Source organism: Panthera onca, chromosome A3, assembly GCF_046562875.1.
Source record: "Panthera onca isolate mPanOnc1 chromosome A3, mPanOnc1 haplotype 2, whole genome shotgun sequence".
Lineage (NCBI taxonomy): Eukaryota > Metazoa > Chordata > Mammalia > Carnivora > Felidae > Panthera > Panthera onca.
This window is the reverse complement of record NC_138341.1, coordinates 76,935,215-77,511,930: the sequence shown is the minus strand read 5'-3', so window position 1 is coordinate 77,511,930 and position 576,716 is coordinate 76,935,215. Positions and strand designations below refer to the sequence as shown.

The window sequence follows — 576,716 nt, the reverse complement described above, 5'->3', positions numbered from 1 at the left end:
TTGTTAGTCAGAGTTTCTGTTTCTTGCAGAAAAACACAAAGGCTCTTATAGGCCCTGTGAGGGTAAGGGCACAGGCATCATCCTTAGAGTACAGATGAGACCCTGAGAGGTTAGAGATTTGCTCGAGGCATCCTGATGTGGGAAGGTATGCTTTCTGGGGGTAGCTGAACATGGCTGTGGGTGAGACTGAGGGTGATGACCTGGGGTGGGGGCAGGGCACCTGGAACACCAGGATAGAAGCAGGAAGCTTGAGGGAGGGGGTAGGCAGAGGAGGCACAGGGCAGGTTGGGGGTGCTTTGGCCAGAAAGCACGCATGCAGACTCACAGGTGAAACAACAAAGGGGGCAGCTTGCCTTCCAGCAGGGCCTTCCTTGTGGTGTCTCCAGACGGCCTGCAGGAAGGAAGGAAAGGCAGTGGCTGGGATTCAACATAGACTAAAAGAACCTAAATTTAGATCAGACATGCAGGGGGATGCTAAGAAATCCACTCGAGATTCTCTCTCACTCTGCAACATGGCCCTACAGAGGTACCTCCAGTGACAGCTTCTTATTGACCCCCCAACAGTCCTTGGTGGTAGGCAGGGGTGAGAACACTTCATTTGCAGGTGAGGCAACCAGGGCGCAAAGTCATTTGTGGAGTAAAGTCTAGAACCCTAGTCTCAGAGGCCCTGGTCTCAGCCGTCTCTCTGGGAGGGGAAAGAACAGTAGCATTTGCTGGTTTCCAGGTGTGAATTCTTCCATTGTGGCTGATTTTGCCACAGCCCCCCACCCCTGCTCCCCATCAACCTACTTGGTTTAGGCCCTCAGGCCCCTCTTTCTGGTGGCAGACTGGTCCCTGTCCTGTCCTGACCCCAGCTCTTGACCCCCAACTTGATGCCACCCATGTGTGCATCCCTGACCTCACCTCTCGTTTTCCACCTCTACTTTCTTCTAATCCTGACCCCAAATTCCTGCCCCTGGCCCCCTTCGGTAACTTGCTGGGTGGCTTGCTGTGGGACCCATTCCCTCCTGCCTCAGCCATGGCTCCTCCTGTCATTGCTGGACTGCCTGGATTGGCCCTGTGGCCTCATACAGGGGATAATGATCGACCCCATGAGTTGGAAGTGGGCGTCTGGATGGTGGCTGATGAAAAGACCCTGGAAGCTCACTCAATTTCTTACATTTTCCAGATGTCATGCTTTTCCCTCACAGAGCTCAGAGACTCCCTCAAAGCCTGGATTCCCTCCTGTCCTTCTAAATGCAACCTGTTCCCCTACCTGCATTCATTTTCTCTCCTTCACGGAGCAAAACCACACGTCCCAAGGTCACCCACGACTCCTCCAGCTCTGTCCTTTGAACCATCCCCCTGGATCCTGAAGATCTGGCCATCTGGTGTCTGCTGATCTGTGCCTAAAACCTACTCCTCCATGCCCTCTCCCTCTGCCATTTATTAACATCTTATCACCATTCCACCATGCGACCCTCACCACCACTACCCAGTCTAGGCCAAGGCCCACCACCTATCCTCTCACCCCTGAAGTCTCACTGTACTTCCAGCTGAGCTCCTCAGCATGCTCGAGAATCACTTCCTCTAGGAAGCCTTCCCTGATCTTCTCTCCCCTTCTCTCAGAGCTGGCTGTCTATTGTTCGGCATCCCTACCAAACTTGGATTATAACTCTCCTCTCACTGTGATACAGTCCTTTACTTGCTGGTCAATTCCATTAGGCAGTGGTTTTGGGGGGAGAAGGAACTGTGTCAATCTGCCTTGGAGCCTCACACAGTGCCTGGCGTGTAGCAGGTACCCATAAAATGGGTTGTTTTGATGACTTCTGTGACCATTTCTCTGGTAGCGTTTTAAAAGCACTTCTGTTGGGGTGTCTCTCAGCTCCTCTACTAGACTGGAAATTTGTTAAGGCCAGAAACCTGTTCTGTTCCTTGGGGTCCCTCCCAACATGGAACTTTAGGCAGGTCTTGTGGCTGGGGCACAATGGATACTCAGAGGAGGATAGCGGGCAGAATGAGGTGTGTGCCTCATGTTTCTTCAGGCACACCCGGCTGTTGACTGATGTGTCTCCAGAGGCCATTAAGTTTAAGAGAAAGGTTTTTTACATGTTTGCGAGTCCTATCTGGTTACAAAGACCTTTGAAGGGTTAGGGGGCTGCGACTTATCTGTGGAGGCTGGCTGGCAGGAAAACCCCTGTGAACGAAGGCAGAGAGCTGGATGCTGGGCAGGTCAGTTTCCAAATGGCCCATCCCTGTCCTGGAAAGGCCAGAGGAGTGTCTAAATCCATTTGGGGGACTAGAGATGGTTCATGAGGGCGGGACAAGCCCTCTACTCCACCCCTTTACCCACTGCCAGCCTCCTGAGCAGAGAATATGGACTCTGGCTCCCAGCTGGAACCCCACAAGCAGAAATGTTCTTTTGGTTTTCCTGTTGGAATCCTTGGAGTGGGAATGTTCTCGTGGTTTTCCTGTTGGAATCCTTGGAGCAGGAATGTTCTCATGGGTTTCCTGTTGGAATTCCATGAAAAGCGCTTTCATTCTTCCAGCCTCGTGCCCTTCAAATTTCGGGGGCATGGGGTCCTGGGGGATTCCCAAGCCTGGCCCTTCGAAGGCTTTGCCCACAGGCTCTGGGCATCTAATTAGCATGGAAACCTTCTTCGCCAGCATACAATGCTGCTGCTGAGCTTTGTGAGCTAAACTATGGCCATTTTTGTTCTGCTAATGAACAGGATCCAGTGCTAGGTGGCCAGCCCTGACGTCAGGTGATAAGCTATGATGGAACTGTACTTGAAGCCACACTGCCTGGGTCTAGATCCTGGCCACTCAGCAGCTGGCCAGAGAATTATTCCAAACTCCCTGGGCCTCAGTTTCCTCATCTGGATGGTAATTGAATCTATGTCATGGAGTTACTGTCGGGGGAATAAATGAGATAACTCTCCCTCTTTCCTTTCACAGAGCCTGAGGCAAGGTCACATTTGCTATACCCTTGGCGTGGCCCAGCCACCCCCTACATTTGCAGGGCAGAATCTCTCCTTTTCCTCTGTCCCACCTCATCCATCTCACAGGTCTGTGTTCCCAGGGCCTCTTCTTGCTCCCAGTAGCTCTGGCCAGGTGTCAGGGGTCACACACAGGTCCCTGTGGGCTCCACCCATTTGTAGCCATCTCCCCTGGAATCCTTGGCAGGCTGAGGAGCCTCCTTTGCACCATGGGTGTGTGAGGAGAGACCCGGGCTGAGGTCAGAGCAAACTGTCCAGTTGGTGTGCTCGACTTTACTGAGGCTCAGCTCCTGGGACAATGGCTCTCCATTTCCCCACTGGGCACACCCCCATCCATCTCCCGCCTTTCCTCTGTTTCTTCTTCCTCCTCCTCATCCCATCCTCTTTCTGTCCCAAGACATTTGCACATTCAATTACTCTCTGAATCCCTACAAACCCCAGTTAGGCAGGTGGAACGTGGACCCCATTTCTCATTTAGGGAAGAAACTGAAGCTCAGACAGAATGATAATATTAGTAGCTCACATTTCTTATGTTAATTAATCATTTTTTGGAATAGATAGTTCACTCACATGGTTGATAAATCAAAATTGTAAGGAATGTGTACAGTCAAAAGCCCTGCCCCACCCTATCCCCTCTCACCTTCCCCCTACAAGGTAACCCCTTTTACCAGTTTCTTAGGTATCCTTCCAGAATATCTTTATGTCAATCCAAGCAAACAGGGCACCTAGTCTGACTTCTCCACTCCCTGCCCAGATGGTAGCATGCGACACATGTTGTTACACGCAACATGGATCTTGGCAATTTCTTCCCCTTGGTCCCGGGACGCTGGCCCCATTGCTCAGCACTCGCACCGAGCATTTGCTGTAGCCAGGTGTTGTGCTAAAGGATCAGCATGGATTACTTAATTTAATCCTCACACCAAACTAAATGCCTGGTGCACTTTTATCATCCCCTGTTACAGATGAGAAAATGAGGGTGTGGAGAGTTAACCTAGTCCATCTGGTTCTGGAAACAGCCCTCTCATTCACTGTGCTCACACTAGAAGGGCTTCTAGAAGCTTCTTGATTTTATCCACCACCCCCCACCCTCCCCACCCCTGGTGAGTAGTTTGAATGCAAACACTCACCAGTTCTGCTGAAAACCACAGGCTAGACTGCCAACAGACACACACTCAGTTGTGCTCTTTTCCCACCTACGAAGAGCATAGAGCTGAATGTCTTCTAAGCGGTCATATATGTACCATTGTCTTGCTGAACCCCCACAGGTACAAATTAGGTTTAACATCTTCTGGATGAGGAAAATGATGCCCTGAGTTTGAGGCTGACTTTTGTAAAGGGATCAAAACCAGGATTATGGCTCAGGTCTCTGGACTTCCTCCCAGCAGCCCATAAGGTCCAGGGTCCCTCTCTGGGAGGGAGGTGGGGGCTGCACCTAGTCCCCAAAATGGCAGCTGTGGAGAAAGAGCAGTAGGTCAGCCTAGAGGATGGGAAGGAGATGCTTCTTGAAGGCTGGTGAAAGGGATGAAACCCTGTCCCCTCTGTCCAACCTGAGACTCCAGGGACAGAAGGGCAAGCCCCGTCCAGCGGTGCTGGAGGCAGCTAACATGGCTGTGGAGAACAGTTCTCATGAGGAACTGGCTTCTCTGAGGCCCCCAGGATGACAGACTCTCCTTGGTTTCCTGCTTGCCCCATAAATGTGTTGGGGGTGGGTGCATGCTAAGTCCCGAGTCCCAGCTTGTTGGCCTATCTGGGTGCTTCTGCTCCACTGGGCCCTGGGCTTTCCAAAATGTCCCAGCCAAGGAAAGACATCCCAGAGCAGGGAGGTTAGGGTTTGGTGGGAGGCCAATCTCACAGGGGGAGCCCTGGAACCAGGGAAACATAGCCATCAGCAGCCCCCCTTGCAGGCCCTTCACGGTGTCCTTGGTCAGATTTATACCACGGGGTGCCACTGATGGGCCAGGGTCTCAAGGCCCAACACGCTGTGGGTCTATGGTTCTGTGAACTCTGCATTGCCTTCCTCTGGCTACTTCTTGCGAGTCTCTTCTGCCTCCCCCTCCTGACTGCCCCTCTGCTCTCCTTCCCAGCGTTCCCAATAGCACTTCACCCTGCAATATTAGCAACAACAGCCTCTGCTGCTTGACCACATGCCACATGCATTAGAGCTGCCATTTATCAAGCCCTCACCATGTGCACAGAATTTTACAACACAGTCAATGAATCCTCACAATACTCAAGCAAGGAAGGTATGATTATGACCATTTATTTATTTATTTATTTATTTATTTATTTATTTATTTATAAATATTTTATTTTTTTTAAGTAATCTCTATACCCAACATGGGGCTCAAACTCACGACCCCAAGATCAAGAGTCTCACACTCCACCAACTGAGCCAGCCAGGCACCCCTCCATTTTATTTAGATGAGACAACAGAGGAAGAGACCTGTCCAAAGTCACTGGGCCAGCCCAGCAAGTGCAGGCAAGGTCTGTGTGGCTCGAGGCCGGACCTCAGGGTGTGGACTGAGCTGGGAGCCTCAGGTGTGCAGAAAAGAGAGGGGTTGCTGGGGCTGGTGTCCGGGCAGCTGGATGACCTCCGTGCTCTCTCCCCTGCCTCCAGGCCCTGGGCCATGGGCTGATGGAGAAAGGGAACGGCCCGCTGTTGGTGTCCCTCCATTCTGGTCCTCTTGAGCAGTCACCCTTCCTTCTTCTATCCTGAGAGGTGTGGGCTGGGGTCGGATCAACACCTTCTCAGTCCTCTTCCTTTGCCTTTTCATTTTGTGTTTTCATCTTTCTGCATCTTTATGCTTTGTTTTCCTTCATCTCTGTCTCCCTCAGATCTATCTCTCCATCCATCCATCCATCTAGCCAGCCAGCCAGCCAGCCAGCCATCTTTCTCTATCTCTGTCCTGGCAGGAGGTGGGGGAGGCCTCTGAAGCCCAGGTGTAGCCATATCCTCACAGCCAAAAGCCCTCAGAAGCCCCAGGAACAGAAAAGCTCCTGTTTTTACAGTTAGATTCTTTCAACCCAGAGTCCAAAATCTGCCCCAGCCTGGGCAGACCCACCTGGGGGCTCCTCCTAGACCCTGGTCACATCCATTCATTGCACGCTTCCCAGCCCATGGATTTAGAGAGCCACATGGCTATTGGGAAGCCTGTTCTGTGTGTGACTTTTCACCCATTTGCATTAGGGACTGCCCAGGGCAGGGGCCCCATCGCCCCATCACACTGGCCCCCGAGGGCAGGCTTCGTGTCCCCCTCACCAATGAGGAACCCTACCGCCCCCTGACCCTACATCTCCCTTCTTGCCTCTCCCTCCCCTGCTCCTTTCTGTTTCAAAGGCTCTCCTTTGGGCTCTCTGGGCTTAATTCCACTCCTCTGGGCCCTGGACCCCGGGGGCATGTGCTTGCTCTTAACCAGCACAGAGCAGTGGGGGGCTGCTTTCCCAGACACACCTGAGAGAGCATTCCCCTTAGGGCAGAAGGGCAAGCCAAGCAAACCCTTGGAGAGTGTTGCTTTTTTGGTTTTTCTGAAAGTTTAAAATATGTGGCTTTGTCTGAGCAAGTTAAAAAAAAAAAAAAAAATCAATGCCACCTCCCACAAACGATACCATTTCTCAGGCTCATGGAGCTGCAGTTGGTAGACAAATAAGACATTAAAAATAGCCTTGTGTTTCCCAATCTTACGGCCTCTGGGGGCTGCGGGGAGAGGCCCATTGTCTGCCTGCCCTGGGTTAGGGGTGGGCGTGGGGGCTGTTTGTCCGGGAGGTAATTCCCGGTCAGAGAAGGGAGGAGAGGCAGTTCTTGGCGGGGATGAGCAAGATAACGCACACTTGAATGGAGTAGCTGTTTGGTGTTTATTTTTCCTTTCCCAGGCCAAGTAATAGAGCACACTCCATTTTGAACTTTGGTTTCCACCAATTTTTTTTTCCCCCTCCGCTTTTGCTTTTTTTCAGAAGTGTGCAGGGGAGACTGAGATACAAGGTCTTATTTCCATCTGGGCTCCGGCCCAAGAGCCTCGACCAAAAAGTTACTTAAGTCATATTTCCATCATCTGCAGATGGCTGTGTACTTATTTCTCACCAAAGTAAAATCCCAAATGGACTGCAGATATTTGCACGAGTCAAAACTGCTTCCTCCTGGCAGGGTTGGGATGGGGCTTTGATCCTTCTGAGAAAACAGAAATGTTGGCCCGGCCCAGCAACAAGGGTACTTTGGGATTTACCACAAGTACCCAGAGCTAGGCCTTGACGGGGTGGGATGGGGGCCTCAGGGGTCCGTCCCAAGGGGCCTTATCCCGGAGAGGGGTGCAGAGGTTTTGAGAAGCAAAGAGGGCAGAAGTCAAAGCAGGTAGGGTCACTGAGCAGGTGACTGGCCCAGAATAACCCTCTGGGGGACGGCAGCCACCATATGAACTCTGTGAGCACGACTGTGTGCAGAGGGAAAGGAAAACTGTGGAAAATTACACGGGGAGAAACTGCCACTCTTGGACACAGAGCTCTGCTGTTAGGCCTGTGTCTTCCAGCCCCCATCTCTTTCTTTGCTCTCTCACCCCCAGGGCGCTGAGCCTGGCCTGGAGAGCCAGCCCCTGGCCTGAGTGTCCTGCGGGTTCAGTCCTGGGTCAGGAGGGGCAGCTTGGGTTGCTGTGGAGACAGGGCCCCTCTCTGCCACCAGGGGGCGTGTTCATCTCCAGGTGGAAATGCACTTGGCGCCCCGCCCCCCCACCCTCTTGCTCCCCTGGGGACAGGGCCTGCATGAGGATGGTGGGGGGGCCTTTCAAGCTGAGTGCTGAGGGGTTGGCCATGAAGGAACCAGAGGAACAGGGAGAATGGTGAAAGGTTGAATGCCCAAAAGCTTGCTTTCTAATCTTTCCCCTCTCTCCCCTTTCTGTTCCGCATTTTCACTGAGGTCCAGTGCGTATCTACATTGCCCTCTCTGTTTCTTGGCTTTTGTTTTCCTCCTTTTTGGCTTCAGGTACCTTGCAACAGTGTTGGTTGCTGTGAAGTGACTCCTGGGCTGCCACTGTCATCCATTATAAAACTGCAGCTGTGTCCCCATGGCCAGGGGAAGGTGGGCTGCGAGCCCTGGATGGGAGGTGAAGGCTTTGTAGAGGAACAGAGCTTACCCTCGAAGGAGGCAGGCAGAAGACTGCCAGTGCCTTTGTACCATTTCCAGAACTTTCCCGGCTTCCTCAGGGCTGTCTTTCGCTCCACCCTTTGTCTAGCCCCACAACACCCGTCCTAGCCTCAGCCTTCTTGGCATCACATACTGCAGAGCCTGAGCGGGACCCTGGGCCTCAGGCTCTGACCTTCTGGGTACATTCGGCACCCCTGCTCAGGGAGCTGGGCCTCGGGTCTCTAGTTTGGTTCTTCCCAGTTTGTTTCTCTGGGTCTCCCGGGCTCCTCTCAATCCTGGTCAGTCAGCAGGCCCATCCCCCTCCCCAGCCCTCCTTTCTCCCCCCATCTTGGCTCAGCACTCTGTTTTCCTTTGAGACTTTCTTTCAACAGAGCGCAGAGTTGGCCACCAGTGTCTCTGGCCTGGCCCACCTCGAAGCCTGACCCTGACTCATAGTCCTGGGTCCCGACAGGACGTGGTTCACACTGGTTTAAAAAACTCTGGACGGCAAAGTCACAAACCATCTGCACCCTCTTCTTCCGCTGGAGACGTTATTTATGTGTGCGGCTTTGTACTTGTTGCTAAATGCAGCCTGTGTGAAGGCTGTTAATTAACCCTTCGAGAAATGGGTTTCCCATCAGGGCAGGGACAGGAACCAGGAACATGTTTGTAATCAGGTAGTTAAATGCCGAAGATTTATCCTGCTTCAGATTAATGAAACCAGAGGAAGGGGTAGAGGAGATGCCCTCCGAAGTGGTTTAAATAAAGCCCGTTTTGTGCACACAGATTGTCAGAAGGGCAGGAAATCCTAAATCAACTGTGCTCCTGGGCCTTGGTGAGGAGACAGGAGGTGTGTATGGGAAGGATTGTGGGTGGCAGTCTCCAGAACCCGCCCGTGTGAGGTGTGGTGGCAGAGGCTGGCCATCAGCAGACAGGGATGAGTTGTGTGGTCACTTCGTCTCTTTGGCCATCTGTGAAATGGGGGCAAGTCTTGCTTTGCTTTTCTTCACAAGGCACTTGCGGAAGAGGGGGTGGAGAAGAGTCTGAGATGCTACCCAAATATAAGCAGCCATCAAAAGGGCCATTATGTCGCGGAGGCTTACTCGGCTTACTCCCTTACTCGGGGAGTGGAGTCCTGGGTTGATAAAGTAGGAGGCGGGACTTTTGTTCCCAGCTGGGGGAGGGTGTGGGAAGAGGACTTTCGAAAATTTTCCACCGGGGGCCTCTATTCCCTCATCTGTGAAATGAGGGTCATTCTAGAATCTTCACAGCTGGCTATGTGATTATGGTTTCCCGATGCTGAAAACAGTCCTTCTCCTGAAAATAGGAGAGGCCAGGTTTTGGGTTTCACTGATCCTTAGTTTCCCAACTCAGGGTCCATATTTCCCCACCCTTCCCAGATGAGGGAGGATGGTACTGGCTGGGGGTGGGGGGAGATGGGAAGTCCCACGTTGTCCCGGCTGGGTGTGGGGCTCAGGGACTGAGAGGCCCACCAAGGCCTGCCAATATTTATAACTGCGACTCTTTACATTCCGCGTAAAGGCATGCCTAAAAAGCACCATTGAAAGCCAGAGCACAGCCTCCTGCGCTCAGCCAAGCTTCCTGTCAAAGCCAAGTGAGCCCAGAAAACAAAAAAATGTATTCACAGCTCTGAGCTTTCCCCACTTCCCAGGCTTATTTCATTTGAAAATATTCAGAGTTGGAGAGAAGGAAGGAAAGAGAAACGGAGTCCAGCCTGATTCTTTAGTGACCCTGTGTCTGCTGTGGGGTTGTGTAACCTCTTGGAGTCGCGCATTTACCAGGTTATAAGGGCGTTGTGAGGAGTAGATGAGATAATCATAGAAAGAACGATTTCAATAGTAGAAGCCCCAAAAAGTGCTCCCTTGGCCTCTCTCTCCTCCAATTCCCTCTCCTCCCTCCTTCCCCTCCCACTCCTTTCCCTCCTCTCCATCCCCCATCTACTCTTTCCTGAGGTTTGCCTTGTCTCCCTTCTGCTGTATCCCTTTCTCATGTGCCCATGTTAAATCAACCCAGTATCTGTCAATGATTTGACCCAGACAGACCCAAATGATGATGAACCCTAAGGTGAACAGAACCCAAATACCTATATTTCAACCTGACCTATAAACAAAGTGAACATGTGCATGTTTAGAGTTTTCACTTAGCTGTGCTTTAGCAAGCTTCCAGGTGATTCTGAGGCAGGCTAGTTTAAGAACCACTCTTCTAGAGCATACAAGTGCTCCCCAACCATGGATGTGAGGCAGGAGGGAGGTACGATATTTCCCATTTGGCTCCAGGAGCCCTTTGCTAGGAAGGGCACCCGTGTTGACCACTGCCTCCCTCTCTGGGGACCAGAGCCTGTGCTCCACTCCAGAAGGGTTCCTTGCTCAGTGGAGGTTAGTTCCTGACTCCCCTTTGTGGCAGGCCCACCTTACTCATGAGGTCTGAAGAGGACTGAGAGTGTTTCTTAAAAGTTCCTCGTTCATGACCCTCTCCCCCACCTCCCTACCTGGGGTCAATAAAGTTACCAGTGTTCCCAGAACTGTGGCTTTCCCAACTGGCAGGAACATCTCAACAGACCTTGCTATGTTGATGAAAATGTTCTATATTGGTGCCATCCAATATGGCAGCCACAAGGCACGTGTTGTTATTGAGCACGCGAGACGTGGCTAGAGCAGCTAAGGATCTAAAATTTTTATTTTCTTTCTTAAATTAATTTAGATTTAAAGAGCCACACATGGCTCATGGCTACTGTACTGGTCAATGAAATTCTAGAATCTCTTTCAATGATTTCGTCTCTGAGAGCTACCTCCCCTGCACCTTGTCATCTGTGCCAGCCCTACAGAATCCTGTCCCACTACACAGAGGGGAAACTGAGGCCCGAGAGAGCACGGGTACTCTGGGGTGCATAAGAAGCTAGGGGGGACTGGAATCCATCCCTAGTCTGCCTTCCAGCCCAAGCCTTTGGCCAGCGGCCCCATCGGACCCTGGCCTCTGGCCGAGGTGTGGGAGGTTGAATGTGATGAAGCCTAAGCCCCCTTGGCGGGCACCCAGCTGTGGTTTCACACTTGAGCTGCTCAGTTGGGCGGAGGCGGCTGGAGAGGATTGTCAGAGGATGGGAATTTGAGTGGCCCAGCCAGCAGGCCCTGTGAGCAGGAGTTGTCCCCAAGGGGGTTTCCAGGCCAAGCAGGCTTCCAGATTCTGTTGGTGCATCCTGGTGGTTGAGGGGGCTCTTTTGGACCCACACCATCCTGGATGTCCCATTATGGGCAGGGACCGAGAGGGAACAATGGAGGTAGTGAATAAGTGTGAAGTATGTATGACTGTGTGTAGTGAGTGGGGGTGGGGGTGGTGGTACCAACCTTTCTAGGGAGGAGCCCACTGCCTTCCCCATCATCACCCCTGGCTGTATAATTTGCAGGGCCCTGTGCCGAATGAAAATGCAGGGGGCCCTGTTCAAAAAGTATTAAGGACTGCAAGAGGTGACATCAGAGCATTAAACCAAGTAAAGGCCTTTCTGAGTACGGGGCCTTGAGTGACTGCGCAGGTTGCAAACTCATGAAGCTGGCCCTGCCACCAGTGCCTGGGACAGACCTGTAAAGTTCTCAAAAGAACAGGGGACCTATCTCTGGGCCAGGATTAGGGCAAAAGCTGACCCATTCCTCTGTCCCCGGCCTTGTCAGGGCTTCTGGAAGCAGACAGAGGATTTTGAGCCTCTTCCAGGACAGTGTCACATTTTCTGAAGTTTCCTCTTAGGCAGGCTGATGTCCTCAGGCTTCAGAGAGACCATCTCCTGACCAGCACTTGTCCTGATCCATCCTCAGCCCTCAAGAGGGGACAGGAAGGCAAGATGCTGCAGGAGGTCGTGAAAGCAACGCATTTTCTCCTCTTTATCAAGTGCTTACTTCTTGCCAGGTGCCTTGCTGAGTATCTTGCTGGTATTATCTCATTCAATTTTCCTAACACACCAGGAGGCAGGAATTCTTGTTTTCCTCTCTGCATAGGTGGTAAAACCAAGCACAGAACCAGGAACTTTCTGCGGTGAAGGAATGTTCTTTCATCTTGATTGTGTGCTTGCTACATGCATGTTCCCTTTTACCCAAATTCATCAGTTTAGCACTTCGCCTGTGCATTTATTGCATGTAAATTATCCCTCAGCAAAATTAAAAAAAAAAAACAACCTATTTTAAAAACTGAGGCGCAGAGTCTTTGAGAACTTGCCCAAGGTCACATTCCTAGTAAGTGACAGAACTAGAATTTTTTCACTGAGGGACTCAAGAGTAGTGCCACGCTGATGCAGGGGTCATGGCTCAGGAAGGTGAGGTTTCAGACCTATTTGGCTTATTCTTGAGCAAGACACAAAGCATGTGAGAGGTGAAGGTGGCAGGGAAGCACCAGGGGTTTGGGGTGGCATGGGAGGTGTAGACATGCCTCTGTGGAGTCACTGAAGAGCTCCCACAGGGGGAACTGGCTGGGGACTTAGAAATGTGGAAAATGGGAGAGAGTGTCTAGAGGGCGTGTGCTAAGGTCCTTTCCTGTGTTGGAAAGAAGATGGAGTTTGCTATAGATTTCGTTAGAAAATAAGTATCAAGAATGCCTAAAAAATCAAGGGTCTCTGCTAAAAGACTAGAAATAGAATGTGTTACTTCTAGCCTCTGGCTTCACTCTGTCTATACCCCCCTCCACTCTGCTGGACAGGACTGTATTTATTTATTTATCTGTGGGATAAGGAGTTTAAATCGTGTTCATCACTTTTGTCTCCTGCTGGGTCCTGACACACACTAGGTCCTTCATAAATGCTTGGAGATGAAGGACTGAGAACGGGGCTAAGACATACCAGCATGAGGTCTGAGGCCCAAATTCTACCAAACTAAAGAGAGGAGGGTTCCACCCATTGCTTGGGGAGAAAAGTGGCTCTGAGCTCCCACCAGCTTCCTGACATAGGCCAATTCCTTCTCAGTTCGGTTTTTAGGAAAATTCTGTTGTTTTTGTCCCCCAAAGCCACCTTAGTCCCCAAATCCTAACAATACCTCCATTAATAGAGTAATGTGTTACTCATGAGAAAGCTAAGGCAAAGAAAGAAAGAAAGAAAGAAAGAAAGAAAGAAAGAAAGAAAGAAAGAAAGAAAGCTGAGGCTCAGAGAGGTTAGGGACTCCCCCAAGGTCACACAGCAAGGTCTTGACCAGGGCCAGCCCAAGCACGCAGGCCTCCTGGCCCCCATCCAGCTCCACAACATACTCTGTCGCCTCTAATGCTCTCTCAGCCCCCACCGCCACCCCAGTCATGGAACCCGGCTGGGTGGGGCTGGCCACTGAGAGGCTCCAGGCTTGGCTTGGGCCAGCAGCTCATGGAAATTGGGCCATTTTCCTGGGCCGGAAATGAGAAGCAGATGTGGTTCGGGAGCTGGGGTGCAGACTCATGCAGTGTGAGGGGGCTCAGGTTACATGAAGGAACACGTGACTGTGGTTACAAAAACAGCCTGAAACCCCTAAGGCCTGCATCAGGAGTCCAGCCCAGGTCTGGGGAGCTAAGCTCCTCCCCACCCCTTACCTCCTTAGGAGGCCCCTGAGATTCTGGAAGGGACAGGGTGAGCGGGGAGGAGCTGGGGAAGAGCAGGTCCCTGGCTGCTGTGCCTTCCCTCTCGCACGAGAGGTGTGTGGAATTTAGTTTCTGCTCTCAGCTCAGAGCCCTGCCCTTAGGAGGACGCCCAGGCAGGGCAAGGTACCCTTTCTAGAGGCTGCGGCAGACTTTGGCCCAGGGCTGGCTTGATGCCTCTGTCCAGGCCCGCAAATACCTTTTTCAGCCTCACACCACACCTGATTTTCATCACTTTGCTTCAGTCCTTTTCGTTAGGGGATTGGCCCCTGGTCGCAAGGCACTTTTCTTGGAAAGCATCAGTTCTCATCCAGTATTCAGACAGCCTCACCTGAGTGGAGAGTCATTGATCAATTCCTTCCAAACAGACTGCCACTGGAGGGAGTGAGGTCCAGGCACAGACAAGGAGTCCAGGAACAATTTGAACGTGGTAGTGATTGTGTGTGGGGGTTTCTGATCTGTTCGGGTCCCTGATTTTTTACCTCAGCCAAAGGGGCAGGACCCCATTCATTCATTCATTCATTCATTCATTCATTTGTCAATGGTTCTTGCCCACCCACTGTCATCCCAGGGCAAGGTAGGGGGGCTTCCCTGAGGAGGTGAGACTGGAGGAGAGACTTGAAGGTGGTGAGGGAGATGAGAATGGGGTCTGGGGGGCATGAAGAGGCCCAGAGGTGGGGCGCAGCCAGGTTGTTCAAGTTCCTCAGCAAGGAGACCTATGGGGCTGGGGCAGAGTGGGAGTGGGGGGCCAAAGGTAAGGGGCCAGGCCGGGAAGGTTGCAGAGACCTCTGTAGGTGTGTAGCTTTTCCTGTGAGTGAGATGGAAGTGCTGGAGGGTTTTGAGCAGACAGATGTGTTATGACCAGCATTTTCAGATGACCACTGGGCCATTGTGTCCACAGTGGCCTGGAAGGGGCAAGGACAAGGGCGGGGGGACCATCAGGGGACACATACCTCTGTCTAGGTGAGGGGCCATGGTGCTGCAGCCAGGCAGTGGCGGTGGAAGATGGGAGAAACGCCCAGGAAGAAACCTGAATAAGGAACCATGGTGATGCGGAGAAGGGAGTGATTAACTCTGACTAAGGATGCCTTTTCCCAGGGGAGGTGACTCAAGCAGGATCTTGAACAAATGAGCAGTTCAGTAGGCACTGGAGAGTTGGAGTATTCCATCACTGTGTGTGACGGGGGCCAAGTGAGCGATCCAGGCTGTCTGGGGAGCTGTGAAGTAGCTGGTAACTGTGGAGCAGAAGGGCCAGGATGGCCAGGTGGGCCAGGCCAGATCAGGAAGGAGCTTGTCACTCTGCCAAAGGGTGTCACCCTGTGGGCACTGGGGGGCTCTGAAGGCTTTTCAGCCAGGGCTGGGAATTCATAAGGCCCAATTTCCAGTTAAGAGAGGTCCTATGGTGACCAAGAGGGGTTGGAGAGAGGTGGGGAGAGGAGGCCCAGGTGGGAAGTGAAGGCTGGTGCCCTGTTACCATGGGAGAGGTGGAGGGATGAGAAATGTTTAGGGAGATTGGATGACGGTGTTGGGAACGGGGAGCAGGCCTTTGGGAGGAGGAAGAGTCAGTCTGGGGCCGCCTGCACTGAGGTAGGGTGGGAAATCACATAGAGAAGCCCCAGAGCGGCTAATGGAGGGTTTGGAGGGAACTGCGTCCAGACACCCATCTGAGAGCCCTCAAGGGGCAGGAGGCAGTTTCAAGTGTGGAAATCCACCAACCAAGGCGCATCTCCAGATTTCTATCCTTGGGAAGACCTGAGGGGAGGCACAGCTCCCTGTGCTTTGCCTCCTTCCCAAGGCCTTTGAGGGACAGGGTTAGAAAAATAGCCTTGAGAGGGAAGCGGGAGGAACCAGCAGGGGTGGGTACCCCTGGCAAATGCTGGGAAATCACAGACCAGTGCTCCCTGAGCCTGTCTCGGTCCTCCCCCAGGGTGTCTGTGGTGAGTGCCTGGATATGCAGGGGTCTCGGTGTCAGACTGTGTGTTTTTGCACAAGGATGCCTGCTTCACGCAAGCACGTGTATAGTGAGGTATTTTCTTCTCCCAGTAAAGTCTGAGGTGCAGCTTATGGCCCAGTGAACTGGAGAGGAAGCAGGGCATCAAGTAGGGATGGAAGCAGGATGTGGTGCAGAGAACCTGCTGCTATTGCAGTAGGGCCAGAACGGGGGACTCAAGGAAGAGGCCGGAATGGGGGACTCGAGGAAGAGGGAAGACAAGAACCAAAAAGGCAGCGCCATCCTCTACTCAGAGGAGAGCCTGGGCTGGCCGTGTGTGGGAAGCCCCAGTCAGGTCTGAGGGAAAATCTCACAGCGATGGGGCAAGGGGGGCTTGACTCTCAGACTGCAGCTCTGGGAAATTTTAGCGAATCCCCACAGCAAAGCAGGGATTCAGGGCGGTCCCCATGCAATAAGGTGCCGGCCGGGAGTAGTTTGATATGACTGAAGAAGGGGGTCTGGAAGTGGCTTCATGGAACCCTGCCGCTGCTGGGGTGTCTGGGGAGAATGTGGCTGGGTGGTCCCAGGGCCCAGGGGACACAGGGGTTAAGATCTGTACCAGCAGCCTTGTGTGAGAACCACAAACTTCAGCGGCACCCACCACCCCCATTCCAGCAAGCCTCAGGGGCCAGGCCAGACCAGCCCTGTCCCAGCCACGTGTGTGGAAGAATGCAGGGACTTCCACACAAACCTTAGACCCCCTCTTCCCACTACCACCAGGTCACATGCATGTTTCTCCGCACCAGGAGATTATCTTGACTAGGAGGAGGGGCAGAGGGTGAGAAGACCCGGGAAAACTAAGCATTTTGCTCTAGGGAGACTAAGTTGAACATAAAGAAATGGAGATATCTCTAATGGGCAAGTTAAAGATTTCTGTTTGTCTTTTCTTTTTTCTTTCTCTCTTTTTTCTCTTTCTTTCTTTCTTTCTTTCTTTCTTTTTCTTTCTTTCTTTCTTTCTTTCTTTCTTTCTTTCTTTCTTTTTCTTTCTTTCTTTCTTTCTTTCTTTCTTTCTTTCTTTCTTTCTTTCTTTCTCCTTCCTTCCTTCCTTCCTTTTTCCTCCTTCCTTCCTTCCTCCTTCCCTCCATCCCTCTTTCCTTCCATCTTTCTTTTTCTTTCTTTCTTTCTTTCTTTCTTTCTTTCTTTCTTTCTTTCTTTCTCTCTTTTCTTTCTTTCTTTCTCTCTTTTCTTTCTTTCTCCCTCCTTCCTTCCTTCCTTTTTCCTCCTTCCTTCCTTCCTCCTTCCCTCCATCCCTTTCCTTCCATCTTTCTTTTTCTTTCTTTCTTTCTTTCTTTCTTTCTTTCTTTCTTTCTTCTTTCTTTTTCTTTCTCTCTGCTAACACTAGGAACAGTCTCATTGGATCCAGATGAGAACAATACAAAAACAATTCAGAAAGATGCCTGTCTCATCCATCTGAGTTGTAGGTGTGATTTTCAACCCCGGCACATTTGTGTCTGTACAGGTTTGCCTGGACAGCTGTGTACTTTCAATTCCAGCTATCAGACCTTTGCTTTGAGCCTCACTGTGTATTTCACTTTGGCTAGGAGTTGAGAATCAAAAAATCATCAAACCTGTATTAATTATCTATTGCTACATAATAAATTACTCCACAACTTAGCAGCTGAAAACACATATTATTTCATACTCTTTCTGAGGGTCAAAAATTTAGAAACAGCTTAGCAGTGTGTGTGTGTGGGGAGGGGGTTCTGGCTCTGGATGTCTCATAAGGTCAAGATGCCAGGCGGGGCTGCAGGCATCTGAAGGCTCGACTGGGGCTGGTGGCTCTGATCCCAAGACATGCCTGCCAGGTTGGTGCCGGCTATTGGCAGGAGGCCTCCCCGTTCATCACTTCATGGATCTCTCTACCACTTGCATGTCCTCATCACACCATGGGGGCTTCCTCCAGAGTAAGTCATCTGAAACAGCAATGTTTTTATGATGACCCAGTCTCAGAAATCACACTTTCCTGAGTGGTTCCTGCTCTCAAAAAGGGTATGGTATCACAGGGTAGACGAAATGTCCCTATCCCAAAACACAATGTTTAAGCAAAATGATACCAGCTTTCTGAGGACAGAGTAAGTGGCCTAGTCTGGCAGCAGGAGGATTCCTGTGAATGGGTGGAATAACCCCTGCCCCGAGTGGCTCCTTCCTGCGGACTGGTCAGATGGGGAAGTCTTCAGAGGCCCAGCCAAGTGAGGGGGCTGAGTCCTGCCCACTGCACAACCAGGGCTATGTGGATGGGGGGACTGAGACTGGGAAGAGGCTGCTAAGGAACTCCCGCAGGGCAGGCAGGCTAGGGCCCCTGAAGGACTTAAGAGGTGAGGCAAGGAAGGGGGTGGTCAAGTGAGGGGCAGAGGTGGGGGAGAGGGCAGGAGCCTCAGGGCCAGGCCACATGGTCCTCTTCCTGGCTGTCATCCCTGGCCACGGATTGGTTGATTGACTCATTCCTTCATTCATTCATTTCTGCTTGCAGGCCTTCCTGCTACAAAGGTCAGGTCCCTGTCCTCAGCGAGTTGGCAGTTTAGGGGCCATGTGTGCATGAGAAGCACGCCTTCCCAGGAGAGTGCTGGGGGATGGTCACAAAAGGCTTCTCACAGCAGGTGAGGTCTGAGCTGCTGCTTGAAGGGGAGGAAAAATAAGCCAAGCAAGGGGGGACGTTCTAGGCCGGGAAACCAGGGAATACACAGGCCCAGGTGTGGCAGAGCACGAGGTGTCCCTGGCTGTGGTGGGGACGTCTGGGAGAGTAGAGGGCCCAGGAGAGGTGTGGCCCTGCTGTCTGGTTGGGGTGGTTTGGGTTTCCTCTGGAACGAAACAGGGAGATTATGTGCAACTTAAGCAGAGGCATGGAGGGATAAGCTTCGCAATTGAGAAAGATCATCCAGGCTGTAGGGAGGATGCTGTAGACAGGGAGAGTCCGGGAGAAGAGGGCACTAACCCGGGCTATACATGCATGAGTGGAAGCAGGAATGGAAAGGAGAGAACCAGCCTGAGAAGTCTGTAGAAGGCCTAGCAGTCCCCACTTATGCCTGGAGACTCAGCGACAGCCCGGACCACAGGATGATTTGCCACAGCCCATCTCAGGCAAAGTGACGACTTCAGGCCTTGCTTTGAGCCCAGCCCCCTGCTTTGAAAGACCTCTTGGCCCCAACAGGCTGGCCCTGCACGGACCCAACCAACCCCTGCCCCAGTCTGCTGCCCTCATCCTAGAGGAATATTCAGTGTGATAAGAAGCCGGCCTTTACCTGAAGGTAGTGAGGACCCCATGTAGGCCTGTGAATTGGGAAGTGCTGGGCAAAACTGGCAGGCGGTGGGGAGGCCATCCAGGGGGCTATGACCACATGGCAGCCTGAGGAAAGGAGGCACAGGGATGGAGGTAGCGTTGGAGAGTTCCAGCCAAAGACCAGAGACGTGGCCAGGGTTCATGCCCCCTGTGGGTGGGCCTGCCTAGCAGTGTGGGCACCTGGGAAATGAGTAAAAAGAGAGAATCTGACCACCTGCAAGGTGCCTGGGAATGAGGGAGATAGCCCCATACTGAAGTCTACGTCCTAGGCCTCAAACATAGCCTGTGATCCTTGAGTGAGAGTTACCCCCACCCCCGCCTGCGCCCTCGAAATTCTCAAACCCCTCAGGGCAGCTAAGTGTGCTGCTCTCTCCCCACAGCAGGTGGCGCCATCGTGCTAGGATTGGTGACAGTCTCCAGAACCCCAGCCTGGGAATAGGAGAGGCCAGGAGCCTGCACCGGAAGCTGCTGGGGGTGGGGGCACCTCAGTTCTACATTCCAGAGGGCCCTGGGCCTCTCTCTCATGCCTACCTGTTCCATTCCCTCCTCCCCACTGGTCAGCCTCATCCCAGGCTCTTCTTGCCTCTCCCCTCTGTCCCTGCTCCCTCGGTGCCCCTCTCCCCTCCATTCCTGCTTTCAGCTCGGGTCCACTCTGAGGCATCATCACAGGATAAGGAAACTCCAGGCCCAGGCCAGGGAGGTGTGTTTGGCAATGGGACTGTCACTGTGGGGGGCCCAGCCTGAGTATCTCCCAAAGGCCTGCCCACCTCATAGACCCTCAGGAGGTGTTCCCTGCCCCTGCTAGGGGCAGGAGTTCTGTGTGGGCTCCCAGGAGCATTTGCTAGTGGCAGGAGGGGCAGAGCAGAGGGAGTATTTGCTCTGGATGAATGAATGACAACAGAAATTACAGCAGCTCCCAGGGTGGGAGCTCCTAATCTGAGGACTTTGGTCAACCAGAAAAAAACAGGAGCCTCTTCTCCCCTCACTTCTTCCTTTCCTGTCCTTGGGACAGGCAGCCCACTCATGGCAGGGTGGGTGTCAGTGGACCCTAACAATGGCAGAGCAGGCCCAGACGGTATACAGAGTCAGGTGGGCTCAGGAGGGCAGTGGGACCCAGGAGCAGGACTCCCTTCTGAAGAAGCGGGTGAGGGCAGGTGAGTCCCCCAGTGAAACTTCCAAAGGGACACAGAATCCCTAGGCTGAGGGCATAGGGGCACAAGGGCCTCTTGGGAAAAGAGCAGGAAGAAGGAGGCCCCCGGGGACCGGCTGCCCTGCACAGCCCCCAACCTGCCACTCCCTCAGCCTAGATTCCTATGGGAGACAACGGGGCAGGATATTTTAAGGAAGAGCTGCATGGTAGCAAGAGGTGCTTGCTCCACTCCCTGAGCTCAGCTAGGACACACCTATCCCCCCACCATCACCCATGTCCTTACTGCAGCTGGGGTTCCCTATGTCTGGTTCTATTTAAGCCTCAAAAAAACAAAAAGCCAGCTTGCCTTCTTCGGTCTTCCCAAGGATGGGGTGCCCTCTCTAATCACTTCTGGTTCATCTTGAACTTTTAGGCCGTTGGTGTAGCGTAGACAGTGGCGTGTCTGTGTGTTACGTGTGGACTCTAGTTTCCAAGCGCACCTGGACAGGGACAGGTGGGTCGGTGCCGAGGAGGCTGGGAGGGAGGAGGTGTGAATAGAGGGATGAGGGGGTATCAGAGAGGGGAGGACAAGAATGGCCAGGCAAGAGGAGGCCGCTGACAGCTGCACTGTCACTGCCTGGGAAAGGAGGCACACGGCACATGGCAGTGAGCATGGGGCTGCCGCAGGGAGGAAAGAGCCAGGAGGCAGTGGAGACTGCACTAGAGGCTGACATCAGGCGGGCAGCCACACGGGTCAGCCAGAAGTGTCCTCATCTGCTCCAGAACCAGGGTGCACACTTACTGGGCTGGAAACGGGGGAGGAAGGGGGTAATGACGGGCTTCTCAGACACTATGGGCAGCGGCTGGGGGAGGTCTGGGCTGGCAGGGCCAACTTTGGGAATTCAGCCATGTGTCTGGAACTTTCTGAGTGATGTAGAAGTTGTCTCCTGCCTTGTTGCTCTGCAAGAAAGTAACTTCTTACTCGAATTGTGGCTGAGGTTGGTATGGCTGATAATCCTACAAATTTTGCTCATTGCCCACAGTAGGAGCGGGGGCAAGTCCTGGCTCCCGGCCCCCAAGGAGCTTACAGCGCAGCTGGTGAGATAAGAAGGAACAGAGGAGTGTCAGTGTAGGAGGGACCGGGAGGTAGAGATCAGGGCGGGCTCAAGGAGGACTTCTTGGAGGAGGAAGGAGATTCAGATGGGGAGAGGGGAAGGGTTCCTGAGTATGTAACTATACAAACAAAGGCACTGAGAAGGCGTGGAAGTTTGGGAGGATGGGGAGAGATGAGGGGACACTGAAGAAGGATCTGGCATACAGTGACACTCAGCAGATTTTCTAAAGGAGGAATGGAAGGTAGGTTGCAGGGAAGGAGGGAGAATGGAGGGGCTGAGAGCTGCTCTCAGAGGCAGGTCACCCACCCCCATCAGCCCTGTGGCCGACGGCTGCAGAAGCCCCCTACTTGGAGAGTGCCCTACAGCAGACCCTCGTCTGGGCAGCAACGCTCCTGGGCTTGCTCAGAACATGAAGCTGAGGCTTAAGAACAGGCGTGTGGCCAAGCCGCACCCTGGGTCTCCTCCTCCTGGGCCAATCGCCACTTCATTTCTTGTTGAGTAGCAGCAACTCTAGTGTCCCGCTGGAGACGGAGGTGTTTGTCACCCCAGGGTGACTGACCTGCCAGTAACCCCCTACCAAGATGGCAGCTTAGCAAGACAGCAGGCCCTTTGTCTGGTCCTGACCCTGCTGAGAGGCCCGGCCAGCCCGAGTTTGCTCAGTGTTAATTATTGACCAGGTACCCAGGGACAGTGCCCCTCTGGCCAGCTGGATGGAGGGCACTCAGGCCTGGGGCCTTGGCCTCCCACAACATCAGGTGGGGCTCACCTGGGTCCAGGGGAGGAGAGGATCCCGGCCTTGGGTGAGGATCAAGGAAGGTGGAATGTTTCCCCCACTGCTCCCAAGCCCAGTATTAAGTGAGGTGCAGAAAGGGCCTGGTGCAGAGAGGCTGAAAATGCTGTTTTGGGGAACTTCCCTGTTTTGACCCTCCAGAAGAACAGAAAGGGGCAAGAGAAACACTTTTCCCCTAAAAGGAAGGAGATAGAGGATGGACAGAGGGTGAAGGTGTGAGGTTCTCTGAGGAGGACGTGGCTGGACTCCCAGTGGTCCCACCCGGAGCAGCACACGACCACAGAGCCTCTGATGGAAAACACCAGCCCGACAGAGTGGAGGCCGATTCATTCTGGGCTAAAGAGAAAAAGGACCCCAGCCCTGGCCCTACCACCCCTGGCTCCTAGTTCCGGAGTAATTCTGGCACGGAATACCCCAAAGCCACCTCAGGCGCCCTCACCAGGAGCAGGGAGGAAGGTGCATAAAGTGATGTGCACATCAAGACAGGAGGTAAAGGAGGAGAGGAGAGGGGAGAGCAAGAGCCATGCTGTTAATGGGACCGCCCACTCCTGGTGCTTCTTAGAGGTGTGAGTGACCCCAGTTGATCACTCTAAACAGCCCTGAGAGCTGGGCCCTATTACTATTCCCTCTTGATAGATGAGGAAACTGAGGCTCAAGGTGGTCACCTGCCCAAGTCCCAGAGTTGACGCAGAGCAGAGGCGGTCTGATTCCAGACCCATGACTGGTGCAGTCGCCTTATCTGCTTGGGGCAGGGAGGGGAGAGGCCCCCAGGAGGAGTGAGAGAGGAGAACAGCCTCCGGGGCCTGGGCCCCTGGCTCATCCAGCTTTTCTCCCCGGGAAGGAGGCCTGGTGCACTGGCCCCGGGGTGTCAGGCAAGTGTGCCTCAGGCCTTGAAAGGAAGGGGCTACCAGCCTTGCCCCCCCCACCCCCTGTCCTCAACCCCACCCCCCCTTCCCCTTTGGCTTCACCTGTGAGAAGTCAATATTGATGTTTTATGACCCAGGATAAACACACAGTTTTTCCTCCCATGTAGGGGTTATCTGGTCTGGAGGGTTAATCAGTGACCACTGGGGGTGGGGGAAGCACCTTTCCTCTCTGAGAAGAAAGCACCTATTCAATTCAATCCTTTCAGCCTGGCCCCTTCCCTCCTCCCCCTTCCTCTTCCCCCTTCACCATCTCCCGCCCATTCCCCAGCTGTGGGGACTGACCTGGCCCAGCCAGTGGGTGGGGACAGGGCTCTGGGGAATCTGAGGCTGGAGTCTGAGTTTGGGGGACACTGTTAAGTAGAAAGCATCCAAGGAGAGCATCCTTGAAGCAGTTTGACCTGTGGTTTTCATGACCATTTCAATCTGTAAGTGGGACGGGTGGCATCTGAACAGGGCTGCCATTGGGCCCTGACAGGTCTGGTCTTGTGAGAGGAAGCGAGCACTGTCCCTTGGGGGCTGTACACAGAGGATATAAGACTCATGTTGCAGAGCACATAGAGATGACCCGAGATGATGCCAGCTGCTCCCCAGCATGTAGGCCAACCCTGAGTCATCTGCTGTGTGGCCTTGGATGGTGGTGTAACACCTCTGTGCCTCAGGTGCCTCACCTCTCCTCCTCAAGGATCAGATGAGGTCTTGCACTTAGAGTGGAGAGAAAAATAAAGTGACTATTGATGATTCAAGTGGATTGTAGTCTTCTCTGTCTTTTATGTTTGCTCAAGGGAGTAAATCACCTCTGGGTGTGATGGCCCTTTTGCTTAAAGGGTCCCTCTTAATGGGCCTTTAGGGTCACTGGGTGCCCCTGAACATAGGCTGAAGGGCAAACTGAGAAGAATCAAGACTGAACTGGCCAGTGAAAAAGTGAGGGGAACAGGTTTCTGAGGCACAGGACATCTGAGTACCCCTGGGACCCAGGCAAGAACAGAGAGACAGCTGGCAGCTGACAGAAGGCCGAGAGGTGGAAAACACCATGTGGGGCAGATAGGAACGATAGAGGAACACACCTCTGAGGAGACATTCCTTGTGGTGGGGAATGGCAAACACATGCTGAGGAGGTACTGTGTGACCTTGAATTTGAAGCCATTTTCCACCCTGTGCTGTCATCACTGTCCATTACTCCTGAACTTGAATAACACCTGCCACACACCTGAGCCTTGGTTCTTGGTACACTGGGAGGGATGAAGGAGGAGACGCGCCGGCTCAGCAAGGGGCACTCCTGAGAGGGGACGATAGGCACAGGGCTGAGGGCCACCATGAGAGGCAAAAAGACCTTGGAGAAGCACACTCGGTCGGGAGCAACAAATTGCCCACTTGGAAATCCCTCAGGAATATCGGGCACAGGAGGTGATCCCACAAGGCTGGAGAAGTTGAAGACATGCACCTAGGCACACCTGGGTTATACCGGTGAAGGTGACTTTGAAACATGCCACAAATGTCCCTTAGGATGGCACAGGTTTATGGTCTGGGAGAGTCAAGCTGAACATATATAATCACTGATCTGGGGCTTGGCTGGGCCTGTGGATGATGAAGGTGGAAAGACAAGGTGCTTGCCTGTCAAAGAGTTCTCTCAAATGCAGACAGCCTGTGGTAGAGGTGACTAATTATCCCCCTCTATCACGTCCTCCTCTTGTCTCTCACTGTGCTAGAACTCCCAAGGTTTTAGTGGAGCACGTGGAAGCCCAGAATAAAGACGGCATTTCTCAGCCTCCTTGCAGCTAGGCATAGCCACGTGACGACAGAGAGGCAAACAGACTTCTAGATTGTACACTGCCCCAGACTGTTCCCTCTTCCTGGTCACTGGAATGATCCATGCTGGACCGTGCAGATGGGGACACCCTCCCAGGATGGTGAACAAGACAAAAGAAGGCCAGCGCCCCAATGACCTCACAGAGCAGAGCCATCATGCCCGTCTGGGCCTCTCTCGTGAGAGAAAAATGTACTTCCATCTTGGTGAAGCTGCTGTTATGTTTGGTCTCCCCAGTACAGCTGCAAAACATACTCCTTAATTAATTTAGACTACCAGGAAGTAGAGTACCGTGACAGAAAATATTACGTGTGTGGCGTCAGCTTCAGTCAGGTGGTGTGGACACAGATATGCAGACTGGAACACTGGTGCCCCTTGTTATGCTCTGGCAGAGGATCTGGTAAAACTGTCATCTATGAGTGACACCGTGATAGGAAGACCACATGCCCTCTGAGCTTCTAACTCTGAGAGGACTTAAAAATTGCCATGTACTGACTGCTTCTTGCTTCGTTCAGCAGATTCCCAGGAAAGAGAGATGAGCTCAGGCTGGCTTAGTCACTTTGCAAGTGGAGATGGAAGGCAATACTGTGCTGCTAAGGGGGCACCTCTGCCTGCTGCCTGCAACCTAGGTTGACCAGGAGTTTGGTAATTTGGAGCCTTGAAGAGTTCTGAAAGCCATTTGCTTCTTTACTCCAAAAGGAAGTGGTGACCTAAGTTGGCTTTGAAAAGACAGTCTTAGTAGGAGTTAAGACTATGGCCCTGAGCCTTTCCCAAGCTTTCACAGTTAAGAACTTGCCCTCTGCCAGGCATCGGGAGCCACCCCAGCAGCCAAAATCAGATTAAGGGTGTTCCCTTCCACCCAAGCCTATTGTCTCAGATGGCCTGAAGATAGCAACCATTAAGCTGAGAGAGGGGTCTGGGCAGAGCATAGAAGCCAGTTAAAATACAGCCAGAATTTTCAGCCTGACAAACTGTCGGGACAAGACCTTTGGCTGGAGTTACCTGTGCATGGAACCGAATAGAAGCAAATAGCCTGGAAGCCTGAGAGAGGCATATTCTTTAATGCCCAATTCAGATGTGGTTATGGGAGATAATGACACAAGTAAGAACCTCCCAGAGGGGCCAGGAGGACAGTGGCCAAAGGGGTCACTTCTAAAAAACAGAAGGGTGAGAAGTCTTTATAACTTCTAACTGGCATCATTTGGGAACTGCTCTGGACTGGGGCCATTTGCATACTTTCCATTGTTTTCTTTTCCGAGTTAAGAGTTGTTGTTTTTTCATTGTCGTATGTGGGTCTTGTGTCATCCTTGTGTATTGGAGGAGGTGGGAGGGCAGGGAACTTATCTTCTAGTGTATAGGTCTCCAGGCTGCAAGTAACCACATCTAGACCTGACTGAGGTGTTGGGTGCAGGACAGCATGGTACTTGGGCTCATTTGCCTTGAAAGGTGGGCTTTGAGTTTTATATGTGAAAGAGAGGGTGATCATAGATGGTTGGGTTGCTAAAGGGGTGGACTGTGGCAGGGGCTGCTAATTTAGCTCAAGACCTATTTTCCCCTTCCCTCTCACGATCATACAACACCAGACTTTCAGGGATGCACTTTGCCACCCAGGATAAAACAGTGTTTCCCAGTCTCATTTGAAGTTATATGTGACTGAGTAACTAAGTCTTGGCCAATGGGATGTGAATAAAGTGCTGGTACAAGTTCTGGATCATACAGTAAGAGGCAGAAGATACTCTCCCTTCCCTTTCATCTGTCCCAATGGCTGGAAAGCAGAGATGTTAGTCATGTTGGTCTGTGCACAGAGGACTAAACTTTAAGGAGGGTGGAACAAGACAGAAGAGGCTTGGATCCCAACACTACAGAGCTGAGCCAGCATGCCACTTAGGACTTTTATGTGAGAAAGAAATAAACTGACTCAAGCCACTGGTATTTGGGGTTTTTTGTTTTGTTTCTGTTTGTTTTTGTTAGAGCAGCAGAGCCTCTAAGCTACTATAGATGCATTCAATCACTGCAGTACAAAGGAATACGTGATCTAGTGGAGGGATGTGAAAGGTGCTATGGCAGTGCAGTGGAAACACTGGTTCATTCTGGGAAATCTGGGGAGACTCTCAAGAAGGGATTCTTGAAATGAGTCTTGAAGGATGACAGATTTTTCCAGATGCACAAGTAAGGTGAAGGGAAAGGACATACCTGATAGTTGGACAGTTTGAGCAAAGGCTCAAAGTAGTGAATGCATCTGACGAATGGTTTGGAAGGGAGGGGAGGCCCAGGGAGATGGGCCTAGTGAGGTAGATGGGCTAATGGTGAAGGACCTTGAATGTCCTGACATGGAGTTTAGACTTTGCCATTTGGAACCACTGAGGAGCTTAACGGGGAAGTAACATGATCTAATTTTTGTTTTGCTTTCAAAAAAGATAAATCGGGCAACAGTATGTAAGATGGATTTAAAAGAGAGAGCCTGGGGACAGAGGGAAGGAACTTTGTAAATATAATATAAGTCAACTCTGATTTTCCCACAGAAACGGTATTATAATAGGGGATTATGTTCCTGGCCAAGGGACTGATAATACAAATTTTTATAGAACTGACTACAAAAGCAAACTCAAGTAGCTATAGTGGTGTACCCATAATCTATACATTACAAAGTTTCTGAATAGCATATGAATAATTAAATAGGGCCACACAGTAACGGACCACATAGTTGTGTATGTATCATATAATACAACATCCTTAGTCTCATACTTCTGCCTTTTAAGAAATTTTTGTATTGCAGAAGCAATCTCTGTTTATATTTTAATAACTTTATTGAGGTGTAATTGACCTATAATAAACTGCACATTTTTAAAATGTACAATGCGATACATCTTGACATGTTTATACTTCCCTTGAAATCGTTGCCACAGTCAAGAAAACAAACATCTCCCTCACTCTAAAAGTTTCCTCCTATCTAATTCCTTCCTCCCCCCTTCCCTATCTCCTTCACCCCCAGGCAATCACCTATCTGCTTTCTGTCACTACTGATCAGTTTGAATTTTCTATAATTTTATATAAATGAAATCAAACAATATGTACTTTTTCTTTTTTTGTCTCTCTCCTTTCTCTGAGCATAATTATTTTTGAGACTCATCCATGTTACAGTATATATCAACAACTAATTCTTTCTTAATGCTGAGTCATATTCCATTGTATAGATATACCACAGTCTATCCATCACCTGGTGATGGACATTTGGGCTGTTTCCAGTATTTGACTATTACAAATAAAGCTGCTATGTGCATTCATGAATAAGTCTTTGTATGGACATATGCTTTCATTCCTCTGGGTAAATACCTATGGGCGGAACCGCTGAATCACACAATAGGTGTATGTTTAACTTCTTAAGAAACTGCCAACAAGTTTTCCTGGGTGGCTGTACCATTCTATATTCCCCACCGGCAACGTATGAAAGTTCCAGTGGCTTTCCATCTTCCTTAGCTCTTGGTGTTGACCTTTTTTTAAGTTGCAATCATCCTAGCTGGTACATAGTGGTGACTTTTTTGGGGTTTTCATTTGCATTTCCCTAGTAACTAATGAGGTTGAGCATCTTTTATGAGTTAACTTTTTATCCATGTATCCTCTTTGATGAAGTGTTCACATTTTTGACCCATTTTTAAATTGGGTTATTTATCTTCTTGCTATGGAGTTGTAAAAGTTCTCTATATACTTTACCACGTATTGTTTTAAGTACCGCTTTAATATTTGCTTTGCAAATGTTGACTAATTTAATCTTCTTAACACCCAGATGATGCTGGTACTATTCTTTTCCTTCACTTACAGTTGAGAAAACTGCCACAAGAAGGTTTAATAACGGGGGGCGCCTAGGTGGCTCAGCTGGTTAAGCAGCCGACTTTGGCTCAGGTCATGATCTCACTGTGGGTTTGAGCCCCACATCGGGCTCTGTGCTGACAGTTCAGAGCCTGGAGCCTGCTTCAGATTCTGTGTCTCCCTCTCTTTCTGCCCCCCTCCCTCACTTTCTGTTTCTCTCTCAAATAAATAAACATTAAAGAAGAAGACGGGGAGGGGAAGAGGGAGGGGGAGGGGGAGAGGGAGGGGAGGGAGAGGAAATTAGCCAGCCGGGATTGATCCTAGATATGGAGCTGCCTGTGCTTTCACATCTTTGCTTTTGCTGTGAGGTTATGCTGCCTCTCTATGCACACATCTTTTTCTTGCGTTGATCTTGCAATGATTCATAAGGTACAGGAGCACTCACACTGGAGTCAGGATGCCAGCTTCCAAGGTTGGGACTCTGTATTCAAATATGGGTGGATGATGTCATTACGGTTGTCACTGCCCAATGGAATGAATTCTGTGGGTTGCTATAAGTAGAGATGGATAACTGGAAATTTCTCTAAGCAGAGAATCACTGTAAATTCGAGATTGTCTCTCTATTATGAAGCACGAACACAGGGATCAGGGGCCAGGTGGCTAAGACTGAGGAGCACAAGAGTGAGGGCCCTGTGACAAGACTATCTGGGTCCAAAAGCCGGCTCTGATACTCACAAGCTCTCTAACTTTGGACAACTTCTCAATACCTCAGTGCTTTCACACGGAAACAGGGATAACAGCAGTTTATTAGAAGATTATCAGATTATGATAAGTGGAAATGACACATGCAAAGCATGCAGAACAGAGCCTAGCAAATAGTAAATGCTCAAGAAATACTAGCTACATTATGTTATTCTTCTTAGGTCACAAACTAGAGCAGTCTTAGAAGATATTCCTGTTTTCTCGCAGAGCTAGTGAAGAGGGTGACTCCAAACCACCTGAATGTTGCTAACACTACTGCTACCCAATCTCACAAACTGCCCTGGGAACCCCTCTTTGACCCCAACCCAGTGCCAGTGAAGCTCTTAGGCTGGAGACAATCCTAGTTCAGGAAGCCTTCGGCTGCTAGTGAGAGAAATTCTTACTCAAGCTGGCTCAAAGAGTAAGGATGCTTCTTATCTCATAGAACGGGGAGTCCAGGAACTAGGACAGACTCTTGCTGGGTTGGTCCGCAGGCTCAGGGATGCTAGCAAGGTTCTTTCCATTAAAATGCTCACTATTCTGTTCGATTGAATGCATTACATCTTAAATCTTTTTTAATACTTTGTGATACAGCAATTTGAATGTCTGATTAGATTCATTTTGAGTCTTGGTATTCATAATGGCCATAGCTAGAATAGAAACCTAACAAATGATGGGCAGACATCATTTGTCGTGCCCATTAAATCGTGACATTTATATTTCACTCCCATCCATTGTGCAATTTAATTGACATTTAGTTGGTAAATTTACACCTTTCCTGATATTAAACAGTTACTCCTGCCAAATAATTGGAAGGTTTGTGTTTTCATATTTTTTTATTGATTTTTTTGAGGGGGGAGGAGCAGAAGGAGAGGGAGAGAGAATCGCAAGCAGGCTCCACACCCGGTGCAGAGCTCTGTCTCACGAACGGTGAGAACCTGAGCCAAAATCGAGAGTTGGACACTTAACCAACTGAACCACCCAGGCACCCCTTTTTAAATTTTTATTTTATTTGTGTGTGTGTGTTTCCATTTTTAACAAACTGATTCAAAATTCTCTTGAACTCCTTATTTGAAAAATTTTCCAGGCTTCTTTCTTTAACTGTGTAGATAGACTTTTTAATAGGTGACATATTTACATAGTTTTCAGGAAAACTTACGATGGAAACCTTATGTTGGAAACATTTCCAAATCATTATTTTCAAAATGCTCTCTCCTTAGCATACATTTTATTTGAAAAGCTGTTCCTCTCTTACTTATTGTTTAAATGTTCCCTACAGCCTGATAGGATGGATTGATTTTGTCTGAAATATCCACTGGGGTCACACACTATGATAGCCACTTGTCATAGAAAAGGTCGGAGATGCTAGAACCTGCTCATATTTCTGTAAATGAAAAGTGCACAAATCATCCTTAAGTTTGATTCTCAGAAGATGTGTGGGCTAAGGAAGAGTTTCCTGATATACCCCTCTCATTTACAAAGTATGAGTATCTTCTTGTTTAAGCCATGGTTTTTATAAAACCAACCGTGGTAATAACACACGGGGGCACTTACACGGTAATAAATGAAACCATTCGCTGAACGTGGGCTAAAGTGGGAAGGTACCCCCAAACCACCGCACACAGAGGAGCTGGCCTTCCTCTTCAGGATTCCTAGAGAAACTTCTGGGACTTGGGGAAGGGCTGAGCGAGGGCATAGTGTCGATCTGTTTATTAAATATTTGATTGGTCTTAAATTTCTAGATTAAAAAAAAAAAAACTGGCTCAATATTTATATGCCTCACCCAAAGGATCATGTTGCACCTTTGCTTTGGAGACCGAGGTATAGGAAGGGAGTTTCTGCGGTATAAGCTGAAAGATGCCTGCCTAGGGGTTGGACGGGTTGGATGGTGAAGGCAGGAGGGCCCCCTTTGGGGGAGTAATAGCTTTTCTTTTGAATCAGAAGGAAAGCTTAGAAGCCCCCAAGGTTCTCAGCAACGGATACCATCTAATAGGAGCAGAGACCACCTTGTCCTCTGCTCCCTCCCCTTCTGGCTGCCCCTCAGAGGGGTCCTTTGAGCCTTGGAAGGTGAGGAGAGGGCACCGGAGGTGGGAAGGGGCTACCAGTGCGGTGGGGCATTTTCTCTGGGAGGCTCCCGGATGTACCCCTCATCAGGAGGGGCCTCCTTCAATGGCAGGTTGAGGAGTGGGGACTGAGCAGCCGGCAACAGCTCTGGGTGTCGGTTGGGAGCAAAGCCCTAATGTGGGGCCTCATCACACCGAACCTGGAGTCATCCCAGGAGGCGGGACTGGCAAAGGGCTTCTCTCCACCGCTGCTAGCTTTACAGAGCCTTGCACTTGGAAGATCCTCTGTAAATATTTATCCGATTTGCTTGAATGGAGTTGAAATCTCATTTCCTGATTCCAGCAAGGTTGGAAGTGCAAGCTGGGTGGGCTGGGCTCTGATTCATGGCGGGGGGGGTTGGGGTGGGATGGATGCAAGGCCCATTGGGCAGCTCAGCCCTGGGGGGCTGTCCTGCACCTGGGAGAGCTTCAGCCATTCCTGTCCTTTCACCTGCTGCTTCTTATCTGAGGGTCCCCAGCCCAGATGAGGGTCCCAGGTGATCTTGGATGCAGGGAACAGCAAGAGGTAGAGGCCAGGAGGGACAGAGAGGGGTCATGTAAAGGGGACAGCCATGCCCAGGCCCCAGGGAGTGTGTGTGCACATGTGCAGAGGCTGAGTTTCAACTGGACAGAGTCTTGGTCCCGATCTTCTAGTACTTTCCTCCCAAGGAAGCTTCACAGCCAGTTCTGCCCTGCTTGGCCTGGTGCCTGGGGAATGCGCCCTATTTTGGCAATGGAGAAGACCTAGGCACATGTGTTTCCACGTGCTCAGAAGCATTTCCGTCCTCAGTGCACTCACACACATGCCTGCATGTGCACGTACTTGCAGACTCACCCAGCCGGCCCCAGGCACACGTGTGCTGCCACGTGTAGACACACGAGCACACAAGCCTGTCTGCACTCCGTCAGACCCACTGGTGTGAACACACGTATGGGTACCTCCAGAAATAGCCAGTGACCCCCAGACACGTGCTGTCCCTCAGGCACAGAGAGCCAGCCCGCGGGTCCCACTTGGAGGGACGTGCAACAGACGGGGTCCCCCAGGCCGCGTGCTTCTCCAAGGCTGGTGTCCACCACAGTCAGAGCCACATACAGCTGCTGGCACGACACAGGCTCCCATTGTGCTGCCAGGCACAGGGGGACAATGAGGGCCTGTGTCCTCCAGCTCCCCACAACACCTCCTGGCAGACTGGGGCCTGGGAGCCCGGCCGCCTGTTCAGAGGGCTAGGGAAAGTCCCCAGAGGCCATGTTCTTCATGAGGAGTTCTTGGGGAACACCAGGCTGGGGGAAGAGATGTGACTCCTGCCCTCGGGGACCCAAAGAGCAGGGAAGGGAGATTCAGGGTTTGTACTCGTCTTGCCCCAGGTGGACACAGACCCTTGCAGTGTCTGGAGGAGAGTTTTATAGCTCATCAGATCGAGACATGGTCACTCTGTGAGTCTGAGTTTTGGGGTTGTGGAGGCTGCAGCCTGAAGGCCACTTGACCACCCCCCCCCCCCATGCCCCCATGACCAAAGCCACTGTCACACTGTCGTCACCACACTCTCTGTTTTTGTTTTGACATCTTCACTACTTTTTCTGGCATTTACTACCTCCCTCACCCCCAACCAACAGGTGTTCATTCATTCAGGCCCTCACTGCTGATGGAGTACTTACTAGGTGCAAGGCTCTGAGCCCTGGAGCATAGGGCTTCTCTTGTTTTATTCTCTGTGATGTATTTGCACAGGTCTTATGTTCCAGGAAAACTGATTTTTCTTGCTTTCTTCCAAATACAATGCCTTTTCCTTTCTCTGTGCTTTTTGCTCATTCACATATTATTGAATGCAACCAGTACTTCTTGAGCATAGGGTTACAGACTAAATAATGCAGGAGTTTTATTCATTATTATTAGTATTCATTGTTTATCTGAAATTCAAATCTAACTGGGCATTCTGAATTTTTATTTGCTAAATTTGGGACGCTAATGGAGCACCAACTGTGAGCAATGCTTGGGGGGTACAGTAATGACAGATCCGGTATCTGTCCTTGAGGAGCTCCCAGTCTAATAGGGAAGACCGGCAAGTAACACATTCCTACCACAAGGAAGGGTGGAGCTCTTCTAGGGAAATTTCAGGGTACCATGAGTGCTCAGGGAAGGGGATACCAACCCGGCCTTGGGAGGTCCAAGAAGGCTTCCTGGAGGAAGAGCACTTGAGTTAAGTCTGTCTTTGTCTGTTCAGGTGCTATAACAGGAGACTATAGACTGGGTAGCTTATACACAACGGAAATTTACTCCTCACAGTTCTGGAGGTGGGAAGTCCAAGGACAAAGCACCAGCAGATTCTGTGTCTGGTGAGAGCCCACCTCCTAGTTCGTAGATGGCCATCTTCTTGCTGTGCCCTCACATGGTGGCAGGGGTGAGGGAGCTCTCTGGAGTCTCTTTCATTGTAAATGGGTACTATCCCTTTGGTGAGGGCTCTACCACTATGACCTAGTCACCCTCAAAGTCCCCACCTCCTAATACCACCACATTGGCGGTTAGAATTCCAACATATGAATTTTGGAGGGACACAAACATTTAAGCCATGACAAGTCTTAAAAATTAACTGGGGAGGAAGCCACAGTGAGCACTGAAATGAGAAATGAGGTACAATTCTGTGCACTGGTGCAGGAAGCCCCACCTTTACATGGCTGCCTACTGGGTGTGGTCAACTAAGGAAGGACTGAAGGTGTTTGGAGGGGCCACAGTCAAGGCCAGCATGCAAGTGTGTGGAGGCTTTGCTTTCTATAAAAGGCTGAGGCAAAGGAAGACCCATGACTACAGATTGAGTGCTTGGTGCTCGGGAGAAAGGGTATGTGTCACTTTGACCTTATGTCAGGGACATCCTCCCTTCCACCAGATGGTCCCCCAGCTGGGACTGAGGTAGCCAACTGGTGGCTCGATGTGAGGAAATACGCTATAGTCAAGCACAGACCTGAGCGTACATACGTGTGAGCACGTATAGCTGCGAGAAGTGGGCAGGCGCCAGTGTGCATGACGCTTGTTATCGCGTCGGTCTCGTTTGGGTTTGCAGGACTAGGGCATCAGCTTTAGAAACACCTGAGTTTGAATCCTGACTCTTATCACTTACTTAGCTATATAATCTCCACTGAGTTCCTTAACCTCTCTGAGCCTCAGCTTCCTTCCTTATAAAATGGAGAAAATTCCATCTAATCTTACCTTAAAACAAAACAAGCCAATGAATTAATGGGACGAGGCTAATTTTGCAAGGTTCGTAGGAAGATTAAATGACATGATGTATATAAAATAACAGACACATAATAGGCTCCATAAAGGTTTAATTTTCCTCTGCTCCAAAGACCACACTTGCTGTTCACGTGGCAGTCACCACATGAATAACAACCACAACAACATTTATATAACGTAAACCAACCAGTGAAGATTTTCTTTTGTTCTGGGGCACCTGGGTGGCTCAGTCAGTTAAGCATCTGATCTCTCGTTTCGTGGGTTTGAACCCCACATTGGGCTCCGTGCTGACAGCTCAGAGCCTGGAGCCTGCTTCAGATTCTGTGTCTCCCTCTCTCTCTGCCCTTCCCCTGCTCACGCTCTGTCTCTCTGTCTCTCTCTCTCAAAAATAAATAAACGTTAAAAAAAAAGAGTTTCTTTTGTTTTTTCAGTGACGATTTCCTAAACTATTCCTAATTAAAAGATGGAACATAGCACTCTTTTTTTTCTATCCCCGTGAGTTTTTCCTGTAATTGCAATTTTTCCTAAACTAGGAAGCATTAAGGCTTGTTACTCATTACTGGTTAAGATTTAAAGAAATACAAATAAAATTAGATAATTAATTAACTGATTTGAAAAGTAAAGAAATACAAATATCTGGGCACAGTCAGGTGTTTCCAAAATTAAGGTCCTCCCCATAATCAATGGCCACAGAAGCTCCTTTCCTTATTGGGATTTAAGCATTTCTCTGGAAACTGTTGTCAGAACTCCCAGGAAGCGGTGAGCCGTCTGCATCTCTTCTTGTGCCAGCCACATCAGTTGCTCCAAAAGGAGAACTGAATCTGTGAGTCAGATCTGCCGATGCCAGGGAAAACCTTATTTCCCTGCACATTCCCTGCACCGCATTCTCTTGCCTCTTCTTCTCACGCTAAAGAAGGCCTCTGTTATGGACTGAAAGTTTGTGTGCCCCCCCCCCCCGACCACAGTTCATAAAACGAAGCCCTAACCGCCCAGTGTGGCTGTATTTGGAGATAGGCCCTCGAAGCAATTAGGGTTCAATGAGGTCATAAGGGTGGGACCCTCATCCAATAGGACTGATGTCCTTATAAGAAGAGGAAGAGACACGAAGGATCGGTTTCTCTCGTGCTGCACCTGCACGGAGGAAAGACCATGCGAGCGCATGGTAAGGAGGCAGTGGTCTACAGGCCATGAAGAAAGCCCTCATCAGGAACCAAATCAGCTGGCACCTTGATCTTGGACTTCCAGCTTCCAGAACTGGCAGAAATAAATGTCTGTTGTTTGAGCACCCCAGTCTGTTATGACAGTCCAAGGGGACTAATAGGCTGCTATGTTTCTCCCAGGCCTTGTCCGCCTGTGGCAGCTTTGTCTCAGGCCTGTGCCCGTGCTTGACACACGTGTGCACAGGACATGAGTTCACCCCACGGCCCTTTCTAATCAGTGGGTTTCCCTGGCAACCAGCCTCCCCCTGCCATCCTCTTAATCAACATCTGATCTTCATTGAATGGGCTTCTTTACTCACTACTTTGAGGGCAGCGGATTCTACAGACTGACATTTTCTAGGGACTTTTCATCCTCAAAGTGCTCTTTTCTTCCAAATCTATATTTTAAAGCGTGCGCAGACAGCCCCGCAGAATTTTAAATGGTGCTCGCTCTGTGTTCCCGGGGTTGGGTGGCGGTGGGAATGACCCCACCCTGGGCTGTGTCCTCTGGGCCACCGTTCCTTTGCTCGTGCTCTCCCTCTCAGAGCTGCCCTCCCCACCCTCTTCTCACCAGCTGACCCAGCCCTTGCCCCCCACCCCGGCTTGTGGCCAACGCGCCTTTCCCACACATCACCTCCCGTGTTAGTTAGACGGCCAGCAGCCTGCAGGTGGTAACTGCGCCTCACTCACCTTTGTGACATGGCTTTACGGGGGGCCAACACGCTGGGCACTGTGCTGGGTGCTTACCCTCCCTGCTCTCTTTCCATCCTCAATGTTAAGTTCTTTGGGTAGTTTCTCTCATCATCCCCAACTTACAGATGTGGAAACTGTGGCTCCCTGAGAAAAAGTTCCTCGCCTAGAATCAGACAGCAGGGGAGGGAGGTGGATTCACACCAGGCCTCCCAATAAGAATCTGCATCAGTCCTTCAACCCCTGCCGGCACCCAGCCCTCTGTGCCTCTCCTGGCCTGTCATCCCAGAGCCACTGCCCCCTTTGCTCTGGCTGGCCTATCCTTTCCTCCCCTGGCAGCTGGTCCTCTGGACTCTTTATTTTCATCCTGCATCATCCACTAGGACATCATCCCGGGGCATCCCCAGCACCTACAAACAGCCAGCACATGGTGGGCTCTCAAATATATTGGGTGAAGGAATGAAACTCTTTTTTCCCAACTAGGAAGCAGAATATTCATGCCTGGCTTCTGCCCCTACACCATAGCACCCAGCAGGGGGCTGGGCACGCCGTGGGACCTCCTCCCGACCCACCGGGACACTCCTGACTGCCCTACCCCTCGCTTCCAGCTCCTTGTTATAAAAAGCCCAGCTGAGCCACATCAGGACCCCTGACCCTCACCCCTGCTGCCCAAACTGACTTTTGCCGTGTTTGTTAACGTTCCTTTCCTTTTTTGCTCAGAACAACATTAGCTTTGCTAGCTCCCTTCCCTCTGCCTGATAAGGACGGGGTAACAGCATCTGGACGAACTCGGGGTGTGCTTCTCTTGCCTTGTCAGAACAGCAGCTCCTATCTGGCTGGCAATGGGCTGGGAGCCAGACCCCAACAATGGAGGCCTTGTAAGCTGGCCCCAGGGATATGCCGGGAGCTCACAGTTTAGCACACACACAACCCTTCCTGGTGCCATTTTCTTATCTCCTGCCACCGAGCCCTTGCCAATAATGAGGCTGCAACCCAACCCCTGTAATCGCGTGTCCTGATAGAGCATTCCTGGCTCCGGCCACTATTAAACGTTGACTTAGGATGTTGGGGCAGTCACCACAGACTGTGGGGGCTCCTGATTGGGGGGGGGTGGTGGTGCCTGGATGTCCACACTTCTCCTCCTAGTGGTCCTAGGCTGACTGAGAAAGCTACAGCACAAGGCGGGTGCTTCTCACACCTCTGAGGGAGTGCGTTGTGGGAGCCCCGGGTCCATTCAGAAAGGATGGTCTTCCCCCACTCCTTCTCTCTCAGGCTCCCTTCCTCCTTAGTCCAGCTTCTCTTCCCATCTTCCTCTCTCTCCCTGGGTCTTTTCCCATGTGGGAAACGCAGACGAAGGCTCTGCTGTCTTCTTTCCACCCCAGCACTTGACCTCTCTGGGAGATCTAGAATGCAGTAGGGGGAGCAGCCGGCTCCAAGCCCCCTCCCACCTGTCCCGAGAACACCCTCCTGGCTTCACCCCCCACCCCAAGGCTGTGTGCTCCAGACAGCGGCTAGGACATGCTGGGATATGCGACTGGCCTCCCAGGACTTCCAGGTTAGGGGCCAACACAGGTACTGAACGAGTCTTCAGGTGGCCAGTGCTGTGGCAGGTGGCAGGCGAGTTCTGATTTGAGACTTGCCCGGTGGAAGTGAGAATTGGATACAGTGCCCTGGGGCCCATTTGTTCCATGCTCACCTCCAGTCATTGTGTTATATGCTGCCTCATTTGCCTGGTGAGGGGATGCCTCTGGTGGCCGTGAGAAAAGCAGCAAGAGGAGGGAGTGTAAACGTGTGGAGCCAGGGGTTGAGGGTGGGGGCACCATCGGAACAGCATAGAAAGAGGTGATGGGGATGGGCGACATGCTGGCAGTGGAGAAGATGGAAAGGGACTGATTCAAGGCCATCTGGTTGGTAGACTCTGTAGGTGAGGGTAGGGAGGCTGGGGGGAGAGGGAGGAGGTGTAAGGATGACTCCCAGATTTCTGGACTGAGCAACTGGTAGATGGAGGTGCCATTCCCATATGGGAGGAGTGGAGACAGCAAATATTTCGGGCCAGGAAGGGAACCAAGAGTTCAGCTGAAGCATATTGAACTAGCAGTACCCAGGAGGTAACCCAGCATCTGTGCCCCTTCCCCATTTTAGTCACAAAACCGGACCCCCCGCTGCAAAGTGTCTCTGCTTGGGTTATCACTTACATGGCTCGACGCCCCCAGTGCCCAGCAGGGCATGACCTCAGGTGGGACAGTCAGGGCACCCAGCTCCTGGACACAGAGATTGGTCTTGGAGTTGGTAGACTCACAGCCACCTAAGGCCACTGAAGAAGAGACGGTTGCGCTTTTCTTGGAGTCTGGGAGCCATAAGGACATGGAAGCCTGGAGTGGTAGATGGATCTCTGCCACCACATGGAATGAGGCAGCTGGAGAATGAAACCAACACAGGACAACAGAGTCAAGAAGTGGACAGAGGCTGAGTTCTGATAACATCATTGGAACCTCTGCATCAATACATGTCTAAAGTTACACCAGCTTTTTTTTTATTTTCTAATTTTTAATGCTTATTTACTTTTGAGGGAGAGACAGAGCATGAGTAGGGGAGGGGCAGAAAGAGAGGGAGACACAGAATCTGAAGCAGGCTCCAGGCTCTGAGCTGTCAGCACAGAGCCCGACGCAGGGCTGGAACTCACAAGTGGTGAGATCATGATCTGAGCCAAAGTTGGACGCTTAACCGACTGAGCCACCCAGGCACCCCTAGATCTGCTTTTTGATCCATTATGTAAACTAATAAAATCTTTCTATTTCTCTGGAAGCTACTTTGAATACTTCTGCCTGCAACTAAAGGCAGTAAGACCCACACAGCCTCCAAGAGGAGATGTCAGTCTACAGGAGCTAAGATAGATGCAAAAGTGAAGGATGCCAGGTGCTAAGGAGGGACAGCCAAATGGGACAATGACTGGAGAGGGGCATGGAATCAAGGACAAGGGCAGGAAATCCCAAATGATCCAATCAGTCATTTTGCTTTCTTTCTTGAGTTTTTGGCTGAGCACATGGCCCTTCCAGGTAACTGTGACCATGAGGTCTGGCCGAAGAGATGAGTGTAAGTGCCATGGAGGCTTTTCCATTTCCCACTGGATGGGTAAACCCAGGAGCTCCAGTGCACACTGGGGCAGTGGATACTGGTGGATGCTGCCCAATACCCACTTCAAAACCAAGGCACTCCTTCCCCCAACCGCCAAGAGTACTGTCTGCTCGCACGCAGTTCTGCTCTTTCCCCAGAAACCACTTTGCCCGAAGTTATGCCTCTTCCCTGGGGGTATCGAATGGGGGTCTGCATCCAATGATGGGTGAGATAACCTCAGCCCCAGTGCTCCTGAGAGGCTGGCTCAGTCCTCTGCTGTGGCTACATCACCTTTGCCCACTCTTGCTTCCATTCTCCCTTCCACGAGGGTTTATCCCAAGTGCACCCCCAATAAAACACCTGTCTGCACATCTCTGCCTCAGAGTTTATGACAGAAGCCGTCTCACACCGTGATGCAAGCATCATACGGACGATAGTGAAGTTAAAAATACAAGAGGTCTGAGTCATCCAAATCCATTAAGCCCCTCTATTAGCCCCGGACCATCAACTTATGGGATAGGAAAACAAACTTCCAATGTAGTTTGAGGTCTCTTGGTTATAGCAGTCCAAACCCGTTCTGATTAACCTAGAATTTGATATCGAGAAGTAGAATGTTGATGCAGCAAAATTGTAAACGTGAGGCATTGTGCTCTTGTCAGACAGTGGGCAGATATTTCAGGTTGGAAAGCTGGGGACTCACGTCATGCGACACATTTGGTAACACTACCTCCTACGGTACTTTGGAAGACAGTTCATGAGCCTACTGAGCCTTTAGGTCTAGAGAAAGTGGTTTGAAAAGGTACAAATGTTGGTGGGTATAATCTTCTTCACCCATTTAGCAAGGTCCTGATGAGACACAGACTTGGGATAGAGACAGCAGTTTGCAAGCAGAGGTGAAGGCGAATGGAGCTCTGTTAGTGGAGACTCTTCCTGCCTGTGGCTGGTAATCTAAGTTGACTGAGAATCCAGTATTTGGAGCCTCCACACGCTGAGAAAGCCAACGGCTTTTGTACCCCAAACTGAAGCGGTGATGTGAAGGGGCCCTGAAGAGGCCGCTTTCCCAGGAGATAAGACTGTGGTCTGAACACTTCCCCAATTAGCCTCAGTTAAGAATGCCCGGCCAGACAACGAGAGTCAGTCCCGCAGTCCAGATCGTATGAAAGGTGTTGCTTTTCCACTCAGGCCAGTATACTACATTAAGTAACCTCATGAATGATCATTAATTTACGAGAGGGTAGGATGGACCTGGTATACAGGCTGGTAAGTAAATATGTATAAATGTGTCTTCAGGCTTAAGAACTGTATCTAGACCAGCTTTTTTGGTGGGGTTACATGCTCATGGAACAGACTACGAGTAAACTAATTTTTTTTTTTCTTTTTTAAGAAAGAGAACACAAGCAGGGGAGAGGGGCAGAGGGAGAGAGAAAGAATCTTTTTTTTTTTTTTACTTTTTTTTTTATTTGAGAGAGAGAGAGAGAGCAAGCATGCATACATGCAAGTCTGAGAGGGGCAGAGAGAGAGGGAGAGAGAGAGAATCCCAAGCAGGCTCTGCACTGTCAGCACAGAGCCAGATGTAGGGACTGATCTCACGACTCTGGGATCATGAGTTGAGCCAAAATCAAGAGTCGATGCACAACTGACTGAGCCACCCAGGCATCCCAAACTCATTTTCTTAAAACCATTTTATTGAGATACAATTCACATATGATAAATTTCACCTTTTTAAAGTGTACAATTCAGTGGTTTTTAGCATATTCACAGAATTGTGCAACCATCACCACTAGCCGGTTCTAGAACATTTCCATCACTCCCAAAAGAAACCCTGAACCACTGGCAGTCATTCCCCAATCCTCTCTTCCCCCCGAACACACCCCCTCCCCACCCCGGACAAACACTTTCTGTCTCCATGGATTTGACTATTCTGAACATTTCATGTAAATGGAAATCATACAAGATGTGGCCTTTTGTGTCTGACTTCTTTCGTTTAACATATTTTCTAGGTTCATCCATATAGTAGCATGCACCAGTGTTATATTCCTTTTTTATTCCATTGTATAGATATATCACATTTTGTTTAACCATTCATCAGCTGATAGACTTTCAGGTTGTTTCTTCTTTTGGGCTATTACAGATAATCTTGCTATAAACATCTGTGTACAAATTTTCATGTAGATGTATATTTTCTGTTCTCTTTGATACACACCTAGCAGTGAAATTGCAGGGTCATAGGTAATCCTGTATTTAACTTTCTGAGAAACTGCCAGACTGTTTTCCAACCACAGTATCTCACTGGTTTTTATTTGAATGTCCTCATCAGCTAATGATGTTGGGCTCTTTTTCATGTGTTTATTGGCCGTTTGTGTATCTTCTTTGAGGAAACATCTATTCAAATTCTTTGTCCACTTTTAAATTGGATTATTTGTTCTTCTTATTGTTGAATTATTAAGTGTTCTGAATTCAAGTCCCTTATCAAATTTAGTATTTGCCAATATTTTCTCCCATTCTGTGGGTTGTCTTGTCACTTGCTTGAGAGTGTTCTTTGAAACACAAAGGTTTTTGGGGCACCTGAGTGGCTCAGTTGGTTAAGCATCGACTTTGGTTCCAGCTCAGGTCATGATCTCACAGTTTATGAGTTCAAGCCCCACATCGGGACTTGAATCTTGCTTGGGATTCTCTCTCTCCTTATCTCTCTGCCCCTCCCCTTCTCACTCTCTCTGTCTCTGTCTCTCTCTCAAAAATAAATAAAGATTAAAAAAAAGAAACACAAAGGTTTTTAATTTTGATGAAAACTGACACCTTTCTCCTTCTTTCCTCCCTCCCTCCCTCCTTTCTTTCTTTCTCTCTCTCTCTTTCTTTCTTTCTTTCTTTCTTTCTTTCCTCTTGTGGTCTTGGTGTCATATCTAAAACAAACAAACAAAAAGGAAAAGAAAAAAAACAATGTTTAATCCAGGATCACTAAGTTTTACAGTTTCATTAAAAAAAAATTAAGTTTATATATTTTTGAGAGAGATAGGTGGGGGGAGAGCACAAGCTGGGGAGAGACGGAGAGAGAGGGACAGAGAATCCCAAGCAGGCTCCACACTGTCAGTGCAGAGTCTGATGCAGGGCTGGAACCCATGAACTGTGAGACCATGACCTGAGCCAAAGTCAGACACTTAACCGACTGAGCCACCCAGGTGTCCCAGAGTTTCATTTCTTACATTGAGGTCCATGACCCATTTTGAGTTAATTTTTATACATGATGTGAGGTAGGGACCCAACTACATTCATTCAAATATGGATATCCAGCTGCTCCTACACCATTTTTGAAAGGACTATTCTTCCGTCTTGTGGGTTTGTTTCTAGACTCTCAATTCTATTCCTATGTCAGTGCCACACTGTCTTGATTACTGTAGTTTTGCAGTAAGTTCTGAAATGGTAAAGTTGGTGTAAGTCTTTCAACTTTGTTCTTTTTCAAGATTGAATTGGCTGCTATGGATCCTTTGCAATTCTATGTGAATTTTAAGACCAGTTTGCAACTTCTGCAGAAAGGGCAGGTAGGGTTTTAATAGGGACTGCATTAAATCTGTAGATCATTCGAAGGAGTATTGCCATCTTAACAATATTAAGTCTTTCGATCCATGGACACAAGGTGACTTTCCATTTATTTAGGTCTTCTTTAATTTCTTTTAATGATGTTTTGTAGTTTTCAATGTACACGCCTGGGACTTCTTTTGTTAAACATACTCTTATTTTATACTCTTCTATATGATTGTAAACAAAATTATTTTCTTTTTTTTTTTTTAACGTTTATTTATTTTTGAGACAGAGAGAGACAGAGCATGAACGCGGGAGGGTCAGAGAGGGGGAGACACAGAATCCGAAACAGGCTCCAGGCTCTGAGCTGTCAGCACAGAGCCCGACGCGGGGCTCGAACTCACAGACCGCGAGATCATGACCTGAGCCGAAGTCGGCCGCTTAACCAACTGAGCCACCCAGGAGCCCCAACGAAATTATTTTCTATATTTAATTTTTGTAGTGTTACAATAAGTTTTTGAGGGAAATTAATTGACCAAAGCTTACAAGCCTGTCCTGTGCAACTGTGGGATTGCTCGACTCCTGAAGCAAACTATGAGCTCCCAAAGTTGCACCACCAGGAAACAGGCTGTGAAAGCTGTACCCTCACTTTCCCGGGAAGGACATATTCTCCAATGCCCTCTTCAGATGTGGCCCTAGAGGACAACAGACAAGGAAGGAACTCCCAGAAGGCAAAGCCAGGGGCCACAGGGAATAATAGATAAAGGAGATGTTTGTGGGTAATCAGTACCAAGGAACATACTCCTTTGAGAGGCAGGGAACCTTTGGAATTCTTGCTTAGGGGGATCTGCTAATTGCTATGTTCTTGCTATGTGTTTTCTAATTTTTCCTTTACAAATGGCAGTTAAAAAAATTTTTTTAAATTATGTTTCTTTATTTTTGAGAGGCAGAGAGAGACGGAGTGTGAGCGGGGGAAGGGCAGAGAGAGAGGGGGACACAGAATCAGAAGCAGCCTCCAGGCTCTGAGCTGTCAGCAGAAAGCCTGACACGGGGCTCGAACTCACAAACCAGGAGATATGTCCTGAGCCGAAGTCGGACGCTCAACCGACTGAGCCACCCAGGCACCCCTCCAAAGGCAGTTTTAATTGTTATCCTGTTCTTATCTCTTCTTGTATATGTGTATTGCTGGTGGAAGTGGCAAATAAATAACTTGCTTTTTAGTTTATATGTCACTGGACTGATATCTGAGCTTCATGCAAAGATCTGACAGTCACCAAGAGGGTCCAGGCTTTGAGCTGGTTGCAATAATGAATGAGACCTTGTGGATGTGGGTTGTGGGCAGCAGATTAACGTGTTCCATGTGTGGGAGAAGAGGGCATGTTTATTTGGGTGGCCAGAGGTGCAGGCCATGTCAAAAAACAATAGCTTTTCTTTGCTAACAACTCTCCTCTTCTTCAACAGTGGCAGAATGTTTAAGCGGACACAATGCTACCCACCAAAAGACTGTATTCCTTAATTTCCTTTGCAACTGGGTGTGTGTCTTGATCCGGTCTGAGGGCAATGCAGCGTGAATGGACATGATGCGTGCCACTTTCAGGCCATGTTCTTCAGTGGAAACAGGAATATCTTCTCCTTCCCCTTTTCTCTTTCCTTCTGGCTGGGAGGTTGGAGAGCTGGCAAGGGCAGGAGCAGCCAACTTGGAGGGGAACTGTGAATTAAGGATGGCAGGGCAACAGATGGAAGAGGTGACCACATCACCCCTGTACTGCCTTCCTAGCCTTCTCATGCAGGAGTTAAACTTCTGCTTAGCTGATACACAGTCTTTGGGGACTTCCACGCTATAGCAGCCTAACTCTTAACCTAACTAACACAAAAGTTTGTTGTTTTTTAAGATGGGAGAGACTAGAGCATGTTTGTACTCATGGAAAAAACCAATTAGAGACAGAGAGATTGATGTGTAGAGAGCGAGGGGATAACTAAAGAGCAAAGTCCTTGAGGATATGAGAAGGGATGGGATCCAGGGACCAGGGGATGGGATTCTTCTTGGGTGGAAGAAACTGGGAGTCTTCTCCCATTGTGATAGGAAAAATAAGAAAAATTGGTGCAGGTGCAGAGAGATTTGTGGATTCAGCGGTGGGAGGCTGAGAGAGGTTCAATATACGTGCAAGAAAGTCATGTCATGATAACCCATGCAATCTTGATTTTATTGGGTTCCTCCACACAGCACTGGTACCCTGACACATTCACCATTGATCCATGCATGGCTAATTTTTATTTAATTAGTTATTTGTAATGATGTCATAGGCATCTGCAAAATCACCACTCAAACAAAAGCCTTGACAATAACCCACATCTTACATATGGATCCTCCTCCCTATCCAAGCCCCCTGTCTCCCCTACCCACAGTGACTATCATTCTGAATCCTGTGTGTCACATTCCCTTTCTTTCCTTTTTATATAGTTTTATTGTGCCTTTGGGTATCTCCAAATATTATATATATACATTTTTATATTAACCATCTTTAACCTCATTAAAAGAGTATCATTCTCTATGTAATCTTTGGGAATTCATGTTTTTCACTTAATTATATATTGCTAAGATTTATACATTTGTTTTCTGTTGCTGTGTTTCTTTGTTTAACCTGCTGTATGATACTCCATTGTGTGAATACACCACAGTTTATTCACCCACAAACCGGAGAATCTGGGAAAGAAGAGAAGTGAAAGCAGGAGGGGGCTGGCAGATAGAGAGAAAGTGAAGGAATCATCAGGCTGGAGAGTTGTCTGAGACCAGAGAACTCTTTTGGGGCACTTGGGCTGAGGAGCACAAAGGCTCACAGGTGGTGGATGGGGAGTGGGAGATGGGACTTCTCATTTCAGAAGCAGTGAGGCTTTGGGTGACCATAAAGTCTTCAGGAATAAATGTGGTGATGGAGAGCTAAGGCTGGGATTATTGGAGATCAAGGTGAAGGAAGCGAGAGGTCAAGGCGTGGATATGTTTGTTTAGGATAGTGGCAGGTGGGGGTAGGGGGTAGAGGAAAAGATGAAGGCGCTGGAGCCGGGGTCTTGAGTTGGGGGGGGGTGGGGGAGCACACCTGGGAGGCTGAGAGAAGACAGAGACAAAGAGCCAGGAAGGTAGCGCAGGCAGCAGCAGTGTCAATGGTGTGGAGCTTTACAAGAGGATGGGAGTATGGGCTGGAAATGACAATAGGAATAATAAAGAAAAACCCCACCTTTTAGTCCCAAGGTGCAGAGTATGTGAGGATAAACAGCCTCCCTTGAGAGAGCTGTGGGGAGGTGGTGGCTCCGGACCAGCAGAGGAGGAGACATTCCAAGAAGAGGTTGAAGACATAGGGGAGTGTGCTGACTGTTGCAAGAGCTCCCAAGTGCATTGTGCAAGAGAAGAAGGGAGGGGCACAGCAGGTGAGGCAAGCAGGCAGGTCAGGACTCAGGTGAGGCAGGGAAGCTGTGAAGGGAAGGGAGACCCTAGCTTTCATGGAAGGCCAGCCTTGGCTATCCCTCACAAGCTAGGAGCAGGGTCATCGCTCGCATCTTGCCCTCCATGTCACTGTGTCACCAGTCCTGCTTGTCCCTCAGTTTTTTATTATTTTTTTTAATGTTTATTTATTTTTGAGAGAGACAGTACAAGCGGGGAGGGGCAGAGAGAGACAAAGAGACAGAGAACCCAAAGTCGGCTCTAGGCTCTGAGCTGTCAGTGCAGAGCCCGATATGGGGCTTGAACTCACAAACTGTGAGATCGTGGCCTGAGCCAAAGTCAGACGCTTAACTGACTGAGCCATCCAGGCGCCTCTGTCCCTCAGTCTTGATGTATCTCACGGGTAGTAAGACCAAAAGTCAATACTCTTTCCTTGGGTCCAATGCTAGTGCCAGAGGCAAACAGTGTGAAGAAGTGCCTGGGTTTGAGCTGGGACCATAGGTCTTGTCTCCATCTCTAAGGAGATCCAGAGATGCAGCCTAGAGACCCAATGTCACCTTCCTGCCAGTTCAGGTAGGGCCTGCTACTTCCCATGGCCCAAGGCTAGTCCAACTTGCCCTGTGAGCAGTTTTCTGACCCTACTATGAGGGTAGAGACTCCGTCTTGGCACTTAGGGAGGCCTTCTCTAGGGGAGGAAGTTTGGGGGGAAAGGAGTAAAGTCAGCAGCTTGGAATCAAGGACAGCTGTAAGAAAGACTTGGGCCTGCCTGCTGTTGTTCTTAAACACAATCAGTACTGAAGAAAGGAAAAGAGCCCAGCCCAGTCCCAGCCTGTGTTTTTACGGTCCAAAGCAATGTTTCCTTCTGGATTTCCCAAATGGGTTCACCTCAATTAACCTTCTTCGAGTATAAATGCTTGGCATGGGGGTGGGGGATCATCAGATACAAAGTCCTTCGATTAGTTTCTGTGCCTCATCTCCTACACTAACCTCAAATATGACCAGCCACTGGCTGATGCTTTCTTTTCCTGCCCTCAGGATCATGAGTCATGAAGATCCGAGTAGGAGCCCAGGGATGGAACACTCCCAGGTGGCAGGAGAAGAGGCAGTTATGGGCCTGTCCCTCCATAGTTCAGCTCTCAGTAACTCAGTGCACTCAGTTCCCTGCCTCGGGAGAAGATGGGCTGTCTGCTGTGTTTGCCCACCCAAATGGGAGGTGTGCAATTTGTATCATGGAGGCAGGAAGGGGCAATGACTTTATATTTATCCATGGCTCTAGCTCTCAGGAGCCCCCCAGTCTGATGAGAGAGCCATGGCCTCCGCTCTATAGGAGCCCCTGAGCCAACGAAGTCTGGTCTAACCGACATGCAAAACACTTTGGAACATGCCCATTGAGATGGAGTCAGGATGTCGGCAGAAAGATAAATAACTTTTCAGGAAGGGAGAGCAGATCTGGTGCTGTGGTGCGTCTTGTCATATTCTCAGCAAAGTGTGGGCTGGGCACAGACAGCATTTTTCTGGGTTTGGATGGAGGTGTCTGGGTCAGGGAACAAATTCAGTGCTGGATTACAAGAGATGGAGTTTTCAGCCTGCATCAGTGGGTACCAAGAAAAAGTCCTAAGATGCATTACTTAGAATATAGACTTGACAGATGTTAACAGGGATCCAAAACAAGACTGGCTCAAACAAGATAAATGTTCATTTCCTCTTGTGTAGCAGTCCAGGCAGAAACAATCTGGGGCCAAAATGGCACTAAAGACTCAGGTTTCTGTTAACTAACTTGCTACTATGCCATCTGTATGGTTCTGTTCTCACCCATAGGATCCAGGGTGGTTCACCAGCACAAGAGTTTCCAGTCTGCACGAAGTTGGGGTGAAGGGTTAAGAGGGGCTGCTCCCCTCCTTTTAAGGACAGCATTTGGAAGTGCACCCCTTGTTTTGCTCATACCCCATTGGTCAGAACTCTTAGATACTCAGCTATCCTTCACTGTAAGGGAGTCTGGGAAATGTAGTTTTTATTCCAGGTAGCCATGTATCCAGTAAACATCTTGTTTATTGGAGAAAAGGAAAAAATTGTTCTTGGGAGCCAACTAGTAGTTCTGCCACATGAAACTCCCAAGTGCATGTCAAGGAGGTTCTTATGTTTGTCTTCCCTGGACCTCATTCCTCCTGGCCACAGGGTTAGGCAAGTGACTCAGTCTGAGAAAATCACAGTAAGGCATCCCCCCAGCCACAGCCATTGGTCCAGGACTAGGCACATGACTCGAGCAAAGCCAATCAGAGTTCTTCCTCAGGACTTTTTCCTAACCAAATCTGGTAGCAGACGGTGGGATTTCCTTTCTGGTATGAGAATGCAAATTCATACTCTGAGAATGCAAATCTGAACGGCCCAAGGTCATTTTCCCTACCAGAGCAAGGCAAAGCCTATCTGCTGAAGAAATGGTGCCTCCAGCCTCTGAGAGACACAGGGAGGAGAGAATCCCACTGGGGTAAGTAGGCCTCATTCTAGACCTCCCTGGGGCCTGCTTCATCCTTGCCCTGACTGAGCCAGAGAGTCAATACCACCTTTTAGCCAAGCTGATTCAAAGGTGGGTTTGGCCATCTACAACCCAGTGTCCTGACTTATCACGGTACTGAAAGTGATGTATTCTCTCCCTAGGGGAATCAGTGGGGTGGGGGTGGAAGATAGACACAGCTGAGATTGAAAACCTGGAAGGAAAGAATGTGGGCCCCAGCCAAGCTGTATCTTTCTCCTGCACATTGGCCCTAAGGCATCTGAAAGTTCCCACACGGCATCTCACACTAAAGGCGCTCTGCCGGGTTTCTTTCCATATTCTAGTCCGTCCTGTTTCCTGAAAGGCAGCCCTCCGCCAAGGGGCCAGCCCAGCTGTGAGGAGGGGGCCTGATGAGGGGCAGCCCTCACAAAGGGCCCTTTCTCAGCTAGTCCAGGCTGTTATCAGCCAAACCTAAACTCTGACTCACCTGCATCTGTGGGCAGCCCCGTAGGTGGAGCTGCCTGATTCCCCGTCTGGGCCTTCCTGCCTCAGGACCTGTGAGTGGGGGCGGACTCCCAATAAAGGTTCATTGTCTTCTGTCCCCTCACGCTATCAGGGTTCTGTCCAAGACCTTCCTGAGCCCCCCTCTTCCTAGTCCCTTCTCTCACCCCCTGTCTCCGGCCCTGGTCCCTCGGGGCACCCTCCCATCCCCACCTCACCTTGTAGACCAGCATAAACCCTGCAGGGGAGACAGGGTGGAGGCTGGGGGAGGAAGGGAATGTGCAGGAGCCTACTTGCTCCAACTCAGTCGGAATGAGGGCTGAATCTGAGAATGTCCCGTACTTCCCAACCTATGAACCCCCACCCCTCCCCAGTTTCCTGGGGCCTCCTGAGTCCCCCACCCACCACAGACAGCAACCAAGCTGTCTTGGGCCTGTGGTGTCACCTGGTGGCCAGCCTCGGAACTGTCTGGCTCCCAACTTCTCCACTTCCTTTATTTTCTTTTCAGGTTTTGTGGGGATGGAGTCACATATGTGTCATAATCTCCATTTTCTCTCTGTATTTGTTCTTTGTTTCTTCGTTTTTTTTTTTTTTTCTTTTTTTTCCACATTTCAGTTCAGCTCATTCTTCCTCGGGCCATCTTGAAAACCCAAATCACACACCCTTGTATCTGCTTTTTTCATCTCCTCCCTAACAACTCTGCCCCAGTTACCCCAGGAGGACCTTTCCCCACCGTTTACTCTGTCTACCTAAACAATCCCAGTTGACTGAGTGTTAGGATGGAGCCAGGCCTTCCCTGTGTCAAGAAAAAAGCAGACTGAATGTCAGCAAGATTAATTAGAATGACGAAGAACAAAGGCTTTCAGCCTCTAAAGCCCTTGAAGAGCACCTCAGAATGTCCCACCCATCTCTTTATACTCCTGTTAAGAAACCTGCTTTCCCTCAAGCACCAGCTTTCACGAGAGAATAAACAGACTTTTCTAGATCAGCATTATTATTTTTCCATTTCTACCTACAGGTCTTGCAACAGTAGGGTTCTCTTTTTTTCCCCATGCAAGCGTGTGGCAACCCAGCTTTGTGATGGGCATTACCACCCGACCTGGAAAACGAAGCCCCCCTTCATGCCTCTGAGTCCTCGCTTTTCTATTGGCTCATTGTCTGGAATGTCATGTCATTTCACAGAAACAAAGTTTTGAAATATAACTCATTGGTAAGCTGGGACTGCCTGATGGTAGACCTTTAAGATAATGAGATACTTTCCAGGGCAGGCTGGTGGCTGGTTGGTGTTGTATTAGACAGGCTGATGCAGGGGAACTATCTGATTTCCCAAGAAATGGAAATCTGGACACCCCCCCACCCCACTAGAAGCCTTGTGGCTTCCAGAATGGGCTGGGCCAGTGGGCTAAGGTTATGGGGAGGGGGTATGGAGTGAAGAATTCAGTGGTGCTGTGGACACAAAGACCAGGTAGACAGAATGTGAGAAGGGCCAAGCTGAGCGTGGGGTGCTGGAGAGAAGTTTTAGGACTGAGATCTGGAGAGACAAACCCAACCACCATTTGTTAAGTACCTTCTACCTGTCAGGAAGGACCCAACAGGGAAACGTGTGGGTGCCCCAAGCACAGAATAATATAATCTTATGTCCCATCAAACTGATATTCTTTTACTATCAGTTCAACTTGAATGCAGTGGAATTGGGCCCTGCCTAGAAGAAGGGCGGGGGGGCATGGACAGAGAAGCGGATCCCTGTTGCCAACACTCCATCTTCTCTGAGTGGTTCAGCTCTCACCCCAAACCTGCATGCTGCAATTAGACAAACAAAATCTTTTTAGAGACCCCGCCCCCGAACTCCTTAGAAAACAGCTCAGAGACTGTTGTTATTTTACCCTTCTTTTTGGGGGGTCTACCCACCACCCCATTGCAGGTAGATCATTAGAGCAGAGTATACAACTGTCCCTTAGAGGAGTTCCAGCCATGATTTTCTTTATCTCCTTACATCTGCAGTGATGTTTGGGTGCCTTGTAAAGATGGCACCCTAGCCAGCTGCCTGGCTGTCTGACCCCTTAAACCAGCCCTGGTGCTGGGCACTGAGAATGCCGTCTCCCTGCCATATAAGTAGCATGATCTCCATTCTACCTGGGGAAACTGAGGCTGACGGAGGTTCGGTGACCTGCCCGAGAGGCCCACAGCTGTGAGCAAGCCCCACCTTGGAGCTAAGATCTGAATTCAGGCTCACCCATGTTATTCCAAAGCCCGACTCTTCTTCACTTCTCCCCCTCCCCCAGGAGCAAATGGAAAGAAAAAGCCACTGAGAGCTGAAGGATGGGCCCTCTGAGAGACAGGAGGTGGAGGTTTGAACGGGGAGTTGTAAGAAGCTGTCAGAGACCCAGTGGGTGCAAGGAAGCTGGGTGCCTAGCAGCACTGCAAGATGGTTCAGGGTGGGGTGAGCAGAGCCAGTGTGGGCTCCCAGTGTGTGGGAGGGTGAAGAAAGCTTGGTTGGGGGGAGCGTGCGATGCAGCCAAGCCAAGGCCCTTCCTTCGCACGCAGGCACGCTAGCAACAGCCACTGACAGGACAGGGTGAGCCTGGGTTTGGCAAAAAGAGCTAGAGCCCAAGGGGATCTTTGCAGGAGAAATCTCCCCTTCAGCCCTGGATTGGAGGCTGCAGAAAGTCATTCGGGCCCGGTGGAGGCAGGATACTGAGTGCCCTGAAGCTGGCCCCCCGTTCGTCCCCCATTCTTTCCTCCTTTCCCTTCCCTCCAACCCCCGCCCCAGTCCAGGCTGGCACAGCTCCAGGACCTGGCAGACTGTTCCTGGACTCCCCAGCAGAGGGCTCCAGAGCAGAGCTCAGGAGGGTTGGGTGGGGAAGGGAATCTGGCCTCCTTCCCTGAAAGGAGGCGCAGGAAGTCCTGGGCCCTCCACTCGGCTCACAGGTGTCCAGGTGTCCATATGTGTGGGTGGTCTTTACTCTGGCACGGCTGTATCTGCACAAGTGTGGGTGCACGTAAGTGTGTAAAGTGCATGTATCTGGGTTTGTGGGCCTGTAGATGTCTGCCAGTGCGTGTGCAGGACTGCTTGTTTATAAGTGGGTCAGGTGGTTGGCTTGTGCACGTCCGTTTGCTCATTTCTTCCTCGCACACGCTGGCGCTGCTCATGAGCCTATGTGTATGTGTATGCCCATGTGATTTGTGTATCGGTATTTACGCTTGGGCTTGTAGGGAGAAAAGAGGAAAATAAGTGATGGGGATGTGCTGTGTAACCTCAACATTTCTCAGGGACAGGGACGTCCTCTGTACCATCCCAGATGTCACGGTGTGTCCACAGCCCTCTGGCAGATGGTTCCCGGCCCTCCTCAGCTTTGCTCCCTGCCCTGTGAAAATCCATGTGTGTGCGTGTACATAACTGTGACTTTTTTTGATAGGGATTGAATTATTTTTTCCTGGAGAGAAAAATGTTGACGTGCCTTTGGAGGATCGTCTGCCCAGAAAATCCCTCGATGCATGAAGAAGGCATGTTCTTCTCTTCTTTCTAGCACACACACACACACACACACACATACCCCCTCAGACTCAGAGCCCTGGGATCTCACCAGGTGAGTGGTGTTTGGGGCTCCTTAGGGCCTCACCTGCACCACTCACCCAGTCGCATCCGGCACAGGACAAGCATTCCACAGAGCTGGGCCCGCAGGATCGGAGAACAGACTCAGCCATGTGTCTCCAGGCAAGTTGGGGCTTCCTGTTACTGCTGTAACAAATCTCCACACACTAAGTGGCTTAAAACAAAACAAATGTATTCTCTCACAATTCTATAGGTTAGATGTCCAAAATCAGTCTGACGGGGCTAAAGTTAAGCTGTTGGCAGGGCCGGTTCCTTCTGGAAGTTCCAGGAGACAACCCGTCTCCTTGCCATTCTCAGCTGCCAGTGGCTGCCTGCATTCTTTGGCTGTGGCCCCGTCCTCCATCTTCCAAGGGCCTCCTTCCAGTCTCTGCTCTGTCAACACGTTGCCTTCTCCTCTATTCGGACCCTCCTGCATCCTCCTGTGCTTGTGATTACTTTGGGCCCACCTGAAGGACCCCCATCTCCAGAGCCTTAATTTAACCACACCTGTAAAGCAACTTTTGCTGTGTAAGAACATTCTCAGGTTCCGGGGATTACCTGGCCATGTCTGGGAGCCGTTATTCAGCCTTCTATAGCACGTGACCTTCTCTGGACCTTACCTGTGGCTTCAGAGGGTCAGTCTCCACAGGCCACTTCTAGCGCTGATGCCAGGAGGCTGAGTCTCTGCCTTATTGGACCTCAGGTGAGATGGGTCCAGCCCACCTCTCTGCTCATCGTTGAGTCTCTGGGACTCACACTGTCTCCTCTGCCTCATCAGAAGGGAAGCCCTGTCTACTCTGCATCCTCAGTCTATACCTGAGAAGCATCTTCGACCTGTGAAGAATTCGTCCAACCCCAACTTAGTTTAAGATCTGAATTGTACCTGTCTCCAAAGCAGGCTCCTCGACTGCCTCATCTGTGGTGTGGGGACAAGAATCCTGGACCCAATTCAAGGATGCTGGGTAGGAATCCAAAATGTCTGAGTGGGAGAGGCAGAGAGATGTGGGAACTCACTCCTGCAGCCGCCCCCATTGGATCATCTTCCCAGAGGTCTCAGGCCACCCCAGTCACAATCAGTACTTAAAAGTCCCTCACGAGGGAGAGTGAGAGAGGGACAATGCTGAGCCAGCACAGGCAGTCCCGTGGGACCCAGTTTGTCAGGTTGGTGCCCTCAGAGGTCTCTTGAGTGAAGTGCCTCTTTGGGCCAGACCTTCCTTCCCTCCTTCCTTCCTTCCTTTCCCTGACATATGTCAGGCACAGGATCAGAGCTAGAGAGGGTCAGTCCTCCTGCCTGTGAAAAGTCAGTGGGAAGACAGCCATGCAAATACTCCCTCCCAAGCAGTGTGCTGGGTACTGGTCCCTGGAGTTCCCTAAAGCCCTGTAGAAGCCAAAGGAGGCTGTCTAAGGTGTCAGGAGGGCTTCTTGGGACCTCCAGGGACCAGTATCCAGCATATACCTGCATATACCATGTGGAGAGAGACAGCCATGGTTTATTTAGCTCATGTTGTTACCATTGCTCGATATTTCTCCACTCCTCTCCTGGATAGTTCTGACCCAGGTGCCACCTCCTCCAGGAAGTCTTCCTTGAAGTCTGGGGAGGCCAAATCCCCTCCTTGATGCACCCTGCAGAGAAGCTCATGGTATCTAGGTGAGGGGCTGATTTTATCCTGCAGGCAAGAGAAGACCACTGTCCTGGAGGGACTTAGAGTGGGAGAGGGACAGCATCTAGTGACATGGAGCTGGGGTCCTCAGCCTGCTTTTGAAGAGTAGATGCCCCTCCCACCCCCCAGTTCACCCAGTCCATACCCCTCTCTGCTGAGGGGGTGCCAAGGCTGCTTTCATTGCTTAGCAGTGGTGGGGCTGGGACCAGAAGTCAACTCTCCTGATTTTAGCCCAATGCCCTTTCCAGGAAACATCCTGTCCTGAGGGTGGCCATGTCCTGGCCTGAGGGTGGCCATGTCCTGTCCATAAGCACTTGGTGAATTGATGTGAGGGGAGCAATCATGGGGGACCTGAGCCCACCAGAGAGGAGACCCCAGAAAGCACATTGCATTCATGTCAGTTTGGTCACACACCGCCCTAACTCCCAAAGGGGTGCCCAGGTCTCCCATGATTCCTTCCATGGCAGAGACATGCAGAGAAAGATCTGGATCCAAGTCCTGGCTCTGCCTCTGAATGACGTGTGTGACTTTTGGAGCTCCTATTTCCTCGTCGGCAAAATGGGGGCAATAACTGGGCATCCTCCTTGAACGTGTTTGGACCACTAAGTAAGATAACGTGTGAGAAGTCTTCAGTGCACTGGCTGGCATGCCTGGTGACTCTGAGTATGATTCTCTGTCACCTGAGCCCCCACCGTTCCTTCTCCATGCTCCCATTCTGTGGGCTCAGGCTTTTGGAACAGAGGACATGGTCTCATGAAACTGATTCATGCTGATTGTAGCCCTAGTCCTCCCCAAAGAGATTCTGATTCACTCGGTCTGGGATGGGTCCCCACACTTACTATTTTTATTGATCTTTACTTTTTAATGAACATCCCAGGTGATCCTGACATTTAACTGGGTTTAGGAGCCTCTAGAATGAATAGTAGTGATGGAATTAATAAAGACCAAACTGTGCCCTCGAAAATGGGGGTTCAGCTTAGAGACACCTTCCATGGCCCCTGGAACCACAGCAAGTAAGACCTTCTTCCTCTCCATGGTGGGGGTGGCGTTCCTCCAGAGAGGCTCTGCTGGAAGGGGGTGGGGGCAGCACCAGCTGTGTCCTCTCCTGCAGCTGTTCCAGTGCCATGGCCCAGTGGAAATGACTGTGAAATTCATTCTCCACGTCTCCGAGAGCTGAGCCAGGTGGTTACTGGTCAGAGGGGCCAATCCCACCAGACAGGAGAAATATGCCCACCCACCTCCACTTAGCACAGGATTCCCCCAAACCCTGCCTCCCTGGGCCCACAAGTGCCTTTTGTCCCCGGTCAATTCATGCCTTCCCATGGGGAGACTCTCTTTACTCGGTGTCCAGAAACGCCCCGCTCTTGCATTTCTGCAGGTTCACTAGGAACCATTTGGCTTCGGAAAGGGGTCGGGTCCCTCAGCCCGAGGACATCCTGAGGCCCAGGACAGAGCTGGTTGCTCTGGGAACACGGGAGGCCAGCAAAGCTGCCTATTGGGATGACCGTGGGCCCGGCAGATTTCACTCATCCCTGCGAGGGAGAGCGGGTGGGGGCCTTCCCTGCATCAGGGAACTCAGCCTTTTTATTAGCTGCAGGGAGGTGCAGGAGCAGGGCTTTGGCTGAGGAAGAAGGGAAAGGCCCAGAATGAGAGCACTGTCCTCTGCCAAGGACACAGACTGTTGACGTGGGAGAGATGGGTGCAGCCTCTGGATGGAGTCCATGGTGAGGAGGAAATGGTTTTCACTGAAAAACAAAGTTGAAAAACAGTTTACTGAAGGGAAGAGAAAGAGGAAAAAAAAACCCTCAAACTGTCTGATCATCAAAATCACCTGGGTAGTTGGTTAAAAATACAAATTCCAAAACTGGTTCCAAGTCAATAAAATATTATTCTTGGTAGCTCTGGGTTTCTTTTCCTTGTGGTTTAAAAATGTAGATCCCTTGTCAATTATCTCTCCCTAAAGCTGGGGAAAAAATTAAGTTACACGTAAAAACAGTAGAAGAACTAAAATCCGTTGTACAACAAGAAAACTTTTCAGAAGGGGAAGAGGGGGCCGGGAATGAAATCTTTACCTTTCTAAACGGGACATCGCTATTTGAACTTGAACAATTAATCATATAATAATCTTTGTTTTGTAAATTAAAGGAGGACCTGCCATAGGACCTACAATGAGAACCACTCTTAAAAATGTGGATTTCCACTCACATAGCTTGGAAGGTGCCCAGACAGGTGGGTGTCAGGGGTGAAAGAAGCGATGCTTTATGAAATTGACAACAACGTGGATTGTTTCTCATCTCCCCGTTGGGCTTGGGGGAGAACAGAGGGAAGGAGACACAACAGGATGGGACGAAAATAAAATCCTAAAAGCAACTTGTCTCCGGCCAGGGTGGGTCTTCCTCAAGATGCATCTGTCCTCTCCTTCCTTCTAGTTCAGGTTTCTTGAGTGAGTTGTTTCCTGTCACCCTCTCTTTTTCCTCCCCTCTTTCCTTTCTCCATCGGCCCCTGGCCACCCAAACAGTGGAAGGCTGAATAAGCCACCTCCCCCCACCTGCAAGTTGTTCATGTCCTAATCCCCGGAACCCGTCAGTGTCACCTTGTATGGAACTTTGCCCATGTGATTAAGTTAAGGATCTTAAGACAGAGAGGTTATGTTGGGTTGTCCAGGTCTGTCTTCTGCAATCAGGGGTCCTCTAAGAGGAAGCAGAGGTCAAAGAGGAGAAGGTGAGGTGTTGTCAGAGGGATTGCATGATGCTCTTTGAAGACGGAGGGAAGGGCCACAAGCCAAGGAATACAGACGGCCACTGGAGCTAAAAAAACAAAACAAAACAAAAAAAAACCCTGGAGCCTCCAGAAGGAACCAGTCCTGGCAAAGCCTTGACTGTAGCTCAGTGAGACTAATTTTAGACTTCGGACCTACAGAACCGTGAGGGAGTAAATCCATATTGTTTGAGTCGCCCAGCTTGTGGTGATTCGTTACACAGCAATAGAAAAGTCATACACCCCTTCCCCCCCTTCCCTGTCCACCTCCCAACTGGCCCTCGCCCAGGTCTCCAGAGACTCAACTCTTGCCAATCCATGGCTTTATCAGCACTTCTCTCTCTTGACTGAACTCTTGGCTATGTTTGATGTTTTCCTCATTGCTCTTTCTTAAATCCTGTGACAGTCCACTCCCATGGTCTTCTCTTGCCTCTTGGACCCTCCTCTGCAGCCCCTCCCCAGCACCCTCCTACCCCACCTTCAATGTGGCTGTGTGCCCCAGCATTCTCTTCTCAACTCTCTTCTCTTCTCACTGTCTACTTTTGTCCCAGTGATAATCCCAAATGGAGGCCATGGGCTCTACACCCCAATATCCCGCCAGAGGGTCCCCCTGCTCCCTTGTCAGCAAACCAGTATTTCTCTCTGAAGTGCATTTCTCACTTTCCTTGCCTGTCGAAATTTGGCTCACTTGTTTATTTTTCAAGGCCTGGTTCAAACGGCACCTCCTCCAGGAAGTCTTCCGAGTCTGCCATGCCATATGCTTGGTTTTTACAGTTTTATTTTGTTTTCAATGAATGGACTTTACTTTTTAGAGCAGTTTTAGGTTCACAGCAAAATTAGGCTTAAAGCACAGCAAGTTCCTGTGCAGCACTGATTTTTCATAAGATATTGTATGACCAGCTTTTATTGACATCTTATTTATTCTTCTCAACAACTCTGTGAGGCAAGGATGTGTTTTCTTGTCTTCCTTCCTTTCTTTCTCTCTCTCTCTCTCTCTCCCTCCCTTCCTCCTTTCTTCCTTCCTCCCTCCCTTCCCCCTCTCCTTCCTTCCTCCCTTTCTTTCTTCCTTCTTCCTTCCTTCCTTCCTTCCTTCCTTCCTTCCTTCCTTCCTTCCTTTCTCTCTCTCTCTCTCTCTCTCTCTCTCTCTCTCTCTCTCTCCAGCTTTACTGAGATATAATTGAACAAATAAAAGTTGCATGTATTTACGGGGCGCCAGGGCAGCTCAGCGGGTTAAGCCTCCGACTCTTGATTTCGGTTCAGGTCACGATCTCACAGTTCGTGAGTTCCAGCCCTGCATTGGGCTGTAAGCTGACAGTGCAGAGTCTGCTTGGGATTCTCTCTCTCCCTTGCTCTGCCCGTCCCCTGCTCTCTCTCTCTCTCAAAAAAAAAAACTAAAAACAATTATTTAAAAAGTTGCATATATTTAGGGTGTGCCATGTCACGTGTATACATTGTGAAATGATTACCACAACAAAGGTAGTTAACATATCCATCACTTCACACAGTCACCTTCTTGTGTGTGTGTGTGTGTGTGTGTGTGTGTGTGTGTGAAAACAATTGAGAATTGAGATCTCTCTTAGCAAATTTCAAGTACACAATATAGACTTATTCACTATAATCACCATGTTGTATGTTAGATCTCCAGAACCTTCTCATCTTATAGCTAAGAGTCTGTACCCATTGACCAACATCTCCCCATCTCCCCCGTACCGCAGCCCTTGGCTACCTCCGTTCCACTCTCTGCTTCTATGAGTTGGACTTGTTTAGATTCCGCATCTAAGTGAGGTCATGCAATGCTTGTCTTCCTCTGCTTCGCTTATTTGACTCGGCACACTGTCCTCCATATCAAGCCTTGTCACAAACGACAAGATTTCCTTGCCAGCTCATTGGCTCTGCCCATCTGTTGACCCCGTGGGATTGTGAGCCTTTTAGGAGCAGCCTTGTGGCCTGGTCAGCCTTGGGCACTTGGCACCCAGCACAGTGGGATGGAGCTCTAGAACATACCCTCCTTCCTCGCGACCTTGATATGAACACCTGATCAGGTAGTAGAACCTCTGCTATTATTCTCTTGCCTTCTGCCACTGGAGGGTCCCCTAACCTTCAAGGTTCATGACAAGAGATGACAAGTGTGCCACATGATGCCAGTGGCCCAGTGGGAGCTCCCTCATATAATGGGGATGCTGCTAGCTCTGTGACCTCATTCCCTACGCTGTCCCCTGTTCACCCTGTTCCAGCCATACTGGCTCCTGATGTCTACTCAAACATACCAATCTCGCTCCTGCCTCAGGATCTGCTCCCTCTGCCTTGAAGAGCTTCCTCCAGAAACCCACAGGGCCTGTTCCCTCTATGCATTCGAGCTTTTGCTCAAATATCAACCCAGAGAGACCTTTGTGGATCAGCCCATCTAAAAGTTACCCACCCCTCTGCGTCACTGTCTGTCCACCTCACCTTGCTTTGGTTTCTTCTCAGCTCTTGACTGCATCAGCCATGATTTTGGGGGGTTTATTATCTGTTTCCCCCACCGGCATGCTGTTTCTTCTGGGCAGGGGCTTTGCCTCTTGGGTTATCGCTAGTTTCTCAATGATTGGTACATGGTAGATGCTCAATAAGTATTCGTTGAAAATGACTGTGGCACGAGCCCAGGCTCCTCACAGGGCCTCTGCCTCTGGTTGTGCTGGGTCACTTTCCCACGGGACGCACCCTGCTGTGGTTTGGCAACGCTGGCTGGTGGAGAGAGACCTAGAGCTGTGTCTCCGAATCCCTGGTCCTGTCCTAACTCTCACATCCTGCTGGCCTCTGTGCCCTGGACACCCCATCTGAAGAGGGGGTGGGTGACGCTTACCGTATACTCCCCAGGGGACCGACCACCACAATGGGCTGGAAGGAAATCCTCACAGAAGGGCTTCTGAGTGGGCTTGATGCTCTCACACCAAACATGGGGAACCCCCAGTAGGGCCGGCACGAGTTTTGAGCTGACCACCACGCCCAGGATAGCAGCGGCCCCTCCCTGAGCTCCCCCTGCTTGGCTTACCACTGCTCTTCCAGGACTCGGGGCGTTTCTGAGAAGCTGAGGGAAGCAACTATGTGGCAGCAGCAGGGGCTGGACCCAGCCAGGGAGCACCGAGGACTGCTGACTTCAGCCTCTGCCTGGGCTCCAAGGGGCAGTTCCACAGGGTGGGTGGAGGGAGAGCACCTGGACCCCTGGAACCTTCTCTGGGTCTCAGAGCATGCAGTGAACATGGTAAAGCACCGCTCTGGAGGTTTTTACTTCTTTGGTTCAAATCAATACAATTTAACAAGCATGCATTGGTTGGAGACACCAAGAACTTTGTAGACTTGGTAATTCTATTTCTAGAAGTTTATCCTAAAGAAATTACCAGAGATATATGCAAAGATGTATGTGCAATGTTTATTAAATTATTCTGTATAATAGCAAACAGTTTGGAAATAGCTTAAATAACGATTGGACATTTGTTTAATAATCATTGTGTCGTGCAATGGGATACCATGCAATTACATTTTCAAAGACTATTTTAATGATCCAGGAAAATTCTGTTAATGAAATTTATACGGAAAAAATCAGACTTTTATGTTTATGTGTGTGTAAATGACTTTAAATTCATGTATAAAATCAAAATTTTATGTGTGTATGTGTATATTTCCCCAATTTTATTGAAATGGGTATCAGTAATGTTTACTTCCATTTAGTGTGATGATTATGAGATGTTTTCTTTTTTTTTTAGGTTTTTAAGTAGTTTTTATGATGAACCTGTATTCATATTACAATTTCAAATGTTATTGGTTTTTAGAGGGATAAAATTATTCACTGATTTCCCATCAGGCCTTTATTTGGGGCAGAAGTATGTGGAGTAATGTTAAGAAAAGCTTCGGGAGGGGCGACTGGGTGACTCAGTCAGTTAAGTGTCCGACTCTTGATTTTGGCTCAGGTCATGATCTCACAGTTTGTGGGACCAAGCCCCACGTAGGGCTCTGCACTGACACTGAGGAGCCTGCTTGGGATTCTCTCTCCCTCTTTCTCTGTCCCTCCTCCACTTGTGTGTGCATCCGAGGGTGTTTTCTCTCTCTCTCTCTCAAAGTAGATAAATAAACATTAAAAAGTAAAGAAAAGCTTGAGGATGCCAAGTAAATGCGTTTACTCTTCAAGTCTGGAAGCTTGTTAGCTCCTGGGGGACCTCTTATATGTGTAAGGTGTAAGTCCTCTGAGACAAGTGCTGTGTAAGTCCTCTGAGACGAGTGCTGTGGGGTATTTTTATCAGGAGTCTGGCCACAAGAATAGTGTTCTCTCCCTCTGTGTCATGGTGGGTCCTACCTGAGAGGGAGGTCATTCTCAAGATCAGGTGCCTGAGGGAAAGTGGGTCTTTCAAAGTAGAAAGTGGACCTGGGAAGAAGGTGCTAAGAGTAAGATGGGATAGAGGACTCTGGGTATGGGGCCTCCGTCCCCTCTGAGACTTCCCCAGAGGATGGGCAAGACCTGGGAGCCTTTGCAGGGGTCCTGGCCGAGGTGGGACAGGACACCCTTGCCTGAGGAAGCCTGGTGGTTGTATAGTTCTTCCGGGTACTGTGTCTCTATTCTTGTTGTCTTCCCTCAGGGTTTAGTAATGCCGTCTGGTACATTAGCTGTGCTTTGCTAAAAGAAGCCAAAGCCTGGGTTTCTGGCTGTGCTTGGTCCAAAGAAATGAAAGCACAGTGGCATCCCAGGGGACCAGCCATGGGGAGACGGTGAGAATGAAGACATCGGCCCAAGGAAGGGGGGTGGGCAGGTGACAAGCCTATTTGATCCAGCTGTCCTTCCCGCCTGGAAATCCTCCTTCTTGAACTATATCTTGGGGGCTCTGGTTTATAAAATAATAACAACAATACTAACTTTCAACATTTTTATCATTTGTGTACACATAAGCGCATGACTATTCTGGAAAAAGTTAAAAATTCAGATAAGCAAGACCAAAAGAAAAGCAAAGGGAAAATAAAAACTCTAAAATTGCCTTTTATCTCACAACCAGTCAGTGTTTTGGTGTATAATCTTCCAACATTTTTACTGAATCAACGTATTTTCAAAGTTGGGTTATTTTATGTCTTTATTAGCTTTTTATTTTTCTGCCTTCTATGCTATAAACTTCTTTCTATGTCATTAAGTGTTCTACAAACTCATCTTTGAAAGACTGCATTGTATGTTACTTTCTGGTTCAGAATTTATTTAACCAATCCCCTCTTGTTGAACATTTAGGTTGCTTCCAGTTTTTTAGGCTCATAGATAACACGGCAAAGTACAGCCCTGTAGCTAAATCTTTATACATCTTTGTGCGTTCCCCTAGAATAAGTCTCAGAAACAGACTCCCTGAATTAAAGGATGTTAGGTTTTGTTTCCATCCCTTGCAAGCCCGGAAAGGCAGAATTATTCTGAAGGTCTCACAGCCGAGCCCTACACACAGAACTCCAGGGCCTGCTGGCCCCCAAGTCTGCATGTTCCAGATATGCCAAAACATCCGTCGCTCCTCCCCCCCCCCCCGCCACTCCCAGGCTTGGGGCTCACCCCGGAGAATGAATTATACCTCCCTGCTGGACATGAGGCCATTTGTCTTGTGCTCTGGAATCCTGATGAGATAAAATCTGGGCCGAACACATTTCTTTATTTAATGTATTTCTGGGCAGGTGAGCCCTACCCTTGGGAATCACCTCCAGATCGGGGTTAAGAGTTTACAGGGAGAAGGAGCAGATCACGAGGTATAGAGCAGCTCCGGGGCTCACCCCCTGCGGGTCAGAGGAGGCCCCATTTCCCACTTCAGGCTCACCCTGGCCCCAGCTCCAAACTCCCAAATCCTGCCTCTCAACCAGAGGGCACGGGAAGTTTTAGGTGTCTACTTCCCATTATACAGCTAAGGCTGGTGGCAAGGATTTCACTCTTCAGAGAAGGAACTGGGTGCCTAGTGATGTACCCAAATCTCTCCTTCCGTGAGAGGTAGAATCTCCCTGCCTCACATTTCAGGGCTCTAGATACCTCTGAAAGGCCTGTCTGGTGCTGACGCCTAGACCTCAGGCCTCTGGTTTGTCTGAGCACATACAGCTCTCTCCATCTTGGGGGCTTTATCCTTGCTTTAGGCTCAAACTCTGCAAATGCTCCCCCTTGAGACTCCTCAAAGATCCAGGCTTCTCTTGTGCTCAGACAACCAATACGTCCTAACCCCACCCACCCCCTGTCCTGTGTGGCACATTTTTGACCCTCTTCAAGTATGGTGTCTCTCCAGAGATCGTGCAGAGCATGCGTCCTTTATGCCAGGGCTCCCGATCCCTGACCCCCATCAGATCGCCAGGGGAGCTCTGTAAATATTCAGGTCTGTAAATATTCAGAGTCTCTCCTCAGAGACACAGATTCTGCAGGTCTGGAGAGATGCCCAGGAATCAATGTTCTCACAAAGGATGGTCCTCCTGACTCTTCCCACAGAGCTGTCTTCCTATCCCTCATCTCTGCTGATGCGGGAGACAGAGCAGGGGCCTCTGGGTCAAGCAGGCCCATGGCAAGCAAAGCAACGAGAAACAGATGGTTTCAAGTCTGCTTCCTCAGGTAACTTAAGTTCAGGAGTCTCGGCAGCCAAACTGGCCTCTCCTGGCAGGGGGATTTGGCCAGGCCAACCTGAGCAGCCGCACAAAGCCATCCTCACAGGCTCTCGGGCCGTGCGTCCCCAGGCGCTTGCTCGCTGGGATGCATAGGCACGCCTCTGGCCAGTCGGCCTGCAGGGGTTTGTGACCAGAGAATTATAGTCCTCGGCTCCTGTGGACACTTCTTCTAGAAGGCGCTGGCGGCAACAGCAGAGCAGGTCTGAGGAGAAAAGGGCCTCTGTGGGCCAGAGGTGGGTCTGTGCAGACAGGACCACACATGCTGGGTGCGGGTCTCCTGTGCCAGCCCAAGGAACTCAGGAGGGTCAAACCCCTTCCCACTGCTGGCTCTCCCTCGTACTGGAGGCAAGAAGGTAAGTCTCCTTGTTTCTGCACTAGGGCCGCTGGGGAGCCCCTAGGACTACGGTGGGTAGTGTCATGACTCAGAGGTCCCTGTGGACAGTGACCTCACAGATGCCCTGCTCAGTTCTGGCCATTCCTAGTTTATGGACTTTTCACAATAAAAGCAATTTGTTCAATGTACAACAAAATTCATTCTCTATCTCAGTCTGTGGTAACTTCATCCCTTCAGTTGCTCAGACCAACGCCTTGGAGTTGTCCTTGAGTCCTTTCTCTTAGACCCTGTGTCCCATCCATCAGAGAATCCTGTCAGCTGGATTTCAACTTATTCCAGAACCCAACCACCTGTCACCACTTCTGTTCCATCATCTCTGGCCTTCTACGGGTCTCTGCTCCACGGAACAGCCAAGGGAGCCTGACAGGACTGATGCAGGAGGGGCTGCTCCAGGGTCAAGCTACGCCACGGACCCTATTTGTGTCCAGGGCCCTCCTGTCCAGATTTGATTTCATCATGGCTATTCTTACCAAGGAAAGCAGTTCATCTGTCACACACAAAATGAAATTCTTTTTTGCATATCATTAACACAGCATCATAAATGCCCCACCCCCAATTCCTCTTCAGATCCTGTGTCTTCATTTGGGGTCTGTGACATCTACTGTCCTCATAGGGGCTCCTCTTAGGCACTGGGACTTGGAGCTGTGAGCCAGGGCAAAACACTCAGCAATCTGGGGGCCCCTCCAAGACGCTGTGACCGGGGCCAGCAGAGCCCTAACACTGTAGTGCCCTGCTTGGAATCCGCTGTGGCATGATGCCACCACAGGTGTGATGATGTACCAGATGTGCATGAATGATGTGGGGAAGCTGAGTCCCGTCCCCCGGGGGCGGGGGGTGGGGAACACTTCCGTCTCTCTCTGTCAGCACGAGAGGGCTCCTCCTTGGAGCTTGGGTCAGGACTCATCTTTCTGTGGGGCCCCAGGCTCAGTCCTGGCTGAGACAGACAGAATAGGGTCTGTGGGATGTGTGCAGCATACATGTGTGATTTCACCCCTCGCCCCGCCTCCCCCACGGCTCCTCCAGCCTGGAGCTGACAGCAATCAGGTGCAGACTCCACCCGTCCACTCTCCTACCCCAGCCCCAACTCCATTCAAGGCCAAGGCCTGCAGTGGCCCTCAAGGGGCAGCTCTCCCAGACCTGCTTTTGCTTAGTCTTGTTTTCTAGGCCACCGCCGTTGGACCGGACTCCCTGGTTGCAGCCGAGCAGCCCACGTCAGGGCTTGGAGGAGCCAGGCCATCTTATCCAAGCGAGGACTTGAGCCTCAGAAAGGAGGAGGCAAACCCATGTCACCCAGCAGATCCGTGGCAGAAGGAGATGGACGCCAGATAAGTTTTTTAGCTGAGAAAGGGAGCAGGGCCAGGAAGGAAGGAGGAGCAGGGAGCTCCCAGCCAGAGCCAGTAGCTCTCCTCACCCCCAGCTCAGCCCTGAGGCTGGCCCAAGCCCACTCGCTTCCAGCCAGGCCTCCTCTGTCTTCCTGAGCCCTCAGAGCCTGCCAGAAGCTTCTCCCCTTCTGCTGCCTTGTGTCCATCCTCCAGGTCCTCCCTCTTGCTGCTTTTGCAGACTCCAGGCAAGGGAGCAAAGGCTGGTGGGGAGAGAGGGGTCTCTGCCGGACTCAGGCAGACTCCCTTCCAGCCAGTGGGTCTGCTCTCCCCTTGACAGATTGCCTTAGAGGCATTTCCCCCCATCCTTCCCCAGCTCTGTGGCCCCCAGCCCTGACTCAGCCCATAAATTACCTGGGGATGGTCGCTGACTCAGCCAGGAAGCCCAGAGCCCTGCTCCTCACCCCCAGGCCTCAACTCCACAGCTGGCTCTCATTCCGGAATACTTGGTCCCCTCCCCTCAGGAAATTCCTGGAAAATATCAGGCTTCTTCGAGGGGAGATCTCCTAACCACAGCCGCAGCAGGGAAGGGAGCCACCACAGCCCCATCCATCATCCTGCCGCCCTGGCCCTCCTCCCCCAGCTGCTGGGCCTGTGTGGGGCTGAGCGTGGAGGTGTCCGTCCCCATGAAGTGATAGGCACATGGCCGTGGAGGGATGGCGGGGCAGGGAAGAGGGAGGAGAGACCAGCCGGAGGTGAGGCAGTCAGGGCAGGCTGCTGGGAGGTGGGAGCAGTCCTAGGCCAGGAAGGATGGGGAGAACGGTTCAGTGGAGAGATGGAAAGAGTGCCCTTTCCACAGCCATTCAGGGAACGGCCCGAGCAAAGGTGAGGCAGTGGCAAGGAGACCGGTATGGATGCAGGGTTGGAGGAAGTCGGAGAATAACAGGGTGGAAGAGATTGCCAGCAAGCCCTGAGGAACGACGGTCCCTACAACATCCTGGGCGGTTCCTACAACATTCCTTGGGCTCCTAGGGTCTGCTCAAGACCTCTGCACCATCATACTCCAGTCGGGCGGTAGAGGCAGGGCTGTTGCTCTCAAGGAGCCCAGGCTGAGGCACATGGCTTTGGCACCAGGGAACTCTGCGTCTAAGGTAAAGACAGACATCCAGGCCCTTCCTGCCTCCTCTGGATCCCCCCCCTTGAATACTTTCCTTGGAAAAGCCCATTAGTTAATGAGGGAAAGCCAAGTCCAGTCCACAGATAACACGTCTCTTTTTTTGGCTACTTCCCCTCAGACAATAACAACTTTTTAAAGTACAAAAATTCCTGCCCAACTTCCCCCAAGGAAGGATGGCTGAATGATGTGGCTGTGGCCATAGTAACAAAGGCACTAAGGAGAGAAACAAAGTAAGCTAGCTGACCTCAGGGGTGGGTAGTTGGCAGAGGTGTCCTGAGGTCGCTGGGCCCCCAGGGGTGGGAGGCCAGGCCAGGGTGCCGTGAGGAGGGGTCAGCTGAGTCTCCGGCCTTTATTCACTTTCCCTCGGAATGGCGGTTCTACAGAGCAAGGCAGGGAGTCAGGGAGAGCTGGGGCTGAAGACAGAAAGGTGGAGGTGGTGCCAGCCAGGCAAAGAAGGCACAGAGGGAAAGACCAGAGAAGCAGAGTGACATGGAGAGGAAAGTCCTCGAAGGCAAGGACTGGGTCTCAGCTCCTCGTGTATGCTCAGCTCTGAAGCTGGGAAAGCGGCTTAATAAATGGTGTCCCCTGGGGAAGGCGTTTGTGTCTGTCAAAGCCCTAAAACGCTTTATTGACATTCTTGAGTTGCATGTTGGACCACCTGACCCCACTCTAGACCCCCAGAGACAGATCTGCCTTGTTCACTGTTGCATCTGGGCACCTAGTGGGGTGGCCCTCCCCTCGCTGTCTGTTCAAGGTGTGAAAAGAAGAGGGAAAAGCTGTGGGCAAGAGACCAAACAGACCCACCCTGGGATGTGGCCTCTGGAGAGAAGCTCCAGGGCACCCGCCCCTGCTTTCTAGCCCCGTGCAGGGGCCTGTCCTGTTCCTGGAGCCTGAGGTGGGGAAGGGCAGCCTGGGAGGGTTACCTCCGTGAGCCCCAGCCCTGGGACGCTGGGAGGGCTCTGCCCGCAAGGCCAGCCTGGTAAGGGGGACGGGCATCCTGCCTCATTGTCACTGGCCCAGCCGCACTTCCAGAAATTCTTCCTGCCAGCAAGAAGAGGAAAGAAAAGCCCGGGCAGCCTCTTGGGCTGCCAGGAAGGGGGTGGGCAAGTGGGAACCAGGTTTCCCAGAGCTCTCACGGGCCAAGCTGGAGCTCTGGGGCCTTCTGCCTGGGCCAAAGGGCCTGCTCGGCTCTGGGACAAAAGTGGGTCCGAGTGTGAGGTGTCAGAAGAACTGACCAATGGAACTGAAGCTCACCACGTCTGTGCCCAGCCAGGCTGTTTGTGGCTGCAGAACAGAGACGGGAAGAAGGAAGGCCTGGGAACCGCTAGGCTTCCCACAGGCCATTTTTAAATGTGGGGGTCACAATAGACTAAAGCTCATTTTCAATCCAGAGTAATTATTGCCTCTCCTCCTCGTTTCGTGTCTAGCCCTATAGCTCTTGAGGGGGACAGAGAGGAAAAAATATTTATTATTATTATTATTATTATTCTCCCATCTAGCATTTTCTTAGTGTGTTCTGTGCAGCACCAGCCTACAGGCGAAATCCTTGATAAAACAGGAAGGTTTGCGGAACTCAGCACATCAGCTACCCTCTTTGAGATTCCTGGCACACAATGTAAATATTAAATTCTCACAGAAATCCTGAAGACACTCATTTCACTTAGGTTAATCCAGCATTTCTCAAATGTATCCAACCACAGAACCCCTTTCTCATGGGACGCCAGAAACACATTTGGGGGAAGGCTGTGTTAAAGCTTTTGAGGGGTGGCTTTCTGACGTTGTTCCAGCCATGGTGCCACAAGGGTGGTGTGAGAGGGACTGGGGAAATGAGTCAGCTGGACTCTGGGTCTCCATCCCACCCCACCCACCCCAATTCAACCAGCAGTTCCTTTATTCTGCCGGGATCGGGTTTCCAACAATATATTTTTATTTGATGAAGGGCCTCTGCTGCTAAAACTAAGTTTTAGAGCCAATACTTTGTGGCTCTTCATGAATAGATGAAGAAAAAGAAAAACAGAGGCCAATTGGGGTTGGGGGTGTCTAGAAACAAAAATAGTGACATTAAAATGCAATCGATTTGGGGTGCCCGGGTGGCTCAGTAGGTTAAGCCTCCAACTTCGGCTCCGGTCATGAGTTTAAGCCCTCCCACCGCCTCCCCTTGCCCCTGTCAGGCTCTGTACTGACAGCTCAAAGCCTGAAGCCTGCTTCAGATTCTGTGTCTCCCTCTCTCTCTGCCCTTCCCCTGCTTGCACTCTGTCTCTCTCTCTCTCTCTCTCTCAAAAATAAATAAACATTAAAAAAAAACTTTTTAATACAATAGATTAAACAGAACAGGAACACAGTGTGGGAGGAAATTTCCTCATGTGTAAATCTCAGGATGTGCTGTCCAGGTATTTTAATTCCATTTTACAGATGAAGAAACTGAGACAGGAGGAGTTGAGCTATGGGCGCAGGACTCTAACTAGATCTCTGACCAGGTGTCTTGCCACCCTTCCACAGTACTGGGGTTAGGAGAAGGGCTCCTACCCTCAGAAAACTCCCACTTTAATGGAAGAGGCAAAATCCACCCACCAAAGGATGGCAAATGGAGGCAGTACCAATGCAGAAGCAAAGGTACTGTGGTTGGGGCTGTCAGAGGGTAGAAGAGAAGGATTGGGGGAGCACGGAGCTCAGAAAGCCTTCTCTTTGAGAGCTGAAATTGCCCCCATGATATGTCCCAGAGCCTGGCGTGATTCTGCTATATGAAAACTCATTTCTGTCTTCAGTTCTAGAGATTTCTTAGCCATTGTCTCTCTGCATATTGCCCCTCATTCTTCCCAATCTCTCTTCCTGCGATTCTCCTTGGCATAGGCTGGACCTTCTCATTCTGTCCTCCACACCTCTCCCTCGTCCCTGTTTTCCACTTATTTACATCTTTGTGCTGCATTCTTGGTAAACTCTCAGATCGCCTTTTCCAGCCCTTTCTATCCCACTGAGTTTTAAATTTCAACGATACTTTTTTTTATTGTGGAAGTTCTACAGTCTGGCTTTTGACACTCAAAATCCAAGAATTCTAGACTATTCCCTGAGGCAACCAATGCTGCTTGGTCAAGCCCGGGCTGGAGTCCTGAGGCTGAAGCCTCACTAGGTCCCCTCGGTAACCCCAGGGGCCATGCAAATACGCTCTCCGTGGGTCCTTCAGAGCAAACTAGCTACAGAAAGTGAGCAGAGCTAAGGAATGCAAGAAGATATTAGGGGAAAGTCTAGTTAATAGTTCACAAGATATTATCCCACATCCCCCCATATATGGTAGATACTACTATTACCGTGATTACAATGACCATTATTATTGTATCACCATCAGTGTAAACTTGGGAATGTCCTCGTCTCTTCCTAAACCTTGGCTTCTCACCTGAGCCTGCACCAGATCAGCCCATTAGAAACAGGAGTCTTTTCCTCCTCGGTCCCTGAAGCTTTTCCTCCCTGCTCTGCCTTCTCCTTCCCCTTTTCCTGGTCCAATGAAAGGTCTAGTCTGGCAGAGGCTGGGCCCTGATAACAGCTGAACAATGACAGCAGCAGCCCCTGAGTGAGGGCGTGGGAACCAGCTGAGATTATGGGAGAGGGACCGGAAAAGAGGAGGGGGGAGACCCAACAGCTGGACAGGCCGACACGTCCGCCCCCAACCCTGCCCTGGAAGCCCTGCTTGGCGGTAGGTGGAAACCAGTCTGTTTCTCTTGGATGGTCACCTTCTGGGCCACTCATTCATTCAACAGCTATTTACTGGACACCTACTAGGTAGCAGGCCCTGTGCCAGGAACGACCTTGTCCCTCGGGACTATCCCTTCAACTCTGCAAAAACATTCACAACTATTGCTTCGGAGTTCACACCACAGGCCTATGTAACAGGAAGGACTCCGATCCATAACCCTTCTTGATAAGAGGGTGCCGTGAGTTTTACAAGGACACAGGGCAAAGTGGTCTTCACTCCCCAGTCTACCCTCTGGCCTGGGGGAATGAAATCCTCTGGGCAGTTTGCCTGAAGGTAGTCAAAAGAAATTCATTTGCCCCCTTTTGTGGCCTCCAGTGTGCTGGGGGACACAACCCTTACTATCAATAGTTGTGCAGAATGCTCTAGATGTCTGTCAACCCTCCCTTTGCTACCACAGTTCAACTTTTTTGAAGGGGGGAAGACTGTCCCAAATCCATCATGGAAATTACTCCATTTCTCAGTTAAAGGCCATTGGGAACTTTTTCTCATCTTTGCTAAAGGGGTGAAAAAAGTCTGAAAAGTTTGGTGAGCAATTTTTCTTGGAAACTGCACATTGTAAGCTTTCTAATCCCGCCTTCACGAGCCGGCATCTGGGTTTCCCCTAGACTCCAGTCATTTTTCTGTTTATCCGGATTTCAGAGTAGGTAAGACAGGCCTCAGAAATTCCTGATTTCCTCTCGGAAGAGCAGGCACCAAAAAAGACTCAAGGTTCTTGGCTCTCAGGTTTGGTTGTGGCTCCACAGGGAGCGATTTCAAACTCTCAGGTTACTTCACATCGTCACCAGGCCCCACTCAAGGCCAGTGCGTCATTGGGCAAGAATGCCATGTGCTTATCCAGAATGCACATGTCACAGGTCACGCACACATATATGATGTACACACACCCTATCCCACATATACACTTCTTCTTATTTTTACCATATTCATATGCACACCGCATATATCCCCATATACCATGGACACAGAATACAAAAATACACTTCTATGCTCTACAGACATACCTAGTGCACACACACACACACACACACACACGCAATACACAAATATATTCATGCCTCGTTTATACGACATGAACATAACACACACCTTGTGCATCAACATGCACCATCTACATACACCACATTCACAAACACACAAACAGTAACCTACACACATATTTGACCAACATAGTCTACTTTCTGATTAAAGTTCTCAAGATTTTAGTTTCTTTTTTTATTAAAAAAAATTTTTTTTAATGTTTATTTTTGAGAGACAAAGAGACAGAACACGAGCAGGGGAGGGGCAGAGAGAGAGGGAGACACAGAATCCGAAGCAGGCTCCAGGCTCTAAGCTGTCAGCACAGAACCCGATGCAGGGCTTGAACTCACAGCCTGAGAGATCATGAACTGAGCCGAAGTTGGACACTTAAACGACTGAGCCACCCAGGCACCCCTCAAGATTTTAGTTTCTATTTAAACCCAATTATATAACTCACCAACTTCTCCTGGTCTGTTCTTTTCTTTTTTGACAATAATCGTGGATTTTTTTTTTCTGTTTCAGCAAAAACAAAGAAACAACAGCTATGAAAATTTGCTTCTTATTTGCTATAAATAAATGCAGCTGGGTGCAAATTTATCAAAATGCCAGAAAAATGGGGCACCTGGGTGGCTCAGTCAGTTAAGCGTCCAACTCTTGATTTTGGCTCAGGTCATGATCTCACGGTTTGTGAGTTTGAGCCCCACATCGAGCTCTGTGCTGACAGCACAGAGCCTGCTTAGAATTCTCTCTCTCTCAAAATAAATAAATAAACTTAAAAAAAATGCCAGAAAAACAAATGGACCAAGAACTCAGATTTGGGGGTGTTTATCCTCTCTCTTCTTTCTCATGAAACTGTGTCTCTGCCTTTGTCTATACACAGACAAGTGGTAGATGCTTGGATGCTTGGAGACGTCTTCCATCTAGATGTTTGCCCTGGGGGAACGCACACAAGATTTGTCACAAATACTGAGAGAACCACTTCTCATGGGAGGCTGGTTCTGCCCCTCAGCCCTCTACCCCCGTTAGAACATGGTATGTCCCGAGAGCAAAGACAAGAGTGAAGATCACCACCGGCTTCAGGATGCCACAGCAGACATTACTAATGGATCTAGGCATCTGTCCCTCCCAGCCTGGACTTGGTGTCACAATAGCCTTCCTTGCCGGTTAATTAATCAAGGCTAGCGAGTAAAGTGGGAGCTATTTGAGATCCCATAGAGCCCAAGCCCCTCAGTGTATAGATGAGGAAATGGAGTCCCAAAGAGGAAGAGTGACTCATGTGAGGTCACACAGCCCTACTCATAGCAAAATGAGCTCTCTGCTCAGCTCTGTGCTCCACAGATGTGGCTGGTACAGGGGCAAGGGACTCCCTGGGGACTGAAGAAGAGGGGCTAGAGGGAGGTTGGGACAGGTGTGGGTTTCCCTACATGCATCCAGCCTGTTTCTCTAAGCCCAAGCCCTGTCTACCCTCACCGGGACAGGCTGAGGGTCTCTGCTCTCTCCGTTACAGCACCCCTGGGCCTCTGGCCTTCAGGATCAAGGCAGGGAGTGGAGGGCCTTCCAGGGTTCAGAGATGTTGTCTTCTCTTCTCTCCCCCATCTCAGTTCTCCCCTCCTCCCTGAAGCCTTCTGTCCCACTAGGTCTCTCCGAGGGTCTCTCCCCAGAATCACCGCACTGCACAAACAGATGTCCGTGCACATGCTGGCACGTACTGGCCTCTCACGGGGTCCCACAACCAGGCCAGAAGTGCTCCCTTCTGATGGCCACACCTTTACCATTGTTGTGCTTCTGCCAGACTGCCCTTTCCACCCTACCCCCACCTGGCCTCCTGCCCATCCTTGAACCCCCGTCACTGGTGTCACCCTGCCTTCCCCAAAGCACACAGGTACCTTGCTCTGTATCACCAAAACTGTGTTTCTGGGCTTTTCTCACAACCCTGATGGGGCCCTGTTTGCTGTTGTAGAAGGTGTCTGGGTTTTATCCCCTTAGTGCAGAAGAGTTTGGACTTCTCACACCCACAGCACTCTCCTCCAGGAGAAACCCCCCGCCCCCCTCCCCCCACTCCCAGACAACGCAGGTTTCCAACGCAGTGGAAACTTCCACTTGGCAGCACTAAAGCTCCTTGGCCAGGCCCCAGCTCCAGGCACATTGTGGGTGCTGAGGACATATCTGTTGAGGGGGCACAAGGGATGCATAGGTAATAGAGCCCTGCCCTCCAGGGGTTCCTGGCCAACCCACTCCCCTGGACGGGGCCTGGCCAGACACGGGAGGGCTCCCGTGGACTGGTTCCCTATTCTCCAGGCACGTCCTCTCAGGGCATTCCTGTCCCTCAGGGCGACAGCTGCTGCAGGCAGTACTAATGGGGGGCACTGGAGGGGAGGCCCTCCTGGGAGGCCCTGTCACAGGGCCAGTTGGACACAGTGCCCCCACCTGTGCTGCTGCTTCCAGACTGGGGTGGGCATGGCGGCTGCCAGGGACATTCTTTCCCTGGGGGCGGGATACAGCTGCTGGGAGATGGGGAGGGAGAGGGAGGGCATGTGAGCCTCAGCATTTGAGTCACATCACACCCAGACAGACAGATGCCTGCACAGACGGATGTGCCACCACACATTCTCATCACACACTCATGCGGGCCCTCCCACCCAGTCACAAAGCACACAATGGCACTCCTGGCCACCTCACCAGGAGTTTGGGCAAATCCAACAGTGGGAGAGGCTGGAATGATTGTAGACAACGAAGGAAGAAAAAAGAACAACCAAAAGCAGAATAGGAAAAATCGTGCCTTTACTGGTGGGAAAAGCCTCAGGTCCCTGTTGCTTCCATCCTGGCTCAGCCTGGGGACTGGAAGGACCCTGGAGCCCACAGCCCAGAGCTCAGCCCGGTCAGCCTCACGGGCAGCCCCAGAAGACATGTGGTGGGGAAAACGTGGGATTGGGACCCAAGAAGTCTGGGTCTCCTGGTTCAGCCAGGACCAGCTGGGTGACCTTGGACCAGTCCCTTGACTTTTCAGCTTTCTAGTCTATGCGCAAAAGGCAGTTCCAAGGTCCTTTCAGCTTTGGAGGTATGTAAAAGGGGGTGAGGGATGGGAACTTAGGGAGGGGAACCCTCCGACTGTTGAGTCTGGGAATCACAGAGCCTGGCACAGACAGCCCCTTGAAGATTTCCCAGACAGAGGGGAGGACGGGCAGCATGGAGCCAGGGTAAGGGGGTGGGGGTGGCAATGTAGCTGTGGAGAGCAAGCTTCGAAGGGAGCCCAGGAGGCCCTGCCTCTACTGGCTAAGAGGCCACTCCCTGTGGCAAGCCTCCCCTCTCTCCCCTCACAGCCCAGCCTGGTTGAGCTGCCCCATCCATGCTTCCAGCGGGCATGCCCCTGTCTGAGAACCAGGCTCCGAGGCTTGTGACAATGATTCAGAGAGACAGCATGTGCAAAGGGCATGCTAATGTTGGCAGTCGTCATTGTTGTCCTTAACACCTGTCATCGTACGTCTCTCTGTCTGTCCTCGTCCAAGGCTGAGATTTTCCTGAGGTGAGATCCGGTCATTTTGTCCAGTCCTCTACCCTAAATACCACTGTGCTGGGTATGCAGTAGGTGGCTGAGTGAACTTCCTTCTGGGGACTGATCTGGAGATGCTTTCTGCTTGGGGGACCTCCATCTCACCACTCCCTGTTGCACTCCCCTGGGGCAAGTCGGGGATGGTGGGCCCACTCCAGAGCCCCTCTCTTGGACCAGTCCCCCCTCAGAGCCCCAAACCCTGGTTCAGACTCTCCAGCCTTGGGTTCCAGAGACTCTCTGGGCATTCCTGGCCCTTTAGGAGCCTTGACCCTAATGAAGTAGTTGATGGGTCCTGTCCTCTCTGTCGGGACCCAGCCTCACTAGGATGAGGCTTGGCAACTCAGGAGGACTCATTGCAGATCCAGGACTATGTGGCGGCAAAAGCAGAGTGGCAAGAATGGGCTCCTCCGTTCCCACCCCAGAGGGGAGACGTGAGCTCCTGTCCTCAGAGAGGGTCCAACCTGCTCCAAGTTTCTACCCTGGGGGACTCAATGCTGTTGTGTGGGGAATGATAACATGATAAGAAGGATCTAGGAGTAGGTCTGTGGGTTTCTATTTGCTGCTGCTTTGTTTTCTGAGCACTTTTCCTCCCTCCAGGCACCTGCTATACTACTTTCTTCATAAACATGATCTCTTTTTATCTTCACAGCCACCTTATGTCCTACACCATCTCCACTACTGTTTTAAAGACAAACTCACCAGGGCCCAGAAAGGTTAAACCCCTCGTCCGGGGCCACACAGTAAGGGTGGGAGTTGGGACTCGAATCCAGGGCCATGTGACATGAAAGGGTGTTCTGTGTCTCCACCACAGCAAGGGCAGTCCTGCTTTAGAGGTGTCGGGGTTCTTTGGCAGTTTATCAACTCGTTTCCAATCCTTTGCTTCGTTGATTTGGCCAGCAACCTAGCATGGCAGGTGCCATCGTCCCCATTTTGCAGTTGATGAAACTGTGACTCAGAGAGGACGAGTGACTGTCCCAAGGTCACCCTTCCAAGAAGTGGCAGCATCAGGACCAGGACCCCAGCCTGAGTTTAAATTATATCCTTCTTCCTCCAGCCAAGAGTCTCATCTCCAGAAAAGTAAGCAAGAAACAAGTTTCCCTGCTGGAGCTGCCTAGGGGGTGAGGAAGAGGAGGAAGAGGAGGAAGAGAAAGAGGAGAAAGAAGGAAGGGAGGGAAGGAGGGAGGAAGGAAGGAAGGGAGGGAGAAAGGGAGGAAGGAAGGGAGGAAGGGAGGGAGGAAGGAAGGAAGGAAGGAAGGGAGGAAGAGAGGAAGGGAGGGAAAGAAATACCCCAGATTTCTTTAACCGTTTCCATTTCATATAATTTACAGATCTTTTCTGCCTTATCATGGCCCTCTGGACACAGGGCATTTCTTCAGCCCTTCAAAATATGGTGCTGAAAATTGTATTTGGTTTCCTCGTCAATGTACTATTATTTCTTATCTCTATACAGTGGTTCCTATGTGCTTTGAATCCTTTTCAAAGACTATTATTCTGTATGACCGCCCCCCCCCCCGACATTTTATGTTAGCTTAAACTGAGATTCACTAGACTCTCCAAGGAAAAGTTGATAAGGGAAGCCCTAAAGGCCCATAGAAAAAGCAACCTGCTTTTTACACTTAATATATTTTGAATGTCATTCCAGGTTAATCAATACAGTTTCTTTCTTTCTTTTTTTTTTTTCCCCAGTAAATATTTTGCTTTAATTTTCAATATAAGTATATGTTAGATACAAAAAAATGCAAAGATATTAAGCTTGGTAAAATTTTACCTACATATACACTTATTTAACCACTACCTAAGGTATTGGCTAAGGTATTGAACATTTCCAGCACTCCAGAAGGTTCCCTCATCTCCATCCTAGTCAATATCCCCTGCCTCCATAGGCCACTGTTTTGGAATTTCATCTGAATGGAATCATACAGTAGGTACTCTTTTGTATTTGGCTTCTTTCACTCGACATAATGTTTTTTGAGCTTTACCCATGTGGTTGCAGGAGTCAGTAGTTCATTCTTTTTAACTGCTGTGTATATTTCTACCTTATAAATATACCACAATTTGTTATCCCCTTTCTGTTGACATATATTTAGAAATGTAGATTAAAATCTCGATGCAACAGCTTTACATATTCATTAGAAAAACCAACATGAAACACGCTGACGGTACTAAGTGTTGGTGAAGATGGTGAGCGGGACAAGTGGGGTACCCAGGAACCAGTGGGGGAACTGGTGGAACATGTAGGGATGACCCCTGTTTAGCAATATCTACTCAGGTTGTACATACACATATCCTTTGACCCAGCATCCCATCTTGAGTATGTACAGCCAAGAGAAAGGCGTGCTTATGTCTGCCAAAAGACATGTACCAGAATGTTCATGGCAGCCTTACCGACCATTCCATCACTGTGTAAACAGCTGCCAGGTTCTCCATTGTGTGAACATACCAATCTCCCACTGGCTGGTATCAGTTCTAAGCAAGTCTGAGATAAGCGTCCTTATGCACAGGCCTCGTGTGAACTTTCCATTATTTCCTTAGGACGGATTCCCAGAAGTAGATTGCTGAGTCAGAAGCACGCACATCTTCAGGGCTTGAGACCCACATCACCAAGCTGTCCCCAGAAGAGTGGCACCAGCTTCCCCTCCCACTGACCACATGTGCCCGTGGCTTCGAGGCTTCCACAAACCTAGAAGTCACTCCTGGTTTAAATGCACCTGCCCCCTCCCTGGAGCCCAGAGACCCATGCTTTCCGGACTCCTGGTAGTGAGAGGAAGGAAGGTTTGGGGTAAACACGCTGAAAACACAATGGCCAACAGCTCTCAGGGCCAGGCCGCCAGGCGCACAGGGCCACCACCCTCCTTCCGCTAGCTGAACCCAGGCTTATCAGAGCACCCGTCGGGGCCAGCGTGTCCGCTGGTGCTGGTGGCCTCCCGCAGTCTGAGCGCAGGAAGCAGTGGCTGCGGCACGTAAGCGACCGCTTACGCTGGCCTAGGAGTGCCAGTGCAGCCCCGTCCAACGTGGGGGCTTCAGTGGGTGAGTGCAGCACCCAGCCTGTCCTCTTCCTCCTCAGCCCTTCAGCCGGGCGCTGACTTCTGTCTGAGCCTTTCCCTTCCCCCAAACGCCTAGGGGGTGTCTCGATGTTCAGGCAGGCAGCAGAGTGTGCAGGGCTTGGGGGAGGAGGCCTTCCCTCCTCTTGGAGATCAGGCAGGGTTTACCTGATATGATGGGAAGAGCCCCAAGAAGTCCCCAGCTTGGCCAACCTGGAGGCCAAGTACCTGAAATGCCCCCACTGTCCTGTCTTCGTGTTCAACGCTGCCCCACCTGCCCATCCACCCAGGGAGTGGCAGCACAAGGGAGGGAAGTTCTGATCCCCCTCCCCCCCTTCCTCCCAGCAGGAAAAGGGAAGGAAGGTTGCAGGAAGCCCACTTCCCCAGCTTCACAATTCAGCTGCCAGCTGCATGGGTCAGGCCAGCTGTTCCGGCCGTTCCAACACAGTCAGGCCCTTTCTCCACACCAGGGGGAGACCCAGTGCTCAATTTCCCCCAAGTTCTTTCCTGCCAAGGGTCCAGCTTCTGCCAGCCCCCGCCCCCCCTGCCAATACCACCACCCAAGGAAGAGACTGGGCATCTGCAGAGGACAGTGAGCTGGACATAGTTTCTGGAGCCTGGCAGAGGCCCTTGGTTCCCTGGAGACTAAGGCTTAGAGAAGAGGTGACTATCTGGTCTCTGTTGCCACATCTGTAAGACAGGACTAACGTTATGTGGCTCTTAGAGGCCAGGCTCAGGGAAGAGAGAAGGCAGGCTGAGAAGCGCCGATTGTGGCCTGCCTCCCTACCCAGACTGGGGCCCCCAGCTCGGGCTCTAGAGCTTCCCACCCTTCCGGCTCTCTGCTCTAAGCTCCTGCCGTCAAGGACAGCTCATGCCTGACCAGCTGCATTCCTGCCCCATAGCCACATGCTTCTGGAACCAGGGGCCCTCGGAGTTGTTGTAAGCCAGGCCTGTGTCCCCTGTTCAGTTTCTGGAAGTAGAGCCGGAAGTGGGGACCCCTGTCCCCATTTCCAGGACAACCTGGAAAGGGTTGAAAGGGAGTGTTCTCAGGAGCAGGGCACTGAGGGAAGCAGGATGGGGCAGGGGAGAAACCGAAGCAAGGATGTGGCCTCTAGTTCCTTCCAGATCTCACAGATCCCACAGGAGCTCTGGAGCAGGACATGCATGGAGACATTGGCCTGGCCCGTCCCATCCTGGGTCAGTCACTGGCTACAGGCCAGATCTGGGGGCTGAGTGCCAGGAAGGAGAACCCCGGGTGGTCGGGCCAGCACAATTCTCCAGAGAAGCTGGCAGCACAAGTCTCACCTCCCCTGGGGAAAGGGATCTGGGCAGGACATCCACAACAGCCACCACACCCACCCACCCCATTCAGGTGGGAAGCCCCCAGGCCACCAGCTCGGTGCCCGCCGCAGACTCACCACAGCCAATTTTCCTCCAGTCCTGTCTGTGTAGTGCAAGATCCTGGTCTCCACATGAGCCCATGGAGGCCCAGGGAAGGGGTCTTGAAAGAGCAGCAGAGCCAGGGCCAGACCCCAGGCCAAACGTCCTTACTTCTGGAGCCAGAGCCTCTAACGGAGGGTGGTCACAGACTTGCACCTCCCCCTGAACTTCATGCTGGTTGTGGTACGTGCGTAAATGGGTATTTCAGGAAAGACAGTATCATGGCGTCTCAAAGGCAAGGAAACTAAGCATGGTTGCTGACCCTCACCCGGTTATTCCCACAGATGCATCACTAACAGGGGGCTGTGACAGAGATCCTGGGCTCGGGAAATGCCTGGGGAGGCTGAGAGATGTTCCACACGTCCATCCACCCTGTCCTCCCCTCCTAGGCTTGGCGAGGGGCACTGGGCTGTCCCAGAATCTGAGAGGAGAAGCCGCTTCCTCTCCTCATCCTGGGGTGGGCCCGGGCCAGGGTCCTGGGGCCGAACCCCACAAGCTGCCGGATGATGGTACGCAGACCAGGCCACCACTTACACATCTGACATTTGTGTGCACGTGTATAAAAAGCGCCCTCGCCAGGAGACACATACCACTCAAAAATACCCCTTCTAAGGCAGTACATTTCAGGAACGGCCCCTTCTTCAGGGTGGGCCTGCCTGGCCCCCCACCCCTCACACCTTGGTTCTACAGGACTTCTCCCCCCCTCAACCGACCAGCACCAAGAGGCAAGCCCCCAGGGGACAAGCCCACCATCATCCCGGGCCCCTAGAGAAAGAGACTTGTTTCCAGGGTGAGAGAGAAAGCAGGAAAAGGCCAGAGCGTGTGCCTTAAGGCTCTGAAATTCTGAACTAGGGCAGAGCTGGGATGGCATCTCAATGAAGCCGCTGACAGATTCTGGGCCTCCGGCCAGCTTCACACCAGACCTGTGAGGGGGACCCGGGCTGTGCCAGGCTGGCAGGGCTGCAGGAGTCAGGGCTGGGGAGCACACAGCGGTTGCCTGGCCACCATGGCCATGGAGGTGCCCCGAAGGCAGCAGAGGCTGAGGGACACGAGGTCCTGGGACACAGAGGCCTGAGCCTCCATTCAATGCCGAGCCTTGCTGGGGAGCATTCTATCTTGCTACCAGCTAGGGTCAAGAACTACTGAGTTGATCCTTAGTTCCTCTCTCCAGAAAGGGCTCTGAGATCAATTGGGTGTGGGGAACATCTCCTATACTGGCTTCTCTGGGTGACTCACAGAACATATTAACACAGCAAAGAATTTTCCAAGCAAAAAAGCAAAACAAAACAAAACAACTTTGCTCTGGAAACTGATGGTGGTGATGGCGGTATGTGTATGCACCGGTGTGTGATATTGTCCCTGTTTTATAAATGGGACCCTGGGTGCACCTGGGTGGCTCAGTCGGTTAAGCGGCCGACTTCGGCTCAGGTCATGATCTCACAGCCCATGAGTTCGAGCCCCGCGTCGGGCTCTGTGCTGACAGCTCAGAGCCTGGAGCCTGCTTTGAATCCTGTGTCTCCATCTCTCTCTGCCCCTCCCCTGCTCATGCTTTCTCTCTCTCTCAAAAATAAATAAACACATTAAAAATTAAAAAAAAAATAAAAATAAAAATAAATGGGACTCTGAGAGGCTAAAGAATGTGCCTGATGTCATCACCATGGTCAGTGGCAGAGTGCCAACTCAGACTCAGGGCTCTCCCATACATACCCCTGACTCCACACACCCTGGTCACCTCCAGAAATGGGACTCTTCTCCTGGGGGACAGGTAGCCCCAGGTAGGGCTCTGACAGGTGGCTTTACACAGCTACCTCTCCCAGTTGGGCTTTTTCTCTCCCTGCAGTCAGTCAGACCCTTATCAAGGTCTGCTGGAGGCCCAGAGCCTTTGACTTCCTGTCCAGCCACTCGCAGAGCCAAACTGGCAGAGCCCATCCTCCCTGCGGGGGTGCTCGGTGCCCCATCATGTGCCCAGATCCTCTCAATCTGGTGCAGGCTCTCAATCTTCCCTGCTCTCTGTCTCCCGCGAGGGCGTGGAGGGAGGTTTGTGGCTTCCAAATTCTATTCTTGCAGGTCGACCCCATCAACATGACGCTCCCAGCATGAAGAAGTGGACCATTCTTCCAGGCACACTGGTGGGATTGAAGGCACTGGGGAAGCCTCCGTGGGGAGGTGCTAGAGGTTGCATGATCATCCTTAAGTGGGGCTTGAGGACCAGCAAACTCTAAAATTCAGGTTGCTGAATCCCTGCTCCCTGTACCCCAGGCAAACTTCAATCCTTCCCTCAGTGCCCACCTTGGTTTGAAAAGCTCTAATGAAGAGGTTACTGCATTCCTGTAGCAAAGGGGGCTCCAGGAGCTGGTGTAACGTGAGCCCGGGGAGGGGGGGCACCTGGGTGCGAAGCATTTCTGAGTTCTCAGAACCTGCACGAAGACTTATGTGGGAAAGTCTCTTAGAACACGCTCACGTCTCTCTGGCTAAATCTAATTAAGACGAAACCTTAGCTTCCTCTGGAGTCTGCTGCGTGCCGTCAAGCAGTTCCTGAGAAAGACTTTGTGAAAACTGGCTTGGCCAAGGTAAGACTCACTCACACTGTGTCCCATTCTCTCTGGACTCTTGTTTCAGCACCAAATCAATGTCTTCCTATGAGATGCGTGGATGATAAGCTTCTGTTTCCCAGTGAAGTTTACAAGCTAAAGACTCTCCCCATCAGTACACCACCTGCCGTTGGCCAGGACCCTACAACCATCTGACAACTCTTTCTTATTCCCTAAACAACCCAGCCAAAAGGAAGTATCAGAAAGGTATAGGAAGAACCAGGGAACCAGGAGAGCCGTTAGAGTGAGCAAGGCACAGACAAAGCAATAATACAGCAATAATTCACAGTCCAGAGGGGCAGGCTGGTGGCACCTGGGAAGTCTGACTGCGGACCCAAGTGGCCAGACAAGAGTGACCTTAGACAACAGACCTCTAAAGTGGGAGGAAGTCTGGCACCTTGGGTTGGCAGAATTGTGCCAGGTGTTTCTCTTTGTGCTTTATGCTTATTTAATCTTTCTGACAACTACTGTTATTAGCCCCATTTTACAGATGAAATAACTGAGGCACAGAGAGTAGGTAATTTGCCTAGAGGCATACAATTGACACGCGGTAGTCAGGATTTGAACCCAGGCAGTTTGGTTCCAGAGTCCATGTACTAGATCACCACACCACAACTCACTCTCAGGGAGGAGGGTCCAGTTATTGGATGTTGAGGTTACTATGGTCGTGTAACGCCAAAACTTAGTGGCTTAAAACATCCCTAGTCATCTATTCAGCTCATGAATCTAGGGTCTGGGCAGGGCATGGTGGGAAAGGATTAGGTGCTGCTCTACAAGATGGACGTGGGGGAACCACGTCTGAGGACAGAAGGATCCCCTGCCTGGCACAATGACTCACAGGGTTAACAAGCAAGAGCTGGCGGCTGGCTGGGAGCTCAGCCAGACTGAGAGTGGGGGGATGTGTTCCTCTCCACATGGGCCCCTCCATGGCTGCTCAGGCTTCCTCACGGCATGGTGGCCGGATTCCAAGAGTGAGAGTCACAAGAGACCGGAAGTGGAAACTGACAGTTTCTTAAAGCCCAGGTCCAGAAACGGGCATGGCCTCGTTTTCACAATGGTCTATTGGCCGAAGCAGCCAAACATCCCAGGTTCAAGAGGGTAGGATATAAATCCCACCTCCAAGTGAAAAGAGTGTCAGAATTTGGGGATTATGCTTTAAAACTGCCACTTTGGACCTGGCATCCAGAGGAAGGACTGGATCCCAGGAATGAAAGAGAAGCTGTTGACTGTTAGCTCTTGCTCAGGGCAGATCAGAGGGAAGGCACGTGGACTGTAGCACATGGACCAATAAAGTCTCCAGTATGTGCCAGGTCTTGGCCCTCCTGGGCATTATCTCAGTTTACCTTTACAACAACCCTTGAACATAAATTTTCTCACCAGTTATTATAGATGAGGACTCTCAAACGCAGAGAGGGTGTTAGCTTATCCAAGGTCACACAGCTGCTAAGTGTCAGAGTTCTTCTGATTCCAGAGCTGAACTCTTAACTCCCACAATGAAGAGCAGGGCTGGCCTCAGAGGTATGACAAGGTCAGCTGGGAAGTGGTAGGAGGGCAAGGAGCCAGGCTATCACTCCTCACCCACTCACCTCCTCCAGAAGCCCTCCTGGGAAGCCTCCTGCCCTCTGGGCAGGGCTCCAAGACACCCCATCCCAAGGCATCCTTTCCTTCTCGTGCCTCCTCTCAGGCTGGGGCACGTATGGACCTTCCTTCTGGCCTTGCCTCCCAAGCTGTTTCTCAACCCTGACCGGTTCCCAAAGTCCTCTCTGTACTTCCTGGAAACCTTCCCAGAGGCACTCTCCCCGCTCCTCCCATCTCGGCTATAAGCACAAGGTCTTTAATTTTTAAAACAAAATTTTCATTTTAGAATGCAGGAACAGTGTGAAGATAGTACCAAGTTCCCATATTCTCCACACCCAAGCTCCCCTATTACTATCATCTTATGTTGGGATGGGACATTTGTCGCGATGAATAAACCAATATTGATACATTATTATTAATCAGCCTTACAATATTGCCGACATTATCATTAAAGTATAATCCATACTTTCTTCAGATTTCCTTAGGGTTTTTTTGTTGGTTGGTTGGTTGGTTGGTTGGTTTTACCTAATGTCCTTTTCCTTTTTCTTTTCCAGGACACCATATTACATTTGGTTGTTGTGTCTCCCTAGGCTCCTCCTGGCTGTGACGGTTTCTCAGACTTCCCTTGCTTTTGATCATCTTGACAGTTTTGAGGAGTACTTATCAGGTACTTTGTAGAATGCCCCTCAGCTGGGACTCGTCTGGTCCCAGGTGAGACTGGGGTTATGAGTTTGGGGGAGGACACCATTTTCTTTTTCTTTTTTTTTTTTTTTATTAAATTTTTTTTTTTAACGTTTATTTATTTTTGACACAGGAGAGACAGAGCATGAATGGGGGAGGGTCAGAGAGAGAGGGAGACACAGAATCCGAAACAGGCTCCAGGCTCTGAGCAGTCAGCACAGAGCCCGACGCGGGGCTCGAACTCACGGACCGTGAGATCGTGACCTGAGCCGAAGTCGGACGCTTAACCGACTGAGCCACCCAGGCGCCCCGAGGACACCATTTTGATCACATTGTATCCAGGGTATGTTCTATCAATATTACTTATCACCGTCCGTACTAATCTGGATCGCCTGACTGAGGGAGTGTTTCCAGACTGCACTGTTTGGAAGGAAGTCACTCTGCCCAGCCCATGTTTAAGGAGTGGGCAGCTACGTTCTTCCTTGAAGACAAAGTGTCCACATATATCACTTGGAATGCCTCTGCACCAGAGTTTTGTCTCGTCTCCCCCATTTATTATTCAGTTCATCATTTGCTCATGAATACTTACTTTATACTTTGGGTAATAATTAAACACTACTGTATTTCATTGTTCAAAATTGTTCCAGCTATGGCCACTGGAGCTCTTACAGTTGGCCCCTGCACCCCTTTGAACTTAATCCCATCTCTCTCTCTCTCTCTCTCTCTCTCTCTCTCTTTCTAGCACTTCATTACTTTCTGGCACTACAAGATGCTTCAGGTTCATCTTGCGTTATGTCCTGCCCCCAACCTAGAATCAGCCATTTCTCCAAGGAGCTCTGGTTCCTTTTATTGGAGAATGGTATTAGAAACCAAGATCTGAGCACTAAGTGTGCCCATGGCTACCGGGGTATCATTGCTTCCAGGCCCTCTCCGCTGATAGAACAAGGAAATATATGTGTGTTCACTAACCAGTGTGTCTATACACACATCTATAAATATTTCTATATGTAACCATCTGTGTCTCTATTAAGGTAAACCTGAGTTCATACTAATGTCTATAACTCCAACCCATGATCATGAGCATCAATCACTCTAGCCTTCTCTCTCTGCTTGCCTGTCATTTCTCGCTTCCCACTCCTTCAGTGAGAGACGCGGCTCCTGTCACCCACCATCCATTTACTGCTTGTCCTGTTCCAATATACGTGCATGGTGGTTTCAGAATTGTTAGCCCACGCTGCATGGGAAATGACTTTATCAACTAGAGTGCAGTGCTTAGAGGTTCTTCTGCTTTTAGTCTTACAGACTTTACTCATTTCCAGAGTTACTTAAATCAGAACCTTCTCCCCCCACCCACTTCAGTGAGGCTGTTTCATATATTTACAATACAGATGGGTTTGTCATAGTCTGCATTCCATCCTGGGATCTCCCACCCTCTTAAATGCTTTTTTATACTTGCACACATTAAGATGGACTCTGCTGTGAAGTTCTATGAGTTTGACAAACTCAGGGTCAAGTATCTAACATTGAAATATCATAAAGAATAATTTTGCCCTCCAAAAAACCAAACAAACAAGTGCCCCACCTATTCAGTCATTCCTTTACCCTCAAGAAGATTTCACTTTTAAAGTCTATTTAGATGTTTTTCCAAGCTTCCTCATACACATATCTCATTTAATCTGCAAAGCAAACCTGGGGATTGGGAAGAGTAAAAGCCTCATTCCCACTTCCTGGAGAAGACTGAGGCTCAGAAGCATTAAAGCCCTTGGCCACATGGCTAACGTGTATAGATTCAAGACTGATCCTCCTGCTTTATTCCTACTCTCCTCAGGCAGGGGCCATTCCCAAACCGCAGAGGTGGAGACAGGTGGCTGGGTTTCAGTCAGGCAGAAGACTGGGTCATGAGGGAAAACAAACCACGGGCCGACAGCAGGACACCTGAGTTCTGCTGATTCTGCCACGTACTCACTGGGTGGCTTTGACAAAATCGCTTTCCTTGTCTGGGCCTCAGTTTCCTCTTCTGTAAGGTAGTGAATGGGACCCCAGGTCCCATTCAAAGTCTAAGCAGACTGTGTCTGGCCTGTGGCATAAGGCTGACTGCAGCTGGCAGGGAGATTTTGGGGGTGCTCAGAGGACATGGCTGAGGAGTAAAACTCAAGTCATCTACAGAGAAGCAGTGGTGTGCCGCCCTGGGATCAGGGTGGGTGACAGATCCCAAGGCCACTCTGCTCTCCCCACTGCCAGCTCTCCAGGTGCTGAAACCACCAATGCTTTGGTATCCCGTTCCATGGTTTATGGCAGTGTTTTTCAAACTGTAGTTTGAGACCCAATGAGTCATGATTTCCAACCTTTTAAAAACTTCCAACCTCTTGATCTGCATAGAATAGATCAATGCATTCAACATAATAAGGGAAGTATAAACATTTGTTTCAATTAGATGTGTGGGGGGCGCCTGGGTGGCTCAGTCGGTTAAGCGTCCGACTTCAGCTCAGGTCATGATCTCACAGTCCGTGGGTTCGAGCCCCACGTCGGGCTCTGTGCTGACAGCTCGGAGCCTGGAGCCTATTTCAGTTTCTGTGTCTCCCTCTCTCTGACCCTCCCCCGTTCATGCTCTGTCTCTCTCTGTCTCAAAAATAAATAAACATTTAAAAAAAATTAAAAAAAAAAAACCAATTAGATATGTGGGTAATGGATCAAAATGGAAAATATATTGGTCCCAAAAGACCGGAAGTCACTAGCTGACACAGCACATTTACATCCTTACCTCATTTTATCTTTACTGTAACCCTACAAGGAGGGGTTATTATTACTATCCCTACTTTCCAAGGGAAGAAACTGAGGCCCAGAGAGGTCCAATGGTGCACTCACAGTCTCCCAGTTAGTGAGGGGCAGGTTACGCTCCTAGACTCAGCTGGGGTTTCTCGCAGTTGATCCTAAACGGGATTATGGACACTCGTTTCCTTCACAAAGCCCAGAGCGACACGGCCCATGGGAAGGAGATTCAGGGTGGACGGTGTCTGTGCCCCTAAACCTGGCCAGCCCCACTTCAGCTTGGCAGAATGAGGGGCTGTTCACCATCTACCCACCATGGCTCCCTACCCCCAGAAACCGACTTGGTGGGAGTTCAGCCAGGCCCAGGCCCTGTCAGGGTGGGCAGTGTGGGTGGGAGAGTAAGCAGGTGGGAGAGGCTGAGAAAGGTCCCCCGGGCCTCCTCCCTCCAGGCAGACACCACACTCACCACACTTTGCAAACACACTAACAAAAGCACGCTCTAGCTAGGGCCCCAGACTCCCCCGGGGCCCTAATTCTCAGCTGTGAGCAACTGCAGGCCCTACAGTTTATCTGTCGGTCCTGCCTCTATTCCCCAGGTTTTCCTGCTTTGGCTGAGGCCAATATGAGCCCACGGAGGGTACTTTCCCACCTTTTCTTTCTTGGGTCATCTTGTGATTTATGAGCTCACAAAACTCGCTAATCCTTTCTCCTCAGTTACCTAGATGTAAAGAAGGCTTCGGTCACTTTGCAGACGGGAGGACCCTAATTTTCCCTTGAACACAGACCACCAGGCCCTGACCAGGATCCTTCCCACAGGGCTGTAGGGTTTATTTGTGATCTGTTCATTCAAAGGTTACCATTGTCGGGAAATCCCTAACAGTGGTGAGGAAAAGGCAAGAAAAATGAAGGGCAGTAATAATTTTTCTGTAGCATGCATCTTCCAGCCAGCCCCTTCCTGGCCACTGCCCCTTAATGAGACGATGTGGGTCTCAGTATCTCCCAGTGATGGGGGCCTGAAGGTACCAGGGAGAGTCCCCTGGCATCTGTGGTAGGAACTTAACAGTAGGCCCAGTCACGCCCCTGAGTGGAGGCACTTTGACCTCACTTCAAGTCTCTGTTCCAGTGTTACCAACTCAGGGAGACATCCTCTGATCCCTTCCTCACCTAGCTCCCAACACACCTTCCTGGTTTAGCATTTTTCCATAGCCCTTCCTACCATCTGACAGCTGTTTTCCTTATTTATTTACCCAGATTTCCTCCCCGCCCTCCCACCCCCCATAGAATGTAGAACAAGATCTTTATTTTACTCATTGGTTTCTCCCCTGTGGCCTAGAATGATTTCTGGCGCATAGTAACCACTGGATAAATACTTGTTGAATGAATAAATGAGTGAATGAATGAATTCCTTAGGCCTTAAAGTGGCCAAAAAGACTCATTTGGTGGCCTGCCCAGAACCTTTTGGGCATGTACTCCCGATAAATTCTAGAAGAGCAGTTGTCCAGACTGACTGGCCTAGGCCCATGCCCAGGACAACCTAGACCCTCTCCTTGGCCAACCCCTTTGGGGTTGGTGGCTGCCCCCAAGGCTGGGACTGCTTCAGAGTTTGCTCCTCTTTGTAGCCTGTGGCCACAGGACACCATGAGCTAAGCGTCCTGGGTCCACCCGCAGCTCCCCCCTCATACACTGCTGTGGGAGCCCCACCATACCTTCCCTGGCCCAGCACTGGACATCTCGCATGCTCCTCACTGTCTTGGAGCCGCCTCCCACCAGAAAGAGCCCGAACATCCTCCCAAACCATGCGAAAGTCATGGCATGGGCCCAGCGCATCCTTGGTCTCCTCACACTTAGAAGGGACTAGGACCCTGGGGTCCCCAGAAAGGAGAGAAGGGAGGGCCTGAGGCACACTGCGACCCCAGATGGACCCAAGGTGAGCAGGCACGTTGAACCGTGGCCTGGGGGAGAGATCCAGGGAGCGGAGAGACAGACGGAAGGCCTCAGAGGGGACAGGCAGAGAAGGGCAGAAGGAGAGAGACAGAGAGAAGACGGAGGGGGACAGAAAGGATCAGAGGGACACAGTGCGGGGACAGCCCAGAGCGACAGGCAGAGAGAGCCAGAGGACAAGAGCGAAGACGACGCAGCGAGGGGGCGGCGGAGGGGCGCGGGGCCGGCGGCTGAATCGCTCTCTGTTCTGGCGCCGCACTGAGGGGCTTTCTTCGCGGCCGTGGGAAAGCGGTGGGCGAGCGCGCGCCGCCGCCATGTGGACGGTAATTAGCCGGATTAGGGCGGGAGCCGCGCGCCCGGGCGGGCGGCCCCGGAACAAAAGGCCCCTCTTTGCCCGCGCAAACGGCGGGGTCGCCGGGTCAGCGGGCAGGGTGCCCCCGAGGGGCGAGGGGCGAGGGGCCGCGTGCGCGTACGGAGAATGGGGCCTCTGTGCACCTGGCGGGCCGGCTTTGGGGTCCAGACTCGGGTGCGGGAGGAGAGCGGGGAGGCCAGAGGCGGCAAGACGCCACAGAGGTCAGAGCTGAGCAGCCTTAGTAAGGTCGTAGTACTGGGGACACGGATACCTTTTATTGAGCGCCTACTGCGTACAGCTCCATGCCGAGACAGCATCGTGTCATTTGATCTTCCTAAGAACCCTCAGAGGCGGATGCTACGATGCCCTGATTTTACAGATGAGAGAGGTGGGTGCAGAGATTGTGACTTGCCCAAGGTCACTCAGGAGGAAGTGGTGCCTCTGGCATTTGCTGGTTCTGAGTAGGCGCTCTACAAGTATGAACTGAATGAATGAGCGAATGAATGAATGAATGGCAAAGAGGGGCCCTGACCTCACTGCTGTGGTCACCCCCCATCTGAGAGGTTTGGGAAGTGGGGACTCCCAGCCTGACATGGAGGCCCACTCCCTTCAGGGAAGCTGTTCTGGGGGATCCATGCAGGGCTGTGTCAGCACTGACACCTCCACCTACCTACCCCAGACAGTGTAGGAGACTGGTCACTAGAGTCAGGAATCCAAATAATGGATAATGTGACCATTTGGTTTCTTTTCCAGTAGCCCCTGCAGAACTGTATTCCCTCGGGGATCTATGCCTACAGCCCCCAGGCCCCTTCAATGCACAGGGCAGCATGTGGGGCCGATGGTGACCCACGGAGGCAGGAAGAGGAGGACCTGGAACCTTCCACCCCGCTTGGCTTCCCTGACCTTCCCTGCCACCTGACTCTCACTAGCCACTCCAGAGCATCAGAAATGTTCCAGTTTTAAATGAAGAGCATGTTCTGGGCTACGGGTGTCATGCTCCAGCTGACCAAACATCTCTCCTCACAGGAGATGCAGAGAACACCCTCTCCTGCCCACAGTTGCTGACAGCTGTTGGGAATGGAAGAACCGGCCAGGTAGGCCCAGGGTGGGGGGAGGGGGGAGGCATTAGGGAGTGGTAGGGACTGTGGCAAAGTCTGCTGTGAACATAGCAGTGACTGCTTACTCTGGCCCATTAGTGTCTTATGGGCCAAACTGGTCAGGCCTAAGCTCTAAATAAATGAGAAATAAATTCAGCTTTTTAGGTGGGTTTTCCAAGTTTTAAAGTATGCTGTGGGCCACACTAACATACATAGGGTCCAGATTCAGCCCACAGCTTGGCAGTTCACAACCTCCTTCCTAGGTATAGCACTGGAAATGCTTCTGGTACTCTGAGCCTCAGGAAGAAGGAATACCCCATCCCTTCCTCCAAGCCCCCTCTCCCTCCAGCTTCTCCAGACTCAGTGACTGAGGAAGGGGTATTGGGACAGAGGAAGGGATGGGTATTGGGGGATGTCCAACCCTTCCCAGATCCCTGTGCCCTGCATCAGACTGTCCCCATCATGGAGAGGACTTAAGCAGGAAGTCTCCAGGCCATTGACAACTGGGTGACCAGGCACATGGCCAGGAGACAGAGATTGTCACACCCAGCTCAGCTGGGGGAAGCCCAGTGAACCATTAAATGAGAGTTTTCTCCTGGGACAGCAGCACTTAGAGCCCTGAAAGCAGCCGGGACAGAGGAGGAAATGCCTGCTTCTGTCCAGCCTTTCCTCACACCCCACCTCCATTTACCCTCACAGACTCCTTGTTAAGTGTAGGAGTACTGTTATCCCACTACTCAGATGAAGAAACTGAGGTACAGAGGGCTTGAGTATTTGTCTGAAAGCAGTAAAGAATGAGCCTCTGGGGACCATAGCTTGAAAGGGCTCCAAGTTTGAGATTTGTTTGAAATGTTGTATTTTCTTAAAAATTGGTGTGAATGATGCTTTCAATTTCATAACATATACATGGCTGTTTCCGTATAAGAATGATGATAGGGGGCGCTTGGGTGGCTCAGTTGGTTTAGCATCTGACTCTTGATTTCAACCCAGGTCAAGATCTCACGGATCGTGGGTTCGATCCCTGTGTTGGGCTCTGAGCCTACTTGGGATTCTCTCTCCCTCTCTCTCTTCCCATCCCCCGCTCGCACACTCTGTCTCTCTCTTGAAGTAAATAAACTTAAAAAATTTTTTTCTTTAATTGATGATAGTTTTTCCTCCCATAATCTGGCAAACCTGACCTTGGGAGGATGAACCCCATTTATGCTGTGGCATCTCAGACCCCTGGCACTTCACCGTGAAGTCACAGCAGCCCACATCCACAAGATAGAGAAGCCCCCAAAGACAGCTTATGACAAAGTAGACCTGAACCCAGGGCCCTGACTTTCCCGGGGAGCATGCTAGGCATAAAGGAGGTTTGGTTGCTGTTCATGTCTGTCCTCAGTTCCCCATTTCTACCTCGTGGAAAACTGAGGTGAGAGGCCTCTCCCACCTCCTTGGGGCAGGCACAGCTGTGGCTCAGAGCTGAGTCCCTGAGGGCCACTTGCTTGTGCGGCTACAGATCCTGACCCCCGAAAAGCCAGGATGCAGTCTCCTCTTTTCTCCGCCCTCATCTACCTCCATGTTCTCTCCTTTTTACACACCAAAACTTCTGCCACAGCTGCTGCTGCCTTTAGCTCCTGTCGGGCAGGCCCGGGTGGCAAAGTGCTCCCGACCACTGGGCACCAGCTGAGGCGTGGGGAGGGCCAGTGCCCCCCAGTAATGGCTGAGAGGTGGCCACTCTCACTCCTGTGCCTAAAAGACCTTGAGTCAGGGAGCCAGAGGCCACAGGGGTGGCAGGCAGAGAAAGAGGGGTTAGTTCCAGAACAGCTGCCCTCAGGGAGCATGAGACAGTTCCACGGGGGCTAAGGACAACTTGAACCCAGAAAGGGGAAACTTCCTCCTTTCCCAGGGATACCCAGCACTGGACCTCGCCAGCCCAGTGGAGTGCTCTGAGGGTGCTGGGGGGGCTCTTCCCCAACATCCACCCCCTTTTCCCTTCCAGCAGCTGATGCTGGTTTCAGAGACCACTAGGCAGAATAACTAAGGCATGGGGGGGCTTGCTTCCTGACCCCACCCCCACGATTAGAGTGGGGGACACGCTTAGGGGGAAGGATACTCCAAAGAAACCCGAGTCCTGGTGAGAAAGCCCTCAGAGAAATGTGGGAAGCGTCTGGCACTCCTCAGTCCCTGATCAAATTTCCGGGCTCTGTATTCCCAGACAGGCCCAGAACATTGAAGTCACCAGAGCCCCTCTCTTCCCCTCTTTCCCGACTTCACACCCGCATGCATGCACGCACGCATGCAGTAACCAGCTCAGGGGCTCGAGTTCCTCCTCAGGAAGCCTGAGGCAGCGGTTCAGCCCCCTCCACCAGCAGGAAAGGAGGAATTGCATTCCAAGGCTTCCAGCTAATTCCGACGTCAGCCTCTTATCCGTGAGGAAAACCGAATTCTCACAAGTGTCTGCCTTCCCCTCCTGCCCCCCACTCTCCGCCCATCCCAACTCCTCTCATGGGTCACAAACATGGACATAGGTCTCTTGGCCTAGCCACTCAAGATGGCCAACTGCGGCACAGATGCCGAGGCAGGCCCTGGCCTCAGAAGGGACTGCAGAGAGAAACCTGTTCTACCCTTTGGTGAATTTGACATCATGGTTCTGGATACACCGTGGAAAGATGGGCTTGTGCATCCAAAATGCAGTAAGCAGTGAGCTTAGGGCCTGATCCAGGTGGCCTTTGTGTCCTGATGGGATGGTGGGGGACACCCTATGTGCGCAGCCTCTGTGGCTGCAGCCTTTGTGATGGAGACCTGCAGGGTGGAGCCGGCCATGTGTCCTTGGACATGTCCAAGGACATGGGGGTCCTCAGGGCACGGGCCTGGAAGCCTGTGAGAGCATGGAGAGAGCTTCCCATCCAGCCTGGGCCTGGGCCCCTTCAACGTGTTTGTCAGAGATGAAGATGTGGATGGTAGAATTCTCAAATTTGCAGACCATCAAAGCTGAGCGGGGTAGGAAATACACTGAATAATAAAATCCGAAAGGCTTGGTCAGACTAGGTGGAAAGGACACATTTAAGAAGTGAGTCTGAAGAGAGTTTAACGTCAGGATGTGCTTTTGCGGTCCAAGAAAACACCTGCCTTGGCACATATAAAAAAGTGAAGGATTTCAAGTATTCAGCTCAGTACCAGTCAGCTTGTGATGAATCTAAACAAGTGTGATCTTCAGGTGCATTAAGGAAAGTCTTGTTGTACAGGATTTCCTTGTCCTGTAAAACCCATTTAGGGATTTTTTTGTTGGTCTGCTACCACTCACATCAAAAACCTTTAGGGCTTGTTTAAAAATTCAGATTTCCAGGCACACCCCAGATTGCTCAATCAAACTCTACAGGGATGGAGACCGGAATCTGCATTGGTAACCGCCTCCCAGGTGATTTTTTAGGACATTTTAATCTCTACCTCCCTCTTCAGCCCAACATGGGCTCTTGTCAGCACAGTCCTCCCTCTTAGCAAGTCAGAGGACCCTCCCCAGCAAAACTTCCCCCTACACTAGAAATTCCACTGGCAGAGCTTTGCTCCTTTGGGTTAGGACCCTGCCCCTACAAATGGCCTTGTCACTGAAGATTTTAAAAGATAAAGACAGCTGGTTTATAGCAAAATTCTGGTGGGGGCACAGGGTGGGGCCACAGGCTGAACTTCCAGACAAAGAACAAGGCTTAATCACACTGCCGGAGGGTCACGATCCAGCTCAGCCTGGAGCTGTAGAGAGACTGAGAAATAATCCATTTGTTCCTCGCTAGCGCTGGCTGGCGTGGGAAGCGCCCAGGCTTCGGAGAAGCAGCCTGACCTGAGTGTAAATCCCGCTCAGGCCTTTAGCAGCTGTGTGACCCTGAACATTGACTTCAACTTCTCTGAGGCTCAGATTCCCCCTCTGAGATAACGATACATCCCCCGCCCCTCCCCAGCTCTTCGGACGGAGGAGTAGTTGAATAAAGTATGTTATTGTATGCATGTAAAGGTGCTCCCTGTTGCTTGTTGAATGCATGAATGGGTCAATGGGTGGAAGGATGGACAAACAGACAGAAGTCCTCTGAATTTTTCTTGCTTAATTGCCAACAATTAGCCTCTGCCTCTGAATCGATTATCGGTAGTTTCCGCACCCCAGCATAATTCCCTGATGTCTCACAGATGTCTTGATTTGGGGTTCAAGTCATGCCTCCTAGGGAAGGCCCCTCTCCTTTCCCAGCCCCTCCCCCCTGGATGCCTTTCTCTCAACCCCTGTCCAACTGCCAAGGCATTCCTAGTGCCAGTGGGTCTCCGATTCCGTGCTGGGGCAGATCTCAGGGCACAACCTTTCACAGGCTCCCCTGACAGAGCATGCTGCTGAATCTGGCTCAGTTCACCTTTCCGGCCAGCCTCCAGGGACAGCCCACCTTCAGGCCGGCTGGGACTTGCAGGGGCAAATCAGCTGTATGCAGCACAAAGCCCGCCCTCCTGGCACTTGGACCCGGGGAAGAAAAATAGGAGACGGTTGGAAGGCAGTAACTACCGAGGGGGGAAAAGTGCTTCCGGCCCACAGAGTTAAGGAAGACTTCATGGAGGCGCATGTTTGGATCTTAACCGATGCATCAATCTGGACCTGTCGAGTTGGAAGAGCATTCCAAGGAGAGGGACCAGCCTACATGAAGGCCAGAGAGGGCAGAGTAGAGGAGGTGTACTCAACTCCCGCCGTGGGAATCCAGACTGAAGCAGGGGCTGTGGTGTGGGTGTGGCCCCTCGCCTTCTCTCCAGGCTCCGTGCACAACCTCCTTCTGCACTCTGCTCTGTGCTCTCGCAGCAGGCCTCTCTGGGCTCTGGCCTGGGTGCCTTCCGTAATTCACGGCGGCCAGCTGGGCCACCCCTTCTGAGGCCATCGCCATTTATAAAGCTGCACTGACTCTACTGCCCATCCTTACTCCCAAAGGAGTGAACGGAGGAGTTCGGGCCTCGTGCAGGCTGTCGGGGGTCTTCCGATGCCCGGGTAAGGGTGAGGAGTTTCTCAGCCCCAGGCCCATGCAGCTGCTCCTTTGGTTGTAGATCACCCCCACTCCTCCCACCCCCTGCAGCCCGCAAGTGGCAGGTCTCACCCCTGTACTTTCCCCCAGCTAATCCGAGCCACACAGAGAGCAGCAGCCTGCCAGCACGTCTTGTTTCACTGGAATGTTGGCATCAAACTCGAAATCGGAAATGAACTCATTATCTGATTGTTTGTATTTATGAAAATGTAACTGCTCTGGGAGAGGTCTTTCTTGAACAGTCTTCTGAGTGGATGAGTAATTCTTTCCCCTTCATAGACACATGCTCAGACACATATGTTCAAGTACACACAGACACACACACGCACACACACACAGACTCGGATATTCAGGAACCCGCCCCCCCACCACCACACACACACAGAGGCAGTCACATGTTCCAGCAAAGACATACTTCAGGTACACACAGAATCACTTGGAGACATATGTTCTGGGTCCACAAAGCTCCTCTGAGGAGGGGACCTTGTCCCTTTTATTTACTGCAGAATCCCTGGTGGCGTGTAATAAGCAATCAGCAACTATTTGCAGAATGAATGGTGAAGTAGTAATTGGACACTCACAGACATACATGCACGCGCGCACGCCTAGCCTCTCTTCTTGGAGAACAGCAAAGTCAGTCACCGTGAACCAACCTGGTATTGGTTGAGAGCACACCATCCAGAAGCTGACAGTGAAGGTGTCCATTGTCAGTTCCCCAGGGGGCCACGGTGGCCCTTCTTCTGACCCGCTAAGGCCTCAGCAGATGCTGAAAAACATCCCACCAGCCTTGCTAACCTGCCCCCTAATCCGATGTTCTGGCCAAGAAAAAAAGCCTGAGGTGGTCACGCAGGGCGAACGGTTTTCCAGGAATGTTCTCTGGGGGTTGCCTCCACTCACCCACAGATAGACCAACAGGTCCTGGCACAGAGTCTTGGGCAATGCCAGCCCCCAGGCTCTGTCTGTCTCTCCTTCAACCCATGGCTCTGACTCAGGCTATGCAAGGCCTGTGAATGTCTCCCTGGGAAGAGACCGGGCCAGAGGCAGGGAGGCTTAGCAGGCAGGGGTGGAAAGCCCAAGAAAGGGTTGCCCGAGTCTGGTCTCAGGGTGGAGCATTCAGCAGCATCATGACCCTGACCCCTAACTGTCCCGAAATGCCTCCCCCATAGAGAAGGCAGCTTACTCTGGGCTGGAAAGAAGCCCGCCTGAGGTGACAAGGGTCCTAGCCATGTACTGGCCATGTGACTTTGGACAGGTCGCTAACCCTGGAGCTTCATTTCTGCCAGCTTCTTGGGTAATGCAATCGCATCCTTCCTGCCTGGATGCCCTAGCCCCAACCCGCTCCTGACCTCCTTCCCAACCCCAAGGGAGGGCCCCCAACACCCTCTGCAGCACTGCAGACCTCTTCATGGGACTCTTTAAAGGTGCAGAGCACTCCAGGGCGGTTCGTCCAGTTCCTCACATCTGGCAGTGTGTGAGACCTTCCCAAGAAACTTCACTGGGAGGTGGGAAGACACTGGGGAGGATGGACAGCTTATTTTGCTAAAACTGCTGTGTCCCAAGGCCTAGCCACTGAGAAGGAAGGACTGTGATCTCTCCAACCTCCAAACTACCCAGCGAGTCCTCTCCTGGCTACATACCCAGGAGAGTCAAGGGCACGTGTCTATGAATATATATGCCACATGAGTGCTTTATTCATGGCATCTCAAACTGGACAAACCAAATATCCATCAATAGGGCAATCGTCAGACAGACTGTGGTGCACTCACGTGATGGAACACTTACACAGTGATAAAGCTTCTGCAGCGTACAACAGTGTGGACAAATCTCCCGGGGATGGAGTAAAATAAGCCAGACGCAAAGCGATTCTACGTGGTACCATTTGAAGAAGGTTAAGAACAGACGAACTGAGTCGATGGTGGCAGAAGGTAGACTACCGGTCACCTCTAGGGGTGGTATTTCCTGAGGAGGGTCATGAGAGGCCTTCCGTGGAGCTAAAATGTTCGATATCTTGATCTGGTGGTTTTGTGGGCATAGACACACAGGTGGCAATCCATCCAGCTGTACATTTAAGCTCTGTTGACTCTACTGTATGTCAGTTACACTAGGGGAGTGACCCAAGTCATAAAGGGTCTAACTCACACTGGAGGGAGGAGTTCTAAAAGAGGCTCACAGGGGGGGCGCCTGGGTGGCGCAGTCGGTTAAGCGTCCGACTTCAGCCAGGTCACGATCTCGCGGTCTGTGAGTTCGAGCCCCGCGTCAGGCTCTGGGCTGATGGCTCGGAGCCTGGAGCCTGTTTCAGATTCTGTGTCTCCCTCTCTCTCTGCCCCTCCCCCGTTCATGCTCTGTCTCTCTCTGTCCCAAAAATAAATAAAAAACGTTGAAAAAAAAAAAAATTTTAAAAGAGGCTCACAGGATTTGCAGGAGGAAGGCCAGGAACCAGGAAGAGCGTGAAGCCAATAGTGGAAAAGAAAAGGCCTGGAGCATTCTCCCCAGGGAAGCCGATTGACTTGACCAAGGACAGGTTGCCATCAAGGACTGGGTAGGGACCTGACCCTCCAGCTGACCCTGCATGTGCCAGACCAGGTCAGGCCACCTTTCCATGGGTCTCTGCACCGGGCTAATGCCAACGCACTTGGCTTGGGACCCGAGGTGGAGGCCGATCTCGGATCATCTATCTTCCCCATGTTTCTTCCCGTCCCACAGCTTTGGGACAAAGAAGGGACAGAGCACCAAGCCTATATTTTAGCCCCAGTTAACAGTATGAGTGAATCTCCCAAATGTGCCTAAATAAAAGGTGTAAGGAGAGAGTTAACTCATTCTGCCTTGCTTTATCATAGACTAAACTCCTAGACAGACTCTCTCTTCAAAAAGTATTCCAGAAAACTGTATGCCAGCCTGCCACCCCTTAAGCCTCTTGAGGATGGTCTGTGGGCCTATAAGTGGGCAGGAATGTATGCCTAGGTGTGTGTCTGCTTCTGCACATTGTAGTTCCCTATAATGGAGTCCTCTGGTTTTATCTTCATGTATCCCAGCCCCTCCTCATTCTGTTCTCTTGCTCCTGTCCAGCAAACCCTTCCCCTCCTTATGGATACCTGCCCTTCCTGCCCTGACTGACAATGGGAAGCTGGTTATCTTTTCACAATGATATGGAGAGACTAAGTCCTCATCCTTCTTGGGATAAAAAAAAATCCCTCATTTTTGTAAGGAACCCAGAGAAAGCAAGACTTAACCTTAAAGCATTGTTGTCAAGTCCCATATCAGGCAATTCAAAGTCTTGTCACACTATGGGACTCGAAGGCTGACCATTGGCAGTCGGCGGCATTTTCAGGACCTGAGAGTCAAAGGGTATGGCACCCTCCTAGCCCTGGAGACCCGGCATCCACATAAGTGGCCGGGTAAGGTCAGTAAAGAGAGACTGCCAAACCTTGGGCAGCTCTGGACACATCTACCACATCTTCCTCTCTGGAATGACGGCAGAGCCCAGGGACCAATGTCCCCAAGCACTGGGGCTCCCTTCCCCCAGACCCAGCCTTGTTCCCTTCTCCTTCCCTGGGCAGTACCTGCTCCAGTCAGGCCGATCTCCTCACATAGACCACAGCTGGCCATCCCCGTTCCTCCTCCCTCAATCCCCACCCAACGGCAGACATGCAGCACACACTTACTTCGGAACTCTCTTGGGCCGTGTGCAAAGTGAGTCAAGTGCCCATGAGGGAAGAGGTGTCTCTAGGCTTCACTCCACAGATGAGAAAAGCTCAGGTGAAGAATGGAGTGGCTTCCCCGAAGTGGAGCCAGTATTTGAACCCAGGCAGTCAGACCCCAGCGCCCGGACCTACTAACCCCTGTCTGTTAGCTCCTCCCCGGGGTCCAGTCCAGCTCATCCCTTCATGAGAGACTATAGAGGGTGGGGGTCGAGGGCACAGGCCAAGGAACCTGGCTGCCAGGTTTATGTCCGGCTCCTCTTTGTGCGGGGGGCCTCCGAAGCATGTCACCTCTCCCCTCTGTACCTCAGTTCCCTCACCCCTCTCCTCTGAATGGGGATCAGATTGGGTGGGGCAGTTGCTCCTGCCCACGCAGAGCTCTCATGTCAGCCTCTGAAAGCTGTCTTTGGCCCTGGCCCCACACTCGGTCCAATCTGTCCAGGCCAAGAGCAGGTCATGGTACAATTCAAGGCGACCATTTGTGGAGCCTGCTCCAAAGTCAGCCTTGGGATCCAGTTTCTTACTCAGCCCCGGATGAGCTGATGAGCTGGATGCGTTTCTTACTCAGCCCTGGATATCGGGGACCACTCTCCAACACAGTGGCCAGCATGTACGAAGCTCCTCCAGCCCTGGTCCCAGCACTGCCCCCCGCCACCTGCATCAACTGCACACTCGGGTGTACCCTCTCTACCACTTTTCCCGCATCCCACCCAGGAATTCTGTCTCCCCGGCCAGTCTGTGAACACCCCAAGAGTAGGGATTCTATTTCCCCTCCACTTCCGTCCCCTGACAGCCCAAATACAGGCCTATGCAGACACTAGCTCCTCAAATCACACTTGAAGTGGATGGGGTTGGGTTGAGGGTTTAGACACTACAACTTTAGAGGTGCTGGTTAAATATTCAGTCCAAGTAGAGGTGGAAGAAGAAGCGGTGTGGGGTGGGATGGGTGTGGACTTGGATGCAAATGAATGCAAATCACTGTGCAATGATATGCAGGTGTGCATCCTGGATTTGCAGGGAGGAGTCCCATGACTTCGGAATCTGGCTTCTGGTGGGTTCTGCCATCTGAGGGGCTCCGTGCCCGTGGAGATCTTGCATGGCAGGGCCAGCAGCAGACCCCTGTGCGGCTCTCCAACATCAGTGGGAACCATCTGGGGAGCTGCAGTCACCCACTGGGGCAACCTGGCTGGTGAAGGATGTGTAATGACAGAGGCCTGCCCTGGGGAAAGGCTGGAAGTGTGGCCAGAGCTGAGGACCTCTGGGACCTGGGGACACAGCTCTGGGAGAGCACAGAGGGCTGGACAGGAAGGAAAGACTAACTTGGTGTCATTTCCAGGTTTTCAGACTCTGTCTCAGCTCTCTGCTGTGACCACGACTGGGGAGCCCCTGGCTGCCTGCCACCTGCTACTGACACTCCCAGCCCTAGGCTGGACTGCCCATACCCCAAGTGGGTTGGCGGGCCAGGGCAACTGGGGCATCTAGGGGCTTCCCAACACTGATGGGTGCCCTCCTCGGCCAGGCACTGTGACTGTGACTGTGACTATCACAGTCAAGGGAGCTGAGACCTAAAGAGGCTGTGAGTTACACACAGTGGGTCAGAGAAGAACCGGGTCAGAACCCATGTTTCCAGCGTGGGGCCGGATGGGGTCCCACACGGCAACAGAACCCCAGAGGGCCACCTCCTTCAGGTGAGTCATGGCAAGGAGGCTGAAGGAGATGAGGACAGGGCCAGAGAGAGCTAAGCTGAGCCAGCATCTGAGAATCTTCGGGGAGTTTGCAAGGCAGCCCCAAGCCGGGGTTCCCACAGCGGCAGGTGGGCATCCGGCGGGCCAGGCCGAATGGGGCTGGCACCAACTCTAGCGGGCTTGGAGATGCCAGCTCCCATCCGCCAGCAGGCCTGCCAGCTGGGGAAGCTTAATTAGAATTCCTCGGCCCTCCAACCCATTTCCTTCCTGGTGAACAGGACAGCTAATGGCCCCCGTCGCCTGCTGCCAGGGTGAGGTGGGCCAGGCTGGCAGCTTCAAGCCGGGCTGGGGGCAGGGATGACCTAACACGCTCAGGAAGCAAGCCTCTCCCCTGCCTGGCGTACGGAGCTGTGACCCTAAATTTCCCCAAGTCAGAGACCATCTGCCTGTCTGTCTATCCGTCCCCTCAGGGCCCAGGGGGCTGGTGAGTGTGGACAGACAGACACAGGCTGTGGGAAGCTTCAGTGATTAATGGGTGATGAAAACCAGACTCTGTCAGGATGGGGGTGGGAACAGAAAGGCGGAGAGAGGCTGTCTGTTTTATGCTTGGCTCAGCTCTGAGCCCACAGCTCAGGGGAGGAGGGCGGAGGCAGCTGAGGGCAGTCCCCGGCCCCAGCCTCGGCATCCCAGCCTGGGCAGCGGGCCCCACTTCACCGAGGCCCACCTGGCACCTCCTGCAGCCTCTGCCCCGGAAGGCAGCCCTGTGAGGAGCCAGCTTTGCCCCTAACCCCCAGGGATGTGCACGGCAGGGGATCGGGGGGCCCGAATCACCCTACCTCCCAGAGCGTCCCAAGGTCTCCACCTCCTCAGTAGGAGAGAACGAAGGTCACCCCACTCCTCCATCCTTTCTCTTCTTCCCTGCCGTGGGGCTGAGGGTCCTGGGCCCAGACCCTGAAGTCCCTCTCACCCCCTAAACACATGACAACCTTATGCCCCGTTCTCAGGACCTGCTCAGCTCAGCTCTCACTATGGAAACTTTGAAAAATTTAAATCGAGCAGATTTCTCTCCCTCCCCACCCCCCACCCCCGAGATTCCTTGACAGCAAAACCTACATCTAAGAGGATTTGGATCAAATCTCCAAACTCCAAACACGCAGTTGAGACAAACCAAGCTGGAGGAAGCCTTGTATACAGCCACTTCTCATGGTCCCCACCGCCCCCCCCCCCAGACATCTGCAGGGACCTGGCAACACCTCCCACTCCACCCCCAAAATACCCCTCTTCTGCCTGTCTGCCCCATGAACTGGGATTCAACCATGAGATCCGTCCCCAGGATGAGGGATTACCCTCCCTCCCGAATACTGAACTCTGAGAGTTTTTCAAAGGCTTCCCAGCGTGTCCACCCCCAGGGCCCTGGGATCTGGCCAGGCAGAGCCCGAAAGAAGGAAACGGGATACAGATCGAGGAAGTGGCTTTAAGAAGGTGGAGCACACAGGCAAACTTTGCTGACGGAAGAGTTTTGCCGCTGGTCGACCAGGCCCGCCTGTCATCAGGATAAAAATTATTTTCTAGTTGTCAAAAATATATTTCCAAGGGGGCTGTTGTGTTGCAGTAAGGCAGGCAGGCAGAGAAGGAAAGCAATGTTTACTCCTCCCTTGTTGCCTGTCGGGCACCTTGTATGTATACTTGCTGGCCCACTGTGTCTCAGAAACTGTCTTTCCGAAGAAACCGACGCCTGGGAGGTTGCCCTGCCCGCCCCCCACCCACCCCCACTCTCAGTGGGTAAGTGACAGAGCTAAGATCCCAGGTCTGCCAGACACAAAACCCCTACTTTCAAGGCCCCACCCTGCCAGCGGCTGTGGGGAAAGAGCCGGACACCATCTGGGAAGAATCGGAGAAGATTTCTAGAAAAGGCCTCATGTGGAAATGAAAAAAAAAGCTTCATTAGCGCTTTTTAATCAATAAAGCAAAAACGTAACCTTCCTCCTTGCAAATATTTCTGGACTCCCAGGGGTACCCGACCAACAAATGATTCCGAAAGCAAGTGTAAAGTTTAAAAATCCCCACACCCACCAGTCAGAGAATGCTTTTTTATGGGGGTGCGGAAGGACGTGGCCAAACTTTCCTGTTCCTTGCCTCCCAGCCCCTGGCTCTTGCCTTGACAGAGCCCAGACTTGTTATCTGAGAAGAAGGGGGAGGGGGAGGTCACTGCCCTTGTCTTGTTTCTGCCCAGAGCTCTGCTCTTCTGCAGGGGATGCAAGGCCGGGACAACTTTGCAGCCCGCAGCCTGTCATGGAAGGAGCTGCTGGGCTATTCTCATAAAGGGGTGTGTAAGATACAGCCCTCCCCTTCCGCCCTAAGTGGGAAGACGAGACACCAAGTCGGCCAAGGCCAAGGCGGAGCGCCTGAGGTTCAGCTGGGCTCAGACCTGAGCTCTGGTCTGGACACGTGCAAACAGATCGGCTCACCCAGCCTGCCCCGTCTGCAGTGGGGGAGTCATCGTACCCCCCTCACACACCTTCTTGGAGGAAATGAGAAAGTGGGGGTGTTATTAACTGTCTATTGCTTCATAACAAATTATCACAAAGTTAGCAGCTAAAAACAACACCCGTTTATTATCTCCCAGTTCCGAAGTTCAGATGTCTAGGTGGGCTCAACTGGATTCTCTGCTCAGGGTCTCACAAGGCCAAAACCAAGGCTTGTGTCTAGAAGGTCTGGGAAAGCATCTGCTCTCAAGTTCCTTCAGGTTCTAACAGGACTCTGCTCCTGTGGTTGTAGGACTGAGGTACTGAGGAGGCACTGCCTCCTCGCTGGTCATCCCCTGAGTCCCTCTCAGCTCCTAGGGACGTTCTCCAGGTCCCTTTCCTTCCACATGGTCCCCTGCATCTTCCCGTCATCAACGGTACATGAAATCCCCTTTTATGCTTAAAATCCCTGACCTCCTCTCCTGCCACCAGCCAGAGAAAGCTCTCTGCTTCTAAATGGCTCACGTGATTAGATTAAGCACACCCCTCAGATAATCTCCCTTTTGATTAACCCAAAGTCAAGTGATTCAGAACCTTAATTAGTTTTTAAATCCCTTTGTTATATAATGTTACAGAATCAGACCCTTGATAGTTCATCATATTCAGGGATTAAGGTGGGAGACCAGGATGGGGGGCCCATTTGTAGTTCTCTCTGCCAAAGGGAGCAAAGGCACTTTGGTGTTTTTGTCTAAGCGCTGGATTAGACTGTTATCACAGGGTTTCCTTCCTTCTGCCCCAGCTACTCGGAGGAAAGAGTGGCACCCGGCTGGGTGGCCCTTCCCTCTGGGGTTTTTCAAGATCTGAGGGGGGATTCAGGCTTCAGGACCCCTGGGACTTTGCCGGCATCCACCACCTTCTCCCTTCTGGAGTTTCAGCCACCCATGCTACTAAGTACCCTGCCTGGGCTCCGCCCTTTCCTTCATGCTGTCTCAGCTCTGCACCATCTGAGTGATCTATGGTGGTGTCTACACTTGCCTCGTCTCTGTCTACCAGAATCTTCTGTCTACCACTCCTCACTCCCTTAATCTGCTCCTCTGTCTCCTTTACCCCAGTGGCTACCTTCCAGGCCGTATTTCCCAGGCCTTACTACAAGGACAGGATGGAATCTGTTTTATCCCCTCTGTATTCCCAACACCCAGTCCAGAGCCAGGAGTGTAGCAGACATGCAGCAAACATTTGTTGTGGTTTCTCTGGGTTCAAGTATTTGTGGGGTCTATTTTCTAAACCCAACACTCACCAAACCCGACACTCACCCCTGCAGCAAATGAGCCACATGTCACACTCTCCCTCAGCCCGACCAAAGTGAGGGGACGAGCATGTGGGACCCTTGGAATGAAAAGCCACCACCGACTCTGTTCTCTCTCTCTCTCTCTCACACACACACACACACACACACACACACCAGAAACTCTACATCCCCCTTGGCCCATGGCTGGCAGGTCAAGAGTCACCACCCACAGGCCTCCAACCCTCGCCAAACCTGGGCCTCAGCTTCGTGATCTCTCTAGGAGTTTACTTGTGCTGGCCTTAATCTTTTTTCATTCCGCCCCTGAATTTGGGCCTGTGTTCTCATCCCCTAGGGACCCACCCACTTCCTCTTGGGATTCCAGCCGAGGACAGTGTGGTTTGAAGGACGTTCTAATCCCAGCCCCAAAGCTCTGAGAGAAAAAATGACTAAAAGCCCTGGAATGTGGAGCCTGCTGCTTCCTGCAAAGCATGTTGAATGAAACACGTAACCAACAGCTGCAGCGCAGAGAATGGAAACTCTGAGGGACGTCATGGCCCCAGGTCCTCAAATAGCAGGGTTGTGAGGAGAACAAGCCCTTTATTTCGGCCCAGCTCGGATGCCCTCGGCACCAGCCCCTTCCCCCTCTCCTTCCAGGAACCAGGCCCATCGTGCCAAGGACATGCCCCTGTGGCTCACTGTTTCTGAATACCCTGTGGCCCACCAAAAGTCCTGGATCCTTTGTTGGGGCTGCAAAGACCCCCTTCCCACTCACCAGCCCCCAGTGGCATCTAGGACCCCACCGTTCAGCCACTGTGCACCCTCCGGAACAGGAGGCTAGCAGGTTCTCCAGCCCAGTTCCATCCTGGAACCTGCCCCAGGCCCAATATGGCAGTGCCCGCCAGCTCATGCAAAGTGCTAGGAGAACGCCACCCAAGGTTTCTGTCAGGGTGGACTTGGGGTGAAGAGTGAAGGACAGACAGTTCCAAGGGGAATAAAAGTCCTGGCAGTTAGTTCCTTCCTACAGATCACTCTTGCATGAAAGGAAGCGACACCAACATTTTCTCAACTTCTTTATTGAGATGTAGCACACACACAGCAAAACACGATAATTTTAGCAGTACAGTTCGATGAATTCTTTTATGTATGTATATACCACCTGAATCAAAATACAGAACATTCGGAATACCCCAGAAGGTTCCCTCAGGCCCCTGCCCAGTCAATATCCATCCCTCTCAAAGATAATGACTCAGAAATTTCTCCCACCACATCTATGAGATCTACCCATGGTGTGGAGACGTTAACAACCCCAAGGCACCTACCATGCTCCAGGTGCTGTTATGACTAGATGGAATGTTGACTTTTTGCACTGAAGCCTTGATCTTGAGACCATTTTGCAGATAAGAAAGTCAGTTAAATCAGCTCGTTTCCAAAGTCAGGACATAGAGGAGCTGGAACTCAGACCCAGAGCCCTGTCTCCCCTCTCTTTCCTCTTTATACGTGTAAGGAGACCTGCTCCCATTACACCAAGAAGTGGGAACACATTGCCTTAGAAGCCCATAGCCTGGAATGTCCTCACAAAGGAAACTCACTTCAGGCTTCTGTGCACTCAGGAACCCGACAGGAGCCCCATTTTACTTCAGTTCCCTAGCGCATGGGGATCTAGACAAGGCAGAGACAGAGGGTGAACAGTGGGAAGAAAGGGCATTCAGAGCACCAGGCCCAAGAGGAGAAGGTTTGGGAGGAAAAGAATGAAGTGGTTCATTTATTTAGCCAGCCCAAGCTTGGGGTTGTAGTCAGACTGTGACTGAGTCTTCATCACTCACATATCTGGCACCTGGGCCAGGAGGACTCAAACAAGCAGGGCTGGACCAGCTGGGGTTCCTCAGGTATCTCTCCCTCTATATGGCCTCTCCACATGAGCTCTGCAACATGGCAGCTTCAGAGTAGCTGGACTTCTTCCCTGGGCAACTCAGGGATCTAAAGGCATATGTCCTGAGAGAGAGGAAGATAGAAGTGTGTCACTGTCTCTAACCCAGCCTTCGAAGTCATGCAATGTCATTCCTACCATACTCTATTTGTTAAGGCAGTTACCAAAGTTTACCCAGGTACAGACGAGGGGGCGTTAGTTCTATTTCTTTCTTTTTTTTTTTTTAAGATTTATTTATTTTTAGATAGAGAGTGTGTGTGCACCAGCAGAGGAGGGGCAGGGAGAGAGAGAGAGAGAGAGAGAGAGGATCCCAAGCAGGCTCCATGCTCATTGCAGACCCTACACGGAGCTGGATCCCAAAAGCCTGGGATCATGACTGACTCCAGCTCAACTGACTGAACCACCCAGGCACCCGATTCCATTTCTTGATAGGAAATGTGTCAACAAATTTGATCCATGTTTAAAACCAGCACAGTCTATCCTCTGGACATAAACTATTTTCATCCCTCTCACATGCAAACTACACATACTCCCTTCCAACAGTGCCCAAAAGTCTCATCTATTATGGCATCAGGTTTCAGCTTAGAGGACTGGGATCTCATCATCTAAACCCATCATGGAAGAGGTTCCTCAGAGGCAATATCTCAGGCACAGCTGCTTGAGCACTAATGACTGTGAACTAAGAAAAAGTTATCTGCTCCATGCAACCCCAACACACATTGATGGGACAGGCCTAGGATAATCACTGTAAACATTCCCATTCAAAAGTCATGGGGGAAGCACCGAGCAGTCCCTGGTCCATAGACATTGTGAATTCCAGACAGGCACAGATTGCCAGTTTCTTGATTAGGCCTCAGTCCTTCTACCTGGGAATGTTTCCCAATGACTCTTGTCTCTGTCCTCTGGGCTCTGGGTTCCACCTTCTGAATCACCCTTCCTTCACTAAAAAATGGCTGCTGTTTACAACTGAGTAGCTTTCTCAGCTTGCTTCCTTCTTGGGGGCCCAAAGTCTGAAAAAATTGTGCAGCCTTTTTTCATTTTGTTCTATTCTGTAGCTTTCCATCTGAGATGATGGTGCATCTGACAATACAATTCTATTTAAGACTTTGTAGGTTTCCTACAGATCCTATTAAGCATCACTCCATTAGCCAAAAGCTATACTACAAATCTCCTCAAGATCAGCTCTTCTCTACCTTGAGCTTCTGGTGAGACTGTTGAGGCACAATCCTCTAAGATTCTTAGAAGCCTTCTTATTTAATAATCTGTGAGGCATGCTCTCGAATACTCAGGGGGCCTTTATCTGAAAGATTTTATGAAGCATTTGCTCTTTCTGAGGTTTTAACAAAAGGTTCTTACAGTCCCACCCTGGATTTTATCTTTGTCCTGAGGCCCTTTCAGACTTTGAGAATCTTTTGCTATCTAGAGGAGGCTGAGAAAGAGAAATAAAATTTACTTTCAAACCCAGCAAATCCCTGGCTTTTAAATATTTTCTCTACAAGATTGCTTGAAAATTAAACTTTCCTTTTAAACTCATCTTTCTCTATATCATATGTAACTAAAATAATCCAATTGGCATTTTCAACATTCTGCTTCAAAGTCTCCTTAGCCCAAACCATTGAGTTACTAGGTACATTCTCTGTCGTCCACATCACTTCAAAGGACAATGTTGCTTAATTTCCTCCCACTGCGTGATAAGGGTCCCCTTTGCTCCTGCTTCCAACAACATCTTCCTCATGTTTCTTTCAGGCCTGACCTGCAGCCTTCTTGGGGCCATCAGGCTTCCCCTTCCAATATCCTCAAAACCCTTACAATTTCTGTCCACCTCCCAGTCCTAAGCCACAGAGTTAGGTTTTCTTATGGCAGCTGTCCATTTTCAGGTAACAAAAAGCCTGGGTCAGCTGTCTATTGCATTATAACAAACCATCCCCAATGACCTCAAAGTAATAACAGGCATTTATTTTGCTCACAAGTTTGGGGGTTGGCTGAAAATAAGCCAGGCGGTTCTCTCTCGGGACCTCTCCATGAATTCTCAGTCACTTGGTGATGGGGGCTCCTCAGGCATCTCTCTCTGTGAATGAACTTCCCCAAGCAGCTTCAGGGTGGCTGAATTTCTTTTCTTGTCACTGAAGTCTCCCCATGTGAGTGTCCCAAAAGGAGCCATCAAAAGCTTCATGCTCTTTTCTAACCTAGCCCTGGAAATTACATTTTTGCTGCAGTCTGTTCGTCTAGCCACACCCAAATCTCTACCCAGGTTCAAGGGGCAGGGATGTAGACTCCAGTGACAGGAGCGATGGGAGGAGAATCAGAGGATTGTGGGCATGTTTTGAAACCATCACTAGAGGTTGAGTAACATGTCTAAGGTCTCACAGCTGGAAAGTGACAGAGTGGAGGTTTGAACCCAGGCATTCTGATTCCAGACTCCCATCCTAAACTGCTAGTCTACACTGCCTGCTATACTTGTAGACACAGCGGCTTATGGCACAGGCTCCAGGAGGAGGTCCTCTGTCCTGGGAAACCTCCTGACTTGCTTCTCTGTACTCAGCTTGCTCCCATATTAGATGCAGAGGCTGCCAGATGTAAAATGAATGAACAAATCAGAAGAGCCGAAGCAGCCTCTTCTCAAGGCATTTTCTCCTCCCTGAGATCCTTTACTTCCCTGTGGCCACCGGTGTCTTGGTGTGGTTTCCGTGTCACTCTCACCGTGGCCCAGGACACCTCTTTGTCCACTCACTCCTGTGCACTTGATCTTGCTAGATGTGTTCCCATGGGGGCAGGAGGAGTGTCCCTGGACATTTCAAGAATGTCTGCCAGGCTTTTTGGTGGAAAGCCTGCAGATTACTCATCAAAGAAGACGAGGCTTCTGTTGACTTTACCAGGCCATGGGGTTTTTCTAAATTTTCTTTAAGGCTTAACTTTCTATGGCTTTCAACACACAAAGATTTAAAATTACATTGTTGGTCACGAGCACTTAAAGTTCTAAAAAGAGCTTGCATGATAGACCAACATTTCCAATATAAATCTTGTCTGATGTAATGCTTCATTTTCTGGATGACACCTTTGTGTGGAGGACAAATCAGCCAGGATACAAAGCGTGGGCAGATAGGACCGCCATGAATGGTTATGTAGTCTGTGCACTGCACCAAGGGGCCTGGCCAAGGAAATGAGTGGAATGGGGCCTGAAATCCAGCCCCACATTCCACTGACCAAACCTTTCACCCTGGTGAGGAACTATATCTGCCTGGAGGAAAGAACAGCTTTTTCTAATTTGTCCAGAGGGGCACCTTTTTCTTTTTTCTCTCTCTCTCTTTTTAATGTTTGTTTATTTTTGAGAGAGAGAGAGAGAGAGAGAGACAGAGTGCGAGCTGGGGAGGGGCAGAGAGGGGCAGAGAGAGAGGGATGCACGGAATCTGAAGCGGGCCCCAGGCTCTGAGCTGTCAGTACAGAGACCGACGCAGGCTTCAAAAACACAAACTGTGAGATCCTGACTCGAGCCAAAGTCAGACACTTAACCAACTGAGCTACCCAGGTGCCTCCTCCTTTTTTTTTTTTTTTTTTTTTAATGTTTCATTTACTTTTGAAAGAGTGCAAGTGGGAGAGGGGAAGAGAGTGGGGACAGAGGTTCTGAAGCAGATTGTGCACTGACAGCAGCAAGCCTGATGTGGGGCTCGAACCCACAAACCAGGAGATCGTGACCTGAGCCGAAGTTGGACGCTCAACTGACTGAGCCACCAAGGAGCCCCAGAGGGGCACCTTTTTCAAACTCAACTAAGATGCCATATGTATTAGAAGCAGCACTAGGGGACCACTGGAAGAGATAATAAAATATTCTATTAACCTACTCCTTAGGACAAGTAATAGCAATCAACCCTGACAAATAATGATAATAAATTTATTAAGTTTCAAGAAAGGATTGAACAACTTAAGCCTCAGGAAAGACCAGAAGCAGGACAGTTCCAAGGACCTAAGCATCTAGAGTCAATGAACCTCCTCCATAGAACACTTCCATCAAAATAGTGCCATCCCCACAGCTGCCAGTCTCCACCTCTCGGTTCAAAATCCCAGAATTTGACAGAAAGAATCTGATTGACCCAGCTGGATTCAGCTATTCTCTCTGTACCCATCAGCTGTGGCCAGGTGTGGGAAGAGTCATCCTGTATAGTCTATACCATAGATTCTGTTGCTGGGCTCCTCACCATATTAGGGGGTTCCCAGAGCCCAGGCCTTAACTTTGGGCTGTGCAGCCCTCCAAAAGTTGCCCATGGCAGTTCTGTACAATGTCTAGCTAGGATTGGCCATCCCTACACGGTCAATAGCTGACCGATCCAACCATTCAGAAAAAATACTCCTGTGGCTGTTTACTCCATATGTAGCAGGCAATGACAGTCTCCATTTACTACAGACCTTGTTTACGAGTGCTTTTAGCTTCTAAAGTCAATTCCTCATGTCCTTATTGGGACTTGGGTCACTGACAGACCAGAACACCTATTCAGCTTTGCAAAACTATTCAGAGACCAGCCTATGCAATAGTCGCAAAATCATCTTGCAGTCTTCATCAACAACCTCTTAACATTTTTTAAAATTATTACATATTGAAAAAGAATAAAATGAAAATAAGTAAGTAAATAAATAAATAATTGCACAGGATGGCACCTGGCTGGCTCACTATGTACAGCATGTGCCTCTTGTTCTCAGGGTCGTGAGTTCAAGCCCCACCTTGGGCATAGAATTTACTTAAAATAATAATAATAATAAAACAGAAACACATGGCCCACTCCCCAGATTCAACAGATGTTAATGGTTTGCCATTTTGCTTCAGATTTCCTTATCTTTTTTAAAGAAATAAAATGTTACAGCTACGGCTAAGTCCTTGCCCACATTCCTACTCCCTCCTGCCCACGCAGATGTGAGCGCTGGCCTCAGGTTGGGAGTGATTTCCACAAGTGACTCTGGCTTTGACTTTTCTTTGCCTGGACCTCAGGTGCACGAGTTGAGCCACTCTCTCAATGGCATGCTCTCATGTCTGCTCCTTCTGCACAAAGGCCCTCTCCTTCCATTTTATCCCTTTGATCCTCGTTCGCTACCCCTGTGCCCCGCACCCACAAAGGCAACCACATTAATGTGTTTGTACGTAGCCCTCTAAAGCATACGTTGCCGTTCTGTGTACATGTATTTTTAGTTTAGGGTGGGTTTTTTTTTTTGTTTTTGTTTTTTTGTTTTGTTTTTGTTTGTTTTTGTTTTGTTTTTGCTTTGAGGCACTTTAGTAAAAGGCTGGTACTCATATAAATAAATGAATGAGAACTTAAAATTCATCATACATTTTCTTCATTTTTTAGCTTGGCCTTCTAGTAAATCTTTAGCTTTATTGATTTTGGCTGCTATCTAAAGAGATTCTCCCCTGTCTGGGTGATTCACCAGCATCATTTGTCAACAAGCATCTCATTTCCCCCTTATTGGCAGTAGGGCTAATGCTTAGTATTAATGCTGCTTCCCCATTTGGTGATTTGGGGTTCAAACCCCGAATCTGTGATAGCCACCACTGAAGGCAGATCTTGATATATTTTGAAAAATGTGTTTTACTTGGGGCTCCACATGCTCTGTGGCTTGAGAAACAGAACAGCCTGCAAACCCTACAACTGCAGTAGCCAGTCCACGGTCCTGGCCGTGGATCCAGTTCGGCTCCCTCACCTCCAAGATCATCCCAGCCCAGAGGCCGTAGCCACCAGCTCCATGCCTCTACCAGAAAGTGACACAGCCACCACCAGCATGTACTGTGTATTTTTAGTTTATATATATGACATGCTGCTGTAGATTTCATTCTGTTTCTTGCCCTCTCAGTCAGCACTATGGTTTTTTTTTAAGTTTGTTTATTTATTTATTTACTTACTTACTTACTCGGAGAGAGAGAGTGTGTGCACATGCATGCACACGCACACGTGCAAGTTGGGGAGGGGCAGAGAGAGAAAGAATCCCAAGCAGACTCCACGCTGTCAGCACATAACCCAGCGAGGGGCTTGAACTCATGAACCGTGAGATCATGACCTGAGCTGAAGTCCGACCCTTAACCAACTGAGCCACGCAGGCGCCCCAGCACTACGTTTTTAAGTTCCACCCATATTGCCGGGTATACATCTAGTTGCCTGTACACCCACTCAATTTAACCTATCCCCTTCCTCCGGTGAGGTGGAGGAGGGAGGAGGAAACTCAGGAGGTGGTTAGGCTCAGGCTCGTCCCCTAGACACTATCCCAAGAGAGAGATGTGTCAATGCCCCTCCATAGCCATACACGTGTGCACACCCACCACATTTCAGATGGAGCCCCAGCAAGTGGAGGTGGAGGAAAGCAAGCTGGGAATTCTATCAAAGGACTTGTTTCAGAGCTCTGCTTTTATGTCCAAGTCCTTGCCTCCCCCAGGAAGCCTGCCCTGACCACCCCATTCCATGCAGTTTTCTCCCCATTCTGGGGACTGTGAATCTCATTTAATCAGACACTAGTCAATTCTAGTCTTTCTGTTACTACCTCCCCAATTCGTGTGAAATCCTCTTGAAGGAAAGGACCATCTCTTGTCCATTTTGCCTCTCTTGCTCAAGGCCTGACCCTGAAGAAATGAGGGCAGGGAGTGGGAAGCTGACCAGTGATTTCCTTAATTCAGGTCCCACTCCCTCTGTTTTAGGGACATACCATCTTTCAACAAACACTTATGTGCCAGGCTCTTAGAAGTCCAGAGAGGGAACATACACTGTTCCAGCTCTCCAGGAGCCCTTTAATGGGGGATGCAAATAACCAAACATTAAGTCATGAGACACCGTGGGGAATGCAAAGACGGGCAGCTACTTGGGGTGCCAAAGAGGAAATTGCAGCTCAGCGCAGAGGGAGGCCAGGGGCTCCCAGAGGAGGCGACATCCAAGCTGCCCCTGGAAGAGAAGAGGTAAATTTAGAATTGGGAGCAGGGCAAGGGGATTATGAAGTAAGACTGAGAGGATACAAGAAATACCAGTATTGCGTGCATTCCAGTTATTATGGCTGCACATCAAACAACCACTTATTACGTTTGCAGATTCTCTGGGTCAGGGATCTGGACAGGGCACAGCAGGAAGGGCTTGTGTCTGCTCTGTGTTGTCTGGGGCCTCGGCTGGGAGCATCCATGGCTGGACTTTGGAATCATTGAGGGCTCATTCACTCACAGATCTGGTGGTTGGTGCTGATGTAGGTTGGGTCCTCAGTTCCTCTCCACATGGTTTTTCTGTTGGTCTCTCCAGGCGGGCTAGTTTGGGCTTCGTATAGCAAAGTGGCTGGGTTCCTAGGGTGAGCATCCCCCAAAAGAGAGAGGGCCAGGTGGAAGGTATATGACTTGGCATCCCAAATCATCACTTCTGCCGTACTCTATTGGCCAGGGCAGTCACAACCCCCCAGCCCAGATTCAATGAGAGAAAACAGACCCCACAGCTCAGTAGGAAGAATGTCAGTCACATTGCCAGAAGAGCATGTGGGAGGGGGTATATAGTTTGGTGCAGCCATCTTTGGAGAACACAATCACCATGGTATGTATTGATAAGGTGGAGGGACAACAATGGATGGATAGGCATCCAATACTGCTCAGGTACAATATGTCAAATGGAGGCAGCCAGATACAAGGCTACCAGGATAGGTCGGGTCAGGTTCTGGAGGGTCTTCAAAACCACACTTAGGAGAATGCTTATAGGCAAAGGAGGACTTTGGAAGCCTAGGACTCCTGCCCCCCTCATTCCCAGACGGAACCCAGAACCTCCTCTGTGCTTGATCAGAAAATATCTAAGGCTCTCTGTGGGTGGCTGAAGCAAAGGGACTCTCAGAGTTGGTCTGCACCCTTGGAATAAGTGTCAAGGATAGCCAGACACCAACCCCTATCCTTGTCCCTGTGTGTGTTTGTGTCCACGCCTACCTGACTGAGCCCATCTCTTGGCTATAGAGTCTCATGGACGCTGCTGCTTGGGTTGCAGGCAGAGACTCTTCAGAAATGCCCTTCCCAATTCATTCTGAATAGTCCTGGGCAGAGCAAGACCCACACTTCTCTCTCTCTCTCTCTCTCTCTCTCTCGCACGCACACACACACACACACACACACAGGCACACACAGGCAGGCCCACTAGGCATAAGCCAATGAGACAGCATCATATCAAGGAGAGAGTCTTGCATAATCATCTGGTCTCTGCCCAATGAGCAAGGGGTCTTGAAGAAATCATATTTACCCCACTGGAACTTGGAGGCAAGTCCAAGAATTGCACTAGACAGGAGTTTTCCCCAACCATGGTCATTGGAGATCAGCAATTAAATTCACCTGGCTTGAAAACTACAATGAGATACCACCTCACGCTCACTAGAATGGCTAAAATGAAAAAGATAAGGCAATACCAAGTGCTGACAAGGATACAGAGCAGCTGGAACTCTTATACTTTGTTGGTGGGGATGCAAAATTGTATGCCCACCTTAGAAAACAGTTTGGTTAGTATCCACTAAAGCTAAACACCTTCCCTATGACCCAGCAATTCCACTCCTAGATATTTACCCCAAAGACATAAAACATATGTCCACAAAAGGCACTTGACTTGTACAAAATGATCATAGCAGCCTTATTTATAACAACCCCAAATTGGAAGGAGTCCAGGTGTCCATCAACAGGTGAACAGATAAATGAAAAGAAACAGACTACTGATACACACAACATGGGTGGACCTCAGAAACATTTATGCTGAGTGAGAGAAGTCAGAAACAAGAGTCAATACCATATCATATGACTCGACTTATCACAAAGTCTCATAAAATGATGATAGAAGGGGCACCTGGGTGGCTCAGTCGGTTAAGCTTCTGACTTCGGCTCAGGTCATGATCTTGCAGTTCGTGGGTTCAAGCCCTGCGTCGGGCTCTGTGCTGACAGTTCAGAGCCTGGAGCTTGCTTCAGATTCTGTGTCTCCCTCTCTCTCTGCCCTTCCCCTGCTTGCACTCTGTCTCTGTCTCTGTCTCTCTCTCAAAAATAAATAAACATTTTTTAAAAAATGATGATAGAAGTCAGAGCAGTTGTTGCTTTGGGTGTGTGGGGAGACCGGAAAGAGGATCCATGGAACTTTCTCGAATGATTGCAGGCTCTATATCTTCATGGGATGTAGGTTACACAGATGTATACATTTGTCAAAATGCATGAAACTGCGCATGTAATACCTGTGCCTTTCACTGTTATACTTTAATTTAAAAAATAAATAATAAAATAACACAAAACAAAATAAAATGAAATAAAATAAAATCATCTAGACGGCCTGTGACAATGCAGCCTGAGCACCACAGACCAACAGAGTCAGGGAGTCCTCCCGAGCGGAGCCCAGGTATCGGCATTCACAGCTTCCACCTTTGGCGTGAACATTAGACTTGAGACCCATGTCCCCAGGGGCGTCTTCCCCTCAAGTTCCCCTAGCCGCCCACTATCCCACCCCAAGTCTCCCGCTCTCTCCAAACCCCCAGCCCTCTCTGCCCAGTCGCCCCTGGTAACCAAGAAAGGGCTTGAAAACCCTCAAAGTGCAGCCGCCCGGGGAGGGCCGTCCACAGTGTCAGCGAGACAAGGGCAAATACAAAATGCGGGGTAATTGGCGGTTTTCTAATTCTCGGCCCTTTGTGCGGCAGCGCGGAGCCGGGGCCGCGCTCCCAAGCCCGGGCCTTTCAGCCGCCGGGGGCCCGGCCTCCGCGCTCCCCGCGCTCCACAGCGCATAATTAATCGGGCTTCACAGGGCCCCGGACAAAGGCGCCCATTCACCCCGCCGCTCCTCCCCCCGGGGATATTGTTATTTCTAAAAACTGCAGCCAGCTGGGCCGCAGAGAAACGTCAGCTCTGTGGGAGAGTGAGCGGCCAGGCCGGGAGGAGAGAGGGAGCTCTGTCTCAGCGCCCCGAGCCGGATTAGAGCCGGCCAGCGAGCCCGGGGTGGGCAGGGGGCCCGGGGTCTTTTCTGAAGTCTGCACAAGTCCTCAGAAAGCCTCGCGATTTCCATGGGGCCCTGGAGGAGAGCGCCATGGAAATGGTAATGGGTGCATTGAGGCTCGTTCTTAGGAAGGAGAAGGGGTGCATTCAGGCCACCCTGACCATGGCACCTCTCCAGGGTGGGAGGGGCGCATGGACAGCCCACGGGTGGGAAGCCAGGGCGCCCCGACCTGTACCAGGCCTTCCGGGACAGCAGGCAGAATGAGTCAAGGAATAAAGGCCTGGGTCTGGGTCTGTGGAACCTGGGGTTAAGTCAGGGACTGGGCATGTGAAGACCTTGCAGTCACCTGGCTTCTGCTCCAAGGACCACCAGGGAAGCTCATTCAAAACAATCCCTGTGTAGAATCAGACTCTCAAAGTCTGGGCTGGGGCTGATTTTCCCAAGTCTCCAAGCACCTCCGAAGCTTACCCGCATCGGGGTCACCTCTCAGCCCTGCCCCGGGGGGGATGGTGGTGCAGGTGCCCTGCTTCCTGTTTCACGGAGGAGGAAGCAGGCCCCAGGACGTAAACTGAGCTGCCCCCAGCAACAGAACAGAGCTGGGACTGGCTGTGCTGGTGGGGTGCAAAAGCACAACAGAAGGGAGAGGCAGCTGGAAGGGGGGACTTCGCCTCTTTGCCAGAGCATTTCTTGACCGTGCAGGCCCGCTCTGTTCTCTCCTTTCCCTGGCCCCTCCTTGCGTGGGACTGATCTGCCTAGTGAAATGCCTCTAGCATGTTCTGTTTCATGGGTTCACTGGGGTTTCTCCAAGCCGCTCCAGCAGAGGCACGCTTGAGTGCAGGTCCAGAGATCACATTGCTTTGTGTCCAGGCCAGAGCCGGTGGAGCTCCAGCCAAGGCTCACTGGATGTGAACAGCATCTCATGACTCCAGGGTCCAGTCCTTTAGGCTGTGTTCCCCTTCAAAGCCCAGTGCCCTCCTGGGGAGGGCCCAGAAGAGGGCCCGGTCCCAGGTCAGCAGTGCTGGGCTTCAGCCTTGTTGCTGCACCCAAAGAAATGGGCACCCGTTCATTCTTCCTCCCAAAGCTGGGAGCAGTCATGAACAGCCACCATGGATTTCCAAAACCTCAGCATCCTGAACACCTCCCAGAACAAGCAGGGGCCTTTCCAAAACCCTGCCCATCCCAGCCCGTATCATGGAGACATTCTGTCCCTCAGCGGTACTCTGGAAAATGTTCCCTCAGCCTAACACTGCCGGTCCTGAGCGAGACCACAGGCCTCAGAGCCAGGCCAGACCGTAGCGCCTCCTCCCACGAATAAGGGAAAGGAAGCCTCCTGTGTTTTCAGAGGAGCCCAGGCTGGCATCCGAGGCCCCGAGAGGGTGCCCAACCAAGTTTACTCCGCTTCCACCAGGCCATGCTGGACATTAGAAAGCCAGTATCATGCAACATTCACGTCTGTGGGTGGGAGAATGTACCGAAAACTCAAGAACAAAGTGAAGGGAACGAGAGCAGTTCAGCCAAGGCAGATCAGCTGTCTGGTGGCAGGCCAACTCAGGCATGGCCACGTGAAGCCAGCAGACTTCTCCCCTGTGACCTAGGCAGCCCCCAACTGCCAGACCAACAGCACGGCACCCAGCAGTGAAACAGGCTTGCTGGCTGCCATTAAATAAACTTTATTTAGGGTCTGGAGTGATCTGATGGTGTTTAGAAATGAGACGAAGGTTCGGCTATAAGGAAACCAACTATGTCAAATAACGTCCTTGAAAAAATAAGAAAAAAACAGAGAGGGAGGCAAACCATAAGAAATTCTTCAGTATAGGGGACAAACTGAGGGTTGCTGGAGGGGTGGTGGGTGGGTGGGGACATGAGCTAAATGGGGGATGGGCATTAAGGAGGGCACTTGTCGGGATGAGCACTGGGTGTTATATGTAAGTGAGGAATCACTGGATTCTACTCCTAAAGCCAATACTACACTGTATGTTAACTAACTTGAATTTGAAAACAAAACACAACAATGTCCTTGAAATACACACTGAAATATTTAAGGGTAAAGGAGCAAAACTGGCTCTAACTTGTTCTTAAACGATTCCACAAGATGTAAATAATCGGTGAATCTTAGAAAAGGCTTACAGACATTACTTGTAATAGTCTTATAATTTCTCTGAAGTTTGAGATTAAAAACAAACAACCGGAAGTGTGAACACGTACATGTCCACAACACAGCATCGATACTCCAAATCCTATACCCAGGGGTGGGACGCAACTCTCCTGTTGTCCCCTACTCCTACTCATGCACATTACAAGCAGCTTTCAGTATCTTCTCTAATAGCAGTTTGTGGACCCAAGTTGGTTTGAAAGTCATCAAGGGTAAGGCCTGTGTTGTCAGCACTGTGCTTTGTAAACAGTAAGCATTCAAACAAACCTGGCGTACTCCCATTGGCCATGGAAGGTTTCCAGCTCTGAGTGAAATGGAAGAAGGAGAAAGAGAGGGGCTGGCCAATGGGGAGAAGGAACCAAGAAAGACGGTCGAGTCCATACAGACTTGCCAGTCCAGTGCACTCATGTCAGAACTGATGATTTTTTTCAAGTCAGACGCCCCCCTATATCAGATTCTTCCATCCTTTCTTCCACAAAGCTTGGAAAGTAACCCAGCCCCAGTGGGGCTGCCCCACAGGACCCACCCAGAGCACCTACAGACATACACAGCCTGAACCTGACCATGTCCACTTCAACGTGTGGTTACCAGAGACAATAATATATTTATTCAAACTCTGTCTGGTTCATTTGTGTGTATGAATCTTATCTCTTCTCTCCAATGAGACCACAGAGGTAAGGTCCTTGCCTCCTCCCACTGCCCCCCACGGGTACATTCATGGAACCCACACGAGCCCTCAAGTAGCCTCCACCAGGGACTATGTCTGTCTGCACTCTTCCTCATCCCCAGCTCGCAGCACGGTGGTTGGCACATGTCTGGTGCTCAGTAAAGACTCATTGAACACTCATCAAACACAGAGTCCTGTTGAGCTGAGTTGAGTTGCCTCATGTGACAAGGGCACACTGAGTAGGCTCTGAGGGTTGGACTTCTGGCCTCAGATGCTCACCAGGAAGGCAGAACCAGCGTAGGCCTCCCCTCCTCCCTCAGAGCAGATCCCTCTGGTTGCTGGTTCTACCATGTTCCTGAGAAGGGCGGTGACACCATCTCTGTGGCCAGTGTGACACAGTCAGTGTTAGGGCAGATCATCTCTGCCGCTGAATCGTCTCCTCATGGTCTTGTTGGGGGCAGGGGGACACTTGGGACAAGAAGGTTTGCTCAGCACACTTCCAGCGGGGGCAGGATCTTCTGTCAAGAACTCCGGGTCAAAGTTGCAGTCCGCCCCACGCCCTCGCCGTCACTCCATCCTCACGTACACACTATGACAAGGCTCAGCATGGGGGCAGCAGAATGTAGCACCCTGCAGGTGCCAGAGACTGAGGGAGAACTGTGGGCTTGGTGGCGGCAGGAAGAGTGCGACCAGAGTGGTCATCAGGAGCTCCATTTTTCTCCCTGGTTCCTGGGGCCAGGGCACTTGGTACGAGGCAGTGGGATTGCTAGCAGGAACAGAAAACTGTGGTGTGAACATCTTCAGTCATGTCTCCAGTATTCTTCCTGCCGCTACCGTGGGGCCCGAGCCCCAGGTCAGTCCAGGGATGGGGTAGATGCATCCCCAGCCTTAGGGACGGAACAGCTCAAGCTGCCCACCTTGGGGGAGGGGGCAGTTCTTCCTTTAACATGCCCCACTGTAGGGCTGGGTCATCTTGACAAAGCTTCTCCTTCTGTCTCAGCACCTCTCACCATCTCCCCGCACCCCTTTGGAGGAAACCACTGGCTGGGCCTTTGGGGAGGACTGGCCGTGCTCCCAGCACACTCAGTGTTTGCTTCCAATCCAAGAAAAAGCTGGGCTCCCTGGCTGGGAACTCATTCTCCCCCACCCCCTCCTTTTCTTTTCTTTCTTTTTCTGTCCCCTTTGCTTTTCCCCAGCACCCCACCCCCACCCCACCCAACCCCAAGAGCTCCCAAAGTGACAACATGTGGGCCCAAATCAAACCCTTGTCCTCGGGCCCCTGCTGGCATCTCTCCCAGATCACCCACCTTCCTCCCCCACTCTGCAACCCAGCCACCCTCCTCACCCCCACCCCCGCCATTCCTCTTTGTGGACAACTTTCTAAATGCAGCCAAACTTCCCCTTTCGGTCCACAGGACCCGTAAAACAGCTGCAAGAAGTCAGCAGCTCTGCAAAAAGTTCTCTTGCAAAGTGAGGCCGGGAGCAGTCCCTCTGGCTCCAGCCATTGCTTCCTGCCTCCCAGGATCTAGAAGGTCAGTCTCCCCCATCCCAATAAACGGCGAGAGACCCCTCGGTACTCACTCCCAGAGACACAGTCTCCCCAATGGTCTAATCTAGAGAGAACTCCCTGAGGGGCCCAGCAGAGTGTAGTCAGTGGGAGGAGACAGCCCAAAGCCTGGCCTGCATGCCTGACCCTGCGAGGCCCTGTGGGACCCTGGGCAATCCGCTTCTACACCCCACACGTGTACACATGAGCAGTGCTTGTGTTCATAGAACGAAAGGATGGATTGGCTGGTTTTCTGGGCCCCTTCCACGTCTAAAATTCCACAAATCTGTCATCTCTTTGTGGGGTGCTCCTGCCCAAGAGAGAAGGAGCTTTGCCCAGGGACACATGGCGAGCCGAGGGTTATCTGACCAGACCCAGTTCTCCTAAATTGCATTCCGTGTTCTCTCTGTGACCCTTGGCCCTCAGGAAAACAGTGGGCCGCACATAATCACTCCTGCCCACACATCACAATCATCTGAGATGTTATATCATATCCATCCCTGGGCCACACTCCAGAGCAACAAAATCAACGTTGGGGCCTGGTTATCAATCTGTTTGGAAAGTTACCCCGGTAGTTCTGACTGAACAGTCAGAGTTTAGAACCAGTGTGGACAAGGCTCCTAGAAAGTGAAGCTGAAGCTCTAAGCCAGAAGTGCCTGTCTGCTCCCAACCAGGCCCCGGAGGCCTCCCCAGGCTCTTCCTGGGCAGACGGCCCCAGGACCGCAGTCCAGGAACTAGAAACCAACCTCAGCAAGAGGCAGGAGGCCTGGGGGTCACCCCAGCCCTCCGAGGGCTTTGTGTGTATTGAGAAAAGAAAAACGGAGAAGGAAAACCATAGCAGAGCCGAATGCAGTGAAGGAGAAAAAGACAAGAGAAAGGGGAAGAGCCCTGAGGTCAGAGAGTCATGTGAATGGCATTTAGGGAACAAAGCCCCTCCATTGTGCCCTCTGTTCCCCCTCATCAATCATCCACAGGGCCTGGTAAGAAGCACTCTTCCACCAGCGCCCAGGGCACAGAGGGCATCGCTGCCCATAGAGGCCTGGGACAGAAAGCCCACGTCCAGAAATTTGCCCATTCTGAGTCTGTGAGCCCCGCACATCCTCCGCCCGGGCAGAGCTAGCAAAGAGCCCTTCCCGCACCTCCTCCGCTCACCAGAGCCCGGCGCTCCTATCAGAGTTTAAGCAAAATCACTCGGCCATTCCTAGACCAGAACAAAGGCTGAATCCAACTCCCCGGACACTTGGCGTCACATCAAAGTCATCCAGGTGGTGCTGCGTGACCTCCAGCGAGCTGCCTCCCTCCCCTCCCACAGCCTCACTGCCTGATCTTGTCTGCCTTCCTGCAGAGGCCTATTTGGAAGGCAGGGGTATCGCTGGAGGCCAGTGGTCGAGAGCCTGGGCTCTGGGGACAGAGGCCTGGGCTTGTGTCCTGGCTCTAGCACACTAGCGTTGTGAGCTCTGTGCCTGTGAGTCCTCACCTGTGAGGCGACAACTGACAGAGGGGAGAGGGCCCTACAAGCCCAAAGCAACCAGGGGCCGATATCTAGAATGCACGAGGACTGCCCTCTGCCACAGTCGGAAGAGGACGGTAACCCCAAGAGAAAACCGGGCACAGTATACAAGCAGGCAGTGAACAGGGCTGCCAAAAGAAACACAAACTGGATACCCGTGAATACGCCAGAGAGGTTTCGGTCAGGGAGCGATACCAGTGAGGAACGGGGGGGAAGGGACAGTGGTTCCCAACCTGGGGACAGTCCACCCCGGACCCCTGCCTCCACCTCCACCTCCACCAGAGGACATTTGGCAATGTCTGGAGACCTTTTTGATTGCCACGGGGTGGGAGGGGCTCCTGGCCAAAGATGCTGCAAAACACCCTACAATGCACAGAACAGGCCCCACAGTGAAGAAGTGCCTGAGCCCCAATCTCAATAGTGCTGGGACTGAGAAGCCCTGGACTAGACAGATGGACAAACAGGTAGATGAAGGGGCCTCGCCAGGACAGTGAGGCAAGCGCGCGTGGGACGCAGAAACATAAACCAGATAAATGGCGGTCACGTAGGTGCCTACATGTGTGGAGCAGAGTAGAGGGCACCATGATTGTTCTCTGCTCTGTCGTTCTTTCCTCCCAGGATCTGAAGTCTTCACCCTTCCCTGTTTGCTGCAGCAGCACGGCTGGTGGCCTCGGGCTCAGCAGCCACCCTGGGCCCCACAGAGGAAGGGAGGGCAGCGGTCGCTGGAGGGGGCAAGGGAAGGAAAGGGAAAAGGGGGGCAGGAGAGCCCAGGGTGGGGAGCGAAGAGGAAGAGAAAGGAGACGCTGCAAGTTTCGGTGTTTCACAACATCACAGAAATACCCAGAAAGCCAGAGGGGGCCACAGGGAGAAGTTCAAGTTGAGCAATGGCTGCAGTTCTCTTCCTAAATTCATGGAAAATGTCTCTTCACACCCTCTGGTTTAGTGAAGCCAGACCTCTCCCGCCCCCATCTCCACGGGGGCCTAGACAGGGACTTGTCCCCCAGCCGCCACGCTGTGTGCCCTTTCCTCCCCTTCATGTCCTGCCAGCTTCTTCTCCTACCCACCCTGGCAAATTCTCCATCCCTTGCTTTCCAGGATAGAAACTCCCACTCCGGTCCCGCCAGAGCCCTGACGCAGGTGACAAGATACATACAAAATAATAATAACAATAATAATAATTAATAATAATAAGAATCCCATCTGCTAGAAATCAGCATCTGGAAAGAAATCATCTCTCTTGTGTAACAGGTCAAGGGATCTTCAAGAGTTCTTAAAACTGATCCCCAAATCTGAGCTTCCTGGCAGCCCCAGTAAAATGAGAATGGGGGTCAGTTTCGTGAGTCACACTGCCCATAGGTCAGAAGCCCACTGATTCCTCCGAGGACACAGAGCTTTGCCAGGAACTGGAGCCTAAAATATATTTCCCCCCCGTCGGTCTTATAGAGAGCGCTGACTGAGGCAGCAAACTCTAGCAATAGCAGCATCCCCAAATAAAGGCGACAACCGGACTCCTCCAGCCCTTTTCTGTAAAGCCCCATCATAAGGGAGGGACATAATAAAGATTTTGTGGTGGCTAAATCATGTGGTCCAAGAGCAACTCAGCTTCATGAGAGCCCGACTCGCTTCAGGGATAAGTCTCATCTGGAAGAATGGATGGAATGCATGGCCTTTAAATAACCCCCATGAACTTCATTTCTCTCAACTGAGCTTTTGATAAAACTCGGGCAGCGGGAGGCAGTTGCTGGTTGTAACCGCTGACAAGGGTCTGGCAGGCAGCACTCTGGCACTGGGCGAGGGTGGGGCTGTCGGGCCCTGGCACCTGCAGAGGCATCATTCATGGATTCAGCTATTCACAGACTCCCCCAAAGGCCCGGAACGTGCAAGGCTTTCTCATTTTCCTCTGGCCTGATGTGGAACTGGACCAAGAGGCTGGCGGAAAGAGGAGCAAGATGAGGAGCCGGCGGGCATGCTGGCCAGCCCGGAGCCCCACCTCACTTCGAGTCATCGTTCAGGGTAATAGCTCGCATTTAGCATTTATTGTGGGCCTAGGCATTATGGCACGACCTCAACTAATCTTCACAACCAAGCCCCAGGGTGGATACTCTGTGCTCATTTTACAGAAGAATAAACTGAGGCTCAGAGGTCTGGTGAGAGCAGAAGCTGTGACGCCCCCTCACATCTGTCCTATTCCAGTGTTCGTACGTTTGTAACCGCTACACCGCGATACCCTGCCACGTAGGATGAGAGGCAAAACCTGTGGGAAAAGTGAAAAGGCAGTTAATTTGTGGCACGAGAGCACAGGAAACACATGACTCCCCGAATGCGATTCTGGAGAAAGCCGGAAGCCTGCAGCATCATTTTGAATTTAAGACCTCAGGGCTTCTCGAAGCCCTCTCAAATCCAGGGCCTGCCGGGCTGTAAACGTCAGTTGTATCCAAGTTCCTGTACAAGTCGGGGTGGGGGGGGGGGGCAGGGGTGTTGCAGGGAAGGGCCTCGCTTAAAGAAAGGCTGCAGGGCAGTGAGGAAAAGGCACCCCACGACCAAGCTCATGACGCCCCTCAAAAACCACTGGGGATCCCGCCCACAAGTCAGTGAGTGAGCTGTGCGGCGCCCAGCACTGTGGGAGCACAGGGCCAGACTGCGTGGGGTCAGGGATCCCTGCTGGGCACAGCCATTTGTGCATCCTGTCACTTCCTGGGAAACCAGCAGCTGGGAACATCCAGGATAAAATAGAACCAGTGATGTTGTCTTCCCAGCAGTTATCGCCATGAGCTCAGGACATAGAGGCATCTCCTTCCTTTGGATGCACTGACCTTCTTTAGAAGGTCTCTTTAGACTGGAGTCAGGAGTGTCTGGACCACAGGAAAGCTTTCCACATCAGTGAGCAATATGCTGACAAGCAGGGCCTGGGCTCAGCCCCATGAAATCTGATGACTCGGGAGGACGTGCAGTCTCTCCATAGACATGTTTGCCAGGCACTGGCGATGGGCCCTCCCCGTGCCAGGTGTGAGGGTAAGGAGAGAAGTCAGGCCCAGGCCTTGCCCTCATGGGGTTTACAGTCTAAAAGGGCACCTACAGTCTAGATGAGGAAACACCTCAGGGTGTCTTCGTGCATCCCTTCTAGAAAACCGAAAAAGGAAGGAAGTGAGGTAAGGAGGGATAAACATACAAAAGAGATAAAAAATCTAACCACTTCTCCCCTTGCCCCCACTCACTCTTATCACCATCATCTCAGTGATTATTGCAGTGGGGCCCTGAACACAGCAGGCCTGCTCCTACCACAGGGCCTTTGCACTTGCTACTCTTTTTGCGCTTCTACAGATATCCTTATGATTCGGCGTCTTCGTGTCTTTGCTCAAATGTCCCTTCCCCTTATTGAGGCCGCCCAGTTAAAGTTCACCACGCCCCTCTCTCTACCAGCCCACAATTGTTTTGGTAGGGGTTTGTTTTGGTAGGGGTTTGGTAGGGGTAGTTCTCAAAAGGAACTCAGGACAGGTTTCCCATTGGCCTTGGCTGGAGGCTATTTCTGTAGCCCTTGAACGTACACCCATCAAGGGCCCTCCCTGTCAACCATCAGCCAGTGTACTGGGATCAAGCCTGGCCCCTTCAACCTACTTACCCTAGGGCCAGTCCTCTCCTGTGTGGGGAAATTCCAATAGAGCCAGAGTGTACCGCACCCCTTGGCCAAGCTGTAGCAGACCTACTGCAGCGGGGCTGGGCAGCTGGTCACCAAACTCATGTCATCCTCTTCCTGGGCACCCCTCTGGACTACATTTCCACCTCCTGTGCCATCAAAGGTGGCCAATGGAGTGCGAGCAGACGCAACGTGTCTCTCTTCCGGGTTGAGGGTGTTAAGAAGCTGATGCACCTCCTCCACCCTTCTTTCCCCTTCTGCTGTGACCACATGGCCTAAGAGACGGCAGAACCCCGAGACAGAAGGAGCCGAGGTGCCTGAATCTCCGCCTGGGGGAAGGCTGCCTGCCACTCAGAGCACCATCTTGGAATTTATGTGAGTAAAAACTAAACTCTGTGAACACCCTGCGTGGTAGAAGTTGGCTACTGGATGAATTTGGTGTTCAGCTGCCTGCCCCTCTATGGACGGTGGGCCCGCCCCTCACTCCAGCACTCTCTTATCCCCTCCCCACCATTGCGTGTCCCACCTGAATTTTGCCCTCTCTTCCCACCCCATCCCAGGCCTCCAGTGGTGACTGTGCAACTGATGAGTGAACACTTTCTGCCCTGGGGACCTGCGTGCTGATGCTAAAGGCAGGCCGGCAAAGAGGGAAGGCTCTTCCCATGACCCCCCTGTAAGCCTGCTTCTAAAGGTGTGCAACTCTGGGCGAGACTCCAGCCTTACAGAGATTCAGCTTCCTCACCCTTGAAATGGGAATAATCACTTCTGGCCAGGCCGCCTCACAGAGGAAAAGACCGGAAGCACTGATGTGCAGAAGCAGCTACCCCGAGCTGGGCTCTACATACATCCCATCACATAGAGTACTTATCCCAGATAGGGAAACTGAGGCATGCAGAGGTTTCTGAGTGACCTGCCTAAGTTCACCCCGTTAGTAGGTAGTTGCCCCCGCCCCTGACTTGGTCCTCCCTGTCTTTCCTCCCCATCTTCTCTCCCACGTGAGCAGCACCACTACCCACCCAGGAGCTTGACTCCAAGAACTCAGGTCGTGCCTGACTCCTCCCACACCTGCATCTCCCAAAGCCCAGTTATTTTATCCTCATAGATAGCTCCCCAATCCAGCCCTTCCCTCCGTCTCTGTAGCTGCCAGTCTGGTCCAAGCCCTCTGCATGCCTCTCCTGGACTCCTGCATCGACCCCCTCCATGGTCTCCACACAGCAGCCACAGGCATCTTTTGGAAATGCAAATCTGACCACGCCAGACTCCTGGTGGCTTCCTACCACTCTTATGACAAAGTCTTGCCATGGTCCACCCAGCTCGAGAGATCCAGCCTCATCTTGAACTCTGTCCTCCTGCCCCTCTCCTCTCTGTGCCGGACAGGATGCACTTCTAGTCCCCTGAACACTCACCAACTCCCTCTTTGGTGGGTGCATCCTTCGCACATGCTGTTCCTTCTGCATGTTCCTTCCCCTTTCCACCCGGTTTACTCCTAATCACCCTTCGTGTCTCAGGTCTGGTGTCACTTCTTCAAGAACTTGCCCCTGACCTCCTTGATGAGGTGACATCCCCCTACAGCACTCACCCCCGTTGTTATTTTGTCTATTTGAGTAGTTATTTGGTGAAGCTATAGCTCCCTTACGTGACTCTAAGCTCCATGAGGACAGGCACTGTGACCATTGAAACCCGGTGCCTGTACAGTGCCTGACACATACTAGAACTTCAGTAGCGGCCAAGTGAGTCAGTTAGTGAAAGCTGAAGTTAAAATCCAAGTGTGCATGACTCCTCCCTCACCAACGGCATGAGGACCTGTGTTTGTCTGCCATAGCAGAAGACCTCATACTAGGTGGTTTAAACAACAGAAATTTATTTTCTCATAGATCTAGAGGCTGGAAGTCCAAAGTCAAGGTGCCGGTCAATGTGGTTTCTGGTGAGACCTATATCCTTGGCTTGCAGTTGTACCTTCTTGCTGTGTCCTTACATGGACTTTTCTCTGTGCACACGAGGCTAAAGGGAGAGCTCATTAGAGAAGGCCCACCCTTTTGACCCCATTTCCCCTTAATTACCTCCTTAAAGTCCCCTTCTCAAACAGAGTCGCATGTCAGATTAGGTCTTCAACATCTGGGGGGAGACACAGTTCAGTCCATAACATTCTGCCATCTAGCCCCCACAAATTCACATCGTTCTCACATGTTAAATACATTCACCCCATTCCAACGGCCCCAAAGTTGTAACCCATCCATCAATTCCAGCTCCAAAGTTTCGTTAAATGTCACCGAAATCAGGTATGGGTGAGACTCAAAGTATGAGTCATCCTGAGGCAAAATTCCTCTCCAGCTGCAAACCTGTGAGACCAGACCAGTTATGTGCTTCCAGGTCACAATGGTGGGACTGGCATAAGACAGACATTCCCATCCAAAAGGGAGAAATTGGGAAGGACAGGGTCAAGAGTCCCCAAGCAAGTCCAAAACAACAAGGCAAATTCCATTTGATCTTAAGGCTCCAGGTCAATCTTCTTTAGCTCAATGTTCTGCCCTCCGTGCCCACCCCATGACCCTCAGCAGTGGTCCTGCCCCTTCAGCTCTGGGCTGGCATCCTGGCCCCCTGGCCCTGAGGAGATGGCCCCACCCCCTGAAGCCAGGAGGAAACAGTCTTGTTCCCTGGGCTGGAGATGGGCGTGACAGCTCTGATAATCTCTGAACCACCATCATGGTCACTTCTCCCTCCTCTAGAAGGACAACCATGTTTGAGGCTGGATCCTCTATTGCCCTGACCTGTAGATCCCAGAAATCGGACAGCCTAACTTCATTCCATTTTCTCCGTCCCCTTTGGTCCCCACTGCCAATGCCTCTGCTGGTATAATCCCAACTCTATTCCTGGCTTCAGCTGAGATGGCTGACTAATTTGTGGATAATCTTTACAGAATGATCATCCAACCACATCCTAGGTGTTTTCTCCAGAACACGCTTTCTCATGTTTTGCAATATGGATAGGCAGAGGATTTTCTAAATTTTCAAGTTCTGGTTCCCTTTTGCTGAAAAATTCTTTTAATTTCTCTCTCTCTCCTCTCACATTTTATTATAAGCAGTAAGGAGGGACCAGGCCACCCCTCCAACACTTTGCTTAGAAAAAATCCTCTGCTATGGCACACCTGGTTGGTTCAGTCAGTTAAGCTTCCAACTTCGGCTCAGGTCATCTCACTGTAAGTTCGAGCCCTGCATTGGGCTTTTTGCTGTCAGCACAGAGGCCACTTCAGATCCCCTGCCCCATTCTTTCTGCCCCTCCCTTACTTGCACTCTCTCTTTCTCAAAAGTAAAAATAGGGGTGCCTGGGTGGCTCAGTCAGCTAAGCATCCGACTCTTGATTTTGGCTCAGGTCATGATCTCACGGTTCGTGAGTTCAAGCCCCACATCGGGCTCTGTGCTGGCAGTGCAGAGCCTGCTTGGGGCTCTCTCTCTCTCTCTCTCTCTCTCTCCCTCTCCCTCTCTGCCCCACCCCCTCTCACACTGTCTCTCTCTGAAAATAAATAAATACACTTAAAAAATGGTTTTAAAAAGTAAAAATAAAACATTAAAAAAAAGAAAGAATAAAATCTTCTGCTAAATATCCAAGGCTGTCGCTCATAAGATCTGCCTGCCATAAAACACTAGGAACACAAAGCAGCCAAATTCTTTGCTACTTTATAACAGGGATTGCCTTTCCTTTTGGCACTTTGGTCATTTCTTCTGGAGATTCTACCAGAAGCACCTTTGGTGTCCATATTCCTACCAAAAGTCCCTTCAAGGCAATCAGGATTTTTCCAGCATGTACCTCGATACTCTTCCAACCTTTCCTTAGTACCCAGGTCCAAAGCCACATCCACATTTTTTAGGTATTTGTTATAGCAGCACCCATTCTTGGTACCATAATCTATACTTTTCATGATTCTCCAACAAAATAGAACCAGTACGTTATATCTGTATATCTATACCTATATCTACAGGTAAAGAAATTTACTATAAGAAATGGCTTATGCGATTACAGGGGCCCGCAAGTCCAGAATTTGTGGAAGGCTGGCCGGTTAACCTAGAAGCAAGAAAAGCTGATGCCTGATAGTACAGGTTTTGTTCTATGCAGGTCTTCCACTGATTGGACGAGGCCCACCCACAGTATGGAGGGCAATTTACTTTACTGGTCTAGCAATTTAAATGTTAATTTTATTCAAAAGTACTTTCCAGGAATAATGTTTGTCCACTTATCTGGGTACTTCATGACCTGGTCAAGTTGACACATAAAATTAACCATCACAAGAATCACACCAGAAAGTACATGTGATCAACTTAATGAGTATGCAGGACCAGTGTAAGGGATTAGCAGTGTGATTTGCCAATCACTCATTCCATACACATTTGTTACACACCTCGTATAAGCATCTCCATTAACCATTGCTAGGTAACAAACTACCCCAAAGCTTAGTGACTTAACACAGCAATAACTGTATGGGTCAGGAATTTGGGCAGGGCTCAGCTAGGTGGTTCTTCTCCAGCACACTCATTCAGCTGGGCTAAGCTGGAAAGTTCAGGAAGACCCACCAAAACACCTGGTGCCTCAGCTCCTCCACAAGGTGGCTCTCTCTCCAGGTGCTATCCCATCATTCCCTAGTCTACCTGTGCTTCTTTACAGGTTGGTGGCTTGCTTCCCCAAGAGTGTTCCAAGAGACCAAGCCCCAAGAGGGGAAGCAAGCACTTGTCAGATCTACACTTCCATCATGCTTCTAATGTCACATGGGCCCACGTGTGGGGGCCCCCAGTGTAACACTCCTCCAATATATGAGAGGACACTGGTCCCAACTCTGGTCGGATCTCACCATCTATCACAGCATATTGTGAGGAGCACACCCCAGCATGAATTCCTGGCATCTTTCACTAGTGCATCCCATTTTGTAAAGGTGGATTCTCACATGATGATAAGCGTATTCATATTTATATCACTTTTCGTACACATTTTTTTTTTTCAAAATAAATTGTAAGGGAAAATATTGCTAGTTTTGTGTGTTTGTGGGAGAATGCTTTTTCACATTCCTTGACACACTGATGTGGCTCAGAAGACAGCTTCGAAAGTGCTGGCCTGGTGACTCCTAGCAGGGAGGCCCACAGACACAGGTGGCCCATGGTGGATTACAGATGGCTTGTCCCAGAGGGCTGGGAGGCCCAGGTGTTCCGTGGGACCATCTGTTTCGCATCCATGGCCATGAGTGATGGGAGGTCAGGGAGCATCATTCCTACACCATTCAAGTGCAGGCTGGCACAACACATGTCAGGTGACCCCAGCACATCATACTGTGTCACCCTGTGCCCTCACTACACCTGGCACCAGAGGGGTCACATGTTTCACACACTGAACAGCACCCACCCCATCACATGTGACTTCACTTCAGAATGACTGAAGCATCGGGAGGCAATTCTCAGGAGCTTGAAAGTTCCCTTGCAAACCCAGTCTGTGAAGCAGTGTGTAAGAGAGGCCCCCAGCACCCACCACGGCAAACAGGGCCACTGGCTAGTGGACCAAGGTTGCTCAGAGAGGCCTTGCTAAGGTTGTCTGCAGCAGGATCCCCAGGGGCTTCTAGGAAATTCCAATATATTCATCTGGAAGGAGGCCCAGGAATCTGCCTTCTTAGTCTCCACCGTGGGCCACAGGGTGCTGGCCCCTTGCCAGATTTAGAGTTGCCATGTGGTTATTTCTGAAAAGGCCCCATGGGGTGGGGGCAGGGAGAGATTCACCAACTACAAGACAGGGCCCTCACTGATGACTACTGCAGGCAGGACATAGGGGGCCCGGAGCCAGAGAGTCAAGTGGCTTTACATGCCAAATGGACTTTTTATTTTCAGACTCCTGAGATATATAAATAAATATATATATATATATATATACACACACATATATATTTATTTATTTATATATTATATATATTTATTTATATATATATTTATATTTATTTATATATATTATATATATTTATTTATTTATTTATATCTTACAAGTTCAGAGACAACTTGCCTCTACAGGTTTCCTTCACAGAACAATCCCCAGAGATTAAATCTGTTTTGAGTTGTATTTTGAAAAAAAGAGGAAATTGGATCCTGGTTCTGGGTGGGAGGAGGGATGGGGGGGGGAGAAGGGAAGTTCAGAAAGAAGGCAAAAGGCACAGATTTCCAGAAAGTTCCTTATGCTTCCCCCTCCCCCCCCCCTCTGCATTTTTTCCTATGTACTCCTACCCTATGGAGACAAAACCCAGCTCTAGCTTAGACACACCTTCCTTCTTCCTGGCCTCTCTCCCAAGGTGTCCACAGCCCCTCTTAGAACTAGGGCCCCGTGAAGTAAGTCACACAGAGAAAGACAAATACTGTATGGTCTCAGTTACAGATGGAATATGAAAAGAACAGAACTCATAGAAACATGGGATATTATGGTTACCAGAGGCAGAGGGTGAGGTTGGGGGGACAATTGGGCAAAGGTGGTCAAAAGGTGTAAACTTTCAATTATGAAAAAAATAGGTCTTATGGATACAAAGCACAGCATGGTAACTGCAGTTTACCAAAACCCTATTGTATATTTGAAAGTTACTAAGAGAGTTAATCTGGAAAGTTCTCACCACAAGAAAAGAAAATGTGTAGCTATGTAAGGCTGATGGAGGTTAACTAAATGTATTGTAGTAATCATTTTGCAATATATACATATATCACATCATTGTTGTGCACCTTGAACTTCTACAGGGTGAAACTAATACAATTATCTCTCAATAAAACTAGAATAAATAAAAATTAAAAAATAAAAGCGTTGATTCACAGGGAGTTCAGGATTGATGCTAGTGTCAAATATTTGGAATGCACATAGTCTAGATCAGCTCAGACTTATGCTTTAACAATCAGTCAAACTGGGGACAGAGTTGATATCTCATAAGAAGGCGTGTTATGAATTCCGAAATGTTCTCATTATAATGTCTTAATTCCTGTGACAATACCCTTATCAGGTTGCGTATGGACTTTCATACCCGTATTTGTGTTTGTATTGTGTGAATCCTTCCCACGCTTAAAAAAAAGAAAAAAAAAGAAAAAAAAAGAACCAGGGCCTCCAGCTCACCAGGTTACCAGCTCTGCCTGAGCACCACCTCCCAACTCCAGACTTTCTCTCCAGAAGCCAGACCCCCAGGCCCCAGAACCTCCTGGTCTGACCACACACTCCACACTGGTGGGGAAGAATGTCAGGGGATCGTGCTTAACCCCAGAGCTACAAGGCAGCTCGGGCAGTGTGGGTGGGAGCATATTCGGGGGTCTTCCCGAAAGGGGGTCCTGTGGCAGACACAGACCACATACACACTGACCCACACCCTCGGGTTGCCCACCACGTGTCCACCTGATCTCTCCCCGGTTCTGATGCTGGCGTCTCTACAGACACTTCTTTAACTTCCCTGAGCCTCAGTTGCCTCACCTGTAAATGGGCATGCTAACGGTTCCAACCTCACGGGCTGCTGCAAGGGTTGGATGAAGGATGTAAGTAAAGCGCAGAGCGTACTTCCCAGGGGACAGTTAGTGCTCGAGAAATGCTGACAGTTGTGGCTGCAATTTACCACCACCATCATTAGCATCACCATTTAGGGTGACATCTTTTGAGAATCCAGCTCTCAGGTAATCTATTGCTTTAGCCTGATGTGAAAAACAAAGGTCTTCGGGGAACATGTTCAGGGTTTTTTTTATTTTTGGTTTTGTTTTGTTTTGTTTTGTTTTCAGCAGCTTGAGGAGGCAGGGTTGGGAGAAGCTTTAGCTGAATGGCCTTGGACGTTTGGGGTTCAGGATGAGCACCCAGGCGTAGGACGGCTGGGGATGCAGCTGAGATTGGCTATGTCCCCGCTGTCCCCAGCGAGTGTTGCACTCAGCTGGGAGTGTGTGGGGGGCGCTGGGTGTACGTTGGATGGGGGTGCCAGGTGGGTGTTAAGTGTAAAGTCAAAATGACTGCGGAAAATACTGAAGGGGTGCTGTCTGGCGGAGAGGTTTCAAGGTAGCTTGGGTTCCTGTTTGTTCTCCTCAAAGACCAAGCCTTTCCTTGACAGCTCTGGATCCCTGTGAGGCAGGTCTGTGCGCTCTGGGGAGAGACTTGCCCAAGGTGCCCTCTCTCCCCACTTACCAGAGACCCAGAGACTCTATGGAGTTAAGGGGGCAGGGAGGGCTGGCCTCGCCCCACCCCCGTGTGGACCCCTGCCCTAGGGATTAGGAGCCAGACGCCCAGCTCCAGTGAAAGAGCTGCCTCTGTTCAGTTGCCAAGGGCCCTGGGTCACCCAAGCCCACCCAAGGAGGGTGCGGAGAACCCCGAGAAGCCTCTAGAGAGGGCTGTCTCAGGGTAACCAGTCTTTGGAACATTCTTAGCCCCACCCAAAGTGGGGGGCACCTTTCACCTCCTCCACCTCTGCATGGGGGCCTGGCTAACAGCTGTTTCCAGCTGAAGGCTCCCCCCTCACCACCCAGTCAGCTTTGATGAAGCCTATCAAAGCATTCTTGTTCTTACAGCTGCTCCTGGGAGGGCAATTAAAGCCACAATAACCCCCCACATCTGTTTAAGGGGCTGATGGCTGGTACTCCACCCTTAGCCCTGAGGGAGGGCTCCTGCCCCTCAGTATGGGGGTGTGGGGTGGGGGGCGGGGGAGGATTTGTCCATACCCAAAAGGCGCGGTTTAGGACCTTCAACCATTAGAACTGGAAGGGAACACCCATCCCCATTTTACAGATGACTAAGCTGAGGCCAGGCTACTCCCTGCTCCCAAAGGGTTCTCCCACGCAACACCCACTTCCCTGTGGGTCCTCTAGACAGGCCCCGCTTCCTCCTCCACTGGCTAAGGTCAGCCTCCACTTACGCAAGACACAACCGAACAGTGTGGGATTGAAAAGGCCATGTGGGGAGACGCTGTTCTGAAATGCCTGCTCTCTGCCCCCTTCTTTTGAGTGAGCCATTACCCCTTCTTGGCCACTATTTTAATACTCAATCTGTGAATTCATTTAAATCAGTCCTCCTTAACCTCGACACTGTTGACATTCTGGGCTGGATATTTCTTTGTCATGGGGCTGCCTGGTGCCCTGTAGGATGGTTCACGGCATCCCAGGTCTCTGCCCACCAGACGCCAGTGGCACACTTCTGCTAGTCATGACAACTAGAATTCTCTCCAGACGTTGCCAAACTTCCCTGGGGGCGAAACCATGCCCAGTTGAAAAACACTGAGCTATGTGGACTGAAAGGAGCATGCATGGTCTTGCCAGGGGTATAGGGAAAGAGGACATAGCTATTTCCCCCTGAGGCCTGGAGCTCCTATGGGGCAGATAGAATAATAAATGTACCCAGAACAATGCAGTGTGTGCCAGCAGATCATGAAAAAGGTTGAAGTAGGGAAAAATCATTGAGGCTAGGATTCATCCAGGAAGGCTTCCTGGAGGAGGAAGAATGCAAACTCCGCTTTATATCGGCAGTCTGGGAAGGTCACAGTTTGAGGGAAAAGTCTCAAAAACAGCAAACAAAACCCAGGGTGGGGAATGGTGGAGACTTTCTGGGGAGAGGTGGCCACAGCTGGCTGGATCTTAATCTGGGGAGTGTTACATATGGCTGCCTTCCTCCAGAACAGGGAAGATGCTGCGGATGAATGAGCAGGGGAAGATGGGAGAAACAGTGCCATGCCTGAGCTCCTGGGGGACCGGTTAGGGCCTTGCTTGTCCCTGAATAGCCAGCACCCAACACAGAATCAGGCTATGGAAATGCTGAGATAATGAGGCTGCGGAGATGGGGAGGAAAGGTCTGGAGAGGAGTGGGGGAGGGTGGTCTGGGATCTGCTGTGCTGGGAGGATGTGTCTGGATGGTAAGGGCACTGATGAGGGGGTCCAGCCCAAGCTCAAGCAGGGGCCTAACCAGCCCCTCCCCTCCATTCCCCAGGGTCTGCCCTCATCTAATGACTCCCCAGATGGTCCATGGGGGATGGGGGTACTGGTGGTCCTAATCAAGGGGTAGCTGCTGGGCTTGGAACCGACCATTTCTTTGGGTTTCTGCCCAGCTGCAGACCTTTCTCGGGAAGAGATTTCAGTGGATTTATGGCAGACAATGGGGAACCATTGGCCTAGGAAGCTCCCATCTCACACTGGTTCGCCACCCCCAGTCTGGGCTTCTTGGGCCATGGGTGCCTGTCTACCCTCAGATTGGGCACCCTGAGGGCAGGAGCGACAGCTTCCCTGGGGTCGCCTTAGGGAAAAGCAAAGTGTAGGGCTGGTGCTGCCCACAGGGAGCTTCTGGGGTGACTCGCCAGAAGGGGGCGCTGTGGATTCAGGCACAGGGCTCGGACTGCTGGAAAGGAGCAGGCAGAACTAGCTTCCCAAACTTGTTCTGTCCTGTTATATGCACCCCCCCCCCCTCCGCCACCACCACACACACACACACACACACACACACACACACACACTCATCCAGGCTCGACTGCCTTGTACACAGCAGGGTCTCCAGCTCGTTACAACTTCCTAGATTAACTCCATTCTCCCTTCCTCCAGATGAGGAAGAAGAAGAAGAAGAAGAAGAAGAAGAAGAAGAAGAAGAAGAAGGAATTCTTGTGCCCATTTTGCAGATGAGGAGACTGAGTCGCATAGATGCAAAAAAGACTGAAAGGGATGGCTCCAGGGCAGACTGGATAGAGTCTTGGCTTTGGAGCCAGAAGACCTGGGTTTACTAGCTGGCCAATTCAGCAACGCACTCCCAGTGTGGCTGGGGGCAAACTTCGGGGCCTTGTTGAGCACACCGCGGCAACTGCAATGTGTGAGGTGAGCACAGCAGCCACACTGACCCCAGGCTGAGAACAGTTCTGACATCGAGCATGGCCGCCCCCGTGGACAGCAGTTGGAGAGGCGGAGGGGGGTGGTGGTATGGGGAGGAAGAGCTCCCCATGGGGAGGAAGGTATGGCAAAAGGGGACCAGGCAGCATTGCCCAAGACCTTGTCCAGGTGCAGAGAGCAGACAGCCAGAAAGGAGATGAACAGAGGGGTCTGAACAAGGGCAGAGGGGACGAAGGGCCTGAGCTGAAGGAGAGCTCTAGGGAAGGGACAGGAGGGCTGAGGTGTCAGCACTGTTTCCTACGTCTTTGTAAGGGGTGGCAACACTGGAAACCGTGGGTGCCATTTGCTACCTTCCCATGGTGTTCCAGGCTCTGTGCCAAGCACTTGACTGGCTCAATTACCCATCCTGAGAAGCAGGTAGAGGTATTAACCCATTTTGATAGACAAGGGAAGGAAAGCTCGGAGACAGATAACTTGTCCCGTGTCCCCAGTGGGAAACGGGCAAAACTGAACGCCACCCAGGTCTGCCTGGCACTATCCACTGCTCTCTTGGTGGAATCAGGGTCTGGGTGGAGAGGATGAAGACGAGGCTACAGCCGTGGAGGCGCCACAAGGCAGGGCACGCCTAGCCCGCAATGAGCAGAGGAGAGCGGGGCACCGAGGAAGGAGCAACATGCACAGACGCAGCCAGTCTGAGAGGCCTCCTGGAGGAGGAGGACACTCTCCAGGCTGACAGGGAGGAGAAAGGCATTCTCAGCAGCCTGAGTAACCCTAATGAGCAGTTTCAGCCCAGCCGTTTCCAGCGTGTACATGGTCTGTCCCTGTCCCGCAGAGCTGGGCCATGAGGCTGGCAAGGCTGGCAGGAGCCTCCAGGAGGGGAGGGTTCCGTCAGCAGTCGGTCCCCTGGCAGCTGTGTGGAGCTTGGTCCAGGAGGTCTACTGGGTTCTACGAGCTGTTCTTAAGGAAAGAGATGGGTATCTCAACTCTTACAGAATGGGGGCAGGGGAGAGGGGAAGGATGAAAACTCAAGATACCGAAGTGTTAGAATCCACTAGATGAGACGGCTAATCAGATGTGATGGACAGAAGGTGGTGGTCAAGGATGACTCAGCCTCTGGCTTGCATGATGGGGAGTCTTACCATGAACTAAGATCTAGCAGCGGAAGAGGCCACTGCAAGGAAGACAAGTTCAGTCTGGGGTAAATGAGTTTGATGTGTGTGTGGGCTTTGTAAGTGGAGGTGAGCTTTGGGCTCAGGATTAAAGAGGGATAAGTGCTCAAACTACAGCCAGAATCAGGCTCTACTCTCCAACTAAGGAAAGCAGTCAGGGTTGACTAGAATTTGAGCTTGGTTTGTGGCCTAGGAGGAAAGTACTACAACAGAACACCCACCCACTAGACTAAACTGAGGACGCTGCGTCCTCGAACTTGAAAAGGGATCCAGGGGTCTGAGCAGACCACAGGCTAAGTTCAACACTGGTGCCCGTCATCTCAAGGTGTACACCCCCCCGAGAGCGAATAAGAACACAAGTCAGGGCTGAAAGGGGACCGAAAAGAGTCGAGAGCAGGAGTCACCTGATTTAACGTTCTTAAATCACCGAGGTGTGTCCTTTTCTCTGAAGCTCTTCCTGACTCCCTGTTCCCTTCTCTGCAGGACCCCGGCCTCTTCACTGGCTAATGAACACCGCTCAGCACTTTCACAGTTATTATCTCATTGACTCCTCAGTGGTTTCCTCCATCTGACAGGTGGGGAAACAGAGGCCCAAAGAGATTAGGGTGTGTGGGGCTGAGCCCAGGCTTGCTCCTCCAGGCCTCTCTCTAGGCTCACCCCCTTCTTACTTGGAACAGCATTCTACGACATTCCAGGATGCCGAGGCAGCCAGGGTTTGGGTGCAGAGTGGCCAGGCTGACTGATGGCTCTTTCTGGCCACAGGGTGAGTGGGGGAGAGCTAGCCCTGGCCCAGGTATGCTATCTGTTCTCAGGATCTGCTCATTGGCTGCTGGGGGTAATAGGAATGACCTCAGTGGTGGGTTTTGAGGTTTTTTTGTTTGTTTTTTCTTTTTCCTTCTAAGAACAATTCATTTGGTCACATAATTAGTATAAAAGTGGCTGGTGTTGAGCAACCTCCCCCTCCCCCTTCCCTGGCCTCTGGCAGTGACATTTGAGGCTCTGTCTCCTGGGGCCACAGAGGATGCTGCCTGGGCAGTTCAAAGGGTTGGCTCTGCTCCCTGCCCAGCCCCACCCACTTCCCCTCACTGCCTCCCTCACTTGCCAAGCTTGGCCAGCCTCCCATCGAGGACTGAGGTCCCGCCCCAGTGGCCTGAGTGGAGCCCCTTCTGCACCTCTCCACCTCACCCCTCTGCTGTCCAGCTCAGATGGCAGGGAGGGGCCAGAGTAGGACGGTGTGGGAAGAGGACTGAACCCTTCCCTTCTCATCCCACCTGGCCACGTGTGTGTGGCCACCCCTGCCACTGCTCTGCCGACTCCATGGCACCTTCCATGTGCCACTGACCACGGGGCAGCACTGAGAAGGGTGACAAGGTCAGGGGAGGCCAGAGGGAATGCTAGGCTGTGGCAGAGGAGGACAGGCTTAGGCTCCCAGGAGGCTGCTCAGGAGTGGGGGCAGGAGACCAGCAAGGAAGGAGCCGGGGCCTCTGAGGGAGCTGGGTCTTGGGCACAGTGGCTGGACAGAAAGGCGGGCAGAAGGCCAGCAGGCAGCCCAGTCTGGGCCTGGGAAATCCTGGGCCCATCACAGATAGGCCTGCAAGAGAGAGAACTTGGAAGCAGATGCCTGAGGCAGCAGAGGGCTGGCCTTGGGGACCACGCCCCAAAGACACAGGCTCCAGATAGCATTTCCCGGGAAGTAAACCAAGACCTCTGTCCAGCAAAGCAAGAAACTAGGCCAAGCACCTTGGTGCTAATGGCCAAGTGACTGAGGGTCCCAATTTACTTGCCCTGGTAGCTTCTTGGCAAATGACCTCTACCGCCTTCTCTTCCAGGATATGCCAGCCTTCAGGCTTGCAGTGCCGAGAAGGGGAAGACCAGGCAACGGTGATGTCAACCAGGGAATTAAGCAAGCAGAGGAGCCGATAACATCACCCCGCAAGGCTCGCCGTGGGCAAGGTGACTCATCGAAGATGGGCCCCACAAGCACAGGGTGATTGTTGTTGTGCCCAGCCTGTAGGACTAAGGAGGAAGAAGGGGGCCGGGACGGGTTCCTCACCGAGTCCTCCGCTCAGTGGAGAGGTCTCAGAACACAGTGTCCTCCGCCTTCAGAGCTCCCTGCTGGCTCAGGAAACAGCCATCCCTCCTGCTGTGGTGATAATCTCTGTCCACAGCGTTTGGTGTGTGTTTGTGGGGTATGTCTGGGTGATTTCCCCACCCGCATCCCACAGGGGTGCTCCAGGTACTAGAGATTGCTAACAGCAGAACGCTTGCTCCCCCCTGGTTGGACGACCGTCTGTGGAGACCATGCCACCGGATGGCAAACTGCTAACCGCGACCACGTGGCGTCCTCATGGTGGGTACAGCCTGTTCCTCCTGCTGCAGGCACCTGTCGAGCTGCCTCGACTCCTCGCTCCCTCACCCCCTCCGGTCTGCTGAAGGGGCCAAAACTGTTGTGTTCTTCCCATCCCCAGAGTCACCTTGTATTGTCGTCCAAGTTGAGAGCTGAACAACTGGAGGGGACACCATTTACTTTACAGTCTATGTGCCAGACCTCATGTCTGCGCATGCTGGCCCTGCCCCTTCTCTTTCCTAAGTTACTTCTCACTCCCCTCCCCCACCTAGAATTATCTATTTGGTTTGCCCTTAGTAAGTTCATCTTTACACTAAACTGTCCCCCATAAAGCATTAAGACTCTTCCTTTACCATCTGACTTCATTCATTCTTTCATTCATTCCACACAAAAAATGTTGAATTTGTGCCAGGCACTGTTCTATCCAAGGAAACAAGGTAGATGCTCCCTGAGCTCATGGAGCTCACATTCTAATTGGGGTGGGGTGGGGGGTAATAAATAAATAATGTGATGCATAGAACTGCAGATGACTGTAGGTGCTGCAAAGAATAAAGCCAGGCTAAGAGGTGGAGGATGATAAGGCCCTCCTTCAGCTAGGACTGTCCAGACTTTTCTCTAAGGTGGTGGCCTCTAAGTGGAGACCTGAAGGCAGTGAAGGAAGAAGGCTTCATGGCAGAGCCCCTCCTGCCAGGCATCTAATGCCAAAAGAAAGTTTGCTAATCCTATCTGGTTCTGCCAGGAGCCCGGGGCACAGCCTAGGGCACTGGCTTCTCAGCACTGGGTATCCATTTCCTCCTTGGCAAACCAGAGGCCTAGTTGTACTGGCTCTCCAAGGGCTCCTCCAGCACGAATTCACTCACCTATAGGAGCCTGAGTTGGGAGGCCAGCTCTGTCACCTACAAGCTGTGTGACCTCAGGCAGGTTACTTAGCCTCTCTGAGCTATTTTCCTTACCCATAGAATATTCACCTCAGGGTATTGTGAAGGATTAAATGAACTCATGGAGGTGAAACCACCTTGTATACAATAGATGCTTAATAGATATCTTCTAGGGCACACCTGGGGGATGTGAGGTGGTGCGGGTGAGTGAAGAGGTGCTGTTAACTGGTTGCCTTTTACTAAAGGAGCCTGGACAGGGCAAAGTCGACCTGAAGACGCAATGCTCTGCTGGGTGCCCGGTTGTGCAGAGTTTAGCTGTGGGAGCCCCCAGGCTGGGACCCCCACCTCAAAGATCTGGGGCCTGGGGGAGGAGGCAGGCAGGGTCATGCACTCCCCACTGACGTCAGCAGGCGAGGTGGGGTGAGGAGCTGTGGTGCACAGGCCCTTGAACTGTCACACCGCGGCCCAGCGTTCAACTTCCTCTGGGGCCCAGGGTGTGCTCAGCCCGTCCTCTCTTCCTTCCTCCTTCATTCAAGCTCTGTTTGGGGTGAGCACTGTTCACCCACAGGCTTCGGTCATCACGCCCCCTTCTCAGCTCCCGGGGCTCCCCGGTTCATTCCAGCCCACCCTGGGCAACAGCTCCTTCCTGACGCCTGCCGTGAGCCTGGGCTCCTGGACACTGCGGGGAGCCCGGGCGCGGCAAGCAGGACCTGCCAGCCTTGGGGTGCAGGCAGTAACAAGAGTTGGCCCTGACTGGCTGCCAAGGCCACGCAGTCTCCATCCATGACCTCCCCTGACGTTAATCCCGTGGTGTGGGAGTTTTTATGCCCTCTCATACTTGAGGAGCCTGAGGCCCTGAGGAGTAGGAACTCTGGGTGCTCTGGCAGCAAGATTGACGGGCATTCTTACTGCAGAAGATGGCCTGAGGGGCACCTTGTGAGGCCAGGGGGCTTGGAGAACCAGAAGGCCACAGGGGGACCAACCCGTGGCTGGGAGACTGGGGGACTCCTGTGCCACAGATGGCTGCAGGCTGAGGTGTGAGCCCCCTCCCTTGGCCCACCTTCTGCGTTAGGATTCCCCAGTATGGCCTGGCACTCTGAGTCTCCAATGAGCTGCTGCTGGGCCTGGAAGCTGCTGGCTCAGTCTGGGAGGCCAGAGCTGGGCCGCGAGCCCTGACCCAAGCCATTCCTCAGCCCCTCGTGGCTCTGAGGCAGGAAACCATCATAGTGACTGCTAACATTCACTGACAACTTCCACAGCAGGTGCTGGGCTAAGCACTTTGCATACATGAACCAATTTCGTCTTTACAACAGCTCTACCAGGGGAGAAACTGGGGCACAGAGAGGTGAAGTGACTCGCCTAAGGTCATGCAGAGCTGACATTCTCAGAGGAGGCCTGCTTCCAGAGGCCACACTCATCTCCCCTCAAATCGGGGACTCCTGGAGCAGGGAAGGCACTGGCCCAGGGGGTTGGCCTGGACCCCACAGGCCCAGGGGGAAGCCGTGGCGGTCCGGCCAGCTGCTGAGTGCACCATGGAGCACAGGAGTGACAGAGGCAGACCTGCTCCTCCCCACCGAGGGCTGAATGCTGGCCCCCTCCTATGGGGATGTGGTTTTGACAGAAGGTAAAAGAGGACAATGCTTCCCCCAAAGGAAAGACCTGACACGTGAGGCTAGGTGGCCATGCTGGGTGGGCATGAAGCCCTGAGGCGGCAGCTCAGGCGCTGGGAAGGGAACTTGCAGCCTCTTCCTCTGTCCCCTCTCCCCACCTGCAGCAGGGCCCGGTACAGACAGAGGCATGGCTCCCGTACTGACACCGAACAGCAGCCAGTCTGGGCCACCTGGCTGTCCATCTGTGTGTGTGTGTGCATGTGTGTGCATGTGTGTGCAAGAAGGGGAGGAGAAGGGACCTCTGCATGTGCTTGTTTGCAGGCGAGCCTGTCCCCCGCCCCCACCTGCTGCTTCAGCGGCAGAAAACAGGACACTCTGTCTCTAATCTGCACCTCTGGGGCCTCGAAACCACAGCCACGTCAGCGGGTGGTGGGTGGTGGGGCTGCAGATGCCGGGTGCACAGGTGTGTGCCAGCATGCACGCATGGGGCCAGTATTGTCGGGGGGGGGGGGGGGGTGGCTCCCTGGCCCAGTGCCCCCGGCAGGGCAGATGGGGTAGAGGGAGCTGGACAGCCCCCCCTCCCCAGCCCTTACTGGGACCATAGGCCTGGGGGAAAAGCAGCCATTTCTCCCACAGATTCTCTCTTCTCTCAGCAGCCGTCCCAGCAACCAAAACAAATGTCTGTGGAGCGGCTAAATGGCTCCACACAGTTTCGGGCACTGGGAAATAAAAGGGAATACCACAAAGATCCCTGCCTTCATGGGGCCAGCATTCTTGTAGGGGAGACACGATAGACAGACTAGATGAATTCTGTTGTATGTAAGGAGGTGACGGGTGTAGTGAGAAAACGGGGAGGCAGAGCAGGGCCAGGAGATAATACGTGCTGGGAGGGCCAGAGGGCATGAGGGTGTGCATGTGTGTGTGCGTGCGTGCACACAGGCCACGGTATTAAATTGGGTGGACCAGGTAGGCCCCATTGAGAAGACATGTTGACAAATGTTTGGAGAGGGAGGAGCCAAGCAGGGTCTGGGGAAGAACATTCCAGACAGAAAAAGACTAGAACAAAGACCCTGAGGCTAGAGTGTGCCTGGCCAGGACTGAGGGAAGGGCAGGCTGGCCTGGGGATGGACTGAAGTGACCCCATGCCTCCAGGCACCTGCTCACCTTGCTTGTAGCAAGGGTCCATTTCTAGTGAGTTAAAGAAAAAGGATCCTCTGGTAACTATAGGAGAGGCTGAAGGGCTTTCTGGGGAACCAATGTCTCAGAAAGAAGGAGACAGAGAAGGAAAAGGGCTTAGACCAGAAGAAGCCTGTGAATACTCTGGGGCCAGAGCTTGGGAGGAGGCCCAAGGCTTGGGGGCTCCTAAAGGGAGAGTGCAGGAAGGAAGCAAAGAGTGGGGCCAAGCTGCCCTGGGACCCACAGGGGTCCCCAAGTGGGGACAAGGCTCTGGGGTCCCAAGGCCCCAGCAATGGGCTCCTGGGAACTCACTGAGACAATGCAGTGTGGACTCCCATCCTCGTCAGCTGGCCACTGTCACGGAGGAAGGAAGCCTGAGGGTGCAACTACCTTCTGCCCCACCTGCCTTGGGCTGTTGGAGGCCACCAGACCCGCCGGCCAGACCCTTCTGAAGTCAGGGCCCCTCCCTCCATTAAAGAAACCTGCAGGGGAGGCAGAAGGAGGGGCCGTTGACCTCAGGAGACATGATAGACCTAGGGTGGGGTGTGCACGCAGGCCCGCCCTGCCCTGCAGACTAGGAAATGGAATCCCCTCTAAACCAGCCAGACCACCAGCCAAGGATGGGATGCTGGCCCTTGTGTGGTTTTGACAGATGGGGCACTGGGAGGTCAGGAATCAGAAAAGAGGTGGGTGTGGCCTGGGGTTTTTAGGATAGGAGCAAATCTGAATGGGCAGAGGGGAGAGAGAACACTTCCATGCGCTCACGTGTTTGCACACACATGCACACATCACGCGCTCACACACGCTTAGACCGTTAAGCTCCCACACGTGTGGATTCTCACAGTCGGGAGCATGCACACACACCCTCACACAGCCAAAGTGACACTCAGACACTAGGGGCGTGCCCTGGGGACATTCACGCTCATCTAAGGCACACCAACCTGACAAGCATCACACACACATTTACACACTCTCCTAGACGTAGATTGGCTCCCCTGGCCGCCAGAATTACCTAGGCCCTTTGGAAACAGGCCTGGGAGGAGGATGAAGATGGGTCTGGATGGGTCTGTAAGACATAAGCAGGGCCGCCTGGGTGGCTTGGTCAGCGAAGTGTCCGACTCTTGGCTTCCACTCAGACCATGATTTCACGGTGGTGAGATCCAACCCCAGGTCGGAGCTCAGCACAGGGCCTGCTTGGGATTCTCTATTTCCCTCCCTCCCTCCCTCGCTGCCCTCCCCTGCTTGTGCACCCGTGCATTCTCTCTCTCTTCCGATAAGCGTTTTATAAAAAGATATAGGGTGGGGCACCTGGGTGGCTCAGTCGGTTGAGCGTCCGACTTTGGCTCAGGTCATGATCTCGTGGTTCAAGAGTTCGAGCCCCGCATCAGGCTCTGTGCTGACAGCTCGGAACCTGGAACCTGCTTCGGATTCTGTGTCTCCCTCTCTCTCCGACCCTTCCCTGCTCATGCTCTGTCTCTATCTCTGAAAAATAAATAAATATTAAAAAAAATTAAAGATATAGGGAGAACAGAGGATGGAAGGTGGCAGTGGGTCACAGATGGAGATGAGGGGACAAATAAGACACCCAGCAAAGGCACGTTGTAGACACACCCACGTGTAGACCACACACAGCCCATTATAGTCAGCCTCAGACGGATCCCACAGCCTTCCTGCCTGCCCCTGACACTGTGCTAGTCACTCAGAAGATTTTCTTCTCTATAAAATGAGAATTTGAGGATGTCTGCTTTCTATACCAGATTGATTTGTTGAGAGTTGACAGTGAATCATATGCTGACCTCCAAGAAACTATTCAGAATCTGGTCATTTCTCCCACCTCCCCCATGACCACCCTGGCCAAGCCACCATCCTGCTGGCCTCCCTCCCCCTTCCTCGATCCCCACTGCAACCTCCTCCAAACCTGCCCCTACATTTTTATCTCCTCCACAGTAAGGCAACACCCTCACAACGGCCCATGAGGAGCTGCCCTCTGTCTCCTGTGGCTCTCCGCTCCTGCCACCTTAGGCCCCTGACTGTTCTGCAAACACCCCAGCCATCCCCTCTCAGAGCCCCTCCCTCTCCCTGGAATATCCTCATGGTTCCGCCTTCAGGATTTACCTGGATGATCTGGCTTCAGGGTGCAGCCCCCTCCCCCTCAGTACTGTCTATCCCCCCTAGTACTGTCTATCCCCCCCAGTACTGTCTATCCCCCCAGTACTGTCTACCCCCCTCAGTACTCTCTATCCCCCCCAGTACTCTCTATCCCCCCCAGTACTCTCTATCCCCCCAGTACTGTCTATCCCCCCCAGTACTATCTATCCCCCCCAGTACTCTTTATCCCCCCAGTACTGTCTATCCCCCCTCAGTACTATCTATCCCCCCCAGTACTCTCTATCTCCCCTCAGTACTCTCTACCCCCCTCAGTACTGTCTACCCCCCTCAGTACTCTCTATCCCCCCCAGTACTGTCTATCCCCCTCAGTACTCTCTACCCCCCTCAGTAATCTCTATCCCCCCCAGTACTGTCTATTCCCCCAGTACTGTCTATTCCCCCAGTACTCTCTACCCCCCTCAGTACTGTCTATCCCCCCCTCAGTATTATCTATCCCCCTCAGTACTCCTTATCTCCCCTCAGTACTCTCTACCCCCCTCAGTACTGTCTATCCCCCCTCAGTACTATCTATCCCCCTCAGTACTCTCTATCTCCCCTCAGTACTCTCTACCCCCCTCAGTACTGTCTATCCCCCCCAGTACTGTCTATCCCCCCCAGTACTGTCTATCCCCCTCAGTACTTTCTACCCCCCTGAGTACTCTCTATCCCCCCCAGTACTGTCTATCCCCCTCAGTACTCTCTACCCCCCGTCAGTACTCTCTATCCCCCCAGTACTGTCTATCCCCCCAGTACTCTCTACCCCCCTCAGTACTCTCTACCCCCGTCAGTACTCTCTATCCCCCCCAGTACTGTCTATCTCCCCAGTACTGTCTATCCCCCCAGTACTCTCTACCCCCCTCAGTACTGTCTATCCCCCTTCAGTACTATCTATCTCCCCCAGTACTCTCTATCTCCCCTCAGTACTCTCTACCCCCCCAGTACTGTCTATCCCCCCAGTACTGTCTATCCCCCTCAGCACTCTCTACCCCCTCAGTACTCTCTACCCCCTCAGTACTCTCTATCCCCCCAGTACTCTCTACCCCCCTCAGTACTCTCTATCCCCCCTCAGTACTCTCTATCCCCCCCCAGTACTGTCTATCCCCCTCAGTACTCTCTATCCCCCTCTCCTGCTTTTTCTTAACATCTATCACCACCCAAAATGCCATGTATTTGAGCATATCTTTTGTCTGTCTCTCTTATCAAAACGTAAACTCCATGGGGACAGGGACTTTTGTCTGCTTTATTCTCTGTACCTACGGCAACACCTGGGTTGTAGGACTCAAGAGACACTAAATGCATGAATGGAAAGAATGAGATAGCAAGGAGGTAAGCATTTATAAAGCAAGATTAAAGGCAAGCAACCAATCCTGAATGAGCTAGTGGCCATGTTCTGAGGACTGGCAACCACAATATTCCTTTATTCTCTAATGACCCTGGGAAGGAAATGGAAATATTCCCATATTACAGATGAGAAGCCTGAGGAGGAAAAAGATTTTGGCCAGTGGTTGTTGAATATTGCCCTTAAAGATGGCCACTGACAATTCCTCTCATCTCTGTATCAAATACTCCCTTCAAGACTTGGAATCTAGGAGTGCCTGAGTGGCTTAGTCTGTTAAGCATTTGACTGTTGATCTAGGCTCAGGTCATGATCTCTCAGTTTGTGAGATCCAGACCTGCGTCGAACTCTACGCCAACAGCAAGGAGACTGCTTGTGATTCTCTTTCTCCCTCTCTCTCTCTGCCCTTCCCCTGCTAGCACTCGCTCCTGCTATCTCTCTCAAAATAAATAAAAACTTAAAAAAAAAAAAAGACTTAGAATCTAGGGACACCTAGGGTGCCTCAGTTGGTAGAACATGCGACTCAGGGTTGTGCGTTCAAGCCCCGTGCTGGGAGATTACTTAAATTAAACGAACGAACGAACAAACAAACAAAAAACTTGGACTCTATTTCCCTCCACCACCCACCCCTTTGACTCTGCACTGGCCTTGTGACTGGCTTTGGCCAATCCATTCTGTGACCAGAGTGATGCTGTGTGAGTTTTGACCTGTGCCTTAAGAGACCTGGTCCCTGGGCCAGCTACATTGGCAGAATCCAGACAAAATGAAAGTGTGGGCCTCCTTGTTGAAAAAGTTTTTTAAAAATGCCATTAAAGATACTAAAGTATAAAGCTCTCCTCTCTTCCATAATCTCTCTTTAAGTCATCATGGGGTTTTTTTATTTGTTACTCAATGTTGTTCTAAGAAAAAATTAAAAATTTTAAATATCAGTATGAATTTTACTATTCAACCTTACATTATTAAATGTCAGTTTTAAATGAGAATGTAAGAGTATTTAACTCAAATGCAGAATCACCAAAATTATGCGATTCATATTCTACAGCTCATGTATGCATATGTATTTCATTGTTACCAGAACAGTGGAAACACTGAACAAAATACTGCACAAAACTAACTCAGCTTTATTTTTTTAAGTGTCATTACTTTTATTTGCATTTATTTTATGCTGAATTTATTTGCAGCCATTATTGTCACTTCTTCAGTTTCTTCTAGGATAGTTTTTTCTTCTGTGCAACCTCCTCTTCTGGTTTGGGAATAATCTGCTCATTTTCAGTAAGCATCATGTCAATGTGGCAAGGAGAACTCATGTAGGGGTTTACCTGGCCATGAGCTCTGCAAGTTCGGTAGCTGTCTTCACCCAGATATGCTAAATGACCAGAAAATCTACATCTAAGCCCTTAAAGTCAGTATTACACTTGGCATTAAAAAAAAAAATTTTGGGGGGGGCGCCTGGGTAGCTCAGTCGGTTAAGCGTCCGACTTCGACTCAGGTCATGATCTTGCAGTCTGTGAGTTCGAGCCCCGCGTCAGGCTCCGTGCTGACAGCTCAGAGCCTGGAGACTGTTTCAGATTCTGTGTCTCCCTCTCTCTGGCCCTCCCCCATTCATGCTCTGTCTCTCTCTGTCTCAAAAATAAATAAATGTTAAAAAAAAATGTTTTTTTTAAATTTTTTTACTGTTTATTTATTTTTGAGAGAGAGAGGGAGACACAGAATCCGAAGCAGGCTCCAGGCTCCGAGCTGTCAGCACAGAGCCCGACATGGGGCTCGAGCCCACGAACTGTGAGGTCGTGACCTAAGCCAAAGTCGAACACCCAACTGACTGAGTCACCCAGAGCCCCCTGCACTTTGCATTTTTAAGCACGTGCAGCAAAAATCTAGTACTCTTTTTGGGGCCACTGACCCCACATCCAGCCCCACTGTTTGGCGTGAGCATGCCTGCCGGCCCCACCACCATAACCACAGAACAGCACACACTGCTTCTGCAAAGTGACATCTTTCATATCATTGATGGCTTTCCACATATGCATATCCAGGATGGCCTGGGAAGTTTCTCGGGTGTCCTTAAAGGGAACACGAAGATTTGACTCTGTTGACGTATGTGATTTTCATGGGGTTTTCTGGGTCAAGCAAACAGCTAACCATTTTCAGCAATCACGGATTTTCGGCGGTCAGGCTGCTCATGGGAAGAGCTTCTCTTCTGGGCACACATTCTGCCAACATTATCTACCTTCAGCTTGCTGATGAGTAAGGAAGGACTAAAATAAAAAGGATCTATAGGGGGACAGGGAAGCAAAGAACAGGGTGGAAACGCATACTCTATGGGTCTCCACCACCCACGTTCCACTGTCCCATCAACCTCAACCTCACTTCCAAAATACAACACTATATAGAGAACAAATGAGCTGTCCCGCCAAGCCCTGCTCAAATTTTAGAATGTGAGCAAATAAAGTTACTGGCTTAAAAAAACTGTTTTTAATATGTATTTAGTTTTGAGAGAGAACGTGAGTGGGGGGGCAGAGAGAGAGAGATGGAGACACAGAATCTGAAGCAGGCTGCAGGCTCTGAGCTGTCATCACAGAGCCTGATGCGGGCCTCGAACTCACAAACCGCGAGATCATGACCTGAGCCAAAGTCGGATGCTTAACCAACTGAGCCATCCAGGCAGCCCTAAATAGTTACTGTTTTAAGACACTGAGTTTTGTGGTGGCTTGTTTCACAGCAGCTGTTGACTGATACAATGGTTGAGACCACTCTGTTAGTGTGAGACCAGGCTGTGGTTGAACCCACACTGGTCTGCTACTCAAGTGCACATTCCTCTGTGCCCTGCCCAGGCTTCCTCACAAATGTTTCATAGTATAACTCCCATTTTTCTCCTTGGAGAGTTTCGGGTTGAGCTGGGGGCAAAGGTTACTTAGCTGCAACAAATCAAAATTATTATTAGAGCTTGGAAGAAGCCACATCTGGACTCGATCTGGGGAACAGGAGGTTGGTGGGTAGGTCAGGACGGAGAACAGGCCCAGCCTCTGTCCGGGGTGAGCCTGGGCCCAGTGGGGTGCTTGGACATCTGTTTTCCATCCTGATTCAGTAAATAAAACTGCTTTCCTCTGCTGACCCTACAGGAAATGGGAGTCAGAAGTTCAGCTGGAAAGTAGACCTCTCCTCTGATAGAAGTCCTTCCACATGCCTGGACAAGATGCAGAGTGCAGGGCCTCAGAACCAGCAGAGAAATAAAAATTTAGGGCCTCCCTTGGTCAAGGAATCAGATTTTCCTCATTTAACCCATGGCTGCTGTCCCTGTTGTCAGCTATCAGTATATCAGATTATCATGTCAGGTGTTTATTCTTTTGATCCCGTGGTTCATGCACCAGTAAAGATGTTTCCAGTGGCCAGAAACGGAGAATTTCTAGTCAGTTGGCTTAGACAATAAGTGTATTATCTCACAGAACAAAAAGTCCAGAGGAAGGATAGCTTCAGCAGAGATTAATCCTGCAGCTCAACATCATCATCAAGGACTCAGGCTATTTCCTCTTTTCCTTCCCCTCTGTCATTCTCATCATATTGCCTTGTCCTTGGCTAGCTCTCCTCATGGTCACAAGATGGCTGCCACCACCCCAGTCATCAATTGTCACACAATGATGTCCATAACAGCAAAAGAAAAACAAAAAGAAAAAAGAAAAAACAAGACCAAACAAAAACAAAAACAAAAACCAGGAAACACCTCATCCTGTGTCCCATTTTAAGATCAAGGAAAATTTTTCCCTGAAGCTCCTAGGAGACTGTCCCTTACTGCTCATTGGTCAGAATTGAGCCACATCCCATCCCTGAATATCCCCCATATCCCCAAGCAACGGGGATATTTCCATGAATACTGCCACAGCACTAACCCAGAGTCCAGAAGAAGGACAAACACTTGGGACAAACCCGGGCTCAGTGGGTGCTGCGGGAAGGGGTAGTGAGAGAAGGGCGAATGGATAGGCAATCAACCAAGCACGAGTGCTGAAGCCCATTTGTTTGGACCTGAACTTTTTCCTGGTGGGGGAAGAGGAGGGGAGGATTGGTATTTATAAAGTGAGCCAGGCCCCCGGATTCTATGACTCAGCCAGAGTGCTTACGGGGAGTACATTTTACTTAAAGTACTCATGCGAAGTACATAAAAACTCAGGGATTGAGGCAGAGACACTAGTCTCTCATCTGAGTGTCTGTTTGGGTTCTTGAGAGCATCACTGCTGGAGTTAGGCCCAGATTTAAATTCTGGCCCTGTCCCTTTCTGATTTCCTGATCTTGTACAAATTGCTTCATCCTTCTGAATACGTTCCCTTTCTCTGTATGTAAAATAAGACAACAATACCCATGCCCAGACTGTTTTATTAACCAATACACTGTGTGGCATATACAAAAAGGTCAAAAAATATTTTGGGTGGATGGAACCATGTGATCCGGCTTGTCTGCCTTCTCCTACAAAGGCACCCCCACCTTCTCTGAGCTCATCTCCCTCCTCCCCGCCCCTTCCTCAGTCTCCAGGCTCTCTGCTCTTACATCCCTACTGCCCCTCACCCACAGGACTGCCTGCCTGGGCTGCCCCACTTAACACCTGGACAGGGTGTCCCATCCACATTCCAGATAAGGAAACTAGATTCTTCCGTGGCTGCCCACCAAGTCCCAGTGTGTCCACACTCTAGGCCCCAGCGCCTCTCGATTCCCATAGTACTGACTTCTCTGTATTTACTGGTCAGGGCTCCTGATTGCAAGCCACAGAAAGCTCGCAGACGCCTTGAGCTGGCTGCAGAGCCAGGTGCAGGATCCAGGGAGGCCCAGGTTGCAGAAGCCAGAACCTCAGCCTGAAGAATCACATCTCCGGGCCAGACCAGGGAGAACCATAAGGTAGCGGGCTTTGAGGTTCCACTGCCCCCAAAACTCTTCCTGCTGCCGCTGCTGTCCCCAATTCTGTCAGATACATCCCATCTCTGCTTGCTCTGTGTCACCTGCTTGAGACTCAGAGTTCATGCGAAGGTGTATCTGATTGTCTGAGCCAGTTCACATGCCTGCAGTGCAGCTGCAAAGGACGCTGGGAGAGTGAGGTCTGGTTTCTGGGGTGGGAGGAGGGCTCAGCCTCCACGTGAGACTCGCAAGGTAGGGGATGCCCCAAACAGATGCTGGAGAGCCACAGAAAGGGTAAAGATGCACTCCGCTGGGTGAAAGACCCTGTGGTCCTGGAGGGACAGGGCCTGTGGCTGCCTAGCCCAGCCCTGCTCCCAGCGTTGGAAGTAGCTGTGTGCTCTCAACTGGGCTTCAGGAAAGTCTCTGGTGATCTGACTCACCTGAAACCAGGGACCATTAACCCTGGGGGAGCCACACCTTGGGATCCCTGCAAAAGAAGTTGAAGGAGTAGCATAGGATCGCCCACTTCTTATTTTGCCAAGTAAGAATCTCAAAAGCAAATAACACATAACCCACTCTCCGCTGTCACCATCATTAAGAGGGTGCCTAACAAAGCCTAAACAAAGTAAAACAATAAAAGCAATACGACAGGGCGGAGCACAGTTTTGGAGTTAAGCACAATCCTTAAAGGTAAATACATGTTAGCTTTCAGAAAAACTTGTCCGGATTTTTCTGCTTTGGCTGGAAACGTATGAAAAGGTCCGACGCAATGCCTTTGAACATGGGCTGTGTGGACTAGATAACAGTATTGTATCAATGCTAGGTTTCCGGATTTTGTTAACTGCAGGAGTTATGTAAGTCCTGCACTGTAAGAGAGTGTCCTTGTTCTTGGGAAATACACCCTTGAAGCTTTCGGAGGTAAAAGGGCAGGGGCACCTGGGTGGCTGAGTCGGTTAAGTGTTTGACTCTTGATTTTGGCTCAAGTTATGATCTCCCAGTTCAGGTTCCAGCCCCACATCAGGCTCTGGCGGCCAGTGCAGAGCCTGCTTGGGATTCTCTCTCCTTCTCTCTCTGCCTGTCTCCTGCTCACGTTCTCTCTCTCTCTCTCTCTCTCTCTCTCACACACACACACACGCACACTCAAAATAAACAAAGTTTAAAAGGGGGGGGTGCATAAGGCCTACAATTTGTTGTCACACAGTTTGGGAAGATATTGTTTACACACATGCACATGTACACAGGTATACAGAGAGAGAGCAAAAAAGGCATTAAATGTAAACAAGTGATAAATCTGAGTAAAAGGTCTACCAGAGTCTTGGTACTATTCTTGTGACTTTTTTTATACATTTGAAATTATATCCGAATTAAAAATTACCAAAAAAAAAAAAAAGTTAACAGTGATTCTCCATAAGAGTTGCTTTCACTTGGTACATTACTTATCTCAGTACTGTTTGAACTTCATGAACATATGTGATGTTTGCATCAGAAAGAATGAAACGCATATGATAGAAATTAAAGAGAAAAAGGAAAAGCCATGGCAGACTCAGTCCAGCATTTTGACACTCTCTGATCTGTCCTAAACACCCATTCTACAGAGGAGGAAATCGAGTCCCAGGTAGGAGCTGTGGCTTGCTTAGTAGCACACCGTGGGTATCAGCAGAGCCAGAAGTTGATGAAGGTTCCTGCTCCCCACAGGATCCTTCTATTCCAGGATACCGCCTCCTAAATTAAATGAAAGCCCTGAAGTTATGGAGGGCAGGGTAGGACCGGGCAGGATGCGGGGATTTGACCCCTCTGAGAATGCCACATCCCAGAAGGATGCATTCCTTCAAAGTTTTATCCCCATAAGCTTCCTTTAAGCCAAGGAGGGTCATCAAGAATTGCTCCCTACACATTTACTCATTTCTCAGGTGGGGAAATGGAGACCCAGAGAGGTTCTGGAACTTGCCCAGGATCATACAACAAGTTCCAAACTCTGTAGTCAAGAGACAGAATAATTGGCCGATTTGGCTAAATCACCTTAAACTCAAATTAGAGAGGAATAAAGGAAGGGAGGGGCCTTAGGAATTGGAAAAGGGCAAGGGAGGTGTCTGGAGTAGAGATTCCTGGTTCCTTTCCTTTCCTACTCTTAATGTAATATTGGTTCTAGTGAGCCTGAAAGAATAAGAAACAGTGTTTTGCAGGTACACCATGTGCTACAACTTCAAGAGGCATTACTGTGAAAATGGCTCCTCCTGGAGTTGTGCAGTAGACAGCCTGCACAGCTGTACACAGCAGCCCTGAGAGAGTCATTTGCTGTTGTTGTTGTTGGGTGGCAGGGAGCTGTTTGGGGAAGGGACAGGAGTGACTAACACTGTGGTCTGGATTAACCAGTGACTGATTCCATCCATTTAGTCAACCACTATTTATTGCCACAGATTATATGCCAGGCATCATGCTAAGGGCTGGGACTTTCCAGGCTTGAAATAGATGTACTCTCTAGGGAGGAGCTGGGGGAAGCAACACGGATGAAGAGGCAGCCCTCCCAGGACAAAAGCGTACAAACCTACCCCCACCTCCTCCCCATCTGCCCAACCTTGTCCACCCTTCACCCCTCCTAGAGCAAGTCTCCAGACCCCTCTCCTCCCCCACCTCCCTCAACAGAATAGACTGGGGCTTTCTGCCTTTTCCATGGGTCTCCTCCACGGGGTGGCCAAAGCCTGTTGGGCTCCAGGCTGCAGTGAAATTCCTTCCTCCACGTGACCTAGAATTCATTCATTCATGTATTGGTTTGTTTTACTTCATTTATTCCACAGGCGTTTGTCTTTTAACTAGATTTTTTTTTAAAATGAAAAAAGAGACATGTACTGATTGTTAAAAAAAAAAAAAAATTAAATATAGGGGCACCTGGCTGGCTTAGTCAATGGAGCATGCAACTCTTGATCTCGTGCTCATGAGTTTGAGCCCCACGCTGGGTGTAGAGATTACTTAAAAATAAAATTTTAGGGGTGCCTCGGTGGCTCAGTCGGTTAAGCATCCGACTTCCGGCTCAGGTCATGATCTCACGGTTGATAGGTTTGAGCCCCGCGTCAGGCTCTGCGCTGACAGCTCAGAGCCTGGAACCTGCTTCTCATTCTGTGTCTCCCTCTCTCTCTGCTCCTCCCCGACTCGCACTCTGTCTCTCTCAAAAATAAATGAACATCAAAAAATTTTTTAATGAATAAAATAATAAACATAAAATCTTAAAACAAGTTTTGAAAAAAAAACTTTTGAGGGCACCTGGGTGGCTCAGTCAGTTAAGAGCCTGACTGGCTCAGTCAGGTGGTTAAGTGTCTGACTCTTTGTTTCTGCTCAGGTCATGTCTCACAGTTTGTGGGTTCAAGCCCCAAATCAGTCTGCTTGAGATTCTCTCCCTCTCTCTCTCTCTCTTCTCTACCCCTGCCCTGCTCCTGCTCTCCCTCTCTCTCAAAATAAATAAACTTAAAAAAAAAAAAAAAAAAACACTTTTTGGTTTTTGCCAATCTAAAAGATGAAAATAGTATCTCGTCTTAGGTAATAATATCTCTCCTGGGTAGCTCAGTCAGTTAAGCATCTGACTTCAACTCCAGTCATGATCTCATGGTCTGTGAGTTTGAGCCCCGCGTCGGGCTCTGTGCTGACAGCTCAGAGCCTGGAACCTGCTTTGGATTCTGTGTTTCCCTCTCCCTCTGCCCCTCCCCCACTCACATTCTGTCTCTCTCTGTCTCTCAAAAATGAATAAATGTTAAAAAAAATAAAAAGATAAGAAAAGAAAATAGTATCTTGTTTTAATTTGCGGTCTTCATTGTATTTCCAAACCATTGTATTCCCTTCTCTTACCTCCCTCCCACAGTATTTAAGGAGACACTGTGTGCAAGGCTGCTCATCCTTCCAATCACATAGGCATAGTGTCTGGGACCTGTGAAATGTTTAAGGACCTACAAAAAGGTTTGAGATTCAGGGAAGGGAGGCAGGGATGCATTGCCTTCAAAATCGTTTTTAAAGGTCAGCTGGAGAACCTGGAACTCAGGAACATTTCATTACATTTGAAAGCAATTTGTTGGTTTAGATGTTCCCATTGCAAAGAACTTCCAAGTGCATATGATGCTTTTCCAAAAATTTTTCAATGTTTATTTATTTATTTTGAGAGACAGAGAGAAAGAGAAAATGAGTGGAGGAGAGGCAGAGAGAGAGGGAGAGAGAGAAGCCCTCCACGCTGCCAATGCAGAGCCTGATGTAGGGCTCAAACCCACGAACCATGAGATCATGACCTGAGCTGCAATCAGGAGTCAAACACTTAACTGACTGAGCCACCCAGGCAGCCCAAGAAATTAGAGTCTATTTTAAATTAAATGCATTAGCTGTAGTTGGATAATTTCACAATCATTAATTATTTGAAAATCCTTTTTTAAAACATGCCCATACAACACCATTCAGTGTGCAATCAGAGTGTGTTTGAGTGTGTTTCATGTGAAGTGGGTGGGGCTTCCAAAAGTGATGGTATTTTTCTTTTTAAGCCTGTGAGCCAGACAGACAAGGTCTCCATCCTCGTGACACCTCGTGGAACCTCATGGTGCCAGCACAAGCTGAACTTCTCAGCAAAAGTCAGAGACAGTGAAGGGGGTTGGATCTGAGTCTTGGGCTAGCCAAGGACCCCGGCCTCTCTCCCAAACCCCTGACTGTCATGGAGAAGGAACTGTCTCCTCTCATCCCCACCCCCAGTGTAAGCTCTCAGCACTAGACACAGGACTTTGGAAAGCCTAGGGTGTAATGGACCCATGTGGGGAAGGATAGGGGTGGAAGTGATGCTTATCTGTGGTCTCAGAACCAGACCAGGCCTCAGGGGAGGGGGGAGGAGGAATGGGGGGACAGAGATAGGGAGAAAAGGGACAAATTGTCCCCAAATGACATCTTGAGACATCAGAACAAAATGTGGCTTTTTCTTTCCTACTCTTGCCCCCTTTTAAAGGGAAATAGAGCTCATTCCTTGAAAGGGACCAACTGGGGGTCTAAGTCACAAGTGTGAAGGTTTTAAGACTGGGAGGTGAGCAATTCAGCACCTCTCCCCTCCTCCCTGTCTGCACCCTGTGCGTGCGTGCGTGGGTCTGTGTTTGTGTGCGTCCCCTCCCAGAATACTATCTCCAGTTGCTGGCACAGGGTTTGGTGCTGTTACACGCAGTGAGGATCCAGTTGAACCGAATGGCCCGGTGGAGACCGATGAGCAGTTTTGAATCCCACTTGTGCTCTTTGCCTGCTCTGCGGCCTTAAGCAAACTGCTGTTGTACAAAGAGCACCAGAAAAACCTAGCTCATAGGGACCTTAGGCAGGTGAAATGAAATGAAGTCAATAAGGCACTTAGCTCGAAGCGTGGCCTTCTTATCCTCACCCTTTAGCTGTACTGCAGGGAGGCAGGTGGCAGAGCAGGGGCAAGTATCTGCCTGGGTGAGAGGGTGTTGCTGCAGAGGAGGAGATGGTGGCAGTGGGAGGAAGGACGCACACCAGCCTGCAAGGCCTTTGAGCTTGCCCTGGTAACTAACTGCCTGTAGGGGAGCCACTGAAGGTTCTACAGCAGGAGAGGGCCCAGAGCATGCATGGGAGGTGGCTGGGACCCCCCCCCCGCGCACCGTCTCGCACCGCTTGGACCCCAAATGTGTCTGTCATTCTTTCCTCCTTCTGCATACCCCTCCCATGGCCCAGGGAAGGGCACCTGGGCTACAGCTCCGTGCCCACCAAGACCACGTGTGGAAACAGGCAGTGAGTGAGGCCAAGGAAAAAGTAAAGCTAAGACCGAGCCCGAACAACTCGGCGCCCTCCTGGCTGGGTGATTTGGATCCCTCTGAGCCTCAGCTTTCTCCCCGTAAAGTGGGATGACAGCATTGACCTCACAGGGTTATTGCAATGGCCAAATGAGCTAATCCACGTAAAGATGAGCACTGTGCCTGCCATATGGCTGGAGCTCAGTGCACATTGTTATTAACTCTTAGAAAACTCTTAGATGGCAAAGGAGAGAGGGGAGACACGTGAGACACAAAGGAGAGAATGAGGAGGAGGCAGAGGCAGAGGGAGGGGCACACAGGCAGCCCAGCCTTTCCACCTGCAGCCAGGAAAGGAGACCCTGGGAAGGAGGAGGTGATAGAGGGGCCCAGCCCACTTCCTTCCTCTCTCCCAACTTCCAGTTCAGCCTGGCCCACTCTCAGATTGACTGGCTCGGGCGTGAGCAGCCAGCAGGGTCCTGGAGGGTTCCAGAGCGGGGCCTCCTGCAAAGAGGGGTGGGGGTGGAGCATTCCTGGGAGATGAGAGGTCGGTCCCAGGTGTAGGGTTTGGGAGCTGCGATTCCCCATCGATTGTCAGGGCCCCAGGCACAGCCCACTGTGTTGAACTAGAGGCCAGAGGCTGCTCAGTTGGGAGAGTGGGCGTGCATGGCAGGGAACCAGTGGTGCTGGCTGAGATAGGTTCACTCCCCAGCAGGCCAGCTGGGCCCTCCCCCAGGGGCTGGGCACCTGAGCAGGTGTGCGGAGGGATCTACAGCCTGTCACTTCTAAAATTAGAGCCCCGCAGCCTGGGAGTCAGCCAGGTGTGGCTGCCACACAGCCTCCCAAACTGGCTGATGTGCATGTGCACGCCAGCTCTGGGCCTGCACAGACACATGCCAGCTGCCAAGCCCAGACCCCAGGAGACCCATGGATACTCCAAAGGCACACACTCAAGTTCACACGCACACGTACTTGCTTGGGCCTGACCCTGTTCACGTATAGGCCCCTTATCCGCAGGTGCCCTCCCACCACACTCACACCCCCACACTCATACCACCACTCATACGCGCTGACACCCACCCAGCATCTCCTGGGTCTCCCCCTCTAGACCACCAGCCTTCTGGGGGCAGTTGCCCCTGGTGGTCTTTTCCACTGCTCTCTCTTCAGTGCCTGTAGTAGTGCCCGGCACATACCAGCAGCCCAGGAAATGTTTGCTCTCCATGAATGCACACACACACACACACACACACACACGCACGCATATTTCTGTAATGAATTAGCCCCACCTTCACCCCATTGCCCTGCAGTGTTCTGGTTCTACTAGGCCCTGGAGAGAGCAGCACCGAGAGGCCCATCCGTCTCTGGCCTGGACAGTGCCCCACATCCAGAGTCCAGGCTAAGGGGAGAACCTGGGGGTGAGGGGGGCGGTGGAACCAAGGAAGCAGCAGGCTAAAGCCCCTGTTTGGGAGGGTGTGAGGATCCCCATCTTCTACAGGAGAAACCTCCCTGGGGGCACTGTGCTGGGGTTCTGGGTGGGGTCGGAGGGACAAGTGACCTGCCCCACAGCCCTCCCCTAGCCCCCTGCTCCAAGGGAGCTCCCCATTATGGGTGGCCCCATCCTACCTAGGAGCACTCGGCTCTGCTCCCATGGGCCTCCAGCCAGGCTTCCCCAGCTTGCATACTGTGTGGCAGAGTGAGGCTTGAGGAAACAGGAGCAGAGCAGGGTGTTCAGGGAAGACTTCCTGGAGGAGAGGAGCCTTGTATGGGCCAGAGACGGGAGAACCTTCTGGAAAGAGGGCTGGAAGGAGCGGGTGTGCATCTTTGATTCCAGGACTGGCGAGGGAGTGCCATGTCTGTGCTAGGCCTCATGACACCCACGGGGTAGAGTGGAAGCCAACTGTGTGAGGCTGAGCATCAGGGATGAGGTGGGTGTGCTGTGACCCCAAGAGCTATCAAAGGTCAAGGCAAGGCCTGTGATTACAGTCTGCATCAGAAGTTTTGAGAACGAAGTGCCTGAGGGAGGCAGGCTAATTTGAGGGGGGAACCAAGAACCAAGGGCCAATGGATGGACAAAAAGATTAGCAGATAGGTTGAAAGACACAGGAGGAAGGATGGAATATTGGAAAGACAGAAGTGGGTGGGTGGTCATTGGACATCTCCCACTCAGTTTCTCTCTGGAGCCCCCAAAGAGCTTGAAGATCAAGCTACTCCCACCCCAGTCCCCCCACCCCACTGCCCCCATTCTCCATCTCTTCCCCAGGCCAGGCTTCCAGGGAGGCCAACACCTGCTTGGCCTGATGCCCAGAGACACACCTTTCAGCCAGATACAAGGCCAGATGTGGAATCACTTCCAGGTGTTCTCACCTGAGCAGGTGTGCATAGGATAAGGTGGGGGTGGAGGCCATATCTACTGGCTAACACCTCCAAAAATAGCCCCCCAGCTCCTGGGTAGTGCCGCAATCACAGCAGACACACACACACACACACACACACACACACACTCACACAGACTCCCAGCCATTGGCTGAATCACACCCCACAGGCACCCGCTGATACAGGTACAGGTGAGCACCCATTCACTGATACCCAAACACCAGGCCCCCAAATGTCACAGGACCACTGCATTGCACAACTCCAGTATGAGCCACTCATGCAGTCTACAAAGTATGGGGCAACCTTGACCTTCAGTCACACCCGGATGCTACACAGTCATTAACCTGCAAAGGTTCACTGAGTAGCTCCCAGACCCAACCTTGGGGGGATATCAGGAACACCTCTCCACCTTTCTGGATATTTGAAGTCTCTCCCTCAACAACTCTTTCCAGAGAAAGCAGGGCCCACAGGCCCCTTCCTGTTCTCTCCTTCCAACCCTGCCTCCCGACCGGCCTCCTCAGATTTGCCCTCCCTCCAGCCACATTTCACACCTCAGATGGGCTCTCTGCTTCCCATATACCTTGGCCCACACTATTCCCACAACCAGGAACTCTTTTCTCGTCTCAATCCTGAACTGAGTCCCAGCATCCAAGACAGAAGTCTCTGTATACCTGATGTGACACACAACAGGGCCTTGATAAGTGTTGTTGACTGACTGCCCAAGTGTGTAGCTGGGTGAAATCGTTGGGAATATAAGGCAGCTAAGAATTATTGCCAGATGGGCTGGTGGGGACTTGCGGGCATGGAATTCCAGTCAGAGTAGGGGAGAACCCATGGGCTGGAGGGCAAAGCCCCCATGAGCACACATTTGTCACTACAGCCCCCATGGAGCGAGTCCTGAACGCGTGCACCTTCCCCTTTCCATAGACAAGAAGCACAACTGACCAGTCAGCAGGGCCCAGCCCTACAGCGAGGGCAGGACAGGTCAGCAAGCCATGGAAGGAGTCTTCAGCCAAGGCCAGGGTCTCTCGTACTCTGTTCCCTCCGCCCCTGACACTTTGGGAAGCCCGGCGCTTTTCTAGGTCTTTCTTCAGGGCTGGGGAGTGCCAGAGCAGGCTCTCTGCCAGCTCAGCAGGTCTGGGGACTTTGGATGTGCTGATGCAGGCACACTGCCACACCCCATAGGGGCCCAGCTGGTCAGAGCTCAGCACTGGCCTGGGTCTGGGCCTGGCATTGATGGATTGACATGGAGTTTCATCCGTTGGGCAAGGACCAAACCTGTGTAAGTGTTCACTCTGCGTGAGGCCCATTTCTAAGCACTTTATTTATATTTGCTCACTTAATCTTTGCGATGACTTTCTGAGGTCGGACACAATTCTGATGGGCATTTTACAGTTTCGGAAACTGAGACATAGAGACGGACGAACCAACCTACCCGAAGTTGTGGCCCTGAGGGGTGGGTAGAGGGGTCCAAGTTCAAACACAGCTGTCTGGTCCAGGCCACACTCTTCACCACTACGTTATTCTATGTCACCTTTTAAACTTACTTTTAAAAAAGAAAAGATAATGGAGCACCTGGCTGGCTCGGTCAGTAGAGCATGTGACTCTTGATCTCACGGTTGTGAGTTCAAGCCCCACATTGTGGGTAGAGTTTACTTAAGAAAAATAAATAAAATAGAATTTTTGAGAAAAGAAAAAAAGAAACGAGATTACTTGGTCCAGGCTGCCTTTGGCACTGGGGGCCTGAACATGTGACATCAGGTCATTCCCAGCCCTGTCTCTCTCTCTCTCCCTCTCTCTCTCTCTCTCACGCACACATGCACACACACACACATACACACACACACACAGCCTGCCTTGTCCTGGTACCACCAGGCACATCCCTGTAACCTCCTGGTTCCTCCACAGCCAGGCATCAGGCCCGTGGGAACACTGTGCTCTTGGCTTTGGGTCCAAGTCTATTCTGGAACATACCACCTCACGCCCCCCTCTCTCCGCCACCCCAGTTCCACCCCAGGGCCAGCATTCCTGGAAAGCTTCAAGACAGCCTCTTTCAAGGGGAATTTCTTCTGTGGCTGGAATTGGGATAAGCTGAGAAGGGTCCCGCCCACAGCCCACAGAAGCTGCATCTTGGGGCCAGAAAGCTTGGAGTGGCCCTGGGGCATCACGGTTGCTCGCGGTCCCATCTCCACGGCTGGGCTTCGGCAGGCAGGAGATACACAGGGTGCCCTTACCTAGCCTTGCTTGTCTACTGCGGCTACTTCTGGGCTCTCCGAGGAGCTCTGGTCTCCAGCACTTTGTTTTCACCAGCTTTCCTCATCCCATCCCATTACCAGAGAGTGTGCTACTGTAGGCCCAGGCCAGGGCTGGGTGCCATGGAGCCTGCCCTGCTGGGCGGACACAGCCTTCCCACAGTCAGCTACACGGCTGCAGCAAACCCCCAAGGTCGGCCATCAGCCTCCGATTCACTTCCAGGACGTCCTCCCGCCATTCAGGGGCCCCAGGATCACGTCCTAGCCTGTGCCCTGACCTCTCACCCCAGCCCTGGCTATTGTTTCAGTGGCAGGAGAGCCAGACAACGCTGCCCCCAGCCCGGGGCTGTATGGGTTGACTACATGGGCAGATGACTACATGGGCTCCTCCTTGACCCGGCCTGAGTCAGAGGCCCGTGAGCTCCTGCTGCCTCCAGAGCCCAGAGAATTTGGGTGGGAAAGAGCTGTCTCCGTGCCAAGGTCTGAGGAGATGGGCCAGGCTCTCACTCCTCACTGACCTGGCCTTCATCAGGACCTTCTAAGCATTCTTGGATCTAGAAATGCCACATGTACACACACGCGCACACACACACACACACACACACACTCAGCCACACTGCGACTGGAGATGAAACAGTGTGGGTATGAGGTGGGTATGAGGCTGAGGCAGGCCAGTGAAAAGTACTGGGCTGGGCCAGCATAACAGAGGCCTGAGCACCTCCTGGTACTGGAGAACACAGCAGCCCAGCATGGGAAACAGGCCCATGCTTCTAGATCCCTCCCCAGGATGGGCACAGGTTCTTATTGCCTGGGGGCCTTGCTCCATAGCATATGCCCTCAACCTTACAGTTCTCTCTCTTCCTTTCTCTCTCTCTCTCTCTCTCACACACACACACACTCCTCCTCTGCAGCACCCCTTCCCCTAACACTAGCCTCATAGAAAGAGCATCCAAGCCCCACAAAGCCATAGGCCCTTGACTCAACCCTTGGAAGCTGAGCGCAGGCCTGGTGGGCCAGTGTCAGGGGATTTCCCCTCCTGGGTTGGCCCCATTGAGCCCCACTGTCCCTTGGCTGGACTAAGCAATTGCTGCAGAGGCCAGCCTCCACCTCCACTGTGCCCACTGTGCCCATTCCACTGGGCCCCAGCACACAGAGGTCCATGCCAGAGCTCCATACAGCTTCCCAGGACTGCCAGATTGCTTAGGCTCAGGGCCTTTTGTTTTCTCTTGCTTGCGCCCCCATGCGCATGCTCAAATGCCCTCCCTGTTTATCTTCCTGACCATAAAGTCATCAGTCAACACTTAAGTACTAGCCAGGCCCTGTTGTAAGAGCCTTCCGTCTATTCTTGCATTTGACGCTCACAAGAAAGTGCCATTAGTTACACGCATGGTTCAGATGAGGAAACTGAGGCCGAGACAGGTTGAGGAATAATGCATTCCTACCCATCTTTCAAGATTCACCTTGGGTACTCTCCCTTCTCCTCTGCACCGCACCCCTGCCCGCTGCCCCAGGCAGGAGAAGCTGACCCCTGCTTCGAGCCACTGCCCCTGTAGTGACTCCTGTTGGGGCCATTATCTCAGCCCCCAGCCATTGATGTTTGCCCTTCTCCATTGTCCTGGCCCCTGTGAGGGTCTCAACCAACCCTCTGTCTCGCTCCCCACCGAGTCTGACGAGTGGGCAGCAGGCAACTCTTCACTGCCTGGAGAAGTGGGCCAGAGGAAGGATGGTCAGGACCCACCTCCCTTCTCCTCTTCCTCTGACTTACCCATTCTCCAGCCTCTTTCCTTCCCCTCTCCTCGCCCCTGCATCTGTCCCTGTGCAGCCCTGTCCACACCTCTCCTACCAGTTCCTAGGGGAAAATGATGGGCCCCTGCCCTGCTCTCAGGCTGGGTCTTGCAAGTGGGAAGCAGAATCTGTGCTGGGCTGAGCCTGGGAGAGCAGTGAGACCCCAGCAACTCCCCCAGCACAAAGAGGGCCTGGCCGGGACCTGAACACTGGGAACTCCACACCCTGTGTGGTGTCACCTCTGGGTGGCCACTTTGGTGTGTATGTATCTGTCTTTCTGTGTATCTGTGCGTGTGTGCTCACGCGCACTGGGGAGGAAGGGGAGAGAGTGCAGGGGAGGGAGACAAATGAACCATTGGGCCCAAGGCCACATGTATTTAAGGGGCACCGAGTTAAAAATAGACCCCAAGTGCCCGGAGAGCAGGCAGCAGGCACGCTGACCTCTGGCTCAGATAGGGAGAGGGATTCCAGGAACTCTGAGAACTGTCCACAACTTGTTGCCTTCCTCACAACTCCCTCTCCTGAAGACGGATTTGCGATTCTGTCGAGTGTCACAGACACCCCAGCGTGGCTGGGTGGCACCCTCGATGTTTTGTGCGCTTTGTAGATTACATTGTTTTGTAACAGAAGAGAATGAACTTTAGACCGAGATGGGACTCCAGCAGGGGATTACTGGGTAGCTGTCCCCTTCCTATCCCCCATTTGCAGAGGGGACTGAAGTTCCAAGAGAAATGACACTCAAGCTTATGCAGAGCAAGGCTCGAATAAGGGCCCCTAGCTCCCAATTCAAGACTCTTTCCACTGTTACATCATGTTGATCATGTTATATTGCACAACATTCCTATAGATTTTTTTTTTATTAGAGGGTGAATCTTTTTTTTTTCTTTAATTGAGAGACAGGGATAGAGAATGAGCAGGGGTGGGCAGAGGGAGAGAGGAGACAGAGAATCCCAATCAGGCTCTGTGCTGCTAGTGCAGGGCCCAACAAGGATCTCGAATTCACAAACCATGAGATCGTGACAAGAATCTCGAACTCACGAACCATGAGATCATGACAAGGCTCTCGAACTCACGAACCATGAGATCATGTCCTGGGCCAATATCTAGAGTCAGATGCTTAACTGACCGAGCCACCCAGGCACCCCTAGATTTTGTTCTTTTGTGTTATCTTATGTAATGCATGTAGGCAGGAGTGGGGGTGGGGTGCACAGTCGTTAGAAGGAGGAGGTGACAACAAAGGCGTTTAGGCTGGTGTACAGGCAGTGAGTCCATATCCTCCCAGATCAGCCCAGCTCCCCCACCTGAGATCTCTCCCCACGTCAGGTGTAGTGGGTGTGACTCAGCTCCCAGTGCCCTAATTAGCACCTGTTGACAGTTTTTGATTTGTGTGTTATCACCTTGGGTCCGCTTATCTTTATCAGAGCCAAAGGTTGATTGGAGCATTCTGGCTCGGGCTCAAAGCAACTCCACTCTGATTCCACGGAGCATTCATGAGCACTGTTACGAACAACAGCCCTTTTTCTTCAAGACAGCAGCCCAAACATCGACTTGTCCCAGAGCCGCACTCTGGAGTCTTCGGTTTGACCTCCGTCATGCCCACCAGTAAGACCGTGCACAGTCCTCCTCTCAGCCAGGGGAGGAGAGTGCTGCCAGGGTGAGGAAGGCCGTGTGAACTCAGGCCTCCTGATCTCCAGCCTCAGGTACCCACAGCGATACCCCCAGACACCTGACCCTGCCAGAAAGTCCCTACTGGAGGCCGAAACCCCTTCCTCTCCAGCCTCTCTTGCTGGGACAAAGTTCCTGAGCCTTATCAGTCCAAGAGGCAGAATGTTAATCTGGCCACCTACTCTCCAGCCCTGCCCCCTCACAGCTGGCCTCCGCACTCCAGGTGGGTGAGGGGGTGTCCATCAGGACAGCAGGCCTTGCATGTAGCCTGTATGGCCACCCGAGGGGTTCATCCTCGGTCTCTTCCCAACAGTAGCCTCAGGGCCAGGCCCGCAGGTGCTTCCCAGCTCCCCTCTGAGCCTTGGGGGAGGTATCTTCTCTGAGAAGTGACCCATTCCTTTCCTGACACCTGACATTCCTACCTGGACCCCCTTGGTGTGGTGATGTCAGAGAGGACCTGGGTCCTACTCCTGGCTCCGCTGCTGTCCCCTTCCTCTGGATCCGGGGCAAGTCACCGAGCACCCAGACTTCAACTGCATCACCTGTGAAGTGGGAATGGACTTTAATCCACCCTAGAATACCTTCCTTTCCACTGAGCCATGGTGCCTAAGTCTGACCAAGCCGTCCCCTCTGCACACACCACCTGGAACAGGCTCCAGAGCCCTGAAGGTAGTTCACCATTTCCCACTGACAGCCACCTAAACCCCCTTCGCTCCTGGGCCAAGTCCCCAGAGACCACCCAGGGAAGATGGCAATGCCTTGGGTGGGCGTCCTCAGAGATCTCAGGTGGGGACAAGTCCCTGTCCAGCTGGGGCGGGCATGTGTGTGTGTGTGTGTGTGTGTGTCCAAGCACACTCCCGGGGCATTGTCCGGAGGGCTGGGCGGTTGCCTTTATGGCTAGGCATAAAAGGTAATCATTGACCACATCAATGCCGCCTTGCGCATCAGCGCCCGCCCAGGCTCGACCCTGCCAGGTCCTGGATTACTTTACAGTCACATAAAAGGAGCCTCCAGACTGGCCTCTGGGGACTTTGGCCCTCAAGCAAGGAACGGGAGGGAGCCCTTCCCTGGAGATGGCCTTTTCTTATAACATTTACTTGGTCACTGAAGAGCCCCAGCCTTTTATCAAACACTGCTACGATTGTCTTGGCACAGCCTGCCTACACCACAGAGTCCCCATCAACAGGGGTCACCGCTCTTCCCTCTCTCCTCCACCTCTCCTGTCAGGACCCACCAACAGCCTGGATGCACTCAACAGCAGCCTGGGTGCACCCAGCAAGGCCCCTCAGCAAGCTGAGAATTCAGGACACATCTGGGAGACCTGGTTCCTTTACAAGTTTTATTTCATCGAGTCCTCATTAACCCTATAGGGTAGGAACCAAGATAATTCCCATTTTATTTTATTTTTTATGTTTGTTTATTTATTTATTTATTTATTTATTTTATTTAAAAAAAATTTTTTTAACATTTATTTATTTTTGAGACAGAGAGAGACAGAGCATGAACGGGGGAGGGTCAGAGAGAGAGGGAGACACAGAATCCGAAACAGGCTCCAGGCTCCGAGTAGCCAGCACAGAGCCCGACGCGGGGCTCGAACCCATGGACAGTGAGATCGTGACCTGAGCCGAAGTCGGACGCCCAACCGACTGAGCCACCCAGGCGCCCCTATGTTTATTTATTTTTGAGAGAGAGTAAGTGAGCGAGAGTGGGGTGGGGGGGGTTGCTGACAGAGGAAGACAGAGGATCCCAAGCAGGCTCCACGCTGACAGCAGAGAGCCTGATATGGAGATTGAATCCTCAAACTGTGAGATCATGACCTGAGCCGAAGTCAGACACTTAACTGACTGAGCCACCCGGGTGCCCTGATAATTCCCATTTTATAGACAAGATAACTTGTGCTCAGAGAAGTCAAATAACTTTCCTAAGTCACACAGCTGGTAAATGGCAAACTGCAACAATTTTTCACAGCCTATATGGCAGTGGTCTCCAGGCTCGTGTTTTTTTGGTTTTTGGTTTTTTTTAAATGTTTATTTATTTTTGAGAGAGACAAAGAATGTGAGTGGGTTAGGGGCAGAGGGAGAGGGAGACCCAGAAGCAGAAGCAGGCTCCAGGCTCTGAGCTGTCAGCACAGAGCCCGATGTGGGGCTCGAACTCATGACCTGTGAGATCGTGACCTGAGCTGAAGTCGGACGCTCAACCGACTGACCACCCAGGCGCCCCTCCAGGCTCGTTTGATAGCATACTGCTATTGTGAAAAACAACTCTTGGCACACACCTTTGATATATTTATACACATTCATAAATTGTACACATGTCCTACTAAATATCTATATGTTAAACAGTAGCAAATACCTGCACCCCAAACAAACGTTTCTCATCCTATCATTCAAACCAGATCAAATCAACTTCAGAGATGCTCCCCAAGGCTCGATTCTAGCAGCAACACCTGGGACAGAGAGAGAAGGTGGGAAGTGGGCTGAACTGTGAAGAAAAGGTGGGCGAACATATTGGTGAACATATTGGGGAAGGGCACTCCAGACAAATGCTTGAGCAAAATCCAAGAGGCCGAAAATGTCAGGAAATGTTCAGGCACAGACAAGAACCCCGGGAACATGAATGGGAATAGCTAGGGACAAAGCAGGAAAGGTCAGGAGGGGCAGGAAGCGACTGGCCAGACTGCCAGACCTTGTCTAAAATGCAGTAGGGAGCCACAGTGGGTTCATGAGCAGCCGTGTGACTTTGCCAGAGCCGTGTTTTGGAAATGTCTCCCAGTGCAGTATGGATTACACTCTCAGAACGCTGTCCTTGGAGTTGGAGAATGTGGCCCTTGGAGAGGCACCAGACTGAAGGCCAGTTAAGAGTTGCCACACCTCTTTACCTTTGCCCACTGCCCAACTTGGGGTGACTTGGGCACCCTTGCTGGCCTTGATTTTCTTTCTTTCTTTTTTTTAATATTTATTTATTTGAGAGAGAGAGAAAGAGGGAGAGGGGAGGAGGGGCAGAGAGAGAGAGAGAGAGAGAGAATCCGAAGCAGGCTCTGCACTGTCAGCACAGAGCCCAATGTGGGCCTAATCCCGTGACCCGTGAGATCATGACCTGAGTGGAAATCAAGAGTCAGATGTTTAACCGACTGGGCCACCCATGTGTCCCTGGCCTTGATTTTCTGACCTGTAAAATGGACATAATAAGAGCACACATATTGTGGATATTACTGTTGCTCTGACAGTAGGGCTGATGTGCCTGATTCAGCCTCTGGCACATAACAGATGCTCAAGAAATAATGAGCTGGTCTCATTATTAGAATACGCCATCCTCTTTCCCCTGCCTGAAGAAATCAAACCAACCCCCCTCCATAATCTAGATCGGACTTCACTTTTGAGAACCCCAGTGAACTTGTTACTCCTTTCCCTGGGCTTACCTAGCTCTGGACTCATACAGGCAGTGCGTCATTCGCACATCAGACGACAGTTACCTGCATACATATCTGTCACCCTCACCTCCGGGCTCCTGTACAAGACATTTAGTGGGCCTAGTTAAATTTTTGTGACTTGGTTCAAAGCATAAAAAGGGAAATAACAGCAGAAGAGGAAGAGGAGGAGGAGGAAGAGGAAGAGGAAGTAGCATGTTTGGGGGCACTTTGCTAAGCTTTTTGTTCGCGTTTTCTGAATCCCCTCCTCGACCCCACAAGGCGGGTATGTCAGGCGGGATAGGCTCGTGTGTGCCACAGTAACAAACATCCCAACCTTTCAGTGTTTTAAAACAGTAAAGGGGCGCCTGGGTGGCTCAGTCGGGTAAGCATCCGACTTCGGCTCAGGTCACAATCTCACAGTTTGCAGGTTTAAGCCCCGTGTCAGGCTCTGTGCTGACACTTAGAGCCTGAAGCCTGCCTCGGATTCTGTGTCTCCCCCTGTCTCTCCCCCTCCCCCACTCACGCTCTGTCTCTCTCTCTCTCTTTCAAAAACAAATGAAACATTTTTAAAAATTTAAAACAGTGAAGATTTCTTTCTCTCCCCTGCCAAATGAGCAGCGCTGGTCACTTAAAGTATGCTGTCCTCACTCAGGGACCCAGGCTGAAGGAAGCCCCCCCTAGCAACACCTTTCTTCAGCATTAACCGTGGCAGCGAGAAGGGGACCAGAGAGTTCACACATTAGCTTTTTTGTTGCTACCTGGGAGTGGCTTGTGTCAATTCTACTCACATTTTATCAGCCAAAGCAAGTTCACTCAGCCACACTCACTTCAAGGGGCTAGTGAAGTGCAGTCTTGCCAGGCCTGTTCCCAACTCTGTGTCACGAAGGCCACACGGGCAGGGCAGGTCCATCCCTAGCTGTGCCAACGGCCACTCCCAACAGGGTGACTCAAAGCCCCTTTGTGGCAGAGTTGACCTTGCGTCCAAACAGTACTCACCTCCCCTCTGCTCTGGAACCCCCCCCTCCACCCTCCCCCTGCCCCATAACATCAACACACAAGAATCTGGGTCAGTCTTTATCTTCCAGCTAAAGTGAACTCATTGAGGAATCAGCCTTGACTTTGGTTAGGCATGAAAATCACAACCATATTTCATGTCTGACACTGAGGCATTGTGGGTCTGGCAAGGAGCGCAGGAGAGAGGGGGAAAAACAGGACAGCTGGCTTGGGGTTGGAATTCAATTTCTTACCAAATAATTACATGCTATCTGTGGGCTGGGATCACACACTTGAATCTGTGCCACAAGGAGCCTGCCCCGTGCGTTTCTCAGAGCCCATTACCTGTTTTTTCCATCATCATTTGCAACGGGGATTGTGTAGCTCTGGGGAGGCAAGTCTGCTATGGGGTGTGTGTGTGTGTGTGTGCGTGTCTGTGTCTGTGTGTGTGTCTGTGTGTGTGAGTGTGCAAGACGGCAAGCCAGAAAGGAAGCTACAAGCAGACAAGGAGCGTCTCTTGTGAGCACAGTCCCTGCTGGTGCCGAGAAGGAAGAAGGACAGGTCTCTAACTTCTGACCCAGACTTAGGAAAAGCCTTCCACATTGAAAAATGTGGCTCCCTCTGAGAAATCATAAAGAAACACCCTCAACTGAGGGCAGATTTCATCCCACTCCAGGGGCAAGTTAAAGGAGATGCAAAGTGGTGTAGGCTCAGGGGAAAGACAAGTGCTACAGGCAGAATTTCAGGCAGACAAAGCAGAGCAAAAGGTCAAGGTCAGAAACCAGTGACATTTAGAGGGCAAACTGGAAACAGAGGAGGGGCTGCTGAGGGGCAGGATGCTACCATGGTGGGGAGCACAGGCTCTAGGGCTCTGCTCCTTATCAGCTGGGTGGTCTGGAAAACTCCCCAGCCCCTAGAAGCCTCAATTAACAGAGGCTAATGAGAGCCCCCATGTCATAGGGCACTAAACAGGTATGCAGCCGACGAGGCCCTGCCCTGCTCTCTGGGCCTGTGGCTGCTGTGTCCCTGCCCTGGTCTGGGGGAGAGGGGTGCCTGGTGAGAAATCCTCCCTCCCTCATTGTCCCAGCAGAATGGAGCCCTGGCCACGAGAATCAAGTCCAGGGGGACACGGGTTACCTCAAAGGCAGAGTTCCTTGTCTTTCAATCCTTCTTCCATCCCTTACTGTCCATCCCTCAAGACCTTGCAGGGCACCTGCTGCTGTCCAGGACCCTGATGGTGGGGGTGGGGATGGGGTTCTGGAGGTGGAAGAAAAAATTCCAGAGCCTGATCTTTAACAATTCATAGTCTACCTGGGAGGAGGGGGTGGCTCACTATCCAGAAAACAAGGAACAGAAACCACGGTTTGGGGCAGGAGCTGGTCAGGGCCAGGAGGCAGCATCAGGGAAGGAGCTGGAGCCTCAGGGATGGAGAGGATGAGTATGAGGGCATGGAGGGCACTGCGAGCAGCAGGCACACCTGGAAGAAAGGGCTGGAGGGGCTCGTGGGGTGCAGTTGGGTGGTGAAGGCAGGATCCTAGGGGCAGGGCAGTAGGCCAGGCTGTTGAGCGGTGGTTTGTCCAACCTCAGGAACTACGGTGTAGAAACACAGAAGGTTCTGGGGTTTTGTTTGCTCAGAGATGGGGAGTGCAGCCGAAGCGTCTAGAGATGGGTACCCAGGAGACAAAACAGGTGCTGGGGATATGGGATGCTGAGTTCATGCCCCCCACCCAGGTGCAGACAGAGGAAGAACAAGTCTCTCTGGATGGGGTCCCCACCTCCTCTGTCCAGTAGGTCTGGGGACAGGATCTCACTTTACCACCCCACCCCCAGGCCAAGCCTGGGTTGACAAACGGGCCCTGCCCCCTGCCCGGAGGAGCTGAGCTTGTTACGCTGGAAGTGAGTCACAGAGCTTTTCCTTCCTTCTCTTTCTCTTCACTTGGCTTGTCTGACACCTTGCGCATCCTCATTCCCTCCCTGTCTCCCCCACCCCACACACCGTTCAAAGTCCATAAACTATAAATAAGTGGTCTATCAGCACAAACTCCTCGACCCAGCGCTGGGGAAGGTGAGGGGCTTGGCTCAGGGTTCTGGTCCGTGCGTGTGTGTATCGGCAGAATGTGTGCCTGTGTGTGTGCATGTGCACACAGGTGTTGCTGAGACTCTGACATGCTGGGTGTCTGTATTTGTGAGCTGTCTGTGTGGTTGTGGGGAATCTGTGAGGGAGCACAGCATACATGTGTCTTGAGGTTGTGGTTGGAGGAAATTTCCACGGGGACGGGCCTAGGGGTTTATCGGCTACGGGATGGGCACAGGTGTATGCGTCGTAGGTCGCCACCACTGAGGGGGAGGGTGTGGGCTGCAAGAGCGCATTTGTGCCTGAGGCGTGTCCGCATGGACATCCGTGTTGTGGAGGAGGTGGGTGCTGGGTGTGGAGGAAGTGCTTCTGTCTGTGTTTGTGTAGGTGTTGAGGGTGTCTGTGCCTGGACCGCCTGCCTTGCCTCTGGCTCTGCAGGATGTGAAAGGACTTAGGACTTGGGTTTGTGACTGAGGCTGGTGTCACACCCTTCAGTTCTTTCCCTCAGCCTGGGCCAGGAGGCTGGAGATAAACCCAAGCCAGCACTGATGGCTATGGGGGCGGTGATGTCACATTCACAGGGGGTGTTTGGGGGAGGGGGGGCGGGTAGCTCATCCGAGGGAAGCTCGGAAGGGAGCTCCTCAGACTGAGAACTTGGCCTAGGAAAAGAGTGAAGGTAGGCTCTTGGTCTCTCACTCCCTCCTGCTGTCCCTCACCTGAGTCTACCCACATGCAGAGCCCAGCCAGAGAGGGCCCACTGGCCACCAGCGGGCGGGACTCAGCCTGGGCGCCCCAGAGTGAGTGCCCTTCCACCAGCATGCGGGTCTGTCCCCCATGTAGGAGCCCCTCCCGTCCAACCCTGCTCCCAGCTAGATGAAAAGCCCCACAAGGGAGGACCTCTGTCTCCCCAGCATCCCCAGGCATAAAAGAGGGACAATGATATCTACAGAAAGGGGTTATCTGCACCCCAGATGAGCCTGGAGTTGTGGCCACAGGGAATAGAGCTAATCACTCATGCTTCCTTCTCACCTCTCCTACCTTCATAGAAATTGTTCAATTGGATCCTCCCCGGGGGTTGGGGGCCGGTGGCGGTGAAGGTCCTTGGGCCGTCTCTAGGGGGCGCTGACAGGCAACCAGCACGTGCCCGCACCTGCCAATGGATTAAACGGGCAAAAGACATGGCAGGCCGAGGAGGGGGCCAGAGGAGCTGTGTGAATGGGGACAGTCTAGCGGGGCCTGACGGAAGGGCTTGTCTGTGGGATGTGTGACTTCTCTCACCCACCAGCAGTAGGAAGAGCACCAGGGCGCCTCTGAGAATTCAATCCCAGGCTCACACGGACTGGGCTCCTGGGAGGGGCCAGCCAGGTTGTCCCTGGATGCTGGCTTAAGTCCCCACTCCTGCTGGGATGGAGGAGGGAGGGTGATGAGGGATTACTGGGATGTGCCTGCTTTCCCTCTCTTCTGCAGGCCAAGGCACATTCTCCCTCTAGCGCCCCTCGAGGAGATGAAAATCCATTCATTCAGCCCCAAGAGGTGGCAGCAGGCAGGCTGAGGGGATCATTCCCCAGCATGGGCCCTGGAGGGAAGGGTCGTTGGGGGCTCTGCCCTTCTAAACCTGGTTCCTTTCTCTTGGGACCAGACTCCCTGCACGCCCACATTACCAGGAGGAAGGCCGCTCCAGGGTCAATTCTGAATTCTGGGGGGTGGTCCTGGTCCAAGGAGGTGGTGTCTTCCTCCACAACCCATCCATAAAGGGCATTTGTGCCCAGGCTACACCGCCCACCTGGGGCTGGGGGCAGGGGCTGCTTCTAACACAGCACCACAGTGAAAGCGGGACAAACGCGCCTGTGTGCGCCCTGGCCGAGGTGCCGGAGGAAGCGCGGTCGGGCCGAAGTGTTAATGGGCCTCCTTCCTGCCCTGCCCATGCCAGCTCCTCGGTGCTCATCCCTCTCCCCTGAAACGCCCGCTTCCGCTCCGTCCCTGGCCACAGACCTGTCCTGCTTTAACAAACATCCCTCTCAGGCTTCGGGTTTATGGCTTTTCCATGTGCCCCCTTCATGTGGTTGGGAACCAACACTCTGGTCCCCAGAGCAGAGGGGTGGGGTGGAGGGGGCTGGGGCTGGCCTTGGGGGCTGGGCCTGGCCAAGCGACCTAAGGGGAGGCTAGGATCTTTGCATCAGGAGGACAAGGCCCAGCCAAGGAGCAACACAGGAGGGATGAGCTCTGTCCTGAAGAAGGGCAGGTAAGGGAAGGCCAAGTCAGCTGCAGGGGCCAGGAGGGGTCCCCAGAGAGGACAAGGAGACCACCCCCAAAGGGGACAGCACCAGCCCAAGCAATGGTACTTGTGACTTTGTTTTGTTGTTGTTGTTGTTGTTTGTTTTTTACTTTTTTAAAGTTTATTTACTTATTTTGAGAGGGAGAGCAGGAGAGGGGAGAGAGAATCCCAATCATGTTCTGCACTGTCAGCATAGAGCCCAACATGGGGCTCGAACCCACAAACCATGAGATCATGACCTGAGCCGAAACCAAGAGTCGGTGCTTAACCAACTGAGCTATCCAAGCACCCCACTTGTGGCTTTGTTTTAAATGGAATGTTTCTTTCTTTTCTTTTTCTTTTTTTTTTTTTTTTTTACTGTTTCTTTCTTTCTTTATTTGAGAAAGAGGTAACATAGGCTGAGTGGGGAAGGGCAGAGAGAGAGGGAGACACAGAATCCAAAGCAGGCTCCAGGTTCTGAGCTGTCAGCACAGAGCCCGAGGCGGGGCTCGAACTCACGAGCTGTGAGATCATGACCTGAGCCGAAGTCAGACGCTCAACCAGGGAGCCACCCAGGCATCCCTTAAAGAGAATGTTTCTTAAGCACCAAATGTGCCGTATGCAAAGTAAGTCCTGTGATTTTCTTGTCTCATTTCACTCTCACAAAAACTCACTGGTACCATCACCCCCCATTTTACAGATGACAAACCGGGGCCCAGAGAGGTTAAGTAGCACGTGCCCAGATCACAGAGCTGGCTAGTGACAGTGCAATGACTCAAGCCCGGGGAGCGTCCACATGTTGAGGAAGAGCCACTACTCTATGCATTTTTATCAGTCACTGTAGGGCTTTTGTATCTGGGCCTGGGACCGCCCGTTAGGTGTCCCTGAGTCCCTGGGTCAGCCCCAGAAGGGCCAAGGAGGAAGTATTCGATCCCAGGACTGTCTCTGCCTTGAGACCAGAGCCTCAAGCCCCCTTGGGTGTCAGCACCACGTATAAGCTGACGTCTCCCATATAAAGGGGCGCACTGTTGAATGTATGTAGAAGCTGCTGAATAAAACACACCTTCATTTAAAAGCGTGACTGAATATACACTCGCTGCGGGTCATGTATATGTTTTTTCTCAAAAGATTTTAAAAGAACAACTGCTATCATGGGGAGCAGGGGCTGCAAAGCGTTTCGATTCTGTGAGAGAACGTTTGTGTTCAAAAAGTTCAGAAACCACTTTACAAACTAAAACACGGATGCCCTGAGAGGTAGCACATCCTGGGGAACTTTCAGAGCAAGCTGGGGCCCAGGGACCTACTCACTGGGCTGAGGCTCCCTTTTTGTCTGGTCAGGACACCCACCCCCATCTCATCAGAGAAGGGGGCCTATCCCAGGGGCACCTGGGTGGTCCCGTCGATTAAGCGTCTGACTTTGACTCAGATCATGATCTCATGGTTTGTGAGTTCGAGCCCTGCATCGGGCTCTGTGCTGACAGTGTGGAGCCTGCTTGGGATTCTCTCTCTCTCCCTCTCTCTCTGACCCTCCCCTGTGTGTGCTCTCTCTCTCTCCCTCTCTGCTCCTACCCCACTTGTAATCTCTCCCCACCCCCCAAAAAAAATAAATAAAATAAGTACACCTTAAAAAAAAGGAAGGGCTGCAGGAGTAGGCCCCAGGAGATCCAACATAGTAGGGCATGGGACTTGAGGGACTAAGATGCTAGGAGAAACTCAGGGGGCTCCCATCTCCCAGCAATGCAGGGGGAGAGCCCCGGCCTTACTTATCATTTGCTCCTCAGAGTTTTTCCTAACGTGGGCATTTGCAGGTCCTGCTGGGGAAGAAGCCAGCTGTGTATGGACAAGCAGGAAGATGGGGGGCCTTTTTCAGTGGGGAAGGTCCCCATACTCCACACAACTGGGCCAAAGGGAAAGACCCCTCCAACCCCCACTGTGGAAGGAAGCAAAGGAACGACATTTCTGGGGCATTTACCGTGTGCCTGGCACTGTGTTTTCACAAGTTAGTATTTTTCCTTTGACTTTCATCTCAACAATCCTGCAAAGCAGATCTGACAACTCCCGTTTTTACAGACGAGCCTCAGAGAGGTTAAAGGCTATTAAAAAGCAGAGCCAGCACCTAAACGTGACCCTATGCGGTGGCCAATCTGTGTTCTGGGGGCTCAGAGCGGCTGCAAAGAGGGCTGAGGGGGAGGCGGGGGAGGCCCAGCCCCCACAGTCCCGGCCCCAGTGAACATCCTCTCTGCCTGCCTTTGTTCACAAAACCGAAAAAGTGATGATGGTTTTCCTTCCTCTCTTTAAGAAAACAACAGAATCAAAACAAACAGAGAAGGGGAACTCCCCTCCCGTAGCTTTTGCCAGAAAGAAAAGGAAGAAACAGTCCCAGTCATGCTCTGGGCGGCCCTGTTGCTAGGACAGGGCCTGGAAGAGGAAGAGAGAGGGCCCCTCATGAAAGCTGAAAGCTTCAGTGTCCCCACCGCATGGTCCCGCTCCGAGCTCCTTGGCCTCACCCCAGCAAACCTGCCCCGCTCGTGGCCTGACCCTCTGAGTTCGGACACACACAGCTGAGGCAGCTGAAACTTTCCAGAGGGCTTCAGTAAATCCCAAGGAAGGACAAAGAGGAAATTAAAACACACAAGTCCAAGAAAAAAAAAAAAAACAAAAAACAGCTACCAGAATGCACACTGGCACTGTTGACCTCCCATGGCCTGTTCCCACTTAGGGCTCCCAGGCCCTTCCCCATCTCCCCCTCCTGAGCTACCTTCACTGTGGTCCCCACTGAGGCTGTGAGAGCCTCACAGGGTCCCTTCTTTCCTAGAGTCAGGCTTGTCTGTACCTTAGTAGCCACAACAGTCAAAATCTGGACTGGCCCTAGGTTGGAGATATTGTAGGATGCCCACCCTGACCCTGGCCAGGGCCCTCCCATACCACCTAGCTCAGAGAACAGTTCTGGATGTCTTGTGTTGATTGGCTCGCTTGGGGAGACTGGCAGCTTCAGAGATCTGCACCGTGCCCCCCCTCCCCCCCCCCCCCCCCCCCACGTAGGATGGCGGCCTTAAAGGCTCAGCAATGTCATCAGCAACGGGTCCTCCTCTCACAAAAACAGCCCATCAGCCAGCCTCACACGTTGACAGGGAGGGACTCTGGGGCCAACGGGACCTTTTGAACACTGCCTGGGTAGATTAAAGAATTCGTGGTCTGGGTTCAAGGTCCAATTGTAGCTGGAGAATAGTTTTTCCCCATTGAGACCAGTCTCAGCAAATACTAAGTGAGCAATTAGTCATGTACTCAGTACTGCATCTGGTCCTGTGGGGAATGTATGAAGACAGATGAGGCTCAGAGTCTCCCAGGGACATGACAGAGATGGTGGCAGGAGAGGATTATTCTAAACAGAGGAGAATCTTGGGGCGCCTGGGTGGCTCAGTCGGTTAAGCAGCCGACTTCGGCTCAGGTCATGATCTCTCGGTCCGTGAGTTCGAGCCCCACGTCAGGCTCTGTGCTGACAGCTAAGAGCCTGGAGCCTGTTTCAGATTCTGTGTCTCCCTCTCTCTGAACCTCCCCTGTTCATGCTCTGTCTCTCCCTGTCTCAAAAATAATAAAATAAAATAAAATAAAATAAACAGAGGAGAATCTGAACAATGGAAACTCTTCCCCTCTTGGAGCTGTGGGAGGTCCGAGGGAGACAGTGCATGAGTAATGTTGCTGTCTGTTGGTTCCTGCACCTCTGGGCTCCAATCTCCCTCTTACATCCCAGGGCTGACCGTTCCCTACACTAGGTGCTCAGTTCTTGGCTGCTGGACAAACAGTCACTGTCTGGGTTTGGTGTGGGCTAAATGAGATGCATCCTGGGGCGCCAGGGTGGTTCAGTTTGTTAGGTGTCCGACTTCTGCTCAGGTCATGATCTCACAGTTCATGAGTTCAGGCCCCACATCGGGCTCTGTGCTGACAGCTCAGAGCCTGGAGCCTGCTTCAGAGCCTGTCTCCGTCTCTCTCTTTGCCCCTCCCCAACTGGTGCGTGTGCACGCGTGCTCTCTCTCTCTCTCTCTTTCTCAAAATAAAAAAGCATTACATTTTGTTTTAAATAAAAAGCAAAAAAATAAATGAAGTGCATCTTGCATAGGGATACATAACACTTGCTGGCTTTCCTCAGCATTATGAAGATGACAGTTTGCTGTCCCACCGGCCCAGGAAGCTTCTCCGGGGCAGGAACCGTATGATGGCTGCCCTATATCCTCTCCCCGGTCCCAGCTCAGCATTGTGCCGCTGGAGGAGCTCAGTAATGCTCACAGACCAGGGGATAGAGCTTGGAAAGAGGGTCTGGAAGAGTGGGTTCAGTTTCTCCCCAGCACAGAACACCCTCCTCTGCCAGCCCCAGCCCCAGCACACTGTTACTGTCTTTAGGACCTGTTCTATCTGCCTCCTCCAGGAAGCCTTCCCTGTCACTCAGCTGGGATCAGATCCCTCCGTGTCCTCGCTGCTTGTATGGTATGTAAGTCTGGATCAGTGCACTGTTATCCAGCCGTTTTCCAGTCGAGGCAGCTGGCTCCCAAGAGAGTGTAGCCCTCTCTCCCATCCCCCACCCCCGCCCCCATCCCCGTTGCTTTGGAGTGTGGCTCAGCAGCAGCCCAGCAAGATTCTGATGAATGAATTAATGAATTTGCTCTGTGACCTTGAGAAAATTCCCTCTGTCCCGTTCTAACAAGGGGAAAACACTGTCTTTCTTGGGTAAGTGGGAGGAAGGGGCCGGGAGGTGGAGAAGGCAGGGCCAGGAGAAGAATGGAGTGGTTTGTGACACTCACCATGGCCAGATGGGATCTGAAAGGGGCTCATCCATTGACAGCCAGGGTGGAGACCGGTCAACACCCCGTGTGCTCCCGGTGGGGGGTTTTCCCAAAGGGGGATGGAAGGGCATGGTCCCCTGGCGGAGCCAGTTTCAAAAAGGTGGTCTATGTTTCCAGGCTCTTCCCATCAAGGTAACCTGGGCCTGGAAACCATCCCACAGGATCTGCCCTGCCCTCCTGCCATCAGCACCAGCTGTGACCTTGAGTCGGTTACCACTCATCCAAGTTCTACTGACCAGGGCTTAAGGTGCCACCATGAGCAGGTGCCTGGGAAGGAGCCCAGGGATGGAATCCTGGCTGGCTGACCACCCCCCACTGGGGTGTTGGCCCAGGACAGCAGGTTTCAGGTTTCAGCTTTCAGAATGTTTTCCTGTCTAGGGCACTTTCTATTTTTCAATACTTTTCCTATCACAGCCAAACAACAAAAGAGTAAATAGGTGAGCCTTCTCAGAGCTGGGAGGGTGGGGGTGGGCAGAACCCACCCTGGGAAAGGCCGGAGGCCGGCCTGGAGGGGGAGAGGCCCCTCTACCCCCATCCCCACCCCCCCACCCTTCTCCTCGCAGGGCTGACTCATTGTTTTGCAACAAACAGCAGGCGGCCAGGCCCTGGCAGTTTCTCGAAGTCCAGGCTGGGTTCAATCCCAGGCCTCCCAACGGCCCAGCCGGGCCCGGAACGATTGGGTTATCTCTGCCCTCATCCCCTTTGTTTGGGGCGGCCACTAGCTCACCCGAGGTAAACAGACTCTGGCCGAGTGAGAAAAGGAGGTACCCGTTATCTCCTGAGGCCACAGAAGCCAGGCAGGCCGCGGAGCAGGAATCTCGCAGATCCATTTCCCCTACAGAAGCTCCCCTGTGGAGGGGAGAGGTCTCAGCACAACATCCAGAGCCTGGTGCCTGGGTTCAAATCCCAGCTCTGCCACTTACTGCTGGTGACCTTGGGCAAGTCATTGACCCTGTCTGCTTCCACCTCTCTGTCTGCAAAATGTCGGGATAACAGCACCTACCTCATAGAGTTGTTGCGTTCCTATTTATAAAGGGTTGTATAAATAATGTTAGTTTTTGAAGAGTTATATATAAGCGGTGTTAAATGGGGGGTTGGGAGGGTCTATAAGTAATGTTAAATAAAATAAGCCCAACGCCCAAGGCCAGGCTCTGAGAGGATTTCCCACCCCCTGCCCCACTTCTCCCAGCAGGCCAGCTCCTTCACTCTGCATCCCTGAGCTGAGGGCATTGACGGGCCACAGCAGGACAGGCGCTGAGGCTCCAAGCTCCTTTTCAAATGGAAGTTGTGCGGGGAAATCCTCGAGGGAGGTAGGCGCCAGCCTGGGAGGGTCTGACCACCTGAGGGGTTGCACAGAGAGGCTTTTTGGATTCCTGCAAGAGGTTTTGGAATTTCACAAAGATACCCGCAGGGATGGAGAGCCTGCAGAGGTGAAGTGATGGAGGAGAGGGGGCAGGGCTACAAGCTCTCCCTGAAGTCCAGTGTGGGGCCTGTCTGGCCATTGTCTTTTCTGGGCTGATTTTCCCAAAGAGCTGATTTCTTAGGCTTCAGTGCAAGATTCAGGTCTTGATTCTGACACTTACTAGCTGGGAGACTCTGGGCAAGTTACTTCCTCTCTCTAAAGCTCCATTTCCTTGTCTATAACAGGAGATAATAATCTCACCTTGCAGGGGATTGAAAGAGGCAACACAGGCAAAGCTTCTAGTGCGGTGCAGACAGAGCCAGGGCTCCATTAGCGGTGGCCTGTAACCCACCCCCACCGCTGTCTCATCTGGGACCTAGGAATCTCCTTACCTCCTCCTAAACTCCGTTTAGAGTGGATGCCCACCTCCACCTTCAACCCCACCCTGATTCCTACATCCTTTCCCATGAGTCTAAGGGCCTGAGGCTGGCTTCTCAGCCTCTTCCTTCCTGGTTCCCTAGTGGCCCCAATATCACGCACCGTTATCAGTGTCCAAGAGATTGGGGTCTCCTCCCTCACCAGCACTGGGACCCTAGGTTACAAGTCATGGGTCTTCTCCAAGCCTCTGTCATTCAATCATTCATTCAGCAAACATTTCTGAGCACCTGCTCTGTGCCTGACACTGTACAGGGTGCTGCAGGAACAATGGTTAATGAAATAGAGTCAAAGTCTAGCAAGGGAGACAACTATTAAATATATGTCCAACACACACTTACTGAATGCTACAGAGAGTGGAGGGTGCTATGAACTAATATTTCCTGGAGGGTTCAAGAGACGGTACTCCTGAGGTTTAAGTCAGGACGTGAAGGATATCTAAGAATGAAAAGAGCTGGAGAAGTAGAAAGAGAGAACAGTGTATAGAGAGCAGAAATAGCATGTACAAAGGCCCTGAGGTCACAAGACTTTGGTACCTGTACTGAAAAGAGTCCATATTGAGTGAGCAAAAGAGAGACTCAAGCTGAGGTTGGAGGATAGAAAGAATCAGATCTGGTGGGACCACATAGACCTTGGGAAAGGTTTTGGACTAGAACCACTAAGTAGTTTTAAGGAATGGGGGGATGTGGTCAGAGCTCTTTCAACAATGTCTCCAGCAACTGAATGGTAATAACTTGTGGTGGATTCATGGAGACCAAGGAGGAGACTATCTTTCAAGGGAGAGTGGAGGTAGCTGGATGAGGGACAGCAGAGCTGGAAAGGGGGCACAGCCAATGTTTAAGAAGTAGGTATACTAGGACTCGGTGATAGGGGAGGTGTGGAGGTTGAAGGAGGATGTGTCAAATATGACCCTCAAGTTTCTGACATGTGAAGCTGGGTGGAGGAGAGGAGAGGCAGATTTGATGGAAGGAGGGAATAGCAGGAGTTTAATTTTAGAAAATCTATATTTGAAATATCTGAAAAAAAAAAAACACTTAAAAATAAAAAAAAAAATTTTTAAAGGCGCCTGACTGGGTCAGTCAGTAGAACAAGTGACTCTTGATCTTGGGGTCATGAGTTCAAGTCCCATGATGGGTGTAGAGATTACTTTAAAAAAAAGAAAGAAAGAAAGAAATAGAAATATCTATATCAAGTAGGTAGCTAGATACATCAGTCTTTTTTTTTTTTTTTAAAGTGAGAGAGAGGGTGCAAGTGAGCGAGGGTCAGAGAGAGAGAGAGACAGAGAGAGAGACAGAGTTCCAGGTGGGGCAGAGGAAGAAAGAGAGGGAAAGAGAGAGAGAAACGGGGCTCATCTGAAGTGGGGCTCATGTTTTTACCCGAAGCAGGGCTCGAGCTCACCGGATATGGGGCTTGAACTAGCAAACCGTGAGATCATGACCTGAGCCAATATCAGATGTTTAACGACTGAGCCACCCAGGTGGCCTGGCTGGATACCTCAGTCTTAAGCTCCAAAAAGAGGTCTAGGAGCTCCTGGCTGGCTCAGTCGGCAGAATGTGCGACTCTTGATCTTGGGGTTATGAGTTTGAGTCCCACGTTGGGTGGAGAGATTACATAAAAAAGTAATAAAAATCTGGGGCACCTGGGTGGCTCAGCCGGTGAAGCGTCTGACTTCAGCCCAGGTCCTGATCTTGCGGTTTGTGAGTCCAAACCCCACATTGGGCTCGCTGCTGTCAGCCTGTCAGTGCAGAGCCCGCTGCTTCAGATCCTCTGCCCCCCTCTCTCTGCCCCTCCCCCGCTTGCGCTCTCCGAAAAATAAACACTGCAAAAGTAATAATAAAAATCTTTAAAACAAAACCAGAAGGTCTAGATTGAGAGTTGGAAATTGTGGACACGGCATCATTCTGACATGGGAATGGACAGGATTGCCTAGGAGAGAGTAAACTATCGGAGCGAGTCCGAGAAGATCAAGCTCAAGGCCTCGGGAACACCCCACTTAAGTGTCAGGTGAAACCGGATCCTCAGTTTTTATCACCTCCAAAACGGAGATAACAGTAGCCCCTGCTCACAGCATGACCCAGGAGTATAGCAAGTAATGGATGTGAAGCACCAGCGCTCAGCACACAGTAAACGCACAGTAAACCATGGGTGGGAAAGCTGTGAGGACACAGTTAGTTGGCAATTTTCTTCATTTGCAAGTGTCAGGAACTCAGCCGAGGCTTAGAAAAAGAAGGGTCTCTTCAAAGGATTCAGGACGACTCCTACAACCAGAGGAAGAACGAATCTCCAAGCCCCGCACAAAGGGCAAGGAGGCAGTCCTCCACTCACTCAGCCTCTCTTCTCTGCTTCCTGTTAAGATAACTTCTTTTTTCATGAATTCTCTGACTTCCCTTCCGTGACAGGGGACACAGCTGCAGGCCCAGTCTGCGTCTGCCCCAGGGGTCTTACTCGCATTCTCTCTGATCCCAAGTTAACAAAATCTCAAGGGAGAAGGCTGAACAGCTCAGCTTGGTTTGGGAACCTACCCCCGCACCACTCAGTACAAGGGAGCAAAGAGACCGGCAGCGGCAGTCACATTGCTGTATCGGGGGTGGGTGGGTGGGAAAGGAGGCCTGCTACCAGCAGATCGCTAGGTGACCCCCTCCAATTAACCCGGAAATGTGCTTGCAGTCAAAAAGGGGGCTAATTTTGTCTCTACCAGGTGATTAAAAACGAAACACAACACCTGGCTACGTTGCCACCCATTGATCCGACACTCCCTTGATAATGACCCCTCTCTCTGCCCTCACCCCAATCACCTGGACTCACCAGCAACCTCATCACTTGCCTCCCGGGCCCATGGTGTTTCCTCACAGGTCCCCCAGTCAGGCAGACCTTGCAGACGGACCACCCCTCAGCCCCACTTTGAAGGGTCCCCTCTTCAGGGCCTTCAATGGCCATCCTGGACCCTACAATTGAAGCCAGTTTCCTAGGCCTGACCTCTCAACTTTGACCACGCTTCTCATATCAGTCAAGGCCCAGCTTACCCCGGACCTCCTCCAGCAAGGCCCCTGACCTCTACAGCCTCGTGCCCCCTCCCACTGACCTCCAACGGCCTGCTGCAATGTTCACTGCTTACATTTCAAGACTGCCTGCTGTATGCGGGTCACTGAGATTAGTAAGTGCCTTTAGCTGCTTCATCTTGCTTACTCCCTGAGTGACCGGCACCACCACCCCTATTAGGCTCAGTGAGATTTAGTAACTTGCCCCGAATTACGTCATTGGTTAGAGCGATAACCAGGGCTTGAATCCGACGGATGGCCGCCCTCCAAACCTTTGCTCTAAACCGGGGGCCAGCAAACTTGTGACCCCACTGGTTAAATTCTGCCAACTGTCTGCTTCTGCGCCGCCCGAGCTAGAATGGTTTTTACATGGCTGAAAAAAAAGAATCGAGAAAAAATGTAAAATTTTGGCGCATGGGAAAATCACATGAAATTACAATGCCCTTGTCCATTAATAAAGTTATATTGGAACACGGTCCCGCCTGTTTGTTTCGATATTGTCTATGGCTGTTTTCTCACTACGGTGGCAGAGCTGAGTAGTTGTGAAGGAGACCAGCCTAAAATATTTACTGTTTGGCCCTTCCAGAAGAAGTGTGCCAACGTTTGCCCTAAAAGACACCACCAGACTGCCTCACCTCGTTGTTGTTACCTTACCTTACAGCTCTGTGAGTTCTAAACACCCCACCTGCCTCCAGGGGTTGCTGTCTTTCTGTAAGGCTGAGCCTGCTATGGAAACTTGGAGGGAAAGCAAGGTCGGTTTTAGCACTGTCTGTACCCCCAGGCACCCGAGACTTGACCCAGATGGGACTGAAGTTTCAAGACCTGAGAATGTACAGAAAATCCCTCTCAGCCAACCCCTACCAGCGTCCCCCTGGCTGAGCCAGCCTGTCCATCCCTGGGTGGGCCGCGGGAGACCTTTGTTCTGACAGGATCTGACTCATCTGGAGTACACTCTGGTCTTGTTTAATTTTCAAGGATCTAGCTTCAAGGAAAGAAGCAGAAGGAATGGGTCTTATCCAGAAATGTGAGTCCAAGAGTTGTCCTGCAGACTAAGTGGGATCATGAAAGAAAGCACTAAACCAGAAGACTGGCATGTGCTTGATGATGTGCAGCTCTTGTTTGGGGGGTGGGGGGGGGGCATGGGGAATTCTGGAAGCTCCTGGCTTTTGCTGGCCTGTGTGGGGCTTTCACGTGTATTAGGTAAAGGCTCCCCTTCCTCCAGCATATGGGGCTCTGCCCACACAAGGACACCCTTGGTGAGTGGAGTAGGAGCTACACTTCAGCTCCCACTCCCACCTCAAGCCAGGTACCTTTGTGCAGTGCACACACTTTGCAACTGTCTGTGGCAGCCCTGCTGGACCTAGAGTAGGGAGGCCCTGAATGGAGTTTCCTGATTCCTTCTCCTCCCTGCCTACCTTGGGCCAGTCCACACACCCTCCTGGGCTTCAATTTCCTCTCCTGTATAATGACGATGCTTATCCTGTCTTCTTCAGGCAATTCTGAGGATAAAATGAGGGAGCAGATGTGGAAATCAAGGGTGGAGGGTTTTGATGTCAACCAAACGACCAAATGGAAACCTGCCATTTGGGGTCCTCTAGAAGCTATTTACAGAAAGGGCTTTGTTGTTGACGTTTTTAGAAATGATTATGTTATATAAAGTTTGGAAAGCAGAGGGCCTATTACCCATAATCTACCATGGTTAATATAATTTCTACACGTTATCTTGCTTTTTGGGGGGAGGATGGGGGAGGAGAGGTCCAACGAGGGGAAGATGCTAGAGCAGTACTTGTTGAACTTCACCTGGGAGGTTTGTTAGAAAGCAGGTTCCGATCCAGTAGGTCTGGGATGGGGCCCAAGAGTCTGCATTTCTACTGGGCTCCCAGATAAAGCCCATCCTGGGACTACACTCTGTCACTAGGGTCTAGAAGACCCTAGAGCATCCCAAAAAGGTGGAGCTGGGGTTTCTTTGCTCCAAGGGCGCAGTGGGAGCAGTGAAAATTTCTACCATCCCAGCAGACCTGCCTCTGGAAATGAGGGGCAGGGGCAGTTTCCCAAGACCCAGAGATCAGCTTGGCCAACTGCAGATCTGGAAACTGGGACTGAAGGCTTCCCTGGCCCCACACCCTTGGCGGCGGGGAGACTGAAGCTGGGGAGGCCGGGAAGGGCCGGGTTTCCCCAGATCAAAGCAGGTTCTCCAGCCTTTGATTCACAAACAAGCAGCCTCTTTGGAGGCTGACTGGAGTTTGGGGCTGGCTGGCCTTGGGGCCTGGGGTGAGTGGTCAGAGGCCCCAGCCCCCTTTCTTTTTGCATAACAGCTTGGCTGCCTAACAAAAGGGCGGTCCTTGAAAGGCTGTGAGGGGCTGTTAAAAGCTTCCGGCAATGGTTTAATTGGGGGCGATTAAAGTGTCCTCCCCAGGAAGACCTGCCCTTCAAAGGCCAACCAGGCCTTGCTCCCCTGCCCTCAGCACCTTTCCCCTTGGCCACGCCCGCCATGGTAGCCCTGCCCCAGCCTCTCCCCTCCCCCCTCCTCGCTCCCCTCCACTTCCCTGTGGCTCCCTGCAGACCTGACAGGTTGGCGACTGGCCCCTTTGGTCAGCCTGTCTGGGAGGATTCCGTCCCAGACCATGGACCATCAGCACCATTTGCTCACACAGTTTGGTCTCGTGGTTGAGTCTGATGTAGGAGGGCGGGGAAGGCTGAGTTAGGGATACAAACGACCCCCAAACTGGCCCACCCTGAGCACTCTTGCTGTCTCTCCCCTAGGACACCTAGACTGTCCTCTGGGTCCCTCCTCGAGCTCCCTCACCAGGCCCTCTCCCCAAGGCCCTGGCCTGTCTGGAACTTCACGGTCACTGTTGGGTGTCCCCTGGCCTACCACACATTAATCTCCCAGACATCTGCTGAGGACACTACCTGCTACCTGCGGGGCGTTGGTGGTTCAGAGGTGACCAGACAGGGAGGTCGGGGTGGGGTACTGTGTAAGTGGACACGCCAAAGTGATCTGGTGTGATACAAGGTAAAATGAGGCAGGGAAGGCTCCAGAAGCAACAGAGCCTAGAGTTAGAACATGGTCAGCTGATTTGGCCGATTTACCCTGATGTTAATCTCAAGACCACAGCTGGCTCCACTAACAGACTGCCTCACAACCAACCTGGGGACCCTTAAAAGGGGAAGTAAGTAGACTTTCCTTCAAGTCTAGAAATAGGCATCTGGTACATTTTCCTGGAGCCCAGGAGAGTCTCTCAAACACCTTCTTTGGCTGAGCCACCCTATACGGAGCTCTTAAGGGATGATTTGGATGCTATTTGCCTCTCTTATCCCTTTAGCCCCACCCCCCAAGGTCCAAGGCCTTTCCCTGCAGGGTGCTCTGTTTCTTCCCCCAGGCCCTGTTCTCATCTCCCCCATTAGGCTTTGGACCTATTTTGACTGGCCAGGAATACTGGGCCCAAGGGTCTCTGGGATTTCCATATCCCCGGTAAGGAAAGTTCATCCTTTTTCCAGGGTGAGTGTGGAAAAAAAACCAAGCCCCAAGGCTGGGAGGAGGCAGAGAGGCCTAGGACTGAACTGCCAGCTACAGAAAGCCTCCATTCTGATACCTCTGTCCTGCTTTGAGCCCTCTCTACAAGGGTGTCCCTGATTATTCCTCCACGCTCTTGACAGCTTTCCTGCCCTGTCCCCAGAATGTCCTCTGGTCGTCAGAAGCCCTTGCAGGGCAGGCCAACTTAGCAGGGGCACTGAGAGGGGGAGGGGGCTGGACCCCCAAACCAGGCAGGTGCCCTGACTTCGATTTTCAGCAATTTCTGATCTCAGAGATCCGGCGCCTGGTTATATCTATAGTGTTGTACCGGCTCAGCACGTCCACCTCTGAGGCTCCTGGCAGAGCAGCAGACATCGAAGATTGTCGCATGAGCTCTTCACCCATCTCACCCTCAGCCTGGCAAAGAAGCCCGCTGGTGAAGCAGCTCTGAGCTTCCGGATTCTTGGAGGCTGAACCTGAGCGGTTCCTGCACAGGGGTGTGTGCTGAGGATGAGTCATGCTTAAGAAACAGGGCTATGGAAACCCAGAAAAGCGTTATCTGCTCTCTATCCTAGCCGCGTACCGGATTCATTCCTTCACTACTAGGATGGCCAACTAGCCCGATGATTTCCCTGGGACTGAGGGGATTCCCGGAATAAGGAATTTCAGTTTTAAAGCCTCCACAGTCCCAGGCAAACCATCCTGATTTGCTCGGGTCTGAGGAATTTCCCAGGACAGGCTTCCAGTGTTAAAAGCGGAACAGCTCTGGGCAAAACTGAACCTTCCCGTCCTCCCCCCCCCACCCCCCTACCCCCGCCCGCCCCAGTCTGGCCTCTGTCCCCATCAGTCCCATGAAACACGTACAAAGGCCACCACCAACCTTCAAACGCCAGTTCCGTTGGCCTCTTCTCCCTCCTCCTGCCCCACTGGGGTGGTGGTACGGATGGCGGAAGGCCTGGGCTGTGCCCAGCTGGACTGGAGGGTGAGTTGGGGGTGGGGCAAGGGGGCAGGGGAGCAACAGCCTTGCTTGTCCCACCCTCTCTAAGCCAGTTGCTAGGCTTTATCACTCCTTCACACTAGCTGGCCATTGAAGGAGTATCTCCTCCTAGCCCACCCCAGCCATGCCCTGACTCAGATAAGCTGAGAGGCCACCCGGGAAGACAGAGGTGAAGTTGGGACCTGGGCCCTCCCCTGCCCTGAACCTCTCTGCCTGACGCTTGGCCCAACCTTGGCCAGAAAAGAAGCAGACATCCCCTTGGGGCTCATACCCACGTTTTCATGGGCAATAGTTCCTGTGCTCACTCACAGATGAAAAAAATGGAGGCAAGAGAAATCAAGTGACCTCCCCAAGGTCGCTGGGCCAGACCCATAAAATGTAGGAGCTGGAAGAGGCCTTGCGGCGAGCAGGCCCAAGGCCCTTGTGACACAACTCCATGGAGGCTGTGTTTAGAGTGTCCCCAGGGAGAAAGACTCGTAGATGAAGATCCAGCACTTCTACGTCCCTGCTGCCGTCAGGCCAGCTTCCCAAACCCCCCTAGTCCCAGGGCTTGGGGCTCTGTCTCCCACAGGGCTCTTGTCCCTCAGAAGGCCCTCTGCCTGGACTTCCCCCACCACTGAGGCCGGCTCTTTGCTGCCAAAACTCAGCCTTAGTGTTGTGGTTCCCATTATTCCAGGGTAGCCTGACTTTCCAAACCTTCCCTGACTACTCCTGGGCCCCTGCCGACCACCACCCCCACCTCCATCCTTCAGGCCGTGTCTGTAGCCACATGGAATTCCTCGTGGTCTCCAAACATGTTTGCCTCTGCAGGGAAAGTACGCCTTTCCTTCACCTGGATCTGGGGAACCTAGTCCTGCAAGGGTCTGCTTACACGTGTCCTCCTTGAAGCTTCCGCCAACATGTGAGTCAAAAGCACATTCTCCTTCTTCAGGTGCTTTAGAATTTGCCATGTGCCAGGCACTGTCCTGAGTCCTGTCTCATTTAACTTTCACAGCAACTGCAAGCAGCAAGTACTTTACTATTATTATCCCCCTACTCTAGATGAGAAACTGAGGCACAGAGAGGTCAGGTAACAGGCCACGGCTGGAAGAGGACTGAGGCAGGATGCGGCAGTTTGGATACACAGCCTGAGCTCTAGACCACCAATAGCCTGCCCCTAGTAGTGTTTGTACCTCCATTAGGGCCCCCGAGTACATTGGGTGGTATGGAGCCTTTTATGTCCTGTTCCAGCTACACTGGACTAGAAATCCCTCAGGGCAGAGCCGTGGATTGGGATTGGCTTCCTTTGGAAGTCTTAGTATTTGCTTAGAGAGCACAGAGGAGGACCCTTATCTCAGACCCTTACACAGCCCTAGAGGCCCCAGTAGGAGGGAGCACAGGGAAGGACAGAATTCTGTTTCTATTAACTCTCAGCCCAATTTCTCAGGAGTCTTACCTGGTTTCTTTTTGGCTCCAGGGGCCTGGGCCCAGCCAGAGCATGGGATGTGGGTGGGGCAGCCAGAGGGGGTGCTTGGGAGCTCCAATAACCCCCAGAACCTCTCTCTACCCCTCTAGTCCCTCCCTCCTAAAGGCCAACTCCATGCACACCCCCTCTAAGAAGCTGTGTCTTTTCTGTTCCCGGGCCTGCCTCAGCCCCGTCCTTCCCTTCCCTTCCTGCCTATTTCCTGTCCCCTCTGGGGGATGTGTCTGGATCCCAGTGTGAACCGTCACACACACACAGGGCTCTTCGGTGGGTGTCAGCTGGGCTCAGGGAGCTGGGAGAGCGGGGCTCTCCTAGGGGAGCGGGGCTGGGAGAGGACGCACACACATGCCCGAGAGTGCACGTATGTATGCGACCACGTGCCTGTGGGCGGCTCTGTGCATGCACGTGTGAGCGTGTGTGTGTAAGTGTGATTCAGGTACACCATCACACAGTCCGCTTATGTGTTGAGTGCTCCTGGGTACGTGCAAGCACCCACGATAAGGGAGTGCCCCTGCCCCCAGCGCATCTGACTCCTATGCATCTCTCAGAGCACTCTGCAGCTCTGCCTCATCCCTCCAGCCCACTCTGACCCTCCAGCTCACAGTGTCCTCCCCCTACCCACAACCTGCAGGCCCTGTAGCCCTGACCTGCTGACCTACATCGCAAACACTACCCATTTTGTTCTGGTTCAGGCCTAGAGTTTGGTCACTCTTGCTCCCTCAGGGCAAGGCTAACTCCTTTTCAAATTACCCCCAAAGTCCAGTTTAGGACTGGGGACACAGGCTTGCCAATGCACACTCACTGACCCGGATTAAAACCGCTGCGTTGAAAGGAGCTACATTTCAGTGCATGGGCACACCAGCTTTCCTCTTTCATCTTTAAATTCTTTTCCTCTGTATCTTTCCGCCTGTACTTTCCCAATTTGTTTGCTGTCCCAATCTTCATCTTACAAAGTACTTCCTTGTATACCCATATCTCATTCGAATCTCTTGACAATTCTTCAAGATAAGAACACTTATCCTCATTGCACAGATGAGGAAACTGAGGCTCAGGGAGGTTACATGATTCACTCAAGGTCACACAACCTGGAAGCAGGGCCTGGAATCCTCATGCATGAATGGACACCACTCCCTGCCAGTAAGAGGCTCTAGGGCAGGAGGGCCATCTGGACCTGGAGGGGGTTCTCCCTGACCTTCTTATACCCTCTCCATGTCCTGAGGTCACCGTGGGAAGGAGATGAACCAGGGCCCCCAGGGCTAGGGGTGACCCCACCCGGCCAGCGCTCCCAGCAGCGGAGAGGCAGTGAGATCTGTGGACATTGTCCCCGGCCCATGGTTACTGATTTGACAACAGTCTCGTTCCTCCTCAGCCAGCCGCACAGTTAATGATTAAGGAAGGGATTAAATATTAACCACCTGTCGGGCCATGGCGTAATGTCTCCGTCTGTACCTGAGCCTACCTAAAAATACCTCCCACCTGCTGTGGGCCATGTGGGCCTCTAAGCCCCTTGCTTCTGACCTCCACCTCCCTGTGCACCCTCCCCAGCCCGGGCCCCTCCTTTTTCCCACTCTCAGCTACCCAATTACACTTCCCATACCCACAGCACAGACCTTAGAAGTTTTTCTGGAGCTTGGCGTCTGCAAACTAAATCACTGGAAGCACTCCTGGTGGGCTTTCTGGAGGAGGAGGATTTACCTGTCACTAAATGCCATGTGCTCCTGGGGCTTGGAGGGTGGCCTGGGTCAGTAGGTTACATTCCTACCTGTAGCCTAGTTTATCAGTGTTCTTATCTCCTCTCCCAACTCCTTCCTGCACCTAAAGATCTCTCTGAATCTACCCGCACCAGGCCCCAACACCCTGGGCTACAGGGATTTATTTCCTGGAAGAATCACAAAGGAGTAGCACCCTCCGCAGCCAAGCTATTCTTTTCTCTTAGCGGTCAGGTTCTGGGGGCCACCTCCAGGAAGCCTCTCAGACTACCCTGGCCCTCAGCACGGCCCAGCCCTCGCTGCCCCAGCTTCACTCAGCCCTGGGTGATTCAGACTGGTGTAGGCTGTCCCACAGCTGCAGGAAACTGGCTGCATCTGTTAAAATGGCCCTTTGAAGTTCAACGTGTAGCCCATGTGGCCCTCCAAGGGCTGGGGGCAGGGAGAGCTCTATCACACCCAGGCCTGAGGCCTGCCCTCTGGTGAGCAAGCCCGTGGTCGGCTTCCCCACTGCAAGAACCACAGACCGTATGAGCTCACTCAGTCTTTTTCTAGAAAAACTGAATTCTTTGTTTAAGTAACAACTCTCCTGAAAAGCTCTCGGTTTCTGCTCACGGGGAAGCCCCGAGTTTGCCTGCCAAGCACACTCATGGGCTTGAACTACCTTCCCCACGTTTCCTGCGGAACTGCATCCCGGCTGGAAGCCCAGGGCCAGGCATTATCATCCCCATTTTACAGACAGGGAAACTGAGGCTGGGTAAGGTTAAAGGACTTAGCCAGGTTCAAACTGCCAGAAAATGGCAGAGGCTGGCCTATGTGACCCTAAAGCCATATAAAATGTAAAAGAACCCGACACTGCTCCTCTAACAGCTGCCTGAACCCCATATTCAGCTCTTCAAACCACTTACTGATGGGGTGTGTATTTCCTTTCTCCTTTTTACTTTCTCTCACTTACATTGATACTTGTACTCTTAATCCCATAGGGACGTGTCTGTGTTGGACTCTCCCAAGCCAATGTGCTCCCTGTCACCTAGGCATTGAGGATGTGACCCAAGGAGACTCCACAGGGAGACCTAGGAGCTCTGGATGGGGATTTCCAAGTCCCTTCGACAACAGGGCTCACCCCTTTAAGATGTTTTATTATGCTTCTTACAGAGACTTCTAGAAGGACCCACAGCCTTCCTTCTTTCTGCAGGTTGTAAATCATCTTACCAGACCCGGACTGCTTAGAATCAGCATTGCACAATGGTTTCCTCACACAATCGCTTGTGTTTGCAGATGAGGAAACCGAGGCCCCCGGAGGTCAAGTGCCCGGTTGGCTGAGTGGCTCCCACATGAGTTCCTCAGGACAACGGTGGCGCTGAGTGCTGGGCTGGGCCTCTGGTTTGCACCGATGGGGACTTCCAGGCCAACATCTGGGAGGTTTCCTTTGGGGCAGCAGCCTCTGTCTGACTCAGAGCAGAGCCACCCCACCTCACCCTGGCAGCTGTATCCTGCTCCCCTTTGCCATGGTACCTCTCCCGAGACTACTGCTCCTCAGAGTCTGCCTTCTCCCATTTTGACAGTGACCCTGAGGTTTCCCCTGAGTGCTCAGAAGCCCAGGGAGCAGGCACTTCTCACCCATAAACAACATCCTTTGATTCAGGCCTCCCTGGGAGAGGGAAGGGTAGCTCCCCACCTTCATTCAGGCTCAGACACACAGATCTCCACCCCACGGCCCCAAGGCTGGGCCCTCTGCACTTTTTGTTCTGCGTTCTGAGTTTTTCTCTCACATACACAGCACGATGACAGACACACACTCACAAATTTAAAATTCTGTGATGTTTATTTTATTTTTGAGAGAGAGAGAGCACGCACGAGCAGGGGAGGGGCAGAGAGAGAGGGAGACACAGAATCCGAAGCAGGCTCCAGGCTCTGAGCTGGCAGCACAGAGGCCCGATGCAGGGCTCGAACTCACGAACTGTGAGATCATGACCTGAGCTGAAGTTAGACACTTAACGGACAGAGCCACCCAGGCACAACCCCCTTCTTCTTTTTTTTTTTTTTTTTTTTTAATGTTTTAAATTTAGATGAATGAGGCAGAGCCGGGAGGAAGACAGGAACACCCAGTGCCCAGACTTGTTTTAAAGGTGGGGGGGAGGGGCGCTCCTTTTTTATTTGCATCTCTTTTGCACATATTTGCATGGGCTGCTTTGGAAGCTCTCCACTTTCCCAGAGAACACAGAGAAGTAACGGATTTGTGGGCCCAGGGAGCGCCAAGGCCTCAGTGAGGTTCCCAAGTGCCTTGGGTAGGTCTCCAGCAGAGAGGGGACAGAGCACTGAGTTGAAGGCAGTGCAGAGGGAGCAGGGGAAAAGCAGCAGCTCTGGGGATGGGGCCTGGAAGACCTCGTGGGCCTTGGCTGCCTTCCTGTGGCAGGGATCCCTGCCCTATGCACTCTTCTACCAGCAGGCCACTGCCTGGCCAGGCCAGGGGGAGGGCATGGGGTTTTCCAAAAGTTCAGGTGCATGGAGAGGCATATTCCTGGGGGCAAAATATCGTACGTAGTGGAGAAACAAGAGGATGGACCCTGAGAGAGGGGCATTTATAAGAGACCCTGAGGCAGGACCAGAGGAAAGGAGTACCCAGGAGGGGCTGGCCCCAGGACTAAGTGTGTCAGGGAAGGTGGGTCCTGCCTTTTAGGTGAACCATTGGTGGCCCGACACTATCTGTCCTTCCACCCTACACATCAGATTTATTCCCCACAGAACCTGAGACAAGGTTCTAGGCAGCCGGAGTTCTGGCCTGACTCTGCAATGCTGGCTGGGTGACCTTGGGTGAGTCTCTATCCCTCTCTGGGCTTTAGTTTCCTCTTCAGTAAATCATCTATGAGCAGATGATTGTCATGGTCCCACCCAGGTCTGACCTTCTCTTCTGCCCCGGTTCCCTGTAGTCCAGGAAACATCTATCTCTAGGACCAAGTTCAAATCTGAGTGTTCAAGATCCTTCTGGATCTGGTACCATCCCATCTAATCAGCCTCATCTCTCCCTGTTTTTCCACAGATCAGCAGGGGTAGTGCCCCCCTGCCCCTGCCTCGGCTCTTGCTGCAGCCTCCTTTCCTTTCCCCACAAAGTGCCCCCTCCTAGAACATCTGTCCCTCCCACAGGCCGGCTCCGTGGACACGTGGCCTGTGCTGGGCAAGACCCTGCATGTAGAAAGTCCCTGTGCTTGTTTTAATGCTCTGTCAATGCCATCCTGAAATTTAAAAATTTAAACAAGGAGCCCTGAAATTTCATTTTATGCTGAGCTTCCCAGTTATGCACCTGGTCCTGCCGTCCTGTCCCCACCAGCCCCTCCTTAGTCCCACCTTTCTTGAGAGCCCGCTCTGACCCAGGGAGAAGGTCTGGCCTGGGATGGCTGGAACTACTGGCCCATGAGGAAGCAGAGGAGGCCCTTTGCACATCACAGGCCCAGGCCTCACGTCACCTGGGAGAATGGTTCAGGAACTGCCTGGGAGCATGGAGAACAAAAAGAGGCAGAGACTCTGGCTCAGAAGGAAACCTGGCTTCTATTCCAGAAGGCCCTAAGATGATGGGTGGGGCCCAGCCTCTGGCCCAGGGAGGTGGTTGGGCACAGTGGGGGTGGGGGCAAGCCCACATTTTGAATCTCACTTTTGTCCTCCCTTCCATCCTTGCTGGGAACAAGAGAGCACCCTTGTGGGGTGCTTCAGGAGCCAGAGGAGAAAACGCTGGGTACTCCTCTGCCCCCAACCTCTGCCCTGCAGAACTCTCTCCCCAAAGCTGTCTCTCCTTGCACCTCCAAAGAGAAGCCTCTACCTATATACTCCGCTGAAAGGACCCGGGGCAATGCCTTTCCTGTGTGCAAACAGCTTCACTGATGGGGTGGGTACCACCCTTTGGCTGAAGGGGCCTGGAAGGGCAGTCCTCCCTGCTCCCTCTCTCTGGCCTGAGGACCTGTGGTCTGGCCTCCCCAGGGCCTTCTGAGTCAAGCCCCACCCCCACCCCCACCCCCACCCTGGAGCCAGAGCTGCTGCTCACCTGGAGGAGGCTGACTGTTATGTATGTAAAGCTGGGGCCACCAGGCCTGCAGGGGCCGGGGTCCCACTGAACCCCAGGCCAGTCCTAGGCCCCAGAGACTAGAGGAGGGCAGGTGGCATGAGTGGGCTAGACAGCCCCAGCCGGCTGTTCTCCTCCCAGCACCTTCTTTAACCATAGCCCCACCCACATCAGGTAGCTGCCTGTCTCTGGGCCTCTGCTTTGCCTGCCTAACTCCACTCATCCTCCAACTTCTGACTGGAGAGTTTCTTTCCCCAGGAAGCCTTCCCTAAACTGCAGGATCCCCCCGTCTTTCCCACGCTGTTTCCTCAGGAAGCACTTGCCTTTGTATACCTCTAGCCTGATCAGCTCAGGGCTCCCTGAGGACAGGGCTGTGGCATCTCCTCTCCACGACCTCTGGCAGGTCTGCAGCTGGGATCAAGCTCACGGGTGTGTGTCAGGGGAGCCAGCCTGGGGCAGAAGGTGAGGGGCAGGTGGGAGTGGGGTCAAGGCAGGATTTCTTCCCTTCCAACACGGGCACTGCAACCTCTGAATGTATGTACCTGTAGAGTAGGCCATTCACAGGTGATAAAGCTGGGGCTCATCTAGGGAAAGTGGCCTGCTTGAGTCACATAGTGAGAAGGTCTGCCTGCATGGACTAAACTGGGGCCCAATGATGCTGGAGACCTCAGCTGCCTGGCCCACATATGTCCTGCAACCAAGGCAGGGGGCTGAACTAACTGACCTCTCAGGGGCCTCCAGGTCAGAATTTGAGTATCCAAGTGACCACAGGCTGAGGCTCCAATTGACTTGCAGCACCCCCACCCCAAGCCTGCAGCCCTCTGACCCCCTCCCTGGCAAGACAAGTGTCCTCCCTCCCACCGGCCCGACCAGCTCCCGGTTCAGCTGCAGAAACGGCCCCAACGTCTCTCTGGAACCCAAACAGGAAGCTGGGGAGAAGAGGGCCAACGGCCAGGGGATCTCTGAGGCTCCTCCAGGAAACATGTGGGGGGAGGGAAACATGTGGGGGGAGGGTGGGGCAAAGACAGGCCTGGGCACCCCACACACTGAGCATCCCTGACCCACCTGCCTCAGGGTCCACTCATGGAAGACACTGTGGAGAGGGTCTTTTGGAACTCTCCCTCCTGGGTCACAATTTTTTTCCTTTTTATAGACTTTATTTTTTACTTTTAAATTTATTATTATTTTTTAATGCTTATTTATTTATTACTGAGAGAGACTGAGAGAGCAGGGAGGGGCAGAGAGAGAGAGGGAGAGAGAGAGAATCCCAAACAGGCTCCGCGCTTGTCAGCACAGAGCCCGAGGTGGTGCTTGAACTCTCGAACTGTGAGATCATGACCTGAGCTGAAATCAAGAGCCAGACGCTTAACCTGCTGAGCCACCCAGGTGCCCCTAGACTTTATTTTTTAGAGCAGTTTTAGGTTCACAGCAAAACTGAGTGGAAAGTACAGAGGTTTCCCATATACCCCCTGCCGCCCCCACTATCAACATCCCCTGCCAGAGTGGTACATTTGTTACATAGTGATGAACCTACATTGACACATTGTTGTCACCTGGAGTCCCCAGTTACATTAGTGTTCACTCTTGGTGTTGCACGTTCTGTTTGGACAAATGTATAATGACACCTATCCACTACTGTCCTATCAGACGGAGTAGTTTTACCACCCCCACCCATCCTCTGTACTCTGCCTATTCACCCTTCTGTCTTCCCTAGTCCCTGGCAACCAGTGCTCTTTTTATTGCCTTCATAATTTTGCCTTTTTCAGAATGTCATATAGTTGGGATCAAATGGTATGTGGGCTTTTCAGATTGGCTTCTGTCACTTAGTGATATACATTGAAGATTCCTGCGTGTCTTCTCATGACTTGATAGCTTTTTTTTTTTAAGGGCTAAATATTTCCTTATCTAGATGTACCACAGTTTATTTACCCATTCGCCTACTGAAGGACATCTTGGGTGCTTCCAAGTTGTGGCAATTATGAATAAAGCCACTATAAACAGCCATGTGCAGGTTTTTGTGTGGACATAAGTTTTCAACTCCTTTGGATAAATACCAAGGAATGCAATTGCTAGATCATAAACAGTATGTTTGTTTAGTTTGGTAAAAAGCTGCCAAACTGCGTTCCAAAGTGGCCGTGCCATTTCGCATTCCCACCAGCAATGAATGAGAGTTATTGTTTCTCTATATCCTCGCCAGCATTTGGTGTTGTCAGTATTTTGGATTTTCGCCATTCTGACAGGTGTGCAGTGGTATCTCGTTGTTTTAATTCACAATTCTCTAATTGCATATGATGTTGAGATGGGTTTTTCTTTAAATAATCCTGAACTTCATTTTTTTTTTTTTTTTTTTATCAGCCCACCCTAAAGTGTCAAGCACCCAGGGATGGAGATACGCCTGAATCTCAGGCTCTGTTATGTCACTGGCTCGCCATTGGCCTTGGCAAGTCACTTACCAACCTGGACCTGTTTCTCAGGCTATGAAACAGAACTCACGGCACTCTTCCCACCTGAGAGAGGTATGGGGGTCTCTATCCATAGGGTGTGGGTGAAGGCTTGGTATGGTGGTCAGTGGGGAATGAGGCCAGGTGCCAAACCAGCTGTGACTGCACAGGGAGCCCCACAGGCCAGGACTGAGGAGAGAGTCGGGGCAGCTGCTGCAGGGATGTAGGAAGCTCCCTGAGAGAGGACCAGAGGGCGGGGCTTGTCAGAGAGCACCTGGCCAAAGAGCATATGCTCCACCAGCTACGTGCACCAACCCCTCCTCCCCACCCCGGGGAAAACGGGACCAGAGGTTCCGAACGAACGCAGGACAGGCAGTGAGTGGTGGGTGATGCAAATTGCAGGCAAAACTCAGGCAAACTGACACAGCTCCTGGTTCTTGTCCCTGGAGGAATGGAGCCTGAGCTCCGCGATGGGAAGCTCAAACAGCGTGAGAGAGGGCTCCAAAGCCTCAACGCCTGGCCCCCTCAAAGCCCTCCTGACCCAGGTGGGGGTGGGGAGGAAGAATCAGCAAGCAGGGCCCCTCCCCCCTTCCTCTTTTTGGGGTCTATGGGCCCTTCAGCCTCTTGCTCCCAGTCAGGCCCTGCCCTCAACAGCAAGACCCAAACAAACCGCACCCCTCTCCCAACTTCCAGAACACGTTTCTTTCTTACCCTACAGAAAAAGAGCAGAATGGCTCATATCCCAAGTGCTCTGATAACGTCTGTTGAATTAAAAAACTAATAATATATGCACATGGTAGGAAAGTCAAACAAAAGAGAAATATTTAAAATAAAACACGCCCTCCCTTCATCCTTTTCCCAGCCTCTGTCTGACAGCAACCAGGTAACAGACGAAAATGTTAGGTCCACACTAGCCCATATAAGCATGCGTATCCGTTAAAGAGAATGTAGAGGAAAGAAGGTTGACATGTCCCACGGGTCTTCTCTTGCTTTTTTTTTTTTTTTTTTTTTAATTTTTTAAAATGTTTATTTTTGAGAGAGAGAGGAGGGGCGAGGGGCAGAGAGAAGGGGACAGAGGATCTGAAGCAGGCTCTGCACTGACAGCAGAGAGCCCGATTCAGGGCTCAAACTCACGAACTGTGGGATCATGACCTGGGCTGAGGTCAGATGCTTAACCGACTGAGCCACGCAGGTGCCCCAGGCACCCCTTCCCTCACTTTTTTTTTTAATTTAATTTTTTACTGTTTATTTATTTTTGAGAGAGACAGACAGAAAGAGTGTGAGCAGGGGAGGGACAGAGAGAGAGGGAGACACAGAATCTGAAGCAGGCTCCAGGCTCTGAGCTGTCAGCACAGAGCTTGACATGGGGCTCGAACTCATGAACTATGAGCTGAAGTCAGACACTTAACCAACTGCGCCACCCAGGCACCCCTTCCCTTGCTTTTTTAACTTCACAGCTCGACATCTCTCTGATCAGAACACACAGACCCACCCCATTCTTGGGCCACATGGAAATACCATGCCACAGAAGTGCTGTTAGGGGGCCAGTGCTCTGTAAACAGGCCTCTACACAGTGTCTAGTCTCTTGTTAGAGCGTTTGAAATGTTTGTTCACCTCTTTCCTAATCACCCCTGGTCACCCCTGGTCACCCCCAGAACCTCTGTGGCCCACCTCTGAGTCAAGAAATCAGAGTTGCAATTAACCCAATGCAGGCAGAGAAATTCCTGGAGGCAGGGAGGCCTGGTGGCTTGGGCAAGGCATGCACTTTCTCTGAACCTCAATTTTTTTCTCTATAACATGGGGTGACCCTCTCTTAAAGTGGAGGTGGAGTTTTTTTTTAAGTTTATTTATTTTGAGAGAAAGAGAGAGAACACGCATGCATGCACACAGATCGGGGAGGGGCAGACAGAGAGGGAGAGAGAAACCCAAGCAGGGCTCCACACTGTCATCACAGAGCCCAACGAGGGGTTCGATCCCACAACCCGTGAGATCATGATGTGAGCCAAAATCAAGAGTCCGATGCTTAACTGACAGAGCCACCCAGGTGCCCCGAGGTGGAGATTTTTAAAAGGTGGTATGGTCTGAAGCATGGGCTTCCAATATACCTTTCTAGAACATGGAGGCTATTTGGTGAGACGAAATTTCCCCTGGAGTCTCCCAGGAACAGGAAAATAATAGACAAGGAAACAGAGGCCCAGAGGGGTTGAGGAACTTGCCCAAGGTGACAGGGCTGGTGTGGGCAGACTGGTAAGTGGACTGACTGCTTTGTGAAGGCACGACCATGCTGGCATGTCCATCTGGGACTGGACGGCAGGAAGAAGCTGGGCAGAGAAGGCGCAGGAGGCGAACAGGAGCCATGGGAGACATAGGAAGCTTCCACACCGGACAAGGTGGCGAACTCACCCACCTCCATCCCAGGGCAGGGTGAGGGGGTCTCAAGCCCCTCTGCATCCCTCCTCCTCCAGGAGGCTTTGTGAACTGACTTGCTAGAGGGAGTGACCACAGGAAGGTTTGTAGATGGTGCCCAAGGAGGGCTGGGAGGAGGGCTTGACATTATTTAGTGTTATTGTGTGCCACATGTGGTATATTTGATGCCATTTAATTCTTGTATAAAAGACAATTTTTTTTAAGTTGGCTCCATGCTGGGCATGGGGCTTAACGTGGGGCTTAAGCTCACGACCCTGAGATCAGGACCTGAGCTGAGATCAATAGTTGTACCGTGACCAACTGAGTCACCCAGGCACCTACAACAGATGATTTTACTGCTGGGCCATGGACATCCCTTCCTCCCGAGGGTGGGTGACTGTATGGGCCCAGCATGGTAGGGGAACAGAGGCAAGAGGTGATGGATCCTTGGCTCTTGGGACCTTGAGGGCCAGGGTGATTGGGCAGGATGCTTCCTCTGTGTGTGTGTGTCGGGGGGTGGGGGGGGGGGGTGACCAGAGAGCCAGGCGTTGGCCACCTCTTCCTCTCGCCTCAGCTCCCCCTTTCGTCTGGCTGCCCTGCCCTTTCACTTTGGCCAGGATCAAAGCTGTGTCCTGAGTCATCTTTGCTTTCTAGCTTTCTGGTTTTTACTCACCTGTCCCCCTGGTGTATGTTTTCTACCTTAGTGAAGAGAATTTTCTCTCTCCCCTCATTCCTATGCATTCACAGGGACACACAGCCTCCTTGGTGACAACTTCTCCAAAGGGTTCTCAGGGGAAGACCCCAAGGTCAAGAGGACCCTGAACCTCCCAAGCCACTGGAAGCCCAGAGGGCAAGCCTTGGCTGGAGGGTCTCTGAGTCAGCTGAGTCAGAGGCTGGCTTTCTTGGAACCAACCATCCCACGCATGTTACAAGAAACCTGTGTCAACCGTGTGCTCCCCTGCCACAGACCTGGCTGGGTTGAACTTGAAGCAAAAGGCCCTGATGGTCAAAAGACAAAGATATAGGCCTTATCTCCTGTCCTTGGGCCGAACTTATAGTTATTGGGAGCCCTGGCCTCCCAAGACTTGGATAATCCATACCTGCTCCCGCCATGACTCCTTCCCCATCCTTCTCTGAAACTAACCTGAGCTTAGAGAAAGGGAGAACAACTTGGCTGGGCACCATGTGCACTGTCATGAGGTCAGTGAGGGGAGGCTGTGCCATCGGCAGGTGCAATCCTGGAAATCTTCCTGCAAGGGGTGGCGTGATACAGTCAGACAAGGGCATTGGGAAGGCATTGCTGGAGGGACATGATAGGGCAGGAGTAAAGTTACATGGCACGAGTGTGCAATGGGCAGGAGGGTGGAGGTAATGCAATCATTCCTTCAAATTTTTGTTAAACACCTACTGTATGCCAGGCTCTGTTCTAAGCCCTGGGGCCACAGTAAAACGGATCAAAAAAAAAAAAAAAAAAAAAAAATTCCTGGAGTTAACAGGAAGGAAACCCTGAGGGGGTAAGACTGAACATTTCCTAAAGGGTCTGAAGCTCAGCTGAGTCAGGGTGGGAGGAAGGACCCATTCTAGTGGCCCCTCACCCAGTAAGATCCAGGCCTGTGGCTCCATCTCTGCCACTAGAGCAAAACTCAGTACAGATGGGGCATGTGGGGGCCCAGGCCAACATTACTTCCAAGCAGTTGCAGCCTGTGCCACGGTGTCTTCCTTCTTCTTCTTGTTCTTCTTCTTGTTCTTCTTTTTTACTTAATTTTATCTTTTTAATTTACATCCAAGTTAGTTAGCATATGGTGCAACAATGATTTCAGGAATAGATTCCTTAGTGCCCCTTACCCATTTAGCCCATCCCCCCTCCCACAACCCCCCCAGTAACCCTCAGTTTGTTCTCCATATTTATGAGTCTCTTATGCTTTGTCCCCCTCCCTGTTTTTATATTATTTTTGTTTCCCTTCCCTTCATCTGTTTTGTCTCTTAAAGTCCTCATATGAGTGAAGTCATATGGTTTTTGTCTTCCTCTGACTGACTAATTTCACTTAGCATAATCCCCTCCAGTTCCATCCACGTAGTTGCAAATGGCAAGATTTCATTCTTTTTGATTGCCGAATAATACTCCATGGTATATATATACCACATCTTCTTTATCCACTCATCCATCGATGGACATTTGGGCTCTTTCCATACTTTGGCTATTGTTGATAGTGCTGCTATAAACATTAGGGTGCATGTGTCCCTTTGAAACAGCACACCTGTATCCCTTGGATAAATGCCTAGTAGTGCAATTGCTGAGTCGTAGGGTAGTTCTATTTTTAATTTTTTGAGGAGCCTCCATACTGTTTTCCAGAGTGGCTGCACCAGCTTGCATTCCCAACAGTGTCTTTCTCCTTTAAGGGTTAGAGTTGTTCTGATGTCCACCTTCTTCCCGGAAGCCCTCCTTGGTTGACCTCTCCCCTCACTGGGGTGGAAAAACGGGAGAGCCCATTTTTCTTAGAGGACACTGCCCTCAAGTTTATCAGAAACTTCTTTAAAGTCTAGAAAGATAGCCTTCTTCAGTTGACCTCACCACCTCTACCTACAAGGACCTGGATGAAAAATGCTGGTCTGTCTTTTAAGAGTTTCGGCTAGGAATCAGAGGCACCTGGTTAAGCATCTGACTCCTGATTTTGGCTCAGGCATGATCTCACGGTTTGTGAGATTGGGCCCTGAGTCGGGCTCTGTGCTGACAGCAAGGAGCCTGTGTGGGATTCTCTCTCTCTCTCAATCTCTCTGCCCCTTCCCTTCTCTCTCTCTCTCTCTCTCTCTCTCTCTCTCTCTCAAAATAAATAAACAAACATAAAAAAAGAAAAAGGATCTGGGATAGGAATCAGTTATTTGCAGTTGCAAATCCAGACGCTGCAAGATCTCGGGGAAGCTGTTTCTCTGGGACTCAGTTTCCTCACCTGTAAAATGGAGGAAGAGGCTTACCCCTCTGGAAGGGGGTACCACTGGAAGGGGGAACAGTGGTAGCAGCTGGCATTGACTGACCACTAAATGCACGCTGGGCACCAAGCCATGCCTGTCACACGTACAGGCTTGCACATTATCTATCCTCTCAGTAACCTTGAGAGGACAGCACGGGGGCCACGCCCATTTTTCAGATGAGAACGTTGAGGCTCAGAGGGGTTCGTGCATTGTCTGAAGTCATATGGGTGGGTAATTCCAGAAACCCCTGCTTTGAACATATCACTCTCTATAGCTCTGGATAAAGATCCTATTGCATTCTGTTCAATCAGTTATTCATTCAACTGGCAGTTAAGCGGCACCAAGTATTTGGCAGCTGTTGAGTAAAAGCCACAGCCCTTATTTGAGCATCTGGTGGGTGCCCAGCTGGTTCTCTGTTGGGGGGTGGGGTGGGGGGCAGAACAGGTTCCTACCCTCTAAAAGCCTGGTGGTGTGCGGAGATGGGACTTAGCCACCGGATTCTGTGAACATCGGCCACCAGACACCTCTAGGTGTAGATAGAAGCCTGGATAATTCGCGGAACCTCTCTCTGCTTGGGCTCCAGCCATGTACTGGTGGTAAGAATGCCACCTTCTAGGGCCGGTGTGAGGATGCCCATCGTGATAACAAGGACATCTTAAGGGACCGGGTTTGGCAGAGAGTGTGTTGAACAAATCGTGGCCATTATTATTAAAGCGAACCACTGGAGAACAAGAGGCGACTGTGCATGGCCAGATGTCAGGTTGTGTGTCCAGAGGCGCCTCAGGAGCTCAGAGTGAGAAGAAAGGACCATGGCCACGAGCAGGCAGGGGAGGCTTCCTGGAAGAGCCAGCCTCCGCGGGGTGGGGAAGGGCCAAGCACCCGGGAGCTGGCTGGAAGGCAGGCGTCTGGCCCGCGATGAGGTGTGGGGGGCAGGGAGAGAGGTGCACCTGTTTGTGTGTGTGTGTGTGTGTGTGTGTGAGAGAGAGAGAGAGAGAGAGAGGCAGACAGCTGGCTCTGAGGCCATCCTGAGAGTGTGAGCTCACACGTGAGCCGTGAGTCTGAACTGGCTCACTGCAGGGCGAGGGGCTCCAATGCCAGGGAGAGGCGTCTGGGACCCAGGGGGCCTCCAAAGGCGTTGACGAGAAAGCAGCTCTGGGGGTGAGGAAGGCAGCCTGCCTCATTTGTGGGGGATGCATGGCTTGTGGCAGAGTCAGGAGAAGCCTAGGCAGACCCCGACGGGCCCACCTCTCCATTCTGCCCCCTGGGCTGGGATCAAGAGCTGTGGATGTTGGCTCCCGGAGAGGTCTTCTGACCCCTGGCCTCGGCTCCTTGGCCTCCATTATCACCCCCTCCCAGGCCAGCCTACGGGGCTAAGGCAGCAGGAATGGAGAACGGGAAGAGCTGCTCTGTGCAGGGCCTGCTCGTGGCAGGCAAGGGAAAGGCCCAGAATGGTGTTTACATTTTCCCTCCTTTCCTTCTGGTGGCCTGGCTGGCCGGCAGTTACACCACTGTGGTTTGCTGGCCCCGGGGAGTGCCTCCATTACATAACGCCTCACACAACCGCCCCTAAAGCACACACGCACACTCACTGGCACATGGTCAGACATACACACACACACACACACTCACACACACACGCTCTCGAAGAAACACACCTGCACAGTGTCAACACCCTCAGTTGGCAAGGCTGTTGTGTTGGGATACTTTCTGCCATCCCTACTGACAGTTACCCAGGTAGGGGCTCCCCACCCCACCCTCCATATCGCCCTGGTTTCAGTGGGAGAGTCTTCCCAGCTCCTGGCCCTCAAGTCCCAGGTGCTTCGAGCCCAGGAGGCCTGCCCGGGGCTCCCAGGTGATAGCCTCGGTCTCTGGCACCAGCCCAAGAGGTGGACAGCCACGGGCTGCCCTCTAAGAGCCTGGAGATGTGGGGGGATGGGGCTTAGCCGCAGGAGGATCCGAGAACAGGACAGGGAGACAGAAAGACCAGACCCTGGGGCAGGGGGGAGGGGGGAGGGCAGAGTTTCTGTCAGGCAAACTCCAGAAGCTCAGAAAGGGGCATACAGGGAGCAAATGGGTAGATACGGCCTCTAGGGCACAGTGGGGTGAGAGGTACTTCGGGTAACAGTTTCGGAGGGCTACTCTGAGCTGTCCCGCAACTTAGCCGTGCCGCCTTTCGGGGTTCACCTGATGGAAATACTCACACCAGGTCTGAGTGTAAGGATGTTTGTGCTGCCCTGTCCACAGAACTGGACTCGTGTGGAACCTTGGCGGCCATCACCAGGGCCCTCAGGCTACAGAGGACCATGAAAGAAGGTGCCAGCTCCCCGAGTGTGGAGGGGGGCCGACGAGCAGGAGGTACAGTATGACTTGGTTCTGTCCACTGCAACAATACATGAGCATGTGTGTAAATATTTATAGGTATAGCTACACTGTCAAATCTCAGGAATCCCTCACACAAAGAGATTACAAGGTAGTCAGCTTGGCTGAGTAGGACTGAGGAGACAGGTGAGGAGGGACTTTTCCCTTTGTAGCATTGGGCTTCTGCGTCTGTTGTTCGGAGATTCAGAACCAGCAGGCATGAGTTCGGAATTAGAGGAACTCAGAAGGAGGGCGTGTCTAGCAAGGAGCAGATCCTCCCTCCCCCTTCCGAATGGCCCAGCGTGCCCGTAGGGCAGGGCTGGGGTGGCAGGCCTTGAGCACGTGTCTTCATTTCCCCCAGCTGCATTTTCTCATCTGTCAAGTATAAGAGAACAGTGCCATCTCACAGGGGGCTCTGGTTTCGCTGCAGTCCTTCTAGAAGCCCTTCCAGGAGCCAGGCTGGACCGTGCAAGGAGGCACACGACGACATTCTTGTTCTGAAGGAACTTCCAGGCTAGAGAGTCCACAGAGCCGTAACTAGCTGGTGTAGGACAACGTGCTCTGTGCTCCTACGCAGGGCCCTGGAGGCTGGGGTGGGGGGTGGTGGAAGGACCGTATCTGAGATGCAGATTCAGCTGAAGCAGAGGAAGCAGGGGGACACGGCAGGTGTGTTCCAGGCAGGGACCCGGGGCCCAGGGGTGTGAAGAGCATTAGGAATCAGCAGCCCTCAGCACTCCAGGGCAGGTGAGAAGCAGCAGGTTTCTAGGCAGGGCCTCATCCAGCATGTGTGGAAGCTTGGATTTGAACTGGGTGGTGGGGTGGAGGGCAGGGAGGGCATCCCTCAGGAGGGGCGTGATCGCCTAAGTGTTTTAGAAGCTTGCTCTGGGGAATGGTGGCTGAGAGGAGGAACAGCTGGGGGCTCCTGCTTTATTGCTGTCCAGGCAAAAGGGGGGGCCCGAGTTGCTGAGGCAGTAAAGGCAGAGAGAGGGGACAGGACAGTGTCTGGGCATGATTAGAAAGCAGAGTCATGAGGTTCAGGAAGCCTAGGAGGGAAGGGGTGGAGGGAACACCAGGTTCTGGTATCAGTGACTGGATGGATGTGGTATCACAGCTGTGGAGACAGGGGGAGCAGGCCGGTCCACGTGTCTGGGGCATTTGGGAGGAGGTGGGTCCCAGGCTGCCAGGCAGGGCTGTGAGGGTCCACCATGCAGTGGGTGGTCCCTTCATTTCTCCTCCACTGGCACTGGCAGTCCACTGGACAGAGAGGTGGTCTGGGGATATTTTGGACCCTCTTGGCTGAGGGATGGAGGGGAAGCCATCAAGGGCGTCATGGATATGTCCCAGGACTGGCTTTGGAAAAGGACAACCCTTCAAGGGTTAGATGCTAGAGGTTACCTTCCTTATAGTTATTTGCATTTTACAGAACACTCTAGAATAGTAGTGCTGTTCAGTGCATGTGGCTGTCGAGAACTTGAAATGTGGCTAGTCGACTGAGGAAGTGAGTTTTAAATTGTGTTTAATAGGTACTAAATTTAAGTGGTCACTTGTGGCTAGTGTCTACCATATTGGACAGCACAGATGTATCTAGAATTTCTGTAGAAAAGCAGTTGCCACTCTTACCGTAAGCCTTGTGTGGTTGGGGGAGTTTGGTAGAGGCGGGCTAGGGGCCTTCCTGACCCCCCTCAGATTGCATGTCTATTGGTTAAGTGTGGAAAAAAACCAAGAGATTCAATAACAAATTGTTATATTGCATTTATGCATGCATGTATGTATGTATATATTCATTCATTCATTCATTCATTCATTCTAGCTGACACACAATGCTACATTAGTTTCAGGTACACAGTGCAGTGATCTGACAGGTCGATATTGTTACGCTATGCTCACAAGTGCAACTGCCATATGTCACCACAAAACACTGTCACAATACTGTTGACTATATTCCCAATGCTGTGCCTTTTATACCGCGACTTAATCATTCCATAACTGGAAGCCTGTATCTCCCACTCCCCTTCACCCATTGTGCCCGTTCCCGCCACACCCCCACCACGTCCATTTTCTGTGTGCCAGGTTCTATCCTCACTACATGAGTTAATTCACTTAAGCTTCATGAGAGCCCTAGGAAATAGGCCGGGTATTTTATAGATGAGGACATCGAGGCACAGAGAGCATCGGCAGCTGGCTCGTGGTCTCACCGCTGGCAGTAGCAAAGCTCAGCTTTGAACCAGCCATTTCAGTTTGCTAACTGCTCTGCTAGTCTGCACAGTTTCATCTGTGGGACCCCGAACCAGGGAGGGCCTCTCCTAGACACTTCACACGTGGCATCATATTTCACCCTCATGGGCGCTTTGTATAGCAGGAACAGCATTGTCCTCCCATTTCCTATATGAGGAGACCGAGGCTCAGAGATTTGCTCAGGATTACACAGGCAGGGAGTGGCAGTGGAATGAGATTTGAATGGAGGTCTGTTGTAGTCCCTGTGTGACTAGGCCTCTCGCAGAGCAGTGGTGACACCGGCCTGGCGCCCTCCCGTGCCCCTGCTCCTGCAGCAGCTCTGGGCTCAAAGGGCTGTGCTTTGTAAGCTCCTGGCCATGTCCATCCAATGACCCTCCAGGCCCTCCCTGAGAGGCTGGATGGACAGAACATCCAGAAACCAGCCCCTCTGAGCCTCTCAGCCCAGAGGGATTTAGGTCTGCCTTGGTGAGAGTTGATATTTACATTTTTACCAACAGCCCTGCGGCACAGATCGTACCTGGGAAGAGTGTCCTGAGGCGGGGTGGGTGATCTCATTTTCCAGAAATTGGAAAATCTCCAGAGGGGTTCCCCCACATTCTCTAAGCCTTAGTTTTCTCATCTGTGGGATGAAAGGGATACACTAGGTCATGATTTTTTTAAACATTTTTTATTTTTAAAAATTTATTTACTTCTTTATTACTATTTTTTAATGTTTATTTATTTTTGAGAGAGAGCAGGTGAGGGGCAGAGAGAGAGGAGGGCAGAGGATCTGAAGCGGGCACTGCCCTGACGACAGAGAGCCTGATGTGGGGCTTGAACTCATGAACTGTGATCTGAGCTGAAGTCGGACACTTAACTGACAGAGCCACCCAGGTGCCCCTACTTATTTACTTTTTAAAGATTTTATTTTCAAGTAATCTCCACACCCAGTGTGGAGCTTGAACTCACAACCCCGGGATCAAGACTTGCATGCTCTACCGGCTGAGTCAGCCAGCCAGGTGCCCCTAAACCTTTTTTTAGCATTAACATGTTGTGTTTTTTGTTTTGTTTTGTTTTTTTTAATGTTCATTTATTTTTCAGAGAGAGAGAGAGAGAGAGAGAGAGACAGAGACAGAGACAGTGTGAGCGGGTGAGGAGCAGAGAGAGAGGAAGACAGAGAATCTGAAGCAGGATCCAGGCTCTGAGCTGTCAGCACAGAGACCGATGTGGGGCTCGAACTCACGAACTGTGAGATCATGACCTGAGCTGAAGTTGGACGCTTAACTAACTGAGCCACCTGGGTGCCCCAAACTAGTAGGATTTTAAAAGCATAGATGAAGCAGGAAATAGACTGCCCTGGAATGGACCCCTGGAAGGCTTCTTGGAAATATGGGTTTATAGACAGTGTGGGAAAAGCCAGGTAGAGAGGAGTGAGAGAAGTAGCCCCAGGAGATTTGAAGGAGCAACAGTTTAGATTCCTTTGAATTTTGCTCCAGCCTTTCTGGTTTCAGGCATATGACAACTACACTGAGCTCAGTTTCCTCATCTTTGAAATGGGGATAGCAAAAGTACCTCAGTCTTGGGAGATATAAAGGACTATCCTTAACATATGTAAAACTTTAGTTCATAAGAGAAGCTCCAAGAGGCACCTAGGTGGCTCAGTTGGTTAAGCGTCAGACTTAGGTTCAGGTCATGATCTCACAGTTTGTGGGTTCGAGTCCTGCATCCAGCTCTGTGCTGACAGCTCAGAGCCTGGATCCTGCTTCAGATTCTGTGTGTGTGTGTGTGTGTGTGTGTGTCTCTCTCTCCGCCCCTCCCCTGCTCACGCTCTGTCTCTTTCAAAAATAAATAAACATTAAAAACAATTAGAAAAAAAAGAGAAGCTCTATAAATAGTAGCTATTAGAATCTTTAAGGCATTTCCACCAGGAGACCTGTGGGCATGAGCTGGAGGAGGAGGGAAAGCCAAAGGTGATGAAGCAGAACGATAATAGAGTGGTCCCCTCTTATGGAAGGGGATACGTTCCAAGACCCACAGTGGATGCCTGAAACCGTAAGTAGTACCCTACATATACTATGTTTTTTCCTACGCATACATGCCTATGAGAAAGTTTCACCTATGAATTAGGCACAGTAAGAGATGTACAACAATAATAATAAAACAGAACTACAGCCATATACACATAAAAGTTATGTGAATGTGGTTTCTCTCAGAATTTCTTACTGTACTGTACTCACTCTTCTTGCGATGATGTGGTATGATAAAATGCCCACGTGATGAGCTGAAGTGAGGTGAATGACACTGTGATGGAGCATGAGGATAATGTTGAAAAAACAACAGTGGAGAGAAATCATTGAACCCAAAATCTGATGTTCTAATGGAGGAATTGGTGGGAAGAAGGCAGGTGAGAGATCTTTTGAGGCCTGAGCTCACTGCCCCAGCCCCATCCTGTGCCGCCTTGCTCTGTTCTCCACCCTTTGGCACCATATCCTTCTTTCCTTCCCTCTCTGGAACCATGCATCCTCTAACCACAGGGCCTTTGCACAGCTGCTCCCTTTACTTGGAAACTCTTTCATTGGCCCTTTGCCTTACCGTTACTTACACTTTGCCTTTCTTACTTTTGTAGGGGCTTTCTGGATCCTAAGTGAGGTCAGTTTCCCTGACAGAGGCTCCCTCAGTATCCTCTCCTTCCCTTTTGCAGCCTGGATTTCAGCCTGTGAGTATACATTTTCTAAAAATAAAGATATAACTCGCATACAATAAAGCTCATCAGGTTAAAGTATATGAATCTACAAATTTTAGTATGTTCACAGGTTGTGGAACAATCACCATTATCTAGTTCCAGAATATTTTCATCAACCCCAAAAGAAACCCCATCTATCAGCAGTCAGTCCCCATTGATCTGCTAGCTCCTGGCCACCACCAATCTACTTTTGGTCTTACGGGTATGCCCACGCTAGACATTTCATAGAAGTGGAATCATACAATATGTGGTCTTTTGTGTCCAGCTTCTTTCACTTAAGTGTTTTTACAGTTCCTCCATGTATCAGTGCTTCATTCCTTTCTATGACTAAATACTAGCCCATTGAAAGGACATACCACATTTTGTTTATTTATTCATCTGTTGATGGACATTTGGGTCGTTTCCACTTTTTGGCTATTGTGAACAAGTGTAGAAGTTTCTTATGTGGCCATCATGGAGCATGCACGAGGTCGAGAGGGGGAAACTAATATTATTATAATAGTTATGAAAACCGAAGTATCACTTTGGAAAATAGTAAGACAGTTCCTCAAAAAGTTAAACACAGAGTTACCATATGACCCAGCAATTCTACGTCAAGGTATATAGCCCAAAGAATTGAACACATGAACACACAGGGGTGCCTGGGTGGCTCAGTCAGTTGAGCGTCCGACTTCAGCTCAGGTCATGATCTCACACTCCCTGAGTTCAAGCCCCGCGTCGGGCTCTGTGCTGACAGCTCAGAGCCTGGAGCCCGCTTCAGATTCTGTGTCTCCCCCTCTCTCTGCCCCTCCCCTGCTCATGCTCTGTCTCTCTCTGTCTCAAAAGTAAAAATAGAAACATTAAAAAAAAAATTAAAAAAAAAAAGAAAACATGAACACACAAAAACTTGTACACGGATGATTATAGCCGTATTGTTCAACAAGAGCCAAAAAGCAGAAACAACTCCAATGTCTATCAACTGATGAGTGAATAAACAAAATGTGGTGTCCGTATAATGGAATATTATCCTGCTCCACCAAGGAATGAAGGCTGGTTCATGCCACATCATGAACGAACCCTGATGACAACTGATGACAGTGCACTCCATGAAGGCAGGGGATGACAGCTGTCAGCTCACCTGTTTACCCAGTGCAGACATTTACTAGACAACCAAGAACGGTCTGTGGGATTGTTGAAGGGTCCCAGCCAACAGCCCCAGCACCCCATCCCTTAGATGTCTGGACTGGATCTCAGGGCAGCAAGTCTGCCTGAATCACACCAGGTCTGGCCCTTGATGACATAAGCCTCCTACCCTGCATTGTTTCTGATTTCTGCTTCACCACATGGTGAAGCCATGGGAGCCCTTGGGAGCCTGGACGTCCTGCAGTCCTGGAGTCCTGGCACACTGGCCTGACTGGACCTGAAGCTTCTTTGTTAGCAGCCAGGCCAGGAAGGGGCAACCAGGTAGCACAGGATCACCTGTCGCTTACCTCGGTGGAGTTCTCCCCAAAGTGTGCCCCTCCTATGCTCAGTGGTGTGGGTTGACAAACAGCAGGTTCCCAATGACCCCACAGTCCCTTCTCAAGTGGTGCGGGGCTCAGAGACTGCCTTGCAAGCAGCCTCTCACCTGTCACCAGGAGGGTGCTGGGATTTGGTGACACAGGCCCTGGACCTGCATTTCAAAGGGCCCCCCTTCTTCCTATAAAACTGGCACAGGGCCCAGAGGAGGGGTCACAGGCCACCCCTCGGCCCAGCTCAGCCTCCTGCAGAGGGGTCGCTGGGAATTCTGTGTTTCATCAAATATTGCTAGGCTAAGGAGTTTTATTTGAAAATAATTTTAATTAGCTGGAAACTAGGAGTTTAATAAATGGAAAACAGAGAACTTTCCAAGGCCACGGCTGGGAAACACTTGCTTTTTTAAAAATTCCGCCTGGCTTTGCAGGCCAGCTAAGCACCCTGACACAAGGGCCCGATTGCCAGAGGAATCCACAAGGAAAACAAAGCTTATTTTTAGAGAAATATTTTAAACTCGGTTTCAGCGAGCTCAGGAGTTTTCTTGTCTGTCTAAAATCCTTAATATCTTTCCTTCTATTTCAGAACTGCTTCTCACCCCAGAGGGTATAAGAACTCCTATCTGATGAGAGCTATTTCTGTACAGATGAAAATAAAGGGGTCCCCTCCCCCTCCAACCAGAGAATTGTTTCTAAATATGTCCCTGTAGTCAGGCTCAAGCAGCCTGTCCTTGACAGGTGTGCCCAGCAGTAAGGTGGGTCTGGGGTCCCTGCAGGTCTGGAGGCCTGTCTGCCACCTTCCCACTCTCAGCCCTGTTCTGCCCACCCCCCTGCAGGAAGCAGATGACAGCCTGGCCACCATTTCCGGGTTTTGAAAGCAGTTTTTAACTTGAAAGAGGCCTGCTAAAAAGGGCTGCTTTTCCTCTGTAGGTGTTGTTAACACTCTCACCCCCATGCAGACACATCTAGACCCAAACATACAGCAACACCCACAGGTCCTTCCTCACACCCCACAGACCCACACACCTACCCACACAGCAACAGTTACAGATACACCCACACATAGATCCACATATACCTACACACGAGCGCGCGCACACACACACACACACACACATAGCAACAGACACAGCCACAAACCCTGACCCCCGACTCACACACAGACCCCTGAACACACCCATACCCACCCACGCACGCACACACACACACACACACACACACACACACACAGCAGCAGCAGCAGCAGATGCACCCAAATCCAGACCCCCACTCACATGCAGACCTCTGAACATACCTACGCACACATACAATCACAGACACGCCCAAGCCCATACCCACACTCACACCCACGGACTCTCAAGCTCTACAGACATACATACCCCACACACATATCTACAGCCTCACATACCAGCGCTCCCCTATAGCATACGGACACAGAACTTTGAACACCTGCATAGAGAATGATACCCTCGAACAGGTGCACTCCCAGCTAGACACACAAGGACACAGATACACGCCCTGACAAACCTCTCTCCACACACACAGACACACCCTTAGACACAGACACACTCATATGCTTTCCAGGTTTAGCAAAAACTGTCAGGAGAGGTTGGAGAACCCACTGAAGCAGGCGTGGGCCCTGGAGGGGCAGTGGCTTCCTGCTGCCCAGCCCCTCACCCACCTCCTGCCTGCAGGGTTCCTCCTGGGCAGGCCTCTGGGCCCTGGCCCTGCCTCTTTTCCTCCCTTCCTCCTTGGCCTTGCCAGCAGCACGAAACTGGAACTGCCCTGGATGGCTACGGGTCTGCACATTCCCCAGAGTGTGGACAACAAAAAAATAAACACAATTAAATCAGGTAATGACAACTGGAGAGTAGCTACGGTCGTCCGATGGAAGGGGAGGCTGGCTGTGGCTCGACCTCTAGGGGCCCCATGGGCTCCCCTAACTCCCCTAACTCAGGTCAAGGAAGGTGCAGAGACCCAACTTGTGCTTTCAAGAGGACTTGGCCAGAGTCATCTCTCCTTTGCTCTTGTCATCATGAGCTAAAGTGGGGGGCAGTGAGTGTCTGGGGATGGTTCCCTCCCAGTTCAAATGCTCTCTAGGGTTTCTTCCTTGCACACATCCAGCCTGGAAGGTTTTCTCAGACCTCCAGGCAGATTTTAAGACCCAGTTTCCTCTGCTGGGCCAGACCTGTGGCCAAGAGCTGTGCCTGTCTGTCCTTCCTTCTCTGGGCCCTCCCAGGCCTGGACCTTTTATCTGGACTCCTGAACCTCTGCAGGGCTTGAAATCCCCATCTATTCCCATCGCTGGGTGGCAGGGGCTTTGGCCTCCTCAATCATTTGTGTTGTGGCTTTTTTTTCCCTTTTACATACTCAGAAGTCGATTCAGACAGAGTGAGGAGTGGCAAATATGTCCATGCATGCATCCCTTCTCTAAAATAATCTAGAAGGTGGCACGTACTAATTGAGCTGCTTAAAAAAGTACCTTATTTTTTTAAGTTTATTTATTTTAGAGAGAGAGAGAGAGAGAGAGAGAGAGAGCAAGCGGGGGAGGGGCAGAGAGCCAGGGAGACACAGAATCCGAAGCAGGCTCCAGGCTCCGAGCTGTCAGCACAGAGCCCGATGCGGGGCTCGAACTCACAGGCCGTGAGATCATGACCTGAGCCAAAGTCAGATGCTTAACTGACTGAGCCACCCAGTCGCCTAGGCGTCCCCCCAAATACCTTATTTTCAAACAGCCCAGGGCAATGCCACTATGAAGACATTCTAAACACCCTCGCATCCTGGGCTCACTTTCACAACTGGCTGCAAAAGAATTTTATCTGGAGTGTAACACAGTCTTGGAGCCAGTCAACTTCAGTTCCGCTCTCCAGCCCGTGACAGGAATCCTGGCTTGTCCTTACTTGCAATTTTTACTTCTAGTCCCCTTAATTTACAAGAAAACTTTCCTAAGAGCGATCGAGCAATAGCAGAGAGTTTTGTTTGCTGTTAATTCCAGCCGCTGCAGAAAGACAATGACCTATATACCCTCCATTGATCTGCGGCAAGAGGAAATTTCTGAATGATTCCCCCCAGCTTTCCATGCTCCACTGAGTCGCAAATACAAAACATCAGATCCTAGTCGGGCTCTCAAACAAACCAATTTTTAAAAATGAATGTGGCTTATCCCAACAAGTCTGACATTCCAGCCCATCAAAAGTACTTGTTTAGAAAAATAAGTTTTGGAATGAAGTGGCAACAAGGCCTTTGAAAGCAGCTTGGCCTAAATAGCACCGCATTTTAGACCTTTCCTTCCCATTGCACATTCTTTATGGTGAAGAGGCCAGGGAGCCCGCAGGGTCTTGCCGCCTGAGCCCTTCTCGGCCCCAGGCTTCCCCTCCCCCCACGGCTGAGGCCCTTAGCCAGGGGCCGGGCATCTGGGAGAACTTTGAAACTGTTCCCCATCCCCTTTGGCAGCCAAGCACCAAAACGCTCCAGTTAACACCAGCGCAATCACCGCTAACGTGAAACAGCTGCCCGAGGCCTGGCGGGCTCCAGACCGCCCCTCCCCCACCCGCCCGCTCAGCTGGGAGACACGGGAGACCCCGCACAGGGGTGCAAGCAGTGGTTGATAGGGCCCAGCTGTTGCAGATAAGAAAACAAACTATCGCTAAATCTTTTACCTACTTTGGAAGAAGTGTCTGAACTGGGAGGTGGGAGGGGTGGGAGGAGGGAAGGGAAAATTGGGAGTTAATTTATGAACCTGATTTTGAAGTTTCGAAAGGGATTGTAGGGGAAAAAAAGTTACCAAGGTTTTGTTCAATTGTGTGCGAATCAGCAGACAAATTGGTGCCCTTTCTTTTTTCTTCCTTTTTCTAGAGGCCTGGGTTGAATTTGCTTTCTGGCCACTTAGAGTCGCCTAAAGCAGACACAAATCCTTTTGCATAAATAACGTGTGTGCTCACTCCCAGAGGAAGCTGTCTGCATAAACAAACATTACCCAGATATAAGTTTGACCTGTTTAATCTTCCTCCCCTTTCCTTCCTCTCCGGACAAGGACACAGCCAGGCTTCCCAAAGTAGAGGCAAAACCCTGGTTCTCCAGCCCAGGAAAGTTTCTAACCCAACCCCCTCCTCTTCTCCAGCTCAGCGTTCTAGTGGCCCTCCATACCCTCCTCCCTTCCCCACCCTAGCTGTTCTGGTCCCTGGGTGTCCCAGCAAAAAAATCGGACCTTCAGCTGCCACTGCAGACACGTGATCCACTTGGTGACTCACAGGCGGGCCACACCCCCTCAGGCCTTCAGCCAGGGCCTGCCACCAGCCAGTCAGCCAACACTGGGATGCATCTTATTACCAAGGGGAACAGCTAATGCCCTTGACAGTCCAAATAATTACTTTCTTTCAGCTAAAAGAGCTTGCTATAAAATACATAGGGGCAGGCTTTTCTGAATTCTCACCTTGCCAGCTCCCGTGGAAACCTTAACTCCCAACCCCTGCAAGGCCTGGGCAATGCCCGGAAAAGTGGTGGTAATTAAGGTAAGAGGCTCCATGTTCTGGTTTAAAAAAAAAAAAAAAAAAAAAAAAGCTGGCTGACACATGGATACCTTTTTTCCCAAAAATTTTATTGGGGGAAAACTACAAAACATTTACAGTACAATGTTTACAGCCACAATCTGTAGTGAACTGATTTCCCCAAAATATATTACAACTCAAGTTGACTTATCTTGTTACATTCAAAAACCTACTTCTGTCAAAGTAGTCCAGAGTACATACATACATAGTGCTCCAACTGTACCTACGTACAAACAAACTAAAGCTACTGCTCATTCATCCGCTGTCCAGGAAAGCATTCCTGCCTTTCTACGCGCACACACAAAAAAAATAGTACAAGTTTTGGAATCTTCTGTAATGAAACAAGGCATATTCATGTACTACATACCATTTTAGCACTAAGAGGTGGCCTCTTCACTTTATATCTATATAAAAAAAAAGTGGTAAATATCTTTTCCTTTTGTGCAGTTGAACCCATCCTACATTCAAATTCTCTCAAGCACTAATAGAAAAATACTTATTTGGTTGAGGAAGATTTAAGGCAAGTTCTGGCCCTTCCAAAGGCACTGTGAGACTACCCCCACCCCATTATTGCTACATGTCTTTATACGCAGAGTATGTCACAGTAGAATTGGTGGAACGAACAAACAAACATGGGTTTTTTTTGTTTTTTGGGTTTTTTTTGCTCATGTCAAAAGCTGGAATGAGAAAAGCATGCCACATTTAAACCTGATTGCAAAGTATGTGGTCACCTTTTTTTTTTCTTTAAAGTTGGATGGGCTACAACCATTATACATTCTAAGAAAACTCATAAGATATTCCTCAAACTACTTCCACAGCATCAGGATAGATTTCTGTGAAGAAATCATGCAATCTTTCAAAATTTACGTAAACAAGGAAAGAAATTAATGAAATAAATATTACATACAATCTCTTAAATTAAGATTTTTTTTACTCATTTACAATAAAATAACCAAGTGAAGTTACAAAAGGCATATATTACTGTGAAAAGAACATACACTCCACATTTTGCCGATTAATAATGGCAATCATAATTTAACATAATAAAAGAATATATATCTATTGCTTTTCATCATACTTGATAAATACAGTATGAACAAAATTTTCAATGTATACTTTTCACAAGATAATAAATAAGTTAAATAGTTTTTTCATATTGAGTTGTGGTGCAGTGGTGCGAATCAACTCAAAACAGCTAAAAATTCAGCAGTTATTCCCCCAACGATTACAAACTAAGCTCTGCCCAAGGCTTCCAGAAAGAGCAGACAAAATGGTTCTAAAATTAAACATCCACTAAGTGGTGGCAACAAAACCAGTAACCGGTATGAAACTTTGGAATGCAAGGGTTTTTTTTTTTTTTTCCAGACGTATAGAACGTTGTGTCAAACAAAAACCTGTCACACTGAAGACTACAATCAAGGCATATTCTTGGTAGAATACTGGATTCCAGAAGCTTATAAGTTTAGCAAGGTGGTGGCTGGCTGGTTTGTTTACACTGGTCTGAGACAAATGACAATTAGGAACTTCTCTCAAGATAAGAGTTCCCACATCTGGACTGTAACTAATGCTTTCAAGTGAAGATATGGAATGGTGGTTGGTAGCTGCTGGTGCTGGGTTGATTTTTTTTTTTCCTAAAGTCCCAAACTCATAGGAGACCTAAAAGTTTAAGTGTTTGGTTCTTTGTTCTGTTCGCATCACAACTGCCCTGTTGTGAATATTTTGTTCATCAATACAAAAGTTCGTTGGCTTTTTTGCTCAACAAGAACGAAACTTCGTAATAATAAAAATTAAAAAAAAAAAAAAAAAAAAAAGAGGAAACCGAAAGGGGAGGGGTGGAGGCCCCTCCCGGCACACAAGTTCGAGTCCAAGTGCTCGGTGCGGCCCGCAGTGCGGCCTATCACCAACCCCACTCCCGTGCCTCCCCCACCCCGCCCTTAACGGGGGTCGAGACGGCAGGGGCGCCCTCCAACATCCCCAGAACAGCCTTCCCTTCCTCCTCCTCGCTGGCGCCCTCTTGCCTCAGTCGTCGGAGATGGACAGGCGGCTGAAGATAGGCAGGCGGCGGCCGGGGTCGAGGCTGGGGGATTCGGAGCCGCTGAGGCTGCCGGAGCTCAGGGAGCCGCTCAAGTAGCTGTCGCGGTCAGACAGCGAGTCCGGGGGGCTAGGGGGCGCGTCGAACACGGGAGACTCGGACAGGCGGCGCGGCAGCTGGAAGCTGAAGGGCGGTGAGGGCGGCGCGGCAGAACTGGCAGGGAGGGGCGCGCTGGGCGGCGCCGGAGGCTGCGCGGGGGGCACCAGGCCCTGCTGTTGCTGCTGCTGCTGCTGGCTGCGATAGTACGCCGCGGCTACCGCGGCAAAGTTGTGCGTCTGGATGGCGAGGGGCGCGATGAGGCTGCTCAGCTCTGGGCCGAATGCAAAGGCGTTGTTGGCGCACGAGGCCGACGAGCAGGCCGCGCACTGGGCGCCCGGCGCCAGCAGGTCCTCGGCGCCCCCGGTGCCGTACAGAAGCGCTGCCGCGGCCGCAGCTGCCGCCGAGGCACAGCACGTCGGGGCGCCTGATGGCGTGGAGGCCGCTGAGGCCGAGGAGCAGGACGAAGCGGACGAGGAGCAGGAGGAGGCCGAGGAACAAGAGGGCGGTGGCGGCGGCGTGCGCGACGTGGGGCTGTCGAGCAGCAGTGGCGACTCGAGGCCCCCGGGGGGCTGGTGGTGGCCAGACGGGAAGCCCGAGAAACTGAGGCTGTGATGCAGCTTGGGCCGCGGCTCCCGGGGGAAGCCCAGGTGCAGCGCGTCACGCGCGCTGAAAGCGCGCAGGTCCCCGGAGGCGCCCCCCGACGGCGCCGGCCGCCGCTCGTCGGCGTTGTGGATGAAGTGGCAGCGCGGGCCGTAGGGGCAGAAGCCGATGGTGTGGAAGGTACGGCACAGCTCCGTCTTGTACTTCGGGTGCCGGGTCAGGCTGCGCAGCTCGTGGAAGCCGTGAGCGAACTGGCACTTCTCGCCGTACTTGCACGTGCCGCTCTCCTCGAAGGGCCGGCACAGCTCAGTTTTGTAGCGCGTGGAGTTGATCTGGGAGCCGCCGCCGCCCCCCTTCTGCTGCTGCTGCTGCTGCTGCTGCAGGTGCAAGAGGTGCTGGCTGCGCTCTCCGTTCTCGCTGAATGAGCGGTCCCGGAATTTGTTCTCCTTGTTCAGCAGGGCCGTGCCGCCGCCCCCTGACTGCTCCTTGAGAGTGCCGTAGGAGGCCGGGCCGCCCGCCGCCCCGCTGCCGCAGCTGCTGCCGTTAGCCGCGCCCGGGAACTTGGGCGAACAGCTGCCGGGGCTAGGCGCGGTGTGGGCGAGTGCGTGCAGGTTGCTGGCCGAGTGCCGTCGGAGAAAGCCCGGTGTGAAGCCCGAGCTAGGGGCGGCGGCCACGGGCGTCCCCACCGCCTTCTTGTCCAGCATGTTCAGATTGAGGTTGGCCAGGGATTTCTCCGTCTGCCAAAAGGAGGGGGGCGAGGACGGGATGAAATATGGAAAGGGAGGGAAGAGTTGGGGCGAGTTGCAGAGGAACTTCCAAGCCTTCTGATTCTTCTTCCTTTTTGCAGATTTCGATTCGGCCCCCACCCTCCGCCCCTACACGCGCAAAAGAATCATGTTCGCGTTGGGAGGAGCCGACTCCCACCCCAGGCCGCGCTCGGTTTCGACATGTGATCCTCAGCCCGTGGGCCGCCAGTCTGGGCGGCGCAAACCCCGTCCGGGAAGCCCCAGGCAGCGTGGCCGCGGTCGGCGCCGGAGGAACTAAACAGCGACAGCGGCTCCCCCCTGCCCTTCCTCCCAGCTCCTTCTCCCCGCCCACAAGGCACGAGCACACACTACAGCAAACTCCAGGATTTTTCCCGACCCCGAAGTCAAGGTGGGGTTGGGTGCCCCAAAAGCCGAGGGCAGAGGCAAAGTCTGAAAACTCGAGGGGCTTCCTGCCTGCCCGCTTTACTCCCTCCTTGCTCCCTCGCGTACCTTGCACAAGAAGTCGATATCGTAGAAGGCGGACAGAAGTGTGGTCGACATGTTTCTGGATCCTGTAATGGTCGGCGCTGCAGGCAGGGAGGTCCGGAGGAGCCCTCGGGGCGGCGCGGCCGGGCTCGAGCCACGACGAATAACGGGTGAGGGGCGGGGGAGGAACCGAAAGTTTGCCGGGGGACGAGACTAGAGAGAGGGAAGCAGCGTGGACTGGCTTGAGGGTGCCCGGGAGTGCGGAGTGGGGGGAAAGGAGAAGCAAACAGCGCTCCTCCGCGCCCCGGGGTGCCCGGCCCGCCCCCCCCCCGCGCGGAGCCGACGACAGCTCGCGGACTGCTGGAACTCCGCGGCCCGCGAGCGCGCGCCCTATATAGAGCCCGGGAGCGCGGCAGCGGCTAGGCGGGCGTGCCGGAGGAGGGGACAGAACGCTGACCCCGCCGGGGTCTCCAGGCAACGCCGCTCGCCGGCTCGCGGACGTCATGCGCCTTCGTGGCCTCCCATTGGCCGCCGCCAATTTTTTTTTCTCCGGGGGAGGGGGCGGGAGGCCGTGGGGCGGGGCAGGCTGCCGGGGTGCCCGGGGCGGCGTGGAGAGCTCGGCCCTGTTGGGTGCTGCTGGGTGGCGGCGGGAAGATAAGGCTCCTCTTCTCTGGGGCTGCCCTGTTGGAAATCCACTGCACATTTAAAGTGACCAGAGTTCTGCAGCCCTGGACGTGTCTCCTCGCGCCGGATCCTGCTAGGCGAAATTGCGAAGCTTTTATCTCCCACTCTCGGTTTTATACTGGGCGCGGGAATTGCAAAATGCAAGAATATTGCAACCGTCCGCGCGGCCCGGCTGGCTTGCAAAGGGTGCTTGGGCCGGGAGGCGGGGGCTCTGGGCCTGCGTCCGGTGGGTGGTGGCTCCATCCCGATTGCACGTGGAGGCGCGGTGGGGGTGGGGGCGGGAGCGGCCACGCGGGCGGCTGCCGCGGCAGTCTCGCCCGGAGGAGCCTGGGCCCGTTTCTCCGCCCCCGTCCCCGCCCAGGCTGCAGTAAACAGGGCTTGAGCGCCGGGGCCTGCAGGGCAGGGCTGAGTGTCTGAGGACAAGGCGCTGGCTTTGCTAATCACATCACAAGACCTTGAGCTAGGGCCAAAGGCGCGGAGTGGCGCGGGGCGTCCCGGGCGGGGGAGCCGGCTGGGAGGACGGGAGGAAAGGCCAGGAGAGCTGCGCAGGCCTGGAGGCGACTTCCCGCCACCCCGTCCGTCCGCCGGTCAGCCCGGCCTTCCCCAGCCCTCCCAGGGGATGGGGTGCAGCTGCGGGCTGAGGCTCCCCGGCCGCCGCGGCCGTGGCCGGGCGTGCCCTCCAGGTCCCTTTCCTCCCTGGCCGTTGGGGGCGCCGCGCCCTGCCTTAGCTCGTCGTGGGCCGCAGGCTCGGACTGAGGCCGACCAACTGCCGTCGAGGACGCTCAAGGTGGTCTTGCCCTCTTCCCCCCCCCCCCCCCCCCACCAGTCCCACTCCCCAAAGCCCTGCTCTGGGTAATGCCTTTGCCAACGGGCCCCCTCAAGGGTACGGGGCAGACAGCACCCCCTAGCGCCCAGTTAGGCAAAAGCCGCTGACAGCCCGGTCGGGCAGATGTGGGGTCTGGGCCAGGACACTTATCACTCGTCTAAACATATGCTGCCAAAAACTGGAGCGGGCCCATGATCTCGCACACCTGGCAGCTTAGGCTGCATTTGGGCCTAAGTTGGAAGGCCCAGTTCCCTCTAGGGAAGGAAGCAACCCACGCCCCCTTTCCCAAATTGAGGTTATTTCTTGTTTCCTCTTGGTCATTTCCATTCGTTAACCTGGAAGTGGGGGAATAAGCCATCGGGCCTGTCACTCATGGAATTGACGCCTCAGAGTTCAGTTTGCATGCAGTTCCCCCTGCTGTCACTCCCTAAGCACCCACCCAGAGAGCTAGAGTCTGCAGTGGGCTGCAAGCACTTTAGGACCAGAAACCCAGGGCTGGCGTTCAGGCGCTGCCCTTTCCAAGTCATGTGGTCTCAAGCAAATCACATAATCCCTTTGGTACTTGGGTTTCCTCGTAAAACTAAGATAATTCCTGCTTTACTCATCTCTCACCCTTGTCAAGGTGCAAATGCGTTATCTGTTAAGGTGTGTAAAAGATGTACAGGTATAAATCCATATCATTTATTAAAATAAATTGACAAAGCATAAAAATGGAGACAGCCGGGTCTCTGGACTGTGGCCAGATGGGTAGAGGTCCACAGGATCATGCACGCAGACCTGAGGGGCACCAAATCTTGGACCGTCTAGCTTGGAGCCAAGAGCAATGACCCCGAAGGGGGGATTGCTTCAATCTGGGTGATTGCACCACCCAGCCTGCACTGGCCCCCAGGCAGCTGTGGCTGACACAGCCCAGAGCACTCAAGAACCCCAACTGTTCGGTTTTGTTCTTTGTTGAAATGACCCCAAACATGGAGTCTGAGGTTAGCCCTGATAGTAGTATTCTGAGATTCCCCTGGGAATGCATCAGGCAAGTGTGTAACAGCCATTTCACTGCTATTGTAGGTCAGTATTAAGATTTCAGATATAAAACCAGTAGAAACTTCTGTCTCTCCTGTCCTCCCAGGCTGGCCACAGCCAGCCATCATCAAAATCTGGGGTAATTCCCAGTCCGCAGCCATGAGAACACCCACTTTGCAGGCTTGGTAGAAGGATCCTGGAGATAACATGTACATATGCTATGGTACATGTTTTGGTAAAGAGCACCTGCTGGTATAAGGTGCTTTTATTATTATGTATCTGCTTTTATTTCATTTTAAATGGAGAGAAAAGGAACGCTGGCCGTTTCCAATGAGTTGGGCTTTACTGGGGCCAGTTTCATAGTTATTGAACCATGGTCATCACTGCATTATGCCAACAATTTCCTGACTTCTGACCCAGTCAGTCTTTCTCAGAACAAAAAGAAATGTTAGACTGGCAACTTTCCATCAAGTGTGGGCCACACAGGATCCTAATTAATTCAGGATCACAAAAAAACACATTTTGAGCCGAATAGTCCAACACCACCTAGGGAATTTCCTGTTCTCTTTAGGACAAAACTTTGGATTCTAAGTTTACTCCTTTCCTTGCCTTTTCCTACAGAGCTATTTTTCTGTACTTCCAGTATGGCTGTGTTTTTAGTGTTAGGTGGTTTTTTTAAAGAGAAACACATTTGAAATACGAGCTTTTCTGCAGTAGGAAATGATATCAAACTTTCTCTCTTTTAAACTGCCCCTTCAGACCGTCAAACGTCAATAACATAGTTCCAAGTGATTGCTCACCTGGGAAGTATTTAAAAATATTTACAGTCCCTAAAAGCTGGTATCATTCTGATAACCAGGAAGAAAAATGAATATGGATGAGGCTCTGACCAATCCAAGCTATGAATTTCAAGATAGCTGTCTGTGGATAACACTCTTTCTGAAATGAGAAGGAAAAAATGGCAAGCCAATGAAGCAAAAATGTATGCAAGAGCGACACCTGCTGGGTGTCTGAGGCAGAGGGCTGGGTTGGGCTTGGAAAAGGCAGAAAAACCTTAAGGTTGCTAGGTTCAAACACTGAAATGGATAATTGTGTTTTCTGACATCTTAAATGAGAATCTTTTATTGCCACCAAGAAAATGACAGTAAACAGCGTAGGAATAAAACAAGTCATTTATTCTGGCTTTTCTTTCCCTGGATTTCCTTCTCACAGCCAAGGGTCTATGCTTTCACTGGGTGGCAAAATCGAAGTTTCCTGGCATTGCCAGAAACACTTTTGGTGGGTAGGAGCTCTTTTAATAAATCAGACGTCATGTGCAGGTCGCTGCAGGACTTGAACATGTAGATGGTAAAAACAAAACCATCTCTATGAAGTAGATCTATAATTTTCCCAGGATCCAACATTTGGAACATACTTCTGCTGTAGCTAAAATGGAATAAAATTTAGAGTTCTGACCCAGTGGGCTGTTTGCCAACTAATCCAGCTCTTCTATTCAGTGGGAAAGAGGAGAGAAAGTCACGAGCTAAAACCTAGTTCTGTACAGTCAATTCACAGAAAATGTGGGCTGACTATGCCTGGACGTTAGAGGCTGTGGGGGAAGAAAAAGGCGAATTCAGGTCCGCAGGTGGCCTGCACCTGGGAACAGAGTAAATATTCAACGTGGTAGCCGCACTTCCTACAGTAGCTGCAATAAACCAGGCTCCCCTGAATGAGTGAGCTGAAGAAAAATTCCTTTGTAGGAAGGGACAGAAGACTAGACTCATGAAGGGGAGAAAATATTTGAATTTATGTTCAACACGTTTCCTGCAGATTTAGTGGGGGAATAATCCACACCCCCCCCCACCCCCAAAAGTCTTCTTTCTTCAACAAGCTGCTTCTGTTCTTGCAAGAGTGAACGGATTCGTTTCTGCAACAGAGTCCGAAGCACTGAGAACAAGGGTGTCTTCCCTTTCCTTTCCTTCCAGAAAGGCCAGCAGCCTCAGGCAAGCCAAAGTCCTTTCTTCCTGAATGCGCAGTCTTGTGAATTCCACCGTCTTCAAAAACTCAGCAGTTGGTGGCAGTTCTCTGAAGAGCTGGGAAAGGAGGTGGCACTGCTCTGATGCTGTCCTGTGAAGATGACGGAGGCTTTCAGGGCTGAGGGGACACCAGCTGGACTTGGAGAGGAGATGGGAGAGGTGCTTGTAGAGGTACTTCACGAAGGTCAGGGTCTCGGCCCAAAAGTTGATTTCTGCTTTTTCAAACAGGTAGTCTTCCACCTAGATTGAATGACAAAGCCCAAAGTCAACATTACAGGGGATGTCGACAGGCTCCAATCCAGACCAGAGTCTGGCCAGACTCAGAGGAGGTATGTCCCCTCCCCCTCCTGAGGGAAGGCCCACTCTTGCCTGTCAGCACCCACATATACATGCCACTCGCAGCTGAGAAGGTCACTTTCTATTTTCATTTCGCTGTACTTCTCCACCAGGGAGGAATTTTCTTCCCCAGACTTAACATGACCTTTGATAAAGATGTGTTTGTGGTTTCAAGTCAAGATATTTTGGGGGCCTGCTGTTGAAAAGGGAACCTCGACATGGGAGTGGGCCCTAGAACCAAAGGTGCCTCTAGAAATTGGAGAGAGGGGGAGGAGGAGAAATCTCAGCAGAAGAAACAGCAAAGGATTACCAAATATGAGGCACTACTCTGAATATGGAACCAAATTTCTATAAGGCTGGGGACTTTCAAGGTTATTTTCTTACAGACACTTAATCTTGTCTCCACATTTCCCATAAACAGGCTGCTTTTTGAGCTCTTGGCCTGTTGGGTATGTCAAGAGGGCCAGCTGAGTCAGACACTGGTGGACGGATACAAATTTCAGTTGACAAGATGCTTTTGCTGCTTCTCTTGGTCCTCAGTTTCCCTATCTGTTGACTCACCTGGAGGAGGCTAATAGTTTTCTCTAAGCAGCAAATACCCGGAAGGGCCCTGACTCTCTGCAAATGTTTCACCTTCAGACCTAACCGTGGGGAGCCCTTAGCTATTCCAGTGCTGACTAATAAACATTCTCCATAATTAAACACTCAACTTCCAAGGGGCCTCTTCCTTTCTTTTTTTCCCCCTTCTATTGAGGTATAACTGACATAGAAAATTACACTAGTCTCAGGTGTACAACATAATGACATTTGTATACATGGTGAGATGATCACCACAGTAAGTCTAGTTACCATCTGTCACCCTACAGAATTAATATCTTACTGATTATGTTCTACATGCTATACAGGAATCCCCATGACTTATTTATCTTATAATTGGGAGTCTGTACTTTTTTTTGTTTAATGCTTGTTTATTTTGGGAGAGATACCATGCATGCGTGCGCAGGGAGGATGGGCAGAGAGAGAGAAGAAGAGACAGAATCGCAAGCAGGTTCCATGCTGTCAGTGTGGAGCCCGACATGGGGCTCAATCCCACGAATTATGAGATCGTGATCTGAGGCGAAATCAAGGGTTGAATGCTTAACCAACTGAACCACCCAGGCACCCCAATATTTTCTTTGTTAATTTATTTTTAAATGTTTATTAATTTTTGAGAGAGAGAGAAAGAGTGCAAGTGGGGAGGGGCAGAAAGAGAAGAGGACAGAGGATCCAAAGTGGGCTCTAAGCTGACAGCAGAGAGCCCTATGCAGGGCTCGAACTCACAAAACATGAGACCGTGACCCAAGTGGAAGTCGGACGCTCAACCGACTGAGCCACCTAGGCAGCCCTATTTTTTAAGAGTAGGGTCATCGTGGGTCTCAAACTCTCAACTCCAAGACCAAGAGTTGCACGCTCTACCATTTGAGCCAGCCAGGTGCCCATGTTTTCATTTTCTCTGCATAGATACTCAGCAGTGGAATTGCTAAATCACGTGGTAGTTCTATTTTTAATTTTATGAGGAACCTCCATACATTTTCTTAGTGGCTCACCAATTTACATTCCCACAAACAGGGTATGAGAGTTCTCTTTTTTCCACATCGTCGCCAACACTAACTTCTTGTCTTTAGATAACAGCCATTCTGACAGGTGTGAAGTGGTATCTCACTGTAGTTTTGATTTGCAATCCCCTGATGATAGTGATGTTGAATATCTTTTCAGGTATCTGTTGCCCACCTGTATGTCTCTTTTGGAAAAATGTCTAGATCCTCTGCCCATTTTTTTAATCAGAGTTTTCAGATTTTTAAAAGTCAGCATAGAGCCAGTGTGGGGCCCACACCCATGACCCTGAGATCAAGACCTGAGCTGAGGTCAAGAGTCAGATGCTTAACTGACTGAGCCACCCAAGTGCCCCTTAATCAGATTTGTTGTTATTATTGAGTTGTATGAGTTCTTTATTATTATTTTTTGGATATTAACTCCTTATTGGATGTATCATTTGCAAATATCTTCTCCCATTCAGTAAGTTCTGTTAACATTTTGTTGATGGTTTCCTTTGTTGTGCAGAAGCTTTTTAGTTTGATGTAGTCCTACTTGTTTGTATTTGCTTTTGTTTCTCTTGCCTTTAGTCAGTCCCAAAAATATCACTAAAACTGATGTCAAGGAGTTTACCACCTGTGTTTTCTTCTAGAAGTTTATAATTTCGGGTCTTTTTATTTTTTATTATTTTTTTTAATGTTTATTTATTTTTGAAGGAGAGAGAGAGAGACAGAGTGTGAGTGGGGGAGGGGCAGAGAGAGAGGGAGACACAGAATCTGAATCAGGCTGCAGGCTCCGAGCTGTCAGCACAGAGCCCGACGCGGGACTCGAACCCACAAACCGCGAGATCATGACCTGAGCCGAAGTTGCACGCTCAACTGACTGAGCCACCCAGGTGCCCCATATAGTTTCAGGTCTTATATTCAAGTCTCTAATCCACTTTGAGTTAATTTTTGTGTATGGAGTAAGAAAGTGGTCCAGTTTCATTCTACTGCAGGTAGCTGTCCAGTTCTCCCAACACCTTTTATTGAAGAGATTATCCAGTCCTCATTGTATATTCTTGCCTCCTTTGTCAAAAAATACACATACATGGGTTTATTTCTGGGCTTTCCATTCTGTTCCACTGATCTATGTGTCTCTTTTTGTGCCAATGCCATTCTGTTTTGATTACTATAGTTTTGTAGTATAGTTTGAAATCAAAGCACATAATATCTCTGGCTTTGTTCTTCTTTCTCAAGATTGCTTTGGCTATTTGGGGTCTTTGGTGGTTCCCTATAAATTTTAAAATATATGTTCAAGTTCTGTGAAAAATACCATTGGAATTTTGATAGGGTTTCCACTGAATCTGTAGACTGCTTTGGGCAGATGGATATTTTTACAATATTAATTCTTCCAATCCAAGAGCATGGAATATCTTTCCATTTATTTGTGTCTTCTTTAATTTCTTTCATCACTATCTTACAGTTTTTAGTCTTACAGTGTATAGGTCTTTTATTTCCTTGGTTAAATTTATTCCCAGGGAAATATAAATTATTCCTATGTATTTTATTCTTTTTTATGCAAGTGTAAATGGGATTTTCTTGATATTTCTTTCTGGTAGTTTGTTATTAGCATATAGAAATGCAACATATTTTTGTATTTTGTATCCTGCAACTTTACCAAATTCACATGTATTTGTTCTAAAAGGGTTTTTTTTTTTTTTTTTTTTTGGTGGAGTCTTTAGGATTTTCTATATATAGTGTCATGTCATCTGCAAATAGTGACAGTTTTACTTCTTCCTTTCCAATCTATATGCCTTTTATTTCTTTTTCTTGCATAATTGCTGTGGCTAGCATTTCCAAGACTATGTTGCATAACAGTGGTGAGAGTGGGTATCTTTGTCTTGTTTCTGATCTTAAAGTGTTCAGCTTTTTTCCACTGACCATTAGCTATTTATCTTTTGTGGCTTTCATTATGTTAAGATATGTGCCCTCTGTATCCACTTCATTATTATTATTTTCTACCATAAATGGATATTGAATTTTGTCAAATGCTTTTCTGCATCTATTGAGATGATCATAATTGTTATATTTCATTTTGTTAATACTGTGGTATCACATTGACTAATTTGTGGATGTTGAACCACACTTGTATCCCTGGAATAAAGCCCACTTGATTATGGTATATGATCCTTTCAATGTATTGTTGAACTCAGTTTGCTAATATTTTGTTGAATATTTTTACATCTATGTTCATCAGGGATATTGGCCTGTAATTTTCTTTCACTCATTCTTTCTTTCTTTTTTGTGGTGTCCTTATCTGGTTTTGGTATCAGGGTAATGCTGGCCTTGTAAAATGAGTTTGGAAGCGTTCCGTCCTCTTCAGTTTTTTGGAAGAGTTTGAAAGGCTAGGTATTAAAGCTTTGAATGTTTGGTAAAATTTACCAGTGAAGCCGTCTGGTCTTGGACTTTTGTTTCTTGGGAGGTTTTTAATTGCTGATTCAATCTCTTTACTAGTAATTGGTCTATTCAGATTTTCTACTTCTTCATGATTCAGTTTTGGAAGATTGCAAGTTTTTAAGAACTTATCCATTCTTTTTCAGTTGTCCAGTTTGTTGGCAGAGTAGTCTCTTACGATCCTTTGTATTTCTGTGGTATCAGTTGTAACTTCTTCTCTTTCATTTCTGATTTTATTTATTTGAACCCTCTCTTTTTCTTCGTGAGTCAGCTAAAGATTTTTCTACTTTATCTTTTGAAAGAACCAGCTTTTAGTTTCATTGATGTTTTCCATTGTCTTTTTAGTCTCTACTTAATTTTTTTCCACTCTGATCTTTATTATTTCCTTTCTCCTCCTAATTTTGGTTTTGTTTGTTCTTCTTTTTCTGGTTCCTCGAGGTATAAAGTTAGGTTGTTTATTTGAGATTTTTCTTGTTTCTTGATAATAGGTATTTATCACTTGAACTTCCCTCTTAGAACCACTTTTTCTGCATCCCACAGATTTTGGTATGTCCTATTTCTGTTTTCATTTGTTTCTAGGTGTTTTAATTTCTCCTTTGATTTCTTCTATGACCCAATAGTTGTTAGTAACATGTTTTTAATTGCCACGTATCTGTAGTTTTTCCAGTTTTCTTCTTCTTTTTTTAAAGTTTATTTACTTATTTTTGAGAGAGAGAGTGAGAGAGTGTGCATGCGAGCAAGGGAGGGGCACAGAGAGAGAGGGAGAGAGAGAATCCCAAGCTAGCTCCACACTCAGTGCAGAGCCCGACATGGGGCTCTTTCTCATGAATGGTGAAATCATGATCTGAGCCGAAATTAAGAGTGAGACAGGATGCTTAACCAACTGAGCCACCCAGGCTCCTCTATGACTAATACATTGAATTCTTTATCAGGTAGATGACTTATCTCCATATCATTAAGGTCTTTTTCTGAGGTTTTGTCTTATTCTTCCATTTGGAACATATTTCTCTGTTTCTTCATTTTGCTTGACTCTGTCTTTGCTTCTATGTATTAGGCAAAGCAGCGACCTTTCTCAGTCTTGAAGGAGTGGTCTCACTGAACCTTGCCCTAGTTCTTGGTTGTCTCTTCAACCTTTCTGATTGTCTAAACCACCTGATTTATTCTTAATATTCCCCTGTTGCTGACAAAATGCCAAGACCTGTTCCAAGGGGAGGAATATCATTCAGTACCTATTTTCAGGCTGATTGGAAGCCAGATCCTTTGGTGGCAGCTTTTAAAGTCAACAAATATTGGGGCACCTGGGTGGCTCAGTTGGTTAAGTGTCTGACTTTGGCTCAGGTCATGATCTCATGGTTGGTGGGTTCGAGCCCCACATCAGGCTCTGTGCTGAACGCTCAGAGCTTGGAGTCTGCTTCAGATTCTGTGTCTCCCTCTCTCTGTCCCTCCCCTGCTCATGCTCTGTCTCTATCTCTCAAAAATAAATCAAAATGTTAAAAGAAAATAAAATAAAGTATGCAAATATATACAGTCCTGTGCGGTGGCAACTGTAATCCCTGCTGGCCTCCAGACCAGGAGATCTAGAGGTGTCCCCTGGGCAACCGTTGTAAAAACTGGGGCTCCAAGCTCCTTTCTGGGAGGTCTCATGGAGCTGTAGCAAGGCCAAGGGGGAATGCAAGGGTGTCACCTCCTGCTTATATTCCCTGGGAGCACCTCCTTAGTCTCTAGATGAGTGGGAAACCTGGAGCCTGTCCCTTCGGCTAAAGCTCCAGGCTAAGTAAACAGCCCTTTTCCCCATGAAGACTCGGGTTGCATTTCAGTCTGCTGTCTGTGCACTGCCCTGGCGTGGTGGACTGCCAAGAACTGTCTTTCCAACTGTTACCTTCCTGTGGAGCTCAGGAATGCCAGTCCCGTCGGCCACCGGGGTCAGGCGATCAAGGGGTGTCCTGGGTGTGGAGCAGATATGGGTACTGGCTTTAGTTAGACAGCTGGAGAGTGCGGGAGCACACTCACTGGCTTCGGAAACCAAGGAGTCTCTTTCAAAGTCCTCTCCCCTGGTGATCTGAAGACTTACCATTGGAACCCAAAAGGCCAGCATGAGAGCTGCCCCAGCATCTCCAGGGCCCCCAGCGGATCTAGCAGGCTGCCATGTCATTCAGACAGTTTCCTAAGCCATAACTGATCCGTACCTAAGCATCCAGAAGCACACGTTCAGCAGGCACCTGATGCCCAAGTAAGCCTAATGTGCTGCATTCAGCGGGTTTGACACTCTGACCATCCCCCCCACCAACTGCCCTGAGACCCTAGGATTACCTGATGTGTGCTTTCTACATGGACCACGAAGTCCTCCCCCTCTCCCAACAGCCATCCCAGCAAGACTGGGAGTCCGGGGGCCAGCTTGTCCCACTGCTGGAGCAGGTCACACAGCACAGCCAGGGCCAGAGTCAGTGCAATTGAGGCATCCACCTGGCAGAAGGCAAATTCTGTGGAAGCAAGAGAGAAGCAAACGATGAATGTGCTGCTCAGGGCCACCCCACGGAGGCTCTGAAGGACTCTAAACACGAAGGGCCTCGTGTTAATCACTACCACCAGCCTATGGGGAGGATGGTGGGATAGGCTCCTCGCAGATTACCAACCCATTTCTGAGTCCTGCTGTCTAGACAGCTAGAGTGAGCCACAGGCCCGAACCCCACCATTTCCATGCCCCCTAGCCCAGTGCGGTCAGTAGCATGTCCGCCTGCAGGATTAGACATTTACCTCCTGTTAGCCCCTCCAGTGTAACTGGGAGGAAATCAGGAAAGCTCCCCACTCAGTGTCTCCTCTGCAGGCCTGCCACAGCGCCTGGATTCTGTTGGTTTGCCTGTCCCTCTGAAAGCAAATCTTGCTGACCACATAACACATAAATCTCTTAACATTTTAGAGCGGGGCATCAGCAAACGTTTTCTTTTTTTCTTTTTAGCTTTTTTTTTTTTTTTTTTTTTTTGAGACAGAGAGAGACAGAGCATGAGCAGGGGAGGGGCAGAGAGAGGGGGAGACACAGAATCCGAAGCAGGCTCCAGGCTCTGAGCTGTCAGCACAGAGCCCGACGTGGGGCTCAAACCCACAAACTGTGAGATCATGACTTGAGCTGAAGTCGGACGCTTAACCGAATGAGCCACCCAGGCTCCCCAACAAACCTTTCCTTAAAAGGCCAGATAATAAATATTTCAGACATTGGGGGTCTTCAGGTCTCTGTCACAACTACTCAACTCTGCTGGAAGCAGCCATGGACAATATGTAAACTTTTAATGTTCCAGTAAAATTTGAATGTCATGTAGTTTTCCACATGTCATAAAATATTCTTCTTTTGGTTTTTTTCCCCCAACCATTTAAAAACATAAAAACCATTTGTAGTTTACGAGCTGTACAACAAAAGGTGGTGAGCCTGATTTGGCTCACATTTTGCTGCCCTCTTTGAATTCATTTTCAGACACTCATCTTCCTAGTTGGCCGGGAAAGGGCGCTGAAAGAGTAGATTAGGGTGCAGAAAGAGGAAGCAGGTGCCTTGGGGGAACCATTGCTTACTTCATCATTTTGCCTTAGACAGTCCTAAATATGGATTTGAAGGGAGGCTCTGGGTTGTTGGCACTTCCGCTAACGACCCCAGCCCTCCCGCCCCCAACCTGGAGGAGGTCTGAAACATGGGATTGAAATCCCACCACAAAATGAACCTCTTTGGATCCATCCATGCACCAGTGCTGGTCTTCCGAGGACCCACTTCTGTTGAGGCCTCATCTTTTCCCAAATCCACATTTCCAACTCCAGCACATAGACCTGGCCCTGACCACTGGCTCCCAAAGAGACATGCTCAGCACACGGGGAGAAGCCTCCAAGTCTCGACTGAAAGCTTTGAGTTCTCAGGGTACTGAACCAGACATAGCAGGATGGCCCCCCAAGGGCCTATTATGTGCCAGGCCCTAACCAAGTACCTTCTGTCCATTCCTTCAACATCCTATCGGTTGGATATTGCCATCCCTACTTCACAGGTGAGGGATCCTGGGCTCAGAATGACCCACTTTTGTATAGTCACAGAGCTGTAAGTGGCTATGAAGAATAGGAATGGGCAAAATGTTTCATGGTGCCTGTGGAACACAGATTTGGAAACAGCACCAACATTCTAGACATGCAAGTCTTCACAGTGAGATAAGCAGGGTTGGTGACCCTGCAGCGGGGCCAGTACTACCTGGAACACACCCAGAAGAGCCTACACTCATGGAAGCAGCTAAAAGACTGATGTCACTATCCCAAATCAATCCCCCGGGACAACTGCTCCTTAGTGCCCCTGCTCCCTAGGCTGCTGCCTGTGCAGCCTGGAACCAGGATTTAACTTGGGCAACAGAAAAAGAGGAGGGGGATGGGAGGGAAGTGGGGAGCAAAGGTGCATTTTGGCTGTAGGTCTGGGCCTTGTGTTGGTCTAACCTTTACTTACAATACAATCTCTATTTTTTATTTTTATTATTAAAAAATTTTTTTTAATGTTTATTTATTTTTGAGAAAGAGAGACAGAGTGTGAGCTGGGGAGGGGCAGAGAGAGAGGGAGACACAGAATCCGACAAAAGCTCCAGGCTCTGAGCTTCAGCACAGAGCCCGATGCGGGGCTCGAACCCACAAACCGCGAGATCATGATCTGAGCTGAAATGGGACGCTTAACCGACTGAGCCGTCCAGGCGTCCCTACAATATCTGTTTTTATCTCTACCTGACCCCTCTGTGTAGTATCTGTATGGGGAGATGGTACAATTAATTGGCATCCTTCAAACCTCAAAGAACTGAAAATACGCACGAAGACCGGCATGGGATTAAACATAGAGCAGAGGTTCAGAACATTCCAGTGTGTGGCCCTGGAGATCATGAAATCTTTTCCTTTACTGCCGCTTGATTTAATAACACAGGGACTGCCACAAAGCAATCATTCACTAGATGGTTAACTAGGGTTACCGTTGATAATAATGAATACTGGCCTATCAGATCCTTACCGCTCCCACCACTAGGAGGGAGGCATCCTTATTTAACAAATGAGGAAGTTATGCTCATGGAAGCGGGGTAACGGATCCGAGTTTGCACAGTTAGCTGTGGTGGCAGTGAGCTAAGTGGGCCTCAGTGCAGAAGCTGTCCCTACCCCACAGGGAGGCGATGGAGAAACACCCCCGGCACCCCACGGAGATGAAGTCAGACTTGGCTTTATCACTCTGATTCACAAAGAAAAGCTCCCAGCTGGGGGCCATATTTCAAAAGACAATCAAAGCAGCAGGTATTGTGCAGCAGGTGGGCTTATGTGAAACCTTTCACAAAAATCTACCTTCTGATTTACGGCCTGCTCCCCTTTCGGTCTCCTCAAGGCAAGGACTGGAAATGCCACAGTCCACCAGCAAAATCTGTGCCTGCAGCTCAGCAACACTCCGGTTGGCTCCATAAAGAACACACGAGAGTGACCAGAGATGCCGCCAGGAAGGCCAGACTGCTGCACCTGCCCTACCCAACAGGACAGATATCCCCCATCCTGCACCATTTCGTCATGAATCGTGCTGAGGAAGTGGCAGGAGAGTGGCAGGCATGACAGAGGTATAAAGGAGTGCTGGTGCGATGTGGCTAGAGGTGAATCCAGAGAGAATTATAACCGCCCAAATACTGACTCTGCAAGATGAAGAAGGAAGGGAGAAAAAGCTGGGTGGGGGCAGGAGGAGAATTGGTTGGATTTAAATCTCTTTGAGGGGCCAGATGCATCCACCAAGTTTCCTCTTTTATTACCTTGCCCTGGACTAGGACACCTCAGCCAGAACAACCCAGATCTCTACTGGCCAAATGCCTTGTGAAGAGAGGCAGGAGAGTGGGGAGAGGAACTTTTTAGCTGACCATGCAGGCCAGCCAGGCTTAGAGCCTGCTTGGGCTTCTCTCTCTCTCTCTCTCTCTCTCTCTCTCTCTTTGGCCCTCCCCAGCTTGTGTGTGTGTGTGTGTGTGTGTGTGTGTGTGTGTGTGCGTGTGTGTGTGCATGCACGTGCCCCCCCAAATAAATAGACATTAAAAACCTGAAATAATAAAATACAAATAACCCAATGAAAACACATACAAAGGATCTGAATAGACATTTCTCCAGAGAAGACACACAAATGACCAATAAGTTACGGGAAGAGATGCTTAACATCGTCGACCATCAGAAAAATGCAAATCAAAACCATGGTGAGATACCACTTCACAACCACTTGGAGAACTATAATAAAAAAGACAGATAATAAGTAATAAGTTTTGGTGAGGCTATGGAGAAGATGGAACTCTCAGACATTGCTGGTGGGGATGTAAAATGGTGCAGCCACTTTGGAAAACAGTCTCAAAGTTTTGCTCACTCCTAGGCATATACCTAAGAGAGATAAAACACATATGTCCACACAACTACTTGTACATGAATGTTCCTAATAGTCAATACACAGAAGCAGTCAAAATGTCCATCAACCAATGAATGGATAAATAAAATGTGGTATATCCATACAATGGAAGATTATTCAGCCTTAAAAAGGAATGAAGTAGTGACGCACGCTACAACACGGAGGAACTTTGAAAACACGCTAAGTGAAAGAAGCCAGACACAAAAGCCTGTGTATTATATAATTCCACTTATGTGAAATATCCAGAACAGGCAAATCATAGAGACAAAAGGTGGATTGGTGGTTGCCAGAAGTTGGAGACTAGGGAGATTGAGGAATGATTGCTGATAGAAATAATGTTTCTTTTTTGGGCTGATGAAAGTGTTCTGGAATTTAATAGTGGTGATGGTTGCACAGTCTTGTGAATATACTAAAATGTGTACACCTGTGCAGTTATTTAAAAACATTTTTTTAAGTTTCTTTATTTTGAGAGAGACAGAGACGGTGCAACAGGGGAGGGGCAGAGAGAGAGGGAGAGAGACAGAATCCCAAGCAGGCTCCATGCTGTCAGCACAGAGCCTGATGCGGGGTTTGAACCCACAAAATCACAAGATCATGACCTGAGTCGAAACCAGGAGTCAGATGCTTAACTGACTGAGCCACCCAGGCACCCCTGTACACTTTAATTTGGCAAATTTTGTGGGATGTGAATTATTTTGGGCCAGGGGGCATGGGCAGTGTGGTAGGCCAAAAACTGGCTTCCCAAAAGATATTCATGTCCAGTCCCTGGAACCCATGAATGTTACCTTACTTGGAAAAAGGGTCTTTGCAAATGTGATTAAGTTAATGGTGTTGAGATGAAGGAAATAATCTTTGATGATCTGGGTGGACCCTAAATGCCATCACAAATGTCCTAACAAGAGAGAGCAGAAAGACAGCAGACACACAGAGGAGGTGGTGATGTGAAGCTAGAAGACTGGAGTGATGCAGCCAAGGTATGCTGACAGCCTCCGGAAGCTGGAAGAGGCAAGGAATTCCCTAGAGCAAGATTCTTCCCCAGAGCCTCCAGTGTGGCCCTGTCGACACCTTAATGTTGGACTTCTGGCCTTGTGAAACCAGAAACTGCTGTTGTTTTAGGTCACCAAGTTTATGGTAATTTGTTACAACAGCCCCCGGAAACTGCTACAGGGAGAATGAAGGGGGACTGCTAAGGGCACGGGTTTCTTTTGGAGTGATGAAAATGGCTGAACTCGACTGTGGTGATGGCTGCACAACTCCATGAATATGCTAAAACCGGTGCATGGTACCCTCTCTGCAGTTGACTCATGTGGCACGTGTATGGCGTATCTCAGTGAAATTGTTGTCTTAAAAAATCTGTGTGCACAGTTGGTCCCAACTGCTGAGCACAGTGCATGCCTTGAAAGAGCTCACAGAATATTTGAGCCTGGACAAATACTTCAAGCCCTCATGCTTGCCTGTAGGGCCCGGGCCTCGGGCGCTAGAGGACTCTGCAGAGGTGAGTGGTTGCTCAGCGGGTGGGGAGGGCACCTGAGAAGGCTTCCTGGAGCAGCTGGCCCTTCACCAGACAGTCAGGGCGTAGGTGCTGAGGGTGTGCTATGTGGCCAGCACCGTGCTGAGCACTGTGGGAAAAGCAAGGCAAGTAGCTGACAAGTCCTGTCCTCAAGAAGGTAGTGGTCTGAGAGGGAAGGGAAGGCTTAAACTCAAGCAACAATGAGACATCAGGTGCTCAATGGACTGGTCTGGACCTCATGAGCTGCAGGAATCAGAGGAGGGAAGAAGTCAGTGTGGGAGAAGTATTCATTGGCTCCCAATGGCTACACAGCTAAGGCTAGCGTGAAATAAGCCTCTTCAAATGGCTGAGGTGTACCGATACACATTCATGTCTGTGGTAGGCCTACACAAGGGGGATAAGCATTCAGTCATTTGGAAGTGAGTTGGAAACCCAACGAATCAGCATTTAGAACTAGTTAATCCTTGCCTTCCACCCTTGTGAATGGGTAACTTGGTTGTAGGGGAGGGGAGCAAACACAGGACTTCAGGGCTACTGCAGTGGGGACTTCCTCTTGTTACTGCCCCAGCCGCATCAGGGCTCTCCTGCCAAGGCAGGCACCTGGCTAACGGGAGACCTTACTTGCTGACGCTCTTGAGGTGAGCATGGGGAGCCCCACAGCCCCGCCGCCCATCTTGTTTCCCACCTCTGTGACGAGGCCCATCTCGGGGCTAGCAGCTAAAGACACAGGCTTCACACAGTGGACTGGATCCACATTAAGTCCCAGGCTTCGAGGACTTCTTCAACTGTACTGATTAAAATGAAAATGCCAACATTGACTTGTTCCAGACGCCAACCTTGAAAACTGCTTCAGACCATGGATTAGACAGTCTGATTCTAAACTGTCATGGGGAAGATGCCCTCTAGACTAAGGCCACTGGTCAGGTCTCCTTCCTGAGAGAGCCCAAGTCAGCACAGTAAATGCTGAGTAAATGGAGATGGGTTGGATGTTCCCTGCCCCTAGCTCTGGAGAACCCAGTTTTGGGCATTTGTCAAACTCCCTCAACCTTGCCATTCAACCATCTCTCTGTCCATCCACCCACCCATTCACCCATCAATTCAAGCTTCTCTCTGCCCATAGTACTTAATGTCACCTGCTGTGTGGGGGGCACTGTGAGAAACACAAGGAAAACCCCAGTCCCTTCTCTCAGAGACAGAAGAGTTTAGTCAGAGATGAGCGGACACATACGAAGGGTCATGAAACAGTCTAAGATGGCATATCATGATGGGATTGACGATATCATTAGTAGCAGGAATGAAAGACTAGAAAAGGGGAAAAAAAGGTGGAGAGTGGGAGGAGGGAGCTTCATGGAGGGGAAACTTGGGCAGGCCAAGCGTAAGGGGCCATGCACGGCTGGGACGAAAGGGAGGAGCAGGGAGATTAGGCCTACCCCTGAGGAGGGGTGTCCACCAGGGGAGGTGGAGGTGAAGCCGGAGGGCCAGACAGGCTGGAGCAGATGCCGGGAGGCAAAGGCAGTGTTTGAGTGAGGGAGTATTACTGTGCCTTCTTTTTTCTGAGCGAAAATATTTTAAGGTTGCATGAGGCTGTTTCCAGACCACTTCATTATTTTTGGTCTTCTCCATATACTTCTTTACTTCCCCTCAGCAGAGCAAGAGCCTGGATTTTAATTAGTCATGAGAAACAAGTGTGGAACTGAAGCTTGGTTCAACTGCTGACTCTGCCATTCAGTTCTTCCTGAGGCTGCCAGAGCCCCTCTGTCCCTTGCCTCTCCTGACCCTTGGCCCTAGAGCCCATGGCTCTCTGCTCTTCAGGGCCAGCAGAGCCAGCACTCAGAGGTGGTTTCCTGGCGTGGCAGTCAGTGACAGGACTTCATGGCTATACCAAAGGTCATTTTCTCAGCCTTTACCACCAAACAGAGCTCCCCAGTGACCCTTACCCGAGACAAATGGCCCAGAGGAAGGTCCGTGTCCTAAGGAAAGAAAAGGGGTGACATCTCCAGTTCTGAAGAACACAGCAGGAAGTCTGGGTGGGGGAACATGGGTATTTGTGATATTAGCCTCTGTTCTTTATCTGAATATTTAAAAAATTTCATCAAAGAAGAACCAAATGTGCTGGTTAGTGCTCTCAAGGGAAGCCCCAGCCCCAGCCCCAGCATGCACTGGGGCAAGTGCAAGGAGCGCATACAGCACAGACTACTGCGCACACACTCACTGTTCCAAGTCTGTGTGCCTAGGCTACAGCCAGCCCTTCCCTTACACTCCCAACCTGGCCATGCTATTAAGTCTGGAGGGGAACTCTTCCTCCTACTTCTTTTTCTGCTTTTTTTTTTGTTGTTGTTCATTTATTTTCGAGAGAGAGAGAGACACAGAGTGTGAGTGGGGGAGGGGCAGAGAGAGAGGGAGACACAGAATCCGAAGCAGGTTACAGGCTCTGAGCTGTCAGCACAGAGCCTGATGAGACGCTCAAACCCATGAACTGTGAGATCATGACCTGAGCTGGTGGGACGCTTAACTGACTGAGCCACCCAAGCACCCGTTTTTGGTTTTTCGTTTTTGTTTGTTTGTTTGTTTGTTTGTTTAAGCCCTGAGAGCTATTGTTTAGAAGACAGTACACAAGGAGGCAGAACCCAACCAAACAGAGCTCAAGGGTTCTAGCGCCCCAAAGGGCCCCTCAGAAGCTTCTAGACAGGGGTGCAAATAAACCGTTTGGTGTCCACACAAGTCTGGTATGGCTTATATGGTTTTTTAAAAGTCAGGAGATTTCTCATAAAAAATCTGAGTTGCTAGCATCATTTGAAAATCCAGAAAATTAGAACCTGGTGTCCTAGGCCTGCACTTTAATGTGGTAATAGAGGCCTGGAGCACAGCAATGGCTCTGCTCTACAGGAGGCATCAGTGCATCCAGTCTGGGACGACCCTGCTGCCTCCCACCTCACTCCTGTAGGCATGTGAGTTTCTGACTCCTACACCTGAGTACTGAGGAAGGCAGCTAGCCCAGATCCAGCCCCTCATCTTCATAGACCAAGACCATCTACCAAAGCTGTCTGCTCACCAGTCTGCCCCTGAGGCTCTCTGGGCCTTCCCCCCTTCCTTCAACTCTCATGGCTTCGGTTTCCTCATCATCCCCCGTCTAATAGATCTGCTTTCTCATCCTGACTTAGCCAGACCTACTCGTCCCTTGGGACCTGACTCAGGTCCTGTGGTCTGGATTTTTCTAGCCCTCTGTGACCTTTCTCTGCTCATATCTGCACAGCACTCAGTATGCTGACAGATGGTGAAAGAGGGCATTCTGTAGCTGAGCCCCATGTCTTTGCTTTTCCCACGATCATCCATAAAGCAGCACTGGGCACACAGCAGATACCATCCACTTGGCACTTGGTTAGAGTCATGTACTAAGCAATTTACTTAGGACTTGTGTTTCCCCGGGAAATCTCCAACACTGCAAGGCTCAGGCACATATAGACAGAATTACTGTTGTCATTCTACATTTGAGGTTATTGAGCGTTAAGGAAGTCACTCATTCAAGATCACACAGGTTCACGGTAGGGCCAGATACAAACCCAGGCTTGTCTGACTCCAGAGCTTATATTCTTGACCATTTTGCTAAGCCAACTATAAATGTTGAATGAACACATGGAGGGATGAGTAGACTGATTAATTTCATATAATCATATTTTTGCTCCCACCATCCATTCTTTGTCTTTCAGCCTCCCGCTCAGTGCCCCAGGAGGCTGACTTTATGGACTGTACTACCCACCTGGCTTCTGGCAGGATTTATACCATGGGGAGGGAACACAGAATTTGGAGGGGAGAAAGAGAGAGAAGTCGGGTTTTTCTTTCCCACACTCTCCCCTGTGAGTCGCCAAGGTTCTGGCACGGCTGCACCCCTCCCAGTTTAGCTCTTCTTGGGTTCAGGAACCCCCATTCCGTCTGCTTTCAGGGTGGTGGGGGCAGTAATACTAGTCTCTGGGTGCCTCAACATCACTTGCTGCTTCCCTCCACCTAGTGGTTCTCAACCACAAGCAGAGATGATATTGCCCTGTAGGGGACATCTGTCAATGTCTGACACATTTTTGGTTGTCAAGTCAGAGGAGGTGGTGGCTGGAGGCCAGGGATGCTGCTAGCTACCCTGTGATGCACATGATACCTCCTGCCTCCCCCAAATGTCAGTAGTACTGAGGTTGAGAAGCCCTGCCTTAGCTCTGCCCACAACCCTGCACAACTGTAAATAGTCCCTTTGATGAAGTCTCTCCACGTAAACAGTCTGGTAGGTGGATGGATGGAACTTTCCAATGTTCATCAGGAAAACAGGGGCCTGGGTCTCTATTTGGGGCACATGAGAAGGAGCTCATCTCCTCTCATTTCCCCCGCCCCCCCTGCAAGGCAATCCCTAGCTCCCCCCACTCCTCATCAGCTCTCTGGGCAGAAAGGTGGTAACAGGTGAAAAGTAGCCACTTGAGATGAATAGCTTATTACAGAGCCCTTTCTGTCTGGAGGTGGAAACATTTTCCAAGTCTGAAGGGAAAGGATAAAAACACCACTGGAAATTCTAAAAATAGTTGGGGGGGGAACCTTTCAAATATTAGTAATTTGCTTTTTCTTAATTTTCTAGCCATTTTCATACAGAACAAATGGCCTGGGTTCCCCCAAAGTTCCTGCAGACCTAGCTCCCAAAGGCTGACACCCCCACAGACGCAGTCATAACCCTGGTGCAAACATTTTCCTGGTTGACCCATCATGAAACCAAATCCTTGGTTTTCATTTGAAAGAAAAGATACATATTTTTAAAAACCTGTATTTTTAAAGTTAAAAAAGCTATAATTTAAAAAATGGGGGCCCACCTCAAATCACTGGGTAAATATATATATATTTTCCCCTAATTTTAAAAATGGATCCAGCCAACATGAATAAAAACAAACAAGCATTTCATATGAATTACAAGTGTGCATTTCTTCCTTAGGAGGGCCATACTTCACTGAAAAGGGTTTGATAAATTAAATTACAGCTGGTTAATAGTACACTCAGCTCAAAGCTTATAAAAATGCTTACAATTGTTCACTTCCAACCACACCAAAGAATGAGGAGTGGATTGAAACGAACGTCACTCTCAGGCAACAATGCCTGTGACAAAAGCTGGGTTCTCCTGGGGGCATTCAGTCTGGGGAGAAGGGGAGCACCATCCCCCCGTCTAAACCTTTCAGGGTACCCAGTTATACCCAATTTTGTGCGCAGCTCACTGTCCTGTTTCTTGCGGCTACCTCCTAAGTCAGTGGGAAAGAGTAAGGTGCATGTGAGCTTTGTCCATGGCCGCTCCAGAGCAGGCTAATGAAGGCCTATCCCTGGAGCCCTGGTGTGTGACAGGGTCACAGGGCGAGGAGTGAGTTAGGTCCATCCCAGAGATGCTCTGGACAACAGCATCCGGCCCATGCTTGATGCCCTTGCGCAAGGTGCGACCCTTGCCAGCAGCACTTCCCCTGTGCTCTGCCTGTTCCTCGGTGATTTTACTCTGCTGGGCCTCCCAAAGTGTTCAATCACCTCCGCCTCTTCGTGAAAGGTAAGCACCTTGCACTTAGGTCACTCATCCCAAAGCACTCCTGGAAGCGCAATCTGAGTCCTTCTCCCCATCTCCCTGACACTGCTGGATGAGCCAGTGAGGAGGTCGAGTACAATGAGGATGCCTACAGAATGAGACGCTGTCCTGGGGAGGGAGGTGGCACTGGGCAACTTGAGCTCTCCTTCTGCAATTAGCCTCCTCTTCCTCTGGGCAGAGTTCAAGGGCTCTGCAGACACATTCCATATTCCTAAGGGACCAGCCTGGATCCTACTATTTCTCTTCTCCCTTTCCTTGAAGTCATTCCAGTTTTCTTTAGTTTATTTCACGACTGGAACTTGTTAAAGGAAATTTCTTCTCAGCCTGAGCTCTGAAGACTGACTAGCTCCTTCTGAGTTCTTCCTAAGCTTCTCTGACCCTCAGAGCCACTCTCCACCCACCATATTGCCTATCTTGGTCCCCTACTCCCTATCTTCAACCCTTTCAGCTTATTCAAATAGGGCTTGAGGTGGGAGAGAAAAAGAAACCAAATGGCTGATTTATTTCAGAAAAGCTGTCATGAGCACAAGGCGCTGTGCCAGCCAGAGGCCAGAGCTCCCCAGAACACATGTCCAATCTAGGCATGGCGCATGCAGTACCGAGCACAAGATGGGGGTCTGCCCAGCTCCCCCAACACACCCGTGGGCTATGGAAGGTAATGGCTACAGATGGTTCTGAAGTGTAACTGAAGACTAGAAATTTGAACTCAGAAAAATTCAGGAAGATAATTTTTGTCTCTTGAGGGCATTACCACTACCATCTCCCAGCCTTATTCAGAATCCAGAAAGGTCTCTCACTCTCAGGCTTTTACAGCTCTAAACAGAACAAAAACAGTCATTGGTAATATAGCATGTTCATCAAGGTATAAATGGTTCCTAAAGTCACAAAGTGATTTTAAGATTCATAAACAGTGCTCAAAATGTTAAGCACTGGTGATTTCAAAGTTTTTGGAAATATTAATTTATCTTTGATGTTTATTTTTGAGAGAGAGAGACAGAGAGACCATGAGCAGGGGAGGGGCAGAGAGAGAGGGAGACACAGAATCTGAAGCAGGCTCCAGGCTCTGAGCTGTCATCACAGAGCCCAATGCAGGGCTCGAACTCACAAGCCTTTGAGCTGTGAGATCATGACCTGAGCCGAAGTTGGCCACTTAACTGACTGAACCCTCAAGGTTTCTGGAAATTTTAGATCTTGAAACTAAGTTCACTCCCAGACCCCTGTGGCCAGGACTCCCCACCAGCCTCCCTTGAATTACTGCCCATCTCTAGAGGCATCGGAAAGCACCTGTTGCCATGGCCCTGGGCTGATGGAAGCGGGGTGGCTGAGGCTGGAGAAGGCTGGGGTGAGGGAAGGGAAGGGAGAGACCACAGAAAAACCTCTCTTCAAGAACAAGCCAAGGAAGAGATAACAATTCAGAGAATACGGGGCAGTGAGTTACTTGTGTTTTTAGCCAACTAAAAAAAGGAGAACAGATCAAACTGTTACAGGTTGGATTTAAACTAGCTGCTAGGGAGGTGCCTGGGTGGCTCGGTTGAGGATCTGACTTTTGATCTCAGCTCAGGTCTGGATCTCAGGGTTGTGAGTTCAAGCCCCACATTGGGCTCCATGCTGGGCTTGGAGTCTACTTAAAAAAATAATTAAAAGCTGCTAGGAAGGGTGGCTGGGTGCTCTGAGGCTTCAGAGCCCATTGCCCAGAAGGGTCCACTATTTCTTTCCTTTCAGAACCAGTCTTTGATGGGAAGGGTGGGAGGGAGGATTAGAAGGAAGAGGAATTCTGGGAAGAAGCAGATTGGTTTTGACCTTGAGGATGTTTTGATCTGGCCATGAATGTTACTGCTAAAAATAATCAACACTCAACTAAGCCAACAATGGTTAAATAGCACACGATAAATTCCACAACAACTGACCAAAGAAATCATTTTGTTAGTAACACTGAAAACTGCAAATAATAGCAATAGCAATGACAATGGGGAAAATGCAAGTTGATGGAAACACACATTAGAAAATATAGAACTGATGAGATTTAAACCCGGGTGTGGTAAAACTCTTACTGACTAAAATTTGACCAAAAAAAAAAAATCAAGTCTTTATTGTTAAATTTACACTTAAATTTAACAGAGCTGACACTTAAGAAAATAAGGGAGAACATCAGAAATGGTTTAACGGCTCCATGTAGAAAACTGATCAAGGAATGAAACTAACTTGATGGGAGTTACACCAGAAAAGAATTTCTTGATGAAAATTAACCAATGTTGGCATAATTCAGATGAAAAAATGCATATTTAGCTAGAATTTCTGACTGTAGTCCTCCATCAAGAAGGAGCAGTCTGGCATGCGTCTACAACCTGTCCCTGAACTCACCTCTCACCTCTTAACCCGACGGTAATCTCCGGCAGTGTGTGCGGTGCTCTGGAGCCCCGGGGCCTTCTGAAGCCCTCTCCTCTGCGTGCAGGTAGTGGACCTGACGACGGCAGTCAGTCTCCCATCCTCACTGCCTCTCCTAGGACCACCCTTACCCATCGTGTTTTAAGAGCATTGGTAACCTTCTGACCAGCCCCCTTGCTTCCAGTTTTGTCTTCCTCTCCTCCAAGCCATCCTCTTCCACCCTGTAGTCAAGACGATCCCTCTAAAGCCTCCTTTTATAAAAGCCCTCAGTGGCTCCACAAGGCCTGAGTTTCCCAATTCCTCAGCCTGAAGGACTCTTTCTGCCTGGATCCCCTGCCCCATCGTTAGAGGGACAAATGAGTCTATAGCTTTCCTATATCACTCCTCCATCATCAGTAGAGCGGCCATAACAGCTTTGGGGGTTTTAGGTTTACACATTCCTTCATTCTGGACAACTGAGTTCCTTTCTCGATAAATTCTTCCCCTGCTTGGGGCGCCTGGGTGGCGCAGTCGGTTAAGCGTCCGACTTCAGCCAGGTCACGATCTCGCGGTCCGTGAGTTCGAGCCCTGCGTCAGGCTCTGGGCTGATGGCTCGGAGCCTGGAGCCTGTTTCCGATTCTGTGTCTCCCTCTCTCTCTGCCCCTCCCCCGTTCATGCTCTGTCTCTCTCTGTCCCAAAAATATATTAAAAAAAAAAAAAAAAAAAAAAAAAAAAAAAACAACGTTGAAAAAAAGAAATTCTTCCCCTGCCTTGGTCCAGTCTTCTTGTGGCCCCAGATCCCTTTAGCATCCTATCTCTTCCCAGATTGTCTTTCTTCTGATTTCCAGCATCTCTTTGGTGACCTTACTCACTTCCAGAGAGATCCTGGCTTCTCAGCCTTACTCTTTCACTTTCTTTCCAGATCTAGCAGGATGAGGTCAATGTGTCTTGGGGGCTGGGGCTGGGGTGGTAGATGCCTACTATTCCTTGACAGAACAGACCCAGGAGAATGCCCATCAAGAAGGGACTTCCAGGGGCTCCTGGCTAGCTTAGTCGGTGGAGCATGTGACTCTTGGTCTTAGGGTTGTGAGTTCAAGCCCCACGTTGAACATAAAGCTTACTTAAAAAAAAAAAAAAAAAAGAAGGGACCTCCAGTTCCTCACAAAGTTAAACACAGAATTACTATATTATGCAGCAATTCCACTCCTAGGTATATACCCAGAAGAACTGAAACCACGTACTCAAATAAAAACTTTATATCTATGTTCATAGCGGCATTCCTCACGGTAGCCAAAAGGTGGAAACAACTCAAATGTCCATCAATGGGTGACTAGATGCACAAATGTGGGACATCCATGCAAGAGACTAGCACTCAGGCATAAAAAAAAATGAAGTACTGATATATGCTACAATATGGATGAACCCTTAAACATGAAATACCCAGAACAGGAAGAGTCAGAGACAGGAAGCAGACTGGTGGTTGCCAGGGGCTGGGAGGAAAGGGGAGGACAGGGAGTGATTGCTTAAGGGACATGGGCGTTTTTGGGAGGCGAGGGAGCATGATGAAAATGCTCTGGGACTAGATAGTGGTGATGGTTGCACAATATTATGAATGTACGAAATCCCACTGCATTTACACTTTAAGATGGTTAATTTTATGTTAGGTGTTTCACCTCTATAAAAAAGAAAAATACAAAAAATAAAGGAGCTCCTTGGGGATGCAGCCAGAGAATGTGCCAAAAACAGAGGATGGCAGGTGATTCAGTTCTGTGCCTCTATGAGTTTAAGAAAAGGGGGTGGGTAAGAAAGACCCTCTTCAATGAGTCGTGCTCCCCAGGACACACTTCCCCAAGACTAAACCTGAGCAGGGGTGTGAGGGGTGGATAAAGGTACACATGGGGGTTAAACGAGGCGCACATGGGACTAGCCCTCCCTCCTGCTGCTGGGCTGGGATCATACAAGGATGAGAGGTTTAAGACTTGTGAGGACTGGAGAAAGGTGGCAAGCCTAGGAGGGTGGTCTGAATAGCCGCTGATGAGGGAACCCGTGCTTTCCTGCACGCTTGGTAATAAAGCAAGACATGTTATGTCTAAAAGCACCTGCAAGGTAAAGCTCATATGTAAGTGGATCTCGTGAAATAGAGTTTTATTCAGAGAGCAGAGATCGGATCACAAAGCTGCAAGGAGAAATCTCTTTACCCGAATTACACAGACTCACTTGTCTGGTTTCCATTTCATTGCCTGAGTCTGTTTTATAGTTGTGCTTTTTCACGAGAGCTTTTAAGGGAGGCTATTCCCTGACGTCATGAAAAAAAAATGTCCGAATACAATCACATTACTGAGCGGTGCTTTTGGAAAAGAACACAGTCACGAAGCTCGCTGGTGTCCTGTTTCTCTCCCTTTAAACCCATCCATCTGCTCTCTGAAAGCAAAAGCTGCAATCCCAGCTCTCCCGGTCCCTCTATCCACCATTGTGCCCAGTGGCACCAACCCTGGAAACGCACACGTCACAGTGTGCTCCCCGAGCAGAAGGGGTGGGTGGGCCGGCAGGGGGGGTGTCCGGTTGGGGCATGCCTGGCACCAGCACCCAGTCCTGAGCCAGCGTGTCTAATGCTGCATATCCTACAATCAAGGTGAGGGAACAGAGCCCCCATCTACTGGCTTTTCCAGGAATCTACTCAAACCTCCTTCCCACTTCCTCCCTTACGCGAAAGCCTTCTTCAGACTTGCCCCAGGCTTGGGAATGAGTTTTCTTAAAAGCTATTATGAAAAACATCTCTTCTCAATCAAAATCTGTTCTACCATGAACAACTACTCCACTTTTTTCAACCTTGGCCCGTTTCTTCCTCCTCCTGGAAGAATACTCCTCACTTTCCAGTAGAAGCTGTTTCTTCTTTCCCTCAGTCTCTGACTCAGACAGATGAGCCCCTCCTTCTGCCACTTGTAGACAGCCCTCGCTCCTTCTCTCTCAACAATGTGTCTTCCCTTGAAGCCCATTATAGCCGCATCCCCGTTTTTGTTAACTTCAGCTAGAGACCTGGCCTGTCTCAGTGACGCGGAGTCATTGCCAGCCCACTGGTGACTTCCACACCTGTAAAGATGTCTCTGCCAGTATTCGGGTGCACCATTCTGCAACCTCCTCGATTCCAATGCTTTCCACCTCCAATTTCCCTCTGCTCACAACAGGCCTGACAGCATCTGAGTGCTTGTTATTCCTTAGAATGGTTTCAATCTCAAGACCTCAAGTTCTAAGTCTTTTCATCACTTTTAAATGAACATCACCATCACCAACATTCAGTGAGCACTTACTACGTGTGAGCACTGTCATAAGTACCTCATATGTATTAATTACAACGAACTTCTGAAGGTTTTATGAGCCTCATTTTATAAACAAGGTAAGCGGAGAAACAGGTTAGGATATGGGATTTAAACCACGTATCACACACCACGTGGCCTTTCTAATATCCCCAACACAACTGTTTAACCTTCTATTTCTTCCACTGAGACAACCCCCTCACACATCTCTGACCACATCTTGGACTGTCTCCTCTCTGAGGCTGTCACTTGCCTTTCTTTATATATTCTGGGCTCCCTTGGTCTGCGATGCTCTTCTAGCCCCCAAACCCCACGTCAAGTTGACCTTCGGCCAGTCTCAACGGTGCTCCATAACCATCTCTGCTCAAACCAGGTCACTACTCTACTCTGCGCCAATTCTAGCCGAAGAGACGCGGCACACTGATTAGGCTCTCCATAATTCAAGCTATTTAATCTCAGCTGGCCTCCCACTGGCCCCTGGCAATTCTTTCATTCATTTTTTTTAATGTGTTTTTTTTTTTTTTTTTTTTTTTAGAGAGAGAGAGAGAGAGAAATAGAGACAGGGAGGGGCAGAGAGAGAGAATTCCAAGCAGGCTCTGCACTGTTAGTGTGGAGTCCTATGTGGGACTCGAACTCATGAACCATGAGATCATGACCTGAGCTGAAATCGAGTCGGATGCTTAACCACCTGAACCACCCAGATGCCCCTCACTCATTTGACTCCTAACTGAACCTCTAAATGAACTGTTTCAACCTTCTCCCTGTCCCTGTATCCCACTCCCTAACCGCTCATTCTTACAGATAATCTTGTCTTCCGCAAAGGATATTGAACCTAAGCTCAAACTTCTGTCCTCCCTAACTTCAAGATTCCTCTAATGATTCTTTTTGAAACATTAACTTAAGGCAGAACAGGGTCTAAGAAATGTTGTCTTAGGACAAGATAGTAATGTTAATATTTATATGAGAGATAGCCCTGGAGAGGGAGGAGAGCCTAAAGACACACGGGAGAAATGGACATCATGGCTGGATAAAGGTCATGGGGAGGGCATCGGGTGCTTCGTGAAGAATGTGTGGAAGTGAAGGGTTTTTTTTGTTTTTTGTTTTTTGTTCTTTTTTTTCTCTGAGTTTGAAGCAGGGAGGAAGAGAAGATGGATGTTATTACAGGGTGGCCTCCTACTTCTGAACTCCTTGAAGTTGGCTTCTGACCATCCTATTACTGGACCTTCTTTTTCAACTCTCCATTCTGACATTTTCTCAGTCCTTTTCCTCCTTGATCTGGTCTTTTGACAGTGTTTGGCATGGCTCACCAACCCTGTCCTCTTGATAGGTTTTCCTTATGTGCGTTTCATGACAGTGGAACCTCTTGATTTTCTTGATGAGTTTTCGTTACTTCCTTTGCCAGGTACCCTCCAAAACTACTACAATGGTCTCCTAAGAATGCGTTTCTCTCTCTCCCTACCCCCAATCCACCCATTTACCTCCCTCATTCATTACGTATTTATTGAGCCCCTACCATGTGCCAAGCACATGGCAATTATTAAACCGTAGCTGAATTAATCTCAATGCATAGTTCTGATCACTATTCGTTCAGAAATTTTTACTGGTTCTCTGCCGCAAATGATATCCAGATTCTTTGGCCTGGTACTCCAGGTTTTAGTGGACATCTGTTGTTTCTGTGGCCTAGCTTCCATTTACCTTCTCTGGATAACGGTACCCCACTCTCCCCCTAGAGCCAGCCCCTCCATGTCTTTTAGTCTATGCGGTTTTGGTGGGGCTAGCCTTACTTTACACTCAAGGCATGGGCTCTTGCCCTAGGTCTAAGCCAATCAGGGCATCATGGCCCCTGACTCAGAGATTGATTCTGGGATGGGCCTGGAACCCAATGGCAGTCATTAAAAGAGCATTTAAGGGGAGCCTGGGTGGCTCAGTTGGTTAAGCATCTGACTTCGGCTCAGGTCATGATCTCACGGCATGTGGGTTCAAGCCCCACGTTGGGCTCTGTGCTGATGTCTCAGAGCCTGGGGCCTGCTTCAGATTCTGTGTCTCCCTTTCTCTCTGCCCCTTCCCCATTCACGTTCTCTCTCTCTCAAAAATCAACAAACATTAAAAATAAATAAACAAATAAATAAATAAATATTTAAGAGTAAAGCAACTTTATTGACACAGGCCTCAAAATAAATGATGATGTAAAGGCCAAAGCTGCTGCAGCCATCTTGTAACTCCAAGGGCAGTGAGAGCCTACCTTAAAACAGAACGAACTGAAGAACACAGGGGAGAGAAACCAGGTCCTTGGGATACTGTTTGAGCCCTTGAATTGTGGCACATGTGAAGCCAGCACTAGCTTCAGAATTCTCATTTACGTGACCCAATATGCCCCTCTGTGCCGAAGTGGGTTGGGTCAGACAGACTCTGTGACCTTTGTGCGTGTGTCAGTCCTGCTTGATCCAGAGGTCCTCCACTGCATCCTGGCCCCATCTTACCTCACCCTACTTGTTCACTTCACACTTGTACTATACTAATTTATTCCTCTTCTGAACAGGCCTCATACTTGGCCACCCCTGTCTTTCTGGAATATCCCCCATCTTTCCTCATTGGAATCATACCTACCCTTTAAGGTCCAGTTCTAATGAACTTTCCTCCAAGTGGCCATTTTTCTACAATTTCCCCCAATCACAAATGTTAAAATATACAACCAAACAAACAAAAAATGACACAGAGAGGGGTGCCTGGGTGGCTCAGTCAGTTAAGAGTCCAACTTCGGCTCAGGTCATGATGTTGTGGTTCGCGAGTTCGAGCCCCCTATCGGGCTCTGTGCTGACAGCTCAGAGCCTGGAGCCTGCTTCAGATTCTGTGTCTCCCTCTCTCTCTCTCAAAAATAATAAACATTAAAAAAAAATGACACAGAGAAACAGGGCCCAAGGTGGGTAGGGTGCTCCAAACTGATATGCAGAGCTGGGTTCCAACAATCATACCCATCATCCCTCAGGGCTGGGGACTTGTTTTCCTCATCTTCCCACTGGTCTAAAATCTCTGCTTCCGACCCTCCTTGGCCCATCATTTTCCAAAAAGTTTTCCTTGGGGCACGGAAATGTGAATAGATATTTAAAATAGATATTTTTAGATATCTTTTTAGAATGTGAATAGATATTTAAAACAAAACAAAACAAAACAAAACAAAAGGAAAAACCTCCAAACTCCAAAACCAACCAGAGGTTAAAACAAAAGATTTGGCTATTAAATAAGTTTGGAAAATTCTGGGTTAAACAAAGGTTTTTTGTTTGTTTGTTTGTTTGTTTGTTTGTTTTAAATGCAGGCAGTGTAGGTGGGGGCAGGGTATGTAGCCTTTCTCCCACTTACCCATAAAACAGGTACCAGTGCAGAAGGAAGTGCCACATTCTTCCCTGCAGACATGCTTCAGGGTTTAAGGGAGTGCGGGTTATTTTATATACACATATAAATACCCTATCCTTTGTTCAAGGTGCCTATTTGCTCTGCACAGTGACTATTATGAACACAGAAAACTGTTCATTGTTAAATATGGCATGCTAAGTGGTTTTGCTTTCTGGCAAATCTCCAAACCATAATTATTAAGGGACTCAAACTGCTGAGGAATTCTTGGGTTACAAGTGGCTTTGATCCTGCTTCTGCCTACTTTCCCTGACCCGAATTTCCACGGGCGTGGCAGATTCTCGTTGTTTCTCACTGCTGAGGGGCAGCGAGCTTCGAAGGTGAGGAGTGAACAGAACTCCCAGGTGACCGGGGCTTGGGCCCCACGACAATGGAGATGAGGCCCTGGCTAAATCTCTGTGCCTTTCGGAGCCCCAGATGGCTGTAACCAAGGGAATGCGCGGGATCTGTCCAAGATCGGAGTCGGAATGCTGTGGCCTCTACGATTCAGTTTCCCACACACTCCGGGAACCCAGATTCTTCAGCCTCACTCATTACCGGGTTTCCAGCTGGGATAAAGCCTCCCGTACTAGACGGCTGACAGGACTTTGCTCAGCAAAAGGCCATGGGCTTCGGGCGGGTGAGGCTTTGTTATTTTATTCCCATCAAAGTCGAGAGATCTGATCCAAAATTCTTTGTGCCGCCACTTGGCAAGGGTTGACCTCCAACTCACATAGCTGTCTCCTCCGCAGAGTGAAGGAGACACCTCCACTCAGTCACTCAGTCTTAAACCGTTAGGTCAAACTTTTCAAAGAGCCAAACTCCTTTCTACTGAAATATATGATGAAATGTCAAGGGGGACATATCTATTCCTTTAGCTTCTTTTAAATTTTCCCCTGCCTGGAAGGAGAGATAGGAAAGAACACCCAGATGTTTAGGAGTCCATGACAGAAGGAATAAAAGACACCTTCAAAATAAAGTGGCAAGGTTTTCTAATCAGGTGAAGGAGAAGGATTCTATCACCGACAGCAAGTTTCTGGCTTTCCAACATTAAAAAATATCATTTAGGGGCACCTGGGAGGCTCAGTCGGTTAAGTGTCTGACTCTTGATTTCTTCTCAGGTCATGATCTCACAGTTCATGAGTTCAAGCCCATGTCAGGCTCTGCACTGAAAGCATGGAGCCTGCTTGGGATTCTCTCTCTCCTTTTTTCTGACCCTCCCCTGTTCACTCTCTCTCTCTAAAAAACAAAACAAACAAACAAACAAACAAACAAACAAAACCCTCGGAAAACAAAAAACCAAAAAATATCGTTTAGCATTTGGATTGGGGATGGAACTATGTTCACTTTTTGACTCTTGTTTTTATTCATATTTTCATACAGCTTTTCTGTAAGACATACGGGCACTCCCATTTTACAGATGACAAAACTGAGGCCAAGAGAGTAGAAGCAACTAGTTCAGGATAGAGGCGACTCCCTGACTCCCAGATCACTATTCTCTCTCCAAGATGGCACTGCCATTCAAAGCTCTGCTTCCCAGATTGGAAGGCACCTTCTGGGTCATGGTCCCTCCACTGGTGGGGGCAGAGCAGGGATGGAGAAACAAGGGCAGACAGGGAGAGGATAAGAGAAACATAGGCATTGGAGTCCCTCAGGGCAGCGACTAGAAAACATAGGTTCTGATTCAGGGGGAGCTCAGAGAATTGCCCGACCCCCATTCATTTGTGGGAGGAAACCAGAATAAAGTTGCCTTGGAGAGGCAGAGAATGGAAGCAGAAGGACACTGGGGCCCTAGTTATTAGCCGCAAACCATGCTCTTCACTGTCTTTTAGAGGCGGCTTCCTGTTGGGAAGGAGTCAGGTGATCAATCACAAAGGGGAGAGAGCTGCACTCTGCTCTGGGCAGCTGGGCCCAGTGCCAAAGGCAAGGCTTTACCAGTACAAGAGGCTTCTGAGCCCCTTCTCCCCTGAATGTGTCAACTTAGCAGGCCCCCCTCTGTCCCCCATTCCAATCTCTCCCACTGTCACTGTGCCCTGCTGGCACCCATCTTAGGAAGATGCATATGAATTCACTCTGGAAATGGGGGGGACCTTTTTTCTAGCTCAAGGTGAACGAAGGTCAATGATTCACACAGCTAAAAATGAACTTAAGGCCACCTATCAATAAAGGGAAAATGAAACACACACAAAAAGTTAAATTCCTCTGCTGTTTAAATTACAGCAAGGAACATAAAACCTTATTTAGTAATTATAACCAACACTCAAATATGTAAACTTTAATTACATGTTACGGGCCAGCGAGAGCAAAACGAGGAAAAAGGAGAAGTGAGGGTAGGGGAAAGCCACAGACTAAAAGAGAGGAAGCCAAGAGGCAGGAAGTGAGGCAAAACTCAGAAGTAGGGAAGCACGTGAGTGGTGGGAGGGGGAAACGGAGGGGGGGGGGTAGGCACAAACAGGGTGATGGGCGGGGCGGTTCGGGAGGCTCTGGGTGTGAGGGGCTTGTGGGTAACTAGCACTTCAAGTCCTACCGATCTTCACCCTTCAACTTTCAGATGTCCCCTCTTGGAATGGGGGAGCCACAGGAGCCCACTGGACTAGAAGTGCTGGATTAAACGGAGGACACCCAGTTAAATTTGAACTTTGGATAAACAATGAATAACTTTTTAGCATAAGTGTGTCCCAAATATTGCATACTTACACAGAAAATATTATTTGTGGTTCATGTGAGATTCAAATTTATATATTTGAATATTTATTTGCTAAATCTGGCAACACTACACTGAAGGTCAAACCATTCTTTGGACCAAAGCCCCATTGGCCAGTATTTACACTGATGGGGGCAGAAATCAAGCTGAAGGTCACTTTTAGAAATGAGAAGCAGCACAGAGGTTTTGCTAGCAGGATAGGAAGCAGCGACTGGAAGATCTCAATCCTTGAGCTCTATATCCTCCTCAAGCTGTTTATTTCCTGCTATCCTTCTCCACTACCGCTAAGGCTGTTGGCTCCTCTCCCTTCCAAAGGGTTACAGAGACTAAAAAGAGTAACTCTACACATGCTTATGTTGGGACTGTGGGTAACTTGGCTGGTGTGCGGCCTCCTGAAGATTCTGGAGGCTCTGAGGTGGAGTGAGTTTGCAGAACACTAAGGAACAAGTAAAGCCAAAACAAAACCTAAGTTCTAGGGTGCTAAAAAAAAATCTTCAGGATGCCTGGGTGGCTCAGTAGGTTAAGCATCCAACTCTTGGTTTGAGCTCAGGTCATGATCTCATATTTGAGTTCGAGCCCTGCATCAGGCTCTGCACTGACAGCATGGAGCCTGCTTGAGATACCCTCTCTCTGCCCCTCCCCTACTCTTTCTGTCTCTCTCTCAAAATAAATAAACTTAAAAAAAAATCTTAAACTCAATTTTAGTCACTATAACGTTCCGAGTGACAGGACTGAGCCCATGCCACCATGCTCGTGGGAGAGGGGCAATGAGATGTCGACAGGCGCCCTCCCTGCTGCCCTTGCAAAGGGGCCAAGAGGTCATCTTGGGGCTGAAGCAGAAAGAGCTGCCAGTCCTGAGTCCTGATCCGTGGACTCCGGGCTGGATCTGGCAAGGTTACAAATTGAGACAACGGAGAAGGCACCTGCTCTTCTGCTCACCACTGTCCCTGCTCTTTACTGTGACCGCGCATCTAGCTGGCTCTCATGCTCCATGCCAGGTCCCCGTGGGCACCAGAGACTGCCATTTGTAACATATGGCCTTCTAGACTTTAAAAAAACTGTATATTTACCTCTAATAATAACTTAGTTTTTCAGACAACTACATGTCATGGGCACCGTTGCCCGTCAGTTCATACAGATCTACTTCATTGTTTTTAACTGCCTCATGCTATGCGCATGTAATGTAAGTTTATTTAATTCTCTGAGTTGTCATGTATCTTTGTGCATGTGCACATATTTCTGTAAGATCAATTCCTCTGGGATTACCTGAATCAATTGGTAAAAATATTAAAAATTTCTGAAGATACCATTAAACTCCCTTTAAAAATGTGCTGATTTAGGGCCACAGGGTGGCTCAGTTGGTTGAGCCTTGGACTTCAGCTCAGGTCATGATCTCGCAGTCTGTGAGTTCGAGCCCCGCATCGGGCTTCATGCTGACAGCTTGGAGCCTGGAGCTTGCTTCAGATTCTGTCTCCTTCTCTCTCTGTCCCTCCCCTGCTCATGCTCTGTCTCTCTCTGTCTCAAAAATAAATAAACGTTAAAAAAAATAATAATGTACTGATTTATAGCCACTCCAGCTGCTATGATCACATCTTAGCAATCCTGGTGAGAATGGTCTTTTTATTCTTTGCCTGTAAGATGTGGGGAGAATGACAGGGCCCTGTTGTGTGGTAGACATTTATTACTATTCAGGGTGAGTGTGTTTTGTCTTATGTGTACCATTCTTGGCTGTTTTTTCTTCCACAAAGTGCTCGCTTTTTATCTTTTATTTCTATTATCTTCACTATTGATTTTGAAAGAATTCTTTGTATATTTTGGAGAAAAATGTAATTGTCTATAACATTTCAAGTATTTCCTCTGAGGACAGGTTCATCTGCTTAAACACTGATAGTGATTTCATCTGTTTAGGCCTAAAAGGAGTCTTTTAATTTTTGTTTTGTCGTTGGCATAACTTATTTAGAAGACTGTGTATAAATATCCAAGTGGCATTTTTTGTTATATTTTTATTTTAAATGTCAAGTTTGCTTATGATTTGGTTAGAATGTGGCCTAGAAAGATTCTTACCTTATGGAATTGAGATTTTCTTAGGGGCTCAAAATATAACCAATTTTTGCACATGTTTTGTAGCTCTTTGAAATGGACGCTTATTTTTGTCTGCAGAGTACATATCCAAGCTTTTATTAAAAACATTTTTTTTTTAATGTTGATTTATTTTTGAGAGAGAGAGTGAGACAGCATGAGCAGGGCAAGGGCAGAGAGAGAGGGAGACACAGAATCCGAAGCAGGTTCAAGGCTTGAGGCGGGGCTTGAACTCATGAACCCCGAGATCATGACCTGAGTTGAAGTCAGACACCTAACCGACTGAGCCACCCAGGTGCCCCCATATCAAAGCTTTTAAATACAACATTTATAACCTTATTTATGTTTGGTCTGCCTGACCTCATAAATTCTGAGAAAGACAGGTTAAAGTATCCTACTATGTTTGTGATATTAACAGGTTTCCCTAATATTTTTTACAGTGGTTTTTGGAGGGGATTATACTTTGATGCTATTTTACTTGATGTATAAAGGTTCGTGCTTGTGACGTGTTCTTTGTGGATCATACCCTTTTACCATTATCATCATCCAGTGTTCCCATTCCTGTATATCTTTCTACTTTTCATCTGAAATTTTAGTTTGCCTACTATTACTATTCCCATTCCTTTCGTTTGGTTGTCATTCGCCTGGAGTCGTCTTGTTCGTCCCTTTATTTTCAACCATTCCACGTCGTTTTCAGTATAACTCTTGTATCAACGTGGCATGTGGCCAGATGTGCTCCTTTCTTCCTGAGTAAGAGAACCCTAGGTGATGTGCCCAGGCCAAAAGAATGTATTTCTTTGCACATCTTGCAGCTAAAGAGGACCATATTACTAAGTGAGAGATCCACAGAAATGCCTTGTGGGGCCTTGGGAGGGCCCCTTCAAATGGAGAGGGCTGGAGCCCTCCACTCCTCTCCCTTCCTCCCCTTCTTCCCATCTGCAATGAGCATGAGATCGTTAATTCTTCTTGCAGCCATTTGGGACCAAGAGGTGCCCCTGACAATAGAGGCCACATGCCAAGACAGTGAAGCAGAAAAACACAGGAAGCCTGGGCCTGGGGCCTCATGACTGAGAGCCGCTGATCACCCTGGACTCCTCCTTATGGACACCGTAAACTTGAGAGAGAGAAACTTCCACTGCTTTGGCTTTTCTGTTATGTGTAGACATCAGGACTCCTGAAAGATACATCAGATTTTGACCCCCCGCTCCCCCATTTTGGGGAAAAACTCAATTTAAGAGTTATTGTCATTTTTCCTTTAATATTTGAGTCTCAATTTCTATTACAGTGATATTAGTAGTTACATTAAAATGCTTAACCAACACATTTGGGCATTTATGTTTGAGGAGACTTACTTTAGGGTCTTGCTGCTCTGGGTCTGGTCCCTTGACCCGGTGCATCAACATCACCTGGGGGAGTTGGTAAGAAATGTGAAATCTCGTGCCCTCCCTGAACCTACTGAGTCTGAAGCTCGTGTCACAAGATCCTCGGATGACCTGTGTGTACACGGGGGTGTGGAACCACTGCTTTAGGGGGCACTGGCATCCCCTCTCCTCTTCTGGGTAATGTGTAGTGATTTCCTGGGTTCCCAAAGACAGCCAAGTCCTTGGCAGGGCATTCTTGGCCCCCGAGGTGGCCCTCTCTGGTTTAGCTCTTGTCCTTCCTCTGTCCCACCATCGTCCACTCCTTCCGAGGGCTACTTCTACAGTTGCTTAGGCATGTCACAGCACTCCCTGGGCACATACTCAGCCTTCTCCTAGTAGCCCACCAGTAGCTACCCCCTCTTCCTTGCACACACAAGTCCAATTTTGTTCTGGGAGGCAATGTGTGCACCTGCAGGTGATATGCCTAGTCCCTTCTGGTACCTTTGTAGCTAAGATGGCCACGTACCTGGTCCTGGCCAAGGAGACATAACAGAGATGGGCTTTGGGGGACACATTCTCTTCCTGGATGAAAGGAACCTTGGGATAAGAAAATTTTATGTTCTTCCCCCTTCTTTCCTACCTAGAATGTTGGGGAGATGGCTGAAGGTACAGCTGCAGTCTTGTAACCATGAGAACAAGCATGAGGCCAAAAGCCAACATGCTGAAGATGACAAAGCAGAAAGACAGAAAGAGCCAGGCCTTTGACTGGGAATCTGTTTCTCTATACCCCCACCTCCTTTCTCTTCTCATCTGCTCCAAACTGATGGCTTCATCTTCAACTCTCCTCGAGCTGGTATAACATGGAATTGAAGTATATTCTAGCCCACTAGCTACATTATACTATATTCCTTATTTTCAATTTATAGTAACAGTTGCATTAAGCCTTTCCTTATAAATATTCACACCCATCTCCCCAAATCTCCCTGCCCACCAAATCCACCACTCGAGAATGAGAACAGTGGGCTTTTAGTTCTCTGAGACTTGGAAATTATTGTCCCCCCTGGGTTAGAGCCAGCCAGCTCCATCTAGGCCAACCTCCCCACCCTCTCCCATCCCCAGGTGGCCGGCCCTGGTTCTCACAGGCTATGTCAGGGGGCACCTCGCCTATTGGGACTGGTATTTTTAAATTTCTGTGGTTTCTGGGGAGTGGATGTTGTAAAATGGAGTGAAAAGAAATTGAAGTTTGAAATTTGGTGAACTTTCCCCTGCCCCTTACATGTGAATAATGACTTGCTGATAGAAGCGGCCTTTTCAAAGATGAAAAACAATCTAAGATTTATGGACAAGTCTGTTAAAAAAGACCCCGCACTGCTGGTAGCCAAGGTGGGAATGTCAGGAGATTCCCAGATGCATTCTGGTTGGAGGGAGGGATGGACAGGGAGGAGCCTGGGGGAGAAGAAGGAAAAAAGACGACGGGAGGGGTTGGAACTGGCCAGAGAAGAACTAGGGAAGGTCAGCACTTGGGAAGATTTCTTATGCCCGTTTTCTAAGCTCTAGAGTAGCATGAACGTGACAACCATTTCCAGCAAACGGTGGTGAATGAAACAAATGAGACTGCTTCACTGCCATTGTTTTTACGAAGTGCCACTTGCACACACCTTCTGCATGGATGGTGAGGGAAGACGGGGGCCAGGACAACTGTACGTATGTGGATGAATGAACCCTTTACAGCGAACTGGCAATTCTGCTTCTAAGAGTTCTGACCCCCTCACTGTGTGCTTGGGAAGCCACCAGAAAAGTATTCCTGACAGTTTCTCAGGGTCAAGTCTACATTACTTGGTCAGCATTCTGCTCCTTGTTGGACCAGTCTTTCACAGAAACTGCTGTCCCCTGGTCCCTCCTGTCCCTCCCCCAATGGCCAGGGGTGCAGGCAGGACACTCGCGGGAGCAGTCCCCACACTGTGCATCTGGACAGCCTCCTGCGTCTTGTGGGGGCAGAGCCAACATTTTTGAGTGTATATTTTACAACCGCAGCTTCAAAGTATAAAAATAGAGTGTGAAAAATAAAAACAGGACCCACAAGCAGAGCCTCAGTCGCCCTGCTGGTTAGAGAGGTTAGAGAAATAATAAAATGAGAGTAAACAAACTGAAAGCTTGAAGAGGGCTCACTTGCCTCGGCAAGGAAATTCCAGGGCCGGACCTGTGCACGCTCTCCTCAGTGCTGAAGGCAGCTCGGCTCCCACTTAAAACGTCTGTTAGCACTCCTGTCTCCCCTGGGGAGTTATGTACGAAGGAAGGTTTTCTGGCCAGACTGCCAAGCCAGGAGTCTTTCACAGGGACCGACCCAGGCAGGAGGCGCGGAAGGAAAAGCCCACAGAGGCTGTGGGTCGAGGTGCCGCCCGCTTCTGCTTCTTCAAACACACCCAAGCTGGAACTCAAAACCTGAGAACAACCCGCATCCTTTTCCAAACAAAAAATCCAATCTTCTATGTCAGGTTCCATATATTTTCCTACCTCCGTGCCCCATCCCAGCCCCTCTCCACAGCAGAAATGAATTTGCTTAACGGAGTAGGTTGGGGGGGGGGGATCTTCCTCCTCAAAGCTCTCATTGGGAACAAATTAAGGAGGAGGGGGCAAGAATAGGATTTTTCTTTTACTTTTGAAACAAATTAGCACACTTGCAACTTTGAGGCAGAACTACTCTGCTCCATGACTGGCTTTTATTTATTTATTATTTATTTATATTTTATTTCTTTAAAAAATATTTATTTATTCATTTTTAATTTACATTCAGGTTAGTTAGCATATAGTACAATAATGTTTTCAGGAGCAGAACCCGGTGATTCACCCCCTACGTAAAACACCCAGTGCTCATCCCAACAAGTAGTCTATGACTGGCTTTTAAAAGAAGAGGGGAATTTCATTTTCTGGTATAATGGGACTGCATTGCTTGGGGAGCCCTTGTCAACCCATCCCAATTTAGCCTGACCCTCAAGGCCCAGTGCTGGATCATGAGGCGCCCTGGGGTCTGCCATGAGGCTGGGGAGGGGCCTTCCACTCAAAGGTAGCTGCTCACCTCAACCGCCATGTGCACATTAAACTGTGCTTCGGGGGCAACAGCTTAGCCTGACGTGAAAATTTAACACGCCCATCCTCACTGGGATGGAGACCCAGTCCTTAAAAAGCTTACAGTGTGGGTGGGCTCATAACCAAGAAACAATATAAGAGCTAAACAGTGTGGGTCTGAGAGAGAGAGAGAGAGAGAGAGAGAGAGAGAGAGAGAACAAAGGCCTGGAGGCTTTGTGGGAAAGGAGGGCCTTGGGGGCTGGGCCTTGTGGAACCAGCAACATTTATGTAGGTTGATGACACACCACAAGGCCAATATGGACAAATCCACAGAGGGGGTACTCGCAGGGTGTGTGCAGAGAGATGACCTCGGGGCTCTCTCCTCTAAGTTCCCATTCTTGGGTCTTTTCTAAGGGTGGCCCCCCCCATGGCCGCTTTAAAGAGGTAACTTTCTCTATGGGTAATGCAATTACAAAATTGCCATCTTGTTTTCTAATAAAGTTTTGTGTTTTTTTTCTGTTTGTTTTTGGGGTTTTTTTTGCACGATGTGTGTGGTCGTAAGAAATGTAACGGGGATAAGCAATTAAATTCGTCAAGTTATTAAAAAAATTGTGACGAGAATCCTTCTTACTGCCTTTTCTTATAAAAACGGTCATGTGAGTTATTAAAAAAAATGTGGATGCCAATAAAGGGAAGCTTGTTGACTTTTAGGAATGACACCTGAGAGGGAAGAGTCCCAACAGTTAAGGCCAGAGGCTCTATAGTATTTATCTCTGTGCCCCCAGCTGTTAGCAAGCAGCCAGGACTTTCTAGGAACTCAGTTAATTAGTACCTGTGTGAAAAGAAGAAGATGGGAAATAGCAAGAAGTGAAGGTCCTATGTCTCCAAATCCATTCTTCCTTCCTTACATAGAAATAGACTTTGTAGCTGTACACACGTCCACTTAGTTCAAAACCATCTTTGCGAGCCTCCCTTGCTGAGCCATGTGGCACATGACCGAGTCCTGGCTGATGAGGCACTGCTGGACGTGGTGTATATCACGCCCAGGTGGGCCTTCCCTTCCCTCCTCCTCCCTGCTCGCTAGGCTGTGGCCGTGGCAGTGCGAACTGTAACTGCCGTCTGGATCATGAGCAGGACGGTGCCTACTGGAAACGGCAGAGCACCAAGCAAGAAGCGGGGGGCCCCTGGTGACCTGTGGACCTTTTATGTGAGGAGGGAGAAATAAGCCACTAACTTGTCCAAGCTACTTTTAACTTGGGTCTCTGTCACAGGTGCCAGATCTATACCCCAATCAAAACACCAGCTGCTTCATGCTTGAAATGCCGAGAAAATACTTCAGAAAGTCTGTCTCGAGATATGCCCAAGTAAGATCCTTGGTTGTACTCTACTAACTTGAGTACTTTGGCTGGAAGTAGGGGTGGGGTGAGGGGAGAGGGAAATGTGGTGGTGGGGGTGGTGGGGGGCGGGCAAGCTGCAGTCAAGGCCAGCCTTTGTCTCTGATTCTCTCTTGACGCTCTCCGCCTTTGCTCCTGTAGACCAGCTCACAAGAAACCACCCTGGAAAACCCGGATCACCGAACTACGGGAGGATTTCCTGCTCATTTAGATGACGCGGGAGTGAACTGGCCAAAGTGTATCTCCTCCAATCCCGTTCTCCTCCTAACGCCCATGGACACGTTCACGTCCAAACGGCTTCTGTGTCCTCTTTACAGAGAGCCACTCTGAAAGGCGTCCAGATGCACAACACACCAGCCTACACGTGCATCTAAATGCACACGCACGCTCTATGAGTACAGGTACAGGTACTCCCCGTGAAGGGCTGTCACCACCAGAGCCACCTCCCATCCTGTTCTCCTGCCTACGAGAGCTTCTGCCATGTGGATTCTTACAGTCAAAGGAGAGCTGTTGGAGCAAGGAAGCCGAGGTGATCATGCTCGGAGACTTGAGGATAGAACGTGGGGTTCTGTGGGCAGGACAAGGGCTTTACAGGCTCTGGTTACCTTTCACACCTCTTGGGATAACAGCAGGATGCTGAAGAACGAGGGGCTACTATAGTGCCCAGATAGACTTTCTTGGGCAGGTATGTTGTGACAGTCCCGGTCTGACACTCATTTGGTTTGGGGGCCTGGAGGAAGAAGGTCATCCTCTGGTCAGTCTACAGGTGGACAGAATAGGGCTGGTACAGTGGTTGCATGCTGCTCTATGTGGATGAAAGGCGTGGAGGGAGTGCTGGGGAAGGGCTGACTCCCTGAAGAGTTGGCCTGAAGCTGGAGTGGGAGGGGTGCGGCTGGCCACCCTGGGGGTGAATGAAGATGGGTCACCCTGACACCCTGGTCACCCTGACAGAGAAGTGACCCTAATTCCTGAAACGGGCTTAGAAGGAGGAAGGAAGACTGTTTGCAATAGTTACAATTTTTTTTTTAATGTTTATTTATTTTTGACAGAGAGAGAGAGAGATAGAGCATGAACGTGGGAGGGGCAGAGAGAGAGGGAGCCACAGAATTGGAAGCAGGCTCCAGGCTCTGAGCTGTCAGCACAGAGCCCGATGTGGGGCTCGAACTCACAAACCGTGAGTTCATGACCTGAGCCGAAGTCGGATGCTCAACCGACTGGGCCATCCAGGCGCCCCGACTGTTCGCAATAGTTAGAAGAGGAATCCTGCATCCTGGTGTGGCCTAGCCGAGGAAAGTGAGGGGGCCTGAGGTCAGAAGGGGAAAACAAAGAGACTGGAGCTGAGGCCAGAGCGGGAGAATGAGGATCACCGGGCACCGGGCTTGTCCTGACTAAGCACGTCAGTGCCAGAGAGCCTGAGCCCCAGACCGTGGGCTTATCGTCACCCTCAGGGGTCAGTCACCTTGGGCCCAGGGAGCTTGGCTTTCAGGAGCAGCAACAGTGGAGGCAAGATGATGCAAAACTAACCCTTATTTCCTCGAGAGGAGCCTGTTGTTGTCTTTCTGGGGCTTAGTCACCGGGAGGCCATGGAAACAATCCTATCACCCCAGCAACCAGGCTCAGCCAGGGCACTCAGTGGCAGCGGCAGCCTGCTGCCAGAATGAAGATGGGAGCATTAGTTCGCATCTACTTTTGCACATGGGGTGGGGGGACAGCTGCCAGTGACGCACTCGCTGAGACTCAGGTGAACGTCACGGCCAGGCTTCCGGGGACACGGTGATGGGGCAGGCAGTTTGGTGCACGGTAAGTGGAGCCGTACTGGGAGAAGAGAGGACCAGCTCCTGACAGCCACCCTCCTTCAACAGCGGTTTCCCTTCACTCTCTTCATGTGGTGCCAGGGGCCCGCTGGGAGTCAGAATCGAGATTCCCAGCTTGCTGGGTTTCCTCCCCTGAAACCCTACTGCCGATACAGATGAACACCCAGAGACCCTGAGAGAGAGGCCCGGGAGAGAGCAAGGCCGAGGAGCGCCAGGGCTCACTGCAGGGTGTGGTTTTATTGCTGGGAGATGCCTGGTTTGGTAGAACATGCTGTTCTTCCCACCCCTGTGAGGTTGGAGCTCCTCCAGGCCCTCTCTCCAAGGCGGTGTTCCCTCTCCTCTGCCCTTACCCCACAGCACCTACCTCACGCCTTGACCCCATCCCAGGAGTCCAGATTATTCTCAGGGGCACCCCTACGTTTCTGTCATTTCTTTTCTTTTTTATAGGATTTTTTTTTTTTCAACGTTTTTTATTTATTTTTGGGACAGAGAGAGACAGAGCATGAACGGGGGAGGGGCAGAGAGAGAGGGAGACACAGAATCGGAAACAGGCTCCAGGCTCCGAGCCATCAGCCCAGAGCCTGACGCGGGGCTCGAACTCACGGACCGCGAGATCGTGACCTGGCTGAAGTCGGACGCTTAACCGACTGCGCCACCCAGGCGCCCCTATAGGATTTTTTTTAATGTTTACTTATTTTTGAGAGAGAGACGGAGTGCGAGTGGGGGAGGGGCAGAGAGAGACGGAGACATAGAATCTGAAACGGGCTCCAGGCTCTGAGCTGTCAGCACAGGGCCCGACGTGGGGCTTGAACTCGCATACCACGAGATCATGACCTGAGCTGAAGTTGGACGCTTAGCCGACCGAGCCACCCAGGTGCCCCTCTGTCATTTCTTTTTTGTAGGGCAAGGCCTGGGGAGCAGTAGAGAGAAGTGCCATTCTGTGTCTCAGTGGGTTTGGGTTATAGACCTTTTCCCCACTAATTATGTGACCCTGGGGGCAATCATTTACCTTCCCTTGGCTTCAGTTTCCACAGCTAAAACCCTCAAGCCCTGTGATCCCCTTTAAGAAGGGGATTGGGAAATGGGGACAAATCAGCCTTGATGTAGGACCTCCTGCCCCCCCAACCCCTGCCCCTCTGCTGCAGACAACTCCCACTGCCTTCCCCAGGACAAGCTCTGTGTAGCTGAGCTCCTGGGTCCCTAAGCCCGTTTTCCTGGGTTGATTCTAGTGTCTTCCTTTCAAAGACAACAACAGTAAATTAATTTAGAAGACTTTTAACACCCCTCCTCTGTTAACTCCTAGGCTCCAAACCTAGAGGGCTGGGCCTAGAGCCCCCTGTCTGTCTCAGAGGAAGTGCCGAATGCGAGGCCTTTGTCACTATGGAATCTGAGCTCCAACGCTGGCTCGATACTTCTCTTGCACGGGACCCTGGGTCCATTGCTTCAACTCTCTGACCTTCAGGTGATTCATATTTAAAATGGAGCCAAAAGTAAAATATCTCACGGTGGCTGGGAGAATTAAAAGAAGGAAGAGTGCCTGGCGGGTGATGTTCTGTGTCCCCCTACCCCTGCCACTGGCCTACTCAGAGTGGGGAAGAGGCCACAAGAGGCCCCAGGAGGAAGGCGCCCCTATTCTCAGAGCTACTGCCCCCAACTCAAGGCCTTCCAGATGGATCCATCTGGCACTGGCCCCAGTCCCCTGACCAGGGCCTGAGGATCTACTGGAACTCCCCCCTGGCTGGTCACCTCCCCGTGCCAGGCCCATGGGCCGCTATGGGTGAAACTCTTGCTCAAGGAATTCCATCTGGTGCGAGGCAGAATGAAACGATGAGAGAGAGGTGCAGCTAGTACCTGGCTCTGCCACAGTGGCCTTGCCTCAGCACGTGCTCAGTTCCTTGTTGAATTAACATCTCTGGGAAGACAGGGGGCCCACCTCAGGACACCACCTCAGGACAACTTCACAAAGATAATCCAAAGAGCTCTGCGTCCCTTGCCTTAGGTTGACTCTGAAAACACTCATCTCTTCACTGTGTTTAGCTGCTGCAGTTGACAATTCCTCCACTCCTTCATCCAACTGACCGTCCAGCAGTGAGTTTTTGTGGAGCGTCTACTATGTGCCAGGTGCTGGGAATACAGCAGCCAGCAGAAGAGACAAAAATCTTACCCTCTTGGAACTTTCATTCTGGTGGAGGGAGACATAGAACAAAGCAAAGAAACAGTAAAAGAAGACAGTGAAAGGACTAGGTGGAGAATTCAATCATCAGGGTGAAATCACAGCAAATGATTAGGTGGCTGCTCTAAACTGGGTGGTCGAGGCAGACTCTCTGTGGAGGTGACACGGAAGCAGAGATAGCAGAGACTGAAACAAGGAGGTTAGCTGTGTGGAACCAGGAAAGACCCGGTTCTTCCTCAAGCAGAGGAAGTGGCTAGTGCCAAGAGCCTGAGGCTGGAAGGAGCCCGGTGAGTTAAAGAACCCCGAGGAAGGCTGGAGTGGCTGGAGTAGAGAAAGAGAGGGAGAGAGCATAGTTGGAGATGAGGCTGCAGAGAGGCAGGGGTGAGGTCGGGTACGGCTTTCTATGGTACTTTAGGAATTGGCTTTTATTCTGAGAGAGAAGGAAAGCCAAGGGACAGCTTGCAGCAGGACAGCACCATCATCCGACTTACTTCCTAAGAAGAGCCCATTAACAGCCTCGCGGACAAGGGACTGCAGGTAGGTAGGAGCAAAGGCAGGAAGACCAGGCTGGAGGTTTCTAGAGAAGCCCAGGAGAGAGGTGATGGTGGCTTGGACCAGCAAATGAAACAAGTCTGAGGGGCAGGCACTTTGTAACTATTTCTTGAATGAATATGCCTGATGTCACCATTTTTTGCTTCATACTTAAAACAGTAAGAGAAAAAAACCTGCGGACCATCTAGGCAGGCATGAAAGGGGGACTGAGAAAACAATTCAGAATTTAAAAAACAGGCAAAAAGAAATGACAGAGGCAGGCCAGGCCTGGAGACACGTGTGAAGGTTCATTCTGGTGCAGTGGTTATCTGATTTGGGTCATTCTTCTCTAGAAGAATGTACTTGGTATAGACAAATCAGGTTACACTCAGGGAGCAGAAAGCCCTCTAATTCTGAGCCTGGGGCCGGCTCTGGCACCCCAGCACAGAAGAGACACTGTGGACAGTGTACGTGAGCAACTTAGGGAAGAAGCTACAGGGAGGCAGAGGGAGGAGGTGGGCCATACTGTGAGGGCTCTTCTCCCAGGACCACCAGGGAACTGAAAACAGCAGGGGGCCTCCCCCTACCCGCCCCCCCCCCCCCTCCTGCCCAGGCTCATAGCTGGGTGGGCAGGAGGCCTTGGCGGACAGTCCTAGAGGTTCCGGGGGTGGAGCTGCCCATGACTCAGGCCCACAGCCCTGGGGCTTTGCTGACCGGGTGTCACTGCGGGGCCGCTGTGTAATGTCACAGTGACCTGGCCTCCCAACGTGCTTTCTCAAGGGTTGGAGCCTATGAGATGTGTTAGTGCTGTCATGCTGTCGGGCTCTGTGTGGGTGGCAACTGTGCATGTACGCACGTGTGTGAGGGGGTGGGGCGTGGGTGTTGGGGGAGGAACACAGTTTTGGGGAAATTGGGCAGGCATCGGGTCTTTTCTTCTTCACCTTGCCCTAGTCTAGCTGACTGTTCCAATTTTGCCCACAAAGCCACCTGCCTACGGCCCCCTCCTCCAACCTCTAGGTCTCAATTTTTCTACCTTCTGCTCCTGTTCTGCCCTTTTGCCTCCCTGCTAAGCTCCTTTGTTATTCTGGAGTCTCCAGGGGTCCTCAGGCCAAGCCCGGACTTCCTGCCATGTCTCCTGGGTAACTGGGGGCTGCGGTCCCTGCAGCCCTGGGCTGGTTCCCTGGCCCCACAGTCAGGAGACCCAGACCTGAGAGGTAGGAGTGAGGAAGAACTGAGCACTACAAGGGCTGCAAACTGTTAGCCTGCAAGACCCAGACAGTGGTCACTCAGGACAGCTGTTCCAGTTGTTGCTGGAGCGGATTCCCACACAGAGCGTCAGGCTGCCTGTTCTGGAGCACTTGCTTAGCTCAGAGGGCGCTCCAGTCTCCTTAGGAACTGGGGACTGACCAGTTACTGACTGTTAGGTGGCCTACTGTGGTCAAAGAGAAGTCCATCAATACAAACTGAGCACCCACAGTGTACCTAATAGGAGACAGTCTCTAACTCACGGGCAAGTTAGGAAGATAAAGCTTAAAAAAAAAAAAAGCACACGAAAGAGAAAGTGATTGGAGAGCAGACAAATGAATGGCAATGTGGGGTGATTCAGTAACCAAATAGAGCAGGGGTTTGAAGAAGGGGAGATCCTGGGAAGCTGGGGTGTTATAGGTGGGACTGAATGTGTCACTGCAAAAGATTTCTATTTGGCAGGAGGAGCAGAAGTTTTACATGATTTTTGTGGGTAAGAGACCTGGTGGGAGAGCAGGATCAGAATTACTCAGGGCATCAAGACTCCAAGGAGAAGAACTACCAGTTAGCTATGCTTGAGCAGGTGGCTTGCTTCTCTCTCCCTTCCTTTCTCCCTCCCTGTGTGTGCATGCCTGTTTGTCTTTCTTAAAAGTCCTTTCCATTTTTTACAGGAGAAGTTTCTCCCAAGAAGTCATCCTTCTTGAACCTAAACACTGACGATAGGTATGAGGTCTGGAGCTCTTTCAATTCCTCCCCTGCTGCTTTTACCCAGAACTCTGCCTAACTGGAGAATCACACACATTTAGTGAGTTAAATGTAAATACTGTCCAGGTTGGTCCCTCACCCCTACCCAGTGGAAGCCCTTGTTCGAATGGAATCCAACATGATATGCTGATGTGCACAGAACGGATGGGAGTGAGCTGCTCAGGTGAGAGTGGGGGGCCCAGGAAAGCAGGAGCCACAGAGCTGATGGCCTTGGGTGATTCCTACTCTGAAAACTACAGCTCTTTCCACAGCCACTCAAGGCTGGAAGTGAGGTCAGTGCAGGGAAAGAAGGTGGAGCCTCACCTGGAGCCCTGCCCATACCCTTTCTTGTCCTGGTTGCAAATTTCAATCCCCTACTGCTGAGTCCTAGAAACACCATCTCTGCTGTCCCTCTCGGGGTGCTCTGTGGTTGATCTAGAGTAGGGAGGTGGAGAGGGTCGTGCTGCTGGGGCTTCCTGAGGTAGAGCTGGTGAAGCTGAGAGAGCCCCCGGGGTGCTCGGAGAGTTGATGGGCTGTGAGTCTCATCTTCCAGGTGGCCGTGTGGGATGAAGCACGTGCAGGAGGTCAGCAGGCGTAAATGTGAACAATACACACACACACCTTCCCGAGGACTATTTAGGCACGAGGTTATTTTCTCCAGGCGTCTCAGAATCATCAACTAATGATTCCACAAATCTACACCTGAAGCCAGACGTGTGCAAAGCGACATGCTAGGGATGCAGTGTGAAACCACTGATTTAATGCTTGCGTCTTCTTCTGTATTTTCCAGCCCCTGCCCTGCTAAGGAGTGCCAGGGTTCCCAGGATAACTATGCAGTGTGCTGCACAGGGCAGGACAGAGCCAGACAGTTCGTTCTGTTCCTATAGCAGATAAAGGCCCGCTTTTGCCCTCGCAATTTCTGTCACCCCTCTCCCCGGCGCTGAAAGACTATTCTGTCCTGGATCACAGTGCCTTGTGGCCTCTATGGGCCCTTCCCAATTCCTGGTAGTTTCATTTCCTGGGAGGCTGCAGCTCAGAGCCAGAGGCTCACAGGTTTGAGGCCTAGAAGTCCTCTCTGCTTTCCCTTCTCTCCCACCTCCCACTAGCACCAGCAGCAGTCTGCAAACCGGTGAGTCTACCTGCCATGTTCTCCTATCCAGTCCCCAGGGACAGCGGCTCGTGAGGACCCTCGCCACCCACTCCCAGCTGGTCTCCCTGCCAGGGGTCTCCCTCCCTCACGCCAGCCAGAGCCATCTCGCATACTGCTGCCGGAAACAGCTCCTCAGATACACGCTGCTGACAGCGCTGCTCCCGTTTAAAGCCCTTTCCAGCCTCCCGTCACTGACAGAAGGAGGTCCTTAACTTGGTGTTCACAGTCACCCCAACTGTGCATGCCCTGTCTTCCTGCTTCATCCCCCACTCCACTCCCCTGGCCACACGAGGCCACTCTGCTCCCCAGTCAGCTCCCAAGGTCCCCCTGACTCCAAGTTCTGGCTCTGGCTTCTTCTTTGTTGAAATGCTCCCAGGTGTGTCCCATTTATCCTGTCTTTTGGGCCAGCCCCACTCTCAGGGACCTGAGGCCGCACAATCCCTAGACCGCACAATCAATATGCACCTTGCATGTCCCTGTGCCCCTGGCATGCTACTACACAGTGTATTCGCAAAGTTCTCTGTCCACATCCAGCCCTCATTGTAGGATGGGATCTGAGGCAGGGAGTCCTTGTGTTTTATTTTATTCTTAAGAGGAAAAGTGAGAATTCTTATTATTTTTAACAATATTTAGCTTCCTCATCGAAGACATTAAATACTACCGTGATTTAGTAATAACACTGTACTGTGGCATTCATTAAACCATTGACTTGAGGACAAGATGAATGACATGTATTTGCAAGCTATTCACGATTCAGGAGTGACAATTAACTTTGAACACCACAGAGCAAACCATTAGTGGTGTATTCTACAAAATCCCTGCTGCTGAAGGAATGTGAAAGGTTCCCATCAGCTGCTTGATATCCTTGAGAGATGTCAAAACAAGACAATACTGTTCTCACGAATCAGCTGGCTGAACTTCCGACTTAAGCGAAAAATCAGGGTGATCCTCAGGCTTTGGCTACTTTTCAGTCCCAAGCAGAAATAGATGTATATTTTTTGCTCGAGAAAATCAAAGCTGTATTATGGAGGTTCTACGCATTGCTACCAGGCTGAATAAAGACTACATGGGGAAGTGCTGAGAGCAAATGTCCCCACATGGTGACATTATATGTTGCTGGGACCTTTGAAGAACCTGGCTTGGGTCTGATTTTCTGGAAGCAAAAATTCACTAAAAATGAGTAAAAAAGGGAAGGGGTGGGCAGGATGTTTTTATATAATTCAGGGGAAAGGAGTCACAGCGGGGGAGTCATGACACAGTGGACTGCTGATAAGCCAGTCGGATGGTCTAGCGATATATGCTGTGTTGGGTGTTTTCAAGTTGTGGAATTGGATTTTTAAAAGACATTTTTATTTTGAAATAATTTCAAACATACAGAAAAGATGCAGGTATGGCAACTCCACATCCGTGTCTACTATTTATACGCACACACAGTTTTTTTTCTGAACCATTTGAGAGTACTAGCAGGCACTGTGTTCTTTTACCCCTAAACATTTCAGTTATATATTTCCTAAGAACAAAAATATTCTCTTACAAAACCACAGTACGGTTGTCAAATTCAGGAAATTTAACATTGATCTTAATCTACAGACAGTATTTCAACATTATCAGTTGTTCTAGAAACTTCCTGTACTGCTTTTCACCCCTCTAGTACCGGATCTGGTCCAGGGTAACATACTACATTTATTTATTTATTTATTTTTATTATTTTTTTAAAGTGTTTTTTTAATTTATTTTTGAGAGAGAGAGAGAGAGAGAGAGAGAGAGAGAGAGACCGAGTATGAGGGGGGGAGGGGCAGAGAGAGAGGAAGACACAGAATCCAAAGAAGGCTCCAGGCTCTGAGCTGTCAGCACAGAGCCTGATGCGGGGCTTGAACTTGTGAACCACGATATCATGACCTGAGCCGAAGTCAGATGCTTAACCAACTGAGCCACCCAGGCGCCCCATGGTAATATACTACATTTAACTGTTACAGACTGCTTGTCTTTTTCACACCTCAGATCCTCTTTTTATAGGTCACGGTGAGGAATACAAAAATAGACAGGTAGCCTTTTACATTTATTATTCTCTCAGAGGCTTTTTTATACATGGATTTTTCCATGTGAAAGGCACTCAATATATAATTATTAATTTGAATTTCTTGAGGAAAACTTCAAACTAGAAGGGGGGGGAACACGGTAATACTCTTTTACTACAGGTGAACTTGAAGAAATTCAGAGAGAAATAAAAGTAGTCGGGCAATAACTATAAAGATGAGGAGGGACTAAGTCAACTAATGAATTTCAATATGCAATAACCTACCCTGTTTTTGGTGGAGAGGGTCTTAGAGAAATCTAGTGAGTGTTATATTCCACCAAATATTTACGGAGCAATTGCTGGGTGCTCTGTGTGTCCTTCTAAGGAAAACACACAACTGGAAAGCGGAATGAATCACTAACGGCAGAATTACACATCCAAGAACTCTGACGGGGTGGGAAGCGGGTGGGGAGACGGCCGCTTGCGCATCACTACCGCGCACCAAACTGCACGTCTTCCCACTGAGAGGCGAAGCCGGTCCTGACCAAACCTGCTCTGGAGCAGCACCAAGAGATGATTAAAAAGTCAGCTTCTCCCATATATGCCATTACAACACAGGACTCTGGTAGGAGGATGTTCACATACTCCAAGGGAAGCTTCCAAGATCGTCAGCCACTGGGACGAGGAACCCTGAGTTGGTCACAAACCCTGAATTGGTCACAGACCCTGCATGGCTATTCCCCCTCCCATTCTGCTGTCTATTGAGGTAAACTTCTTTGCTCAGCCTGTGACCTCTTGCCTCCAAATGGTGTTCTTGCTTCTCCTTGGGATGGCTGACCCAGAGATCTTTCCTGACACCCCAAGTGCAGGGAGCCCAAGTCCACCAGAGCGGTCACCCTCCCAGAGGGCCACTCGTCCAGAGGTGTGACCTTGCTTCTGCTCCAAGTTAACTTGACTCACACTCAGCTGTTTCTGCCACATGTAAAAACTCACAGAAGGACAAAATGATGGATCTACGATTCCTGGGTTATGCAACCACACAGATAATCAAGACTTGGCCTTATTTAAAAAGGATGACCACGTAACTAGCAAAAGGCACTGTTTATTAGATTTCTATCTTCGAAGACAATTTTTGTCTATGATGTCCTAGAGCAGGGGTCAGCAAACTACGGCTAACAGATCAAATCTGGGCAGCCACCTATTTTTGTAAATAAGGTTTTATTGGAACACAGTCACACCCCATGTTTACCTATTGTTCAGGGCTGCTTTCCCACTAGAACAGCGAAGTCGAGACAGAAACCAAATGGCCAACGAAGCCTAAAATATTCACTCTCTGGCTATTTATAGAAAAAGTGTGCCAACTTCTGTCTAAGAGCAATAAGGCACTGCAAAAAAGGGTAAGAACGAGGTACCTGTTGACTGGCAGGTGTTTTCTTGTGACATGGCGGTTGCCACAGTCTCCGTGGCAGCATCTCTGACGGCCTGCTCCTCACTCTGCAGGAGGGTGAGGACACATCTCCAGAGAGCAAGTGTATCCTGCAGTTCTAAGAAGACCAAAAGGAATTCAAATGACTTAGGGTTCAATTTACAAGAAGGTACCAATACTGCTTCAAATCTAGGGTGGAAGAGGACAGTATTTAATGAGCAACAGCCATTCCTTTCTTCCTGGATAGTGCAAGAACGGAAGACTTGGCAGTCAGATAAACACTGGAAGAGAGAGGGCCCTAAGGGGAAAGGTTTGGAAAGGTCTGTTTTTTGAGGGGAAGGCTTCTGGAGGCAACCAGCCCCAGGCAAGGCTCCCCACAAGGTGCGGCCCGGCTGACTAAGGCCCCGGGCCCAGCTGTCCACAATGACTCACGATTCTCAGGAATGAAACTTTATGCATAAAGAGTGCTTTAGGGAAACTAGCCCAGTGTTGATTTGAGTGACTGCTTGAGCTTATAAATTCTGAAAGCAAAGTTTCAATCAAGATTATACTTTGGGGAGCAAGAACTTTTGAAAAGGGCAGAGAACCACGCACGATAAAGATAAAGACACCAGCCTGTGCCACCTCTACGTGGAGCCCACTATCTGACCACCACTGCCCCTGGGCAGGAACTCTAGCTGGTCCCCGTGCTAGGTGCTGCTGCAGACAACGGGGTAGGGAAAGACAGTATATGCCCCTGAGCCCCTGGGTGGCTCAGTCGGTTGAACATCTGACTTCAGGTCATGATCTCACAGCTTGTGAGTTCGAGCCCCACGTCGGGCTCTGTGCTGACAGCTCGGAGCCTGGAGCCTGTGTCTGATTCTGTGTCTCCCTCTCTCTCTGCCTGTCCCCCACTCACACCTGTCTCTCTCCCCCTCAAAAATAAATAAAAATGAAAAAAATTAAAAAGAAATCACAGATGGAAATGTATGGCTGTGCCTCACAGCAGAGAAAGATCACAGTGGACTGGTGTGCCCTAGGCAGCTTTGATGAGGGAGGTGAGAGGTGGACAGGGCCTCACAGAAAGGATATATGGTGTATAGGGGGTGGGCCCAGGCTTGGGCAGAGTCACAATGGGAGGGCCACAGGAGACCATACTCATCATCCCTAGCCTTTCAATGGGGGCCTATCCTGTTGAACTCTCCTTCGGTCTAAGGACCTCATCTGCCCACGGAGAACTTGATATCAGAGTCACTAGTGCTTTAGTCAAACCAAGAACACCAACGTTCCCTCTGGGGTTTTGTTCTCTCTTTTCTGTTATAAATCTGGCTTTAAATTTTACACAGTCTTTCAGAATCTATGCACTCTAATTGTTCTCTCAGGTTTAATATTTTCCTTTCTTAATATTTTCCTCTTTAACGTGGTCATTTATACTCTCAGAGATCTTCAGTCTTCCCTTTTTAGTCCATTTTGATTTTTCTTTTTCCTTAAATGACTTTGTTCTGTCCTTGACTGGTCCCCATGCACTTTTATGTCCTTTGTCTTTCAGTTCTGTACCTATTTTTCATGCTCTTACAGGCCCTCAGCCACCACTGACCTCCTTCCTTACTGCCTATAATGCTATAACCAGCTCCAGGAACTGATGATGAACCAATGGCTCTTAACCAGTACTCAATTTCGCTCAGAATTCCAAGTTATTTCACACACATTTTGCCTCATCCGAGCTAGGGTTACAGTGGCCAAAGTTACCCAGAAAATGCTACAATTGCTATCCCCACTGGAGAGGATTCACCAAAGTTTTTGGTAAAGCTTTGCTCTTATTCCTCTGGGTCTGATGATTAAATCCCAATCACTGAAGGCCCCTTCCAGCTCTCCTTTGGGTGTAAGAAAAATATGTGGAAGTCATTTAGAGGAAAGAATTAAAAAGATATCAAAGACAACTTTGTTTCCCAGAGATATCCAGACACATGAGACATTTCAATGGTCTGAACTGTGCTAACACCGAAAATTTGAGTCTCACCGTCTAAAAGAACAATTCTTTCCTTGAGTCTGTAAATCCTTTCTCCACAACTCCACTGAGAGCTCTCTGCATGCAGGGACCATGGCTTATTCTTATTCTTTGAATCTGCTTTTCACATTAACCTCAACACCAAGTCCTATTGATTTGCTTCCCAAATGCCTTTTGAGCCTGTCCTTTCTTCTTCTTTAATGCCCCGGCTTCACCCTGACCCATTCCTTTCTCACCAAGATCACTGCATCAGGCTTCCTGGAAGAGGTGACGGTTAGGGTGAGTCTTGAAAGACAAACAGAAGTCATTTAAGCAGCAGTCTGTTTAAAGAACTGTTCCCTACCGATGATGCACGCAGCCTATGTTTGGGAGTGGTGGCCGATGAGCAGGGAGGGCTGGGCAGGGCACCAAGCCATGTGAAAGGGTGTTTAGATTTTATGCTGAAGGCAATGGGAACCCACTCAAAGGCTTTAAGCAGTGGAGTGAAACGATCAGATCTGTATTTCAGAAAGACCGCAGAGGCTTTTGGAAGCATTAAGGAGAATGGCTTTGAGGGCAAGATTGAAAGAGGCTGTTGGTGAAAAATGAGGAACTGGCAAGGGTTGGTAGGGGCAGGGGCAGGGGTGGCATTTGAAAGAGACGAAGGTATGGTGCACATGGGTGAATTTTCACGTTCCCTTCTTCTTAACCCTGGAGTATCTATTCACACTTTTAGCACATTTGGCACAATGGGCCTCCCTGTGCCCAGGACACTTACCAAGAACGGGATCCGGGCTGGTGAGCAAGAATGGTGTAGTGCTGGTGAGGGCTTCGGCAGCGGCCAGCCTGGACTCTGTGGGAAGGTGTTCTCCACAGGATGAGGCGACCAACCGAACCCACTGCTTCAGTGTGGGGACCATGGAGTCCCTGGTCTGAAAGCACAAAGCATATGGCAGTTCAGCAGATGTGGTCAGGGGCTGACATGGTGTTAGGGACGAGCTACATACACCCCATTGGATCTGCAAATTAGCTCTTATTGCAGGGGGAAAATGGTATTTTAGTTGCTTTTCCAACCCAACTAGGGAGAAATAAACAAGCCCAGGGGAGAAAATCTGACTTTCTTTCAGTAATACTGAGTCAGTAGAACTAGCGAACAAGTTTCTGGAGTCTTTCTGATGCAAATCAGGGTATCAGAACATCAGTGTATTTGATGTGTATCAGGGTATCAGAACATCAGTGTATTTGGCAGCAGTTGTCCCCAGGAATGAGATGCTCCTGTCTTTAGTAACAGAACCTCAGATTTTTGGCTGGGCATGTGGGTACCCAGCTGAAGACTACATTTCCCAGACGCCCCTGCACTTGGGAGTAATATGTGATTAAGTTCTGACTAACGGTACACTTTTAGTCATGCCTTAGGAAACAGCTATGACCTTCCCTTCCTAGGTTTCTCTTTCCTGCTAGCTGAACAAGGACAAGATGGTGGAAGTTGAAGCAACCGTCTGGGACCATGAGACGGAAGTCATGTTGAGAACAGCAGAAAAAGCAACAAGGGCCTGGCGGCCCAATGCAGTCCAGCCACCATAACTGCTTTGACTGCTGTGATCTAGTTTAAGCCATGGTATTTGTGAGTTTCTGCTACAACACTTACAGCAGCTTCCTCACTAACACTGTTGTTTAAACAAAGCTCTATTTTTTTTTAAATACTAATAGCTTTCTTTATTGAGATACAATTCACCATATAATTTACCTATTTAAAGTATATAATTGAGTTTTTAGTATATTCACTGGTTTATACAACCCATTTGCCACAGTAAATTTCAGAACATCACCAAAAAGAGAAATCCCACACCATCCTCCATCCTGTCAGCTCCCCAATGACCCAGCCCTAAACCACTAATCTACTTTCTGTCTCTATGGATTTGTTTATTCTGGACATTCCATATAAACTGACCAATACAATATGTGATCTTTTGTGACTGGCTTCTTTCATTTAGCATGTTTTCAAGGTTCATCTGTGCTACAGATGTATCAGCACTTCATTACTTTTTATGACTGAATAATATTCCATTGAATGGACATACCACATTTTGTGTACCCATTCATCAGTTGATGGACATTTGGATTATTTCTATCTTTTAAACCCTGGTTTTCTACTTATTCTACAAAGGGGATTATTGTTCCAAATGTACTTTATTTCCCCTATCAATTTAAATGTTCAAAATAACCATCTATGGGGCTCTGTGGAACTAAACCAATGAGCAACTTAGACCTTGAGGAACAGGCCGGCTCCCAATGTACAAAGAAACTCAGGTCTTCCTGGGAACTTCTTTTATGTGTTTCTCTATGGTTTTGTTAATTTTTCTCTCCCTGGAAAACTCCCAATTTTCATCAAATATCGTTTCATTCAAGTACCACAAAGTGCCTTTGAGATGCACATGACAACTGGTTAAAAGCAGCTGTAGATGAGAACACTGTCTTCTGGCAGATGTGATAGGCTGCCCTGTGACTACTTTCTTAGAACTTGTTTTTTATTCCCCTCGGGGATGTAGCTTTGTTTTTTTCCAGTAAATCCTCTCCCTTCCTACAAACCTCTCCCACTCAAGCCCCCAACACACACCACTAACTTTTTTTGGCTCTTTTCTCCTAGTGACCAGCCAGCTTTAGCCTCCTGGCACACTTAGCTCTCACCCTCTGTTCCTTCTGAACTCAGTGACCTCCTCTGTGAAGTCTTCTCTTTAGCATCCCTACACTCCCTTCCTCCTCTGAAATCCTCCAGCCTCCTCTCTAACAGGGCATTTAATATCACAATCTAACCCTCCTTCTCACTCATGCCACTGTCCCTCCATCCTTGTTCATCTTCTGATCTCCAAGTACCTCTGGCAGTGCTCCTGTAAGGGACTGGAACCTGTGAAACTGTGCTGCCACTATCACGGTGTGGTCATGTGTAACCAGGAGCTTCAGGTACTTTTACTACAGTATCTACTGCCTTCTACTTATAATAATTCTCTGATGGAGGGGTGCCCTGGGTGGCTCAGTCAGTTAAGCATCTGACTCTTGATTTCAGCTCAGGTCATGATCTCACGGTTCGTGAGAGCTCCGTGTCAGGCTCTGTGCTGACAGTGTGGAAGCTGCTTGGGATTCTCTTTCTCTCTGCCCCTCCCCTGCATGCATTCTCTCTCTCTCTCTCTCTCTCTCTCTCTCTCTCTCTCTCAAAAGTAAACATTAAAAAAAATAATAATTCTCTGACGGTGGTAGCTTTCTTGTACACCCCTAAGTACACATGTATTTGTCTTAAGGCATCTTCCCAGGAAGTTGTTTCAGTTACTTTGGTTCTGCCTCTCCCCCAAAGGACATGGGAGACAGATGAGGCACATCTGGCCCTCTATACAAAGCCAGCTAGGCCATGTTTTGGGGGAATATTTAAGCCTTAGCAATGTATTGTCATGCTCGGTTGGCCAGGATGCAATCCTAGTGACTTGCTCACTCATTTTTTAAAATAAAGAGTCTAGCTAGAAAAATAGGGGGAAAAAAAAGGGTTTGAGCATGTGTGTGTGTGAGTGTGTGTGTGTGTGTGTGTGTGTGTGTGTGTGTGTGTTCCATGGGAGAAGGCTGTGTTATCCTCAGGGACTCTAATCAAACGTGCCCAGAACAAGAGAAAAGACATGCCAATGGTGGAAAATTCTTCACGAGTTATACCCAAAGTGAAAAATCCACCTGAATAACATTTGGTAGAGGCCACATGTGCATACAGCAGTGGTTCTGCTTGCTGAGACATCTCACTTTAATTGACACCTTCCCCGCAAATGTGAGCACAAAAACCTAGGTCCTAGGCCAGAGGCAGAATCAGCCTTACCTCCTCACACGTCTGCATGCAGTGGGCAATCACTTTGGAGGCAAGTCTCAGAGCCACACTTTGAATTTCAGACCTAGAAAAAGCCAAAACACACACAAAATAAAACCAAACCTACTTTATATACAGATGGGTTTTTGCATCAGTCTGTAATCGATGCCACTGTGAATGCTAGAAATGCTCAGCTCATCACCATACAAATGCCTCCAGAAGTAATTACCTTTTGATTATTAATGTGAAACTCTAACATCATCCTATGACTTGAGCTTAGAACATGCTCCTAGGTAGAGTTTTAGAAAGAAACACAGGACCTGAGCCTTTAGGCCAGGACTGTGCGCAAGTTCATTATATAACTGACTGCTGGGACCACGTGTGATGCCGAGGTTGCACAGGGGTATCAGGCGCAAACCTTTCATTGGAAGCAATATCCATCGTCCAGATCAGGAACTCCTTTGGGGTTAAATGGATACAATGCTCCGTCTCAGGAAGCCACTCACTGGGGTCCATGCGATGAAGAATTTTCAGTATCTGTGTGTGTCAGATCCATGGGGGGAAAAAAGCTCAGGAGAAAGTCTTCAGAAGCCCAATAATCATCACTTGTACCGTTAATAGGAATCTATCTTTCAAATAGGTCCACTGACTTATTTCTCCCTTAATACTTTTGGGAGACCAAGACAGGGTGGAGTAGTGACATACCCAAGGGACCTTAGTGACCTGGGATCAGAGTCTAGATGCTCCAATTCCTAATCAGTGCCCTTTCCCCTTTGATGATGCTTTCTCGGTGGCCGTGAATAAAGCCATGTCAATAAAGACCACCCTTTGCCACATTCTACAGCCAATTTTCAATGCTGTCTTTCTTAGAGCACAGAGTGGCTCACTCCCATTCTCTATCTTGGCTTATTGCCATCATCATTACCACTGTCATGAAGCCATGACAAGTACTATACGAAGAGTTCTTGCCCACTAGACACTGCATCTCCTTCCTGCGGCTGCGGGAGAAGCCAAACCCAATCGTGCCTACACAGTCTTGTTACGGTGAGCTTGCCAAAGAACGTGGGGAGCGGAGGGGATGGTGAATACAACAGAGACTTTACCTTGCAGAAGCATTCTGGGTGATTTTCCTTCATGGCCAACATCAAGAATGTCCCTCTCATATTCCACAGCAAGGGTGGCAGTCCCTTCTCTCCTAATCCAGAGGCTGCTGTTGAAAACCTTTCCAACAGGGCTTCTAATGTCAGCAGGCGCACTTCAGGGAAAGAAGACTCCAACAGCTGAGAGAAGGATATGGGAATGTCCCTTGCCTGCTCTCCAGCCTGGGCCTCCACTGCCCACACTGCAGCGACGGCTAGTTTGGTGAGGCTCTGGAGGTACTGGGGCAGGCCTGGCACTGTGAAGGTATAGGGGAATCCTGTTATCAGCTCTGATCTTGAGATGATCCTTCTGATGTCTCCCCAGAAGCCAAGATGCTCCAGAGCTGAAAGAGCAAAAAAGCAAAGGGAAAGAGGTTATCACTTTATTCAAAGTTCCACAAAAGGACAGTGGACACTGCAAAGCTCTGGGTACATGGGGGTGGCACTACCAGATGCCTTTCTTGAACAGATTTCACATGAATGATGTAATAAGTGACTAGCCCACGTAGGCTCAGAAGTCTGAACTTACTACATTTGCCCAGAAGCAATTTCTGTTTAGGTAATTCACAATGTTGCTATCAGAAGATGTGGTCCTGGCACCCCTCCCCAACATTCAATAGGTATGGACTCAGGAACCTCTTGAGTCACTAGGCCTCAGAGTTGAGCAGGATAAAAGGCCAGCTAGTCCAAACTTCCTTTAGGGGCTCAGTTCCCTCTCCAGCACCTTTCCTTGGAGGCTCCTGATGGACCTCTACAGTGACTCGGAGCTCACAAGACAGGCTATTCCATTGTTAGCAGATCAAAGTGTCACCAAGTTCTTTTGGGAGTTCCTACTCACTGGCCTAATTTTGCATTTTGTGGTTCCCAATGAGCCCTTCAGGCATTACAGCCCCAGTCTTCTCTGCACAAAACACCCTTGCTTCCTTTAGCTACTCCCCACACGGTGGGGCTTGCCTTCTCTCGCTATTCTAGCTGCCCTCCTTCGGTCATGCTTCACCCCTCTTGAGGTCTGGCCCCGTAGAATGGAACATGATTTTCTCACATGATATGACCCACAGGACGATGGCTTTCCCTGTTCTGACACTAGGTTACTGGAGGCACATCACACTTGTTGACTCATGTGGATCTTAAAGTCAACTGAAACCACAGCCTTTCTTTTTTTACATGGTCTACTGAGGGTGGTGAGTCATCTTTCTCCCACCTTGTACTCAGTACTTAGATCAGGACTTGTTTTCTTTGTTTGTTTGTTTTAAACCCAAGTAGAATCCCTGTTAAATTTTATCTCCCTGTTAAGTTTTATGGCCTGCCTTTTAGAGTGCCAAGATCTCTTTGTACTCTCACTTCTGATCAAAAAACACTTATTGCCTGCTTACTATGCACTGGGTGCTAAGTAAAATAAGAACACTGCCCATAAGGAGATTATAGTTCAGTTTGAGAGTGAGAAATGAATGACTAGGTGATTCCAATACAGTGGTGTAAATGATAATGAGTCTTTAAGGGGAAGGGAGGGGAGAATGTGTTGGAGCCACCAAAGCAGAGCAAAGGTTCAAAAACATGAACCAGAATGGACCACGTGGGGAACCACAGTCTGCTATCACTACAGCACAGAATTCGAGATGGTGCTAGAGAAGTACTGTGGCCAGGACCTGCAGAACCTCCTGGGCCACATGAAGGAGCCTGGACATTCTTCTGGAGGCAAGGGAATGCCACTGGGGCGTTACTTCAAGTGACAAGGTCAGGCAGTAATCTAGGAGAGAAGGGATGAGGGCCTAAAGTGAGGAAGGAAGGGCTAGGGGAAGATGGATTTGAGAAGCAGTGAGGGAATCAAATTGGCAGCACTGGGCACTGAATGGGGGAGGAGTCTTGGGTACCTCCCAGAACCCAGATGCTTCACACAACACATTCATCATCCAACAGAAGTTATGTAAACCTCAGTTTGACAAGCATGCCATAAATGGCCGCAAAGAATTAGTGAAACTGTGGACTGGGCCGGTGTGGAGGGCAGAGGGTATCAGTGAGTGTTACAGGCAGCTCCTAGCCCCGTCCCCTACCTACTCTAAACTCTCCCCAATTCATTAACTAGCCACTTATAAATCCTCCTAACTTTACCATTTACCTAACTGTGCGTGGGATTTTACCTACAAGAACATCAGGACAGACTTCATCAAAGGCCTTGCTGAATTTAGGTATCTCATAACTCAGTCAACACTACTGACTTCTAGAAAACTATCATAAACATAATAGAAATATAAAAGATTATGATAACAGAAAAAACTTACTTGAAATTGCAAAACCTTACAGGCTTGCGATAATCCAGGGATTAAGAATACAGAATATTCATGTTACACATCAAATTGCTGCAAAAAGAAGTTTGCCCCAAAAGGCAAAGTGGGGGCTCAGGCTCCCATATGACTGTGCCCCACGGAAAACACCACCGCCAACTGCTGCCTGTGGTTGCAGACACACCTTTGCTCTTAACTCAGAGTCTGCAGAAGTCCAAGTTCAAGTGGGAGGGCAGCCATCTTTACAAAGCAGCAGGGAAGCCCCAGACAGTTGGGATCCTCAACCTCTGTATCACTATCTCTATTTTCTTCTTTTTTTTTTTTAATTTTTCAATGCTTATTCATTTTTGAGAGAGAGAGAGAGAGAGCGCACGAGCTTAGCGCACAAGCCACGAGCAGGGGAGGGGCAGAGAGAGAGGGAGACACAGAATCTGAAGCAGGCTCCAGGCTCTGAGTTGTCAGCACAGAGCCCAATGCAGGGCTCGAACCCACAAACCGTGAGATCATGATCTGAGCTGAAGTTGGATGCTCAACCAATTGAACCACCCAGGTGCCCCACCATCTCTATTCAGTGCCTAAAAACCTATCCCACTACAATTTAGTGATGAGACCACACCATGTGGTCTTCAGGTGCCACTTCCTCACTCTTCCCACCCACTGCTGCCTCAGGATAACACTGCCTTAAAAAGGAATTTCATTTGTTGGCAAGGAGTCAGAAACATGGCTCAGAGATCTGCTCTTTAGAACATAATAAGAAACAGGAAGAACTGTCTAGGCCATTCTGGACAATTTTCAGACGAACCTGTTATCTGAAAGGGAGATACTCCAAGCAGAGTGCATCATTCACTAGACTCAAGAGCCAGGCACCCAGCCCCACTTGCTTCCTCTAGGGCCTTGACAAAGGATGACATCATCAAGAACCCAAGGACTGAAGGCACTGCCCTAAAGAAATGGAAGATGGGGGACAGGCTTAGGAAGGTCTCCTTTGGGACTTCTTGGCCTACGTTGCCAGTGCGGTTCAGTACAATTCCATAAGCATTTACTGAGCATAAGCATTTACTACGTACTTTGGGAGAGAGAGATTCAGAATTGAGAAAGAAAAATTACTTGCTATTAAAAAGCTTTATAACTAATGGGAAGATAAAGACAACTACAAAAATTGCAAAATGCTTAGAGCTCTACAATTGTTAGCAAGAAAAGCTACATTTATGTGGCATGCACTATAGAATGTTATATACCCATTATTTAATGCTAGGAATAATAATTACTTTTAGAATTGACACTTGAGTACTATTCTAATTCCACAAGTATTAACTCATTTGAAGAAGTAGGTGCTATTATTATTCCCATTTTACAGATGATGAAACAGAGAGGTTAAGTTACTTGCCCAAGGTTGCAAAAAGAGTACATGAGTCAATGAAGGACCAGAACGAATGTGATGGGCACTTGCTTTCTACGGGGGTGGGGGGGAGACAAAATAAAAACTTTCACGAGGAAACATTTAAGATGGGTCCTGAAGGCTGCCCAGAGGTGCCTGACTGGAGGTGGAAATGGCAAATGCTCCAGGGGAGGTTGAGAGACAAAGAGAGACCAAGAATAGGTTCGCTGAGTTAGTGTGTCAGCCGAGGAGGAGTCAGGTCAGAACCACAAGCTACGAGTTATCAAATGACATTCATTTAGATACTTTCTCCTAACTACTTCATTGTGCACCAAGACCCAAAGAGATGACCTAGAGCACAGTTTCTCAAACTGGAGTGAGCATCAGAATCACCTGGAGGGCTTGCTAACCCACAGACTGCCGCCTGCGCCTCATCCCCAAAAGTCTGATTCAGGAACTCTGGGGAAGAAGCTGAGAGTTTGCATTTCTTTTCTTTATTTTTTTTAACTTTATTTATTAATTATTATTATTATTGTTCACTTTTTGAGAGAGAGAGAGAGAGAGAGAGAGTGGAGGAAGCATAGAGAGAGAGGGACACACAGAATCCAAAGTGGGCTCCAGGGTCTGAGCTGTCAGCACAGAGACCGACAACAGGGCTCGAATCCACGAACCACAAGACCATGACCTGAGCCAGTCTTATGCTTAACCGACTGAGTGAGCCACATAGTCACCCCTATTTTTTTAATTCTTTAAAAATTTTAGTGAGAGAGAGAGCATGTGCACGAGTGGAAGAGAGCACACTCAGTGCAGAGCCTGATGTGATGAGGGGCTCGACCCACGACTCTGGAATCACTGAAATCAAGTGTCCCAAATCAAGTGTCGGAAGCGCCACTGAATGAGCCACCCAGGTGCAGTTTGCCTTTCTAATAAACTCCCAGGTGATGCTGATGCTGCCCAGCCAGGTGCTTTGAAAACCACTGCCCTCAAGTGATAGTTCTTAACCAGAGGTTATTAAAACCACACACACCTGAATCCCACTCTGGCCTATTCTAATCCAGTGGGCTTCAGTTGGGTGCAGACACCTACAGTCTTAAGAAGCCAACAGCTAATTCTGCTGTGTAGCCCAGCTGAGAATCATGTTCCTGAGACACGACTTTCATAGGGGGTCTGTAGGGTTTATGCATGTGTGGGTAGGCAGGGGTTTGCAGTCCCAAGCAGAGTACAACTGATTCCAGCCCAGTACTTCTTTATAGGGTAGAGAATTCACCACACCCCTTTTCTCTTACAAATAAAAACATCAAAGGAGGGAAACCACTAGGAATTCAAAAGAATGAACAAGTGCTGGAATGAAGGCCCCTGGCAGGCCTCAGTGCTGGCTCCCGGGGTACAGGTTGTTTTAGGTGCAGGATGTAGCGGTGAAGTAGAAAGACCAGGCTCCGGTCTCATGGGGTTCCCACTTACATGGGGACCACAGTCCACCTCTCCCCCTGGGCCTACATTGAGGGCGTCGCGAGCTGCAACAGGAGGCTGGAGTTAGAGATGACCAATACTTTAACATAAGCAGCTGCAGTGACTAAAGAAGAGGTACGTATTGCTTTCCTCTCTGACCCAGTGGCTTCTGGGCCCAGGAAGTGCATTCAATTCACCTGGAGAGCTTTAGAAAAACACCTATGTCAGGGGGCACTTAACTACATGGCCGGGGCAAGCCTGGTTTTAAAGGGACCTGGGTGACTCTAGTGTAATTCTTCCAGGCTTGCCACCTCCTGCTTTACCAGCTCTGCACCCACAGCAGGTAAGACAGAGTCCACCAAATGTTTTTCACAACTGGGACCTCTCCCTGGCCAAGCACGGTTTCGTGTCCTGTGCTACCAAGTGCGTTTGAGAGCCTAGGTCAACACAGGGTACTTATTTCCATTTCTGTCCGTGACTATTGTCCACAGCCTGCAAAAAACTGAGGTTAGTTCTTCGGTGGGGTGCCTCAGTCTGAGGTTTAGCACCTCTCTCCTCTGGAAGATAACATTTCTGTTTGCAATTTCAATTTTGATTGCTTTGGGTTTCTTCCTTCCGATCTTTCTTGGAAAGCCAAGTGTTCCAATGAAAGAGTCCAGTCCCTCCTTTAATGGCCCCATCTTATTTTTCATAAATTAGATGATTTTTTCAAACTTATTAATTGGGAGTTTTTTCCAGCCCTCCTTATTTGGAAAGTCTTTGGATTTTCTCAACAGTGCAGTCACCCAAGTATGTGTGACTGATTTTAAACATCCAATTTGATTTCGTTTTTGAAATTAACTTTTTGTTTCTTTAGAGCAAGTGTATTTCTAGCCTTCAAAGGCACGGCTTAATGCTGGATTCACTTGGAAGGGTAATACCTCCGGCTGTGCTAAGTCCTGGTTCAATGGGGAAATAATTCCCCACCAAGGACCGAGAAAATGTCAAAAACAATGTGACAGACTGGTATATGTTGCCAGCTTTTTATCTTGTCAAGGAAGGATGTTATTTATTTTTAAAAAAAAATTTTTTTTTTAACGTTTATTTATTTTTGAGACAGAGAGAGACAGAGCATGAATGCGGGAGGGTCAGAGAGAGAGGGAGACACCGAATCCGAAACAGGCTCCAGGCTCTGGGCGGTCAGCACAGAGCCCGACGCAGGGCTTGAACTCATGGACCACGAGATCATGACCTGAGCTGAAGTTGGAGGCTTAACCGACTGAGCCACCCAGGCATCCCCCCAAGGGCAATTCTTTAAAGACATTTGGCTTTAAGAAAAATTTGCCATAATATCATTTGGTTATAGTTTTATTATGAAAGCGTCACCAGGGTGCAGCACAAGGGAACTGTAGTTTTGGAGAAGCTGGTAACAGTTTCCTGAGTTTGATCTGTTTGGACAGCATGACAACCCTAACAGAGGTCTCCTCTGGGGGAACCGCAGGGACTTTGCCGCGTCCCTTGGGACAGCGAGCAAAGTGTCTGTGTGAAGGAACGCAGTGGTCCATTCACACAATTCCCTCTGGTAATCTCTGATGTGTTATCTTAGCAGTTCTTGGTTCTTTGGCAAGCTGCAGATTTCAGTGTTATGTCTGCAACCTGAATAGAGATTGCTAAATTAACTGCATTTCAAAGGTGCCACTCCCTAACTAACCAAGGTAGGGTGCTAACATCAACCTGGTGCCGAAAGAGGATTTAAAAGCAGCACATATATATATATATATATATATATATATATATATTTTTTTTTTTTTTTTTTTTTTAGTTTATTTTTGAGAGAGAGAGGGAGACAGAGCGAGTGAGCGAGCGCAGAGGCTGGGCAGAGAGAGAAGGGGACAGAGGAACCAAAGCCACCTCTACACTGACAGCAGAGAGCCCGATGTGGGGCTCAAACTCACAAACCATGAGATCATGACCTGAGCCGAAGTTGGACCTTTGAGCCACCCAGGCGCCCTGCAGCACATACTCTGAGCAGGGAAAGTCAGTGTCCTATGTCACAAATCCTGTCTTATTATTTAGGGAAGTCTGTCTTCTCCCCAGAGGAGGAGCCTAGCCCCAAAGGGCAGGCCTGTGGGTCATTCATCTTTGATTTTCAGCTACTCATATGGATCTGTTAAAATTTCTTAAAAAAAAAAAAAATCAACATAATCTTAAAAAGATGCATGTTAATCTAAATAGCTTTAATAAGGACCTTCTGGGAAAAAAAACATGGGATGATATCATTGCTACATAATTATGGATACAGTGGAGTTTCACCATAGGAGCATTTAATTTAGGCGAATTTAACTCTAAGCACTCAGCAGACAGATCGGAAAATAACAATTAAAATAGAAGGCAGTTTCACCTGGCACCCCAGTCACTAAACACATTCCCAGAAGGGTGGTTGTGCTGCTCCCACAGACCAGAGGTTCTCAGACTTTAGTGTGCTCTCTTGCTGAGCTCCTGACTCAGTTGGCCTGGGGCAGGGCCCCCCAGATCACAGTTCTAACAAATTCCCAGGTGATACTGATGCCGCTATGCAGGAACCACATTTTAAGAACCACTGTCTCCACCCATCTGAGATCATCTGTGCTTCCTGCGGTGTAAACACCTTGCCGCCATGCTGAATTCGTGTGTGACTAGTGTTTACTGGTGTTTGTTTTTGAACACCACGGCCCCTAATCATAAGTCAACCCCTTCATCTAGTGTTTGGCCAAAAGCTCCTGGCCTTCACTGTGAAGTCATGAATCCAGATAGCCTGATTTTGTGTTGAACTGGCCCAAGTAAAATAGAAAAGAAAGAGTAAGTGTGCTGGCCCCAAGACAGCACTTCCTTGGCCCAGCAGAGATGGTTATAGGGGACGCCAAACTCCCGGTAATCACATTAAACCTGTTCTACTTCTAAGTAGCTAGCTTTCGGTACCCATGAAGGGGGGAAGGATCCCCAGGATTGAAAAGGCCAACCAAACAGAAAAAAATGGTTTCACTGCTATGGAATAAGTCACTTACCGCGATATTGTGTAAATGACAATGATACTGATTATGTCACTGTGGTAGTCACTTGCCACTAAGAATCAGAAGTTTTTTTTCTTTTGCCTGACCTTGCACATGCTGTTGCCTCTGCCTCAAATGAATGAATGAATGAATGAACAAATGAATAGATTTCTCTTTCACATACTGAAAAGGCTCTGAATTCTCTGATACCAGTAGGTCAAGAAAAGTTTGCAGATGGAACTGTTCTAAAGTTTCTTGGATCCTCCCCCTTTCTCCCAGAATCTCCAGCTTCCTTAGAAAAGTTGGGCGTGAGCAAATACAAAGCAGACTTCATTTTTAATTCACAGCAACATGGACAGTGTTTTCTATTTCAAAGGATTGTAGCTCTGGTCAGAGAGATCTGCAGTCAGATCCAACAAAAGTTCCTACCTCAAACAGTTGACAAACTAGTTCTAAAAATAATCACAGATGACAATTTGTACACTCTGTGAATGTTAATGTCCCCTTGCGCAATTTGTCAGTAAAAACTATATATATATTTGGGGAGAAAAGGAAACCATAGGAACTGCAACAACAACAACAAATCAACTGATTTAATAAATCTTGGCTTCTCCTTATCGAAGGGAAATTCCATTCCTGGATTTAATCCTCTGCGCCTCCCAATGCACTGTAATCCTGACCCCGGGGGCCCCTCCACTAACCAACATGTAGAATGACCTGGTGGAAGGATCTGGAGACTAACTTTGTCTTGAGAAACACCATGAACTGGTGCTGGCTGCTTATTTCTTGCCTACTTCTGTTTCCAGGTCTCTGAACCCCTTTATGCCCTGTTTACCCGTCCCTTTGAAAATATTCCCTCCTTCCCTTGCCCCCAGCATATTCTCAAAGGCATGTATTTTTTTTTTTAAGCACAGAATTCCTTATCTGCTGCTGTGGAAGGAGGATGAGCTTCTGAGAATACCATCTGAAGACTATCTTGTCAACCCATGGAAATAAAAACCTAGTCCCTGTGCTTAGGGTGCTTGGGAGACTGCTCTGGGAGTGATCTCTAAAAGGATTTGGGCTAAAAATGAGCTCATCAGGCATTGGGTGGGACCAAGGTTTACTTCTGGACTCCACCCACCATCCCATCGGCCCCTGTCCAACACAAGGGGGAAGTCAGGAAATACTTGTGGATAAACACATGACAACCCAAAGACACAAACATAAAATTACTTCTGAGCAAACAGCGCTTCTGGTTCTTTGTCAGTGACTGGCTACTAAGGACAAGATTAGGAAATCAGGAATTTCCCTAGCATCACACTCTAGACATCCTTGTTTAGATCTGCCTTTTCCCCACAAAAGACCTGGGGCTTCTGTTCCACCCTTAGGCAATGAGATACAGTGTGAAATCAATTTGAAAGGAGGTAGCTAGCTGGGAAGATTCCTTTAAGTAACTGGGGCTTACCTCTGTCTTGTCTCCCGGGATAAGAGAGAAGCCAGAACCACCTATCTCAGTCCCTTGCAGGTGCCACAGTTCACAGTTCTGGGAAAAACTGACTCTAAGACTCAAGAAGTTTCTGGCACTACTGGGCTGCGGACTAACACCCACACGAATGATGCTGTGAGGTACAGCAGAGCTGGCAGATCCAACAGAGTCTATGCTATTTAGCGTGAAATCCAGCCCCATCACGGAGGGAGAAGTTAAGTACATTCTGCCAGATGAGCAACGGAGGTAAGCCTGGGAGTAAGTGTACCCGGCCATGGGACCAACAGAAGCTTTGTCTCCTGCTCTGGATGAGATGATGCATTTCTTTGTTTTTGCTATGTTTAACTGCTGATAGCTGCTTTTCTTTTCTTTCTTTTTTTTTACCCCCTCCCTGATAGCTGCTTTTCTTCCAACACTGGATTTTTTCCTTTCTTGGGACATAACTTTTCAAGTTTTCATATATATTTTTTTAATGTGACCTTCATCACCCCGGTCTTCAGAGCATATTAGCCCCATTGTACAGTTGAGGCATCAAGAGGTTTCAAAACAAAGTGATGCAAGTGGTTTTTGCTTCAGGCCACCAAGGTTTCACTGTTACAGGAATTGCCCTTGTGCCATAAACAACTAGAAAACTGGACAAAATGTGACAAATTACTGTTTATAAACATTAGATATGGGCAGTGTGATCCTTCAGAGACCAAACAAACAAGGTAAGCCTCACCACTGCCCCAGACTACTACCTAGAGGCAATTTCCATAGAAGGGGAGCCCCAGAGCCCAGAGATCTTGCTGAGTGGAGAAGATGAAAGCTCTGAGTTTGGGGAGGCGGCTGGAATTTGTGGGTCAGAATAGTGAAGACGAGGTATCTGTACAAAAACAAAGATCTGCAGAGGCAACCTACTGAGTCTCTGCTGAACACCGATGTGCTCGTACAAGGGGTGAAACTCCATGAGGCTGCGGAAAGAACCGTGAGAGCCATGGGCCCAACAATTCTGGAAGCTCAGCTCGGCTCCTGGTAGTTCATGCTCTCACCAGTTAGAGTAGAAAAACCTTGTAGTACATGGGGCATCAGGTAGAGACCGAGAAAGCTCTTGTTAGTGGAGCTACATTTGCATTAAACTAAAGGCTCCTCTTCAGATTGGACCGGCCAAAACAGAGCTTATTAAAAGCAAGCCCTGGGGGACCTGGGGGCTCCATGGTTAAGCATCTGACTTCGGCTCGGGTCACGTTCTCACAGTTTGTGAGCTCATGCACCACTCTGGGTGAGCTCCACGCCCGCTTTGGGTAAAAACACGAGTCCCATGTCTCTCTCTCTTTCTCCTTCTCTCCCTCTCTCCCTCCCCTTTGCTCACTTATGCCCTCTCTCTCTAGGAAAAAAAAAAAAAAAAAAGCAGGAATGGATCCAAAAGCAACCTAATGGATCCTAAGTAACAACCATATGTCAGAACAAAGTCCAACACTTTTTTTAATTTTAATTTTTTTAACTAAGTTTTATGGCCAAGTGGGGCTTGAACCCACAATCCTGAGATCAAGAGTCATAGGCATCCCTAAAATCCAACACTTTAAAGGAATAAAATAAATCCAACACTCAACAACATAAAATTAATATTGTCTGGCACCAGTAAAAAATTATATGCATGCAAAAAAATGGGAAAATATGACCCATAACTGGGAGAAATATTAATAAAAACAGACCCCAAAGTAACAATAATAATAATGGAAGTAGAAACAAGGATATGATAACAGCTACTATAAACATGCTACATATGGGCAAGAATCTAGAGAAACATGGAAAACGAAGAGAAATATGAAAGATATTAAAAGGACACAAATCAAACTTATAGAGCTGAACAAGATAATATATGAAATAAAAAAAATACACTAGATGGAGTTAGCAGCAGATTAAAAACTGCAAAAGAAAAGACTAGTGAATTTAGAGACATGAATTAGAAGCTATCAAAAACGAAACACCGACAGAAAAAACTGCCAGGGCATCAGTGATGTGTGGGACAACTTCCAGTGACCTAATACACATCTGAGTGGAGTCCCAGAAAGAGAAGGAAAAGGGAAAGGGCTGGAAAAAATATTTGAAGAAATAATGGTGTTGGAACAATTGGCCTTTTGTATGCTAGAAATGAAAAAGAGAACTTCAACCTTATCTCATGAGATACGTGAAAATCTGGTTGATGTCAATCAAAGAGCTAAATGTAAAACCTTATATATAAAATTGTAGAAGAAAACATGAGCAAACATCTTGGTGGCTTTGGGATAGATAAAGACTTCTTTACTAGGGCACAAAAAGCATAAAACAAAGAAAAAATTGATAAATTGGACTTCATCAAGATTCAAAATGTTTGCTCTTCAAAAGACATTGTTAATGAAAAGACAAACAACAGACAGGTAGAAAATATCTATTTGTATAAAGGACTTATATTCAGAATAAAGAACTCTAAGACTCAATAAGAGAACTCAACTTAAAAAAGAAACATGCAAGAGTTTCGAATAGACATTTTACCAAAAATATACATGTATAGAAGAACGACTAGAGGGACAATAATACCAAGTCTAGGTAAGGATATTGAACAACTAGACCTCTCATATAGTGCTGGTGGGAATGCAAAGTGGTAAGCCCCTTTGGAAGACAAGTTTGGCAGTTTCTTGTAATTCTTATCATAACCCAGTGATCACCTTCCTAGGTTTTACTTAACAGGAATAAAAACATGACCCACAGAAACACTTCTACATGAAGGCTCAGAGCCACATTCTTCACAATCTCCAAAAAGTAGAAATGCCCACATGTATTTCAACTGGTGATTTAATAAAAAAAACCATACATATAATGGAATACTACTCAGCAATAAAAAGTCATGAGTCACACCATACTAATAAAAGTAAAAAACAAAACACATGATCCATCTCAATAGATACAGAAAAAGAATTTGACAAAATCCAACACCCTTTCACAGTAAAAAGACGCAACAAACTACAAATAAAGGAAACTTCTTCAACCTGTTAAAGGATTATCTATGAAAAACCCACAGCTGACAACATACTGACTGGTGAAGAAAGCTCTCTCCTTAAGGTCCCAAAAAGACAAGAATGTCTGTTCTTGCCATTTCCATTTAACACTGTATGGGAGGTTCTAGCCAGGGCAATTAGGCAAGAAAAATAAATAAAAGGCATCCAGATTGGAAAGGAAGAAGTAAAAACTATGTTGCACATGACATGATCTCATATATAGAAAATCCTAAGGAGCCCCCAAAAATTCTAATAAATGAGCTCAGTAAGGTTGCAGGATAAAAGATTAATATACAAATATCAACTATAGTTCCATATGGTAGCAACAAATAACCTAAAATTGAAATTATGAAAATAATTCCACCTACAACAGCATCAAAAAGAATAGCATAGGAATAAATTATTTAACAAAAGGCGTTCATGAAAGAAACGTCACTGAAAGAAATTGCTGAATATCTAAACAAATGGAAGGACACCCTGTATTCTGATCTGAATACCTGAAGACATAATATTGTTGTAATGACAACTGACCTACAGATTTAACACAATACCTATGAAAACCCTAGCTAGTCTTTCTTTCCTTTTTGCAGAAGCAGACAAACTTCCTAAAATTTTATGACAATATAAGGGACCCAGCCAAAAAACTCTCGAAACAGAAGAATAAAGTTGGAGGACTTATATTCTGATTTCAAAAGTTACCAGAAAGCAATGAAAATCAAGACAGTATAGTTCTGCCATAAGGACAGACATGTAGAACAATAGCATAGAATTGAGAGTCCAGAAATAAATTCATATATTTATGGTCAATTGATTATTTGACCAGGGTACCAGACAATTCAATGGGGGAAAGGATAATGAAAGTCTTCCAACAAATAGTGCTGGGATAAATGGATAGCCACACGCAATCCTGAGGTACGCTGGACCTGTACCTCACACCAAATACAAAAATTCACTCAAAATGTATCAGAAACCTAAATGTTAAGAGATAAAACTATATAGTCTTTAGAAGAAAGAAGAAAACATGGGTACAAATCTCTGTGACTTTGGATTTGGCAATGGTTTCTTAGATTTGATGTCAAAAGCACAAGCAACAAAAGAAAAAATAAACTAGATGTCATCAAAACTAAAAATTATACATCAAAGGACATTATCAAGAAGGTGAAAAGACAACCCACAGAACGAGAGAAAATATTTGTAAATCATATAACTGATAAGGGATTAATATCCATATATATAAAGAAGTCTTACAACTCAAGAATAAAAAGACAAATATCCCAATTTAAAAATGGGCAAATGGATGGAACTAGAGGGTATTAAGCTAAGCAAAATTAGTCAGAGAAAGACAAATATCCTATGACTTCACTCATACGAGGACTTTAAGATACAAAACAGGTGAACATAAGGGAAGGGAAGCAAAAATAATATAAAAACAGGGAGGGAGACAAAACAGAAGAGATTCATAAATATGGAGAACAAACTGAGGGTTACTGGAGGGGTTGTGGGAGGGGGGGATGGGCTAAATGGGGAAGGGGCACTAAGGAATCTACTGAAATCATTGTTGCACTATATGCTAACTAACTTGGATGTAAATTAAAAAAATAAATTAAATTTTAAAAAATGGGCAAAGAATCTGAATAGACATTTCCCTAAAGATGATAAACAAATGGCCAGTTAGCAGTAGAGAGTATGTTCAACATCACTAGCCTTTGATAAAGGAAATGCAAATCAAAAGCACAATGCAATATTGCTTCATGCCCACTGGGATGGCTATAATAAAAAAGATGGACGATAACAAGTGCCATCAAGGATGTGGAGAAATTGAAACCCTCATACGTTGCTGGTAGGAGGAATGTAAACTGATGCAATCTCTTTGGAAACAGTTTGCCAATTCCTCAAAAAGTTCAACTTAGAGCTGGCATACGGCCCAGCAATTCTACTCCTACATCAATACCTAAGAGAACTGAAACCATACGTCCCCACAAACACTTGTCCATGAATCATAACAGTATTGTTTATAACAGCCCAAAAATCCATCAACTAATGAATACATAAAACATGGTATACTGATCCAATGGAATACTATTCTGCCATAAAAAAGAACAGTGTTGATTTATGATCCAACATGGATGAACCTTGAAAACATTAAGAATCCAGACACAAAAGGCCACATGCTGTATGATTCCATTTATATGAAGTGTCCAGAATAAGTTTTCAAAAACAATTTGCTTAACTAATTTAATGGACACAGATTATCTGTGATGAGGGCTGTTGGAGTGGGGCAATATAGGAACACAGAGAAAAACTGAAATCACAGATGATCTGAGACCCCAGTTGCTCATTTGAACAGTATTTTACTCTTGGGGTGGAAATGTGGGTAAGAAGGTTTCATGACATAGCTCCGTTACAGGTCTAGACACTCGGCCCAACTCACGCTACTACGAGGCTCTTAATTTTGGTCATGGAAATGGGCACTGCACCAGGAACCAGGGAAGCTTGACTATTTCACTAACTAGCCGTGTGACCTTGGGCAAGTCACTTAATTGCTATAGTTTCCGTTCCACCTACTGATTAAATGGTCTCGAAACTCTAAAATTCTAAGAACCGTGGGCCTATGTACTCAGCACCAAGGCTTGGAATTAACGAGGGGTAAACACCACATGAACCTAGCAATCTAATAACACATCCTGTATTATTCTGACTTCCGAAAGGCAGCTAGAATCATCTGCTTATTTTAGGAGCTCGCTGTTCCCTGGGAAAGATACTTTTGGCAAAAGCAACCATTCAGATGACAGTTTAGTGTTTTGGAGAAAAGCAACTAATTTATTGACAACAAAGCCTGTTTTTTTTCCTTGAAATTTCATAGCTGTAGGCCCAGAAATAAAAAGTCCCCAGAAGACTTTAAAAATATGTTCTCAATTCCCTTTTATCTCCCACCCAGAGCTGAGAGAACAGCACCAACTGTGTCATATTAAACACATCTGCATCCAACACCGATAAAAGTGCATGACCAAGGGAACAGATAAGAATTGTTTTCAATTTGTTCAGATGGGATTGGTTAAATTTAACCTAATTAGACCAAATAATCAAAGCAGGTGTTTGTAAGTTGCCAATGTTTTTATACTCTGTAATTGTTTGGCTATATTTCCCAGGAACTTAAGTAAAGGAAGTTAGTATGTCATAAAAATCATTGACCTTATACTTATTCATGTCACACATATATTATTCATGTTCCAGGTGGTACAAATACAAGGCATTGTTGAATACTTGTCACAGATTTTAGCATTTGACCATCATCAACATCTAAGCTGGCCTTTGGGAGTGCTTACATTACCTAACTTCCATTATATAAATACAAGCAGTAATAAATGAGAGCCTGTCTTCTAATCTTACATTGATCTACAAAGCACATTGACTTGGCATTTAGACTACTTAGGGATTCTGACTTCACTCTCATAAGCTGGTCACTTTTAAGGCATTTAGAGGAAAAATAATAACAATAAAAGTTACATTCTAGTAACACAAAATGTTTATTGCATTTGGCGGAATGATGAGATCTGAACTATAAATCTCAACTAACAAAGGAAACACAGAACGCAGTCACCAGCAGCCTGGAATTGGGAAGTGCTTCATGTAGTGGCCGTAGGTCCACTTGTGAAGGGAAAAAGGGCAGGTGGCTGCCTGGGAGAGGTCAAGCTTTCTCTTTCTAGTAACTGCTTGTGTCCCCGGTACACTCTCATGTTATTGCATATACTGCTGGCACAGGAGAGACAGAAATGAGGCAAGAAAATCCCCATGAAAGCCTATGATCTGGAAACTCCTATAGAGGGGATCCCTCTCTAAGGCCTGGGGGTTCTACAAGAGAGGAAGAGGAATGGGAAGACAAAACAACCAACAGGGTTCTAGGGCACTCCTCCCCAAGGTAGAGATTTTCCTAATTCTGGCCCCGATTGGGCTGCGGGGCCACAGTGTCGATGCCTGGAGAGCCAGGCTCTTCTGTCTCACTACACATGAGACACTTGGCCGGCTTTCTCTGTGCCTTAGGTTTCCTCACGTCTAACACGAAGGACCACTAGTACCTCCCTTACTAATGCACACAAAATGCTTGGCACAGTGCTTGGCATGGCAGTAGGCACTCAATAGCTGTTGGTCAAAAATTATGATGATCCCGGGGCACCTGGGTGGCTCAGTCGGTTGAGCGTCTGACTTCGGCTCAAGTCATGATCTCACGGTTGAACCCGCGTCAAGCTCTGTGCTGACAGCTCGGAGCCTGGAGCCTGCTTCGGATTCTGTGTCTCCCCCTCTCTCTACCCCTCCCCCGCTCACGCTCTGTGTCTCTCTGTCTCTCAATAATAAATACATGTTAAAAAAATTTTTTTTTAAAAATTACGATGATCCCTATAAGGAAGAGGGTATTGAAAATGCTTCCTGAGGACAAGAGTATGCCGGATATCTTATATACATTTCAGGGGAAGGGAAACAGCCTTTTGAGATCACTTATACTCTGTGGAAGGAGGATGGAAAATGTCCAACCTGAGAAGGAAAAACTGAAGGTGGGTTTCCAGTGAGAATGAAAGCTCTGTCTCCCATCCCTGCCCAGGCCTGCAAGGCAACCCCGAAGTGCTTGTGGCAGTTAGTCCTCTTCTTCCTCACCCCCCAGCTCCAACTGGAGACTATAATTTTCTTTCTAGCAGGAAACTGATGCATACGAATGATGACAGATGGATTCAGAAGAGGAAAAAGAATACAGGGGACAGAGCGTCCTTGTGGGTTTAAATCACGTTAGAACTCAAAACAAAACCCCCAGATCTGGAATTTTTAAAACCTAGTTAATGGCTGAGGAAACCTCAAAGGCTGGGGAAGCATGAAGATAAAAGTCTGAATCACACAAAACACATCATTATCTTAAGCTTTTCTAATCGTCTTCTCTGCCTTTCCCCCTCACTGTTTTTCTCATTGTTTATGCCCCAGCCCCTCAATGTGGTTCTGAGACACTTTAGAGATAGAAATAGCTTTCCAAGGTCACGTACAGAATAGTGTTTGAGAGGAGATGGACAGACCCTCCTCCAACCAAAAAAAGTTTCCCTGAAACTGATACTACTTCATTTCTTTCGGAATAATTAAGCACTTTCAAGATTCAGTTAGATTCATTTACTGCTGAAATGCAAGTACATACACCCATATGAATAAAACAGAATCATGGTGTATAAGATTCATAAAATGGAAAATAAGAGAAAGAAACTCCCATGATGGCGCCATTCTAAGACAAGTGTTTTGAAGCACTGTACTGCCTTTAACTTCAGTCTGGTTCTCTGCTCCCCACTCCCACCTCCTAGACCCCCAGTGCCGATGATCACAAGGTCTGGACAAATCCCCCTGACATTCCATTAATGGATTTTCAGTTACATTCTTTTTCAGCGACAATAGGAACTTGGTTCATAAGGGTCCTAAGAATTCTATGAGGACGAGGGCAAAGAAGGAAATGTCTCCTTGTCTTAAAAAACCACACAATGCCACTCTCTGTCTTACGTCCTTCAATAATCTCCTTTTGTCTACAGGGTCAAGTCCAAGCTCCTCAGACTGGCCTACGAGGTCCTTCGTGATTGAGTTCCTGCCTCTGCAGCCTCCCTTCCAGTCACACCTGCCTGGTCTTGAACTGATACTCTGGTCATTGTCCTAGCTCTTGGAAGGCTGTGCTGACTCGTGTCTCTGTGGCTTTGGCCATGGTCTTCCTTCTGTCTATAATGCCCACCTTTACCTTGACCATGCGGTTAATCTCTACTCACCCTCAAAATTCAGCTCAACTGAAGTCTCCCCGCCTTCCCAAGAAAAAAATGACCTTCCAGGGGCGCCTGGGTAGCTCAGCTGGTTGAGTGTCCGATTCTTGATTTAGGTCATGATCTCACAGTTCGTGGGATCGAGTCCCATGTCAGGCTCTGTGCTGCCAGCATGGAGCCTGCTTGGGATTCTCTCTCTCCCTCTCTCTCTCTCTCTTTCTCTCTCTCTCTCTCAAGCCCCACTTGTGTGTGCGTGCTCTCTCTCTCAAAATAAATTTAAAAGCTTAAAAAAAAAAAAGACTTTCCATTCTTTGGTGCTTCCAATGTATCCCACACACACTTCCTTTGTAATACCTGCAAACCCTACTGTGCCTACTTACAAGCCCAAATCATATGCATATGTATCTCCAGTTACAGGTGCTCAATGAGTCTGATGCCAACATGTCATTTCTGATGAATAAAGAAGTAAATTAACAACAACAAAAAACGACCCTTTTTTTGAATCAGTCAGAGGGGCAGGAGCATCCTTAATCAAGTGGATTTCCTGACATTCTGTCCCAGGTATGCCATGCTTCAGTATTTTTCTAGGAAAGCAGGCGTTTCTTCTTTCCCAAAGATGTTTAAAATAAGAGGAGAGCTGTGAATGTGAGGGGCTGCAGGGTACTGGATTAGATGCATGTTTCTAGCTAGTGATAATGATGATAATAATATTAACAGTAGCTAATATTTATTGAGCACTTATTCTGTGTGATGCAAAGCACATTCTATACATAGGAATTTACATATATTAGTTGAAAACCAGTCTAAGATATAGATCCTGTTATCACCCCCAATTACAATTGAGAAAAACTGTCTCAGAGAGGTTCATTGACTTGCCTAAGGTCACAAAACTAGTAAATGGCAGACCTGGGATTCAAATCCAGGGATATGGCTTCAGAGCCTAAATGATATACTCCCTTACTCTCAGCTTCGTGAGCTAATAATGGGGGTAGATATGCACACATTTACAAACATACACATGATATAAACATAACATTTGAATCAGAAAATAAATTTACATCTGACTGATGCATGAATTTAAATAAGACTTTGTATCTTGATGACAATTGTTACTATTCTAAAAACTGAGGAAAACTCTGCATTTCTATCAGTTAATAACAAACCCTCATAGTTAGGGCCTGCTATGTACTTAGCTGGGGGACAAGGAATCTAGAGCACGATCCATTCTTTCAAGTTACTTGCAAGGTAACACTATAATGTCATGACATTATTTCAAAATCATATTGTAGTCTATCCAAATAAGTGATCATCTTGTTTGGTGATATATTTAGCTGTTGCTCAAACTGCCTTTGGAAACAATTTATGAAACACATAAGAATAGATTTCATTACTTTAAGCTCATAGTTTGTTTTTATCCTGAACAGTGCCATCCACTTTAATTGCCATCACATTTGACATTTGGTTAGTTCTAAAAATCTAGTTCCATCCTCAAAGAAGGAAAATTTGTTAGTACTATTTGTGTGAATGTACTATAAGATTACATACATTCATACAGATAGACACAGACATGCACACGCATCTGTGGCTTATGTGGGCAAACACCAAAGGACTGGATAAAATCCTTACTTGTCTGTTAGGAATATAACATGAGCCATATATATAATTTTTTATGTTCCAGCAGCTACATTTTTTAAAGTAAAAGGAAACAGGTGAAATTAATTTTAACAATACATTTTATTTAGCCCAATATATCAAAAATATTATCATTCCAACATGTAACCAATATAAAAAAATTAACGAGAAATTTTACATTCTTTTTTTCATACTAACTCTTTGAAATGTGGTGTGTATTTTATTCTTACAAAACATTCCAATTTGGATGGACCACATCTCAAGTGCTCAGGAGTCCTGCCATATTGGGCAGTGCAGGATAAAACAGTTAGGGCTATGGCTTTCAGAACAGAATAAGGGCAAGAGTACCCACCCCCACGCATCTTACTCTGCAAAGTACCTGAAGAGGGATGATGCATCGATCCAAGTGCAATACTGTTGAGTAATAAACCACAGCTTGTGACCACATTTAACTGGGGTACAAATTCCAAATACTGCAAGACTTTGGAGGGAAGGATGGCTCAAAAGAGGCCAATGTCATCTTCCTGAAGGAGACCAGCCATCAATAAAGGGTGGGTGGTTGGAGAACAGAGTAGGGAATTCCAAAACATTCAAGGAATGTCCCTCCGGACAAGGAATAAAGGTACTAATACATCAAGAAAAACTTAGTCCAAATAAACTGATGATTACAGTCAACCACTCTAACGACTGGACTTGTTAGTCGTGAGCAACTCTTTCACCGCCAAAGTCCTTTAGCTACTAAGCAGAGAAGTATTATAAAGCTATATGGAATTTGGAACTGAAATATAAAACTAGAGGAAACCCAAAAACAACTTATTTGGTAACACCCAATTTATAATCTCTGCGCCCTAGTTCAAGTGTAAAATATGGTGGCGCAACCCTGGGATTTCCTACAGCGAAGGTGATCTATAACTTATTGTGCAAACCGGGACACTTGTAAGAGTAAAGGGGGGCACCATTAATAATTATGCTGGGACAAGAGGCATAAAGTAGGCCCGTTTTACAACTATAAAACTATATGATCCTATTCTACCAAACGGATACAACAGCTCCCCCTGTGCAGGGATGTGGAGCTGATGAAAGCCCAGGCAGGTTCTTCTTACCTCTGCATGGCCACAGGGGCTTTGTGGGCTAATATACATTGATCTGGGTGAGATGGTTTCGCACCTCCCCCTCAAAGCAATTTAAATTGGTTTGAATTTGGGAACAGGCTTCCATATGGACAGAGCCGGACTCTGACAGCCTGAATATATTTACTGAAGACAAGAAAACATTGACAGACTAAATGTAACAGAGGAAAAGCCTGGCCTGCTTGTACTCAGAATGTGACTTTGTAATTGTAGCCTCTTTTAGACAGGCCTAATCAATTAGAAGAGGCTGATTTTAACCAGTTGCAGGCTCATTACCCTGCATTCCAGTTTGTGTTGATGAAAATCAGTTTCAGTCTGTGGCCTGGAACTCATGTACAGCACTTCCTGCAGCCTCTTATATAAACACATCAAAAAAAAAATTTTTTTTTTAATTTGGAGTTGCCCTTCTCCATTTTAAGAAAACCACTCTGTGAATCATGATTAAAATAGAACAATTGTAATGTGGATCTGGGGCCCCATACCAGGAAACATACTTGACCAAGGAACATACCTCAAGGCAGAGCTTAAAGCAGTGAAGGGCAAATTTGAGACAGAGTCTCAGGTATGCAGGCTCCAGGATCAAATGAGCCCAGCTCAGTAAGGTCCACGGAATGGAGCAGAATGGACTCTCAGTTACTGAAAATGACAAACTACCAAAGAAAATGCATGGAAGAGGAAAAAAAGCCAAGGTGTCTGAAATACAGAGGGCATCTGAGTAGAGTCCAAGCTCTTTCCTGAATGATCAAATTGAAAATAAATAGCAAACTTCCAACTAAACAAGGACAGGTTTCCTTGAGAAGCTTCTATGAGGTAGCCATATGACGCTATGCTTAATTTTGATGTGTGGTTAGTTTTACAAAAGTAGAAGCTGGGGGAGTGTGTGGTACAACCACTCGAAACCCCACCTGTATTTCAAAGATCCGTAATTGTTCCAAAATATGATGTAACTATGAATCATACCTGGCTGGTTGCCTTTTGTGGGTTTGTCAAGGCAGCGAGTCAACAGGAAGAGAATATCAATATATACAGCTCTGGTCACCAAACATGGATTTTGCCTAGAAAGGTAAAGAACAGCAGATAAATTGATATTTTCTCTCCCTGAGGCTTGGGTCACAGAAGAGAAAAAGGTATTTTGTAACAGGCATATCATGAGGCTTACGGAGTTACGGTGAATGCTAAAAAAGACAGATAATCACCAACGGTGAAGAGACGTCAGTAAGTCAAGTGAGGAAATGAAATCCTAGAGCATATGGTGGAGGTTGGGGATACACAAGTAAAGAACAGATAAAACTCTATGCTCTGGTTCCAAATAAAACAAACTGAAAACAAACAAAAACCAATATCCTATCCTAGTTATTTGAAAACAAGGAGATTGGCAGAGGGAATTATATTCTATTATTTTCCTCTTAAGTGGACAGATCTGGGGGAAAATCATTGGTTACGAGTATCACTGACTTAGCATTTTGGAGAAGGAGAACTGCAATCACATAGGACAAACCATACCTATGGACTTAAAATAACCGGCTGAAAAACAAACACACAGAAGGGCTAACAAACACTGCGACAGACATTCCTTTCCCAATAAATGGAATTTTTTCTTCTTTCAATATGTGGAGTTCACTTTACTCTTTGAATCACATGCTGGAAAAAAGTGGGCCTGGATTTAGGGGTCTGGATTAAAAAAAAAAAAAGGAAAAATGAAGACTTTCTTTTGAGAACAGTGCTGAAGGTCCCCTGGCTCTGAGCCTCAGTTCAGACTGACCATGAAAAGGGCCCCAACCTCCTTGGTGTACTAATAATTCAGCCTAAGTACTAAAAACAGTAGGGACAGGGGCGCCTGGGTGGCTCAGTTGGTTGAGCATCCGACTTCAGCTCAGGTCACGATCTTGTGGTCTATGAGTTCGAGCCCCGCGTTGGGCTCTGGGCTGATGGCTCAGAGCCTGGAGCCTACTTCCGATTCTGTGTCTCCCTCTCTCTCTGCCCCTCCCCTGTTGATGCTCTGTCTCTCTCTGTCTCAAAAATAAATAAATGTTAAAAAAAAAAAAAACAGTAGGGACAGATCTGGGTTTGAATCCTGGCTTTGCTGCTTACTCCTGTGACCTGAATCACATTCCTGACCTGTACAATGGGAACCCTAATCACCACAAAGTGAGTCACTGTGAGCTTCCGAGGTGGCACAGCGACCAGAACACTGCCTCGCAGCCTGGTCATGGCACATGCTCCATCGGCGCTTGTTCCCGCCTGGTTCTGCTCCCAACCTAAGATCATGGGATGGCACAGGGATGCTGCCAGTGAGATTCCATACACTTGGCCCCTAAACCCATCCGTGTCATTCCCTGCATTTTAACAGTTTTACCATTTCCCTACTCTGTCCCAAAATGCCCGTATTCTAGGCTGGCAGATGGAAAGCAAGTCAGATACTTATGATTTAAAACAAAACTATCTTGTGTCAAGGTCTCTCTGTTGCTGACCTGCCTCATTTCTGTCCTACTGACTTGCTTCCTCTATAGTAACTGCTCGCTCTGACTCTTACCCTACCATGACCCGTGGCTTATATGTATACCCTACATTTGGCCTAATTTCATACCTGCACCTAGCTACTTTTTTTAATGAGCTTTAAAAAATAGGTAACATGTGCACGTGGCATAAAAATAATTCAGCATAAAAGGGCATGTGGTGAAAATTAAGTTCTTTTCCAACCACTGCCCTCTACTCATATTTTGCTCCTTGGAGTCAACCACTATTACTAATTTTCAGTATGTCCTTGCAGGGACATTCTGTTCATTTATAAGCATCTATCTATAGTTACCCACTTGTTTATTTTTTACAGAAATAGTGGTTTACTATATGCTAAGTTCTAGGCATTACTTTTTTTCACTTCTATATTTTGGATATCATTCCATTAAAAACAGAGATTTGCCTCATTTTTTAAATGGTTGTAGACTGCTCCCTGTCAGAGGTACCAATCCCCTTTTGGAATAACGCAGATTGTTGAAGATACTTGGCTAAAAACAAGGAAGAATATATACGTACATCAATTTTGTAAATATAAATCAGTACTCAGGGGAGAAATTCCTAGAAGCTGAATAGATCAATCAAGGTATTTGCACATTTAAAATTTTGATGGATTTTGACAAGATGCTCTCCAAAAAAATTATACCAATTTACACTTTCACCAACAGCATGTAAGAATTCTAGTCTCCCACAACCTGACCAACACAGTGCACTATTAAACTTTTTGACTTTTGCCAGGGTGAAAAACAAGATCTCATCATTTGAAGTTGCAATTATTTTCTTATAAGTGAGATTGATCATAATTTCATATGCTTTTCAAAAAAGATACCTGAATTGCCTTTTCTATGCAATGTTTTCAACTCCCCTGTCCGTTATGTTGTGGGTCTTTTCCTTATTGGTTCATAGGAGCTCTTTGTATATTAAGGAAATCTACTTTTTGTCACATGTGTTACAAATGTTTTTGCAGTTTATCATTTGTCTTTTAACTTTATATTTTTTTTGCAATTTAATGTTCAATTCTATGCAGCCAAATATATTAGTATTTTTATTTATGCCTCCTGGGTTTTATACTTTTATATAAATTTTATATAAAATTTTTTAATTTTCCCACATTTTCTTATAGTACTTTACGGTTCCATTTTTTGTTGTCGTTGCTTAAAACTTTTATCTTTTTGGAATTTTTCTCCCTAATCCTCCCCCTATCTTTTTTGTTTCTATCTCATTTTCCCCAGTTCTCTTAATTCTAATTTCCTGTCTTTATTCTTCTACTTCCTGTGAAAGGCCCAGCTTATGAAAACTTCTTTGATGGTATAATTTGCAATTCTAGTGTTGCCACTGTTTAACAGGTAGGACTTCCCTCTGCCACAAAAAGGGGCACTGAAGAAAGAAAGTGAGAAGAGCCAATGCTGGGGTTAATGAATCATTAGATAGGTAGCACAGGGCTGAGTAAGTGGCCTGCAGGTAGCAGATGGAATCCCCTCAAAGCACTAGCTTTGAGCTAAGTCCTGGGAAGTGAGGTACATGAGATGATTTCTGACCTCAGAGAATTCTGTCCAGTTATGGAGGCAAAAATAACGGCAAACTTTGGGACAGGATGTAAGGAGTTAAGAGAAAGAACATCAAGGTGGACTGGAGAAATGAAAAAGGTTTATGAAGATGTAATTCCAACCGGGCTGTGAAAGATGGGAAGAATTTAACTAGACAAAGTTGACAGGGAAGGGCATTCTAAGAGGCGGCAACAGACGTGGGAAGGAATTAGTCTGGCTTGTCCACAGACCTGGGAAGATCAGGGTGGGAAGATTAGAGAATGTGCTGAAAAGTAGGAACAAGAATAAGGCAGGCTGGGCTTTCAGGACACAGGATACTTCATTCCAACTGAGTGCTTCTTAGTATAAAAATGCACTGCCTGTTCCCATATGGCCTTAGAGTCATAGCTTTTCATCCTGGATGTTTTCCTGTTGGTGGAGCCATACAGAACCATAAAGGGAAATTTCTGGAAAGCTGGTTTGATTTTCAACTCTGATGAGGAGCCTAGTTTCCATGATATTTTTAGCTAAGTTAATGTATTTTTTTAAAATTTCTAAATGAATAGAGGAAAGGTAGGCAGTCTTTAGGGCTCCATGCCTGGTTGAAGTGCTCTGTATCTTTTTTGGACCTGGCACCGGTTGTCGACCTTGCTGGACTCTTGGGACACTTCCGGGACCACTCTGCCCCCATAACAGAGAGGCTCTGGGCCAGGTCTGACACAGTCAATGAGACTGTGGGGGACTCCCTCAAATGCTGCTGCTTTGGATTCCAGGAAACAGAGGGTCGGGGCCACAAAGGAGTCCATCCTTGGCTTTTCCTCTGAGACAGAATCAGAGAAAAATTCTGGCTTAGAGTCCACTGTTCTTGGCTCTACCCTCAAGGATAGCCATGGCCACAGCCTCAGCCACAATCACAGCCACATAATATCCCTGTCTGGAGTTAGAGTTGGGCCTCACTCTGAACTGGCTTCTAGGTCAGGAAAATAATTGTGTTGTCTTTCTCTTTCTCTCACTATTACTTGGTATTTATTCGGACTTGGGAATGGTACACTGTGAGTTCAGGGTGAGCCAGAGGTTTGTTCTCGGTCTGTGAAGCCACTTTGATGATGGGAATAAAATCCCAGGGAACAGCAAGCCAGCTGGACAGGAAACCAACCCACAGGGTTTTGGTGGGCTTGGGGATTTTTTTCTACTCCCAAATGGAAAAATCCTGGCATGGGGTATGGTATAATAGAGATTTAGAGTGTTCAAAAAAAAAAAAAAATCAGAAATGGTCAGGGTCTAACAGATGGGCTGAAAGACGGCAGAACGGAGGCTGTGGAAGGAGCAGCAGGACCCGGGTACTAGGAGGACCAAGTTTACATATATAAAATCGAACAAAGGGCTTGTTAAGAATCTCACTTTCTTCTATTTTTTTAAACATTTGTTCCTTGACAAATAACCACCTGAGAACCTGATTAATCCGTTTCTGCCTTGGGAAATCTCTGCACTTCATTAAACCTCCTGCCCTCTCTCCTGGAAATTGGGGGGAGGCAGAACGCAGGGCGGAGAGAGTAGGGCTCCCCAGACACGTCCACAATGGCCCCAGTGTCTAGAGGACAGCAGGAGTTCCTGGGAAGTCTGAGATAAATTATTCACTTCTCCTGTCCCTTCCGGAATCCCGGTGGCTACAGAGGTTCTTAACTGAGGCCCATTCATTCGGAAAACATTAACTGAGAGGCTACTGAGAGCTCTCAGTAGTGCCAGGGTTTGGAAATATGAAGATAAAATGATTGAGTGACATAGTCACTGCCCTCAAGGAACTTAGAGTCCTGAATAGTGTTCTAAATTGTAGGTTATGACCCATTTTGTTGATTATGAAATCAACATTCATATGAGTGGTGACCAGCATAACAGAGAGAAAAGAAGGGAGGGGAAGGAGAAGAGGAAGGAGGGAAGGGAAACAGAGAGGATTTGGGGCAACAGAGGCAGGGAGAGGAGGAGGATAAGAGGGACAGAGAGGGAGGAAAAGAAGAAGGGAAGGAGGGAGGGAGGGAAAGGGAGGAGGAAAATATAATCAGAGTTCATCAAGGTGTACTATTTCCTTCACTTGTTTCCATAAAGTCCTTGCCTGGGATCAGTTTTTAATAAATTACCTTTGGTGTTAGAAGTCAATAATTTATGAAATGCAATTATTTTAAATAAAAACATTGATTGATTTGTTCTCCTTTTTTCCCTTCCAGGTAATAAACCACCCCACATTATACTGAATGGATTCAAAAGGGTTATGCTTGGTATCCAAAGTGATGGTGGATATGTTGAAAGCAAACATTCCTGAGACTAAATATGCTACAACTTGAATAAATTTCCTCTCTGTTGCATTTTTTTTTTAACAGACTGTTCATGTCTTATATAAATATTATCATAATCTCAAACTATGCAAGAATTCATGTGTGTATACATGTATACACACATAGACACAGCACACATACACATTAGGTCATATGTAAAATTATCTGTTTCAAGTGATTGTCAAAAAATCTTGAAAGCCACTAGTTTAATGAAAGCAACCAATCATATTAGAGTATGAGGGGTGGCCCAAAAGAAGGGTTTGACAGAGTAAAAATTAAGGATGGTTGAAGAGGGACCTGCCTAGTCCTCCTGGGTGAGTCAGGAAGTGACTTGGTAAAAAGCTGGAGAATGAGAAGTCTGGGATACAGAACATGGGCAGAGTGACCCCAGCAGAAGAAGCAGCATGTCCAAAGACACATGACATGTTTGGAGAATAATGAGAAATGCAAAGGAGACATGGGAGGGGAAGACAACAGGAAATCATAGAGGATGAGTGAAACACCCAATGGGAGAGCTTAGGAGTGACCTTTCAGAACTCAAAAGCCCCAAAGGGTTGAAGCTGCCAGTGGGACCCCACCAGCCCAATCCATGCTGGAAAGCTGAGATCCCCACTCACTAGTGTGAAGCTTTGGTGGGCCCCCTAGAAGGGACAGACAGTTCACTTTGGGCATACTACGCTCTCCCAGAAGCATTCACTGTCATCTTCAGAGGGCTGGAAATAGCTGTTATGGCTGTAGACTGCTAGTGTCTGTTAAGGTCTCTAAGTCAAATGACTGTATCTGGACTTCAACAGAGTCAGGGTCTGAGATCCCTCTAATATCCAGAACTATCTAATATCTAACTATCTAACTATCTAAGATCTTGCAGAGCTTATGGTATAAAAAAACAATCAGAGGGAATGTCATGGAGGAGGGGGTCTGGAGACACGGAAGGATTTGGCTCGGGAAGGGGAAGAAGGAATCCAGGCAGGAGAGCTCACTGGAGCAGATACGATGGTGAGAACATGCCTGCCACATGCAGGGACCAAATGAAGGCCAGAAAGTCAGACAGATGCAGGTGACAAGCATGATGGCTTAAAATGACTCTGGAGCTCGAGTCCTAGTAGGGGCTCATCACAACCCATTGCGGGCTCTAATGCTGGCCCCTATACAGCCTCACTCCTACTCAGACGGCTTCTGCTCTCAACCACAATGCGCAAAAAGCACTAGCAGCCTCTTACCATGGAGCCAGCCAGGGTGTTAATGAAGTAATATCCCAGGGACCACCATCAGGCCCAAAATAGGATGGAAAGAAGAAAACCAGAAAAAGTAGGTAGGGAGCAAGGGGAGAGAAGGCAGGTGAGAAGTGGGGGAAGGGGCAAGAGAAGAATAATGAGGGAGAGGAGGTGGTAGGAGAAGGAGAGGGGGAAAAGAGTCTAGAACATCCTCCCATATCCTGCTACAATCTCCCCAGTGACATATGTCCAGCCACACCATGTCCTTTATTGAAAGTTCACTTCAAAGCCTGTCCTCCAAGAAAACCTTCCCTAATTAACCATCAGAAAACAGTCTCCAAGGACAATCCGAATGGGCGACCTGACACAGTATTTTGCTGACCATCCTTTGGTCTCCCAGAGATCCCGCTGGCCATCTTTGCAAAACTAGGCAGTTCATGTCTCTGCATTGGTAGCTGCCCACAGACCAGAGTTGCCTCTCCTTACATTTGGATATAAAAGGAAGAGCTGTTATGGGTTAGGAGCCAGGAGGTACTTCTTTGATGCAGGCCACATTAAGTCATATAAATGTGGAAGTGTAAATTAAATAAAAAAGAACCCCTCTCTCCCTGCTGATTTCCATTTTTACCACAGCCCCCAGCCAAGCAACCATCACATGGCATTCTTGGAGGAACAATAGGGGATTTGTTTAAACCAAGATGCCAAATGGTCATGAATTGCAGAATGTATATTTTTAAACAAGTTATTTTCCCCCACTGTAACATCCAGAATTTAGATCTGTATGCAGGGCCAGCTGGCAGCAGCACGCAGGATCTGGCTGGCTACCCAGGGCTGCTCGTTTACCTTGCCCTCCCCTGAGGGGGTGTGACGGCTGAGCTGCATTTTTATGGTACACTCCAGCTTCCATCCAGCCTTCCTTGGTCGGAGCTTTGCAAGTGTTTATACTCACACCCACACATAGAGGCTGCCCTGTAGCCCTCCTACTTGAATTTTCCTTTTAAAGTGAAGCCATCTTCATGCCCTGCTCTGGTGGTTGACCAACTTATAGGGAATTGACTGAGTTGCCATGCCCAAAGCAAGAGACCAGGAGCTGTGAGCCCCAGCTTCCAGCATTGCGCTGCACAGCACATGGGGCTTCCCCTGGAAAAGCAGCTTTTGTTCCGGGGAATGGAATCTGTGAAAACAGGGCCCCAACCACTTTACCAGGGTTCTGGGTAGGCACTCCACAAGGCACAGGCAATCTGTCGAAGGCACCAGGGCACTGAGTAGGTCAGGGCCCAGGCCACAGCTGCCTCTGCTTCCCTGGCAAAACTGCTGCTCAAGAGGAAGCCTGCAATCTCAAGGCCAAGGCTTTGCCTTTTCCCTCCATTAAGGCTCACCTGCCTTTTCAGAGGACCCCCAGGGAGCCTCCCACACCCCCCCAGAGGCCCTCATATTTTTCCATCTTTCTATTAGGCATCTTTTTCTCATTAATGTACTAACACTCAAGTTATGTGCAGAGAATGAGGAAAAAGAGACCTTGTGTGGGGCTTGGGATTTGTTCAAAGCCTGGGGAAATCGTTTTAGAGGGTGTATGTTTTTTATTCCTTTTATGAGAGATGCATGTTTCCCCCCCTCTGTGACTTGTTTAAAAGTAAAGTTTAATATGCTGCCAGAGAAATTGCTGGTTAATAACTTAATAAGCTATGTGCTAGGAATTATGGGAAAAAAGTAGTATCCAAGAAAACTTTTATTGTACAGTTTGGGGCTTGGAGGATATATAGCTTCAGTTATTATATAAAATGTTAACAGAAGTCCCTTTTCTTTTCAAACCCTGCCTTCTCCCCAGGATTATTAAAAAGGATAAATAAGTAAGGTGAATAAAAACTTCGAGAAGCTGCATGAGAAGTCTGTATGTAGATCACAAGGTGAGAATTTCCAACAGCACAGTCAACAGAACTATGTTAACGTGCACTTGGCAAAGCACACACTTGGAAATGATCCCTGGTAATAATAGTAATGATGATAATCATAATATCAACTACCTTTTATTAAAAGTTTTGTCTTCAAAAAATACTTCTACTTTATAAGATTCTTAAGAGGGAAGAAAAAAATAGGCATTATTATTCCCATTTTTTACAGATCAACAAAGTAGCTCATATAGCTCAAGTGACCTGCCCAAGATTAGGGCAAAAACTAAGAATAGAATCAAGGTTTTTTAGACAAATTATATCTATGTGTCCCAAACACAATCAGATGAAAAGTGAGACACCATGCCAAACAAGGAGAGTATTTTGGTTTGCAGCCACAGGCTGTGGTGTTGTGCCCTGTATCCAGTCTGGTGAAAAGCCAGGCTCCAGGCACAGCCGTTCCTGTAAGGGCCAACAGAAAGGCCCATTTTCAACCTGGCTGATTATGTTGATAAAGACTTAATTATCTGACAATAGATGTTTCCTCTATTTGCTCAGCTCTTCTGTACGTTCATGCCCATTACTCACCACATCCTTCCTTGCCCTCATCGGTTTCCCACCATCATGTTACAGCTTCCCCCTTTACAGATAAAAATGGAGTCCCAAACAAAATGGCTAGCCCCACGTGGTTGGTTTAGAATTGAACAGGGACCAGAACCCAGACCTGCTAACCTCGAGTATACTCTGCCTCTACTCAACTTCACAAAGTGCATACGCAGGTTAGAGACTTTTCCGTTCCCCAAGTCCCTCTCAACGTGACCCTCCCTGTGGTCACCCAGAAACACAGAGGCTTTGGGTTCAGGCAGGGAGCCCTGGAATAAGTACCCCAAACTGCTTGGGAAAATGTTATTTCTAGGGGTGTGCGGGCCAATCCTATCACTAAGGAAGCCTGGGTATCATGCGCAGGGGATAGGAAGGATAGTGAGACTCTGAAGGGTTTCTCTTGAAGCTGCTCCTTTGGTCTATTCATGTACGACCAGTCCCCATGCCCCAAAAGCCCTCCTGGAGGCAGCTGAAGCCTGGCCACGCAGGACACAAGTGCCAGGGCTGAGTCAGCTCAGTATGAGGGCAGAGAACCAGGAGGCCAAGCAAGGCCTAAAGAAGCGTCCTGCCAGGTCAGTGTGTTGCCTGAAGACCTGCCTTCAGCTAAGGGTACTGTCTCCAAAGACTGCTGCTGAAAAATAGCAGTATGATCCGGGAGAATGAACTTACATACATATTAGAACTTAGTAACATGCTAGCATGATTTGTTGGCCGGCTCAAGGGGCAGTGGCAGTCAGCTAGCTGAAAGTAGATTTCTAAAGGAAGAGGGTCTTCGATAGCTAACTTTTGATGGCAAAAGGTCTAGAGCATGGGTCCCTGTCCAAGGAGGGCAGTTCCTGGAAAAGGGTGTCGGGCAGCCCAAGGGCACGGGGTTGCAGAATATGCTATGAGGATGATCAGGCCACAGTAGAAGAAGGAAATGGATCATGAGGCAGAAAACAAATTTGCTATTTATAGCCCAACATGGGCCACCTCCAGAGCCAGCCACATCTATCAAGTAGGAAGCTGGCTGGCTCATCCAAAGAAGGAAGTAGGAAGTAGGAAGTCAAGTAGGAAGAAGTCACCTGCCCTCTTGTGCCTAATTTCTCATCTACAAATACTGGTTTGGATTAGATTCCTATTTTGAAATAGGAAGTCAGGATGCTCCTCTTAGTCCCTTTTGGGGCCCCCAATGGGTGAGGGGCCATGCGGGTGGGCCTCCAGGCCCCCACCCCTGCTTGTACCACATATGTTCTCTCTACTATCTTCAACATTTTGAACTCCCACTTAAGCTTCTACTTAACGAAAGGATTCCACTGGACTAGATGATCTCTAAATTCCCTTCCTGCTATACATTCTGTGGCTTGATGGTCCTCTTGACAATGCTGAGAAGACAACAGCCATGCAGTCTACGAAGCACTCAGGAAGCATTTCTCTTCCCATTACCAGCTGCCAGGCAGGCAACAGGGGCTTCCAGGTGACAGAGAGCTGGTAGATGGCTACCAGGGAGCTTTTGCTAACCACCAGGAGGGGCTGGAAATTTTATTGATCACTGGGAGAGGCTGGAAAGATTTAACACACTCCTCAGTGTATCTCTTGTGCATGGAGACAGCAGCCTATTTACCAGTGTAAGCCTAAGCTCACTGACTTCCTCTTAACTCTTGGATCAAATCCAAATTCCTCTGGCTGACATTTAAGGCCTGCTACAACTGGTCTCTTATCAAATCTTGTACTGCTCTCCAAAACACACCAGGTCTTCTTCAGCTCTATCCCTCACTGGCACACAATATACCACACGTGTTCTCTACAGTGTGCCCTCACCCATGCCGTCCACAATCTGGACATGCTCTTTTCCTACCACCTTTAGTGTTTCCAAATCACACCAATGCTCCAGGACCCATCTCAAATACCTAACTCCCCTATAAAGCAAAGCCTCCCCTGACTGTCCACATTCTTTTCTGAATCCTTGTACTTATTATATGCACTATAGAATTAGAACTTTTTTATGCACGTCACTGTTGGTTGTTTCACATGGATAAGCTCTCTTTTCAACCAGACTGAACTATCACTAAACTCTGACAACAGAGACTCCATTATATATGCCTAAAGTAGTTCCCACAATGCTGAGCACTGTGCTAAGATTCCTTCCTTTGTACTTGGGCAATGAGACCTTCACAATTTATTTAGCAACACAGACTCTCTATCAGTCTAACCTCACTCAATTCTCCAATCGAAGAAAATTAACCTTATCTAACAATTAAATCTCAGCCAGCCTTTAAAGACTTTTCCCTCCCCCTAGAAGACTTCCTTGGCACCCCAACCCCACAAACTGGCTCCTGTCACACCCTCTGACCTCATTCCGGAATCCACCAGATTCTTATTTATTTACAGTTGATGAAATCCATACCTGTTTTATTTACGTGGTTTCTGAAATAGGGATGACATCGTTCATCTCTATGTTCCCCACTGTGCCTACTACATGGCTTTGTACTGTTTGTGAATCTGAATTGGCTGGAGTTCATTGGGAATGGTTCCATGTGTTGATTTATCCAAAAGATGGAACATGTTACATGCTACAGGGAAAAAAATAACCCACTATATTAGTGTTTTACATAACATTAGGAAAATGTGTTGAGGACACTTAAAGGCTGTACTCCTTTGCAAGCTGGGCAATGACAACATTGCCCAAATCTTCCAACAGCAATACGTCTATAAGCCAACAGCTACAGGTGGAGCAAGACAGATATTTCAGAGTCCTTTATCGAACTAAGTGCCATTTCCAGGTTAGGGTTGCAGATTTCTATATTTGAAAAGTAGAAAGCATCAGCAATTGGCAGCGGGATTCTTGATATGTCATTGCCTGGAAGACCTATTTTTATTTCTCACTGCAATATGAAGAAGCTTTGATCTTGGGCAACTTGCTCAAAGGCTCAGTTTAATATATTGATCTCTTGTGACTACTTTTACCTGACAAGTTTCCATAAGCTCAGACTGTCAACAAGAAATACCTCATATATTCTCAAGCTTCACTTCTTCTCAAACACCTTATTCCTTCAAAATGTGACCTATTTTTAAAAGGAATATAGAATGAGGAAAATGTTTTGTATCTCGTCCACTGGTCTGGGTTGAAACATGTTAACTCAATGGTTCTCTCTGTTTTTAAAAAATACAAACAGGATCTCATCCCGAGGTATCTTGCTTGACCTTAAACATTTCTGAGAAGTTTGAGAGAGAAGCAAACAAATCTCAACAAGCTTGGGTCTGAGATACACCAACTTCATCTCTCTCATCTTTCAAATACATGTGAGGCTCAAGTAGGTTGAGCGGGAGGGCTCAGAGTAGTCCTAATGGCAATCTCCGTCCCCTGTAAAATCTGGGGGTTGAAAGAAAAACAGTTTTAAAAAAGAAGGGGCGACAGGAGTATTGGGAATACATCTTTTTTGGAAAAAAAAAAAAAAAAAAGAGCAAAGAAGAAACAGACCGAAAAAGCAAAACCCAACCCCCCAGCAATGCCTGGAAACTTGCTATGTAACCAACCCATCCATCCCTGTTAGGACTTGCTTCCCTTAAAGTTTTGGCAGGGACCACAAATGATAGCCTTAAAATGCCACATGAGCATCAGAATATTTTAACAATCCTTCTTGACTGGATTCATTTCAGCAGCATGGGAGCGAAGCAGCAACCTGCAGCTGTGGCATAGGGCTGAGGCCTCTCTATTTCAAGCAGTTGCAAACGAAGGACCTCTTCCTTGGGGGGTGGGGGAGGTGGTCCAGGAGGCACGAGGGATTTGAGAAAGGCTAAGGAACAGTGGGAAAACCAAATCGGACCTAAACCCCTGTATTCCTGCCTAGGAAGTATACTCTCTTGTGTGAATAAATTTGGTGGCTAGAAAGTAAAGGCCATCTTCAGCTGTCAAGCAAAACAGAATCCCAAACCAGAACTTCTGCAGCTGGCCACAGACACCCCCTGGGGCAGAAGTGGGATTGCCTCACAAAAAAACCATCCTAGCTTCATCTTCTGTGAGCAGATTTTCCTTGCACATTTAAATCCAAGGCCATCAAAGAGCTCACCACTCTGCTTAGTTGGGCCCAATAACCAAGAAAGAAAATGGGGAGAACAGATGAGAGTGGACAAGGGGGTGGACAGGGAAGGAGATGTGGAAGTGGCTGGCAGTGAGCACTGGGGACAAGGAGGAGCACATGAGGAGCACACGCAGGAGTGAACAGGGGGTGTCAGGAGCACTGATGGGGAAGCCGTATGGGGAGGTGGAGGGATCATATAGCCAATACTTTTTGCAAAAAAGAACTAACTTGCCGTAGCAAATCATTAAGTCTAGCACGAAGAGTGGTCTTCAGCAAACATTAGTGCCCTCCACCATCTCTTCTCCCCATCAGGACTGTTTTACTCAAAACTGTATTGCCCAAGGTTGTTTTCCTAGTAACCTTGGGACCTCTTCTTGTCTTCCTGAGAGGCTGTTTTTCTCACCAGATTATCAGACTGTTATTTTCATAATGATAATGCTCCCTGCATGCCAACAAGCACTGGTCCTACCCTAGGCACTGAGGCCACTGGGATGGCTGCCCAGACAAGGGAGTGTGCATTCCTCATAGGAAGTGCTGGAGCCATGCAGCCCCTCCGGGAAGGTCATCCCAGGTGGACGGGGAAAGAATTCTGGGCTGACACCTTCAGTAGTCTTAGCCTTCTCCTGTGTCCTTGAGCTCCAGCTCTTAAGAATGAGGGTGTGAAGGTGGGAGTATTTCAAAGAGGCATGGATTGGATGACCACAGTGACCCTTGGCCCTCAAAATATGTACTGTGTTCCAGAACCAACAGCATCAGAATTGCAAGAGAGCTTGTCAGAAATGCAAGATCTCAGGCACCATCCCAGACCTACTGAATGAGAGTCTTCATTTTTAAGGAGATCCCCAGGTGATTCACGTGTACATTAAGGTCTGAGAAACACTGTTCTAGACAATATGTAAGGTGACACCATTTAAAGCCTGACATAAAGAAACCGAACAGCTATAGAGAATGGGGTCCAGTATAAAGAGCCTCACAAGGAAGAGGGACCTAATGTTAATTGTTATCAGATAGAATCTCACCCCTGCCCTGGTCAGCTGTGAGAAAACAAACAGATCTCCTAACCTCTCTGAGCTATATACTCTCCCATATGCATGGGGATGGGAGTGGACTGCAATGAACTTCATGATTCTTTCCAGTTGAGAGTTTTTAGGTCTAGGATTCTATTGAATAAGACTCTGTTCTGTTGACTACTCTACAGTGAAGTTTGGTTTGAATAGATAGTTGCAGTATTTAATACAGTCTGGCATACAGCAGGGCTCAATAAATATTTGTTGAAGAAAGTGATACAGGTATATAGCCTATTCTATTCAAGCCTTACCTCAAAAACCAAAAATGAGCCATAAGCTTCTAGGACAGTAGACCACACCAGAGCATCAGGTTTAAATGGCACTTCTGATGGCAACTGACATAACTTAATATATCTTTGCTGAGGCATCTTTCAAGTAATCTATCCCAGAAATTCACTCGTATATGAAAGTGCACAACGGTGTGGCCCCTCACACTGGCACATCTGTGGCACTAAAGAGGTAATTGACTGTATCTTCTGGGTAGCAGGCTACAGGAATGGTCGTTCCAACTTTCTTAAATGATCTGTGGCCTTAGAAGAAAACACAAGTGCCCTCTAACATAACTGCTACTTTGCTCGATGTTCATCCTTCATCTTCTTTCTCAAGGAGATGTGAGACACAATAGGGCACAAGAACACATCAGTAGCTCTCAATCTGACTGAATTTTACTATCTCCTGGAGAGTTTTAAAACTACCAGTTCTTGGGCCACACCCTCAACCAAAAAAAAATCAGAAATTTTGGAGGGGGAACCTGGCATCAGGTTTTAAAACCTCTCCAGATGATTCTAATATGCAGCCATCAGCATTAAGAACTACTGCCTAAAGTAAAAACTCACCATCAGCCAATCTGGGTACTTAATAAATGCCAATACCAAGAGTCACAAACTCCAGAAATCTTTCCATCTTGTAAAACTACAACTCTATACCCTTTAAATGCTGCTTCCTCATTCCCCCTCCCCCGCCCCTGGCAACCACCACTCTACTCTGTCTCCATGAATGTAACTACTCTAGGTATTTCATGTAAGTGGAATCAGAACCACATTTGTCTTTTTGTGACAGGCTTATTTCACTTGGCATTATATCCCCAAGGTTCATCCATGTTGTAGCACTTGTCAGGATTTCCTTCCTTTTTAAGGCTGAATAATATCATGTTGTCCATATATATCACATTGTTTACCCATTCATCCATCAACGGACACTTACATTACTTCCACCTTTTGGCTATTGTGAATAATGCAGCGGTGAACATGAATGTACAAATATCTCTTCAAGACCCTGTTTTCAATTCATTTGGGTGGAACTGCTAGATCATATGGTAATGCTATTTTTAATTTTTTGAGGAAACATCCTACTATTTTCCTTCTTGGCCATCATCAAGAGTTTTTAATAATAATAGCCAATACTTTCATGAAACTGTTAAGTGAAAAAAGTAAGCTCTAACTTATAGCTACAGCACAACCTCAACTCTGTTAAAAAAAAAAAAGGCACAGGAGAAAAGATGAAGTAAGTACATACATAAAACTGTGAACTAGAAATGGTGGTTTCCACCCAAATGTTGGTAAAAGCAGACTTAAATTCTCTTCGCTTTCAAATTTCGCACTTGCCTACTTTTCTAGGATAAGCATACACTACACTGACAACCAAGAAAAAAAAAAGGTGAAAAAAATTTAGTGGGGCACATTTTTCTTCCTGGTCATCCCATCATCCATTGTACTTATTTAGTCTGATGGTTCATTCAGTTCACCACATTTATCTAAACACACACACACACACACACGCACACACACACACACACGCATGCGGGCACAGACACACACACACACACACACACACACACACACACACACACACACTTCTTCCTTTTATAACCAAATTGATTTCCGAAAAATTTTAAGCCCCAAATAATAATTCCAATTCTTAATCAAAAGAGTAAGTCTTTTCACCTCTTAGTCCTATTTGACAGGGCTTTCGAAAAGTCCTTCCTATTTAGGTGGGGCCTACAATCCAGTTGGGGCAGCAGGGCTAGAATCTGTCATTTGCAAGGGTGGCAGACGGGGCCACACGGGGAGGGGGGGCTTGGGGAGGGGCAGTGGCGGCAGGAGACTGCTGATAGCCCTCGCAGAGCACCTGCAGCCAGCCTCTCCAGGCCTGCCACGGACCCCATTGCACACCCCACTTCTGGCCTGGGTCGGCTTCATTTTCCTTCAGTAGCCGGTAAACTGCCTTCTCGCCATGAGAGAGACACTGACCTGGACTGAGGAGGGAGGGATGGAGGAAAAAGGGGAAGGAAGGAACTTGAAGGATTAATGAGCTGATTTCCATAAAGGCTTTGACATCTTGGAATGAAAAGCGGCCTGTAAGAGCAGAAGCCCAGGCCTCTCCTCAGGCCATGTTGCCAGCTGGCCGTTCATCACCAAAAATTCCCCAACAACTCCATGGCTATTGCTTAACCACCTCATATAAATCCCAATTAATCTTGCAAAGTCAAAACATAAATATATGACAAAAGTCTTTATTTTATGTGCTCTCAGTTTCAGGGTCAAAATTTTAAAAACCGAATTGGTTGGTTATCCAATGGCTCCAAAGAATTTTTTTTTTTTAAAAAAAACCTTCTTCGGGAATAAAAGGACAAATAAATGACACCCTCACTAATGTTTATGTACTTATTGGACTGAATGAACTCAAGTCAATAATCAAATAAATTGTAGAATAAAAAATTTAAACTTTCTTTTTTTCAATAACATTAATGTTTCATAGCTTATACTCAAAAGATACAGAAAATCCTGAGTAGGCACAAAGGAACATTTATTCTTCTTTCATATGTAAATTGCTAGAGACATAAAGAGTCTCTTCAGCATTAGAACTGAAGGTTACCATCCCATTAGAACTGGGAATACTCCACATTGCCACGTCTTTCAGGGGAAAGGCAGGTGATAACGTGAACACAGGGGTTGGCTTCAAGAATGGCCCATTAGGACCCAGAATGGGCTCACGTGAGCATGGAGGTATTAGACACACAGCTTCCCACAGCAACACTCTCAAAGGACCTCAGGGACAAGGCAGGTGTGTCTCACGGGGCAGGCTGAAGCTTCATCACTAACATTCAATTCTACACTTTTCTATTTGGGGACCTCAAGGTTATCATGTCAATGGGGTGGATAATACAGAAAAACTGATACACAGCTCTGGAATGAATTGTGCTCTGGCAGTGTGCTTTCCTCCCAAATTTTATTTCAGGCTCTGAACACATCCTGATTAATACGGTAAAAGTGTGTTGGGAGCAAGAGGAAGCCTGGTGTTAGGAACCACCTACAGACCACCCACAAAGTATAAAGTTCACACTTGGATAATAAAGAGTTGACTGTACTGGAAACATAAAAGCGGCTTTCCTAGACCCTCAGCAAGGAAGGTGGAAACGCAGTGAACTGCGGTGATTCATGCTTTTGTTTTTTAGGGCTGGAATGTCATGGAGAAAAATCAGAGAAAGTGCATGTGTGGGGGGGGGGGGTTGGGGGGGGGGAGTGATGATGCTGAAAAACCTAAATAGAAAACTGCAATAGGGACCAGAGGGAAAGTTAAAGAGGCCACAGTGTCCTCTCCAGATGAAGAGGAGGCTGAAGGCAGCTTGGTCACCCATCTTTAGGCACTGACTGCACAGCACGAAGGTCCATTCAAATGCTGGCCTGTTACACCATCTGCTCCTTCCCACCCAACAAGAAGGAATGGGCTCAGGAAGCCAGCAGATGATGATTTTTTATGACAGCCATGAAAGGGTAGCAGGCTAAGGGGGCAGAAACTCTTTTATAGCACTTGAAGAATAGGAGATTCAGGTTCTCTCTTGGGGCGTTCCTGGATGGAAACAGAGATTTCCATAGGATGGTTCCTGGAGAGCCCTGACTTCTGGATCCCCAGAAACAACAGCTAGGAGGACCTGGCCTGCTAACTGATAAATAGATGAGAGCACAAATGTGATTATAATTCCCTATTCTCCCAAAAAAGGCAGCTTAGGGGAGTTACCTAAAAGCCACATGAAAAGCAAACGATACTAGGCTCAGAGGCAGTTTATGGTCAATCAACTCGCTCTCACTACATAAAAGAGAGAAAACAAAAACTGGTCTAAAAATAAGAGGTAACCATCACTTTACTGGCATTTCAGACATGAGAGAATTTCCCCATCAATATCCCCATCCAAAGCTATAGGTATTTAGACAGACATGGAGACTCACACATCTACACACTGAGAAATTCTTCAGGGGCTCCCTTTTGCCTAAAGGTTTCCTTTAGGAGCTTTCGCCGAGTGGCCTCCACGTATTTCCGCAGTCTCGTGTACCTTCTACTAGGTTCCAGAAGAGCTACCTTTATAGTTCTCCATCGTCGCCTTGCCATTTCACACAGTCATGTTCTTGACTCTGATATTACTCGAGCCCAGAATGCCCTCCCTGCCCCGGCCACTTGGTAAAATTCTACTCATCTGTTGAAGGCCCTTCCCCGTCCCTCCTCTGGGCTACTCCTGTGCTTATTACATACATTTCTTATTACCCTTGTCATATGGATGCAAATTATTACCTTACCTCCTGGATGTGAGTTCCTTGAAGTCAGAGCTAGTTCTTCTATATCTGCGTCCCTTCCATCTCCTAACACAAAGGCCACAGGCTACAGCCTGTGTTCAATAGACTTTGTTGGATTACACTGACTTTTGGGCGTCATACTATACCCGTTTCCTGCCTCCAAAAGGTAGGGAGCCAACAAAAGGGAACAAAAGTTCGTTTTTGAAAAACAAAAAAGGTTTCTATGTTAGACAACCAATGCACTGATTCCTAACCAAATGCAAGACACTCCAGCATGGAATGTGGTAGCATGTGGGCCTCTGCTGGACCCAGTGTGTTGGAGCTTACAGAGGACACAGTTGGGGGGGGGGGGGCGGTCCTTGCAGTAACACTCTCCTACCAACATCAGAGTCTTACAGACACAGATTTGAACACAATGTTATAGAGAGGACTCCCTGCGTATTAAATGAGAAATTCTTTTTGTTCCATCTTTCACATAGTAAATGTTCTAAGTTCCACAATAAATTGACAATGGCCAGAGTGAAAAAATAAATGTATCCACACTCCTTTGCCTTGATTATTCAAAATTCAAGCTATTCTACTACCTACCTTACAAGGGGCAACTTCCACGTCTTTTTCTTATTCACACCCTAATGGTCTCCCCGTACCTATTCAAGTCTTACCCCAATCTTTAATCTATGAATTGCCATGGCGCCTAAGAGTTTGTACCACATGATTTAGTCAGTTACTGCCTTTCATTGCCATAACATCTGACACAGGCTTGGGCACATGGCAGGTATTAATAGAAACAAGCTGATTGGTGGACAGATAAAAAGCCATATTACATGCCCCCCAGCCATAGAGCAGTTTCAGAAAAATTGTCAGGAAAATATTTTTCTTTCTTTACCACAACCCAAAGTTCTAAAAAGATAAATACTCCAATAAGTTTATAAAACTCATGCCAACGACTTTTAAAACTCCCACAACTAGAAACAGCAATTCTCCAATGTATTCCTAACCCCTGATAACTCCTCGCTCATGTGGGGTTTTAACATACCTCTCGGCCAGCCAGAGTTTGGCTCTGGTACAAACAGCAACGTCAGCCAGCTCCTGCTGAAAGTATGTATTCAGTCTGTATTTGGAGTCTGAGGAGGCTTGTAACAAATGGAAAACCTAAACCAAAAAAGAGAAAAAGCAATATCCTGCTGTGAAAATATATTTTTCCTAAATGCTCAGTTCCTCCCTGTTAGGTTTCCTCAAAATATTCCCCTCAAAGAAAACAGACACCTGCAGAACACAGCTCTGGTTTCTTTGCAGAAAACCACGTTGGTGTGGGAAGACACAGCAACTGGTAAGAACCCTATGTCCTCGATCCCGGCCTATGCCCTGGGTTCCCTGCACAATTCCAAGCAAAGGGGACTATTCAGGGACCAGCTATTTGATCGAAGAGCTTACTAGCTACAGAAAACCTATACATTGATTTTAGCAAAGAAAGGCAAACGACTTGCTCTATGTTAGTGGTCTCATATGAAAAAAATGTACCTTTTCAAAATCAAAGTCTTGCTGAAGAGGGAAAAATCAACGGTCTCACAGTCCAAACTGGCTCATGTGCTGGGTTTATCAGAACAGTCTTGGCCAAAGAAGCAGGCCACAATGATGCCTGCCTTTGCAAGCACAGGGTAGTGATGTTTGTAAACTGTTTAGATTTTATTTTTAGCAGTTCTCCACGGAGATGTCCAGAATGGAGGCACCAAGGCAGACGCATTCTATTCTCACTCTATGTGACATTACATATTAGAATTGAGCAGAGAAAGACAAGTCCTGTTGTATCTCTAGGTGGCTTCTATTTAGAATGAAGGCCACAAATCCAGCAGACCCATGACTGTGTGCATGTGCACGCAGCTTACGTAAGCATGTTGTGGATTCATGCTCAGTGATGACATCAACGACACTGCGAGGAGCACAAACCTGCACCTGCAGCAGAGAGAGAGATCCTCTGACCTCAGCCAGTGCCAAGGAGAACGACGCATGTCACAGAAACCCTTCAGCCCCATTACCGAAATCAAAGGGGGGGGGGAGGTGGGCGGAGCAACACAAGTATGGATAAACACACTGAGAACTTTGAAAGTCTATTTTAATAATTAGTCTGTTTTCTTTCCCTATTGTGTCCTTCACCAGAGCTACAGATGACTTCCTAAGCAACAAGATTTAACTTTTTCTCTCCTGCCAACGAGGAGCATTAAGTGAAAGTTAAATATGGAAGGGAATAATGAGAAAAAGGAAGAGGCCAAGATAAAAGAGATCCAGAATCATCAGACCCCTAAATGGGAGTGAGCTGGCAGTTTTCCTGGGTCAGACGTCTGCAATTACCAACAACAAACACATGCAGAGCACCTTTGGTTAAAGAATCAAAATAACTGTGATTACTTTACTATATGTAACTACTATTTTTTTTTTCTTTTTGTCGTCTAAACACAAGTAATCGTATAGGAGAAGGCACACAATCCCGATGTGGAGACTTGAAAATGCTTCCTCTAATAATGGATCTGTTATTCAGAGGCAACAGATCAAGTATCACTACTTCACCACACCCCCGCAGGGACACAAACCGCCCGTCGAGAAGTCTGGAGAAATGGGTCTGGCTGGGGCTTCTGTTCTTCTGTGGTGACTGCCAGAAAAAAAAACACCTCCCTCTGCCTGAATCCGCACTATCCTGAAGGAGTTGGCAAACTCACTGGGCCTTGCTTTACTTTTCTCCACAGCTGCACACAACCAACCACCAGGGTTTTTCATGGTGTCACAGGATCGTAATTAATCAGCAGACACCAGCAAAATACATGACTGTGGAATTTACTTGTAAAGAAAGCTGTGAGATTTTCGAATGCCTCTCATTTAGAAGCAATCACCTCAAAAATAACTCCTGATGGATGTTTAAACTTAGTCCTATATTTGCTCACCTTACTTGGCAAAAACAAGGCTGTTTTTGAAACGCTTCATAGCTCTGGTTTATGAAAATCAGCCTCCAGGTCCATCAATTCTGTCACCTTGGGCACAACCCAGACAACAATTGTGATCCTGGTTATTCACCAGGAACGGAGAGCGATCTATTTACATGGGACAACTGCAGAGGGAGGTACACTTAAAAGAACCGCGGTGGAAAGAAGCATGTAGGAGAGACAGGGCCAGAGAAGTGAAAGACAGGGTCACAGAAGTCAAGGGAAAACCGGGCAGGGAAGGAGAGGGAGAGCAGAAGACGGGGAGAGGGGAGAAAAGTTTTGTAAACAAATGTCTGAAACAAGTTACTGTATTTGAGATCATTTTTTTTTTTCTTTAAGAAAATTAATGACTATATTTGAACACACGGCTACCTTCACATGACATTTAGAGGGTTTGTTTTAATTTGTTCAAGCAAAATGAGGCCATCGTTTGGGGTGAAGTCCAGAGGTGAGGCTGGGCCTCTGGAACTACGGTCCAAGGTCAGGTCCAGGAGCACCAGGCAGCTCCCAGGATCTGAAAAGACAGTGGGGGCAAAGTGATTCCTCCTCCTTCCTCCTTCTCTGAAAGTTCTGGTTCAGGAGAACTTCCAGGCCAGGAGTACAGTCTGGCCCAGGCCTGGGACAATTTGAAAACAGCCTATGATATAGGACTGCACTGAACCCAAAGAGAAAGCGAAGCTGTGTGACCCACTGAATGCACATGAGCAGTCTAAGAAGTGTAGTGTCACTTCAGGTGGCCCAAACTTGTCACAAATATTTAAACAACAATTACTACTAGGCACTATCCTAGGAGCCTCTGCACAGAACAAATGAATGCCTGCTCCCCGCAGCTTACATCCTAGTCACAGATAAACGGAAAGTCCATAGCTTCCCTGACTGCCTGGTCGCAATTTTATGACCTGCACACAGCATCGCCATCACCTTCCTCTTATGCTTGGCCTCACCCTCCACCAAATCCGGTGCAGAGCAGGAACTGAACAAACGTCTGCTGAACTGACGCCGGTATGTGGTGCCTCTTCCCATACGGACTCTGCCTTTGGGACACATGCCCTTGGGTTTGGTGAGTTGCTGCAAACACGTGTGAGGAGAAGACAGAGCTGAACAACTCTGCACCCCTCACTGCAGTAGGGAGAGCAGGGAGGCCAGATCAGGGCGGGGAAATGCAGCCCTGTGGGAGGAGTACAGGCTCTGGAGCCAGGTGGACATGGGTGTCCACCGTTACTAGCCGTGGGGCTTTGGGCAACTTACCTAACCTCTGCTTCCTCAGTGAAACACTGTATAATAGTATCTGCAGAAAGACTCAAAGGAATATATACTACTACTTGACACATTAGGCACATGATAAAAATGTTAGTTCTCTCCCTTTTCCTGTTTGCTCCCTCCCTTCCAGCCCCCATTCCAAAAATAGTCAGAGAAGGCTTTGCAAAACAAGTGATATTCCTATTTGGCCTTAAAGCAAATCTTGCCAGAATCTGGGGAAGACCGTGCAAGCAGAGGAAACTCAATTATAAAAAAAAATCTGAAAGGGCATTAAAATATCAGTATCGCCAACAAAAAGAATAAACTTTAACGTGAATTATGGACTTCAGTTAAAAATAATGTGTCACTAATGGTAACACACATACCACTCCAACGTTAAATATTAATAACAGGAGAAAACTGGAGAGGAAAGGAAGATATGGGAACTCTCTGTACTACCTGATCAGTTTTTCTGGAAATCTATAATTGTTCTCTTTCTTTCTTTCTTTCTTTCTTTCTTTCTTTCTTTTTTAACGTTTATTTATTTTTGAGACAGAGAGAGACAGAGCATGAACAGGGGAGGGGCAGAGAGAGACGGAGACACAGAATCGGAAGCAGGCTCCAGGCTCTGAGCCATCAGCCCAGAGCCTGACGCGGGGCTCGAACTCACAGACCGCGAGATCGTGACCTGAGCTGAAGTCGGACGCTTAACCGACTGAGCCACCCAGGCGCCCCTATAATTGTTCTTTAAAAAACCTATGAATGGAAGGAAAGCATCAGGACTGCTCAGGGAACAGCAAGTAATTGTGTGTGACAAGGGCACAGTCAGCGGTGTGTGGGGTGATAGAAGACACAGCTGGAAAGAGGAGTCAGGTCAGAATGAGGAGGATCTTAAATGCACCAGCAAGGGACGCGTCCTCTGTTCTGTAGGTGGCAAAGGCCGCTTTAGAAACAGTGCTCAAATAATTAGATGTGTCATTTGGAAAGGAAAGACCAGGGCAGTGTGGAGGCTGGCACTGGAAGGGGCAGGATGACCAAGATTACTATTAGTCTAGGCTAGAGGTGGTGAGGGTCAAAACCAGATACTGAGAGCCAAGGATGGTGGGTGGGCTCAAAGCAGCTGCAGGTGTTTTCTTTGACCTACACGGTAGTTTTAGCCCGTCATTTACGAACTGGGAGATTTCACATCAGAATCATTCTGATTTCCAACTTCTTTTGAAAAATCAGAAGACCTGGGGGTCAATAGTCACCTGTGGGGGTCCAGTTCACTGTCACACCCACGACTGCCTATTATTCGTGGGCCTAAGGTGGAGTGTCAGTGTCATTTATCACTGCTTATGTGCCTTTTTCTTTCTTTCTTCCTTTCTTTCTTTCTTCCTTTCTTTCTTTCTTTCTTTCTTTCTTTCTTTCTTTCTTTCTTTCTTTCTTTTAACTTTTGGAGAAACAAGAGGAAAAATATTTACTGAGCTCAGACTTCTTTCAAAAGTTTCAAAACAAAGGATTGGACTCGGAGGGCCGTGTGTTTATCCTCGTCTCCCTTCATTCACTTATCTGCCTGGTGCTGATAGGACTCTGATTTTGTGAGAGCCCCGGTCCGGATGGTAAAAGGAGTGGAAAGGAGAGGAAAGGATACATTTGAGAGACATTTTGGAAGCTGAAGAAGCAGTACTTGGCAACTTGGTGTTAGACATGGAGTTGCAGGTCAGAAAAGAGCCTCTTAACTCAGGCAGCCGGTGATGGAGAGCCATCCTCCACTACGGGGCTCACAAGGGAATAATATCCTGTGGCAGGTCTGGGAATGAGGAAAAGGGATCTCATGAGTTGGGTTAGGAATATCCACTTGATGATTGCTCTAGTCAGGGTAATTTATCTTGGAAAGCACGAATTCTTTTGAGAGTGAAAAGGAGCTCTATTAATGACCACCCTGGGACAAAGGCCAGTGGGTTGCCTCTAGCTTCTGCAGGCCCTTAGAAAAAAAAGACTAGAGTGGAGGAAGAGGTGTCTTTGGCAAAAGAAGCAGGAGGAAGCTTTGCCGACTTGAGATGGTTGTAACCCAGTCAGAAAGACAGAAAGCACACGCAAACAACCAAGGGCAAACCAGTAGCACCACCCAGGACTATCGCAGGCAGTGGGACTGGCCAGAAGATGCCCTCAGGACGGGAGGCCAGGAAGCAGCTGGCAGCAGGCTAGTGTCCTTGCCCTTGAGATGCAAGCCCTGAGAAACTCCGGGAGAACCAAAGAGGAATCTGGAGAACCTGGAAGCAGTTACTCCTTGCCGACCCCCATGCCTACTCTAAACACAGAGAGACTCGGGGGAGCCCCCAAGCATCTGTATGAAGCACTGGGTCCATTTGGGCAGCTTTGAATCTTAAAAGTGACTCCACAGGAGCGAATGTAATACTCTTTGAATAAGTGCCACAGGCCTAAAAAGAGTCATGAGGCAGATCTCTGAAAAAACTTGCACTGCACCAGTAAAGTATGTCTGGTTTATGCTGCTAGACTAAAATAGTGACTTGTGTTAGACAAGATCAAGATGATATATGGCTGTTTGGGAATGCAACGCCGAGATGGGTTTTCCTCTTCACCAAGCATGGCTTCCAGGCAATTTTCCCCCTTATAAAATCAACAGCAGCTGAGCTCCAGAAACAGCAGGATCCAGCAATAACAGGACCAGGTTAGGCAGGCTGTGAAAAAGGACAACTCCAAAGAGAAAAGAGATGTTCATTTCAGAGGTCAGATATAAATGAGCTGAATGTATCGTAATCATTCACTATCCCAGACTTGGAAGATCAGCACCTGTATCCACTTTTGCAACTATATTTTCTTAACCACAAATCCTATTCTTCTTTTGCAGCATGCAGACTTTGGGAGAACACTTTTGCCCCTATCACATTCAGCCAAGTATAAAATTTCTGTATCTGCCATTTTGCCTTGCCTTCTCTCTGCATTGCCCCAACCCCCACGGCTAAGTCAGAGCCACATTTTTCCAAGCTCAGTGTTTACACAGGATTTTATTTCGGCTGGTAAAACATCTGTATTTTTTCAGGGACTTGAATAAATGATCTATGCCGGGAATGTACAGTATAGGGTGATGTCAGGCCCCCTTTTTCTCTCTCGACTCACTGGGCAGAACAGGCAAACATTGTTGCAGCCTGTAGTTGGGAATGTGAATATTTATCCTGTCGACTTAATTCATACAAACAGAAGGAAAGGCAGGCAGGCAGGAGTATTTTATGGCTTTGAGTCAGACTGAAAGGGGGAGGGTGTGAGAAGGGGGGATGGCTGAGAAAGGAATCTAAACTTTCTAATTCACAGAAACATGCTTAATCATACAAATGTGGAGAAAGAGATACAGCAAAAATTATTTAAAAGGTAGACTGCATTTGTATGTGGGTGTGGGGTGTGTGTGTGGGCGGGTAGGAGATGGGAAAGCAAGAGACAGTTCTCCAACTTCTGTATCTTTTCTAATCACTACAATAAGGTTTAGGATTTAATTGTTTTCTGCTTCAGGTCTATTAAATCATATCCATAACCAGACCACAGGCTTCTTAGGAACACCTTCTTATCTTCTGATTTCCACAGTGCAGGGCACGGTGCTTACTGGGAATATGGACCCACCCATGGCATCTGTACAGGGCTCAGCGTATTGTCCTTTTTACTGACAGCCCAATCGACGGGAGGCATGACCATGGGACACTTCAGCTACTCAGCCTGGTCACCCCTACAAGAAAGGGCTTGGTGGGCAAGTGCCACCCATAGTTACCCACCAATCGTAGAGGGCAGGCCAGGAAGCATTTCAAGTGGTTACTCCTCCAAACCTCAACCTATTTATCAGATGAGGACAAATCCTTAGGAAGGTCTCGGGAAGTTCCCAAAAGGTGACACTTGGCTGTTGCTGCTGTCAGAAAAAGGGTGCTAATTGTGATGTGTAATTACTTCCTAGCTGACACTGGCTTGGGGAAGAGAATCACAGGAAACAGGCCATGAATATCTTTAAGGACTAATATGTACACACACACAAAGTCTGTAGGGGTCTGAAAGTCACTTCCTGTGTCAATTCATTCCCTCCTTTCTGTGAACACTCCCCTTGTTCTAGTTCAGGAACCAAAGATCTTACACCTGGAAGATGAAAACAACTCACTGGTCTCTGCCTCCAAAACTTATTTTACACTTGACTACAGAGAAACTTCTTAAAGCCCTGACTGTATCACTCCCAAGTTCAAAATCTCTCAATGACTTCCAATTGCCTGAAGAATTTGCTGGGCACTGAAGTCTCGACTTACTTTTCTGTTTTTACCTCCTATTTCCTCCACTTCGTCTATCTATTTTGTAGCTGAATGGGACAATTTCCCATTCCTGACAACTTACAAATGCTTTTCTGTCCAGGATGTTCCTTCTATTTCTCCCCCCACCACCCTCTCCAACTCTGCCTACTGAAATTCCATTCAAACTGTAAGGCCCAGCTAACATCACCTCCTCCATAAAACCTTCCTCAGGTTTCATCAACCACCACCCCCCTCTCTGACCCAAGACATATTCTTTTCCTACTCAGTGCCCAACGGCTTATTTAATTTGATTTTTTTAAAAAATTTTAATCCTGTCATCATAGTTATCAATCCACAATTTCCTTTCCTGGAGTATAGCTCTTTGAAGGCAAGGACTGTGCCCTGTTCTTCATAGTCCCTGGGCCCCAAGGATATGGAGCTTTGTCTGGTGTAGAGAGGGGTTCCATGAATGGAGCATTTAGTGAGTTGGAACTGTAGCATGCCTCCCTTCCAGGGGTGGCAGGAGCACAGCCTATGCTCAGAGCAGCAGCTGGAGTGCTAAAAATGACTTTCTAAACTCTCCCCACACAAAGGGGTGGGAGAAATACACAGTATTAATGAGAGAGTGAGTATTCATTTGTCTTAGATCATCTTTGGCCTGGTGCTCCAAATTTTACAATGCAAATAAGGGTCCCCTCACCCAGAAGAAGTGTCAGGGGCCCTGAGCTACTGGGTAAGAGTGAGGTTGAGAAAGTGATGTCAGGGGCACTTGAGTGGCTCAGTCAGTTATACATCTGACTCTTGATCTCAGCTCAGGTCATGATTTCACGATTCGTGAGTTCGAACCCACATCAGCCTCTGTGCTGATAGCACGGAGCCTGCTTGGGATTCTTTTTCTCCCTCTTTTTCTGCCCCTCCCCTGCTTGTGCTTGCTCTCTCTTTGTCTCTCTCTCAAAAACAAATAAATAAACATTAAAAAAAAAAAAAAAGAAAGTGATATCAAAGGTATTCAGTCTTAACCTCACTTACAAAAGTTTACATGTAAAGTATTAACAATTTCCACTGATATAATAATATCTGTTCTAACCAAAGAGTTCCTAACTTTGGAACATAAGATACATTTCTGTAAAGGTATGGATAAAATGTTTTAATTATTTGTTTGTTTGTTGTTTAATGTTTATTTATTTTTAAATTTTTTATTTATTTAAAAAATTTTTTTACTGTTTATTTTATTTTTTTTTTTTAATTTTTTTTTGACGTTTTTATTTATTTTTGAGACAGAGAGAGACAGAGCATGAAGGGGGGAGGGGCAGAGAGAGAAGGAGACACAGAATTGGAAGCAGGCTCCAGGCTCTGAGCCATCAGCCCAGAGCCTGACGCGGGGCTCGAACTCACGGACGGCGAGATCGTGACCTGAGCTGAAGTCGGACACTTAACCGACTGCGCCACCCAGGCGCCCCTACTGTTTATTTTTGAGAGAGAAAGAGAGAGACAGAGTACAAGTTGGAAAGGAGTGGAGAGAGAGGGAGATACAGAATCTGAAGCAGGCTCCAGGCTCTGAGCTGTCAGCACAGAGCCCAATGCAGGACTCAAACTCACGAACAGTGAGATCATGACCTGAGCTGAAGTAGGATGCTCGACCGACTGAGCCAGCCAGGTACCCCGATGTTTATTTATTTTTGAGAGAGAAAGAGAGACAGAGCGTGAGTGGGGGAGGGGCAGAGAGAGAGAGGGAGACACAGAATCTGAAGCAGGCTCCGGGCTCTGAGCTGTCAGCACAGAACCCGATGCAGGGCTTGAACCCACAAACTGTGAGATCATGACCTGAGCCGAAGTCAGATGCCTAACCGACTGAGTCAGCCAGGTACCTTGGATAAAATGTTTTAAATTACAAATTTTTTTTTGTAAAAGATATCCCAGTTTAACTTATTTAGGAGAAGCTTTATTATGCTTGCTGATTTATCTCTTCTATCTATCTGGATCTTCAACTCTTGAGTTTCCTTAACAACAATACTGAGATAAATAAGGATCTCTTTGATGTACCAAAGCTTGTTGATGAAAAATAATAAGGATAATTTGTTCAGTCAAGACAGTTTACTTCAGCAATACAGGAAGGAGGAAGGAAGAAAGGAGAAAGGAGGAAGGAAGGAGGTGGTGGAATAAATGAAAAAAAATTAGTCATAAATCAATAAATGTTGAAGTTGAGTGACGGGTACATGAGGTTCATTATATTATCCTAACTACATTTGTGTATATTTAAATATAAGTTTTAGAAAAAGGCTTTAGGAGAGAAGAAGGTAAAGAGAAATTAGCTATAGGTCACAGAGATGAAATAAGTATAAAAAGCTTATGATGTAGTACAAGAAGTTATGTATATTAACAAATAAAATGCATAAATTCTAAGACAGAACACTAAGCACTGGAAGGGAGAGAAGGGAGTCCAGAAGATGGTAAAAGTGACATCTAAACAGTAGTGAAGAGGGGTGCCTGGGTGGCTCAATTGTTTGGGCATCCAACTCTTGATTTCGGCTCAGGTCATGATCTCACGGTTTGTGAGTTTGAGCCCCGAGTTGGGCTCTGTGCTGACAGGGGAGGCTGTTTGGGACTCTCTCTCTCTCTCTCTCTCTCTCTCTCTCTCTCTGCCCCTCCCCCATTTATGTGTACACGCTTGAGCGCACACACACTTTCTCAAAATAAATAAATAAACATTAAAAAACCACTATAAACAGTAGTGAAGAGACTAATGTATTCAACAAAGGGTATTAAGACAACCAACTAGATCTTAGGGAAATAATACAGTTGGGTCCCTACCTTGCACTGAAATAAATTCTAGATGGAGAAACTAATCAAATGTAAAAAAAGAAACTACAAAAGTGCTAGAAGAAAACAGGAAAATATTTTATAATCTTCTGGTAAAAAATGGGCTTTCTAAGAACGAACACAAAGCCACAAACTAAAAAAAAAAAAAAAAAAATAGATGTATAAATATGTCAATGTAACAACCGAAATCTCTGGGACAGCAAAAATTAATAGGAATATTCAAAACCAAAAAAATAAGGGGCAAAACATTTGCTAATTCCTTCAAGGAACAAACCTCTTGCAAACCAGTAACAGAAATGAAAGTCATGGAATGAAATATGGCTGGGAATTACAAGCTTTCTCCATTCATAGCACCCTTACACCTCAATAATTTTTTCATGGTGCCTCCAGGCCAAAAGAAATATCGAACAGTTCCATTTATTAAGTAGTTAGGTCCAAACAACCTAGGAAGTATTTATGCCCTAACAACTGCGAAACTGTTTGAAAAAATAATACACATAAGTTGAAAGAAAAAATATTTTGATTTCATTCTTTAATAACCACAATTACTTACTAATGAGATGTGTGTGCCTGTTGGATACTTCCTAACTTCCCAAGCCTTGGAGTCACTGGACTCCGTCACCCTCATTCCTATTCCACACCGACCTTCCCATGGTACTTGTTTTTACCACAGCAACTATCAAATACTCAACTTTGCAAAGATATATGGCATCATCAAAAGGAGCACAACGTGAGCTAAGGTTGATAACTGTATGTTAATTCAAGCTACTGGCTCCTATAGTATCTCACAGATGGCAAGTATCATTGGGCTTCTCACAAAAATTTAAAATATCCCACAGCACTTTGGCACACTCTTTGGGAACTGCAAATATTTAGCAAGGAATATAAACAAGCAATTCACAGACGAAATACAAATAGCCAATAAACACATGAAGAAATGTTTCATTTCATTAATGTTTAAGGAAGTGCAACTAAAACAATACTTAAAAAAAAAAACTGATTTGCACAGAAAATTTTGTTAAGTGGGTAGGACCCACTTAGTAACTGGGTAAGGAAATGGCCACTCTCATTCATCACTGCAGGGAGTATAAATTGGTCACAGACATGTTGGGGGTAGCCAGCAGGGCCATTTTGTTGCACATATGATATATTCCATACAAATGGTAACCCTCGGAGATGGACAAAGCGGCAACTTGGAAGTCTGGCCGTTGCTATCAAAATGTAAAACATGCTGCTTTCTCAGTCTTGCAATACCCACTTCTAGGAATTTATTTCACAAGAACACTTAGAGGTATGGGCAAAGATAAAGACGCCCAAGGATGATCTTCGGCAGCACTGACTGCAACGGGAAAATTCAGAAACAACCAATACAAGACCAGTTGAAAAAATTACGGAATACTACTACAGGTATCTCATCATATAGAGTCAAGGTATACAAACATTTTTTTAAGCATTTATTTATTTATTTATTTATAGACAGAGACAGCATGGGTGGGGGAGGGGCAGAGACAGAGGGAGAGAGAGAGAGAATCCCGAGCAGGCTCTGTGCTGTCAGTGCAGAGCCCGATGCAGGGCTCAAACCTACGAGTTCATGACCTGAGCCAAAACCGAGAGTCGGACGCTGAACCGACTGAGCCACTCAGATGCCCTACGGGCATTTTTTTTTTTTTTAAGCTATAAATTTATATGGACAGACATGAAATTATCTCCAAGACATACTGGTAAATGAGAAAGTAAGCTGGAAAAAATAGCATGGTCCTATTTTTACTGATGCCAAATTATTAACGGCGAGGGTGGGATTGTTTACAATCAATGTTGCGTGTTTCTGGAATTTAGAATGTTTTACAATAAGAATGCATTACTTTTTTAAACAATTCATTTTGAAATAATTACAGTTTCATAACAAGTTGCCAAAAGAGTAGAGTTGGTGTACCTTCACTTAGCTTCCCCCAACTGTGACATCTCACCTGTCTGTAGTACTGCATCAAAACCAGAATACTGACAGTGGCACATTGCTGTTAACTAGACTACACACCTTACTCAGCTTTTGCCATATTTTACATGTATTCATGTGTGTGCATGTGTGGGGGGCGGTTTCATCCCATGCACGGATTTGGGTAACTACCACCACCACTAAGACACGGGACTGTCCTAGTACCACAAAGGAAGAATGCATTATTTCTGGAGTCAGGAACAATAAAAGCTAAATAATACTCTTTTTATCATGTATCCCCTAACTCCATACTCAATGTGAAAATTCACACGCTACGTCAACTGGGACAGGTGGCTGTGTGCTATTTCTCACCAAGAGATAGAAATCAAAGAAAAGGAACTTTTCAAGGCATGAAAGACAAGACGTTAGGACTTTTCCAAGGCTCCTCCTGCTCTTCTTGGACTTTTCAGATCTGTGCCCAGTGTGGGTGGAAGAGCAGCTCAGAGGAAAGAGCCACGGAAGGTAGAGAAGGCTGGCCATGGCGAGGTGCCACCAGGGGTGGGGGAACATTCCTGAGAGATGCAGTCCTATCTCCAATACTGTCTCTCAGGCAAACAAGAGCAAAGGAAATACAAAGTTATTATATCAATTTGCATGTCCCAGATTTTAGAGCAGCTGTAAAATTTGCCTTATAAAAAGAACTGACCCACAGAAAACTGGCTTTTAGCATGCTCTCAGGCTGGTAACGCACATTACTCCGAGCTGCCCAGTGAGGGGGTTTGGGGCAAAAGGCCCTGCAAGCCTGGACCCAAGTGACAGCCAGCCTCAGGAGCCTGCTGGCTTCCAGCAAGCTGTGGTAACAGAGACTCCTCTTTATGAAAAATGAAGATGGAAAAAAAATTTTTTGCGTCTTTGGGTTGCAGCTTATTTCAGAGGTCATCAAAGTAAACAAAAGGGAAAGCCTGTGAATCTTTATAAGTCAAAAAGTGACAACTGTTTATAAAGCAACTGTTTATATTTTCACATGGAGGAAGGAAAAAAATGATTCTTCTAAGCCCCTAGGAATGGAGGTTTGGGTGGCTCCCCCTCCACCTCGTTTGTTTGCTCATTTGCCATTCAACACCTCCCGCAGTGAGTACAGTTGCATCCATTTTATGCAGAATTGTAAATGTCTACTGGATGGCTGGGATTTGTGGAATAAACCAGGCAGTGTCTTGAGAAGCCAAAGCCTCTGTCGCCCTTGTTGATAACTGCCTCCCACCATCATGCTGAGTACTGTGTAATGCCCAAAGCCATACAGACAGGCTGCAGTAAGGTCTCTCCAAATCTTGAGCCCAGTTTCCAGTGAGGGCACCTTTGTTCAGAGAGGGATGATTCTCTGAATCTAATGAGGGCAAAGGGGTCAGTGAAACCAGTCCTTACAAACCTCCTCTAATACCTCAGAGTGAGCAAAAAAACCTTTTTGCTTATGGGTTTTTCTGACAATGAACTGTGGACAATTATCATGGACGAGCCTCTACGTGAATTTCCTATTAGACATATTCTAAAATAATGGGACTAGATGGCATTAAAATAATCATCAACAGGTACTTTTTTACATGGGGAGCTGTGTGATCCCCAGTCCACTATACAGATTTTGTATTATTTCCATTTATCCATTAAGCCTCAGCTAGTCAGCCCCTTTTGTGAAGTTCTCCCTCAGAATTGTGGGTAGAGCAATTTCTCCATCCTCTCATTCCATAGTATGTATTATCTGAACCACTCATTTGGCACCTAAGATATGTTGCCTTGATTGCTATTTATCTTTTTGTGTAAACCATGTCGTTTTATCTCCTACAGAGCCTTACTGGAATGCAAAAGTTTGTTGATTTGATTTTAAATTTAAGGCAATTACCATGTGGGCTGAGATAAACAGTACTTTCAAGGCAACAGTTAACTCAATAGTGAAAGTAAACACCAAGACTGCTTGCAAATGGGGTGGCTTGCAAAGTAGAATGACCAATGAATGCAAGTCCTCCAGATGGGAATATGTTTGTGGCCTGGGCCTTCAGCCCACTACTCCTAGCCTACCAGCGCGTCTTGTTATCTACATGAATTTATCATCCCCCAAGCTCATCTCCAGGAAACTCATGATCTTTCCTCTCAACCTGCTTCAGCTCAACCGCTGGTGTCTCAATGAAACCATTCTCCCAGGCACTGGTAAGTTTATTTGTTGAGTAACTGGATGAACAAGACAGCCACTCTCTCTAAGTAACCATCCACAATCCACTCTGGCCTGCCCCTTTTCCCTATATTGCTGGAAGGCAATGAGAATCAAGTTTAGAAGTTGTCATGCGTCTCTCCCCATCCCCCCCAAACAAGCCTCCTTGGCCGGTTAAGAGACTGACTGCAATCGGGCGACAGGACATTCCTCTTGATGTCCTTTCTGCTGAGAAACTTGAGACTTTGGACCAGTGGTCCTAAATGTGGAGTGGTTTTACCCCTGTGGGCCATTTGGCAATGTCTAGAAACATTTTTTGGTTGCCACGACTGGAACGGGGTGCCATCAGCACCTCGTGGGTGGAGGTGAGAGATGCTGTGAAACATCCAGCAGATCAAAGGGCAGTCCCCCAAGACAAAGAATCATCCAGCCCCAGATGTCGGTAGTGCTGGGGCTGGATGAGGTGGAGAAACCCTGGCCTGCTGTAACAGCACAGGATTTGCAGTCTAGTTGGTGACTTCGGGAAAATTATTTACACTCTCTGAGCCTCTGTTTCCCATTCTATAAAATGGAGCTGATAATACAACTCATCTCATGAGGCTATCATGAAGTCTAAAAGATAATTAATGTGAAAAGTACTTTGTAATTACGCCTTTAAAAACTAGTCATTCTTATTAATGGTTAGCAGCATGCCCATGTGTGATTTTAATTTTGCGGTGCACTTCAGGCACCGCTAGGTGTGGGCGTAGAAAGGAAGCTCACCTCACCTCTCTCCATCTATCTGGGGTATCCATGTTCTCCCAGTTCTGCATTATTAAGCAGCTTTCTTAACTCCTTTGTGGAACCTGCTTATATTCTTTTTATTTGGCAGTTGTTTTTGCTTGGCCACTGGACTTCTGCCTCGTGCAGTATTATTCCTCAGCAATACTTTTCTTAGTGGTCTCTGATGATTTTCCCAGAAACCGTGCTTTCTGACTAATCATCTTACTACAGCTCATAATAATGACCAAGTGTATGGCAAGGATGAATTAATGATTATCCCTCAGGGTAATCATTTGAGAAGTATAAGTAGAGTACTTATTACCAAGTTTGCCCTTTTTGTCATAAGCTACATTTTCCACCTTTGTGATTTATATCTAAGAATAAGCTGTGCCATTCAGTGTCTCAGAAGAATCATTTGGTGACCCTTGAAGATATTAGTTCTATTAGTTATGAGTCTCAAGAGGCTTATCCTTGATACTTTTTCCAACTGAGCACGCTCCATAAATTCACATATCCAGAGGAACAATTCCCAGCTCATTTGTCCTGCCTAGGAGAAGCAAACACTTTAAAACAAGCTAAGTAAGCACATTCTTATTTTCCTATTTCCTGAATGACCCAAATCAGGTAACACTTTAACGAATACTTTAGCTTCTACCCATTTCATTTCTTGGGTAAATCTGGAAAGTCTGCTTTCATTTTATTCAAAGGAAGCGAAGCAAAGCATCTTTCCTGGGGCTTTTTGTCTCACAAAATGGATATCTGGATATTTATATAGCAAAGCCTTATGGTCTTAAATTGTAGTCTTTTTTTCCTTCCTATTTCAAATTTTTATTTAAATTCTAGTTAATTGACATACAGTGCAATACTGGTTTCAGGAGCAGAATTCAGTGATTCATCACTTACATACAACACCCAGTGCTCATCCCAACAAGTGCCCTCCTTAGTGTCCATCACCCATCTAGCCCATCCCCCACCCACCTCCCTCCATCAACCATCAGTTTGTTCTCTATGATTAAGAGTCTTTTATGGTTTGTTTCCCTCTCTTTCTTTTCCTCCCCTTCCCATATGTTCATCTGTTTTGTTTTTTAAATTCCACATATGAGTGATATCATACTGCATTTGTCTTTCTCTAACTTATTTCGCTTAGTATAATACTCTCTAGCTCCAACCACATCGTTGCAAATGGCAAAAATTCATTCTTTGTGATGGCTGAGTTATATTCCAGTGTGTGTGTGTGTGTGTGTGTGTGTGTGTGTGTGTGTGTGTGTGGTGTGTGTGTGTGTCTGTATACATACCACTTCTCTCTTTTTTTTTTAATGTTTATTTATTTCTGAGACAGAGAGAGACAGAGCATGAATGGGGGAGGGGCAGAGAGAGAGGGAGACACAGAATCTGAAGCAGGTTCCAGGCTCTGAGCTGTCAGCACAGAGTCTGATGTGGGGCTCGAACTCACAAACCGCAAGATCATGACCTGAGCCGAAATCGGTAGCTCAACCAACTGAGCCACCCAGGCACCCCATCACACCACTTCTCCTTTATCCATTCATCAGTCAGTGGGCATTTGGGCTCTCTCCCTTGTTTGGCTATTGTTAATAATGTTACATTAGAGTTTTATTTGTGTATGCATATGTCTGCATGTATTTAAAATTCTGTAGATTCTTGATTTTTTTTAAAAAAGATAATACAGTGGTTAGTTCCAATCTTCTTGAAATTAATGGTGGACTATTAGTAGAGTAAATCATGTCTCCATAATGGGCAGAATCTTAGCTACCATGAAAAAGAAGTTTACTCCGAAATCTTTGAAGTGGCAGAGGAGGAGGAGGATTTCTCGCTTGATCCAGAGGGAAGGCCTTCAACTTTGGAGATTAGCGGTCATTTTATCATTAGAAGAACAAATGGAAAGGCTGAGCTCATGCTAGCATTATGAGGAAGTTGAGCAAGATGTTCACCAACAGGGGAATCTCAGTTTGTACGTTTGTGGACTAAGAGCATTGCTCTTACAGATATAACATACAGTCCCTGAGGATGGGAAAGTGGTCTTTAATCAAGGAGATTAAGTTTCCTGGTATTATTCAAATAGGCTGTTTATGTAATGTGATGAACTTAAAGGCCCAACAGAGGTACTAAAACTGACTTCTCCTAACTCAAATATATTAGCCTAAAGTAAGGTTTTCCAATCTCAGCACTATTGACACTTGGAGACAGGTCATTCTTTGTTGTGGGTCCTGTCCTGTGCATTACAGGATGTTTACCGGTATCTCTGGCCTCTACCCACTAGAGGCTGATAACATACTGCCAGTTATGAAAACCAACAGTATCTTCAGACATTGCCAAATGTCCCCTGTGGAGGAAAACAGCCCCCAGTTGAGAACCACTGCACTAGGCATTTTAATCTATATACTTATACCCTGTATCTTCTCTATTTTTGAGAGGTGGCATTTAGTATAGTCTTTGTCCTTAAGAAGAACCTGACTCTTTCATTCATTCTGCAAATACAATGTTTCTTGAAAACCTGCTTATGTCCCTTCTAGGCAGAGTGACGAGAATGCACCAAGGCCCTGGGGCAGGACCAGGCTGGGGTATTGAGGAAGGTTCATGAGATTAGCATCAAATGAAAGGAGGAAAGCAACATGAGATGAGATTTAATAAGCAGGGTGGTCAGGTCATTTTGGTGCTTATAAATTATTGTAAGAAGTCTGGGTTTATTTAAAGTGTGATGGAAAATGACTAAAGGGTTTTAAACAGGGGATTAAGTTAATCTCATCTGTGTTTTACAAAAGTCCTTCTGCCCTAGATAGAGAGTGGATAGAGGGGGCAAGAATATAAGCAGAGAGGCAAATGCAATTGTCCAAGCGAAAGATGAGGGTGGCTTGGACAAGGATAGTGGTGTAGAATGAAGAGTAGAGAAGTAAATGATACTGGGGATTAGGTGCCAAGCCAAAGAAAAGGAAAGAATCAAAACTCGATCCCCAGATTCCATCTTGAAAAACTGAGTGAAATAGTGGCTCCATTTACTGAGAATGTGGAGATCAGCAGAGGCTCAGGTCTGTGGCTTGGTCAGGGGGTGGAACAGAATTTACATTTGCTCAGATGAAAAGGCATCATCTTCTGGCCCAGTGAAAGTGCAAGTTAAGGTAATTTCTACTCCCTAGGAGTTTACGAGTTATTTGAGGAGACAACATACAAGTACAATACAGTCACACCCTCTGTGGGAACAGGGTCTAAAGCCAGTGGCTAAGGTGAATGCTGTGTATAGTAAGAATTGCCTTGAATTGTATTCAGCACAGCCAGAGACACTGAAGGGACCATATATTTACAAGTCACATCTCACTGTTCACTCCAGGATACATACTCACTGAGAGAAAAGTCAGTATTTGACAGGCAATTTGTGAACAGTCTTTTCTTAGTTTGGCACAGATTTAGCAAGTTAAATGGGTTGTATGCAATTTTATTAAATAAAAAGTAAATCAATTTCACTTTAAAAAGTAAAATACAAACAAATGAAAACTACTGTCTAGTAAACTATAATACCTAGGGATTCAGTTAATAAAAGATCTAAGTAAGGTGGGGTGAAGGAAAGGCTCATTTACTGAAGAATGTGAAGTGTTCCAATAAGGAGAAAGCCATAGATAAAGAGATTTGGAATTGGATCCGTATAATTGGTAGTTACCTTCCATGACCATCTGGGTCTTCCTCTTTCTCAGGTTTCCAAAAAATTTCAGTGAAAAACATAGACAATTTAATTGTTTCAAGAGAACCGGGGTGCACAGGTGGGTAGAGAGGGAAGGTACCCATGACATAGTGGAGGAATACCAATAAGAAAGTATAAGTTTATGTACAGTAGTTCTTAATCTTAGAGGAAAATGAGACCCAGAAACAAACCAACCATCAAGGTTCCCAATGAAGTTACTATCTAACTAAAACCAGAAATTAAGATTCTGTACATTTCTGTGGGAAAAAAGGTACTGCAGTTCCTCAAAAAATTAAAAATTAAAAATTGACCCAGCAATTCTACTTCTAGGTATATATTTAAAAGAACTGAAAGGAGGGTCTCAAAGAGATATTCCTACACCCATGTTCATAGCAACACTATTCATAACAAAAGGTGGAAGCAACCCAAGTGCTCAATGACTAATAAAGGAATGTGGTACATCCATACAATGGAATACTATTCAGCCATAAAAAGGAAGGGAATTCTGACACAGGCTACAACATGGATGAATATTGAGGACACTATGCAAAGAGAAATAAGCCAGTCACAAGGAAGAAGAAGAAGAAGAAGAAGAAGAAGAAGAAGAAGAAGAAGACGACGAGGACAACGACGACGACAGAGGAGAACAAACAGCATATGATATCACTTATAGGAGGTATCATGAATGGTGAAATTCATAGAAACGAAGTAGAATGATAGTTGTCAGGGGTTGGGGGAAGGGAGAAATAGGGAGTTGTTTAGCTGGTATGAAGTTTCAATTTGCAAGATGAAAAAGTTCTGGAGGTTATTTGCACAACAATGTGAATACACTCAATATCATTGAACTGAAAACTTAAAGATGGTTAGGTAAACTATATGTGTATTTTATTACAAAAATTTAAGAAACAAACTTTTAAAAGCTTCCTTACATTCAAGTCACCGATCTTCAATAGTGTAACATTGCATTCATATTATTTCTGGGATATGTTTTAAATTCTCTGATTAGAGAGTTCCTCATCTACTAAAAAGCCTCTGGGGGGGGTGGTAAACGTACCGACTGGCATTGTGAGCTTGTATTAATTAGATGCTCATAGAACCACATTTTGATTTCTTTTAATCCTTAAAAAAATTAGCATCAGGTGCTAATTAAAAATAGTCAAATCTATCCTTCGAGGCAAGCTATAAGGTTATAATACTAACTGTAGGGAAAGGAATAATTCTCAAGGGACACATATGAGCAGACAGTAAAGATCTGTTTTACTGCTTTTCTAGTGTCTGCTACTTTTCCAGTCTCTCTGCTACTATGGAGAAGGAAAATGACAACCATCAGACTAAATTCAGAGACAATATCAATTTTTAATTTTTATTTTTTAATTAATTAATTAAAGTAGGCTCCACGCCCAACATGGGGCTTGAACTCACGACCCTGAGATCAAGAGTTCCATGCTCAGGGCACTTGGGTGGCTTAGTCGGTTAAGCGTCCAACTTCAGCTCAGGTCATGATCTCACATTTCGTGAGTTTGGGCCCCATTTAGGGTCCTGCACTGACAGTTCAGAGCTAGGAGCCTGGAGCCTGCTTCAGATTCTGTTCCTCCCTTTCTCTCTCTGCCCCTCCTCCGCTTGCTCTCTCTTTCAATAATAAATAAACATTAAAAAAAAAAGAAAAAAGAATCCCATGCTCTACCGACTGAGCCAGCCAGGCACCCCCAAAGTCTAATTTTTAAAAACCTTCTCCACTGCAGACTATTTTTAAAGTATTATGCTTACCAAGGAAAATGTGGTTGAGGCTATTATGCTGATCAGTATATGTCATATATAAGTCATCAGGAGGCACAAAAGTTTGTTTTATATTCACATACTTGTGAACCATCAACTCTACTTCCTATTCAATAGTTACTCTGTCTGCTCACAGTTAAAAACCTAAACATTTTCAGCCCCTTTCATTATCCCCACTGCACACCACTTTTTGTTTAATCTGTTGATAACTTTTTTGCCCCATTCACCTATGCTGAAATCTGTTCACAATCGCACAAACTCACCAACTCAACTTAACATCCAGATTGTCTTTTACTGCTTTTTTCCATCGCCCCAACTCTTACCCAACCTAACACCAGAGGTCAAAGAACCTATTGGCTCTAGTTCTTAACTTTCCTCTCTAGGCTCACAGTCTGTGACAAAGACACCTCTTTCAATACCACCAGGTCTCCAGCTGTAAAACTGGAACAATATAACTGACCACCCTCTACTGCTCTGGATGAGGACTCAGGATGTGCACTGCTGACCTCCTTGATCCTCAGGAGATGTGTCATGCACAATTATTTGTGTTATCTCTGCCCTGGTTTCCCATAACCCTTACTTCATGCCCCTTGATCCTGACCAGACAACACTGTGTTACTAAACAGCTCACTCAGTCTCCTGCTTCCTCCATTCCTGCCTTTGGGCAAGTCTTGCCAGCTGCCCTTTAAACTTGGAAGAGTCTCTCTTCGCATCTGCCAAGCTACTAGTTCAAATGCTTCCTCCTTACTCATGTCTGTCTGTCTGCTCTCCACATGAATGACCAGGAGGAGCACCCTTCTTAGAGCAGACAGGTTTGGGGTAGAAAGTAAGTGACGCAATGAAATCCAGAACTTTTTTGCCCATTCAATATTTGAGCTTAGAAATTTCAAGATTTTCTTATTGCTCTTCATGGTCCTTCAACCTCGGTGGCAAACTACGCTGGGACATAATAGCTATTATTAGGGGATAAATCTCTGTTATCTTCTGGACCTGACATAAGAATCTGGACCTGTCTCTTAGATGAATTCAGTCTTGTACACTGAATCCTTCTTCCACTCTTAACCCAATGCCTTCCAAACTTCCCTGATCATAAGAATCACCTGCCTTTCTTGCACATTAGAGTTGTTTTTTTTTTTAATGTTTATTTATTTTTGAGAGAGAGACAGAGTGTAAGCAGGGGAGGAGCAGAGAGAGAGGGAGACACAGAATCCAAAGCAGGCTCCAGGCTCCAAGCTGTGAGCATGGAGCCTGATGCGGGGCTCGAACTCTTGAGCCGCGAGATCATGACCTGAGCCAAAGTCGGACACTTAACCGACTGAGCCACCCAGGCACCTCCCTTGCTTGCACATTAAAATGGCAGATTCTGGGGTCCTATCTCAGACCTATACACTCAAGATTTTCATGAAAGGAGCCTGGGAATCTGTATTGTAAACACTGTCCCAGTAACTCTTGTGTCTAGTGAGTTTGGGAAACATTTGACAGTCTATCAGATCTTCCTGTTTTCGTCAGTGTCTTACCAACCAGAGGTCTGAAGACATATCAGCCAGAGGACCTAAATTATTAGGGATTAGTTATGAAGATTGTACCTACACCAGCCATGCCGATAATTTGACTTAAAATTAATACTATGTGATTTTCAGTTTCAGATTTGCTGGTTGTATCTCATCAATCATACTGCAAGATTCTGGGGATAAAGTTATACTGTTTTATATTCACTCAATGCTTAACTAGCACAGCATGCAGCGTTTAATTGGAACTCAATTAAAAGCTTACTGATTGATCAGTAAAGTACCGCCCAACTCAAAACAAAACAAAACAAAAACAAAACAAACCACCTAAAAACTCCATGTCTTAAAGCCTACTTGAGTAGCACTGATTCCTTCCCTCACCATCAGGTTAAATGAGAATGAGAATGCAAACTTAGGGTTTGCCTCTTGGCTTGAAAGAGTAAGGCAATTATTCAGCGATTTGGCCAGATTTCTAGAAACTATTGTTATGCCTTGTCTGACTGCCTAGATTTTTCATAGTAGAGTCAACTTCCTTTCATCCCTCAAGGATTACTGCTTTGACCCTGTGTTCTTTCCACCGTCATGCTGGGGAGATCTCAGAGTTAATGATTTGCATCTGATGGTGCATCATAAAAATCTGAGTAGCAAGCCTACTTTCAGGCAAGGACACACAGGAACACTTCTCAGAAACTAACAGAAGTTTCATGCTGATCACTGCAAATGTTCAAGGATGCTTCCTTCAAAACATACTTATTCAAAACATGAAGCCCATTCTAGAGTAAAATCTAAATGAATTATATCACATAGAAAGGAATGTAGGGCCCTTGCTAAAAAGTGAAAGATTACCATTTATATACTATTCAGGAAAATAAAGCTGAGCGAACAATATGAAGCCAATTTATTCAAGAAGTTAATACTAAAAACAAAAATTTCAGTGGAGGTATTATCACAGCTATGTTCAGTATTACACTTTTCAAAAGGATGAATCCATTCTCTGTTAAATAAAAAGCTTCAAATGTAAACAATGAATAGTCTGTATGATGAGATCCATCCCTAAAACTGAGCAGATTTCTAAATCAGTGCATAGACCAGGCTATTTATAAACTCTACTTCCCATCAACCTCAGCACGATGTCAACTAACAATAACAAGTTAATGTTTTCCAGTAATCTTCACTGTGCCATTTAATTGCCAGCACTCAGGCCAAGGTAAACTCAACGGCAACAAAAGAGCTAACATCACAATCAAAGAATAAGATTAATGAATACTGCATTTCTGCTTTGAAGTGAACACTGAAAACCATGCCCATAACATACTCTTTTCAGCCGTTGGACTTCAATTGTGCCTACTGGTCTATACAGAGATTTGAAGGTAGAATTTAAAAATATTCTCCCTGTTTTTAATTAACTACAAGCTTTAGTCTTTGAGGAACTTTTTAAAATGAAGAACATCCTCTCTATAAAATTATAAAGTGTGTAACTCCCCAAGTTATCACACACCATTCCTAAACCTTGACCACCATTCCTAAAGGTTTTTTTTTTTTAACTGAAATACAACCAGAAAGTGCCAAGTCTGAAGTGTAAAGCTTACTGAATTTTTATATCTGCTTAATTATAGTTTTTACTTATAATAACATAACTCAACAAATGATTCATTATATAAGATTATTATAAATTATCACATTTGTTCGAAAAAGTACATTATAACATTCCTTTGCATTGGTGGTTAAACGATAGAATTCCCACCTCCCACGTGGACTTAAATATTAAAAGCGGATACTGACTGTTCATAATACAATCAATAGCAGCACTCACTCTTTGTGGGGGTGGGGAGATGAATCTTTAGAAGTAAATAATTTGCCGTTTTATATTAAAAATATACAGTAAAAAAATGGTCTTACAAAAATGTAGACAAAAAAAGAAAATCCAAAATATGCCATCTTTTGCTACAGAGAAGTATCATTGACTCTGATTTTCCAACTCTTTGATTCCTTTTTTTTGCCTTTGATTCTTTTTTATAACTCAACCCTGAACACATCAACTCTTCAGTAAACAAAATGAATTTAACCTTTACGTTTTTCCAACTAAAACCGTTTTACTGACTGTGGACCGAATCACTTCAGTCTGTTTTTCAAAACCTCCACAATTTGTTTGTCACTTAATTGCTAAAAAGGTCCACTATCATTTCTCTTTTCTGGTGCCCTAAGAAATCACTTGTCCTTTTAGGAGCTATGTTTATATGCTAACTTTCCTCATTGTTTAAATATCTCCCACCCAAGCCAGTGATGGATTATAAAACCCAGGTCCAGGCCTATACAGCTCATCCTGGTTTCTGATGGTTGAGATAACTCATCCCTAGGTGTTAGGTTTTTGTCATCACTCACCCAAACACACTCTCACATCTTTTAACTGCCTGTTGTCACCTCTTCATGATAGAAACTTCTTTCTTGGTAGGCTACAACAGTGATGTGTTCAGCTAAACAAAAGTACACATATCAGTGGCAAATATCTAAGAAACAGAAACACTCACAGGATACAAAATAATTGGGAAAAAACCAGTCTGAATGCACAAGAAATTTTTTTAAACAAAAACAGTTAAAAAAAATTTTTTTTAAACATTTGTTCATTTTTGAGAGACAGAGAGAGACAGGGTGTGAGTGGGGCAAGGGCAGAAAGAGAGGGAGACACAGAATCCAAAGCAGGCTCCAGGCTCTGAGCTATCAGCATAGACCCTGATGCAGGGCCTGAACCCATGAACCGCGAGATTGTGACCTGAGCCAAAGTTGAATGCTTAACCAACTGAGCCACCCAGGCGCCCCAAACAAAAACAGTTTTTAAAGACCTGCTGGTCTATTATTCAAATATGGTCAGTAATGCGAACTACACTAAAATAAACAAATGGCTGTCAAATAGTATATCTGTTAAGCTGAACCCAAATAACTTCAGATTAATTTGTAATGACCATTCATGGAGAAAAGTAAATTTGTGTGCAGTCTTAATGTCAGAATCACAAAAACAAAACTAAAACAGTAAAATCCAAATTAATGAGATTTCCTCTTTAATTGAGAAAAATCTTACTTTTTTTGATGAATACAGTGAGAGTGAATGTGGCTGTTAAACTAGAGTTCCAAGGTCAGGAGTTTCTAATCTCTCTGAGAACTTTGCATTGTAGGTGTAAAGGTCCTCAATCTTCAACCGAATCAATACAGCTGACAGAGGGGAGCTTCCTTGATCTACTGCACAGCATTTCTATGTTCCATGTCACATGCATGCCTATGTACATACATACATAAATGGGCCATTCAAACTATATCTCAAAGTCATAGAAAGCTCAGCCTCCAAAGTGACAAAAGTAAAGCATTAGTCTAGTAAGTATTTAAAAGCTTTAGATTATCCCAGAAACACTTATTTCTAACACTACCAGTAGGAAAACATAGATGAAAAGAAGAAACACCACCATACCTTTTGGATTACTGAAAAACAACATTAATCTAGCCCATTTATTCAATAGCCTCTACTGAGGGTTTAATGTCAAATGCTATGGAAGTGTATGACATAATCATGACATGTTCCCATGGTTATTTAAGGTACACTATACAATGTATAGTTTAAATCACAAATGGTGACTCAAAATTAAAACACAAAGCCCAACATTTTCAGTATCCCTATGAAAACTGGGCTTTACAGTACTAACAGAACCTCCAATATAACTTTCATATATACGAGGGTCTGTTTCTCCATTTTGGCCTCTGATATTTCTTTCTAATGATGAGTTAGTATCATACTTTTTATTATGGAGAATGATTATAAATATTAATGTATCTTTATATTCTGTTTTAGGATTTGATGTGGCCAGTTCTATAATCCGTGAGCTTCTTTAAAAAAAATTTTTTTTCTAGACACAAAAGGCCTCAATGAAATGTTAGCAAATCAAATCCAATAATTAACAAAAAGGATAATACATCAAGAAGAAATGGGTTTATCTCAGCATGGCAAGGTTGGTTCAACATTTAAAAATCAATGTAATTTGCCATATTAACCCATTAAAAAAAAAATCTAATTCTCTCAGTAGAGGCAGTAAAAGCATTTACAAAATTCACCATCTGTTCCTGATAAAGATTCTCAGTAAAGCAGAAATAGAAGGAAATTCCTTAACTTGATAAAGCACCATCTAGGAAAAACCTAGAGCTAATACCCTATGCAATGATGATAGGATGCATGCTTTCCCCCTTTGCCTGGGAAAAAGTAAGAATGTCTACGCACACGACTTCTACTCAACATTATACTGGAGGTCCTATCCAGTTTAATAAGGGGAAAGAATGTATATATATGGCATCCAACTGAAAGAAAGAAATAACATTGTCTTCTTCATAGATAACATGATTCATCTATCTATGCAGTAAAACCCTAAAGAATCTATTTTTAAAAGATATAAAACTAGTAAGTTCAGCAAGATCTCAGAATATGAGGTCAATATATGAAAATTAACTATGTTCTCTAGAGATTGGCAATGAACATTTAGAATTTGAAATTTTAAAAAGTTATCATTCTTGATAGTATCAAAAACATGAAATATCTTGGGATAAATCTAACAAAATATGGGTAAGATGCATCATCCAAATATTGTGTATTTATAAAAATTTCTATTAGGGGCCAGAGAGTAAATATACTAGGCTTTCTGGGTTATATGATCTCTGTTGTAACTACTCAATTCTGGCATTATACTGTAAAGGCGACCATAGAAAATATGTAACAAATGGGCATGGCTTTATTTGTAAAATAGGGAGGTAGGATGGATTTCTCCTTGTTTGCTACTGATTAAAGGTCCCAGGCTTAGTGAAGTTACTTGTGAAGGGGTAGTCTTTTGTGGAGTGGAGACAAAAATAATTTCTCTCTAGTGGAACAGATGACCACAGAGATTTATGATCTGCTGGACATTAAACTGTCTTATATCTAATTCAGCAATCTTATTCTAACATTCTGTTAAATTGCCTCAGATACTCTTTGAACTGATCAGCTATCTGTCTGGTCCCTCATTAATTAGCAAATTAGATAATATATTTTACATGTTTATTTTATATTTGCCTGAATGTAATGATTTTACCTTCATGAAAATTTACTTTCACAATGTCAATTCTCCCCTAAATTGCTCTAAAGATTCAATGTAATCCCAATCAAAAAAACATTTTGTCTATTCTCTTACTATTTCATCTTTCATATAAATTTAATTGTGAAAATTTTACTATAAATGCATTAAACCCATGTTAAAATTTGGAGAAAATGGACATTCTCTGTGATATTCAGTCCTATCAAATACACATAACATCCTCAGAGAAAACTCAAGAGAATCAACAGAAAACATATTACAAAGGGTCTTTACAAACAATACTACAATTTTAGTATATGTGCTGCCGAAGCGAGCACTACAAATGATATTCCAAATGAGAGTTACGTGACTGAGTACAGCACAGTGCAGAATTTACGACTATCGGCTCTAAAAAACCCTGGATCTGCCACTTTCTAGCAGTGTAACCCTGAGCACAGTGTGACCCTTAACTTCTCTGAGCTTCAGTTTCCTCACTGTAAAACAGTACTCACTTTCTAGGACTGTTAGGAGAGCTCAACACGTAAATATATATTAAGTGCAGAGAATAGCGTTTGACACAGATGAAGTATAAGTGATGATGAACACTATTATTACAAAGCACGTAGGTGGAAATCAATCCTTTCAAAAGTAAAAACAGCACAATTCAGAAGATAAAACATGGAAAAGTACTGATAGTAACAATAAATATAAAAACAGAACATATCATCTACATGAAAAAAGCTTTAAGATAGGATGCTATTGAGGAACATAAAAGACAAATGAATGGAAAGGTATACCATATTGTGAAATAGGACAGCCGCATAATAAAGGTGTATGTATATTCCATAATGTAATACACAAGTCTAATGCGGTCCCAATAAAAAAGAAAAATATCAACATAATGAAGGATGAGGAACTAGATGAGCTGATTTAAAGTTCATAGCGTACTGAAAAAGTAGTGAACGAGAATTAGTCTCCAACAAATTGTAAGACATTACAGAGCTACTATGGGCAACTGGTGCAGAAGGGGACAAACTGTTCAATGGAACAGACTAAAAATCTAGCAAATAAAAGCGGCTGCATACTGAAATTCAGCATATGACAAAGATAGCCTTTCCGTCAGGGGAGATAAGATATGCTTTTCAACGAATAAATTTGGGACAAAAAAAAAACCCCACAAACAAAAAAAACCCATACAATAGCTATTTTTTTATTTTCCTCAATGATCTTAAGTATTTTTGCATAACAGTATTTTTTAAATTATCATAATTATAAGTGATAATTACCATTTATTAAGAAACGATATCATGAAGGCCACTACACTGGGAATTTGTACATATAACATCTCGACTCTGTATATGGACCTTGCAAATTATGTGTTATCATTATTTTAACAAATGGTTAAGCTGCAGTTTAGAATTGAAGTGATTTGGGACGCCTGGGTGGCTCAGATGGTTAAGCGTCTGACTTCGGCTCAGGTCATGATCTCATGGTTCATGAGTTCAAGCCCCGCATCCTACTCTATGCTGACAGCCTGAACCCTGCTTTGGATTCTGCGTCTCTCTTTCTCTTTGCCCCTCCCCCACTTGTGTTCTGTCTCTCTGTCTCAAAATAAATAAACATTAAAAAAAAAGAATCACAAACTTAAAAAAATAATAATAATTGAAGTGATTTGCCCTAGGCCAAATATCTAGAAAATGGGGAGAGAGTATGTCAAGTCCAGGTGTGCCTCAGTCCAAAACCTCCTTCTATATATCATTCTCTCTTCACAAAATAATCCAGTCTGTCAATGAGACTCTCAAGAAAGGGGCAATAAAAACAGCCTGAGATTACAGTTGTACCTACCGACTAGGAATGAGGTAACTATAAGAAAACAAAGTATCTTCTCTTTGTGCTTTTTAGTTAAAAAAAAAAAATTTTTTTTTTTATTTGAGAGAGAGAGAGAGAGCACACACAAGGCAGAGGAGAGGGACAGAAGAAGAGAGAGAATCTTAAGCAGACTCCATGCTCAGTGAGAAGCCTGATGAGGGGCTCAATCCCACGATCCTGGGATCGTGACCTGAGCCAAAATCAAGAGTCGGATGCTCACCCAAATGAGCCACCCAGGCGCTCCGCTTTTTAGTTTTAAAATGGTAAACACACTGGCGGCCATGTCTCATTTATACTCTATCATGGTTGCCTGGCATTTCAGTCACTGGATGACATCCAAGGTGAATCCACGGTACAGCTCATTCTTTCCGATAAAGAAGATAAAGTGAAGCTAGAGTGAGCGTCAACATATTCTACACTGAGGAAATTCTGTAACTGTTTTCATTTTCTATGTACAAGGTCCCAATGTGGGAAACTGGAAATCTGTATGCCAAAAGAATATAACGCTGGCTATTTTGACTTCCCTCTGCTGGGCAGTAAACCTCTTGAACTTCTATTTTTGGGAATTGAGGTATCCCTTTAATCCTGTTACAGAACTGCTGACGGCAGTAGGACACCAAAGGAAAATCGGCACAGGGCCTGAGCGAGGAAGGTCTCCAAGAACAGGGATAAAACAAAGCATAAGCAAGCAAAAGCATTTTGCAAGAGTTTTGTGAAATCGGTGTCAGTGTTCACAACCCAACACAAGAAACACCACCCAACTGCAAGCCATTTCAGACTAAAAAGAGCCCCTGACGCTGGACCAACGTTGTGAAACTCCCAGAGCCAATATTTACAGCATGGTTAAAGTTGTACTTGCAGAAAACAGAACAGCCCTTCTCTAGGTCTGTCCCTTGCGTGCTACAATATAACCAGCAGTGTTCTCTCCTGCTTTTCTTGGTATGTGTAAAGACACAGTTCAGAGAGCACAGGCCTTCTTCCGTATAGACTATCAGGGACGCAGACACGGCTGCCTACACTCCTGAAGTAGGCCCCCCACCCCCTTTCTAAAAGACCCTCCTGATGATGATTTGTTTTCTACATGCAGCTGAGACAGTTGAGCCCACTTCCTTTTTTTTTTTTTTTTTAATGAAAACAGCCTCATCTTCAAAATTGGTCTCCAGTTAACTCAATTCATTTTCAAAGTTTTCTATGATTCTAAAGCTGAAAAAGACACAGAACTAATCATGTCCCTTTCCCAAAATAAAGCTGATGTTAGGGGTTTACTAGGATGCCCCAGTCAATGACAAAGATCCATATTCTAAACATTCAGTCTCAGTTACTGAAGGCCACATGTTACATGAATGAGGCCTAATTCTATCCCACTTTGAATCAGAATAATCAACACCTGCTTGGCGTCAACAGCGAGGACTCCGACCGAGGCCCAAATACCACACTCGAATCAAGTCCGATGTCAATAGTTATTGACATCCGGAGAAGCCCTTTCAGAGGCTGTGGCGATCCGGGTGCATGCAGCTTGGCTTACCTCTACCCATCACTATACTCTATGGGAAAGCTGTCCTTCCAAGTGAGGGGACTCGAGAGTGGGGTGTACTACAGTGAGTTATAGATGTGACAAAATTCCTCTACATCCCTCACCCAATTCCCTCACCTTCACCATCTTACATTACCATGGTACATTTGTCACAACTAAGGGAGTAATTGGTATCTTACTGTTAACTAAACTCCACACGCTTTACTCATATTTCACTCGTTTTCAGTTAATGTCCTCCTTCTGTTCCGGGATCCCATCCAGGCTACCACATTACATTTAGTTATCGCATCTCCTTAGACACTTCTGGTCTGTAGCAGCTTCTCAGGCTTTTTCCCTGTTTCCCTGTTTTTGATGATCTTAACAGTTTTGAGGAGTTCTGATCAGATGTGCTGTAAAAAGTCCCTCAATTTGGGTTTGTTTTTCGATGTGTTTTGGATTAGACTAGGCTTCCAGGTTTTGGGGAGCAAGACCACAGAGGTGACATGCCATTCTCATCCCATCCTCACAAGGGTACATGCTCGTACGTGCAACCATCGTGACCAATCACTGTTGGTGTTAGCCTTGATTACACAGATTAAAGGTAGTGTTTGCCAGCTTTCTCCACTGTGGGGTTATTTTCCTTGCCTCCCTCTTTCCATAGTCTGTGGAAGCAAGTCCCCACATGCAGCCCACACTCAAGGAATGAGGGAAGGGAAGCTGAGCCTCACCTCCTAGAGGAGGAGCTGGGGGGAGAGTAGCTACATAAATTATTTGGAATTCTTCTGCATGGGAGATTTGTCTCTTCTCCCACATTTATTTATTTGTATCGATTATGGATACTTATTTTACACTTTGGGATACAGGCCCACTACAAAATCCTGCAAAACGCTTATTTGAACTGGTACTTCTTAAACTTTAATGAGCATGTGAGTTTAAGCGGGCACCTCCTGAAAATTCAGATTCTGATTCAGTAGGTCTGGGGTGGCCCTGGATTCTGTGTTTACAGCAAGATCCAGGCAATGCCAATGCTGCTGGTCTGGCACTCCACTCAAATGACAAGGCTCTCTAGCCTGGGCTTGACTTCCTCGGGGAATGAGCGCTCACTACACTCCACAGCAACCTATTCCACCTTTGAAAGTTCAGCCAGGGATGAAAAATAAAATGAAAGTGTTTTCAGTCTTCAAATCTATACCAAAATAATGAAAACTATTAATGTGAATACAAACTCTGAGATGGACTCTTCGGTATCCTTTCTGGTTTTGTTTTAAACTAACCTGTAGATGTTTTTAGGCCTCTACCACCACTACACACGTGCGCGCGCACACACACACACACACACACACAGAGATCATCTGTACCTTCTTTACAGGAATTCAAAAATGACTACACTCCTTGTGATTGATGAGGTGATACCTGAGATTTAACTTCTGAAATGGACAGACAGCTGGGGACTGTGCATCTCTACACACTCTGTGCTCTCCTTCAGGAGGGAAAAAGAGTAAACATTAGAGAAATGACAAAGGAAAAGCTATGACAAAGGAAGATTAACAAAGTAAATCATACATTCATATCAAACAGATGACGTGAGTCTTAAGGACACTTTTGCAAAACAATATGGCCCTAATGAGGCCATGGAGTCTGGAGGAGGAGTGAGATACCCGAGCCAGAGCCTCACCACTGCTTAGAGAGGAGACAGTGAAGGGCACTCGTACTGATTTTCTTCAAAAATCTATCTACCTCCTGTACTGGCACAAAAACAGACACTCAGATCAATGGGACAGAATGGAGAACCCAGAAATGGACCCACCAACGTATGGCCAACTAATCTTTGACAAAGCAGGAAAGAATACCCAATGTAATAAAGACAGTCTCTTCAGCAAGTGGTGCTGGGAGATCTGGACAGCGACATGCAGAAGAGTGAACCTGGACCACTTTCTTACACCATACACAAAAACACCCTCAAAATGGATGAAAGACCTAAATGTAAAACAGGAAGCCATCAAAACCCTCGAGGAGAAAGCAGGCAAAAACCTCTTTGATCTTGGCCACAGCAACTTCTTACTCAGCACGTCTTTACAGGCAAGGGAAACAAAAGCAAAAATGAACTACTGGGACCTCATCAAAATAAAAAGCTTCTGCACAACGAAGGAAACAATCAACAAAACTAAAAGGCCACCGACGGAATGGGAGAAGATATTTGCAAAAGACATATCAGATAAAGGGTTAGTATCCAGAATCTATAAAGAACTTATCAAACTTAACATCCAAAAAACAAATAATCCAATGAAGAAATGGGCAAAAGACATGAATAGACACTTCTCCAAAGAAGACATCCAGATGGCCAACTGACACATGAAAAACTGCTCAACATCATTCATCATCAGGGAAATACAAATCAAAACCACAATGAGACACCACCTCACACCTGTCAGAATGGCTAACATTAACAACTCAGGCAACAACAGGTGCTGGCAAGGATGTGGAGAAAGAGGATCTCTTTTGCACTGCTGGTGGGAATGCAAACTGGTGTAGCCACTCTGGAAAACAGTATGGAGGTTCCTCAAAAAATTAAAAATAGAACTACCGTATGACCCAGCAATCGCACTACTAGGTATTTATCCAAGGGATACGAGTATGCTGTTTTGAAGGGGCACATGCACCCCAATGTTTATAGCAGCACTATCAACAATAGCCAAAGTATGGAAAGAGCCCAAATGTCCATTGATGCACGAAAGGATAAAGAAGATGTGGCGTGTGTGTGTACATATATATATATATACACACACACAATGGAGTATTACTTGGCAACCAAAAAAAATGAAATCTTGCCATTTGCAACTACATGGATGGAACTAGAAGGTATCATGCTAAACGAAATTAGAGAAAGACAAATACCATATGACTTCACTCATATGAGGACTTTAAGACACAGAACAGATGAACACAAGGGAAGGGAAGCAAAAATAATGTAAAAACAGGGAGGGGGGACAAAACATAAGAGACTCTTAAATATGGAGAACAAACAGAGGGTTAGTAAGGGTTGTGGGAGGGGGAATGGGCTAAATGGGTAAGGGGCACTAAGGAATCTACTCCTGAAATCATTGTTGCACTATATGCTAACTAACTTGGATGTAAATTAAAAAACAAAATAAAATTTAAAAAAAGAAAAGAAACCCACCTCCTGAAGGTGCCTGGGTGGCTCAGTTGGTTGAGCATCTGACTCGATTTTGGCTCATGATCTCACGGTTGAGCCCCATGTTGGACTCTGCAGTGACAACACGGAGCCTGCTTGGTGTTCTCTCTCCCTCTCTCTCTGCCCCTCCCCTGCTCATGCTCGCATGCTCTCTCTCTCAAAGTAAATAAATAAACTTAAAAAAAAAAAAGAAATCTACCACCTGGTACCTTTTGATTTGGTGGCCCTGGATTATATGACATCTATAATACACCATCAGAGCTTCCTTTGAAGAACATGGGACTTGAATTTCTAGCACCTTAATTCTGAACGCACATACCCACACACATAGGAGCATATGCTCCATCGTAAATTTTAAAACAAATTACTGCCTTGTATCTCTGGTCTCTAAATACACATTTGAAAATCAAACTTGATGACTAAGTTTTTTCTCAAACAGATTGATCAAGGAAAACTGCTTTTCAGTAGGAAAAGAATAGTTTGCGAACTGGACTAGTAAGTGTCTCACATACTTGAAAAAATCAATTACAAAACAGAAAACCGAAACTACATTTCAGAAACAATGTGTTAGATATAAAAATTACTATATATCCTATAATAGAAGAAAGGAAAGGCATAAAGTCTATTTGCTATAAACTGACTTAAACTTACAAGTAAAACCTGTCTTACCATCTACATGAAATAAAGACACTTTTAAAAGGCTCAAGTAGTGCATAAGGAAAAAAATATCAAACAGCACATTTAAGATGTTAATTATACTGATTTCTTTGAAGATTAACAAAGGTGATAGAATTTTCTGGCACTTACAAACTCTTCAAAGTCACAATTAAGAAAACACACTAAATCCATTTGATATAAAAAATAACCAAACAACTTTAGATCTTTTTTTGGAAATATAATTCTCAGAAAGTTAATGAAAGATATCCCCCTCACCAGAAAGTTTACTTTATGAAGATTAAAAAGACATCTCAAATAGGAGACTGACCAAGAGCCTAGAGAAAATAGAGGATTACCTATTCAGTTATGAACATGGGTCCAATATTAAAATCTGATACCTGTATATACCTAACAACTGCTCCAGAGTGCTATTAATTCAAGTATATAACACACATTCCTTTCATTAATAAGGAAAAAAAGTGGAAGATGAAGCAGGAAGATAAGTCTACCTCATTTAGCAAAAAAAGAAAGAAAGAAAGAAAGAAAGAAAGAAAGAAAGAAAGAAAAGAAAAGGAAAAGAAAAAGAAAAAGAAAAAGCAAAAAGGAAAAAAGAACACATAGGAGATTTAGACTTGCTAGGAATCCCCAGCAGCATACTCCACTCAAGAAAGATCCCAAAACCCACCCGTGCACAGAGAGACCCCAAAACTCACCTGCACACAGAGGTCATGACCAAGGAGGCTTTAAAATAGTTTCAGAAGACCCACCTCCCCCTCCCCTTCTTGCCCTAAAAATCATTCTTCCCTGCTCTCTCCTGGAGACAGAAGATCTGGCTATTAGAGACACTCCATTTTATTTTAATCTGTGTTGATTTTCACAAGTAGCCCCAGAAAATGATTTCTTTCTCGATTTTATGGAGGAGAAAACAAAGGCTAATAACTCTAAGCTATCAGTGGAACTGGGATTTGAATCCAGATAGTCTTAACTCCAGAGCCTTCTCTTTCATCCACTGTTACATTAAGCAGAACTATTAATTGGGAAAAGACAAATGAAATACAAGAGCAAAGATTAAACCTAATAATCTAAGAGCAAAGGTTCAAGTGTGGAACATGGTGGAGGGGGCCCAGGGTAGCCAGGAAGTCAGAATGGTCAGCACTGTGCTAAGAACTGGATGCATCCATGATTTTGTTGAAGAAATGCATTATACTATCTGAGGGTCCAGTGGAGTACAGGAATAAACAGAGCAAAGAAATAAGAAAGGCATGAACAACTATATGGCAACAAAATGGACAAGCTAGAAGAAATGGATAAATCCCTAGAAATATGCCTAGAAACCCACCAACACTGAATCAGGAAGAAACAGAAAATCTGAACAAATAATGAGTACGGAGATTGAATCAATAACCAAAAACCTCCCAACAAAGAAAAGCCCAGGACAGAAAGATTCACTGGTGAATTCCACCAAACATTTAAAAAAGAATTAATGACAATCCTTCCCAAACTCTTTCTAAAAACTGCAGAGGAGGAAACACTCCCAAACTCATTTTACAAGGCCAGCATTATGCTGATACCAAAGCCAGGTAAGGACATTACAAGAAAACTACAGGCCAACATCCCTGATATAGATGTCAAACTACTCAGCAAAATCTAGTAAGCCAAATTCCACAGCACATTAAAAAGATTACACTATAATCAAGTGGGATTCATCCCTGAGAGGCAAGGATGGCTCAACATAGGCAAATCATCAATATGATACATCACCTTAATAGAATGAAAGATAAAAATCATAGGATCATCTTGATAGACACAGAAAAAACATCTGACAAAATTCAACGTCCATTCATGATAAAAACTCTCAACAAATTGGGTAGAGAATGAATGTATCGCAATATCATAAAGCCATATATGATAAGTCACAGCTAACATCATACTTAAAGTGAAAGGCTGAAAGTTTTTCCTCTAAGATTAGAAATAAGACAAGAGTGCCAACTCACTACTCTTATTTAACATAGTAATAGAAGTACTAGTCAGAGCAATCAGCAAGAAAAAGAAATAAAAGGCATCTGAGTTGGGAAAGAAGTAAAAGTGTCTCTGTTTGCAGAAGACATTATCTCACATAGAGATAATCCTAAAGACTTTGCCGAAAATTGTTAGAACTTAAATGAATTCAGTAAAGTTTCAAGATACAAAATCAACATACAAAAATTGGTTGCATTTCTATCCGCTAACAATGAATTACCTGAAAAAGAAATAAAGAAAACAATCCTATTTGTGAAAGCATCAAAAACAGTAGAATACTTAAGAATAAGCTTAACCAAGGAGATTGAAGGTCTGTACACTGAAGACTGTAAGGCAGATGAAAGAAACTGAAGATGACACACAGATAGGGAAAGATATCCTGTGTTCATAGATTGGAAGATGTATTATTGTTAAAAGTCATTAATTAATTAATCAATTAATATTGTTAAAAGTCCAAAGCTATCTACAGATTCAACACAATCCCTCAAGATTCTAATGGTAGTTTTTTGCAGAAATTGAAAAAATAATCCTAAAATTTGTATAGAGCCAAAAAAACCCCAAATAGCCAAAGCAATTCTGAGAAAGAGCAAAGCTGTAGGTATCACACTTCCTGACTTCAAACTGTATTACAAAACTGTAGTAATCAAAACAGTATGGTACTGACATAAAAACAGACACAAAGACCAAGAGAACAGACTCAAGAGCACAGAAATAAACCCAAGCATATGGGTCGACTATTATTTGAGAAGGAAGCCAAGAGTACAATGGAGAAAAGATATTCTATTCAATAAATGATGTTGTGAAAACTGAATATTCACATGCAAAGGAATGAAAATGGACCCCTATCTTACCCCACTCACAAAAAACGTATTAATGGCTTAAACATAAGACCTGAAACCACAAAACCTGTAGCAGAAAACACAGGGAAAAAAGCTCTTTGACACTGATCTTGACAATGCTTTATGGATATGACACCGAAAGTGCAAACAACCAGAGCAAAAATAAACCAGTGTGCCTACATCAAACCAAAAAGCTCTGCAGAGTGAAAGAAGCAATCAACAAAATGGAAAGGGAGAAAATATTTGCAAACCACGTATCTGAGTAGGGGTTAATATCCAAAATATATAAGGAACTCGTACAATTCAAAAGCAAAAAAACCCAAATAATCCAATTGAATAATAAACAAAGGACCTCAGTGGACATTTTCTCCAAAAAAGGCATTCAAGGGGTGCCTGGGTGGGTCAGTCGGTTAAGTGTCCGACTTTGGCTCAGGTCATGATCTCGTGGTTTGTGGGTTTGAGCCCCGCATCGGGCTCTGTGCTGAATGCTTGCTCAGAGTCTGGAGGCTGCTTTGGATTCTGTGTCTCCTTCTCTCTCTGCCCCTCCCTGGCTCATGCTCTGTCTCACTCTGTCTCTCAAAAATAAATAAATGTAATCAAAAAAAATTTTTAAAGACATTCAAATGGCCAATAGGTACATGAAAAGGTGATCAGCATCACTATCATCAAGGAAATGCAAATCAAAACAACGAGATATCTTCATACCTGTTAGAATGGCTAGTATCAAAAAGACAAGAGTTAACACAATGCTGATGAGGAAAACCCTTGTGCACTGTTGGTGGGGATGTAAACTGGTACAGCCACTATGGAAAACACTATGGAGGTTCTTCAGAAAATTAAAAATCGAGGAGCACCAGTCAGTAGAGTGTGCATACTACTCTTGATCTCAGGGTTGTGAGTGTGAGCCCCACTCCAGGTATAAAGCTTACTTTAAAAAATACGATAAAAAAAATTAAACATAGGGATACCTGGGTGGCTCAGTCAGTTAAGTGTCCCACTTCAGCTCAGATCATGATCTGACAGTCATGGTTTCAAGCTCTACATTGGGCTCCATGCTGACAGCTCAGAGCCTAGAGCCTGCTTCAGATTCTCTCTCTCCTTCTTTCTGTCTCTCCCCCGCTTGTGCTTTTTCTCTCTCAAAATAAATAAACTTAAAAAAATTAAAAATAGAACTATCATATGATCTAGAAATTTCACTTCTGGGAATATATGTGAAGGAAATCACTATCTCAAAGACATATCTGCACCCTCATGTTCACTGCAGCATTATTTACATTAGCCAAGACATGGAAATAACTTAAGTGTCCATTTTTTTTTAAGTTTATTTATTTATTTTTGAGAAGGGGGTAGAGGCAGTGAAAGAGGGAGGAAGAGAGAAGATCTCAAGCAGGCTCCACACTGACAGCATGGAGGTTGACGTCGGGCTCAAGCTCAGGAAATGTGAGATCATGGTCTGAGCCAAAATCAAGAGTCAGACACTCAACCGAATGAACCACCTACATGCCCCTCTAAGCATCTACTGATGGATGAACGGATAAAGAAAATGTGCCATACATACACACACACTCACATACACACTTACACACGCATGAATATTATTCAGCCACAAAAAAGAAGGAAACCTTGCCATTTGCAACAACATGGATGCACGTTAAGGGCATTAAGCTAAGTAAGATGACTCAAACAGGGCAAGCAAATACTGTATTATCTCACTAGATACGTGGAGTCTAAAAAAAAACTCAAACTCTTAGAAATAGCAGAGTAGTGGTTGTGGGGTGGAGGGTAATAGATAAAGGTGGTCAAAAGGTACAAACTTCCAGTTATAATATGAATATGGCCTGGGGATGTAATGTAAGAGCATGGTGACTATAGTTAACAATATTGTATTGTATATTTGAAAATTGTTAAGAGAGTACATCTTAAAAGTTCTCACCACAAAAACAAAATTGTAATTATATGAGGTGATGGATGTGCTAAACTAACCTTAATGTGGAAATTATTTTGCAATATATACATATATCAAATTATTACATTGTACACAAACTTATACAACGTTATATATTAGCTGTATGCAAATAAGGCTGAAAAAAAAACCCACATGTATATAAGAGAAGGACTTTTTCTTCTTACCAATTTAGACAGGAAAAACTCTGTGGATGACTTTGGTGGACTTCCTCATCCAACGGTAGTTTTGCAAAGTAACAAGACATTTGGAAAAGGGATGTCAATGAATGTATATTTCAAAAGAAATAGGAACTCAACAGTGGTCAACTTGAATGGACTTCTTACTAAAATGGGGAAAAGCATGCCATTGTCCGTATGTTTGTTCTAAGGACTTTCATGACCCTGGATCTGTATTCTTACTAACTCTTTATATTTTGATGTCAAAATCTGTAATTAACCTAACAGGGTGACTGATAAATTAACTATGCATAAGTTTGAAGAAAAAAAAAAATTACCAAACATTCACAGGTGCAAACCATTATCCCAATTATCAACCGTTCATATCTCTGGATGTGAAGAGAAGGCACAGAAAGTTCTTGTTATTGACAGCAACAAGAGAAATTCAATTAAGATTTAATTTGCTTATTTTTTCAACCATTGCCTTTAATTAAAAACAGAAAGTAAGACTCCACTTGAATATCTGTAGTTAAATCCTTTTAAACAAAGAAGCACACACAAGAATTATTTGATAATTTTGAAAAGAGGTGTTAAGGATATGCTTTGAAAACTTATTTTTTATATATTGTCACATTTTTGAGAGTCAAGGTACAGATTTACTATTGGCTTTCTAGACGTTGACATATCTGAGACACATACAATTTTTAAGAGCTTTTTGAAAATACAGTTAATATAATTATTGTCTTCACTATGTACTTCTAGCACCTTCATCTAGATTTATCCTCCAGTTTCCTTTTTGAGGTCTGAATCTGGTGGTCTGGAGAAAGCTTTGTGTTTAACTCAAAATTAAAATTTTGATGTCCTAGGTTAAGTTTTCAACAGAACCTCTGTTCCTAGAGAAGATCATTCCACACACCCTGTTGCCTCCAGCCCAAGACAGGCTCAATGAAAGAGACAGCAATTGTACCCAGTAATAAAAATACACTAACATTTCAAAAAACAGAAGTGAGGAAATTCTAATTATGTGTTATTTTCCAAAGCTCCCTTAGGTAAATAGAACCTAGAATTTTATCATGCTCCCTGAGTCTGGGGAAGGCAGAAATGTTTCAACTATACGTTATGCAAGGGGATCAGGGGCAGGTTGGGACAGGGACACAAAGCCAACTATAAAAAGCTAGGATTTTGAAAGTGTGTTGGCTTACACGTCCACAGCATTTTTCCAGCAGAGAGAGAGACCGGGAGGAGAAAGGTGCTCCCTTTGAGATTTCCAGCCTGTTTTGGGTTGCTCCTCCCCTTCTCTTATTCCTGTGTCCAGCTCATTGTCGTCTGTTGGGCCAACAATCTGTTCATGGGTCAGGAATGGTTTCTTCTTTGACCATCAGTATTTAAAAGAGCAGCAGCACACCTTGTCCACACAGGATGGTGGAGAAAATCTACAGGTACTGTGCAACAAAGGCTCTCAACCTTGGGCAATTTTGCTTCCATTCACGGAACAGGTGGAAATGTCTGCAGACATTTTTGCTGTCACAGCTGGGAGGGTGGGTACTACAGGCATCTGTCGGGAAGATGCTACCAAACATACTACAACACACAGCACAGTCCCCACAACAAAGAATTACCAGGCCCAGAATGTTAGCAGTGCCAACGCTGAGAAATCCTGCCATGGAAGGACAGGGTTAGAGAGGAGGGAGGTACATAGTACAGGGAAACAGAAGAATGTCATGAACGACAATATGGCTTAAAATAGAAAGAGTTTTATTACTTATTTATACTTTCCTTTAGGCCCATGAGCTGATTTTACTTCAGGCCTCGGGAGTGGATGCCAAATTGTCTGGCTATACTCAACCACAGTGCTTTTGAACAGCCAACTTAGTCCTCAGTAACAGAAATATGCTGGGTGCTCTAAATAAATCCCAGGGCAATGGAACAAGTACATATGCTCTGCAAGCTCAAAAATGCTTCCACAATAAAAACGGTAAGGTATTACTGTTTGACTGACATAGCTGAGAGCAAACAACAAATAATGCTATTTTCATGGGATGGAGACTGACCCAATAAATCGCACCACATAACAGGACGATATACCATCAGATATTTTATAGAAATTCTGGGAAATGACAGGAGCCTGCTAGCGTGCCCGTAATGATGTTTTGTTGCTTTGTAGTTTTTAAAGTACGTTCAGAATTATCTTTAGTCACAAAAAGTCCCAAACAATAAGGCTGGGAGAGGATGGAAAGTTTGTCTTCCAAGATGAAAAATGAACTTGGAGAAGTGCTAGATTAATCTATCTAGGAGGATCCCATAACCCCCTTTCACTTTATGAACTTCAAATTTCCCCCTCTGAATGATGAAAGCCTCCTTTGTCTGGGACAATGTGACGGTGTTCCTTTCCTGACTCATCAGGTTTGTGATGGAGTCTGAGGGAGGGGCTGTAATTCAAAACAGAACAGGTGCAAGGAGTAACGGCCCGCTAGGCAGGAACTCGACCCTCAAAAATCAGAACTACTCTTGGTTTTATAATCTTTAATATGATCTACAGGAAGGTAGAGAACACTGACCAAAGGAACCTCTTTGTGAAGCATGCTAACACATTAAGTCAAAACTGCCGAAAATCGACTTACTTCTCTCTTACACACACACCTATCGACAGGAATCCTCATGTTGTGAACAGCATTACTTCAATGCACAACGTTCGTTTTTCTACAACACGGCTTTTCTTAGTGCAAAATCTTTCACTCACCATCAGTACCAGTGGTCTCGGCACTCTTGGATCGTAAACCCCTCTCGGGGGTGGCTGTGACAGCGGTGGTTGCAGCAGCACAGGTCGGAACAGAACTGACTAACACTTCCTGGGCACCTGACTCTGCCAGAGACGATGCCGAGCACCACTCCTATACGAATTCGTTTAATCCCCACGACCAACCTATGAGGCTGTGGTACCTTCCCATTTACCGAGGAAGACGGACGGGGGAGGTGCAGATTTCAACTCACCCAGAATAACACGGCTGGGACGCAGCAGAGAAAGGATGTGCACGGACACAAGCTGGCTCCAGAGTCCGAGCTCCTACTTATGTGGAGTCACTTCTTCGAGCACATGTTCCCAGCTTTTATATACTTATTTAGAAATTATATGCCAGTCTGTTGATATGTACATTATTACACGTCTGCTCTAAAATAGTAGTCAAAGGGATAAGGGAGAAAAATAACGTGCCAACCTATTCTTCCACACTTCACTTTGAAGGCCATGGCTCACACGCTGTGAATGCCCGGGCCTGGCGTTTGTCGTCTCTCTGATGCTGCTGACCCGTGCCCACCTTACCATCACACAGCCCACCTCCCCAGTGCACTCCGGGACCCGGGAGGCTAACCCACTGTCACAAACACCTTCTGCATGCCCCACTCCGTGCCTCGGCTCACATCAAGTCCCTGTCAACAACAGGAAATTGTTGAAAGGTTTATCCTAAGACGCGGTGTCCTCACAAAGCCTTCTCTGAGCTCTTCTCTCAGATGCGTGTCCTCAGCCACCTGCCTGGCACACGCCGCAGCCATGTATTTCTGTGTAATTGTGTGCGGTATCGATGGCTTGTTTTCCAAGGCAGCTCATAAGCCTCTTGAGAACAGAGAACATGTTACATATTAACTTTTCTTTGTACCTTCCATGGCACCTGGCATAGTACTATGCACTTAATTACCACTCAGTAAGCATGTGCTAAATAAAAGAGTAAGTAAACATTCTCTCTATTTACTCCACGTCTCTAGGGCCTAAGGACAGAGAGTCAAAGGGAAGATCATCCTGGGAAACAGGAGATTATGGGAGATACTTTCCTCTTTACCTATGCTCACGAGAATGGAGACAGACTGCCTTGCTTGTACAGGGAAATGCCTTCACACAGTCCCCAGTAATCTGCACGTATAGCACGGGGATTTTACACAGCATTCCAGTTTCTAAAATAATAGTGTCCTTCCACACCTTGTTTATCTACTGCTTGCTGCCTACTCTGTTAGCACTTTTTATAGTTAAAGGTAATCTTGAACATACAGATATGTGTAACAAACCCAATTTCAGGAGAAAAGGGGTTTACCCTTTATTTAAAAAAAAAAAGTTTCCCCTTGTCTATTAATGGGATTTGCTCAAATGCTACTTCTCAACAACTATTCTGACACCTCCTTTGATACTGTCATCTGGCCTCTCTTACCAGCCCCTGATTCCCTTTATCCCACTTTGCTTGTTCTTTTTGTCCACAAAAGTATTATCTTCCGGTAAATGATACAATTTATTTATTATAATAAATTATATGATACTATCATTTGCTCTGGTTTGTCTCCCTGCCTCTAGACTGCAAGGTCGGTGAGACCAGCGATATTTGCGAGCAAGGATCTGTCTCCTTGGTTCTCTGATGTATTCCAAGTATCTAGAACAGGGTTTGGCATGTAGTTGGTACTCAACCAACAGAAGGCACAAATCAGTAGACGATGTCAACTTCCATTTCACTCCACACCTTGAAGGCCTCAGAGAGAGTCACTCTAGCCTGAGAATGTTCTTTCCCTCATCCTGAGAAGTGGTACAGCATGGCAATTAACCACCGAAGCTTGAAAGCTCTGAATCCCGGCTCTGCTTTTTCTAATTGATCCCTGCATAACTTTAGTCAAATCTCATAACCCCTCTCGCCCTCAGTCTTCTCATTAGTACAATGGGAGTAATATCCATCACTCAGAAGAGCCTCCAAAGGCACTCAACATCCACACACCCCGGTATATAAGATTCAGTAACTGGCGTGTGTATATAATATATATATTCTTTACACTATTACTTCCCTCACTCTATCCCAAACGGTAGCACATCTTCTGATAAATCTATAAATTCCACAGACTATGAGTTCAGAGCACTACAAAATAGCAGTAGCACTTTGGCTGGTGACAATGACCGTGTACTATCATCAACGCTCCAGACCTGGCAGCGAAGGGCTGTCTCCTACACCCAGAGAAAGCTCCCTAAGTAACACATACCAAATAAAAGCCTTTCGATATTTATAAGGAAAGGATTAATTCATCTTCCAAAGTAGCATTTTAATTAAAAATGACTTTTCTGGGCTTACATCCAGAAAGGAATATATTGCCAAAAGGTAAGATTTAACAAGGTTTAGTTTAGTTTTGTTTTTTTAAATTAAAGTGCTTCCCAATCCTTTTCACGTCAAGGCACACACATAGAAAATAATCTTTCTTTGGCACTCTGGGACAAACAGATGCGACTGCTCCCAGCTGCAGGTGACGGCCTAGAGCCCCCAGCCCTGCCAGGCCCTACTCAGACTCGCTGGGAGCTGAAGGAATCAGTCAATACTTGAAGCATGTACAAGCACAGCATTGGAGAAGCTCGGCCTTCTTGGACTGGAGACCTTCCTAGCAACTTAGATTTTCCTCCTTTCGGACAAACACCAGTCCTCAGAGAGAATGAATCTGGCCACCAGTGACCAAAGTGAGCACTTTCTTTATGACTCATTCCAGAAAAAAAGCACACTGACCAGCAATCCATTTATAACTTACAACATCAGCATAATTTCATGCTTTTGTTTTTACTTTCCATTCTGAAATTTTATTTTCCGTGCATAAAGTAAACAATGGAGACAGGCCAACCTTAAGTCACCAAATGGAATCTATCAAGTAATGTTCTATTTCTAGGCAGCTTGAGGACTCTGCTTTATGTTTCACAATTTTGTACTTTTAAGAAATACAAAAAAGATACAATTTTTCAAGCATAAGGTGCTATCTTATGGTCACAATTTGAAAAGATGGAGTGGATCATTCTTTTAAATTTGATTGTAAGTTTTAGTACAACACTTAGTAAAAAATACACTTTTTTCTAAAACACTCATTTCCTTATATTTAGAAAACACTGACAGAATTCATACTTAAGACTACCTCTATCACTGGTTTTCTTTTTGTTTCCACTACTTCTCTGCATGGCACAGAGTCAAGGACGGTCGGTATTATCCCTGTTTCCTGAACAGTGATTCCTTCAGAGAAGCGGCTGGCTGAATTGACCTACCTTTATATCTTTCCAGGTTTTCTGCTTTTCTGTTTCACAAAGGTAATGCCAAGATCCACCTCTACTTTTGTTCTCCTGCTGTCCTGCCCATCCCTGCACAGCTGTTCTCACACCCATAAAGATCCCAACTCTAGGCCTAAAACAGAGTGTTCTAGATTCAAGCAGAATGTTATCTTAGTCTCAGTCTCCCTCATGCCTGATTCCATATCTGGCAGCTTTCTCTCTTGCCTCATCTTCATTTCTGTTATTCATATGCTCCCTGGTGCGAGGGTTTGGCTGGCTCGCTTGGCTTCTAACCCACAGCTCCCTCCCTGGGAGGTTAGAAAGGCAAACTTATGTCTTCACCTGTACCTAGAACTGGGTATGCAAACCACTGAGTGTGCTGAATTGAATTCAATCTTGACCTCTTTTTCATGTGCCCTGCAGCTCCTAGGCTTAGAACCCACAATTTCTGTGGGTGTCCATGTCTGAGTGTTTTGTCTCACACTCTTAAGGATGACAGAAGGTATGGCAACTTCATGCTTGCCTATAACCGAGGTACCAATGGAGGATTCTGTACTTTTAGACGATTTAATGTATTTAAGACTATTAAATGAGACACCAAAGAGAAATCATGAGAAAAAGATGAGTGGAGGGAGGGAAGGTGCAAAACTGCTATGATTTCACTCTCAAGTGTAATCTAAAAAACGAACAAAACCACAATGGATAAACAAACAAAAAGCAGCATCAGACTTGTAAATAAATATTTACAGACTTGTAAATATAGAGAGCAAACTGGTGGTGGCCAAAGAGGAGGAGGGTAGGGGATGGGCATAATGGATGAAGGGGAGTGGGAGATACAGGCTTCCAGTTATGGAATGATTAAGTCACAGGAATAAAAGGCAGAGCATAAGGAATATAGTCAATGATATTGTAACAGTGATGTAATGGGACAGATGGTAGCTACATTTGTGGTGACCACAGCATCATGTATAGAGTTGTTGAATCACTACGTTGAAAACCTGAGAATAATGTAACATTGCGTGTCAACTATACGAAAAAAAATGTCTTGCTAGTTGGTTGTAGCCTCTCAGGGTGTCAGTGACTTCCTCTGTCCCTCTTTTTTTTTTTTTTTTTTTTTTTTTTTGAGAGAGAGAGAGAGAGAGAGAGACTCCACACTCAGCGCTCAGTGCAAAGCCCAACCCAGGGCTCTATCTCCTAACCCTGGGATCATGATTGGAGCCGAAATCAAGAGTCAGACACTTAACTAACTGAGCCATCCAGGTGTCTTCTAATACCTCCTCTGTCTTTCTAATACCAATGGACTTACTTTGTTTCTAGCATCAAATCAGATTTCAGGACTCAGGGACAAGGGATTAAAGACAAAGCAAAGCTGGATTCTTTGCTTGGTTTCCCTAAGACATAAAAAGTTGTTATTCACATCAATTAGCAGGAGGTACCATTTTCTAAACACCTTGCAGGACTGCTGAGAGTATTAATGAAATCACACATTCATTTTATGCAGCATACAGGTGGTGCTCAAAACGTTCATTTTACTTCTCTTATGGCAAACTCACCAAATGTGTGGGCTTAGGCTGTCTGAAGTCCATCTCCGGTTAATATTTCATGTCAACCCAAAAGTCCAATACTGCCGCTCAGCTCCACAGCCAGAAAAGTGGCTCAGGATTCCCAAAGTGCAAACATCAAAGCTCCCAATTTGGGTAGGGGGAGGGGACGGAGGAGTAAGAGAATTAAACACGGTGTTCAACAGATTCTTCTGGTAAAGACTGAGAAAATTTAATCCCAGCAAAGGGGTGTTTAGAACTATGGAGATTGTCTGGATTAACTGAAGAAAAAAGAATACCTTTGCCTAGAATGTTCATTCAGAGAAATGCAAAAGTGGTTCTTCTGCTTCAACAGAGGCTGAATTACCTCAACTGTCTTTTCACCTTACTCATATAAGAGAGCTTAGGTAAAGAAAGAGTAGGGACCACCGCTTGTGTGTTTATATCATGAGAAAAAGAACCAAAATAGAAAATGAAAAAAATCCCAGGGCACCTGGGTGGCTCAGTTGGTTAAGTGCCCAACTCTTGATTTTGACTCAGGTCATGATCTCACAGTTTGTGGGATCAAGCTCCGAGTTGGGCTCTGTGCTGTCTCACAGCCTGTTTGGGATTCTCTCTCTCCCCCTCTCTCTCTGCCCCTCCCCAGCTCGCACGTGCATATGAGCATGCTCTCTCTCAAAATAAATAAATAAGCTTAAAAAAGAAAAAGAAAATGAAAATAACTCAAAATTCAAACTTGTATTTCAAATGGTATATATTTCCTTACGAGACACCAAAATGTGACTTAAGTGCCCCCAAATCAGAATACATCCTACCTCATAATCATTGGCCAAAACTCTTCTTCAACACAAGAGAACTTTTTTAATGCCAATATGATTTCTCGGGAGTGATAAGTAACCTAGTAATAATGTTAAGGCCCCAACATGAAGAATTTTGGCAAGAAAAACAGACGGTTAATTCTACTTAAAAGACAGGGTAGCCCTGCCAGCCAGTGTTGTTCCCAAATGAGGTAATGTCCATGGCTCTTATCTAGCCTTTATGGAGATTTAATGTCATTTACCATTGGCTCTTATGAACCGGCTGCATAATCTCACCTTTTCTCATGTGTGTTACTTCCATCCATGTCAACACTGCAATTAGGAACCTCTGGTTTTTAAAATGATTAAGAAACGATTTTCATATGTTTTCTTTTTATGCACGTCCTATAATTTGAGTCTTTCTTCCATCGCCTCGGAAAATTCAGAGATCAGCATATTTCTCATTTTCAAGGTATTCTATAGAAATACTCTGAGGTTTGATATTTTTATGTAAACATTTTTCAAAGAAGCCAAAATGTATAATTCAAGAAAATGTTCTGTGGAAGAATTTGTTTTCTGATTACAAAATGATTTCCTCCCTCTGAAAAAAAATAACAATTTTATATTTATTTAGCTGGCTCTGAAAGTCCCATGGAGATTCTCATGCCTTTCAATCCCTAACACCTCTTTTCCCGGCCTTTTACTGATTTCAAAGATAACTCCATGTGGAGAAGGAATCCATAAACCGTAGAAAGGAAAGAGAAAAAGAACCCTTTCCGTCTTAACCCCTTGCGTTTTCCCCATAAAGAACAACAGAGTGAAACACAGCTATTACAATACAGATGAGACACCCAAGTGGACATGACAGAAAAGATTTTCACATGCCTTTGAATTCCTTTTTTCAACCAGGGTATAAACCAATCTGGGTAAAGACAGGAATCTGTTTGACAAACATGAACATGATACCCAACACCCATACTATTTTGTTTTGTTTTCAACAAAACATCTCCCTTTACCTCCCAACACTCAGGAACAAAAGCAACGGCCACAACCAACCTGGAGTCACAAGGCTTTTACTTTTCCATGGTGTTTCACCCTTCAGGTCACAGAAAAAGTAAATTGGAGATATCAAAGGCAGCCCAGAGACAGAGCAGAAGACCATGCTCTGTTGCTGGGCAGACTGGTGAGACACAAGCCAGACCTGTTAGTGTTGTGTGTGGGAAACGAGGTTGGGAGGCCCATTTGTACAAGTGGCGAGCCAGCCAAAGAAGCAATCCCAACCTCTTCTGACAAGATTGAGCCAAGAATGGATCTGCAATAAAGAAGATCTGATGGCTGATCCCCACTACCTGCCTCCTGCTTGACAATCTGACCCCCGCCTCTAACTCAGATGCAGAATCGAGGCATCTTTGAAAAGCATGTCCTTCGTTACTCACTATTGCCAGCTCCTTCCCTTCAGAGTAGTGTCCGACAGAGAATCGAGACATCTAACTTGTATGGGCCTCAGGGTCCCACGTTTAAAACCAAGATAATACCCTCCAGCCCTCTCGTCATCACTGAGATATAGTGAGGACCAAGGGAGATGAGTGCTTGAGAGACTGCACTGAAGAGACCACCAAAGACCCCCAATATATACCACATAGACCAGAGGATCTGCTCTGGTCGCTTGGGGGCCGCAGTCTTTTCAGGAGGTCTGCAAGATCAAACTATCTTCAATGCCACTAAGACATTCCTTTCCCCTTTATTCTCCTTCTCACACAGACGGCACATGGTGGGGTTTGCCAGGGGCTACAAGGTGTGTGATGATGTCAGCATTCTAATAATGACTAATGGAATGTGTGCTTGTGAGTTCTTGTGTTTTAAGATTTCCTGTTTCAGTTTCTAATTAAATATTGATAGACAAAAGTGTTTTTGGAATCCACAATAGCTTTTCAGAGGGTAAAGAGGTCCTGAGACCAGTTTGTGACCTGCCAACCTAGAACTTCATCCCACCCAAGCCTGCAGTTCCCAGATGGGCTGACTTGTCACCCATCCTGAGCCCTGCTATATGCCATTCTCTCTGCGTGGGGGGCTCTCCCTCCACCTTTTGCTTGGCTTTTTCTGCCTTTACTTCGAGGTCACTTTTTATGGGAAGCTTTCCTTTGACTCCCTCAACACCAGTCAGGTGGCCCTGCTAGGTGTTCCTCTAGCACTTAGCACACTACATGGTGATTGCTCGTTCTCAGAGGGCTGTTTTTGTCCTGGATTCCTTCAGTGCAAGAACCGACTTAGTCACTGTTCTGATGGACACAGTGGTACGTAGGAGGCATTTAATAAATTTAACAAATACTTGCTGAATATATGTAACAACCAAGAAAGGAAGGCATGAAGACAGGCCTATCTTGCATTCGTTGTCACCTAGAGGGAATTAGTTATTAAAAATCTTACTTTTCATTATAGTACAGGCTCATTAAAACTATAACAATAGTAACTATATATCATATTATGTACCAGGTACTATTCTAAGCACTTTACATGCTTTAATTCGTTTAATCTTCACAAAATCCCTAGCAGGTATATATCACTGTTGTCCTTGTTTCAAAAATGAAGACACAACACTGTATGTTCACTATCTTGTAATTAAAATAAAAAACTTAATAATAATAGTAATAACATAAAAAACAATTGCAGATGTGCAGGCAGTGAGTAGTGAGACTGACCCTGAGACAGTCTGGCTCCAGAGTCCCAGGCCATTAACCATTCTATACGGTGCCTCTCGTGTCGGCAGCAGAGACCTCAACCTTATGGCACATACTGGGATCTCAAGGCCACTCCTCAACTCTGCTCACAAACCACAAACATGTCTTGATACTTGAATCTCACCCCCAATCCCGCCCCAACATGAGTGACCCCAGCAGCCACATGAACAGATGTGTCGAGTACCACCCGTTTCCAAGTTTATCGTTAGGGTTTAAAAAAGACAGTTCCGGTAAGAAGTTTCTTTCTCATTCATTTGTTGTGCTTTGGTCCTTTGTGGGGGAAATGTTAAGTTAAAAGCAGTAAGTGTATTTGTATATTTATTAAAAATAAAAAGTCTCTTTTGTAGCACTGAGAAAACAGGAGAGTAGGGCTTCGCATTTCTATGTGTGATGCCACAGCACAAACTCTCCCTGATGTGTCTAATTCTCCTTCCTCTCTTTCAAGGAATGCTCACAACTTCACCTTGAGCAGGGAGTGGCCCAGAATAGTTGGTAGGCACTTGATGGAAGAGACAGAACTTTATCTGGTTCAGAGAGCTATGTACAAATGGGAAAGAAAGCATGAAGTAAAAAATACGGGATTTAATGCAAAAGACGATCTGACTGAATCAATGTGATGCTGTACTCATTTTTGTAATGAAAAAAGCACACCTAGGAAATACCAGTCCTTTTCAGCAATAGAAAAGAGTTCTATGGATAAAGTTAAAAGCTTGTGTATCAAATCTTCACCTGCAAACAGTAGGTGAGAAACCAAAGTTTATCCTGTGCGGTTTGACACAAAGTAACTTTATTTACCTGGAGAAGCGTCCCATGAATATGGTTTTGCCGGAAACACTGATCGGTGGAGTTGGGGAGTTTGGCCAACAGAGTTCGGATGGTATTGGGGATTTCATCCACCATAACAAATGGAACCAAGGCACGAGCTGCCATCTCACGGGAGCGGTAGACAGGGGAGTGACCACATCTGGGGAGACATAAAAACACAAGACCATTCAATACTCATTTCTACATCCATGCCTTTGTACGTGCTAATGTTCTTTTTTGTTTGTTTTGAATTTTTTTTGGATATATGTCATTCTGTACATGCTGATGTTCTATCTAGCTCCAGCTGGGACATCCAAGCTGAGGGGGAGTGGGGTAGGGGATGGGAGTTCCTCCTTACTCCAAATGTTGGTTTGTTTTTTTTTTAATACTTCCCTTATTCCAATGATGGTGTGTATGTGTTAGTGTTGGTTCTACAGGTGATTTTCTTTTTCATATAAATATCATTAATATCTATGATTCGATCACAGAAATAAATGCGGACAGGCTTTGGGAATGATTCAATAAATAGTAGCAAAAAATAGCTTCCTCCTGAACAATCAAACAACTATTCACTGAGCACTCAAAATGAACAAATAGTAGGTGCCATGAGAAATAAAAGTCATTGTGGTCTCTGGGGTGCCTATACTCTGGATGGCAAGAGGGGCAGTACATTTGAAAAGATGCCCCAAAAGCACAAGACAGTCCTGGAAGAACGATATGCAAGTGATCTTCATATTATGGCTACATGAGGATAAGACTGTAGATTCTGGTATTGAGAAGGATTGAAAGAAAGCAAGCATGGTTCCCAGAAGGCCGAAACCAGGAAATTGTTTCAACCAGAAACAGTGGTATAAAGCAAGGAAAAAATGCTCAAGGTATAGGTAGATGTATCTGACTGAAGTAGAGGCTCAGAAATAACAGTGGAACTTCAGGCTGAGAAGTGGGTCTGGCCAGACCCGGGAGTGCCACAAACGGCAGACTACAAGATCTTGAACTATTGTCAAGAGAACAAGAGCTGGACCCTCAAGTCACTGAATCCTTGCCTCTGGGCTGACTCACACCCAAAGAGCTTGAAGAAAAGCCAGTTCTTAAAGTGAAAGTCACGGACAAGTGGGATTTTGAGATTCTACAAAGGTCATTGGAAAGGCAGGTCATCTAAGAGCCTCTTGACTTTGTAAACACTCAGAACCTGAGAGCCCACAACCATTTTGTTGAAATTGTGCACTTGAAAGCCTTCACAGAGATAGTATTATTTGAGAGGAAAGCCCAATATGGCAAGTCTGGGCTCAAGTAAGTTCTTAACTAGAGAACTCTTAAGAGTCCATGATTTTTTACCCAATTTAGAAAGTAACTCAACTTAGAGAAATATCTTAGACGTCAAGACAAGGATGGGGAAGATCAGAACATGGTAGACTCTGTGGAAGAAAGAGAGAGAGGTCTCTCGTTCTGTTTTCAAAATTAATTAGCATTCCAAGAAGGTATTACTGCTAATATCTGGGTCATTAGGGCCATGTGGCCACGTAGACTTAGCATGCAGACGCACAAAGTCCTACCACTGTAACGTTTCTAATACCCCAGAGGTAACACTGACATTTACCTTAATATGACAATAAAAGAACAGATTAATTAATGTACAAATGGAATGGTCCAAAGAGAATTTCATCATGGGGAGTGGGATAGGAAGAGTGGAGAAAGAGGCACAGGGGAAGTCAAACCTTGGGTCATTTTTTCCCCCTACAAGTGTACATCTGTGAGACAGGTCAATCAGCACACACTTTATGGATGGAGAACTCACCTTACATCATACTATGGGAAGACACTGGGAGCTAACGTTACAGCAGGTAGCTAGAGACTTCCCAACGGTTTTTGACGAGGTTCTGCCAAATCACGCATTTTTATTTTTCCTTTAATATGATTAAATGTTTAATCTTTAATGGGCAAACGCAATAAAATGTTTGCTTTGGCCCATGATGGGGGTGGGGGGGAGTGAGAAAACTTCACTTGACAGAGAAAAGAAAATACTCTGAAAACGCTTTGAGATTTAATTAGCAAATGACCTCACTCAAGCCGGGTCATTTGTAGGAAGCTTCCCCATCTGTCTGTTCCCCACCCTTCCAACACACACACTTTGGGTTAGAGTGTGTTTTATGTTGCCGAACTAGGCTCTTGTATATAAATGTTTCTTTTCAAACACAAATAACTCTGACATGGTTACAGATGTTTAGTTTCTAATTAGCAGTAACTGAACACTAAGAACGCCCCTCCTTTTGCTGCTGACCTTTAGCAAATGATGGTTTCCCAAAGGAATCTGGCATCCATACAGGAGAAGGAATGGAAAGTGGGAAAAATGTCAGAATTTTCTGCGTTCAGATACCCTGTGCCAGGGTACTTTCCAAATGCACACAATCAGGTTAAAGAGCAAAACAACCCCCCCCCCCAAAAAAAAGTAATGCAATTATAGAAAAAGAAAAGCCTATTTTTTCTTTTTTACGTTTATTTATTTTTGAGACAGAGAGAGACAGAGCATGAACGGGGGAGGGGCAGAGAGAGAGGGAGACACAGAATCGGAAGCAGGCTCCAGGCTCTGAGCCATCAGCCCAGAGCCGGACGCGGGGCTCGAACTCACGGACCGCGATCGTGACCTGAGCCGAAGTCGGACGCTCAACTGACTGAGCCACCCAGGCGCCCCAAGCCTATTTTAAAAGTAATATTTAATTATCATTCATTATAAAACAATGATTAAATGTAATTTCAAACTCCTCCACTGCACGTTGTTAAAATGGATGCATAGATTATAGTCAATACACACACACACACACACACACACACACACACGCACACGCACACGCACACACGCACACACCCATTAAGCAAAAAAACATTTCCAGGTTACTGTTTTGTCAGTTCCTGGGGGGCAGGGAGGGGTCTGATGAGGGGGTCTGATGAGGTATATGTGACCTGGAGTGTGAGAGGATATAAACACAGTCTTTTTAGCCCTAAGCAGAATATATTTGCACCTAAAATCTCTCTCTCCCTTGGCTAGAGTCTCCTAGTTTGATTCAGTAAATGTGCCAAAATCAAGTAGAGATGCTCTGTGGGGACACAGAGTCTAGCAGCTATAAAGGATGGAAAATCAGAGCATCTGAATTTCCATTTTGCTTTGTATACTGTGTTTTATGGCTTGGACAAATCACAGTAACCTCTGGGTCTCAGTTGAGCTGACAGTGGTAGCAATAATCTATACCAGTGTTCTCATGTGATGTCTATGAGAACATTCCAAGAGGCAAGGCGCTTTGGAGATACAAAGTTTCCATAGTGAAATGTGCCTGTGTCCAGTACAGGATCTGCGTGTTCTAAGAATTGCAGGCCTCTAAATGGCCTCAATGAGAGAAAGAAGACTGTGGTGTGAAGGCTGTACCATTTATAAGAAGATAAAACAACAAACTGATTATATGAAGGCAATGAGATTTGGTGGGGGGGGGGGGCGCTCCATCAAAAGTGATGAGGAGAGGGGGGCGCCTGGGTGACTCAGTCGATTAAGTATCTGACTTTGGCTTAGGCCATGATCTTGCAGTTCATGGGTTCAAGCCCCACATCAGGCTCTGTGCTCCAGCTAAGAGCCTGGAGCCTGCTTTGGATTCTGTGTCTCCCTCTCTCTCTGTCCCTCCTCTTCTCTCTCTCTCTCTCAAAAATAAATAAAACATTTTTTTAAAATGGTAAGGAGGAATCTCAAGCCCTTCTGAAAATAAGTAGGTCTGCTTCTGTCTCTCTAAGCCTCAATTTCTTCAGGAAAATACACCAAATGGATCTGGGATCTGAAAGGTCATGTCCCCTTTTACTACTATTTGAAAACCATGTCCTCAGTAGCCCTAGCTGTGTTCTAGGCCTGAGCACTAGATCCTTGCACAGGGTGTGCGGGACATGCAGACACCTGAACCTCTAGAACTTTCACTCCAATAAACCCTTCCCATGTTAATTTTAATCTCCTATTTACTGAGTGCCTACTGTGCTCTCAGCACTGTGTAACATGAAAAATGACACATCTGTCACCATAACACTTGCATCCCGCAATTACTGAGCCCTTGGCAATTTATAAAATATATGAACACCCCTATTTCTTTACTATGCAACATTCCTGCAGGACACGAGGGCATTACAAACCTAAATGAACAGACGAAACATAAAACGAAGCTCAGAAAGCCTAAGTGGACCCTCCAGGATATGTCAGCAGCAGCACCCAAGCCAGAACCACCATGCACGGCTCCAAGATGGAATCTGTGGGTTATTCCGAGGAGCAGCTCACACCTGGAAATCGAGGGAGCATAAAAATATCTCCCAGCTAATAAAAACACAGGCTTTACTAGTATGTAGGAAATCTCTAAATGTGTGTGTTGAGTTTCTTGTTTTTGTTTTTAGTATTTGTAGGATCCCCAAAATAAATATTCCAGAATCTAATACAAACTGTGGGCTTTCTCCAAAGAGAAATAGATCTATGAACATACACATGCAATTTCCCATATAATTTCAGGAGGTTCATGACACACACCCAAAACCCTTGGGGCAGTATCTCCCAGACCCAGGGCAAGAATCTCCAGTTGCTCCTTTGCACGCAGTGTGACTGTCAGGTATGTGCTCTGCTTCCCAGAGAGCGAGACAGAGAACAGGACTCTGCTCACAGAATACCACCAGTCTAGAGGGGAGTGAGGCAGATAACCCCATGATCCCAAATCAGTAGTACCCACGGAGACCCACACAGCTAGGAGCGGCATAGAGAAGCCAAGCGGCAGAAGGAGTTGGAATGGCTTTCTGGAGGAGATAAAGGACCTTCAGGTGAGAATGATACACACCTCTGGCCTTCAGGCACCACAGAGAACCCTGGAGAGTTTAGAATATTCTGAGCAGGCAACTGTTCTTCTGAGATCTTCCCTACACTTCACCATTTCCTAGAATGGTGGCTGACCTTTACCCACATGTTTCCCTCTATATTTACCCTCAGATTCTATTCCAGTTTCCTTGGAAGGTTTCACAGGTAAGTGGCTGGCCATCCCCCAAACTTTCTCTGCTCACCAGTACCTCCTAGATGAGCATGGAGACATCTGAGTGCCCCACACAAGCCCACACCAGGTAGGTACCAGAGAAGCAGACAGAAAAGCGACTGCCCATGCCCCGGGAGCCCACAGTGCAGTGGGAGAGACAGGCCGATCAGCCTGTACTTGTCAGGGCCACGAGAAGTAAACACAGGCTGTTGTAGAAGGGCTGAGGGGAGACACACAGAGAGGAGGGTGGGTGGTCTGGGGGATATGGTCCAGCTGTGATGAAGCTGGGGCAGGCGGAAAGAGCATTTGGGTTGGGCCTGTGTCTTTCCCTGCATGAGCCCAAACTGCCCCTCAGTGCATCCAGACAGAAGGAAGGGATCTGAGGTTTATTAAATGACTACTGTGTGCGGGGACCGGCTACGTACTTTAGACACACTATTTCATCGACTCTACTAAATCTTCACTGCAAGGTCATCATCATCATCATCATCGCTATTTTCAGATGAGGCAAGGTTTCTCAACATATTTCAGATCATAAAACTAGCAAGTGTCAGATCCTGCATTCCAATTAGGGTCTGTCCACTTGCAAAATCCAGTTTTCTAAGACGTGACATGCAGCCACCTCAAAATCCTCAGTCTTGGAAAAGCTTTGGACAAGTTCAACCTAGACCCACTGAATGTGACTGGCTTTTGAAGGCATCCGGCCTCTAATTGGTAGAACATGAAGCAGAACAATAAAATGATGCTGATAACCACTAACACTTACTAAGCATTGACAGAGGGCCAGACTTTGTGTTAAAATCTTTGCACGTATTTCCTCATCTAATCCGCACAACAAGGCAGAATGGCTGAGAGAACATTTTTAGGCAATGTGAGGGAAGTATTTTTGAAAGGACTTCATAAGGCCCAGTGACCTTGTGTGAGTCCCTCATTTCACAAGAATCAGAGAGAAAGTCTTGAGAAAAGTCTCAGAATGACTTCACGATCCAGCTAATACCCCCTTCCACTCTCCCTCACCGATAATATTAATGCTTCCCCCAGGTCCTCTACGTTCCCAGGCCCAGCTCCAGTCCTATCCTTACTTTGCAGAGGTCAAGCTGTACCTTGTACAAAACAGAAGCCCCCAAACTCCTGCTGCTGCTGCTGAACATGGTCATCCACTTTCTCTAGATGCCCCTACTTAACCAAGGGGTTGGCGTCCTAGGAGCTGGGCCGAGTTTAAAGAAGCTATGTGTGACTTCCTCCCAAGTCTTTCACTAGATTTACTCAAGAATGCCCTGCCATGATTGTCTGTTTCTCATACAGTAGCAGCACCGTCTGCTGTTGGGGAATGGTCATCTATTGATACAAGTTGAGATAACCCTACCTAGCGAGGTATTTCTGCAGGCTGGGTGAGAAGGCATAGGCTGAGACCTCAGGCTATACTACTTTAAAAGAAGAATCTTGCTATAAAGTGGAACCTTGAACAACAGGGGTCTGAACTGCACGGGTCCACTTATATGCAGGTTCTTTTCAATAAATACATTGGAGAAAATGTTTTGGAGATTCGTGACAATGTGAAAAACTCACAGATGAACTACGTAGCCTAGAAATACTGAAAAAACTAAGAAAAAGTTGGGCATTATTGTAAGATGACAGTATATAATACACACAACATACAAAAAACGTGTCAATCAACTGTAATGCTATCAATATAAGGCTTCCAGTCAACAGTAGGCTACCAGTTAAGTTTTGGGGGAGTCAAAAGTTATGTGCAAATTTTCAACTGCGTGGGGTGGGAGGGTGAGCGCCCCTAATTCTCAAGTTGTTTAGGGGTCAACTGTGTATGTTCTGTCAAACCAGCTATTGTCTCATCCTTGGTACCTGTGCACAATGCAACTCGTCCTCCCTGGAATGAATGTCATTTCACCCTCTTCTTCTGAACTCGGCTCAGGTTTCACTTCTTTTGCAAAAATCTTACTGCACCTCCTCTGACCAGAATCCATCTCTTCCTTTCTCATACTCTGTCCTTGCAACTGCACACTTAGATCTATCGGAGCCGGGGGCACATCTCATCTGCCTTCCCCACAGCAGCCTCACGCACCATGCTAGAGTCTACCAAAACGATCTGGAGAGCAGCAGCGGGGTCTTCATAGTTCTGAATAACACAGCACATAGGACAGGAGCTAAGAACATGTTGTGAAATCCAGCAGAACTAAGTTTAAATCCAAGTCCTGCCACTTAACTAGCGTGCGACCTTGGACAGGTCAATTTTTAGCTTCTATAAAATAGGCAAGAGAAATGACCTCATAGGGCTGTTGGGAAATTTAAGTGAGATAAAGCACATAAGATGCAATGCCTATAAGTTAGTGGTCAGTAAGTGGTAGCTATTATTGAAGCTAATAGCTGGAATACCTTTCAAACTTAAAAGCTTTATCCACAAGTACAAACTCTCTAGTGTTCTCTATCTCAACCACTGCCTGAGGACACAGAGCCTTGCTTGTACCAAACGGGCTTCAAGTGCTCACAAAGGCTACCCTTCTGCCAACCCGCCAAAGGAGCTGGAAAAGACAGATGGAAGGTTGAGTTTCTTTGGGGCAAGTGCCCTGTGGGGCCCACAGAATTTATTCTCAGGTCTAGGGCCCAAATTCTATTCCATGCTGATGCTGTTTCACCAAAGATTTCTTTTTCCTTTTCATTGTGTATAGTTCCTGATTTCAAATCTTGCCTTCAGGAAATATGCACGTGTGTGTGGGTATGTGTGCATGCACAAAAGAGAGAAACCACTAAAAAAAATGTCCGTACCAGTGAATTTGAAAAAGCAGGCATTTCAGAATGTCCTGTGACTATTATGTTTTTGTTGTAAACGTGGCATTGCTATAGCCCTTCTCCCACATTTTCAGGTGAGTTCATGCCCATCAAGGTCGCCAGATTCTCTACTTGTCCTTTCTACACCAATTTTCAGTTCATCAAAGGACCTACCACCACCTGAACAACTTGTTCCTTTTCTTGAACTCAAACCGCTAGCATTTAGAAGCTGCATTTACTGTAATCTTGCCCTCTGCACAGCTCATGGATTTCTTTATTCAAATATATTTCTTGGAAGCATAATGGGCTCAGCACTTTTGAAGTTTGATTTTTAAAAGTCCTTGGTTTGGATAGCCAGAGGGAATTAAGAGCAGTAGACAGAAGCTAAGCTAGAAATTGTACGTTTCCAGCTTTCGTGGACAAAAAATATATATATGTATCTCCAGGTAGAATGCTTAGTTTAAATGTTTATCCATTGGACAGCTCAAAACATAATTGCTCTTTGCAAATTAACTGCAATCAACACAGTAAAACCTTTTAAAAAAAAGTGTTTTTATCAAGAAACGCTGACAATAATAAGCCACAATAGAGCATCTGAAAACTTCAGTATGTAACCACTTGGTACAGTATAACCACAGAGCTAGGCCATAGAAGACACATTCTTTTAAGGTTACCTCCACTCTGCCTCTAAGTTATCAAGGCTTTAAGCAGGCTGACTAGTCACAGGCTGTTAAAAACGGTGAAAATGGCAGCTGGTCAAGAGCTGGGAATGAGCCTCCATCACTTTGACACCCCTCCACTTGCTCCTGCAAGAACTGGGCACAGCACTAGGCCACACATGTGGCAAAAACGCAGGGTCACAGATGCAAGGACAATGGCTACTTGCATTCATGCCATGCCTTTTAGTGTTAGGAAATAAAGCAAGGGAATTTTCCAACAGGGAAGGAGGAAGGTATCTAGTGTGGTACTTAGTTCAAAAAGTTCTTTGAACAATGCTCTTTAATTATTTAAAATCACAAACGTGTCTTAAATACATGAAAGGGTACACGATTTCTGAGTGCTAATCCCTGGTTACTTGCTGATATCAAAATACAGAGATGAAGTATGAAAATTATATTTCATCCGAAATTTCACTTCATTCTTTCATTATTTTTTTGCCTAGATAACAATAAATACAATTTGAAACGGAATTTTTCAGATTCTAAACAAATGGTCTAGACAGTTGGAAAGAAGGGGTTTTTTCCTCTGGAACACTGAAATGTGGTGTCCTTTAACAATGATTCTTTCCCGACTCTGGGAAAAGCGTGAGACAGACTTTACAGAAACAGAAATACACAAACATGTGGGAAGCCCTAGAAATTAAAAGGGAATCATTAATTTCAGTCTTTACCCAAAACAAAATGGAGTATTACAAAGTGAAAAAAAAAAAGACAGATATCTAACACACCCAGTTTAAACTCTCCAAAACAATGAAAATAATCACAAGATTTAGTTTGAAATTTTGGCATAATCTTCCCAAGCCCAGTGCACGTGTGGATCTTCTCTCTGACTCTGAATCCATAAGCTGCGTACTGGTCTACTGGTCTCTGCATGGACAGCTGGAAAACTGTTCTGGAGCTACCCTCAGGACTCCCAGGCTGGGATAAGTGGCGTGCAGGGCAGGAGCTGGGGGGCGGCAGCTTGTGCAGAGTAAGTGAAAAGAGCTGCACATTCCTCTCAATAGCAAAAGCCCTCACGTTGTTTCTACTCTGGCTCCACAAAAGATAGAGATGAGCACATTCAGGCAGCCGCTGATTCTCTAAAGGGGTTGAATGTAATACCTGGCCCCAGCATGTCTTCTTTTCCTGCAGGTAGTGAGTGGCTCAGAGAAAAAGTCCTGACCACGCAGGGTCTCCTTGGGATGATGGTCCCTGCTCAAAAGCCAAGTTCTCGAAGCAGTTTCATACAGTTGAAATTCACTCCATTAAACTTCACAGCATATTTACCATGAGTGGTTTTCAGTTCACAAACACAGGACTGGGTGGTCAATTCAACAGACCACACAAAGGTATAGACAGAATTTGCCTTCTTTTTAACCTAATATATATATTTAGGGGGAGGGTTTGGAAAGGAATGTTTTTGGTGTGGTTGAAAAAGTTGTGTTTGTTTTTAGCTTTCAAATGTTTCAGAACCTATGATAGCTCTCTATTGCCACATTAAATACAAATTTCTCATTTTGGCATTCAAAGCGTCCTAAATCTAGCTCAAGACTGGCTAAGCAAATCACAGGTGCTGAGTAAATCTTTCTTGCACTGACAGAACCTGACTTTTCAGTTGACTGTATCTGAAAAGATATTAAAATCTCATAAAATCTAAACATCCTGTGAGTAAAGTGAGTGCTCAACAGACACTGGCGGTCATTTTTAAGTAAATACTTTTAAATGTGAACAATTTTATTAACTTCCCTTCTGACAAGAATTTGTTAGATTTCTGAAAAATCCCAATACCCACGGCTAAAACCCAAGAAAGGAAAGAAAGAAGGCAAAGTAGGGTCATCTACTGTGTGTCTGCTAGATGTCAGGCAATGTGCTAGGTACTTTTGAATATTTTATCACATTTTTTTAGTGCTCATACAAACCCTTTAAAATAAGTACATAATACTATATAAACATATGTAGGTTTTTGTTCTAGGTGGTCTAGTGGGAACATGTACAGAATGATGAGCTACCAAATAAATGTAACCACAATCAAATAAACTGCAGTGTGCCAATTTCTTTCAGTTATGGTAATGGATGTACAATCCTTTGTAAAGCAATTTATTGCACTTAATGCCAATGGTTAGAACTCGTATTTGCAAACCCTATATATAATGAATTGGTGGCCTAAAAGTGTTTCCTATGGCTCTAACTAGTGTTTTGCAAAACAAAACCTAAAGCTTTTTAATATATTATCTTTAAGGAAGGCAAATGAATCACCAGAACATGACAACTGACCCAAAGGCATCCACCAAATTACAGGCTTTGTAGCACAGAAGTTTATCAGCCAGAAATGTATGAAGAACCCCATATCAGACTGGGACAGGTTCCCCAAAGGTTGTGGCAGTATCCTCTGCTGACCTCGATCAATATTGGTCACCTCAGGTCAAACCATTTACAGTCATTTCAGGTACAGCATTTATTTAGAGACAAATTCAAAATATCCAAGAATAAAAATCATTAGCATTTTTAATGACAAGAAGAGACACATACGGGTGAGTATATTGGCTCTTCATTGGCTTGGGGAAAAATTACCATATAATGATCAGATTTAAGGGACTATTTTGCTGGAGGGAAACCTGCTGTGAAGTAGAAACTCTCCCATGGTCTTGGTGTCTCTTAAGTGAGGCTACTTTGAAAACATTTTCAGATTAAAACATTAGCGTCTAGCAACGTGGCCACAGGCAAGTTACATAATGTCTTTTCACATCCTCATCTGTAAAAGGAGATTAGAATAAGTGATCTCTAAGGTCCCCCTCAATAACCAAATCCTATAATTCAATGGACATTTGGACATCCCAGACAGATAGCTATCTTTTTTATTTTAAAAGATCTTTATGATCTCTCCTGGCTTATTCCATGGCTTAAACTCATAATAATATTGATGCCAATAATAAAAGTTTTAAGTCCAACACTACCCACACTCAATCTTTCTACACTGGGAGCCAATTTTCTCTAGTTTGAGTCTCTCTGGAGTTGGAGAACAAATGACCAGTGTTTTCGGCACACAGGAAAACCCTTCATTAGCTATATTGGAATCCTGTCATTAAATCACCCCTTGCTCTTCCCTTCCGCGGGCTAAAACCACCCAACTCCTTTAATCAAGTAGAACCTCTCCTCTAGAATCTAGTTAATTATTTTGCCTCTGCAAAGAGTTAAATGAATCTTCCCAATACTATCAGTTAAAACAATGATTTGTGCTACTGCTGGATGAGAGAAATTTGAGCAATTTCTCTGAATTTGATTACTCTCCAGAGATTGTAATTTGTTTTTGCTCAAACCAATTAATGCCCCTGAATGATTCTTCTATGTTTTGTAGCAACACTTCAAGCTAAAATCCGAAAGAATGAATTAAAAAGCAAAAAACAAAAAAACAAAATGTAAAGTACATGGAAAGTTTTGAAAAATTCCAAGAAATTACAGATTTTTGGCCTGAAAAAAGAGCACAAAAGAGCAAGGAATATTGAGTGTTAGCAATAGACCCACCCCAGGGAAGATTCTTTCCTCAAATCAAGACTGCAATTAGGTAAATTGAGTCATATATCAGCCAACCTACAGCATCCAAACAGACCATTGTCAGCCCTATTTTTAAATACCTTCAGGGAAAGTTTTACATCCTCCTTTGGTTGCCCCAATGCTCATGTTAGTGTCACAGTTAAAAGTACTCAAGTATAATTACACTTTTTCCTGCTGCAACTTAATTTCATTTTGCTGGTTCTACATGCCAGGGAAATAAATGAATCTATGTCTAAAAGCATAACTTTCTGACTTGTGTCTAGAATATATTCTGAATAATAGGAAAACAAACAACCAAATTAAAAAAAACAATGGGTCAAACTCTGAACTGACACGCCAACAGAGAAGATAGATGGGTGGCAAATAAACACATGTACAGATATTCAATACCCTTAGTCATTAGGGAAGTTCAAATTAAAACCACATAGAGATCCTACAGGACACTCACGAGAAAGACTAAAATTAAAGACTGAGCATACCAAGAGCTGGCTAGGATATGGAACAACTGGAACTCTCATCCTTTCCTGGTGGGAATGTAAGACGGTACAACCACTTTGGAAAACATCTGACATAAAAAGTTAAACATACGCCATCCATACAACCCACTCACTCCACCCCTAGGTGTTTATGCTAGAGAAATGAAAACATATGTCAATACAAAGACTTGCATATGAATACTCCTAGCACCTTTATTTGTAATAGTCAAAACTATACATAGCACAAATGTCCAGCAGTAGGTGAGTCTATAAAAAAAATTGTGATACATGGGATACTATTCAGTGATAATAGTAAACAGATACACATAGTAACATGGATAACTCTCATCGCTTAGTCAGGGTTCTAAGTTCAGGGTTTCTGGGGTTAAAAATATGCTGTAAATATGCTGAGTGACAAAGGCAGACAAAATAGAATGCATAATGTAGGATTCCATTTATGTGAATGGAAATTAGGAATGCAAATTAGTCTGTGGTGACAGAACACGGACCAACAGCTGTTGCCAGGTGATGGGAGCCGGGAGGCTGGAGATTACAAAGGGGCATAGGAAACTTTTGTGGGTGATGGATATGTTCCCTATCTTGACAGGCATGATGGTTTTATGGGTATATAAACTTATCAAATAGTATACTTTAAACATGTGCACCCTATTTTATAACCAATTATACCTCCATAATGCTGGTTTTAAAGAATAACCTTTCACGCACTTTAGAAAAGTCACCAAACTATACGCATCCCGTCTGGTTTTCCCTTCTCTGCCTCCAATCCCATCTGCACATCATCCCAAGTCTTCCTTTCCTTAGATCAAACAAGCCCAGCTATTTCCTTTGAACGTTTATGACCAGAATTAACTTTTCCTTGTGCTCTCTTAAATCAATGAACACCGAAATCGTAATGGTTAATCGTATAAGAATAAAAGAACAAAAGCTATTTTTTTCTAGGACAATGCCTCCAAATTTTCCACATGCTGTTCTAGGACATGCTAAGTGAGATTAAGTGACTTTGCCCAAGTTAAAAAAGGGGGGTGATTGAACAAGCTGGGATTCAGAGTCAAGTCTGTCTGTCTCCACTGCCCATGCTAGTTGAGAAAACCAGTGTGCCTCAGCTATAAGACGTTTTTATCACTCTAGGATTAAACAGCCGTAACACATGTTAAAAGAAATTCAATTTCATTACACTTACGTACACTTGACAACTCAAACCATTCAACCAAGCACTGCCAGATTTGTTGGGCCAGCTTTAATAAACACATCTGCATTTAGCAGCGGGATTTTCCACGTGGTTATTAAGGTTAAACAGATTTTCCCCCATCTTGAGTAGATTAATCCTGCTTCCTAATATCTTTTATTTTTGCTTATTTTAATATTTTGCTTATTCCATAGTGAAAAGGCAAATTTCAACTTATCCCAGTTTGAATCATGCCAAATTCTAAGAAGACAGAAGCCAAGGTAGTACACTGTTATTTAATATAGTCTAAATGAATACACAATGGAGACTGCTGTGCAAAGTTTAAAGATGAAACAAAACTGATCACACACACACACACACACACACACACACACACACACACCCTACCACTAATTAAAAATATACTAGTGTTACAAGTATACAATTTCAGTGGTGGTATTATCTTTGTTCAGAAGCAAGGTACAGTGCTATATGACTAAAGCTCTCCAGCATTTAATTAGGTTACTAATTATAAGGAGAATCACATTACCTTTAAGTCCTCCCCTGGATTGTGACTAAGGCTTAATACATTAATTTCACGGTGATTGTATTTTAAGATGGGGAACATGTCAATGAAGAATTCTGGCCACATCCTCCAACAAGTACATGTGACTGAAGGTTTGGGCTGTCACACAGCTTGATACATTTAACTAGGGAAAAAAATCACGAATTCCCACTTTCCCACTGCTAATTTTAGTGGCCAAGAGATATCTTACATTGCATTTTAAGCAAAAGTAGCATTCAAGGGAATCTTCACAGAAGGTGTACACGTGAATGTAAAAAGAAAGAAGAAAATTTGTAAGCAATATTTATTTATTTCCATTTGAATTCAATTAATAAATTTAGCCTCAATTCAGTATCATCTTACTCCCCAGGTTCCCTCCTGGCCCATCAAAAAAAAAAAAAAAAAAAGTGCAAATTATATGAGTCATTCTTCAATCATGCCAAGGATATAACCTTCAACCTAAGATTAAAAATAAAGTGCTACGTGTGATATTCAATACTGTTCAACTTCTGGGTGCTAAGATCTAATAAATACAACATTTCAAAGGAAATTAAACAATCTGGATCACTTCCATTCATCTTTGTGATTTCATCAGTAGATTTCTATGGCTTTGGTGACATTTGCTAGTATTTGGACGCTGGGTAAATTGGTGGAATTTGCCATCATTTAGTTTATAATCTGTATCACCACTTTGTACAAGGCACAGAAAAGTTCTCTACTCCCCTATATACTTCAAAGCATTTCATTTATTGTTCAAATGATTACTCTGACAAAACCATTAGTCAAGAAGAAAGTAAAGAAATCTTGTTTTTTAAAGGGCAGATTTTTAAAGATGCATCTTTCACACCAGAGTGCTTTAACCACCCATGCTATTTCTGGCAAAATCTTTATTTCCTAAAAGAATACTTTTTTAAAAAATTCCAGTTTTTTTTTTACCTATAAGAAAAGGTTAGGGCTTATTTTTACTGGTTTCACTCAAAGTGAGCTTATATATTTTAAATTTACTTTAACTTCTTCCTAGGCTCCTATATTTTCTTGCCTTTTCTAAGGAAAACACTAAATTTGAGAAAAGTATTGCTGAAACCATGATGAATGTCTCACGACCGCCTTCAAACGATGGTAGGAATAAGCACATAAGCACACACATACACAGGGGAAAAAAGCATCTTTTAGTCAGGGTGCTGGGTTCAGGGCTCCAGGGTTAACAAGAGAAAAAGTTTTGGGAACTGAACAGGGCTATATTCATATTTCTTTCTTTTTTTCTACCCTGAAATTCATACTGCAGCTATGTCACCAGGGAACATGTTTGCAAGGCTTGAGAAGTTTCTTGGCTTAGCAAAAAGCAAACAAACAAACAAGAAGGCAACAGTGTAGTCCGCAAAAAGAACCCCCATCACCAGTGAAGCCGAAAGAGCTGGCTGAGTCACAGGTCAAGGGCCTTATAGCAAAAATGGGTTGGACTGAGGATACAACCTAACAGGAAAGCATAAGGTCAGATGTGAGTTTAATCTGGTGAAGAAACATGTGCCTGACCACTTAATGGCTGCCAGATACCACAGAGGAGGTTCACTTAACTCACACCACTTCTGGTCGTGGAGCATTTCAGTGCCATTCTTTGAGAATCAGAGCAATAGATGCTACTATTCTAGCCATCAGGAGACCTTATTCCCTGCTTTTGTTACATTTGTAGAAGGAAAGTGGCTATAGTGGTTTGGAAGCAATCATTTTCAAGACAGGGCTCTGGCTCTCCCAATCCCCAAATTTCCCAAGTACGCCCATATGATGGTGGCGAAACAGTCTCTTCACCATGTGAAGGTTCTCTGTGATTCTCTGTGCTCAGAGTCTCACCACTTTTAAAACAGTGAATAATGCCTCATATCCAACAACAATTCCATTCAAAATAAAGCGGACTGTGCAGCCCAAGCCTTTGGTATTTCCAACCGTGACCAAAGTACTGGAGCTATTTATTCATTTGTTCATCTATTTTTATTGTGGTAAAATACAGATAACATAAAATCGACACATTCTTAAGTGGACAGTTCAGTGGCACTGAGTACATTTTCCAAGTAGTTTCAGAGAATTTTAGACTCTGGCCTCCATGTCTAGATACGCATTCCCTGGTTGATACTCAGGGCTTCACAGTGAATAAATGTCATTCTATTTCCAGGTAACTTCTCAGCTAAGTATTCACAGTCAGAGTTCACTCAACACACTAGGGTTTGCATGCTTGAGGTGAAGAATGAACCACCGAACCCAAGCATTTGTCCATTTTCTTCCAGATGGAAGATAGAAACTCTGGTAGTCTCTTCCTTGCCAATAAACCTTTTGGAAAATAAGGAACCCACTATTCTGACCTTTGGGATTTTTATCAACATCAGACTGCAGTTCAGAACACAGACAGGAAACTGTCCAAGGAAAACATGCCCCCAAATGGACAGGACATAAACAGAGCTGTAACTAGGTAATTAATGGTAGGGACTTGACTCCCCTCACTTCACTTCTCTGATAACAATCTGGCATTTTATCAGCAGGGTCTTTTATCTGGAAGGATTCACTGTGTTCTGCTGTCTGGAACTATTCTGGGAGGGGACAAAGACAAGCTTTCATCTTGGAAAGGAAATGGAACCACATCTAGAAGGCATAAGGAAGAGTCAGAGCTGTTAAAAAACCTTCAAGTCTCTCCCTGCCAGAAGGAAGAGGTAAGTAGAAAATAGGAAGCCCCCTTTCACTGAAGGCAAGAGAGCAAGTTCTGGTGGGAAAGAAGTCACTGCAGTCCTCACCCATATCACACATGTGAACGTGGCAACTTGCTTTCTGCCGTTGTTCCAAGTTCTGCATCCTCTCCCCACCACCGACCTTATCCCTTCCCCAAACACTTCCCCAAACACCCAACCGATGTCTTCTATTTCTCTTCCCGTCCAAACCCAAGAAACTTAAACTAAACCATACGGTGGTATAACTGACTAATAATAACTTAAAAGTACTATGTCTCACAGTGGGATTTCCATTTTAGAAGGGATCGAAACCATGTACTTAAATAATGAAAAGTCTATCTGTGAAACTCAAAATGGAGGAGGCATCTGAGAAAACTGGGTGGGTAGAAGGCACCACTTAAGGCTTCTGAAATCGTTTCAGATAGTTTTCAACTACCTTAGGGGTAAAGCTGGCCCGGGTGAGTGGCTATGGCCATTAGGCTACTGGCCCTCTGAGTGGCTTCATTCCTAACAGGAAAAGGGACCATTAGGGAGGTCAAATTAATTAGTAGTAGAAAGCATTCCCTTTTCCTCCCTCCACACACGGCCATTCCACTCAGCCCTCATAACAACATGTCACGGATTGGTTGTGGAAGGACTTGGGAAAAACAGGGCTTTGAACTCCCTATCCTACTTAGAACCCGGGAATATTTATCCAGGGTTGAGCCAGGGTGGCCGGCCAGTTCCAAAACCCACACAGCCTGGGGCTTATACACCAGAGCACAGCTTCTGTCAGGCTGTGTAGCAATCCTGTGGAGGCCCCTTGGTCCTACTCAGGGCTCTCATGACAGATGGTTCATAGCAGTACAGACAAGGGGACGGCACTAGGAAGCCTCTCTGCTGGCCAGTTTTCAACAGGGCCTTCTAGCAGGACACGACATTCTAACACTGTTTCTTTCAGGACGTGTTCAACCATGCAGCAGAATGCAAATCCCGCTCCGGTCTTTTCAAGTTTTCCCTAAATCCGGTTTTTATTCTGGCTCTGAACTAAATTCTTAAATCATGCAGGGGGAAAAAAATGGGCACAAAGTGACTGAATTATATTAATTATATGGCATGGAGGCTCAGCTAGAAAACAAGAATTACATTTCTTAAGTTTCTCTTCACTAGACTTATGCAGGTTATAATTAGTATTAAATGAATTTCACTTTTCATTTCATCCAAGCTGAAAAGAAGCTGAGCCTTAAACTCTGTCTTTAGAGAAAAAAAAGAGATTCTTCTGGCAAAAAAATAAATAAAATAAAGTAAAATAAAATAAAATAAAATAAAAATAATAATAATAATAATTAAACAGTTAAGCAAAAAAAAAAAAAAAACCAAACCCACACTACTTACCCATCACCCAAAAGGACCGCCTTAAGAGACTCATTTGTTTAGTGTTTGAAAATATTTTCTACCCACTGCTTGTCTGTGTGACACAACCTTCAGTAACAATTCAGCTTTTTCTTGGCTACCTGGATATATTTCCATAGTTTCTACCCAGATGGGTTTCTCCTAAATGACTGTAATAATCAAAAACAAGATGCTTATTTACTCAGCAGCACCCCTCATACAAATATGTATTTTTGTTAATGTTCTGGACATTGTAGAAACCAAACAGAAAAATCTCATTCGTGTGGGCCTGCCTAATTTTGATTTTTTGTGCTTATTTAGACTGAGAATGAGCTGCAGTTTACCTTTGCGACTGAAAGTTTTCATTCAAAGTTAGGGAACATGTGGCTATCTCTTGGGGACCGGTGGCCAGGATATGAACATGCCAGGCCAGGAATTCTCCGATACAAAAGAAAACACAACCCTGAGGGCACATCTCGCTCCTGGTGTGCCTTCCAGCAGGTTTCGGCTAGTAATTTTTGGTTAGTGAACGAGCAAGGTAGGACTGTGCACATGAAAAATGCAAACCTGAGAAAGAAGCGGGGTGGATTTCAACCCACAGTCAGAGGCCTTGCAGCGTGGGTTGTCAGCTACTAGGGTAACCCGGTGCCGTTGTCCGGCCACTGGAGCAGCTACCCGAAGTTACTCTATGCAGTTTGGAGTAACGGAACTTTCACATCGTAATAGTCAGTGATTTGAACACTTCACGATTCAGACTTGCCATTTTTCCACAATAAGTGTGGGATTACCACACAAAGAAACGTTGACAATTTTTCAAAATTTCAACATATGCTGGCTGATAGCGTTGAGATTCTGTTTTCTTTCCAAGAGAATCAAAAGAGGATGATCGACTAAGCTGCTGTGTGTGAAGGTACTCTGTAAATATCAAAGTTTTACCTAAATGTTTGTAGCTGTAAATTTTTTTCTTTTTCTTTCAGTAACTCGGGAGGTTTTCAAAGTTATGTGAAGTTTCGACTGTGGAAACTTATGATGGTAAAGACAGATGAAAAATATATTCTCTAACAGTTTAAAAGTTATAAATAAAGAGGAACCCACAAATAATCTCATTAAGACTTTATGCTTCTTGGGCCTCAAGACACATTTTTCTCTTTGCTAAGACACGCACAACTGTGCAATGACCCATGATTTCCTATTCTAAGGAAAACTTCTTTTGTAAGAAACTCTCAGTATTTCTCAACAATCTCAGAACTTCAGTTGAGCCAGTCTTATTTAGCAACCTGTCACAACCACTTGGGCTTAACTGCGAGCTTTTCTTCCTTTTCTACTGATTTCAGATTAGGAAATGAGACCACTGCCAAAGCAGTGCCCAAGATGGGATGGAGGGAGAGCTCAAGACAGCAAAGTGAGTCCAAATATTTGTCATTCGAAACTGTAGGTTAATTTGGGCATGTGGAGAACTAACTTGCCATGTAGCATCAGAAGCAGGCATATTGTGGTGTTAAGCATTAGTGTAGCTAAGGGAGTGGCAAAGAGCCTGGGTTCTGGAGCCAGACTGCCTGGGTCAGATCCTGGCCTTTTCACTTCCTAGCAGTATATGACCTAGGGCACATTTCTAAAACTTCCTACAACCCGACTTGTCCTCTCTGGAGGATGGGGATAATAACATTACAGACCTCTCACAGTGTTGTCATGATGATTAAATGAGTATGTGTCAAGTTCTAAAACAGTGTCTGGCCCATAGCTAAATATTATCATTTATCACTAATTTGCTGGAACAAATCAGGGCAAAGAAGACAGGGACCAAGAAGCAGCATACCAGAAAGGATAGTCCATTAGACCAAAATCTTATCTGTCTGATGCTCCACTGTATTTCTATCGTGCCCAACACACAATTGATGTTTGCAGTAAACACCTATTGAGTAAATGAATAAATGAATCAGTTCTTACAGACTGACTCCTCAACAATGTTTTTACTGTGGACATATGATGCTTACTCTTTTTGTGCCTTGGCTTTTCTATCTCCAAAGAAAGGTACCAACACCTGCTACCTTGCTATCTCAAACTGATGGTCGTCAATAAGAGAAAAAAGGCAAATCATTTCAAACTTACTGGAGGGATATATAAGTCAGTGACTTTTTTTTTTTCAATGTTTTTATTTGAGAGAGAGAGACAGAGCCTGAGTGGAGGAGGGGCAGAGAGAGAGAGGGAGACACAGAACCTGAAACAGGCTCCAGGCTCTGAGCTGTCAGCGCAGAGCTCGACGCGGGACTTGAACTTGGGAATGGCGAGATCATGACTTGACCTGAAGTCGGATGCTTAACTGACTGAGCCACACAGGCGCCCCCCAAAGTCAGTGACTTTTTAAAGCAATGTTCCTTTGTTAGTGAGTACATATGAACACAATGACATCGGGAGGACGCTTGTGATACCCTGAGTCCTGATTTCCTCTGACTACAGCTGGCCCGATGGAATGTGATGTTACACGTTGTGCTAGGCCCTCAGAGATGGCTGTTTCAAGCCTCAGGGTGCAGACGAATTACCTGGAGACTTGTTTTGAAATTGCTGACTTTTAGGTATCTATGGGACATGAAGAAGGAGTTGTCCAGTAGAATGCTGAATCTATGATTCTGTACGAGTTCTAGATCTAGGACACCGCTCACTGTATGTGAGGAGCAACCCCAGACAGTGCAAGCAAAGTGAAAATGAAGAGAGTAGAGGGCAGGGCAAAGAGGCACACCAATATTTAGGAGGAAGCAGAAAGAAGGGGTCCTGCCAGAGGAGAAAGATATAATGGCCAAAGAAGGCCACAGAGGAAAGAGCGTCACGAAGAAGAGGATGTGCAGTAGTGTCAAACTCCAGAGAAAGGGAAAGAGGGATGAGCACTGAAAAGCATCCAGAGGCTTCTATGACTAGGTCACTCCCACTGCACCCTTGTAGGGGCAGCTGCAGTGAAGTGGCAGAAGAAGCATCCAGGGTGCAGTAGTTTAAGGAATGACTTAATGGGGGGAGGGTGGGAATGGAGCCTGTGAACACAGAAAACCTTTTCCAAGCATCTGGCTATAAAATACGGGTGAGAACTATGGGGGCAGGTGGGGCGGGCGCCTCCATGGAGAGTCTAGGCCTAATGGCCTCTAGTTTCTCTTGCAAATGGGAGGTGACAAAAGTAGGGGCACTGGGTTTAGGCAACAACACAAAGTAGGCCCTCAGCAAATATATTTACGGGACAGATGAACTGATGACAAGAGTACTCACAAAATAAAGTGAAAGACAAGAATAAATGGTGAAGAATAAATCTGTAGCTGGTGTGGAGGGGAGGTGAGAAGCACAGTCAAGAGTCTCAGGGCTCAAGGCAAGTGAAGAAAATAAGATACGAAGGAAAAAGTAGAAGGATATGGGGGTGAATACATCCTGGGCAGTTGATGTGACTAATGCAGCTTGTTTTAACTAGATTATAAATAGACTGGGAAGGGTCAAGGCCCAGAGGAGAGGGAGGAAAAAAACTGTGCCAGTCAGGGAAAGATATCCCAAACATGCTGGGTCATTTTAAGCCTACTATAATTCATCTTTGCCTTCCTACTCTATTCCCTAATTTGTATTTGCTGCCTAAAGAGAAAGACCTACATTTTTTATCTTAAAACACTCCCTACCATGTAGGATAAGATGAGTGCACATCAGTCAGCATTTGGGACTTGCTATTGTCAAATCCTTCAGTTCAGCATTAAGAATGCCTGCTGAGCACCTTGGCTACAAGTCTTGAGAAAATAATTAAGACTAAGGAAATAAAAGCTCCTTAGGGAAAGACATTAATAAAATATTTTGAAATTTAAATGTTACTATATTTGTAAGAGTTTTCCTCCTACTAGTTATTATTTCCATATGCCTTAAATGTATACCTCGGAGCAAATACTGTCCTTTATTGAAATTAGCCAAGATTCTCTACCATCGGTGTCCCTTGTTAAGCAGCAAAGCATTTATTTTCTGAATTTCCTGGGTCATCCTTGATTCAAGTGGAAGCAAGGCTCCTTACAATGACTTCCAAGTTATGAATCATAAAACTCTCTACCACAATCTTTCTCTTGTTAGATCCAACAGTCTACATGGTAGACAGCATGGCTTTTCTCTCGTTTTGCATGAGCTGCTAATCACCATGGGAGATTTCTGAAAGCCCTCGAGAAAGAAAACTGAATTCCCTTCTTTTCCTGCCTTGCTACTTGGGAGAGCCTCCTGAACTTCTCCAAGAACACTGGCACTCTTCCCCTTATTTACTGGCCCTTGGCCCTTAGTGTATCTGTCACATAATTCAATGGTTAAAATTCACTATGTCAGGTGCAGAAACATGGGTTTTATCTCACTAGCTAGGCCATAAGTTCTTCAAGGATGAATGCTTTCTTCCTTTACTTTGCATCTTACCAGAGACCTAACGCTAGCTAGGTATGCAATGGATATTTAACAACTACTTTGTTAATCTATTAACTGATTGGATTCTAACTTTTAGAGTGAATGGCAGCAATAGGCCATGGATTATCATCATTATCAAATATTTCACCTAAGAATGAAGCTGTTTGCAGATCAAATCACTTGTTCTAACATGACCTGAATTGGCCTGTTGAAGTAGCAGATAACACCGAAGAAAAGCTGGTCTCTACAAGTTTTGTTTTTTCAGCTTGCTTTGTCAATGCATTCCGTGAGAGGTGAATTCCTCATTCCTTTTGCTCAAAAACATATTTAGAAAATGGTCTTAAAGAGATCTGGCACCAGAGATGAAGTTGGCCAGGCCCCTCTCTAGGAACTAAGAGATAAAAATCAGTGACAGATGACAGAGTATCCTTTTATGCCAGTACTCTTTGCAAGAAAAGCTACACAATACAGGAAACATGATTTGATTTCACATGCTGAAGCTCAGCTACCCCTGGGTAGAATTCAGAAGTTCAGAAGGCCATGAGCACAGTACTCCACATGAAGCACTAGGTAGACAGGGCGAAGGTAAAAAGGAGATGGAGCAGGTAGCTGCATGAAGTGTGAATTAACCAGCATTAGGAAACAACCTTCCAGTCTCTGCTTTTAGGTCCTCCCCTGTTTAAGGGGAGGTCCTCTCCTGTATAAGGCCTAAAACTCCAAAACCAATGGTCATTGCTTTATTTAAAAATGTATGCCTCTATAATACAACAAATAGTCCCAAGGAAGTTAAAGACTTGGGTCTTTAACATATCTGTATGAAAGGAAGAAGTGAGCACAGGTTTGGCTTAGAGGCAGAGGGGAAAATGGAAAAGCAGAACCCCCCCCCAGGGGAACTGAACATCTGCACTTTGACATCTTGCCCAAAGCTGGAACTGGTATCAGGGTCACATTAGTAAAACCAGAGGTCAGAGTTTCCACACACTGATAGGATGGCAGTTCCCTTCCTTTCATGCCTCCATTGCTGGCAGATCAGGATGGTATAGGGACATTTCTGACCTTTAAGCCCAATCTCTAAGGCTCGTGGAATTTAGCAGTAACCACGGGAGGGGTGGAGTTCTGCTGGACCTCCAGGCTGGCCAGGTGGGAACAAGCTCTCCATTAACAGCACCAGCAAAGACCTATTCTCAGTTGTCTCCTCTTGTAATGGGCTAGGCTTGAGGACGCTTGTGTTCTCTCTATAGGCATCTCTGTTCAAAGAAGATCCTTCAGGAAGTTTGGGCAACAAAGAGTTATCTATTTTAATCACTTTTCAGAAAAGCATCTCTGACTCTTCTCAAAGACTCAGATGTTCCTTGTACTTGTCAGAAAACAAATGTGGTTTAGGCCAACATCTGGAATGGAGAAAAATATAGCAACCACAAAAAAGATAATTAAATTAATAAGGAATGCTTTTCAGACATAACATCCCATAGGCCAAAAAAATGTTTTCAGAACTATCGAGAACAAAGTTATAGAAGTTACTTAGAAGCTAAATTTAAGTGAATTAGCTGCTGGAGGGCACCCTATAGGAGTAGACCACTGTGACCTTGTGGGCCATGACAAGAATGGCACCCCAACAACCTGAGCTGTTCAGCTGATCTGAAATAAAACATCTCAAAAAGATGCCCTGCTGGTCATCTCAGATGTACTACAGAAAGCCCAACAAGGGATCAGTTTTTCTTGAATGCTTTCAATGACCAGCAGCTCAGCATTATAGAAATCTGTTCACTCTCTTGATGGAGAATGCTAACTTTCACAAAATTCTTCTTTATGTTAAAATCTGAAATCTATCTCTTACTTTCCCATTGGGAGCACAAGAAAGAAATTATGTGCCTTCTGCCATATGGCCGCCTCTCAAGTGTGTAAAGACCATTACCATGTTGCCTCTAAGTCTTTTCCAGTCTAACTATTTCCAGATGTTAACCTTCCTCCTCATCTTGGTCACCTCCTCTGGATAAATATTAGTTTATCAGTGACCCTCCTAAAATGGGAAGCCCAGAGCACAACAACACAATAGGCACAAGGATGTAGGTTTAATCTGACCAGAAGAATTCAGGAGGACTACAGTTTCCACTATCTGGAAGCAGCAACTGCTTCCTCAGGGCTCACCAGGAAAGCCTACTCCCCAAGATGTTTTCATAAAAACTGCTAGGGAGCCAGACAGCTCTCATCCTGTAGGTACACAACATTGGCTTTTCTTTAGAAAATCAGAATATGATACCTATCTCTACTAAATGTCATCTTGATCATCTCAGCCTATCGATCCAGTCTTTCAAGACTCTTTTGAATCTTGTTTTTAAATTAGGAACAATGTCAGACATATCAAATACAAAATAAGTATACAGAATACTATGACAATCAACCACTTGCCCAGAACCTACCTTAAGAACACACCACAAATAAAATTGAAGCTCCTAGTATATACTTGCTCAAGTTTATCCCCTTCTTCCCCAGCCACATAGAAGTAATGGCCACTAGCCTGAGTTTGCATTACGCCCATGCTTAAAGACTATTTTGAATTTTGATTCTATCACTACTTATATTTATGTTATATACAAACCTGATAAGCATGTGACCTAGTCTGTGTTCGTTTAAGTAAGTAATTCAAATGTTGAATAAAGCAGCATTGCCTTCATCTATCGGACTGGCAATCCCATCAAAACAGTGAGCTGACTCAGACATGACTTATTCTTAGGGAATCCTTACTTGACCTCAGCAAACAAAGTGTAAAGGTCTTGCAAGTAATACATTGAATGACTCAGTCTAAAACAATCAATATCAATACAACTGTTTGGTCACTGATAAAGTATGCCTTTCCCCTTGTCTTTTAAAAATCCTTCTGCAAGCTCCCAGCAGAATATTCCCATCCCACATTTCACCCAAATTACTGACATGGATCTAGGCTCATAAGTACCCGAGGCTATAAGTTACCTGGGTCCAGGAATTTGCCATCAACAGGACGACAGTGCACTCTTTTTTAATCTGCTCCCCTGCATCTAGCTACAGGGCCTTCCTTCCAGTTTACTGGTTGGGACAAGCCAAAGCAGAAGTTTAAAAAGTCGGCCCTCTTTCTATCACCATCAACCCCTTCCTCTTTATAGAATTTTTCTTAAAAAGCAAACCAAAGGGACTTTTATCTGCTATTTTGTAAGTAGTATTATCCCCATTATATAGATTGACAGCCTGAGGCACACAAGGGCCTTCTTATTCATGCCATAATAATCGGGAAGGCGTTTTTATAGATCTATGACTTCCAGCAAAAACAAAACAAAACAGCCAAAAACAAAAAAACACAACATCACCCTCCTTCTTCCATTCTTACCAATCCAGTCTCCTCTTGTTAAGTGCTAAACCCTGCAGCAGGTGGGTCTCCAGAGCAGTTTGCCAGATAGCAGTCAGGGAAAAGGGCTTCAGAGGCCAGGAAGGCCTCAGGTCACAGGCCCATGAGGCAGGAGCGGACCTACACAATATCTAATACTTTAATCTGATACATAAGGAAACAGAGGGTCAGAGAGGTGAAGCAAAATAAAAGTAAATGTCAGAGCTCCTACAGACTCCTCAAAGGCCAGGTAAAACACAAGACCCAGCAGACCTTCCTTTCTACAAAACCATTAACCAGTGAGATATGAAATGTGGCTCCAATACTGGAGGACTAGGAGTCCCTAAGTATTTCACAGATACACAGATCTGCTAAGACACAAAATGTCTCAATTTACAATTACTCTCATTTCTAGGTTAATAATTCAGTCTCTGTGCCCAAACCTGGGCGAGGCAGAGAAAGGTACCAAGGAACAAAAACAAACCAAAAAACCCAGAGTGGCTTCTACATGGAAAGAGGTTAAGATATACTTGGAGAGAATAAGCACTGAGCATACAAATTATGTGATGATACAATAATGATGAATACTAGGATAAGAGGTTTAAGGAACAAATGCTATAGCCATTCAGAGGGAGAGATGAGCCAGGCTTGAAGTGAACAAAAAGGGAGGAGGGCAGGTCTTCCTTTCCAGCAGTGTTTTAGCAGCCCTCTGCCTGTTTATCTCTCTGTAAGGCAAAGTCAGCCCTCTACTTATCTACAAGGATCCTGGGAAGACAGAGGAGATAGAAATGTGCCTCCAACCTCGAAGGGGAGTTCCCAGTATTACAATCACAAATGAAGGTAGAGGCCATCTATTGTCTACTGCAAAAACCCCAACTCTACACCAAGGTAAACAAGTTTCTTCAACTCCGTAACATGGGCAAGGAGTAACATGGTAATCCTTGAATTATGTAACTTTCAAAGACCAGAAAACAAGGGTCAATATTATTTCTCAATATCACAGGCTTAAAAGGCCTAACTCTTAGTATTTGTAACTCCTACCACCCTTCTTCCCTTTTTAAGACTGGTACAATCCAAAGGTCTCATGAAATATTTTTTAAATGTATAAAACATGTATTTTCCAATTTTTTTACTGTTGGCTGGGTTTTTAAATATCTCAACTACAGAAGTCAGCACAGGTCCCTATAGGTGATTTCCACTGCCATGTATTTAAGATTGTATTGTTATTTGCACCTCAATATTCTTCAGAGAAAAGAACGGCATATTTCCCTGAAAAGTTATCTAAGGTGAAATGACTGGAGGAAAGACATATTGAAAGTCCTTCACAATGAAAATGAGCCCCAAATTGGGGGGGGGGGGGGGTGTTGCAGATCCTTTTGAAAGCACCCAGAAGAATGAATAAAAGGCAGTGAAGGGGTATCTCTCATGGGTATTAATCCAATGCTGAGATGTGTTGTCAGCAATAGAAGGGGCTCTCTGTCTCAGTGGACACCCTCACACACACAGGTACACATGGCTCCAGAGAGAGGAGAGATCCTTGTCCAAGTGTTGCAGCTGGTCAGTCAGTGGCAGAACTCAGACAGAACCAGGTCTCTAAAATCCAGGGCCTTTGCTCTGTTCAGGACTCCACACTGTGGTCTAGGTTTGGGGCATACTCAGTTTCCTATAGCTTTTCAATTCAAACTTGAAACTCCTTTGTGAAAGGGAATTCAAAGGTACACATACAGAGATATTCTGGTCTGTAGAAAGCCCTAGACAAGCAGGACATATTCGGGGAGCCAGTCAGGGTCCCCTTTAAAGTATGAGTCACTCTGCTCTGTGGTATTTGAACTAAAGGGTGAATGGTCTTAAATGGAAGGCATCATATTTGCAAGGTAAAGGGTTGTGAATCTGCACCCAGCACAGCAGCAGACACATAAAATATCCTGGGTTAAAAAAACAAACAAACTTGTAAACAAAACATTGTGATTAGCATTATCATTTCTCTTCCAAGATGATGCAACAAGCATAACTTATGTAACAGGCATCACTTTGGAAAACCCAGATCAGAACTTCTAAGGTTTAAGTCAACAAAGCAGATCAGCAGATACAAGCTTATACTCCCAAATGTGGGAAAAGGGACAAAAATACAAACAATACCTACAGACATCTTACAGAGAGGAAGGAAATGGCAGGTATGTATACATAAGTCAAAGGGAAATAAGCTGTCACTGGGGCTTTTAATCTTCTTATTGTGCAACTCACTTTAGCATGGTCAGAGCAACCTTTGTGGTACTCCTACTAGCTGAAGAATTTCTATTTCACTAAACTAGCCAAGAGCCTGATTAGACTCTTCCAAGTACATAAATTAACACCGGCAATGTTACAAAAATAAAGCACTGCCTATCCACTCATGCATACATCCATCTTTTCAGCTATTATCCCAAGTCAAAATAGGCCACTCTTTACCATCACTAGAACTGCAAATATTGCCTAAAATAATAGGCAATCTTTCACTTCCTTCATGAGTAATTTTCTCAGAAGTAATTTAAATCAAATGTGTACACTTTTATCAAATTCAGTATTTTTTATTTATTAAAAAAAATTTTTTAGCGTTTATTCATTTTTGAGAGACAGAGTGAGCAGTAGAGGGGCAGAGAGAGAGGGAGACACAGAATCCAAAGCAGGCTCCAGGCTCTGAGCTGTCAGCACAGAGCCCAATGGGGGTCCAAACTCACGAACCGTGAGATCATGACCCGAGCTGAAGTTGGACACTTAACCAGCTGAGCCACCCAGGCACCCCTAAGTTCACTATTTGCTAAAAATCTGTTTTTGGCTCATCTGCCCAGAGTGATTGTGAACATTTTAGGGTAGCATGGGGTTGCCCCTGTACTAGGTTGATGAAACCCCAAACTGGAGTTTTGACTGAACTCCAAGTCTAGGATCCTTCCACTTTATCACAAAAGATGGTCAAGAAAGTTAAGCCAGCTTCTCCATACCTGGTCACAGACCAACCCTGCTACCTCTGGCAATGATCTTGCAGATGTGAGCCTGAGAGAAAGGCTGCATCTGATCAAGCCATCCTCACCAGTGCTAGTGGGGACATGACTTCTACATTCTAAAAACAGCCTACACTCAGATCCACCAACTCCGGAGCTTCCTCCCTCCTCCTCCCTCCTAACTGCTCCTCCTCCCTCCTAATTGCCCAATCACTTACTCAGTGTAGCCACTACTCTTGGCTACACAAAAGGGAGCTGGTTATTTTGGTGTAATAGAAAGAGTACACCCAACACTCTTGACAACCCTATGTTCTTGGGTTCATATCTAGCTCTGTACCTGACTTGCTCTCTGAACCTCAATTTCCTCAACAGGAAAGTGGGGGTGATAACACCTCCTCTCAGAGTCATTGTAAGCAAAACGCCCAGTTCGGTGCCTGGCAAATAGTCAAGGTTCAACAGACGTTGGTGTACTTCCTGCTAACCTCTCTGCTCAGAATACTCTTTTGCTTGTTTTCTGCATTCCTGGGTCAAAATCTACTTCTCATAAACCTTCTGAATAGCCTAATCAAGTACCAAGTATGAGCCGACTACTGTCTAGTTTATTAAAATTGTGTGTGCAGGGGTGGGGGAGGGGTTCTGATAATGTTTAATATCCCAAATTTAATCTTGGTACTCAAAGCGTGATCTATAGACCAACAGCATCAGCATTACCTGGAAGTCTGTTTGAAAGGCAGACCCTCGGCCCCCACTCCAGACCTAGTGAACCAGAATTTATGAGATTCCTAAGTGATAGGTTACCTCTTAATGTTTGAGAAAACTGCTCTATACCACAAATGGACATTCATTCAATAAATCAGAGCCTATTGATTCTCTAAGGAATCAATTGTGGCACTCATGCTATTTAGTGGCACTCTGTGAATCTTTATTTGGGTAGAAAGCAACTACTGACCAAAGCATTTTCCCTGGAAGGGCAGTAAAATGGATACTTTGTGCCTTTTGAGTTTAAAAAAACGATACATTAGGGCTCCTGGGTGGTTCAGTCAGTCAAGCGTCTGACTCTTAATTTCAGCTCAGGTCATGATCTATCGGTTAGTGAGTTCGAGCCCCATGTCGGGTTCTCTGCTGAGAGCATGGAGCCTGCTTAGGATTCTCTCTCTTCCTCTGCCCTCCCCACCCTCTCTCTCAAAATAAACTTAACAGAAATAAAAATAAATTAAAAACGATACACTGAGGACACTGGTTTTATGGCAATATTTAAATAATCTATATTAATGTAATCTTTGTTATATAATAAGTGCTTGGAATATAATAAGATGAGCATTCTGATTATACTAATAAATATACTGAAATATACTGATTATACTAACAAATAGCAGGAAGGATACTTTCAAAGTAGTAATTTCTGGTTTCTAGGATGCAACACATAACACTGGTTAGTGATGAGCTTCCATAAATTGAATGTCCTCAACACAGGATGACAAAGTTCTAAGGCACGTCTTTGTTTCTAATGGACGCTGTGATTCTGACCATGTGCCTTTCTCCCCCGCCCCATCAACCTGCTGAAACATTTTTCAGTTCTTTCCAGTTATGTGTGAAAGTACAATTTTTAAATGCTCCTGAAAGTAAAAAATTTACGACCCAAATTCCTAAAATGAATCACCAAAATGCTGGATCCAAGAGACTGGTAACTTTGTGTATCAGGAAACAAAAACCAATCTGAGTGAGTCATCTCTGTGATCAGAGATAACAACACAGCCACAGCCAGAGCTTGGCGCAAACAAATGGCTACAGCAATCGTATGCCAGCATCTCGTGTTTAATGGTTTCTCACATTAGAATGCATCAGTCAGCTCTGTGAAACCAGGAAGTGGAACCCAGGATGCCACATAAATAACAAACACATTCTCCTGAGTTTGGTGTATCTTACCATTTAGCTCTAAGTCTATTTCCATTTTGGTAGATAAATAAAAATGAAAGTGTTATTTTATCAAGAGGCAAACAGAAAGGTAAAAGCTAAGTAATATGACTGTGTTTCTGAAATGTTTCATAAGAAAATTTCAATACTTTTTTGGAAGCCTATTTCTTGATGCCTTTGATCGAAAATGAAAAAGGTGATAAGAAGTTGGCAATGCCTCAAAAACTCTAACAGAGAAAGGGGTAATAGGCTCTAGAAGTAGGAAAGCCTGCTGTCATCTGATTCCATGTATAATCCACATGCATGGCTCTTTCTCAGGTGCCCCAAGCTTGAAAGAGAAGTTGAGCAGGAAATGAATTTGTGCCACGCAGCACTGCCCTCTAGATGCTACCCCTCGCACCCACTAGCAAACTCCTCTGGAGTGAAGAGACAAATGTTCTCTTCAACACCTGAACAGGGGATATAACACCGGGACCGAGCCTGCCCCATGCTGGCCAGGCTCAACACAGGGCTTACTGCAAATACCCAGGCTATGGTTTTCAAAAGCGGGTATCTCCGATCACATCCATTAGCAAGGAGAGTGCCAAGGAAACATTACTTAAACAGTGGATATGGGCTTCTGCACCCAAGACAGAGGTACCTTCCTCTGAAACGTTGGAGACCACCTGGGGGCAATGGCAATAACCCTCAGGCCCCTGCTTTGACAAGACCCCCCCTACCAAAGTAAAAAAAAAAATCTATAGTTTCTGAAAAAAGAACAAGTTATAATACCCCATAAGGCCCCCATACCCACCCCATTATTTCCAGGAAACACATGCTACCTCATAATGAAGGGAATGAAAGGTGCCATGCTGAGAGTGGAATAGGTGCCGTCCATCGGGGAAGGGTAGAGTCTCCCCAACACCAGCAGTAAGAGAAACATGCTTGGATGACGGTTTAGTTCTCCTGCATCACTGAAAAAAATTATTGTACATAAAATATTTAAAATTTAAGAGGTGCAGTACTTTCTTCAAACATTTTTCTCATTAAATAATTCTGAACATCAAGTGAGACTCTCTATGATCAGAAGATAGCTTTCGTTCTTTTCCCTCCGTTTACCTCATGTTTTCCTAATGTGCAAATAAGGAAGAGCTACCGGCAAAGCCATGGTTTGGGCTTTTGCACACGACTCTTCTCAAAGCTAACTGTTAATTTGCGTCTGTGTTTTGATTTGAGCTGTTCATACAGTAGAGAGGTGGCTGTTCCAGAATATGCAATGTGAAACGTTCAACAGCCAAATGTACTTATGAAAGCTTGAACAGTCACTTACTAGGGCCAGAAAAGCCTGTCTGTACAAATTACTCATGTGAGGAAATGTATCATAAACAGAAGTAAAATTCATTGATGTTACTTTGCTTTCCCATTACGGATAATTAGTATGAATTCATATCAAGTGCCAACACTGCTAGAAGAATAAAAAAGCCCATGTTCTAAGATGTCCATTCTAACAATTCCACCATCAGTACAGAATGTGATTGAAAGCACAATGGTAAACTTTGCTATCTGCCCTGATCGGACTGGAAGCCCTCTGAATGGCTTTATTTTATGTTTCCAGGGTCACTGGCCACCTTTGCTCAGGTGGGCTGGTACCATTTCTGATCACAGGCGACCAGATTAGTCAGCTATTTGCTTAAGGTCACAATGGTCAACTGTAGCAGGCCAGTAAGAAAAAAATGGCAGGTGTTTGTGACAGCAAACTCAGTACGTAAACACACAGATTTTTATTTTTTTTAACTTTTTTTTAAATTTTTAAGTTTATTTATTTATCTTGAGAGAGAGAGAAAGAGAGAGAGAAAGGGAGAGCACGAGCAGGGGAGGGGCAGAGAGAGAGGGAGACAGAATCTGAAGCAGGCTCCAGGCTCTGAGCTGTCAGCACAGAGCCCGATGTGGGGCTTGAACCCACCAACCGTGAGATCATGACCCAAGCCAAAGTCGGACACTTAACTAACTGAGCCACCCAGGCACCCCACCCCCCTTTTTGATAGTACCATCCTGCCCCGTGTGAAGGGGGATCTCACTGAGGTTTTGGTTTGCATTTCCCAGATAACCAGTGATGCTGAGCATCTTCCCATGTGTTTATTGGCCATTTGTAAACACATAGATTTTTAAATATCATGGGAAGAAAATGATTTCTAGAAGAAATCACCATGTGCTTCTAAGAAGCTGGTTCCTGAAAAAACAGTATTACATTTGATAAGACAATATAAAACAGGATTTTAAAAATATAAAAGATAGTATAAAAACAGGATTTTATACAACTTTTCAGGTACAGGAGTACTGTAGAGAATCTGGCAACATGATGTAATAAAGAAGTAGTTTTAAAAAATCCATCTGTGTTACAAGGAAGGAGGGGATTAAAAACTGTTGCCTGGAGGGAAAAAAATCTTGATGAATGAAGTAATTCACTTCCTTGATCTTACTGTGTCCCACCCTATTCTCTTACCTGTCCACAGTATTAGCTACAGCTTCCAACTGCTGGAGAAGAAAAGGATAGAGTTCTGGGAAACGAGAAAAAAATTCGCTTCCTGTCATTCTGTAGAGGGATGAAAAAAAAAATTACTACCATTTATTTCCTCTGATTTAATGATAAAGCTTTTTTATTCTATTTAAAGAAAGATAACCAAGATCATTCATGTGAATATTTAATGAAACAAAAGTTAAGAACAAAACCTTACCTTAAGAATTTAACAATCAAACAAAACATTTAATTTTGATTTTGGAAGTGCTCTTAACACATGGACTTTTCTCTCAAAATTTAAGATTATGTATATTCACAAATATTTGATATTAAATTCTGTTGGGGAAGAAATAGGTAATTTGTGCAAATGCTGTTTCCACAACTGATGTGGACTATGAATAGAGTCAACACCTGGTTGACTGAGGTTGACTTGGCTTCCATAATAAGGACAGATCTAGAACAGCTTTCTCCAAGCTGGCACCGGTGACATTTTGGACCAGACAATTTTTTGTTGTGGGGTACTATCATGTGACGGTAGCATGTTTAGCAGCCTCCATGGCTTCTACCCACCAAATACCAGTAATACAATACCGCCTCACCCCCGCCCAGTTATGACAATCAGTTGAAATGTCTCTGGACAATGTGAAATGTATCCTGAGGGGCAAAATGGTCCCCAGTTGAAAACCACTGGTCCGGAGTATGGGTATCAGAAGCACAGACTTGGCGTGTATGGTTCTGGATACCCAACGCCAGCTGACTCCTGTGAGGATTACCTTTCCATCTTTATACTCTTGAATTCTGACAAGATCATTCAATCGGGTTTCACAAATGCTTATACTCATGTAATCCACACTCCTATGAAGACTCATAAAATTTCCATCATCTCAGAAAGTTAGCTTGTGCCCTCTCCCAGTCAACTCTCAATACCCAAAACAACCAATGATTTGATTTCTATTACAATTTGGTTTTGTCTATTCTAGAATTTCGTATAAATGTAGTAATACATAACCTAAGTTTTTTGCGTCTGAGGCCTTTTTCAGTCAGCATAAAGTTTATCCATGGTATTTGATGCAACAATAGTATGATTCTTTTTTTGTTGAGTAGTATTCCGTTGTATGAATATACAGGTTTGTTTACCAATTCTCCTCTCAACAGAAATGGGCTATTTCCATTTGTAGGCTATTATGAATAAAACTGCTAGGAACATTCCTATACAAGGTTTTTGTCAACATCTGTTTTCATTTCCCTTCAATAAATATCTGAAAATAAAATTTCAGCATATCTAACATTCTAGGAAACTGACAGTTTTCCAAAATAATTATAGCATTTTATATTCCCATCAACAATAAGCAAGAGATCTAATGGCTCTATATCCTTTCCAACTTTTGCTGTTGTCTTTCTTTTTTTTCACGTTAGCCATCCTAGCCGGTATATAGTGGAATATCCCTGAGACTTTGACTTACATTTCCTTGATGACTAATGATGATACTGAACACTCTTTATGTGCTTTGGCTATTGATATGGTCTTTTGTCAAGTATCCAAGATTTTTGTCTATTTTTAGATGCTTGTTTCTTTTGCCATACAAGTGCATTACATGTACTTTTTCTTAGTTTGTGGCTTGCCAAATTATTTTAATGAAGTCTTTTGATGAGTAGAAGTTTTCAGACCAATAACTGAATCAATTTTTTTCTTTTATGATTCATGCTTTCTATGGCTTAAGGAATCTTTGCCTATCCCAATATCACAAAGATACTCCATTTTCCTCTAAACGTTTTATACTTTTAGCTTTTATCTTGAGGTCCATGATCCATCTTAAATTAATTTTTGTGTATGGTGTGAGGTACAGGCAGATTCTCTTTTTCTCTTTTTCAGATTTATTTTTTTTTATAGTTGACATACAATGTTACACTAGTTTCAGGTGCAAAATTCTTTTTCTTCTACATTGGTGTATCATAATTTTAATAGGGAGATGCCGTAAGAAAAGATACAGGCCTTAAATAGGATAGATGCACCAAGTTCATGAACAAGAAGATTCAATATTTTTTTTTAAAAAAAGATTCAATATTATAAGGAGGAAATTCTCACCAAATTCAATGTAATTCCAATAAAAATAATAATTGTGCATGTGTATGTGTATAACTGGACAAGCAGGTTTTAAAATGTATATAGATGCATCAAGGGCCAGTGGTTGCAAAGATAATCTTGAAGAGCAAGGAGGGAGGACTCACCTAACCAAGTAGTGAGAAATATTATAAAACTTTAGTGATCAGGACACTGTGGTGACGAGTAGGCCCAAAATCAGAATCGAGAGCAAGGGAGCAGACACACATATGAACGAGAACTTGACTTCTGAAAGGGCTGGTGCCACAGACGGTGGTACTGTAAGAGATCACTAGGGCTCTGACAACCAAGTATCCACACAGACAAGATTAAAACTGGATCCCAACCTCCCACTACATACAGAATTAAATCCTTGCGAATTCAAAACTTAAAAGGTAAAACTGCCAAACCCATTAAGAAAACTGTAGAGAACAGAATTTATTAAACAAGACCCAAAAGCATCAACTAGAAGGAAAAATTTATATGTTCAACTGCATCAGTTAATAGTTTTTAAAATTTTTACACCAAAAAAAGAAAAAAAAGCACAAATAAAAACACAAAATAACACATGTACAAAAACACTTTTGACAGAGGAGTAGTATCAAACATTATGGAATAAAAGAGACTAAGAGACTTAGCTGACTTTTGAGGCCAAAAAAAGACTAAACACAACTTGTGGCCTTTGTTTGGATCCTGATTCTGGCAAACCAATTATAAAAAGACATTTCTCTTTTTTTTCTTTTAATTTTTTTTAATGTTTATTTACTTTTGAGAGACAGAGAGAGACAGAACGTGAGTTGGGGTAAGGGTAGAGAGAGAGGGAGACAGAATCTGAAGCAGACTCTACGCTTAGAGCTGGCAGCACAGAGCCTGATGCGTGGCTCGAACTCATGCACTGTGAGATCATGACCTGAGGTGAAGTCGGCTGCTTAACCAACTGAGCCACTCAGGCACCCCATAAAAAGACATTTCTAAGACAATTAGCAAAAGTTGAAGATCAAGGAATTATTAACTTTGTCAGATGTGATAATAGTATGGTGGTATTTCTTTTTAAGCATCAGTCATGCATCCTGAAGTATTTACAGGAAAAAAAATGACACAATGTCTGTGACCTCCTTCTCAGGACAAGAAATGGACAAATTAAGATTGGCACAATGTTGGGGGCGCCTGGGTGGCTCAGTCGGTTGAGCGGCCGACTTCGGCTCAGGTCATGATCTCACGGTCCGTGAGTTCGAGCCCCACGTCGGGCTCTGTGCTGACCGCTCAGAGCCTGGAGCCTGTTTCAGATTCTGTGTCTCCCTGTCTCTGACCCTCCCCCGTTCATGCTCTGTCTCTCCCTGTCTCAAAAATAAATAAAACGTTAAAAAAAAATTAAAAAAAAAAAAAAAAAAAAGATTGGCACAATGTTGATAAGCGTTGGAAGTTAAGTGCTGGATGTGCAGGGGTTAAACTATTCTCTTCTTTTTAAATATTTTAAAAATTCCCATAATAAAAAGGTTTCAAAATGATGGAAGTAAACATTTTATTTGCCAAGCCACAAATGGAGAGAAAATGTGTAATGCATGTAACCGAGAGTTATATAGTTAGTATTAGACTATGTGAAGAACTCCAGTGAAACCAGTAAGTTAAAAGACAAACAACTCAATATAAAAATGGTAAAACCTGTTAAAACATAATTCAGAGAAAATAAACATTAGTGGCCAATAAATATAAGATGCTCAATCATACTGAGCAATTGGCAAAGATTGAAAAATCCAATATCAAGTATTGGAACTCTTAGACACTGTCGATGGAAACAAAAATTACTACTACAATTTTAAGAATAATCTGGAATTTTCTTGGAAGCCACGGATGTGTTTAGCCAGTGATTCACAAATGCTATTTCTAGGTAAATGGCCTAATAAACTCTTGGACATGGGCACCAGAAGGCTCGTACAGCATATGCATAGCAGCCATATGTCTATCAATAGCAGAGTGATTAACTGTACACTCACACAATGGGTTACTGTAGAGCAGTAAATCTCAATGAACTACAGATGTATCAACAGATGTATCTGAGGAACATAATGTTAAGTGAAAAGAGCAAGTTAAAGAAGAATACAAGCAATATAATCCTTCTATGCAGTTTACAAGAAAGCACTAAATAATACATTGCTTAGAGAAATAAATTTAAGTGATAAAAAAAATGAAAAGCAAAGAAATAAGTAAAATAAAATTGGCAAAAGTAATCAATCACTTCTCCAAGGGGGAAAAGAAAGGAGATGGAATTAGGAAGGAATATATAAGGGGCTTCAAAAGAAATGCTCCATTACTTATACCCCTAAAAGTGTTTGTTGCATAGTTACTTACTCTTTATAGCTTATACACACTATATAAATTTTCTTTTGTACCTATTTCACATTCAGTAAAACCAATTTTTTTTATAAAGAAGAGAAAGTCTTTACTCCCTTCCAAATTATAGATCATTTATTGGACATCTGTGCAAAAATATGCTCACTTTTTTTAATTAGATATTTTTGTGGAAAAAAATAACAAACACAAATGTTAAAAAAAAAAAACCCACAGACACACTAGACCCCTCAGTGTCCCTCCTCACAGACAACTATGCAAAAGCATCTCTGCTTTCCTTCTAAAAAATTTGTTTATACAAGTACCTACTTTCAGTTTAGCCCTTTCTCCCCCAGCAAATACGCATACTATACATACAGTCATGCCCCTTGATTTTTTTTTTTTCATTTAAACTCTACCTGAGAAATCATTCAATATCAGGCACACTTTCCATTCAATGGCTGCATTGTATGTTGACTGTAATTGATTTCAAACCTGAATGATAGGCTTTTTGGTTGTGAAGTTACTTTTACAAACAATGACATGTAAACTTCCTTGTTAATAAATTGCAAACCTGGGGTTTGCAGGGTCAGTGTTTTACACAGGGAGACCACAAAAACATTCCGCTACAGGCCACTGTTACATTCTATAGTACCTCTAAGCAAAACTGGTCAGGAAACTCCTCAGTTTCCATTTTTAGTGGTCACTTAAAACTTTATATGAATTAAATATTGAGATCCCTGCATACACTAGCCCATACAGAATCTGTCCATCTACACCACAAGGCCTGGTGGATATGTCTTCTTGAGGAATCAGTATCTCCAGGGGAGTAAGCCACTCCTTAATGGTCTGATATCTCTTGGTTGTGTCAGAAAGAGAAGTATTCTCATGTAAGCAGACCATATGATTGCATCACAATGATCTAGAAATTGCCTTGGTAAATAACTGGCTCTGCTGACCACAAATACTGCCAGAGAAAAGGGCCGTGGAGCTACTATTCTCAAACTATAGTCATTGTTTTCATTGAATTAAAACTAATTGTTCCAAACAGCAAATTACCTCATTCAGTTACCTTAGCAGGTATTTATCAACTTGTCTATGTTGCAGAATCTATGAAGAAGGTACGTTATTCAAAGTTAAACATTTGGTGAATGTTTTAAGTAACAGTTTTGTTCTTAATAACTTGCTGGGTTTTGACTACATCTTTAAAAAAATATTCTGTTTAAAATTATTGCGCCATGCTTGATGATGTAGGACTCTGAAGCACCAATTGTGCATCTGACAGGGTTTAAGAAAAACTGAAATTATTTTCTAAGGAGAATTCTGACCTTGCTCAGGTACTCTGAGCACATAGGAATTGCTTTCTATTCTAGCATTCTCAGACTTCTCGAAACTTGTTAAGAAAATGTCAACTCTATTTCTGACCAGGGCTCCAATTCACTGCAAATGCAGAAGAGTTGAGTACTCACCGGGTTAGCATCATCTCAAGTCTGCATCAGCCAAGGGCTACTAAAGAGTTGGCTAAATGTGTACAGAGTGCTGCCTGAAGGATATGCGATATTAACAATTCTCATGTATTATAAAACAGAGTCTCAAGAGGTATGGTGTAGGAGGATATCAGAATTGTCCAAGGGGCTTATTCAAACTTCACTCACTACTGATTCTCAACTACACAAAACGCCTACGGTTCATGGGCACCTCATAGGTTTTGCGCTGCCTGTAACCTATAGCTTTATTTTAAAAGGCCCAAATCACGAGACTATTTCAGTTCATATGTGAATCCAGGAACATGTGAGTCTTACCTCTCATTTCTACTTCATCAAACCTGTAGTATGATCATATTTTTCTCAGGAAAGTAGCAAATATTTTAAGTACCTACACACTTCATGTTAAGCACTGTGCTAGGTCCTATGGAAGATAGTAACAATATGAGATAGTCACTGCTCTTGGGGCTTAAGATCTGGTTAGGAAGACAAGACACATCAATAGACTACAACTAACAAGGTAGGGCAAGCCAGTTTAAGGGTCAAATAACTGAAGCTTACAGTAACAGTGGAGTTGGGAAAGATATCACTGGGAGCCAGAGAGGTTAGGGAATGGTTTGTGGGAAACGTGGAAACCAAGATGAGTCCTGAAAAATTGGTAAGAATGGATTAAAATGGAGAGAAAACAGTATGGAGAGGGTGGGTAAGTACAGGATCCCACTGGGTAGATACACTGGCTGGATGAATCGAGGAATTCAATGACATGTGAAGGTAGAAAAGACAGGATGGCATACAAGTTTTTAGAAATGTTAACACCAGACTAAGCAGCTTTGCCTGTGTCTTAGAGGCATCGAAAGTTTCTGAACAGCAGAGAGATATGTCAAGAGAAGATAGGCTGGACTCGAGAGAGGGTAGAACACGGTGACCCAATGGACCCACTGGACATTCACTGAATGTATCTTTTCACCTCAACCAGAGCATAAATATCTATAGGTAAGAGACCATATTCATACCTCCTTGCATCGCTCTTCATACAAACCACAATTCTACGTAAACACTGGATGACTGGTAAATATTCTGGCCATGAATGAGTAAGTCGTATTAGCCAGAGAAGAAAAACATTCTAATATAGATGCCCTCAAACCTATGCGTTATGAATTTTTTCTTTTCTCTGGGACTGATACCCACCCAACTGACACCTAACTACCCAACCAACTTCAACACAATTTATCCTAATCAAGGAGAAAAGGAATTATTACTAAGGTGGCAACAAATTTAAAATTTCTTAAAGTGAATCACTAGCTGTATCTAAGGACATTCAAAATCATGATCTGAATTAATAAACTGAGTATCCTGCCAGGGCTTGAAATTTCTGAAACACAAATATATAAAGCTTGTCTCACTCATTTGCAAACAGTTCAATTCTAGTTCACCCATATAAGAAAACAGGCTGATAGGTCATCTCCACAAATATAGCCAGGCCTGGGGGTAAATTCTCCAGTGACAGGCATTTCAAACCTGTTCATCTCTGTGGCCAGAAACTAGCCTGGCAACTTTACGGAAACAAAAGAAGCAATGACCAAAAAGGAAAAACAGAATCTCTGTAAATTCAAGCTTCTAGGAAGACAAAAGGAGACCACCAAACACCAAAAACAGACAGACAAAGGTGAAAACAAAAAAGCTGGGATAGAGTGAGAAGAAAGCAGCTTTAACCTTGGGACTGTCAGACTCTACAAAAGGGGAGTTATTCCCCATCTCATCAGGTAAGAACTATGCAGGCACGACCCCTGAGAGGCCCTTGGGGAAACACAGGAGCTCCTTGAGGGAATCCACTTGCCCAGCACCAGGAATAAGGTGCCAAGAGCACAGAGTGGTTGTGAGCTGCCCCAGGGCACTGCTCCTCCGATTCACTGAGTGGTAGGCTCTCCCAGAGCCCAGCCCGGGCTATGAACAAAGCAGGCAGGCAACAGAGGTTTACTGAATGAATGAAAATGCCTGCCCAGCACTGTTTTGTTTTATTTTAAAAGCTTTTTAAAAATTAGTCTAGCCCTACTTGTTCATTGGGGAAAAATTAGATAGTAAAGGGTAATGCAAAGAAAAATCTGAAAACCACCACAAACTCACCACTCAAATATAGCTGCTGGTCTATTCTGTTGTCTGTCCACCTACACCTTTCTCCTCCTCATACATTCTTCTATAATCTGCTTTTTACACTCAACAATGTTCCAACAACACTGTCCCATGTCAGTATGAACCCATCTGAATATAGTAGCCTCAGTGTGGTATACACTCTGTGCTTTTCCTACATTCGAACATACATCTTGGGCACTGACCCAGACACCGGCCCAGAACAACTCGTCCCCATCCTGCTAAGCCACATGTGGAAGGCAGTCCTGACTCCAGCTACCTTCGGAGCTTCCCTTGGCCTGCGCATTCCACATCCAATTTTGGTAATGCCAAGGGTCTAGTTTTTGAGAGCCTCTGAGCTTTCGCTGTTTTGGCGGGCTTTGACTCCCCCCTGCCATCTAACAGCCACGGAAAATCTCAGTTGAATCAAGCTTCTCTATCTCTTAGAGACCCTGTCCTAAGATCTGCCACACATACGGAAGTTGAAATGCCAGAAACACATGCTTCTGAGCTTAACAAAAGCATCCTGATAAAAATGATGATGCAATGAAAAGAAGAATTTGGTGAAATGTGCTACAAGTAAAACGGAGCTATCTCCAACCCCTAATTCCTACATACAGATCCCCTATCATTCTGAATCATCTCAGGAACAGGGATCAAGAGAGTAATGTGCAAAGGTATAAAGAGAGAAAGCTTGCAAAGGCAAGCAAAAACATGCAGAATAAGGAACTCCATAGTAAACAGCAGCAAAGGCATAGCTTGTGCCTGGTTTTTAAAAAAACAGGACTTATTCACAGGCCATGGAGTAAACACCATAAACCTGGTTTCATTAGATGAAAACAAACGCTGAAGGCAAAAGCCTGGTGGTTTTCAGTCGGTTTTTCAAATGGGAACCCAATAAACTATTAAAACCTAGCTACTCCCCAGATTCTGGCCTATAAAACCACTCTAGAAGAGAGAAAGCAGCGCAGGGCCTGTGTCTCCTTGCCACGGTGATTGCTGATAAAAAGAACAAGCGCATCTTAAGAAAAACAGTACCCCCAAATGGAAACAAACCTACAAAGAAGACAAAGCACACACACATTTCAAAGGATGGGCAAATGCAAACTAATAAAACAGAAACAACTAATAAAGAAGAAATCTGGGCTTGGAACCCTACCAGGAGGACCATCCATCTCTGACTCTGTTCCTAGAATCCTCTCTCCACCACTGAGCGGGCCTGACACCACCATTTCTCCTTTGAGTAGTGGTCATTTAAACAGAATGAGTGATTGGACCGAACAGATGTCAGAGGCCCCAAGGTCAGAATCTCACACCCAGCAAGCACTTGTGATCCTTGCAATGGTTCCACCAGGAAGTCCTGTTACTAAATTTCAGGCAAACCATGACGGAAATTAAAGGAAAGGCATCTTCTTCAGGGCCTCTGCTCTGAGTGCACAGACTCTGACCAGGTCTCCTGCCAATCTCATGTCTCTTCCTATCCTCCGTAGATAGCCATGAAATGCTTGGACTTCTTGAATGTTTCCCTAATCCTTCCCTTCGGGAGCTGCTTTCCAGGTGGAGAATCTCCTTAAGCCCAAAGTCAGCCATCACTATACTATACACATGGAGGGAAGTGGAAGAGCCCTGCCGTTCTCCTTGTAGGAATCCCTGGCCCAGTGGTGGACCTAAAAATACAATGCTACCCATCACACAGCCAGATGATCAGTAAACACGCCATCTCCTGAATTCCTCGTGTGTGCAAGGTCCCATCTGAGCAGCTTACATGGATTTTTTTTTTAACACTAGAAATTTGTTTCTTGGGAAATGCTCTTTTTTAAATCCCATCATCTATAAAATCTCAGAATCGGTCCACCTTCAACAACTAATTTGATAGTCACTTTCTAAACGGTTTGTGGTAGACTGTTCGCAAAGATGGCCAGCAATAATTCCTACTACTCGCACTACATGTACATGCCTCCCTCCCTTCAAGAGGTAGGGCCTATTTCCTCTCCCTGTGACTCTAGACTAGATCAACTCAACAGAGGGCAGCGGAGGTGATGCTGTACCAGTTCCGCCTCAAGCTTCAAGAGGTACACCAGCTTCTGCAGTCACCGTCTTGAAGACTTGACTTCTGTGCTACCCACACCTCCCCCTGCCCAGTCATTTACCCCCCAGCTGAGGTTCCAGACGTGTGAATGGGAAACCATCTGGGTTCCTCCAGTCCCAGCTGAGGTCTCAGAGAATGCAGTCACCTGAGTGATCCAACGTGACACCACATGGTGAAGCTCAACCAGCCAAACCCAGCCAAAACCACTGAACCGTGAGAAATGATGAGCTGTACCTGAGTCCACTATATTTCGGGGTGTTTGTTATGCAGCAACAGGTTACTAAAACACGGGACCGAGTTAGACTCTGTGGAAAAGGTAATACTAAATAAAAGGGATGCTGACATCAAGGAACATACAATCTAACCTAATTACTATATTTATTCTCTCACAGCTCTGGCAGCCAGAAAACTGCATCAATAACATGGCCCAAAGTCAAAGTACCAGCAGGGCACCTCCAGAGGCTCTAGAGGAGACCCTGATTCTCACCTCTTCTAGCTTCTGGCAGCTGCTGGCCTCCCTTAGCCAGTAGCTGCGTGGCTCCAACCTCTAACTCTGTGGCCACACTGCATTCTCAGACCTGTCTCACACTGTCTCTCAGACCTGCGCCTGCCTTCCTCTTATCCATGATTGCACTAGAGCCCACCCGAACAATCCAAGATAATCACCCCACTGCAAGATCCTTAATTTAATCACATCGACACAGACCTCTTGTCTTTACCAGGTAACACTTACAGGTTCCAGGTATTGGGACTCATGGGTAGGGGGATTATTCTGCCTATCTATCACAACCGCCAAAATATAAAAGCTAAAGTACTAAGGGGCAAGAATGAACATAAATGATTTATTCCAAGGCAGTGGTTTTCCAAATCTTAAAGCAAAGGACAACTTTTTTCAAATATAATTCCAGTATTTGAAACAAAACAAAACAAAACGAATCCAGAACTGTTCTGGTTGAAGCAGGCTTGAGGTGAGTGATGATCACCTTGGCCTCCCTCATCCTTAGCAAGCACAGGCCCTGATACACCTCTGTGGACTTGAGAGGCACACTTTACAGTCTGAAGGCTTTAGAAGATGAAGTCCACATTCCTCACCCCCTTCCTTCCTATTATCCCCATTGTTCCAACCTCTTTAGCTAAAGAAGCACACTCCGTGCACCACCGCTCACTATTCCCTACAATGCCGTTGCTTTATCAAACATGTTTCAACTCTGTCTCCTCTCACTAGGAAGTTCGCTCCTTGACACCAAAAGCTGTCTTGTTTCTTCTCCAACCCCAACACCTAGAGTGGTGCCGGCACCTAGGAGGCACTCAGGAAATACCTGCTGCCTTCTGAATGTTTTCTCAGGGCTCCCTCCACAAATCGTGTCCCCAATTAACAATGGGCTATCTTCTTTTCAACCACAGGAGTCCTATCCCCATCAGGCTGACTCTAAATCGTGCAGGATTACAGACATTCTTATTTGATAATTCTAAATTTTTTTTTAATTTTTATTTATTTTTGAGACAGAGGGAGACAGAGTGTGAGTGGGGGAGGGGCAGAGAGAGAGGGAGACACAGAATCTGAAGCAGGCTCCAGGCTCTTGAGCTGTCAGCACAGAGCCCGATGTGGGGCTCGAACCCACGAACCGTGAGATCATGACCTGAGCTGAAGTCAAACACTTAACCGACTGAGCCACCCAGGCGCCCCCTTAGTTGAAAATTCTAAAGAGCATCGTATAAGCATTAATCTCCTAGTTAAGCATATGCACTCAACATGCAAACAGTTCAAACAGTGCTGAAACTGCCTCATCCAAAACGCGAGCAAGAAATCACCTAGAAATTTCTTTTACTCATTAACAATATACTAATTTAGCATAAGGTCCAGTATTTCAAAGTAAGTTTTCTGGTTTCTATCCCTGTAACACTTTTATTCTTTTAACTTTTTCAAGATCCTACTCTAAACTTTATAGACATTTTCACTAAGGCTAGTATTAATTGGCCAGTTTGTATTATTAAAATGAAGGGAAGGTACCAACAGAGTTCCAGCCTTCAAGGACCATATTAGAACTAGAAGGACTCTCAGAGAAGTCTGTTATTCTGATCATTTAATCTCACAGATGAGGAAACTGATGACCAAAGGAATTAAGGGAGTCTCCCAAGATCAAAATACAGGTTGGGAGGAAAGTGCAGGCCTAGAACCCAATTCTCTTGTTCTGCAATCTAGCCACCAGACTTTTCAGGGTTTCTATTACACAGGGAACCCAACCATCCCTGTGCGAGGCATCTGCATAACAAGCAGAGGACCCTGTGGCCCAGACAAGCCAGTTTTCAAAGGAGTGCATGTCCCGCCATTGGGTCAGACAGCCATCTCTCCATTGCTGTCAATCAGCCTGGTCAAGTTAGATTAAGGTTCCCAACTTGAGCTTCCACTCCCATGCACTGAGCCAGGCCCACCCACCGACTTTAAAGGGAGTAGATGAACAGGCAAACTGCCAGCTAAACTAATCTTTCAAAATCTATCCATCTGCTCCTACAAAGCATTTTCAGAGATCACGGGACGACAGATCTTCCATTTGGTCTAATAAGTCTCAAGTCTCTCCTGTACTCAAATTAAGAGAATCTTACTAACACATTATAACAATACCTCTAACCACCCTCCACGCAACCCCCAAATCAAAAACAAAAATAAAAACCAAAAAAACCTCTAACTCTCATGCAAATCAAACCAGAAAAGAGGATATAACAGGGTATGGACTTATGTAGGCTCAACGCTTCTTTTTCCCCAGTGAACCTGTGTTGTTTGTAAGTTTGTGAGTGCTCAGGTCAAGGCTTATTTACAAGGAAAACAAAAACAAAAACATTTAGAAAAAACAAGTAGTCACCAGGCAAATGTTACACTCCCAATTAATACACATTGTTGTCCACAACTAAGTATGTTACGATGTCTGATGTACATTCTCCCAAATTCATACAGAGAAAGAATGAAATAAGACTCAGAACACAAAGTGTGATTTTCTTCTGCTGCAGAAGTATGGAAAAGAGTCTCCATTTGTGGCTGTCCATCCCAGACTGCAGGATTTAGTCTTCTCTCTGAGCAGCTGCCTGGAAGTACTCAAAAAAATGGGATAATTTTCAACAGATTGGCTGGATCTCCAGACAGAGAGGAGAAGCCAGCACTTGGCAGAGTTGCAAAAGGAACATTTTGGACATCTTAGCCATTTGTTTTTTGGAGAGCCAGAAAATTAATCTGGAATAAGTATAACTCATTATTGTTATTATTATTAAAAACCCTAACCTCTGGCTCCTGGGGTTGGCAGCAGGAAGCATGATGGTTTCTATAGAAATGCAAATGAAATTTATTAAACTAGACATTCCAAGATCAGGATCCTGTGTTTGGTGTTCTCACGAATGCTGGTTTTTTTAAAGTACTCTGAAGTTACAAGGCTGCCATCTCTTTACAGACCCTGGAAAGCCATCTGCTTGGCCCTGGGAGTAGCCTGTACATTGAGATCACACAGAGGCAGACTTTCAACACGGCTGGGAGCGATTCCCTTCCATGCGTGTTTCCCCTTACCAGCCAGACCCAAAATCCTTCAAAGGCTGAGGCTGTGTTTGCTACTTCAACTGTATCTCCTACAGCACCTAGTAGAGGAGACAGACATAGCATACACTTCCTATATTTTAAAAAATAAATGAAGGACTAAGTCATGTCTCTTTTCTTCCCTTCTTTTAAGTTATATCCTATTGATTACAATTAATGTATACTTTTTAAAAAAAAAATCAGACAATACACAGAGTAAATAAGAAATTTCACCCTGCCCCATTCTAGACCTTTCCTACACACATATAAAAACATTAAAATTATACATGGAATATACACAGTTGTTTTGGAGGAGTGGCAGACATTGGTGTGTTGAACAAATGCTGTTTGGGAACTTGCTTTTTACAAAATATTTAGGTGCTCCTCTCACTTATGTTCTGGAGGTAGAAAGGGAAAAAAAAAAATCTAGTTTTCCCTGTCCTTAACTAAAAAAACGTTTTGAATGAAAGTACATTCCTACTACTTTATCTCCACATTGGAACAATAGTCTAGCTGACTAAAGAGTACGAAGAAGGAAATCGCATGACTTCAGAATTTTTAAGGTAATGCTCCATTAACTTCTTTCATCTAAGTCCGTGGCCATTCTGATTCTTGATTCTCTATATGTGAACTGTTTGGGGTTGTTTTTCTCTCTCTTCAAAACTGAAGACACTGAATGATGATGTGTCCCGGTGTGGGTCATTTTCTATTCATTGTACTGGAACTCGCATCCTTTACTTCTAGGAAATTTTCCTGTGCTAGTATTTCTTTGACAATTTCCTGCCCTCAATTTTCTCAGCTCTTCCATAAGCTGGATATTTAACTTCCTGAAATAACCTAATTTTCTTATTTTTTCTCTCCCATATTCCATCCCTCTTGTTCTCTTTAGCTTTACCTCTGAAAGAGTTACTTTACTCTGTCTTCCATCCTATGTATTGAAACTTTTATTTGGGTTATCATATTTTTAAATTTCTTGAGCTCTTTCTTATTCTCCGGTTGCTCCTTTAAAGATACCATCCTGTTCTTAGTTCATGTAATCAATTTTATCTTATTTCTCTGAGAATATTAACTTTTTTTTTTACATTTTCTTCTGTTCCCTATATTATGTCTGCTTCTATTTAATCCTTTCAAAAAAAAAAAAACTCTATTCTTTTCCTAATACTGGTTATAATTTTAGATGGCAGCTGTTTGATTGTAGTACTTCTCTCCCTGTTACACAAATACACACATACACACATGTACTCCAATGCAAAGAGTAACTCTAGTATTTAAAACCAGAAACCTGAAGTTCTATAATGTGTCAAACAAAGGTTATAGACAGGTCAACAAAAAGAAGGCACAAATGATGACCACTTGGAATAAGCAACATGGCAGAAGGGTATTTTTATTCAAAGGACAGGTCTGGTTTATACTCATCCACAGAAGCTTTTCATTGTATCAACCTAAAGAACACCAATTCTAAAATAAAGAACACCAATTCTAAACACAAAATGTTTTACTTGAAAGATTTCTCCCTTCTTTCCAACTCGGCTATGACTCTAAAGAAACAGAGGCACAATAGTTATTAAGGAGGCAGGAAATCCTTTCAGCTAACCAACTTTTACATAGTGTTCCTTATGGTCAAAATGTTGACCACAGTGTGGTAACTCTTTTTTGACTCTATGACCTTATTACTAAGACCATCAATTATACTCACCGTTATTTGAGCAGAGGAACTGCTTGAATGCCAAAAGACTACTTACTCCACAGTGCTATTTAACCTTTCCCAACAGAGGCTTCTTGAAACTGGGAGTTTGGTAAAATGTTTCACCTAACCTTGCAAAGATACATCCCAATAAATATTTGAAGTATATAAATACCCCCAAGTAAAGTCTTAAAAATGTGTATGACTCCCCAATGTTAAGCCAAATACTCATCTTAATTATATAATCACATTTAAAGTAAAGTAATGCCGTGAGTCTGACAAAGGTAATAATGCCACATAAACTTAGGTAGTTCAAATATTCATTATCTGCCTATATTAAGCCTATTTCCAATGCCAACATATTTTTTTTATAATATGCACAGCGTAATATTTTAGAAAAGGCTGCTACTACATTCTAGAGTAAAATTTGAGACCATATTCCATTTATTATTTATTCTGTGGTGGAGTGGGCATGAGGATACACAATGTACAGAAAGAGCAAAGGTTTGGAATCAGCTAGACCAGACCATTACTACTTATTGGCAGTGTAACCTTGAATGATTTGTCCAACTTTGCTGAGCACCTTTCTGTTTTGTTTTCTATAAAATGGGAATAATAGTTCCTACTCTTGTAGAGTTACTGTGAGAAATGAGATAATACATGGGCAAATCTAACACTGTACCTTCTCAACAAATTATACTTGCATTGTTCGTTGGCCTTGGCTCCTGCTACCCGGCCCTCTTTGTTTCCCTCCCCACGTTAAAGAGAGATGAAAGGAATAAAGAGGAGATTGGTATAAATTACCATTAAGGTCAACACACTTTGAGATCCTAAGATCCAAGAGTACCAGAGAACACAGGTCATTTTCATTCTTGCTATGCAAATAGCCTTTAAAAATACATTAAGTGCAGGCATTTGGAAATATGGATAAAATCTGGGTTTCACATAAAAAAATTAAGGTATTATTTTGAGTACATTAACACCTATACTTTGCAGTAATCATACACTAAATTATATATAAGAACCAAAGGCCAGGAAGAAAGCTATAAAATGAGATGGATAAATCCATATGGGTAGAAAAAACACAGTTCAGGTGTCTAAATGTAAACATTCTCTCACACACACACTCACGCACACCCACAGCCCCCCCATACACACATACCCACACACACAGATGTGTGTGAGACAATGAAAAGGGCAGCGTACAATGCTGTTCTCACACTCCTCTCACGTATTACAAGAAAACAGTATTTGTTTTTGATGTGTCCATTCTAGTGGCAACACCAGACACTTCCATAACTGAATATACACAGAAATAGCTGCAGATGCTTCAAAAAAAGTATATTTCATCCTTAGAAAATAATACCATAGTTCTCATATAATCATTTGTGATTACAACAGATTGGCTAGCAGTTGAGTCTGTACGGAAATAATTTCAAGTCACTCTAACAGTTTTCCAGAAAGTCTCCAAATCTGCCAGAAAACAAGGAGCCTACAAAATGATTGATATAAAGCGTAAATAAAAACAACTAACTGAAGGAACAATTGATGATAGTTTTCATATGTAAATTCTGGCATTCCATCTTATTTGTAATTAATTCCATTAAATTGGTGTTTCATAGGTCAGAGGATTTTATGACTGCACACCAAAAATGTTGTTTATAAAGCCACTTACAGGGAACTACCCACAAATATTTTCTAATACATTTTTTCCTTTTGTCCAATTCAAATTGTTATTGCTTCACTTTTTCCTTCTTTTAAGCCCAATGTTGTTCTTTTTATTTACTTCCACTTCCTTTCTTTGTCTTTCAACAAGAGGCAGTCCCTTATAAAGTCTATTCTAGTCTTTTTGGAATTCAGATAGCACCAAATTACTTTAATCTGCAAGTATGCTAAGGAAGAAAAGGGAGGGGGGGAAAAGCCAGCAAAAGGAAGAAAAGGGAAGGGGGAAGAAAAGCCAGCACACCAGGTGATAGGAGATAAATATCCTTACATACACACAGAGCCTCATCACCTCTTCACCACCACCCCCCCCCAACAAAATCCCATAAATAGGGTGGCCAAGGCTTATTTATAGAAAGGATAAAGGGTAACACAGGATAAAAATGAAAATACAGCCAAAGAAGCCTCTTAGTCTCCTCTGACCTAATTTAAATAGGGTTACTCAAGTTCATGGATCCGTAATGGATGATATTGCGAAACAAGACTGAATCCAAGAGTCATCACGGAAATACTGTTTTATTCTAAGGATGGACTATATCATATGTTTTGTCCTAAAAGATATGACTCACAGGAAGCCCATGATTCCTTTTCCTTTCTTCCCTGAAATTTGAGCAAAACCAAAAAAGGTCAAGGTGGGTGAGCCACCCATCTAAAGTCCCACCCACTTCAATGGGTTGTTATCAGACGTGACTTAAGTAAGTCACCTAACTTCTGAGTCTCAGTTTCCTCATCTGTGAAGTAGGGATAATTATACCTAGCCCAACCACCTCACATGGCTACCATTCGGATCAAATGAGGTAAGAGATCTGAAAGCACTTTGAAATCACCAAGTTCTACTGATTCTACTTCCTCTCTCATTTGTGGTCCCTTCTTCTAATCACCATTGTCACTATTCCAACTCAGATCACCAACATTTTTTCCTAGGCTATATCAAATGGTTTACAAATATCAGACCACACAGGTGCCCAATGATGAGGAAGATGGAAAAGCGGGGGTCAGGAGACAAAACAGGGCCATGTAATAAATTTTGCATAAAGCTACAACGTATTCCATTTAAATAGCTAACATTTATTTGAGACTCTCCTGTGTGTGTGGTGTGTATTTGTGCATATGTATGGAAAGATGTTCTTTATTTTATGAAATGATTCTCACAGATGGGTTTTTTTTTTTTAATGTCTTTACTTAACCAAATGAAAAGGTCAGCAACTCTATTATATTGAGCCTCAAAATTAAAAAAAAAAAATTTTGCTGGCTCATGAAACCCAAAAGTCTGGGTACCACCAGTCTACATTATCCTAACAAACAAAACTATTCCAACAAACTGATCTCCCAGTCTTCAGCTTTTATTTCCAATCCAGCTACCGTGGGTTCTCTACACAGCAGCAAAACTGATCACACTGAAACAAATCTAGTCCTGTCGTGGGGCGCCTGGGTGGCTCAGTCGGTTGGGCGTCCAACTTCGGCTCAGGTCATGATCTCGCGGTCCGTGAGTCCATGCCCTGCATTGGGCTCTGTGCTGACAGCTCGGAGCCTGGAGCCTGCTTCAGATTCTGTGTCTCCCTCTCTCTCTCTGCCCCTCCCCCACTCATGCTCTGTCTCTCTGTCTCTCTCTCTCTCTCTCTCTAAAATAGACATTTAAAAAAAATTTATTTTAATCTTAAAATGGTTTCCTTGCTGCCATGTCCTTGAGTTGGCTACCAAGGCTCCCACCTCACCTCCTGCCCACCTTACTTGTACTCTGCACAGCAGTCATGTTTTGTGATGGCTCATTTCACCCCCAGACTTCTGCACAGGAGCAGTCCCCCCACTGCTTCACCTCCTCTTTCCCTGCTAAACATTGCATATCCTTCTGCTCAGTCATTATCTTCCCTGCTCTGGGGTGCCTTCTTGATTCCCCCAAGCCCAGGTTACACGTATCCCCCATGTGCTCTTACAGCAATACTTCCCTCACTGTAGAACTTCATTCATACACTGATAAAGATTTACTGGGTTTCTGCTATGTGCCAGGCACTGTTGTAGATGCTGGAGACACAGCAGTAAAGGAGACAAAGACCCATCCCCAAGGAGCTGATGTGCTAGTAAGAGGAAACAGATTAAAAATTATAATTTAAAATAACAGAGAAGAAAAATATGTGGTGATTGCTCATCATCATATCCTAGGAACTGAGCACTATGCCTGGCTCCTAGCTCATGCTCAAGAGGGATGTTAGTCGGTAAATGCAAGAGTGTCAAAAAGCGTTACACAGGTGTGAAGGACTGACCGCTGTGTGCGTGCGTTCATACTGGCACATCAAAATCTCTTCTCCAAGTCTTGCCTGAGCTTTCAGAAGCCTCAAAGCATGCTATGTCAGTCACACCAGGGCACTCGCTATTCTAAGACTTGGTTTTATACTTGGCAAAAGCAGTAATTTTACCAGTAATTTTCAGATCAAATGAGTTAAGCGCCGAAGTCTTGAAAGTCCCAACTTGGCAGAGTCTGCATCTTCCTCAAATTCAAAACACAAAATTAAAAGAAAGCCAGTTCCTTATATGGTTCAGACACCAGGACGCTGGCTCCATGCTCTACCTAAAAGGTTAATACTGGAAACGTCAATAACTGCCACGAACAAGGACCCTGTCAGATCACCGTCAAGGAATAATCCCACCTGAGTTATCACTTGCTAAAGTGAATTAAAGTCAAGAAAGTAAACGTTTAATGAATACTCCCTTGCCTTTGGGTCAAGAAAGGGCTCAGAAATAAGGTTTCCTTTAATTAAAAATAAAAGTAACACGGAAAGCTGAAATGAGATGTGAGGAACACTCAACGTGGGTCAGCTAGTCAGCCTGAGAAAGAGTTGGCAATACCCAGGTCAAGCTGCTCCAGGGTGTGACTATAACACCATTCCGTTGATGCGAAGATTTGGAAAAGAGATTTTCTGGAAAGAACTAGGCCTAACATCTCCAACACCAAGCACGAGCCAAAAAATAAACCTGGTACAAAGGTACCCAGTGGTTCTGAAAATAGCTCGGTGTCTTTACAGACTGCAAATATATCAAGCCGCAGGCCTGAGATGTGCACCAATCAATCAACCAACTGACAAATCTGTATTAAGCTTTGGGCTGAGTGCTCTGGAGGACACTAGCAGACAGAGGTTACAATTCTACGCCTCACGGAACTTAAAATCAAGTTTAAAAAACAAGATGGAAATTAATGGAAAAACAAAACCAAGCTATGAGTGAAGGACCGGTGTGGTAAGAGCCAGAGCGGTGCTCTAGCCTTGCTCAGAAGGCCAAAGCAGAAGGGAGAGCCTACTGAGGGATGCTCAGGGAAGACTAGTTTCACAAGAAGTGAGGCAGCCAGGAGCTTGGCAGATCTGGAAAGGCAGAGGAAGAGAGGTCCTGAACTCGTTCAAGTGAACCTTGGCCATGCGGGGTGGTTGAAGGAGGAAAAGAGTGTGTGTAGGAGAAGGGGGCGGATGGCATGAGGACACTGAAGAGGCAGGGATGTGTAAGGCCTGCCTAGGGCCATGGAGAGGGCTGGAACAAAAAGTCTCCTCTAGGAGAGAACAGGTTGGTCTGTGGAAGGTCCTGAATGCCAAGTTAATGAATTGAAGCCATATTTCTCAAATACCATAAAGAGGCTTGAAGTTTTGGCAAGTGAGTAACATGATGAATTGTGTTTGGGTCTGTCCTAGGCGTTTTCACATAAGCCTACACTGCTCACACAAAAGAATTTAAAAAAGGATTTTTCTAAACAATGTTTGAAAATTTAGAAGCCAGCATATTTTCATTGGATATTTAAATAAAGTCATATTACTGTGACTCAGTTTTAGGTCATTCAGTAAATCATACATACTTGAGAAAATGCAGCAACCATTGAAAGGTCCATTTTAAGCAGCAATGAAAAGTGACTTTTGAAAGGCAAACCCATTCCTAACTATGCCCACTCCCTTACTTCACCCTCCCCCAAACCTGACTAGGGTCTTTTCTTTTTTTGCTTGAAGTGTTACAGATTTCCTTATGTACCTGGAAGGAAGAGCTGTTAGTCATCAATCTGGATGCTGTACGTTAATAGGGTCTTTGTTCAGAAATTTTAATTATAGGTTTGAGCCTTGGATGAACGTGAAATGAAAATATTAGAGGGGACTTTCTCTCTGCTTATCTGCCAATTAAGCAGTACCGGGGACTTACAAAACTGTCCCTCTGTGTATCGATGGCGAGGCAGTTTCTGCCCTGGTGTCTGGGGGCATGGCCGACCCAAGTTTACTCCTACTTGGTTCTCTGGCCTGATATTGGGCTGCCTTGTGACACTCAACTTCCAATCAAAGGCCCGAAGATGCTCAAATGTAATTTTGGCAGTTTCATACATTTTAGAGGCTCCTGCCTCAACAAAGGCAGCATGACTGCACTCGCCTGCACTGGCTCCAGGCAAGCCCAGGGCTTTACCACCTTTGACCCCCATAAGCTGTGTAAAGGGAACACAGGGTTTAGAGCCAAGCTTTAATCTACCTGAGAGTTTACGAAATGATTTTACTCTGGCGAGTGGTTATCTGGGGAAGGCTGCTGAACCAAAGGTATTTGGGGCTACATTTTATACTTTACACTTTATACTATTATCATCATCATAAAGACACTAGCATTTAAAAATTATAAACAAGGAACCAAATAAATAGCAAAGGTACCGGTTACAGACTCTGGATTTTGAAAGTTTTCTGAGCAACAACAAAGCAAGGAGAAAACTCTGGTTAATAAAAGACCTGATTGGGATGTGTTCAGGCACCTTTCCACAGAAAATCTAATTCACACCAGTGTCACAAAAGGGAGAGTCGCTGACCAAAAAATGTCAGTAAAATCAATAAGAAAAGTATAAAGAGAATTTCCCAGAGTAGTAGGGTGAAAAACCAGAAGTGCCCTCAAATGTCTATGTCACTTCCCCCAAAAGCACCAGAAGAGTGATTGGCAAAATGTTTCGTTCAAAAAAGATAGAGGAAGCTTTTTAATTTCAAAGTCAAATAAAATTAACAACCTCTCCAATATATTCGAATGTTCAGATTCCTAGAGAAAAGCGGTATGTAAACATAATATAGAGGAACTATTAGGGCAACATTTAATCGAAAGATGAAAGAAACTAAACTCAGTAGATGGTTTTGGAAACAAGACCAAAGAGACTTTTGGTGTCTCTTAATTTCTGCCATTCTTCATTCACTGAACCCTTATGCTATTAGAGGCACTAAGTTTGGCATAGTGGGGTTACAAAGATACATTTGGCTTTCAGTTCCCCTCAGTACTGGGGGGCAACTCCAAATCAAAATCATGAAACACATAACAAAAAGCCACCCTTTTTTGAAACCTATCTTAAACATTAAAAGGCATCTGCAGTTGAAAATGCAAAGGTAACAACGCCCACAGAGAGATGATTATTTGGACAGAGACATGTGGTAAACATTTCCTAGGGAAGGAGCAAATGAAAAAAGGTCAAAGGTAAAAGTCAACTGAGAAGAGCTGCAACATCTCAGCAATTTACAAATCTAAAGGAGAGCAGCAAAGGGTGGGGATACACACCCCACCACCACCACCTCCACTCATTACAAACAAGATTTAAGAGACAATCTTTCCCTTCTCTGGGTGAATACCATAACATCTGTTTCCTTGTCATGACAGCAACTAAGTTGATTCAAGAAAATATTCTCTCTCTCTTGTTAAAGTTGTTGGTGCATAATTACATGATTTCTCTTGAGCCTCGGTTTCCTTAAGACATGTTTATTCTGCACATCTGCTCTCCCCATACCTGATTACACAAAGGTATCATAAATAGCAAACCAACAGGTATAAAGAGACCAGCCCTCAAAACAGATCAAAGCAAACAGCCCGTGGAGTCCTTTGGAAATCTTGGCTGGCAGCTCTTGTAAATAAAAGTGCTTCTAAAGCAGAAAGCATTCAACTACCGTATTTATATAGGGCGTGATTGACAGGTCAGTTATTAACTGCATAAAAACACAGGCAATGTTAACTAGCAAGAATGTTTGTTCTAGCTGTTCTATCTGAAGGAAAATGAAATCCAAGATAGAATGGCCTGCTCTCTGTTTCTTTTAAGTATTTATTTTAGAACCGTGCAGTATAAAAGAATGTTTTTTCAAGTCAGTGAACTTAAGCTATTTTGCTTACTGTTCTGGAATTTAAGTATGTTGTTATAATTCTTTAGAAAACAAACGTTACATTTACTAAAGGCACATTCCAATGGCGCACCATGAGCTTTTCAACCCCTCAAAAAAATTTTATTCTTTTGAATTACTAAAATTAAAGAAATTTTACATTAATTAATGTCTCTTCCAGTAACTAAAGTATATCAAATCGGAGGATCAAAGAACAGGAAGGTTTCCTCCCACTGCTCGGGAAGAAGGCATGTGCTTCTTGAATTGCCTATGGTGGCAAGTCTAAAATTTGCCAAAAGGAGGTAAGAATGAACGAATAATAAAATGGTATGTATTTTATTACTATTATTTTCTTCATTACTAATATATCCTATTATGGGTGATCATTTACTTCAATATTACAGAATGCAGTACATTTTGTTTTAAAAATTCTGTCTAAAAACGATGTCGGCTGTATACAGATATGTGGTCAGGAAATCCTCAAAATCCACTTTTGCATGCAACGGTTTTCATTCTTGAGGCTTAATATGGTTAGCCCCCACCCCCATCCCAGTGGAAAGTAAAAATGCCAGGCTATGTTTCTCCAACTTGAAGAGCAACTTCTATAATGGTAGCTTTAAGCAACTATATTGCAAAGAAATCTAAAAACCTTGCATTAACCCAATCTGTAATTTTACTCTTCTGTAAAATGATTTTTTTTTTTTTAAGGTACAAAGGAAGAAGTAGAAGGAAAAGTTAGGAGGGGGGAAAAAACAAGTTTTGCTTTTTTTTGAACCAATCACCCAATACTTTTAAGACTGAGATTATATAAAGTTAGCATTTTCCAGCCAAATAAATGCTTACGAAGTAGACTGTGTGTTTATGTGTGTGACTGTTTATACATGTTTAATATCCTCAGGTCTGAGAGTTTTTCCATGTAAACATAAGTTTTGTTAAATGGCTCTTAAATTAAAAGGCTTATTTGTTATCAAAATGTTTCACTCTTAGCAAAGGCTGTCACCATATGAGCTGGATACAAAACACAAAAATCCCCAGAAAACCCATTCTTGCTCATCAGTACATTTAATGTAGCACAAGCTTGCTTCCTCCAGCATTCCTACAAGCAACAGTCTTTCAGAACACAGAATTCTTATGAAATAAATACGCAGCCTCAGAACATGCCCTGGCCTCCTCCACTATCCGCCCCTCTCCCTTCCCCCGCAGGACTGTATTTTCAAACTAGAATATTTGTTTTGACAGACTTCTGCTTGCTTAATTCTCTGGCAAAGGATTTCTTGCACACCCCTTGCCAGTAATGAACATTTTGCCAGAAATATGCAACTTTTGGCATGACAAGAATAGGGAAGGAAAAAAAAGAAAACCCTGCCGGCAGAGACTTCCAGAACTGAAGATAAAAGCAGGCACACGGGATGAACAGAATCCTTTCCCTTAACATATTATAATTTCCTCTTGTTTTCCCTGCTCCTGGCTATCATGAGGAAAACCTTCATTTGGCAGTTTCACATACCTTCCCCACGCTATAGAAAGCAATGGGAAAATATTCCCTAAATCTTGGTTGCTAATTAAAGAACTACTTATCCAAATGAAAAATGTAGGTTAGCTAATCCTACTCAGAGAGTAAATCTCCAAAACAATTTCTTAATAATAGTTTATCAGGAAAATTAAAATCCACTGAACTTGTTTAATCCAGTGGAATACTTCTCGTTCATTATTTCTCCAGCTACATTTAAGGACCTAACACTCAAAAACTTAACAATTCAAGATGGCTCCACCTCCCAGCACTGAGCTTGGAAGGGCTGGGCAAGATACCACACGGCTCTCCTCAGAGAGCTTAGGGTGTGGGTGAAGTGCCTCTTTCTGCAACTTCCCAGATTCTTGGGAGAAGGAGTAGCCCACAGAGTAGATATCCTGCATGGGTGGAGTCAGGCTCTTTCCAAAAAAACAAAACAAAATACTCATGGCTCACAGAGGAAAAGACAAGCATGTCCCAAAGAATACCAGATTGCTGAACTACTCAATCTCTGCTGAGAGATCCTCTTCCTCCACAGGTCACCTAAACAATTATGCCCCTAGGAGTCTATCCTCACCCCTCTGGGTTATTTCATGCACTCTCCAGGCATGAAATACCATCTATACACGGATGACTCCTTCATCCAGCCCAGGGACTCACTCGTATGCTCCAGACCCAGTATACCGAACTGCTTCGTGAATATATTCCACTGGATGCCCCTCAGGCATCTCAAAACACAGATCCAAAACTGAACATGGTATCCACCAACCTCCCCACTGCTGGGCCCCAAACATGCTTCTACTCCTAAATCTCTTACCTCTGCAGATGGTACCATCAGCCCCAGACACTATCCCAAGCCCCAAATCTGCGCAACCATCCCACCATCTTTCCTCTTCCCTGGTCCTCTCGTTTTTTATCAAGTCCTGTCACATTTACTGCCTTAATGTCTCTAATCAATGTCCCCAACTCTGTCCTCCTTGCCCACCCCACCTCTGACCTAAACTAATTTCTCACCACCCAGCCCACCCAGAGTTTCCCCACCTGTGTTCTTTAAAACATAGTTCTTCCTAAGATACTCCATAAGAAAGGATTCTGTGATTCAATATTTTTGATGAGTAACTGCACTGTGACTGGAGAGTCACAGTACATGGCATCATATTAAAGTCCTCAAGAACCCCTGGCCTGAAGAAACACGCTTATACCAAGCTTTCACCACCCTCATCACTTCTCCTGGCTCCCTTTCCGAGACTGCCTTTCGCCTTTCTTCACTGGGCTAACCTCTACTTATCCTTCAAGCTCAGACCCTGCCTCTTACAGGAAGCCTCCCAAGAGTAGTTACTCATCTTTACTCTGTGCTTCCGAATCCCTCCTTGCATGCCTCTAAACAGAACCTTCATGCTAATGGTGTGCAGTCTGGCGTATCGATCATCTCCTCCACTTGGTTATGAGACCATGGAAGGCAGACTCTGACTTACTATCTTCCAAAGTCCAGCATGTTACCTGGTAGGTAGCAATGAATGAATAAATGCAGCTGAGTAAATGAATGCTAAAAATAGCTAAATGTATTATCATTTCTCTGTGCCAGGCCTCTGCTAATTTCCTTGCATGTATTAACTCATTTAATCCACTCAAAAACCCTACGAGGTAAGTGCTAGTATTTTCCCCATTTGGATACATGAGGCAACTGAGGCAGAAGGAATGAATATGTTTCATTATTCCTCCAGTGCAATCTTATTTTCTATCTCCAGCAACCTAAACATGAGTAATTTTACCCTGCTTCTCAGGAAAGAGGATGTGATGAAACCACTGGAAAGCTGCTTGGCAGAACTTTGTAACTTTTAGAAATACTATATATTATAGAACAAAAAGTTTTAGTGTGACGGGAAAATAACCGGAGTTAGGAGTCATATCTGAATTCAAACATCAGCTCCCCTGCATATTAGAAGATATGAGATATGTAGCAAATTAATAATCTAAATTCCAAGTATCTTATTTAGAACGAGGACAGTTATCTTACTGAGTAATCCTACCAGAATTACATGAGGTAAGTGTATGAAAGTCCTTTGCAGCCTCTGTGTTATAAAGTTGGGAACAGTGGCATTATTACTATGATGAACAATACAATGGAATGATGTCTGACCCCCCCCCCCCACATAGCAAATATTTATAAGTGGTTACTATATATTTCTATGTTTATTTTCCTTATGGATAAACTGGTCCAAATCTACACAGACATTTCTACTGAAAGTTAAAAAACTTTCTACTAAGTTGAACCAACTGAACTACATCTGTTTTGAGGCTCACAGTATAAACTTAAAAATAAGGAAAAATCATTGACTATTAATAAAAAAGCTTGACAAAAGTCTTAAAAATGTCAACAAAACCATGGCCAGCACAACTGACTCAATTATCTACACCATAGAGACTGTCTACACTCTCCTGTCATTAATGGAATCTTATATAATATAGCCGGTGCTCTCAGCCCTACAAACTATGAACAGCTCAGTAGATAAATCTCAATAAGCCTCCACATCAAACAGACTGGAAGAAATCAAAAGACCGCTGAGCTAAGCCAGACCAGGCTGATATTTTGGTTTATTGGTTAACTGTTATGTTTGGAAAGGCATAAAGCTTAATTGCAAGGCTTGAGGTGTATGTCAAAAATGCCTGACTTAAGTAGAAATTCTGATCATAGCATCTGTCACTAGTTAAAATACATGGAGATCTTTATCCAGGCTATTTTTTGTTGTTTATGTTTTCAATAAATGAAAATAACCCAGTCACATGGTGACTAAATATGAATCATTGTTACAGCTTTTTGAGAAGGTTTGGAAATCCCAGGTGTAAATTAGGGAGTAACACTGTTGTTAATCCAAGTCATGTAAAAGTTAAAAAGGGGGAAAATCTGGTTTAGTTTATGACTTCTTGTGGTATTAACCATAGGTTTCTCACAAATACTAATGAATGCAACACTTTGAAACACTATATGGAAAAGTGAAATCCGGTGGTGTTATTTGGATATTTTTACCATTTTCTTACTGAATAACTAACTCCATTTGGCTGGACAAGCAACAAAACTAAACATTTCTTAAAAGGCCCTCGGAGAACATAATTTCTCTTAGTAAAGGTCCAGTAAAGGTTTTATTTAGACGGAAAATGAGGTGCTCATCCCTGCTTTGCCTTCATTTTCAAAGCTACTCAATCATACTCAACACATCAGTATTTACATGGTACATCAGAATAAGCAACAAATTTGGAAGACAAGCCCTCTCAAGACCTTGGAATTGATTCCAGAGTCCATACCTAATTCACAAGAAGCAATAGCAGCCCAAGAGAGACAGCACACCCCATCTGCAGTACACCAGGAAGAGCCCGAAAGAAAGGGAGGGCAGTGAGTGCTGGGATGACCGGTTTACTCATTCAATTAATTTAAAGACAATTCTCACTAGGGACGTCTGGGTGGCTCAGTTGGTTAAGCGTCTGGCTCTCGATCTTGGCTCAGGTCATGATCTCAACAGTTCACAGGATCGAGTCCCGCAATGGGCTCTGCATTGATAAGCATGGAGCCTACTTGGAATTCTTTCTCTCCCTCTCTGCCCCTCCCAGGCTCATGTTCTCTCTCTCTCTCTCAAAATAAATAAGTAAACTTAAAAAAAAAAAAAAAAGACAATTCCCATTAAATGAAATTCCTGTACAGCAAGCATTACTGAACCAGGCCCATTATAAGCATTGCAACATTTACTCCTCGTAACAACTCTGGAGACAGGTCCTATTATCATCCCCAATTTATGATGATTCTGAGATTAAGAAACGGAGGCTCAAGGGACTAAATAACTTGTCTGAAGTCTGAGCCAAAATTTAAATCTAGAGCTAACTCAACATACATTTTCTTAGTAACATCAATCTATCACTTCTTTGCCTCCTATATAAGGCAGACCCTTCACAAAGCACTGGGGTAGAAAAGGGGCATCAGACACAGGCCCTGCTCTCAAGGAAGCCACAGTTGGGTCAGGGAAGACTTTCTGGAGGAAAAAAGATTCAGGCTGAACTCCACAGAATGGGAAAAACCAGCATACTGTAAGCAGAAGGGACAGGCATTTTAGGAGCAGAAAAAGCAGGAACAAAAGCAACAAAAAGGAAAATCATAACATATTCAAAGGAACAGTAGGGAGATTAGCTTGGTTAGAGTATATGTATTTGTTGGTAGTTGGTAAGAGTTTAATACATATTTGTGGGTTTGAATATTTAGGAGATAAGGTGAAAAGGGCAAGTCCAAATTACATAGGGCCTTGAAAGCTAAGCTGAAGAAAATACAATTAGCCAACAAATAATGTGGGCAAATGTTCAGTCTCACTACTAATAAAAGCAACAGAAATTGAAACAACATGGTGATTTCCCCCTTTACACTCTCTTAAACTTACATTAAAAATTAATAATACCCACTGCTAGGAAGATTACACATGGTAGTGAATATATAAATTGTATCTTCTCATTTAAAAGAAGCCTGGCTATCAGTTTTCTGGAATGTTTACATTCTTGAACCCACTATTTCCATTTCGGACAATTTATCCCAAAGAAATAATCCCAAAACACATGCAAAGCTAAAATGCATGAAGATATTCCCTGCACCACTTTTTATAATGTGGAAAAATTAGATGGAATGTAAACGCTCAGTGTTAGGCAGGTGGTTAAAACAAAAAGGAAAACGTTTAACAAAATGGGGAAAGGCCAATTAAAGGGGTATGGGCTTTAGACCAGAGGCAATGGAGAGCTAGTGAAAATTCCTGAGTAGGAAGGTAAAATGGGAAACTCTCAAGAAGATCAATTTATCAAGAAACATGAAAATACATAAATAGAATCTGAAGACTAGTTATACCCTAATACCAAGAAATTACACCTAGGTGAATCTATCTGCAAGAAATAACCCTACATATTAAAATACTTTGTAAATAAAGATATTCACCACACCGCATACATTGAAAAAAATTAGCAAGGGGTCATCTGGGTGGCTCAGTTGGGTAAGCATCTGATTCTTGATTTGAGCTCAGGTCATGATCTCACACTTCAGGAGATCGAGTCCCATGTCAGGCTCTGCACTGACAGCGTGGAGCCTGCTTGGGATTCTCTGTCTCCCTCTCTCTCTCTTTCTACCCCTCCCTCCCTCACACACAGGCACTCTCTTTCTCAAAATAAATAACATTTAAAAAAAATTAGGAAAGAAATTGAATATTATAATAAGACAATTACCAAGTAAACTATGGTTTGTTCATTAAAGGAATGTTACTTTACATGCTAGAATGATTAATATTATACACAAAACCCCGAAAAATGATTCATTTCAATTTAATGAGGGGCAAAGGCAAGAAGAGATTTCTAGAGAAAGAAACCTCCATAGAAAATGCCATGGATCCCATGGAATTCAATTTTCTTGGGTGAGCCAAATGGTTTGCCAGTGCATGGCAGCACAGTTCTGAAGGCAATTAGGGCTGAAAACAAGCAAGTATTTAAGAATGGTATGTCCATCTGTGGAAAGGCCACAGCCAATAAATGATCATACGCCAACTGAAATACATTCTTCCCAAGACATAAATCTATTTACCTTCCCACTGAAACATTGTACTTCCACAATGATGAAAAACTGAAACCTATGCTATTGCAATATTAGTAACTAATCAAAAGAAGAGCATACCACTCCGAGAGAAATTCTCCTTTATTGCCCTAATGTGTTGAAGCTAATGGAAAAGTTGGTCAAGTTAAAGCAAAAAGGAAAAAGAGATGATGACTTGTGCTATGTTTCTGGGGAAAGCTGGGTCCTCACCACCTTTATTTGATAAGTCAGTGACACTGTTTTTTTAGCACAAAGAATTTCATTTCCGAATACATAGAGGGGAGGTGTATCAGTCACCAGTACTGCCTTAATGTTTAATGTTGATCTGAATCATTGATTGTTATATAAGATAGGACAAAAGAAGGCAGCAAGATAAAGAAATAGTCAGGTGAGATGTTCCCACCTAAATGTTAGAACAGAGAAGGGGAGCAAGAAGGGGTTTGTAGAGGCCACGTTTGAAGAGGGTGAGGAAGAACTCACAGAAGCGAGGAAGCGGCAGGCAGGCTCCTCCCTAAGAGAGAGGAAGGGAGTTAACAGAGTACTTAAGGCTTTCCACCTTGCATTGCAGTTGAGTTGAGTCTTATCTCTTCAACTGTTCCTCAAATATTTAGATTATATTTTATAAATATCTGTACTCCTTTCAGTGCTCAAACCCTTTAACCTGGTAAGTATTTTTATTGAACAAATGATTAAAAAAAAATGTTGGGTTACCTAAACAGGCCACCAATTATAGAAATGAAACCAGTGGCCGAGGAGGGCTTTGACTGCAGGGGGTGAAAGAGAGGATCAGGGCGCCTGGGTGGCTCAGTCGATTGAGCATCCGACTTCGGCTCAGGTCATGACCTCGCAGTTTGATTTTAGAGGCCAAAAAAGTACATCAAAATACTACATTTGATTTAAATGAAATAGGGATTTTTGGTTACTAAATGAAAATAATTAGGTACCATTTCCAATTTAGAAAGATCATTTGACTTCACACCATTTGGCCTCACAATCACAAAATCAAGGTTGTAATATACAGGTCAAATTCCAAAGTGAATTCGAGTTTCAAATAAGAAACAGTGTTAGCATTCTGTCAGCTTGTTAGAGATCAGCCATGAACCAGGGAGACGTTTCACATTGCGGAGGAACATTTTCTGCCTTAGAAGTTGATTATATTGGGGGGCACCTGGGTGGCTCAGTCAGTTAAGCGTCTGACTTCCGCTCAGGTCATGATCTCACAGCTCATGAGTTTGAGTCCTGCATTGGGCTCTGTGCTGACAGCTCAGAGCCTGGAGCCTGCTTCTGATTCTGTGTCTCCCTCGCCCGCTCTGCTCTCTATCCCTCCCCCACTCATGCTCACTCTCCCTCTCTCTCTAAGAATAAATAAGCATTAAAAAAAAGAATTTGATTATATTTTACTGGGAATCTCCATTTTAATGCTATACCACCATACTTTTTTCATGTGAAAAGACATATATTTTGTTCTTGAGTAAAATTTTTGTACTGCAACCTTGCTTACAGTATGAATTATATAGAATCACATAGCCAGACATACTTGTACTTCATATCTTTTTAAAATTACATGAAGGAATTGCATAAGTAAAAGAAAAAAGACTATGTTTTCCTATTAGGCTAAAACACTACACATATTTCTCTTCCTATTAAGCTGCTGTTCTTAATGTACATGCTTTCAAAGCTTTTGAAATAGCCTAGAAGAATGGAGCAGCAGACTTCATTAGTCACCTACTTAAAATTCATTCCCCCATCCCATCCTTCCTTTTAACAGTATTTGAGTTTGGTATGGTATATGCCCTTCTCTGAGTAGTCATATGCTTCAGGGAAGACTGGCACCAACCCCAGACTCAACTGGAGAATCCTGATTAGTCTAAGATAATTATGGTGTATCCATTTCCCTTGTCAGGGATAAGTTGGGGCATGATAAGATGTTAACTCTGAACTATGGAAACCAATTTGACAATAAATTATATGTATGTATATATTAAAAAAAAAAAAAGATGTTAACTCTGACCAAAAAGATGTAAAGGGAAGTCTGCATGATGTGGGATTGAGAGTATGGGAAAGCATGTAAGAGGTGGTGGTGTCACTTTTAAAACCAGAGATGGACAAGACCACTGGATATTGTCCCTAGACACTGTTGCATCTAGATGTGATGGCTGGAACTGCAGCCATCTTGCAACCATGAAGGAAGCTTGCCTCGGGCCAATGTCATCACATCAAGGATAGCACAGCAAAAAAATGAAAAAATCTAGGTCTTTGATGGTATTATCAAGCTAGAATGAATCAATCCCCCTTAAAACTTCCTGGTTATATGTGAGATAATAACTTTTCCTTATTTAAATTTTGATTTTGGTTTTCTTTTACTTTCTTTTACTTGTAGTCAAAAGCATCCTAACTGCTACAAGTCTGAATTATTTCAAGTCTCTGTTTAAATATTAACAAGTGGAGCTATAATCTGGGAAACGAGGGACAACAACAGAGTCTAGTGCTTAATTTACTAGTAAGACATACAGTCCAAAGGTAGAAAAGTCAGTTTCATGAGTGAATTCTAAAGCCTCACCTATTATATTTCAAAGCTGGTTACTATTCTGTTCCCCTCTTTCTATCTGTCCTCCCTACACACGCGCGCACACACACACACACACACACACACACACACACACACACTCTAATGGTTTGGAATTGACCCCACCCCCATACCAATGATCTAAGAAAATGGACACTGTCTTCTGACAAAATGGGAGAATATTCTAAATGTAGAATATAAAGTTCTCTTTCCCAAAGAGGCACTTTAAATATCAGAAGATCTGAAACAGTCTAAGATTATAAAGTTTTCATTGATTAATATTTATTGACTATCTACTATATGCTAGGATACTATTTTGAATTTTTATCTGACAACTTGGGATGAACTTATACTATACATAGCTGCAACTAAAACTAAGCTTTTCTGTTCCTGCCAAGATATATCTGAAACGAGTATCTTTCTTTCTCACAGACAGTGCTGCTCCTAATGATCTGAAACATGCATTCCACCTGCCATTATCAGTTGTCCCCATAGCAGTTGCCCCCAAACTATGTCTGATGGACACAAGACGGTAAAAGATGTTCTTTAAAAGAGAGAGGAAGACAGATTTACATGGTCAAATAATTTGGGGAAATACTGCATGTTATATCCCACTCTTGAAAATTCACAAAAAACATTATAGCACACAAAATGTCCTAACAGTCCTGTAATAAATTTTTCTTCAATTCAAAGTTTCTGAAACTTACTTAACTCTAAAATCTATTTTTCACTGAATATCTTTCAGTATCTTGGGGAAATTAGTAATTCTTAAAACATAAGACATATGCCCCTCTAATATGGCCACTACTCAATTTAGAAATAATAAAAGGATGGGTTGCCTGAGTGGCTCAATCGGTTGAGTGTCTGACTTCAGCTCAGGTCATGATCTCGCGGTCCATGGGTTCAAGCCCCCCGTCGAGCTTTGTGCTGACAGCTCAGAGCCTGGAGCCTGCTTTGATTCTGTGTCTCCCTCTCTCTCTGACCCTCCTCCCTCTTGCTGTCTCTCTCAAAATAAATACACATTAAAAAAAATTACAAATAATAAAAAGAATAAATACTAAAACAACCACACCAAGCTAGAACTATGCTTTAACAATCTACAGAGACTACAAGTTATTCTTAAGTAACTCTCTTCCACAATCTTGCATCATATTCTCCAATCCTACCAGCCAGAGACACAGAAGTAATCTCTACTCAAATGATTCCAAAAACAATACTTTTATTATGGAATACTACAATACAAAAACTTCTAAATGATTCCTAATGTCATATACAATTCAAACTAGCCTCTTTAGCATATCTGTTTTACTCACTGACAAGCCCCAGAACCTAGTATAGTGCTTACAAGAGAGTAGGTGGTCAGTGAATATTTGCTTCAAGAATGAATGAATCAATCAATGAATCAATGAATATCTCCATGGCATCCTCCTCTCCACCTGTCCAAATCCTGCCCATCCTTTCAAGTGTAGACTAAGCCCTGACTCCTGCATGGAGCCCAACTCATCCTCCTCTGATCCCCTATCAATACTGGAGAGTTTGATACTCATTTTTCCTAAACCAGTTCACATGTTGGTTTTCTCTCAAAAAATGAACTCCCTGAAATCCAAGATTATGTTACAAACTATTTTTGTATATATTAGAGTGCCAAGGCTCGAAACTAAGTATTCAATGACAAAATTTTATTCATTATATTTCATTAAAAAATTCAGTGTGTGAGGTGCCTGAGTGGCTCAGTCAGTTAGGCATCTGACTATTGATTTCAGCTCAGGTCATGATCTCAGTCATGAGCTTGAACCCCGCTGGGCATGGAGTCTGCTTAAGATTCTCTCTCTCTCTCTCTCTCTCTCTCTCTCTCTCTCTGCCCCCCCCCCCAGCTCACGCCCTCTCTCTCTCTCAAAAAAAAAAAAAAAAAAAAAAAAATTTGGTGTGTAACAAGAATAACTGGAAATTCCTGGAATTTCTAAACCTATACACTACTAAAATCAGTAATTTATACGGACCAAGTTCTGAATAAAGAAAAAATGTTATCCAAGTTCTAAAGAAACTAGTCCCTCTGGCTTTAACCTCTTTGACTCCATTTTCTCATTTGGAAAATAGCTCTGTGGTATTTCTCTACAGGCACTGAATGAGCAACAAATACAGCTTGCAAACCCCCTGATAAAGGAAGACTTTATCTCATAGTCCTGGAAGCAATCCTGACGTCTTAAATTATGTAATCCTGGTATTACATTATATTAGTCTGGTTCATATAAAATGTAAGCTACAAAAATACCAAAGCTAAGAAAAAATATTTACTCATGCTTTTACTAAGATGCAGAGAGAGGATGCATGCATTGCCAAAATTCCATAGAACATGCTCAAACTAAAGCAACAATGCCTTAGTTATTAAAGAAGGCAATGGCCTGAAGCAGTACTTATGAACAAAGATTACTTGGTCCATGCAAGAGTCAATATTTAAGAACACAATGACTAATTCCCACTTCAAGTTCATGAACATATTTCGTTTTAAGAGCTTCTTTTTGGTTAAAAATTTTATTTGTGGTTTTTCTACCTGTGATCCATGAACCTAAGAATGAACAAAAACTTGCAACATGAAACTCTCCAGTAGGCCAAAGTGTCAATGTAGACTTAATTCTGATTTTAAGGACTTCTCAACAAGGATTACACAAGACTTGTACTTTACTTACTTTACTTCTTGGTCTCCAAAAATACTCATTTATCTACTCGGCCTAAAGAACCAGACTGAATGTTCTTGAACAACTGTGGAAAATGCATGAATGACACCTCCAGACCATATCAAAACACTGGGACTCTTAACTCAATTCCAGATTACTTGAATCCAAACTACCATTATTGTTGCCAATAGAAACTCCATTTATAAATAATCAGCTGGTTTTTTAAAAAATGTTCTAGTTGAGCTTACTATGAGCTAAAAGTAATCATTAGATTCATTTCCAGCACTAGCTGCGTGACCTTCAGCAAATCGCTCAACTTTTCCACACAATTTCCACCTTAGGTCGTCTCAAAGATAAAAACTAGTAACGGTTATTATTATCATTTTTTTCAAAAGATATGAATGAAAAATATAAGCACAGACTTGAAAAATTTAGGTTAAGCCTAGAAGACATCATAGCACAGGCAAGGATTATCACAAAACCCCCAAATCCTCTCCCTATAAGCACTGACCTATCATCAAATTCAAGAGGTGAATGTCTCACCGGCCACACGGATATCCTATTGAAGCAATTTAACTCGTCCCCTACTCACCAACCAGAAAACTAAGATTTCAACACTCCTGACTTTATAGTGTGACATTAGAAACCCTGTGACCTGCTCCTCCCTTACCTTGGTCTGTATGAAAATAGAGTATACGGCTCCCTAGGAAGGGAACATCCACGGGACAAAAGCACACAAAGCCTTCCACAGTGCACCACCACCATGAGGTCACATAGTTACCTCAAAACGAACTTCTCATTGGCCCTCTCCCACCTTTCCCCCTAAAAATCAACCTGCCACATGGGCAATGTGAGATTCTTGCTCCACACTGAGACCTTAGGTGAAGTGGCTCATTTCCCATAGTTTGACAATGTAAAATCTAAAGCCGGACGAACAAGGCGACTCACATTGCTCACGACGGGCCATGTGTGTTGGTGTGTAAAACTGCACGCGCTCTGCAAAGGGAACTTGACTTGTGCTCTAGTTCTGCCACTTCCTGGCTCTCTGACCTCGGGCAAATAACTAAATCTCACCAACCTCAGTCTACTTCTCCATGAAGTTAGGATGATTATTCACTTTGTAGGGCTATGATGGAGGCTAAGTTAGTTACCCATAAAGGGCCCAGCCAGCCAAGCACACAAACAGGCACTGAAGATATGCTCCCCTCTTCCTTCTGCACCAGTGGAACAGAGACCTCAGCACAGGAGATAACTACAGATATTCTCCATTAGACTGTCCGCTTCCCCGTGGCCAAGTGCATGTCTGATTCATCTTTGGATCCCAGTGCCCAGCAGAGAGCCTGGCCCAGAGTAAACACATAATGAATGCTTTTTAAATGGAGAAAATGAGAATCCTTTGGGTCTGAGGATGTTAAGATTATCCTGGCCACAGTCAAAGAAAATTTTGATTTCCAGGTTGACCAAACAGGCGCTTGCTACAAACTATTATATAGTTCAAAGCAAATAAGCTATTCTGAATTCTAATAATTACATTCTCTAGAATATAAAAACCAAATTGCCCTACAGCTCTCAACTTTAGTTTTGAGAATCCAATTATTTCCTAAACAATGGAGTGGGTAACCACAGAAACTTGTGGAATCCCTTTTCCTAGAAAACATGAAGAACAAGAGAGAAGCCAGTCTGTTTGGAAACTGCTTTGAATTCTGTCTATAAGCAAAGACTGGACCAGATCAGATGCCCCTCAGAGGATCCTTCCAGACTGACAAAACCAAGATATTAAGAGGAATAACTAAAATAATTCTTTGTAATTTACACCCAGGAAAGTAAAATAAATGCGGTTCTACATCTCCTAACAGAGTCATTTAAATTAATTTTTCATGGACCTAGTAAAGCTTTTACAAACACTTTCTTCTTAAATTGTACTAAACCATCCCAGGATACTAACTTAAATATGAGCTTTCTTTAATAAGGCAGAATAGAGATCATTATACTGAATAATACAAAAAACAAGATTATTCTTCTTTTGTTCCATTTTTCAACCCACCTATTTCCACATACCCCAAATGTACTCATTTCCAAAGCTTTACAAGAAACACTACTTCCCCCAAATATTCCACTCAACTCTCCCATTAAGGATTCTCTAGTGCATCTATTACTCACGTCACATTGTACATTCGCTTATTACAAATTATCTTCAACTTGTATCTTTCACAGATAACAATTTCTGTTCCCTTAGCTAAAACATAAGCTCCTTTAGCAAGGTCCAAGTTTTATACTTCTCCTGTACTCCTCTGTTGTGTCAATAATGAATTCATGACAAATGCTAACAAATTCTCACTGGCTAAATGACTTAAAATGAAGACAGAAAGCAAGAGCTGTAGAATACGCTGAGACCAACGTGAAGCTTTTGCAAAACCTGGAAGTGTTCAGACTGCTACATATTGATATTTGTCATTTACCTGGGACTAGAATAGTTGAAGGTTAATACCACAGGGACTAAAGAGAAAGACCTAGAGTTAAAGATCACACTGGTTTAGCTCCTGCCCCGTACGGAAAGAGGAACCATCAAGGGTAGACCCCTCACAACACTGTAGATGGAGGCCATTTTGGAAAGCCCACCACACTCCCTGCATCACAGGGCTATGCAGGCTCTGCTTCTACGTAGGATCAAAGGTTCATCCAGTCAGGCCAAGTCAGTCAGGAGGTAATAAATAGAAAGGAAAGGAGATTTAGAAAATTAAAATGCTGTAAAATTATTTCAAAACAAGTGAAACTTAAGTGTTCTCATTCTTCATAATCCAAGGAACGCATCTAGAACAAGACTAAGGAGCTCTAGAGTCCCATCATTACGAGTGCACTCTACATACTTACAAATGGGGATGCAGAACCTTCTATTCCCTTCTTTACATACGTAAAGGGAACTTCTCGTCCCCACTACAAGGCAGGTACTGTTCTAGGAACTGGGAATATAGCAGGTTACCAAACCACAATTCCAGTAACAATTACATAAAGCCTTAGCTTGGTATTTTACAGAAATAGGAGACCTCCAGGACAGTCCAAATCTCTTATCTTAGAGGAGAAAACCACGGCTCGGAAAGGTTAACTAATTTGTCTCAGTTGGTTATCGTGGCTACATGGCAACAAAGGCAGGAATAGAAACCAGATTTCTTATTTCTCCTCTCATAACAAAATTTACTTACTCATTAAGCAACTATTTCTGTGTGCCTGTTATATGCCACACATATGCTAGGTATACAAACGGGTAAGATACTGACTCTGTACTCCAAAATTTCACTATAATTCTAAGACGATGGGCCGAGTACTAGAATAGAAGTGGTAATAGAAAAAAAGCAACTCTGTCTCTAATTGTGTAGGACTTCCAACATTTTAAAAGAAATGAACTGTTAATCATTTGTTTTATCCCCACCACAGCCCTTTGAGGACAGGGCACAGATCTTATTATTCCCGTTACATAGATGGAGAAATTGAAGTACAAAGAGGATAAGGGAGTCTATTAAGGTCATCTCCAGCGGCAGCAAAATGCCTAGAAACTAAGTTTGTTTACCCCAAGATAGACATTTTTTCCCCACTAGATGGGAAAGGCAGATGTTCTTTTTATGACCAGTTGCCTTCTGACCAAGAACACACATCTGCAAGACGGTGTGCAGACCAATCTGTGGCTGTGAAAGTAGATTTAACTGGCCTGTGAGGTCTCATCAGCTGAGTGTAGTTATTCGATGGGCGAGTGACCCACCAACAAGACATCATTATTACTAGCATTCTGAAAGTGCCCATGATGTATACACAGAATAGGTGAGAAACGTTCTGCCCTCACGGAATTAATAGTGTAGGGAACAAGCTTATAAACATTTCAACAAAAAGTGATAGACTTAAACAAACTACAACTAGAACCACTACAAATAACAGCTAATCTAAGACACTAAAGGTTTTGCAGAGCAAATCCAGGGGATGCTTCCAGGAAATATACTCTTCAACAGTTAAACAGAGAACAGAAGCTCTGTATACATAATGATATATACCAATCTTCAGATTATTAAAGTAAAGGCTCTCACCAAGAATGTTCATCACATTTTTAAAAATTATTAATTTCTTAATTCCTTCATTTCACTTTTCAACTTTACTCAAAGCAATTATATGAATATTCCATTTCCATCTTTCTAGGAAAGTTACATATTTTGTAACCTTTCCTATTTAAGAAAAATGAATTTATAATGGCGGCTCCCATCAGCATGCCTTTGGCAAAAAGATTAAAGCAGGGTGGTTTCATTGTGTTATTCTTCCAACCTCCTTCAGATGTAACCTAAATGGAATGATGATTTTTCTCCTGTACATAGTAAAATCTGTGTACACATCCATGTATCACTCATTCTATAAAAAGTAAAATGTAAAAAAGCATTTCTTCATTGTCAAATTTAGTTTTAAACATTAATTTCACTTGTTAATTATCTCATATTTTACTTATGCTGTTATTTATTGATCACCGTCTCTTTTTTTTCATGTTTGTTTATTTTTGAGAGAGAGAGAGAGAGAGAGCGTGCGCACATGCACAAGTGGGGGAGGGGCAAACAGAGAGAGCAGGAGACATAGAATCTGAAGCAGTCTCCAGGCTGCGAACTGCCAGCCCAGAGCCCGACATGGGGCTCGAACCCACCAACTGAGATTATGACCTGAGCCTAATCAGACGCTTAACCAACTGAGCTACCCAGGTGCCCCTATTTATCACAATTTTATAACATGACCAAACTGTTTTAAACCTCAACACTTTAGAATTATTACAAAATAAAGAAAGCTAAGGAGAAAGAAATCTTAGTGATTTCAAACTAATGAGAAGAAGAATTTCTTTAGAAACCTACTAAATAGTAAAAATTGTAATCATCCTTTCAAAGGAATAATGTTAGCATTATTTTAAAAATACAACTTGATTAGAAAAAACAAAACTCTCTGGTATTTCCTGAATATACTCTGAGGATTCATACTTATAGCCAGTTGCCTTCTTTTTAAATATTTATTGAATTTCATAGGGCAATAAATAGCAATTTAAATGACAATTCAGAACTATCTGTAGGTTTCATTAGACTTACCAACAGTACATCATAAAATTATTCCATATTTTCTAATTCCTAAAACTCACTTCCATCACAAGAAAATATTTTAACAAATAACAGCTTAAAACCTAAATTAAAAATGTGATAATCAGCCTTTTTAGGGAGGAGAGGAACATGGCCAGGGTTATCTTCAGATCCTTAAGAGAAAGCACTGGGCCTAATTGGATCCTGAATGAAGTTAAGAAAGTAATTACACATGCAGCGACAGTGACATCTAGTGTCCGACCTTGCAAGCCGCTAGACTCCCATCAAATCCTAAAGGCTAAAGAAACAGTTATTCAAAACTTCTCTTCTTTAAAACCAACAAACGGAACTTGTGCATTGTATCTAAAGATACAACCCATTGTCAAAGTGTTTCTATAGGTTTCTTCCCAGACATTAAAAAAAAAAAAATCTTAAGAGTAAAACATCTTAAAAAAAAAAACTGTAACACTAAAGCCCTAAAAAGTAAAAAGCACTGTTTACTCCATGTGGCCAACATCTACCTGGAACTGCTCCACTTGGCTGCAGAGTTTAACGCAAAAATAATCTGGGACATGCTCTGATGGGTGTATCACAAACATTTAAACTTCCAGCTACAAAAGTAAAGATACTACACAAGTTATTACGTGGTTAAAACATCAAGAAGAAACAATTTAGGACACTAAAGGAATACCTGAAGATGCAAAGAAAACAAAAAAATACTTTAGCTATTGCACTGAGAAACCAGCTCGACATTTCAGCCCATGCTACCTTGCCATATTTTTGTTGCTTTGAAAGGTCCACTTATTAAACAGTAGGTATTTTTGCCCAAGAGGTTAGAATTTGGCAGCTTAGGTTAATTTACTATAGTATTTTAATAGTTTTATGCTCTAGATGAATCCATAAAGGTAAGCAAATTTCCAAAAATTATTTTTGGCCAGGACAATATCTTGTAAAAAGTAAAGTTAGCGTTAGATGAAGCTTACCTATTTTTTTTGGAAAGTTCATCCTTTCCCCTTTTAACTCCAAATATTCTTGTGATCAAGGTACTGAAAAGAAGTGTGGATGAATTTCTCACCTAATGTAAAAATAAACGCACAATAAGGATTAAGAAATGTACATGGCATGAAACCAACATGTACAATGTTCAAACTTGATATTCAAAGTCATTACCCAACTGGCTAGTGTGGGGCTAAACAAAATATGGTTTGTGTTCATGAAATAATTTTCAAAAACTACATAGTAACTGACTCCATGACTTCCTCTTACATTAAGCTCCGCAATCCAACCACACGCACATAACACGGCCCTTGCCTATACTTCTAACATTACCACCAATTGTTTTCAATATCTCTTTGTACTTGTATCATCAAATAACACTTTCTTTTAAAAAAATTCATTTTCCCATATCCTTTCTGACAATGATTATCCCCTTAAAGAGCTCAGCTCTTTCCATTCATTTTCTGTATGGGATATATTTACCTATGGGATATCCCATTTACCTATGGGATATATTCATAAGACCTAACTCAATCCACATTATTAAGATGGCCAAGAAAATATTTAATATCCAAAATGTTTTTTATTAACCCTACAATGTAGTAATCTAATAAATTTTAACCCTAAAATTATCTGAGACAACGGGTTGATAAAAATAAGAGGATGAAACTATCATTAATAAACATAAATCATTTCTCCAAAATGATAATAATAGATATCTCTATTCTAAACCAGTGTGTCAAGATGTTGTTTTGCTGGATTATAAACATGTTTTGGGGCACCTGGGTGGCTCAGTTGGTTAAGTGTCCAACTTTGGCTCAGGTCATAAAATCTCGCAGTTCCTGAGTTCAAGCCCCACGTCGGACTGTCTGCCGTCAGCACAGAGCCTTCTTTGCATCCTCTGTCTCCCTCTCTCCCTCTCCCCTCCTCTGTGTGCACACGTATGCATGCTCACTCTCTTTCTCTCTCTCAAAAATAAATAAACATCACAAAAAAAATGTGTTAATGTCTGAATGCCACGGCATATTGGGCTTCCTCAATTACCTTGCCAAATCCGAGCAGAGATATATAAATACGTACTGACTTCCCTACAATATGTAAGGCACTATACCAGCATCATGGAGAATATCTAGAAATAGAAGACACACTTACAGCCAACACAGAGCCTACATTCTAATGAGATAGGTGTCATAATCATGTGGTATGTTTAAACAGCAACATAAGAGGAAAGGTAATTCAAAGTAACACTTTTAGACTTAGACTAAGACTTAGAAAATAGCCCTCTAAAACCACTACAGTAGGGGTCACAAACTCAGATGTCCACAGGAACCAGTGAGTGACAGGAGCAGCACAGGACTAGGTCTAATGCAGTCACTATTCAGCTTTCACTGAGTAGCATGAGGGAATGTAAGCCCAGTGTTGCCAGATCTGCTTTTTTAAGAGAAGCCAGAAAACCCAGTTTTTATGTGAAATCCATTATTTTGAAATGTTGGCAACAGATTAAAGGGGGGGAAAAAAAACCACTGAGGAGGCCAAATAAAACACAGTTGTAGGCTAGATTTGACCTATCAGCCATCGCTTTGCAACCTCTCCTCTAGAAGCCCAAGACTGACTCAATTCATGCATGGTAACTCTAAAAGTAGACTATAATTCACACCAAAGTGGTATAATTTATAACAATATTGCAATAAAACCCTAAAATTGGATAAATTCACTTATGTTCATTCCACAGTCAACAAACATTCATGAAGACACTACTATGTGCCCTAACCAATATCCCCGAACAACAAATCTATCCTGTTACACTGTCAACATGGCCTCTGGCCTATCTCAGATCTTGATTATCTCTTACCTCATCTGTTGACTTAGTGCTCAAAGACTCTTGGGTTTAAGATGACTTGATGAAGTCACATAAAAACCCTGTCTCCTCTCAGGAATCACACAAAAACATAAAAAGAAAAACAGGAGCACAAATTCCATTCTGCCCTGAACAAAACTTTCTAAGAAAAGCTGTTAGATGTAGTGTAGATGCAAAAGCTAAAACAGGAGTTCCTGGAGATGAAAGAGGATGCCTGCCCTTAATCAAAACTTTGTTTTACAAAGTGTTTTACAAAGTGAATGGGTACCCCCAGAAAGAAAACCCCTTTGTGTGATTCCATGGGCTAGACGCAGGAGACAGTCTTTCTGTAATATTAAGATGGATCTGAGGGTTCCAGTAGTAGTACTCTGATTCATTCATTATCAAGTTCCCTCATTAGCAGCCAATAATCGTCATTGCCTATTCCAGTAGGTGTAGCAAAATGGTGATTGATATTCTACCATTAATTAGCTATACTTTTCAGAAAAATAAAGTTTTCCTTCATCAGCTCTTTGATTACCCTGTTACTCGGTTACTACAGAATCATTTCCATAAATTTACCAGTTTGCAGGATAATGGGTTCATGCCATGGCAGCCCCCAAAGGTCACCAAATCATGATCTTTTAAGCCATTAATAAAATTAATTTTCCTTCTACTCAGATATGATCCACATACCATAAAATTCACCACGTTAAAGGGTACTAACTATTCAGTGGTTTTTACTACATTCGCAACATAGGAAACTATCACCACTACCTAATGCTGCAATATTTTCATCACTGCAAAATGAAACCCTATACACATTAGTAGTCATCACGCACCCTCCCACACTAGGCAAACACTAATCTACTTTCTGTCTCTATGGATTTACCTATTCTGGACATTTCATATGCACGTGATGACGTAACATGCAGCCTCTTTTGTCTAGCTTAGCTGCTCTCAAAGTTCACTCATGTTGTAACATGTATCAGTATGTAATCCCTTTTCATGGCCAAATAATATGCCATTGTATGGATATACCACATTTTTAAATCCACTCATCATTTGACGAACATTGGGGTTGTTTCCATTTTCTGGCTAGTATGGATAATGATGCTATGAACACTCATATACGAGTTGTTGCCTGAACGTGTTTTCATTTCTTTTGGGTATATACATAGAAATGGTATTGCTGAGCCATATGGTAGAAAGAGTAGGCAGTTAGTTAGACATGAGCTGGAGGCAAAGGCAGTGATAAAGAGGCGACACATTAGAAGCCTGAGGGCACAACATCCTGACTTTGTGGCTTCCAACACCCTAGGGCTTACAGACCAAGAGCCACAGGTGCAGAACATGCACTCTCATCCTCAACCTCTACCCCATGGTAACATATGGCCTCATTATATTTACCTTGCGGTGTTGACCCACCTCCCTGCCCACCCCTGTGGCAGAAGATGGTCTTGACAGTTCTGGCAAGAACCCTGTAGGGTCAAAAACTACCCCTCCCAACAAGTAGGAGTACTTTAGATGACTGGAAACAACCTCAGCTGGAGACAACCCTAGCTATGACCCATAACCTACACAAACATAAAAAGACACTCCTAACCCCAGTACAGTTGCCACCTCTGGGCCTGTCCACTCTCTCACTTCAAGAGTGTAATGTTCTTGATAAACTGCTTTGTGCTTGCCACTTTCCTTCTGGCTATCTTTATTCAAGTGTGGATCCTCACATAAATCTTTTGTGGGGAACCCAAGACCCAAGACCTCCATTCACACAATGCATACTCTCCCATTGGTAACCGTAACTCTACGTTAACCTTTTGAGAACCTGACAAAGAGGTAGTACCATTTTACATTTGCACCGGCACTGTATGAGGGTTCTGATTTCACCAATTCTCCAAATGCTCCCCAATAACTGTTACTGTCCATCTTTTTTATTGTAACTATTCTAAGTGGGTGTGAAATGGTATCTTACTACGATTTTGATTTGCATTTCCCTAGTGATTAATGATGTTAAGCATCTTTTCATGTGCTTATTGTACATTTACGTACCTTTTCTGGAGAAAGGTATTCAAGTTCTTTGCCCAATTTTTAACCAGTTTGCCTTTTTATCATTGAGTTTTAAGAGTTCTTTATACATTTTATATGCTAACCAAATATCAGATACATGATTTGCAGATATTTTCTCCCAGTCAGTTGTCTTTTCATTTTCTTGGTGGTATCCTTTGAAACACTGGCATTTTAAATTTTGATCAAGTCTAACATTCTTCTTTTGCTGCTTATGCTTTAAGTATCATATCTAAGAAACTGTTACCTAATCCAAGGTCACAAAGATTGACAGTTAATATTTTCTTCTAAAAGTTTCATCATTGGGGCACCTGGATGGTTCAATCGATTGACTCTTGATTTTAGCTCAGGTCATGATCCCAGGGTTGTGGGATCCAGCCCCTCATCCACGAGGGGCTTCTGCTCAGCGTGGAGCCTCTTAAGACACTCTCTCTCTCTCTCTCTCTCTCTCTCTCTCTCTCTCTCTCTCACGAGGGGCTTCTGCTCAGCGTGGAGCCTCTTAAGACTCTGACTCTCTCTCTCTCTCTCTCTCTCTCTCTCTCTCTCTCTCTCCGTCCCTCCCCTCTCCCCTGCTCATGTGCTCTCTCTCTCTCTCTAAAAATTAATTAATTAATTAATTAAGGAGTTTGATCTATTTTGAAATTTTTTAATATGGTATAAGATAGGATGCAAATTCATTCTTTTACAGGTATATATGCAGCTGTCCTGGTACCATTTGCTGAACAGACTATTCTTTCCCCCACTGAAATGTCCTTTTTACTAAATGTTAGGCTTTATTTCTGGACACTTAATTCTATTGTATTGATTTATAAATGTCTTTCCTATGCCAGTACCACATTATCTTGATTACTGTTGCCTTTATTGTAAGTTTCAAAATTTGGGCATGTGAGTCCTCTGTTGTTGTTTTTTTTTCAAGATTGTTTTGGCTAGTCTGAGTCCCTTGCATTTGCATCTGAATTTTACAATCACTTTGTCAATTTCTACAAAAAACTCCAATAGGATTTTAACAGAGACTGTATTGTATCTGCAGATCAATTTGGGGAGTATTGCCATCTTAACAATATTAATGAAGTCTTCCAGTCCATGAACATGAAATATCTTTCCATTTATTAGACCTTTTTCAATTTCTTTCAAAAATGTTTTGTAATTTTCAGTGTACAAGTCTTACACTTCTTTTGTTAAATGTATTCCTAAGTATTTTATTCCCTTTGAGGCTATTACAAATGGAATTGTTTTCTTAATTTCATTTTTTTAATGTTTATTTATATTTGAGAGAGAGAGAGAGAGAGAGACCGTGTGCGAGCAGGGGATGCTCAGAGAGACAGGGAGACACAGAATCTGAAGCAGGCTCCAGGCTCTGGGCTGTCAGCACAGAGCCCGATGCAGTGCTCGAATTCATGAATCATGAGATCACGACCTGAGCCAGAGTCAGACACCTAACTAACCAACTGAGACATGCAGGTGCCCCTTTAATTTCATTTTTGGATTATTCATTGCTAGTCTATAAAACTACAATTGATTTTTGTATGTTACTCTTGTATCCTACAACCTTGATGAATTTGTTTGTTAATGGTTAATTAATTAATGGTTGTGTGTGTGTGTGTTCTTAGGATTTTCTATATACTGTATATGATTACATCACTGAAAAATAGCGATAGTTTTGCATCTTTCTTTCTAATCTTGCTGATTTTTATTTCTTATTCTTGTCTAACTGCCCTACCTACAACTTCTAGTACAATGTTGAACAGATGTGCCAGAGTTGATACCCTTGTCCTATTCCTGATCTTAGGAGGAAAGCTTTTTTTAGTCTTTCACCATTGAGTATGTTATTAGCTATGGGTTTTCCATTGATACCCATTGTCAGGTTGAGAAAGTTCCCCTCCATTCGTACTTTATTGAGTATTTATAACAAGAAATGGTGTTGGGATTTCCGCATCTGCTTAAATGACCATATGGTTTTATCCACTAGTCTATTCATAGGGGGTACTATATTGATTTTCATATGTTGAAAATATATACTCTATATTCTAAATGTGTAGAAGTAATATAGCACAACATTAAAAACAATTACTGTAAATATAGACCAAAATAACTAGCATGGAAGACACTACTTGTTACTTAAGACAGAAGAGCATCCCTATGTTTCTGTGCTGTAGGTAGTATAATAGTTCCAGGACATCTGTGTAAAGTACTCCTTTTATTTTCCAATATTTCATCCATATTTTCTGGCCTTCTCCACTATAAAGCTAATTAAGGAGGGAAAGTACATAGAAGTACAATTGAAGGAGAGGTGATGACTGACAAACTGCATTACCAACTCCTAAATCATTGTTAGTAGATACGAATATGCATCATTGATAGATCCATGTGGGTAATGAAAAAGGTCATTATCAGCACTAATATATTTTGGAAAGATCATCATAGTAACGACAATGAAAACATGTCCTATTTGGGAAGGATGGATCAAGGAGAATACAAGTAAAAAAAGAGAGTAACAACAGAAAAAAGTAGTAAAGTTAAAAATGGAGAGAACAGAATGGTTGCCAAATAACTTCAGCTATAGTCAATTCTTATCATAAGGAAAATACCAGAAAACCTTCCTGTTTTCTTACCTCCTTCCCCATCAAGCCCTGAACACAGTGTTGATAAAGATTTGATATTCAGCTACAAACTGACAACTGCTATCAGTTTTTCCCTTCTATTCATTAAGTATATATACTTTTTTTTTCCTTTCTAGCATGAAAAGGCTAACCATACAGTCTTGTGTAAAATATAGGAGGGTTAGGCAAAGGAAAAGAAAATTAGGTTTCACAAAGCAGTGTGTGTGTGTGTGTGTGTGTGTGTGTGTGTGTGTCTGAGTGTGAGAGAGAGAGAGAGAGAGAGAGAGAGAGAGAGAGAGAGAGAGAGAGAGGCGGGGGGAAAGAGAGAGAGAGTCTGTAGAAGTGTGCATGCATGTATATATGTTTATGTGTAGACAATACATTTTTCTTATATATGTATGGCTTTACTTATATAACATAAATGCCCCCTTGACAAATAGTTTTAAAATATAAATGCACAGCCTATTATGTGCAATCACTAAGTGGTACAGTCATTTATACACCATACACCTTCACCCTTAATAGACGGTCACATCCCTGACAATGGGATCTGCATACAATATAAAATATTTTGTGTAGTGTACATGGTACCAGTTTATAGTAGAAAGAAATACTCTGTGAAAAAAATGAAATGAGATTTGGTTCTAATTTGCCTTTCATCACTTCTTAGCCATGTGACTTTGAAGAAGACACTTAAAACTTTAGGTCATAAATCCCTCATCTGTAATCCAGGAAAGCTGTACTGAGATTTCTGGGCCTATGATTAAGGGGAGGGCCAGCCAAGTTCTGGAGTTCATGGTGACCTCGTTCCAAAAGAGTGAGACAAAGGAAGAGACAGAACTTCCACCCATCCATATACCACCTATGCAAGACTTTTTTAAAAAAATTTTTTAATGTTTATTTATTTTTGAGAGACAGGGAGACAGACCAGAGCGTGAGAGGGGGAGGGGTGGAAAGAGGGAGACACAGAATCCGAAGCAGGCTCCAGGCTCTGAGCTGTCAGCACAGAGCCCAACACGGGGCATAAACCCACTGACCATGAGATCATGACCTGAGCCAAAGTCAGACGCTTAACCAACTGAGCCACCCAGGCGCCCCTGCATGATCTTTTTATTTTCTTTTTAAGTACTTTCCTGTGAGTAAAGCTCCATGCCAAGGCATGCAGTGTAATGTAGAGCATGGCTAGGTTTAAGCACCACACAGTCTTCAGCCTGGCAACCTTGGGGCAAACTCACAACTATCAGAGAGCCTGGACATGCTGGTGCCAACAGAGGCACAAAGTATACATGGCTGTGCTACTGGGAAGATCCGAAAGACTCCTTTTCCCCCTCTGGGCCAGAGCTGGCCTGAGGTAAGCAACTAAAGACATACCAGATAGAAATATAAACTCAGTGTGGGTCTTAGTAGGATGCCAAAATGGCATACTCGGTAGAGTTTCTGGGCAAGCTGGAAAGACGAGTTACCTGCCCTGCAATGACGGTGTGACGATGCAGGGAAAGAAGATCAGGTTTTCCAGTCACTGAACTAAAAAAAAAGGGAATGCTCAGAAATACCTCAGTGTGTGTGTGTGTGTGTGTGTGTGTGTGTGTGTGTGTGGAACTATAAATTACTCTCACCTATATTTTTAACTTAACTAGCTTCATCTCCAAAATACATGTCAAAGATCATCACATATCACCATTTTTACTAATATTTTTCCATTCTGAGCCATCATCATGACTTGGCAAAACTATTACAACAGCTTCCTGATTAGTCTTCCTCCTTCTCTCTTGCCACCTTACAATTGAGTCTCCATTTTTAACTGCATCAATCAGATGCCATCACTCCCCTACTGTGAAACTCTCTCATGAAGGATTGTTCAACAGCAGTAGGAGCCACAATTTGAAACCCGAGGTCTGTTCCAATTATACCCATAGAGGCTGTAGAACATCCGGACATTTCCAGACTCAGATGAGACACTGTATCACAGGGCATGGGAACTGCCTTCTCTTGCAGTTGCCCAAAGGTTATGCCAACATGTGCCCCAACGGTTAATCTTTGGCCAGTAAGAGAGAGGAGATGGAACTGTTCCAAGAGGTGGTAGTTTCACATGGCCCGGTTAGAAGATGTATCACATGACCAGACGACTAGCTTGGTTTTCCTGCAAAGTCAAGGCCTGCTTAGTAATAATGTCTTTCCTCTTTCCTTGTCTCACCTTCCCTTTTTCCTTCATTCCTGCTGCTTTGGATTTGTGCCACTCAATAAAACCTTAGCACCTAGAATATAGTTCCAGCTCTGTTTCCTAAGTAACAGGGCCAAAAACCTATAAGGTAGGTAAAATGAACCTTCTCTGTATTCCTCTAACACCAAAAACTTTCCCCTATAATAGCCCAGATTCTGGAGTCAGACAGATAATAGTTGTGTGTTCTTACACAAAGTTATTTTGCCTTCCTGAGCCTTGTTTTCCTTTTCTGTAAATGACTGTAATAACAGAATCTACTTTGCAAGGCTGTTCTGAGCATTAACTGAGATTATCAAGGTAAATGATGCCAGGCACACAGAAAATCCTCAATAAAACAGACATCATTATGATCATGTCTTATTTATCCTTGTATTTCTAGTGTTTAACATATCATCTGCAACACAGTAGATGTGCTTAATGCTAATCTGTTTACAATACCTTTCCCCTGTATTTTAAAAATGCACAAGGGATGGCAAAGATCAAAAAATTTGTATGGTCTCAATACATAGGATTGAGGAATCTGTAAACAAAAAATAAAATTATACATGAATGCTTGTTGGAAAACATTCCTTTACTGCAAAATTAAAATTAAGTTAATTTTACTTGTGTTTTCCTCTGCAACATGGAAAAACAGTTAGGTCCAAAGTACAAATGTAGTCACATTTAGGCACAAGATATATTCTTGAAAAGATGTGCACAAATTAGGTTTCAGTAAATTAAACCACATTTCACATGCATTCAGGAAAAACCACTCTGTAAATGACTTCAACAGAGAATGCTGTGGTAGGTTGTTTTAAACTGTTATACATTTCAATTGTCCTAAAATGAAGCCCTCTTCATGTTCATTGATTATGTTGATTTATAATTTTGGCATATCTTAGATTAAGTTTTTATAAGAAAAAAAGGCTAACAATCAATATATTAAAGTCACAGTACTGATCATTAGAGCTATGATGTTTATTTTCTCAAGTACAGCAAACTGAATAGAACCAAAAAGATCCCTTCATCACCAGTGTTAGTAAGGAATATCCCCCCCCCCCCCACATAAAACTACACATGAGCACTTATATATGTGAATGCAGTCTTTTGTGGATATATGTGTGTATCTGAGTACTACATTTGAAACCCACGTTAAAAAAAGGCAGAAAATACATCAGAATGCTAATAATGATTATCATCTCTATGGCGGTTAAACAGGTAACTTTTACTTTTCTTTCTATGCTTTTCTTTATTTTCTAATTTTCTGCAGTATATGTGTTACTATTTCAAAAGGGCTCAAAAAAGATTTTTTTTAAAATAAGGCACTCATTTTTGATACTTTCAGTTTTGCTAAAATGTTGGAAAAGTCACCAGGTTTCACCCTCTGAAAGCATTTCTTTGTTCATCTTGAATTTACGACGTGTCGAAAACAATATTGATATTGCTGGCAATCAGTTTTATGATCTCTAGTTTTCCGGATGGTAAAGCCCCATTCCTACCTCTATGACTCTACTGAAGGTACACAGGTATTGCTCTGCTTCCTGTAAATGCAAAAGGTAAACACTGTGTCCTCAGGAGTAGTTAGGCAATGCTCCTAGACAGGATTTCAGACATGTATCTCTCTTACGGGAAGATGCACAATTTTCCAGGCAGAAGTTGGCAACCTTGAGGATTCCTCTTTACCTTGGAAGTCTGTGCCTTTGGCTACACTACAAAATACTGACTCTCAATTAGAGCAGCATTATTCATGATAGCCAAAAAACCCCCTAAATGTTTATCAACAGATGAATGGATAAACAAAATGTCCTATATACATACAACAGAGTACCATTCAGCCTTAAAAAGGAACGAAATAATAACACAGGCTACAACATGGATAAACCTTGAAAACACTACACTAAATGAAATAATCCAGATACAAAAGGACAAAAATTCTGTAATTTCACTTATATGAGGTACCTACAACAGGCAAATTCATAGAGCCTGGAAAGTAGAACAGAGGTTCCCTGGGGCAGGGAGTACCTCACCAAGGAAGTGAGGAGTGACTGTTTAACAGATACAGAGCTTCTGTTTAGGGTGATGAAAAGTTCTGAGAATGGATAGTGGTGATGACTGCACAACACTGCAAATGTACCTCGTGCCACTGAACTGTATATTTTATTTTTATTTATTTACTTTTTAATGTTTATTTATTTTTGAGAGAGAGAGAGACAGAATGTAAGAGGAGGAGGGGCAGAGAGAGAGGGAGACACAGAATCTGAAACAGGTTCCAGGCTCTTAGGTGTCAGCACAGAGCCCAACATGGGGTTCAAACTCAGGAACCATGAGATCATGACCTGAGCCGGTCAGGTGCTCAACCGACTGAGCCACCCAGGCACCCCTGAACTGTATATTTTAAAATGGTTAACATGATAAATTTTGAAAAAGAGATAAGTGACAGTTTAAACAAAAATAATAACAATGTAGTGTGGGTTTATAACATACATGAACTAATAAAAGCACAAAGATTGGGAGGAGAGAAAAGGAAATATGTATCATTAGGTTCTTACACTTCAAATGAAGTGATACGGTATCACTTGAGGGTGGACAGTGATGCTAAAGATACATGCTAAAACCCCTAAGGCAATCACTTAAATAAGAAAACAAATAATTATGGCTAAAAAGCCAACAAAGAAGATAAATAGTAGTTTATTAAAACCTACTCGGAAGTATAATTAAGTCAATGAAAAAAAAATGGCAAAAGCACTTACTGCCCAGACTGGTGATGTAAAGCCTAGAATTGCAGCCTTAGCTCCATCAGCCACATATGGAATAATATTTTCTCCCAGACGTGTATCTCTGAACAAGGCTCTAAGGATATTTAAAGCATGAACCTAGAATAAAAAGCTAAAAATTAGATGTGGTTGAAGACCCTGGTAATTCTAAATCTGTACACATTCAATAACATAACCTCAAAATAAAAATATTACTGAATTTGAGAAGAAATAAATAATCCACAAATGAAATAGCAGATTTTGATAAAATACAATTATCTGATAAATCAATTTTTTAAAAGATTTAAACAGTGCAACTAAAAAGTTTGATTCAATGGACATATGCAGAATCCTGCACCTAACAAATAGAGACAACACGTTCTTTTCAAGTACACATGAAACATTTATTTTTTTAAATGACTTAAAACCTAGCCACAAATAAAATCTCAACAAATACCAAATAATTAAAATCTTACATATTATGTTCTGATCACAGTGGAACTAAGTCAGAAACTGATTTCTTTAAATACTTTTAAAACTGATACTTTATTTTTTAAAAAAAAGTGGTCAAAGGAAAAAAAAATTAACATTTAGGGCTGACCAATAACCAAGGTGCTACACATCAACATTTTGAGATGCAATGTAAGTGGAACTTAAAAAAAAAAAAAAAATGCATGCCTTACATGCTTCTATAAAGAAAAAAAGACTAAAAATGAATATTCTCAGTGTCCAATTCAGATGACAAAGAACAATAAGTTAGAAAAGAGAAAGAAAATTTAAAAGAGCAGAAAATTTTGAAAAAAGCAATGACATAACCAAGACCATTACCAAAACCTAAAGCTGATTCTTTGAAATAGAAACAAACCTCTGGCCAACCAAGAAGAGAGAGAAGAAAACAAGCAGTATCATGAATACCAAGGATGATATGACTACAGATACTACAGAGAATAAAGCAAAAATACTACTGTGAATAATGCTACCCAAATCGATTTGAAAAATTAGACAAAATGAACAATTTCCCAGGAAATAGAATGTATCAAAACAAATAGATGTTTATCATTACATAAAGGAAATCAATAGATAAAAATCCTACCCAAAGACCAAAAACAAAAAAACAAATCCAATATAATAACTACAACAATTACCAAAATATTGACCCACATGAATTTATAGATGAATTCTACCAAATATTCAAAGAATAGATAATCCCAATTTATATAAACTATTTGGAGAAGAGAAGACTCCCAAATTTATTTTACCAGTCTAGCATAGCTTGGCTAGAAAAGTAAGGACAACTACTTTGGGAAAATGGTAATTTCTATTAAAGCTTAATATACAACATACCCCAAAAACACTCGTAGGTATCTACCGAAAAGAAATATATATATGTTCACCATTAGGCATGTACAAGAATGTTCTTAAAAGTACTATTCTTAATAACCCAAAATAAAAACCAACCCAAATGGTCATCAGCAGAAGAATGAATAAATTATATAATATCATATAGCAACGAAAATAAATAAATTACAACTTGGATGGATAATATAAACATAATGTTGGTCAAAAGAAACCACATCAAAAGAGTACATAATGGTATGTTTTCGTTTATTTAAAACTTAAAAAAACCAGGTAGAACTAAAACTAAGGTGTTAAAGTTAGGCTAGTAGTTACCCTTGGGGAAAAGGTACTGATTAGAAGGAGCGTGAGGAGGCTTTGAGGTGTTAAAATGTTCTGTCTCTTGCTAGTTACACCAGTATGTTCACCTCGTGAAACTTTATTGTTGTACAGATATGATTTCTATATGTCTTTGTATATGTTATAATTCAATAAAAAATTTTACATAAAAAATAAGGACAGGTACAGCATGAAAAAGAAAAACCACAGGTCAATCTCATGAACCCAGTGAAAATACGCAAAAAATATTTTTTAAAAGATTTTAAGGAAATCTAGCAATGTGTAAAAACAATTCACCATGTCAAAGTTGTGGGTTAGGATTCCATACGCAAAGATGGTATTGGATCAAAAATAAGTATATTCATGATTATTTGCAAATTCGAGAAGAAGACATTTATCTCAAAAGATACTTGAAAGCATTCAAGGAAATGTGATTTCCTTAATGAGCTATATGACAGATTTAAACCTACAGCAAATATCAGCAATCACATAGGGATAACTGCTATTTCTATTGCTATACAAATCATACTACAAGTTCCAGCCAGCAGAATAAGAAAAATATTTTATGAATAAGAATTAGAAAGGTAAAACAAATTTAGCATTATTTACTGAGGATATGATTATCCATAAAGAAAATCCAAAAGATTTACAGACAAGTCATTAGTTGTAATACACAATAGCTGACATGACTTCTTTTTTAATATTTAAATCTTCTAGGGGTGCCTAGGTGGCTCAGTCAGTTGAGCATCCGGCTTTGGCTCAGGTCATGATCTCACGGTCCATGAGTTCGAGCCCTGGATCAGGCTCTGTGCTGATAGCTCAGAGCCTGAAGCCTGCTTCAGATTCTGTGTCTCCTTCTCTCTCTGCCCCTCTCCCACTCATGCTGTCTCTTTCTCTCTCTCTCTCTCTTACTCTCAAAAATAAGTAAACATTAAAAAATTTTTTTTTTTAATTTAAATCTCCCAGTCCATGAGCATGGCTAGTTTTCTCCATTTATTCAGCTCTTTCTCTATGTCTTTCATTATTTTAAAATTTTTATTCTGTTTATTTATTTTTGAGAGACAGAGTGAGAGCGGGGGAGGGACAGAAAGAGAGGGAGACACAGAATCCAAAGCAGGCTTCAGGCTCTTGAGCTGTCTGCACAGAGCTCAACGCAGGGCTCGAACCCACGAACAGTGATATCACGACCTGAGCCAAAGTCAGACACTCAACTGACAGAGCGACCCGGGCACCCCTTTCATTATTTTTAAAAATAATCTCCTACAAAAGTCTTATAGATCTTTTGTGAGATTTAATTCTACATACTTTATATTTTTTCTAGTGATTATAAACAGTATTTTAAGGATTGTATTATATGTTGCTGGTGTGTATAAATGCAATTAATTTTTTTGCTTATTGTTGTGCTTATATTCAGCACAGTCATTTTCCCCAAACAAATCAATAAATTTAAATTCCAACAAAAATTCAAAAGGGGGTTTTGTTAAACTTAGCAAGCTGATTCTATAACTTATATGGAAGAGCAATGGAAAAAATATAGCCAGGATAATTGCAAAGGAAAAAAAGGGAAATTCACCCTACCAGATACCAAAAGTTATTGAAAAGATAGTAATTAAAATAGAGTTTTTGGCTCAGAGATAATATAACAGACCAATAAAACAAAGCACACAAACAGACATGCATGTCAACAAGAACAGTATATCAGAGATAGAAGGGTGCTATAAATCAAGGGGAAAGGATATACTGTATCAAAAACACTTGCATATTAATTATCCAAATGGAAGGTAATAAAATTATTTTCTTATTTTACACACAAACAAAAACGAATTACAGATAGTGTAAAGACAGAAATGTGAGAAATAAAATTAAAACTTTAAAAAGAAAATACAAAATATGTTCTGACCTTGGTGTATTTATTAAACAAGATCCGAATGTACAAACCATAAAAGAAAAAGCAGGCATATTCCATTTTATTAAAATTTAAATCTTCCATGCAATAACAGAGACCATAAGCAAAGTGAAAAGAGAAGCCACAGATTGGAAGAAGAGGTGTGTAACTCAACCAAAAAGAACTGTTATCAGGAAAATCATTTTAAAACAACCAAAAAAACCCAACTCCTGAAAGATAAAGACAAATAACCAAATTAAAGATAGCCAAAAAGTCTTTCAATGGGCAATTCACAGAATTAATTCAGAGGACTAATACATGAAAAGAGGTTAAAGCTAGCCAGGTATTGGAGAAATGTGAAATAAAACTGGCAGAGTAGCATTATAAAATGCCTTTAGTTGGATGTTTTCACCAAAGTTTAAAAATAGGTCATTTTGGTTAACATAGATCAACTAAAGCAATGGTTTATTTTGTGGACAGGAAAGGCCAACAAAACAAAAGCATCCAGAGCAAGCTTCAAATACCCACCCTATTTTCAATAATTCTATATCTAGAGCAAATACTTTTCTTTTTCTTTCTTTTTTTTAGCAGATACTTTTTTTTTTGGACAGCAAAGATTTAAAATCACTGCCTTCCTAGCAGTCTTTGTGTATTTCCATTATTACCTGGGGGACTGTGCTCTGTGAGTCATCTGTAGGCCCAGCCAAGGAGATTAACTCTTTCATTGTTATTTTCAACAAATCCATTTTGCCTTTCTTCGGTTCAGATGCCAATAGTGCCTATGGAAAAACAAGACAAAAATTAACTGGGCTATTGTTTTACATATACTTATTTCTAGTTCCTAGAATCAATCCCAAAATGAAAAATCCCCTTATGAAAACATGTGGTATCAAGCAAGTTAATTAAGCCATTCAGCCTTGGGCAAGTAGTTTAACTTCTCCATCCCTCAGATTCTTCATCTGTAAAATAAGGTGATGGTGATATCATGGCATCTCTAAGGTCATTTCCAGTTTGCTTGTTAACTATACAATTCTAAAAGGTTGAATGAATGGTTCTTACTGAGCACTCTCCTAGGACCACAACTATGTGACAGGTCTCAGATACAATAAGCAAGTCAGTTTTGGGTTTTGTTTTTTGTTTTTTGTTTTTAATTTGACAGAGAGTGCACGTGTACACAAGTGGGGGAGAGGGGCAGAGAAGAGAGAGAACCTCAAGCAGGCTCCACGCTCAGTGAAGAGCCTGATGTGGGGCTTGATCCCACGATCCTGGGATCATGACCTGAGCTGAAACCAAAAGTCCAGACGCTCAACTGACTGAGCCACCCAGGAGCCCCCAGCAAGTCGGATTTTGTAACAAATTTATCAACAAGAAAATCCTCTTTACTTAAAAAACAAAAACACCTGTGGATTAAATTTCTTGCAAGGATTTAGAAACTCCCTGGAGATTGATCAGTTGTTTAATTTTTTACCAAAGAGTCTCTACCTGAAGGACCATCAAACCATAATACTGGGGGGGCGCCTGGGTGGCGCAGTCGGTTAAGCGTCTGACTTCAGCTCAGGTCACGATCTCGCGGTCTGTGAGTTCGAGCCCCGCGTCAGGCTCTGGGCTGATGGCTCGGAGCCTGGAGCCTGTTTCCGATTCTGTGTCTCCCTCTCTCTCTGCCCCTCCCCCGTTCATGCTCTGTCTCTCTCTGTCCCAAAAATAAATAAAAAACGTTGAAAAAAAAAAAATTTAAAAAAAAAAAAAAAAACCATAATACTGGGAAGTCCATGGAGCAAAAGGAAATACTACAAACTCCAAAGGGGTCCTATATTTGAATTTTCAAGAGCTGCTAATTTACTTTGTGTCTAACATTTTGCCAATATACATTAAACATAAAAATAGGATATCAAACCACCTGAGCCAATAAAAAGGAATGAAGTACTGATATATGCTACAACATGGATGGATTTTGAAAACATGCGAAGTGAAAGACATAAAGACCACACAGTATATGATCCCATTTATATGAAATATCCAGAAAAGGCAAATCTGTAGACACAGAAAACAGATCAGTGGTTGTACAGAGCTAGGAGTAGCAGTGGTTATTTCATTTGTGCATAGCTAGTAGCTCCCAAGAGTGAAAGTTTCAAGCTATTCAGCTTTTTTGGAAGCTTTTATAATCCATAAAAGAGGTAAACACATCCAGGAGATGAACCAAACTGATCCAGGTTTAAAAGACATATTTATCGGAGCACCTGGGTGGCTCAGTCAGTTGAGCATCCAGCTCTTGATTTTGGCTCGGGTCACGGTCTCACACTTTGTGAGTTCAAGCCCCACATCGGGCTCTGCACTGACAGTACAGAGCCTGCTTGGGATTCTCTCTCTCCCTCTCCCTCTGCCCCTCTCCTGCTCATGCATGCTCTCTCTCTCTGTGTCTCTTTCTCAAAATAAATAAATAAACTTAAAAAAAAAAAGACAAATTTATTATAGTATATTTATGCTATTTATGCTCATAAAACATATATACTATTTTCCTAATGACCACTCAAAGCATTTTTATATCTGTCTGTACAAAAGATAAGTTCATAAACTAAGTAGGCAGTTTTTCTCCATAGTTAACACTAAATAGAGGTTTCCATGAGAACATAACTTATTGGTAAGTTATGCTAAGAGGGATGGGGGCCTCTCTGAACAGATTTTTCTAATAATTTAGATTTTACTCAACTAACATAAATAAAAAAGCTACATGCAATTACTGAAATGTCTCCTTGGAGCCATGGCTTCCCCCCCCGCCCCCAAGAGTTGTGTGCATAGTTATGACATTCTTTCCAAGGATGGACTAAAAAAGGACATGTCCTGGGGCGCTTGGGGGCTCAGTCAGTTAAGCATCTGATTTTGGCTCAGGTCATGATCTTGCGGTTCGGTTCGTGAGTTCGAACCCCACATCAGGCTCTGTGCTGACAGCTCAGAGGCTGGAGCCTGCTTCAGATTCTGTCTCCCTCTCTCTCTGCCCCTCCCCTGCTTGCGCTCTGTGTCTCTCTCTCAAAAATAAATAAACATTTAAAAAGTTAAAAAAAAGATCGGGGCGCCTGGGTGGCTCAGTCGGTTGGGCGGCCGACTTCGGCTCAGGACACGATCTCGCGGTCCGTGAGTTTGAGCCCCGCGTCGGGCTCTGGGCTGATGGCTCAGAGCCTGGAGCCTGCTTCGGATTCTGTGTCTCCCTCTCTCTCTGCCCTTTCCCCGTTCATGCTCTGTCTCTCTCTGTCTCAAAAATAAATAAACGTTAAAAAAAAAAAAAAATTAAAAAAAATTAAAAAAAAGAAAGTATGTGTCCTAACTGCTCTGTCACTATGACCAATATTTAGTACTAGACGGGAGCCAGAGGTGGAATAAGCACACTGCACAAACATGCAACTAGACCTTGCTACTATGTTAACATTTGTCCTCAGGTGAGGCAAAAACATACGAGGTCCAAATGAATTACAGGCAGGAGATGAACCAAACTGATGCAGAATGGGTCAGATCAGAGAGTTTTCATTTCGATGAGCTCTGCATCACATCAACAACCTCTGCAAGTTGGTGTCCATTGTCATCACAAAATGATGACTGTGGAAATTTGACGAGTAAGAAAGAGAAGGAAAAAATGTAGAGGCACTAATAAAACACTTTGTTGCACTTATTTTCATTGCTTTTATTATACCACCATCATTCCTGGACTGAATCTTACTAAATATTAAACAAAGACCTTCCAGGTTGGGGTCTGATTTAATATTGTGAGGACTTTGGTTTTTATTCGTTGAATTCATGAGGACGATAGCCTCTTAATTGCAACACTGTGGAAATAAAATATCTTCCTATCAACTAGCAATATCTGGGTGTGCTGATACGCAATGATCTTTGAGGTAAAACAGTAAGTGGAAAAAAAGCAAGGGCAAAACAGTGTGTATAATATGCTTTCTTCTGCATTAAAAAACAGAAAATGCACTACCACACACCCATTTTCACATGTAGAGTCGTTCAGGATTCAGGCTGCCCAAGGTTCCAGTCTTAGTCCTGCTCACACTATCTCTGGGGCTTTTGGCAAGTCACTTAACTTTCCTCAGCCTCAGTTTCCTCATCTGTAGTATACAAATGATAACAGGACATATCTCATAGGGCTTGAAGAAAGATTAAATAAGTTAATATATGTCAAATAACCATTTATAAACGTTAGCTACCATTAGGATTAAAATTATTTTACGCATGGACATTTTATGGACGTATTGAAAAGAAATTGCTAATACTTATTGCTTTCAGAGAAAGTGTTAAGGGTCTTGAAATAACAGGAAGACTATTTTTTCTAACTCAAAAAGAAAAAGGCAACGTGCACACTTCCTAGAAGTGAGCCATGAATGTGCCACAGTGATGTCTGCCTACTTAATACACAGGCGGAAATCCATACCACCCTCTGTTCACATTACAAGACTGACTTTGTAGAGAGGGTTTCTTCCAAGAACAGATCTGTCATGGGAACATACTGTCCACACACGCAACAAAGCCACATACATAAAAGCCAGAACTATCTCTTATGCAATATGCTCCCTCACATGTCAAAGGGATCGTCAAAAGACAAATAAAACAAATTATCAAAAGACAGACAGACAGCTATGTCCCGTGGATAAGTACCTGTATGTAGAAAGGAAGTCCGGCACTGCGCCTTGTGGCGCAGAGTTTAGATGAGGGATCACTGCATTTAATTTCCTCTAAAACATTCCATAACCAGTGTTCTGGCAGCTTTTGCAGACTCACATTGGGGCACCTAAGAGGAATAGATGAAGCAAACATTTGGAATAATCGGGTACCAAAAGATAAAAGTACGAACTATTAATACACATTAACATTGTTAGAGAAGAAGAAATATCCTTATATTTGGAAGGAGGAAAACTAAAACTTGTCTCCCTTTCTACTTTTCACTTACCTTCCTCTTTACTATGGGTCTTAAGCTAGGTCTGAAGCTACTAAAGATTCCATTTCTTACAAAGGCATATAAAGCATGTGTCTTGTCTGCAAAATAAGCTTTAATACCATGGCTTACACTCATACTCAAAATGTTCTGATGAAGGTTAATGAAACTCTTACAGATAATCTATACTGCAAAACACAAAGAGAATATAACTTTATTATAACTTATGTTCGGTCTTTACAGAGATTATATGCAAAGAAAACACATTTTAAGGTATATCTTAATAATCATTTTCATGTCTCTCAAAATGTGGCCTCCCACAAAATTTTCAACCAAATCCTACAGAAAATTAATAAAGCAGGTTAGTATAAACATTTTTAGATTATTTGGACTTTGCTGTTGGTGAGATTCCACTCTACTATATGAAGTGTTACTCTGCTGTGCTTAAGAATATTTAATTTTAATAAAAATTTTTAACCTTATGCCTTAACAGATCATATAACATTATCCTAAGAAATAGCATATTCAGTGGTAGACAGACAATTATTTTAGGAGGATCATAACTGGATTTGACTAAAGTAAATATATGAAAATAAAGAGATGAAATCCAAAGAAAAAATACTCTGTTTTTAAATTGAGGAAAACATTTTGCAGAAAGATTTTTCTTTTTTTTTTTTTTTAATGTTTACTTACTTTTGAGAGAGAGAGAGAGACAGAGAGAGAGACAGAGTGCAAGCAGGGGAGGGGCAGAGAGACAGACACAGAATCTGAAGCAGGCTCCAGGCTCTGATCTGTCAGCATAGAGCCCGACGTGGAGCTTGAACCCGTGGACCATGAGATCACGACCTGAGCTGAAGTCAGACCCTTCACTGACTCAGCCACCCAGGTGCCCTGACAACTTCAGTTTCTAATTAAATATTCCAAATAGTAACTCAAATTTAGTTGTTTGTGTCTTGCATAAAACAAATCATATATAAATAATAATACTCTATGGGGTGCCTGGGTGGCTCAGTCAGTTAAGCATCGGACTTTGGCTCAGGTCATGATCTAGTGTGGTTCACGAGTTCAAGCCCCGCATCAGGCTCCATGCTAACAGCTCAGGTCCTGGAGCCTTCTTTGGATTCTGTCTCCCTCTCTCTCTCTGTCCCTTCCCCACTCACACTCTGTTTCTCTCTCTCTCAAAAATAAATAAACATTTTAAAAATTAAAAAAAAACCAAACTACTCTATAGGAAACATTTTTAAAAGTTTGACAGGGGCCTAAAAATATATTTTGGCCATAGAGGCACCTGGATATCTCAGTCTGTTTGAGTGCCCAACTCTTGATTTCAGCTCAGGTCATGATCTCACAGTTGGGGAGATCAAACCGCACGTCTGGCTCTGCACAAACAGCACTAAGCCTGCTTGGGATTCTCTCTCTCCCTCTCTCCCTCTCTGTCCCTCTCCTGGTCATGTGCATGCATGCATACACGTTCTCTCCCTCTCGAAATAAATAAATAAACATTCAAAAATACATTGTTTCAGCCATAAACTTTACAATCAAATCTCCCTACTGCCAGCATGCTCTGTGATTTTAAAGGTTTCCTTTTAGCATAGCTTAAAAAATTCACCCCACCCCTGCTTCTTCCCACTCACCCCCTCAGCCACCAAAACCAGCCATCCACAATCTGAACTACGAGATTAAAAGAGATCCAAAGGCATAACAACCAAATACAAAGTGTGAACCTTGGTTAGATGCTGGCTTGAACAAAAAAACAAAGGTAAAAGAGGTATTTTCAAATAATAGAAGAGATTTATATGTACTAGATACTATAGGACACCAAAGAATTATTTCTAGGACGTGTCAATGGCATTATGCACGTGGAAGAAAGTGTCCGTATTGTTTAGAGATGCACAGAGGAGTGCATAGGACTGGAAATACAAATCAGAAATGCACTTTGTAACAGTTCAGCAAGCCATCAAGAAGGGGACAGACGAAGCAAGTGTGGCAAAACTCTGATAAATATTGTATCTATCTGGGTGATGGGTAATCGCAGTTCATTTTACTATTCTCTCTACTTTTATACATGTGTGTTTGAAATTTTGGTATGTTTTTTATGTTTATGTTTTATACATGTTTAAAATTTACATTTGAAACTTCTCATAATAAAAATAATCCATTCATATAATGTCTGAAATCTTTCATAATATAAATAGTCCTCCTGCACTTTTATATTTATAGGAGTTGAAGTTACTTCTCATCACTGGATTTATACCTCTTAAAAATTAAGATAAATGCATTGAGTTCCACGGAATTGTTTTCTAGTTTATTACTAACATTGCCAGCTTGGTATAATCCTCACACAGTTGCCCAATCAAAAACTGAAATCCAAATGCCCCAGAGCTGTTACGTGCTAGTGATATAGTCATGGATTACTGTCTTCTATTGCTCAGTCTTCACAGTCTTTTAAGCATATTTGGATTAAAATACTCCACAATGAGTGAGCAGGGAAAAGAAAAAAAAAAAAAAGAAAGAAAGAAAAGAAAACCAAAGCAAAAGTCATCTTTTGTGATCTAGTCATCCGAAAAAACTGGAGTCACGGAGGTAAATAAAGTAAAAACTAATTGATCTAAGATTACATGTGGATTTAATTTACCTATTCTCTTTCCCACCACAGGACCACCAGCCTTGTAGGACTGACATTAAATAGTGCTGCAGTCTAAGGTCAAGTCTCCTACAGGGAATCACTATACAGGAAAAACTAAGGGGGAAAGGAACTGTAAGAGGTAAGGGTTTTTTTTCCGATTTCCTTATGTTCCTAGCAAGTGCACTGAAATACCAGTGCAATAAATACTAGCTTAGTAATGCTCCCCAACACTATCAGTGAGGGGTGACTGGGTGGCTCAGTCAGTTAGGCGTCCAATTTTGGCTCAGGTGATGATTTCACGGTTTGTGACTTTGAGCCCCACGTCGGGCTCTCTACAGAGAGTCTGCTTTGGATCCTCTGTCTCTCTCTCTCTCTCTCTCTCTGCCCCTCCCCCAGCTCATGAGCTCCCACGCACGCGCAGTCTCTCTCTCTCAAAAATAAACATTTAAAGAAGAAAAAAAGGCACTGTCAGTGCACCTCTCCTGGGCCTCCCTGACTTGACCGACAGAGGTTCTACCAAAACCAACCAATCTGAAAAGGCAGGCAGATCTGAGATAAGAATAGGCCACCTCACCATGCATCATCCTTCCTCATCTGAACTTACAAGGGCTTGTGACTGTTAACAAATCTCGATCTAATTCTTTTTCCATCTTGATCAACTATTCCAGCTTGAAGGGTCACCTATGGCCTGGTCCCAACCCTCCTACTTGATTGTAACCTTAAAATTTTTCCACATTCCTGTACAGACTTTCTGTTCTAGTAAGGTTGTGCACTTTGCTGGTTCCCATTCTAACACATGTGCTACACACACACACACACACACACACACACACACACACTCCATATTCTCAACTAAGCACTTGTTTATGATCTCCGTACTTATCCCTATTCATACAAATTAGTAAAACTTCCTCCAAATATTACATCTCACAGGGACCTTTTCTTTCTCAAAGCCTCCAGTGTATTTCGAGCACTACTAGGCACAAGGTGTACAAGGGCTCAGTACAGTGCCATGGAAGGGGTGGAGTGTGAGCAGGACTCTGAGGATGTGCGGGCAGAACGGTGGAAAGCCCACATAAGTGCGGTTGAGTAAGGCGGGGATGAGATGACTGAGGAAATACTTGAAGGCCCCAGAGGCAATTCCTTAATTTAGATTCTTGGCTACTGTAACTATAAACAGTTAACCGGGCCTATTTAGTCCCTTATGTGCTGCAAACTAAGACTAAACTCTCCTTGTTAACTTGGGGAATTTGAAAACAAAGATCCGAGAGTACTCAATGAGGCCAAATCTGGCAAAGTGCCCTCACCAGAGCCCTCTCTGCCCATTGCCAAGGATCCGGGAGCCTCAGGAGCCCTGGGAAATGATCAAGACACCAGCTCCTACCATCTAGTCCACACGGTGTTTTGCTCTGGAATCCGCCGGGATCAATCCAGCTTTTCTGTAGAATCCTTCAGTTGTCTGGTCTTCAATTTGGACTTTACACTTGACCCTATTTCTTTGATTCCCTAGCTCTGCATTTCTCCCAGGCCAGTCCTGCCCCCACCACCACACAAGAAAAGTAGTTCAATCCTAGAACTCCCGCTCTTTTACTAAAATGAAATGTGCTATATTTTAAACAAAACAAACTTACACAGAGGTGTTTAAATTATCATACTGAAAATATATTTGCCTGCACTAAGGAAAGAAAAATAAACCTTTACTGAATGCCTAGTATACATGAGATACAACACTAGACTTTTCGCATCTTGTCTTGCACAACAACAAACACGGTATGATTTTCCCCAACTGACAGGTGAGACAGTCTATCATAGTGGTTAGGAGGACATGCTATGGAGCCAAGTTATTTTAGAATCCTTGCTCTGCCATGTAATAGCTGTGTGATCCATGGCAAAATATGAAACCTCCCCATTTCTCACTTTTCTATAAAATGAAAAGCGTTGGGAGGATTAAACAAGTTTGTTTTGGTGAAGTGTTTAACACATTCTGAACAGGTTGTTTTCTAAAATTATCATCTATTATTACTATGAGAAAAGCAAGCTTTATTTTTTAAAAATTTTTTTTAACATTTATTTATTTTTGAGACAGAGAGAGACAGAGCATGAGCAGGGGAGGGTCAGAGAGAGAGGGAGACACAGAATCCGAAACAGGCTCCAGGCTCTGAGCTGTCAGCCCAGAGCCCGATGCGGGGCTCGAACTCACAGACCGCGAGATTATGACCTGAGCCGAAGTCGGACGCCCAACCGACTGAGCCACCCAGGCGCCCCGAGAAAAGCAAGCTTTAAAGAGCTTCAATATAACTGATAGAGATGGAACAGCTGGTTTACATTTTGACAAGCCACATCCCCAATATATATTAATAATAACCAAAATATGCAATAGAACCCCAAAACCAACTGAGCTCAAAAACAAGATAATTATCTGGGTAAAACAGAATAGAAATGCAAAGCAGCAAGAATGCTGACACCAGAGATCTGGTGGATTACAGGTCCAGAAGCAGCAGTGATGGCCAGGAACTAGTTCCTGGGGGATAACTCATCTCACTCCCAGGAAATGGGAAATTTCAGGGGCTTCCTCTCCCATGAAGGGAAGTTGGAAAAGGGCTACTGCCAGAGCTCCAGCAGTAGGAAAAGCTGTGGGCCCAGAGAAACCTCGAACCAGGCTGACTTCTAGCTTGGTGACAAGATCTGTAATATTCCCAGTATTACTTTGGGTGGAAGACCTAAAATGCCACTATCTAATCTAATTCCTCTGATAGAGAGGAATGGGCCAAAGGAGAATAAAAAGATAAACCAAAAAGACTCCCAATCATATAGTCAGCAAATCAAAATTCAAAACACAGCCATAAGTTTTACATTAAGAAAAACTATCTTAAAAAACAATAATTTGAGCATAAATTCATTCCACATGAAACAATTTTATGGAGCAGTCTGACAAAGACCTTAAAATAACTGTTTAGAATACTCAAGAGATTAGGAATAACTTCTATTTTAAAAAGAGCAAGGGGAGCCTGGGTGGCTCAGTTGGTTAAGCGTCTGACTTCAGCTCAGGTCATGATCTCATGGTTTGTGAGTTTCAGCCCCGTGTTGGGCTCTGCGCTGACAGCTCAGAGCCTGGAGCCTGCTTCGGATTCTGTGTCTACCTCTTTCTCTGCTCCTCCCCCACTCACACTCTGTCTCTCTTTCTCTCAAAAATAAATAAACGTTAAAAAAAAAATTTAATGTACTTTCAAAATTAAAAAAAAAAAAAGATGAATTCTAGAGAATTAGTGACTCAGACGACAGTTTTCTGGTAAAGGTACCCAAAACAGTACAGAGAAAGAAGACAAAAACACCAAATATATATGTGCACAAATGTACCTGTTTGTATACATACATATAGACAATAGCTTGAGAGACACCAATATATTCTAAGAGGGGTTACAGAAAGCAGGAATAAAGTAACTAGGAGAAAAATACTCAAAGAAATATCTAGAAAATTTCCAAAACTGAAAAAAGTCACAAGGCCTCAGATTCAAAGTATATTCCAAGTATCTACTCCAGGTAAATAAACCCATACCTAGGCATATCACAGTGAAATTGCGATTAAGAGAAAACCTTAAAAGCCACAGGAGAAGAAAGAAAAAATAAGATGCCTACAAAGGAAACCAATTACACCAAAGATAAGTTTCTCACTGGCAATAATAAAAGACACAGATTTTTAAAGCACTGAGGGAAAATAGCTGTTAACCAGAATTCTATACCCAGTTAAACTATACTCAAAAGTGGAGGTAGATAAAGACAATTTGAGACAAACAGTAAGACGGCCTCCCAGAGACCATTATGAAAAGAAATTCTGAAGAACATGCCTCTGCAAAGTTAAGTAGACTCAGAGCAGTCTCAATGTGGTATCTACTAGACATCTCAAACTTAACATACACCAAACTAAATTGCTGATCACCCTCTAAAAATCTATTCTGCCCATATGTAGCATATGATGTAGCATATGAATGATACATATTAGGCCAAATATTTTTTTTTTCTTTTTTTTTTTTTCAATATATGAAATTTATTGTCAAATTGGTTTCCATACAACACCCAGTGCTCATCCCAAAAGGTGCCCTCCTCAATACCCATCACCCACCCTCCCCTCCCTCCCACCCCCGGCCAAATATTTTGGAATCATCTTTTTTCTTAAACATCAAATCCAATTGGTCAATATCTCCTTTCTGTTCTTCCTTCAAATTACATCCAAATTCAGACCACTCTTTACTATCTCCACTACTCTTCAAGCCATCATCATCTCTTTCTTGAATTATAATCATATTGTGATTTCCTAACTGCTCTCTCTGCTTTGACTATTATAGTCTATTCTCAACACAGCAGTCAAAAAAATCCTTTTAAGAGACCACACCATAATACTCTTCTGTTCACAAACCCTCCAATGGTTCCCCATTTTATTCAGAATAAAAGCCAAAGTCCTTACTATATCTAATACTATCTAGTCCTCATTACCTCTCTGATCCTATCTTCTACAACTTTTTTCCTTATTCCACTCCCATCACAAATGGTTTACCTGCTGTGGCTTGAATACTGACCCTAGTCCATGCCTCTCAAGACTTTGGCACCCGACCTTCTCTCTACCTGGAACAATCTTCCTCCAGTTATACAACTGTTGATTATAGTGTTCACTATACTTACCAATATGTACAAATTTTTAATGCTAATTTTTAAAAATCAGGTTTAAAAAAGAGAGAAATTAGATTATTTCCCCAACGTTATAAAGCTTGTGAGTGACAGAGAGAGGATTAAAATGTAGATTGACACCAAAGACCTTGCTTAATGAAAAGGCATTACTTCAAGGTGCCTGTCCTAGATTCTGTTCCACATTTGGCTCAATCTGCTCATGACAGATATTCTATCAACTCTCTATTCTTTGCTTCTGCGGATTTCATTTATTCATTTGGAAAAAAGACCTATCAGGTATCTAGTAGTCTGCTCGGCACTATGCTGTGCCTTAGGAAGGGGAGAGTAGAATAAGAATACCAAATTACACATAATTCAGAAAGCAAGTTCCCGTGGCTTTAGAATGTATTACCACAGTATATGAAGTTTAAGAAATTTACCTTCCTAATCATATTTTATTGTTATCCTTCAGATTGATTTCAATCCCTGTACATATACCATCAGAGTGGGGGTTAGAATAGTTTTTAAACAAACTGAGTGACATGGATGGAAAACTAGCTGGAGAATTAAAATATCCTGCAGAAAAACCACTCAGTGGTTAGCCTACTTGTAACTGACTTGACGTGAACTGTGTCTCACTCATTTGGAAGTATTCCAATTCTCTTGGACAACTGGGAACATTTATGTCTGTTAATAAACTTTCCAGTGTTAACTCATAGCTGGCCTAAAGAAATTATTCCACCTGCACACACAAAGCAACTAATTTCACATTTTAAATGCAAAGTACATTTAAATTCAATACACGAAGCAAAATTCCAGAAAATTATCAAGATTCCATTGCCAGGAAACTAATTATGTGTAAAGGTTAAGCTTTTTGCCAATATCTTCATTTCCCAAATAATAATTTATTTACCAAGCTATTATCACTAAAGGCACTAAAAGGAAGAAAATCCTTTCCTTTTCCCATAAACAGAAAATTTCACTTTGCCAGGTGTCAGAGTGACTCCAAACGAAAATTCATTCAACTAAGTAAGTTAATGGCTTGTGAAAAATGAGTATGAATAAAAACAAAGCTATTTATTACACTAATTGTTAATAAATTTTTCCCCTACCATGGTTCCTTGTTTCACTTTCCTTATGTTTCATTTGCTAATAATTTAAATAATTCTAAATAATGCAAAGAAAAAAGGAGCTTGTTTTGGGGATCAAACCAGAATTTGTCCCCAATCCTGATACAAAGCCAATGATGTGTGTTTACTCAAGCTCACCATTATCAATCATCACCATCATCATCTGAGTGTAAACAGCAATAAGCCATAATTTCAAAAAATAACAAACTCTTAATCTGACTATTCAGAATAATACACTTAGAACCTTAAAACAGTGTATATCACATCAGAGTAAACGATAAAGAGGCAACCAAGTGGGGAATAAATTGGTATTGGTCTGATACCCAAAACAAAGACAAACACTTTGATTCCTACAGATGAAAACAGAGGAAATTGAAAAAAACATGTACCTAGTTACATTAAAGCAAACAAACAGACTGAGGCTTTCAGGGCAAGTAGAAGGAGGATAACCTGATAATTTTAGAATCATCTCCAAACCTCTACCATATTAATGTTGTTAAGAGGAACTTTCTCACTAACCTAAGTCCAAAGTTTTGTAAAGCAAACTTTTAGCTGCCTAAAACATAAAAAACCAAGTCAGACTTTAAACTAAAGTGGGGGCTCTACACCCTTATACTTGGGGGCAGCATACCCACTAGGTTTAGAAGAGAAAAATTATCCATAATGTAAAAAGAGGTATTTGCTTTCACAAGCTACATGCTTTGAATCAATATTCCATGCACTAGCCTAAAATCATCTACCGATGATACTGAACAAATGGATCTAAGATTCCAAGGACAGGTAAGAACAGAGTCAGGCGGAAGCTAAAAACAGCTTGGAGAGACATAGTACACTTTCTGGGAATGAAAACTTTATCTCCATTTATTTTACACATCCATGTGGTTTCTCAGATGTCATCTAGCTCCCCTGCCTGCCCTCTTCCGTGCAACTCCATAACACATACGTATGTACTTTCTTTGTTGATGGTCTTAAAGCTAACATCCATACATATTAATGTTTGTACAATTCTCAAGATACCTTCTATTTTTATATCCATTTGGTTGGGAACTTTCAGGAAAAAAAAAAAATCAAAAGAGGACACAAAGTCCAAAGTCCGTATCCTGACTCACAAAGTCCTACATATTTGAACAACCTCATTCAGCTTCATCTTAATACCATTCTGCTCTTTAATACACCATGGGCTTTTACATTAGCTGTTCCCGTTGTTTAAAAAATTCTTCCTTCAGAAAGCTGCTGTTTCTTGCCATTCAAGCCTTGGCTTATGTTAGCATTAAGAGGAAAGAGAGGGGCGCACGGATGGCTCAGTCGGTTGAGTGTCCAACTTCAGCTGGGGTCATGATCTGGCGGTTCATGGGTTAGAGCCCTGCATCTGGCTCTATGCTGACAGCCTGGAACCTGCTCCAGATTCTGTGTCTCCCTCTCTCTCTCTGATCTTCCCCCGCTCACTCTTCTCTCTCTCTCTCTCTCTCTCTCTCTCTCTCAGCAATAAACACGCCCTTTAATATATAAACTCCATGATACCAGGGACATTTTCTGTCCTATCCACTTCTCTATTCCCAGCACCTGTAACAGGGCCTGACATCCAATCAGGAACTCAACAAATACCTGTTGAATAAATGAGTGACCCATAACTTAGAAATTCCTTTAAGAGTGCCATTCTAAAAACCTAGGTTGACAAAGAAAGAGTGGTATGGTAACTGGAAAAGAAAGTACAAACAGAAGTGCTTTCCAAACACCAGAGGTGCCACCATTAGAACCAGCAGATGCCGTTAATTATTCTTCCCATCACCTGGGATAGACAGCTCAGTTAAAGGAAACTTTTCTTTCTTTTTTAAATGTTTTTTATTTATTTTTGAGAGAAAGAGAAAGAGACACAGCATGAGCAGGGGAGGGGCAGAGAAAGAGGGAGACACAGAATCTGAAACAGGCTCCAGGCTCTGAGCTGTCAGAGCCCAACATGGGGCTTAAACTCATGAACCGCGAGATCATGACCTGAGCTGAAGTTGGACACTTAACCAACTGAGCCACCCTAAAGGAACATTTTTTTGGCCTTTCATTTCTGCCTTGTAATTTATGTTTACGTCTCTAATCCCAAAGATTAAAATGCTGGGCTGCAAGTTCTTCTAAGAACAAAAACCATGTCTTATCCATATTTTTTCTGTGATGCCTATCACAATTTCTTATATATAATAGGTGATCGAAACTTTTGTTAAACTGCTAATCTCTGAAGCAGTATGAATTTCCAAAAATATTTGGATTCTAGTGCCAGCTTGTTCACTAACTAGATGCGTGGCTATGAACAAATCGCTTGATTTCTTAGTAGATAAGAATGAAAAGGAGATAATTACAAGATTGCTTTGAAATTCAATGAGATATTATTATCTGGGTTACTAATACAAATAAAGAAAGCAATGACCCTAAATTATATAAGTCTCCAAAGCTCCTGATGAAAATGTCCCCCCAAACACTGAGTCCCTCATGGCCTTAGTTCTTTGCTCAGGTTCTCACATGTCCCTCTTAGTTCTACAGAGTTAAGTGTTTCAAATTTGGATCCTAGTAACTGCCTCTAGGTTCACTGCAATTCTGGACTACCACATCATATTCTCAATGGTCAAACACAGCGTTTCCTAACACAGCATGTGGCATACAGGAGATGTTCAAGAAATCTTTTATTGAATGATTAAACAAGGACAACTAGGGTTGGTGCCAGGGGATGCACACTAGTTGCGGCTTTAGTTAGGCAAATAAATGGGAAAAACAAAAACAAAAACCAGGTGCAGAAAAGGAGGGCTAGAACTTTAAGGTTTCTCCATGGTGAAGCCACCATGGTGCCTATAAAAACACAATAGCCTAATCTAGAGCTCTGACTGGTCAATGAACCTTCTGTCTACTCCCCAACAAGGAAAGATTACTTTATAAGGAAGTGATTTCAAAACTCCAGAGTTGCTGGTCCTTAGCGATAATGAAGGGATTGAAAGGTAAAAATGGAACCAGGCAAGGCTCCCAAGAACAATGCAACAACTCTGGTTGTTTGTTTTGGTTCTTCATCACACAATCCAGGGGCAGCAAGGAAAAGGGAAAGGTTCCTGAGTGAAGCAGTCCTTGGTTCTCTGGGCCATCTCTCCGCAGTCACCAACCACAGCCGTGGAGAACGCCAAACCTGATTTTGGTAGCAAGTGCCTCTCCACAAAAAGAGGAGACATCCTCTCTGTCTGAAGGATCATTTGTTTTATTTCACTCCCATGTCAGCTTAATACAAAATACACAGTGTCTTTAGTCTTGAGTACATCATACAAATTGTAACTTTCTTACAAAGGATTCCAGGTTCTTCATAAGAAACTCTCCTTAAATGTTATTAATCCACAAAATACTCCTAAGAGATCAGTTTACCAGTTCTAAAGGAAGTTTATTAAAAATGATCCAACTTCCCTCAATCTTTCATGGCCCAAATACCCAGACTTTCCCAATCAGGAACTAGAAAGCAGCACTGTACAATGAGTAGGACGCTCAGAGCTGCAAACAGGCCTCAGAAAGCGGTACCCTCTCACTTTCTCAGAGAGCACACAGCACCCAGAGAGGTTAAATGGCTTTCCTCTTGTCAACAAGGCTGGTAGGGAGAACTCAGCTCTAATTCATACCTCAGTATTCTCTTCTCTAAACACTGAGAGAGGGACACCTGGGAGCTCAATCAGTTGAGCATTCGACTTCAGCTCAGGTCAAAATCTCCCAGTTCGTGAGTTTGACCTCCGCGTCAAGCTTTGTGCTTTGGATTCTGTGTCTCCCTCTCGCTGCCCGTCCCCTGCTCGTGCTGTCTCTCTCTCAAAAATAAATAAACATTAAAAAAAATTTTTTTTTTTTAATAAACACTGAGGGAGATGGTGGTTGAGGGTGTGGGGTGGGAGGAATCAGACCATTCTGATTCTCCTGTTCAACACAGTCAGGAAAAAAAAAAAAAAAAAAAAAAGAGGAAGAAAAAAGAAAAAGGCTGACGGTTGGGGTGTGGGAGAGTTGTTTTTCGTTTTTCCTATGCTAAGTGCTATGGCCTCAATCTCTACTACAGAAATAAATAGGGCAGGCTATAGCTGGTGTTTAGGCCTTTGTGTTGTCTTGAGCAAATCACTGGAGCAAATTATTGTTCCATAAGCAGATTAATCCAATTTCTACCCACAAAGCTATCTCACTCATAGTGGATAAGTATTCTAAGATAAGCATAAAACCCGCAGACTGAAATCAAATTACATTTGCTGTATACTCAACTAATTGGTCATTAGACTATTTTGTGCCAGTAAATCAGGTTCCCTGACTACAAAGTGGCTTTCCAATGGCTTAATCCATCCACCTAAGTATGGTAACACAGAGCTATTTTTGTTAAGTTCTGATTAGTTTTATTACTACTGTTAATTCAGAAATGTTACCTTCATTTCCTCAAACTCTTTCAGTATGGTCATTTTTCCTAACTTAGAGATTTTTCCCAATTTCCAATTATTTCATAAGCTAAATTCTCCACTCCATTCGTTCTTTGGTCAAATATTATGTTTATGATCTCAAGGTTCACGTTTATTATTTCCATTAAACTAAATAAGGACAGATGTGCAGGAAGGCTGCGTGCATGTGCATGCACATTTTAAAAAGGTAACATAACCCTGAAGCATGGAGAAATTTTAAGCCTGAAAAATGATTTGTCCAAATGAGATCCAGTGAGAAAGCTACATATCAACAGAAGTCATCTGAACCTCCCTCACCACCATCAAATATAGTTGAGGTTTACTGCAGACTAAAACATCAGGGGGCTATTTTGAGCCTGAGCTGCAGGCACAGGCAATAAGGACAATGACCAAATCTAAATTGAGTTACCAATAAGAAGGCCATAGGGAAAGAGCAAGATACAGGGGATTAAAAAAAGTGCTTAGAAGTGCAGATCAGATTGTCAGTTCTCTTAATATTTAATATAACCATTCCCTGAGATCAAGGAGAAAAAATTAATAATAAAAACCTTGGGACTTCACTAACAGACCTGAGATAGAGGTTACTCATTGAGAACAAGAATCCTCTGTTATGTCGAAATGACTCAATACCATTATGAGAACTTTAAAAACAAGTATCAACGTTCTAGAAAGAAGGTAATATCTGACTCACCTATGGAGTGGGCTTAAAAATGAAAATTCAGGGGCCAAAAACCAAAGACACCAAGATTTAGAATTTAAATATTAAAACATCTCAGTTTTCAACAAATCCTTTCAATTCACTACATAAATGGGAAGTTTAAAGAATTTTAAAGAATTATGAAGAATAAATATGGCTTCCCAGAGTGATTATTGCTTTGTTATTCTTTATATAATTATTAATGTTTTAAATAAAATTCATAGGACACTCAGAAATTTAAAAAACGGTCTTATTTAGGGATGCCTGGGTGGCTTAGTTGGTTAGGTGTCTGGCTCTTGATTTCAGCTCAGGTCATGATCTCATGGTTCATGAGATGAGCCCCATGTCAGTCTCTGTGCTGACACCGTGGAGCCTGCTTGGGATTCTTTCTCTGCCCCTCCCTAACTCACATGCATGTGCACGTTCTCTCTCTCTCTCTCGCTCTATCTTAAACTAAATAAACATTTTTAAAAAGGGTCTTATTTAGACACATTTGCCAAAGCAGATGTAAATAAAGGTTTAGACATGACTTTATATTACTTCATCAGGAGTTAAATGACTTTTTCACCAAATCTAATACATTACAGTCTCCATTTGTTTCTTGCTCAATCTCATATTCTTTAGAGACTTGGTCTTTCATTCTGCAGCAAATTATTTTTTCATTACTATAATTCAGATGTTCATAAGAAGTTTTCTGCTGAATTTAAATTGTAGTAGCTACAGGGGTGCCTGGGGTGGCTCAGTCAATTGAGCATCCAACTTTGGTTCAGGTAACGATCTCACAGTTCATGAGTTTGAGCTCCACGTCGGGCTCTGTGCTGACAGCTCGGAGACTGGAGCCTGCTTCAGATTCTGTGTCTCCCTCTCTCTCTGTTCCTCCCCCACTCACACTTTGTCTCTCTCTCTCTCTCTCAAAAATAAAGATTAAAAAGAAAATTTAATTGTAGTAGCTATAATTAACTGATGAAAGTTTAAGTGCATATTTAAATTACTTCTGTCTACTATCATTGTTGATGTCCATGAATTAGAACTAGCATTTTTATGACAAAAACTGCTAAATGTCGGCAGTTCATTTTTTCAGGCCAATAACTGAAAATGATTGCAATTATTGCAATAAATAGCTGTAGGCTAAGCTATATTTCAACAAGCAAAGCAATTCAAATATGTGTAGAATAAGACAATATCAAGTATTCACAAAACACTCTTCTACATTTAGAATTGTGGTCAACAATTTAGTCCCTTTACAGTTAGGATTAATTCATGATCGTACAAGTGAAAGCTAGAGTCCCTGGCCTAACACCCTAGTTTAAGATTCTGTTCATTTTCACTGAAACAACAACTTTAAATACTAAAGCCATAGAGGGTAAACAAGCAAACATAAATTTCACCAGAAACTTGAGAGTTATGACTTTAATGCACTTAACCACTTCAATCAAATGCTTACACTGGTTTTTGAAGAAGAGTATGCATATTTCATCAAATTCTAAATAGAGAGCACCATATAAGAAAAGCAGACTCTAGAAAATTAACTCAACATGTTGTTTGTATGTGTGTGTGTATGTATGTGCGCGCAAATGTTGCTTTCAAAAAATTCCCAGAGAAAAAGAATAGCATCTCCCAATCCTATTTATTCTTAGATGATTGTTTAATAGTGAAGTCAGTTTACATTTGAAGACGTTTTGAATAATCCTGTTAAAAACCAATTCAAACAATGTGGCTCATGTTTAACTCCAGTTATTTATCCATCAATCTCTTTAAGTGTTTCCTTCCCTAACACAGCTGTAGTTCAAGAGGTGGCCAGCAGTTGGCCTCCATTTCATGAAAATCCAGCAGTGGATTTTCATGAAAGCCCAGATTTCTTTTTGCAAACTTTTTAACAGTTATATGAAAAATAACTTTTTCATAACTTAAGAGCTTATAAAAAGCTTTTAAAAGGATCCAAAAGAAACACATTTTCTCTTAAAAATCAAAACCAAACAAAAGGAAGCCACACACATTGTTAAGACGTTCTTGCAAAACGTTCTGTTCGGCAGATCAGAAATGTCTCCAAAGGGACCAAGAACCACTTAGTTTGGAATTCAACAGTTGAGAACTCAGAACAGGCTGGTTAAAAGCCAGTAGTGACAGCCATGAGGAGATCTTTAAAGCAGATTAGGAGTGGCTGAGACACCAGGCACTGGGCCTTGCCTGCTCTTCCTGTTCCATTTATTTCGAATGCCTTCAAATGTACCATTCAACCACCCAGTACAGTACCACTGTTCAAAAGCCTCTGTCCTTGGTCCTCTGCTCTCTTCTCCTTTTATGCTCTCCCCTAAAGACTGCAATCTTACTAACTATAATGTTTATGGTGATAACTGCTAAGCCTACATCTGTGTGTTGTATCCCCCAAACTTAACCCCCTATCTCCCAGCTCTGACTTAAATATTTCCACCAGGATATGCCATCACCAGCTCACATACAACACATACAAAACAAATTTATTCATCTTTTTAAAAATGTTTATTTATTTGAGAGAGAGAGAGAGAGAGAGAAGGAGAGAGCACACGAGTGGGGGAAGGACAAGGAGAAGGAGAGAAAGAGAGAAAGAGAGAGAGAGAGAGAGAGAGAGAGAATCCCAAGTAGGCTCCATGCTGTCAGCACAGAGCCCAAAGCGGGGCTTGATCTCATGAACTGTGAGATCATGATCTGAGCCAAAATCAAGAGTCAGACACCTAACTGACTGAGCCACCTAGGCGCCCCTGTTCATCTTTATCAAACTAATTCCTTCTTTCAGTTTCTCTGCCTCTGTTAACATCAGTCCCATTGTTCACCAAGAATTAAACCACTGGAACAATCATGGACTTCTGGTGCCCTCCATCACTCACGTTCACTTGGTTCATGTGGTTCAGATCACATTTTTCAAAGATGGCCACTGCAATATCCCACATGTATTTCTATAATATGATCTCGCCACTTCACCGTTAAACAAAAAGTAGAGTCTAATTCCTCTCTTCTTGAATCTGGACTATCCTGAAGACTCACTTATAACCAAAAGAATGTGACTGAAGCAGGGCTATGAGACTTCTGAGGCTAGGTCAGAAATGACCATGCAGCTCCTGCATGGTTCTCTCGGGACTCTTTCTGGGGAAGCCAGCTGCCATACATGAAAGTCAACTACCTTAAGAATGCCATGCTGAGAGACCACATGTAGTCCCAACCTGGCCCAATCTTCCAGCTGTCCCACCAAGGTAACATAAATAAATAACATGAATAAAGCTGTCCTGGATCCTCCTGATCAGTTCATCTGCCAGTTCAATGCCACCAACTGAAGTCAGTAAACATGCTGAGAAGAATCACCCAGCAGAGCCTTGCCGTAACCCTTGACCCATAAAATCATGAAATATGTAGATATATTATGCAAATATAATAAAATCCACAGCTCCCTTCTAAGCATTCAATACATCATGTGTGGAGTTGTTATGAAGTGGGGCTGAATGCTAACTGACATGCCATCTCTTTCTCTCCATTCCCAGGGCCATCATCACAGAGGAAGCTCTCATCACCTTAGATCTAGATCATTATAACTGGTTCCGGGCTCTCTTCACTGTAATCTGTCATTACAGATCTATCTAATCTAACAGTTCCAACTGGAAAACCACTTTTACACACCAACACCACCATCAACCTCAATCTCATTGATGTTTTCCATTTGTGGAAAGTTTTATAATGCAAACTTGATCCGCACAACAATAGCCAGAGATACATCAATAGGGCGAATATTCTTTTTGTTACTTTAGAGATGAAGGGATCAGAGCTAAAGAGATTAACTTTTGTACAATCTCACTGCCAATAAATGGAATGGATACAAACAGAACTGAGAGCCTATGTCAAAGTTTACTGCTATTTCTCTGTTCTGTGATGCCTCCTATAGTCTATTTCAGATTAAAAAAAAAAAAAAATTCAATGCCTTTCTCCATCCCTACCGCAGCAAACCTACTTTCTAAATATCTGTAATACGGTCTCAATCTACCCAGGGGTACAGTATTGCCTGCTAACACCACTACCACTACAATAAGAATGGCCTGTTTATTCACCTACCAATATGTCGTGCTGATTATAGCCTCTGAACATCTGCTCATAAAGTTTCCTCCTCTCTCCTGCTATCTACTTAAACTTCCCTCATGTGTTAGCAGAAAATCTACTTCCTCCATTAAGTCCTAGCAGCCTATTGCTGTTACTTTCTCTCTGCAAGTCCTACATCATTTGTAAATTTGACCCACATTTCGACAATTACACTGGATTGTTGGTCTTGTTCAAGTGTGTTGGCCTCACTTTCCAAGCAGGTATTCAGCTAACACACATCCATACATAAAGCGATGTTAGGTGCTTACAGCCAGTGTCTGTTCTGACCAGTCAGTACCCATGAAATACCCTCTGTTAAATATCTTACGTTTCATCCCTGCTTATTTCGTAAACAATAAGCTCTTTAAGAACAGGACCCTTGTCTTATAAAGAAGTATTATAGCCTCCAGACCAAACACACTACTAAGCACACAACTAGTGTTCAGTATGCATTTGATAATGATTTGAAGGAAGTGAAGTGTGTTATCAGAAAAAATACCCCTAAAGTCATGTCTACACCAGAAAGAAAGAGTTGAAAAGATAATAAAATATTTTCAAGATCAGCATTTTAATGTCAGGGCCATTCTATAACATATCGTTTAAAGATATTCTGTGCAGCCCATAACTGCAAAATGTTCTCTAAATGTTTTTACCAGGAGTGTGAAAAAAAAAAAAGTTTCAAAAATATTCAAGGAGTAGATGTCTTACCAGCCCAAAATAAAATGTTTGCTGAGGCTACAAGACTGGCAGAACTCTGCTTCATTTCAAAAAGTTTCCAGGCAATGGAAATGTTTTCCTGGAAAATACTACCTTTTATTTAGAGAACACTTGCCATGAACACTTAGTCATTAAGTAATTTAAGGTTTCCTCACAAGTTCTTTAGAGGAAATCTATTATATGAATGAATGAAATTATCAGCACCTATAATGTCAAAAAAACACATTTGGCTAAATACATGAAATCTACCTACGTATTTTTCCAGGTAAGGGGGAAAAATATTTGATACTTTTTGGTCTATTTACTCTTCTTTAAAATTTTTCTATAAGATAAAATTATAAAGGAAAACACAAAATCCGTAAGTGTTTCTCTGTCTGTAATATACACAAATCCAAAAAACTGGAAGCTTATTTTATTCCAAATGCCAGGTAATTTTCAAACAGACAAAACAGTCATTTCATTCAATGAAAAGAAATGGTAACTTCAAAGCTATTTTTAGCAAAATCTCTTGAGTTTGCTTCAAATCACCTTTCAATGGGAGAGCAACTTGGTTTGGACATTTCACTCAATCATCTGCAGTAAAGCACACAATGAAACCTAAGAAAACAATTTCTTCCAAAAGTTTGAAGCCAACTAAGTCTTATTCTTTTAAACATCAAAAGACACAAGTAAATTTTAACTCGAGCACATGGTTTGTACCTTTAGTCTTTTAAAAATGTACACAAAAGGATATTTGTTTTGTTTACCTGTTTAGTATTTCAGTGAGTTTCACAAAGCCAGTGTAAGCCAGTTCAAATGCTCCTCTGTGCCTGGACTGTAAGAGGTGTTGTTTAAAGTAATCTCCTATTTCTTTTACCTTTAAAACAAAATGAAAAATAAATGTCTGATTTATATGTATATTTACAGATATATTTATGTCAGTAATATCATTTAGAACTCAGGACTAGTTCTCTATCCATTTAGCACTTACTCTGTGACAAGTAGTATTTTAAGTGTTTTTATAACAGCACATTTAATCTTTACAGTAATTCCATGAAATAAGTACTATCATTATCTCCACTTTTCATTGGGGAGGGGGCCCAGAAAGGCCAAGTAACTTATTCAAGGTCACACAGCAAGTAAGTAGTAGAGCCAGTACATAAAGCCAGGCAGTCTGGCTCCAGTTGGCTGTCTTTAACTGTTACACTAGAACTGCCTCCCTCTGCCAACTGCACAGACCTCACTGTGTTCTCTGTTAGCTCCTATCACTCAACACCAATAGCAAAGCACACAAGGCGACAACCCTCACACACCTATGGCTAGGTGTGGTTAAAATATACATAACACAAAATTTAACATTTTAACCATCTTTTAAAATGTTTTTAATGTTTATTTTTGAGAGAGAGAGAGACAGGGCATGAGCAAGTGGAGGGGCAGAGAGAGAGATGGAGACAGAATCCGAAGCAGGCTCTAGGTTCTGAGCTGTCAGCACAGAGCCCAATGTAGGGCTCGAATCCACAAACCACGAGATCATGACCTGAGCCGAGGTCGGACGCTTAACCAAGCCACCCAGGCACCCTCATTTTAACCATGTTTAAGTGTACAGTTCTGTAACAGTACATTCACACTGTTATGCAACCATCAGCACCATCCATCTATAGAACTTTTTCATCTTCCCCAACTGAGACTCCAATCCATTAAACAATAACTTCCAAAAATTACCTTTAGAGATATACACTTGTTAATGGCAATGCAAGATTTGTGCAAATGGACTCCTGAAAACTGAAAAGTGATATGCTTTACTCTGAGTTGGAACCATGGAATTTTCCAGAATGCTACCTAATCACTTTTCTACATGTTGCAAGTTTAGACAAATAACAAATATGGCAATTTATTTTAAAGAAGACATGATTAATGATGTCTTTAGTTGTTGATGAGGTTTTGTACAGAATTAACTATTAAATGGGCTAATTGTACTTTTATGCCAGTAAGATTTGGCGGCTACAGACTTTAGAAAAATCCAAATTTTGTATAAAGCTCAGGACCAAAATTGTAACTGGCTCTCTCTTTTTTCTTTTTTTTTTAAATTTATCTGGAGTCGGGGAGAGGGGTAGAGAGAGAGGGAGACAGAGAATCCCAAGAAGGCTCCACGCAGCTACCATCCAGAGTCTAACGTGGGACTCAAACCCACAAAACTGTTGAGATCGTGACCTGAGCCAAAATCAAGAGTCGGACACTCAACTGACTGAGCCCCCAGGTGCCCCTGTAATTGGCTCTCTTGATCCAAGACTCCCCAGCAGATCACAGTATGGTGAGAAGGCAAGATGTCCCAAGATAGTTCAGATATGCTTACCTAGAAACACTTTCTACCTCTGCACAATGACTAGGTTAGTGCCCTGAACACATTAGAGATAACAAACAGTGCAAGGTGTAGTTAAACATGTGGCCATGGGCAAGTGTCTCAGTTTCCTCATCTACAAACCGGGGACAGCAGTAGCACTTGCCTCAAAATTATATATTAAAATGAATTAATAAACTTACAAGTCCAGAACAGGACCATAACTTATAATCTAATTCAGTTCTGGGTTTCCAAATAGAGGAAAAGTAAAGACATTACTCCATACTCAAAATATACCTGATTATAGAGAGGCAACAAGCAATACATTTAGAGAAGTAAGAATCAGATATAAAACAACAAAGAACCAGAAAAGCAATTAATAATAGTAATTTAAAAAGTCTAACATTTTAATATCCCAAAGAATGAGAGATCATGTTTTTCAGCTCAAGTTTTCAGGCAAAGATCTGATGATACTCCTACTTTTTAATATATATTTTTTAAGACCCACATACTGCTAGTTATCAAAAGCCACAGTCAAGGTAAGCTTTGTCATTTTCTCTTCAATACGGTAATTTCAGAGCATATTTTCATCAGAATTATCAAGCCTTAAATCTGAATTTAACCCCCAAGATAGATCTGAAGCTCAGTAATCCTACAAAATGGGGACCAGAAGAAATTCCAGTTAGCTATGTTGTTATGGCTATTGTTTCTATTATTAGAGAAATAAAAGAAGATGTCTAAGAAGGTGTTTTAAGCCATGGAAAACAAAAACAGGAAGTCATAAAGTTGAGGTCTAAGCTCCTTAACTTTTTTTCTAAAATGTTACAGATAGTAAAACATACTTCAGGAAAAGACAAATGTTAACTATTAAAGTGCTATTCTGTGAACTTACAGTGGTTCACCATCTAGTTCTTAAGCAAAGATTTTCTTTTCATTACTTCCTTTATCCTAACTCTTTTTAAAGGGGCCTAAACCAAAAAGCATATAATAAAATCAAAGACCTCAGAAGCGTGACCAGTGGACGTTCTTCTCAAGGGTGGACCTTGATTTTAGGTAATCCTGGCCTCAGGAAACAGAATGAGGTTCTCAGAACACAACTGAGAAGTAGACAGTTTTTCCTCATTTTATACTGAACATAATCTCCCACCAAACCCACCTACGTAATACTGCGAATTTGTGCCTTTGAAGAGAATATGCAATGTATGTTAATTAGACAGTAAATATTTCTGGAGCACCAGTAAATATTTCTGGAGCACCCAGCCAAATGCTTAGTAGCTTAGTGCTAGGGTAGATGGGGAAGAACAAAACAAGACATCTGTCCTCAAGAGGCTTTCAGTTCAGAGAAAAACACTATGCTGAGTGGTACCCATTAGACGCCTAACAACTCCAAGAAATGAAAGATCCTTCTGCTCTGGAATAAATTATTGCAAGAAGCTTTGTGTTCAGACCTTGAACCACATATACTTGGGTGGATCAAAATGGAAGAGGGTAAGTAACATGAGAAGAGGCTGGGTGGCTAGAAGGAATGAATAAACATTTATTAAATACCTGCTACCTGCCAGACACTTTACTGGATCTTCCTATATGAAGGAACACAGATTATGTAAGAGAAGGTTAGGAGACCTGGCTGAATGACCTTAAGGTTCCATTCTAGGAAACAGAGAAAGATAAGGTTGCAAATTGGGGATGAACCCCATTACCAAGGGTTGAAAGAGTCAGCAGGGCAGTGTGGTCTCTGAGCAGCTGGACAGGAAAAAGGGCCATGCTCACACCTCCCACTGGATAATCAGATGACAGGCACAGATCTGACCCTAACAACTTAGAAAATTAATGACAACAGTCAGAATCAAATAGATTTTTGGGGCGCCTGGGTGGCTCAGTGGGTTAACCGTCTGACTTGGCTCAGGTCATGATCTCACGGTTCTTGAGTTCGAGCCCCGCATCTGGCTCTGTGCTGACAGCTTAGAGCCTGGATGGAGCCTGCTTTGGATTCTGTGTCTCCCTCCCTCTCTGCTCCTCCCCCAGTCAGTTCTGTCTCTCAAAAATAAATAAACATTAAAAAAATCTTAAAAAAAAAAAAATAGAATTTTTAAATGTATCTTAAAAATGAAAAAGCCTTCTGAAAACTCCAACCCAACTGCCTTTTTATTAGATGCGACTGAGGTCCTATCTAAAGTTGACAAAAACATGGATGATTTCTTCACAAAATATTTCTTAATGAATAACATACATCTCAAGATTTCTGAAAGAGAATTAAGGTATAAATGCAAAAAAAAAAAAAGGGGGAGGTGGGGCACTGATTTCTATTCTTAAATTCTAGTGACTATCTTTTTAAGTTTAGCAGATCCTGGTTCTAAATTTTCATAAAACCTATTTGTATAGGTCAATTAACACGCTTTCTGGATTTACAGGGTGTAAATTTCCACAGGGGAAAACAGCTACATGCCATGTCTCTAGGCATCTATAATTTACCATTAGGCTAATTAGAGGAGCTAAATGTACAATCAAGAGTCTAAAACCCATACAGGACAAATTTAAATACATTTTTAAATATCTGTCCTTTGTCTATAGAGAGAAATACGGCTGAAAAATCAAGGCTAATTCCATTCATTTTAAAGTAGATAAACCAAAAGGGATTTAAGTGTTGGTGGAACATTTCTACAAAAAGCATATGTGGTGGTTAAGCTCTGATACTCTGATATAGTGGGAGGTCTGGGTTCAGGAACCCTACTCAGCCTCCTTACTAACATAAGCTAATTCAGCTGACTTTATTTTATTATATTATTTATATGTGAAATGGAGATAAAACTAGAACCTACTTCATAGGATTGTTCTAAGAAATAAGTAAAATTACACATAAGCATTGTGCAGAGTCCCTGTCAGAGTAGCAAACACTAAGTGTCCGTTTTGTTTTTATTTTGTATCACCAAGTAGTGAGACTTAATCCCTTAATTTAAATTATGACTTTAGGACACAGCCACTTCTTATTACCTTAGGAATGTCACTAATTCCTCTTTGGTTAAATAGAACGGTTTGTAAAAGTTTATACCACAGAGGTTAATTAATGTTTTAAACTGTACGTTCTCTACTATAGGGATTTCTTACTAAAACCGGGGATTCTTCAAAGCCCAAATGTTGCTCTCCTACATAATAACAACAAAGATTATATTTTTCTGGTATTTAGACATCTTCTTAGCAGTTTATTCTTTGCTTTCTAGCAAATTCCTAACCACGTGCCATTTTAACTGGTGTCCTTTAGTCTAACTTTCTACAAACGTTTATCTTGTATCTCCCATTACATTTCTAAGCCCTTCGAGGTCAGAGAACCACATATTACATTTCTTTATGTTCCCACAACACCCTTGTCGTATGGCAGTCAACAGGTGACTTAAGAGATGTGTTTAATTCCATTTCACAGCTTAAAAATGGTAACCTGAATTCGGTACAATTCAATGCATACTTATTCATAATTTCTAAAAAATAAACCCTGGCAAAATACAAAAGGCAATTTCTTTACGACTTACAAATGCCAATAAACCTAGATCTCCTGTTGCAGACCATTACAGAAAATCTAAAACGGTAACCAAGACACTGAGAAAACGTGTAAACCCAATTAGCCATGAGCATCATAAAAATGACAACAGAATCTAAAGTAGGAATTTTAAAAAAATAGCTGATTTCTAATCGGTAATGATTTTCATTCACGTGAGTTCTAGGGCAATAATTAGTAGGAAGGGGAAAACAAATATGAAAATTTTACCCCAAAGCTTTTTTTTAGGAATATTAGGGGAAATACATAAACATATGAATTGATACTCCGGATACAGGGAGCTGTTTACAAAAAATCAGTAGACGCTGGGTATCCAATATTCCTTGGAGAAAGGACCAACGAAATGTATCAAGAAAAAGCTCTGCCTCAGCAAAACATCCAGCTTGAAACCTAGACACACACCAGCCAGGAAGTTGTGAGATAAGGTTGAGCGTACTGCCTGCTCTTTAAGGGGCTCGACTTACATCCCTCAAAGTTGGTTTTATCTCTGCCCCTCGCACAGGAACATTCTGAAAGAACCTTTCATTAGGTGATTACCTTGCAGGAGGAAAGTCAGACATGCCTCTGAATGAACACATTTTCCTCTTGCCGAAGCCGTGGAGGACACACTGCTTCACAAGAAGTGATTTAGGGAAATGAATCATTTGCTGAAAAGTTCAGTAGCAAGTTGCCTTACTGTCCTGTTGCTTGTAAATGTCTGGCTGGGCATGGGAAGTAGGGAAAATTAAATTTAAAGAAAAATTAAACGAGCAGCTAAGAATAAAGGCAGCACTGTGCCGTGTCCGAACACAGGCTGGAAAGGAGAACTGGGTTCTGGTCCTGCAACTGCCACAAACCAGCTTTGTGATCTTGGGCAAACCAGGTGACATCCAACGGCTTCAGTTTCCCCTTGTATGAGAAGGCTAGATCATATAAGAAGGCTAGATCATATCATCCCTGTGATCCTTCCAGCTCTCAGTCTGTGAACACAGCTCTGAAAACTGAGTCACTAACAGGCACCAGACCTTCTTGTACAGCAGCAAATTGTAATCTTCAAATTGTGTCTCACTGCCGGTCAGCTGGCTAGAAACCACCCCCTCGTGTATGCAGGATTTAAGTGGTCATCCCTTCAACAAACGGCCCTAAAACCAGGATGGGATTAAAGGAATCAGGCTACAAATTTGAGACATCAAATTTTAAATTAGAATAGAACCATACTATTTTCAAGAGTGAAGGGTGAATTGAGAGTAAAAGAAGCATCGGGCTGAGCGTCAATATTTTAGGTCGTATGGAAAAGCCTCCATCCACTGAGAGAAAAGTAGAACACAGTTATTATTATTCTTGGGAATAAGAAATACACGTCCCATATTCCTCCCACAAGTGACTTCTGCCTACAAGTCACTTCACTGCTTCTGTCTGTGCAAGTCTATTATGGATACCCTCACCTCAGGTACTGACTCTTAAATTCTTAGTTTTGCTGCTAGGTGCACAAAAGATGTAGTGTCATAAGGGTGACTGTGCCCTGGGGAGGAAAGTGGACTTCAGGCAAGGCTCAGCCACTTCAATATAAATTATATCCTGTCATGTATATATTTTTTAACTCTTAAAGGTTTTAAGTACATGGAAATATTTTTATTTAAAAGAATTTCATGGAGCAAAATTCTATGTCTAAAAGTAGGAATCTTCTAAGCAATATGAATAACACTAATTTCTTGATGACTTTGATTTTCACTGACTAAAGACTCCTAAATGGAGGCATTTCTTTAAAGACAGCATGATTAAGAATAAAGTCTTCCACAGGCAGCATGGTTTCAAGGTCAGAACAGTGCTATCATGTACATTCTTGATTGCTCATTCAGTTGTTAGTTTCCTCTCAAACCAAAAATGTGACGTCATCATGTGAACAGCGACGTGGAAAAATGGCTGAATCTCATTAGGAAAGAAATTCGTAGTTTACAGAAAAACAAGATTCTATTTTGTATTCAAGAAAACAGCCATTAGAAGAATCCTTTGCTTTATGGGAACCTCTCTGCTATTGTTGCTATTGTTGTTGTTGTTTTGTCTTTTTTTTTTTCTTCTTTACAAACATCTCTTTTAGTTTATATTAATTCTCAGTCCCAACACCGTTATCCCACGTAAATTAAATTCAAACCATTTGGGTGCTATGTAAAAAGTGTCAAGGACACACGGTTTTCACAGAAAGCTTTCAGGTCTTTCTCGACTATAGTGAAAGCAAAATATGCTTCCCTTAATTTTTTTAAGTGTAGTTATTTATTTTGGGGAGGGGAAGGGGAGAGAGAGGCAGGGAGGGGCACGAGGGGGGGGGAAGAGAGAGAGAGGGGGAGAGAGAGAGAGAGAGAGAGAGAGAGAGAATCCCAAGCAGGCTTTGAACTGGCAGTGCAGAGTCTGACACAGGGCCCAAACTCAAAAACTGGGAAATCATGTCCTGAGTTGAAATCAAGAGTTGGATGCTTAACCAACTGAGCCACCCAGGCTCCCCTAATTTTTCTTAAACGCTACGCAACAAACCCCAAAAAACTAGACGTTTTAACTTGTCCTTGAAAAGAGGAGTTGAACAGGGAAGAGACTCTTGTACATGTTTACTTCTTAGTAAGACGGTACACATCAGTGAAGTAATCATTAATCATAGCTGGATTCCCCCGCGAAGGTGTTGGCATTGGCACTGCAGCTGGTCACCAGCAATGACTGCAAGTAACTCTAGAACACTGACGCCTATTTGATTTGGAGGAGAATAAGGAACACAATGACGCTGGCAGTGTACTGTTCTCCTCCACCATTCTCCGCCTCAGGGCCTTGCAACATCACAGGACCAGCTGTTAACCAGATGCAAGCACATGGCCACGGAGAGTGTGTGAATAAAAATATTAGCATTATTTCCATGGAACTAGTCACATGGTTATTACAGAAAAAATCAGCATTTAGTGTACTATGATATTTGTTTTGTTCTTAAATGTAACACCCTAGGGGAAAAATTACCTTACTTGATAAAGGGTACAAATGAAAGTACGTGTTATATATCTTTGCTGGAAAACGGTGGGAAATAGATTTGCTGAAACCATATGGAAAGGAAGAGAGAATCAATTAAAAACAGAAATCTAATAAATCTAAAATATTTCCAAATGAAATGCTTGTGGTAAGCTAATTTCTTGTAAACATTGCACTCAAGTCACTTGAATAGTCCCAGATGGTGACCTGACTTTGTGGTCTTAAAATAAAAGTCAGCCAAAAAACCAAAGTGACTACAATTTTATTATCAATGTAGTAGGAAGCAAGAGATCCATAAGTAACCAATATAGCACTTTTTTTCCTTTCCAAATTTTTTTTTAAGTTTATTTATTTATTTTGAGAGAGAGAGAGAGAGAGAGAGAGAGGGAGGGAGAGAGGGAGTGAGTGAGTGGGGTAGGGGCAGAGAGAGACAGACAGACAGAAAGAATCCCAAGCAGGCTCCAGGCTAACAGCGAACCGAACTGTGAGATCATGACCTGAGCCAAAATCAAGAGTCAGACACTCAATCAACTGAGCCACCCAGGTGCACCATTTTCCTTTAAGAAGTTTAAGAGGTTTGGGGCGCCTGGGTGGCTCAGTTAGTTGAGCGTCCGGCTTCAGTTCAGATCATGGTCTCACAGTTCGTCAGTTCAAGGCCCACGTCGGGCTCTGTGTTGACAGCTTAGAGCCTAGAGCCTGCTTCAGATGCTGTGTCTCCCTCTCTCTCTCTGTCCCTCCCCTGCTCGCACTGTCTGTCTCTCTCTCAAAAATAAGTAAACATTAAAAAAAAAAAAATTTAAGGGGTGCCTGGTTGGCTCAGTCGGTTGAGCATCTGACTTTGGCACAGGTCATGATCTCACAGTTCATGAGTTCGAGCCCCACGTCAGGCTCTGTGCTGACAGTGCAGAGCCTGGAACCTGCTTTGGATTCTGTGTCTCCCTCTCTCTCTGCCCCTCCCCCCCTTCATGCTCTGTTTCAAAAAAATAAACATTTAAAAAAAAATTTTTTTTAATTTAAGAAATGTAAGAGGTTTGTGGAGTTTTGCTAAATAGACAATTTCATTTAAATTTACAATTTAAATTTGGGGCTCCTGGGTGGCACAGTCGGTTAAGCATCCGACTTGGATTAAGGTCATGATCTCACAGTCTATGAGTGCGAGCCCCGCTTACAGTACAGAGCCTGGAGCCTGCCTCAGATTCTGTCTCCCTCTCTCGCTGCCCCTCCCCTGCTCATGCTCTGTCTCTCTCTCTCTCTCTCTCTCTCTCTCATAAATAAACATTAAATGTTTTTTTTTAATTTACAATTTAAATTTCTATATGGTAAATGGAGAAATAAAAATTAAAATGATAATCTTGAAGACAGAAGGTAAAATCGACAGTTCTTTATAACTTAGAAAAATAAAAATTTCTAAAACTGCCATCGTTTGGAAATGTACTCCAAGGCCTAATTTCTATACTCCCATGAATTTTCTTCAGTTGACATCTGTATGATTTTATTCAAGAAAAATTCAAAACTCATTTGTTTTCGAGTTATGGGACCAGAAATTATACCAGGTGGAATAAACATATACCTACCTGCTCCACTGTCAATAATCCGCTGGGGGGTTCTGGCATGGACTGCATGGGGAGAAGCTGGCACAGCGTGCCTAAAAGTAAGGCAACTTCCTTCATACTTCGCCAACAACACACCAGCACCATCTGAGCAGTTACATCGCATGTTTTTCTTTCTTTACCTTAAAAAAAAAAAACAATCTCTTGCAACACTAGACACTTGATTACTCACATCCCAGGTTTCTTAGAATAAGATTATTCATAATTTCCCCAAGAATAATCTGCTTGAACAAATCAATTCTTATATTTATTCATGAGAAAACAACTAACATTTGTTGAGCATGTGCTCTCAGTAGGAATCATGTTAAGCATTTTTTAATATAGTTTGTTTTCAAAATAAATTTTGAAATAAAACACAACACCATTTCAAAACTTAAGTCTAACTTTCAGAAATTAATGAAACAAACTCTCTCTGCCTCGTGGTCATCCATAAATTGACCATAATAAATATACTTCATTATTCATCTTGGTGAGGGTGGCTGTTATATCAGTAAAGGGGCAAGATAAAACTTTTAAAATCAAAGGAAAATACAAATTCTCTTTCAAAACATATTTAAATTCCATGGCCCATAAGTAATAATTATGCTTACTCTTTTTTTCTCGCTTTAAGAATATTTTAGTACTGACATTAAAAAAAAAAAACCCAAGACAATTTAAAAGGCAAGGTAACAAAGCAATATTTATAATGTAACTCCATTTGTGTGTGTTTTTTTTTTTACCCCATTTGTGTTTTTTAAAAGCCCGCTAAACTCAAAGAGAAAATGTACATACACATCAATACATAGAATAGATCTAAAAACACATACATTAAAAAGAAAAGAAGTGGGATGGGGAAGAAATAACAAATTTTAATTTCTTTTTTTTTTGTTTTTGTTTTTTAAGGTAAAATGTAAACACTGAATTGAAATTTTAATTAAAGCTTTAATTTGTTTTTAATTAAAATATACCTCTCTATTGCTTGAAACTATTACAATAAGCATATATTTAGATGTTATAGTGTGTAATTTAAAAAAATAAAAACACAAAGAAATTTTGTTAAGTCAATATCTCCATCTAGTGGACAATGTAGGATATGTAATAAATCACAAGGATATTACTAGTGATGACTTTTTATAACACTATAGAAAATGACACAGTAACAACTAATGAGAAAACAAGCAGTAAGAACACAACTTCTGGACGCTTGATACAACAGAGCAGCTCACACTTTACTGAGTAATAAGGCTGATTTCCCTTAAAAGGCTGCCTGGTTGTAAGGACTCTCACTGAAGACAATGAACCACACGGAGGGGAGGAGCCAACTGCTACCCAAACCCAAGTTCACAGGGCACCACTGCTCTTACACAACCTGGCTGTCAAGACAGCTGTTAGCACTAAAAAGCTTTCTGTTGGAGCACCTTCTATGCCGCACTGGGATGCACCATTTTCTGGTAAAAGTCTTAGAAACTCATTCCTCAAACTAAATCATTGATAAGCTCAAAGGCTTTATTTTCTAGAAATGCTCTGCAAACATCTGCAGCCTGATTTACTATATAAAAAGAGCATTTTGTACATTTTGTCACTAAAACACCGATTACAATATTACAATATTGATTTTATACATGCTACCTTTGATCTCTGCAGAAGCACCAATATCCAGCACACTGGCATTCAAGTCCTCCAAATCAAAACTATCACGTTCTTTCAGTATTTTGGCTTGATTGAAGTAGTCATTAGTATCTCGTGGCTGAATCTCACTCAGAATCATCTGTAAGCGGCTTGCTGACTCTGAGGAAAAAAAATGGGAGTGCACAAACTCCAGTTCCGAATCCCTTGCAGATTTCCCTTGGGGGTATTTGCCTTCCCAAATTTTGTAATTTTTTTTTTAACGTTTATTTATTTTTGAGACAGAGAGAGACAGAGCATGAACAGGGGAGGGGCAGAGAGAGAGGGAGACACAGAATCTGAAGCAGGCTCCAGGTTCTGAGCTGTCAGCACAGAGCCCGACGCGTGGCTCGAACTCACGGACCGTGAGATCATGACCTGAGCCGAAGTCAGACGCTTAACCTACTAAGCCACCCAGGTGCCCCTGTAATTTTTAATACTTAATAATCAGCTCTATTAGAAGGGACACATGGGGTAGATAATGTGAAAATTATTTATGTAAGGTCTTCATGACACTTGAGTATGCTTTTAAAATACGACAAAAATTTTAAATTGGTTGAAGACAGGACAAAACAATACAACAGAAACTCTCCATAGGACAAAGGCCACCATCTCATTTACGTTGCTTTTCTTAGTGTTGTCTAAGAATCTCCAAGACGGTGCTCAATCATGTGAAAAAAGAGCACCAAAGTGCAATTTTGTTTTAAGAGGTAAGAAACCACAACGACAAAAACAATTCTTAATATAATATTGTATTGTCAACCATGCTTCAATTAGAAATAAAGAAAAAAACGCTTTTATAGCCCAGAAAGATTATAAAGACTCTATATTTGACTTTGAAATACATTACACAATATACTGCTTTCTAAGTATGATTTACAATCCTAGTATTATATTGAACTTCATATTTATTCCTTAAGCACTTAATGGATTAGGAAATGCAAGCTCCATGAATGCAACACTTTGTTCGCTGCTGGGTCTCCAGCGCCTACACCAGCCACTGGCTCATGGCAGAGGTTCAGTAACATGGACTAAGGGAATGAATACGTGACACAGTAATAAGAGCTAGCCAGGCTCAGATATTTTAAGAAAAAAAAATAAATAAATAACGACAGCTAATCACCTGAAACTAATTAACGAATCAAAGAATGGGTATTTCATATACCTATTATACAAACTTACATTTTAGGTCTAAAAGGAGCTATAAAGACCCAAACTGCTACCATGATGATTCAACCAATGTCTTCTGTTCATTCGTGACCTCCATGAAATATTGCCAAAACAAATTTTGACAGCCATGAAAATGTATCGCTGGCAGAGCACCTGGGTGGCTCAGTTGGTTAAGCATCCGACTCCTGATACCGGCTCAGGTAGTGATCTCGCAGTCGTGGGATCGAGCCCTGAGTCAGGCTCTATCCGGGCTGAGGATGAAGGCTGCTTGGGATTCTTTCTCTCCTTCTCTCTCTCTGCCCCTCCCCTGGTCATGCTCTCTCTCTCACTTGCTCTCTCTCAAAATACAAAAAAAAAAAAGTTATCACTGGCTCCAAATAGAAACCATGGAAAGACTTAGAAAAAAAGGATAATCAGAATAAAATGTGACCCATTCACTTTTATGGCTTTCAGAGAAAAGAAACATTTTCAAGAAATTCAGAATGCATGGCAGATAGTGTGGGGGGAAAAAAACAGGAAAAACGGAGACAACCAGAGGAAAAAAGAAAAGGCAAAAATCAAGGAAAAGTCTGTGGGTCACAGACTGTTTTTGAGACCAACAGGTATTTTATTTTTTATTTTTTTTTCAATATATGAAATTTATTGTCAAATTGGTTTCCATACAACACCCAGTGCTCATCCCAAAAGGTGCCCTCCTCAATACCCATCACCCACCCACCCCTCCCTCCCACCCCCCATCAACCCTCAGTTTGTTCTCAGTTTTTAAGAGTCTCTTATGCTTTGGCTCTCTCCCACTCTAACCTCTTTTTTTTTTTTTTTTTCCTTCCCCTCCCCCATGGGTTTCTGTTAAGTTTCTCAGGATCCACATAAGAGTGAAAACATATGGTATCTGTCTTTCTCTGTATGGCTTATTTCACTTAGCATCACACTCTCCAGTTCCATCCACGTTGCTACAAAGGGCCATATTTCGTTCTTTCTCATTGCCATGTAGTACTCCATTGTGTATATAAACCACAATTTCTTTATCCATTCATCAGTTGATGGACATTTAGGCTCTTTCCATAATTTGGCTATTGTTGAGAGTGCTGCTATAAACATTGGGGTACAAGTGCCCCTATGCATCAGTACTCCTGTATCCCTTGGGTAAATTCCTAGCAGTGCTATTGCTGGGTCATAGGGTAGGTCTCTTTTTAATTTTCTGAGGAACCTCCACACTGTTTTCCAGAGTGGCTGCACCAATTTGCATTCCCACCAACAGTGCAAGAGGGTTCCCGTTTCTCCACATCCTCTCCAGCATCTATAGTCTCCTGATTTGTTCATTTTGGCCACTTGACCAACAGGTATTTTAAAACCTGAATAACAAATAGAATTTTAGCATACTCTATAGGCTCCACCCACAATAGGTGACAAACATTCAAGATTTCTCATTCAGAATATACTGGTACTTGCCTGATCCAAATATTAGCTTTGAGATTGAATGTTCCTTACTCCCATGTACTGTTTAAGTAAGAAAACTAAAACATCAAATTTTGGTCAACTCTCAGCCAAAATTAACAAATAACTGTGTCTTAAGATCATGAACCATCATCAATCTGCCAACTCATTTTTAGTTAAGAACAAAATCTAACATTTTCACACAAACACACAACTCCAAGTTACTTTAATTGGGTATTTATGATATATGCTCAGTGTGTTTTTAATACAAGACTCTCATTTGCACTCCAAAATGCATTCACTAACTATGTTTCAACACCAAATGTAAATTTTCTTCATGATTTTCTAGGTGTTCAAAGGAATACTCCTGTTAGTATAACACCTTTAACATCCAATCCCTTCTGGCTGTTGTAATACAGGTATATATATGCCACCTACGACATCCCACACACTTAGTTCCTAACATTTCAGGAATCATTCCTGCATTGGTTTATTCATTATAACAAATATTTATTGTAAACCTCTTTCTACCAGGCACTTGCTAAGCACAAGGGAGGAAAATATTGAGAAGATCCCTGTTAATTAAATTGCAACAACTCCACGTGGAATGCTTTGGGAAGAAGAAAAGTGTAAGAAATGAGACTGGCAAGGTTGCAGGAACCCAACTATTATAGGATCTGATCTGAGGTCACTCAAGTATTTTAAATAAAGGGAGATGGAGTGGGGCAGACAACAAGGGTTAAGCAGAGATAATGTGTAACATGATGAATTATATGAGAAAGGACTGCTGTGAATACAGTGAAAAGGAAATGGAATGAGCCAAGAGATGGGGAGAAACCAGTTGGGAGGCCTGTGGAGTCATCCGAACAAGAGAGGAGAGCCTTGAGTAAGGTTAGAAGATACAGATAAAAGAACAGATTTGAAAGACAGTTAAGGGGCACCACTGAAAGAATGTGAGGACAGGCAGTATATACGGAGCAAGACAGAGATGTCAAGCAGTCCAAGGCTCTTGACTTACGTAAACAGATCTTTGGTAGGGCCATTTACAAAGACACAGGGGTTGGGAGGGAAAAGACAGATGAAAGTTCATGAGTTCAATTTGGGGCATTTTGAGTATCTTCTCCTATTTCCTTTTTTAATTAAATGGTCTTTGTATATCAAATGCTCTTTCCCCATTCCAGATTCCTAACAGGTTGCCCTCTCTGACTGAACCCCACCTCTCTGATTTATCCTGCCCACTCTCCCAGTCCCAGCTGCTATCTAGTAGGTGGTGCTCCGAAATGACAATACTAGAAAATCCAATCTACCCCAGGGGAAAAAGTACTTCACTCATCCTGCTTTATTGATTTGTTTGTTTTGGTTATTTTTTAAGAGTAAAAAACAATACTAAAGTGGCAGCAATCTTACTAATCATAAGTAATTCCTTAACCAACCTATTTAACTTTTATATCTTCCCCAAAAAATAGTTTGGGGGGGTACGTTGGGGGAAGTAATGAGGAAAAATATAATAATTACAGTTTCTTTCATCTGCTGACCTGAATCAGTGTCCATTGGGATGAGGCCTTCTGGGGAGGAACTCTGAATGACCGGAGACACCACGGCAGAAAGCCTATATGACACCAAGAGGAGCTTCTCTACCACAGGTCTCCATTCACTCACCAACTGCAGGCTGCTGCAACAGAAGTCAGTAGGGAAATTTGTAGTAAAAGCAAACAATCAAAAATTGCAAATGGAAATTATGACACATAAGAAGTTGAAACAATTTGTTTCAAAACTGTGCAATCTATGAAATACTTAAGACATATAAAAATATGTGTACATAGGTACCTTTTAAAATCTAATTTTGAATTCTCTTTAACGCAATACATTCCTTTCCTAGGACACATTCCAGTAAAGTTGAGAGCTCAGAAATGCATGCTCGGGAGAGAGCTGTGGATATACTTACTTTAGAGACAACCTCTGCAAAGCTCCTGTTATACAGTGGGCTCGCCCATATAGTGGAAACGATGCTGCTGCCTGAAGCAGAGAATTTTCAGCCTGAGATATTTCCTCCTCAAGATTTTCCAACAAGCATTTGATAACTAGAAAAAGCAAACAAAAACCCAGAATAATGCCAACTTAGAAACACATTTATAAATTTGTGAATAGTTCAACAGTGCCCACAAAAAATCCAACGCAACTAAGCTTTATGTTCAAGGTTTTTTGTTTTTGTTGTTGTTCTTGTTGCTTTCAAAAGAGATCTTTCAGCGGCACCTGGGTGGCCCAGTCTGCTGTGCTTCTGACTCTGGATTTTGGCTCAGGTCATGATCTCATAGTTCATGAGATTGAGCCCCACATGGGGCTACCAGCACAGAGCCTCCTTGGGATTCTCTCTCTCCCTCTCTCTCTGCCCCTCCCCTGCTCGTGCTCACTTATGTATTCTCTCTCTCTCAAATTAAACATTAAAAAAAATAATGAGGAGATCTTCCAAAGTTATCTAGCCTGTTATGTATTTCCAGTTAAGGTAGAACTGTGTCTTTCCTTAACTTCCTGGATCCATTTATAGCATTCACTCTGAATCCTTCCTAGACCTCCTCTATCTGGGGCATCAGACCCAGGCCCATGTGCCATGTGCTATTAGAACAGTTGCTGTTGTTTTAAAATAATGGCTTTATTGAGATATAATTCACGTACCATGCAATGTATACACCTAGTGCACGAGCCAATGGTTTTTAGTATATTCACAGATATGTGCAAATATCAGTACAGTGAATTTTAGAACATTGTAACCCTCTCCCCATCAAAAAACCCTTACCCATTATCAGTCACTCCCCTCCCTCAACCTCTCACCTTCCCCAGGCCTAAGCTTATCTATTTTCTGTCTCTGTAGATTTGCCTATTCTGGACATACCTAAATGGAATCATATATTATATGGCTTTTTTCACTTAGCATAATGTTTTCAAAGTTCATCCATGTTGTAGTGTGTATCAATATTCACTTTTTAATGGCTGAATAACAGTCCATTGTATGAACATATCACATTTTATTTATCCATTTAACAGTTGATGGACATGTGAGCTGTTTCCATTTTCTGGTTATCATGAATAATGTTGGTATCAGCATTCACGTACAAGCTTTTGTTTGGGCATAGTTTTCATTTCTCTTAAGTATATATGCCCAGTATGGACTAAATGTTTGTGTCCTTCCCAAAGTACATATGTTGAAGCCTTAAAGTGTGATGGTATTTGAAAATGGGAGTTTTTAGGAAGTAATTAGGTTTAGATGAGGTCATGAGGGTGGGACCCTGTGATGGGATTAGAGTTCTTAAAAGAAGAGGAAGAGACCAGAGCTTGTTCTCCTCCATGTGAGCACAGAGCAAGAAGGGTGCTCTCTGAAGCCAGGGTAAGGGTTCTCACGAGGCATATGAAACTGCTGGCACCTTAATCTCAAACTCTTCAGCTTCCACAACCGTGAGAAATAAATGTCCATTGTTTAAGCCACCCAGGCTATGGTATCTTGTTAGAGCAGCCTGAGCGTGGAACTGTGGGATCATATAGTAACGCCATGTTTAACTTTTCAAGGAACTGCCAGACTGTTTTCCAATGTGGCTACACCATTTTACATTCCCACAGCAGTGCGTGAGAACCCTATTTTCTCCACATCCCCATACACACGTTATTATCTATTTTCTTGTTTAGAGCCACCCTACTAGGTATGAAGTGCTTCCTCAATGTAATTTTGATTGTATTTCCCTAGTGGCTAATGATGCTGAGCATCTTTTTATGTGATTATTTTTCACATTTGTCTTTTATGGAGAAATGTCTATTCAGATTCTTTGTCCACTTTTAAATTTGGTAATATGCTTCCACTAGCGAGTAGTAAAAATTCTTCATATATTTTAGACACAAGTCCTCTATCAGATAAAGGAGTTGCAAATATGTTTTCCCTTCTACAGGTTGTCTTCTCACTTTCTTGATGGTCCGCTTGACATACACAAGTTTCAAATTTTGATGAAGGCCAATTTATCTATATTGTCTTTGTTTGCTTGTGCTTTAGGTGTCAGATCCAAGAAACCACTGCCTAACCTAAGATCACATAGATTTACACCCATGTTTTCTTTTTACCTTTTGCAGTTAGGTCTTTGGTTCATTTTAAACTAATTTTTGTAATATGGTATGAAGTAGTGGGTTCAATTTCATTCTTTTGTGTATAAATATCCAGTTATCCCAGCATAGCTCAGCAGCTTTAAATTTTAGAATTATGTTTAACCAGTAAATTATTAACATTTAGAATATATAAGTCCTAAAAATCAATAGGAAAAAGACAAACAACCCTATAGAAAACTAAACAAAGGCATTTCACAGAAGGGGAGAAGCAAATGGCTTACAAACATGTAAAAAGATGTTCAATTACATTAGCCATCAGAAAAATGCAAGATGAAACCACAAGATACTACTTTATATTCCATAAACTTTTAAAATCTGACAAGGGCAAGTTCTGGTGATGATATAATACACCACAACTCTCATAATTTATTGGTAGGAATGTAATTTAAAAATCTATTTGGCATCATCTAGTTAAACTGAGGATACACATATTTTATGACTAGGCTATTATCCTTTTTTGTTTACCATAAACTCCTAGACATGTCTAATAGAAGATATACATACGAGAGTGTTCATATCAGCATTACTTATTTAGAAAGAAGTCCATCAACAGGAAAATGTACTAATAAATTGCAGTAAACTCGTATAATACATATGGTACTATTTATATAAAATTCAAAATCATGTAAAAGTAAATAATACATTGCTTGAATGATATATACATGGGTGGCAAAATCTAGGTAAAATAAAGATGAAAGACTGACATAATATATAGGACAGTAATTATACGGCAAGGGGAGGGAGCCAGGATAAAGGAGAGGCTTCAAAGGTATGGGTGCTGTTGTACTTCTTAAGTTGTGTGTTATCACCTAGCTTGGGAATAAAACTTGTGAAATTTTTATACTATTACTATTTAAATCCCAAATATATTTAAATATTTTTTGTATGCATGAAAAATTTCACAAAGTTTTTAAATGCCTTGAATTTAAAAAATCCTGTACATAAGGGGCCCTTGGGTGGCTCAGTCGGGTTAAGAATCCGACTTCAGCTCAGGTCATGATTTCACGGTTTATGAGTTCGAGCCCCGCCATTGGCTCTCTGCCATCAGTGCAGAGCCTGCTTCAGATCCTCTTTCATCCTCTTTGCCCTTCCCCCACTTGCTCGCTCACTCTTTCTCCAAAATAAAAAAACATTAAAAAATGAATAAAATAAATCCTGTACATGAACTCCCCAGTTTACCCGAAGTGCAAACCTCTTCCTCTCATGTATCAGGGTCTCCTTTCAAACCCAGGCCTGAAGCAACTAGAGTGAGTAAGTGCCATCTTCCATGGCACTGTCACCTCTCTATCCCCAGATCCATGGCCACGTTTCCACCAGAACTACCCAGGGCCTCCTAATTTTTTCCCATTATTAGTTCTCCTTTTCACAGCATTTTTGCCATCTTGGAGAGAACAACTTTTAATACTCTTCCTACATCTGACCTCTCTCTCTTTTTAAATAAAAATTCATATCTGTCCTCACAATTCCAAAATGAAGATTTACTAGCACAAAAGTAAATACATGAATCCTCAACAAATATTCATTGGAAGTCACTAGGCCTCAGCCAACTTAGACCCTAGGTCTTGGAACCGGCTATGGGAAGAGTAAAAGGCAGGAGTGGGACAGCCAGTGAAAGCATGAGCCCTGACAGACAAAGGAACTCTGCTCTATATAGAAACAGCAATGATGATCTGGCTGTAGATACAGAAAAATTTCTGCAAAAAAAAAAAAAAAGCACAATTTTTGGCAGAGAAAGAGGTCCTATTTAAGTAAGAGCTGTATTAATATACATTTGTATATCTACTTATTTAACACGAACTCTCTGTGTAGAAACAGTGTCATAGCTGAGTAAACTATTTACTTGCAAAAGAGAAATTCATGTATTCTCATATGCTGGTAAACTCTTAAATAAAAAACACCAAGTAAATGTTTAACCACTAGCAATGCTAACTAAATGAATAGTGAGAAAGATACTGGTTTTGATAAGCGACAGCAAAAGGTCATTTATTCAATACAAACCCATTAATGTGTTCCTTTCCACCACAATAGCAGATGTATCTCCATCACCACATGCAGCTTGTTGAGTTTGTAAGTAGGCAGAGAGAGATGAGGGGAGGGCATTCTGCCAGATTAAGAAGTTCAGCAGGTAGGAAGCTGTCACACAGTCATATGGCTTGGTGCTTGTGCTGAGCTCCAGTGCTGCCTGGAATAAGCCTTGCAGTTTCTCCGAATCCTAGAATAAATCACAGACTCAGTAACTGTCACTGAAACATTTCTTTGATTTGAAGGGATAGTACATATTTAAAAACAGAGCCTGCCACATAACTGTACTCAGTATAAACATTAATTCAATTCCCTTTCTCCCTGAATATAGGTTAGACTTTTTATTATAGTAATTATTGATTATTATTATTCAGCTCTAATGATGAGGATCTTGAATGTAATTTCTTTGGGAAATGCAACATTGATAATGCTTTTCTTTTTTAAAGCACCTCTTTCTCCAGCAGAAATATGCTTTTTCCTGTAGAAATGGCCAGATCATCTTTGTTATTTCCACATGGAGTTTTTTGTACACTGAAGTTTATTTTACCTGTGTTGTGTCCACACAAAAGGACAAATCCACCAGGCTATTCCTGGTGAAAATCCATGTATATGTGTAAAAAATAAAGTGCTCATATCAGCCTCAGAAATTCTGCATCAGAGCTCCCACACCTCTATCTCATAGAAACATCCACTCACATGTCTGTCCTAACGAGGAAAAGGACAGTTCACTGTAACATGCATGGAAAGGCACTGGGCTGAAGTCAGGAGATGTGGGTCCTAGTCCCAAATCCATAGTAGACAGACTGCATATTCAGTACACTGGGACTTAGGGTTTCATGGCTCAATTATATTAATTCTACTAGGATTATTCCAGAACTGTCTAATACAAGGGGAAAAAATCATTATAAACTTAATTTTCAATTTGGTTATAGGTATATAGATATTTAATTTAATTGGAAATCTATTTATTTCTAACAGGTAACAAACATACTGATTCAAATACCTATTTCTTTCAGTTTAAATTCTTTGCCATTTGATATGTTTAATTTTCTGCGACCTAAAAAACTTAAAGATAGGGGCCAAAAGCTCAAATCTAAATAAATATTAGAAAGAACCAATTGAGCACCTAAGCCATTTTTTTGTAACTTACAGTTAAGTCCCAGAATTGCTTAACTAACAATTAGTAAGAAACACAATACATGGCCTTTGGAGTCTAAAATATCTTTGTTCTATCATCTGAGGTCAGTAAAAATATAATATAAAGACCTTGGATATGTAGCTCCACAAGAAAAAAGGGCAACAGACTATCTGAGTAGTAAAACCATGTATTACAAAGATATGCCATCAAAAACATATATACACAGAAAACATATATATATACATATATATACACACACAGGTCCTTAGAGAGAATAGTTAGGATTTAAAAACATTTTAAAGTTACATCAAAGGACCAAGTTTTTCATATAGGTGCTATAATATACCCTCCCACACAAGATATTCTCGAAATATTTGCCAAGTATGAGTCATCTATATGATACAAGGCTTCAGTGTGATGAATGGTAAGGGGCAAGGAGGATGGGAAGGTGGGAGAAGAGAAAGGAAACAGAGGAAGAGAAAGCATCTCCTTTAAAAACTCTATATGGTACAAAAGTTTGAAGCCTAAGCACCAAAAGAAGCTTCTGCTTAGCAGGGCACCTGAACGATGCTCTAAGATACTGCAATGCCATCTAGAAGCCAATGAAACAGACACCTTGTGCTCTCTGACATGCGCTCCTATAGAATCCCACTGTATCTATAAGCTGTCCCACCCTAAATAGAGCCTAACAGCCAGAGAACAGACCATGGCTCAGCTGCAGCCCCTCTAGGCACCTTTGGCCTCTATACAGTTCTAACAGAAAGCCATAGCAAAGCTCTGGAGCCAGTGAATCCACAGCTGCTGGTGGTCATAGCCTCAGAATATACCTCAAGGGCAGAGCCAAGCACCCCACGTTGTGCCATCACTCCTAGCCCACCTTCGCTTCTCACCCTACAGCTAGAAGTGCCAGTTGTCAGGAAGAGACAACTTCTCTTAGGGGCTGGGGCTGGGGCTGGGGCTGGGGCTGGGGCTGGGGTAGGAGGCCAAGGAAGAGAACTGTTGTTAACCTCAAGTGCTCTGAGTTTCAGTCTCAGTTTAGCTACTGCTTGTTGGAAGATCAGAAACATGTTCTCTACCTCACTTACACTCAGCTTCCCAGTCAACTTGGCAAGGATGTTATCTCAAAATACTCAAGTTACTGTAAGTGATGTGTTTGGACCGAATATTAACATGTCCACGGGAACTGGGGAGACCGCAGTTAACTGAAATCTATGAAAAATCTTGTGGGTAATAAAACCTACTGCTTCTTACACCTCCTTTTTTTATCAAAACAATAAAAAAAGCAAAGCTCACAGATGTGGACTTTGTTTTCTCTTATGGTATTTCCTCCTTCCCTATCATCCATCCCTACCTACCACCCTGCAACAGTATACGTATGATAACTGAAATAGTCAGAAGATGTGAGAAGGCAGACGCAAAGAGCCTGGACAATCCAGATTGCTTTATTTGCTGCTAAAACTAGAAAGCTTTCATGCATATACCACATTTACGTTTATATAGGAAAAGACCAAAGACCTGGAATTGTACAACTGTTTTTGGTAACTTCATCAGAAGATCAAATGCTAAAATTTTCACTTCTTCAAAAGTACTGGTAAAACATTCCATTAGTGTTTGGAAACGACCGACATCGATATCATGACTCAGCTGATACACTGTTTGGACTTGACCTAAAAAAAGAAAAAGATTTAAAAGTGAATAAAAGAGGGAGGCACTTGGCTGGCTCAGTCAACAGTACATGCAACTCTTGATCTCAGGGTCGTGAGTTCAAGCCTCACCTTGGGTGTGGAGCTTACTTTAAAAGGTAAATAAATAAAGGTGTTTGGGTGGCTCAGTTGGTTAAGCGACCCACTTTGGCTTAGGTCATGATCTCGCAATTCATGAGTCTGAGCACCACATCAGGCTCTATGCTAACAGCTCAGAGCTTGGAACCTGCTTCAGATTCTGTCTCCCTCTCTCTCTCTGCCCCTCCCCTGCTCACACTCTGTCTCCCTCTCCCTCAAAAATAAATAAACATTAAAAAAATTATTTTAGGGGCGCCTGGGTGGCGCAGTCGGTTAAGCGTCCGACTTCAGCCAGGTCACGATCTCGCGGTCCGTGAGTTCGAGCCCCGCGTCAGGCTCTGGGCTGATGGCTCGGAGCCTGGAGCCTGTTTCCGATTCTGCGTCTCCCTCTCTCTCTGCCCCTCCCCCGTTCATGCTCTGTCTCTCTCTGTCCCAAAAATAAATAAAAAAAAAAAAAAAAAAAAAACGTTGAAAAAAAAAAAAATTATTTTAATAAATAAATAATAATATTTTAAGTTAATAAAAGAAAAAGGAAATCAACATGTTTAAATTATTTGGTCAAATTTAAAGAAAAATTCACACTTCACAGTTTATCCAGAGTAGCATATAAAAGAATAATTTGTCCTTTATTTCCTAAAATGATAAAATAATAAAGTTCCCCAAATAAAAAATACTTTTTAAAATTTTGTTTAAAACCATTCTCTTTCAAAGAGTATGTTGTATATAAAAGATCCCAAAGTTGGTTTTTAAATAAATAAAAACAAATTTCGGAATTCATCTTTTAAAAAATCTTTGTAAAATGTCTTGATCTGGAATCCAAAGTCCTACCACCTTAGTTAAATCAATGCAGAATAATCAATGACATATCCTAATAGAATCACGGAGCATCAAAGATAAAGAAGGAATCTTTTGGTCATTCAGACACAAAATTCATCTACAAAATGGAAAAAATTAAGCTGGCTTTATTCTTTGCCTTAGCAACACATGAGGCTAGAAGACAGTGGAGCAATGCTTACAACATCCTCAGGGAAAGTTGTGGTGAAAAATTATACATCAAAATCCTATTCCTGGGGCGCCTGGGTGGCTCAGTCGGTTGGGCGGCTGACTCCGGCTCGGGTCATGATCTCGTGGTCCGTGAGTTCGAGCCCCGCGTCGGGCTCTGTGCTGACAGCTCAGAGCCTGGAGCCTGTTTCAGATTCTGTGTCTCCCTCTCTCTCTGACCCTCCCCCGTTCATGCTCTGTCTCTCTCTGTCTCAAAAATAAATAAATGTAAAAAAAAAAATTTAAAAAAAAAAAAAAAAAAAAAAATCCTATTCCAGCATCATGTGTAACAGCAACATAAGCATTTCTGGAGGTATAAGAAATTAAGAACTACATTTCCCCAAAAACTCTTCTCAAAGAAAAGATGAATTTCAGCCAACCAAGAAATGAACAGAAAAACTATCACAAAAGAATGATGGTAGTCACCAAGTCCACTTAAATCTAAGATTAAGACTAAACAACTATGGGAATAATGGGCTTCACAGAAGAATGTAAAGAACACTTAACAAATGAACCACTGATAATACCTGAAAACATTCCTATGTTAATTTGAGGCATGATATTCAATATGATGTGCATTTCTTATTTAATATTAACAAGTTAGTGGAACCCTGTGAAACTCCTAGAGCAAGTAAATCAAGTTTTTGTCATTTATTTACACCTCAGTTCAAATTTGCTTCTTTTCCAACTCAGATGCTTTTAATTTCTTTTTCTTGCCTTACTGCTCTGGCTAAAGCTTTCAGTACAATGGTGGTCAGTAGTGGTCAAAGTGGACATCTGTATCTTGTTCCTGATCACAGAGGAAAGGCTTTCGATCTTTCACCATTGAGTATGGTGCGATTTTCATGAATGTCCTTTATCCTATTAAGAAAGCTCCCTTCAGGGCACCTGGGTGGCTCAGTAGGTTGAGCATCCGACTTTGGCTCAGGTCGTGATCTCAAGGTCCTTGAGTTTGAGCCCCAAGTCGGGCTCTGTGCAGACAGCTTGGAGCCTGGATCCTGCTTTGGATTCTGTGTCTCCCTCTCTCTCTCTCTGCACCTCCCCCACCCCACCCCCCCCGACCCCGCTCGTGTCTGTCTCTGTCTTAAAAATACATAAATGTTCAAAACAACTGAAAGCAAGCAAGCAAGCAAGCTCCCTTCTATTCCTAGTTTCCTAAGTGTTCTTTATCATGACAGGGCACTGCTGAATTTTGTCAACACTTTTCTGCATCAATACAGATTATCATGGGTTTTTTTTTTCCCCTTCATTTTAATGTGGTGTATTACATTGACCTTTTTTTTTTTTTTTATGTTAAACCACCCTTGCATTCCTGGAATAAATTCCACTTAATTAGCTATGGGTATAATACTTTTAATATGCTGTTGGGTTTGGTTTGCTAACATTCTGTAGAGAATTTTTATATTTATGTTTATAAGCGATACCAGCCTATAGTTTTCTTGCGGTATCTTTGTCTGGCTTTGGTAACAGGGTGATGCTGGCTCCACAGAATGAGTCTGGAAATGTTCCCTTCTGTCCAATTTTTTGGAAGAGTCTGAGAAGGGCTGATTTTAAGTCTTTAAATGTTTGGTAGAATTAGCAGTGGAGCCACTCCCTCTAGACTTTTCTTTGCTGATACGCTTTTGGTTACTGACTCCATCTCTTATTTGCTACACATAACAAGTTCTCTGTTTAAGTCAGTAACTTTATGTTTCTAGGAATCTGTCCATTTCATCTAAGTTATCCAATTTATTGAAAATACAATTGTTCATAGTATTGTCTTAAAATCATTTTTATTTCTATAAGGTAATAGAATAATGTCCCTGCTTACATTTCTGATCTTAAGTTATTTGCACCTTCTTTTGTTTTTTTCTTGTAGCTAAAATTTTGTCAATTTTGTTGACCTTTTAAAAAAACCAACTTAAAAAAAAAACCAACTTTGGTTTCATTGATTCTCTATAATGTTTTCCTATTCTCCATTTCACTCATTTATCATATTATTATTTCCTTCCTTCTGCTAATTGTGGGCTGTTTGCTCTTCTTTTTCTAATACTTTGAGGTGTAAAGTTAAGTTATTGATTTGAGATCATTTCTCTTTTTTAATGTAGGCGTTTACAGCTGTAAATCTCCCTATAAGCTTTTGCTTCATCCCGTAAGTTCTGGTAAATCGTACTTTGGTTTTTATTCATCTCAAAGTATTTTCTAATCTCCTTTGTGATTTCTTCTTTGACCCACTGCTCGTTTAGGAACTTTGCTCAAATCTGAAACCATCTCTGACACCACGGACGGAAACAGCTTCCCATCCTAGCAGACACTCAATATTCCCCCCACTTTCCTTCCTGAAATATTTTTTCATAATACTTCTCTCCATCTGAAATTCTATACATTACTTGTTAATTTATTGTCTGTCCCCCTTCACTGAAATATCTAAGCTCAAAAATGGGAAGCATTTTGGGGCACCTGGGTGGCTCAGTCTGTTGACCATCCAACTCTTGGTTTTGGCTCAGGTCATGATCCCAGGGTTGTGAGATTGAACCCCACATTGGGCTCTGTGCTAAGCATAGAACCTGCTTAGGATTCTCCCTCTCTCCTTCTCCCTCTGCCCTTCCCTGCACATGCTCACTCTCTCTCTTGCTCTCTCCCAAATAAAAAAAAAAAATTTTAATAGGAACCATTTTGCTTTGTACACTACATATCCTTGGCTGCTTGACATGTAATAAGCACTAAATAAGTATTTGCTGAGCAAACCCTTTTAATATAACTGTGGAATCCAATTTAGCACCATGAATACCATGACATTTTACTCTGAGTGAAAAAGGAACATGTGGTTTATTCTTCTTGAACTTAAGATATACTTGAGTAAAGGCAGAAACCATCTTGACTAATCCCACATCAGTAAAATAAAATAAAAACCCACATTCAAGTTCTTGAGATAAAGATGAAGAATGAATTTATGTTTCCCACACTGTATTTCACAGCCATGCCTCTTTAGCTTCCTTTAAAGTTAATGGGTAAAGTGTGGCCTGCTGCATTTGCATTACCTTCCAGTTGTTTAATTAACATAATTACTGTGATATCAGTCACTGCCCAATTATATGTGACTCACTCATTAGGAAGATGACTCAGGTTTTTCACTTTTAAAGTACATTTAAACATATTAAACTACTCACAGAGCCTGGGTGGCTCAGTTGGTTAAATGCCTAACTCTTGATTTGGGTTCAGGTCATGAGTTCAAGCCCCATATCTAGCTCTGTGCTGGTAACGCAGAGCCTGCTTGGGATTCTTTCTCTCTCTCCCTCTGTCTCTGCGCCTCCCCTGCTTGCACGTGTTCCCTTTCTCTCTCAAAATAAATAAACTCTAAAAAATAATAATAAAATTAATTAACTAAACTACTCTCTCAATTAAAAAAAATAACAATATTGGGGTGCCTGTGTGGCTCAGTCAGGTTAAGCACCTGATTCTTGGTGTCGAGCCCTGCATGGGGCTCTGCACTGCCTGCTTGAGATTCCCTCCTTCTCTCTTTGCCCCTCCACCATGCACTCTCTCTCTCTCTCTCTCAAATAAATAAACTTTAAAAAGTTACCAATATTAATTCAGCCTATTATTTCCATACACCTAGGTGCAACTCTAACTACACTAAACACAGAAAAATTTTTGTTAAGTGGATAATCAATCATTCTCAGGTAAAACCTTATCTTCTAGGGGCTCAGTCAGTTGAGCATCTGACTTCGGCTCAGGTCATGATCTCACAGTTCATGGGTTCACACCCCGCGTCAGGCTCTGTCCTGACAGCTCGGAGCGTGAAGCCTGCTTCGGATTCTGTGTCTCCCTCTCTCTCTGCACTTCCCCTCTCATGCTCTCCCTCTCTCTCCTTCAAAACTAAACAAACATCAAAAAAATGTAAAAAAAAAAACAACAAAAAACCTTATCTTCTAAATTAAGTTATAATATGACATAAATTCCTTAAACCGATGGGATAGCCCTGTATTCATTTTCTGTGCATAAAGTCACAAGTTACCATAAACCTGGTGACTTAAAACCAGAGAAATCTATTTTTTCACAGTACTGGATCCATTTTGACTAATGTCCTATTAGTCTGATATGAAGGTGCCGGTGGAGCCACACTTGCTCTGGAGGTTCTAAGAACTCATTGCTCACCTCTTCCAGCTTCTGATGGCTGCCAGTATTCCATGGCTTGAAGCCATATCACTCCAATCTCCATGTCCACTGTTGACTCCTCCTCTTCTGTGTGTCACATCTCCCTCTGTTCCTCTCTAATAACAACAGCTGTGGTGGATTTAGGCCCACCCACATAATCAGGACTATCTTAAGACCCTTAACTTAATCATATCTGCAAAGGCCTGCTTTCTAGGTAAGGTTCACATTAACAGGTTCTAAGGATTTGATGCTATCTTTTGTAGGTGGAGCTTGGGCCTACCACACTTACCTTAATCAGGTGATCAAATTAATCACCATGAATAACAGGACAAACCAGTATCATGTATCTCCTGATAACATGCCCTGAGAAGAGCACCACATTACTTATGCATTATACCTACCAAAAATGCACAACCTGAATCAATCGAAACAATAAGGCAAACCCAAATGGAGATACATTCTCTCAAAATGTTAATGTCACGAAATAAAAAACTTTCCAGATTAAAGGAGGCTTAAGAGGCATAACAGTGAAATGCAATGTGTGATCTGGGATTGGTTCCCGGATCACAGTAAAAATCTTTTTCTAAGAAAGGCCACTCATTGGGACAACTGGCAAATTTTGTCGTGGATTATATAATAGATAATAGCATATCAACATTAAATTTCCTGAATTTGATCATTGTGTTGTGGTTAAAAAAAAAATAACGAAAGAGAGATAAACCAAATATAGCAAAATAATAACAACTGATGAATCTAGGTAGAGGGTACATGGCCGTTTGTGAACTATTCTTGAAACTTTGCTCTTGGTTTGAATCTTTTCAAAACAAAAACTTAGAAAAAAAAAATGGTGTTCTTTAAATGAAGCAGGGCTGCATGAACAGCAAAAACCATCCTCCTCCCTGCCAAAACATTACACTTTGCCTAAAAATTTAAACTAAAAATAATAATAACCCAATTACAGTGTAAAGCCTCCTGGTCCTCTGGCCATTCCCTCCAAAAGAACAGCTGAGCAGGATATTTTTCTATTTAACCACAGTCAAGAAACACTGAGCACAAACAAGAAATCCACATTAAAACGTACACACTTAATTAAGTGCAGGGATAAAAAGAACTATTTGTTGTCAGAAAGGAAAAAAACTGACTCAGAAGGAAGTTAAATGTTCATCCTCTTGAGTACCCCACAGGCGAAATAAAGGGTATCATTAAACCAGAATGCCTGGAAATGACATCCACATACTGTCTTTCTGAAACCAGATTGGGACTTATGAAACTGAGAGCATATAAGGGAAACCACATTTTAACCACAAAGACTCACTGAGGAATGTTTTACATAAAGAGGCTATTATTTTTTTTAAAGAAGCTATTATTTTTTTTAATTTTTAAAACTTAAAGGACAGATTGTACACTATCTGAAAACAGCAACACATGAATTGGGGGTTGAGAGAAGCCACTCTTCTCATCATAAGCATAATCCGTGAAAACTGTAGTTTTGGGCTGGGAAATAATGATCACTGAAAACAATTCCTCAGCCTTACGTCCCTAAATGACAAATTTAATTATGTCCAAGGAAGAATTATATAGTGAGAATAAAACCTCCTATAAGAACCTAAATAAAAGATGACAAAACTAAAACTTTAAGTAAGACAAAATGTTGAAAAAAGTATGTGTTTTGCAAGAAAAAAATACTTTTCTCCAAACATTATTGAAAGCTTACCTTCTGGGACTGGAAAAACTTCAGCTACTGAGCCTAAAATGGTTAAAGCTGAAAATCTAGTTGGGTAGGAAGAACCAGGAAACAGCGCTTCAAAAAGACTGTTGCAAATGGATGACATGAAATTCTAAAAAAAAAAAAAAAAAAAAAAAATTATAGTAAGTAACTTAACTCATAATAGGTTATCTTCAAAGTAACACCTTTAAGAGTGGGGTTCTTTTTTTTGGCAAACCATAAAAGACTCTTAAATACAGAGAACAAATAGGGTTGCTGGAGAGCTGTTGGGTGAGGGGATGAGCTAAATGGGCATTAAGGAGGGCACTTGTTGGGATGAGCACTGGGTGTTATACATAAGTGATGAATAACTAAATTCTATTCCTGAAACCATTATTACACTATATGTTAATTAACTGGGATTTGAATTAAAAAAAAGAGTGGAGTTTTCTTTTTTTTTTAATGTTTATTTATTTATTTTGAGAAGACAGAGACAGTGCAAATTGGGGAGGGGCAGAGAGAGAGGGAAACTCCAAGCAGGCTCCCCGTTGTCAGCGCAGAACTCGATATAGGACTCGAACCCATGAAGGAGTGAGATCATGACCTGAGCCAAAACCAAGAGTCAGACACTTAACTGACTGAGCCACACAGGTGCCCGAACTGGGCTCCTTTTTTAATTAACAGGGAAAATATTTTTAAAAACAATACTAGTTGTTCATTTCCTTGACAATTCAGATTGGTACCCTTGACCGTAACCCTATCTCTATAGGGTCAAGGAGTACAATTTCTATTGTAGTCTATACAAGAAAAAAGTACACATTTTTAGTGAGAACAAGATCCGTTCTGCTCTGACTTGTGCTAAAGCCGTACGAATATTGGTTTCTTCACCAGAGGCATTCGAGTATGTATATTTTTTAAAGTTTTTTTTAATGACCCCCCCCCCCAAAATCCAATACATACTACTTTGATAAATTTGGTAAATATAATACTTGATAAATGTGGCTCTAATGACACAAATCATAAAAAGATCCAACTATTCCACTGTATTCTATCTTCCCCTTTGAGACTCTGGCTCTACCATTCTCTTTATATAAATGTTAAGGAAAAAAATGGAAACTTTTAGCAAAATGCAATTTAAAAAAAAAGCAAAATGGGAAATAGTTTATCCAAGATAAAGTCTTCTTCCTCTGGTTAAAATACTAATAATTATTACTATTTCTGTGTAACACTGAAGAGAAAACTTAGAAGGAAAAGCTATGATTCTCAAGCATCTCATATACCACTATGCCCCAACAACATATAACTGAGCAGCACATAAGCAGTTCTAGTCCCAACTGATTCCAGAAAGGACCTTGGCATTCATTTCTTTGGTCAATGACATACAATCATGGGGATTTATCTTATAGGCCCTTACAAGCTCTAAGTGAGACTTTATTAGTCTATTAAATCTATTGGATTTTGGGGTACCTGTGTGGCTCAGTCAGTTGAGCTTCCAACTCTTGATTTCAGCTCAGGTCATGGGATCGAGCCCCATGTTGGGCTCCACACTGAGTGTGGTGGAGTCTGCCTAAGATTCTCTCCCTCTCTGGGGTACCTAGGTAGCTCAGTCGATTAAGCATCTGACTTTGGCTCAGGTCATGATCTTGCGGTTCGTGAGTTCAAGTCCCACATCGGGTGAGCTTGAGCCCCGCTTTGGATGAGCCCTGCTTCTCTCTCTCTCTGCCCGTCATGGGATTCTCTCTCTCTCCTCTCTCTGCCCCTCACTCACTTGTTCCCTCTCTCTCTGTCTCAAGAAAAAAAAAAAAAAAAAGACTCTCTCCCTGTCTCCCTCTGCCCCTCTCCCCTACTCGTGCTCTCTCTTTCAAAAAAAAAAAAAAATTTTTTTAAAAACCTACTGGGTTTCAAAAAAAATTAAAAAAATAAAAAACCTATTGGGTTTCAAAAGCAATAGGGTAGTTATTGAAAGTATCTTAGTTAAAGTAGTTTTAATTATAAATGAATAGTATAGTATTCACATTAAAGGACAACAAGTTCATCCTTTAAGAATGATCTTATCCAGGACAGCCGGGTGGCTCAATCGGTTGAGCGTCTAACTTCGGCTCAGGTCATGATCTCGTAGTTTGTGAGTTTGAGCCCCGTGTCAGGCTCTGTGCTGACAGCTCGGAGCCTGCAGCCTGATTTGAATTCTGTCTCCCTCTCTCTCTGTCCCTCCTCTGCTCATACTCTGTCTCTCTCTGTCTCTCAAAAATAAATAAATGTTAAACAAACAAAAAAAAAGAATAATCTTATCCTGGGGTGCCTGGGTGGTTCAGTTGCTTGAGTGTCTGACTTCGGCTCAGGTCATGATCTTGGGGTTCATGAGTTTGAACCCCACATCAGGCTCTGTGCTGACAGCTTGGAGCCTGGAGCCTGCTTCTGATTCTGGGTCTCCCTCTCTCTCAGCCCCTCCACCACTTGTGCTCTGTCTCTCTTTCTCAAAAATAAACATTAAAAACATTTTTTTTAAAAAAGAATGATCTTATCCTAACTGTACTATCATTTATATTTTTAGAAATAGTTCTTTCTCTCAAGCAGACTCCCACAGGGAGGCATGGACCACAGTTCATACATTTATATCCCTAGTCCTAAGCATATTGTCCTATACATATAGGAGAAGCTCAATATATGTTCTTGTCACTTTTTTTTTTTAATTTTTTTTTTAATGTTTATTTATTTTTGAGACAGAGAGAGACAGAGCATGAACGGGGGAGGGTCAGAGAGAGAGGGAGACACAGAATCTGAAGCAGGCTCCAGGCTCTGAGCTGTCAGCACCGAGCCCGATGCGGGGCTCGAACCCATGAACCGTGAGATCATGACCTGAGCCGAAGTCGGACGCCCAACCGACTAAGCCACCCAGGCGCCCCTGTTCTTGTCACTTTTAACAGCTCCTAGTTAGGCTCCCAAATACCTTAGCCTAGCATTCAAAATCCCTTTAGATTACTCAGGTGTTTTCCCTACTTGCCTTTAAGACTTTTTGCCATGTTATAATTCAGGCTATTGAAAAATAACATTAAAATTGTTTAAAGTGATATATTTCAAATTACAAATATCTGTATGTTTAATTCTACTGTTATGCTACATTTTCATGCATAGAAGATGGAACACTTAGGTGACCAGAGAGGGAAGCCAACCACAGATATGAAATTGGTTTCTATTTCCAGCTTTGCCACTTGTTAACTGTGTAACTACAAGTATGAAATTCCTGAACCTCCATGACATATCTCCTTATAGGTACAAAAAAAACAAAACAAAAAACAAAAAAACCTGTATTCCCTAGGGGAAAAAAGGAAATTTTATTTATACATACACACACAGTGTGTTAGTTAAGCTCTGTTTTGATTATTATAGCAAAAAAAAAAAAATTGCTACCCATCCCCAACTTGATTCTCTAACTTATTTCCTGTTACTCAGCTCCTTTGGTCCTCCAAGTACCTTATGTGTCATTCACAAATTCTCCCTGCACTTTTTCACTTCCAAGCTTTCAAATAAGCAGGTATTAGGGAAAACGCTATTCAGATTTTAGGAATAAGAGCAGATGTGGATAGGAGTTTGGCTCTACCACTTAGTAGCTGAGGGACCTTGGGCAGGTTACTCAACTTTTCCAAGATGCAGTTTTCTCATTGTCTTGAAGTTTATTTATTTTGAGAGAGAGAGTGCAAGCAGGACAGGGGCACAGAGAGAGGGAGAGAGAATCCCAAACAGGCTCCGCACTGTCAGTGTAGAGCCCGATGCAGGGCTTTAACTCACAAACAGGGAGATCATGACCTGAGCCAAAGTTGGGCGCTTAACCAACTGAGCCACCCGGTCACCACTCTTTTTTTTTTTAAGTGGGCTCTACACCCAACATCGGGTTTTAACTCACAACCCCGAGATCAAGAGTCACACGCTCTTCCAACTGAGCCAGCCAGGCGCCCTAATTTTCTCATTTTTAAGTGAGGATAATAATGCCTCTCACAGTTTTGCTATTAAAGTTTAAATGAAAATGTGGATACAAAGCATTTTGTAAATTTAAAAGTACTCTAGCTATTACTATTAGTTATTTAGATATGAAATAATCTCCTTCACTAGACTCGAAGACACCTTTCCCAACTAATAGCCTCCTCTTCTCCCCCAGGATTCACTCTGTTGACTGGCACCAAGCCTATCATACACTGTGCATGACACCCACTATTCCCACTATTATAAAGATGATGATAAATAATATAGTGTCAAAGTCACAACTGCCAAAAGCCACAGGTGACTACAGTTGGGAGAAAATATCAGAACCATGAGATTGACTCAGGTGAAGACTCTAAAGGACTATTTTCAAAAACATATATATTCACAAAGACAAACTAAGAAACCAGGTATCCACACAAATTCAGAATGTCAATCCATAATAAAGGTTTTATCTTCCTAAGTACCTAATTCAGATTTCACAAATGTTATTTTACCTCTTGCAAAAACAGGCAAAAGAGCCATGTTTTCTTAGATCATCTAGTAATGATCTAAGAAAGGCTAAAAATGAGTGCTCCAAACAAAAAGCAAGTGCTCAGTATGCACGCTAATCATTTTTAATGACGCCCAGCAAGGCTTTTTAGGGTGATTTAGAGTTTACAAACAGCTTTCTCGTTTAATCCTCAAGAACAACCTTTCTAGAGAAGGTACTCACCCCACTTAGAGTTTAACAGACTCATAAGGTAAGCCAACTAGCCAGTGGCAGATATGGGACTACACCGATGTCTTTCATGTTTAGGTTGTAACTTTCCAATCTTCGCTGTTGGGATTTTACAAAGCTGAAGGTGACTTCAACCTTGGTATAGAAATATTCTCCTTTACATGACTTTTTTACCTTTCAAATACAAAGCTGAAAGCTAAGGCCATCCATACTAATGTTTAGAATAGGTTGTATGTAATGGCTCCAATGTATCATTAATTTATCACAACTATTTCGCTAAATGAAAGAAAATAAATGAACTCGTGTCCTCTGATTCTTAAATTTTTTTAATGTTCATGTATTTTTGAGAGAGAGAGGGAGTCAAGCTGGGAGGGGCAGAGAGAGGGAAACAGAATCTGAAGCAGGCTCCAGGCTCTGAGCTGTCAGCACAGAGCCTGGTGTGGGCCTTGAACTCAAGAACTGTGAGATCATGACCTGAGCCAAAGTCAGATGCTTAATGGACTGAGCCACCCAGGTGCCCCTGTCCTCTGAGTCTTAGAAGAAAATAAGAGCCTGCTTCTGAGAGGCTAGATTTGGAGTAAGAAATCAGTGAAAAACTCCTGATGGACAGAAATGGAAGGTTGTCAAGCTAAGCTTTGGCTCAGTCTAGAGCTTCTATGTCTGGGGTTCCATCCATGCCATTAGCACAGCACCCTGAAACCTAGTCCTACTCTTCACACTCCCTCCCAAATGGAATAGACTGGAAACTCCATAGCTGGACCACAGACCAGGAAACACTAATACCAAGCCACTGTAGGTCATGTTAGTCTAAAGAAGAAGCAGGCTCTGATATAGCAATCTTCTACCCTGGGGAGGGGTGGACGAGTTCAGGGCCAGCAATTACCTTTCCGTTAAAGTACTAAATTAATGTAGCCCCCATTAAGCTGTAAATGATTGAGGTGAACCCATTACTGTTATTCTGTAACAGGACTCAAGTCCAGCACTGGTTCTCTAACTCAGAGTACCTCGAGAGAAGTACCAAAGCGCCAGAAGAAATATGTAAAACCCAGATTGAAGGGAAAAAAAGCACAGAAACGCTATTCACTACAAGACTTCCATTTATTTCCCTTTAACGTTTATTCATAATTGCTCTAGGTTTCATAAAAATCCTTAAGTCTAGAAACAGGTCACCTACCTTATACTGCTGTAAAGATACAGAAGGGTGCTGTTTGGATAACTCATTCTCTGGCTCATGTTTGGATCTACTTTGCTCCAGTTTATAAAGCACCTGAGAACTCTCCTGTATCCTACAAAACAACTTTTGAGAAAAAGAAAAATAAAGCATATGTGAGTTCCATTCATCTTAAATGTCAGTCTAAAAAAAGGCAAAGGACAAGTTTTCTACATTCTTTAGACTAAACCTCAGGCAAGGAGAGTACTGGTTTCTAAACTCTTAATATTTATACAGTGTTTCTCTCTGACAGAAAATGAACACATATTTTTAAAAACCCCCCCCAAAAAAATCACTGCAAATCAGAATACAGTCATTAAACTACAGTTCTACTTCCTTTAGGTTGGCATGAAACTACAGATATACTCACTTCTATACTCTCCCAATTCTGCATCCCATAAATGTGGCATGTGATTAATTCAAGTGGAATTAGTCAACAGTCACCATTTCAGGAGGCACTTAAATGGTAAAGCTTCAAGGGCATCTTTCCTCCCCTCACCAAAGTTTTCTTAAAATACCTTTCACCCTGAAAGATCCATCACTATAGTTTTTTTTTTACTTTCAAACATTAAAAAAAAAAAAAAAAAAAAGAGCTCAAGTTTGATTTATTTTACACCAAAACGAAAGGACTTTATACCATGGACTTGAATCCCAAATGTAAACTTTAGGGAAATGGTTCACAGAAGGGCCATGAAGGGATGTGCAGTCCAATCCTATGACCATTATTCCCACATTCTCTCAAAATCTGAGCTCTTTTCAAAAATGATTTGCAGAGCAGAGTCCACCACTTTCCAATACTTTCTGATGAGAAATTCTACCTTTTTAAGAAGAGAACAAATCTGTTGCCGCACTCCTGGGGACTGACTGTTAAGATTGTATGCGATAAAGAATTGAATCCACTGCATTTCTTCTGTGGAAACGATTTCTGTACTTCGATTACTTTCACAAAGCAAGCCTAGCGTATCTATCCGTACCTAAAACACATCAAGCAATAAAACGTTACTTTTTCAATGAAATAAGCAAAATGTAAACAACTTGACATATTTATTTACCAAAAAAACAGTAAAACACAGTTTACCTGTACTTCAGAAAGGTTCCCTAAGGGGTGTGTGAGTGGCTCAGTCAGTTAAGCACCCAAATGTTGATCTCAGCTCAAGTCATGATCTCAGTTTGTGAGTTCGAGCGCCATGTAGGGCTCTGCACAGACAGTGTGGAGCCTGCTTGGGATTCTCTCCCTCCCTCTCCCACTGCTCCTCTGTGTGTGTATGCTCTCTCAAATAAATGAACTTAAAAAATAAAATAAAATAATTGTTTAAAAAGACAGGTTTCCTAATCCCAAAGATCCTGTGGTTATATCCTATAAAATTATTTTATTAAATGTGTAAGTTGGGTATTTGCAAGTCAACAATCTTAAAGATTCTTATTCCATGGTAATGCTCAATTTCATTCTTTTTCCTCTTTTTTCTCAGTGACTACTCTACTCCAGGACCTTATCACCTCACTCTTAGATTACAGTTATGCACATCTTACCAGTCTTCTGGTTTCTTTTTGCTCTCACACTGCAAACTCATCTGTTTCCATTAATTCCACTTTTTTGCTGAAGGCAGAATGGCTCTGGTTCCTAGTTACCAACTGAGTGAAATCTGAAGTCTTCAACCTAGCATTGGAGGCCTCCATAAACACTCCACTCGAACCAAACAATGTCCTGAATCATCCTCCTGACTTTGTTTTGTGTTCTCCCATTTTAGTATTTTTTTTTTTTTTGTAAATCATTTTTTTTTTTTTTCAACACGATAACTATACTCCTTCATTCCCATCTCCTATTTCTCCCTTCCCCCAAACCACTTCGCCTCTGGTAACCATCTGTTTGTTCACTATAGTGAAAAGTCTGTTTCTTCGTTTGTCTCTTTTTTTTTCCCTTTGCTCATCTGTTTTATTTCTTAAATTTCCACATATGAGTGCTATCACATGGTATATGTGTCTCTCTCTAAGTTTGTTTAGCATTATACTCTCTAGCTCTATCCATGTTGTTGTAAATGGCAAGATTTCATTCTTTTTTATGGCTGAGTAATACTGCATTGCATATATATATAATATATATACCACATCTTCTTTATCCATTCATCTATTGGACACTTCAGCTCCTTCCACAGTTTGGCTATTGTAAATAATGTTGCAGTAAACATCAGGTGCATGTGTCCCTTTGAATTAATGTTTTTGGATTTCTTGGGTAAATACCCAGTAGTGTGACTACTGGAAAATAGGATAGTTCTATTTTTAATTTTCTGAGGAACCTCCACACTGTTTTCCACAGTGGCTATACCAGTTTGCATTCCCACCAACAGTGCAAGGGGGTTTCTTTTCCTCCACATCCTTGCCAACAGTTGATGTTTCTTATGTTTGAGTTTGGTCATTCTGACAGGTGTGAGATAATATCTCATTGTAGTTTTGATTTGCATTTCCCCGATGATGAATCAGATGTTGAGCATCTTTTCACGTGTCTTTTGGCCATCTGAATGCCTTCTTTGCAGAAATGTCTGTTCATGTCTTCTGCCCATTTTTTTGTCTTTTTTTAAATTATTACTATGATTTCTCTGCCCATTTTTAATTAGATTATTTGTTTTTTGAGTATTGAGTTGTATCAGTTGTTTATATCTAACCTTTTATTGGATATGTCATTTGCAAATATCTTCTCCCATTCCATAGGTTGCCTTTTAGTTTTGTTGGTTATTTCCTTTGCTGTGCAGAAGCTTTTATTTTGATGTACTCCCAATAGTTCATTTTTGCTTTTGTTTCTCTTGCCTCAGGAGACCTATCTAGAAAAATGTTGCTATAGCCAACATCCGAGAGATTACTGCTTGTGCTCTCTTCAAGGATTTTTATGATTTCAGGTCTCACATTTAGGTCTTTAATCCATTTGAGTTTATTTTTGTTTAAGGGGAGAGCAAGTAGTACAGTTTCATTCTTTTGCATGGTGCTATCCAGTTTTTCCAGCACCATTTGTTGAAGAGACTGTCTTTCCCATTGGATATTCTTTCCTGCTTTGTTGAAGATTAATTGACTGTATAATTGTGTTTATTTCTAGGTTTTCTGTTCTATTCCATTGATCTATGTGTCTATTTTTTTGCCAGCACCAAACTGTTTTAATTACTACCACTCTGTAATATAACTTGAAATGTGGAATTGTGATACCTCCAGTTTAGTTTTTCTTTTCAAGATTGTTTTAGCTATTTGAGGTCTTTTGTGGGCTCCATACAAATTTTAGGATTGTTTGTTCTAGTTCTGTGAAAAATGCTGTTGGTATTTTGATACAGATTGCATCAAATTTGTAGATTGCTTTGAGTAGTATAGACATTTTAACAGTATTAGTTCTTCCAACACATGAGCATGGAATGTCTTTCCATTTCTTTGCATTATCTTTAATTCCTTTCATAAATGCTTTATAGTTTTCATGGTATATTTTACTGTTTTTGGTGCAATTATAAATGGGATTGTTTTCTTAATTTCACTTTCTGCTGCTTCATCATTAGTGTATAGGAATGCAACAGATTTCTGTACATTGATTTTCTATCCTGCGACTTTACTGAATTAATTTGTCAATTCTAGTATTCTCCCATTTTGTGAACTGCTCCAACACTTCCTCTCCCTTAATCGCATTTATCACATTTCTAATCAACCACCACCTACTCTGCTCTAAGCTCCCCCCCAAATCCTAACCCATAAAAGCGCACTTATATCTGTATAGTCTTCTAAGAGTTTCCACTTGTGTTACACAGGTTTTCTTATTCCTTCAACTAAAATTTACATAGCCTGGGGGCGCCTGGGTAGCTCAGTCGGTTGAGCAACCGACTCCGGCTCAGGCCACGATCTCGTGGTTTGTGTGTTCGAGCCCTGCATCGGACTCCCTGCTGTCAGCCTGTCAGCACAGAGCCCCATTCGGATCCTCCGTCCCCTTCTCTTTACCCCTCCCCTGCTTGTGCTCTCTCAAAAATAAATATTTTTTATAAGTAAATAAATAAATAAAATTTAAATGGCCGGGATGCAAACTCTACACTTTTCACTTTCAATTTACCCTCCCTATGGACCCCTTAAAATAGTGCTGGGCTCAACAGAGAGGCCTCTATAGTGGACTGCTAACTGAATAAATGACTCAGGGATCTACTACATGTATGAAATTCTCAGACATTTTGTTTGCTTACTTGGCAGTGCTGGTGAATTAAGCCTTGTTTTATTCTTGCACTGGACACAAGGTTCCTCCAGACATCAGTTGCAGACCGAAGATGTCCATGAGCTCTAGCTGCTCGCAGACATGCCATCAAAGCTCCCAGAGCCCCTGTACTATTATAAGATCCTAAGGATGGAAAAGATTGTTGCCTCAAAAGCACAATAACACAGACCACTACTGTGCTATATAACAAAACAACTACCACAATTTTCATTTGCAATTAACATTCTATTTCCAGAAAAAAATTGTATTTTAAATTCTAGCGTGAATTAAAGTTCCTATTCTAAGGGCACCTGGGTGGCTCAGTCGGTTAAGCAGCCAACTTCAGCTCAGGTCATGATCTCACGGTTTGTGAGTTCAAGCCCCACGTCATCAGGTTCTGTGCAGATAGCTCAGAGCCTGGAGCCTGCTTCAGATCCTGTGTCTCCCTCTCTCTCTCTGCCCCTCCCCTACTCATGCTCTGTCTCTGTCTCTCTCTCTCTCTCAAAAATAAACATTAAAAAAATGTTAATAAATAAAGTTCCTATTATAAAAGAAACATTATTGAAAGAGCTTTAATAGCTCTTGTGTCAATAACTTCAGTAAGCATAATCCCCTTATGTTAACTTAAAGAAATCATTCTTGGGGCGACTTTCAGCCAAAATCAGGAAAAACATTTCAGTGGCCAAATATCATTTCTCTAAAAATAAACACTAACCCTCTGCATATTTTGGAGGTATTCTTCCTCCCTCATAAAAAAGGCAAAAGGAGGATTATAAAGAACCTGGTGCTTGGGGTGTCTGGGTGGCTCAGGCAGATAAGCATCCGACTCTCTTGATTTCAACTCAGGTCATGATCTCATGGTTCATGAGATCAAGCTCTATGTGGGGTTCTATGCTGACAGCACAGACCCTGCTTGGGATGCTCTCTCTCCCTCTCTCTGCCCCTCCCCCACTCACATTGGCTCACGCTGTCTCTTAAAATAAATAAATGAACTAAAAAAAAAAAAACACCAAAAAACCTAATGCATTTGGAAGTTAGGATATCAACCATTACTAACAGGACAGGGGGCTCAACCTCACAAGGTGCAATGATATAAAAATAGAGACTGCCTTATTCCAGAACAGATTCATGAATCTTGAACTTTAGATGGCTTCTCAGAAAGGCGGGAATAATTGTTGTTAAAAACTACAAATAATGAGAAAAAAAACCCAACTACAAATAATGGCTTATTTTTGGGTATAGGAATCAGATTTTTCTAGCTACCTTGTGGTTACTGTTTGAAGTATTGAAAGTTTTCAACTATTTTTAGTTATAAGTTTTCTTAAACTGTGATGCAGGGTACCATATTCCTGCTTCGTTAAACAGAAAATAATAATTTTAAGATTTACATGATAGGGGCTCCTGGACGGCTCAGTCGGTTAAGCATCCGACTTCAGCTCAGGTCATGATCTCACATGATTCACCACCCATGAATTCGAGCCCCACATCGGGCTCTGTGCTGGCAGCTCAGAGCCTGGAGCCTACTTCGGATTCTATGTCTCCCTCTCTCTGTCCCTCCCCAGCTCAATTCCATCTCTCTCTCAAAAATAAATAAACATTAAAAAAATTTTTTTTTTAAGATTTACATGATAAGTCAAGATCCATCATTGACATATTAATTACTGATTTATGCTTTAATGTAGTACTTCCTTCCGGGTTACTGAGTTTCAACGGAATGTTTACCCCTATTCTAATTGACTACAGATGGCTGTTTCTTGAGGTCACACATGTTCTACATATTTTTTTCTCTTTCCCAGAGACAAAAACTTGCTACTGTCAACTTAACCTGTCTTCATCCTTGCCTAAAACAATACTTAATTACTGTTTCAATCACTAGAATAAGGAACTTATATAAAACACTCACTTTTATTCCAGTCTGACAACCTAACAAATAACAACTCAGTAAAATGAGATAAAACTAGTAATAAGGGGGGAGGAGGGGGGGCGGGCAGCGTGGATGGTTCAGTCAGTTAAACATCTGACTCTTGATTTTGGCCCAGATCAGGATCTCACAATTCCTGAGATCGAACCCCGCGTCCGGCTCTGAGTTGACAGTGCAGAGCCTGCTTGGGATCCTCTCTCTCCCTCTCGCTCTGCCCCACTCCACTCTCAAAATAAATAAATAAACTAAAAAAAAAAAAAAAAAAAAAGACTTAAAAAAAAAAACTAGTAATAAAGGGAACCTTATACTCATGACTGAAATCAATCTTTAGCTTATAGAAATGACTTAAGCCAAAAAAATTCTATTCTACTCAGGACAGGAACATTCATTTCAATCTGAAATCTCTATCATTGATGTCCTCTTTTGCAATTTACAGAAGTGGTAATATTGAAATTTGAATATCGTCCACATCTACCGAGGAACCTACCCTTTTTTAACTAGAAATTACTAAAAGAATGGTTCATCTTACCACTTTTAGCATCAGCAGAAGACTGAAGAATCTTTACCATGTAGCTTAAGCTTTCGGGGCTGCAATTCAACAATTTTGGCAAGTAATAATCGATCACGTAAGATTTCTGGTCCAGATTTCCTTCACACAGTATAAAAAGGAGAGGAGAAACCCAAGTCTCATGCCACTCATCAATCCACGTACTGTCAACAGCCTGGGACTTCAAATGACTCTTGTGACTTCTGAACATGGTCTCCAAGAGGTCACTTGCATAAGGTACCAATGACTGGTCTCCCATCACCTCTAAGATTTGTGATGGAATAGTTTTGGCTAGTGCCAAAATATGTCCAATTCCTGTATAATCTACTAAACAACCAAGACACATGTATTTCCCTTTAACATGCCATTCCAGTCGCAAAAGACTCTCTGTCAATTCACAAATGAAACGATCAGCAGCCAAACCTGATGCTTCTGAGTCTGATTTTTCTTTAGTGAGCTGGTGTATTTGGAGAACATTTCTGAATATAATTTTGGTTTGGTGTCTCAAAGCATCCAATGGATGTTCCCAGTGGGTATAGACATATTCCAAAAGTTTCCCAACTATGCTTGAATTCCCATTCAGACTGTCCTTTAGGCTTGGGGAACTTGATTCAAGGACATGTATGGCTGAATTAGTCCAAGATGCCAAAATTCTAGAGAAAAACAATTCCAGGGTTGATTCCTTGATCCTGAAGAAAAATGAGCCATGTTATTATAAACTGACTAATAAAAGAAATTTCATTTTATAACCATTTAAATTTTAAAAATATAAAAGACAAAGAATGACCAGAAAATTCAATCATTATTAAATTTACAACAAAAATTAAAAACAAGGCCAAAATAGACTCAAATTTATAAATTAGTCTTTCCACCTTATAGTAATAATCCAGGGGCACCTGGATGGCTCAGTCGGTTAAGCATCCATCTCTTGATTTCAATTCAGGTCATGATCCCAGGGTCGTGGGATCAAGTCCCACGTCGGGCTCCATGCTGAGCATGGAGCCTGCTTAAGATTCTCTCTCTCCCTCTGCCCCTCTCCCCCACTCACACTCTCTCTCTTTCTCTCTCCCTAAAATAATAATAATAATAATAATAATAATAATAATAAAGAAAAGAAATAATCCAAAAAAGGACTAAGGAAACTTTTGGGAATGATAGAAATGTTCATTACTTTATTCTGATGATGGTTTCACAAGTGTTTTAAAACATAGTGAGGTAACCTAGGGCTGGAGAAAGTTAGGGGGAATGGGGTTTCTTTTGAGAGTAATAAAGATATTCCAGAATTGATTGCAGTGATAGTTGTACAACCCTGTGAATCTACTGAAACAAAACTGAATTACACACTTTAAATAAGTGACTTTTACGGTATATAAATTATATCTCAATAGAGCTGTTATACAACACCACAATAAAAAGTGTTTTTTATAATTTAAATAATTTTTATATTATTATATTTATATTATTATTTTAAAAAATTATTTTAGAACATTGTGCTTTTTTTCCTTTACCTACATGTTCACTACTATCAAGCTGTATCTATGGTTTGATATTTCAAGCACACGATCACTTTCAGGCATTATGAAAAAAACACCCAAAAAACCACAAAACACAATCCAGTGAAGTCAAAAAAAAAACCCCACAAAACACAATCCAGTGAAGTCAAAAGAACTGGTTACAATTCTGGCTCAGGTGCTTATTAGCAATACACTCTTAGGTTTTAGCATTTACTTTTCTGACTTCACTTTTTCCACACAACACATCTGATTTCCTATCCTATCTATCAAGACACGTGAAGCTCATACTGAATTACCTATGTTGACGTTGTTCATAAACTCCAAAGCACTATCCATATAAAAATTTTCATAGTTTTTTAAAAATGCTAGCATTAGGGGCACCTGGGCGGCTCAGTCGGTTGAGCGTCCAACTTCGGCTCAGGTCATGATCTCACAGTTTGTGGGTTCAAGCCCCACGTCGGGCTCTGTGCTGACTGCTTGCTCAGAGCCTGGAGCTTGCTTCAGATTCTGTGTCTCCTTCTCTCTCTGCCCCTCCCCCGCTCACGCTTTGTCTCACTCTGTTTCTCAAAAATAAATAAAATGTAAAAAAAAAAATTTTTTTAATGCTAGCATTAGAGACTAAACGTTAACATTAGTATTAGAAATGTTCAATACAGGGGCACCTGGGTAAGCCTCTGACTTTGGCTCAGGTCACGATCTCACAGTTGATGAGTTAAAGCCCCACATCAGGCTTTCTGCTGTCAGCACAGAGCCCGCTTCAGATCCTGTCCCCTTCTCTCTCTCTGCTCCTCCCCCTTTCGTGTTCTGTCTCTCAAAAATAAATAAACATTAAAAAAAAAATGTTCAGTACAGGTTCACCTGCCCTAGTAATTTCTGTAACTCTCTCTCATCTCATCTTCTTTCATACCCACTTCATTGCCTACATATATCACCCTTTCAATTCAGGACTATCCTGAGCACTTTGCATTGAACTACTAAGTATGCAGGTTCAGTCACCATCTTTTAAATGTCTGGCAAGCAAAAGAAAATATGAGACAACAGCATGAAAACTCACTGTGAACTCAAGGTGAACAATACATGGACGATATTCAAGAGCAGGGCCTCCCCGCTTGGGCCCATCCTTCCATTCTGCCAGTCCAACATGGTGAGTGTCCCTTGACACAGGAATAAGAGAGTTGACTGCGAGACATCAGCACAACAAAGGCTCCTGCAGCAGTTCAAAAACCAGTCAGGGATGCTGGTACAGTCCACTGAACGGAGAAGCAAACTACTAATCTGGAAAAACATAACAGAGCTAACATGTTACAAAGCCTCTAAAACTGTACAGATATTTCAAGATGCACATCCAAAATTCCCTTTCCCCTGAAACATCCTAGGAAAAATAACTGAACCTAAAGATGAGAAGCCACAAGTGTTAAAGTTATTATTACCAAAAGGGAAAAAATTAAGTCTTAGGATTAAGAATTCTAAGTATGTGAACCATTTTGCTGGTTTGAATGTACTAGTGGAGCAAAACATATCATCCCCTGCAGGTGAATGACCTTAACACTTTTTAGAGGTGATTTGAGAAATCAAATTATTAAATTTTATCCAATGGCAAATACTTTGTGTGATCTCATAGAAGAGTACACATCTATTTTATATAACGTCAGGTAAACAGCTGCTTTGCATAAAGTCAGGTAAACAACTAAAATAAGTTTCTAGATAACAGAGTAAGGGAAGAAAACCCTGATAGTACTAAATATAAGGATTAGCGCACAAACTATCAAATTATATTTTCCATGTAATCAAATTCACCGAAAAATTGACTCTCACATGCTTCCAGTCTAAAGTTCAATATTTGGGTTATTCTTAATGAAAAGGAGATACTTATCAAAAAGTTAGGACTTCATGTATGTATATATTAATCCCTGCATAATTTTAATATTATAAATATCTTTTATAACACTGAGAGATGAAACTGAACAAACAGCACTAGAAACATATGAAGAGGCACCCCTAAAAATGTTGATAGTGATTATCTTTAGGAGATGGATTTACAGGTGACTACTCTGGTCTTCTTTCTGCTTTTTCTGCATTTTTGGACTGTCTCTTACTATAAGAGAAAAAGATCATCAGAAAGATTCTACTATGCAGAAAGAAATTTTTAATTCATGTCTTTAAAAATATTTTTAAAACATGTATCTAATTATCAATGAAATATACAATTCTACAAAGGAGATGCACTCACCAAATCAGGAATCTCTTCAGGTGGGTGAAACATAGCCTTAATAAAAAGAATAACAGCTAATCCAGATGTACTCTGAATTGTCTGTAAGAGGTGATCTATTTGGTAAAAAAGTAGAGAGTGTGGATTAAATGACAATGGATATTCTGGTACAGTGGAAAAAGCACACGCTGCAGGGACAGAGAGTCCTGGGTGCAATTTCTAGCATGACCACATCCTAGGTGAATAGGACTTGGGCAAGTTATTTCACCTCCCAGGGACTCAGCTTTCTCTTCTGTAATATGGGACAATATAACTCCTATCTGACAATTATTTTAAGCTTTAAATGCATAACGAACATAAGACTTTTATGCCCAGCACATAAACACTTAATAAATGTGATTCCTTCCTCTCTCCACTAACACCCACTCTCCCTTCCTCTCCCCACAGCACATCTAGCAGCAATACCGCTCACTCTCTTCCCTGCACTGAGGCCTCTCCAGCCCAACCCCCATGCATTACTCTTTCTTTTCTTTTTTTTTTTTTTTTAATTTTTTAACGTTTATTTATTTTTGAGACAGAGAGAGACAGAGCATGAATGGGGGAGGGGCAGAGAGAGAGGGAGACACAGAATCGGAAGCAGGCTCCAGGCTCTGAGCCATCAGCCCAGAGCCCGATGCGGGGCTCGAACTCACGGACCACAAGATCGTGACCTGAGCTGAAGTCAGACGCTTAACCGACTGAGCCACCCAGGCGCCCCGCATTACTCTTTCTTAAAGTGATTTCGGGGCTTGTGTAAAGAGCCTGCATCAGTGCTAACTGAAAGCTCTGCTATCATTGGCATGTACCCAATGCAACCAATCTTGACTTGCTATTTTCTCTTTGTTTTCTATTAGCCTCTGGTTTGTAATAAAGTTTACCAAATATGGTAAATTATTCAACCGGGGCTAAGACTCAAAAATCCCTACCATAAACTACCTACTAAATATCCACTGTGCCCTTTATCCCTGCTAACAGAACTGTGACTTTGATTGGGGCATCCACGTACTCAGCCAAAGGCGGGACACTTGCTTCCTCAATCTTGCCTGCAAGTAAAGGTAGCCACGTGAGGGTTCAGGCCAATGGGATAGGAGCAGGTACTTGGGAACTTTTGTTTTTCCTGATTAAAGGTAAGGATGCAACTGGCCCTCCTTCCTGCCGTGAACATAGACATAATGTCTGGAGCTACAGCAGTCAAATGGCAACCAGGAGGCAAAAAACGTGAGTAAAAGCCAACATGCTGAAGACGGCAGAGCAGAAAGGCAGAAATGTTTGGGTCCTAGACTGCATACAGTTCGGGATCACCTGCCTCAGAACTTGAAGTTATGTGGGGACGAGGGGAGCCATATTTGCTTAAGTGCCTGAAGTGCCTGAAGTTTGGTTTTCTGTTACTTGCAGCTGAACATTTTACTAATACATGAAATTTTAAAATCCTGGGGAAGAACAGCAATGAAGAGGTCCCATCAATGGTTCAGAAAAGGGGCTACCTCTTATTAAAATCAGGCCTTCTCTGTGTTTTACCCATCCTATAACAAATTCCTCTTTTAAAAAGCAAATATCCGGGGCGCCTGGGTGGCTCTGTCAGTTAAGCGTAGGACTCCGGCTCAGGTCACGATCTCGCGGTTTTTGAGTTCGAGCCCCGCATCGGGCTCTGTGCTTATAGCTCAGAGCCTGGAGCTTGCTTCGGATTCTGTGTCTCCCTCTCTCTCTGACCCTCCCCTGCTCACACTCTGTCTCTCTCTTTCTCTGTCTCTCTCTCACAATAAATAAACATGAAAAAAATTTTAAAAAAACAAATGAAACATCTGAACCAATTCATTAATTTTTTCGTTAATATTCATGCATACATGATCATATAGAATGAGAGATAAAGGTGAAAAAGTAATTTAACTTTTTGTGAACACGATAAGTTTTTTTTTTTTTTTGCTAATCTTATTGTAATATAAAACACCCAAAACAAGGGCACAGCTTAATGAATTAACTGAAATGAACACCCTTGTACCTACTGCCCAAAGCAAGAAGCAGTACTCAAGACACCCTGCCCAGAAGGCTCATCCACGTGCCTCATCTCAACCACAATCCCCTTCTCTCACCCTGAGTAGGCATTATTGTGACTTTCACAGTAATGGCTTTCTTCTTTTCAAATGGTTTTATTAATCAAATGTGCATCCCGTCCATTTTTTTAAAAATGTGATGTATTTTTTAAATGTGTTTTAATCTACAGGTGCCCTCTCTACCGCTTTCATTGTATAACAATTTCTCTATTCAAGAACTCTGGCCTTTGACCTGCAACATTTCCCACAATCTAGATGTGGGTTTGTTTAGTCCTGATGCAATTGCACACGTTCTTCTCTCTTCTACAATTACTGTAAACTGGCAGGTGACCTAGAGATTGGTCTCAAGTTCAGTCACTTTGGGAAAAGTATAGGTGGTGAAACCAAGACTAGATCTAAGGGGCATATATTGTCTGGTTGTCTGTTCTGTAAAGTTAGCAGTTGCTGATGCTTAATGCCTACGTCAATTCATTGGGGGTTACAAAATAGTGATATTCTACCATTTCATCTTAATTTATTATTTGAAATACTTTTATAAAGACAGACTTCCTCTCATTAGCTATTTGGTTTCCAGTGGCACAGTTCATATAAAGAAAAGCAACATATGAGAGATACAAAGGGGAATGATGAATGGCCCCACAAGGATTACTATCATTACTTGAGGATAATACCTACTGCTGAGGAGAAATGTACAGATTACATTTACCTTTCCAGATTTTCCTTCCAAATTTGGAAATCTATTCTTCTCAAGAATTTTCTTTTGCCACTTAAAGTCTCTGGCTTTTCAACACTAAGACTGTCAGATTTCCTTCTTTACAATACACATACACACATTTAGAAAAGTCCTTCAACATTACCCCTTGGAGAACTGGTACATTTGAAAGACAAAGCATTAAAACCTCATAATCCAGGGCCTCCCCACTTTAAGGGGCTAGGGGAGAAGTAGTTCTACGTGTCAGTTAAGTATCAAACATTTCATACCATTATTAGCGTAAGCTGAACGACACTCAATTATAATCACCATTTTTACGGTTTTACACTTACCATCAATTAAAAACTTGGTGAAAATACTCAGCAATCCACACATACTTAGCCATGTGGGGGAACTGGAAATCCTCACATGAAGTGTCTGAAAGTCTTGTATTTTCTGTACCAACATCACAGAAACTCTAGTGCCTACCGACAAGTCATTCATCAACTGCGTCTGAACAATATGATTTCCGGCAAATTTTCTATAACGAAGAAGAGACGTTATTACAAAAGAAAAGTCACATGAAAATGTCACCATTTCCATCCCTCGATAAAAAACATTCCTCAAGGGGCGCCTGGGTGGCTCAGTCGGTTAAGCGTCCGACTTCAGCTCAGGTCACGATCTCGCGGTCTGCGAGTTCGAGCCCCGCGTTGGGCTCTGGGCTGATGGCTCAGAGCCTGGAGCCTGCTTCCGATTCTGTGTCTCCCTCTCTCTCTGCCCTTCCCCCGTTCATGCTCTGTCTCTCTCTGTCTCAAAAATAAATAAACGTTAAAAAAAAAAAAATTTTTTTTTTAAATTAAAAATAGAATTACCATATGACCCAGTAATTCCACTACTGGGTATTTACCCAAAGAATATGAAAACACTAATTTGAAAAGACATATGCAACCCTATGTTTACTGCAGCATGATTTACGATAGCCAAGATACAGAAACAACCCAAGTGTCCACTGATAGATGAATGGATAAAGAAGATGTGATATATACACATATATACATACACACACACATATGCATACAATGGAAAATTATTCAGCCATAAAAAAGAACGAAATGTTGCCATTTGCAACATGGATAGATCTAGAAGGTATAATGCTAAATAAGGCAGTCAGAGAAAGGCAAATACCATAGCATTTTACTCATATATGGAATTTAAGAAACAAAACAAATGAACAAAGAAAAAAGAGACAAATTTAAAAAGACTATTAACGGGGCGCCTGGGTGGCTCAGTCGGTTAAGCGTCCGACTTCGGCTCAGGTCACGATCTCACGGTCCATGGGTTCGAGCCCCGCGTCGGGCTCTGTGCTGACTGCTCAGAGCCTGGAGCCTGTTTCCGATTCTGTGTCTCCCTCTCTCTCTGACCCTCCCCCATTCATGCTCTGTCTCTCTCTGTCTCAAAAATAAATAAACGTTAAAAAAAAAAAAAATTAAAAAGACTATTAACTATAGGGAACAAACAGATGGTTACCAGGGGGGAGGTTGGTGAGGGGAGGGGTGAAATAGGTGAAGGGGATTAAAGACTACACTTATGGTGAGAAGAACTGGGTAATGTATAGAATTGTTGAATCACTCTAATAGCCTGAAACTAATATAACACTGTATGTTAAGTATACTGGAATTAAAATAAAAATTAATTAAAAAAAAAAAAAAGAACAGCACACATATATTACCTCTATTCCCTGCCAGAACCTCAGTAAACCAACCACATAAAAAGACATAAATACACAAGGGCAACAAATAGACAACAAGACAATAACAATAAGCCTTTGGAAGCCACAAAGCAGATAGATAATAACTAACTTAGCAGAATCAACAAAAGTAAATACTAAGCCAGAGAATAATCCCCAAAATGACCTGATTTGCAGCCTCAAAAGGCTAAGAAACTTGGCACCAGGACTCCTTGATGTGGAAATAAATGTAGGGCTGAAAATGAGAAGATGGGCTACAAGTCTGTTGAAGAAGAGTAAGAACCAGCAAACAAGTGGCTTACCTCTGGGGAAGGTAAAGCAACACCAGATTGCAAACAAGCGAATTAGGCAAATATATGAACAATGAATGCCAAACGCCATGACCTCAGCTTTTTTCACTCCCTCAGCAACCAGAAGATTAAGCCAACGGTTTGGTTCCATGGTGAATCCACTACCCATGCAAAAAGACCTAAAGATATTGACATCGGAGGTTTTCCAAAGAAGTGGCCTAGCTAAACTAGCCTACAATAAAACCTGCCATCAACCCCACCCATATACACAGTTTCAAATCAACTCTCAGTGCCCCATCCTTAAATATGAGCGCTAGGCTAAAAATCACCAGACTTCTAAAGAAAGCTTCCAGTTTCATATAGTGAAGTGACCGAAAGCATCAAACAGAAAAAAAATAGCAACATAAAAGAACTAGGACTATGCAAAGGTAAGAAAACTATATTTAAAAACAAAACAAAACAAAACCCTATCATTAATATCCCCAGAAAAATAACAGGATGTTTCATTTATAAAAGAACAGATGCTAGGGGCGCCTGGGTGGCTCAGTCGGTTAAGCGGCGGACTTCGGCTCAGGTCATGATCTCGCGGTCCGTGAGTTCGAGCCCCGCGTCAGGCTCTGTGCTGACAGCTCAGAGCCTGGAGCCTGTTTCGGATTCTGTGTCTCCCTCTCTCTGACCCTCCCCATTCATGCTCTGTCTCTCTCTGTCTCAAAAATAAATAAACATTAAAAAAAAATTAAAAAAAAAAAAAAGAAGAACAGACGCTATGAGTAAGGAACACTCAGGGAGGAAAGAACTCTTGCTCATATTCTCCTAAAAATTTATTTGATTTTTTTAAGTTGATTTATTTATTTTGAGGGTAGGGGGAAAGAGAGAAAGAGGGAGAGAGAGAATCCCAAGCAGGCTCCACACTGTCAGCACAGAACCCGACGCGGGGCTCAATCTCACAAACTGTGAGATCACGACCTAAGTCGAAATCAAGAGTTGGACGTTTAGCTGACTGAGCCACCCAGATGCCCCTTTCTGATTTTTTAAATTAAATATCAAACCTCTAAAAAATACATTTATAATCAGGTCTAATATTAACAGAGAGGAATGGAATGAAGCATGTTCTGGAAACTTTTTAAAAATTTCCTGTGTACAAAGACAATGCACAACCACAAGTGTTCATGCACACATGCACAAGCATACAGATACTACTTGCCTATTTTCTTCAGAGATTTCAGTTAAACTCTTCTGCATGAAATGAAGCACTGAAACAAAAAGAATATATGATGACAAAGCAGAACCTAAAACTGTGAATTTTAATGTCAATATAAGAAAATATTTTAAGTCACTATTACCTACAGTGATATCATGGTATAGAAGTAGAAATTTAAAAGGAATATTTAAAAGGCAGGGACGTGATGTACGTTGGTAATCTGCAAAACTCTACCCATTGCCAAGAAACCGAAAACAACCAGTTCCAAACTGACTCATACAAGCAGTTACACCCTCAGAATAAAATAAAAGAATGGGACTTACCATTTTTAAGAAGATTACTAACACCTGCTCTACCTGTGGGAATAAAAAAATTAATACTGGTGGGGAGTCTCAGGACCAAAACTAACATTAACAAAATTGTTTAAAAACAATAATGTAATGATAGAAAAAATACTACAAAAGAGCTGGCTTACCTACGTCAAAGTTCTCCATACAGCAAGATATATTGTCAATTACTTTCCTATAAGAGTACACATCAGTAGTACTCAATTCTTCCTGAAGACGAGAAGTAAAACTTTGTACAGCCTCAGTTAGAAAAAATTCAGGTAGGCCATTTAGTGAGCTAGAAAAAGAACCAAGCATTAGAAATCTGGCAACCATGTAGTATGTAGAAGGGAATCACACAAATGAAGTAATACTGGACTACATCTTCAAAATACAGCCAGAAAATTTTAACTTCATGCCACAATTGTTGAACTCCTTGCTTCCATCTTGCTTCCCTCCTCAATAGAGAAGCCAGAGTGATATTATAAAAACACTGTGTTAATCTTCTGCCTAAAATTGTCCCACATGTCCATCTCAGTCCAGTTGGTTGCCATAGCGCTGCAATGACTTACAAGACTCCACAAACTCTAGCCCCACCACTATCTCTCCAGCCTCATCTTGATCCTTGTTGACTTAGCTCTAGCTGCATGGCCTTCCTTGTGGCAACAATATAACAAAGTCTTTGTTCTTGCTATTTCCTCCAACTGACACTCCTCCCTCAAATAGACCCAATAATAATCATTCCCTTGTCCCTTTCAGGTCAATCTCAAATATCACCTTATCAATGTCATTTTAGCAAAGATATCTGAAGTGACCACCATATTTTAAATTGCAACCTTCACCCCATCCTTGATGCTCCCATCTCCCATCACTGCTTTATTTTTCCCAATCACATTCATTTCATCTAATCCTATATATTTTGACTATTTGACTATTTTCAATCTTCCTCTTAGAATGTAACCTCCATTCTATACTGCCTTATTCACTGTATCCCCAATGCCTAGAATATTTATTTGACATAGAGTAGATAGTCAATAAAAATTCACTGAATAGGGGCACCTGGATGGCTCAGCTGGTTAAGTGTTAGATTCTTGCTCTGGGCTCAGGCCATGATCTCACGGTTGTGAGATTGAGCCCCATGTTGGGCTCAGCAAGGAGTGCAGAGCCTGCTTGGGATTCTCTCTCTCTCTGTCCCTCCCCTGCTCATGTACACATGCTCTATCTCAAAATAAACAAATTTTTAAAAAAATTTTTGAAGAGATAAATTTAATTTAGTGTCAATTTAACTCAATTAATCTAAATCAAAACCACTAGGGGGCGCCTGCGTGGCTCCATCGGTTAAGCTTCTGACTTCAGCTCAAGTCATGATCTTGACATTCTTGGGTTTGAGTCCTGCATCAGGCTCTGTGCTGACAGCTCAGAGCCTGGAACCTGCTTCAGATTCTGTGTCTCCCTCTTTCTCTGCCCTCCCCTGTTCACACTGTCTCTCTCTCTCTGTCTCTCTGTCTCTCTCTCACTCAAAAATAAATAAACATTAAAAATTTAAAAAAAAACAGTAGGAATTTTTTTTAATTGCCTAAAGAGTTCTAAAGCTCTTCTAGAAGAAAAAGAATTTAGAAATAGGAATAGTCTGAAAAAGAAAGGTCACCAAAGGGGTGACGTGCTTCAGTATATAATTAAACTACATTATCACACTATAGGAAATAAAAGTGTGGTATGGGTGAGTAAACAAATAGACACAAATCTAAAATTGAATCTATGTTTATACAGGAACACAGAACATAATAAAATGGCATTCCAAATAAATGGGAAAGATGGACTATTCAAAAGTTTGAGGATAAGTGGCTCCCCATTACAAAAAGAAAACTAAATTGGATCTCTAACGTATGGTCCACTCAAAGCTTAACTCCAGATGAATTTAAAGATTAAACAAAAAAAATAAATTTTAAAAGACAAGCATGTAATTTTATATGATCTTACCCTACAGAAAGTATACATAAGCAAGGCATGAAACTCAGAAATCTATACAAAGAAAAATATTAGATTTGATTACCAAAAAAATAATTTGTAATTTTTAAAAAGCAAACACTATAAACAAAGGAATACATTTGGTACATAACCTATATAAAGCTGTTATAAATCAAGAAGACATTCTGTGGTTGCTGACTTCCTGGAGGCATTCCCCATGCCCCCTTTTTTTTTTTTAATTTGAACGTTTATTTATTATTGAGAGACAGAGAGACAGAGCATGAGCATGGGAGGGGGAAGAAAGAGGGGCAGACACAGAATCTGAACCAGGCTCCAGGCTCTGAACTGTCAGCACAGAGCCTGACGCGGGGCCTGAACACACGAACCGTGAGATCATGACCTGAGCTGAAGTCGGATGCTTAACCGACTGAGCCACCCAGGGCCACCCCCCCCCCCATGCCCTTTTTTATTGGCAAAACCCACCTCCCACTACAGAGGTGTGAGAATCTTGCTTCCCAGCCATTCTTAAAACCAGAAGGAGGGTATATGACCCAATCTTGACAACAGAAAGTGATAGGAACTCTACTGAGACCTTCTGCAAAATGTTTTCTCTCCAATAAAAAGAGTTGGAGAAGAGGAAATTTCCTTCTCTTTTTTTCTGGATGCAGTCATGTCTGTCTAAGGTGCTTGTAACTGCTACAGTCCCTTGTAATTCTGAGGGAAGATATGGCCAACACATGGGAGAAAAATGGAAAACATCAAGATCTTTGATGACATGGTTGACTGCTTCACCAAAACCCTAGAACTGGCCACTATCTGATCATTTGCTTTTTGACACATTAAATAAATTTACTTCAGTAAGAAAAAAAGTCATTCTAACAAGAAGACACACAAAAGATATGTAATCACAAACAGTCAAACTGTGCACATTAAAAAATATTCAATCTCAGCAATCTGGGAAATGAAAAGTAAAACATAATACTATTTTTTACCCAATAGATTTTTAAAGATATAAAGATTGATATTATCCAGCATTATAAAGGTATGAAGACACTGGCACTCTGGTTCACTGTTAGTGGGGAGTACAGATTAGCAATGTTTTTGGTGAAAAAATTCCACTTCTAGGAATTTATCTCAGAAAATACACAGAACAACTATATACGTGATTAAGAATATCACTGCATCATGGAATAATGAAATTGGAATAATGAAAACAAAACACTAAATATCAGTGAGAAATTGATTAAATTTTGTATACCCATATTATGGAATACATATAGCTGTAAGAAAAGATAAGGACTTTGGGTGGGAACATAAAATAATAAAGACATTATGGAAAACAATATGGAGGCTCCTCGGAAAATTAAAAATAGAACTACCATATGATCCAGTAGTCCTATTTCTGGGTGTATATATCCAAAAGAACTGAAAGCAGGATCTCACACCCAGCATGTTCACAGCAGCATTCTCCACAACAGCCAAGAGGAGGAAGCAACCCAGATGTCTATCAACAGATGAATGGATGAATACAATGTGGTACATATGGACAATGAAATATAACTTAACCTTAAAAAGGAAGAAAATCCTGCCACATGCTACAACATGGATGAACCTTGAGAATATTATGCTAAGTAAAATAAGCCAATCAAAAAGGGACAGATACAAATATTCCACTTATTTGAGGTAACTAAAGCAATCAAATTCATAGAAAGAACTGTGGTAGCTAGAGGGTAGGGAGAAGGAAAATGGGGATTTGCTGTTTAATGGGTATAGATTTTCAGTTTTGCAAGATGAAAAAGCTCCAGAGATCCACTGCACAACAATGTAAATATACTTAATACTCAAAAATGGTTAAGATGGCAAATTTTATGTTATGTGTTTTTTAACACAATTTTTAAAAAAGAATAAGGACTACACTGATACGAAAATATCTCTAAGACATTCCTTTTTTTTTTTTAAGTTTATTTATTTATTTTTGAGAGAGAGACAGAGAGAGCAAGCAGGGGAGGGGCAGAGAGACAGAGAGAGAGAGAGAGAGAGAGAGAGAGAGAGAGAGAGAGAGAGAACCCCAAGCAGGCCCCGCATTGTCAGCACAGAGCCCAATGTGTGGCTCGAATTCACAAACTGTGAGATCATGACCTGAGCTGAAACTAAGAGTTGGCTGCTTAACCGACTGAGCCACCCAGGCACCCCTCTAAGACATTCTTTAGTGAAAAAACAAGCTACAGAGCAATAAGTAGAGTATAATCACATTTATGTAAAAAAAAAAATGAAAACTAAAATAAAATACAATACACATATTAAACCCAAAGGAAAGGTCTAAAGAGATAGATACCGAAATGTGAAGCGATGACCTTTACTAAAGAAAGTAAGATAGGGGTGGCTAGATGGCTCAGTCAGTTAAGTACCAGACTCTCAGTTTCAGCTCAGGTCATGATCTCCCGGTTCATGGGATGGAGCCCCACATCAGGCTCTGTGCTGACAGTGTGGAGCCTGCTTGGGATTCTCTCTCCCCTACTCTCTGCTCCTCCCCAGCTTGGCTTGCACACGCACATGCCCCTCTCTCCCTCAAAAATAAATAAACTTAAAAAAAAAAAAAAAAAAGTAAAGTAAGATAGGCCAGAAAGAGGGAAATAGAAGGCTCATTTTTCATTTTGTTCACTTCTGTATTGCTTAAAGTCTTTACATTAAGCATATATTTCTGTGTAATTAAAAATATGCTTAAACCAAGTACAAATGGGAAAAATAAAGGAAAAAGAAATAGCAGGATGACAGTTTAAACTTAACCAAGAATTGCATTAATATAAATGGACTAAACCAAGCGTCTGTAAACTCGAGGCTAGAGCCTGTTTTATTAAGGTCTTTGACCTAAAAAGCCTTTTCACATTCTATAAAAGTTGTAATACATACACAAAACAGAGACCATACAAATGAAATTGCTAGTAACATATTTCAGTTCAGTTTTACCAAACCAGGAGAATTTTAAATACTGGTTACTTTTGCTCAGATTGAACATTTATGATGGTTAACTTCCTTTCCTTTTTGTCCTTACCTTGCCAAGACTTTCTTCAAGGGATTCTTTAGACTCAAAGAAAGATAAATTCCTGCTAAAATATCCAAACAACTTCGAATACTGGGATCACATGCGCCATTTTTATCTGCCTTCTCCAGTAAAGGCACAATCTACAATCCAAAAAATTCAAAGTCATGGTACTTTTGTCTAATATCAACTATATAGCAAAGTAACAGTTTCAAACACTCTTTTAAGTCTCAATGTAATGTGAAATATTTCCTACCCTATATTGTTAAGGATACTGATTTAAACACTGATTTTAGTATTTTTTAACTTTTTAACCCATACCCCCAGCTCCCATTTTACTCTCCAGACCCACCTCTATTAAGAATTAGACTTGTTAATGGTTCAAGTTATAGGAATTCTGTGGCACTATTGAAAAAGCAAAAATATACATAATTGCTTTCCAAAAAAAATTATGCAAGTTCAAATGGTAAATCCTAATACTGAAACACTTACTGGTAAGGACAGTCTTTATATTTTATATTAACTTTTTAATGTGTCTGCTAAAAAGTTTTAAAGATTCAGATCAATATTCAGAATAATTTTTTTTTTAATTTATCTCCACAAAAAAGGTATGCACAATTGTCTCAATGTCCCATCTATTTACAGCTCCAATGGCAGTGGAAGCCTGAATGGCTTCTATTGATACCCTGAGTAAAACGAGATTATACAATGAACAGAAAAGGAAAAAAAAAAAATCTATTTTTTAATGATACATTGATATTAAAAATTGAGAGCCAAAAATTGTCAGTTAATTTTAAAAGTTCATAATAGCATGATATGATATTCTTCAAGATGCATCAATGAATATCAACTCAGTCTTACCTGTTTAACACAATGGATTTGTGACACTCCATCTGTGAGTTGTACACAATGTAACAGCAAAGAAGCTAGGTTCTTTCCTTCCACATCAGCCAAAGCTAGATAACACACATACAAAAACATTTCAAGGATTTAACAATATATGCAAATAAGTTTACCTTTGCTACGCATTATGCAAAATCTAAGTATTTATAAACCAAACCAAAACAAAAGCAGGTCGAACTTCATCTGAAGACAAAATTTTTAGGAAATCATTTTACATGCAAAACTGAATGTAAGGAACATGGAAAAATTGAACAGAAAGAGTCTGAACATTATGTGGTATTGAGTCTTGACATAAAAATACTCTGCAACCCAGAAAAGAAATAAACAAATGAGGTCAGAAATCACTTACAACGCAAAGTTTCAAGGTCTTGATGGCAAATGGTCAGTGCAGTCACTTGCATTTCTTTCTTCTTCTTTACGCCCATTTTAAATAGAATTAATAGTAGACACTGTAAAAAAGAAGAATTTAAAGCATTGTCTAATTCAGGATTTCTGAACTCAGCACTATTGGCATTTTGGACCAGAAACTTTTTGGCTACTTTTTGGGTGTCTATGTATTGTAGGATGTTTAACACGCTCCTCGCCTCTACCCATTAGATGCCAGCAGCATCCCCTCCCCCCAAGTTATTACAATCAAAAAATATCTCCGGGCATTGCCAAATGTCCCCTGGAGAGCAGAGTGGCCCCAGGTTGAGAACCACTGATCTAAGGATTTCTGCTTCAAAAAAGAAAAACATTTTTAAGCTCAACAACAGCTTATTATTTTCCAAAGTCACTCCCATTATGACCCAGTCTTTGTATTTTAAAAATACAGCAAACCTTCATTTTAGTAATGACAGCAACAACAACAGCATGGTTTTTCCAAAAGTAAACTGGGCTCAACTAACTTCTGTGCCTTCTTGGACATATCAGGAGATGTCATAACACACTGTATCTTGACCTTTGCAGAGTATTTGATAAAGGAAACTTGCATACTATCCTTGTGAGTTTGTTTTTAGTTAACAGAATTTGCTTTTAGTTAAAACGGTTTTAGTTAACAAGGTCCGTAATGGGTTTGAATAAATGTTCCTAAAGAATACACACATATAGTACCATGACATCTGGGCATCTCTAGGGAAATGCAACACAGGGCTCTTTTCTTAGCACAGTTAGCATGTTTAGCAATGTTTGTGATTCAGACATTAGAGGACATAACATAGAGAATTTGTAAAAGCTACAAAGCTGGAAGGTCATGTTAAATGCTGAAATCAGGATTAAAGTACAGCCCGATAAACTGGAATGAACTTAGCAAGATGAAACAGAAATAAATGTAAAATGCTGCATTTTTCATTAGAAAAAAAACATAAAACATTAATACAAGACAGGGAGACAGCAGCCAAATGTGATTTGAAACAAATCAGTATGTGAGCCAACAGAACAACATGTCTGCTAAAAACCACATTATAAGTCAGCCTGATCAAGGGAGTGCATGATCCCTTGCTCACCCCCACACGTCAGGTGACATGTGGAGCATCAAGGAAAGTGCTAGTGGCTATCCCTTAAGGAGCCATAACAAATGATAAAACTTTCAAGGAACTAACAGATTTCTGAAGGGCCTAGAGAGCACCTCCTTCAGAGAACAGCTCAGTTAACCAAAGGTGTTTGGTCTGGAGAAAAGAGGACAGGACAAGTGCCATAAGGCAGCTGCTGTTGCTGGAGGACTGTCAGAAAAAGAGATGTCTTTTGTCTTGCTATAGAATTAGGAAAAGTCAGTGCAAGCTTCAGGGAGGCTGAATCCAGCTCCCTGGATTCAGGGAGAACTCTCCCTGAACTCTCTGGTCTAACTATGGAATGGACTGCCTTTTTAACAGAGAATCGCCCAGCTCTGAAAATATCCAAACAGAAGCAGAATGAACCCTTTGCACCTGAACTCCTGCAATGGCCTCACAACTGGTCTCCTCTCTTCTCCCTTGTTTCTGAAGAGTCCCCTCTTTTTACAGTCTTTTTAAAACTCTCATCAAATCTAATTACTCTCTTGCTTAAAACTTTCCAAGGGCTTCCAATTACATTTAGAATAAAATCTAGCTTCAGACCTTGGCCTTCAAGGCCCTAAGTAATCTGGTACTACCTTCCTCTGCATTTCATCTCAAATCAATCTTCTCTTAACCATCTAAGGACCTTTCCCTTCCTAATACCTCTGCCTGTTAATGTCTGTTCCACCTGATCTTTGCAAGATCTTAGCACCTCATCTTTCAGGTCTCTTCTCAAATACCACCTCCTGTGAGAAGTCTTCCATGACCACTGTCCCTAAAATGCCACCACTCCTATTCACAGATCATTTCCATTAACTTATTTTCTTCATAGTACTTACTACTACCTGAAATTGCAGTAACTTGGTTATTTGTATATTGTCTGTCTCCCCTAGTAATAAACACTATGAAGGCAGCAACTTTAATCTGTTTTATCCACTGTTTTAATCCTCAATTCCTAAAACAGTACCTGGCATATATTCAGTGCTTAATAAATATCTGATGAATAAACGAATTAACTAACACTGTCAGAGATGTTCTAGAAGGGAGGTATGCCTTTAACAACAGAAAAGTGCACTACCAGATATATTCTATATCTAAATGACAAGTTAGTCCTGACCTTAACAAAAACTACGGTCCATCTGCAAAGTAAGAAATCAATACAGCAATGGAACATGAAAAACTACTTAACAGAAAATGGTAATAAAAATAAACACATAATGGCAACAACAAGGGAAGAATTTGGAAAGTGACATGATTATATCTAGGGGAATAAATGGGGATCACTTCCTAGGAAAGTGACCAATACACAAACTTAAGAAGGGATAGAGACAGATAACTGGGGAGACTATTTTCTGGTGAATGGCGAGTAAGTTTACAGCAGGATTTGATCTTGAAACCCTCAATACTACACAAAAATTGGCTCGGTGCTTATGCGTGCTCAACAGGTACCTAAATGTCTGTCCTGATGAACTGGGCCTCCCCAAAAGGGAAAATCCCGTGCCCACCCTATGACACTGCTTCAGTGGCCAGAAGATGCTCGGCAAATTGTAGTCCTAAAACCCACTGGCTGCTTTCCTTTGACGGCTGCTTTACTCCCATTTACACCGTCTGGTTGACTCCCACATTTTCTGGGTAATTTCCGAACCACGTGGAATCCAGAGAATGACAGGTGATCAAAAAAAGTAGTTAAAGTGCTGTCTCCATGGAGACGTAAGCGACCGGAAATCAGTACCAAAACCTCCAAATTCTCGCGATAGCCCAGGAATGGGGGAATTGGTGCGAATCACCTAGCTGCCCTAGCTAAGTGGCCGAGCGGAGCTGTGAAGAGTCGCGCGCTACCGCGGGTCTGGCAGAATGCCTGGGAGCCAAACCTCGTGCTTGTGAGCGTCTGAGAAGAGTCGCAGCCGTCTAGATGAGTGCCGGAGCTGCTCTGGTTCTACGGTATCTCCGTGGCCCGCAACGTGGTCTGTTGACTACCGGGTAGGGGTGATGGTAGGGAAGCAAGGGGACCTGGACCTGGAGTGATCGCGAGAATTGAATGACTGAGCTCTTCCAATCAGGAGGCTGGAACGGTCGTGATGTCACTGGGAACGAGTGTTGCCGAGTGGATTTGGGTAGACTGCGACTTTAAAAGAATGCGCGGTGCAACCCTTTCTAAGCCAGGGGCGAACTCAGCGGTTTGGAACTCTGTCTGTTTCGTTCGCTTTAGGGCAGTCTAGACCTCGAGCACCTGGGAAGCATCTTTGCTTCAATCTGACGTTCCACTCTTCTTCCACACATTTTACCCAGCACAGAGACAGGACGAACTGCCTCCGGGATGCGGAAACCAGCGATTGTAGAGCCTGGGAGATGGTGTCGGGAGAGGGGGGTAGTGAGAGCCGAAGCCACAGTAAGAATTTGGTTTGGTTTGGTTTGGTTTGAGAGAGGGAGACACATAATCCGAAGCAGGCTCCTGGCTCTGAGCTGTCAGCACAGAGCCTGATGCGGGGCTGGAATTCACAGACTGCGAGATCAGGACCTGAGCCGAAGTTGGAGGCTTAACCGAATGAGCCACCCAGACGCCCAAGGGTTTTAATTAAAATGAGAAACTCTGAAATGAACTAACCTATAACCAAGTGCGTTTGTTCCTGAGTTCAAGCCCGGCATTGGGCTCTGCGCTAACAGTGTGGAGTCTGCTTGGGATTCTCTCTCTCTCCCATTCTCTCTCTGTCCCTCCCCCCTTGTGCTGTCTCTCTCTCTCTCTCTCTCTCTCTCTCTCTCTCTCTCTCAAAATAAGTGAACTTAAAAAAAAAAGTTTAGGGGTGCCTGGATGGTGTAGTTGGTTGAACTTCCAACTCTTGATTCCAGAAGAGATCCCATAGTTGGTGAGTTTGAGTCCCACATCAGGCTCTGCACTGATAACATGGAGCCTGCTTGGGATTCTCTCTCCTTTTTTCTGCCCCTCCCCCGCTTGTGAGCGTGCTCTCTCTCTCCCCCCAAATAAATAAATAATTGTTTTAAGTTTAAGAAATAAATAAATAAATAAAATACACCATGAATTTGGGCCATGAACTTCTTTCTAAATAGCTATCTATTTTATTTGTAAAAATGTATTCCAAGGGAATTTTTAAATTTTTTTTAATGTTTATTTATTTTTGAGAAACAGAGAATGAGTAGGGAGGGGCAGAGAAAGAGGGAGACACAGAATCTGAAGCAGGCTCCAGGCTCTGAGTTGTCAGCACAGAGCCAGACTCGGAGCTCCAACCCACCAGCAGTGAGATCATGACCTGATCCAAAGTTGGATGCTTAACTGACTGAGCCACCCAGGCGCCCCCCAAGGGAATTTTTAAAGAATCCGTAGTCTTTAGTATGTAAAAGTGTATGGCTGCTTTTAGTATGTAAAAGTGTAAAAGAAAACACTTAAATGACATCTTCTTGTAAAAGTGGACTACATAAAATCATGAAAAATAATATATACATGTTTGGTTCAGTGTAGTTTAGCTTTGGAAATATGTACCTGTTGAAGCAGCATTTCCCCTCAATTAGGGAATGGATTTTTTATACTTAATGACACATTTTCACACATTTCACACAGATTTTTAAAGTCTGTGACATTTGAATGATTAAAATTTGACCTCCGAATACCACAAAAAAGGGCTTTAACTGCCTACTCATTTAATACTTGTTCCTAAGCATCTCTATTCAAGCCAAACTTCAGACCAAGCCAAGGTAAGTTTTTCCTGTAAGTATTGTTTTCCTAGACTGAAAAACATAATATGGTCTGTCAGTTTTATATTCCCAGTACCTCCTAAAAAAACACAATTTATGGTAATCGGCCAGGAATACATGATGATTTACATAATTAAAGAATCCATCATAAGAAGCCTTATGGCACCTGGGTGGCTCAGTCATTAAGTGTTCAACTCTTGATTTCAGCTCAGGTCATGAACTCAGGGTTTGTGAGTTCCAGCCCCACATTGGGCTCACGCTGACAGCACAGAGTCTACTTGGGATTCTCTCTCTGTCCCTCCCCTGCTCTCTCTCTTTCTCTCTCAAAATAAATAAGCTTTAAAAAAAAAAAAAAAAAAAGCCTATTTAATGGTTTCATGCCCATCTAGATGTCATATCTAGAACTATGAGTATGAATATTGTGTTATTTTTTAATATAAGATGAAATCTTGTTACTTGTTAAAAAATATATATATGTTATTTGTTAATGTGTTTGTCCCTGAGTCAACGAAAGAAAGCAGAATTCTTCTGGTATTTATCTTGCTGTGTAATAAGTTACCCCAAAACTTAATGCCTTAAAACACTACTTTTTTTTTTTTTTTAATTTTAATTTAGAGAGAGAGAGAGTGCAAGTGGGTGAGAGGGTCAGAGGGAACTTGCTGTGTAAGAAGTTACCCCAAAACTTAATGCCTTAAAATACTACTTTTTTTTTTTTTTTTTAATTTGAGAGAGAGAGAGTGCAAGTGGGTGAGAGGGTCTGAGGGAAAGAGAGATAGATTCTTAAGCAGGCTCCATGCTCAGTGTGGAGCCTGATGTGGGACTCTATCCCATAACCCTGGGATCATGACCTGAGCCGAAGTCAAGAGCAGGAAGCTGAGACTGAGCCCCCCAGCTGCCCCTAAAACACTACATTTTTACTATCTCACAGTTTCTATGGGTCAGAAATTCAACAGTCATGCATGTGGTTGAGTGCTGCTGGCCAGGAATCTCTCATGAGGTTACAGTCATTGGAAGATTTGGCTGGAGCTGGAGAAACCACTTCCAAGATGACTACACCCAGTGGCTCTGATCGGTAAACGGAGGCCTCAATTCCTTCCACGTGGCTTCTCCCCAGGCTGCTTAAACATCCTAACAACATGGTGGCAGACACCCCCCACCCCCAGGATGAGCATGAGACAGCAAGGTAGAAGCTTTAATGGCTTTTGTGGCCCAGCCACATGTCAAACATCATTTCAACAATATTTGGTTAGTTACGAAGGTTAGCTCTATTCATGGTGAGAAGGGATCACACTCAAGTGTGAATACCCGGAGGCCAATACGATTGGAGAGTGCCATTTTGGAGGCCACCATAGTACTATAACACATCGGCAGGGTTTTCCTCAATGCTTAAAATGTACTAACTAAGGAATCACAACTATGGAATGATTTATTTAAGAGTTGTTTGAATAGGATTTCCACGGTACATCTTAAGGACACATTAATGCTCATGTTTTCTTACAAAGTTATTTGCCTTTAATGACATACATTTTCATAGAAGACAGCCACAGAATTTAAACGTGAAACTAGTTTTATTGTGGGTGAGGAACGTTTTAGATGTTCTCCAAACTTTCTCTTTTCAAGCCATGCTGATCTTAATCCCTTCCCTACTTGAGAGCACATAGTGTCTTGTCTTCTATGTGATAGTCTTTTCTTTCCCTATATACCAGGCTCTGCTCCAGCCTGAGTGACCTTCTCAATAGTCCTTGAAAGCACTGTTCTTTCCTGTGCTGTTCTGTGCTCTCTGCTGGGAGGGTCTTTCTTACTCCCACCTGAGAAACTTCAGCACACTTGAAGACCCATCTCAAACGTCACCTCCTCACTGCAACCTGACAAGAAATCCCTGTTCTTCTGCCATACTTAAGATTTTCGTCTCAGTTGTAACATTGTCATTTTGGTAGGACATGCCAGTTATTTGTATGCTTGTCAAACTTCCTATGAGTTTATGAACTTTTCCAAGATAGGGACCACCTTTAGATCCCTAGTGCCTAGCCCAGTGCCGAGCCCGCGTAACTCAGCAAATATTTGTTGGGTTAGGGTCAAGTTCTTTACAGTGTTATTGGGCAGTGGTGCTTACTTTACCACTCTGGGGCAGCAAACTACAGAATTGTTTCCACCTGTGAATGAGGAGTTCCGCTGGGATGGATATTCACCAAATTGTAGTCACTGGTTTTTTAGGGTAGTGAAATTCAGGAGGCCCTCACTTTCCATGCTATTTTTGCATTGTTTGAATAATAGCATAATTTTTCATAGGGAATATAGCATTCCTACAGAAAAGTACAAAAAAACAAGTATTTATGAGGAAGTTTAACTTCCTAGTTTCCTACCTGAAAGTATGTTAGAATAACTTGTCAACTCAGTTTAAGTAATATACTATGAAATATAACATCCAAATAGAAGATTGCTTCGTGAAAATTGCTCAGTGCTGTGTGTATGTGTGGTTTGTTTGTTTAGTATTAGTCTGGTTCTGTGAAAAATGTTGGTATTTTGATAAGGATGGCATTAAATCTGTAGATTGCTTCGGGTAGTATGAACATTTTAATAATATTGATTCTTCCAGTCCATAAGCATGGGATATCTTTCTGTTTACTTGTGTCATCTTCAGTCTCTTGCATCATTCTTATATAGTTTTCAGAGTACAGGTCGTTCCTTGGTTAAGTTGCTTCCTAGGTATTTTATTATTTTTGGTGAAATTGTAAATGGGATTGTTTTCAATATTGTGTTTTTAAAATTCAGCATTATTGCTGTTTATACTTATTGCATCAAAAAATAAAATCTTTAAAAGAAAACTTAAGTAATTTAAAAAGTAATAAGGAAAAATATTTGTAAATATGGCCTGAAAATATTAAAACAAAAAATTATGTACACATTTATTATGTTTACAACTTCATAAAAACGTAGATACTATGAATAAGGATTGGAAGAGAATGTGTTTTAGGAAAGTAGTTTATCAAGCTGGTGAGACTGAGTGAAATTTTTCTCTTCCTTTTTTCTTCTTAAACTTTCTTTAACGTTGTAACACTGGGCTAATAAACTTTTAAGGCCTGTTTTTATAATTACCGGAAAGGTAACATTTTTTACCATTTGAATTATGTTACTATCATTTTGTTTTATTTTGTTTTTTCAGATTTGATTTCTAAATAATCTCTATACCCAGTGTAGGGCTTGAACTCACACCCCCAAGATCAAGATGTTACTGTCATTTTATTTTTTTATTATTTTTTTAAATGTTTATTTTTTTTGAGAGAGAGAGAGAGAAAGTGGGACAGAGGATTTGAAGCATGCTCTGCTCTGACAGCAGAGAGCCTGATGTGGGGCTCGAACTCACAAACTATGAGATTATGACCTGAGCCAAAGTCCGATGCTTAACCAACTGAGCTACTTAGGCGCCCCAAGATATTACTGTCATTTTAAAGAAAGGCAGCAGTTGTGTAGGGCACAGATGGAAAAACCTAAAAATTTTTAACATGTAGCACCATCCTTGATTAAAATGCTTTTGAAAAGAAAATAAATGTTTTTCATTCTTACTTAAAAAAGCAATCTCGGGGCGCCTGGGTGGCTCAGTCGGTTGAGCGCCGACTTCCTTCGGCTCGGGTCACGATCTCGCGGTCCGTGAGTTCGAGCCCCGCATCGGGCCCCTGTGCTGACAGCTCAGAGCCCGGAGCCTGTTTCAGATTCTGTGTCTCCCTCTCTCTGACCCTCCCCCATTCATGCTCTGTCTCTCTCTGTCTCAAAAATAAATAAACGTTAAAAAAAAAATAAATAAATAATTTAAAAAAATAAATAAATAAAAAAGCAATCTCATTTCCCCCACATTATTCTGCCACCCCAAACCAGCCATCATTTGGGAGCCCATGTATGGACTTTATCTAAGAAAGACAAATGAAGGAGATTTGCATCACCTGGTCCTTATGACCATCCCAATTCTCAGCCCTCCCATGGAAGGAACTAGTAGATGCCTACCACTATTTCTTTGGGACATCTGAAATGGAGATGGAAAATGTGGTATAAATTTTAGAGAGTAGGCTTCCACCCTACAGGGTTCTGCAAGGGGAGAAAAGAGTTTGTAGAACATAGTTCTATGTATTAGAAAAGGTGAAGATTGTGTTGAGTTTTTAATACCCATATTTACTAATATTATCCTGACTGCATGTTTTAGGTTTCTGGAGCAGAGCAGATTGCTATTATTTACTTTCAGCCAACAACAGCTACATGGTTCCCCAGTGCCCAAATTCTTATCCCTGGGATGAATCAGAGCTGGTTAAATAAAACTCTACATATGAAGTAATGCATTTTATAGGTGAGGAACCCCCTAAAAATGCATCCGGGCACTTATACAGAAGGAAGAAGCAGTTGTACCTCTCCCCTCTTCTTTAGAGAGTTTCCTTAGAAATGCCATAGGAAGGATCCTGGATTCTTACTCCAAACCTTTAACCTTTTGGAATATAAGTAAATTTCTCCAGGGGAAAGATAAACCTGGTGTCTCCAGCTTTACTACCCAGAGATGCCTCCACAATACAAGTCTCATTCCTCCCCTTGAAATGCAAACACAAACACATACACAGCCAGGAGGTAAATCTCTGTAATTTACCTCCTGTGGATGTTACAGAGTAAATATTATATGTGTAAATTTTATGTGTGTATGGTAAATCTCTTCTGTATGTGTCACAGAGTTCTGTCATTAATCAGTCATAAATTAACCTTCCAGGGCTTGATTTTAGTCCAAGTCCCCAGTACAATTTTCTTAGAAAGCCCAAACTGCAAAAACAAAAATATTTTCTCTACTGTTCCACAGATTGGTTAGAACATCCCAAGACTTGCATATCCAAGTTAGTGTGACCTTTCACGTTTATGTCAATCTGCTGCAGTTGCTAAAATTTCTGAAACTCTTCTTTTATCATTCTTTTGTGTTATTCTGACTACATAAGGAAATCAGCCTTGCTATTTATGGCCTAGCTTTGCTTTTGGCCATTTGATCGAGCACATTCCTTGATCATACCTACCATATCTTTTTTTTTTTTAATGTTTATTTATTTTTGAGAGAGAGACAGAGCATGAGCGGGGGAGGGGCAGAGAGAGAGGGAGACACAGAATCTGAAGCAGGCTCCAGGCTTTGAACTGTCATCACAGAGCCCAACGCGGGGCTCAAACTCACAACTGCGAGATCATGACCTGAGCTGAAGTCGGACGCCCAACCGACTGAGCCACCCAGGCGCCCCCATACCTGCCATATCTTAAAGTTACTTTTGATGGTTTTGAAAAATCAAATCCAATTCCAAAGGATAAAGATTTCTATATCATCAGCAATCCTGAAGAGAATGATTTAAAAAGAACATCCAAAAAGATTTCCAAAAATATTATGAGCTATACTAATATTTGAAGAAACAAGTATATGGCCTCCCAAGGTGATTTCTCTGATAGGGACTATTTTCATTTGGTTATGTAAGTTTTGGGCTATTTTGTTTTTAATTCACATAGCTTTATATAAGGAACAGAGAAAGGTATGTTCTGGTCCTGACTTGATGTCACCAGCACTAATCCTTAACCCAGTGAAGGTAACCTATAAAGTTCACCTCAGTTCTCTCCTACAAGTGAATGGAATATTCTTTTTCCAATATCTACACCATTGCATTCTAGGAGCTGCCATAATACCTTTCTTTTTCCCTGAGGTATGAGCAAGACAGCCATGAGGGTAGCTAGCTAATCCAATATTGGTGACTTGGATTGAATGCATATAGATATCAGGGAGGCAAGAATTCCAGTGGCAATAATACCAAGTGGGCATGAGCAACCAGTCTGGGCTGTCCATTCACAGCAGGCTCTCAGCCAGTGCCTGAGTGTGTAGGGAAAAGGGTCTGACCACTGGGGTGAAGAGTGTGCCAAATGAACGGTAGGCAGGGCTTCAGGGCAGAAGTGGAGGCTCATAAAGCAGTAGCCCAATGGCAGTAAAGACAGTGCTTCCTCAGTAGACAGGCAGAGGGATCCAGAACTCACTCCTAACAGCCAGGTTATCAGTCTATCTCAAATCCAAGTGTGGTCCAGCCACAAAAGGAAAGAACTAGATCTGAACTTCCCAAATGGTGTGCTTAGCAGACTGATGGTATTGCAAATGGTCAAGGTTACACCAACATCAGGATCCCTCAGCCTTCAGGTCAGCCAGGCCATAGCTAGGGACCCCTACACATACTTGTCCATTTACCCGAGTGCTACTCCATATTCTTATTTTCCGTGTCTGTGATAAGAAGCCCTGGACAAGTTCTTTCAGCCTTGAGGATAGGAGCTGACCAGTTTGGGGTTATTTTTTGGAGATACAAAGTTTAATAACCTGAATACTCTTCCTCAATTGCTGTACTTGTGAGCCATAGACATGAAAGGTACCTAAGTGGATTTAAAAGATGATTAGGAGGCCTGATCGACAGAATTCAGGAACTAGTTGAATGCAGGCAATAAGTGAAAGGCAAGAGGATGGTTTCTAGGTTTCTGGTTTGAGTGAAGACACATATCATTTTGGGCCTTAGCAGCACTGAATTGAGAGCCAGTGGAATAGCTGCTTTGGTCATTTTTGGGTTTGAGTTAAAGTAGTTAACATTCTTGCCCCTTTCAGACAAAGCTTGATTCACTTCTGTGGGCACTTCTGGAAAAAGGCTACAAAATAGGGACATTCACCTTTATTTTAAAATAATACACAGGGGCACCTGGGTGGCTTAGTCAGTTAAGCGTCCAACTTCAGCTCAGGTCATGATCTCCTGGTTCGTAAGTTTGAGCCCCATGTTAAGCTCTGTGCTGACTGCGCACACAGAGCCTGGTGCCTGCTTTGGTTTCTGTGTCTCCCTCTCTCTCTCTGCCCCTCCCCTGCTCATGCTCTCTCTCTCTCTCTCTCAAAAATAAACATTAAAAATTTTTAAATAATACACAAAATAGTACACAAGAAATAGTACAGTCAAATCTTGGATTGTGAGTAACTTGTTCTGCGAGGGTTCTGCAAGACGAGCAAACATTTCTAATAAATTTTAACTTGATAAACGAGTGATGTATTGCAATACGAGTAGTACATGACACCGAATGTCACATGATCACAACTGAGCCAGTCCCCCCCCCCCCCCCCCCCCCCGTCTCTCTGGGATTGTGGGCGATCATCTCCCATGCTCGGATGCTCGGTCTCAGGCTGTGGTGTTTGGCAGAAATCTGTGATTTTTTAGAATGTTGGAAGGTGCCCACAACTGGCACTAGTGTATTTTTTGTCGCTTCAAAGTACCTACAGACAGTCCTTTGCTCATCCATACAAGAGTAAGCTTAGGAATGCTTTGCTTCATTCTAGGCCTGGCTGTCTGCCAGATATAGACCCTTTCCTCTACTGCCTTATTGCCAGTTACACTAAATACAGTAGATGACAAGAGTTTATTAATACTGTAGCCAACATCGTGTGAACATATACAATGGCCCCCATGCAGAAGAAGGTTGAAAAGAAAGGGGTGAGAAGGAGATGATTACGGTGGAAGTTAAGAAGGAAATCACTGAGAAGTGTGAACAAAATATGCGAGTGGCTGAAATTGCGAGATTTTATAAGAAGTCTACATCTGCATCTCTTATGCAGAGGAGGAGAAATCGGTGGAGGAATCCCTCATTTCAAATGATTAGGGAGATGTGTACAATGTGGGAGACAATGTAAAATTTTGTAGAAAAGCAGCACCCAAATAAAGCTGTAGCAGTGTGAGCAACGATTTTGTTTAACGACAATGCAATGTCACATTTCTGCAAAATCCTTTAAAAAAGGCAAAAGCAAGTGTCATTGGATAGGTTCCTTGTTAAAGTTGCACAAAAAGAAAAAGATTCCACTGAGCCAAGAGATAGCGGTGATTCTGTTAGTGAAAGTCATCCTACACAATAACCCTCCTCTCTCTTCTCTCCCTCAAACCAGCCACGAAGGTTTTCAAAGGTAAGTGGAAGTTAATTTAGTTATTTTTCTTTATATTTTGTGTTTTATTATTTTGTATTAGATTACAGTATTGTAATCATTTTTATATGAATATTTTTGGGTTGTGGAACAAAACATCTGAGTTTCCATTATTTCTTATGGGGAAATTCGCTTTGATATACAAGTGCTTTGGATTACAAGCATGTTTCTGGAACAAATTATGTTCACAAACCAAGGCTTTACTGTATTTTTTCTTCAACTGAATGCTCGGCCCTAGTATTTCATGGTACCAGCTCTGTAGCAGCATACTAATTTAGAGCTTACAACCTACTTTGCCTAGAATTACTATACCGGGGCTTCTGCCCACTTTGGTCAGAATTGGCTTAGGGGTGCCTAGGTTGCTCAGTCTGCTAAGCATCTGACTTGAGCTCAGGTCTTGATCTCATGGTTCCTGAGTTCAAGCCCCACATTGGGATTTTCTCTCTCTCCCTCTCTCTGTGCCTTCCCCACTCTCTTTTTCTCTCTCTCCCTCAAAATAAGTAAATAAAGGGGCACCTGGGTGGTTCAGTCAGTTAAGCATCCGACTTCGGCTGGGGTCATGATCTTGTGGTCTGTGAATTAAAGCCCCGAGTCGGGCTCTGTGCTGACAGCTCGGAGCTTGGAGCTACTTCGAATGGATTCTGTGTCTCCCTCTCTCTCTGCCCTTCCACGGCTCATGCTCTGTCTCTCTCCCTCTCCCTCAAAAAATAAACATTAAAAATTTTTAAAAGAAAAGGTAAATAAAAATAAAAACTTTTTTTAAATTAAAAAATTTAAAAAGAATTGGCTTAAACTGGGTGAGGTTGCCTGCCAGAGAGAGAGGAAGCACTTCAGCTGGGAGGGATGAGGGCAGGTTAGGACTGGCTGACAGTAAGAGTAACAGCTGTCACTACTGGAGCCTTTGGCATGAGCCACCCCCTCTACCCATGTCAGCTCAATTAATTCTCACACAAACCTATGGCTAGTTACTGTGTCCATTTCACAAGTGAGAAAACTGATTTTCCTAGAGATTAAAGGAAAGAATTGAATCAAAAAGACCCAAATGCAAAGCTTTACCACAGACTAGTGAACTATTTAACCTCCCTGAGCCTCAATTTTCTCACCTTTAAAAAAAAAAAAACCTGTAATAATACCTACTTTGCTATATACCTGTGAGAATTAAATGAGATAGCACATGTAATATGCCTATCATGGTTTCTGGAATATAATCCACATTCAACAAATGGCCTATTATTTTTCTCATTCACATTTGATGCTAGACCTATAGCCCTCTTTAATTTACTCTCAATTTTCAGAACTCTCTGGGATAGACTGCATAAAGTCTTTACAAAGATGTCCCTGGTAACACAGGGACCTGTGGATGTCACTTCACATGGCAAAAGGATTTTGCAGATGTGGTTAAATTAAGGATTTTGAGATGAGATTATCCAGGATTAGCTGGGTGGTCCACTGTAATCAAGGGCTCTTTATGAAAAAGAGGTAAGAGGATCAGCATCAGAAAAAGGAGCTGTGTTTCTAACTCCGTAAGATCCACTTGCTGCTTCTGACCTCCGGACTACAATATAATAAATGTATATATTAAACTACTAAATTTGTGGTATTTGTTACAGTAGCAATAAGAAAGTAATGCATTGCCCGACTGAAAGAGGTGAGAGCGGACTCCAGGCTTGCACACCTCCATTGACCCCAGTGTCCAAGCCAGACTGCTGCAGGGTACTCTCTTGGCTAGCTGTCCCCAGCCCCTTGGCTCAGGCAACCTCAGGGCTGGAGAAAGTAAACCTATGCAGCTGCGGTTTTTGAGTTTGGGGCTTTTTCTCCAAGAGATTTTTTTTTTTTTTAATTTAGGGGCCAGATATCGAGGAGAGAAAAAACATGCTACAGAGAAATATGAAATAGAAAATAAATACAAATGCAAGCTGTTCTGCTAGTTTTATAACCGCGACACAGCGGTGCTGAGACAAAACATCACAATAAAGTTTCGAAGGTGGTGGTGTTCCTTTAGCAGGGCTAAGTGTTCGGAATTTTGACCGCAGTCCTTCTTTGGGGGGGCATCACTGGGTCCTTGGCACAGTCCACGCTTTGAACTGGATTTGAACGGGAGAACCACCACGTGGTCCAGGAGCTAGCAGCGGAAGTGGGTGCGTTGGTGGGTCGCGTGACCGCAGAAGCTCCTCCCCTCGGTGCCGTGGGGTCCTCCAGGTCGTACTTCTTCAGCGCCAGAGTGACGTGCCCCTAGAGTCTGGAGGCACGTCCGGCTGTTTGCGCCTCTTTGATCCTCGCCTTCCAGTGGCACGTCGCCCAGACTGCCCTGGCTTGGCTGGCCCTGGCCTCTTCCCGCAGCCCGTCACTGGTGCGGGAATAGGTGAATCCAGGCAGGGGGGTGACCGTCCCCTTCCAGGGTGAAAAATGCACCCAAACTCCGCCCCCCTTTGCGCGTCTCACAGCACGCACACGCAAGCAAGGACTGGAGTTGGGGATTCTTGAAAGAAGTGAAGCACCCCAGCATGCAGGAGGGGAACAAACTTCAGAGGGGGCGCACAAGCCAAGGAGTAACTGCCCCGCCGCGCCCGGGAGCCTGGGTTGGACTGGAGCGCGTGTATCAGGAGCCAGGGCCTCCTTAAAGGGCACCACACACACTAGCCCTTTCCTCTGGGAGCCAGGTAAAGTCAGTGTACGCGCACTCCATCCCGGGCCCCACGCCCAGAGCTCTCCTGGAGTAGGGAGAGATACGTGTGGTCCCTTCCACCAGGCCCCAGTAATTTTCATGTATTCCTCTCAACAGACCTGTGAAGTGCCGTTCTTATTTTACCGAAGAAACCCTTCAAATGGGGCAAATGGCCAGTGTGTCGTGTGGTTCTGATGCTTACTTAGTCTGGGGCCCTTTCCATTATATTCCAAACGCTCCTTTTTATGTGCAAATGAGGCCAACTGTGTCGGTGACACTTTCCTACAAAATGAAACAATGCCATAATTACGAAGGCTTAGGAATTAATGGTACTAAATGGGTAATTTGGGTTTAATGTTGAATCTTGGAGTAGGTGACCTAGGTCCATAAAGAGTGGCTTTCCAAGTGTCACCTCTGCCATCTGGTGGTCAAATGACAATATAACTAAAACAAATGGGTATTAATACTATCATCTTGTACAAGTCATGCGTGCCCCCGAGGCTGGGTGAATGATTTGAGTGTGAACTCTTGACTTTTAGAGCCTGAGATGACAAAGTAAAATGTTAAATATACAAATAAAGGTCAGAGGCCTTCCATGATAATCTCTGCTTAGGGTGAAGAACCTCATGGTTTACAATGGAAGAGCCCATTCATCCATTTATTCAACAAATATTTATTAAATCTTGTCTTACGTCTGTTTGCCAGGAAACCGATTCTAGGCAGAGATTTGAATGAGAGAGGGTTTCTGGAGAGTGCTCTTGAGAACAACCCCTGGAAAGGCATGAGGGAAAGAGAACTAGTCAGAAAGGATTGAACTGGGATGAATTTGCCACAGAAGACTTAGCCAATCCTACTGGGAGCTCTGGAGTTGGCTTGGCAAGCGACGGAGCCTCTGTCCCACATCAATCAGTAATTTGATCATTGGCTGTATCAGTTGACACTGGCCGTAGCTAGGGGAACGAGTGCCTTGGTCCTAAAAGGAGGATCCAGGAAGCACACCACACCATCCACTACAGACCCCTACTGCCTCTTGGGCACTGTGCCATGGTCTAGGGACGTGCTATTGAACAAAACAACATCTCTGCCTCCAAAGGTACCCAGGGGTGCAGAGTTAAAAAATAAACAAACAAATAGGTAAGTGTTTAAAAAAGCAGGAAACAAAATTGTCTTGTAGCTAGTAAATGTATCCTGTAAGATTAAATAAACAACAAAGAAAAATCCTTGCTTTTTATTGGTGGCAATAAAGAAGGTTGAAAATATTTAGGGTGAAAAGTGCATTCACTCTCTGACGATGCAAAAATTGGAGATGAAGGACAAAGTTTGTCCAAAAACAGTTCTAGAGAAACTTGCCTATGAAACACAACCAGAGCAGTGGGAGATCACTTTGGCATTCATCTGTGGATGGACTGTAGCTCCACCCAAGACTCGGTAATGGGGTTTTCCATCTATGCCGTGACCTGCAAGTGTTCTGAGCTATTGGTAAGAAGGCTGCCCATAGGCAGGGGTCATTCATGAGTGGAGCATGGGGTGCGCTGGCTGCTGATTTGGGGTTGTTCTCAGACATTGCACTTTGGTACAATCAGGAAAGGCAGGTCCTTGGTGCCTGCTTAGGTGGAACCAGGGAAGTCCCAGTGATGATTCTGCTCCCCCATTGGCTGCCACCCCACCAAATACTGTTGTCCTGGCCATCCCCCCTTTTTTCTTTACAGAGAAAAAGTACTTGGACTTGCCTGTTTTCCCAGGCTGCTACTTCTAGCATGACAATGACTCTATTCCTTGAGCTCGTCAGGGCTTAAATATTTGAAATGCACAAAACTATTTCTCTGCCATGGGTTTCAGAAAAATCATGTGAGACTTAAAAAGCCAAAAATGACCTTCCTTGTCCCCTGGTTTGGTTGTGGTGTCCATTCTCTGAGGCAAGACGGATGGAATTGTCTCAGAGGTTTGGGTGAAACAGAGGACCACAACGGGTGCTGCTGACAGTTCTAAAACATCTCTTCAGAGCTTCAGGTGCTGGCCTTCAAACATCCCCGTTTGATGTCCTGCTACCAACTCCTCTCTCTATTTGCCTCGCTTCTACCTAACTAGCTCCTCCTTCTGAATTCTGTCCTCCACTCATGCCTAAGTAAATAAGTGACTAAGTAAGTAAGTCTAAGTAAGCCTAAGTAAATAAGTGACTAAGCAAGTAAGTAAGTCTAAGTAAGTGGGAGCCATTCTTTCCTTCAGCCTCCACTCCCTCCCTGCTGGTTAATCATCAGGTTTTAGACAGTTGCACATTTGCTGTCACTGCTGCAATTCAAGACACTGCTAACAACCTCCTTACTTGTCCCTGGAGAGTAGAGTTTCTTAATCTGAGCGCTATTGACATTCGGGACAGGATCATTCCTTATGAAACGGTCCTGTGCATTGTAGGATGTTTAGTAGCATCCTGGCCACTACCCACTAGATGTCAGTAGCACCCCTTAGTCGTGATGATCAAAAACGTCTTCAGACCACTACAGGCCAAGCCATATTGGAGCCTGCAGTAAGAGGAAGAATGTGTGCCCTGTGTACATTTACCAAAAAGTCCTCTCATATTTTGAACCGAGTGTAAAAAGTTAATGAAAGGTTTGCAACAACAAAAAGACTGAATTCACTCTATGCTGATGTGAAATTTGAAGGGGCAAAAAACAACAAAAAGAAGACATCGGGAAACCAGTCCACGAGAAACTTTGCAAGACCCAACACAAAATGAAAATACAGGTCTCCTTCTTCAAAAATTATGAAGAATTTCAAAACAGTGACAGAAGAATGTTAAACCAAGTATGGGGCCTTTCGAAGCGTGGGGTCCTTCTGAACATGGGGCCCTAGTCAACTGCACCGGTCTCACACTTGTGAAGCTTTCACTGAACCCCATGTTACCCAATCTTCCTGATGGGGAATGTGACAGCTGTGTGGGCCCTGGGAACCCCAAGCTGATTGGAAACAACTGTTCGCATTGCACAATAACACAGCATCCTAGAACAAACAACATTATGAATTCTTGGCATTAATTTTGATTTTTAAAAAATATTGCACTAAAATATTATTTATCTTGATTATCAAGGATTTGGGCCCCCTCTTAAATTTTGCCCCTGATGGGAGTTCCTCACTTTCCACACCCCAATCTGAGACTTTGTCAAATGCTCCCTGCTGATTTGGAGGAGTGGTTCTCAAACTTTGGCCAGTGTCAAAATCACCTGCGGAGCTTGGTAAGACACAAGCAGGTGGGCCCCACTCCCAGTTTCTGATTCAGGAGGTGGGGGTTGGGACCTGAGGATTTGCATTTCTAACAAGTCCCTAGATAATGTTGAAGCTGCTAGTCCTGGGCACATTGAGAACCATTACTTTCAAGCCATCCTTCATTTGCCAGTGAGAATGGTATTTCCAAAATAGAAGTGACTTCTCTGCTTAACTCTTCATGGGTCCCCATGGCCTATAGAATACAATAGATGCTCCTTGGCATGGCAGACATTACCCCAGAGGCTACCTTTCCAACCCCTTCTTGTTTCCTCCACATGATGCTCTGCACTATGGGACAGAATGACTCTTACACATCCTTTAACACTCATATCATCTGTCATGCCGAGAAACCTTTCTTAAACCTCTAGATTGAGCTAAGTGCCTTTTCTTTGCCCTCCCACCGCACATCCAATACGACAAAGTCAACATTTAACTTTGTACTGAAGTGTTTATGTGAATGTCTACCCCATCAGATGGCAGGATCCGGGAAAGGTTATCTTTATTCCTCTAGTCCCCATTTACCTTCTATGGCAATAGAATTTACCATTTCTATTTACCAATAGCATCTGATGAACTGAACTGAACTGAACTAGCAGGAACACCATTCTGTTACAGTACAGTGAAAACAGAGAAAAAGAACATAACCTTGAGGGACAGATAGAGATGTAAGTCCATAAGAGGAACACAGCTGAGTGTCAAGAGTCTTGAAGCTTAAAGATCTGGCAGTTTTTCAATGGTCTATGCATCTAATACTTTTTTTTTTTTTTTTAATTTACATCCAAGTTAGTTATCATATAGTGTAACAATGATTTCAGGAGTAGATTCCTTAATGCCTCTTACCCATTTAACCCACTCCCCCTCCCACAACCCCTCCAATAACCCTGTATTTGTTCTCCATATTTAAGAGTCTCTTATGTCTGAACCCCTTCCTGTTTTTATATTATTTTTTGCTTCCCTTCCCTTATGTTCATCTGTTTTGTATCCTAAAGTCTTCATATGAGTGAAGTCATATAATATTTGTCTTTCTCTGATTAATTTCGCTTAGCATAATACCCTCTAGTTCCACCCAGGTAGTTGTGAATGGCAAGATTTCATTCTTTTTTATTGCTGAGTAATACTCCATTGTGTGTGTGTGTGTGTGTGTATACATACCACATCTTTATCCATTCATCCATCAATGGACGTTTGGGATCTTTCCATACTTTGGCTATTGTTGACAGCACTGCTATAAACATTGGGGTGCATGTGCCCCTTCGAAACAGCATACCTGTATCTCTTGGATAAATACCTAGTAGTGCAATTGCTGGGTCATACGGTAGTTCTATTTTTAATTTTTTGAGGAACCTCCATCCTGTTTTCGGGAGTGGCTGCACCAGTTTGCATTCCCACCAGCAGTGCAAAAGGGGTCATTTTTCTCCATATCCTCACCTACATCTGTTGTTGCCTGAGTTGTTAATGTTAGCCATTCTGACAGGTGTGAGGTGGCATCTCATTGTGGTTTTGATTTGTATTTCCCTGAAGATGAGTGATGTTGAGTATTTTTTCATGTGTCGGTTTGCCATCTGGATGTCTTCTTTGGAGAAGTGTCTATTCATGTCTTTTGCCCACTTCTTCATTGGATGATTTGTTTTTTGGGCATAAAGTTTGATAAGTTCTTTATAGATTCTGGATACTAACCCTTTATCTGATATGTTGTTTGCAAATATCTTCTCCCATTCCCTCAGTTGCCTTTTAGTTTTGCTGATTGTTTCCTTCACTGTGCAGAACTTTTATTTTGATGAGGTCCCAGTAGTTCATTTTTGCTTTTGTTTCCCTTACGTCTGGAGACGGAGACGTGTGGAGTAAGAAGTTGCTGCGGCCAAGGTCAAAAAGGTTTTTGCCTGCTTTCTCCTCGAGGATTTAGATGGCTTCCTGTCTTACATTTAGGTCTTTCATCCACTTTGAGTTTATGTTTGTGTATGGTGTAATAAAGTGGTCCGGGTTCACTCTTCTGCATGTCGCTGTCCAGTTCTCCCAGCACCACTTGCTGAAGAGACTGTCTTTATTCCATTGGATATTCTTTCCTGCTTTGTCAAAGATTAGTTGGCCATATGTCGGTGGGTCCATTTCTGGGTTCTCCATTCTGTTCCATTGATCTGAGTGTCTGTTTTTGTGCCAGTACCATACTGTCTTGATGATTACAGCTTTCTAATACAGCTTGAAGTCCAGGATTGTGATGCTGCCTGCTTCGGTTTTCTTTTTCAAGGTTGCTTTGATTATTTGGGGTCTTTTCTGGTTCCATACAAATTTTAGGATTGTTTGTTCTAGCTCTGTGAAGAATGCTGGTGTTATTTTGATAGGGATTACATTGAATATGTAGATTGCTTTGGGTAGTATTGACATTTTAACAATATTTGTTCTTCTTATCCAGGAGCATGGAGTATTTTTCCATTTTTTGTGCCTTCTGCATTTCTTTCATAAACTGTCTATAGTTTTCAGTGTATAGATTTTTCACCTCTTTGGTTAGATTTATTCCTAGGTATTTTATGGGTTTTGGTGCAATTGTAAATGGGATCGATTCCTTGATTTCTCTTTCTGTTGCTTCATTGTTGGTGTATAGGAATGCAACCGATTTCTGGGCATTGATTTTATATCCTGCAACTTTGCTGAATTCATGAATCAGTTCTAGTAGTTTTTTGGTGGGATCTTTTTGGGTTTTCCATATAGAGTATTATGTCATCTTCAAAGAGTGAAAGTTTTACTGAGTCTAATACTTTTTAATGCAGAGATAACCCTTAATGTGTTATTGATGACCTCTAGATCCTATCGATACCAATAACTGTATAAGCTGTGAAAGAAAACAGATAAGAAAGAAAAACGTGAAACCCTGGTTAGAACCAATAACAAATGCAGCAAGAAAGAAAGAGCAAGAATAGAATAGAATGGTCTAGGATGACACAGGTAGAAAAACAGAGCCTGAAAGAAAAAATTCTTACACTTAGAGGGAAAGCGGCGTTTTTTCCCCACAAAAAGGTAATTCTTACTAGGTCAAAATTCTTCAATTATATCTATTATATTGAAAAAGCACCAAGAAGGGCACCTGGGTGGCTCAGTGGGTTAAACACCCGACTTCAACTCAGGTCATGATTTCACAGCTCGTGAGTTCAAGCCCAACATCGGGCTCTGTGCTGACAGCTCAGAGCCTGGAGCCTGCTTCAGATTTTGTGTCTCCCTGTCTCTCTGCCCCTCTCCCCCTCACACTCTGTCTCTCTCTCAAAAATACATAAATATTAAAAAAAGGAAAAAAGAGGGGCACCTGGGTGGCTCAGTCGGTTAAGCGTCCGACTTCAGCTCAGTTCATGATCTCGCGGTCCGTGAATTCAAGCTCTGCGTCAGGCTCTGTGCTGACCGCTCAGAGCCTGGAGCCTGTTTTGGATTCTGTGTCTCCCTCTCTCTCTGACCCTCCCCCGTTCATGCTCTGTCTCTCTCTGTCTCAAAAATAAATAAACGTTTAAAAAAAATTTTAAAGGAAAAAAGAAAAAAGAAAGCATTGCAGACTCTGGGTCTGAAGTTCTCTCTTCCAGCAAGAGAGCAGGATGCAGGATTGAAAATGCAAGAGAGGCTAATGTCTGGGAGAAGACAAGAGGCAAGACAAGTAAGGGTCCTTGCTCCATTTTTATTAGGATCAGAAGGCTTACAAACGTGGTGATGGGAGTGCACAAAGAGACAATGAAATCATGAACATTAACTCGTGGGTGTGAGGGAAAGGGGATTTTGAAGACACGCAGTGTTAGGGGTTTGGGTCAATACAAAACAAAATCCTGGCACCAGGCAGAAGGTTGTTTACAGCAGACATGGGGGGGAACCACCTCTGTTTACCTAAATTGGCCTAGGGGACAAGAAAGACAAAGCATGCTACCTCAGGGTCAAGAAGGCACCTTTCTTTTGGTAATTAGCTCCACTCTGGGCAACTTTGCCCCACGGCTGTCCAGAGCCCTATTTACCTGTTCACCTAATTTGGTCCTTCCTTCCTGTGAAAGCAGCTTTCTGCTATAGTAGTAAGTTGGGGGGCATTTCTGCTCTGAATACCTAATCTTGTTTACCTCATCTTGAATGTTTTCACCCTGAGATTCCCTTTTCCTACACCTTTGTCCTATACTGGGACTTTTGCTTCACTTCACCTATTCTTACTTACCTAATCTTGTTTACCCAGTCTTGGGTGTGTACATCCTATGGCTTTCTAATTCTTTATGCCTTGTTAACCCATCAGTGCAGGCTCAGGGAATTCCTAAGCTTATTCCCCACAAGAAAGAAAAAGTACCAAGAGATCAATTGGTTTCATTGCTTTAAAATGGGTTTTGGGGTGCCTAGGTGGCTCAGTCAGTAGAGCATCTGACTTTGGCTCAAGTCATGATCTTGACATTCATGGTTTTGAGTCCTGCATTGGGCTCTGTGCTGACAACTCAGAGCCTGGAACCTGCTTCAGATTCTGTGTCTCCCTCTCTCTCTCTCTCTCTGCCCCTCCTTCACGCAAGTTCTGTCTCTCTTTCTCAAAAATAAATAAACATTAAACATTTTAAATAGGTTTGAAGAAGTATTTTACAATATAAAAGATTAACACTAAACTTCAAAGTGCAGAGCTACCATATGAATCCGTTTAAGTGAAATTTGTTTGGCTACTTGGCTCTTGATGTCATGGAAAAGGGATGGAAAATATGAAAATCACAGTACCTCAAAGGAGAGAGTGATCTGCAATCTACCATGGAAAATGTTAGATGTCGTTTGGGATAAAGCAAACCAAAATCCTGGCATAAAAGTATTGCCCATCAAACTTTAAGAAAGGAAGCGACATGGTGATGCTTCAAATTCCAATAATGTCTCTGGGAAACGTGTGTTTGTAGTGTATTTCCAATATAATGATTTCCATCATACATCTTTGTTGCTTTCCACACCTTTTTATTTTTTTTATTAAATTTTTTTTTAACGTTTATTTATTTTTGAGACAGAGAGAGACAGAGCATGAATGGGGGAGGGGCAGAGAGAGAGGGAGACACAGAATCGGAAACAGGCTCCAGGCTCTGAGCCATCAGCCCAGAGCCCGACGCGGGCCTCGAACTCACGGACCTCGAGATCGTGACCTGAGCCGAAGTCGGACGCTTAACAGACTGAGCCACCCAGGCGCCCCTTTCCACACCTTTTTAAATAGACACATTCTTGTCAGGGAAATTTGAATATAACCTTCCTCGTTGGAAATTGTGACTGCATGCTTATGGAATAATAACTGCAGTGGACACAGAGGTCCTACTTCAAGGAAGTACTTGCTGCCCAAGCTGTTCAGAATTTGGTGACCACATAGACCCCAGCTATCGCTCCAATCAGGGTTTCCCTAGACTATTGCCACGCCCAAGCACACATCCTTCCATCCAACCGTTGATAAACTGATAGCATTCTTGGTATATTTCAGGTCACTATGGGACAACTCCGATTGAGGTCGTATGTGCTCTAGGACTCCCCATGGCATTTCCTGAGGCTTCAGCGAGCCTACATCACATTTCTCTCTCCAATCCTACCTCTTCACCTCCAACAGAAAGGTGGTCCCTAATAAATATCCTGAATGAAAGCCCCATCTCACAGAATACAGATGTGTTCACAGAACTAATTGGAGGCATATATTGACAAGTTTATGGAATATGACACATTTGTGGTTCTTTACCTCTTTTACTAATTAAGCACCAGCTAGAACATGGATAGATGGATAAATGGATGGCTGGATGGATAGGTAGGCAGATAGGCAGATAGATAGATGGACAAAATAGATACACCAATAGATCTGTCAATATCTATATTTAGATGATTTTTTCACTCTGCAGTCATTCTGTCTCTCTCTCTCTCTTTTTTTTTTTTTTTTTTTTTTTTTTTTTTTTTTTTTGGTGTGGGATGGTCATGGGATTTTCCAGTCATTACTCCTCCCTCCAAGTAATAGAATCAGAAAATGACATTCAGAAGCAGAACTAATTATTCACTCATTCATTCAACAAATATTTAGTGAGTGCCTACTCTGTGCCAGGTCTTTTGGTTTCCTAGTGCCTAATGATACAAAGTACCTGAGACATATTTTCTGTTCTCTAAGGAAATCCATCTGGCATTGAGGAAAAGCATTGCTAGGGGCTTGAACGGAGGAAACACTGGTAATAGAGATGGGACAAAGAAGAAACCAGAGGTTTCTCAGGACGTAGAAGTGACTGTGAGGTAAACAGGTGGCATTCCAGCCATTCCCGGCAGAGGGAACACCACATGCAAAGACTTGAACACATGAAACAAATCAGTGCCCTTGGGGAGGGAAAGTCTTCAGTTTTCCAACATCCTCTCTCACTGTACACCCTTTTCTAAGAGTGAAACACTTTTGACTCTCCAAACTGCCCATCTGGATTAGCTCCTTGTCCTTTGTGTCTTTGTTAGAACTGTACTTCCTCCAGGAATTCTTCTTTGATTCCTTCAAAACTAGGCTACACAAGGGGTGCTGGGTGGCTCAGTGGGTTAAGTGGCTGACTTTGGCTTGGGTCATGATCTCATGATTCGTGGGTTTGAGCCCTGTGTTGGGCTCTGTGTTGACAGCTTGGAGCCTGGAGCCTGCATTGGATTCTGTGTCTCCCTCTCTTTCTGTCCCTCCCCTGCTTGTGCTCTGACTCAGTCTCTCTCTCTCTCTCAAAAATAAATGAACATTAAAAAAAAATTTTTTTTTTTTTTAAAGCTGGGCTACAAGAGTCTGCTACATGGTCCCACAGTGTCCGGTATATCTACCTAACACAACCTCTATTATACTGTGCTTTAGTGGCCAATTTACTTGACATTTGCCTCTGACTATACTGTAACCTCCCTGAAGGCAGAGGCTACTCACTGTTCATTATCAGGTCTCAGCACAGTGCTGAAAAGATGAAAGGTACTGTATGTTGAATGACAAAATGAAAACTAAGTGCAATAGAGTTAGGAAGGTATTTTATTTATTTAACAAACACTTATTCAGTGCCCACTGTATACTAGGCATCTCCAGGCATTGAAAATGGCAGGACTAAATAGAGCAAAGAACCTCATGGAGTTTATATTCTACTGGGAAAGACAGACAATACACAAACTGCTATAAAGTAATATAAAGCAGGATGGGGGGAGGAGAAGTTTCTTATTTCATATAAAATAGTCCGAGAAGGGGCACCTGGGTGGCTCAGTCAGTTAAGCATCCGACTTCGGCTCAGGTCATGATCTCACAGTTCCTAAGTTCAAGCTCCGTGTTGGGCTCTGTGCTGGCAGCTCGAAGCCTGGAGCCTGCTTCGGATTCTGTCTCTCTCTCTGCCCCTCTCCCACTCACCTCTGTCTCTCTCTCTCTCTCTCAAAAATAAACATTAAAAAATTTTTAAAAAATAGAGAAGACTTCACTCATGAGGTTATATTTGAGCAAAGTCACAAAGGAAATGAAGGAATGAGCTATAAATATTTGACAAATAGGATATACAATACAAACATCAGCAATACTTCTTAAAATTACCCCACTAATGTTGACTCTATATCATGACTAATTTCTTTCTCTCGGCTATTGCGGGTAATGTCAGAAAGGATTTTTGTTAAATTCTCACTTTTATTGTGTCTATCCCAAGCAAAACATCTCAAGGTTCTTTATTTCACAGTCTATTTTATAAGGATTCCTGAGGTGGTCAGGAACTCTGTTTCTAAAGCATTTTGAAATCATAGACTAACAATATCCACTATCAGTACAAATATTTTATGTTTTGTTAGTTGGCAGGCCTAGGCAAGAGCAGTTGATATGGCGACTGAACTGATTTAATTTCTGTGAGAAGCTTAAATTTCCAGGGTAAATTTGTGATAGCCTAGCCTCTTTGGCAACTTTTAGTTTAAGTATAAATGATTATAAAATTATATCAGAGATATGCAAGGTGTTTCTCCAAGATCTGTAAGGGACAAGGAGAGTTCCTTGGTAGGGGTTACGTAATCACAGGGTTCTCTTTTCACGGAAAGGAAGGACAATGGCTATGTTAGTGCTGTGGTGATATAGAAAGGGCAATACAATATTGTATAAAGATTAGGTGGTGACCCGCTGAGAAGTGATGAACGTTTTCTGTCAACAGAAGAATCTATATAGCATGGGAACCATTACAAAATCAATTGAAGTTTTTATACCTTTTTCTACTGCTGTCACACTGTCAGACAAGGTGGCTGTGTTTTGATTACTCAATGAAATGCTGAAATAAACAATAGATCTCTGAAGATTACCAGGTATTTGAATTAATACTGCTAGTGTTTATTCAGACTTTTCATAAACAAAGGGAAATACAGATTGTGAATCTAGGATCCTAGGAAACACATTTTGACAGAGAGTCATTGTACCAATCTTTGTGATTATACATGAGCATGTTAAAAAAAAAAAAAAAAACTTCAAAAGTATACAATCCTAGAACGTACACAATCCTGCATATTTGATTTTGAGAAAGACATTTTACATAAGCATAATTTGCCTAAGAAGATAAACTCTTTTTTATTGTCAGTTTTTTTTCTTCATCCTAAATTTGCCAAAAAAAGAAAAAAAAAAGAAAGGAACTCTCATACAGGTTTTGGAGAATTTTACAATTTGGAGAATTTTAGACAAACCTGATGTTCCTATTTTCCTTTCTTTTATAGCGAATGGAACAATTCTTTGTCTTGCCTACTAGTCATTTAGGAAACTGAAAAGTAGTTCAGTCATAAAAAGCATCTTAACAGCTTTATTATTCAGAATTTGAGGGTTGAATTTAGAAAAGGCAACATCAAGAATGATTAAGAGACAGATTGATAAATATCTAAAGACTAACAATTTGCAGCAAAGTTGTAAAAACATTGCAGTAAACAATGATTGCTAGGAATTTAACTTTTTTCAAAAGTAAGGACTCTTTTTTTTTAAAGATTTTACTTTTAAGTAAGCTCTATACCCAATGTGGCACTTGAACTTAATGCTGAGATCAAGAGTCACATGTTGTACTGAGTGAGCCAGCCAGGCATCCTAAAATAGGGACTCTTAAAAAATGATTTAGGACTATGTCAAGAAGCACCATGAGTGAGCAAAAGAATTTAGTGACTTCTACTGATCTGTACCTAAAACAACATACCCATTTTATAGAAAAAAAAAGATCAAAACTCTAATATTACTCTTTTTGTAGATTAGTCACATAATGGTCTGCAGTAAAGGATTTATTGATACACCTTTATATGTATTCATTGCCACATTCATATACAGATCTATAAATATGCAAATAGGTATTCATTTTAAGCCTTTATGGTTTTAGAATATAAGTAACTTAGTAATAAAATAAATAAAACAATGTATATATCACAGTAAATTTACCATCTAAATAAACTATGACTGAGGCGCCTGGGTGGCTCAGTCGGTTAAGTGGCAGACTTCAGCTCAGGTCATGATCTCACAGTTTGTGAGTCTGAGCCCTGCGTTGGGCTCTCTGCTCTTAGTGC

The 576,716-nt window shown here is 45.1% G+C and overlaps 2 protein-coding genes, 2 long non-coding RNA genes and 1 pseudogene across 9 annotated transcripts; 2 read left to right on the top strand and 3 right to left on the bottom strand.

The window, feature by feature from the left end:
- Positions 1 to 112,170: 112,170 nt before the first annotated feature.
- On the bottom strand, positions 112,171 to 112,777 carry LOC144615813 (mitochondrial import inner membrane translocase subunit TIM14 pseudogene; annotated as a pseudogene).
- A 26,747-nt stretch (positions 112,778 to 139,524) lies between these two features.
- On the top strand, positions 139,525 to 145,369 carry LOC132662174 (uncharacterized). The gene is made up of 2 exons (XR_009602541.3): positions 139,525 to 139,778; positions 140,237 to 145,369. It is a non-coding gene; the product is annotated as an uncharacterized LOC132662174 (long non-coding RNA).
- A 72,613-nt stretch (positions 145,370 to 217,982) lies between these two features.
- Positions 217,983 to 222,315, bottom strand: ZFP36L2 (ZFP36 like 2 zinc finger CCCH-type). The gene is made up of 2 exons (XM_060607613.3): positions 221,941 to 222,315; positions 217,983 to 221,421 (listed from the first exon to the last, which is right to left on the bottom strand). Exons 1-2 carry the CDS (start codon positions 221,989 to 221,991, stop codon positions 219,973 to 219,975), a joined length of 1,500 nt encoding a protein of 499 aa, XP_060463596.3. The 5' UTR covers positions 221,992 to 222,315; the 3' UTR covers positions 217,983 to 219,972.
- Positions 222,316 to 225,597: 3,282 nt separating this feature from the next.
- On the bottom strand, positions 225,598 to 551,590 carry THADA (THADA armadillo repeat containing). 6 transcript variants are annotated; one of them, XM_078444418.2, is made up of 38 exons: positions 551,472 to 551,590; positions 548,439 to 548,538; positions 548,048 to 548,142; positions 547,199 to 547,329; positions 542,328 to 542,476; positions 542,176 to 542,208; positions 541,856 to 541,904; positions 538,968 to 539,155; positions 535,855 to 535,949; positions 534,679 to 534,899; positions 532,093 to 532,799; positions 529,635 to 529,786; positions 526,254 to 526,409; positions 525,400 to 525,522; positions 519,539 to 519,662; positions 512,381 to 512,532; positions 509,704 to 509,917; positions 505,505 to 505,640; positions 505,095 to 505,231; positions 500,917 to 501,078; positions 499,276 to 499,433; positions 489,596 to 489,705; positions 470,195 to 470,327; positions 466,213 to 466,326; positions 461,986 to 462,108; positions 450,519 to 450,610; positions 408,847 to 408,936; positions 407,186 to 407,317; positions 375,323 to 375,491; positions 323,978 to 324,093; positions 304,130 to 304,224; positions 281,996 to 282,375; positions 281,311 to 281,429; positions 280,905 to 280,977; positions 277,830 to 277,983; positions 275,072 to 275,203; positions 233,112 to 233,281; positions 225,598 to 226,698 (listed from the first exon to the last, which is right to left on the bottom strand). In XM_078444418.2, the coding sequence occupies exons 2-38, from the start codon at positions 548,512 to 548,514 to the stop codon at positions 226,306 to 226,308; spliced, it is 5,853 nt and encodes a 1,950-aa protein (XP_078300544.1). In that variant the 5' UTR covers positions 548,515 to 548,538; positions 551,472 to 551,590; the 3' UTR covers positions 225,598 to 226,305. The 6 variants fall into 6 exon arrangements, with proteins under 6 accessions (XP_078300544.1, XP_078300545.1, XP_078300546.1 ...); XM_078444419.2 differs by having other exon boundaries at positions 500,920 to 501,078; XM_078444420.2 differs by having other exon boundaries at positions 505,095 to 505,228.
- LOC132662180 (uncharacterized) lies at positions 414,070 to 422,414 on the top strand. The gene is made up of 3 exons (XR_009602543.3): positions 414,070 to 414,411; positions 419,383 to 419,712; positions 421,944 to 422,414. It is a non-coding gene; the product is annotated as an uncharacterized LOC132662180 (long non-coding RNA).
- Positions 551,591 to 576,716: the final 25,126 nt, after the last annotated feature.

What these genes read in the sequence shown, in the direction of transcription:
- THADA (XM_078444418.2), bottom strand. Translation starts at nt 548,514, where the DNA reads ATGGGCGTAAAGAAGAAGAAAGAAATGCAAGTGACTGCACTGACCATT. An exon ending in TATGGAGAACTTTGACGTAG is followed by an intron (nt 542,209 to 542,327) that starts GTAAGCCAGCTC and finishes TTATTCCCACAG; the next exon opens with GTAGAGCAGGTGTTAGTAAT. An exon ending in GAACTTTCCAAAAAAAATAG is followed by an intron (nt 408,937 to 450,518) that starts GTAAGCTTCATC and finishes ATCCCTCTACAG; the next exon opens with AATGACAGGAAGCGAATTTT.
- ZFP36L2 (XM_060607613.3), bottom strand. Translation starts at nt 221,991, where the DNA reads ATGTCGACCACACTTCTGTCCGCCTTCTACGATATCGACTTCTTGTGC. An exon ending in ATATCGACTTCTTGTGCAAG is followed by an intron (nt 221,422 to 221,940) that starts GTACGCGAGGGA and finishes TCCTTTTGGCAG; the next exon opens with ACGGAGAAATCCCTGGCCAA.